The sequence below is a fragment of the Hyperolius riggenbachi genome, chromosome 1 (assembly GCF_040937935.1).
Source record: "Hyperolius riggenbachi isolate aHypRig1 chromosome 1, aHypRig1.pri, whole genome shotgun sequence".
NCBI lineage: Eukaryota > Metazoa > Chordata > Amphibia > Anura > Hyperoliidae > Hyperolius > Hyperolius riggenbachi.
This window is the reverse complement of record NC_090646.1, coordinates 406,879,708-407,451,912: the sequence shown is the minus strand read 5'-3', so window position 1 is coordinate 407,451,912 and position 572,205 is coordinate 406,879,708. Positions and strand designations below refer to the sequence as shown.

Sequence of the window (572,205 nt, the reverse complement as noted above, 5' to 3'; positions counted from 1 at the left end):
ATTTCAGTGCATGCTTTTCACCCTCCTCTTATCATAACTAGGGTTATACTGGGGGCAGCCATTAGCAATTCCTCCATTGCTGGACAATATCTACTCCACCAGTTTGCCGGATTCTGTCCCGGCAATTTGAAAGGAAGGGAGGGGTTCCTCCAATAAATGTAAAATATTTTATATTTGTCATCATGCAACTGAAAAAGGCTGCTATTTATTATTATAATTTAGAAAATAGATTTTATTTCTGAAATCTTGTATTTATAATTTGGGTCCACTTTAATAAATGTTCCTCTTATAATGAGGGTTTGTATGTATGATTAGTATATCAGCAGTATGTTTGTCTTGTTTTTATAGAGAACAATGAAGATGGGTCGGCACCACTCAAGTAAATTTCAAAAAAAGCTCTTCTATTGCATAAGGATGTTGGCAGCATCCTTATGCAATAAAAGAGCTTTTTTTGGACTTTACTCAAGTACCCATCTTCATTGTTCACTATTGGTATGTCCCTTGAAGTTGAGACACAGGGACCGGGGTCGTGGCAAACCATCTGAAACCTACTGTGGTGCCCTTTCATACTACATTGTCTTTCTTGTTTTGATAGTGCTCATTGCTGCCACCTCTGAATAATAAAAATGTGTCTTTTTCATGAATTTGGTTAGTTCTCTAGAGTAGAGACATGGCAGGAATCTTGTTTTTTTGTATCTAAATATTTGTGTATGAATGGGCTTCCATGTGTCTAATTTCAGAATTTTGAAAGGTATGAGAATGAGTGCTTTAATTCAGATGTTCCTGCGCTAGTTCTATCACATACTTACAGCTCTGTCATAATTGATGGAAATTTTCACATCCGTAGCAAGAAATGCCATTATATGGTTTTATCACACTTTGCCTTCATCAATTTATTATTATTATTATGGATTTATATAGTCCTGATATCATCTGCAGCACTTTGCAGAATACATAGCCATGCCACAGAACTTGCAGGTTTTACCTGATTTATTTCTAATTATCAAGATAAGAGCCAGCCATGCAGCACTATACTAAACATTTCAGTACAACTCACACAGAACAGGTCAAGGAACCCAAAATACAAGGTATCTTTGAAAAGAAAATTGCCTGCAGTAATTGTGTTTAGCAAGCCGTTGCTAGCTAGCCCCAAACCACCTCAGTTTCTATGATGTGATTAGAGCGACCACACGATGACACACAACTCCATGTGGGGGGCTTTGCTGCATAATTGTGCACATATGGCTTAATATTCTGGGTTGGGGGGGGGGGGGGGGGCTACCTAATATTGGAGGCACATCTGCCTATTAATACTGAGTTGAGGGGGCTACCATATACTGGGGGCACATCTAGCTATCTACTGTATATTGGGAAGAGGACTACCTAATGGTGGGTACATATCTTGATTTCTATACTGGGGAGGGGGCTACCTAATACTGGGGGCACATCTGGCTACCTATAATCCGTCCACCTGCTCTTGGACTGATCCCTCTGTCAAATTTAAGAACTCATTGTGGCACACAAGTCAAAAGGTTTGCCCACCCTGATCTACTCTGTCTAGTTTTGTTTACATCTATCTATCTATCTATCTATCTATCTATCTATCTATCTATCTATCTATCTATCTATCTACCATTGCTTTAATAAAGCAAAGTCTACAGTGGAGCTCTGCAGGACCAGTGAATAAGAGTCCACTAGGGCTCAACCGTTGGTACTACCACCGCTTTACACACAATGAAACCGCTCAACATAAGTATTTTGCAGTATCCTGTGTACAAGCTTGGTAGTCTGCTCTTGAATGAGAAGGAGTGCACACATTCACAGGGCCAGCAGCAGAAGACACAACACTACACTTCACATGCACAAAGGAATACACAGCAAAGGGTACACAACACTACACTTCACAAGCACCAAGGAATATACAGGAAAGGGTACGCAACACTACATTCCTCACGCAACAAGGAATACACAGCCAAGTGTACACAACACAGCTCCAAACAAACAGCAGTGATTACCATTATTAATGTATTTGCTTAAAGTGGTCTAACACCCAGCATTTCAACTTTGCCAGAAAAGATTGCTTACAGCTTAGAAACTATTATCCCAGATTTTTTTTTTTTTTTTTAGCAGAAATTCACTGAATGGGTTAAACATGACATTTTAGTGTTGCATTTAGCTAGAAATCCACATCCGTGCTGAGGTTTAGATATAAATGTATCTATTTACAATGTAAATAAACAAACACCTCTCTGAGAGAGCACAGAGGGCTTCCCAGACAGGCTTTTCAGAGGTCTATTTGCATTTCAAACAAAGATACATTTGTATCTAAAACCTCAGCACGGATGCGGATTTCTAGCTAAATGCAAAACTAAAATGTCATGCTTAACCCATTCAGTGAATTTCTGCTTAAAAAAATCTGACATAATAGTTTCTAAGCTGTGAGCAATCTTTTAAAGCAAAGTTGAAATGCTGGGTGTTAGACCACTTTAATAATAATATGTATAATTCATTATTACGAAATATTGTGCTTTCTACTAAACAGGAACTGTTGTATTAAGTCTTATTACTGATAATTATTATTACGCCATGAATTGGTTTAATATTAATGATGTACTATTGTGATGTGATGCATAACTTTTATATTAAAAACGTTGATATTAATTATTAGTAGATATGGTTGAGGGGGGAAGGATCATGCTGGTAGCAAATCATCTTCAAGGAGTTTCATTTAAAGGATATCTGACCTAAGACAAAGCAACCTAAGGTAAGCACAGAGGTATGTTCATAGTGGATCCACATACCTCTGTGCATTGTCCATTCCTCTCTTCGTTCCCGTGCTGGCCACCATCACTCAGTCTTCCTCCAACCGCATTACTGTACTCCGTGGCCATGCAAGGAGAATGATATGATGTTTGGTTTCAGGTGTAGTGAAAATTTTTGCTACCTATCATATTTTGCAACTTGCCATAGAGGACAGTGTATAACTGCGTAGGCGTGGCTCCTCTCTGTTAACACGCCTGTAATTTTTTGCAACCACAGATCCCATTGAGCTGGAAGGGGGATTGTTTCCTCCAGGGGGGGTTATTAGTTGAGCAACAGGGGGGATTGTTTCCTCGGGGGGTGGGGGGTTATTAGTTGAGGAAGAGGGGGGATTGTTCCCTCCAGGGGGGGTTATTAGTTGAGCAACAGGGGGGATTGTTCCCTCCAGGGGGGGTTATTAGTTGAGCAAGAGGGGGGATTGATCCCTGGGGGGGGTTATTAGTTGAGCAAGAGGGGGGGATTGTTCCCTCCAGGGGGGGTTATTAGTTGAGCAAGAGGGGAGGGTTCTGTGTGAGAATAGGGTTTGGTTGGGTTGCATTTTCTGATACAGATAGGTTAAAGTCAATGGCTAGGTTGCACTTTCTGATAGCTATACGTATAAATAAGTGCAACCGGTTGCAAAATCTGATAAAGTTGCAAAAAATTTCACCACACAGGAAGGATGTACTTCTAGGAGAGCCAGAAAGAGAGTAAGAAGCTGTTCTCTGCTGCATCATTAGGCACTGATCACAAGGGAGTTGCTGCTGATACTACCACCAGAAAAAAATGCTACCATAAACTACCACCTGTCACTATTAGTCATTCACTACTTATTTATTTATTTATTATTTACTAGTAAAAAAACGTGCGCTAGGCCACGGCCTCTAAACCCCAGCAAAGCGCATACCGATGCTTTCCGCTCACCCGTCCCTCCCCAGCTTTCCATAGATATATGAATTGTGGGGGTTTAAACAAGCTGAAAGCGGAAATTCGTTACGTTTTCAGCACAGCACAAATTGTCTATGGGGATTTGCGGTGGGTCCCCTAAAGTAGACTAGCTCCGATTTAAGAGCGATCACTGCTGAATCGCCCAGAAAAATACTGCAGGTAATGGGTTTGCGATTGGTGCTAATTGCAAATGCCCGCGATCAGCACCAATTGCAGCAATGAGAACACTGCCATAGGGTAACAAAGCACTAGTACTTTAGCGATTAGCGGGAATCGCCCGCTAATCTCTTGGGTGTGAATGGGCCCTTATTTATTTTACATTTTTCAGTTCCCAAAGATCAAAAATATAATATACTTAAAGTAAGAAAAGTAATATTGAAATAACGCTAATCAGGAACAACTTACTTTAAGTAATTATTTTGCTTTTACAAGTGCAGAAACGTTATTTTTATTAAATAGGTAAAAAATAAGTCATGCATGATAAATTTTGTTAATAGAGCCCGAAGTGTACCCGAACTACCCTGATCCATACTGTGACAGAAACCAGGCTGGAATTGAAAGGACGTAAACTAAGAATTTACATAGTCACTCGTTGCCCTGAATTACGAATTGCTTCAGTGAAGCTGAATACTTTTGTTTTATAAAAGTCAGTTGTTTTTATCACCCCTGGGTGGTCTGGCTCTGAGCAGTGATTACTGCATGTATCGTAAACATTAGTATTTGTAGTAAATGTTTTTCTTTTGTTGTCAATAAAGTTTTTTATAGAAGGAGAAAAAAAAGTGTTTACAACGTTCTTGCGCCACCCCATTCACATGACCTCTGACCTCAGTGTTTGAGCGTTCCATCCGACTTCCCGTTCCAAACCACGTGTGCTGGCTGTGTGCGCTGTGGCAGCTGCTGGTGCAGGCGGAGGTCTTGTAGGGCAGCATGGCCAGTCAGGGGCACTGCTTGCGCTTTGAGGGCTGTAATTTCTTCCGGCAGCGGATTGTCCTATCTACACTGAGCGGGAGGCCGGTGAAGATTCAAGGGATCCGGTTGAAGGATGAGAGCCCGGGGATCAGGGGTAAGGCGATGGGGCGATACCGGAGAGAACACAAGGGAGGGAGTAACGTCGCTGACATGCGTGCTGTCTTTATTTGCGCTTCACTTGCATTCTTGTGTTGTCGCAGGTAACATTTGCAGATGTGACGAACTTAAATTTCCCTTCTGGGTTGTATTACGTGCAATAACGAGCAAGAGTTTTCTATCTATCTAATTTTAGATGTTTGATCACTAATCCGATTGCATTTTAATTGCTCAAAACTGCTGTGTGTGCTGAACTCACGCATGCTGCAGCTTATACTTAATAGTGCTAGGAATGAGGAATAAAAGCTATTTTGAACTTGCTGCCTTGAATGTTATTTGAGTGGATGTCTGCTTCCTTGTACATTTAATACTGCAGTGAGTTGCTTCCAGGGCTGGGCCGAGGCATAGGCTGGAGAGGCTCCAGCCTCAGGGCGCAGTGTAGGAGGGGGTGCAGAATTCGTTCAGCTGTCATTCCTAATTGTGTTTGAAGCAGAAAGAAATAAGAAAAGGGGATACATGGCAGTGACTGTAAGCCAGATAACTAGATATTAAGGTGTTGGGAAGGTTGTGGGCCCTGTGGCACCTCTTATGCTGGGAATACACGTTTCGTTTTTGCCTTCGTTTAAACCTTCGTTTCGATTGTGCCTTTTGTCCTTTTCGATCCCGAAATAATCGACCGTACGGTTAATATCACCACCCACGGTTTTGTTTTTTTTTCGATTCTGATGGTTTCGTTTTTCCAATGATCGAAGGCTGCAAAGAAACGAAACGTAGTACAGGGACGGACGGCATAAACGAATATATAATCGATCTGAACAGCCATCAAGCCTACCAATAGCTCGATTAGATGGATAAAGAGAGATAATATCAAACATGTTCGATCACTAGTTGGTCGTTTTAGGGGTCTATTAATCGAAACTATAATGAGATTATGACTATTTTCACATACGTTTTCAACACTCGATTTGTTTACCGAACGAATCAAAGGCTAAAACGAAGGCAAAAACGAAACGTGTATTCCCAGCATTAGTCTAATAGCAATCAGTGTGTGATGGCTGGGATGGGAGGGATGGAGGGGCGCACTTTGGTGTCTCAGCCTTGGGTGCTGGAGGACCTTGTCCCGGCTCTCTTCTTTGCAGAATCTCAGCTGTAAGGACAGCTATAGATGTAAAAGACTGGCGTAGGCTGTAGGGATACGCATAGAATGTGACTTTTAGTTAGGGTTTTTGACAGACAGCTGTTATTTAACCAGTCATTCCTTTTTCGAATCTGGTAATACCTATGCCTTAGGGCTCTTTCATACCAGAGCCCGTTTTCTGTGGTTTAACGCAAAGTCGAAACTTTGCGTTAACCAAGGTAAAATGAAAGTCCATAGACTTTCATTTTACCTTTCACACCTGACGCTGCGTTTCTATGCGTTGCGGTTCGACGCACCTGGGAGCTTTTAATCGCCTGGAGCCTGCGTTTTCCCGTTGAGTTGAATTAATTACTATCGCTGCTGATTGCTTTGCTTTAAGATCTTGACAACACGCCGTAGGGCATGTAACGCGTGCAAGAGAACGGCTCCTGCACGTGTTCTAGATGTGAAAGAGCCCTAAGGTCCAGTACATCCTCCCCTAATAGTGACTTTAAAGTTGAAGGATATTTTCCCTATAGCTAAAGCAATTTGGTTAAAGGAACACACACAAAAAAATATCTGCGCGATATGTTGTTTGCCTATCGGAATGCACATAAAGTATGCTGGAATGTCAAATTTTAGTTCCATAGGAAACAGGATTTGTGAGGGCTTAGAAGGTTGCAGGGGGCTAATGTAATTGAGAGCTGCTATTTGATTAATCAGCTGCCTAATTTGCTAATATTTTATGTTCTCGCTTAATTTTGTTATTGCTACAGAGCATACATGTGTAAAGATTAATGCAATATTTTTGTTAGTTTTTAATTTATGCATTTGATTCAGTTCAGTTAGAGCTAGATTTTCTAGCAGTGTTTTGAAGGGTACCCAGACCTTTCTACCACAGATCTGCTAATAAGTATACCACAGGGAATCACGTGGGGTGTGTGCAAGGCAGGGCTGTGGAGTCGGTACAAAAATCTTCCGACTCCTCAGTTTCTGAAACTCCGACTCCGGGTACCCAAAATGGCTCAGACTCCGTCTCCTTAGTCTAATACTTAACAGGGCTGTGGATTTTGTGCAAAAATGATCAGACTCAGACGCCTCAGTTTATGAAATCAACGACTCCGGGCGTCCAAAATTGCTCGGACTCCTCTACTCCGACTCCACAGCCCTGGTGTAGGGACAGAGGACAGTGGTGGCTACGGACAGGTAATGTATAGTGCATCGGGGGGGGGGGGGGGGGGGGTGTTTGTCGTGTTTATCGCTCGTCCCGATATTGCTTGCTGTTACCAACAACTTTTGATGTAAATAAACAGTATATATATATATAGACAGAAAATAAAATCTATGAACTCGTCATACACCTAACAGAATACCTTGGGGTCTTTTTTTTCTAAAGTGGGGTCACTTATGGGGTTCCTATACCGCCCTGGCATTTTACGGGCCCAAAACCGTGAGCAGTCTGGAAACCAAATGTCTCAAAATGACTGTTCAGGGGTATAAGCATCTGCAAATTTTGATGACAGGTGGTCTATGAGGGGGCAAATTTTGTGGAACCGGTCATAAGCAGGGTGGCCTTTTAGATGACAGGTTGTATTGGGCCTGATCTGATGGATAGGAGTGCTAGGGGGGTGACAGGAGGTGATTGATGGGTGTCTCAAGGTGTGATTAGAGGGGGGAATAGATGCAAGCAATGCACTGGCGAGGTGATCAGGGCTGGGGTCTGAGGGCGTTCTGAGGGTGTGGGCGGGTGATTGAGTGCCCTAGGGGCAGATAGGGGTCTAATCTGATGGGTAGCAGTGACAGGGGGTGATGGGTAATTAGTGGGTGTTTAGGGTAGAGAACAGATGTAAACATTGCATTTGGGAGGTGATCTGACGTCGGCTCTGCGGGCAATCTATTGGTGTGGGTGGGTGATCAGATTGCCCGCAAGGGGCAGGTTAGGGACTGATTGATGGGTGGCAGTGACAGGGGGTGATTGACATGTGATTGACAGGTGATCAGGGGGATAGATGCATACAGTACATGGGGGGGGGGGGGGTCTGGGGAGAATCTGAGGGGTGGGGGGGTAATCAGGAGTCCCCAGGGGGTAGTTTAGGGCATTAAAAAAAAATAGCATTGACAGATGGTGACAGGGAGTGATTGATGGGTGATTAGGGGGGTGATTGGGTGCAAACAGTGGTCTGGGGGGTGGGCGGGCGGTATCATACACTTTGTATGCGGCGATCCGGGTGCTAGTATCCTGCCGGCGCTTCCGAACGGCCGGTGGGTTACAGCGCAAGTGGGCGGAGCCAGTCCCCGGCGGAGGATTGCATCACGAATGACGCGATCGCTCCACCCATGCCCGTACAAGGACCGCCGCCAATTGTACATGCGGCGGTCCTTGCGGGATCCACTTCCCGGCCGCCATTTGTACATGCGGCGGTTGGGACATGGTTAAAAGAACAGGCAAATGTTTGTGATTCATGGGGGCTGCCATCTTTTTGGTTGAAAGGAGGTGACAAGGAGCAGGAGACACAGTTCTAACTGTCCTGTGTCCTCATAACCCTCCCAGCTGCACACGCTAGGCTTCAAATGTCAAATTCAAAATGTAAAAAAAAAAAATTTGCACCAAAACACCAGAATGAGAGCAACAACATCAGAAATCCCATCATGCTTTGCACAGCATCAGGGGAAAAAAGCCTGGGCAGTTTTCTTCTGTGCAGCTAAAAATGAGGCTTGGTTAAGAGAAACAAAGTTCTGATGCTGTGAAACTGTTAAAGAAACACCAGGCCTTTTCAGTGCTGCTGAGTCGATTTTTAGTCCGGAGGTTCACTTTAAGATGCCTATACATCAGACAATACATGGGCAGATTAACCAAGAGACAGATCTCTCTGAGATGATCTGTTGCGTGCCCATACACCACAGGCCAATTCCCAATCAATTTCATGCTGAAATAGATCCGGAAGCTGCCCTGTGATGCTGCATCCGCCAGCCCCAGTGCCCCGGGTCACGTGGTCTCGCTGACGTCAATAGGATGGTACTGCGCAGTAACGTCCTATTGATGCCAGCGTGACCGCGTGACCCGCGCCGTGGAACGCAGCAGCCGCCGACCCGGAACCCAACCTGGCGAGGTCAGCTTTGTCAGCGCGGGAGCTGCTGCGAGGGCACAGGACGGCTGAAAAAGGGCTGGAGGAAGCCCCCCCCCCCCCCCCCCCCCCCACGCCGATTTTCTGCCTTAAAACAGTTTCTCTCCAAATGTAAGCCTCACTGTTAAGAAATTACAGCCATAAAACTTTCCTGGCAGACAGCGGCTTCTTGTTGCCGAGCGCTGTAATAGCGCAGGAGATTTGAGCACAGCTGGCTATAGCGCCGCACAGTGAGTAACTTTGGCTCCGTCAGACGGAGCTTAAAAGGGTTAGGTGGTTCTTTTTAAAAGCAAAAACTGACACTTAACGGGGGTTTCTTCTGGCCCACTGCAGCTGTCCTGTCAAATGACATCTTCTACGATCCTCCATTCCCCGCCGCTGGTCACGTCCAATTATTCGTCTAACTAGATGAATGCTCCTGCGCGGCCGTGGGACCTGGCTCCCACTTGCGTCTCTTGCAGCTTCCTGCGCAGGCGCCCAAGGACTTTGTGTGACGGAGAAACAGCCGTGAAGAGGTGGTGAGAGCCCTCTGGGCACCGCTATATACTGCATGCTAGTCTCCACACCCCCCCATATAGCCAGCTGTCTAAATGCACAGGATGAACTGTCAGAGCTCCAACTTAGCAAGTACGCGTGTTTATCGGTGGAATTGTTAACTCTTGACGGGACTTATTGCATCTGGGCTGGGTTATCCACTTGTCCTGGACCCAAATGTTCTGCTAACGCTTTTGACACCATATATAAGGAGAGATACTCCCGGGAGTTTGGACATTAGTGTGTATGCGGAGTATGCATGCGTAGTGTGTGGGACACAGCCGGTTGTGTTGGTTAGGCTTAATACACCTGAAGGTTCGCGGTTTTACGGGGGATTGAGGGATGTTTATTGTTATACAGACAGTTCAATAAATTATTGTGTAATCAGTAGACTGTGATATTGTGGAATTTGTGCAGATAGTGGTATTCCACATTGAGGCTCCCCTATTCATAGGGTATATACACACATATATACATGACTGAGCGATGGACTCCGTTTCATGACAGTTTTCTGGGTGGCTAACAGAAAAAGGTGTTCAAACTTGGACACAGATGGGGCATATTGGTCTTCCTGGAGATCAGAAGCATGGAATAGTCGTTTGTGACCCGTTATTCTGTTCATTACTTCCAATGCTTTCTCCCAAGTCTTATTATTGATTTATAAAGCACCAATATATTCTGTTACAATGCAAAGATTTGAACAGGCCCATAGCATTATATGGGCATTGAGTTCCTGTGCACAATTATTCTGGATTGCAACTGATATACTGTGCAAGCATCCTTAAGGTGGGTACACACATCAGATAAGTCTTTGGAAAATGAAAGATCAGACCAATTTTACCCCCTTCCATGTAGTATGAGAGCCATACTCTACACAGTCTATTCTATTGACTATAGAATAGACTGTGTAGACTGTAGAGTGTGCTCTCATACTACATGGAAGGTGGTAAAATTGGTCTGTGATGTTTCATTTTCCAAAGACTTTTATCTGATGTGTGTACACACCTTTACTCTGCAAGAGACTCAGGAGCGTGCACGGAGGGCAGGGGAGAGGCAATGAAGGGGCTTTCCTGACAGTGGCCGTTCTGCTCAGACTCTCCCATTTCGAAGGAGGGCGGGGCGAAGACACAGGAAAGAACAGGAAGGACAGAAAGGTATGTGATCAGTTGCCTCTGTGTCCCAATTATGCAAATTCCACCGAGTATACGTTAGGCATGATCATCTTACTTTTTAAAAATCTGTGGTGGATTCAGAGCACAAACAGGTTCGTGTGCAGATAAAGGCAAAATGGAAAAATTTTCTGCCAGCAGCTGCTAAAATGCCATTATAAAGCAGCAAATGAATATTTGAAGCAGTTGGTGCCTCTGGAATCCCGCAAACATCAAGGGGAAGAATCCTCCAGGGGATTGCAGTTACGCATAAACCTTCTATTCCTTCACCCCTAACCAAACAATCTTCTTTACTGATGAGTGCTGTGCAGCCTTACATGGTCGAGATGGAGTAGTGGATGGACGGCCACCATGTCCCAACAAGGCTGCGACATCAGCAATGAGGTGGCAGTCATGTTTTGTGCCTAAATGGCTAGAGAGCTGGTTGGCCCCTTTAGGGTCCCTGCAGGTTTAAAAATGTCCTGAAAAGTATGTGGAGTTTGACCACTTTCTTCTATGAGACAAAAAGAACAGCGATTTTTAGTGACAGTCATCTTCATGCATGACAATGTACCATCTCATGCTGTTAGGAATACCTCTGCATCATTGGCTGCTATCGGCATAAAAGGAGAGAAACTCGTGGTGTGACCCCCATCCTCTGCTGACTCAATCCTATTGAGAACCTTTGGTGCTTCCTGAAGCAAAATATCTGAGTGTTGGAGGCAGTTAACATCCAGACAGCAGTTCTGGGCCATTCTGACATCCTGCAATGAAATTCAAGTAAAAACTACCAAAAAACTCACAAGTTCAGTAGATGCAAGACTTGTGAAGTTGATATCAAATAAAAGGTCATATGTTAATATGTAACTTGACCTGTTAAGATATTTTGGATTGAAATGGTATTTGATATCAGTAAATATGACCTTAATGCTGCAAATTCAACAAATTACAATTTCCAGTTCTTTACTACAACAAAAAATGTTTTGAAACTCTGTTGTGCATAATAGTTTGGAAAAGTGTATTTTAAATGTATTTTATTTTTGATAAACCATTATCATTTGGAGGCTTGTTCAGTAACTTATGGATTATATTGTAATAGTTGGTGACTAAACAATTATGCAGGCTGCTGGTTGCCTTGACTATTTAGGAAAATAAGAGAAAAATAACATGAGAGAGAGAGAGAGAGAGAATATATATATGAATGAATGTGTATATAGAGCAGGTATTCCAGCAGTTTGGACCTGCATGCTAGTTCCAGGTGATTGACTTAAACTTTTTATAGTCCAACCATAGCAACCTGCATCATTCAGCTCAATGCAGATGGGGAATTTGGCTGTTTATCTCAGCAGGGTCAGTTCTGTAACTCTCTTCTACAAATACTCCATAGCCCTATGCAAATCATATGCAGCTTGGCAGTGTGCAACTTAGAATTGACAGGAAGTGCATTTGATTGGTCCATTTTGCATTAAATTTACATAAAAGCCTGAGGCCTCTTTCACTGTTGAAGTCGCACGTTAAAACAACATTAAGGGCTGGTGCACACCGAGCGGCTTTTTCAGCGTTTCTGCAGCCGCTTGTGGCTGCGGATACGCTTGGTCAATGTATCTCAATGGGGTGGTTCACACCAGAGCAGGAGGCGTTTTGCAGAAACTAATCCTCCCGGGGTGAGACATTTTTTGGATTGCGGATGCGTTTCTGCCTCAATGTTAAGTATAAGAAAAAAACGCAAACCACTCTGAAAAACGCCTGTTCAGAGCGGTTTGCCAGGCGGTTTTGTTACAGAAGCTGTTCAATAACAGCTTTACTGTAACAATATATGAAATCTACTACACCAAAACCGCTACACAAAACCGCAAAACACTAGCTGAAACGCTACAGAAAAAGAAGAAAAAGAGTTTCAAAATCTGCTAGCGGGTTTTGGTGTGCACCAGGCCTAAGGCTGGTTTCACAGTGGGACGTTAAAGTGCCACGTTACAGCAGCCAGTAAAGCAGCCTAAGGCCCCGTTCACACTGCACGCGTTTCCAGCCGCGTTTTGGAAACGCGTGCAGGTGGCCGACACGCACGACATCAGACATTGCATAGAGTGCAATGTCTGATGTTCACACTGCATGCGTTCCGGACCTGTGCGGTCCGGGAACGCATGCTGCACGCATTTTTTGTAAAAGCGCGTGGCTGTCCCATTCACTTTTCAGTGATGGGATCAGCCACACAACGCACACAAACGCGGATGGCGTGCGGTCGCATGCGTTGCGTTCCGCATGCGTGGCCATCCGCGTTTATAATGTGAACGCGACCTAACTCACAGCACTGTAAAATCAATTGTGCTGTTCACAGTGCACACGGTTCGTTACATTGTAACGCTGCACATTCTGGGAAAGTGCAGCATGCTGTACGTTAGACTGCTTGCACATTCTCAGTAATGTTGGAGGAGGAGGTCTTCCCTCCTCCTCTGCAGCCAGCCACATGGCTAATTAATATTCTGTGGTAGGACTGTAGTGTTGTTCGGATCATGAACGAATCGTTCATTTGATCCGGATCTTTTTTGTGAGTCAAATCATCCGGATCACCACAATGAAAGATTCGGTTCACAGTGGATGTCTGTCTGGAAGAAACAGGAACATACAGAATGTACAGTGCAGTCCTGCTAGTCATTTCACCCAGTCTGCTTCCCTAGTAAAATGATTGAAATGATTCTGTTCAAAGATCCAGATCTTTTGAATGATCTGATTCAAATGATCCGAATCCTTAAAAAGATCCAGACTTCCTATCACTAACCTGTTGCTTTGAGAGCTGCATAACGCGGCTCAATCTGACGTCCAACTTCAACACCACTATACGTTGTGTTAGGGGCACGTTATGCGACCATAACGTCCCCTAAAACGCAACGTCTTGGTGGGAAAGTAGCCTTAACGCAGAATAACTCACTGCAATGAAAAATCAATGCCCCATTCACAGTGCACACATTGCGTTGGTGACTGACGCTGCACGTTAAGTGAAAGTACTGCATGCAGTGCATTATATACGTTATTAGCTGCGTTAGACTGTTTGCACATGCTCAGTAATGACTTGGAAACATCCTTTTCATTGCCTGTATGCTCTACTGTATGCGACCGTAACGGGGCATTAATTTGCGTTGCGACTTTTTTGGGGCATTGCGTTGTAATTTGTGTTGCGACTTTAACGTCGCATTACAACACACCGTCCTACTGTGAAAGAGGCCTAAATCATTAGCTTCTCTCATTGACCATCTCTGATAGCAACCAGTTGCTCTCCGTTTTTTTTGTACAGCATAAAGTTATAGGACTACTTATTACTTGCTGCACACATACATATATGCTCCAGATTTTGTGTTGTAAAATGTAATGTGAGTTCAACATTAGCTTTATTAAATGTACATTATTTTTTTTTTCTTTGCAGATTTTGAAGCAAGCTTTATAAGGCTTATGGACAAAATAACCAATGGCACACGGATAGAGATCAATGAAACTGGTAAGTACTGATTATAGCTGTTTAGGTATGGAGTACATACTCTTGTTTGAGTTTCTTTGGAGACCACTTTGTATTTAGAAGTTTGGTCCCACCCCAGTTTGTCCTTCCAAAAGTTAGGCAGGAGTTGATGCTAACCACACCCAGAGTTCCGACATCTCTGTGCTTGTTGCTGAGCCACTGGAAGACCTCACATTCCCTTTACAGATCTGGCTTGAAGTTTGCATTTCCTCTGTTCTGTGTTTTTATGCAGTGAAAGTACTTTGCAACTTGGGTCTAAGAGAATAACACAGGGATTAGGTATGCTCTTAATGCAGAACTGTGTGAGTCAAGTGATTTATTTTTCAAGGTTTTAACATAAAAAAAAAATCTGCTTAATTTGTTTATATCACAGCTTTGTGGCATTTAGATAGCCTATCAGCTGAGTCATACCAGCCTGTTATAACATTTCCTTTGTGTTTGAGAGATGTGCAGTTTCATTAGTAAAAAAAAACAAGCAAAAAAAAAAAACCACTATCATGAAAAATTTTAAATATATGCAATATAAAATGCAGATTTCTCTCAGAATAAAATGCACTATAAATTACCCTTTTCCTATGTTGCTGTGTATTACAGGTGTTAGTTAAAATCTGACAGGTTTTGGAATAGTCAATCTCCTCCGGGAAGATACTCATTTTTTTTTTTTTGTTACTTTGTTACTTTTTGCCTGATTCTAAAATTATTATCCCAAATGGCTGTAAACAATTTCGCTACAGTGTTCTCCCCAGGCTCTTTTAGCCGGGTGCTCCACCCGGCTAGATTTGGTGACCACCCGGCTGTCATCAGCGCAGCTCCTCACCTCCTCCTATGCTGTAAGCAGAGTTTCCCTGCATTTTCATCTCGCCACGCCCGGCTACTTTTTCATGCCACCCGACTACTATTTCATGCCACCCGGCTGGAAACAAATTCTGGGGAGAGCACTGCGCTAGCACAGGTGTTGGGCATCCCCCGCTGCTCCCTAGTTTATACATTACCCAGCCTGGATCCAGTGATCGGTGCAGCCTCCCCGGACAGCTCCGGTCTTCACTTTGGCGAGGATTGCATATGACGTCACCAATGTCATGCGCAAACCCGGTCCTCCCCATAGAGAGACCGAAGCTGTGCAGGGAGGCTGCTGAATCCAGGGGGGTTATTTATAAACGGGGAGATCGCATGGGAGCGGCGGGTGCCCGGCACTTGTACTAGCTAGCCTAGTGCTAGCTAAATGCTTTAGTCATTTGGGACAATAATTTTATTATGGGGGACTCCTGGGGCCACAGCGGTATGCCCGACACAGTGTCAGGCATATCACTAAGGAGCTTAAATGGCAGTTGCTTTATCCAACTGCAAAAATAGAGTGCAGCAGGTAGGGAGGCTGGCTGGCTGACATATTTGTATAGATCCTGTACAGGGAGGTGCTTTTGTAAAGAAGGAGATGGACTAGTCCAAAATCTGTCAGATCTGTCGGCTTTTTACTACCTACTGTAACTGTCAGAAACATGGGAAAAAGTAATTTGTCTGTTTTACCCTAGAAGAGATGTACATTTTTATGTGTGTTTTGAATTTAAAAAAAATTTCACTATAGTGGTCATTTAATATGTAAGAACTTTTCTGTTTCTCTTGAATTCTGTTGTCGCAGCTAGAGTCTTGCACACACATGAGGGTGCATTTCCACACAGTGCCAGCATGCTTCTTGTGAGAAGCGATCCCAGCACTGTGATAATAGATAAATCCAAATCCCTCTAGCAGTGCCATGCACAGCTATAGGCATTCGGATGCGTGATAAATGTATTTCTGCATGCGATTCGGACGGCGGACTATTACTATCAGTAAAATTATGAAAACGGGGGTTGCACATCCCTAAAAACATGCTGCAATTGACTGATTAATCGCTCAGGCCTGCACCACCTCTATTAGGCTGAAAATGCATGCCCTGCGTCCAAAACAAATGCTACATTTATTATACTATGGAGGAACTTTGGCTTCCACTATAGTTTGCATGCAAAGTATAATATACTGGACGCTTGCACCACAGTGAGGTAGACCTTAGATTATTATTGTATCGCATTGCGATGTAATGATGATGTGCGTTTCATACAGTGTGCAAGAAGTCTATATAAGTGTTGGCATCATCGGTATTGGGTAAATTGTTAAGTGACATTTTGGGGAGCAAGTGCTGTACAAAAACCGTAAGCCGTAAGAACAGACAAGTCACATCGCAAATTATGCGTGCAGAGTTGACGCGTACAGAAGGCTTCAAATCAGTTTTTTTTTTTTTTTTTTTTCTTGTTTTCTTGGACTTTTATAATGGTATTGCTAATCTTTTTGAGCAGAGGGAAAATATTGTAAAATGGGGGAAAAAAACATATTCAAAGATTAATTACAAACTGCTGTAACGGGGGGAATACTTTTATTTTGCACATTTTGGAGACATTTGTGAGCTGTATATACTATTTTTGGAGACATCCTGTTCTGTTCAATTTCCTTGTAGTGTAGGAAAACTCTTTTTAAAGCACTTCTATGGAATTCTGCCATTTGGTAGGATGGTAATGACTCTGGAAAGTGCATGACATTTGATTATTCAGCCTCAAGCTTGACTGTGTATATTTTAATGCCTGCAATATGGGGAGCACCCAGAAAGCAAATACCAAACATTGTCCACAGTCACATTGTTAGCTGCCATTATCTGTTGATTATAGAACCAGTCGACCATTTCTGGGAATAAAATGCACTGTTTTCTCTAGTGGTTAAAAAATTACTTAGGTATGAAGAGAGAACATTTTTGTAGCCTTACGTCTTGAACAGAAAAAATTGTTTGCATTAAACTTTTGTTGAATAAGCCATGTATGGGATGCTTTACAGTATAAATGAGAAATTGTGCAAATAAAAATTTGTAAAAGGTAAAAAATCTGCATGTGTGTGTCTTAAAGAGTACCTTAAAGGGAACCTAAACTGAGAAGGATATGGATTTTTCCTTTAAAAAAAAACGGTTGCCTGACTCTCCGTCTGATCCTGTGTCTCTAATGCTTTCAGTCACAGCCCCTCAACAAGCATGCAGATCTGGTGCTTTGACTGAAGTCAGACTGGATTAGCTGCATGCTTGTTTCAGGTCTGTGATTCAGCCACTACTGCAGCTAAAGAGACTGACGGGCAACTGGTATTGTTTAAAAGGAAACATCCATATCCCTCTCAGTTTAGGTTCCCTTTAATTATAAATTACACTTTGCTTTAAACCTAATAAGTTGCCAAGATATGTAAAATCACACATGATAAAGTGTGGTTTTCTTACCCCCAGGGTCCGTATTCCAGATATGGTCTTGAAATCCCCGCCCCATGTGAAATTGCACACAGGCCTTTTTTCTTTTTTTTTTTCCCCTTTTCAAACCATAGGTGCAAAGGATGCTGAATTGATGTCATAACTCCACCCCTCTTGTCCATGTGATCTAAAGGTGGCCATACATCAGAAGATTATGGACAGATTCGACCAAGAGACAAATTTATCTCCAATCGAATCTGATTAGAGATAAATTTGTCTCTTGGTTGAACCTGCGCATACACTACAGGCCGATTCCCGTTCGATTTCAGCATGAAATAATCGGGGAATCTGCTGAGCCTGCCGTGTTCGCCCTGCCGCTGCCCCCAAAATGTATAAATGTATGTAAGTGTGTGCATTTATACATTACCTGTCCTGTAGCAGCTTCCGCACGGTGTCCGTCCATCTCGCTGGGTAACAGCTGCATACACGCTGGCGGTGCATAGCATCTGACGCCAGACACTATGCACCGCCAGCGTGTATGCAGAACCTGGCGAGATTTACGGAAACCGCGAGGAGGCTGACACCGGGCAGGTAATGTATAAATGCACACACTACATACATTTAATACATTGCAGCGGCGGGGGTTTTGTCGCTCATTCGCAAATTGGCTGCCGTACCGCTGCGCACCCGACCAACCAAATTCGGCCCAACATCGCGCATGCTGCAAGATCGACCGTGCGGCCAATTTCCGTTATGAAATTGGTCGCTTTGTCGGTCGGGCATGCACTTGGCAGCACCAATTTTCATCCAATTCAATTATAATAATCGAATTGGATGGTCGATTGGTCGGCTGATGTATGTGCCACCTTAATCTAGACAGACATCTGAAATAAGAATTATAGCAAACAGACATAAGACATGCTGCAGCAGTTTTACTGTCTCTTCTCTTATCTTTCGTGTCTCTAATACTTTTAGGCATACACCCTGAACAAGCATGCAGCAGATCAGGTGTTTCTGACATTATTGTCAGGTCTGACAAGATTAGCTGCATGCTTGTTTTTGGTGTGATTCAGACACTACTGCAGCCAAATAGATCATCAGGTATGCCAGGCAACTGATATTGTTTAAAAGGAAGTAAATATGACAGCCTCCATATCCCTCTCACTTCATTTGTCCTTTTAGGAGAAATAATGAAGTGCTACTTACAGATATAAATGTGTCTGTTCTATCCACTATGATGATGTACCAGATGTAAACTGTATATGTTCGTCTAACTGCACACAGTGCATAGACTACATATATGTATTGCCAATCACACCTTTTTTTGGCTGGAGGTGGTCTTTAAGTAACCTTCATTGGTAGGAAATGAGTATGCCATAATTTTGGGTCCCTATATGCTCCCAATTTATTTCTTCAACCCAAAACGGTCACTGGTAGATTAGTGTCAAACACAACTTCTGAGCACTACTTACAGTAGATGTTTTACTTTTACAAGAAATCTTATTTTTAACTGGAAAAGATAGATCAGAGCACCTGTTTAAGCAGAGGAATCGGTGGAGGGTTACTTTAGAATGTTTGCATCACGGACTATACTGGTAAACTTTTATATTTGTAGTCATTTTTTGATCTGTTATTCACTTAGGCACCTCTCTGTACTATCAGCCAGGCCTTCTCTTTGGAGGAACTTTGGAGCACGAATGTAATATACAGCGTTCTATTGGCTACTATTTGGAAAGTCTTATCTGCCTGGCCCCTTTCATGAAACATCCATTAAGAATCACACTTCGTGGCATCACTAATGACCAGGTGGATCCTTCGGTAAGTTCCTAATTATATCTTGTGGAGGAAATAAAGAACAATTTCTGTCAGCACTATCATCAGAAAGACTGCAGTAATGCCTAACACAGCCCACCTTCAATTTCAAATGCCTTGCACTAACTAGTTTCCCCGGAGAAGTTGATGGCAGGGCCTTTATTGTATCCAAACTAGTAGTAATGCTGTTAGTGCGGGCATCAAAATATCACTTTACAGAAATTATTACATCCTGTAACCGTAGTCTACAAACAGGCTACAGGAATACTGCGGCATTGATGGCATAGTACTTCAGTGGTTCCAATCCTTCTTGAGTGGCAGAACCCACAAAGTGTCTATGGGGCCCTTCCTGTCCACCCTTGTAACACTTAAGTATGGGGTGCCCCAGGGCTCAATCCTCTCTCCCCTGCTTTTCACAATTTGCATGCTACCGTTGGGAAAACTAATCCAAAAACATGGCCTGACATACCACTGCTATGCAGACGACACCCAACTATATCTTTCCTTCAAGCCTGGTGTGACAGACCCAACTCTAACTATAAACGCCTGCTACAGCAATGGATGAATGACAACTGTCTGAAACTAAATGCAGACAAAACTGAAGTCCTTCTGATTGGAGGGCAGAGCATGATAACAAAACAACTTAACTTGCAGTCTTCACTACTGGGAATAGGAGGCACGGATCTACGCAGCTCTGATCATGTGCGTAGCCTGGGAGTTCTAATTGATGGGGATTTAAACTTCAGAACTCAAATCTCTGCTGTGGTGAAATCCTCCTATTTTCACCTGAAGAACATTGCAAAAATCAAGCACCTCATACCCCCAGAAGATCTGCCAACCTTAGTCCACGCCTTCATCACATCCCGACTGGACTACTGCAATGCTCTCTACACTGGCCTTCCAAAAAAGGCCTTGTACCGCCTACAGCTGATACAGAATACTGCTGCCAGACTGCTAACCAACCAACCCCGTCACTGCCACATAACGCCAGTCCTGCATTCCCTTCACTGGCTACCTATAGAATGGAGGGTCCTATTCAAGATTGGCCTACTGACATTTAAATCCCTGAATAATCTAGGCCCTGGATACATGAAAGATATGTTACAGCTGCGTAGCAATCCCCGCATTCTCAGATCCACAGGTTCTAATAATCTAGTCATACCCAGAGTCCACTTGGAAACTTTTGGTCCCAGAGCCTTCTGTCATGCTGCCCCTACGTTTTGGAACTCCTTACCTCAACAGATCAGGACAGCCCCATCCCTGGACGTGTTTAAATCCAGACTAAAAACCCACCTGTTCAGTCTGGCATTTGCAGAAATATAACTTTTGTTGTGTGAATACTTCATCCTACTAATTACTGAATCTGAGAGAGCCTAAGCGCTTTGAGTGCTATGGGAGAAAAGCGCTATAGAAATGTTATTGTATTGTATTGTATGTGTAAAAATATCTTGTGTTGTGTTTGCTGTTCTGCGAATAGCATATAAAATCCATCTGAAAAGAATGAGAAAACCCGTCCTCTAGCTCCTATAAGCCTATTTTGCATCAGTATTGATTGTGTATACATTGTTGTACACTACAGACAATTCTATGCATCTTTACTAACCAAGCAAGTAAAATAGCATTGATGCATAGGTCACTGAGTGGTCTCTGAACTATGTGTTTTTAAAAAAATAATAATTTAGACTTCATATAGGTTCTTTGTATTGCTAGCCATTCAGGGTCAAAGGTCTTTGATACTTATCTACTATGGTTTTTTTTTTTTGTGTGTGTGTGTGTGTTTTTGGGGGGGGGGGGGTTCCAATTTTTGCCGATACCTTGGCAAAGTGAAACAGTTCAGAATTGCTCAGGACCTTGTGTTATGAGAAAATATGGATGCAAGTGGTAGAATAATGTGCTTTTTGTATTCTCTCCTTTTAGGTGGATGTGCTGAAAGCCACAGCTATTCCTTTATTAAAAAAATTTGGTATAGACGGTGAGCATTTTGAACTCAAGGTAAGATTTCTTGTTGCATGATATCCAGGGCTGGTTCTAGACTTTTTGCTGCCTGAGGAAAACTTGAGGATGCGCCACCACTGCATGCATGCATGCACGCACACACATATTTTGGAATGATTGTACAGCACCCAACAATTTTCTCTGCTTCATTTATTGTTCTCGCGTGATATGCTGCAGCTCAACTCAAAAGCACACTGGCTGGCTGTGTGTCTGAGTCTCTCTTCAACTCCTACTTGCAGTGGCTGAATAGAGGACTGGTTAAGGGCGCTGCCTTTGACATGGGAGACCAAGGTTCAAATCCTGGCTAGGGTCAGCACCTATTCAGTAAGGAGTTCAAGGCAAGACTCCCTAACACTGCAGGGTGGCCTCCTGAGCGCATCCCAGTGACTGCAGCTCTTGAGCGCTTTGAGTCTGACAGGAGAAAAAGCGCTATTTAAATGTTCGGCTTATTATTCGGCTTATTACTTCTGGCTGCATGCTGTTAGTGGAAACGCAGTACAAAAATGCTGCCCCTGTAATCTCTGCGCCTGAAGCAAATGTCTCACCTTGTTTCATGAGAGAACCTACCTTGATGATATCTACTCCTGGGGGGCCTATTTATCCAATTACAGATGGACACTTCTTATCTGCTCCTTGTGATGGAACCCCCGACACCAGCCTTATTAGGTTTATTAGGCAACACTCACACTATGTGGTTGCATAATGCCCACACTACATCATAGGCATAACACAAGGCACATTGCACACTCTAACTCGCACTTTCATAGCATATAGAATTGCCATGTACCATGCTTGTTATCGCACACATTGTCCAGACACACACTGTAGAAAGTATGTAAGTGTGAAGCTCACCTGGTTCTACAATGAACCTATTTTAGTTCCTGGACGTAGAAACTACGTCAAGGAACCATGCTCGCTCCCGCGGCCGATTGCACGCGCGCTCCCGGCCGCGGTTCGTTAGCCAGGCAATTAGTGAATCGGGCTACGGTGCCCGATCACTGATTCCTCTCCCCCGCTGAAAAAGCGACCGCTTCTCTCGGAAGCTGCGCTTTTTCTGGCTGTAGCGTCCCCCATGCGTCTTTCTAAGCGTATGTTACGCTTAGAGTGAAGTCATGTAAACAAACTCATGGCCACCATCTTGTGGCCAAAAAGTAAAACTACAACTAAAAGTAAAAAAAAAAAAAACTCAAACACACATTTACATTCTAAATCTATTGTTTACACCCCACCCTCCCAAAACTACCCAAATAAAATGTTTAATATAAAAAAACAAAAAACATTACAATAAAAAAAACAAAAACATGTAAATATTTACCTAAGAGTCTAAACTTTTTAAATATCAATGTAAAGATGAAATATTTCTTTTTTTTTTTTTTTTTTTTTTTTTTTATTTTAAACTTGGAAATAGTAATAGATGCAAAACGGAAAAAATGCACCTTTATTTCCAAATAAAATATTGTCGCCATACATTGTGATAGGGACATAATTTTAACGGTGTAATAACCGGGACATATGGGCAAATACAATACGTGAGTTTTAATTATGGAGGCATGTATAATTTTAAAACTAGAATGGCTGAAAACTGAGAAATAATGATTTTTTTCTGTTTTTTTTTCCTTCCTGTTAAAATGCATTTACAGTAAAGTGGGTCTTAGCAAAATGTACCCCCCCCAAGAAAGCCTAATTGGTGGCGGAAAAAACAAGATATAGATCAGTTCATTGTGATAAGTAGTGATAAAGTTATAGGCTAATGAATGGGAGGTGAACATTTCTCACGTGAAAACGACGGAACGCGAATGTGTTAATGAATGAACCGGGTCAGTTCCTAGGGTCCTGACTTAATTTTTTTAAAAAAAAGGTGGTTTTTGCTTGATTCCTGTGGGTAAATGTACAGCATCCATGGCCCGCGTCTATTTTAGCTGGGTAGCCACACTTACTGCTACTGCCACTACCCGTCTGTGCACATCACACGTGTGGGGTGAAGGGGGGGGGGTGATGTGGGGGCTTAGGCTACCCAAGTTACGCTCCTGGGACTAGTTCACAGCGCTCAGTTGCGTTGCAGTACAATTCTGCATGTCAATTCACTGCCCATACAATTCTATGGACCTGTTCACTGTGCTGCATTGTAACTGATTGCATTAATCTAACTCACTGCATGCATACTTTGTATTAAAGTCTGTCCAGTTCTTATTGCAGTTCACACTCATAATGTGTGTGCTATGCAATTGACCACTGTGTACCTATCCTAAGTGTGCAGCATCTTGCAAAGATTTTTTTATCTGATGGGGAGTTCAGCTCCATAGAATAGACTGTGAAGGTATGGCTCTCATACTACATGGAAGGGGGTAAAATTGGTCTGTGATCTTTCATTTTCCAAAGACTTTTATCTGATGTGTGTACCCACCTTAAGTCTTGGATTTTTGCTTCCAATATGCTCTGTGGTTTTGTTATCTTGGCTAAATATTCGATTATGGTTGGGAAATGTAAAGGTGGCCACTAATGATCCAATCTTACCTTTTCTATGTAATTTAGGGGAACTGCCTAAATTATCCATTCAATATATTCACTCCATTTACCCTAAACTACATAGATTTGGTAAAATTGGATGAAAAGGATTGGATCATTAGTGGCCACCTTTAGAGGTATTAAATTTGGACAATGGGCACAGATTACTGTTATTTTGCTGTAGGAAATCGTGTCTGAAAGTTATCTCAGAATCGCTGTCATTTTCAGACTCTCCTAATAGACAATATACAGTGGTGTGAAAAACTATTTGCCCCCTTCCTGATTTCTTATTCTTTTGCATGTTTGTCACACTTAAATGTTCCTGCTCATCAAAAACCATTAACTATTAGTCCATAATAACATAATTGAACACAAAATGCAGTTTTAAGTGATGTTTTTTATTATTTAGTGAGAAAAAAACCTCAAAACCTACGTGGCCCTGTGTGAAAAAGAAATTGCCCCCTGAACCTAATAACTGGTTGGGCCACCCTTAGCAGCAATAACTGCAATCAAGCGTTTGCGATAACTTGCAACGAGTCTTTTACAGTGCTCTGGAGGAATTTTGGCCCACTCATCTTTGCAGAATTGTTGTAATTCAGCTTTATTTGAGGGTTTTCTAGCATGAACCACCTTTTTAAGGTCATGCCACAACATCTCAATAGGATTCAGGTCAGGACTTTGACTAGGCCACTCCAAAGTCTTGATTTTGTTTTTCTTCAGCCATTCAGAGGTGGATTTGCTGGTGTGTTTTGGGTCATTGTCCTGCTGCAGCACCCAAGATCGCTACAGCTTGAGTTGACGAACAGATGGCCGGACATTCTCCTTCAGGATTTTTTGGTAGACAGTAGAATTCATGGTTCCATCTATCACAGCAAGCCTTCCAGGTCCTGAAGCAGCAAAACAACCCCAGACCATCACACTACCACCACCATATTTTACTATTGGTATGATGTTCTTTTGCTGAAATGCTGTGTTACTTCTATGCCAGATGTAACGGGACACGCACCTTCCAAAAAGTTCAACTTTTGTCTCATCGGTCCACAAGGTATTTTCCCCAAAGTCTTGGCAATCATTGAGATGTTTTTTAGCAAAATTGAGACAAGCCTTAATGTTCTTTTTGCTTAAAAGTGGTTTGCGCCTTGGATATCTGCCATGCAGGCTGTTTTTGCCCAGTCTCTTTCTTATGGTGGAGTCGTGAACACTGACCTTAATTGAGGCAAGTGAGGCCTGCAGTTCTTTAGATGTTGTCCTGTGGTCTTCTGTGGCCTCTCGGATGAGTTTTCTCTGCGCTCTCGGGGTAATTTTGGTTGGCCGGCCACTCCTGGTAAGGTTCATCACTGTTCCATGTTTTTGCCATTTGTGGATAATGGCTCTCACTGTAGTAGCTGGAGTCCCAAAGCTTTAGAAATGGCTTTATATCCTTTACCAGACTGATAGATCTCAATTACAGTACTTTTGTTCTCATTTGTACCTGAATTTCTTTGGATCTTGGCATGATGTCTAGCTTTTGAGGTGCTTTTGGTCTACTTCTCTGTGTCTGATAGCTCCTATTTAAGTGATTTCCTGATTGAAACAGGTGTGGCAGTAATCAGGCCTGGGGGTGACTACAGAAATTGAACTCAGGTGTGATAAACCACAGTTAAGTTATTTTTTAACAAGGGGGGGCAATCACTTTTTCACACAGGGCCATGTAGATTTGGAGTTTTTTTTTTCTCACTAAATAATAAAAACCATCATTTAAAACTGCATTTTGTGTTCAATTATGTTATCTTGGAGTAATAGTTAACGGTTTTTGATGAGCAGAAACATTTAAGTGTGACAAACATGCAAAAGAATAAGAAATCAGGAAGGGGGCAAATAGTTTTTCACACCACTGTATACCAGAACATAATATAATGCCACTTAAAAAAAAGTTTTTTTGCATTGAATTAAAATTTTTTTTTTTTTTTACTCTTTTTGTTCATTTGTGCCATTTCTAGATTGTGAAACGAGGAATGCCACCTGGGGGAGGAGGGGAGGTAATCTTTTCCTGCCCTGTAAGAAAAGTTCTGAGACCAGTTCTTCTAACCGATCCAGGCAAAATAAAGCGTATTCGAGGAGTGGCGTATCCTTTTATTTCATTTGAAATGGTTATCAAATGTGTTACGCTTTTACACATTCCCAGATATGAAAATTTTATAAACTTACAGAAAGTGAAGACTTATCAATTGGCCTTGCAATCATCTGTTTTGTTACCGAAAGTAAACAGTGAAGACTTTCTCCACCAGGGTTCTAAAGTACACGTGTCCAACAAATCACACGACCAATCCGACGACATGACCAACTGCACGACAACCTGTTTACACAACCTGTTTCCTCATGGCCAAAACCGCACAACATGATCAGCTGCGTGACTTGTTAGTAGTTCTGCGCCTGCGAAGTCCGCTCCGGTCCACGTGGCGGTGATTGACAGCCTGTACTGCTTGCGCAGGAGCAGTACAGGCCGACCTGGAGGTCGGCCTGACATCATCGCCGGGGACCGGGAGCGAGCTGCGGCAAGGGACATGCTGGGAGCTTGGGGCTGGAGGAAGCCCCGGGTAAGTAGCACCTATTTTCGTCATTTACCCTGATAACTCCTTTAAATAAATACTGTGTGTGCAGCAAGAAATCTGAATTCAAAAACAACTTGTTCGCGCTACTTGTACACACTGGCCAACCTCCACGATAGCTGGTTGATCCGCCGGTTGGATTGGGGAAACTGCCTGGTATCAGTTGAAATTATTTTCTTTTGCCAGCATACACGTGCCCAACTATCATTCAGCAGACCAAGTTAAGATGATGATTGGGCAGAATAGTTGCACATGTGTACGAGCCTTAAAACAGCACCTGTGTTAGTAGACTTGCTGTTAGTTGTGAGGGTAAGCATAGTTTTTAAGTACTGTATGTCTTGTGCTGTTGCTGGTTCCTTGACCTTTTACTGACAGATATTCTGTCCGAGTCTCTCCACAAATTGGAAACCGTATTGTGGAATCGGCCAGAAGTGTTTTAAATAAGTTTCTTCCAGATATTTATATACACACAGATCATCTAAAGGGGGCAAATTCTGGGAAGTAAGTATAACTAAACACTCATTTTCTTTAACCCCTTTGGGACCAAGGACATTAGTTACGCCCTGTGCTGCTAAATTGGATCAGTACTACAGAGTACCCAGATAGCTCATGGTGGCCCAGAACCACTAGGAAAGTATAGGGGGCTAAAAGAGACCGATTGTCTGATGCACTGAATTATACTGCTTTCAATGAAGTCCGGTATGCTGCTATTGTTTTCTGGCTAGTGCTTTCCATTCAAGTCATTTTCAGTGGGTAATGCATGTATTCTGTAATGTCAGTAAGTGTTCAGAAGAACCTTGATGTGTCGGATATAATGGATGTAATTTTTTATTTATTTTTTTTGTATGCTGATTTCACAGCTGTCGTAATCTGTAAAATCTCATATCTGGAACAAGTGATCTGCAGACTACACGCCGGTGCCATCTATGTTTGTATTCTGTTTATTAAATGTCTTGCCCAAATCTACTTGTATCAAAAACTACATTAGTCAGAAGGCTTGTCATTGAGGTGCAAATACATTTGAGAAAATTATGCTAATTATGATACAGAATATGCTTATTATGAAAATATATTGTTAAATGGACTATATTGCAGTGAAAGAATTTGGTCCATTTTCAAGCTGCATAGATTTGCAGGAACATTTGCATAATTCTGCATCATCGTAGAATTATTTGCATATTTCAAGTGAAGTAGGAAGTTGCTATTGAGCCAATACTTTGTAGTAAATGCAGGGATGTGCTTTGAGTTCGTAGTTACTCGGATTCGAAATGCTAATTTATACTGATTAAAGCAGGTTTGACCACGAGAGACGGGGGGGGGGGGGGGGGGGTTAACTTACCCAGAAGTCCACGGGGTCTTGTGCGGTTCATTGCTCCACACACAGTGTTGACTGCGTCCCATGACTCACTACTGCACTTCCTCTTTCTGGCCGGAAGGAGGAGGTACGGTAGTAAGCCATTGAATGTGGCTAACACTTTGCGTGTGTCACGATGGACCGCACAGGACTTCTGGGTAAGGTAACCTCCCCTCCCCCATCTCCCATGGTCACATCTATCAGCATATATTAACATTTTGAATCCAAGTAGCTGCAAACTCATAGCTACTGGGAAGCACATCCTTTGCCTTCAGGCGTCCGTAGCAAATGTAAAAGGCGTTACAAAACTGCCTATATATGTCCTCTCTATGAAAGTATGAAATCTTTGAAAATCTGTGTGCTTGGCACTCCCGATCTGCCGCAGTTGACTGAAATGTTCTGCCCGGATCTACCCAATTTTCCATTTGTGCCTGGAAATGTTTTGATCGGTTGTTTTTGATCCGGTCAAATGCTGCACCGATTTCTCACCAATTCGATCAGAGCAATCAAATCAGCTTTATATCAAAAGGAGAAATTGATGCATGTATGGGTTGCTTAAGGGTTAAAGATGTTTCCGTTGTGCAAAAAGCCCTCTGTGATGATGTCAACTTTTGAGACTGTTATGAGCTCTATCCAGTTCTCAGTGGTTGATGGTTCAAGTTGATTTTAAACATAATCTTGAGTAATTAGGTGATTAAGATGTAATGATAATTGTTTGGTAAGAGAACATGAAATGCATTCCTATGACCTCTTCAAAAAGACACTGGAAGCAAGAATCTGGGTTAAGCAGAATAGCGGACACTCCTACATTATTTGTTAATTCAAGTACAGGCTGAAATGCTTGGGACACCTATAGAATTTAAAAGAAAATCTGCATTTATTCTTTTCACTTTTTGTTGTTTCTTTTAAAATTAGACAGTTTCTTTCTCTTTATCATGCTTTATCTTTTAAGATTAGTTTCCTTTGAGGGGTTATTTCTCACTTGTTTCTTTCTTCTGCAGGTCCCCAGGCTTTGGTTTGACTTTAGTGGCAGAAACAACAGAAGGCTATTTCCTAAGTGCTGAGCTTGCCTCAAACCCTCAAGGACAAGGTGCTATCATGCTGCCCGAGGACCTAGGCAAAAATTGTGCTAAGCTGCTGCTGGAAGAAATATATAGAGTAAGTGGATTTAAAGAGAACCCAAGCCGGATCTAAGAGTTACATGCTGCCTGGTCTGTGGGGGTCATGACGCTGCAGAGGAAGCGCCTGTGCTCTGAACAGTGCTGATTGATGTGAAGGGGGAGAGGAGGGGAGCAGGCAGCGGAGAACCTATTAAAGGCTCTGATAGGCGGGGAAGGGGCGTTTCGCAGGCGTTCCTTAGCCTGCAGTGGGATGCCCTTCCCCGAATGTCTGTTGACATGCATGACGCCAGATTCCAGGTGAGCTAGCGGGGTGCAGGGGGAACGGAGAACATAGAGGCGTGTCCTGCAGATGGGAACATTCTTTATTTAGATTTAAGAACCCGCCTCGGGTTCTCTTTAAAGGGAACCATAACTGAGAGGGATATGGGGGTTTTCCTTTTAAACAATACCAGTTGCCTGGTAGTCCTGCTGATCTCTATGGCTGCAGTAGTCGCTGGATCACACACGTGAAACAAGCATGTGGCTAATCCAGTCTGACTTCAGTCAGATTACCTGATCTGCATTCTTGTTCAGGGGCTGTGGCTAAAAGTTTTCGAGACACAGGACCAGCAGGACAGTCAGGCAACTGGTATTATTTTAAAGGAGAACTGTAGTGAGAGTTTATATGGAGGCCGCCATCTTTATTTCCTTTTATGCAATACCAGTTGCCTGGCTGCCCTGCTTCTCCTCTGCCTCTAATACTTTTAGCCATAGCCCCTGAACAAGCATGCAGCAGATCAGGTGTTTCTGACATTTTTTTGTCAGATCTGACAAGATTGGCTGCATGCTTGTTTCTGGTGTGATTTGCACTACTGCAGGCAGATAGCTCAGCAGGGCTGCCAGGCAACTAGTATAGCTTAAAAGGAAATCAATATGGCAGACTCCATATACCTCTCACTACAGTTCTCCTTTAAAAGGGAAAAATCCATATCCTTCTCAGTTTAGGTTCCCTTTAAAGGAAACCTGAGATAAAGAAATAGTATAGATATATACTTAATTGGGGCTTCCTCTACCCCCTTTACACCATCTGCTTGATCTGCCTCCTCCCGAGGTGCAGTGTGACCCGGTAAATTCCCCAGCCGCATTTAGGGCGTGTCTCCTGAAGAGCGATCCTGAGCTATCTTTCCTTCTCATGCCATATACCCAATGTGTTAGGCTATGGAAGAAAGGTGCAGTGGGGGAGATTTCAGTCTCCATGCACATTGCAGCACAGGCACACTTATAATATACTTGTTGTGCACAATACCTAATTCCTTGTACTGTATTCATGCATATATTAATGTCTAAAATACAGGGAATTCTTTGTTTTAAAAACAGCTGAGCTACCTCCTCCAAACACTCATTACCCCTTATCCTACTAAGCAGGTCAAGCAGGAGGGTGAGAGTATCTATAAACATGTACCACACCTCTAGCAGGGTTGCCATATTATCCATTTAAATATTGACACATCTAAGTTAGTGGCTGAAATGCACCTAATTAGCCACAGGACATAAATAATTCATATGTGTTAAGGCAGCCATACACTGGTCGACTGCCAGCAGATAGATCCCTCTGTGATCGAATCTGATCAGAGGGATCTATTGGCTGCCTACACTACAAACAGATTTTGAATTGATTTCACTATGAAATCGATTTCACAATCTGTGGAGCTGCCGCCTGCATACATTACCTGATCTGGCCGGCGTGAGTCCCCTGGTCTCAGCTGTCTCTTCTCCGCTCTGGGCTTCAGCTTCACTTACATTGCACGGGTAATGTATTGCTGCTAGCATCGGTCGTCGGACATTCGAACGCCACTATCGACGCACTCCCGACCTGCTGGCGATTGAGCGAAATTTTCCGCGTGGACAGACCGACGGGATCGATTTTCGCACGGAAATCATTCAGCGTTTGCGCATTGATTTCACAGCAGATTCGATCAGTAATTGAATCTGCTGTCTATCGGCAAGAAATCGAGTAAGTGTATGGGCACCTTTAGTAATTAAAGACATAAGATGGCAAAACCTGCCTCCAGAGCCAAAACCAACCCATGAGGCTTTTGGCACCACCTCTATGACCAGAACTCTGGCAGAGACCTATATACTGTCTCTCTGTGACCTGGAAAAGGAAGTTTGTGGGTCCATAAATCGCATGTGCAGACTTGCTGGCTCTGTCTCCTCTAAGTTCCTCTTCCCTTCAGCCGCACATTGTAGTTCCACGCATTGAACTATATTGTATAGCAGGGGGAGGAGAAATTCAGAGACAGCCAGCAAGCCTGCGCATGCATTGTATTTTCCAGGTCACAACGCGACTTTCGGTCAGGAATTGCCATTTCAATAGCATCTAGACAGGGCAAACCAGGACGCTGAAGGTTTTTCAGGGGCTGGTGAGTGTATACTCATTCACAAATAGATGTGGGTATGCCTAAAAGCATACCCAGCATCTCTGCTCAGGGTCCCATTAAGCATCAGGCTAGCCAAATATGTATCCCCCCAACCCCTGTGCTCCACCTGTATCTCCAGAAGAATATTGCTTTACTGTGGCAATAAACAAGGGTAATTGCTCCTGGTTTTTCTTCGTTTTCGTTACATAGAGTTCTTGATAAATCAGCAGCAGGAATTGAATACGAGACAAATAGGGTTTATAGTTCTTATTGTCAGTGCCTTGTTTTTCCTTCTGATATTCCATTTCTGAAAAGAGAGTAAAACCCGCTTGCGGCTATTTTAGGTAATGGTTTGTTCGACAATCCAGGCAGCTGAAAGCATTTATGTATAGACAGGTCTAGAGACTAAATTTGCTTGCACACTGTAAATATGTTGGTTTCACAATCCAGAGTTCTGGGCAAAGATTGTGTTTTTTCAGCCTTGTGTAGAGGGGAAGGACTTTAAAAGTAATGCTAAACTAGATGTGTCCTGACTGGTCTTGGACACTTTTTCTCTATTGCATTCCAAATGTCAGCATCGACTTGGCTCCTTTCACCAGTGTCAATGGGAAGGTTTTGTTTTTCTGGCTTAACTCCTGCATCCTTTGCCAAGCTTTTTAAAGTTCATGCTTGGCCTGTTCTAACTGTTTTTTATTAGTGAAGCATTTCATTATTTTTAGATTGGCTTTCACATGCAGTTTCATATTAGTTCACGATAGCATGTGTCAGAATGATTAGCTACCCTATAATATAATCGGCACATGAGACTGAGTGGGTTTCTGAAATTCGCTATCCTTTTCCAGATTGACCTAGATAAGAGAATGAATCCTAGTTTTTCAGACAAACACCCAAAGGCTCAGGTTTATCTCATCCCCACTGTGTGTCGTGTAGGTTGAAATAAAACATTCACTGATTACAGGATAATTCCAGGTTGGAGACTTGTTTATGCCTGAATGACCTAGGCCCAGTGCACACCAAAACCGCTAGCAGATCGTCAAAACGCTAGCGGTTTTGGGAGCAGAGAGCAGATATTTGGCCGGGTGCACACCAAGCGGATTTTGTATGCGATCCACCAGCCGCATCAGCCAGTGAAAACGCTTGGCTATTGTATTTCAATGTGTGGTGCACACCGCCGGTTTGAGGTTTTTTAGCAAACCGCAAACGCGCAGCAGGAGGCGCGTTTGCGGCTTGGCAAAAACCTCAAACCGCCGGTGTGCACCATCCCATTGCAATACATTAGCCAAGCATTTTTCCAGGATGATGCGGCCGGCGGAATGCTCCAAAAACCGCTCGGTGTGCACTGGGCCCTACAGTCCATTACCTGCACCTGACCAGACACCTACTCCACTGCTAGATCCCATATCCACAACTAAAACCAACCCAAATCTGCTTTCTTTTTTTTTTTTCTTTTTTTTTTTTTAATTTGCGAAAGTTCCCATTAAAAGCTTAATGCCTAGTACACACCATTCCATTTTCTGTTAAGGTGTGTACACAAGTCGGGCTGACACAAGCTACCAGTCACATTAAACAATTTTATCCTCGTTAATAGGTCATATTAAAACATAACTTAATAAATTACATCTATAAAATAGAACAATGTACAGATACACTGTCAATTACTTCTGTACACTCCTTTTACTGTCTGCTTTTTACTCATGAACTCGGGGTCTACAGTGAGCAATAATGGAGTGCATCTCCACCCCTGAGTTCAAAAATACATTAAGGTAATTACATATAACCCCCCCCCCCCCCCCCCCACCAAAACAATAACCCGACATGTTTCACTTCTATTGCGGAAGCTTTTTCAAGGGAACAAAGTGAGATGCTATAGTGCAGAGTGCCAAGGTGCAATTACATTAAAATAAAAAACAGAGAATCATAGAGCACGTCTGCTCATGACAGCAGTCAAACAAGGCAGTCAGAGAAGCCACCAGTCGTCAGACCCGCCAGCGGGGCGGATGTTCTGACGACCGTTTCTGCGTGTATACAGTCTGTCGGCCGGCTGATAAGGCTGTTTTAAAGCGATCTGCCGATCAGTCAAAACCAGCCCCATCAGCCACCCGACAGACTGTAGACTTCCGCCCCGCGGGCGGGTCTGACGACTGGTAGCTTGTGTCAGTTCGACTTGAGTACGCACCTTTAGATTTTTCTGTTAGATTATTTTCTGTAGAGACTGGTCATTCTCTCTGGTGCATTGTCTTCTGGTTATCTCCTGCTAAGTAGAACAATGCCTAAAGGCGCGTACACGTGCCATGCTTCCGCAAATGACGGTCCACCAGACCCTCCCGCTGAGCGGACGTTCTGCCGACAGTAGCACGTGTGTACGCGCTGTCGGCAGACTGATAACATCCACCCAGCGGTAGGGTCTGACGGACCTGTCATTTGCGGAAGTATGGCGTATGTTTGCGCCTTAATTGTTAGGCAGATGGATAGTTAGATGATTTGGAAATCATCTGGCATTACCTAGAAAATCTAATGCTGGGAATACACAGTGCATTTCAGCGGCTCCATTCTGCCGCCCAATCGATTCCCCGCTCGACCGCGCGGGTGATTCTCTTATCTTCTGCTTGTTTTCCTTATCTTTTTCCATTGTCCCCCATGCTGAATCGATCGGGTGGGTGATCGGACATGTCGGAAATTATCAATCGAGCCATCTAAATGGCTCAATTGAGCGGCGAAAACGCATCGTGTATTCCCAGCATAACAGAAAATTGTATGGTGTGTACCTAGCGTTTTAGGAGATCAATACAACATGCCTTGAATAATCCTCAGCAAAAGAAGGCAGACATCCCTGTAAAGGCCCTGTAATGAAAACCAGTTAGTTGGACTAGAATTTTGCTATATAACAGTGACTCAGTAAATTACCTGGCTAGGGACATGCCTCCTGTTTTCTACACTGGCAGCTTTCTGCATGATTGGGACCTTTGCCAAAAACAGCTGGTGATCAGCAGCCACACAGATTTGTACTATATCAGTCAGCACAAAGCTAGCAGTGGCACAGATTTGATCAAGTATCTTAATCAGATTTCAGTTGAAATCTGATGGAAATTGATTGGTGCAGGGTATTATACTTGATCTGGCAATCAATACCTCCCCGATGACCATGGCAGTTCTATAATAAAGGCAGGATTGTATAAGAGTGCAACACACACTGCACAGGTGTACGGGACTTAAAGAGACTCTGAAGTCTCGTAAAAATCCTCTTTCTATTTTAAAAATGTGTTTAACATGATTGTCCTAACTAAACCGCCACATCCCCGCCACTGTAATCTATCTAAATCCCCCCCTAACTCCATGGCAGGGCAATCCGGGCAGCGCTTCTGTGAGAGGCAGAGCTATGATCCGCAGCTCTGCCTCTCAGCGCGTCTGTCACCCCGGATCGCTGCCTCTCCCCCGCCCCTCAGTCTTTCTTCACTGAGAGGGGCAGGGGAGAGGCGGAGATATGCGCTGACAGGCAAAGCTGCGGCTCATGGCTCTGCCTCACACGGAAGCGCACAGGACAGCAAAATCCGCGACCAAGAAAGTCGTGGATTTTGCAGGGGAGAGGGAGGGGGGAGTTGGGGGGGATTTAGATTAGATTACAGCCATGCAGATGCGGCGGTTTAGTTAGGACAATCATGTTAAACACATTTTTAAATAAAAAGATGTTTTTTTACGAGACTTCAGTGTCTCTTTAACCATTTCAGCCCGTGGGGATTTTTCACCTTATGGACGAGAGGAATTTTCCCCTGTCAGCGCTTCTCCCTTTCATTTCATTTTCATTCCCCAATAACTTTATCACTACTTATCACAGCTAAATGATCTATATTTTGTTTTTCCGCCACCAATTAGGCTTTCTTTGGGTGGTAAATTATGCTAAGAATTATTTTATTCTAAATGCATTGTAATGGGAATAATAAGAAAGAAAAATTGAACAAATTCACTGTTTCAAGTTTCAGCCATTACAGTTTTAAAATAATGAATGCTACCATAATTAAAATCCACACATTTTATTTGGTCATTTGTCCCGGTTATTGCAACATTAAAATTATACCCTTAGTGTAATGAATGGTGACAATATTTTATTTGGAAGTAAAGGTGCATTTTTTTCAGTTTTACATCCATCACTAATTTTTAGCCCATTATTTATTAATTATATGTCCTCTTGACATAAATAATCATTTATTTTTATTCCCCAAAGTCAGAAAGTGTGTTTTTACTATTTGGCCACAAGATTTCCCTACTGCGCAAAAATCCTATTAGCGTACAATGTATGCTAATTGGGATACAATGTATCACTACATTGTAACCAGGGAAGTGACGTAGGCTTCCATCGGAAGCCTCCGATCACAGTGGCGGCGGGGAGATTATGAATGGAAACATTGTTTCCATTCATAAATTTAACGACCATGCAGCGGAAACCTGCGGAAATCACGGCAGCTCCATTTACAGAATAAACACTGTCTTTGAACAAAAACCGTGTTTATTCACGGCGGACATGTACGGATTGGCACAGGGGACTTCTGTCCCCTGCAGCCAATCCCCCCCTGCTAGCAGCAGCAGCACGATCTCCTGCAAACCCCCCAAACTGCAGGGACGTGACTAGCGCGTCCCTGCGGCTCTAGAACCTGCCGCTGCGGAAGTGAAGCTCACGTCCGCGTGGCTGAAATGGTTATAGGTCACCCGAAGCGAAAATAAACTAATGAAATAAACGATTGTATTTATCTTCCTTCTCCTAAAAATGACTTTTTAAGATATTCCACATTTATTTTGTTTAAATCTACTTTTTAAGTTTTAACTGTTTTTATTGTTTTTGCTCAATGACCCATTCATTGAAGCATGCCAGAGCTAAAATCTATGTACTATTGACCCTTTTCGATTGATTACATGGATGTAATCGATCGAATGATGGAGATTGGAAGTCTATGGGAACAAGGGAGGCAGATTGATACAATCGTATGCATATGCTGAGATGCTAATCCCCTAATGCACCTATCAGATTGACATAATGCACATTGGTGGAGACTCTAGATACACCCTATACACACACCTGGCAATCGATATATGCCACTCGAGATGATGTGCTACAATGTTATGTCAGTCGCAATGTGATTTTTACCCTAGCATGCAAGGTGCAATTGTATAAATGCTACTGCCATCCATCTGTGTGGACTCCTATAGTTGTACTCAAAGGGCTGGTCAATAGTGACCCTGTGTTTAAGGCAGCCATACACTGATCGATTATGCCACCAGATCGACCAGCAGATAGATCCCTCTGTGATCGAATCTGATCAAAGAGGTATCTATTGGCTGCCTACACTGCAAACAGATTTTGAATCGATTTCACTATGAAACCGATTCACAATCTGTGGAGCTGCCGCCGCGGTCCCCTGCATACATTACCTGATCCGGGCGGCGCGAGTCCCCCGGTCTCTGCTGTCTCTACTCCGCTCTGGGCTCCAGCTTCACTTTACTTCTTGTCGGGGGAAGTTTAAACAGTAGAGGGCGGAGCTGGAGCCCAACACGGAGAAGGGACATCGGGGGGGACACGCGCCGGCTGAACAGGTAATGTATTGCCGCTAGCGATACGTTATTCGATCGACGCACTCCCGATCCGCCGTCAATCGAGCAAAATTTTCCGTGCGGACAGATCGACGGGATCGATCGTTTTTGGGCGGAAATCAGTCGAACAGTCAGCGTTTGCGCATCGATTTCACCGCAGATTCGATCAGTGATCGAATCTGCTGTCTATAGGCGGTAAATCGGGCAAGTGTATGGGCACCTTTAGTCTTAACATTTTATTTAATTGCCACAGCTTAGATGAACTTCTAGGCGACATTACACATGCCATGCTTAGGTGATTTCCACTCCTTTGCATCTTCAAACAGGAACCTAAATGGTTAATTGCCGAAGGGTGGCAGGGGAAACCTATTTTGTTCCGATCTCTCTGCTTGCTGCTGGGGGGGGGGGGGGGGGGGTGTTTGAAAAGCTGGAACCTCCCGAGAAGCCTGCGCAAACTATCAACATCCGATCAGTGGGACTTTCAGGAGACTGGGGCTGTTTCTATTGGCTCTGCTCCTGTCAGTCATAGCTTATGGCCCTCTGCTTTTGAGTTATGTGAGTCCTGTACTGTTCCTGACAGAGGAGAAACTGCTGGTAATGATCAAACATGTTACTGTGTTTTACTGCATGCTTCAACCTGTATGAATTGACATTTACTGACATGTTGAAGTATTTACTGCACAAGTCGGTAAGTTACCTCACTACTCGGTAATTTCAGCTTGCCTTGCGGTAACCGCCTTGATAAATTGATATTCTCCTAAGTGCTCAGTAAAGTCAACTGTTTTCAGCATTACCGAATGCAGTAATGCTTGATGAATTGAAGCCATCTATAGGCCCATATGCAATTAACTTTTTCTCCAAGAAGATATTTCCACAGCTTGTGAATAAAATGCTTATTAAACCACCAGCAAGCAAGAAAATACTCAGTTTAATTTTTATAGTACCGTATATACTCTGTTAGAAGTCGAAATTTAGGACTGACTAGCGGTGTAAAAGTGTAGGGGTCGCCTTATCTTTGAGTCAGTCCTAAATCTCTCCACTTATAGCCAGGAAGGAAAGGGTCTGTCTTTCTCCCCCTCCCTGCAGTGCTAAAGCTGTGACCTACTCTGACCCCCTTCTCCTCTATCACAAAATAAACTGGGGCCCCTACTAACTGTCTCCCCAGGCCAGGTCCACCCATGATGCCAAGTGGGGCGACTTCCTCAGGCAGCAGAAGTCTGGGGGGCAGCACCAGGCAGAAACGGGAAGTGAAGCGAGTGCCTGGCCAAACTATACTGGGGGCAACTGTATCTGGCTAACCTATACTGGGGGCAACTGTACCTAGCTGCCAATACTGGGGGCACCTATACCTGGCCAGCTTACCTATACTGAGGGTGTCTTTTGGGGGGCACACTGCAGCTATAATGTGCGGTGCAAAATGTCGGGGGGGGGGGGGTAGGCAGACCAGAGATGACAGCACATAGGGATGAAGCTTTCACTTCGGGCTCTGGATTGTAAGGGGAGAGATGGTGAAAAGTGGACCCCCCCCCCCACCAATCCTTTTTAGAATGTGATGGATAGTGTGTCAGAGTAGGTCACAGCTTTGGGTTGCAGGGAGAGATTGCACACTTTTGTCACAGGTTATAGCACTGCATTGGTGCATTACAGCCAGCTCCATTAAATTGTGATAATAAATTACCAAAGCTGGGTAGTGGATGAAGGCGCCTGGCTGCTATGGACAACATATACTTTGTCAGTTTCATTTGTTCCACTTTTCACAACTTGTCTGTTCTGTCTGTGGAGAAAATCTCTCAGGAGGGTTATTTAGATGTATAATCAGGTGCAGAGTTTGCTGAAAAGACTTTTGTTTGGGTAATAAAAAATTCCATCTTAAGAGGTTCAAATATTGGGGTCAACTTATACAGGAGGTGGACTTATATTTGATGATATACAAAACTTTTTCACCTACGTTGTGCTACTTTTTCAATTGCAAAGTGCTGAAAAGTAAATTTTAAAGTGACCTGAACTCTTGCACAGGACAGAAGGAAAACCTAGAGAAATGCACCCTGTATGTGTTTAGAGTTTAGCCTGTTTAAGGCTACATTTCCACTGTGCTCGGCATGCATCTTGCGAGAAGCAATGCCGGCACAGCTGTGATGCATCTCGCGGCCGAATCCTTCTAGCTGCGCTATCCACGGCTATGGGATTCAGACAGGTGATGCGAGATTATGGTGCATGCCATCAGATTTTTCCCCGCGCAAGAATTCCGATGCTCTTTGTTGACTTCAATAGACTGCCAAATCGCAACCCCATTCATGTGCGGGGAATCGCACCGCAATCGCAGCACTGGAAACCTACCATGATTTTCCCCTCACTTTGTGTTTAATCTCAAATTGTAATTTGATCTCTCCCCTGTGTCGCATGACTGCCATGGTAGATAAGCTCATTTGAAAGTACAAGGTGTTAACAATTAGAGATGTGGCAAACATCTCCAAATCCCTGGGGCTTTTTCTACTTCCGGGTTGCACTGACCCTGAGTAGTACGCCTGCGCTGCCCGGCAGAACGAGTCCTCGACCGCGCTCGTTCTGCGCGTGTGCGTGACGTCATGAACAACGTCACGCTCATGCGCAGAGAGTGCCCGGCAACAGGAGCACGATCGAGGACGCGCTCTGCCGGGCAGCGCAGGCGTACTACTTCGGGTCAGTGCGACCCAGAAGTAGTAAAAGCTCAGAGATGTTCACGGCATCTCTATTAACAATGTGTCTGCTTATATGAACCAGGAAGTAGAAACAGTGCAGCTTTATTGCAGGATTTTTATCAGCTGTAACAGACGTGTTTTTTGTTTTAAGGTTATTATGCTGTTGCTTATCTTTTAGAGCAAAGAGGACGTTCTGAGTTCAGGTCCACTTTAAAGTGAAAATGAAAAATTATCTCTTTGGAGAAAATGCAGGAGAAAGTTAATTGCGTACAGGCTGTAGATATGTACAAAAATAAACAATTGCATGAATATTACTTTTTCTGGGTTTCGTATTTCTTGGTACGGAAAGAGGGAAAAAAATGAAATAAACTACCTTTTGATCATGGAGGCAAAAAGATACCATGAAAAGCCCCCAAAAGCATTTTTGCAACAGACACCTCATTTATATTTGGTTTTGGTTTATAAATGCCAGTAAGGTGACTTGCCAAGAAATCTCTGTGAACTGGTGACAGAGAAACATTGGGAGTCTTTATAGTGTAAAAACAAACTAAATAGAAAATCGGCATAGAGCAAGTAAAGCAGGGACACGGTAAGACTTTTATGCTGTCAGTGCTGTGAGCAGTCATTTGTGTGTATGTCAATATTGTGTATCACTGACGTCTTAGGTTAGATTAACAGTCACTGGCAGGTTTTCCAGTTGAATGAGCAACATTTATGGATGCTAGCTGAGTCAAGATGTTCATCACATGAGGAGTTGTGAATATCTGATGGCTAGTTTTTTTTTTTTTTTGCCTGAATTAATTTGACAGTTGGTCATGGTTTTCTAGCACTTAAAGGACAACTAAAGTGAGTCTGCCATATTTATTGCCTTTTAAGCAATCCCAGTTGCCAGACAGTCCTTCTGGTCCTCTGTATAAATATTTTAGCCATAGACCCTGAATAAGCATGCAGCATATCAGGTGTTTCTTACAAGATTACAGTACCTGCGCGTTTTTCTGGTGTGATTCAGACACTATTGCAGCCTAATAGACCAGCAGGGCTGTCAGGCAACTGGTATTTCTGAAAAGGAAATAAATATGGCCGCCCCCATATACCTCTCACTACAGTTGTCCTGTTAAAATACAACTCAAGTAGGAACAATATGGAGGCTGCCATATTTATTTCCTTTTAAACAATACCGATTGGGGTATAGTCCTGTTATTTTTGGAAATAAGAACGTGTAATTGCTGTTCCAGTGGAAACCAACAAAACTGAAAAAAAAATACGCTTTTATTTCCAAATAAAATACTGTCGCCATACATTGTACTAGGGATATAATGTAAACGTAATAGCCGGGACAAATCGGCAAATGAGAAAAAAATGTGTGGGTTTTATCCACAGTAGCACATTTTATTTTAACCACTTTACCCCCGCCCGTACGGATTTCTCCGTCCTTTTCCATCCTTTAACCCCCAGGGACGGAGAAATCCGTACTTTGCGCACTCCCGCCGCTGCCCGCGCTCCCGCTCGTAAACACGCCGCCCGCCGCTAGTAAACACGCCGCCGCCCGCTCGCCCAGAGATCAATGAACGAGAAAATCCATTCCCGTTCGTTGATCTTAGCCCCGCAATGATCCGCTGCTCTCCGATGGGCAGCGCGATCATTGTGAAACGATACAAACTTACCCAGCCTCCAAGTACTTCCTCCAAGCTTCCGGAAGGACGATTGGAGGTCGCATTAAAGCAAAAAGTTACTGTGGCCATCTTGTGGCCAAATAGTAAAACACCCTACACATTTTTCACATACAAATTACTTTTACACAAAAAATTAACTCATTACCTCCCACACTCCCAATTTTTTTTTTTTTTTGTAATAAAAAAATTAAATGTACAATAAAAAAAATACATAAATAGTTACCTTAGGGGCTGAACTTTTAAAATATTTATGTCAGGAGGGTACAACACTGTTACTTTATAAACTATGGGCTTGTAATTAGGGATGGACGCAAAACTGAAAAAAATGCACCTTTATTTCCAAATAAAATATTGACGCCAAACATTGTGATAGGGACATAATTTAAATGGTTTTATAACCGGGACAAAAGGGCAAATACATTTCATGGGTTTTAATTACAGTAGCATGCATTATTTAAAAACTATAATGGCCGAAAACTGAAAAATATTTTTTTTCCCACATTTTTCCTATTTTCCCATTAAAACACATTTAGAATAAAATAATTCTTGGCATAATGTCCCACCTAAAGAAAGCCTAATTGGTGGTGGAAAAAACAAGGTATAGAGTGTTTAATTGTGATAAGTAATGATAACGTTATAGACGAATGAATGGAAGGAGCGCTGAAAGGTGAAAATTGCTCTGGTGGTCAGGGGGTAAACCCCCTCAGTGGTGAAGTGGTTAAAACTATAATGGCAGAAAACTGAGAAATAACATTATTTTTCTTATTCTCATTTTAAAATGCATATAGAAGAAAATAATTCTCAGCAAAAAGTACCACCCAAAGAAAGCCTAACTGGTGGGGGGGGGGGGGGGGGGAGCAGATCTAGTTCATTTCTGTGTGATAAATAGTGATAAAGTTACTAGTGAATAAATGGGAGGGGTGGTGAAGTGTGAAAATTGCTCTGGTCCTTAACCAATTAACATTTTACGTCCAGGAGGCCATGTGCGCTCCCGCGCACTCCCACGGTCGATCACGCGCGTGCACGGCCCGCGGTTCATTAGCCAGGCAATCAGTGAATCGGGCTATGGTGCCCGATCACTGATTCCTCTCCCCCGCAGAAAAAGCGACAGCTTCTCTCGGAAGCTTCGCTTTTTCTGGCTGTAACGTCCCCCATGCGTCTCTCTAAGTGTACATGTTACGCTTAGTGACGTCATGTAAACAAACTCATGGCTGCCATCTTGTGGCCAAAAAGTAAAATTACACCTAAATGTAAAAAAAATAATAAATTACACATATATTTACATTTAAAAATTACAATTTACATCCCACCCTCCCAAAAATACCCACATAAAATGTTTAATAAAAAAAAAACAAATATTACAATTAATAAAAACCCCGTAACTATTTACCTTAGGGTCTAAACTTTTTAAATATCAATGTAAAGATGAAATATTTATATATATTTTTAAATTATAAGCTTGTAAATAGTGATGGACGCAAAACGGAAAAAATGCACTTTTATTTTCAAATAAAATATTGTCGCCATACATTGTGATAGGGACATAATTTAAACGGTGAAATAACCGTGACAAATGGGTAAATACAATACATTGGTTTTAATTATGGAGGCATGTGTTATTTTAACCACTTTGTCCTCCTTGACGTATAAAAACGTCAAGGACATGCGCGCTCCCGCAGCCGATCGCGCGTGTGCACGCGCACTCCCAGCCTGCTGATTCGGTAGCGCAGGAATCAATGAATCGGGCTATGGTGCCCGATCACTGATTCCTCTCCCCTGCAGAAAAAGCGACAGCTTCTCTCGGAAGCTTCGCTTTTTCTGAGTCTTTGTCCCTCTAAGCTTAGAGTGACGTCATGTAAACAAACTCAAGGTTGCCATCTTGTGGCCAAAGAGTAAAACTACATCTAAAAGTTAAAAAAAATTACACTACACAAATATTTCCCTAAATAAAACACTATTTACTTCCCACCCTCCCAAAAATACCCACATAAAATGTTTGATAAAAAAAAAAAAATTACAATAAAAAAAAACACAAATATTTACCTAAGGGTCTAGACTATTTAAATATCTATGTAAAGATGAAATATTTCTATATTTTTTTTTTATATAAGCTTGTAAATAGTGATGGATGCAAAACAGAAAAAATGCTTTTTTATTTCCAAATAAAATATTGTCGCCATACATTGTGATAGGGACATAATTTAAACGGTGAAATAACCGTGACAAATGGGCAATTACAATACGTGGGTTTTAATTATGGAGGCATATATTATTTTAAAACTATAATGGCCGAAAACTGAGGAGAAATTATTTTTTTTCGTTTTCTTTTTTTCTTATTCTTACTGTTAAAATGCATTTACAGTAAGGTAGCTCTTAGCAAAATGTACCCCCCAAAGAAAGCTTAATTGGTGGCGGAAAAAACAAGCTATAGATCAGTTCATTGTGATAAGTAGTGATAAAGTTATAGGCGAATGAATGGGAGGTGAACATTGCTCGGATGCATAAAGTGAAAACGACTGAGAGCTTAAGTGGTTAAAACTATAATGGCCGAAAACGGAGAAATAATGGATTATTTTCCATTTTTTTCTTATTCTTCCTGTTAAAATGCATTTACAGTAAAGTGGCTCTTAGCAAAATGTACCCCCAAAGAAAGCCTAATTGGTGGCGGAAAAAACAAGATATAGATCAGTTCATTGTGATAAGTAGTGATAAAGTTATAGGCTAGTCAATGGGAGGTGAACATTGCTCGGATGCATAAAGTGAAAACGACTGAATGTGAAGTGGTCAGGGCCAGATTTCTGGAAAGGCCAGAAAGGCCACGGCCTAGGGCGATAAAATTAGATAAGATAAGAAGGGCGGCATGACTTGGAGAGAGAAGAGGTCACATGTCAAAGTAAATCATCTCTTCTGGTCCCGCAGCACAGCCATCCAGCGCCCTGCTCTGCATTAATAGCTGAATTCCAGAGTTCCCCAATCCCTGCATTTCTCTCTCACTTCCTGATGTGTTAAAACAATCAGGATCAATCATAACGGTCACCTGATAATCCATTCCTTTCTTTGTATGATAGACTTACAGATTGATGTGTGAAATACCAGAGATTTACATTACAAAGCAGATAGAACTAAGTTCCGCTGAGTTTTAATGCAGGTATTCCCAAACATCAGTGAGCTCTGCAGTTTCTTCACCTCTTTTACAGCTTTGACACTGACCTCAGCAGTTGTTAATTTACCTAATCCTAATTTGACTGTTTCTTTTTTTTTCCTAGTAGCAGTGGTCGCTTCTCTTCCTTAGTTAACTCTTTCTTGACTCATTTTCTGTCCTCCAGCTCCTACCATCTATGAGACTGCAGGATAAAAAATGCTGTTTTCTTTCCTTTCGTTGCTAAACTGTCATTTTAAATGACACCTGAGCAGTGGTGCTCATCCAATATTTGGGTATCCGAACTACCCAGATAATCTGAACTTTCTCCACTATCCGAACTTGGAATAGCAATTCGGATATTTTTTTAAAATCTGAATCTAAAACTATCCGAGCAAACTCTGATTTTCCATCTGAGAGAGAGAGATTTAAAATCCCCACATCATTAAAAAAACATGATGCTACATGCCTCATTTACCCTAAAAAACGTTTTAAAGGCAATTTAAATAAGCCTCCTTCAGACTTTGTTCCCGTATACTGCCAATATGTTAGAGCACACCACCATATGTACATTCAGCATTCAAAAGAGATGCATAGATTTTTCAGCAAATATAAATAAATGTCATTCAGATGCTTTAAAGTGGAGCTGAACTCTTGCACAGGACAGAAGGAAAACAGAGATATGTACCATGTATGTATTTCGAGAGCCTGTCTAATTCCCCCTCCTCTGTGTCACAAGTTGTAATTTGATCTCTACACTGTGAGTGTCACCTGACTGCCACAACAGCTAAGCTCATTTGAAAGCACAGAATGTTAAAAATATGTCTGCTTCCATAAAAGCAGGAAGTGGACACACTGCAGATTTATTGCAGGATTTGTATCAGCTGTAACAAAAATGTTTTTATTGAAAGGTTATGTTGTTGCGTATCTTTTAGAGCAGAGAGGAAGTTCTGAGTTCAGGTCCACTATAATTACAACAGAACATCCAAAGTGGGTCTTGATAGGATGTTTGATACTTACCTGTTCTCTGTTTTGGATGGGCTTCTCTCCATTGCACTGCCCTGCCAGTTGCCACCTGTTGGTGGCTCCGACTGCAGCCAGTCTCACAGAGGACAAAGAAGCAGTGCATGCTCTGTCCACTCGTGCTCCCTGTAATTTCTTGCTCCTGGGTACAGTGTTATACATTCTTGACAAGTACCGGTCATACATCAGCGCGATTTCTCAAGTATGCATGCCCAGAACACTATCGGCTGCTGTGCACATTCGGGCAGGAGGGCAAATTACAGGAATTATTTGTTGAATGGGGGCAGAGCAGCACAACTGAGATGAGCGGGGGCGCTTGGTGACAGCAGGCCTAGGGCACTGGAAAGTACAAATCCGGCCCTGGAAGTGGTTAAAGGATAACTGAACTGACGTGACATAATGAGAGACATATGTATGTACAGTGCCTAGCACACAAATAACTATGCTGTGTTCCTTTTTTTTCTTTATCTGCCTGAAAGAGTTAAATATCAGGTATGTAAGTGGCTGACTCAGTCAGGAAGTGACTACAGTGTGACCCTGACTGATAAGAAATTCCAACTATAAAATACTTTCCTAGCAGAAAATAGCTTCTGAGAGAAAGAAAGAGATAAAAAGGGGAATTTCTTATCAGTGAGGGTCACACTGTAGTCACTTCCTGTCTGAGTCAGGACTGAGTCAGCCATTTACATACCTGATATTTAACTCTTTCAGGCAAAATGCAAGCAACTTTCTGGCATTTGCACTTTGTGATTTCTTATTCAGTTAAATGAAGAATTGCGTCACGATAGTTTTAAAAATGCTACATGCAAATTGCAAGTGTTGCAGTGTAAATGATCCCATAGGAATACATTGTATGCAACACTTTGCTGATTGCCAGTGACAACCGCCCACAAAGCACTCAAGTGTGAATGGGCTCATACACACTTTTTTTTTTTAGCTTGGGTCACTTGATATGATTTTGCTCTATCCTGCTCTATCCTTTTTAGAAAGTTCTGCAAGCCTTCTTTAATTGCGCCTTATACAGCAGCACTGTTTGTAACCCCCACTCTTGCATGGTGAGCCTGCCACTGGTCAGTTATGTGCGTCATAAGACACAGTCTTGTCTCCACTTTGATTTGGAAAGATCTTGCAACGTTAGGGATTTGTGTGGGAAACCGTTTGTAATGGCATGTACACATGATGCAATTTCACATCTGATCGGAACGATTATTTCCGACATGTCTGATCTGCTCCTGATCAATAATAGGATCGATTTTGCAAATTTATAGAAAAATCAATCCTGTTTATCGATCGGGAGCAGTTTGAACATGTATACATACAATTTTCCATCAGACAGTGATCAGAAATTGAATCATGTGTACTCAGCATAAAAGGTTCTGCACTCCATATGTGACACTAATTTGTGATCTTGATCTGGCTTGGCTTAATTTGCAATATGCCTTTACAAAACCCAGACAAGGATGCATCTGAATTCAGGCTTGCAGGCTGCATGGACTTGCAAATGTTTTTCTTATTCTGTAATTGTACTACTGTGTTATCGTCACAATGCAATGTTCTATATTCACCACACAGGGGCAGTGTTGCTACAGTAATACTTAATCACTGAGACAGACAACAAACAAGCATATGATAACTTTTTTGTTTTTTGTTCTCTTAATTTTGGCGTTTCTTATCTAACTTTTATCTTCTACTTTGTGCAGTAAATGTGCTTAATTTTCTTAAGCAAAAACAAATTGGAGGCCTCAAAGCAAGGCAAATACCCCAAGCAACAAAAAAGATAACTAAAAATAATTAGTAAAATATCAAAAAACTTTTTTCATTCAAACAGAAAAAAGACACACACATACAGTAATGTGAAAAACTATTTGCCCCCTTCCTGATTTCTTATTCTTTTGCATGTTTGTCACACTTAAATATTTCTGCTCATCAAAACCGTTAACTATTATTCAACGATAACATAATTGAACACAAAATGCAGTTTTAAATGATGGTTTTTATTTAGTGAGAAAAAAAAACTCAAAACCTACATTGCCCTGTGTGAAAAAGAAATTGCCCCCTGAACCTAATAACTGGTTGGGCCACCCTTAGCAGCAATAACTGCAATCAAGCGTTTGCGATAACTTGCAACGAGTCTTACAGCACTCTGGAGGAATTTTGGCCCATCTTTGCAGAATTGTTGTAATTCAGCTTTATTTGAGGTTTTTCTAGCATGAACCGTCTTTTTAAGGTCATGCCACAACATCTCAATAGGATTCAGGTCAGGACTTTGACTAGGCCACTCCAAAGTCCTTCATTTTGTTTTTCTTCAGCCATTCAGAGGTGGATTTGCTGGTGTGTTTTGGGTCACTGTCCTGCTGCAGCACCCAAGATCGCTTCAGCTTGAGTTGACGAACAGATGGCCGGACATTCTCCTTCAGGATTTTTTGGTAGACAGTAGAATTCATGGTTCCATTTATCACAGCAAGCCTTCCAGGTCCTGAAGCAGCAAAACAACCCCAGACCATCACACTACCACCACCATATTTTACTGTTGGTATGTTGTTCTTTTGCTGAAATGCTGTGTTACTTCTACGCCAGATGTAACGGGACACGCACCTTCCAAAAAGTTCAACTTTTGTCTCGTCGGTCCACAAGGTATTTTCCCAAAAGTCTTGGCAATCAGTGAGATGTTTTTAGCAAAATTGAGACGAGCCTTAATGTTCTTTTTGCTTAAAAGTTGTTTGCGCCTTGGATATCTGCCATGCAGGCCGTTTTTGCCCAGTCTTTCTTATGGTGGAGTTGTGAACACTGACCTTAATTGAGGCAAGTGAGGCCTGCAGTTCTTTAGATGTTGTCCTGGGGTCTTTTGTGGCCTCTCGGATGAGTTTTCTCTGCGCTCTTGGGGTAATTTTGGTTGGCCGGCCACTCCTGGGAAGGTTCATCACTGTTCCATATTTTTGCCATTTGTGAATAATGGCTCTCACTGTGGTTTGCTGGAGTCCCAAAGCTTTAGAAATGGCTTCATAACCTTTACCAGACTGATAGATCTCAATTACAGTACTTTTGTTCTCATTTGTTCCTGAATTTCTTTGGATCTTGGCATGATGTCTAGCTTTTGAGGTGCTTTTGGTCTACTTCTCTGTGTCAGCTCCTATTTAAGTGATTTCTTGATTGAAACAGGTGTGGCAGCAATCAGCCCTGGGGGTGACTACAGAAATTGAACTCAGGTGTGATAAACCAGTTAAGTTATTTTTTAACAAGGGGGGCAATCACTTTTTTACACAGGGCCATGTAGATTTGGAGTTTTTATTTTCTCACTAAATAATAAAAACCATCATTTAAAACTGCATTTAGTGTTCAATTATGTTATCTTTGACTAATAAACGGTTTTTGATGAGCAGAAACATTTACGTGTGACAAACATGCAAAAGAATAAGAAATCAGGAAGGGGGCAAATGGTTTTTTCACATCACTGTAGATGCATAAAAGGGCCCAACAATCCACAGATCACATCGCCAACACGCCACACAAGCATATCCTCACTCACTCCAAGTCTGTCAAATTTGCTGGAGGGGTACCTCTTAAGGATCAATGGACAATGAGATCACTGCAGAACACTGTTCATAAATTATTGTAAGATTCTCTGATATCCAACACCAATTGTAAAGTTCCTCGGTGTCGATCAAGAAAAGAAGTTGAACATATAAAGCAGTTCCATCAGAGCAACAGGCTTTTGATGATATGTACAAAAGCATCCAGCAAAGCAATCAATCTCAGACAGCAAGTTCCAGGTATAGCGAGGCAGCTAAGCAGGCAAAGCAGTCCTCCGGACACAGATTAATCCAAAGGACTCAAGTATGCATTTCCTATTGTAGACAATCAGGAGTGACAGACACTGCATGCAGCATAAACAGTTTGCTAGAAGAGGTACGCTCAAAGCATAGCAGAAGCTTGCAACAAATGAGTGCATACAGTACCAGGATGATGGTGTCTTGTCAACTCCGATCCAAGTGTAGAGGATGACTTGGCTCCGCACAGTTTATAAACAATGTTCCATTGTAACACCGGAGCCCATCAGTTGCAGTCCAAGGAGAGTCCGTGTCAGTCTGATGCCTAGTACACGCCATACAATTTTCTGTTAGATTCTTCTGTTAGATTTTCTGTAAGATTTTCTGTAATTAGATTATTTTCTGTAAAGTACTGGTAGAGCCTGGTCATTATCTCTGGTGCATTGTCTTCTGGCTATCTCCTGCTGAGTAGAACAATGCTTAATTGCTAGTCAGATGGTTAGATAGATAATTTCCAACATGTTGAAAATTATCTGGCAGGCAAATCTAACAAAAAATCTTAAAGAAAATTGTGTGCTTGCAGCAAAGTGTTAGTTTTTAAAAGTACATTTTTTTTCTCTAGTGTGCTAGGTAATTAGCTACTGGGAGGGATTAGCTGTAACAGGAGGTATTTGGTCAGCTTCAGGACTCAGTACTGAGCTTGCTCAGTCTGTGGCTTGCTCACTAAGTGGCTTCAACACAAGTGGCATAGGCGTTAAAAACAGGCGTTACAACACAGGCACAAAGAGAGAGGTGAGAGGAAGCAGGTAAGGACTAAAAAAAAAAAACAACCTTCAACCAATATTGCGTTTTTTTGCATTGGTTAGAATGTGCTAACACGTTGTGGTGTAGTCTTTAAGTTTTGAGGACTCCACCCCAGCTTCACTCACTCCCCCTCCTCCACCCCAGCTTCACTCACTCCCCCTCCTCCACCCCAGCTTCACTCACTCCCCCTCCTCCACCCCAGCTTCACTCACTCCCCCTCCTCCACCCCAACTTTACTCACTCCCCCTCCTCCATCCCAACTTCACTCACTCCCCCTCCTCCCCTCCTCCACCCCTCCCCCTCCTCCCCTCCTCCACCCCTCCCCCTCCTCCACCCCAACTTCACTCACTCCCGAATTTCACTCACTCTCCCGTTTCATCTTTTACCGCCACAGTTTACTTTAAATAATTTTCCCCACACAATAGTCATCATGTTGGACAATGCAGTACAGTGTACATCCTGCAACATGTATGCATGCCTTGATCAGCGGATTGAGGGTGTTTACTGTTGCCCTGGGTGTGTGCGTGTTGCTCAGTTAGAGGCGGAAGTCCTAGAGCTAAATAAACATCTCGCAACACTGAGACGCATACACAAAATGGATGAGCTTGGATCTCACGATCCAGACTCTGGATGGAACCGGTGAAGATGAGGTGGGTGGAGTAAAGCCGGAGGAAGAAGCAGAGGTAGCCACTAGTTGGGTCACAGTTAGAAGAGGTAGGGGAAAAAGTGGCAGGGAGGCTAGTCCCGAGTTGTCCCTCACTAATAAGTATGCATGTTTGCGTAATATTGGGGTGGATGATTCTGGAGTAGCAATCCTGCAGCAGGATGTGCTCCTTAGCAGCCAAGGGGCAGACTGCTGTAACAAGAAAGGGAATAGGAGTGCAGCTAAGGCTAGACAGATACTGGTGGTAGGGGATTCAATTATTAGGTGCATAGATAGGGTAATTGTGGAAGAAACCGTGAATGCCGTACAGTCTGTTGCCTCCCGGGTGCTCGGGTTCGGCATGTAGCGGAAATAATTGACATTACTGGGTGGGGCTGGGGAAGACCCGGCTGTCATGGTACACATTGGCACCAATGACAAAGTTAGTGGGAGATGGAAGGTCCTCAAAAATGATTTTCAGGTACTTGGCGATAAACTTAAAGCAAGGACCTCCAAGGTGGTGTTCTCTGAAATACTGCCAGTGCCATGTGCTACATCTGAGAGACCGAGGGAGCTTAGGAAGTTAAATAAGTGGCTGAGAAATTGGTGTAGGAAGGAAGGGTTTGGGTTCCTGGAGAACTGGGCAGACTTTGCAGTCGGCTACAGTTTCTACAGCAGGGATGGGCTGCACCTTAATGGGGAGGGTGCAGCTGCATTGGGGGAGAAGATGGCTAAACGGTTGGAGGAGATTTTAAACTAGGATCTGTGGGGAGGCGTGAGGATAAAGTCTCAATATGTAGACAAGATAAGGTAAAAAGACAGTGGGAGCCTAACATTATGGGGGGTGGGGACAGTGTAAAGATTAAGGAGGTTGGTAAAACTTCAAGTAGCCCATTTCATGTAAACAAAATTGGTAAATGTCGTGGTAAAAATATAAAGTGCATGGTAACTAATGCTCGGAGCCTTGCAAATAAAATAGACGAACTAGAGTTCATTCTGAATGACAAAGGCTATGACATTGTGGGAATAACCGAGACATGGATGGATGAAAGCCATGACTGGATAGCTAATTTAAAAGGATACAATGTGTTTAGGAGGGATAGAACAGGGAAAAAAGGTGGAGTGGTTTGTCTTTGTTACGAATTCTTTTACAGCTGTCCTCAACGATGAGATGGAGGAAGATTGCGAAGATGTGGAGTCCGTTTGGGTAAATATTCATGGTGGAAATAAAAGTTGCCAATTGCTTATTGGGGTATGCTACAGACCACCTCATATTAATGAAGCTGCAGAACTGCGATTACTACAGCAGATTGAAAAAGCTGCAAGTAAAAATGAGGTCATAGTTATGGGCGACTTCAACTTTCCAGACATTGACTGGGGTATTGAGGCTACCCATTCTGGTAAAAGCAGCAGATTTCTGGCAGCATTACAGGACAATTACTTGACTCAAATGGTAACGGAACCAACTAGGGGGAATGCGTTACTGGATCTGATCATTTCTAATAGACCAGATAATGTATTAAATGTGCAGGTTCAAGAACATTTGGGAAATAGTGATCACAACATGATAACGTTTGATCTGGTGACTGATAGGTCACGGGGCAGCGGGACCACTAAAATTATGAATTTTAGAAAAGCAAAGTTCAATCAAATCAGGCAGGCACTAAGTTTGGTGAACTGGGATAATTTACTACAAGAGGAGGACACTGAAGGGAAATGGCAAGCTTTTAAACTTATTCTCAATCAATATTGTAGTATATGTATATCCCATATGGAAACAATGTCTAGGAATACAAAAAGGCCTCTATGGATGAATAGAAAGGTTAGGAATAAAATGAAGAGGAAAAAGAATGCCTATAAGGTCCTAAAACAGGAGGGGACCAAGGCTGCACTAAGCAATTATAAGGAGTGCAATAAAAATTGTAAAAAAAAGAAATTAGGCTGGCAAAGATCGAAGCTGAAAATCAAATCGCTAGGGATATCCAATCTAACCCAAAAAAGTTTTACAAGCACATCAACTCTAAAAAAAAAAAAAAAGAAAGGTTGACTGTATTGCAGTGTTCCCCAACCCTGTCCTCAAGGCCCACCAACAGTGCATGTTTTGTGGAAATCCACAGAGGTAGCTAATCAGCTCTGCTGAGATGCTAATTGCCTCACCTGTACATGTTTGTGGTTTTCTGCAAAACATGTACTGTTGGTGGGCCTTGAGGACAGGGTTGGGGAACTCTGCTGTATAGGACTCCTAAAGGATGAGGGTGGGAACTCAATGGTGGATGATCAAGGTAAAGCAGAGTTATTAAATGCTTTCTTTGCTTCTGTCTTCATAAAGGAAACAGCACTGTTGCAAATTACAGAGGCAGAAGAGTCTCAATCTTCTAACTGTAATATTAAATACTTAAAGAGAACCCGAGGTGGGATTTAATTTTGTTACTTGGGCACAGAGGCTGGTTGTGCACACTAAGACCAGCCTCCGTTGCTCCATGGTGTGCCTCCAGGACCCCCCTGCGCGCCGCTATACCCCCCGCGGTGCTGGCGACACGCAGCGCGTCGCCAGCACAATGTTTACCTATGCGCTGTCAGTCAGCGCCGCTCCCCCGCCTCTTCCGCATCGGCGCTACCCGCCCGTTTCATTTCCCTCCTATCAGCGGGTGGGAAGGGACACGGGCGGGTAGCGCCTATGCGGAGGAGGCAGGGGTGCGGCGCTGACAGACAGCGCATAGGTAAACTTTGTGCTGGCGACACGCTTCGTGTCACCAGCACTGGGGGGGAGGGGGTATAGCAGCGTGCAGGGGGGGGGGTCCTGGAGGCACACCATGGGGCAACGGAGGCTGGTCTTAGTGTGCACAACCAGCCTCTGTGCCCCACTAACATAATTAAATCCCACCTCTGGTTCTCTTTAACGCAGGAAGAAGTGAAGGCAAGACTAAAATTAAAAATTGACAAGGCACCTGGCCCGGGTGGCATGCATGCATCCTAAGGGAATTAAGTTTAGTTATAGATAAACCCCTTTATCTTATCTTTTGTGACTCTCTTGCAACTGGCAGAGTCCCAGTGAATTGGCGTACAGCCCACGTTTTACCATTATTTAAGAAAGGCAAAAAATCTGATCTAGGAAATTATAGACCTGTAAGCTTAACATCAGTTGTATGCAAACTATTTGAGGGGTTACTAAGAGATACTATACATGACTTCATAGTAGAAAATAATCTTCTTTCTCAGCATAAACATGGGTTTACTAAAGACAGGTCCTGTTTGACTAACATGCTCAGCTTTTATGAGGTAGTGAATGCGAATATGGATATTGGGAATGCTGTAGATGTGATATACTTAGACTTTGCAAAGGCCTTCGACACTGTTCCCCACAAAAGTCTGGTGCAAAAGTTGAGGATGCAAGGACTGGGGAAGAGTCTGTGTGCATGGATAGGGAATTGGCTAATGGACAGAAAACAAAGAGTTGTGGTCAATGGATCGTACTCAAAATGGGAGACTGTTAGCAGTGGGGTCCCACAGGGGTCTGTACTGGGTCCAGTGCTCTTCAATGTATTTATTAATGACCTAGTAGATGCAGTAGTGAGCAATGTTGCTGTTTTTGCAGAAGATACAAAATTGTGCAGAATCATCAACTCTCAGGAAAATAGTGTCATATTGCAACAGGATCTGGATAGGATGGCTATATGGGCACATAAATGGCAGATGAAATTCAATGTTGAAAAATGTAAAGTCATGCATTTTGGTCGTACCAATGGTCTAGCACCATACAAAATAAATGGGATACAGTTGGGGACATCAAACTTGGAGAAGGACTTAGGAGTACTCATCGACAACAAGTTAAATAATCGTACTCAATGCCAAGTCGCTGCAGCTAAAGCTAACAAAATTTTGGGATGCATTAAAAGGGAAATAAAAACTCGAGATTCTAGCATAATATTGCCCCTGTTTAACTCTCTAGTAAGGCCACATCTGGAATATGGAATTCAGTTCTGGGCACCACATTACAAAAAAGCTATTGCAGTTTTAGAGCAGGTGCAGAGACGAGCAACAAAATTGATACGTGGGATGGAAGGTCTCGCTTACCAAGAAAGGTTAGATAAACTGGGTTTATTTAGTCTAGAGAAAAGACGCCTTAGAGGAGATCTAATTAACATGTATAAATACATCAGAGGGCAATATAATAGCTTGGCGGATGAGATTTTTGTCCCTAGGCCTTCCCAAAGGACTAGAGGACATGATCTGCGCATGGAGGAAAAACGTTTTAGCCATTTGTTTAGGAAAGGGTTCTTTACAGTAGGAGTGATTAAGATGTGGAATGCATTGCCACAGGAAGTCGTTATGGCAAACTCTATACCTGCATTTAAAGGGGGCTTAGATGCTTTCCTTGCGTTTGAAAGACATCCATGGCTACAATTACTACGTAATGCCTAATGATGTTGATCCAGGGATTTTATCTGATTGCCATCTGGAGTCGGGAAGGAATTTTTCCTTTTTAGGGTTAATTGGACCATGCCTTGTAAGGGTTTTTTCGCCTTTCTCTGGATCAACAGGGATATGTGAGGGAGCAGGCTGGAGTTGTACTTTGTACTGGTTGAACTCTATGGACGTATGTCTTTTTTTGAACCAAAATAACTATGCAACTATGTATGGTGTGTACTAGGCATCATAGAGGCTTAAGGATCTTAGCCAGCAGGCTGTAGTGAGAGGCTGCGACAGGATAGGATGTGGCTTGCAGTGGTCAGCAGGTGTCAGAGAAGGCAGGAAGCCAAGAAACGCTGTCCTAAGTTTCTTAACGCACATTTTTCAAGCTGTATAGTTTCTAGTGTTGACAACTCATTGCTGCCTGTTACTGCTTTCGTACAACCCTAGAGCCTGTTCTCTCTTGACAAAGTCAAAGACTCACATGCTTGTGTTTGCAGGGAGGATGTGTGGATTCGGCAAATCAAGCCTTGGTTCTGCTACTTATGACCCTGGGACAGCAGGATGTTTCCAAAGTCTTGCTAGGACCTTTGTCTCCTTACACGTAAGTTTGTCTTCACAATGTGTAACTTTGCTTATCCAAATGATTCTTTCACAGCACCAGACTTCATATTACTTGTATGGGGGATACCCAGTAATCAGTTGTGTTTTTCGTACATAGATCAGCATGTCCTAGGCGGAGTCTGAGAATGTGAACTGTCCTTTTTCGGTTATCATGGTACCGGTGCTGTGTATATGATTGGTACAGTACTGTGATAACTGAAGAATGGTGGTGCCATCCAAAGACTGACTGCACATGGTCTCATTAAACAGAATCTGAACCTCCTTTTGGACATCTCTAGATATTAAGCATGTCAGAACAAAAGGCCAGTTGCTTCCCTTAACAAGTACTAGTTTAAATTGTGTTGAAATCCTTGGTGTTTTTCTTTAAATTCTGAAATGTAACATTCACTACATGGCTGAATCTACAAAGCTGGCAAATGTGACTGAACACTACATAGTATTGGCAAGTAACTGAAGACTTCCTGTTTTGCTGAAGTTGGGGATTTATTATTTTACTTAATTTCTCTGTTTTTTGTATGTGTGTTTGGCAGGATTGAGTTTTTGCGACATTTAAGAAGCTTTTTCCAGATCATGTTTAAAATTGAGAGCAAGACATTCGAAGAGCGTAAAGGAGTAGAGAAAGTGCTGTTGACCTGTGTCGGCGTTGGATTTTCTAATCTTAGCAAGACTATAAAATAATCCAAAGTTATTTTTTTGTTTTTGTTTTTTTCTGTGCGATTGGAGGTTGTAATTTGATGCTTTTTATGTGTGCTAACTCGGTATGAGTTTTGAATAAGAAACCAAAGCTATATCACTGGGGCTTGCCCAAAAGTTTCTTCATGGAGAGAGAGCATGAACCATATATTTGAATACATATTTTACCACCAGTGACACCTACCATTCCTGTTCATGTGTTGCTGCCGCAGTGACACCCACATCTTCCCAAACAAATAGATTTCTGTTTGTGGACATGCTACTGACCATATGATGCTTGCCTCTTTAGTGCCCAAGACTAACACACGATCATATGAGGCCTTGGGTAGATTTGGGGATTTACATGTCAGAGTCCCATAACATCTGTACATAAGTGGGAATGGGCAAGTATGTGTCGCTGTCATTACCGTATTGTGCCTACAATGTACTGGATACGGGGTTAAGTCTAGTATTGTGCGTGTATATATAATATATTACATTCCACTTTAAAGACCTTGTAGATTTGTAAACGTGGAATATTTCACTTTACCTCTGTGGTACTGTTGTTGTATATTATTTTTTTGTGTTCGTAAAGATGAGCAGATAAATTGCCATTGCAGCCTGTGAAAATCTGGTACTTTCCTGGGAAAATCAGACTTGATTGTGCGAGCTAAATCTTTGTGTCCAGAAACCTCACTGGGAACCTGAGGGGAACCCGAGGTGAAAATAAACTGACGTAAACAATTGTATCTATACTTTTTCTCCTAAAATGACTTTTTAAGATATTCCAGTTTTATTTTATATTTAAATCTACTTTTTAAGTTTTTACTGTTTTTGCTCAATGACACATTCATTGAAGTATGCCAGAGCTAAAATCTATGAACTATTGACCATTTTTATCACTTTCCTTCTCTCAGAAGCCATTTTCTGCTAGAAAAGCGTTTTATAGTTGGAATTTATTATCAGTGAGGGTTACACTGTAGTCTGATCCAATCCTGACTCAGACAGGAACTGCCACTAACATACCTGATATTTAACTCTTTCAGGCAGAGAAAGAAAAAAAGGAACTAGTCATAGTTATTTGTGTGCTAGGCACTGTACATATACGTGTCTCATCATGTCACCTTGGGCATCAGTCTAAAGATTAGATACATGCATTCTCAAAAAAAAAAGTGTGCTCCCCTTATAAAACTTTTGTGCTCCTTTACTGAATAAGGAGCTGAGTGATGATTCACTGAACACTTAGGGCTCTTTCACATCAGAGCTTGCGTTGGAGAACGCTCAAAGCATATGTTTTGTTGTATGAGTTTTAATGCGTTTTGATATGCATTGCACTGCAGTGTGTGCATTTTTAATCCGTTTTCAATGCGTTACAGCACATAGAAAAACGCAGGTAATTTTGTTTTCTTTTAGTTTTCAACTTTCTACATTGTTCCTCTGTTGCATTCTGAGACTGATTGCCTGCGTTAACGGATTAAAAACGCGCATAGTGTGCGTTTTACATTGACATTGTAACGCATAAAGCTAGCGTCGGCCGAAAAACTGCGCCTGGGTGCAGTGTAACGAAACGCACAAAAAGGCTGCATTATATGTGAAAGCTAAAATGAAAGTCTATGGACTTTCATTTCACCTTGGGTAACCCTTTGCGTTGAAACGCAGAAAATTTGCCCTAATGTGAAAGAGCCCTTAAAGCATCCCCTCCCCACCCCACCCCATTTTTCTAATGAATTTATTTTTTTAGCACGTCTCCTAAATTTGTGCAAGAAGCCAATCTAAACCCCAAAAAATGAATGGGACATAAGAATAGCAATCAGTTTGACTAGTTAATATACACAGTGTATAGAAGAAAAGTGGCGAACAAAATATTTCTTTTAGGAGTTAGGTAGGGAGCACACTTGTCCTTGCGATTTTCCTGTGATTGCAGTTTCCACAAGCAATTTTCCATGGTTATTTAAGATTTTCTGGATTTCGGTAAAATACTTTGAATTTGGAAAGCACACATTGTGCAGGGTGAAAAAACAAGGTCGTCCATTTTAAACCCTGAGCGTGGATGAAAGCAAAAATAAATAAATCTACAATTCCAGAGCAGCCGTTGACTTCAAGACCAGTGTTGTGCGGTTTGCCATGTGTGGCAAAAGGTGCACTAATCAAATAAGTGTGCTCCCTGCCTCAGATGTACAACTTGCTACCCCTGATGTTAAATATTTAGCATTGGATTTAATGAAAGGCTTAACTACTTCCCCCATTCTCCTCGCCCTACAGATCCAGCACTGGGTCTCAACAAACATATTACACAAAGACTTGTCTAATATGTTCGCGCAGCCACGCCACTGTCCACCTATGAGTGTGGCTGTACTGCACGGTTGCAATCCCTGTAGTTTAGCTGCGCATGTGCGAAGTAAGACCTTTTCGGCTCTAAGGCCATGCTCCTGCGATCTCTGCATGCAGGCGCATGTCTCAAACAGCACTGCTTGAGGAGATGTGCAGAATTGCAGGAGAGAGCCTGAGCAGCACAGTCTAAGCCAAAAATGTCTTACTGTACATGTGCCGCTAAACTACCTGAGGGTCAGAGGGCTGAATTACGAACAGTGGGAACATATCTGAGGGGAACAGACACTGCGGTAAGTATCTGCAACCATGCCAGGACATGTATATGGGCTGAGCTTGACATGTATTATTTGCCTTGGTATTCCGCTGAGTGTTTGTGTGCCACATCAATGTACTAGTGATTCTTATTGAGGTGTTTTTTTTTTTTGTTTAGCTCTGTACATATAATAAGTTATTTTAATTTTAGAAGTTTTAGAGTCTGCAATTTCAATTGTATTCCTTATTATAGTGTGCATTAGAAGGGAGGCACACTGAAATTATCCTGTATATATCATGCTGGCACTGCCTTCAGTAAACTTGTAAGTTCACAGAAAGTGGGATTTCAAGCACAGCAATAAAAACAGATTTTAAAATTGTCAAAAGAAATGTTTATATAATTTAACCTGCGCCAGGTATGCTTTCAGCATTTAACAGCTTCAATTTATGGTTTAGTTGGGTTTTCAGTTGCTAGCTTTAAAGAGAATCTGTAACGTCAAAACGTCCCCTGGGGGTTACTCACCTCGGGTGGGGGAAGCCTCAGGATCCTAATGAGGCTCCCCATGCCGTCCTCCGTCCCTCAGGGGTCTCGCTGCAGCCCTCCGCTTAGCGGTGACGTTAATATTTACCTTCCCGGCTCCTGCGCAGACGCTCTGACGGCTGTTGGCTCCGAAGTAGGCGGAAATACCCGATCGCCGTCGGGTCTGCTCTACTGCGCAGGCGCAAGTTTCCAGCGCCTGCGCAGTAGAGCGGACCCGACCCGACTGAGATCAGGTATTTCCGTCTACTTCGGAGCCGAAAGCAGCCACAGCGCCCCCGCTGGAGCCAGCAAAGGTAAATATTGAATTAACAGTCGGGTCTGTCGCCGGCTGTTCGGAGGGCTGCAGCGAGACCCCCGTGGGACAGAGGACGGCGTGGGAAGCCTCATTAGGATCCTGAGGCTTCCCCCACCCGAGGTGAGTACCCCCCAGGGGATGTTTTTGATGTTAGTGTCTCTTTAATTTATATCTGCTTATCAGACAAGGCCAAAAACACAAGTGGTGTTGATTTACTAAACAGTTATGACAAACTTTCACCAGTCTTCCAAAGGTGCATTAGAAAATGAGAGAATTTTTCTTAATGTTTTTGGACATTTTAAAACAGTATATTGTTTTTAGTACAAACGTTAATGAACTGTTTCTGTTTTATATTGAGCCAATAAAATTAACTTTTTTTAATGGTCTGAATTTATGTTGGTATTTTGTTGCATGTTGTTTAGATATCCTTTTTGTTAAAAAAAAAAAGAAATCTTGAACTTATAGAATAGTAGACCAAGGTTCAAACATATATGACAGGAAGTGTGCCCTGCAAGATGTATGTTATTGTTTTAGACATTAAGTTAACCTTGATACACACAATGGTTTGCTATCTCCAGCAGGTATTGGTGGGCAGGATGAAAATGATGCACTCTGGGTAGTTTAGGCATTCTTGTTGCATATATATTGGAGAAGCAGTATAGTTCATCTCTTGTCATGTGAGGTTCTGCCATTGCCAAGGCAGGATTCATCACTTTTCTATATTTTTGTGCTTTTCCATGTGCAACAGCAGTCATCCCATTCAATGTTCTGCTCACTCTTCCATGTGTAACATTAAGGTACAGCAAACCCACAGATTTCTGTCCCAAGCTTGACTCGGGACTACCACTAAGGAGGTTAAAGCATATCTGTAGTAATATGCTTGTGCATGTGGAAACTTTTGCTGTGAACAGACAACATGCAGAAGCTCTACATGCAGGTGAAAGAATCCATGCTTAACCTCCTTGGCGGTTAATTTTTTCTGCAAAAATTTCAGAATTCCAATTTTTTATTTTTTTTTTAATGTTTCATGTAAAGCTACCAGAGTGGTAGCTACATGAAACACCACTAGAGTGCGCATGTGGCCCTCTAGTCCGATCGTCGCCGGCATCTATAGCAAACAGGGGAACGCTTATATAACGCGTTCCCCTGTTTGGCTTCTCCTGTCGCCATGGCGACGATCGGGATGACGTCATGGACGTCAGCCGACGTCCTGACGTCAGGCACACCCGATCCAGCCCATAGCGCTGCCCGGAACTCATTGATCCGGGCAGCGCAGGGCTCTGGCGGGGGGGGGGCCCTCTTCAGCCGCTGCGTGCGGCCGATCGCCGCAGAGCGGCGGCGATCAAGCTATGCGCGCGGCTAGCAAAGTGCTGGCTGCGCGCACAGCAATTTACAGAATGAAAATCGCCCCACCAGGGGCTGAGATCTCCCCCTGCGCGGCATAGCCCGAGCTCAGCTCGGGCTTACTGCCAGGGAGGTTAAAGAGAACCTGAACTGAAAATAAAAAGTTAAAATAACCATACACAAGTCATACTTTCCTCCTGTGTAGTCTACTCCTCAATCTTTCTCCTATCCTACATCCCATTTTGTCCACTGTGATCAATGGAATTCTCAGTCCTCCATTTTAGAAATGGCCACTACCCCATAACAGCTGCCTGGTCAGCACACTGTTAAACTGTATTATCACTTGAGTCATAGGAAAACATGGACATTACCTTGCACATTCAGTTCTAACTGACAGCTACTGAGGTTTAACCTTTTGCCTCCGAAGAAGCAGAGCGTAGACTCTGCGAAACAGGCTGTCAGGCTTATCATCCTTTTTTTTTTTTTTTTTTTTTTTACCTCTGACTGAGGATGGAATAAAGGTGGCTCTTTAATTGCAACTGGTGCCCAGAAGCTTTTTTCACTCAGTGGATTTTTGCTTCACTATTACGACTGGAAAAATCTACAGTTTGGTACCCTCAGCAATGCAATCCTGGCATCGTCTTCTGGCTTTCTATCACCTATTACATGTGTTTGGGGCTCAGAAGATAGTGTCAGCATTACAGCACCACCCGGTGATGGAAGAGACTCTTGCATCACCCCTCTTCCACCACCAGGTGGTGCTGCAATGCTGACACTATATTCTGAGGCCCAATCGCATGTAATATTGTGATCGGAAGCCAGAAGATGATGCCGGATTGCATTGCTGCGGGTGGTGGAAGAGAGAAGAAGCTGATCCAGCCGTCAGAACAGCTAAATATAAACTCTCCCTGCACCGCTCTGCAGAGTCTGCCAGGCTAGGGAAGGCACACTGCAGCCACAATGTTTTACTTTGTGGCTGCTAAACGTTTAATCAAAGAAGTGGAATCTGATCTTAAAGAAAACCAAAGACAAAGCACCCTCATGTATTTTATTACATTTATCAGTGGGACTATGATTGTAAACACCTACCCTGCTTTTAGTTTCATTCTTCTCTGCTTAATCTGCCTGTTATCAGCTGTGATAAGAATCACCAACTGAGCATTCAGTCTAGGTTTGACCTGGAATCATTATAGCTGAGAGAGTCTTCTGTGGAGTCTTTTCAAACCCAAGCCCCGCCCCCTCCTGGCTCAGCTTTCCTGCTTTGCATCCTCAGAGCTGATGACTAGGGATGCTCATTCGGATTCCGCGGAAATGCAATTTCCTAAATTCCGATCGGAAATTGCATTTCCGCATCGGAATGCAGAAAATCGGTAATGCAAGTGCGGTAGGCGGATTTCCGCCGGAAATCGTGGAAATTTCCGCCGGAAATCATGGAAATTCCACCGGACTTTAACATCGATTTTTCTCAAACTATAAGGTCTTTTTGAAAACTTTTTTTTTTTTTTTTTTTTTTTTTGCATCTTGTTCACAGGATTCAGTTTAATAAACTGAAAATTTTGTGTTTCTAGGACTTAACCACTTAAGGACCACAGTCTTTTCGCCCCTTAAAGAGAACCCGAGGTGGGTTTGGAGAATATTATCTGCATACAGAGGCTGGATCTGCCTATACAGCCCAGCCTCTGTTGCTATCCCAAACCCCCCTAAGGTCCCCCTGCACTCTGCAATCCCTCATAAATCACAGCCACGCTGCTGACAAACAGCTTGTCAGAGCTGGCTGTGTTTATCTCTATAGTGTCAGTCTGCTGCTCTCCCCGCCTCCTGCAGAACTCAAGTCCCCGCCTGCATCCCTTCCCTCCCTGCTGATTGGAGGGAAGGGACGGGGGCAGGGACCGGAGCTATGCAGGAGGCAGGGGAGCAGCTGAGACTGACACTACAGATGTAAACACAATCTCACAGCACGGCTGTGATTTATGAGAGATTGCAGAGTGCAGGGGGACCTTAGTGGGGTTTGGGATAGCAACAGAGGCTGGGCTGTATAGGCAGATCCAGCCTCTGTATGCAGATAACATTCTTTAAACACACCTCGGGTTCTCTTTAAGGACCAGAGCCTTTTTCTCCATTCAGACCACTGCAGCTTTCACGGTTTATTGCTCGCTCATACAACCTACCACCTAAATGAATTTTACCTCCTTTTCTTGTCACTAATACAGCTTTCTTTTAGTGCTATTTGATTGCTGCTGCGAGTTTTACTTTTTATTATATTCATCAAAAAAGACATGAATTTTGTCAAAAAAATGACTTTTTTTAACTTTCTGTGCTGACATTTTTCAAATAAAGTAAAATTTCCTATACATTTGAGCGCGAAAGTTATTCTGCTACATGTCTTTGATAAAAAAAAAAAAAAATTCAGTGTATATTTATTGGATTGGGTAAAAGTTATAGCGTTTACAAACTGTTGCCAAAAGTGAATTTTCCCATTTTCAAGCATCTCTGACTTTTCGGGCCCCCCGTTCATGTTTCATGAGGTGCTAAAATTCCAGGATAGTATAAATACCCCCCAAATGACCCCATTTTGGAAAGAAGACATCCTAAAGTATTCAGTGAGAGGCATGGTGAGTTCATAGAAGATTTTATTTTTTGTCACAAGTTAGCGGAAAATGACACTTTGTGAAGAAAAAAAGAAAAAAAAATTCATTTCTGCTAACTTGTGACAAAAAAAAAAAATGAAATCTGCCACGGACTCACCATAGCCCTCTCTGAATACCTTGAAGTGTCTACTTTCCAAAATGGGGTCATTTGTGGGGTGTATTTACTGTCCTGGCATTTTGGGGGGTGCAAAATTGTAAGCACCCCTGTAAAGCCTAAAGCTGCTCATTGGACGTTGGGCCCCTTAGCGCACCTAGGCTGCAAAAAGGGGTCACACGTGGTATTGCCGTACTCAGGAGAAGTAGTATAATGTGTTTTGGGGTGTATTTTTACACATACCCATGCTGGGTGGGAGAAATATCTCTGTAAATGACAATCTTTTGATTTTTTTTTACACACAATTGTCCATTTACAGAGGTATTTCTCCCACCCAGCATGGGTGTGTGTACAAATACACCCCAAAACACATTATACTACTTCTCCTGAGTACGGCGATACCACGTGTGGCACTTTTTTGCACCCTAACTGCGCTAAGGGGCCCAAAGTCCAATGAGTACCTTTAGGATTTCAAGGGTCATTTTGAGACATTTGTTTTCAAGACTACTCCTCACGGTTTAGGGTCCCTAAAATGCCAGGACAGTATAGGAACCCCACAAATGACCCCATTTTAGAAAGAAGACACCCCAAGGTATTCCGTTAGGAGTACGGTGAGTTCATAGAAGATTTTATTTTTTGTCACAAGTTAGCGGAAAATGACACTTTGTGAAAAAAAACAATAAAAATCAATTTCCGTTAACTTGTGACAAAAAATAAAATACCACATGTGTGGCACTTTTTTGCACTCTAACTGTGCTAAGGGGCCCAAAGTCCAATGAGCACCTTCAGGCTTTACAGGGGTGCTTACAATTTAGCACCCCCCCCCCCCCCCCCCCCCACTTGCCAGGACAGTTAACAAACCCCACAAATGACCCCATTTTGGAAAGAATACACGCTAAGGTATTCCATGAGGGCCATGGTGAGTTCATAGACAATTTTATTTTTTGTCATAAATTAGCGGAAAATGACATTTTGTGGGAAAAAAAAAAAAAAAACACACAATTTCTGCTAACTTGTGACAAAAAATAAAATATTCTATGAACTCACCATGCACCTAACGGAATACTTTGGGATGTCCTCTTTCCAAAATGGCATCATTCGTGGGGTCTGTCCTGGCGGTTTAGGGTCTCTGCAATCATTACATGTATGGCCAGTATTCGGAGTTTCAGCTATACTCCTTATATTGGGCATAAGGGTAATGCACTCTGGGCTGAAAGGAAAAATGAACATCAAACAATCAATCAATCAATGTGGATGAAAAAATATCTGCCAAAAAAATTTGAAAAAAAAAAGAGGGGAAGGTGTCTGCCAGGACATAGGAGCTGCCGCCCCAAAAATCCAAACCCACTAGCTCGTATGCCCTGGCAAACCTGATTTATCCATTCACACACCGATCAATGTGGATAAACAAATCATTGCCAGAGTTCTTTTTTGATATAAAGTGCTTGCCAAAGCGTATGAACCCCAACACCACTCCTCGGCCCATATGCCTCAGCAAATGTATATTTTTGACTGCGGAGGAGAAATCTCGTCCTGCAGCGCTGCATGCACCGACTTGTGTGTAAGCTGACAGACGCGCAATGTTCTGTCAGGATACACCATCAGTGCTGCTGCTGATTGGTCGGTCTGGATAGAAAAAAGAGAGAAGTTAAAAGACAAAACAATACAAAAAGGAGGGCAAGGCGTCTGCCAGGACATAGGAGCTGCCGCCCCAAAAATCCAAACCCACCAGCTCGTATACCCTGGCAAACCTGATTTATCCATTTACACCGATCGATGTGGATAAACAAATCATTGCCAGAGTTCTTTTTTGATACAAAGTGCTTGCCAAAGCATATGAAACCCCAACACCACTCCTCGACCCATATGCCTCGGCAAACGTATCTTTTTGACTGCCGAGGAGAAATCTCGTCCTGCAGCGCTGCATGTACCGACTTGTGTGTAAGCTGACAGACGCGTAATGTTCTGTCAGGATGCACCATCAGTGCTGCAGCTGGTTAGTCGTTCGCTTGGTCTACCTGGAAGGTTATTGGATCGAAAAAGAGAAAAAAAAATACAAAAAAAAAACAAGCAGCAAAGCAATTACTTCATTAACCACTTCCCGACCGCCTAACGCACAGAGGCGGCCGGGAAGTGGAGCCCTGAAGGACCGGCTCACCCACAGAGGCGGCGGTCCTTCTAAGGGCATGGGCGGAGCGATCGCGTCATCCGTGACGCGATCCTCCGCCCGGGATCGTTACTCGGGCATTTTGTCTCCGCTCGCCGGCTACTTAGCAGAGCCGGCGAGCGGAGGAATCCGCATAATTGCCCAATCAGGGAGTATAAGGCACTTTGTTAGGTAAACAAAGTGCCTTATACGTGCTTCCTCCTCGCCTCGTAGTCTCATTGTTCCAGAGACCACCAGCGAGGAGGAAGCACTTTGTAAGTGACACTGCACGCAGCTTGATTTTGCCCACAGCCTCCCTGATCACCCACCCCAGGCCTCATACCCCCCCTGATCACCCCAGCAGACCCCTGCCCAGCACCCTTGCACCCCTGCAAACCCCCCCCCCCCCCCCCCCCACCTGCCACTAGCTAGCGACGCTGCCCTTTAGTTTAGGTCCCTAACTGCCTCCTAATCACCCCTGATCCCCCCCCCCCCCTACCTTTAGATCACCCCCAGACCCCATCCCAGACTACCCCCCTGTATACTGTATACAGCTACCTTTTCCCCTGATCCCCCTCTGATCACCTGTCTATCACCTGTCCATCACCCCTCAGCACCCCCACCCATCAGAGCAGACCCTAACTGCCCCGCGGGGGTAACCGATCACCTGCCCAGGCCCTCGATTGCCCTCATACCCCCCTTCTGATTACATCCCCTGCTCTTTGTTTACATCTGTCCTCCCCAGCGATCACTAACTGATCTGCGATCAGTAACCCCCTGTGTCTGCCTCTCACCAGATCAGGACTCAGTCTGCCCCGTGCAGGCTCCTGATCAACCCCCCACCCCCTCAAATCGCCCTCAGACCCCCCCCCCCCCCCTTCCTAATCACCGTCCAAGTGCATTGTATTTGACTGTGCTGCGCTTGTATTCGATTGTGCTGCGCTTGTATTCGATTGTGCTGTAATTGTATTTGATTGTCCCGTGATCGGCTTTGATTGCCCCGTGATTGTTTGATTGCCTGAGACCCCACTTCCCACCACACCCAACCCCCCCCTCCCCCCCACCACACCCAACCCCACCCCCCCCCCCCCCACCCCCCACCCCCCCACCACCACCACCACCTTCCGAGTGCATCAGATTTGCTTGTGCTGTGATTGGAGTCGATTGTGCTGTAATTGTATTTGATTGTCCCGTGATCGACTTCGATTGCCCCGTGATTGTTTGATTGCCTGAGACCCCACTTCCCGCCACACCCAATCCCACCCTCCCCCCATCACCTTCCGAGTGCATCAGATTTGATTGTGCTGTGATTGGATTCGATTGTGCTGTAATTGTATTTGATTGTCCCGTGATCGGCTTCGATTGCCCCGTGATTGTTTGATTGCCTGAGACCCCACTTCCCACCACACCCAATCCCACCCTCCCCCCATCACCTTCCGAGTGCATCAGATTTGATTGTGCTGTGATTGGATTCGATTGTGCTGTAATTGTATTTGATTGTCCCGTGATTGTTTGATTGCCTCTGAGACCCCACTTCCCACCAACCCCAATACCTCTCAAATACTCCCTTTTTGCTAGGTAGGTGCTCTTTTTTTCTGGGTAGTCTCGGAGGAAAACCCCATAAATTTAGTAATCCACAATGGCAAGAAGGGGGCTTTCCGATGACGAGGTATACAGGTACATGGACCAGTCGGATGAGTTCTTTTGGGAAGAATCATCCGTCGAATCTTCCGGGTCCGAATTTGAACCTGTAGAAAGCAGTGGTTCCTTGACCGAAAGTGATGACGAGGCTATGGTCCCGGCTAGAGCCAGGCGTACCAGACCTCAAGTCGTTAGACCGCAGGTGGCGCAGGATCCGCCTCAAGGGCAGCAGGGTGGTGCTAGCGCTGATGATAGTTTCCTTGGTGAGGCAGGCACCAGCAGCGCAGCATCTCCTGGACTTAGTGCCAGTGCTTCCGTAGACCCTGGCGAAGTGGTGAGCATCAGCATGGAAGTTGAGACTGGTACGGTGGCAAGTGCAGTAGTACCCCCATCGCAGCCACCAAGAAGAAGACGGGCCCGTAGTACCCATAGACTCCCAGAGGTGCTGGCACAACCAGATTGGCAATCCCCTGATTCCGCCGCACCCGTAGTGCCCCCTTTCACCGCCCAGTCTGGAGTCCAGGTGGCGACAGCTCATCTAGGAACGGCCCTAGACTTTTTGCAGCTGTTCATCACCCAGGTTCTCCTGGACTTAATTGTGGTTGAGACCAACCGTAAAGCCACACAATTCATCACCGAGCACCCGGAGAGCATGTATGCCCAGCCTTTCGGGTGGAAACCAGTCCAAGTTTCCGACATTAAAATCTTTTTGGCCCTTATCCTTCACTTGGGACTAATGAAACAGAATGTACTGCGGTCGTATTGGTCTACGAACCCAGTAAATCATGTTCCCTTGTACCCTGCTGCCATGTCCAGGACACGATTTGAGTCCATCCTGCGCTTCCTGCACTTTAACGACGACAAAACCTGTCATGAAAAGGGCCACCCTGCTTATGACCGGCTCCACAAAATTCGGCCCCTCATAGACCACCTGTCATCAACATTTGCAGATGCTTATATCCCTGAACAGAACATCTGCGTAGACGAGTCCCTTTTACGCTTTACCGGGCGCCTTGGCATCAAACAGTACATCCCAAGCAAGCGCGCCCGGTATGGGGTGAAACTGTATAAGCTCTGTGAAAGGGCCACAGGCTATACATGTCGTTTTAGGGTCTATGAGGGAAAAGACTCAAAATTGGAGCCGGTCGGATGCCCTGACTACCTGGGGAGCAGTGGAAAGGTTGTGTGGGACTTGGTGTCACCCTTGTTCCAGAAGGGGTACCATCTTTTTGTGGACAATTATTACACAAGTGTGGCCCTCTTTCAGCACTTAAAGTTAGAAGGAATCCGATGCTGTGGCACTGTGCGGCCTAGTCGCCAGGGCTTCCCCCAACGGCTCGTTACCACCAGACTTGAACGGGGGCAGAGGGTCGCCTTGCTTACTGAAGACCTGCTCGCGGTGAAATGGAGGGACAAGAGGGACGTTTACTTTCTGTCCACCATTCACACAGACACGACAGTCCAAATTCAACGGGCAACTAAGGTCATTGAAAGGCCCCTTGTCGTCCACGAATATAATGTCAACATGGGAGGGGTGGACTTCAATGACCAGAGGTTAGCGCCCTATTTAATTTCCCGGAAAACAAGACGCTGGTATAAGAAAGTGTCTTTTTATCTGATTCAATTGGCAGTTTACAACAGCTTTGTTCTCTACAGTAAGGCTGGGAGAACTGGATCTTTCCTCCAATTTCAGGAAGAGATCATTCTGGACATCCTGTATCCAGGAGGTGCCAGGCCCCCCCCCCCCCCCCCCCCCCCAGATGCAACTAGCCGACTGCATGGAAGGCATTACGCCTATCAGCTTCCGTGTGCCCCAGGTCAACGCATCCGAAGAAAATGTTGCCGTGTCTGCAGCAGGGCTGGAACAAGGACTGACACCGTTTATTATTGTCCCCGCTGTCCTGACCAGCCTGGTCTATGCGTAGGGCCGTGTTTTGAGAGGTACCACGAGCAGGTACACTATTAGAACCTAGGGAACTCCAGACACAGGAGTAGGCACACACTCAGTGGTCTTTCGCACATTGTCGCAGGGAGAGGAGAGGTAAGCTTGAAAACCAAACGGGTAAGCATAAAAGTCGGAAGAAGGATCGGTTTCCATGCTTGATATTGCTGATCTGTCCTGGGTTGGCGATATAAGACGGCATGTTTGAATTTCCCTTGAGTGTGGACACCCCCGGTTTATATGTGATTTGGGCCTATGATGATGCTTTAATGCCACACACAGTCATCTCTATTGGCAGGCATATTGCTGTATCCTACAGGCATAATGCTGTATACTAAAGTTCTGAGGCCCAGTCACATAAGTTGGTGGCTCACCCTGAGTGCAGGGTGGCACGGGGTGTCTCTCTCCTGAGGTTATCACTGCCATTGATGTGGAGGAAGATCTGCCATTGATGTGGAGCAAGGTATGTTTGCCGTTCATTTTTCCTTTCAGCCCAGAGTGCATTACCCGTATACCCAATATAAGGAGTATAGCAGAAACTCCTAATACTGGCCATACATGTAATGATTGCAGAGACCCTAAAATGCCAGGACAGACTTCACAAATGACCCCATTTTGGAAAGAGGACACCCTAAAGTATTATGTGAGGTGCACGGTGAGTTCATAAAAGATTTTAGTTTTTGTCACAAGTTAGCAGAATTTTTTTTTTTTTTTTTTCTAACAAAGTGTCATTTTCCGTTTACTTGTGACAAAAAATAAGATTTTCAATGACCTCACCATTACCCTCATGGAATACCTTGTTGTGTATTCTTTCCAAAATGGGGTCATTTGTGGGGTTTGTTAACTGTCCTGGCAAGTGGGCGGGGTGCTAAATTGTGAGCACCCCTGTAAAGCCTAAAGGTACTCATTGGACTCTGGGCCCCTTAGCGCAGTTAGGGTGCAAAAAAGTGCCACACATGTGGTATCGCCGTACTCGGGAGAAGTAGTACAATGTGTTTTGGGGTGTATTTTTACACATACCCATGCTGGGTGGGAGAAATACCTCTGTAAATGACAATCTTTTGATTTTTTTTACACACAATTGTCCATTTACAGAGTTATTTCTCCCACCCAGCATGGGTATGTGTAAAAATACACCCCAAAACACATTGTACTACTCCCGAGTACGGCAATACCACGTGTGGCACTTTTGTGCACCCTAACTGCGCTAAAGGGCCCAAAGTCCAATGAGTACCTTTAGGATTTCACAGGTCATTTTGCGGAATTTGATTTCCAGACTACTCCTCACGGTTTAGGGCCCCTAAAATGCCAGGGCAGTATAGGAACCCCACAAATGACCCCATTTTAGAAAGAAGACACCCCAAGGTATTCCGTTAGGAGTATGGTGAGTTCATAGAAGATTTTATTTTTTGTCACAAGTTAGTGGAAAATGACACTTTGTGGAAAAAACAATAAAAATCAATTTTCCGCTAACTTTTGACAAAAAAAAAATCTTCTATGAACTCACCATACTCCTAACGGAATACCTTGGGGTGTCTTCTTTCTAAAATGGGGTCATTTGTGGGGTTCCTATACTGCCCTGGCATTTTAGGGGCCCTAAACCGTGAGGAGTAGTCTGGAAATCAAATTCCGCAAAATGACCTGTGAAATCCTAAAGGTACTCATTGGACTTTGGGCCCTTTAGCGCAGTTAGGGTGCAAAAAAAGTGCCACACATGTGGTATTGCCGTACTCGGGAGAAGTAGTACAATGTGTTTTGGGGTGTATTTTTTCACATACCCATGCTGGGTGGGAGAAATACCTCTGTAAATGGACAATTGTGTGTAAAAAAAATTGTCATTTACAGAGATATTTCTCCCACCCAGCATGGGTATGTGTAAAAATACACCCCAAAACACATTATACTACTTCTCCTGAGTACGGCAATACCACATGTGTGGCACTTTTTTGCAGCCTAACTGCGCTAAGGGGTCCAAAGTCCAATGAGCACCTTTAGGCTTTACAGGGGTGCTTACAATTTAGCACCCCCCAAAATGTCAGGACAGTAAACACACCCCACAAATGACCCCATTTTGGAAAGTAGACCCTTCAAGGTATTCAGAGAGGGGCATGGTGAGTCTGTGGCAGATTTCATTTTTTTTTTTTTTTTTGGTGCAAGTTAGAAGAAATGGAAACTTTTTTTTTTTTTTCCTCACAAAGTGTCATTTTCCGCTTACTTGTGACAAAAAATAATATCTTCTATGAACTCACTATGCCTCTCAGTGAATACTTTGGGATGTCTTCTTTCCAAAATGGGGTCATTTGGGGGGTATTTATACTATCCTGGAATTCTAGCCCCTCATGAAACATGACAGGGGGTCAGAAAAGTCATAGATGCTTGAAAATGGGAAAATTCACTTTTTGCACCATAGTTTGTAAACGCCATAACTTTTACCCAAACCAATAAATATACGCTGAATGGGTTTTTTTTTAATCAAAAACATGTTTGTCCACATTTGTCGCGCTGCATGTATACAGAAATTTTACTTTATTTGAAAACTGTCAGCACAGAAAGTTAAAAAAATCATTTTTTTGCCAAAATTCATGTCTTTTTTGCTGAATATAATAAAAAGTAAAAATCGCAGGAGCAATCAAATAGCACCAAAAGAAAGCTTTATTAGTGACAAGAAAAGGAGCCAAAATTCATTTAGGTGGTAGGTTGTATGAGCGAGCAATAAACCGTGAAAGCTGCAGTGGTCTGAATGGAAAAAAAGTGGCCGGTCCTTAAGGGGTAGAAAGCCCTAGGTCCTCAAGTGGTTAACATTAATAAACTTTGAACTTTTTTAATAAAAACCCTAACATTGCAAACCAAACATTAACTTCTTTGCTTACCTGTTTTTTTTTTTTGTTTTTTTTTTAACTTACCTCCCGAGGACAAACCTCTCCTCCTCCATGAGACAATGTGCGACGCGCAAATCGCAGAGTTGTGGCGAAGTACATTACGCATTTTGTCCCAAGTGAAAGGAGAGGTTTCTGGCAGCCCTGTGTATTACGATCTCTCGAAACCAGATGTTTGGTTTCACACTGCATATTGACAAATCCGGTGGGTCGAGCCCGCTGCACCGTATTAGCCAAAACAGACCTCCAGGGAATACCACAAGAGTAGCATTCGGCCTAGTAATGAACTGCGTCGCCATATACTAACATGACTTCCGGGCCGATCGATGTTGCCACAGAAGCCACGCAGTAACGTAGGCATGCACTAGCGTTAAGTCAAGCACTTCCGGCGTAGGGGGGGGGACCGCAAAGTGTGACTTTTGCTAGGCATTTTGCCCTAACTCATCGCAGCAGTGTGAAATAGCACTGAGAGACCCTTGTGTGCCTACCGCTGTGTGTGGAGTTCCCTACTCTCTAATAGTGTACCTGCTCGTGGTACCTCTCAAAACACTCCCCTAGGCATAGGCCAGGCTGGTCAGGACAGGTGGGACAATAAACAGTGATGTCACGCCTTATTCCAGCCCTGCTGCAGACACGACAACGGTTTCTTCGGATTTGGTGACCTGGGGTACTCAGGAATTGGATAGGCGTAATGCCTTCCATGCAGCCGGCTAGTTGCATCTTGGGGTTGGGCCATGGCACCTCCTGGATACAGGAGTTCCATCACGATCTGTTTATTAAATTGAATAAACGATCCAGTTCTCCCAGCCTTACTGTAGAGAACAAAGCTGTTGTAAATTGCCAATTGAATGAGGTAAAAACACTTTTTTATACCAGCGTCTTGTTTTTCGGGCAACTAAATAGGGCGCTAACCTCTGGTCATTGAAGTCCACCCCTCCCATGTTAGTATTATACTCATGGACGACAAGGGGTTTTTCAATGACCTCAGTTTGCCGTTGAATTTCAACTGTCATGTCTGCGTGAATGGTGGACAGGAAGTAAACCTCCCTCTAGTCCTTCCATTTCACCGCGAGCAGGTCGTCAGCACACAAGGCGGCCCTCTGCCCCCGTTCAAGTCTGGTGGTAATGAGCCGTTGGGGGAAGCCCCGGTGACTAGGCCGCACGGTGCTACAGCATCGGATTTTTTTCTATTTTTAAGTGCTGAAAGAGGGCCACACTTGTGTAATAATTGTCCACAAAAAGATGGTACCCCTTCTGGAACAAGGGTGACACCAAGTCCCACACAACCTTTCCACTGCTCCCCAGGTAGTCAGGGCATCCGACCAGCTCCAATTTTGAGTCTTTTACCTCATAGACCCTAAAATAAGATGTATAGCCTGTGGCCCTTTCACAGAGCTTATACAGTTTCACCCCATACCAGGCGCGCTTGCTTGGGATGTACTGTTTGATGCGAAGGCGCCCGGTAAAGCGTATGAGGGACTCGTCTACGCAGATGTCCTTGTCAGGGGTATAAGCATCTGCAAATCTGGATGACAGGTGGTCTATGAGGGGTCGAATTTTGTGGAGCCGGTCAAAAGCAGGGTGGTCACTTCGATGACAGGTTTCGTTATTGAAGTGCAGGAAGCGCAGGATGTTCTCAAATCGTGTCCTGGATATGGCAGCAGAGTACAGGGAAATATGATATGCTGGGTACGTAGACCAATAAGACCGCAACACATTCTGCTTTACTAGTCCCGTGTGAAGGAGAAGGCCCAAAACAATTTTAATTTTGGAAACTTGGACTGGTTTCCACCGAAAAGGCTGGGCAAGGAACTTTTCCGGATTGGCGGTTATATATTGTGTGGCCTTACGGTTGGTCTCTGCCACAATTAAGTCTAAGAGATCCTGGGTGAAGAACAGATAGAAAAAGTCTAGGGCGGATCCTAGATTATCTGTCTCCACCTGGACTCCAGACTGGGCGGTGAAAGGGGGAAGTACGGGTGTGGCGGAATCAGGGGATTGCCAATTTGGGTTTGCCAGCACCTCTGGTAAACTAGGGGTAGTACGGGACCGTCTTCTTGGTGGCTGCGACTGGGATCTTACTGCACGTGCCACCGAACCGGTTTCAACTTCCATGCTGGTGCTTGCCACTTCACCAGGGTCTACGGAAGTACTGGTGCTAGGTCCAGGAGATGTTGTGCTGCTGGTGCCTGCCCCACCATGAAATCTCAGACCAGCACGAACACCACTCTGCTGCCCTTGAGGCCGATCCTGTGCCACCTGCGGTCCAACAACATGGGGTGTGGTACGCCTGGCTTTAGCCGGGACCTCAACCTCGTCATCACTATCGGTCAGTGAGCCACTGCTCAATTCAGGTTCAAACTCTGACCCGGAAGATTCGTTGAATGAGGCGTCCCAATCGTCCTCATCCGACTGGGCCATGTACCTGAGAACCTCATCATCGGAATACCCCTTTCTTGCCATGGTGGGCTGCTAAATTTAGGGGGTATTCCTCTGAGACTACCAAGAAAAAAAGAGCACCTACCTAGCAAAAGGGAGTATTTAAAAGGTAGAAAGCTGTGGTCACTGAGTTTTGATAAAAAAATAAATCAAAACTGAGGTTTACAGTGCCTCAGCTATTGTACAGTGTTTTTTGCAGTGATCAGAAAAAAAATTCTGTCACTGCGGTGGGGCGGGCTGAACGCAAGTGCAGGTGAACGATCAGGCCCGATCGGGCAAACACTGCGGGTTTTTTTGTGGATCCTAGTTACCCTAATAGATCTGACTGCGATCAGTAATGATCACTTACAGATACTATATAGTACCAATGTTGATTAGCGACAGTGATGACGCTAATTAGTGACTGTGGTGCAGTGGGCTGAGCACTAACTGACACTTACAAAGGGGCCTAGCTAACTGGCCTAACTGCTAACACTAGTGATACTAAAAAAGTGACAGTTTTCACTGATCACTGTTTTTAGATCACTAGGATAGTGACAGGGGGGTGGTGGCGAGTGGGGAATCAGAGGCAATCAGAAACAATCACAGGACAATCAAAGGCAATCACAGGGCAATCGCAGGCCAATCACAGGGCACTCAATTCATGGGACAATCAAAGCCAATCACGGGACAATCAAAGCCAATCACAGGGCAATTAAACCAATCACGACACAATCAAAGCCAATCACGGGACAATCAAAGCCAATCACAGGGCAATCACAGGGCAATCAAACCAATCACGACACAATCAAAGCCGATCACGGGACAATCAAAGCCGATCACGGGACAATCAAAGCCAATCACAGGGCAATCAGGGGACAATCAAATACAATTACAGCACAATGAAATTGAATGTCAGCACAATGAAATTGAATGTCAGCACAATCAAATACAATTACAGCACAATCAAATACAATGCACTGGGAAGGTGATTGGGGGGGGTCTGAGGGCGATCTGAGGGTGTGGGGGGTTGATTAGGTGCCCGCACGGGGCAGACTCGGTCCTGATCTGACACAGGGGGTGAGGATAGGAGATCAGTGAGGGATTACAGGGGAGAATAGATGTAAACAATGTACTGGGGAGGTTATCAGGCGGGGGGGTCTGAGGGCAATCTGAGGATCTGGGTGGGTGATCAGGTGCCCCCAAGGGACAGTTTAGGGTCTGCGCTGATGGGTGGTGGTGACAAGGGGTGATAGATGGGTGATAGACAGGTGATCAGTGGGTAAGGCAGCTATATAGCTGTATACAGTATACAGGGGGGTGGTCTGGGGGAGATCTGAGGGTAGGGAGGGTGATCAGGGGACCCTAGGGGGCAGTTAGGGACCTACCCTAGGGGATAGCGTCCCTAGATAGTGACAGGGAGTGATTGATGGGTTTTTAGGTGGGTGGTGGGGTGCAGATACTGGTGTGCTGGGGTGGTCAGGGGAGGTTCTGAGGGCTGGGGTGGGCGATCGGGGGGTCTGTGTGGGTGAAAATGTGTTGTGTTACACTTAGCTGCAAGGCTGCCGTCCTCTCTGATGGTCGCACGACGAGTGACCATCAGCGGAGGAGGCAGCCAGTATAATACACTTTGTTACAATAACAAAGTGTATTATATGCTTTCCCATAGGCTGATCGCCGCATTTGAAACCCGCCGGCGCTGGTAATTGGCCGGCGGGTTTCCGAACAGGGTGGGCGGAGCCTATTGCCACCGCTGATGCCGCCCCTGCTGACGGGCGTATTGCGGTCATTTGGGCCCGGTCTTTGCTGCCGCCCATCGGCTGGGGGCGGTCCTCAAGTGGTTAAGGGGGCTTTGCTATTAACCGCTAAAGTTGGCAGATTTTTACTGTAATGTAAAATGGAGAAAATCTGCATCTACCTATTTTCTGCATTTTACATTACAGTAAAAATCCGCCGACTTTAGCGGTTAATAGCAAAGCCCCCGTAAGTCCTAGAAACACCAAATTTTCAGGGTTTATTAAACCGAATCTTCTGAACAAGATGCAAAAAAAAGTTTTCAAAAGACCTTATAGTTTTTGAGAAAATTGATGTTAAAATCGGGCGGAATTTCCATGATTTCCGGCGGAAATTCCGCATTGGAATGTGGAAATTGGTAGCGGAATCAGTAATTGGCAATGGTGGAATGCGGATTTACCGCGGAATCTGGCATTTCCGACCATCCCTACTGATGACATGGGAGGGGCCGCTCCTGCAGAAAGAAGCTCTGAAACAGAAAAGTGTGGCTGTGTGCACTGTGCAGTCAGTCTTCCTTAATATCTCTACTATATGCAGTTTCATTTCTATGAGAGACACTTCCTACAGGCAGCCACAGCATACCAGAATAATAAAGTTGAAAGCACACAGATGAAAGGCTGCAGCAGCAAACCCTGCTTGTCTATCGTCTCATAGAGGCTAGACAGCACATCCAGAACAGCCCAAAACCTGGAAGCAGAAGGGATATGAGCCTGTGGCCATATTGGATTTTTCCTGGAGCAATAATGGATAAAAAACACTCAAAAAGGCACACCAGAGTGGCGAAATTATCAAGTAGAGAATGTATTCTTTACAAGCTATCGACTGATAAGTTTATTTTGCGTGAATCGTTCATCTCTGATTCCCTTTAACCCAATTGTGCATGCACTTCACTTGTTGAAGACTAAACTTCGGACATAAAGGTCTACAAACCGCAAGTGAAGTAAAGGCCTGGCAGAGCATTACAATAAAGGAAACCCAGCATCTGGTGATGTCAGCAAGTTCAAGACCCCAGCATCTCATTGCCAGCAAAGGGTTTTCAACCAAGTATTAGATATGAGCATTGTATTTCCTGTTATTTAATTTGCCCCATTAGTTGTGAGCACCTAAAATAAAGGGATTGTGTTTAAAAAAAAAAAAAAAGAAAGAAAAACAGCTTCAGAAAGTCAGCACTTCAACTGCATCTCAGTTATTTCAATTAAAATTCATTTTGGTAATGTACAGAACTAAAATTAGAAAAAAAGTAATCTGTCCAAATATTTATGAACCTAACTGTATAGTATTCACATCCATTGTACATAAAAAGCAACTAGTGTTAAAAGGAGAAAAATAAAATTAGTAACAAATACATTTGTGAAGTAAATGGTTTCCTGTGGATCCAATGCCTGATATGGCAAAGAAGCCAGTGAAAAAGTTGGTCTGTCTCAACTGCAACTGGTCTTTCCACACAGTTTTCCCAGAGATTTGTGTATTAGTTTTAGTGGGGGTTTTACAATGAGGAAGTACTTTTTAACCACTTCACGCCCAGAGGCACATCTACACACTTTTTTTTTCTTATGAAGAATAGTTTTACATTCTACTTATTTTAAATGGAAACTTAAGGGTGAAAAGTGGAAGAAAATAGTACTATTCCTTGACTTTCAACCATGATAAATTTAAAATAATTGCACTGTAATATATAGTGTCAGCGTGATTACAGGGGGCACGGCTGACTGGAACACAACTTAGTCATGTGAGTGGTCATGTGGGGACGCCCACATGACGTAGTTCAGCGTGCACGGAGCTAGGACGGCCCGCAGACAGGGCTGGAAACCTGCGCAGCCGCAACAGCGGCTATGCGAACCTACGCAGGCATTTGAATTTTAAAGCGGCGATTCTAATCGCCATCAGATAAGGCGACTCGAGGGAGGGTCGGGTCGTGTAATGAAGCGTGGATTTAGATAAGAGAGAGTCTGAAAATGACAAGGGAGGCGCCGATCGTCTGGTCTGAGGTCAGCTATTGCAATAAGGTAAATAACTTTTTTTAGTAGATTCGCCTCGTAAGTCTTTTAAGGGCAGCCATAGCATGTGCAAATTGCATGCCTTTACCAGAATATGCAGGGTCTCCACTAATCCAACTTCACTATTTTCCCTGCCGGAGTTAACCTACGCAAAGTGTCTGCATCTAAACAGGGTTGTTGGTGTGAGGCTTCCTTATGTCCCAAAGAAAAAAAAGCAGCGCTAGCAGTGTCCCAAGCGCACCCATCACCTAGAGGCACTGGGGCTGGGGGAGCACAGAACTGCATGACTTGGGAGCAAAACCACCAAAGGAAGAGGGGAGTGCTGGTTGCCCCTCCCCAGTGCTGCCACCAATGGGGGAGTCGATCACAACCAAGAAGGAAGAAGTCGTGTGATTATGTTGTAATGTCTAAGATACTACACTGATGATCATATTCTTAAACCATGTCACTCTCCTTCCATCTTCACCAAAATGTTACGGGACTTAAAGGAAACCTCAGGGAAATTAAGATAATCGAATTACTTACCTGTGGCTTCCACTGAAAAGTGCAAAAAAGATGTTTTAAAATGTCAGTTTTGCAGGAAGTGATTAAAGGGTCATATTTTTAAGTGTAGACAAACTTACCAAAATTAGGAATTTATTACAATGACAGGACTACTGCATTGCACAACTCTGTCGGAGGCAAAGAGACCTGTGTAACCTTGCCCCGACTGTATTAGCGCGCACTCCCTCACCACCATCTTCCCCATTCTAACTTGCCTGAAAAATACAACTAAGCCCTTTCAATGGCCCTTTCGCCCTATCCATCCAATCAATCCTCAACCCTGGCACAAAAATCACAAGGAGGCCCTACTGACACCAAGATCTAAACGTGACAGAAGTGACGAAAGAATGGTTTTCACCTCTGACTATACCCCAATGGCAGACAAGATTTGTGAATGTGTATTTAAACATTGGGAATTTATGCAAAAAGATCCAGATTTATCACAAAAGGTGGGGGGACCCCCTCGAGCGGTATTTAGGTGGGCCCCTACCCTTTCTAACTTGTTGACAAAAAGTGAATTTGTTACAACTAGACAATCTACCTAGCTTAACCAGTTTACCCCTAGAGGGAATTTTAGATGTGGGCATTGTAAGTACTGTCCTAGAATGATCGCACAAAAGTGTATACAGGTGGGTGGAATTAGCTTCCATATGAAGAGTCTGTTTACATGCCAAAGTGACTATGCAGTCTATGTATTGTTCTGTCCTTGCAAGAGGTTTTACATAGGCCAAACCACTACCAGACCTATTAAGGTCAGGATAGGGGAACATGTAAGTTAAGGACTGCAGTCATAAAACCCCTTAAGGACCAGAGCCTTTTTTTCCATTCGGACCACTGCAGCTTTCACGGTTTATTGCTCAGTCATACAACCTACCACCTAAATGAATTTTACCTCCTTTTCTTGTCACTAATACAGCTTTCTTTCGGTGCTATTTGATTGCTGCTGCGAGTTTTACTTTTTATTATATTCATCAAAAAAGACATGAATTTTGTCAAAAAAATGACTTTTTTAACTTTCTGTGCTGACATTTTTCAAATAAAGTAAAATTTCCTATACATTTGAGCGCGAAAGTTATTCTGCTACATGTCTTTGATAAAAAAAAAAACATTCAGTGTATATTTATTGGATTGGGTAAAAGTTATAGCGTTTACAAACTATGGTGCCAAAAGTGAATTTTCCTATTTTCAAGCATCTCTGACTTTTCTGCGCACCTGTCAGGTTTCATGAGGGGCTAAAATTCCAGGATAGTACAAATCCCCCCCAAATGACCCCATTTTGGAAAGAAGACATCCCAAAGTATTCAGTGAGAGGCATGGTGAGTTCATAGAAGATTTTATTTTTTGTCACAAGTTAGCGGAAAATGACACTTTGTAACAAAAAAAAAAAAAAAAGTTTCCATTTCTTCTAACTTGCGACAAAAAAAAATGAAATCTGCCACGGACTCACTATGCTACTCTCTGAATACCTTGAAGTGTCTACTTTCCAAAATGGGGTCATTTGTGGGGTGTGTTCACTGTCCTGGCATTTTGGGGGGTGCCTAATTGTAAGCACCCCTGTAAAGCCTAAAGATGCTCATTGGACTTTGGGCCCCTTAGCGCAGTTAGGCTGCAAAAAAGTGCCACACATGTGGTATTGCCGTACTCAGGAGAAGTAGTATAATGTGTTTTGGGGTGTATTTTTACACATACCCATGCTGGGTGGGAGAAATATCTCCGTAAATGACAATTGTTTTATTTTTTTTACACACAATTGTCAATTTATAGAGATATTTCTCCCACTCAGCATGGGTATGTGGAAAAATACACCCCAAAACACATTATACTACTTCTCCTGAGTACGGCGATACCACATGTGTGGCACTTTTTTGCACCCTAACTGCGCTAAGGGGCCCAAAGTCCAATGAGTACCTTTAGGATTTCACAGGTCATTTTGAGAAATTTCGTTTCAAGACTGCTCCTCACGGTTTAGGGCCCCTAAAATGCCAGGACAGTATAGGAATCCCACAAATTACCCCATTTTAGAAAGAAGACACCCCAAGGTATTCCATTAGGAGGATGGTGAGTTCATAGAAGATTTTTTTTTTTTTGTCACAAGTTAGCGGAAATTGATTTGAATTGTTTTTTTTTCACAAAGTGTCATTTTCTGCTAACTTGTGACAAAAATAAAATCTTCTATGAACTCACCATACTCCTAACGGAATACCTTGGGGTGTCTTCTTTCTAAAATGGGGTCATTTGTGGGGTTCCTATACTGCCCTGGCATTTTAGGGGCCCTAAACCGTGAGGAGTAGTCTTGAAACCAAATGTCGCAAAATGACCTGTGAAATTGGACTTTGGGCCCCTTAGCGCACTTAGGGTGCAAAAAAGTGCCACACATGTGGTACCGCCGTACTCAGGAGAAGTAGTATAATGTGTTTTGGGGTGTATTTTTACACATACAGATGCTAGGTGGGAGAAATATCTCTGTAAATGACAATTATTTGATTTTTTTTACACACAATTGTCCATTTACAGAGAGATTTCTCCCACCCAGCATGGGTATGTATAAAAATACACCTCAAAACACATTATACTACTTCTTCTGAGTACGGCGATACCACATGTGTGACACTTTTTTGCAACCTAGGTGCGCTAAGGGGCCTAACGTCCTATTCACAGGTCATTTTGAGGCATTTGGATTCTAGACTACTCCTCACGGTTTAGGGCCCCTTAAATGCCAGGGCAGTATAGGAACCTCACAAGTGACCCCATTTTAGAAAGAAGACACCCCAAGGTATTCCGTTAGGGGTATGGTGAGTTCATAGAAGATTTTTTTTTTGTCACAAGTTAGCGGAAAATGACACTTTGTGGAAAAAAAAACAATACATATCAATTTCCGCTAACTTGTGACAAAAAATAAAATCTTCTATGAACTCACCATACTCCTAACGGAATACCTTGGGGTGTCTTCTTTCTAGAATGGGGTCATTTGTGGGGTTCCAATACTGCCCTGGCATTTTAGGGGCCCTAAACCGTGAGGAGTAGTCTTGAACCCAAATGTCTCAAAATGACCTGTGAAATCCTAAAGGTACTCATTGGACTTTGGGCCCCTTAGCACAGTTAGGCTGCAAAAAAGTGTCACACATGTGGTATCGCCGTACTCAGAAGAAGTAGTATAATGTGTTTTGTGGTGTATTTTTACATATAACCATGCTGGGTGGGAGAAATATCTCTGTAAATGACACATTTTTGATTTTTTTTACACACAATTGTCCATTTACAGAGAGATTTCTCCCACCCAGCATGGGTATGTGTAAAAATACACCACAAAACACATTATACTACTTCTCCTGAGTATGGCGATACTACATGTGTGACACTTTTTTGCAGCCTAGGTGCGCTAAGGGGCCCAACGTCCTATTCACAGGTCATTTTGAGGCATTTGTTTTCTAGACTACTCCCTACGGTTTAGGGCCCCTAAAATGCCAGGGCAGTATAGGAACCCCACAAGTGACCCCATTTTAGAAAGACGACACCCCAAGGTATTCCGTTAGGGGTATGGTGAGTTCATAGAAGATTTTATTTTTTGTCACAAGTTAGTGAAAAATGACACTTTGTGAAAAAAACAATAAAAATCCAATTTCCGCTAACTTTTGACAAAAAATAAAATCTTCTATGAACTCATCATACACCTAACAGATACCTTGGGGTGTCTTCTTTCTAAAATGGGGTCACTTGTGGGGTTCCTATACTGCCCTGGCATTTTACGGGCCCAAAACTGTGAGTAGTCTGGAAACCAAATTTCTCAAAATGACTGTTCAGGGGTATAAGCATCTGCAAATTTTGATGACAGGTGGTCTATGAGGGGGCAAATTTTGTGGAAACGGTCATAAGCAGGGTGGCCTCTTAGATGACAGGATGAATTGGGCCTGATCTGATGGATAGGAGTGCTAGGGGGGTGACAGGAGGTGATTGATGGGTGTCTCAGGGGGGCGTTTAGAGGGGAAAATAGATGCAATCAATGCACTGGGGAGGTGATCGGAAGGGGGTCTGAGGGGGATCTGAGGGTTTGGCCGAGTGATCAGGGCCCACACGGGGCAAATTAGGGCCTGATCTGATGGGTAGGTGTGCTAGGGGGTGACAGGAGGTGATTTATGGGTGTCTCAAGGTGTGATTAGAGGGGGGAAATAGATGCAAGCAATGCACTAGCGAGGTGATCAGGGCTGGGGTCTGAGGGCGTTCTGAGGTGTGGGCGGGTGATTGGGTGCCCGCAAGGGGCAGATTAGGGTCTAATCTGATGGGTAACAGTGACAGGTGGTGATAGGGGGTGATTGATGGGTAATTAGTGGGTGTTTAGAGGAGAGAAGAGATGTAAACACTGCACTTGGGAGGTGATCTGATGTCGGATCTGCGGGCGATCTATTGGTGTGGGTGGGTGATCAGATTGCCCGCAAGGGGCAGGTTAGGGGCTGATTGATGGGTGGCAGTGACAGGGGGTGATTGATGGGTGGCAGTGACAGGGGGTGATTGATGGGTGATTGACAGGTGATCAGTGGGTTATTACAGGGAATAACAGATATAAATATTGCACTGGCGAATTGATAAGGGGGGGGTCTGAGGGCAATCTGAGCGTGTGGGCGGGTGATTGGGTGCCCGCAAGGGGCAGATTAGGGTCTAATCTGATGGGTAACAGTGACAGGTGGTGATAGGGGGTGATTGATGGGTAATTAGTGGGTGTTTAGAGGAGAGAATAGATGTAAACGATGGATTTGGGAGGTGATCTGATGTCGGATCTGCGGGCGATCTATTGGTGTGGGTGGGTGATCAGATTGCCCGCAAGGGGCAGGTTAGGGGCTGATTGATGGGTGGCAGTGACAGGGGGTGATTGATGGGTGGCAGTGACAGGGGGTGATTGACAGGTGATCAGTGGGTTAGTACAGGGAAGAACGGATGTAAATAATGCACTGGCGAATCGATAAGGGGGGGGTTGAGGGCAATCTGAGCGTGTGGGCGGGCGATTGGGTGCCCGCAAGGGTCTAATCTGATGGGTAACAGTGACAGGTGGTGATAGGGGGTGATTGATGGGTGATTGATGGGTAATTAGTGGGTGTTTAGAGGAGAGAATAGATGTAAACGATGGATTTGGGAGGTGATCTGATGTCGGATCTGCGGGCGATTTATTGGTGTGGGTGGGTGATCAGATTGCCCGCAAGGGGCAGGTTAGGGGCTGATTGATGGGTGGCAGTGACAGGGGGTGATTGATGGGTGGCAGTGACAGGGGGTGATTGACAGGTGATCAGTGGGTTATTACAGGGAAGAACGGATGTAAATAATGCACTGGCGAATCGATAAGGGGGGGGGGGGGTTGAGGGCAATCTGAGCGTGTGGGCGGGCGATTGGGTGCCCGCAAGGGTCTAATCTGATGGGTAACAGTGACAGGTGGTGATAGGGGGTGATTGATGGGTAATTAGTGGGTGTTTAGAGGAGAGAATAGATGTAAACGATGGATTTGGGAGGTGATCTGATGTCGGATCTGCGGGCGATCTATTGGTGTGGGTGGGTGATCAGATTGCCCGCAAGGGGCAGGTTAGGGGCTGATTGATGGGTGGCAGTGACAGGGGGTGATTGACGGGTGATTGACGGGTGATTGATGGGTGATTGACGGGTGATTGACAGGTGATCAGGGGGGATAGATGCATACAGTACACAGGGGAAGGGAGGGTCTGGGGGGGTCTGGGGAGAATCTGAGGGGTGGGGGGGTGATCAGGAGGGAGCAGGGGGCAGTTTAGGGACTAAAAAAAAAATAGCGTTGACAGATAGTGACAGGGAGTGATTGATGGGTGATTGTGTGCAAATGGTGGTCTGGGGGGTGGGCAGGGGGGGGTCTGAGGGGTACTGTGGGCGATCAGGGGGCAGGGGGGGGCAGATCAGTGTGTTTGGGTGCAGACTAGGGTGGCTGCAGCCTGCCCTGGTGGTCCCTCGGACACTGGGACCACCAGGGCAGGAGGCAGCCTGTATAATACACTTTGTAAACATTACAAAGCGTATTATACGCTTCCTATCCGGGGATCGTCGGGTTAACAACCCGCCGGCGCTTCCGATTGGCCGGCGGGTTGACGTCGCGGGTGGGCGGAGCCTATTGCCGGTGGATGCGCGCGCATCCCAGCGCGCGATCCCCGGCCAGAGAGTGCCCCAGGACCTGACGCCAATCTGCGTTACGTGGTCCTGGGGCTGCCACTTTGCCGCCGCCAATATGAAGTAGGCGGTCGGCAAGTGGTTAAAGCTGGGAAGAGTTGTACCCGTGTGTCACATATGTGGGAGGCACATGAGGGGAAGAGCAGGGGATTGACGTTTGCGTGTCTAGAAAAGGTAGAAGTCCCAAGAAGAGGAGGTGACAGAGACAGACTGCTCCTCAGAAGAGAGACCTATTTAATCCTACAAACAGATGCTATGGGTCCTGCTGGCCTAAATGATAACATTGAATTGTCATGCATGCTATGGCCCCTCAATCTGTGGCGATGCTGGTGGTCAGATAGCAGCACTCCCTATGTATAATTCAAACATGTCTTAATTTGCATATGATTTTTTTCTCTTCTATTCTTTTTGATTTCCATTTAATTTCCCTCTTCTGTTTCTTTCGGTTTTCTGTCTTTTGTTTTTTTTCCCCCCTTTCATTTCTATCTTCCCCCCTGTTTTGTGTAGAGGGGGGATCTTTGGGCTGTCTGCTTGTACCTATCAATAATAATTGTATGGATAGTGTGTTGTTAATGTATATAACACTGTAGCTATAGAGCTCGTCCTTTGAGTTGGTGTATCCCTGGTTTTAAATAGGAAATAATAAGTATACACTTTCTCTCTGCCACTATATACACTGGGGGGGATGGGAGTGGCTGCAGGCTTTCCGGGGATGGCCCCGGCACACATTTAAGAGGGACAGTTTGTCTGCCCCCATTGTTGCATTTGGATGACAGGTTAACATTTATAAATAATGCCTTGGAGGTATGGTAACCCTAAATATTTCATAAAAAATTAAGTGTGATAATTGCACTGTTCAATGATTTGTGGCTGACTCAGAGCACCCATGCAGATAAAGGCAAAATGAGGAAGGTTTCTGCCAGACTTTGGCTTAAGAGAGCAGCTGCTAAAATGTCATTACAAAGCGGCAAACCTGTATTTGAAGATACTGATGTCTTTGAAGTCCCACGAACATCAAGGTGCAGGATCCTTTAGAGCAGGGGTCTCAAACTCGCGGCCCGAGGGCCATTTGCGGCCCTCGATACAATATTTTGTGGCCCGCGCCGGCAAAAGCTTCCTTATAGTTCGCTTCAGTGCTCCCAAGTAATCTGCCGCATCCCCGCCGCTAAATGAGGGCTGCAGAGCCCCCAAATCGCCCGGGGGGCAATCCGCCAGCATTTCCTGGAAGGGGCAGAGCTTTCAGCTTCAGCTCTGTCCCTCCTGACGTCAATCGCCACACGGATCGCCGCCTCTCCCCGCTCCTCGCTGTGAAGGAAGAGTGAGAGGGGCGGACAGAGGCGGCGATGTGCCGCGATTGACCTCAGGAGGGGCAGAGCTGAAGCTGAAAGCTCTGCCCCTTCCAGGAAATGCCGGCGGATTGCCCCTTGGGCGATTTGGGGGCTCTGCAGCCCTCGTTTTGCGTCGGGGACACGGCGGATTACTTGTAATGGGAGCACTGTAGCGAACTATAAGGTGAAATAGGCAAAATAGTTTGCTTCAGTGTGAATTTGATTTTGAAATAAAAAATCAATGCGACGGACGGACGGGGGGGGGGGGGGGGGGGTTTATGCGGAATGCTGCCGATTGTGAAATCCCTTACACGGCCCAGCCTCATCCTGACTTTGCCTCCTGCGGCCCCCAGGTAGATTGAGTTTGAGACCCCTGCTTTAGAGTATTGCATTTATGCATAAACCTTCTATTTGGACACTCCTAACCAATGCTCACAAGCAGAAACGGCTGCAGTGAGCCCAGAACTACATGAAGACTAATTTCCAAATAGTCTTGATTACTGATGAGTGCTGTGCAAATCTGGATGGTCCAGATGGAGGGAGTGGTGGATGGCCAGCATGTCCCAACAAGGCTGCGGCGTCAGCTAGGAGGTAGGGAGGTATAATGTTTTGGTACCAGAATCATGGAGAGAAAACTGGTTGGCCCCTTTAGTGTCCCTGAAGGTGTAAAACTGACATCTGAAAAGTATGTGGAGTTTCTGACTGTCCAATTTCTTCCATGATACAAAAAGAAAATCCTCTTCATGCATGACATTGCACCATCTCATGGGACAAGGAATACCTCTGCATCATTGGCTGTAACAGCATAAAATGCGTAAAACTCATGGTGTGACCCCCATGCTCCTCTGACCTAAATCCTATTGAGAACCTTTTGGAGCATCTTCAAGCAAAAGCTTTATGAGGGGGAGGTAATTTACATCCAAACAGCAGCTCTGGGAGGCTATTCTGACATCTTACAAAACAAATTCAAGCAGAAATTGTCCAGAAACTCACAATTTCAATGGATGCGAGAATTGAGAAGCTGCTATCAAATAAGGGATCCTATGTTAATATGTAACTTGACCTGTTAAGATGTTTTCAATTGAAATAGCTTTTGATTTTCAGTTCTTTACAGCCTATAAATGTCTTAAAACTCTGTTGTGCATAATAATGTATGCCCTCAATGCAGTGCATACAGTGAAGCATACAGTACATGAAAAGAATGCTTTACTGCAAATGTAATTGTGCACTTTTTTTGTCTGGTAATATACAGCATATGCCTAATGTCATTATGACGGGTTCCGTTGCACCGCACTTCTAACGCGCCTTTTTAAATGTACCATTACACTATAGTCACATCATGTTTGGTATGCAATTATATTGTCCAACACAATGGGATCAATTCATCAAAGGCTGTGCGGTAAAAAAATATCTAGTTGGGAAAATACAGCATTCGGTATTTTAGACTTTTGTGTGCTAATTCATAAAAATGTTCACAGGTGCGATAGAAGTGTGGTAAATCACTGAGGGCTCGTTTCCACTATTGCGGTGCGGAATCGCCTGGATTCCACCGCTGATGAAATCGCATGCGGATGCGATTCCGCATGCGTTTTTTGCCGCGAATTCGTATAGATGATGGTATATGCGATTTTAACCATGTCACTGCCTGTGTGAATTTACATTGGTACCTATGCGAATTTGCATGCGAATTCGTGGCAAAAAACGCATGTGGCAAAAAAACGCATGGGGAAAACGCATGCGATTTCCCTATTAAATACATTGTGTGCGATTCGCCTGCATTCCACACGCAGGCGAATTCTGCAGGGTGTTCCGTGCAGATTTTCTCCGCACAATAAAACGCTCCCGCAGATGCATAAGTGGAAACAGGCCCATTCACTTATATTGTTTATGCGAATCTGCATACACAAGACGCATGCGAATTCGCGATAGTGGAAACGAGGCCTGAAGCCCAACTGTCGGTAACAGCAGAAGAGTAGTTGTCTGTGCTGTTACATGCTGTTCTCTGTGCAGAGAAAGCATTACAATATAAGAGGCATCCCAACTTCCCTTTATGGGCCATATGCAATTAACTTTTTTTCCTGAGTTTTCCCTTAGGAGATAATTTTTCATCTTCAATTTAGATTAACTTTTCTGGATTTTGCAATTGAAAAAGTACCAAAAAGTAGGTGACAAAGTACTATAAAAATTATTATAAGTATTTTGTTTGCTTGCTGGTGGTTAAAAATGCATTTTATTGACAAGTTTTAAAATATCACCTAGGAGAAAACTCAGGAGAAAAAGTTAATTGCATATGGCCCTATATGTGCATGTTTTGTTAATGCCTCTGCTTGCCCTGAATCTGCTGTGAATCTGTCCCGTTCAGAACACAACGCACAGGAACGCACGTCATGTGCGTCTCTGTGCGTTGCGTGGCTGATCCCATTCACTGAAAGTGAATGGGACAGCCGCGCGTTTTGCTAGGAAACGCGTGCAGCATGAGTTCCCGGACCGCACTAGTCCAGAACGCATGCAGTGTGAACATCAGACAGTGCACTCTATGCACTGTCTGATGTCGTGCGTGTCGGCCTCCCGCACGCTTTCCCGAAACGCGGACGGGAACGCGTGCAATGTGAACGAGGCCTTAGTCTTTCTTAACATTCTAATTCATTGCCACAGCTTAGAAGAACTTCAAGAAACTTTACACATGCCACACTTTGTGATTTTCACCTCCAGCTCCTACACATTTTAAACAGGAACCCAAGAGGTTAAACAGCCACATAGCCCTAAGGTATTCAGGGGAAGCCTGTTTTTTACCGATCACTCTGCTGATGCCTTGGGTGAGATCTCACTGCTTCTGCTTGAAAGTCTCCGTTCCCAGCACAGTCCTGCACAGACTTCGCCCTCTTATCACCACTTCAAAGTAGGCGATATTGTTCCATGCCATTACCGCTTGTTGTCTGCTTTATGAATTGACATTTACGGACGTGTTGAGGTAATTACCGCACAAGTCGGTAATTTACCTCACTGCTTGGTAATTGTAGCTTTTCATGCGGTAACAGGGTGTATGAATTTACATTTTCCTAAGTGCTCGGTAAAGTCAGCTGTTTTCTGCATTACCAAATGCGGTAATGATTTATGAATCGACCCAATGTGTCAGTAAGAAAATAGCCTAAGTGGTTAATGTAGCATCCATTACAAATTTTAAAAACTTGATCAATTTATGATTCTTATATTTGAGGCAGAAGTAGGTCATGTGGAAGTTAAAACATTGCTGTCTTTGAGCATCTGTATCACCTCTTTGTGATCATCAGTTCAGTTCTACGGTTACACCCTTCACTATCAGATGATTTATGGCTGGCTGTTTTTTCATTTTCATTAAAGCAAAACAATATATCTATTCAATTCCACAATAATGAAAATCATGTCTGCCAGTTTTTGGGCTAGAAATATCATTAGTAATCTGATGATCTACTAAGCAGTAAATTAATCTGGGCCTGTTTTGTGTTGTAAAGCACAGGGCTTGCAGGATCATATTCCCTTACCTGTTCCCTACAGCTTCTGTTCATTAATATGGTGGGAGATGTGACAGAAGAAGAAGAGCATAAGATTAAAGGAACGCTATCAAACCAAGTTTTCTATAATGACAATGTACAATTAATGTCTAAGTAGCTGTGTAAACATTTTCCTACTTTTCATGTTAAATATCCGAGACAAAAACTTTACCTCATTGGGCTTGATTCACTAAGAAAAATAGCATACCTTATCTGAGTTAACACGCCTTATCAGAGATAACACGCCTTATCAAAATGAACACACCTTATCAGATTAGCATAGCAAGCGCTACGAATCCGCAGCGGCTCAGGGCAGGACGAGTGAAGCTCTTGTCATTGTCAATTAGCAGGCATACGTTTGTAGCGCTCGTTATGCTACTCTGATAAGGCATGTTGACTCGGATAAGGCTTGCTATTTGTCTTAGTGAATCAAGCCCATTGTGTGTAGGTTTTAGTTCAGTTGGAATGTTTCATTCGCAAAGTTTTGCTTCAATATTACACTATTCTTAGCAGTCCGAAAACAACTGCTAGACCTACAATATATCTCTGCAGAAAGATCATTGTTTTTTACCAGACAGCTATTTTACGAACGAGGCAACAGAGCCCACACCATGTTAGCTAAGAAACTAAGAGATATGAAAACTCGCAATGTGGTCTATGCCTTAAAAGATAAGCAAGGAGTCTTGCACCATGACCTACGTCGTATATCCCAACTATTCAGGGAATATTTTTCAGATATTTATAATCTTCAAGATAGAGATGGACACTCCAACCCTCCTAGAAAGGAGATAAATGAGTACTTAAGATCATGTGATCTTCCAACTCTGCTTCCCCATCAATTAAACACATTAAATGGCACAATTGAGATAGGGGAGATATCTGAAGTCCTCAAACATGCAAAACCCCATAAGGCCCCTGGTCCTGACGGGTTCACTATGGCCTATTATAAAAAATATCGAGATATGCTACTTCCCAGGCTGGTCACTTTATTTAACAGTTTCTTAGGTTTGGACCCTATACCATCTACAATGTTAAAATCACATATGGTTGTGATCCCTAAACCAGATAGAGACCCATTAGACCCCAAAAATTACAGACCGATCTCGTTGCTCAACACTGATTTAAAAATATTTACTAAGGTACTTGCAAACCGATTATCTACACTGATGCCCTCCCTGGTAGACTCAGATCAGGTAGGGTTCATTTCAGGACGATACGCGGGTGATAACATTAGGAGGTCAATTAATCTGATAGACCACATTAATGATAATAAATTACCTTCAATATTAATGAGTCTTGATGCAGAAAAAGCTTTCGATAGGCTTAGTTGGCCTTTTCTTTTTCAAACATTACGGGCAATGGGTTTTGAGGGGGCTTTTTTAAACACCTTATTTAAACTATATTCAACCCCCCAGGTAGCATTAAAAATTCCGTTCACGGACCCAAACCAGTTCTTCTCAATTTCAAATGGTACCCGTCAGGGTTGCCCCTTGTCCCCACTACTCTTTGCTTTATCTATTGAGCCCCTGGCTGCAAGGATAAGGGGCAACCCTGACATCTCTGGGATACATATTGGGAATACAACCTTAAAAATTTCACTCTTTGCTGATGATGTGTTAATATCAGTAACTAATCCATATATATCTCTCCCTAATATGCATGTAGAGCTCTCCAGGTTTGGGTTTTTTTCAAACTATAAAATAAACGATAGCAAAACAGAGGCACTTACATTCTTTCTTCCAACACAAACAGAGAGGGATATGAAGCTGCGGTTCCCATATAGGTGGCAACCAGATTCCCTTAAGTACCTGGGGGTCTTCCTACCGAGAGACACTGGTAAATTAATACATCATAATGTGTCTCCCCTTATCTCCAGAATCATAAAAGATCTAACTAAGTGGAAGGATTATAGTATATCCTGGTTTGGTCGTATGACGGCTTTCAAGATGAATTCACTACCCAAATTGGTATATGTATTCTCCACAATCCCTATGTGGATGCCGCAGTCTATCTTTATCCCTCTCCAGAAGGCATTGATAAGGTTTATCTGGCAAGGAAAAACACCTAGGATCTCTAGATCGATACTCACTCTCCAAAGACAATATGGGGGCCTTTCCGTCCCTAATATTTACAATTATTATGTGGCTAGTCAACTCAGGCAGATGGTGGCATGGTTTGAAAAAAGACCACACGCAAAATGGGCAAGAATAGAATTTGAGTCCTTTAATCCATACCACCCTAGTGCTTTCTTATGGAAAGGTGTCACACCTCCTGTGGAGGCCCTAAAGGTCTACTCTTCTTTACGTTCCAACCTAAAATTATGGTCGGTCATAGGGAGGCGTATGACCTTACTGCCACAAACCTCTTCAATGGTTCCAATCTTTGGCAATCCAAAATTTGCACCAGGGCTTGAGCGCATAACCACTTCAATATGGGCCCAAAATGATATAAGGTTTATTGGTGATTTACTTAACCCCTTTACGGGGAAAATGTATTCCTATGAAGATCTTAAGGACCGCATTGCACTTACAAATGTTAACTATCTACAGTATATGCAGATCCGCCATTTTATACTTACCATATCTCCGACCCTGGAATTTGCTCATAAATCTGAACTAGAAGCAATCATGGATGCTGGCCCCACGCAGAAAGGACTCATATCCTCTTTCTACACGTGGCTTAACTCACCCATACGCTCTGAACCAGATTATAAGCATAAATATATGAGATACTGGGACCAAGAACTGAACTCAGATACCACTCTGGACACATGGTCAAAAATATGGATGAATGCAGCTAAAACGTCTATCTGTGTAACAACGAAAGAAAATATTTACAAGATTATGTTTCTCTGGTACCAAACCCCAGTTAGACTACATAAATGGAATCCATCAATACCCCCGACATGCTGGAGAAACTGCAACCAATTAGGAACTACCTACCATTTGTTCTGGACGTGTTCTGGAATACAAGCGTTCTGGACAGAAGTAATTCACCTGATAAAGCGACTCACTGATATCACAGTACCTCTGGACCCTTGGATCTGCATACTGTCAAAGCCAATACCAAAATTGAAGTCTCATAGACAGCGGTTATTAAATCATTTTTTAACCGCAGCTAGGTGTGTCATATCAAAACACTGGAGAGATCCTAATCCACCCAATGTTGAAGAGGTACTCAACAGAGTGAAATACATATATAAATTAGAGCACTTGACAGCTGTTATCCAAGATAAAAAGCATTTATTTGACAAAATATGGGGTGAGACTGTCTTGTAACTATATATGCAAAATTAAGACCAATATAAAAACTAAGTATCTGAGGCTGGCAGGTCCTCTTTCTTCTTTTTCCCTTTCTCTTCCTTCTTTCTTCTCTCTGTTATCTCTTCTCTTCTCTTTTTTTCTAAAGAATTGGTGGATGTCTGGTCCATGCGGGAACATGAAGGGCCAAAATAATAGCTGCAACTTAATCTACACCTTTGAGTCTATAGAGGGCCCAGGGTGGGCCCGCATGGACTAGAGATTCACTCGGATTAAAACAACCTCATATGCCTATAACTTAATAAGCTTGGGATACAATTTATTTTACTTTATAGGATTGTATCTTTAACTCCACGGCAACAAGATATTAATAACTGCTTTATCTGTAAACAAAAGTGAAATGAATGAGGATTGTTATACTATGTCCTTTGAAAAATTGAAAATAAAAATTTTAAATACAAATATTACACTATTCTTTACATGTCAGACCGCATGTGAAAAGGGGTGTCAGGTTTCACATACAATTACAAACAAATTACATTTCCTCTGCTGTCTGCAGACAGCTCAGTCACAGACAAACGGTGAAAGATTTCTCTCACACATATGGTTAACATACAGTGTGAGGGAATCCCCCCCTCCCTTCATGAATGAGTAGTCCCGTCAGATTTTGCCTCAGATGCCGTCAGTCGTCAGTAAGTGTGAAAGGAATTTGATAACCGTAAACAAGGGGATAAGCATTTAAAAGTATACACCCGTACTTAACAGCACTTCCCAAAACTATTCCTATCGCAATTGAAAAAAACGTGTTAATCGATAGTGTTCCTTTAACCAGTTTACTCCCAAGGGGTTTTTACCCTAACAGACCAGAGCAATTTTTACCTGTCAGCGCACCTTCCTTTTTATTCGCCAATAACTTTACTACTACTTATCACATCAAAATGATCTATACCTTGTTTTACCGCCACCAATTAAGCTTTCTTTGGGTAGTACATTTTGCTAAGAATTATTTTATTCTAAATGCATTTTAAATACAATACAATGGAAAAAAAAATAATATTTCTCAGTTTTCAGACATTATAGTTTTAGAATAAAACATGCTACCATAATTAAAATCCATGTATTTTATTTGCCCATTTGTCCTGGTTATTACACCGTTTAAATTATGTCCCTATCACAATGTATGGCTACTAGTGATGGTCAAGTGGATGCAAATAACTTTGCGTTGATGCAAATTTTATGCAAATTTATGCAGCTTGAAAATGAACCAATCAAATTCTGCGGAGGTAAAATTTGATTGGTTCATTTTCAAACTGCATAAAGTTGCATAGTAATTTGCATACATTTGCATCAACTCAAAGTTATTTGCATCTAATGGACCATCACTAATGGCGACAATATTTTATTTGGAAATATAGGTGTAATTTTTCAGGTTTTTTGTCTGTTAGTTCCATAATTACAAGCCCTTATACAGTATAGTAAAATAACAGCAATATAGCTTTATGACATACATATTTTAAAAAAATCCCTAAGTCAACTATATATGTATTTTTTTTTTGTACAAGTGTTGGGGGGGGGGGGGGTCTTTGGAAGGGATTTTTATTTTTTTTGTCACAAACGTTTTTATTGTTTTTTTTTTTTTTTTTTTAAAGTAACAAGATAAATGCTTTCCAAAGAACATTTAACAACATAACAGTGATATGTGAAATGGTTATGGTACAGTAAAGTCTGCATAAGCAGAGGTAGTTTCAACATATATAGGAATAGGTGACGGCAGCACAAGGCAACATATACCAACACCCCATTAAGTCAACAATTGGCTCATGTCAAAAATTATTACCAGGGCCACTGCAGATATGGTGGCTTTAATGCTCTTGACTGTTAGTACCTTACATCTAAGTGTAATGCTTTAGGGCCATTTCCACTATCGTGAATTCGCATGCGTTTTTCGCATGCAAATTCGCATAGCAATACAAGTGAATGGGACTGTTTCCACTTGTCAGGATTCCTTTGCGTTTTTCTGTGCAGAAAAAATTCGCATGGTAGAGCCATCAGAATTTGCATACCGCATACCGCTATGCAAATCACATACAATGTATTTAATAGGAAATTCGCATGAGGTTTGTGTATGCGAATTATAAGCGAATTCGCATAGAAACAATGGAAAAGCACACCAGCACTGCCATGGTTAAATTCGCATACATCGTCATCCATGCAAATTCGCATGAAAATTAGCATAGACCCGCATGCGAAATTCGCATCCGCATGCAAATTTTTACCACGGCGATTCGCACCGCACAAGTGGAAATGCAGCCTTAAGCATTATAAAGTTGGAGAAATACTTGAGGAAAAGTATCCTCCATTTCTGTTAGCCCAACAACGGAGGGCTATTGAAGCTGGGGAGTGGATGGGACAGAACCATCCAGTGAAAGGAGAGAGAGGTGGAATAAGAAGGAAAGGACAGAGAAAATTAAAGAAATGAAGGAAAGAGTGTCATTCGCCGAGACACTAACACCTTAAGGTAATTAATGTAAGTATTATACCGCAGTAAGCGAGGCCGGGAGCTAATGGGAGTAGTTAGTAAAGTAAGGCTTCTAGACTTTTTCAAATTGTGGGAGAGAGTCGTCTAGGATGGCTTTCATTTTTTCGAAACAAAGTGCATGGCTCAGATAAATTTTGAAGGAGTTAAATAGAAGTGAAGGAGTCTTCCATGAGCCCGCTATCACTCTTTTGGCAGCAAGGCATATATGTATTAATAGTTTGTATTGTGCTTTTGAGAGGTTCGGAGGCTTTATACCCAAGAGAGCCACTTCTGGAAGTTTAGGAACACGATGGCGGATGGTAGAGTAAATTACTTGGTATATCCTAATCCAGAACCTACGTACTCTTGGGCAAGACCACCATACATGCAGATCGGTTCCCCGTTGACCACAGGCTCAGAAACATGAACCATTATTTGAGGGACAAAATTTCTCTATACAATCAGGGGGTCATATACCATCTTAAGAGAACCTTAAGCTGGGTCTCTACCAGAGCTGAGCTTATTGAAAGGCTAGGGGTGTCCCTCCACATGTACTGTAGGTCTTCTGTGTCAAGATTAACATTAAGGAAATGATTCATTTTTTTAATTTTTAATTATATATTTAGTGTGTGTGTGTGTGTGCAATTGAACTTTTCACCACTTGGGGGTGCTATCTTGATTTACTGGAAATGTGCACTTTTTTTACACTAACATTTGTTTTTACTACTTCCAGTTATCATGAATGGACATGGCCCCTGATCAGGGTCATATCCATTTGTTACAGGCATTGTGATCGGTTAGGTGAACGTTTGTTCCCCTTCCCCAATTGCGAAACTTCATATCCCGGTAGGTACGAGCAGCGGGCGAGCGTGTGTGCACGGTGGCGCTGAGTGTGAGCAATGCATTAAAATGTCTTGGAGCCATTAACAGGCTCCAGCAGGACTTTTTAATGTGGCAGTTTGCCGCTAAGTGGTTAAAGCAAACTGAACTGCAGCTGCCTCTCATTCTCCTTTACCATTTGGCAGTGCTCTTATTATGTTACACAGTATTGTATAAACTGTTGTAAGATGTTTAAAATATATCAATGCACAATAAAAACAACCATAAAACATTATATCAAATCACTACGGCGTCCAACTCAGGTAAGTGATCTCAATTAGTTATGGATAGCTACGATTATGTAGCTACTCATAATTGAGATGTAAATTAGATAGCATTGCCTGCAGCAGGGTGGGAGCTAATTTGCCTATGCCGCTTATAGGTGATGCATTCCACTCATGTTCCTCGTAACGCCACTACTTCCTCCTTCCGGGTTTGAAGGAGGAAGTAGTGGAGTTACGTGGACCACTAGTGGAACGCATCGGCTATAAGCGGCATAGGTAAGTTAACCCCTCTCTGCCACAGGCAGCGCTATCTAATTTACTTTTCGGAGGAGGCATAGGTAAGCTAACCCCCTCTCTGCCGCGGGCAGCGCTATCTAAGTTAAATGTCGATTATGAGTAGCTGCATACTCGTAGATACCATCACTAATCTTGACACTATCAATGGAAAAAGGCTCACTAGCCACATTATAAGCTTGTCAGAAAGTGGAAGTAGATATCCAGCCATCAGCATTCTAAGTGCAGATCTCTTGTACTACAATCAAGTATGGGGAGGTCAATTCCAATCCACCCCCAGGTCAGACATCAAACCGCCTTATCCGTTCCACCTCCAGAGCAAGCTCCATGGCTCAATCAGATAAACCAGACCAGTGCTTGGCAAAAAAAAAACACATATTCTAAGTGTTTTTGTTTATTTGATCATAAAAGCAAGGCATACAGCTCAACAGTGTAAAATCAAAGGTACAACTTAAAGAAAACCAGTAATTAAAAAAAAATCCCTCTGAGGAATACTTATCTTGGTAGGGGTAAGTCTCTGGATCCTAAGGAGGCTTCCACCATCCTCCGTGCCTCCTTTAGCCTGCCAGGGTCCCCCAAAGTGCGGCGATGTAAATATTTACTTTTCCGGGATCCAGCGCAGGCGTACTAGCGGCTTTTCGTTCGAGTAAGCTGGAAATAGCTGAACCAGATCAATCCACTCTACTGCGCAAGTGCGAGTTCTTTTGTGCCTGCGCAGTAGAGCGGATACGATAGGGTTCGGCTATTTTTGCCTTACCCGAAGGAAGAGCAGCTACTGCGCCTGCGCTGGATCCCGGAGATGTAAATAAATCAAGCCTTTTCGGGGGAGGATTGCGGGAGACTTCGGGGGAGCCTGCGCTGGATTGCCTGCAGCTACAGGGATGAAGGAAGCCTCATTGAGAGGCAACCCCCTCCCAAGGTAAGTACCACCCAGGGGACGTTTTTATATTACAGAGTCTCTTTAAAAGAAATAACTTACATTCGGGCCCCAAGTCACGGGGAACCCCAATAAAATTAAAATGCATTCTGTCAATGTTAGAAAAGTAACTAAATATCTCCATCCTGACCGGTTTTGCTATAAAGGTGTGTGTTCGGGGAAAGGCCAGCCCATAAGTTTCACAACAAAACATTGTAGATAAAACCTCATCTTATTTTACTTTTTTCCTGACGTGTAACTCCTGTGACACGTGTACATTGTGTACATGTAATATACAGTGGGTTGCAAAAGTATTCTGCCCCCTTGAAGTTTTCCACATTTTGTCACATTACTGCTACAAACATGAATGAATGTTATTGGAATTCCACGTGACAGACCAATAAAAAATGGTGTACACATGAGAAGTGGAACGAAAATCAATCATGATTCCAAACATTTTTTACAAATAAATAACTGCAAAGTGGTGTGTGCATAATTATTCGGCCCCCTTTGATCTGAGTTCAGTCAGTTGCCCATAGACATTGCCTGATGAGTGCTAATGACTAAATAGAGTACACCTGTGTGTAATCTAATGTCAGTACAAATACAGCTGCTCTGTGAGGGCCTTAGAGGTTGTCTAAGAGAATCTTGGGAGCAACAACACCATGACGTCCAAAGAACACACCAGACAGGTCAGGGATCAAGTTATTGAGAAATTTAAAGCAGGCTTAGGCTACAAAAAGATTTCCAAAGCCTTGAACATCCCACGGAGCACTGTTCAAGCAATCATTCAGAAATGGAAGGAGTATGACACAACTGTAAACCTACCAAGACAAGGCCATCCACCTAAACTCACAAGCCGAACAAGGAGAGCGCTGATCAGAAATGCAGTCAAGAGGCCCATGGTGACTCTGGACGAGCTGCAGAGATCTACAGCTCAGGTGGGAGACTCTGTCCATAGGACAACTATTAGTCATGCACTGTACAAAGTTGTCCTTTATGGAAGAGTGGCAAGAAGAAAGGCATTGTTAACAGAAAGCATAAGAAGTCCCGTTTTCAGTTTGCCACAAGCCATGTGGGGGACACAGCAACCATGTGGAAGAAGGTGCTCTGGTCAGATGAGACCAAAATGGAACTTTTTGGCCAAAATGCAAGATACTATGTGTGGCGGAAAACTAACACTGCACATCACTCTGAACACACCATCCCCACTGTCAAATATGGTGGTGGCAGCATCATGCTCGGGGGGTGCATCTCTTCAGCAGGGACAGGGAAGCTGGTCAGAGTTGATGGGAAGATGGATGGAGCCAAATACAGGGCAAACTTGGAAGAAAACCTCTTGGAGACTGCAAAAGACTTGAGACTGGGACCTTCCAGCAGGACAATGACCCTAAACATAAAGCCAGGGCAACAATGGAATGGTTTAAAACAAAACATATCTATGTGTTAGAATGGCCCAGTCAAAGTCCAGATCTAAATCCAATCAAGAATCCGTGGCAAGATCTGAAAACTGCTGTTCACAAACGCTGTCCATTTAATCTGACTGAGCTGGAGCTGTTTTGCAAAGAAAAATGGGCAAGGATTTCAGTCTCAAGATGTGCAAAGCTGGTAGAGACATACCCTAAAACACTGGCAGCTGTAATCAGGGCTGCCATCAGAATTTTTGGGGCCCCTCACGCATCATCAGACCTGGGCCCCTGCTGATCCCCCCCCCCCCCCCCCGATTTAGAATGATGGATGATTACACAACTCCCAACATTTTCATCCTAAGTATAGGTAGGTAGGTAGGTAGCAAGGTATCGGTTCCCTCTGTAGAGGGTATTCAGGTATAGTTAACCCCAGTATAGCCAGCCAATATTGTTTCCCCCTGTATAGGTAGCTTAGTATAGTTGCCCCCTGTATAGTTAGCTAATAAAGTTGCCCCCAGTATAGGTAGTTAGTATCGTTGCCCCAGTATAGGTAGTCTCGTTGCCCCCAGTATAGGTAGCATAGTTGCCCTAGTATAGTTGATAAAGTATTTGTAATATAGCTGCCCCAGTATAGGTTAGCAGTGTCAGTGGTAGCGGGCGGGGAATGACTCACCTGATTCCACATTCCAGATACCAGAGCGCTGCGTGCCAGGTCTTCTCCGCCTTCAATGCTGCTCACTGTACTTCCGCTAATCAGGAAGTACAGTGAGTGGAACTGAGGTGGAAAAGATCTGTGGCACGCAGCGCTCTGGTATCAGGAATGTGGAAGTCAGGGGAGTCATTCAGATTAATATCGGAAGGGGGAGCGCAAGAGGAGGGGACTCAGGTGAGGTGGGGGGGTGGTTGTGAGCTTCTCTGAGGAGTCAGTGACATCACCATGTACTCTGTGCAGTGCTGCAGGAGATATCATTGCTATCCTATATAATAAAACCCCTGTGTCCGTGCGCTGTCCCTGTGTAGTGTTGTCCTTTGAGGACAGTCAGTGACATGACTATGTACTCTGTAATGTGCTGCAGAAGATGTCAGTGCTGTATAAATACATAATAATATGGTAGGACATTAGACTGTGACTATGGTCGGATTAGATTGTGAGCTCCTCTGAGGGTTAAGTGACGGGAAAATATAGGCTGTACAGCGCTGCAAAATATATAAATACTAAATAATAAGAATGCATTATAATCTTAGGGCTATAAGGCAATAGTGCTCTTGCCTTACAGTGCTGGGCCCCCGGTTCAAATCATAGCCAGGGCACTATCTGCATGGAGTGTTCTTGTGTCTGTGTGGGTTTCCTCCAGGCACTCGGTTTCCTCACACACTCCAAAACATACAGATAAGTTAACAGGTTTCCTCCTAAATTCTCCCTAGACTAAAATACACTACATGATCCATACATAGACATATGACCATGGAAGGGACTCGATTGTGAGCCCCTGTGACGGACAGTTAAGTAACAAGACAATATACTCTGTACAGCACTGCGGAAGCAGTGGGCGCTGTATAAATACATATTAATTAGACAGAGAAAAGTGAGAAAAAAATAGCAGAGAGAAGGCAGGTAGATAAGAGGCATAGTAGAAGATGACAGATCAGGAAAGTGGGAGAGTGTCACAAAAGAGAGGAGGTACAGAGGGAGAGTGAGGAAGAAAATAGGTAGATAGGAAGGAGAGATGATGGGAAATGGAGGAGAGTCAGAGTGAATGGGAGAGACAGACAGGGGGGCATGCAGAAGCATGGGGAGGAGGAATACAAGAGGAGGGAGGGAGACAGGGAGATGGGGCATATGGGAGCAGAGACTAGCAGGGCAGTCACACAGGCACTTTATAGTGATACCTTCTCCTGTCATCAGAGGGGGGAGGGGGGACTCCTCACACAGCTCTCTCTGCTCACATGACAGCCGTGCCTGCTGAGCATTCCATCCTGTCCCTCTTGCTGGAGCTGGCTCTCTCTTCCCCTGCTCTGCTGTCCCTGGGGGGGTTGCAAGGGGGCACAGGCTGACTAGGGGTCAGCAGCATAAGGCCCGGTTCACATTAGCGGTGGCCATCCGGAATCGCCGTGCCGGAGCCGGACCGCTTGCAGAACGGACGGAACGGACGCACGGCATAGCCGGCGTCCGTTCCAACATGCGCTATTTTTTGGTCCGGCTCCTCCGGCAGCCGTATCCGGGGCGGAGCCGGACTGCACCATCCGGCCAATACAAAGCAATGAGAGCCGGAGAGCGCACAACACACTGGCTACAAAAACCGGACGTTCTAGCCCACTTCCTATGCATTTTGGATGGGGACCACATGGGCCCAGCGTTCAAAGAGTGGGGCAGCAGCCATTTCATGCTGGAGCTCTTTTTGGCAGCAACATGTCTGATATGTCTGACAAGGAGGCGAACAACAGGAAGGAGAGAATTCCCAGGTTTACGAGTAAAAAATGCCTGGATCCATGGTCCCAACTGCAGTCTCTGTATCCACGGATGGTCTCCACACGTCCACTTGTCTCCAACAATGACCCCAGACCCTTCTGCTGACCTCCCAGACCCCAGGTATTTACAGGATGTGTATCTCCTTAAGAAACCGGATCCGGACCGCAACCGTGTTCACACCGCACGGAAACCGGATGCAAACGGACCGGATCCGGATAGGAACCGTACGGATCAGGTCCGGTCCGGATACGGTGCGGTCCGGACATCCGGTGCGGTTTTTACTAAACCGCAAGTGTGAACGGGGCCTTACTAGCCTGACATCTAAGTTAACTTCAGGCTTCACTGGCAGTAGGCGGGATTAGAGGCGTGGCTACATGCAGTAAACACTGCGGCTGTGGCTGAAGAAAGGAGGAGAGGCTTGGAGCAGAGCTTTTTCTCCTGTCTGTTGGCCGGCCAGCTTCAGGGGGCGGAGGGGAGATACTTGAGTGCCCAGCACGCTGCACTCACGTGTAGCATCACCCTGAAGCTGGTTGCCGCAGCTGACAGGAGGTCGGGCCGGGGCAGAAATAAATGTTAGTGTTGTAGCTGCGGGCTGCCAGTGCTCCAGTGTAGTTAGAGCAAAGCTACAGAAAAATGGCTACCGATGTCTGCATTTGTGTACATCGGTAGCCATTTTCTTGTAGCCTGCTCTAACTACGAGCAGAAATGCGGGAAGAGAGACCAGAGCGGGACCCGGGGACACATACAACAGGTGCCGCATGTCAAAGGGGGGGCCCGGGCCCCCTGGGAGCTTGGGGCCCGTCACTGCAATGTTGGTTCTCCCCCCTGGTGGCGCCCTGGCTGTAATTGCAGCAAAAGGTGGTTCTACAAAGTATTGACTCAGGGGGCTGAATAATTACGCACACCCCACTTTGCAGTTATTGATTTGTAAAAAATGTTTGGAATGATGTATAATTTTCAATCCACTTCTCACATGTACACCACTCTGTATAGGTCTTTCACGTGGAATTCCAATAAAATTGATTCATGTTTGTGGCAGTAATGTGACAAAATGTGGAAAACTTCAAGGGGGCCGAATACTTTTGCAACCCACTGTAAGCTGATTTTTAAATTTGAATGTTTTTCCAATAGTGCTTTAAAAGTAAAATACAAGTTGGCTCATGAATAAAACAGGAGCAGGAGGCTTTTCCTATTGGCTCTCTGCTGTCTGTCAGAGATGGCCCGAACGGTTGGCCTGCGAATGGTTCCAGGCGAACTTCCGGGGGATCGCGATCGCAGAGAACCACAAACTTTACCGGAAGTTCGATTCCCCCCCCCCCCCCATAGTGCACCATTAGGGTCAACTTTGACCCTCCACATCACAGTCAGCAGGCACATTGTAGCCAATCAGGCTACACTTCCTCCTGGAGCCACTCCCCCCCCTTAAAAAAGGCAGGCATCGCCGGCAATTTAAATCACTCGTGTGCCTGCAGTAAATAGAGAAGGGACAGCTGCTGCAGACTCTCTCATAGGGAAAGATTAGTTAGGCTCTTGTAGGCTTCTTAGCTTGCTCCTTGCTGATTCTTATTGCTAAAATAGCACCCCACAACAGCTCTTTTGAGAGCTAATCTTGTTCTTGTGATCTATTTTTTTTTCTGTGTGTCCCACTGACACTTGTGTATTACATAGACAGCCTTGATAATTCATACTGTGTGTGCCACTGCCAGGCCCAGCACATTCAGTGACTACCTTTGTGTGTGACAGGTGCACATTACCCATCACTGCATATACCTACCTGTTGTTCACTGTGCACGCACCCACCTACGTGAGCTGAGCGCACGCAGTGTCACTGTGCCTGTCCGCTACCTGTCTGTGTGTGGCAGGTGCACATTGTAATACCCATTACTGCATATACCTACCTACCTGTTGTTCACAGTGCACCCAACTACCTACATGAGTTGAGCGCACGCAGTGTCACTGTGCCTGTCCGCTACCTGTCTGTGTGTGACAGGTGCACATTGTAATACCCATTACTGCATGTACCTACCTACCTGTTGTTCACAGTGCACTCACCTACCTACCTACTTGAGTTGAGCGCACACAGTGTCACTGTGCCTGTCTGCTACCTATCTGTGTGTGACAGGTGCACATTGTAATACCCATCACTGCATATACCTACCTACCTGTTGTTCACAGTGCACCCAGTGGACAGTCACTGTTCTGTCATTCAGCTACCTCAGCCCAGCGACCATATGGGCTGGAAAGCCGCCATCACCTGCACTCTCGTCATGGTGCGCACCAGTCCAGCACGACCATCACTACGCAAACAGCTGTTTGCGGTGCGTTACACAGTGAGTTTGGTGTGTCAGTGTGAAGCAGTACTCTAATTACACTCCCTGATTGATGTATACACGTGCAAGATGTTTTAAAGCACTTTAGGCCTGCAGTTTAGCATTCAATGTGATTTCTGTCCTTAAAACGCTGCTTTGCGTCAAATCCAGATTTTTCCCTGGGACTTTTGGCGTCTATCCCACTCCGCCATTCCCCCCTTCAGGTGTAAGACCCCTTGAAACATCTTTTCCATCACTTTTGTGGCCAGCATAAATGTTTGTAATTTTCAAAGTTCGCCTCCCCATTGAAGTCTATTGCAGTTCGCTAAAGTTTGTGCAAATCAAACGTTTGGCGAAGGTTCGCGAACTGAAAATCGGAGGTTCGGGCCATCTCTACTGTCTGTCAATGCTGTTGCATGCTATGTGCTAGTTTCCTACAGTTCAGAGCTAGAGGTAAATACATCTCTCTTGGCTTTACCACATGGTCAATTCTTTGCGAATTTAAATTCACTGTGTTGAAATATTTACTGCACGAGTCGATAATTTACCTCACTGGTCAGATATTTCAGCTTGCCATTCAGTAACAGTCTTAGTGAATTGACATTTCACTACATTTTCAGTAAAATCAGCTGTTTTCTGCATGACCGCATGTGGTAATCCTTTGTGAATTTAAGCCATACGGTAAAACAAGTGAGTTGGTATTTTATCTCCAGCCTGGAGCTGTCAATAAAATAAAAAACAGACATTTGTGAGGTTACAGAAGGGTATTAAGAGAAGAGAAAAGGGGAAACAGAGGGTAGAGAAAATAGAAAAGCTAATTAAAGTATACCCGAGATGAAATGTCTCAAGTTTTATACTTATCTGGGCTTCCTCTAGGCCTTTTGAGGCCGCTTGGTCCCTCTCCATTTCCCCTCTCCAAAGAAGCACAGCTCAGCCAAAGTACCGGGCCATCCAGCAGGGGATAGGTGTGGCCCAGGGAGGTGGCAAGGGACCGAGAAGCCTCAGGTAAATATAAAACTGAGACTTATTACGTCTAAGGCTTTCTTAAAGTGTACCTTCCAGCGCCATGAGGTCCGTGGGCTCTCTCTGTTTCCTCTCCGGGGCTCGGTTCAGTAGCAACCCCTCCAGTGTTTTGGCCTGCCAGTCGTGCCCCTTCATCGCATGCACGGTTTTGGCCGAGCTCCCACCCCTGGGACACCGAGAGAGGCCAAGGAACTCATAGGGCTGGAGGAAGCCCAAGGTAAATATAAATACTGGCCCATCTCAGGTTCTCTTTAAGTTATTAAAGGAAAGTAAAAAAAGTCACGTGTGTAGAACACTAATCTACAATATTATTGTGTAGTATTTAAAAATGGTTAATCAGATGCTACTGATTTTTGAGCTGATACAAATTATTTGTTAATATTAGGCAGCTTAGACTTGTACTTTACTTGTTAGTATAATAAGATGCTGTTGTAATTCTTTCATCCATTTTTCCTATACTGCAATCCATCAAATACAGAAAGAGGGAAAAGTCTTTGTGAATTGTCATGAAGTTTTTTTTTTAATAATTTATCAAAATATTACCGCATGTGAGAAAATCTTACTGAATACAGGCACTTTCACTCATTACAAACTCTAGACCAGGGGTCCTCATACTGTTTTGGTCAAGGGCCGGGTCAACATACTTCAGACTGCTGGGGGCCGGAGTATACATGAAATGATGTAGAAAAACATTACATTGAGCCTAGGTATTGTAGACAGTGCCTTTTAACATGGGCAGCCCTCATGTCTCTCATTTAACCAGAGCAGATGTTATGCCCCCAACTCAGCAAGTACAGATATTATGCCATCAACACTGCATATGCAGATAGTATGCCCTCCAACACTGCATGTGCAGATAGTATGCACTCCACCACAGCATGTGCAGATAGTATGCCCCCAGCACAGGATGTGCAGGTAGTATGCCCTCCAACATAGCATGTGCAGCTATTATGCCACCAATACAGTGCAGATATCGTGACCCTAACATAGCAAGTCATATGTGAGCCATAATGTCACCCAATGGCCTGCAAAAGCCTGCAGCACAACCCAAAAGCCAGCAAATGACTACTTTTTGGCTTTCATATGCAAGTTTGGTCCCAAAACTGCTATTCTATGTTTAAAGATGCAGCAGACCGCATCTATAAGCAATACATTTTGTGTGTGAGGGGCCAGTAAAAAAGCCTCAGGGGGGCGCATTCGGCCCGCGGGCCTTAGTTTGATTACCACTGCTCTAGACTCATAGGTGTAAAAATTGCTTTTTTTTTTTTTTCTTGTTGTCCTTATCCCCCTAATGCTTTAAAGTGAACCTTAAAGTGGACCCAAATTAAAAATAGAAGATTTCAGAAATAAAATCAATTTTCTAAATTATAATAATAAATAGCAGCCTTTTTTCAGCTGCATGATGACAAATATAAAATATTTTAAAATATTTTGCATTTATTGGAGGAACCCCTCCCTTCCTTTCATATTGCCAGGACAAAATCCGGCAAACTGGTGGAGTAGGTGGTGTCTGGCAATGGAGGAATTGCTAATGGCTGCCACCTGTATAACCCTAGTTATGAAAAGAGAAGGGTGAAAAGCATGCACTGAAATGCTCATAGGCTTGAAGGAGTGTTTATTTACCTTTGTATGTGTCAGAGTGGTGCAACTAAATACTTTTAATAAAAAAAAAGTTTGGTTTGGGTCCGCTTTAACTGAGAATATTAAAAAAAAAGTTTAACTGGCCTGGGTCTTCTACCAGCCACCCCCCCCCCCCCCACCCCCGCAGACGTCCTGTGCCCACGCCAGGACAAATTTATCCTCCGGTCCCCTGCAGTGAGCTACTTTGGGTTTTTTTTAACCTCAGTTAAAGTGACACGGAAGTGGAAATAAACTTATGATATAATGAATTGTTGGTATAATACAGCTAAGAAATAGAGCATTAGTAACAAAGAAATTCTAATTTTGTTTCCAGTACAGGAAGAGTTAAGAAACTTCAGTTTTTATCTATGCAAAAGAGCTTCTCTGAGCTCTCCGACCAAACTTTGGTCGGCTACAGTGCTGTTTTCCGGAGCACTTGTACGTCAAAGAAACAGTCAGAGATAGATTTAGATAAAATTGTACTGCAGGGAAGTTCAAAGGGTCATTAGCGCTTCTTGTTTAATAGTTTAAAATACAGAGTGTGCCTTGTAATTGCAAATATGGCAGAGTTATGCAATGTTATAAAAAAAAGCTATAAATCTGAAAATAAAAATATGAGAATATTTTCTTTGCCAGTAATGTTCTATTAATTATCAGTACTACACATACAATTCATTATATCATAACCTTTTTTTTTCGCTTCAAACACATGCAGGCCCATATGCAATTTACCTTTTTTTCCAAGGAGATCATTTTTCATCTTCTGTTTAAAATAACTTTTCAGCACTCTGCAATTGAGAAAGTAAAATCATTATTTTGAGTATTATCTTGCGTGCTGGTGGTTTAAAAGGCATTTTATTGACAAGGGCGTCAATTCACCAGAGAGGATTTACTAAGAGTAAAAAGGTAGGTAGTTTATCTCATGAGGTATTTTAACACTCTGGAGTCAATTCACCAGTGTGAGAGGACAGAGAGAAAAGTGTTCGATAGCAGGGGATAATGGAGAGATATGCATGAGGAAAGTGTGAGAAAGCAGAGAGTTAGGTAATCGGTATTAATGATTTACATGGGATACTTTTCCTCTCTGTAAGCTTGAAAGTGAAGCATTGTGGGTAGGAGGCGGAGTTTTACCACTACGTGACCAGAGTATTCCTGCCTTTTACTGCCGCATCATATCATAAATCATATCACTAGTGAGTCTGAACTTCTTCACCACCTCTGTCTCAGTAAAATTATCAAGAACTGTTCTCTCACGAAAAATACGAGGGGCGATTAAACAGACCCTCCTCCTGCGCCTTCGTCTCCTCATAATAGAAGCAAGCTCTAAGGCCTAGTGCACACCAGAGCGGTTCGGCTGCGTTTTGCGATCCGCTTGCGGCTGCGGATACGCTTGGGTAATGTATTTCAATGGGCTGGTGCACACCAGAGCGGGAGGCGTTTTGCAGAAACGCATACTCCCGGGCTGCTGCAGATTTTGGATTGCGGAGGCGTTTCTGCCTCAATGTTAAGTATAGGAAAAACGCAAACCGCTCTGAAAAACGGCACTTCAGAGCGGTTTGACAGGCGGTTTTTGTTACAGTAGCTGTTCAGTAACAGCTTTACTGTAACAATACATGAAATCTACTACACCAAAAATGCTTCACAAAAACGCAAAATGCTAGCTGAAACGCTACAGAAAAATAAGAAAAAGCGTTTCAAAATCTGCTAGCATTTTGCGGATCTGCTAGCGGTTTTTGGTGTGCACCAGGCCTAACAGAGTAAGCTCAAAAGGCTCCATCTTCCACAGCAGCAGCTGCTGTGTGAAAACCACGATATCTCCAGGTTCATTCAGGGGATAAAGAGATGAAAAAATAACGAATGGCCACACCCCCTTTCTTCCCTGGTGAATTGTGATTTGGAGAAAAACTAACTACTAAGGGCTCTATTCATAAAACCTTCCCGCAAGTTTTCCGCTCAAAACAGCGGATTTTCCCGTCCATTTAGCAAAGTGGGCATTCAAAAAAGCTGTTCCCGCATGAAAATCTACAATCCCCCAGCAGAGCGAGACATTTCTGCCTTCTCCAGTGTTTTTCTAGATTTATCTAGAAAAAAGTAACAAAATGGCCATTCATAAAGATTAGAGGAAGTGGTATGTGGACGGGAAATACCGCTTCCTCTGATTTTGCGGATTACATACAAGTGAATGGGACAGACCTCCCAGAGAGAGCAGTGCACGGAGGGACTCTGCCGGCTGAAGTGTTTCCGCATGCCTTCCGACAGCTTACCGCCAGCCTTCAGCGGGAGATCTCCGCTCTTGCATCGCAGCTTTCAAGATTTTTTTGAATGACCACCCAGAAGTGTAAAATACCGCTGCGGTATTTTACCTCCAGGAGTTTTTTCGCCACATCTTTTTTATGAATAGAGCCCTAACTATCACTTATTTATCTCATACTTATCTCACATTTATCTCTTGCATTTCTCTCTGTCAATATTTTCCCTCTATACTTCTGGAGAATTGCTATTTGGAGATATCACAGGAAGTAAATTACCTCCCAAGAGATAAATAGGTTGGTAACCTCTGGTGAATTGACACCTTGGCCTCAATTCACCAGAGGTTACCAACCTATTTATCTCTTGGGAGGTAATTTACCTCCTGTGATATCTCCAAATAGCAATTCTCCAGAAGTATAGGGGAAAATATCGACAGAAAGAAATGCAAGAGATAAATGTGAGATAAGTATGAGATAAATAAGTGATAGTTAGTAGTTAGTTTTTCTCCAAATCACAATTCACAAGGGAAGAAAGGGGGTGTGGCCATTCGTTATTTTTTCATCTCTTTATCCCCTGAATGAACCTGGAGATATCGTGGTTTCACACAGCAGCTGCTGCTGTGGAAGATGGAGCCTTTTGAGCTTACTCTGTTAGGCCTGGTGCACACCAAAAACCGCTAGCAGATCCGCAAAATGCTAGCAGATTTTGAAACGCTTTTTCTTATTTTTCTGTAGCGTTTCAGCTAGCATTTTGCGGTTTTGTGAAGCGTTTTTGGTGTAGTACATTTCATGTATTGTTACAGTAAAGCTGTTACTGAACAGCTACTGTAACAAAAACCGCCTATCAAACCGCTCTGAAGTGCCGTTTTTCAGAGCGGTTTGCGTTTTTCCTATACTTAACATTGAGGCAGAAACGCCTCCGCAATCCAAAATCTGCAGCAGCCCGGGAGTATGCGTTTCTGCAAAACGCCTCCCGCTGTGGTGTGCACCAGCCCATTGAAATACATTACCCAAGCGTATCCGCAGCCGCAAGCGGATCGCAAAACGCAGCCGAACCGCTCTGGTGTGCACTAGGCCTTAGAGCTTGCTTCTATTATGAGGAGACGAAGGCGCAGGAGGAGGGTCTGTTTAATCGCCCCTCGTATTTTTCGTGAGAGAACAGTTCTTGATAATTTTACTGAGACAGAGGTGGTGAAGAAGTTCAGACTCATTAGTGATATGATTTATGATATGATCCGGCAGTAAAAGGCGGGAATACTCTGGTCACGTAGTGGTAAAACTCCGCCTCCTACCCACAATGCTTCACTTTCAAGCTTACAGAGAGGAAAAGTATCCCATGTAAATCATTAATACCGATTACCTAACTCTCTGCTTTCTCAAACTTTCCTCATGCATATCTCTCCATTATCCCCTGCTATCGAACACTTTTCTCTCTGTCCTCTCACACTGGTGAATTGACTCCATAGTGTTAAAATACCTCATGAGATAAACTACCTACCTTTTTTCTCTTAGTAAATCCTCTCTGGTGAATTGACGCCAAAGCGAATTGAGTATGGGCCCCAGGCCCATATGCAATTGACTTTTTCTCCTGAGTTTTCTCCTAGATAATTTTTCAGGTTCTATTTAAAGTAACTTTCCAGCACTCTGCAATTAAAAAGGTACCAAAAAGTAGGCGACAAAGTATTGTCAAATTTATTTTGAGTATTTTTTTGCTTGCTGGTGATTTAAAATGAAGTTTAAAAATATCACCTAGAAGAAAACTCAGGAGAAAAAAGTAAATTGCGTATGGGTCCCAGAGCGTTACACACTTCTAACGTCCAGTGTATATAATCTGTGTGTTCTAACATCTTGTCAGTATGCAGGAACAAAGACTGAAGAAGGCTTAGTAGCCGAAAGCTTACTCTTTTACTTGTAAGTTGGCCAATAAATGGTATCATCCTGATTCAAAGATTCTTTTTTTTTTTAACAAATCAGTTTTTTTTTATTTTTGAAAACACATACAAACAAGTACACGCAGGTACTCAAGAAACATTAGATAAGAGAGAGTAACAGTGGTACACATACCGAGTATACAAAAGGTATATCGCACAGAAACTATAGTATTGAATATCTTATGCAATATGAGGATACATTGGTAGAATAATGTGTACAAAACAGTTGAGCAATAAATTATTAATGATATCAAAAGCATATCAAACTGACAAAAAGTTCCTCAGTTTGGTCTATGTAGTTGTGGCTGTACCATCTGTTAGAAGGGGGAATAAGGAAGAGAAGGAAAAGGAAGAAAAGAAATAGAGTATAAGAGATGAATATATAGTAAGAATCCAGCGCTTACCTCCTTCGACCAGGGCCAATGAAGATATTATAAATTATCTCTCAGAAAACATTTAGGTTGACACTATAATTTAGTCCTCTGGGCCTGCAGGAAGAGTTTCGACGTTGTTATACCATGGGGCCCATATTTTATCAAATCTACGAGGACAATTAAGGCTTTTATACGTCAAACGATATAAAGGTAGGCTTTTCATAATAGTGTATTTCCAGTGGTTGAAGGAGGGGGCTTATCTGACCTCCATGTGTGAAGTATTTCTTTACGGCCATAGAAGCATAATATTCTAGTTAGGTACTGAGGGTGTTTGCCCGGCGGGATATCATCCAGTAGCCCCAGTAAAAATACCCTGGGTGAGAGTATTAATCGTATTTGCAGAATTTCATTAATTAAGTCACTAATCTTAGACCAAAAGGAAAACACATGAGGGCAGTCCCAGAACATGTGAAAGAAAGTTCCCGGGTCAGCATTACATCTGGGACAATTAGGGGTATTGGAAGTGGAGATTTTATGCATGCGTACGGGTGTAAGATAGGTACGATGAAGAAATTTAAATTGTATTAAGCGATCTCTGGCTGAAATAGGGACTTTAACAAAGCTCTCTAAAAATTCCTCCCAGTCTTTATCATCCAACCCAGGAACTTCCTCATTCCACCTAGCGAGACTATGGGTAGTACTATTCATGAGGGCAAAGTATAGTACCGAAAGAGGTTTTTCTAAGCCAACTACCATTAGTGTTTGTTCTAAATCGCAGGAAATCAGCGTTGGACCGCCATCTTTAAATTGGGCGCTATAAGCATGTCTGATTTGTATGTATCTGAAGAACATTTTGTTAGGCAGACCAAAAGTATTTTTGAGGATGTTAAAGGATAGTAATTCTGCATTCTGATTCAAAGATTCTTACATGAAGAGTGTGTAACACATTTACAGTTTGCCCTTCTATCTCCATGCACACACTAAACTGTGCCTCTAGCAGATAACAGTCCTCCAGGGCAACCAATTGCAAGATGATCAAGACTGTGAGAAATGTTCTTAAGTAAACAGATACATAAATCCTCCAAATATGCCAGAAGGAAAAAAAAAAGTAGGAAACCAATTACTTTGGTAATCATGGTCAAATATATTGTTCTAATGCAAGGGGTTTTACTTTGGACGTAAAAACATTCTTTACTAGGCTCCACTTTGTTAGCCATGCAGGCATATACAAATAATTTAACATTTATGAACACCATTGCTTAGAGAGACACTGTTAATTTTTTCATACTATGGATTTGAGAGAACATTATTCTGACAGGTAATAGTGAGTAAATCAGCTCATTTGACAAAGTCAAGTTGCTGGTTTTATTGTTAAATGAAAAAAAAAAATTTTTTGGGAAGGCCAGAGAGTAACATGGTAAGGTTCTACACAATTTGTGAGATCCTGGAAGTTTTTTTTAAAGGCTCTTAACTGTTGATTAGCTGCTCCTTTTTATTTGGTGGGAGCTTGCAACCCTTGCGGTGATTTCTTGCATGGGCATCTGAGCGGATGGCAGTCGGCAATGGACGCAACATGCAATATATTTTACCTGGCAGATATGTCTACATTTATAGTATTTTTTAACAATTCCTTAACCCTGCCATGTGGGCAATGCATGGAATCAAACAACTTCAACATATAGGTCCCAAAGGGACTTTCCTTACTTTTGATGCCACTAAGGAAGCAATCCACTTAAAGGAACACTTAACTGAAAAAAAAGATGTTGGCCAGTTACTTACCTGGGGCTTCTTCCACCCCCCTGAAGTCCTCCTGCTCCCGTGACTCAGTGCTCCGCCATTCCTCCACTGTCCCCCTCTGTAAGCCGGATGACTCCGAGAGGGCTGGCCATGCACCTCCTCTATTGCGCTTCCATGACCAGGAGCGTTCTTCACATGCTCAGTAGCAATTTTTGCTTACTGCACACGCGTAGAGCGCTCCTGACCATGGGAGCGTGTTGAGGGTGGCACCGGATCGCGTATCCAGAGTTCAGAGTTGTGAAGACTTCTGGGGGCTGGAAGAAGCCCCAGGTAAGTAACTGCTTCCTACAGTTGCACCATGCACTGGGGCCCAATTTGACAAATAAGAAGTAATTATAGAATCTGATGGTTTTCAAACATCCCTCTCAGCAGTTAAAAGACACCTGAACAAAGAAGGTATATGGGGGCTGCCATATGTATTACCTTTTAAACAATATGAGTTGCCTGGCAGTTCTGTTGATCTTTCAGGCTGCAGCAGTGTCTGAATCACACGCCTGAAGCAAGCATGTGGCTAATCCAATCAGGCTACAGTCAGAAACACCTGTTCTGCATGCTTGTTCAGGGTCTTCTAGCTAAAACTATAGCAGGTAGAGGATCAGCAGGCTAACCAGGCAATTCTAATTGAAATAAATAGGTCAGCCCTCTTATTCCTCTCAGTTCAGGTGTACTTTAATGACTGTCTGTTGCAAATCGCACCGATGTCTGTATGGCTAGATAAAAAAATGTAAGTAAAGTGGATTTTTTTTTTAACATATGGAAATCTGTTGTTGTACTGGACATATTTGCCATACAAAGAGGGAGACACAGTAGTCATAGTTTGGGGGACATAGTGGCCACACAAGAAGAGGACATAGCCACCACACAAGAGGGGGTCATAATGGCCACACAAGACGGTATGGCTACATATATTAAGGACACGTGGGGTCACACTTGCTAAAGGGGGACTGTGGAAAGAATTAATGAAGGTTTTTATAATTAATTATATGTCAATTCTTTATATTCACATGTGGCTATAAGAATCACATTAATGTAACCAGACTAGTGTGCTAGAGTGACACTTTAATATTATGATTATAAGTACTGTTGTAATAATTATTAACATTTAAGAGCTAGTGTGAGAAAACGCGGAAAAGCCACAGCGTGCGCTCAGAGTAAGGCGGCTGATTCCGCGTCCAACGCGGCGATTTGCACGCGTGGGCCTACATCTGCCAGTATGGCTGAACGCGGAGAAACTGCCGCATGCCTTGATAGCGGTGCGGCGGGTTCCGCATCCAGCGCGGCGGGTGGTACGCAAGACATGTCTGGTGTGGCTGGGACTAATAGTCCACACAGGTTCAGAAGGACGCGCACGCGCGTTGAGAGGCAGAACTTTTATGACAGCCAGAAGGGAGTCAGCTGACCAAGCCGGTCAGCTGACGATTGTACCAGTTCCCATTGGTCCAGCGCTTAGGGGAGGCGCTGGAGAGCGCTGGGCTATAAATACTGGGTGCTGGTCATTCACTGGTTGTCTGCCGTTGCGATCACTACGTGGAAGCACTCAGACCTTATTGTCAGAATCTGTGTTATCATTCTGTTATACTTCAGACTAGTCCCAGGGTGTTGATGATCAAGGACCTCACACCCAAGATTAGGAATCTGTGTTATCATTCTGTTATATCTCAGACTAGTCCCAGGGTGTTGATGATCAAGGACCTCACACCCAAGATTAGGAATCTGTGTTATCATTCTGTTATACCTCAGACTAGTTCCAGGGTGTTGATGATCAAGGACCTCACACCCCAGATTAGGGACTTGTGTTACCATTCTGTTATACTTCAGACTAGTTCCAGGGTGTTGATGATCACAGAGCTCACACCCAAGACTAGGCATTGTTTATTATCTGTTATGACCTTCTACTTTCCTGACCACTCTTCTGTTCACTGATTTGGTACTTCGCTATATCTGATACTCTGTTGCCAAATCTTGCTTGCCTTAGGATTACCAAATCAGCCTCCTGTCTTTGTACTTTGTATGTCAGTGTGTTGCCGACCTGGCTTGTCCGACCTTGAGAGCTATCTCCCCAGTTAAGAGATAGTTCACAGATCAGTCAGTGGCATCCTTCTGTTGGTGTCACTCACGCTTTGGTCCTTCCTTCTCCCAGTCTGACTCCTCCCCGCGGGAGAGTCTCAGGCTGCTGTAAGGTACTACTCCAACAGTATTCCTTACTGCCTTGTACCTGTCCTCCTGGTATTGTTCTCAAAGTATTACTGTTGCACCAAACACTCATATCTCTCAGGTGTCCAGAGGTTAGTAATATATCTGATTATCGGTGATACTGCAGATCATCAATAATCGGGTATACATCTGTATTCTTGGTGATACTGCAGATCACCAATAATCAGACCCTCTCTGTGTTACACCGATCGTACAGAACGGCAGACCAAAAAATGCAAATGGACGCACTCACCAGCCGTCTGGGCACACTTACCACTTCTGTGGAAAACATCAATATTGTGCTGGGCAGTCACCAGACGGTAATGGACGCTTTGTCTGGATCTTTACAAACCCTCCAGATGGCTGTGAAGGATGTGCGATCTCCTCTTAGCACAGACATACGTATGCCTGTACCTGAAAATTTTTCTGGTCACAGATCTGACTTCCGAGTGTTATCATACTTTGAGTTAAGACCTAATTCTTCAGGAACTGTGGCCCAAAGGGTTACCTTTATTAAAACCTTGTTATCTGGCGATTCTCAGACCTTGGCGTATAGCCTTCCCACCAGTCACCAGGCCCTGACCTCTGTAGAGGAATTTTAAAGCTATGGCCATAATTTACGACGATCCAGACATTGCCTCAACTTCTGAGCGGAAGCTCAAACTTTTACGTCAAGGCAAGAGTCCGGTTGAAGATTATGCTGCTGAATTTAGGAGATGGTCAGTATCGGCCAGGTGGGACACATTTGCCCTTTTAGATTGTTTTTTATCAGAAATGTCAGACGAGGTCTCCGATCTTATGTTAAGTCAGCCGGAACCTAAGTCCATCGATTAAGCCATTTCATCGGCCATCAGGATAGATCGCCGGCTGCAATATCAGAGACAGACCCGGGGTAAAAACCATGTAAGAATGGTGTCCCACGCTGCTCCCCCAGTAACTCCACTTCCACCCGCTTCACCTCCACCAGAGCCAATGCAGATTGGTCGGTCAAAGTTGTCTCAAGTGGAGCGGAAACGCAGAATCTCAGAGCATCTCTGTCTTTATTGTGCAGAGGGGGGTCATAAAGTACAGAATTGCCCTAAGAAGTCGGGAAACGCTACTGCCTAGGTGTAGTCGGGGGTAATACCCTAGGCAAGCAATTTTTACCCCTAGATGATAAACGTTTGCTTCTTCCCTGTACCATTTCATGGGGAGATAGGTCTGAAGTCACTGAAGCCTTCATTGACTCAGGCTCAGCAGCAAATGTTATGGATTTTGAATTTGCAAAAAAATTGGGTATTCCGGTCACCCCGGTAGAACCACAGATACAGGTTACTGCAGTAGATGATTCCCCTCTGCAGGGTAACAGTCCTCTGTCACAGACTCCAGAAGTGGGGGTCGCTATCGGGGTGTTGCATAGGGAAGATTTGTTTTTTTTTTGTGTTACGTATGACAACCTCCACGATCATTCTTGGCATGCCTTGGTTACAACTTCACTCACCTCAGATTAACTGGGCTACTGGTCTTCCCAGTGTTTTCATCATTGTTTAGCGAAGGTAACCTTAGGTGAGACCAAGATTCATGTGGAAGGATTGCCAGATCAGTATTCTGAGTTTGCTGACGTGTTTTGTCCGAAATCGGCCGATAAACTTCCTCCACACCGCCCTTTCGATTGTCCTATTGATCTCCGGTCTGGTTGTATGCCCCCTAGAGGTCATCTCTACAATTTATCTGGGCCCGAAAAGTTGGCCATGCAGGAATACATCCGTGAAAACTTAGCTAAAGGGTTAATTCGCCCTTCCCGGTCGCCTGCTTGTGCAGGTTTCTTTTTTGTAAAGAAAAAAGACGGAGGCCTTCGGGCCGTGCATTGATTATCGGGGCCTGAATAAAATCACAGTAAAAAAATCGCTATCCATTGCCTTTGATAGACGATTTATTTACTCAGGTCACCAATGCTAAGATTTTCTCAAAATTGGATTTGCAAGGTTCATACAACCTGGTACGGATCAGAGAGGGCGATGAATGGAAGACGGCCTTTAACACACCCAATGGGCACTACGAGTACCTGGTGATGCCCTTCGGGTTGTGTAACGCCCCGGCCGTCTTTCAGGAACTCATTAATGAGGTGTTCAGAGATTTTGTCCTGGTATATTTGAATGATATACTAATCTTCTCAGCCAACCTCTCAGAGCATAGGGATCATGTCAGGTTTGTGTTGCACAAGCTAAGACAAAACATGTTATATGCCAAATTGGAGAAATGCATTTTTGAGGTAACATCTGTCACCTTTCTACCTCGGGCCTTTCTATGGACCCTGCCAAGGTCTCTGCTGTTCTGGAGTGGCCTCAGCCCGTGGGTCTGAAGGCTCTCCAGGGATTGTTAGGGTTCGCTAACTACTATAGAAGGTTCATAAAGGGGTACTCCACAGTCATCGCACCCCTTACCAGTCTCACAAAGAAAGGGGCAGATAATAACCACTGGTCCTCCGAAGCTCTTGCTGCTTTCTCCACCCTGAAGGAATTGTTTTGTACTGCACCCATTTTAAGACACGTTGACATCTCCTATCCCTTTATTGTGGAGGTAGATACCTCAGAGGTTGGGGTAGGGGCTGTGCTGTCTCAGCGTTCTGGGTTGCAGGGAAGGTTACACCCGTGTGCCTATTTCTCTCGTAGATTTTCACCCGCAGAGAAAAACTACGATATAGGCAACAGGGAGCTCCTAGCCATTAAATTGGCCTTTGAAGAATGGCGTCATTGGCTAGAGGGAGCAGAACATACGATTACAGTTTACACTGATCACAAAAATTTGGAATACATTAAGGGGGCTAAGAGATTGAGTCCCCGACAGGCTCGGAGGTCACTGTTTTTCTCGAGATTCAGATTTATAATCACGTATACCCCGGGTAGTAAAAACGTTAAAGCAGACGCTTTATCCAGATGTTTTGAGCCAGAGACAGCACAGCCCTCAGACCCAGAGACTATTCTCCCACAGAAAGTGGTGTTGGCAGCCACAGAGACCTGGAGGAACTGGACTGAAACTTTAAGTCCTTTCCAACAGGATGTCCCTGAGGGAAAGCCTGAAGGGGTCATGTTTGTACCGTTGCCATTCCGCCTCCAGATTTTGCAGATATTCCACTCCCACAAAAATGCTGGACATCCTGGTGCCACCAGAACACAGGATCTTGTTGCTAGGTGTGCATGGTGGCCTTCATTGGCAACTGACTGCAAGGAGTATGTGAGAGAATGTGCAGTATGTGCAAGAAGTAAACCCTCCCGTCAGGTGCCTGTGGGAACATTGCAGCCTTTACCCACCCCGAGTGAACCCTGGACCCATTTGTCCATGGATTTTGTGGGCAAACTCCCGAAATCTGAGGGCATGTCGGTCATTTGGGTGGTAGTCGACAGATTCAGTAAAATGGCCCATTTCGTGCCCCTGAAAGGACTCCCCTCGGCCCAGGAATTGGCCGATCTTTTCATCCTGCATATCTTGTGGCTACACGGTATTCCGGAGAATATAGTGTCAGATCGGGGAGTTCAATTTGTTTCCAAATTTTGGAGGGCATTCTGTCATCAGTTGGGCATGGAACTTTCATTTTCGTCGGGCTACCACCCACAGACCAATGGTCAGACCGAGAGAATTAATCAATCTCTGGAACAGTTTTTAAGGTGTTATGTGGCGGATGCACAGACTGATTGGGTCAAGTTTTTGCCGTTTGCAGAATTTGCACACAATAATTTGAAAAGCTCTTCTTCTGGATTCTCTCCATTTCTGGTGGTAACAGGAAGGTTGCCTAGGTTCTCCCCATTGCCAGTGGCCTCTACTCCGTTTCCAGCTCTGGAGGCTTGGCAAAAGTCATTTAAAAACATTTGGGGAATGGTAAAAAAGAATCTAGAGAAGGCTTTTCAGAGTCAGAAAGGACAAGCTGACAAGAAACATTCCAGAGAGTGGAAGTTTCAGCCAGGAGACTTGGTCTGGGTGTCCACTCATCATTTGGCCCTAAAACAGTCTTCACCCAAGCTAGGACCCAGATTCGTGGGTCCTTTTCCTGTAACCAGGAAAATCAACAATGTTACTTATGCCATTGATCTTCCTGCCAGTATGCGGGGTGTGAGATCATTCCATGTATCCCTACTTAAGCCAGCAGTGCAGGTAGATTCCACTCCTCCTCCTCCTGTGATGGTGGATGACCAACCTAAGTATGAAGTGGAAAAGATTTTAGACTCACGTATTGTACAGAACTCGGTACAGTATTTGGTTCACTGGAAGGGTTATGGCATTGAGGAAAGAACATGGGTACCTGAGTGCCGCATGCATGCGGATGAATTGAAGAGGGAGTTCCACGCCCTATATCCTGAGAAACCGGGTAGGAGCTGTCCGGAGTCCACTCCTCGGGGGGGGGTACTGTGAGAAAACGCGGAAAAGCCGCCGCGTGCGCTCAGAGTAAGGCGGCTGATTCCGCGTCCAACGCGGCGGTTTGCACGCGTGGACCTACATCTGCCAGTATGGCTGAACGCGGAGAAACCGCTGCATGCCTTGATAGCGGTGCTGCGGGTTCCGCGTCCAGCGCGGCGGGTGGTATGCAAGACATGTCTGGTGTGACTGGGACTGATAGTCAACACAGGTTCAGAAGGACGCGCGCGCGCGTTGAGAGGCAGAACTTTTATGACAGCCAGAAGGGAGTCAGCTGACCAAGCCGGTCAGCTGACGATTGTACCAGTTCCCATTGGTCCAGCGCTTAGGGGAGGCGCTGGAGAGCGCTGGGCTATAAATACTGGGTGCTGGTCATTCACTGGTTGTCTGCCGTTGCGATCACTACGTGGAAGCACTCAGACCTTATTGTCAGAATCTGTGTTATCATTCTGTTATACTTCAGACTAGTCCCAGGGTGTTGATGATCAAGGACCTCACACCCAAGATTAGGAATCTGTGTTATCATTCTGTTATATCTCAGACTAGTCCCAGGGTGTTGATGATCAAGGACCTCACACCCAAGATTAGGAATCTGTGTTATCATTCTGTTATATCTCAGACTAGTCCCAGGGTGTTGATGATCAAGGACCTCACACCCAAGATTAGGAATCTGTGTTATCATTCTGTTATATCTCAGACTAGTTCCAGGGTGTTGATGATCAAGGACCTCACACCCAAGATTAGGAATCTGTGTTATCATTCTGTTATACCTCAGACTAGTTCCAGGGTGTTGATGATCAAGGACCTCACACCCCAGATTAGGGACTTGTGTTACCATTCTGTTATACTTCAGACTAGTTCCAGGATGTTGATGATCACGGAGCTCACACCCAAGACTAGGCATTGTTTATTATCTGTTATGACCTTCTGCTTTCCTGACCACTCTTCTGTTCACTGATTTGGTACTTCGCTATATCTGATACTCTGTTGCCAAACCCTGCTTGCATTAGGATTACCAAATCAGCCTCCTGTCTTTGTACTTTGTATGTCAGTGTGTTGCCGACCTGGCTTGTCCGACCTTGAGAGCTATCTCCCCAGTTAAGAGATAGTTCACAGATCAGTCAGTGGCATCCTTCTATTGGTGTCACTCCCGCTCTGGTCCTTCCCTCTCCCAGTCTGACGCCTCCCCGCGGGAGAGTCTCAGGCTGCTGTAAGGTACTACTCCAGCAGTATTCCTTACTGCCTTGTACCTGTCCTCCTGGTATTGTTCTCAAAGTATTACTGTTGCACCAAACACTCATATCAGTCAGGTGTCCAGAGGTTGGTAATATATCTGATTATCGGTGATACTGCAGATCATCAATAATCGGGTATATATCTGTATTCTTGGTAATACTGCAAATCACCAATAATCAGACCCTCTCTGTGTTACACCGATCGTTACAGCTAGGTTACTGTGTATAGTTTTCTATACTTTTGCAGCAGAATTCCAGTCTGGAGAGACAAGAGAGAACCAGTATGAACCAGACTCTGGAGGCAGGAATATCCTTGGGGTCACTTTGAAAGAAACGAAACTCAAGTGCTTCTGACGTCAGTTCAAAGACTGACTAAAGTTAAAGTTAATTTTACAGGAAGTCTCTTGAAGGACACAGGTGATCCCACCCAGCGAGGAGGTCCAAGCCACCTTTTGCATAATGCTGATTGGACTCATAGAAGGACAGACTGCCTGGAGGGAGGAATATGTTAGCATATTAACTGGGGTATAAAAGATGGAATGGACAAAAGGAATTGTTCTTTTCCCTGGCTAGTGAAGCTGCAGTCAGTCGTATTGCTTTAATATGCTGGCACATGGAAAAGTCCTCAGCTGAGTAAATAAAAGATTCTACTTTCATTGGCAATATGGAGAACGTCTCATTGTGATATTATTTCTTTTAACAGGACACATGGATTCACTCTTGATAAAGGAGGGCACATAGGCCACATTTGCTAAAGGAGCACATGGGGGCATGTTTGCTAATAAGGGGGCCACTGGGCCCATGCTTGCCAATAAGGATGACGCGGGAGGTGGGGGTACCACACTTGGTAATAGGGAGGATGCAGGAGTCCACACTTGTTAATAAGGCGGACATAAGGGGCAACACTTGCTTATGACAGGGAAATAGGGCCATACATGCTAAAGGGGAAAAACAAGAACCACATTTGTTTAGAGGACATGGGGGGCACACTTATTAATAAGTATGGACCATGGGGTCATACTTATTAATAAGGGGACATAGTGATCATACATTTATACAGGGAGTATGATTGCTGCAGTTGTTATTCAAAAGGTGATACTTGCTACATATTTTATGTTGTGGCATGCCTGACATCCAGCTGCTCATATCTTTTATCCAATTTTTGATAATAAAGTGAAGAATTTTGTACCGATCATATAACTTGTCTAGTTTTGGTCATATCTCGCTTGTCTGCACTTTTCCTCTTTTTACTTAATATTTTATGTTGAGCATGTAACAATTGCTTCTTGAGGTGGTAATAATTGCCATTATAGGGGATCTCCGATATTTGAACATTTTTAGAAGGTTTTCTAAATTTTTTTTAGAAGGGTTCCCCAGGACACCAAAAGGTTGAGAAAGGCCAGACTTGAAGCTGTAGCTGCCCTATTTCCATACCCCTACAGCCCATTATTTTAAATGGTGTGAGGAGTTTTTGCACCTCGACTGGCTGGTTGATGCATGTGTGTGTGTGTGTGTGTGTGTGTGTGTGTGTGTGTGTGTGTGTGTATATGTCCTTTAACCACTTCTAGACCACAGTAATTGAAGTCTACACCCTGCTTGGGACCTGTTATCCCTGCCTTTTGACTTATAGTTACTTTTCTTCAACCAGCAAGTAATTTTTTGATGGGAAATGACATAGGTGTCTCCCAAAAGATAATAAGACGATGTACAAGAGGCATTGTTGTTGCATTAATTACCTCACCTGTGAATATTTGTGGTTTTCTGCAAAAGGAACTTCAACCAATTATTGAACTTCATTCCGATCAGAAGCTGATACCCTTTTCCCAGGAGGAAGCTTTACTTTTTTTCCAAATAGATCAGGGGGAGGGGGGAGGGGGGTGTGGTGATATATTGAGGTGCTGATGATATTAGGAAATACAGGAACATATCTCTGTCATTTTTCTGTCTGCTATATCTCACATGTGTATTCTGCTTTGAAGGGATGGTCATCTGGCTGTACTACATTTGCATTGAATTTCTCTGGAAGCAGGGGGCTGGGACATTAGCATACAGTTCCTCTGGACAGCCAGAAAACAGGTAATTAGGAAACACTTAATCAGACAGTTGCTTTGAAGCCTATACAGGTGGTCCGACCCTGTTTTCTGAATACTGTAGCAGAGGTGTATGGTGCTTGGAAGAAATTGTCACCTGGACTGGCTGTAGTATGCCTTGAAGCAGCTCACACCAGCCTGAGCCAGGACTTCACACAGGACATCCTGCTGCAATGTGAAAGCCTTAATCAATTGTCACCTGTAACCTGGGGAGATTGGAGGTTAGGGAAATCTTTTCATGTATGTGGGCTATAGTACATTTCCCCATATGGATGTTAGATCTCTGGAAATCCAATTATGACTGAGGATGTAATTAAATCTAGCCCCCCCCCCCCCCCCCCCGTCCACACAGGCTTACAGCCTCGAGGCGAATATTTCATTATAAATACCAGGGGACAGCTACCTCAAATCAGTCCCCTCCTGACGGTAGCGGCAGCTTGTCTCCTGGCCCAAGCTAGTGGACTCCTGGTCTAACCAGAATTGTGTCCGTCCACAAAAGTCCAAGGTTCTTCTATCTGGATTCCTGTATTTTGGTAAGCAAATTGCTTGGTGTGTATCTTTGTAACCTCTTATTTTTGTAACTTTTATCTTTGTAACTTTTTTACTTTGTTTTTGTACATCTTTTGTATATATTAAGTCCTGCATTGTTCTATGTTTTTATGGAATACTACATCGTTATTTAATAAGCTTGACTTCTGCTGTGCTAAACTAACACTCATAGCCTAGAAGAGATTGAAGTGCAACTGTGTATAGTCCATGCCTAATTGTATACTTGAGCAACACTACCATATGAAATTGTAATTGCATTGTGTGTGGGGGCGTTTGTCATACGTTGGCCTAAAGCGCGCAGCTGACCCAACGTACGAAAAACGCCAGTGCGAGTAGCGACAGCAGAGTAGCTAACAGTATCGTTCGGAACGACTGTTAGTGGGTTTTTGCTTCACTACAGTGTAAGATTGCAACTGTGTGTGTGTGTGGGTGTGTGGCGTTCCCGTATTCGGCCTAAGCGCAAAGCTGACCTGAATACGAAAACGCGGAGTACGCGCTGAGGACTCGACAGCAGAGTGGAAGTGTCTAGCGAACCGCTAGTGGTGGCAGTAAAAGGTGTTCTGAGGGGTCCCAGCCTTGTTTTGACTAAGGCTGCTTCCCCTCTTGATCTGGTCAAACCCGCAGTCGGGAACCGTATACGCAGGTGTGCCGCGGCCGGTTCCTGACATAATTGGCTGGCAGTGGTGGGATCGTTTAGTACATTAGTACGCAGTTTAGCTCGCTATTCTGAGTACTAAAGGCTGGAAGCTTGCTATAAGCAACTAGCCTACAGAAGTCTACTCAGTGCAGAATCTATATACGTTTTTCTTTTTTTTTTGCAATACGATGGCTCAGAAAGCATCCAGCTATGCAAGGCAAAACAAAGAGATGCTACTCAACCTGTGTGAGCACAGAGGTATCGAGACGGTCAGCGGCCAGACGAAGGAGCAGTTGGTTCGTGCCCTCGAGGAGTATGAGGCAGAGCAAGCCCGTGCTTCAACGTCAGCGGATGCAGCTCACGACACACCAGAGGAGGAATCGCTCCCGCCACAGAATGCGAGTGGATACGATGTCCTGGACGATCCACCGAGCAGGGAGATGCCATCTCTGGAAGCTGATCTACAGCTACCGAACTCGGCTGATCCTGAACTGCGCCTAAAGCTGATCCTACTGCACCGACAGGCAGAGGAGAGGAGAGCTGAACGGCGACGCCAGGCCGAGAGTGAAAGACGCCGGGCAGAGGAAGGGAGAGCTGAACGGCAACACCAGCTGGAGCTGGCTAAACTTCAGTAGCAGAACCCGAAGGTGAGCGAGTCCACAGAATCCCCCTGGATAAGTTCCCCGCTATGGACAAGGACTCTGACATAGACACTTTCCTACAGGGGTTTGAAAGGACTTGTCGGCAGTATGGGGTGCCCCGTGAGCAGTGGGCAAGATACCTCACACCAAGGCTGAGAGGCAAGGCCCTGGAGGCGTTTGTGAGTCTCCCCCAGGAGGAAGAAACAGACTTTGAGGCAATTAAGAAAGCCATCATTGCGCGATACCACCTCACGCCAGAGGTGTATCGAAAACGTTTCAGGACAGTGCAGCGAGGTCCTAATGACAGCTACCTGGATCATGCGTGCAACCTGCGCACTGCCTTCCAGCAGTGGCTAAAAGGACTGTCAGTGGAAACCTTGGATGCCCTGCAGGAACTGATGATAAAAGACCAGTACCTCCACACGTGTCCTGTTGATGTCCGGCTGTTTGTGCTGGATCGAGAACCAAAGACAGTGGATGAGGCTGCGGAAATGGCCGATTCCTACACGGCCCATAGAGCACCCGAGTCCCGGAGGACTACTACGCCCAGCTGGAGAGTAGAACAGATTGCTAAACCTGTTTCACCCAGCACCAAGAGGAGGCAAGCACCGCTGTCTCCTGGATTCAGGCAACCAACCACTGACACTCGGAAATGCTTTGTATGTGACAGGGTGGGTCATATCAGCACGACTTGCCCAGAGAGGAAGAGGGAGGCCCCAAAATCCAGTGAGGCCTCCAACCCCCGTGAAGTCCCAACTGCTCTGTGTGCTACCAGGAATGCCACTTGCTATGCAGAGAATCTGCAGCCTGTCACGGTTGGGGGTACAGTTGCAACTGGGCTGAGAGACACTGGAGCAGAAGTGACTCTCATACATCCCCAGCTTGTGAACCCAGAGCAGTACATACCTGGGAAAATGATTGCTGTCAGAGGAATTGGGGGTGTCACCCCAGCAATACCCACCGCCTTGGTCCACCTGGATTGGGGGGCCGGCAGCGGACTGAAAGAAGTTGGGGTAACTGACAAAATCCCCACCAACGTTTTGCTGGGTACTGACCTGGGACGGTTAGTGGCCCGGTATGAGCCTACTCCAAACCCTGTGGAGCCTGCATCCCCAGCAGAAGTTCAGGACTCTTGCCAGGTGCTGTTTGATAATGCTGTGCAAGTGGGGAGTGCTGGCGAGGCCCCAGGGGCTATGGACTGTGTACTAGGAGCCAGCCCTAGTGATTCTCCAGTGCCTAGGCCTGGAGTGGGACATGTTGATACGGAGAATGCAGAAACTGATGATGTCCTTTATGACGCACGGACTATCGAGGCGATCGATGCAAGAACTGTTGATGCTACTTGTGAAGTGCTGAGTAGCAATGTGTGTAATGATACAGATAATGTGGATGTTTTATGTGATGTCCCAAATGACAATATATGTAGGGCTGATAATGCTGATGTCATATGTGTGGTGCTACATAATGCTGTGTGTCAGGTGGACACTCCGTCGGCTGCAGGAGTAACCAGCCGGGCTCGCTGGGCTGCAGCAGATTGCCCACTGAAGGGGCAGACGGCACCAGGCCAGGTCTTTCCCCTTCAGATGTTTTTAAGACCAAAGGTGATGTGGTTTATGATAGGTGTAATGTGGGCGCTCCCTCAGATGCCGTGGTAACCCGCAGCGCTAGCGGGTCTACAGCACAGGAACTGTCCACCGAAGTGGCAAATGTTGCTGGGTCAGCCACATCCAATTCGGAACCTGGCCCTGAGGGCCCAGGAACCTCTCCGTCTGCAGCCTTCCTGGAATGCGTGACAGGCAGCACTGAGCTCTCTGGGGCTGTTCGATTTGACAGCAGCCTGGAACAGCTCAGGGGTCTGGCCAGCAGGTCACCAGCTGGGAGGGGTGGGCTGAGAGGGTCCCGGGAAGTTATTCCCTCGGAGCTGTCCGAAGTGGAGGAGGCAGACCGGCAGATAATCGTTCCCCAAAGAGACCGAGAGATAGCTCCTGAGGATGCTAAAGGGTTACCCCACCTGGCCAGGCCGTCAATGTAGGCTTTGGCAGGATGATTCGTTAGAATCACCTGCCAGCGCCATCTGGAAGGGGAGCAATCATTGGGAATGCTGATGGGCTGTCCCGTCAAGCAGAACCAACAATGTAGGTGCAGGCAGGATAATCTGGGAAGATCATCTGCCTTGCCCCATTCTAAAGAGGGGAGGTGTGGTGATATATTGAGGTGCTGATGATATTAGGAAATACAGGAACATATCTCTGTCATTTTTCTGTCTCTATCTCACATGTGTATTCTGCTTTGAAGGGATGGTCATCTGGCTGTACTACATTTGCATTGAATTTCTCTGGAAGCAGGGGGCTGGGACATTAGCATACAGTTCCTCTGGACAGCCAGAAAACAGGTAATTAGGAAACACTTAATCAGACAGTTGCTTTGAAGCCTATACAGGTGGTCCGACCCTGTTGTCTGAATACTGTAGCAGAGGTGTATGGTGCTTGGAAACAAATTGTCACCTGGACTGGCTGCAGTATGCCTTGAAGCAGCTCACACCAGCCTGAGCCAGGACTTCACACAGGACATCCTGCTGCAATGTGAAAGCCTTAATCAATTGTCACCTGTAACCTGGGGAGATTGGAGGTTAGGGAAATCTTTTCATGTATGTGGGCTATAGTACATTTTCCCATATGGATGTTAGATCTCTGGAAATCCAATTAAGACTGAGGATGTAATTAAATCTAGGTCCCCCCCCCCCCCCCCCGTCCACACAGGCTTACAGCCTCGAGGCGAATATTTCATTATAAAAACCAGGGGACAGCTACCTCAAATCAGTCCCCTCCTCACGGTAGCGGCAGCTGGTCTCCTGGCCCAAGCTAGTGGACTCCTGGTCTAACCAGAATTGTGTCCGTCCACAAAAGTCCAAGGTTCTTCTATCTGGATTCCTGTATTTTGGTAAGTAAATTGCTTGGTGTGTATCTTTGTAACCTCTTATTTTTGTAACTTTTATCTTTGTAACTTTTTTACTTTGTTTTTGTACATCTTTTGTATATATTAAGTTCTGCATTGTTCTATGTTTTTATGGAATATTAAATCGTTACTTAATAAGCTTGACTTCTGCTGTGCTAAACTAACACTCATAGCCTAGAAGAGATTGAAGTGCAACTGTGTATAGTCCATGCCTAATTGTATGCTTGAGCAACACTACCATATGAAATTGTAATTGCATTGTGTGTGGGGGCGTTTGTCATACGTTGGCCTAAAGCGCGCAGCTGACCCAACGTACGAAAAACGCCAGTGCGAGTAGCGACAGCAGAGTGGCTAACAGTATCGTTCGGAACGACTGTTAGTGGGTTTTTGCTTCACTACAGTGTAAGATTGCAACTGTGTGTGGGTGTGTGGCGTTCCCGTATTCGGCCTAAGCGCAAAGCTGACCTGAATACGAAAACGCGGAGTGCGCGCTGAGGACTCGACAGCAGAGTGGAAGTGTCTAGCGAACCGCTAGTGGTGGCAGTGAGAGGTGTTCTAAGGGGTCCCAGCCTTGTTTTAGCTTGACTAAGGCTGCTTCCCCTCTCGATCTGGTCAAACCCGCAGTCAGGAACCGTATACGCAGGCGTGCCGCGGGCCGGTTCCTGACAGAGGGCATGTATGGCTGATGATGTGGTAAAACCCCTCCCACAGTGTGATGTCATGACTATGGCAGCATTTAAGATCATGCCCCTACATATTAAAATGATTAATTACCCTTCCATATTAACCTTTTCTCCCTAGTTTTTAACATTAAAAATACGTATTATTATTAATACTTATTATTTTCTGAGTTCAATATGAAAAAGTATACAGGGAGTGCAGAATTATTAGGCAAATGAGTATTTTGACCACATTATCCTCTTTATGCATGTTGTCTTACTCCAAGCTGTATAGGCTCGAAAGCCTACTACCAATTAAGCATATTAGGTGATGTGCATCTCTGTAATGAGAAGGGGTGTGGTCTAATGACATCAACACCCTATATCAGGTGTGCATAATTATTAGGCAACTTCCTTTTCTTTGGCAAAATGGGTCAAAAGAAGGATTTGACAGGCTCAGAAAAGTCAAAAATAGTGAGATATCTTGCGAAGGGATGCAGCACTCTTAAAATTGCAAAGCTTCTGAAGCGTGATCATCGAACAATCAAGCGTTTCATTCAAAATAGTCAACAGGGTCGCAAGATGCGTGTGGAAAAGCCAAGGTGCAAAATAACTGCCCATGAACTCAGAAAAATCAAGCCTGTAGCTGCCAAGATGCCACTTGCCACCACTGGTAAGAAAGGCTTAAAGACGACCACCACTGAACAAGACACACAAGCTGAAACGTCAAGACTGGGCCAAAAAATATCTCAAGACTGATTTTTCTAAGGTTTTATGGACTGATGAAATGAGAGTGAGTCTTGATGGGCCAGATGGATGGGCCCATGGCTGGATTGGTAAAGCGCAGAGAGCTCCAGTCCCACTCAGACGCCAGCAAGGTGGAGGTGGTGTACTGGTTTGGGCTGGTATCATCAAAGATGAGCTTGTGGGGCCTTTTCGGGTTGAGGATGGAGTCAAGCTCAACTCCCAGTCCTACTGCCAGTTTCTGGAAGACACCTTCTTGAAGCAGTGGTACAGGAAGAAGTCTGCATCCTTCAAGAAAAACATGATTTTCATGCAGGACAATGCTCCATCACGCGCGTCCAAGTACTCCACAGCGTGGCTGGCAAGAAAAGGTATAAAAGAAGAAAAACTAATGACATGGCCTCCTTGTTCACCTGATCTGAACCCCATTGAGAACCTGTGGTTCATCATAAAATGTGAGATTTACAAGGAGGGAAAACAGTACACCTCTCTGAACAGTGTCTGGGAGGCTGTGGTTGCTGCTGCACGCAATGTTGATGGTGAACAGATCAAAACACTGACAGAATCCATGGATGGCAGGCTTTTAAATGTCATTGCAAAGAAAGGTGGCTATATTGGTCACTGATTTGTTTTTGTTTTGTTTTTGAATGTCAGAAATGTATATTTGTGAATGTTGAGATGTTATATTGGTTTCTGTAACGATCGGTGTAGCACAGAGAGGGTCTGATTACCGGTGAACTGCAGTATCACCAGGAATACAGAATATACCCGATTATTGGTGATCTGCAGTATCACCGATAATCAGATATATCTACTAACCTCTGGACACCAGAGAGAACAAGTGAGTGTTTAGATGCAACAGTATACTTTGAGTACTTCTACAGAAGTATGTTCCTTCCGATGGCCTAGACTCTCCCGTGGGAGGAGCTAGGCTGAGTGTAGGAAGGACAGAGCGTGAGTGACACCAGAGAGAGAGGGTGTCACTAACAGATCTGGGAATTGCCTCTAACAGTAAGGCCAGTTCTCGAGGTCGGCAAGCCAGGTCGTTAACACACAGACAGATAAGGTACAGATTCACAGATTCAGGAGACAGATACGGAATCCAATAAACAGACAGGGTTTGGCAACGGAGTATCAGAATAGCAAAGTACAGAATCAGGAGGCAAATACAGAGTCCAGGAACGAGCAGAGTTTGGCAACAGGATATCAGAAATAGCAAGGTACAGAATCAGAGTTCAGAGGAATAGTCAGGCAGGCAGAAGGTCATAACAAATAATACAGTTCAATATTCCTAATGCTAAGGTGTGAGTTCCTTGATCATCAACACCTTTGGAAACTATGCTAGAACACAGATACAGACAAGGTCTGAGTGCTACCACGTACTGATCGCAACGGCAGACACCAGAGAAATGACCAGCATCCAGTATATATACTACAGCGCTCACCAGCGCCACCCCTAAGTGCTGGACCAATGGAAGGCGGTGAAAATGTCAGCTGACCCGCTTGGTCAGCTGACTCTTCTCTGGCTGTCATATAAGCTCTGCCTCTCAGCGCGCGCGCGTCCTTCTGAACCTGTGTGGACTAGCAGTCCCAGCCACACCAGATATGTCTTGCAATGTATCCGCTGATTCAGGCGCGGGGGCCACTGCCCCGCTCTCCAAGCAAGCGGCGGTCTCCCCACGTCCAACCACAATTTCAGCAGCTTTGCCATACGTGCAATCCGCTGCATCCAACGCGGACTCCACCGCTCTGCCCATACGGCATGTGGCGGTTTCTTCGCGTTGTGCCGCCATGTTAGACGCGGAAACAGCCGCCTCACTCTGAGCCCTTGCGGCGGCTTCTCCGCGTTTCCTCACAGTACCCCCCCCTGAGGAGTGGACTCCGGACAGCTCCTACCAGGCTTCTCAGGATGCAACGCGTGGAACTCCCTTCTTAATTTGTCAGCATGCATGCGACATTCAGGTACCCATGATCTCTCCTCAATACCATACCCTTTCCAATGAACCAGATATTGTACTGAGTTCTGAACTATGCGAGAGTCTAAAATCTTCTCTACTTCGTACTCAGGTTGGTCATCTATCATCACAGGAGGAGGAGGAGTGGGACCCACATGGACTGCTGGCTTAAGCAGGGACACATGAAAGGATCTCACGTCACGCATACTGGCAGGAAGATCAATGGCATAAGTGACATCGTTGATCTTTCTAGTTACTTGAAATATACCCACATATCTGGGCCCCAACTTAGCTGAGGGCTGTTTCAAGGTCAAGTGACGTGTGGACACCCAGACTAAGTCTCCTGGTAAAAACCTCCACTCTAAGGAACGTCTTTTGTCAGCTTGACCTTTTTGACTTTGAAACACCTTCTCCAAATTATTTATCACGATCCACCACATGTCTTCTGCGAAGGGCAAAAACTTGACCCAATAATTTTGCGCCTCTGCAACGTAACACCTCAAAAACTGTTCCAATGATTGATTGACTCTTTCCGTCTGACCATGGGTCTGTGGGTGGTAGCCCGACGAAAATGACAGTTCCATGCCCATTTGGTGACAAAATGCCCTCCAAAATCTAGAAACAATTTGGACTCCCCTATCTGACACTATGTTTTCTGGAATGCCATGCAATCGGAAAACGTGGATGATGAACAAATCGGCCAATTCCGGGGCCGAGGGGAGTCCTTTCAAGGCCACAAAATGGGGCATTTTACTAAAGCGGTCGACTACCACCCAAATGACCGACATGCCCTCAGACCTGGGGAGCTCACCCACAAAATCCATGGACAAGTGGGTCCATGGCTCACTCGGGGTGGGCAAGAGCTGCAAAGTTCCCACAGGTGCCAGCCGGGAGGGCTTACTCCTCGCACACACCACACACTCTCTAACAAACTTCTTGCAATCGGTTGCCAGAGAAGGCCACCAAGCGCATCTGGCCACAAGGTCCTGTGTTCTGGAGGCCCCAGGGTGTCCCGCATTTTTGTGTGAGTGGAACATCTGTAAAATCTGAAGATGAAATGGCAGTGGAATAAACATAACCCCTTTGGGCTTCCCCTCTGGGACGTCCTGCTGAAAGGGACCTAAAGTCTCTGTCCAATCTTCCCAAGTCTCAGTTGTTGCTAGTACCAGTCTCTGTGGGACAATGGTCTCTGGGGCGGAGGGCTGTGCTGTCTCCGGCTCAAAGCATCTAGACAAGGCATCTGCCTTAATGTTTTTGCTCCCTGGAGTGTACGTAATTATAAATCTGAATCTCGAGAACAATGACCATCGAGCCTGACGGGGGCTTAATCTCTTAGCTCCCTCGATGTATTCTAAATTTTTGTGATCAGTGTAAACTGTAATCGTATGTTCTGCTCCTTCCAACCAATGACGCCATTCTTCAAAGGCCAATTTGATGACCAGAAACATCCTGTTGCCTATATCGTAGTTTCTCTCTGCCGGAGAGAACCTACGAGAAAAATAGGCACATGGGTGCAATCTACCCTGCAACCCTGACCGCTGGGACAGCACTGCCCCTACCCGACCTCCGAGGCGTCCACCTCAACAATAAAGGGATAGGAGGTGTCAACGTGTCTTAGGATGGGTGCAGAGCAAAACAAATCTTTCAAAGTGGAGAATGCATGCAGAGCCTCTGGAGACCAGTGGGTAGTATCTGCCCCTTTCTTAGTGAGACAGGTGAGGGGTGCAATGACAATGGAGTACCCCTTTATGAACCTTCTATAGTAATTGGCAAAGCCTAAAAATCTCTGAAGAGATTTTTACCCCACTGGTTGAGGCCATTCCAACACAGCAGAGACCTTGGCAGGATCCATAGACAGGCCCGAGGTGGAAATTATGTACCCTAAAAAGGTGACAGATGTTACCTCGAAGATGCATTTCTCCAATTTAGCGTAAAGCATGTTTTGCCTTAGTTTGTCCAATACAAACTTGACGTGTCCTGTGCTCAGAGAGGTTGTTTGAAAATAGAGTATATCATCTAGGTATACTAACACGAATTTGCCCAATACCTCCCTGAATACCTCATTAATCAGTTCCTGGAAGACGGCCGGGGCGTTACACAGCCCGAAGGGCATCACTAGGTACTCGTAAAGGCCGTCTTCCATTCATCGCCCTTTCTGATCCGCACCAGGTTGTATGCACCCCGTAAATCCAACTTTGAAAAGATCTTAGCGTCTGTAATCTGTGTAAACAAGTCATCTATCAGGGGCAAAGGGTAGTGATTCTTCACTGTGATCTTATTCAGGCCCCGGTAATCAATACATGGCCGCAGGCCTCCGTCTTTTTTCTTAACAAAAAAGAACCCTGCGCCAGCGGGCGACCGGGAAGGGCGAATGAACCCCTTGGCTAAATTTTCACGAATGTACTCCTGCATGGCCACTTTCTCTGGCCCAGACAAATTGTAAAGATGACCCCTAGGAGGCATACAACCCGATCGGAGATCGATGGGGCAATCAAACGGGCGATGTGGAGGTAATTTATCAGCAGCCTTGGGACAGAACACATCGGAATACTCGGAATATTGTACTGGTACCCCCTCCAAATGAATCCTGGTCTGGCCCAGTGTCACCCTCCCTAAACACTGCTGAAAACAGTGAGTTGACCAGCTAGTTAGCTGACCGGTAGCCCAATTGATCTGTGGAGAGTGTAAGTGCAGCCACGGCATGCCAAGGATGACTGTGGAGGTGGTCATGCCTAACACAAAAAACTGCAGTTTCTCTTTATGTAGCACCCCTATAGTGACTTCCACCTCTGGTGTCTGAGACAGCGGATGATTACTTTGCAGGGGGGAATCATCTACTGCTGTAACCTGAATGAGTGGTTCTACCGGGGTGAGTGGAATACCCAATTTCTTTGCAAATTCGAAATCCATAAAATTAGCTGCAGAGCCTGAATCAACAAAAGCCTCAGAAACCTCAGTTTTATCTTCCCACGTGACAGTACAAGGAAAAAGTAACCGTTTATCTTCTAGGGGTAAAAGTCGCGTGCCTAGGGTGTTACCCCCTACAACTCCTAGGAGATAGCGTTTCCCGGCTTGTTAGGACAATTACGTACTCTATGACCCCCCTCTGCGCAGTAAAGACACAGCCGCTCAGACATCCTACGTCTTCGCTCCACTTGGGATAGTTTCGACCGACCAATTTGCATTGGTTCGGGTGGAGGCGAGACAGGAGGAGGTGGAGTTACTGGAGGCGCAGCGTAGGACACCATTCTTACATGACTACTACCCCGGGTCTGTTTCTGATAGTGCAGTCTGCGGTCGACTCGAATGGCCGATGAAATGGCCTCATCGACTGTTTTAGGTACAGGCAGACTTAACATGAGATCTGAGACCTCATCTGACAACCCTGATAAGAAACAATCTAAGAGGGCATAGGTGTCCCACCTGGCTGAAACTGACCACCTCCTAAATTCGGCTGCGTAATCTTCGACCGGACCCTTGCCTTGACGCAAAAGCTTGAGCTTCTGCTCAGAGGTCGCAGCAAGGTCTGGGTCGTTGTAAATTACCGCCATAGCTTTAAAAAATGTATCCACTGAGGAGAGGGCCAAATCTACGGTGGGCAAACTGTACGCCCACGTCTGAGAATCGCCTGATAACAAAGTCTTAATAAATGTGACCCTTTGGGCCATAGTTCCAGAAGATCGGGGTCTCAACTCAAAGTAAGATAACACTCTACTTCTAAAATTTCGGAAGTCAGATCTGTGACCAGAAAATTTCTCAGGTACTGGCAAACGTATGTCAGAGCTAGGAGGGGATCGCACCTCATCCACTGCTGTCTGGAGGGTTTGTAAAGAACCAGACAAGGCTTCAATCATAGTCTTGTGACTACCCAGCACTTGGTTGATGTTTTCCACCGAAGTGGTAAGTGCGCCCAGACGGTCAGTGTGTGCGTCCATTTGCATTTTTGGTCTGCCGTTCTGTAACGATCGGTGTAGCACAGAGAGGGTCTGATTACTGGTGAACTGCAGTATCACCGGGAATACTGAGTATACCCGATTATTGGTGATCTGCAGTATCCCCGATAATCAGATATATCTACTAACCTCTTGACACCAGAGAGAACAAGTGAGTGTTTAGATGCAACAGTATACTTTGAGTACTTCTACAGAAGTATGTTCCTTCCGATGGCCTAGACTCTCCCGGGGGAGGAGCTAGGCTGAGTGTAGGAAGGACAGAGCGTGAGTGACACCAGAGAGAGAGGGTGTCACTAACAGATCTGGGAACTGCCTCTAACAGTAAGGCCAGTTCTCGAGGTCGGCAAGCCAGGTCGTTAACACACAGACAGGTAAGGTACAGATTCAGGAGACAGATACGGAATCCAATAAACAGACAGGGTTTGGCAACAGAGTATCAGAATAGCAAAGTACAGAATCAGAGTTCAGAGGAATAGTCAGGCAGGCAGAAGGTCATAACAAATAATACAGTTCAATATTCCTAATGCTAAGGTGTGAGTTCCTTGATCATCAACACCTTTGGAAACTATGCTAGAACATAGATACAGACAAGGTCTGAGTGCTACCACGTAGTGATCGCAACGGCAGACACCAGAGAAATGACCAGCATCCAGTATATATACTACAGCGCTCACCAGCGCCACCCCTAAGTGCTGGACCAATGGAAGGCGGTGAAAATGTCAGCTGACCCGCTTGGTCAGCTGACTCTTCTCTGGCTGTCATATAAGCTCTGCCTCTCAGCGCGCGCGCGCGTCCTTCTGAACCTGTGTGGACTAGCAGTCCCAGCCACACCAGATATGTCTTGCAATGTATCCGCTGATTCAGGCGCGAGGGCCGCCGCCCCGCTCTCCAAGCAAGCGGCGGTCTCCCCGCGTCCAACCACAATGTCAGCAGCTTTGCCATGCGTGCAATCCGCTGCATCCAACGCGGACTCCACCGCTCTGCCCATGCGGCGGTTTCTTCGCGTTGTGCCGCCATGTTAGACGCGGAAACAGCCGCCTCACTCTGAGCCCTTGCGGCGGCTTTTCCGTGTTTCCTCACAGTTTCACTGGTAAAAATAAATAATTGAAATGGGTATATATTTGTTTTTTGTTAAGTTGCCTAATAATTATGCACAGTAATTGTCACCTGCACACACAGATATCCCCCTAAAATAGCTCTAACTAAAAACAAACTAAAAACTACTTTAAAAAATATTCAGCTTTGATATTAAAGAGAGTCTGAAGCGAGAATAAATCTCGCTTCAGACCTCATAGATAGCAGGGGCATGTGTGCCTCTGCTAAAACGTCGCTATCCCGCGGCTTAACGGGGGTCCCTTCACCCCCAAATCCCCTCCGTGCAGCCGGAGCGCTTCCGCATTGGGGCAGGGCTAACCGCCGCAGCCCTGCCCCACGCGCGTCTATCAGACGCGTACCTCCGCCTCTCCCCCGCCCCTCTCAGTCTTCCTTCACTGAGAGGGGCGGGGGAGAGGCAGCGATGCGCGTCTGATAGACGCGACTAGAGGCAGGGCTGCAGCCGTTAGCCCTGCCTCCAGGAAGAAAAAAACTCACGACTAAGTCTACGACCAAGTTTTGCGGGGGTGGGTTTGGGGGTGAAGGGACCCCCGTTTAGCCGCGGGATAGCGGCGTTTTAGCAGGGGCACAAATGCCCCTGCTAACTATGAGCTCTGAAGCGAGATTTATTCTCGCTTCAGAGTCTCTTTAATGAGTTTTTTTGGGTTCATTGAGAACATGGTTGTTGTTCAATAATAAAATTATTCCTCAAAAATACCACTTGCCTAATAATTCTGCACTCCCTGTACACTGTAGCAAAAATCTACCTATATTTCAGAATCATATAGCACCATACTTTGTGACAGGTACATAAAATGTATATATATATATATATATATATATATATATATATATATATATATATATATATATATATATATATATATATATATATATATATATATATAATACACAGTGTGTGTTATAGCATAGATTTCAATTACTGTGCCTCACGCTCCCACTACTACCACCGATCGTGCCGCTCTCATGCCATTGCAGCCCATTTGCTCTGCCGTCAGTATGACAGAAATTTCATTGGCTACTGACCCTGTGATCACTGTAAGCCAATCACATTGGTGAGAGCGATGAGTTCATGTGGCATGATGTCGGTGTACCCCGTTTTTGTGCCAGCAGTACGTAGTTGCTGGTACGCAAGTGGTTAAAGGTTCAGAATCACAACTGCATCCAGTCAGAAATTCAAGTTTGTATAATATATATATATATATATATATATATATATATATATATATATATATATATATATATAGTGCGGCCCATAATTATTCATACCCCTGGCAAATTTTGACTTATAGTTACTTTTCTTCAACCAGCAGCAAGTAATTTTTTTGATGGGAAATGACATAGGTGTCTCCTAAAAGATAATATGACGATGTACAAGAGGCATTGTTGTTGCATTAATTACCTCACCTGTGAATACCGGTATTTGTGGTTTTCTGCAAAATATGCACTGTTGGTGGCAATTGAGAACAGGGTTGGGAAGCCCTGTACTTGACCACCAGGGGAACATATAGGAGACCACTAGATAGGCAAACGCGGTGGAGGGGGGGGGGGGATTTACAGCTGCCCAGTATCCCCCCTCAGACCAGGGCCGGTGCAGTGTCTGGGGAAAGGCACAAGTTGAGACACCAGAATATCTGCAGGTATCCTGCAGCTCACAGCACTGCCCCCTTTCTTTCCCTGCTACAGGTGACTTTGGATGGATCAGCAGCGTATTTACAGAGCATGGAGCAACAGTGTGTGTACAGAGCATGACGCAGCAGGGTGTAAAGAGCATGGAACAGCAGCGTGTGTACAGAGCATGACGCAGCAGGGTGTAAAGCGCATGGAGCAGCAGTGTGTGTACAGAGCATGGAGCAACAGTGTGTGTACAGAGCATGACGCAGCAGGGTGTAAAGAGCATGGAACAGCAGCGTGTGTACAGAGCATGACGCAGCAGGGTGTAAAGAGCATGGAGCAGCAGTGTGTGTACAGAGCATGGAGCAGCTCTGGGAAACTTAAAGTGCACCCGCCGGCGAACACTTCCGGTTTGGCCGTCACCGGCCGACAGACATGGGAACGCGAGTGATTGTTCGCGTTCCCAGCCTGTATATCGCCCCCTATGCCGCTATTGCGGCCAGGAGGCCGCAGACTGAGCTCGATCCAACCGAGTACTGGAGGTTGATTGTGGCTGAATGGAGGACTGCGTGAGGACGGCGAGGGACACATCCATGCTTATGGGGCTGGAGGAAGCCCTGGGTAAGTAAAGAAATGTTTAAACAGCTTGTCTCTGGGTCACTTTAAAAAGGAACTTCAACCAATTATTGAACTTCATTCCGATCAGAAGCTGATACCCTTTTCCCATGAGGAAGCTTTACTTTTTTTTCCCAAATAGATCAGGGGGGAGAGGGCATGTATGGCTGATGATGTGGTAAAACCCCTCCCACAGTGTGATGTCATGACCATGGCAGCTTTTAAGATTATGCCCCTACATATTAAAATGATTAATTACCCTTCCATATTAACCTTTTCTCCCTAGTTTTTAACATTAAAAATACGTATTATTATTAATACTTATTATTTTCTGAGTTCAATATGAAAAAGTACACACTGTAGCAAAAATCTACCTATATTTCAGAATCATATAGCACCATACTTTGTGACAGGTACATAATTTAAGTTTTGTGATAAATGGGCAAAATAGCCAAATACATTTTGTGGGTTTTATCTAGAATGGCACTTTTTATTTTTTTTATTGTATTTTTATTATTTTACCCATTAAAATGCATAAAACCCCCAAAGTTATTAATTTGAAAAAATACCACTCACCAAAAGTCTAAAAAGTTAGTTTGAAAAAAAAAACCAAGGCATAGCTAAAACGTCAAAGCTGCTCTGGTCCATACGGGAAACAAAGTCTAGAGATGAAGTGTAATGAAATCATTGTAGTAAAGTGTTCTCAACCCAGGCAGCAATAGATATCTGGAAGAGATTTGCATATTTCCTCATACTACTCGTATTACAATGTAAGTTCTGGGCTCGAGTTCCACTTTAACCCCAGGCAGAATGTCAATAAACCCTTGTGTAACTTTACCTACCATACACACAACGTCAACTACACATCTTCCTTCGCATAGGACAGAGGGAAAGCAGCAACAGCCAATCCCATCACCCGTGACATGTGGCCAAACCTCCAGCAGGCTGGGCAGCCAATGGCTGAAGAGGCACGAAACTGTGCGGCTGCTGCGTGGGGGGGACGCGGTAGTGCTCTTGCTTCCTTACGGCTAATAACACACCATCCGCCAGTCACACACAACATACTACCAGCGACAGGAGTTTAGCACTAGCAGAGCTCGTGTGTTCCTGCTGTGCAGTCCTCCTCCACCCCTCGGTCGACATCATTAGACTGAACAGCCAATGGGGAAAGCTTCTCCTCCCCGGAACTGAAAGTGCGAGCAAAGGGGTATTGCAAGGCCGATTTGACAGTGACACCAGCAGCAGAGGCGTAGAGCCGCTGTAGCTGAATGATAGTGGTTCGGTCCTTCGCAGCGGGGAGGGCGGCGAGCCCCAACTGGGATCTCCTCACACACCCCCTGCCCCGTGTGTCTTTCAGTCGCAGCTGAGGAAGGAAGCTGGGAGCCTCCTGAGAGGCGGCCGGGGACAGAATATAGCAGCCAATAGGAAGACTGGCACTCCATCACCATAGGGGAGCGATAGAAAGGTGACAGCCCGGAGCGGCTCGGGCTTATTGGCGACAAGCTTGGAGTTCCCCATGGTGAGTGGGATCTGCGCAATGAACATCAGTCTGTGTGTGTGTGTGTCTGTCTGCTCCTGTGTCTGCTCCACGCCTGCTGGAGGCTCATTCACGTTGGTGTCTGCTGTAAACAAGTTTGTCCCGTTTTATATCTCTAGCAGCAGACTTCTTTTGCCATAATAGTCTGTGACTAGAGATGAGTTTCAATTGCAGATCTTTCTTTATTTATCTACATGACGCATACTTATCAGGGGTTGAACTGGAACTTAACTCAAGACTAATCGAAATTGAAAAGCTAATATCCAGTGGATATTGCATGAAGAATGAAGCTGTAAAAAGATTTCATTAGCCATTTTAGCTTAATTAGCCTCGTGCCAATTCCATTTTGTGTAGAGTACAGAAAGCTGGCAATTTGATGCTTAGATTACATTTAGAATTGCGAGAGGGCGATTCATGTGATTATAGATCCATATGTTAACTGCTTGATTACATGTAGAGCTCTTATACCAAATATGTGAAAATCCTAGTAGAAATTTGGGAAGTTGATGAATACTGATGATCAATTTACTGGTGATTTATTTCATAAAAATGTTGGAGCCATGACAAACCAATAAAATTATATATATCCATTCAATACTCCGTTTTGGACTGTTACCAATGGATCGAACCACTGTCAGATTTTTTTTTTTAATTGTTTTCTGTATTGATACTGGAGAAATGTTTTACTGACAAATGTAAACATTCCTAATTCTTGTTTTTATTTATACTAGAGTACCCAGATAGCTCATGGTGACCCAAAACCACTATGAGAGTATAAGGGGCTAAACAAGCTGATTATTGTGAAATTTTACAGAGCCACACCAATCCAACATGTTTTTGGTCAGACTACTGCATAATCCTCACTAATAAGGAAATACAGCCATAAAACGCTTTACTAGCAGAAAATGGCTTCTGAGAGCAGAAAAGATAAAGGGGCTCAGTAGTTCAAAGATTTTAGCTCTGGCATACTCCAATGAGTGTGTCACTGAGCAGAAACAATTAAACAGTAAAAACTTAAAAAGTAGATTTAAATATAAAATCTGGTATATTTAAAAAAAGTTATTTCTAAAAGAAAGACAATAGATGGAATTGTTCATCACATAAGTTAATTTTCACCTCGTGTGTCCATTAACTGTGCTGTATGCTTGCAGCTGCTTTCATAGGAGCAGTTGGCAAGAAGTTTATGCACTGCTATCAGCTGCTTGTGTAAAAGAGGGCATCTAACAGCCCCCTGCAGCCATCCCATGCCCTTGAAGTCACTGATTAGCTCCTACGGTCTCCATCCACCAGCTAGATTCGTTTTTGCTGGCTCGGAGTCGGCGGGCCGCCACTTGTACATTTGCTCGCGGACATTAACACATACATTTTTAAGCATTGGAGGTGCGTAAAAATTTATGCAGTGCACCTGTAACGCGTAAAAATGTACATGTAAATGTCCGCGAAAGCTTCCTGCACCAGCGGGAATGCGTGCAAATGTGCGCGTGGGGGCCCACCGACTCCAAGTCGGCAAAAAGCAAAACTAGCTGGCGGAGGGGGACCGGAGGAGCCACGAGTGACTGCAAGGGCATGGGATGGCTGCAGGGGGCTGGAAGATGCCCCAGGTAAGTGAAACTATTTTTTTTGCGTTAAGGTTCCCTTTAAAGAGAATCTGTAATGTAAAAAAAAAAAAATCCCTGTGAGGGATACTTACCTTTGGAAGGGGTAGCTTCTGGATCCTAACAAGGCTTCCCCCGTCCTCCTCCATCTCTCCGTTCAAGTGCTGGGACCCCCCCAAACTGTGGCAAGGTAAATATTTACCTTCGCGATCCTGCGCAAGCGCACTAGCAGTTCTTTGTGTAAGGTGGAAATAGCCGAACTCATTCGTATCTGCTCTACTATGCATGCGTGAGTCCTTTGCGCCTGTGCAGTAGAGCGGATACGGTCGGGCTCAGCTATTTCCGCCTAGCCCAAACAAAGAGCCACTAGTGCGCCTGCACAGGATCACGGAGAGGTAAATATATCACCGCTTGTTGGGGGAGACAGCACTGGATTTCTCCAAGCTTCAGAGGTCAGGGAAGCCTCATTGGTACCCCTCCTGAGGTTAGTATCCCCCAGAGCAGGCTTTCTCAACCAGGGTTTCCTGGAACCCCAAGGTTCCTTGAGCACTCTGCAGGGGTTCCTTGGAATTTTGCCCTATCGTAAGGAAAGTATAACAGAGTACATTATAATAGGGGGTACTGTAAAAAGAATCACCAAATTGGGGTCAGAATAACGAGCACAATATCATGAGTGTCAGTGTAATAGGAGGTAGTGAGATTAACAGCCTCACCTACTTTTAAAGACCATGCCTCCTGATAAATAAATGCAGGGGTTCTTCAAGCTCAAAAAATTGTTTGCATGGGGTTCCTTGAGATCGAAAAGTTATTTGCAGGATTCCTCCAGGGTAAAACGATTGAGAAAGGCTGCCGTAGGTTTTTTTTTTTCCTGTTAGGGCTCGTTTCCACTTGTGCGGCGTGCGTCTGCGAGACGCACGCCGGCACTGAGTGGGTGGGTGGGATCGCAGGCGAATCCGGAATCGCAGCCTCCGCCGCAAATTCTGTGGGGGGTTCCGGCCGAATCGCTACCGCAATGGCAGAGTTTCCTCGTGCGATTCATGTGCAGGGAAACTCTGCGGAATCGCGGCGGTTTCCGCCACAGTGGAAACGGGCCCTAACAGGTTCTTTTTAGTCCTATAGTTTGGAGAAAGGTTACTTTTTCCTGGGTTGCTACTACTTTTGGTGTAAAGGCTTTAGAGATTTGCTATGACTTCCTGTTCAGGTGAGACATCACATGGCCTATGGTCATTAGTTCAGAAAGTGAAACATGGCTATAAAAATCCAGCAGGTGTTCTTTCTCTTCCCACTATAAAATTGTAATAATAATATCTCCATAACTTTCTAACAGCCACATCCGCTTTTTGTTACAATGGACACCTGCTTCTGGAAAACGCTTAAAAGGAGACAAAACGGTCTTTTAAAAATCTTTTATTTATGAAGTGGGGCTAAACTGGCACTGGTCCCTGTTCACTGAATATTGTAGTTGTATTTTTACCTTGTCTAAACAAGGGCAATAAGAAAATATGATGATATGCAGAAAAAAATCATGACTTTCCACAGTAAAAAAAAAAAAAGAAGAAAAAGTTGGAAGAGCATTGTGGAAAGTAGTATTTAGCAGAAGGAAGCATTAGGCGACTCTTTCTTCTAGTGGTTTGTCTGTCATATTTCTGCTGCATCTACTGCTTGCAGGCCTAATGTTTCACACCTCCGTGTTAGCTTAAAGGGAATACTGTAGGGGGGTCGGGGGAAAATGAGTTGAACTTACCCGGGGCTTCTAATGGTCCCCCGCAGGCATCCTGTGTTGGCGCAATGCTCCGGCCCCGCCTCCAGTTTACTTCTGGAATTTCTGACTTTAAAGTCCGAAAACCATTGCGCCTGCACGCCCGTGTCCTCGTTCCCGCTGATGTCACCAGGAGTGTATAGCACAAGCCCAGTATGGTCTGTGCCTGCGCAGTATGCTCCTGGTGACATCAGGGGAAGCGAGGAAACGGCAACGCAGGCGCAGTGGTTTTCTGACTTTAAAGTCAGAAATTACAGAAGTGAACTGGAGGCGGGGCTTTGATATGCCCAAACTGTCTTGTACTTTTGCCCAGCCACCTGTGCCAGCGCAGAGCTTTTACACATAATGGCCTGGCTCACACTAATAATGCTTTTAAAAGCGCTAGCGTTTCGAAAAGCACTTGGCTAGTGTTTTGTATGGGCTAGTTCTCACAAGCACATTTTTAATTTTTTTTACCAATCGCGGGTCCTGCAGCATTTTGTAGGTGATTACACCTCAATGTAAAGTATAGGAAAATTGTAAAATTGCGTTATAAATTGCTAAACGGAGCGACTTTGAAATTTTTTTTTTTTTTTTTTTTTGCCTAAAGCTGTTCATTTCTAGGTCAAAGCCTACTTCCTGTTTTGTCACAAGAACTACAAAATTGATGGATATAAACGCTCCAAAATCGCTATGCATCAACAGAAAATTCCTAGGTACATGCCGGGAATCGCTATGCTAGCTGTTTGCAAGTATGCTTTAGCGATTTTTGGTGTGACCTAACCCAATGTTGTGAGGGAGCATGCCAAGCAGCATAAGAGCATCATGCACTTCCACAGAAAATTGAAGGTGCAAAGCCAAGAAGACATTTTTTTTGTTCTTAGTAGTTACTTAGGTGTTCTAAGTATGCTTATTTAATTGTAGAATACCCTTTTATTGGTGTCCCATCCTCTAATTAGTACCTTTTTGTCAGTGTACTAGCCACTAATTACCAACAGCGCACATTCAGTTACACTAAAAAGCACAATTGAAGTGAGAAAATTATGCAGACTGACATATCAATTTCCCTTTGACCACTTCCAGCCTCTCCATTGATGGGATAAAACAGGTGGGCTCATGCGCTCCCGTGGCATGCATGTACAGGGATGCAGGAGCATTTCATCAAAACAGACATTTCTAAAAGTCCTATTTGCGCTAATTAGTGCTAAAATAGGATGTTTTAAAACGTCTATTTTGCATTAAGTTTTTAAACAATGGACATTGCGTGGCTGTCCTGCTGATCCGCTGCCTCTAATACTTTTAGCCATAGACTCTGTCCAAGCATGCAGAGCAGGTACTCTGACCTAAGTCTGACCAGGTTAGCTGCAGAGTACATTTGAAATCGGCGCCGGTAGACTTGGGCGCAGGATACAGCGCTATATGGCTGATCCTGCTTCTGCACAAGTCCGGGACGATTTAATTACTATTCCCCCTTCCAATCCGCCATGGATGGTGGGTGAATTAAATAATTTGGCTTACAGCGATTGCTGGAGGCCGAATTATTGTGTTTTTTTTAAGCAAATTCGGCCCTGTCTTCTGACGGAGCCGACGTTACTCACTGAGCGCCGCTATAGACAGATTCCCATTACAGTCTATGGCGGCGCTGGCTGCGCCCAAATCTAGTAGCGCTGAAAAGCACTGCTCCCTAGCTGCATGCTTGTTTCGTGTGATTTGCATACTACTGAAACTGATCTTCAAGAGGCTTTCCCTGTCTCCCTCCACCTCAGCGCTGGGACCCCCAAAGCTAGTGGCCATGTTCCTGTACGTGAACAAGCACTGCTCGTGCCCACGCTGTAGCTTGGAGCGGCTGGTTGACATTGTCGACAAGCATCCTGGCCAGGGGGGGGGAATTTTCCTGCGCTGCAGCAGCATCGTGGATTGCTTCCCTCTACTTTAAGTGCCAAATTTGGGTACTTGAGTAGAGGGAAGCCTCTGGAAAATCCAGAGGCATCCACGATTCCACTGCAGCGCCCTTCAGGTACTTGTTTGCCATTAGCTAATGATCTGGGAGAACTACGTGGTACATGCTTTTAATTTTGATTTGCCAATGACTGGACAATTTTACCGCTTTCATGTAGCAAGTCGATGAGGCTGGCACTGCATAAAGTAAAATATAGCTCTTGATTTGGAAATCATTAAAATGACATCCAAGTCGATATAAAAATATGGCAGTGGCGACAGCCCGCTGTTTCAAGCTAGTACACTTTTTCAAGCCATGCTGCCATAGAGCACAATGGGACAAGCCCTCTTTATATACTAGAACACCAATAGATCAACCAATCGTTTCAATATGTCAGCCAATCACAAGAGAAAAGACACAAAACGGACCTGATGGAAGACGGTTATAACACATTTACCTGTATAAGGATCCCCTATGGAGCTGCTCCCAGGTGTGCAGATAAACTCGTCCGCCACAACACATAGCGGAGCAAATGCTTCCGCACTTCAAACACATGTTCGCATAGCCGTGTGAGGAGAGAGTGCCCAGCATCATCCCAGGCATTAGCCTATCATGCGCATCACTGCAACTGGTCAATATCGCTGTGCCTAGTTTAACAGACGCACAGGCAGACAAATCAGCGCTGAGGAAAAAATCTCCCATGTGGCCCCGCCATAACCTTGCCGCCATAAGAACCAATCTGTTTATAGTATTCACAATCTGTTGCCCCTCATACTATATGGAAGTACAGCAGTAAAATTGATCAGTCATTGGCCAGTAAAAATCAAATGTGTGTACCAGGCTTTAGTTTTCAGCCTATTAAGTCCTCTTCAGACTTTATTGCTGCAGCTACAGGAATAAACTCGAAAGAAGTCTCATTACCCGATTTTTCTTTAACCATTTATGCTGCGCGGACGTGAGATTTACATCCGCAGCAGCTAGAGCTGCAGGGACGCGCTAGTCATGTCCCTGCAGTTTGGGTGGTCTGCAGGCGATCGTGCTGCTACTGCTAGCAGGGGGATTGGCTGCAGGGGGACAATGTGCCTCCCCGTGCCAATCCGAGCATGTCCGGCGAGAAGAGAATAAACACTGTTTTTGTTCAAAAACAGTGTTTATTCTTTACTTACAGCCCGCCGCTGATTTCTGCCGGTTTCTGCCGCCACCGATCGTTAAATTTATCCCTGCCGGCCATGTCATTGCAGGTTTCCAATGGAAACCTGCATCACTTCCTTAATTACAACGTAATGATACATTGTATCCTATGTAGCATGCAAAGTACGCTAATAGAATTTTTGCTCAGCTGGGACATCTTGTGGCCAAATAGTAAAATACACCTACTGACTTTAGGGGGGAAAAAAATATCTATGACAAGAGGGCATATAATTATTAAATATTGGGCTAAAAATTAGTGATGGATGTAAAACAGAAAAAATGCACCTTTTTATTTCCAAATAAAATATTGTCACCATACATTGTACTAGGGATATCATTTTAACGTTGCAATAACCGGGACAAATGGCCAAATAAAATGTGTGGATTTTAATTATGGTAGCATGAATTATTTTAAAACTATAATGGCTGAAAACTGAAAAATGATTTTTTTTTCTTATCATGATGCATTTAGAATAAAATAATTCTTAGCATAATGTACCACCCAAAGAAAGCTTAATTGGTGGCGGAAAAAACAAAGTATAGATCATTTTGTTGTGATAAGTAGTGATAAAGTTATTGGGGAATGAATAGGAGGAGCGCTGACAGGTGAAAATTCCTCTCGTCCAACAGGTGAAAAATACCCGCGGGCTGAAATGGTTAAAGTTAGTCAATAAGCAGTATCATCCTGATTCAAAACTTATTTTATAAAACACATGTATAGGGTGTTTTAAAAAAGAATGACACAATTTCCAATAATTATATTTAATAATGAAAATGTGTTAGTTACAAAACCAATTACAAACTATTAAAGTGATGAAACTCACTAAATGGGTATGTATCAAACCTGAAGTGAGTCTGTGCTACTGCAAAGGCCGTCTTGCGCCTGTGCAAGCCTATTCGACAAACCCTTGTTGAATAGGTTCAGGCGGTCCCAGCGCTGAAATGTTGAGCTTGGGAGTGGGGTGGGGGAAGAAACTGGATTATCCAGAGGCTTTTCTCCTTCCAGGTGGTAAGTGTCTAATTTTTTCCCCAAATTTGCCTTCAGGTATCCCAATATTTACCTCTGCACAAGTTTTTAGCCATTTTAAACTGAGCATCTGAATATTTAGTCTCTTTGATCTCTTTTACTGAAATTGTAAATGGCTATAGCATAATTACAGTTTTCTTTAGTGTATTTTATGACTCCTGGAAAAATGTATTTTCTTTTTAGTGTTTAGTGCAGCGAGGTATTTAAGTAAGTTTTGGATTTTCCTATCTTCGAGAATTTTCATCATCTGTCTAGACAGGAAGTGGGAAGATCTCTGAAAGTGATAGACAACAGCAGCACATGAAACATTTATTCTCTTTTTTTTGGGGGGGGGGGGGGAAGGGGGAAGGGAGTTATCCCCGTCTAGCTTTTATTGTTGTAATTTCCTGTACATGGGGCCATTATCAGTATTCATATTAAAGCTACAAAGCTCCATAGACTTCTCATAAACTGAGAATCTCTTCAGTGGGGTTACAGACAGCAATAAAATACCCCAGACACTTCGAGACATAAAGCCTAAATCCTGGATTTTATTTTATTGTAGTGTTCAATAATGTTGGAAAGGGTTTACAACGTTGCATTGTTGAACACTATAATAATAATAATAAAAAATCCTGAATTTAAGCTTTATGTCTGGACATTCATGTCCACTGTATATACCTGTTCATAGTACAATTATCTACATGAGTACATTTGAAATCGGCGCTGGTAGACTTGGGCGCAGGATACAGCGGTATATAGCTGATCCTGCTTCTGCACAAGTCCGGGCCGATTTAATTACTATTCCCCCTCCAGGCCGCCATGGATAGTGGGGGAATGAAATAATTCGGCTTCCAGCGATTGCTGGAGGCCGAATTATTATGTTTTTAAGCAACCTCGGCTCCGTCTTCTGACAGAGCCGACGTTACTCACTGAGCGCTTCAATAGGAATGATTCCTATTGAAGTCTATGGAGGCGCCGGCTGCGCCCAAATCTAGCAGCGCTGAAAAGCACTGCTCCGGTTCACAAAGACATTGATCTAAAAGACAAAGACAAAACGCTTATATTGTGCTTTTCTCCTGGCGGACTCAAAGCGCCAGAGCTTCAGCCACTAGGACGCGCTCTATAGGCAGTAGCAGTGTTAGGGAGACTTGCCTAAGGTCTCCTACTAAATAGGTGCTGGCTTACTGAACAGGCAGAGCCGAGATTCGAATATTGGTTTCCTGTCAGAGGCAGAGCCCTTAACCATTACACCATTACACTATCCAGCCACTAGATCTACCTATCCTGGAGAGTTGCAGCCCCAGAAGCATTTTTGTTTATCTTTTTCTTATAGCACGCTGGAGTGCAGGCTTGGCTTGTTCTGTTTCTTGTTTTTGTGGTTAAACTATTTGAAGACTCCTTCTGGTGGAGCTGTGATAAGACAACAGTCTGGGCTCTTTCTTTAGCCAGTGGATTGATTAGAAACGCCCAGTGAATGACTTGCTAGTAGTAAAAAAAAAAAAAAAATTGTTGTAAAGTTTGTTTACAGTATTTCATTTTGGTTATAGGCAGAGATGATAGGGCTGGAAAACTACACTACAGAGCAAGGCCATTTTTACTTTTACTTTACAATGATGTTTATTCAGTGCCATTAAGGTATCTATTACAAACAAGGGCAATTACAAACTGTACACCAGGCTTTCTCAACCAGGGTTCCCTGGAACCCCAGGGTTCCTTGAGGACTCTGCAGGGGTTCCTTGGCATTTTACCCCATCGTGGGGGAAGTATAATAGAGCACATTATAATAGGTGGTACTGTAACAAGAAGCACTGAATTGGGGGGTCAGGAGACAGTATAATGAGTGGCAGTGTAATAGGAGATGGTGAAATTAGTAGCTTAACCTATTTAAAGACCATACCTCTTGAAAAATAAATGTAGGGGTTCCAAAAATTTTTTGCAGGGGTTCCTTGAGATCCAAAAGTTATTTACAGGGTTCCTCCAAGGTAAAAAGGTTGAGAAAGGCTGCTGTATACTTATTATGGAAACATGGTTTCACATTTTATTTGTGCTGCTTTTTCTTCATCAGTTGTAGTGTTTCATATTGTTGCAAGGCAAAAGCAAAGACATCCTGCTATGTAGTTCTCCTGATGGAAGCTCTGGAAATATTTTTAGTGTTGAGACATATTGTTTCTTGGCAAAAAGGTTATTGGCATATTTTGTAAGAGTAATTTATCTATGCAAACGTGAAATACAGATGATAGGTCTGCAGTTTGTTTTTCTGTTACTAGTTGACAGCAATTGAAAATGCCACAATTGATTGTTGTGCACATGCATGTACAGTATTTCTATTTCCATTAAATTGATAACATTGCCATCAAAACTTGTTAAAACACAAAAAAATCATACAGTCAATAGTCCAGCTTTTTTTTTTCTTCTAAAACCTGTTTAGATTTGATATTTTTTTGCAGTATTTGACTGCGTCTCATTCTGTTTTAACAACAAAAACTACTAAACTTAAAGTGACACTGAAGTAAAAAAAAAACCCTTATGTTGTAATGATTTGTATGTATAGTACTCATAATTAATAGAACATTGGTAGCAAAGAAAAAAAAAAGTCTCATTTACATTTTTAGATATATAGCTTTTTTGTTTTATTACATTGCAGAAATCTGTCATATTTGCAATTACAAGCCGCATTCTGTATTTAAAACTATAACACAAGCAGAGCTAATGACCCTTTCAACTTCCTTGCAGTAAACCTCTTTTTTTTTTTAAATTGGTTTCTCTGATGTATAAGTGCTCCAGAAAACAGCGACCCAAGTTGGGCCGGAGAGCTTAGATAGGCTCTTTTGCATAGATTACTGAAGTTTAACTCTTCCTGTACTGGAAATATTACTCATCTCCACTTCTAATGTTCTATTTCTTAGCTGTTCTAAACATGCACATCATTATATCATAAGTTTATTTTCACTTCAGATTCCCTTTAACCGGTATTTTAAGTTGATGCAATTACTTTTACTAGAAATGATAATCAAAAGTAAAATCACTATTTTCCCCCCTTTTTTTTTTTTTTTTTTTTTTTTTTTTTTTTTTTTTTTTTTTTTTAAATGTAACGTGAGTCTAGAGCAGGGCTGTTCAACACCCAGTTCCCAGGGGCCTTATCAATGCCAGTGTTTAGGACGGACAGAAAAATGTGTTCTACTTGATGAGTGGAGGTAATGGGTGGTTTATCTACTTGATGTGGTTCATCTACTTGACGAACCACTCCTTTCCTGATTCAGTTCCATCAATTGTGTAAGGACCTCGGCCCTCAAGGACTGGAGTGGGACAGCCCTGGTCTAGAAGATGATCCACTAAAGCCCAGGTGTCAAACTGCAGTCCTTGAGAGCCATATCCATGCCAGTGTTTAGGATGGATGGAAAAATGTGTTGTACTTGATGAACCACACCTTTCTTGATTCAGTCCTATCAATTATTTGAGCTGTGCAAAAAATGTTTGAGGGCTGTAGCTCAGCATTCCTGCTCTAAAGCCTCACATACATGTACAAGAACTGTTGCCTGGGAGGGATCCGGACTCAATCCCTTGGGCAAGAGTACGGGGCCGAGGCTGTAAAGATGCATCACTAGCAAAAAGTTGCCCCTGCAGAAGGGATTCCCAGTTTGGTAGTAAAGGATTACATGGGTAAAAGGGGTTTATTGGCTACAATGTCAGAATTCATGGAAACCGTTTCTGATATTCTTCAAGAGTATTTCAACCCAGCTGCTTTTGATGGTAGTACTGCTATATTTTTTTTTTACTGGGATTAGCTATTGTTTATGAGCGTTTGTTTTCCAGTGAAAAGAGTGCTGGAACTGACCAGTACTAAAATATTACTGTAGAGCAGCGTGTAGATTCTGACGCTTAATTTAATGTCAGTGTGTTACCAATGAATGATCTCCAAAGCCTATATTATATTATTTTATATTGTTCTTTAAATGTATCTTAATGCGACAATCAATTAAAGGACAACTGAAGTGATATATAAATATGGCAGCCTCCATATTCTTATCACTTAAAAGTTGTCCTTTAAAATCTGTTATTCCTCATACTACACGGAAGTGGTAACATTTTCCAATCATTGGCTAATCAAAATTGGTTGCACACTAATTGTCATTGAAAGAACGGGGATTAGTCACGTGCAATTGTCCTCATACTGGCCTAAGAAAAGGGAAGCCTCTGGATCCTATAGAGCAGGGGTGGCAAACTCGAATACAAAGTAGGCCAAAATTGTACACTGTTGCGGGCCAACCTCAGTGTCTACAGGCCACCTTCCTCCCTTATAAAGTTATATACAGTTCTCTGGTGTCTAGTGGTCCTCCCTCCCCTATACAGTTCCTTGTCTAGAGGCCCCCACCGTCCTCTATACAGTTCCCTAGTGTTTAGTTATTTCCCCCATTTGGCTTCCCTGGTGTTCTATGGCTTCACCTCCAATATAGCTTCACTGGTGGTCTAGAGTGGGCCAAACATAATGTAAAGTGGGGAAACCACTTGAGGGCCATATTTAATGGCTTGGAGGGCCATATTTGGCCCACGGGCCAGAGTTTGACATGTATGCTATAGAGGCTTCTCATGTTGTCCTCCAGTCCTCTGTTGCTGAGCTCTGACCCTCCAAAGATTACTGACAAGGGGTTGTCGGTAACGTGATTGGGGCCACTCTCCCTTTCAAGCACAAGCTTGGCCAGTACGCCTGCGTGTGTACAGCCACACCTGCGCTTTAGACGCATTCGTGTGGCCCTGATCAGCGGGGGGGGAGACCTAGGCAGTGGTGGTCAGCGTGGGAAGCCTTTGAGGGATACAGAAGCTTTCCTCGGGTAAGAGTGTGTTGTGTGGTGGGATTTTTTTTTTCTTCGCCTGAACTTTGGCTGGGGATTCCTTTAACCCATGGTTATACATAGGGCCATTTCACACGGGCAGCTGACAAACCGTGATGTCCCCGTTTGTCAGCTGCTCTCCTGAACTGGCCGGGCGCTTATTAGCGACTGGTGCCAGCGCTGTACAGGCAAACCACTCACAAAATAAGATCTGAGCGCTGCTGCAGCTGCGCTCAGACTCAACATGTTGCGTTCCTCCGCCACCCAGTAACGCAACCCCCGCTTGACACGCGTGGTGGTACAACCATTGCAATTCAGCTGCATTTAAATTGCACCACTTAAATTGCAATTGCACATTGTTGTTGCAATTGTTACAATTGCAGCTTTGTATTCTTCTGTCTGGTTTTCTACTTCCTACCTCCATTTCAGTCATTAGGCCATGACCACACTGGTGATGTTTTCTTAACACTGACATGTTCTATCTTCCAGTATATTTTTTTATATTTCTTTTGGGCTTGCCAGTTTAACCAAACTAAGGGGCTGCCATACCCTGGCTGCATTTCATAGTACTGCAGAGCAGCTGTAAAGTTATACACACCTAAATTGTCAACCAAAGCAGTAGTTTCTGGTTAATTTAGGTGACAGTTTTGGTGCAGACTTAATAACATGTTGATTAACTGGCAAGCAGTCTGTTCTGTTTGAAGTGGAGATTGCCTTTCTGTGGTCACACCCGTAGTGTTAGCAAGATTTTTTTGTTGTTGTTTTTTTTTTTTTTTTTTTTTATTTAAATCTAAGGTGTGTATGTAGCTGTAGTGGGAACAAGCACTGAATATCACCCAAAACCTAGAACTGGGGCTGCATTACTGAAAATAGCAATGCTAATATGGAAGAAGAGTCATAATATTTTATATTTCATCCAAGTGGCTATGGACTGTATCAGCTCTGTAATTTCAAAGTCTTCACCAGAAAATTATTCACTTTCATTTGTGAGGGTTAAAGGCATACTGTAGGGGGGTCGGGGGAAAATGAGCTGAACTTACATGGGGCTTCTAACGGTCCCCCGCAGACATCCTGTGCCCGCGCAGCCACTCACCGATGCTCCGGCCCTGCCTCCGGTTCACTTCTGGAATTTCTGACTTTAAAGTCTGAAAACCACTGCGCTTGTGTTGCCGTGTCCTCGATCCCGCTGATGGCACCAGGAGCATACTGCGCAGGCCCAGTATGGTCTGTGTCTGCGCAGTACACTCCTGGTGACATCAGCGGGAACGAGGACACGGGCGTGCAGGCGCAGTGGTTTTCTGACTTTAAAGTCAGAAATTCCAGAAGTGAACTGGAGGCGGGGCCGGAGCATCGGTGAGTGGCTGCGCGGGCACAGGATGTCTGCGGGGGACCATTAGAAGCCCCGGGTAAGTTCAGCTTATTTTCCCCCGACCCCCCTACAGTATCCCTTTAAAGTCTTTGTTTTGTCTATGCATACACTTACTAGTTCTTTTGGTTATAGTGTGGTATGTAATCAAGTTTAATATGGCATACAGTGATTTGGGGTTTCCTTATGGAGAAATAGTGAACTGGTTCAACTTGCAGGTTCTTGCTTTACTAAGCAATCTTGCCTGTTGTTTTGCATGTATTTATAAAGTTGTTTATACTTGTGAAGTAGGTTACTGCTGAAGTGTTGTTTGAAAGTTGATTGTAAAGTAGTATTGACATCTTGGACAAGCAGAAAAATGTCACACATGGATTACCAAAACTTTTTTTTTTTTTTATGTCCTCCATTTTATACAGGAAGCTTCAGTTGAATTATATGTTAGTAACCATAGAATGCAAGCATGGCATGCGAAATCATATGCAAAGATGCAAGTAAGGCTTTCCTATGGGACCATTGCATTTTCTGTATAGTATTTTAAAAAGTTATAGCATTTTGAAGTTACAACCTGCACTACTTTTTTGTGAAAGCATGCAACGACTCATTGCAGTTCACTAGCTACTAATAGTCTGCTTGCTTTCAGTCGCAGACAAACGTACAGATGCTGTGTAAAACCACATGTGACAAAGAAAAACGGACGGTTTGGAGCAAAATAACACATCATGCATTCAAATTCTCATTGGTTCAGATGCTATTCACATCAGAACAAGTACCGGCGTCTCAGAGACACAATCGCAAAATTGCGGCGATTTTTACCGCAATTTTTATGAAAGTGAATAGGAGCGATTTTAATAAATGCTAATCAATCTCAAAACGCTCAGAAAGCGCTTCTAGTATGAATGGGCCCTTAACGTCCTGATGACGTCGGAGGGACCACGTGAACCGCGCAGTAGAAGCCGACCCGGAACATGACCTGGTGAGGTCGGCTGCGCCAGCGGAGAAGACCTGGAGCCACCGGAGCTGCGGTGAGGGCACAGAACGACTGCCATGGGTTGGATGAAGCCCCAGGTAAGTGGATCCCCCTTTTTTTTTTTTTTTTTTTTTTTTTTTAATTTTTTTCTTGGATGTTTCCTTTAAAGAGAACCCGAGGTGGGTTTGAAGAATATTATCTGCATACAGAGGCTGGATCTGCCTATACAGCCCAGCCTCTGTTGCTATCCCAAACCCCCCCTAAGGTCCCCCTGCACTCTGCAATCCCTCATAAATCACAGCCACGCTGCTGACAAACAGCTTGTCAGAGCTGACTGTGTTTATCTCTATAGTGTCAGTCTGCTGCTCTACCCGCCTCCTGCAGAACTCCAGTCCCCGCCTGCATCCCTTCCCTCCCTGCTGATTGGAGGGAAGGGACGGGGGCAGGGACCGGAGCTATGCAGGAGGCGGGGGAGCAGCTGAGACTGACACTACAGATGTAAACAGAGCCTCACAGCACGGCTGTGATTTATGAGGGAATTGCAGAGTGCAGGGGGAACTTAGTGGGGTTTGGGATAGCAAAGGAGGCTGGGCTGTATAGGCAGATCCAGCCTCTGTATGCAGATAACATTCTTTAAACACACCTCGGGTTCTCTTTAAAGCGGTATAAGTATAAAACCCTGACATAATCAATAAAAACATGTTTTTTCCTACTTTTTATATGCCATACGGTTATCATATTTGCTTTTGTGCATACCGTATTTTTCGGAATATAAGACGCACTTTTTCTTCCCCAAAACTAGGGGGAAAAAGTGGGTGCGTCTTATATTCTAAAGGTACGGTATTTGGGCCCCAAAACATACTTACCGGTTCCTGCTGCCGCGATCCTGTCCTCCTCCGGCTGACTGCCGCCATCCAAGGGTCATCCGAGGGTCCCAGCTGTGGTCATCTGAGGGTCCCAGCCATCCCATCCAGAATCACGGCTCTTCAGTGTCCCAGTCGCCAGATCGTCTTCACTGCAGACAGCAGCCATGCGGTAATCACGCGCTGCTGCCTCGCCGACATCCTCCATGGTAACGGCGTCCTCTTCCTAGTTATGGTGCCCCCTTCTGTGTGACGAGCGGCGCATGTGCGCCGGGTCACGCATGACTTCAGGCGCACGTGCGCCGGGGTCACGCATGACGTCAGGCGCACATGCGCTGCTCGTCACACAGAAGGGGGCACCGTAACTAGGAAGAGGACGCCGTTACCATGGAGGATGTCGGCGAGGCAGCAGCGCGTGATTACCGCATGGCTGCTGTCTGCAGTGAAGACGATCTGGCGACTGGGACACTGAAGAACCGGGATTCTGGATGGGATGGCTGGGACCCTCAGATGACCACAGCTGGGACCCTCAGATGACCCTTGGAAGGCGGCAGTCAGGCGGAGGAGGACAGGATCGCGGCAGCAGGATCAGGTGAGATGCTGCAGGGGCAAAGTGTAGTGTAGTTTGTGTTGGGTGCAGGATTTAGTTAGTGTAGTGTAGTTTGGGTTGGCTGCAGGGGTTAGTTAGTGAAGTGTAGTGGTGTAGTGTAGTTTTGGTTTCTACTGGGGTTACTTAGTGAAGTGTAGTGTAGTTTGGGTTGGCTGCAGGGGTTAGTTCGTGTAGTGTAGTGTAGTGTAGTTGGTGGGGGCAGCAGGAGTAAGTGAAGTGTAGTGTAGCAGGATTTAGTGTAAATGAGCAGTTCAGCCTAGATAGAGACAGTTTTGGGGGGTTTAAAGGTCCATAAGACACCCCTGCACCATAGACGCACCTAGGTTTAGTTTTTTTTTTTTTCCTGATTTTTGCCTTCTAAATCTAGGTGCGTCTTATATGCCGGAGCGTCTTATATTCCGCAAAATACGGGTAAGTATTATTATTCATTTAGAAAGTATACGTTCCCAAAGTACACTTTTTTTTCTCTGAGAGCTGACTTTGCAGTTTATTTATAACTGCTTTATTCATGTTCTAACATAAGCAGAAATGCTTTCTGATTGTCTGACTTTGTTCAGCAGACCCTGCAGTTAGGGCTGCACGATTTTGGGTAAAAATCGAAATTGCGATTTTTCTGTTTGAAATTGAGATTTCGATTTATTCACGATTTTTTTTTTTCAAAACAAGCTTTAGTAGGGGGCAGGGTCAGGAGCCTAGCTATGGCGGGCTCTGTGTCAGAAAATGTTGCTGTGCATTCGCATTGCATTTCAGGCAATGCACATTTATAAAGTCTGAAGCCCTCTATGATGACCCCTCGGCTTAACAATGTGCTTGCGGTACTACTTTGTGCGGCGTACGGGACTCTTATGAGCCGGGCAGCGGGGGGCGGATCCACTGACAGAAGCAGTGCATATTCATGTTGCTAATGAGCCGGGGGGGGGGGGCGAGTCCAGTCCGGAGCGGCACACACAGCTTCACCAATCACTGGATAGCGATGGTATGACGGCAGCGGTAGGCGGAGCTGTACAGAGCGTACAGCTCCGCCTACTGCCTCTGTCATTCCATTGCTTTCCAGCGATTGGAGAAGCTCTGCGCCGCTCTGGACTGGACTCGCCCGACCCCCCCCCCCCCAGCTCATTAACGTATGGAATATGCACTACGGCATCTCCCCTCATCGCATAGCAGTAGGCGGACCATGCGGCCAAGCAGCGGCACAGCGGGCCCTAAACCGAAAACCGTCGGATACTGACGATCCCAAGATCGTCTTCTCAGGAACCGCGGTTTCGGTTTAAAACCGGAAAATCGTGCAGCCCTACCTGCAGTGTCAGAGAAGTGTTGGTTTACATTTCTTACTTGATTCAATTAAATACAAGACATTATCTAAGTTCTGATACATCCAGCTTTGCTGGCAAGGAAACTTCTAAAGCCTCATCTACACGGGACAATTTTCCATCAGATAGACGGATCTATTAGATAGATCTAGTAAGAAATTGCATCATGTGAAGACGTCCAAATTGTTTCAGATCAATTTTGCGACATTTTGCTTTGATAAGTACCCAAAATCTATTGCAAAATCTAACTCAATCCAATTGGACAGGTTGGAAATTATCTAATAGATCCGTCTAATAGATCCGATCTGAAGGAAAATTGTACCGTGTAGATGAGGCTTAAGTCCTGTGTGTAACCCTTTGAATGCTGTTCTAGTTAAAAAAAATGCTGGTTGTATATAATATGCTGTAAGTCTACTAGAGCAAAGAAGAAATGCTGGGTTTCATTCGCTTTAAGGTGGTCACACACCATACAATTAAAAGATCCAATTTTGCACCAATTCCATAATTATGATTGATTGGCCTGAAAATAAAAAATCATCTTTTTTTTTTCAAGAAATCTGATCGAATTTCCCATTTTTATTCAATTAAAAGATCGCCAATGGTGGCTTTTTCTGAACCCTGCTGATAAGTTATATTGTAAGTCCACTTTTGCCAGAAAGTAGTCTACATTTAATTTGGAAAAGACAGACCTTGGGCTTCCATTGGCTAAAAACTCGAAAAATGCCTCCTCTGTGTGCTAGTTATGAACCTAGTTTAAACTATTTCATGATCAGTATTGCAAAAACTGTGTTGCACCAGTGCCCTAGTTGTGCCTTGAGAAGTAGTTTCAAAACCAAACTTGGTTGAGTAATACAAAGGTAATCTCGTGTATGCGTTTGGTTTGTTTTTTTTCTCTTTTTCTTTGTAGCCGTGAGGGCTTTCTAAACAACTTGTGTCAACCTTTGCCTTCCTGATTTTGAAGTGGGTTGATGACAAAAGAGATCATGTCATGTTCTGTTCTCAACATTCATGCTGTTAGTGTTTTGTTACAAAGCAAAAGGTGTGAGTGTTTATTATTCAGTATTTTATATTATTCAGTATTTTATACATCACTGACGTCTTCTGCAGTGCTTTAAAATTGCCTATCGGCTGAACGCTTGGTAGCATTCGGCACGGGCACTCAAGTCGCCCCACCCCAGGGAGCTGCATCTGACTTGGGTAACACCACTGTGTGTCAGACAATGATGTGCGTGTTGTTACAAACTCTGCCATTCCTCTGCATGTACCGGTAATTGCAGCAGGAAGGCGCTCATGACCAGGAGGCTTATATGCCCGACAACCGGACAGTTAAACCTCCTGTGGAAAAAGGACGGTTTCTCAGAGGAGCTTACAATGTAATGTCCATGGCCTCTTCTTTGGGGTGCGTGGAACCAATTATGTGCTGTAAAAAAGAATGCAAAATATCACTATTCTGTTTCAGATAAATTATTCTAGCACTGCTTTGTGCTTGCTGGCTAGCATCTTCCTTTGCTGTCTAAATAGTACAAAATTTATGGCAGGCATACTGATATTAATTTTACCGATGACAAACGCATGCATAATTTTACTATTGTTAAATTTAATTAAAATAGCCATCTAAAGTTTGGTGCTGCACACGTCTGTCTGCAGTTAAATGTTTTTAAGAATTATCCTTCATTTTAAATGTGCTGTAAGCTTATATTTACCAATACAGTTTAAAGGACTACTGTAACGAGAGGGATATGAAGGCTGCCGTATTTATTTCATTTTTAAGGACAACTGTAGTGAGAGGTATATGGAGGCTGCCATATTGCTTTTCCTTTTAAACAATACCTGTTACCTGGCAGCCCTTCTGGTCTATTTGGCTGCAGTAGTGTCTGAATCACACCAGAAACAAGCATGCAGCTAATCTTGTCAGAATTGACAATAATGTCGGAAACATCTGATCTGCTGCATGCTTGTTCAGGGTCTATGGCTAAAAGTATTAGTGGAAGCAGGGATCAGTAGGACCGCCAGGCAATTGGTATTGCTTAAAGAGGCGCTGTTAGGTATAGGGTCTCAGAGAGAAAAAAAACATATATCAGTAGCTAAATATTGGCTGTACTTACATTACATATGCATTTCACTGTCCATGTTTGGATTTCACAGAATTTTTATATAGTATTTGCAGAGAATGATGCTCCTGACAGCCCATGGCAGGTTCCATGTTTGTCTGTCTTGTATGAAGCCAATTGTGATGTCATATCCTCCCTTACCTTGCTTCCTGATGATTCGACTCACAAAAAAGATCAGGATCAAAGATCCTAATGGTTCATGATCCGGACAACACTACTGTGCAGTAAATATTATATTAGCCATGTGGCTAGGAACAATAGCGGACTCACGCACTAGATACGGAACATGTGCTGTGAGTTAGGCTGCTGTTACAAGCTGCTGTAACATGAGCCTGTAACTTCCCACTGTGAAAGCAGCCTTAGAGCGGCATAGGGAAATGAAGGGGAGGACCAAGGGAGTGCACTGGGGAGAAGAAGCGGCCCCAGAATGCTTTGCAGTATCTGTTATGCGTCCTGCCGGCCTCCATAGGAGCTTGGGAATACAGAGCCTTGCTGTTCAGCAAACATCGTAAGAGAGATTTTTAACTTCAGTATTGCCTTTTTGGCTTCCTTCTAAACTGTTTAACACAGGAGAATAGAGGTTTAAATTAGCTTTTGCAGCCTGACAGTTACTCTTTAAAAGGAAATAAATACTGTATGTCAGCCTCCCTATATCTCTTGCTACAGTTGTCTTTTAAGTGCCTTTCATGTCAGCCTTAACAACTCTACTGGGTGTACTTGATTTGGTGCACAGTTGCTAGGAGTCTGTCCTGAAACGTCTGCCTTGTTGCAGGGCTAATTGGCTGCGCAGGGCAAGACTCTTTCTTAGGGCTCATTCACACTATATATGGTGCTGTTAGCTTTCATGCTTCATACATGGTGTGGGATCTGCATGGACATATGCAAGTCTATAAACTTTCATATTCTCATTCACACCTGTGCAGTGCAATATGTTATAGCACGATGCGACACATTCTTACAGATGATGCATGCATTTTCCATTCTGTGGTATTTTAACTGCAATCTGCACATATGAACGTGCATAATCCCGAATGAGGCAAATATCCTAGACTAATCAATTGACTGCAAGCAAACTCTGACGCTTCTATCTGCCAATGTCATCAAACTGGAACAAATGTTTGCCATATATATCTTGGAGCTCACTCCAACCTAAATTATTACAAATACTTTCTGTATTTTAAGAAAGCACATTTTTTTGTCATACATAGACCAAATTGAATAATAACTATGAGCTGATTTTTTTTTTCTTCCCCCTCCCCCCCCCCCCCCCCCCCCCCGAGACTCCTAGCAACTGTGCACCAAACCAAGTACATGAAAAGGCACTTAAAGGACAACTGTAGCAAGAGATATAGGGAGGCTGACATACAGTATTTATTTCCTTTTAAGCAATACCAGTTGCCTGGCAGTCCTACTGATCCCTGCTTCCGCTAATACTTTTAGCCATAGACCCTGAACAAGCATGCAGCAGATCAGATGTTTCCGATATTATTGTCAATTCTGACAAGATTAGCTGCATGCTTGTTTCTGGTGTGATTCAGACTACTGCAGCCAAATAGACCAGCAAGGCTGCCAGGTAACAGGTATTGTTTAAAAGGAAAAGCAATATGGCAGCCTCCATATACCTCTCACTACAGTTGTCCTTTAAAAGGAAATAAATACGCAGCCTTCATATCCCTCTCGTTACAGTAGTCCTTTAAACAGTATTGGTAAATATAAGCTTACAGCACATTTAAAATGAAGGATAATTTTTCCACAGGAGGTTTAAGAGGCTCTGATCGTTTGTATCGAATTGCCGTAAAATTGGATCATTTTGTTGTATCGTGTGTGCCCACCTTAAGGGTAGAGAAAGCATTCCAGTTGTGGAGGGAGAATGTCCCTTATTTGCCAGAGGAATGGATGAACCGATCAGAGGATGTAGGGAGGGGTTGATCGTGTGCTGGGATTACACCATACAATTTTCTGTTAGATGGTAAGATAGATACATTTCCAACATGTTGAACTTAGAGAATCTATCTGGCGAGCAATTGGGCATTGTTCTACTCAGCAGGAGATGACCAAAAGACAATGCACCAGAGATAAAGACCATTATCTACAGATAATAATCTAATTATGCATTCTAACAGAAAATCTAACAGAAAAATCTAACAGAAAATTGTATGGTGTAATCCAAGCATAAGCCAGATATATACTGATCCAGACTAAATTTACCTTTAGGTTCTACTATAAATTGATGAATGACGGCGCTCCTCTTCTATGATTCTTTAAATCTGCAAGATGTAAGCATACTGCACATAGTGCATTACTGCAGTTTAAACAAGTAACCACACTTCCCTAGAGACAAGTGATGCACACGTGAACTGTAAAACAGTGTATAAAACTCCCCCGGTTCTCAAGCAATACTATCCGCTCACCGGATTCTATCCACCTCACATCCAGGTGGGTCTAGCGTTTGTTGTCAACCAATGACTCTACAGCATTTGTTTCCATCAATTGGTAAAAAATGTATTCCAGACCATGTAAAAACAAACAAAATTCCTCATAGCGCAACTTGATATATTCAATAGTATTCAGCCTGCGCTTATCCAGCGCACTTATGTAATTCCAATGAATATGGCGCCTATCGGCTGATAAGCCCAGCGTTAATCACCCCCTCTGGCGTCGGCGTCCCGTTCCTCCACCGCGGCGTTTCCGCTACTGCGCTTCCAAGTCCCGGCCGGTGAACACTTCCGCAACCTGGTGACATCAATCGCACCTGACTCCGCCCTACACGTTTCGTCCTATGGACTCATCAGGGGCTACTTTAGGTTCTACTGTAACCCTCTCAGACTGGCATAAATGTACCCTGGTATAGATGAACGATACCCATGTTGTGCTGATGCTGTTGGGGGATTATTTACGTATGTTGTGGTCATGTTGGAGGCTAGTCACATTCTAGCTGCAAGTTTGGGGGTGGGGGGGGGGGAGGAGGGGAGCTGAGTAAAGTTTTTGGCCCACCAATTTTTTACGCCAAAGGATTGTGTGTTGGGAGTTGCTTATGATATTATCCAGGGGGTTTGCCTGGTTGCACTTTGGAACATACTGTGTTTTTATGCTAGAAAGCTCTACATTGGATACAGATGCACCCTGCAACGGTCAAGGACTGGATCAAATTGGTTAGTGATTCACTGCATCTTTATAAACTTGCATATCTAAATTGGAAGTGGCCACAAAAATTCAACAAGATGTGGCTTGCATATCTTGACTCTGTTAAAGAGTCCTTGTAGCTATGTGATGTGATTGAATCAGTGTTGGACTGGAGCTGCCATTGGGGATGGGAGCAGACCTCCGGGTGGGTGGGGGCAGGTAGGAAGGTGAGTTTAGGAAATCTGTTTGTATTGTATTAGTATGTTTTTTTCTTGGGGAGGGGAATGTATTTAAAAAAAATAATAATAATAAAATTGTGCAGTGGTAATATTCTTTTAAAGGTGTTCCACTCAGGGCTTTGGAGTCTGAGTCGAGGAATCTGAGTTGGAGTCAGTGATTTTCATAAACTGAGGAGTCGTACGTCTGTTGGACAAAATCCACAGCCCTGGTAAGTATTAGAGTAAGGAGTCGAGGCGTTGGAGTCAGAGCCATTTTGGGTACCCGGAGTTGGAGTCAGTGATTTCATACAGTGAGGAGTTGAGCCGGAAGATTTTTGTACCCTCTCGACTCCACAGCCCTGGTTCACTGCATCCACAGTATTCACAATATATAGGTAGTATAGTACAAAAAATAGCAACGTTCAAGAAACTCTTGCAGAAATTCTCATTTTTTATTTTTATATTTCTTCAAATTATAATCTTCAATGAACAAATACATATTCAAAGGGACACTTAGGAGGGAAATAAAAAGGCTCAGTTAACTTACCTGGGGCTTCTTCCAGCCCCCTCAAGTCATCCTGCTCCCTTGCCCAAGAATCCGCGCTGGGCTGTCCCCTTCTGTACGCGTCACCGGTCGCATGTCTGCTTGATTGCGCTCCCCATATCGGGAGCATTCTGCAAATGTGCAGTAGCAATTTTGCTTACTGTGCAAGTGCAAAACTTTCCCGTCCACAGGAACGTGTTGGAGGAGACGCACGACACGGGGCCTACAGAATGCAGTTTATGGCGGATGACAACAGGAAAACTGATCAGTGCGGGATGATGGCGAGGGACCTAGAAGACTTCAGGATCCTGGAAGAAGCCCCAGGTAAGTAACTGGGCAATGTTTTTTTTAGTTAAAGGGACCCAGAGCAGTAAATAGGAAATTTGGACTTGCCTGGGGTTTCCTCCAGGCCCTCGTAACCCGTGAGGTCCTCCGGCATACTCTTCTTCCCTCTCCTGGTCCCGCTGGTTGCTCCGGTGACTTCGGGTAAATTTGTGTCATCAGGCCGTCCGCTGAAAGCCTCCTGCGCGGTTCTCTAAAGACTCAACCACGCATGTGCAGGAGGCTTACGGCGACCGGTGTGGTGGCACGTGGCTGGGGTGCGCATGCATGACTTCACCCAAAGTCGCCGATTACCAGTGCTGCCAGCCGGACCAGGAGAGGGAAGAGGACAATGCAGGAGGACCTAAGTTTCTTTTTTAAAGTGTACCTGATATGACTTTATAGTTATTTGGGGCTTCCTCCAGCTCCATGTACTCAGTGGACTCCCTCACTGTCCTCCCATGTGGCTCTGTTCGTCTTTAGTCTTCAGTCTTCTGTGTTAGAAAGTCTTCAGTTACATCAGTCAGGCTGCACTGTGTAAGTGTGGGCCATTGTGGTGGTGTATATGCACGGGGGTGGCTCGACTGAAGCCTTTCTAATAAAGAAGATTGGAAAGGAATGAAATTGCCTCGGAGGATGTCAAGGGAGCCCACTGACTACATGGGGCTGGAGAAAGCCCTGAATAAGTATAAATTCTTCTATTTAGATTGTCCTAGGTTTCCCAAGGAGCAGCAATTCCAAATAAGGATAACAGGCCTTGTTTAGGAGCTTATTATGCTTGTATAATACTGTTTTTAAAGACAACACCAGCTTGTTTCTAGCAAACCTGCTCCTCCTCTGGCCTTATTTAACAGTTGAGATCTGATAATGAACTACATTACTATACTATGATTAATAAATACGCTTCACAAATTATGCCAAAATCATCAGGGACAAAAAGAAGCCTGGCAAGTGACACAGGCATCCAAGCAGATAGCACTAAGGAACAAACCTCTCTAGACCCAGCAAGTGTGTGTCTGTCCCTTAATGTGGGATGCTTCTGTCCCTTAATGTGGGATGCTTCTGCTTCTTTGAACATGGGCTTCAGAGCGGGCCCGGCAATAGATGCAAAAACCCTTTGGTGTTAGTATTACTAAAGTAGCATTGCATACTGTAATTATATATTTTTCTGTGGGGTGAATTTCACATGCAATTGTTTTGGCTCTTGTCCAGTTAAATCGGATGATAAAAACTTTTGCTTTAACTACAGTATGTGCCTGTTTCACATGGATGCTTGTCGGGCGGTAAAGCGTGGCTGTCCATGCAGCGTCAGTACTGTCGTTGATGCAAATTCCGCATTTTTATTCCTATTTTTGTTGTTTACTTCCAGGGTCATTTACCGCTACACCTCTGTGTTCCCCCATTGGGTGAAAAAACGTAGACTACCGCCAAAAGCTGCCAAATGCTTTTATGCACACTTACAGATAAGCATTTGGCCTAGAAGCAGTGGGACACCAGTGAAAACCGAACCTAATCAAAACACCTGCTGTTGAGCACGGTGTGCACCTGAGAATTCTCAACTGCACCATTTTGGCAAAATATTATTGTAAATTTAGATCAAGCCGAAATCAGAAAAACTGGTATTTATCTGACTGCATTGAGTGTACAGTGTACTGCATTGAGTGTATAGCCTGCGGCAACTGGAGCCGACTGGTGGACTTATTGTGCCGCCTAGTGGAGGATTGAGGCGGCCTGATGGCTCCCAAATCACTCACTGAGCGCTGCTACAGCTGTAATTCCTATTACGGCCTATGGTGGTGCTGGCTGCACCCAAATATCCTATGCGGTTTTACAGCGCTCCATTAAAGTGGAACTGGGGGGGGGGGGGGTCTGTGTGGCTGATATTGTGGTGAAATCCCTCCCACAGTGTGATGCCATGACCACGGTCCTGGCAGTTTGCTCTCTGTGAAACTCTTAGGCTTGTGGGAAATTGCTGTTTCCAATTGCCAAGCAAGCAGCATTTCCTTCCGCAGACATCACCTGGCAGGCTAAAGATGTTGCCGCTTTTGATACATTTCAGAATGTATATCAGGGTGAGGAAAGATTTTACAATGGGCAACCACTGATTAAATAATTTATAAATTAACATTGTAAAAAAATAAGCAATTTTATTCCTTACTATTCACACTGCAGTTACTATTTAAAGTGTACCAGAGCTGTGGTAAAAAGATGATTTGATACTCACCCGCGGCTTCCTCCAGCAGCATAAAGACGTGCGAGTCCCATGCGGTCCTCCTGCGGTCTGCCGTTCAGCCGCGATTAGCCCCGGTAACGGGCTCAGTGAGGTCCAGTCTGGGTCTTCTGCACATGTGGGGATTTTCCATGTATGCGCAGTAGACCCGGACTGACGGGACTGAGCCAGTTACCGGGGCTGATTGCAGCTGAACGGCAGATCGCGGGAGGATGGCATTGGACTCGCACAGTGTTTATACTGCTGGAGGAAGCCGTGCGTGAGTATCAAATCTTCTTTTTACCACAGCACTGTTTTTTTAAGCATGCCCTTAGTGCCTGCAGCTCTCAAGTGCTTTGAGTCCCACAGGAGAAAACCACTAAACAAATGTTAGATTATTGTTATTATTATTATTATTATTCCAGTATGTGTATGCACATTTAGCATTTCCTGATTGAAGTTTACTGGCATGTCCGAACTGACATAATACATGCTAAAGTCCTTGCAAAGCAAGCACCCTGTAAAGGATTTTTTTCCCTCAACAAAAGTAGTTTCACGTTTATTGGATGATTGCAGAAATCGCCGGCATTCTTGTTTCAAACCAATGATAGCATGTTATCATATGGCTGATAACCTGTTTTAATTGGTATGTATTTTGGATCAGTGGTGTTCTCCAAACTTGAAATGTTTTATGAGAGGTGTAGAAATTGCATGAGCACATTTTATGATACATGCTGACTATCAGATTGTTATCATTAAGTGTAAAAAGTGTGGTGCAATACTATATAGTCATCATTCTTTAGTAGTAAAGCCTTGATCAAGCAAGATTACTAATAGAATGTTCACTCTGGTTCATTTTCTCCTCAGCAGTTTATTCAGCATATTACACGTCTGGCCCTCTGAACCATTAAATTTGACCCACACTTGGTTTCCCCACTTTGCATTATGTTTGGCCCACTTTAGACCACCAGGGAAGCTATATACTGGAGGTGAAGCCCTAGAACACCAGGGAAGCCATATGGGGAAGGTTGGGTGGGGGGAAAGCACTAGGCACAAAGGAACTGTATAGGGAAGGTGGGGGGAGCGCTACACACTAGGGACCTGTATAGAGAAGGGTGGAAGCCACTAGACACCAGGGAACTGTATAAAGGAGGACCACTAGACAGATCAAAGGCTCTTTGCTGTAACATTGGCCCTGAAGGTACACAGGGAGAATCTTCTCGTACTTCTTGTCTAAATCTCGTGAGTGCTGTCCCATTCCTTTACCAGGTATGTCAAACCGGTCCTACGAGGGCCGAGATCCTCACACATTTTTGATAGAGCTCAAATGAATTGATGGGTCTGAATCAGGAAAGGTGTGGTCCATCAGGTAGAACACATTCCTTTCTTTCTCAGTCCAGCCTGAACACTGTCATGGATCTGGCCCTCCAGGCCTGGATTTCAACACATGTGCTCTACACAGTAATTTACATGGATTTTAAATATCACAATCTGCTAGATTAGGGAGAGAAGAATAGTTTTGGCTACTAAGAAGCCAACATGATGCGGTTGGATTATGTTGTCAACTCGAACTAGTGTTTGATCATGATTGGTCATTGCTCTTTGCACATTGTCATTTCTACTTGTTTTTATGCAGTCCCTCCTTTTTCTATGTTTTTATTTATTATTATATTATTATTATTATATTTGTTTTTTTATTTTATATATATATATATTTTTTTTGTTTTCAGTTGCTCCTGCTTTCTATGTGTTTTGCCTGATGAAGCGGGCTTGTGTCCTGTGAAACGCGTTGCAGATTGTTTTTGGGAGCTTGAAATTGATTAAAAATTTATATCTTTTACCATATACAGTGGTTGGTTGTTTTTGTAGGGGAGGCAAATCCACCAGTGCCACCTACATTTTATTTGGTTTTAATTGGCATCATTTTTATCCTGTTGGCGCCTCTGTTTCTTTCATTACATAATCTGCTAGATTAGTCATTTTATTTGATGGTATGTATTTGTATTAAGGATGCTGGATTGTGCATACAGGCAATACATGGATCGTCATTAGAGAAAATAAGAAAAATAGAAACCGACATACCAACAGAGGGTGGTATGTCTTAATTCAAGAGGTTAAAGGGATACTTAAGGCTGATAAAAAAAAAAAAAATGACTTTTACTCACCCGAGGCTCCCCTCAGCCTCCTGCAGCTGAACGGTGCCCTCGCCGTGTCCCTCTGATACACCTGGACTCGCCGGCGTCACCGGCCGACAGGCTGTCCCTGGCCGCAATAGCATTATAGAGGGCGCTATTGCGGCCGGGGACGCGGATAATCATCCGCGTTCTCAGCCTGTCGGCCGGTGATGGCCAAACCGGAAGTGGCCGCCGGCGAGTCCAGGTGTATCAGAGGGACACGGCGAGGGCACCGTTCAGCTGCAGGAGGCTGAGGGAAGCCTCGGGTGAGTAAAAGTCTTTTTTTTTTTTTTTAATCAGACTTAAGTATCCCTGGGAAGGCTGAGAAGTTGCTCTCTGGGGTAAGAAGCAGTAACAACCCTCCACCAAAGGTGGATAAACTATAACGAATAGCCTATAACAGAGGCACCAATAGTTGTAAAGAAAAAAAAACTGTTTAGAAAGGCAGGGAAGGGTGGACTTCAATGGAACCTTAACTGAGAGGGATATGGATGTTTCCTTTTAAACAATACCAGTTGCCTGATTCTCCTGCTGAAACAAGCATGCAGCTAATCCAGTCTGACTTCAGTCAGTGCACCTGATCTGCATGCTTGTTGAGGGACTGTGGCTAAAAGTATTAGAGACACAGGATCAGCAAGAGAGTCAGGCAACTGGTATTATTTTAAAAGGAAAAATCCATATCCTTCTCAGTTTAGGTTCCCTTTAACTCGCCAGATAAGAGCCACAGTGGTGGAGGTGCCTTGCTTACCGAGAACACATTGGAGATACTCCATACATTATACTGTACTTTGCCTAATGAAGCTGGGTAGTCCTGTGAAACACATTGCCACCTTTGAGTATAGTTTCTCTAAATAAAGTACAGTGATGTGAAAAACTATTTGCCCCCTTCCTGATTTCTTATTCTTTTGCATGTTTGTCACACTCTTTGATGAGCAGAAACATTTAACTATTAGTCAAAGATAACATAATTGAACACAAAATGCAGTTTTAAATTATGGTTTTTATTATTTAGTGAGAAAAAACCCCCTCAAAACCTACATGGCCCTGTGTGAAAAAGAAATTGCCCCCTGAACCTAATAACTGGTTGGGCCACCCTTAGCAGCAATAACTGCAATCAAGCGTTTGCGATGACTTGCAACGAGCCTTTTACAGTGCTCTGTAAGAATTTTGGCCCACTCATCTTTGCAGAATTGTTGTAATTCAGCTTTATTTGAGGGTTTTCTAGCATGAAGCGCCTTTCTAAGGTCATGTCACGACATCTCAATAGGATTCAGGTCAGGACTTTGACTAGGCCACTCCAAAGTCTTCATTCTGTTTTTCTTCAGCCATTCAGAGGTGGATTTGCTGGTGTGTTATGGGTCATTGTCCTGCTGCAGCACCCAAGATCGCTTCAGCTTGAGTTGACGAACAGATGGCCGGACATTCTCCTTCAGGATTTTTTGGTAGACGGTAGAATTCATGGTTCCATCTATCACAGCAAGCCTTCCAGGTCCTGAAGCAGCAAAACAACCCCAGACCATCACACTACCACCACCATATTTTACTGTTGGTATGATGTTCTTTTGCTGAAATGCTGTTACTTCTACGCCAGATGTAACAGGACACGCACCTTCCAAAAAGTTCAACTTTTTTGTCTCGTCGTTCCACAAAGTATTTTCCCAAAAGTCTTGGCAATCATTAAGATGTTTTTTATTAAAATTGAGACGAGCCTTAAAGGGATACTGTAGGGGGTCGGGGGAAAATGAGTTGAAGTTACCTGGGGCTTCTATTGGTCCCCCGCAGACATCCTGTGCCCACGCAGCCACTCACCGATGCTGCGGCCCGCCTCCGGTTCAGTTCTGGAATTTCAGACTTTAAAGTCTGAAAACCATTGCGCCTGCGTTGCCGTGTCCTTTCTTTCCCCTGATTTCACCAGGAGCGTACTGCGTAGGCACAGACCATACTGGGCCTGCGCAGTACGCTCCTGGTGACATCAGCGGGAGTGAGGACAAGACAACGCAGGCGCAGTGGTCTTCAGACTTTAAAGTCTGAAATTCCAGAAGTGAACTGGAGGCGGGGCCGCAGCATCAGAGAATGGCTGCGTGGGCACAGGATGTCTGCGGGGGACCATTAGAAGCCCTAGGTGACTTCAACTCCTTTTCCCCCACCCCCTACAGCAGGGGTCCTCAAACTTTCCCGGTCAAGGGCCAGGTCCATATACTTCAGACTGCTGGGGGGCCGGAACATACATAAAATTATGTTGAAAAACATTACATTGAATCTAAGTATTCAATTCCCCCCAATCATGCCCGGAGGGGAACTCCCAGCAGCCAAGCAGCCATTCAGTCATACGGCGCCCGAAGAACGTCTTTGTGCACCAGACAGTGAAGCATACCCAGGGGACAGCAGTGTCACCTGATGCAGAACTGTATTGGAAGCCAGCAAATTACTGCTGGCTGGCTTCTACTGAATGTGGATGGGTGGTGCCAGCACTGCTATTCTGTATGCGGGCCAGCGATATTTAAAGGTGCAGTGGGCCATATCTAAAAGTTATGCATTTTGTGTTTGGGGGGCCAGTGAAAAAGCCCTGGGGGGCCGCATTCGGCCCGCGGGCCTTAGTTTGAGGACCACTGCCCTACAGTATCCCTTTAATGTTCTTTTTGCTTAAAAGTGGTTTGCGCCTTGGATATCTGCCATGCAGGCCGTTTTTACCCAGTCTCTTTCTTATGGTGGAGTCGTGAATACTGACGTTAATTGAGGCAAGTGAGGCCTGCAGTTCTTTAGATGTTGTCCTGGGGTCTTTTGTGGCCTCTCGGATGAGTTTTCTCTGCGCTCTTGGGGTAATTTTGGTTGGCCGGTCTCTCCTGGGAAGGTTCATCACTGTTCCACGTTTTTGCCATTTGTGGATGATGGCTCTCACTGTGGTTCGCTGGAGTTCCAAAGCTTTAGAAATGGCTTTATAACCTTTACCAGACTGATAGATCTCAATTACTTTTGTTCTCATTTGTTCCTGAATTTCTTTGGATCTTGGCATGATATCTAGCTTTTGAGGTGCTTTTGGTCTACTTCTCTGTGTCAGATAGCTCCTATTTAAGTGATTTCTTGATTGAAACAGGTGTGGCAGTAATCAGGCCTAGTGGTGACTACAGAAATTGAACTCAGGTGTGATAAACCACAGTTAAGTTATTTTTTAACGAGGGGCAATCACTTTTTCACACAGGGCCATGTAGGTTTTGAGTTTTTTTTTTTTCTCACTAAATAATAAAAACCATCATTTAAAACTGCGTTTTGTGTTCTATTATGTTATCTTTGACTAATAGTTAATGGTTTTTAATTAGCAGAAACATTTAAGTGTGACAAACATGCAAAAGAATAAGAAATCAGGAAGGGGGCAAATAGATTTTCACATCACTGTATACTGGTATATGAAAACCACTGACAGTGGCTCTTATTTGGTGAAGTCCACCTTTACATCCCCTTTTTATTTTTTTTTTTAACTATTTGATACAATTGCTCTCACCTTTATCTGGTTTTAAATACATGGAACATTAAAGGTAGCCATACACTGGTCGATTTGCCATCAGATTCGATCAACAGATAGATCCCTCTCTGATCGAATATGATCAGAGAGGAATCGTATGGCTACCTTTACAGCAAACAGATTGTGAACCGATTTCAGCATGAAACCGTTCACAATCTGTGGTGGTGGTGGTGCTGCCGCCGCTCCCCCCCCGCCCCCGCATACATTACCTGCTCCGCCGGCACGACTGCCCCCAGTCACCGATGCTCCGTCTCAGCTCTGGTCTCCGGCCCCAGCATGCTTCACTTCTTCCTGCCCGGCAGGAAGTTTAAACAGTAGAGCGCCCTCTACTGTTTAAAATTCCTGCCGGGCAGAAAGAAGTGAAGACCCAGAGACCAGCGTGAAGACGGAGCAGCGGTGACCGGGGTGAGTTGCGCCGGCAGAGCAGGTAATGTATTGCCGCTCCATTGCGTCGGTCGTCGGGCACTCGAACGCCGCTAGCGACGAGCTCCCTACCCGCGGGCGATCGACGGTAATTTTCCGCACGGAGCGATCGACGGGATAGATCGAAATTCGGCGTGTAGCGTGAACGATCTGGCGGGAATCGGCCTAGTCCGCAGGCAATTCTCTTATCTTACGCTCGTTTTTCTTGTCTTTTTGTATTGACTTCAATGCGGAATCGAGCGACATGTCGGAAATTATCAAGCCATCTAAATGGCTCAGAATCGAGCCGTGTATTCCCAGCATTAGATGTACCCACTGTTAGATTTCCTGGGGCCTGATGTTCTTTGTTCCGGTTGGAATCCTGACTAAGGACTAGTTTTAATTTCTATTTAACAGTTACTCTATAGCTGTATCCTAAATTTTGTTAAAATACATCTCTGATGTACATACAAAAACCACACCATTCAGCCTTCAAAGGTGAGATATAAAGAAGAATCGGTTGGATCAGAATGTAAGCATTCCCATTCAGGTAAAAAAGAAAGCCCCATCCTCCCGATTCTCACAAAACTGCTTGCTCATTCACCCTTTCTCAGGACTCGGTATGTCATCCACAAGTTCATCAACCAAAGCTGACTGCCTGGTGGTTGAACATAAAATCCTGTTAAGGAAAGGTTTGTTTGATAGAATGGCATCTATCTACCTTAATGGAATCTAGGAATACACTCAGCTTCACCATGAACTTGAGTCTGGGAAGCCTTTTGTAAATGTAATTCTCTCTGGAAACATTTTGTTGTCAAGCCAAATATTCCTAATGTTTTAGTTTTCTTACAGACTGAGTAGGACAAAGGTTTAAAATGTAGTACTATCAAAGTTCATTTTGCTGACCACCCTCAAGTAGTAGATTAACAAGACACTTTCTAACCTAAATTTCATCCTGGAAGATTTAACTAAAGCACTCTTTGATTCATTTCAACAAAATCCTATTCAAAAAAACCCTGTTTCTGGTTTAAAATTACTTTTATAAAGTTTAAACAAAATATTTGTATTCAAAGAATCATACATGCAAACGTCTAACAATACAGTTGAGGTTACCCTACATTTCTTACCCATGTTTTTGTGCAGTTTCCAGAAGGATCACATAATTGTGTTTCATTTTTGATAAACCTTGAAATCCTACATAGCATTTATGTTCTCTTCATGATTGAGTGGTTTGCTTCTGAACACTTCAGTTTCCTCTGACAGCCCTCCCCCCCCAAAAAAAAATATCATCCTATTAAATAAATTGTCACAGTCGAAGTCCAATTTTTGGGAGGGACCAGAGGCTGTGTAGACTGTCTATGGACTCCTCTGAGGAACATTATTGCAGATACTAAAGCGTTGCAAAGGATGTCAGCTATAGAAAAAAAAACAGAATAGTATGTCCTTGAGTACTTAATTTTAAATGAAATGCATTTTTCAATGCCTAGAAATTACAAAAGATTGGAGACTAGATTATATAATTCTTTTCCAGTTTTACGGTTTTTGTAGAGGCCAAAAGGCCTCCCCAAAAACTTGTACTTATAGCTTGTGAAACTTTGAATGCCATAAGTTCCCACTAGAAAAATGTTGAGTCCACTCTGTCTTACTGGAGTGACAAAACATCATCCTCTGCAGAGCAAGCTTGCAAAGCAGCTATATGGTCATATTTGGACATGTTTGTCATTAAAGCTGAACTAAACCCAGAACTGTTACTTCCTGGTTTGCTGGGAGCGCATATACAGGGTTAAACCACCTGTGTTTACATATAGCCTCTGTGTTTACTTCCAGATAAGGGAGAATTAGCCTGTTATCTCGAAATACAAACCGGGTTAGTTTTTCTTTGTTTTCCTGCTTTCCTATGCATAGTTTAGGTCCTCTTTAAAGGAATCTTCAATCAAACTATGCTACTCCATGCTCTACTTACCGGCAGCTTTCTCCAGCCCCTGGCAGTCGATACTGCCCACGCCACATCAGCGCTTGCAGCCGCCGGCCCAGTGTCCCCGGCGGTGCAGAGGCAACTGCGCCTGCGCGAGCGCCACTGTCAATCACCTCCACATGGTCCGGAGTGTACTACGGAGGCACAGTAGTTCTGTGCCTACACAGTACAATCTGGACCACGTGGAAGTGATTGACAGCAGCGCAGGCGCAGAAGAGGATGACTTGGAGGTTGTCTTCTGCACCGGCGGGTACCCCGGGCTGCGAGTGGAGATGCGGCGTGGGGCATAGCGGCTGCCAGGTGCTGGAGGAAGCCCTGGGTAAGTAGAGCTGGGGGTGGCATAGTTTGATGATTCCTTTAACATATGTCCTTTGGTTGAAAGGACCTATATCTGTAGTGGTCTCATCCTAACTGTGATTTTTCTGCAGTCTGCTTTGACTCAACAAAAATGTCTCTTGCTGATGATGGTATTTCTGTGAATCCTCCATGACTAGGCTAAATAACTCATCCACAATGCTCAGAATCAGGCGCTTCAAGGGGGTTATGTGAGGAGGTGCATTATAAATCTATTGTACTTCCTGTGCCTAATAGCATGTTCTGTTTCTCAAATCACATCTTTTGTGGGGGAGTCATAGAAATTCCATTACCAATGGGTATAATTCTGAATGTCACGGTTAATGACAAGAACTCTGCTGCTAGCTGCTACTGACATGGTTTGAGCTGAATTTTTTGTTACAGGTTTTTTACAGGTTTTTTTTTTCTGCAGTTTTTTTTTTCACCTGGGCAGAGATTTTTTGTTTTATCTTTCTGTAAGAGTATTTTTTTGATGCTTTTATCCCCTAATGGTTTAAAGTATCAGGAATATGAATAACAGCACAACACACCAGGTATGGAAGCAGATATACCTGTTAATAGGGATCAGAGATGGAAGTGCCCTATATGCATCTGTATTGCATTAGGTTGAGTTAGAGCTAGTTCACACTCACCACTTGGAGTGGCGCTAGCCCATGATCGCGTTTGGCTCAGCAATCGCGATTTGAAGCCAAAATCTCGCGATACAGCGTGATTTGCGCTTGTGATTCATGTTCAATAGAACGAGAATCACATCGCAATTGCCCCCGAAACACTGCATGCAGTGTGTTTGCAATTGATCGAAATTGCTAACGCTGCAGTGTGAATGTATCCATAGGGATACATTAGTAGCAGCGCTTTGCTGATCGCCGGCGTATCAGTTGCTGTCATTTATAAATCAGGTGCTGTCAGTTAGAACTGAAAGGACAACTGATGTGCAAGGTTAATGTCCATGTTTCCCTATAGCTTAAGTGGGCAATATTACAGTTTTACTAGTGTGCTGACCCAGAAGCGATTACTGTTTTTAAAATAGAAAACTGAGAATTCCATTGGTCATAAGGAAAGGAGAAAGCGATTGATGAGTAGACTACATGGAAGGTAAATATGATGTGTGTATGTTTACTTTGACTTTTAATTTTCAGTTCAGGTTTGCTGTAAGTCAGTTGGTTTACCCTGATTGACAGGCAGCATACATTGACACCTTAGGAATTCAAATAAAGGTCATTCAGCACTGGGCTGCTTTTAAGAAGACACTCTAAGGGCTGAAAGGAATTTTAATTAAGTACTGTCGTATCTGCTTTTGATTTCTTCATTTTAAAGAGGAAAAACTTTTTAGGGCATCCACTAAGGCACAGCTTTTTGTATTCATAAAGTGGATGGCAGCAAATAAGCTTTTGCTTCTTTGTTCATTACCTGGTACTCAAGCTGGGTGCCACAGCTCCCCCTGTTCCATCGCAAGCACTTCCCTGGGTTATTGTGCCTGCTGTCACTGACTATCTACGGCATAATTGCAGTGGCGTCTTGATGCTTTCGGCAGGAGCTGAAACAGAGCAACAGGGCAGTGGAGTGATCACACAGTGCATCATGGGTAGCACATAATGACGGTCTTGGGTGATGCGGTGGATATGTACTGCAGCTGCATCACCCATTACTTTATTATAGTATGGTGTGGGAGATTCACTGCACTGCTAAACAGTGCCACGAGAAGCCAGGCCGCAGGTAAGTATCCTCAATTTACAGGTGCCCACCACTGAGACCAAGGATTTAAGCTGCATGTCCAACCTTGGGTGTGGGGGGCTCTACCTGAATATATTTGAAGATAGGTGGGGAACTCATAAGTTAAAGGGTTTTTTTTTCTGTGGGGAGCTGGGTGCCGTGCCTAGTTATGTTTGAGGATTTCAGGGGGGGCTCTTCAGAATTGTTTTTTTGCAGATTTTGGTGGACTCTACCTTTGCTTGGTGATTTTAAAGGGAGAAAAAAAAAAAAGAAAAACCCATATACTTGAGGGAAGGCTTTGGGTCCTATAGAGCCTTCCCGTTCATCTCCTTGCACTGCGTTTCTCTGCTGTGTCCCCCATTAGCAGTCTCCGACTCATCAGTCGGAGACTGCTCTTTTCTGCTTCGGGTGGGCTTTGGAAGTCTTTGGAAGCACTCGGGCTTGCTACGTCGGAAGATTTGAATGGAGAAGCCTTTGGGAAGCAAGGGGACCGTGAGGAGAAGGGGAAGGCTTTATAGGACCCAGAGCCATCTCTCTCCTTAGGCGAGTATCTGTTTTTAAATTTCCAAACATGGGCACAGTCCTCTCTAAATTTGCAAACAAAACTAGGCAGACTTTGGATGGGAATGCTGCCTACCTATAGGATGAGGAAAGTGTGGTTCAATGCCTTCCTAAAAGTTGGGGTAGGGGATTTACTGCTGATTTAAAGGAGTTGCTCCCTAATGGGGCAAGGGTTACTGCTAATTTTTAAGGGGGTTACTGCCTGCTTAAAGGGTCTACTTCACACCTAAAAAGACACTGCCTACCTAGAGGAGGCACTGACCAGCTGGAGCTGCATGTGATGTCCAATATAGTGTTTACAATCAATGCATAGTATTGGGCCCACATTTGATGCATTATGACTATGCATTTTGGTAGTTGTTTTTGCTAAGTGGTGCCTTGAAAGAAGTCAGCCATCAAGGATGCCCTCACCTGTAAAAGTCTAAAATCCACAGCACAAGTAAAAACGCACAAACTTGATGTAATCATGGGTAGCATAAGTCCTATATCTTCGGCAAGTAATAACTAGTCTTTGACCTGAAAATGACTTGAGAGACATAATGATTATGCCATTAACATATGATCTTCAATATTGTGAAATCTGTGCAGACTCATTCTGCAGAAGTTTTTTTCAGCTGCAGAAAAATAAGACCAAACACAGTCATCCTTAATACTGAAGCTGTACGTCTTTTCTCTATTTGATTTTGATTTTAGCTTTCAATACACCAAACTACTGGAAATGTAACTAGCTATAAATACTCTATGGCAGGCCCTGCATATGCAAAACAAAATTGCTTACATTTGTGGTTTCAGAATGGCAAAGTGTAGTCATACTGGCATGTCTCCTGGTGCTTGTGCTGATATACTCCCTCTGGCAATATGTGTCATGCAGGTGGTTTTCCTCCCTTGACAGGATTAATTTACAGATGACATCACTCCTCAGTGGCTCTTCATTGCCTTGGCAGTGTCGCCCAGTGGAAGCTACGGAATAGCTTTTACTCATTAAGCAAACTGTGTATAAGAAAACAGTGTTAGTATACAGTGCATTCAGAAAATATTCAGACCCTGTAGAGCTTTTTATTTTTATGGTATTTTTCAGCCTGCTAAAAGAACCAGTGGGCATCATGCAACTCTTTTTTTTAAAGCAGACCTGAACTCAAAACTTCCTATCTGCTCTAAAAGATGAGCAACAGCATAACTTATAAAGAAAAATATTTCTTTGTTACAGCTGATTCAAATAAATCTGCAATTGTTCTACTTCCTGCTTTCATGGAACAGACATATTCTCATCCTGTTCTTATGAAGGAGCTCTCTGCCATGGCAGTCGGCTGACACAGCTAAGAGATCAAATTACAACTTGTGCTTAGTCACCGATGAGGGGGAATTAGACAGGATAAACGTTCTAAGTATGTTCAGGGTACATTTCTATATGTTTTCCTTCTGTCCAGTGCAAGAGTTCAGATCCACTTTAAAAACACCTTTGTTGCAGGGTTTCCAGTGGGATTGTGCTCTTTAACCACTTGAGGACTGAAGGTTTAAACGGCCCAGTGACCAGGCCATTTTTTTTTACAAATGGGCACGTCGCAACTTTAACCTTTTTGCCGATCCACGCCAGTTGGTGTGCAGTCAGTGTTGCGATCTTAGGCAGCACTGTACTGGGGACAGCCGTGTGAAACAGGTGTCCCCCTGGGAGGCAGGAGAACGATCGGCTCTCATAGGCTGAAGCCTATGACAGACGATCACGCTAATTGACTGGCGGAGGGAGGGTAGGTTAAAAAAAAAAATTAAATAGAGAAATTTATTTAAAAAATAAACACCCCAGCACCAATCCGAGCCCACCAACAGAAACCTTTGTTGGTGGGCAGAAAAGGGGGGGAGGGGGAAATCACTTGTGTACTGAGTTGTACGGCACTGCAGCTGGTCCTTAAAGGGATACTGTAGGGGGGTCGGGGGAAAATGAGCTGAACTTACCCGGGGCTTCTAATGGTCCCCCGCAGACATCCTGTGCCCGTGCAGCCACTCACCGATGCTCTGGCCCCGCCTCCGGTTCACCTCTGGAATTTCTGACTTTAAAGTCAGAAAACCACTGCGCCTGCGTTGCCGTGTCCTCGATCCCGCTGATGTCATCAAGAGCGCCCAGCGCAGGCCCAGTATGGTCTGTGTCTGCGCAGTACACTCCTGGTGACATCAGTGGGAGCGAGGACACGGCAATGCAGGCGCAGTGGTTTTCTGACTTTAAAGTCAGAAATTCCAGAAGTGAACTGGAGGCGGGGCCGGAGCATCGGTGAGTGGCTGCGCCGGCACAGGATGTCTGCGGGGGACCATTAGAAGCCCTGGGTAAGTTCAGCTCATTTTCCCCCGACCTCCCTACAGTATCCCTTTAAAGCTGCAGTGGGCTATTTGGTAAAAAATATTCGGGTCGCTAGGGGGGTTTAAGCCCGTAGTCCTTAAGTGCTTGCTCGGTCATACAACTTGGCAGCCAAATGAATTTTACCTCCTTTTTTTCTCACTAATAGAGCTTTCTTTAGGTAGTATTTTTTTTTTCATTAATTAAAAAAAGAGCTACATTTGTCATTTATTTTCCTCCCCCCCCCCCCCCCCCAGCAAGGTAAGTCTTCTGACGTGCCTCCTTAGCAATAAATGGGTAGTGCCAGTGTAAAAAAAAATTAAAAAAAAAAATAAAAATGTGATCAGCCACAATAAATGTCATTAACATTGCTGCACATACAAATATTTATGTTAAAGGGACTTAAAAAGAAGAAATTAGCCATAGTGCCCCTTTAACCACTTTATCCACCACTAGAGTATATCTACGTGCTCTGTGAATTCATCTTGTATCTGAAGCACAGCTGTGCACGGTTGGCTATTGCTCCTGTGCAAACCTCTGGCACTATCTTCTGCAGCACTAGTTGGTGAAAGGAAATATGTTTCCTGAGCCAATAAGATTGATTTTTACCAGTAAAATACTTTTATTTTCTCAGTTCCTAGTGAAAAATACACACTGTAGCATTAGTTTGGAATCAAAAATCCTCACCATTAATTGTGATAGAAACATAATCTAAGTTTTGTGAGAAACGGTAGAAATAGCCAAACAAAATGCATTTTTTTTCTCTCATTAAAATGCATAGAAAATTTAAAATTGGTTGAGGGACAAATTGCAATACAATGAAAGCCTAGTTTAGCTTGGAAAAGAAAAAAGTCATTTAGGTGTCATAAGTAGGGTTAACGTAATTGCTGATTAAATAGGGACATAGCTAAAATGTCATAACTGCTCTGGTCCATAAGTGGGAAGCAAGGTCTGGAAGCAAAGTGGTTTAAGTCTGCTTCTGTTATGTTAATACAGTTGAAACTTAATTGGAAGCTAGCTTGTTGAGGTATTTCAGCTAGAGAACACATGTTGATTGTAGAGAAGGCTGCTATTGTTTGTCACATGTTGTACTTTCCAGCTTGGATAGTGGACGTTTTTCCTTCACTTTCATACTGTTTAACCACTTGCCAACCGCACCATGCCAAAGTGCGGCGGCAAAGTGGCATGCCCAGGACCACGTAACGCCAATTGGCGTCGGGTCCTGGGACTCTTCCTGGCCGGTGATCGCGCGCTGTGATGCGCACGCATCCGCCGGCAATTGGTGCCCACCCGCGACGTCAACCCGCCGGCCGTTCGAAAGCGCCGGCGGGTTGTTAACCCCTCGATCGCCGTGTTACAAGCGTATAATACGCTTTGTAATGTATACAAAGCGTATTATACAGGCTGCCTCCTGCCCTGGAGGTCCCAGTGATCGAGGGACCACCAGGGCAGGCTGCAGCCCTCCCTGTCTGCACCAAAGCACACTGATTTGCCCCATGATCGCCCACCCCCCAGACCCCTGTTTGCACCCAATCACCCCCCTAATCTCCCATCAATCACTCCCTGTCACCATCTGTCAACGCTATTTTTTAGATTAGGTGCTAAACTGCCCCCTGGGGGCTCCTGATCACCCCCCCCCCCCGTGTACTGTATATATCTATTCTCCCCTGTCAATCACCTGTCAATCACAAATCAATCACCCTCTGTCACTGCCACCCATCAGCTCAGACCCTAACCTGCCCCTTGTGGGCACCTGATCACCCGCCTACACCCTCAGATTGTCCGCAGACCCACCCTCAGATCACCTCCGAAAGTGCATTGTTTACATCTGCTTTCCCCTCTAATCACCCATCAAACACCCCGTCACCACCTGTCACTGCTACCCGTCAGATCAGACCCTAACTACCCCTTGCGGGCACCCAATCACCCGCCACACCCTCAAATAGCCCCCCAGACCCACTCTGATCAACTCGCCAGTGCATTGCTTGCATATATTCTCCCTTGTAATCACCTACTGATCACCTATCAATCACCCCCTGTCACCACCTGTCACTGCTACCCATCAGATCAGACCCTAATCTGCCCCTTGCGGGCACCCAGTCACCCGCCCACACCCTCAGATAGCCCCCCAGACCCGCTCTGATCAACTCACCAGTGCATTGCTTGCATATATTCTCCCTTGTTATCACTGACTGATCACCTATCAATCACACAGTCCCCACCTGTCACTGCTACCCATCATATCAGACCCTAATCTGCCCCTTGTGGGCAATCAATCACCCGCCCACACCCTCAGCCCCCCAGACCCCCTCTGATCAACTTGCTTGCATATATTCTCCTCTGTAATCACCTACTGATCACCTATCAATCACCTCGTCACCCCCTTTCACCACCTGTCACTTCTACCCATCAGATGAGACTCTAATCTGCCCCTTGCGGGCACCCAATCACCTGCCCACACCCTCAGATAGCCCCCCCAGACCCCCTCTGATCACCTCCCCAGTGCATTATTTACATCTGTTCTCCCCTCTAATCAACCACTGATCACCCATCAATCACCCCGTAATCACCTGTCACTGCTACCCATCATACCCATCAGATCAGACCCTCATCTGCCCCTTGCGGGCACCCAATGACCGGCCCACACTCTCAGATCGCCCTCAGATACCCCCGATCACCTCCCCAGTGCATTGCTTGCATCTATTCCCCCCTCTATTCACACCCTGAGACACCCATCAATCACCCCCTGTCACCCCCTAGCACACCTACCTATCAAATGTCTGAGTCAGGACTGAGTCAGCCACTTCCATACCTGATATTTAACTCTTTCAGACAGGAAAAAAAAAAAAGGAACACAGCATAGTTATTTGTGTGCTTGGCTCTGTACATACACGTCTATCTCATCATGTCACATGTCACTTCGGGTATCCTTTAAGGTGTTTTATGACTGCAGTCCTTAAGGGGTTAAAGTAATATCTTTCCAAAACTGTTGTTTTTTTGGACGCTTTAATGTACACAAGTATTGGTGTTAATAGTTCACTGTTGCAACCTTAAACAAGTTTAGTGGTGTCATTGTCTGTCCTTCTGTTTACCTTTGTCTGCATTGCTCTACAAGTGTGTCCAAGGCTAAGATAAAGTTGGCAGGTGCTGTTTGTAAAGCCATCATTACAAAACTTTACCGTGGGTAAATAAAAGCACAATATGACATTCTGTTCTTTTTTCATTTTAAATGCTTGTATTAGTAACAAAGGGAATCCGTTCAAAGGACCACTACTGAGGAAAAAAATGTGATATGTGCCTTATGTGAATGGATTCAGATGTACAAAAACTAACATTTCCTTAGAAACAGGTGATCAGGTACAGTGGGATGCGAAAGTTTGGGCAACCTTGTTAATCATCATGATTTTTCTGTATAAATCATTGGTGGTTACGATAAAAAAAAGTCAGTTAATATATCATATAGGAGACACACACAGTGATAATTGAGAAGTGAAATTAAGTTTATTGGATTTACAGAAAGTGTGCAATAATTTTTTTAACAAAATTAGGTAGGTGCATACATTTTTCATTTTGATTCCAGAACCTTTAGAAATATTGCAACTAACTCAAATTGGCTTGGTAAGCTCAGTGACCCCTGACCTACATTCACAGAGGAATCTAATTATTAGAGTATTTAAGGGGGTCAATTGTAAGTTTCCCTCTTCTTTTAATTTTCTCTGCAGAGTAGCAACATGGTGGTCTCAAAACAACTCTCAAATGACCTGAAGACAAAGATTTTACACCATGATGGTTTAGAGGAAATATACAGAAAGCTGTCTCAGAAATTGCAGCTTTCTGTTTCCACAGTTAAGCTCTATTCACACCTGCGTTTTCAAAACGCCGGCAATTTTTGCCAGCGTTTTGCAGGAGTGATTTTCCGCGATTTCACCCGGAAAAATCACTGAACACTACAGCGATTTTGGCGCGATCACGTTTTGCACTTCTATAGCCCTGAAACGCGATCGCCTGGAAATCGCCTGAAATGGTGCAGGCTACACATTTGGTGCTTTTGGGCGATTTGCGCAACTCGCCCAAGTAAGAACAGGCCCATAGGGTTTCATTACGCTAGCGCTTTTTAAAAACGCTAGCGTTTGATCGTTTTGCTGAAATCGCGGCAAAACGTTCTAGTGTGAATGGGGCCTCAGGAGCATATTGAGGAAATGGAAGACCACGGGCTTCATTCAAGTTAAGGCTCGAAGTGGCAGACCAAGAAAAAAAATGAAAACGGATAAACTGAAGCAACGAATGTTGAGAACAGTTAGTCAACCCACATGTCACACGTCCCCTATTGGCCAGACCGCTCAATGCCTTCCAATCGGTTTCAGCACACAGACCATGTAATCTGTGGTCGCAATCGGTGTGCAGAAACCGCTGGAATTTTGGCAGCAGACAGACTAGAAGGGAGCTTGTGAGTTACAGTAATACAATTTACACACTATTTCAGGGTATAACTGCCACCAATCCTACAGAAGGGTAGGAGACCTCTACACTGATACTAATACCTGCAAATAAAACGGTTAAACACACTCTATTTTATCTAGCTATCAACAGTACGAACTGTGCGGCTGAATAACAGGGGTAGCTGACAAAATGATTTTTTTAGTAGTTTATTATAAATACAATATAAATCATTAATATATAAACAGAAAATCATTAAAATCAACAATTATAGAGACAATAATAGCACAGTATGAAAATAAAAAGGGAAGAAATAAATGGATACTTAAGCCAGGTGAAAATATGTCCTTTCTGGGAAGACTGAGCACATGGAAAATGTCCTTTGTTTCAGTTCAGGCAAATGGCAGCCAGCCACATGGTCCCCTGGCTGGCTGGTTCAGGTGATGGTACACAAGGGAGGACTGCCCCTCCTTGTATGCATCTGGTTGACAAACCAATCATAGTTTAAGTCCTTGGAGAGAGATTTAGGCTTAAACTTATAAAACGCTGTGATTCAAAAACAGGAAATGCCATATTTGTGCGCATGACAGATTCATATTCTTCAGAATATGACAATTCCTATGACATCAGTCGTGGCTACCATATTATGTTTAGTCCCTGAGAGGTTTAATACTTGTTTGTGGCTCATCCCCAAAACTGGTATCATAATGTCTATCAAAGCACCGTGAATTAATGATATAACTCCCATAACCGTCCTGGGCACGGTATTCCTTAAACAGGCTAAAAATCATATACAGCAGTTTTTTCTGCTTCCAACGGAGTCTAGCAGTCTGGTCTCCTGCTGAGTTTATCCTGTCTCTTTAAAAGGCAGCAACACTTTGCCAATTGGGCTTACTGCTGGAAATGCAAGGATACAGAGGCGCCAGTAGGATAAAACGAGATAAAAGGTTTAAAACGGTTTAGGTGGCGGTGGTGGACCGTCCACACACAAACAGACCAAAATGGCTGTTGTTTGTAGAAAAAATAATTTATTCACATACTCCTATATAAAAGTGCAACGCGTTTCACGGGCAAACATCCCGCTTCATCAGGCAATAAACGAACGGAGTATCTCACAGCTCTGAGTCTATTGATAGCTTGGCACCTCTGATGTACTGCTGGAAAGCTTTCACACCTTGGTGTCACTGGCCCAGGAAGAAACTCTTTTGATCAAGATAATTACACAAACCGGTGTTATCAGAAAGCCAACTTGTCTCATGAAAAAGTTCTGCTAACGGCTATGAAGAAGAGAGAGACCCCCAGGCTTGACTGCCTGGTATCAATAAACATAAGATTCTGATCTGGCACGTCAATGGCAATCGGTGCAGCAAACCGATTGCGATTGTGTCTCTTTTCTCACGGCTCTTCCGTGACACCACAGACCAGCACCAAAGACCTACAACCTCATCTTGCTGCAAATGGAGCCACTGTGCACTGTTCAACCATTCGGCGCACTTTACACAAGGAGATGCTGTATGCGAGAGTGATGCAGAGGAAGCCTTTTCTCTGCCCACAGCACAAACAGAGCCGCTTGAGGTATGCTAAAGCACATTTGGACAGCTTCATTTTGGAATAAGGTGCTGTGGACTGATGAAACTAAAATTTAGTTATTTGGGCATAACAAGAGGCGTTATGTATGGAGAAAAAACACAGCATTCCAAAAACACACCTGCTGCCTACAGTAAAATATGGTGGTGGTTCCATCATGCTGTGGGGCTGTTTGGCCAGTGCAGGGACTGGGAATCTTGTCAAAGTTGAGAGATGCATGGATTCCACTCAGTATCAGCAGATTCTGGAGACCAATGTCCAGGAATCAGTGACAATGGTGAAGCTGCACTGGAGCTGGATCTTTCAACAAGACAACAACCCTAAACACTGTTCAAAATCCACTAAGGCATTCATGCTGAGGAACAAGTACAATGTTCTGGAATGGCCATCTCAGTCCCCAGACCTGAATATAATTGAAAATCTGTGGTGTGAGTTAGAGAGCTGTCCATGCTCGGAAGCCATCAAACCTGAATGAATTAGAGATGTTTTGTAAAGAGGAATGGTCCAAAATACCTCCAACCAGAATCCAGACTCTCATTGGAACCTACAGGAAGCCTGTAGAGGCTGTAATTTCTGCAAAAGAAGGCTCTACTAAATATTGATTTAATTTGTTTTTTGTGGTGCCCTAATTTATGCACCTGCCTAATGTTGTTTAACCACTTCAGGATTCGGCGTACGCTTAACTACGCCCCTGAATCCTGAAGTGGATTGCATGGAAACGGCCGCTCGTACGAGCGGCCTTTCCATGTCAGTTCACGGAGGGTGTCTCCGTGAACACCCTGCGAGCCGCCGATCGTGGCTCGCAGGGTAAATGTAAACACACGGGGAAGATCTTCCCCGGTGTTTACATGTATACGGCGCTGCTGCGCAGCAGCGCCGTGGCGGAGATCGGCGATCCCCGGCCTCTGATTGGCCGGGGACCGCCGGCACCTGATAGGCTGAAGCCTATCCCATCAGGCGCAGGACGGAATTCCGTCCTGCGCCGCTCACAGGGGGAGGTAGAGGGAGGGAAGGGGAAGGCGGCCAGGAAGCGCTGCGGAGGGGGGCTTTGAAGAGAGCCCCCCCCCGCAAGCGCAAGCAGCCGGCGGCGATCAGACCCCCCCAGCAGGACATCCCCCTAGTGGGGAAAAAAGGGGGGGAAGTCTGATCGGCCTGGCTGCTAGCTGATCGGTGCTGCGGGCTGGAGAGCCCACGCAGCACCGATCAGCAAAACCACCCGGTATCCGGAAGTGGTTAAACAACTATTGCACACTTTCTGAAAATCCAATAAACTTCATTTCACTTCTCAAATATCACTGTGGTTGTCTCCTATATGATATATTTAACTGACATTTTATATCGTAACAAGCAACGATTTATACAGGAAAATCATGACTATTAACAAGGTTGACCAAACTTCTGCATCCCACTGTACATATCCGCAATGTGCAGTATTCAAAAGTCCGCAGCGGTAATTTCGTAAAAGTAGAATAAAGTCTATGGGGAAGTAAATAAGTCAGTTCCATGCCTTTACAGCAAGTAAAAACAGATTAAAGCCAATCGTGGTTTAATGCAGTTTTTTCCAATCCTGTCCACGAGTATTATTATTATTTCAACATCAGTGCATCAACAGAGTATCAACAGTGTATGGTTTGTGGAAACCCACAGAGGTAGTTAATTGTCTCTGCTGATATACTAATTACCTCAACTGTGAATATGTGCAGTTTCCTGTAAAACCTGTACTGTTGTTGGTCTTTGGGGACAGGGTTGGGAAACAATGGCCTTGGGGCTTGTTTCCACTAGGGTAAATTTGCTGTTTTTTCCAACATGCAACTTCAGACGCTTAAACATATTCTATTTCAAATCAATAGGCTTTCACTAGGCAGTTTGCATTCCGGGAAATATGGGGTGGCATGTAGCAAAAAAGGAATGCATATGAATCATTGTAGCAATGCGATCTTGCATCACACCAAGAGCTGGCGTGTGTCTGTACAGTGGAAACGGTCCCCAATGCTAGCACACTTGGTAAAGTATAGTCATTACAGACAGCTGTTTCAACCATCTCCAGAACAAGAGTGTAAACCTTATGATATTAAGCAAGGTAAATTCTGTAAACAATCAAATGAATTGGTTTAAATTAGTGTTACCTTTTGGAACTGAACTTTTCAAGTTCAAAAACCATAATGTATAGCTGTGCTTGCCAGTAGCTGTGCACCTATCTACACAAACATTTAAGGCCTTTTGTGTCGTAATAGTTTGTTTTATTGTTTACTTTCCTGTTACAATTGCTTGTAGCTTGGCCACTTTTTCCTGCCTTGAGTCACATGGTCAGTCCTGATTGCCCCACCCACCAAAAAACATGAAGCAGTATTATGTGATTAAAAACAATGCAGGCCATGAAATCGGTATTCTTTCCACCACTTCTATATGCGGTTAGTACTTGTTTAGCAGCCTGATTACTATTATAATTTGCCTTTGTTAAATTTTTGCTTTACATTGGCTTTATCGTCCATCTGTCTAGGTGGATGAAGCTAGTTTTTGATGGCCACAAGCTGTGCTGCAATATAATATGAGTAAATATCTGTGAAAGCTAGTCCACCCTCTGTTTAATCCCTTCCCGACCGCCTAACGCCAAAAGGCGTCGGGAAGGTGGCAGCCCCACGACCACCTAACGCCGAAAGGTGGCAAGTCCTGGAGCAGGGTTTTGCAGGGGATAAATAATAGTATTCTGGTTTGATAAATAACAGCAGAATACTGCAGGACCCATTACTCTTGGGCCTGCACTTTGTCTGTGCAGGCTTCCAAATTTCATGTGCAAATAGAAACATTTATTGGAGTTACTATTTGCATATGTTTTAGGCATCTTCATGACAAGACCTTTACCTTTCAGCCGGTCATGTTGCAATGTGGAGGAGGATAATGGGCGGTAAACTCTCCATATGCAATTAATTTTTTTCTTGTGAGTTTTCTCCTAGGAGTTAAGTTTTCATCTTTGATTGAATTTTTTAGCACTTTGAAATGGAAAAAGTACCAAAAAGTTGGAGAAAAAGTACTGTCAAAATTATGGAGAAAAAGTACTGTCAAAATTATTTTGAACACTTGTTTGCTTGCTGGTGGTTTAAAAAGCAAATTGTGAAAATTTAACCTAAAAGAAAACTCAGGTGAAAAAGTGAATTGCATATGGTCTCTTGTCTCTTGCTGTTTAAAGTCCATTACTCGCCAGGCATTTAACTTTGCTTTCATAATTAGCAGGTAAGATTATTTGTTAAACCGCTTGGGGGGAAAAAAAAATCTAGCAACCTCTAGCTGGGCTAAAGCTACCCATACACTGCATCGATCACGGGCGGGTCAAGAGCGCGTCGTTAGCGGCGATTGATTGACGCAGGTTAGCAGCAGTGATGCATTACCTGTCCGCTGGTGTGAGTCCCCGGTCCGTGATGACACAGGACGGGAAAGGAAGTAATGAGGAGACAGGCCAGCCGGAGAAAGTGTTAGCAGGGACCGGGGACTTGCGCCGACAGAAAGGTAATGTATCACTGCTGGCAAGGGGGAGCACACAGGGGGGGCGGAGAGCAGACGGCCGATTCACAGGTTTTGAATCTATTTCAAGCTGAAATCTATTCAAAATCTGTGTGCAGTAATGGGCAGCTAATAGATCCCTCTGTGATCAGATTTGATCAGAGAGGGATCTATCTCTTGGTCGATCTGGTGGCAATCAACCAGTGTATGGCTGCCTTAAAGAGGAACTCCAGTGAAAATAATGTAAAAAAAAAAAGTGCTTCATTTTTACAATAATTATTTGATTTAGTCAGTGTTTGCCCATTGTAAAATCTTTTAAATCCCTGATTTATATTCTGACATTTATCACATGGTGACATTTTTACTGCTGGTAGGTGATGTAGCTGCTGCTTGCTTTTTTGGCAGATGGAAACAGCCATTTCCCACAATGCAACAGGGTTCACAGACCGGAAACTGCCAAGAGTAGGTACTCAGAATTTCTTTGTGGGAGAGGTTTCACCACAATATCAGCCATACAGCGCTCCCTGATGGTCTGTTTGTGAAAAGGAATAGATGTCTCATGTAAAAGGGGGTATCAGCTACTGATTGGGATAAAGTTCAATTCTTGGTCGGAGTTTCTCTTTAACATTGATTACATGACATTCCTTACAAGATAGTGTCTACCATGGTGTGTGCTGGGAAATGTACCTCACCAGGAGCTCACAGCCGCTACCAAACCAGTCCTTGCTAAAGGAACTAGCTGATTTTTGTCATAGATCTCCCCCTTTCATGTGTGCTGTCTAGTGTTGGTGAATGGAATCCAGCATGGAAAGTGGGTTAATGCTCTTAACAGTGGATGAGAGAGGCATCTGGAGTGACTGAGGTGGAAAGCAATGGCAAGCATTCGTAAAAGTTGCAGGGCAGTACGTAACTTTTGTTTTGTAATTGAGTGCTTGTATTAATACTTACAGTACTCAGTGTTGTCTGTTTGATTTTTGTGTTGTTCTTTAACCTCTTGACGACCAGCTAACGCCGATTGGCGTAAACTGGTCGTCTGCGGGTTACCATGGAAACTGCCGCTCGATCGAGCGGCCTTTCCATGTCAGTTCACGCAGGGTGTCTCCGTGAACAGCCGGTGAGCCGCCGATGGCGGCTCGCCGGCAAAATGTAAACAGGCGGGGAAGAAATCCCCGCGGTTTACATCATACGGCGCTGCTGCGCAGCAGCGCTGTAAGGCAGATCGGCGATCCCCGGCCTCTGATTGGCCGGGGATCGCCGGCATATGATAGGCTGAAGTCCGTCCTGCGCAGCACACAGGGGAAGGGAGAGGGAGGGAGCGGGCGAGAGGGCGGAAAGCGCTGTGGAGGGGGGCTTTGAAGAGCCCCCCCCCCCCCCCCCCCGCTAAGCAACTGCAGCCGGCGGCGATCAGACCCCCCCAGCAGGACATCCCCCTAGTGGGGAAAAAAGGGGGGTAGTCTGATCACCCTGCTGCACTCCTGATCGGTGCTGCGGGCTGTAGAGCCCACGCAGCACCGATCAGTGTAAAATCCCCTGGTCGGCAAGTGGTTAAGAACCAGTCATATACAGTATATGCACAGTGAGTGTGATGCTAGATACTACTACTAGCTAACTCTCTGGCTTGGAACCCACTAGGAGCGCTTTTCTGAGCGCTTTGTAATTTGAAAAGCTCTTGCTAATGTAATGCTATGGGTGTGATCCCACTAGAGGGATGTGATTTTATAAAAATCCCCCATAGCATTGCATTAGCAAGAGCTTTTTCAAATAGCCCTTAGAAAAGCCCTCACAAGGCTGTTTGAGCACTCATTACAGATCTGCATCTAACAGCTCCTGTCCAGAGGCTCTGTTTCACCTTATGTTGCTTTACTTGGCCATCATTTATAAATTACTTTTCACATATCAGCAATGCATTTAAAATAAATGCAAAATAATTTAAGGAAGTCCAGTCTAAAAAGCAGCAACTTTCCATGAGTGCCTTCCTCAGAATGTGCTGTGTATTTTTCCATGTTTAGGCCATTCTTGGCATGATCTGAGTGCCAAGCTGTCACTGTGCTCTGTTGCTTCATATTGGATCTGATTGGCAGAAGCTTCTACAGCAATTTGTGCCGTTTGCTCTGAATATTGTATTAAAGGGACCCTTGAGGGCTATTTCACATTCGGCGCTAGGAGTGCCGCTAGCCTGCAATTGTGGCCAAAATGTCGCGATTCAATGTGATTTGTGCTCGATTCCCATTCAGTAGATGCATGCATGCAGCATGTTTGCAATTGATCAAAATCACAAACGCTGCAGTGTGACTGTATCCTTAGGGACACATGAGTAGCAGTACTTTGCTGATCGCTGGCAATCAGCAAAGTGCTGAAGAATCGGCAATTGTGAACTAGCCCTAAGCCTGTGAAAAAATAAATAAAAAAAAAACTGTTTTACTCACCTGGGGCTTCTACTAGCCCCCTGCAGCCGTCCAGCCGTTTTCGGCGGACAGGCTCACTGCGTAGGTCTGGCCGCGCGTCTTATTCTTCGCATTCCCGTCTGCAATAGTGCTATTGCGAACAGGAACGAGAGGAAGACTACACATCACCAGACCGGTCAGCGAATCGAAACTAGCTGGCGGCGGGGGCCAGGAGGATCCGTGAGTGACTGCGAGGGCTCAGGACTGCTGCAGGGGGCTGGTAGAAGCCCCATGTGAGTAAAAATATATTTTTTTAGAAGGCTTAAAGTGGCATATAACCCTGCATTGCATCTTTGCTCTAAAACATTATTTACAGCATATTATATGCAACCAGCATTTTTTTTTTTTACTAGACTAGCATTCGAAGGGTTACACACAGAACTTGAGAGTTCAGTGCAGTGAAATGCAGAGGCATCTGAACTTTAGATAATGTTATCTTGTGTTTACTTAAATGTATCAAGTGAGGAATGTGACAATTCTCTGACTGCAGAGAAGCTGCTGGAGACAGAGACACTGAAAGCATGTCTGCCTGCAAAACAGCAATGAATAAAACCAGTTATTAATAAAATGCAAAGTCAGCTCACAAAGCAAAAAACTGGACTTTTGGAAACCTATAACTTCTAAATGAATAATACTTATGCACAAATGCAAATATAACCATATGGCATATAAAAAGTAGGTAAACATGTTTTTATTTAATATTGTCAGGGTTTTAAACCGCTTTAAGTACCTCCTTTAAACTTTTCCTTTTTGTCAACTGGGAAAAGGTTTGTACCTTTTTGTTAGGCTTTTACCCTCATTTTGCATGTTTTGCAGGCAAACTCACCTATGCAAAGGTGGGGGTAATTAGTGTCTCAGCTAGGTGGATTCCATTTAGCTGAGACATTAAATGTCCAACCTTCATTGCATTTTATATACTATAACGTGTACAGTCTGCAACTGACCACTGTGAACCTAGCCTAAACATAATTCTGCTAATTGTTAGAAGCCAAATAACCTGCATGTTATGTTTTAGGGCATGGAAGCAGCCAGAGATGGCAGGAGAAACCATTAACAAATATGGTTTGAACTACTTGTGGGCTATGTTCTCATCAGAAAACTGAAGGGAAAAAAGGAACTGTTTACAAAATAAATGCTTTTTTTTCTAGCACAAGTTTAACCAGTTACAATGGAGTACTGGGAACAGCCCCGTAGAATTGAACTCAGGAAATGTGCTGCACCAATTAAATCACTACGACGTGCTACGCCATGAAAAACATAATGTATTCAGAAAAGAGAACAATGGCTCATTTGCACCGCTTGTTGTATACATGTAGAACTATTTATTATGTCAACAAAATCAAACTTCTATAAAACCACTTAAAATTACAATCAACCGTATCCTCCCCTGATAATTTGTATAACTTACTAGCAACGAAGGATCTCTATATAATATATGTATAATTATGTACTTTGGATAAGTTTAACATTAACTTCTTGAGAACCGTAGTCTTAAAGTGAACCAGAGACGAAGCACCCTCCTGTATTTTACCATATATATCAGTGGGAACATTAGAAAAAACACCTACCCTGCTCTGTTTCATTTTTAACTGTTCAGCTTTCTTCTTATCAGCCCTGATAAAATCCCCGACTGAGCATTCAGTCTGGCTTTGTTTAGGAATTTTAATAGCGGAGTCTGACTTCTCTGGTGTCTTTTCAAGCCCAAGCCTGCCCCCTTGTGGCACTGCTATAATGACTCCGCTATAAAGATTCCTGAGCAAAGCCAGACTGGATGCTCAGTCAGGGATTTTATCAGGGCTGATTAGAAGCAAGCTGAACAGTTAAAAATGAAACAGAGAAGCAGTGTAGGTGTTTTCTCTAATGTTCCCACTGATATATATGGTAACATACATGAGTGTGCGTAGTCTCTGGTTCACTTTAAACCCCAAGACCCCCCCCCCCCCCCTGTGACTAGGCCATTTTTTTTTACAAAATAGGCATCTGCAGCTTTAAAGTGATTCTAACAAAATTGTCAGCCTTATTTCTTCTATAAGTTCCTATACCTGTTCTAATGTGGTCTTGCTTACTGCAGCCTTTTCTAGTTGCACTGTCTCTGTAATATATCTAATCTTTTTTGTCAAGCTTTGTGGAGGCAGAGAGGAATGCACTGCATCTGCTGTGATAGGGATAAGTTATGCACACCCCTTCCACGCCCCCTGCAGGCTCTGTGTGTGTGCTTTGTTTATTAGTCACATACAGCTCTCTGCTCTCAATTTCAGCTTGTCTGAAGGGGAAGGGAGCTTCCCATGCTGAGAAACTGAGAATCCCTGACTGGAGTTCACTATGTAATAAAAACTTATAGTATACTGTAACATGATATACTGTGTGTGTATGTATGTATGTGTATATATGTATATATATGTATATATATGTATATATATATATATATATATATATATATATATATATATATATATATATGTATATGTATGTATATATAAAACTGGCGATTAAAAGCCAGGATCATGGCTGGGAGCAGCGGAAATGGCAAAGAGGGACCCAGGAGATCACAGTGACTCAATTGGCATGTTTTTTATTGTACAAATCGGACAGTACAGATTATCTTTAAGGGCCCGCTGCAGGGCCGTACAACTCGGCACACAAGTGATTTCCCCCCCCCCCCCCCCCCGCACACCTTTTCTGCCCAAAAACAGAGCTCTCTGTTGGTGGGCTGTTATCCCTGCCTGCGATGTTTATTTTTATATAAATATTTTTTTGTTTTTTATTTTTAAATAAAAGTAGTGATTGATTTTTTTTAAACCCACCCTCCCCTCCTCCCTCCAGCCAAGCAGCGCGATCGGTTGTCATAGGCTTTAGCCAATTGAGGCTTTAGCCTATGACAGCGGATCGCTTCCCTTCCTCCAGAGGGGACAGCCATGTCACACGGCTGTCCCCAGTACAGCGCTGCCTTAGATCGCATCGCTGTACAGTGTTATTAGACAGCGGTTTCGCCATCTAACAGGCCCTAGTGGCGAATGCCACTGGGAGGCTGATGTCGGAGCTCCGTCACTCAAGCAGGGATGCAAGCGCATCTGTGCGTGATCCCCTGCAATCTCCGCCCCCAGCACTTCACGCCAATTGGCATGGAGTGGTCCTAGGGCTGCCGCGCTGCTCACGCCTATTGGCGTTGAGAAGTCCTTAGGCAGTTAAACCCCCCTAGTACTGGGCCCAGGAAGTGCTTGTATTAGTGCTATAGAATATATAATATGATTATCCATTGAATGCAAAAATGGTGAATAAAGTGCATATGAAACCTTTAACCACTTGCCGGCCGCCCACAGCCGATGGGCGGCGGCAAGGGCTGGGCCCAAACGACCGCAATACGCCCATCGGCGGTGGCAGCGGGTGTGGTTATGCGGCGATCGTGTCACGCGATCAGCCGCCGACAACTGACTCCGCCCACCTGGCGCACTAACCCGCCAGCCGTTCGGAAGCGCCGGCGGGTTATTAAGTCCTCGATCGCCACATGGAAACAGTATAATACGCTTTGTAATGTATACAAAGCGTATTATACAGGCTGCCTCCTGCCCTGGTGGTCCCAGTGATCGAGGGATCACCAGGGCAGGCTGCAGCCCTCCTTGTCTGTACCCAAACACACTGATCCTGCCCCCTTCCCTCTGATTGCCCACAGCACACCTCAGACCCCCCCTGCCCACCCCTCAGACCCCTGTTTGCACCCAATCACCCCCCTAATCACCCATCAATCACTCCCTGTCACTATCTGTCAATGCTATTTTTTAGATTCGGTCCTAAACGGCCCCCTGGGGGCTCCTGATCACCCCCCCCCCACACACACACACTCTCAGATCCTCCCCAGACCCCCTCCCCCGTGTACTGTATACATCTATCCTACCCTGTCAATCACCCATCAATCACCCCCTGTCACTGCCACCCATCAGATCAGACCCTAACCTGCCTCTTACGGGCATTTGATCACCCACCCACACCATCAGATCGCTCGCAGACCCCAGCCTTGACCACCTCGCCAGTGCATTGCTTGCATCTATTCCCCCTCTAATCACACCTTAAGACACCCATCAATCACCTCAGATCACCTCCAAAGTGCATTGTTTACATCTGTTCTGCCATCTAATCACTCACTGATCACCCATCAATCACCACCTGTCACTGCTACCCATCAGATCAGACCCTAATCTGCCCCTTAGGCACCCAATCACCCGCCCACACCCTCAGAACGCCCTCAGACCCCAGCCTTGACCACCTCGCCAGTGCATTGCTTGCATCTATTCCCCCTCTAATCACACCTTGAGACACCCATCAATCACCTCCTGTCACCCCCCCCCCTCCCTGCCACCCTCTAGCACACCTACCCATCAGATCAGGCCCTAATTTGCCCCGTGTGAGCTTCTGATCACTCGGCCAAGCCCTCAGATCCCCCTCAGACCCCTTCCGATTACCTCCCCAGTGCATTGATTGCATCTATTCTCTCCTCTAATCACCCCCTGAGACACCCATCAATCACCTCCTGTCACCCCCCCCCCCCCCCCCAGCACTCCTAACCATCCGATCAGGCCCTAATCTGTCCCCTGTGGGCTTCTGATCACCCAGCCAAACCCTCACCCGCCCCACCGCAGTGACAGCATTTTTTTTTTCTGATCACTGCTAGTCTCTATGACTTAATTGTGGCTGAGACCAACCGTTATGCCACACAATACGCAACCGCCAATCCAAGAAGCTACCATGCCCAGCCTTTTCGGTGGAAGCCACTCCAAGTTTCCGAACGTAACATTTTGTGGGGCCTTCTCCTTAACATGGGTCTAGTCAAAAAGAAAGTATTGCGGTCTTATTGGTCTACGCACCCAATACATCTCATGCCCATGTTCTCTGCTGCCTTCTTCCTGCACTTCAGTGCTAATACAACCTGACATCTAAGAGGCCACCCTGCTTATGACTGGTTCCACAAAATTCGCCTCCTCATAGACCACCTGTCATCAAAATTTGCAGATGCTTCTACCCCTGAACAGTCATTTTGAGGCATTTGGTTTCCAGACTACGCCTCATGGTTTTGGGCCCCTAAAATGCCAGGGCAGTATAGGAACCCCACAAGTGACCCCATTTTAGAAAAGACGCCCCAAGGTATTCCGTTAGGTGTATGACATGTTCATAGATTTTATTTTTTGTCAGAAGTTAGCGGAAATTGATTTTTATTGTTTTTTTTTTCACAAAGTGTCATTTTCCACTAACTTGTTACAAAAAATAAAATCTTCTATGAACTCGCCATACACCTAACGGAATACCTTGGAGTGTCTTCTTTCTAAAATGGGGTCACTTGTGGGGTTCCTATACTGCTCTGGCATTTTAGGGGCCCTAAACCGTGAGGAGTAGTCTAGAAACCAAATGCCTCAAAATGACCTGTGAATAGGACGTTGGGCCCCTTAGCGCACCTAGGCTGCAAAAAAGTGTGTCACATGTGGTATCGCTGCACTCAGGAGAAGTAGTATAATGTGTTTTGGGGTGTATTTTTACACATACCCATGCTGTGTGGGAGAAATCTCTCTGTAAATGGACAATTGTGTGTAAAAAAAAAAAAAATCAAAAAAAAATAATCAAACAATTGTCTTTTACAGAGATATTTCTCCCACCCAGCATGGGTATGTGTAAAAATACCCCCTAAAACACATTATACTACTTCTCCTGAGTACGACAATACCACATGTGTGGCACTTTTTTTGCAGCCTAACTGCGCTAAGGGGCCCTAAGTCCAATAAGCACCTTTAGGCTTTACAGGGGTGCTTACAATTTAGCACCCCCAAAATGCCAGGACAGTAAACACACCCCACAAATGACCCCATTTTGGAAAGTAGACACTTCAAGGTATTCAGAGAGGGGCATGGTGAGTCCGTGGCAGATTTCATTTTTTTTGTCACAAGTTAGCAGAAATGGCAACTTTTTTTTTTTTTTTTTCGTCTGTGTCATTTTCCGCTAACTTGTGACAAAAAATAAAATCTTCTATGAACTCACCATACCTCTCCGTGAATACTTTGGGATGTCTTCTTTCCAAAATGGGGTCATTTGGGGGTATTAATACTATCCTGGAATTTTAGCACCTCATGAAACATGACCGGTGCTCAGAAAAGTCAGAGATGCTTCAAAATGGGAAAATTCACTTTTGGCACCATAGTTTGTAAACGCTATAACTTTTACCCAAACCAATAAATATACACTGAATGTTTTTTTTTTTTTTTTTATCAAAGACATGTAGCACAATACATTTGGATACAAATGTATACAGAAATTTTACTTTATTTGACAAATTTTATCACAGAAAGTAAAAAAAATCATTTTTTTGACAAAATTCATGTATTTTTTGATGAATATAATAAAAACTACAAATCGCAGCAGCAATCAAATAGTACCAAAAGAAAGCTGTTTTAGTGACAACAAAAGGAGGTAAAATTCATTTAGATGGTAGGTTGTATGACCGAGCAATAAACCGTTAAAGCTGCAGTGGTCTGATTGGAAAAAAAGGCCCTGGTCCTTAAGGGGCGAAAAGACTGTGGTCCTCAAGTGGTTAAATGACCTTAACAAATCTATAAAACCATGAAGTGCAATAACTGTTGCTGAGTACAATGGAACGGCATACAGGTGCATAAGGTGCAATCTAATATGCGAGTAGATGCTACAACCGGGCACATGATACGGAGTTCTGAGGTCCGCAGAGCAGGGGAGGAACGGGTGAGAAACCCCAATGACAGGCTCCACATGCGTCGTGGGCAATGCGTCCCGTTTCCTCAAGAGCTGGATATACAAAGTACTTACTTGCTATTATGTTTTATACAAATTATATATCTGGGTATGATATGGCTTATCATCTTAAGTGGTCTTATATGTTTGATTTTGTTGACCTAATAAAAAATTTACATTTATACAACAGGCGGTGCTGAAGAAACATTTTCTCTTTTCTGAAAGCCTCCATAGAATAGTATGGGCAGAGAGTTGATATGCAGAATTATTCTGCAACACAACTGAGCAATGTGAACGAGCCCTGGAAAGAAACTTGTCGAGTAGAGATGTGGGAAATTCTGGTTGTTATCATTTACTAAGAAGTGAGTCACTGACCTTGAATGAGCTTGCATCTTACAAATTTCCAAACTCTTGCCTGTTTTATATGTTTAACATGATGGTGAATCACTAACCCATAAAACAAGGTTAATGATGAATGTCCCAAAGCTTATACTGAAACTTTACCTGAAATCTGGGTGCCTTTTTATGGTATTTGTATATACTTCTTTGACAAATGCTTAGCTTGCATACCTTTTGGGTGTGGGGCTATCTGAGGGGACCTCATAAAGACAGAGTAAAGGCATTTGTGTGATCCTCTGTAGCTTGATTGCCTGCCTTTTTTCTTTTTTTTTTTTTTTTTTTTTTACATTACCTGTGATTCCTCGTTCCTCAGATATTCCTGCTTCCTGCTGCTAGACCGGCAAAAAGCCTATGGGGTAGTCGAAGGAATATCTAATGCATGGAACTTTTACAGAGACAAAGTAAAGGCATGTTTTATGAAGCTTGGTTAGCCCCATATTTTTCTTTTGTCCCTGTGAATTACCATTTTTTCAGATATTCCTATTTCCTGCCTGTATACTAGCAGCATCTCTAAGGACTGGTAGATGCAATATGTGGGGAATGGTACTTCATAGATATATGTATCTCCTGCCAGTGGCTATTCAGCTCTACCCCATCACATTTATCAGTCCCCAGCACGTCTCACCATTACCTTTTTTTTTTTTTTTTTTTTTTTATTCTAACAAGAATTTAAGACAGCCAAAGTATGAAGAATGTGTGATAAATGTTCTTACTAATGTACATTAATAAACAGATTTTTCAACACAAATAACTTACGAAGTAGCCGAAAGTAATAACATGGCCTTGGGTAAGTCAAGTATAATAAAATAACTCCAATAAAACAAGAATAGAGCTTTCAACTGCTCTCCAAAGGACATGCCCACATGCTCCCACCAATATGTACTCCAATGTATACTCCAGATAACGTACACAATGCAGTGCACATACACTACTAAAGAGCACGTGGATGTGGATTATGGCTTAAACAAAGGAGGTGCCTGAGGAAGGAATTATGACAACCAGAAAGCTTGAAACAAAACCATCTCTGATGGTGGCCATAGAGCAGGCGATTTGCTGGCCGATCAACCATCTGATTTGATTATTGGAATCAGATAAAAATCTGTGCTGCCAAGTGCATGCACGATGAGAATCCGACCAATTTCAGGCCAAAATTGGTTGCATTAATCGGTCTGACATGCTGCAAGATGTAGGGCAAACTTGGTTGATCGAGTGCTTGGTGGTAACAGCGAGCGATATCAGGGCAAGGGACAAAACTCCGGATGCTGTCCCCCTAATAATGTTTAATGTACCCAGTGCACTGTATACATTAGCTGCCCATGGCAGCCGCTTGCTCTGGGCTCCCTCAGCCATCCATACATGTGCCTGACTTGGCTGCCTAGTAATGTAGGTGCATGTGTGACGTCACACGCACCATGTTACTAGTTAACCCCGTGGAGCACGTGCATAGACGGCGGGGGGAGCCTGGAGCAAGCGGCGGCTATGGTCAGGTATTGTATGGAGTGCACTGGGCACCGGAGGGGCACATTAAACATTAGGAGGGACAGCAGCAGATGCAGCCGTCACAAGGCCGATTCCAGATTGATTTCAGCATGAATTTGTTTGGGAATCGGCTTGCGGTGAATGGGCGGCCGACAGATCTCTCTCTACTCTGATTTGATTAGAGAGATATTTGTCACTTGGTCAAATCTGCCTTTCATTGCTAGATGTATGGCTACCTTAAGGCTGAGATTTCAGCACATGCTTGCGTTTTATGTGTGGGAATTTGCATGCGAATTTTCACACAAGGAAAAATGTGCAAATTTTAGGCAGGTTTTCACATGTGGGTTGCATATCGGACAATTTCTCCTCCATTGTGTTCTATGTAAAAGACGTGCAAATTCTCACATTACATATGCAGACCCATGGTCAATTCAGGATGCATAATGTGAAAATTTTGAGAAAGTAAAACCAAGCGAATGCAGCTTACCTTATGCCATCTGTGAAATGTTGGTAAGGGCTGGGGCCTTCAACAGTGCTTTCTGATTGCGGGTGATCGGCAAGGCACTGCAACAGTGGAACCCTATGACAGTGGTTCCACTAGCAGCAGAGCTGCATGCAGCATTTTCGGAGTGATTGCATTCAGTGTCTACAGGGTCAAATCGTGTAAGCTCTCAGAATCGCAATTTAAAATCGTGGTACTTCTCGTGAAATCACAAGCGGTTTCTGAAATCTCGAAGCTGCTCTATAATTGGCCTGGACCTAAGAGTTCTGGTTTGGACCGGTTTGCTGTTTGTGGACCTTAGATGGCTTGCCACAGTTGATGGTACACAGTACCTTGAACTATACCAGAGAATTCTAAAGGAAAATATTAAGACACATCTGTCTGAGAACTGTATCTCCAGCGACCGTTGGTCATGCAGCAAGAGAAGCACAACACACAAGTCATTGTATAAAAGAATGGTTAAAGGAGAATAAAGTGAATGTTTTGCAATGGCCAAGTTGACATGTTGTAAAAAGACCCAAAGCTAGCAATTCCTGTTTGGAAACCCACTAACGTCCAAGAGCTGAAGCTGTCCTGAATGGATGAATGGAATTAAAGCTCTTTGAGTTGATGTGCAGGATTGAACAGTTACTATAAATGTTTAGTTGCAGTTATTGACACAGAGGGAGGTCCCGCAGAATTCTGAGAGCATCATACACTTATACAGTATGCAGATATGATGTTGGATACATTTAAAACAAAAAATACATGCATTGCTTGATATCATTTTTGTTAATTGTTTAACTAGGTTTTTTCCTCTACCATTAAGATTTGTTTGAAACTCAGGTGTAGCTTTAGGACCAATTCATATAGCAATAAAGAAATGTTAAGTTCACAAATGTTCAAGCTCCACTGTATATCTGCGCTGCAGTGCACTCTGAGTTTTCTAACCTTTCTGTGTGCTGCTCATGGCAATGCTTGTTTGGAATCAGAAACATTTACAATATAGACAGGACAGAGTTCCTTTACTGCTGACCTCATAAAGTGCACTGTGATTGCTTGTACTTTAGGTGAATTGTGCAAGGAGTATACACAAAGCAACTGGACGTTATTATGTACATGTGAAGCTGGAAAAAAGTTAGTTTGTGGCGGTTTATTTAACCTATTATTATTATTATTATATTTATAAAGCGCCAACATATTACACAGCGCTGGACATTAATTTAGGTTACAGCCAATATTTAGGGGTGACAAACAGCAATATGACAATACAGGAATACAAGAAAACCAGATCACACAGCAAAGTATGAATACAAGGTAATGCTTAGTCAGTCACTGGATGGAGCATGGAGATTAGGCAAGTTAGGTTCACTCAAATGCATAGCATGGGTGCACAGTAATGGAGGTGCATGATCAGGTAGGACACAAAAGGAGGGGGACCCTGCCCAAAGGCTTACAATCTAGAGGGAGAGGTAGGGACACGAGTGGTAGGGGATCAGAGTTCAGCTGTGGGTTTAGAGCAATTGTGAGGGGTGGTAGGCCAGAGTGAAAAGGTGAGTTTTTAGGGCGTTCTTGAAGGTTTTGAAGGAGGGGGCTGCCCTAATGGGTGGAGGTAGGGAGTTCCATAGTGTTGGAGCGGCTCTTGAGAAGTCTTGTAGGCGTGCATGGGACTGGGTGATGCGAGGGACGGTCAGGCGAAGTTCATTGGAGGAGCGGAGTGAGCGGCTTGGTGTGTATCTCTGAGTAAGATCAGAAATGTAGGTTGGACAGGTTTTGTGGACAAATTTGTAGGTCGGACACAAATATCTTGAATCTGATTCTGGACTGGATAGGAAGCCAGTGGAGGGATTCATGGAGGGGAGCCGCCCTGGTGGAGCGATGGGAAGAGTGGATAATTCGGGCTGCCGCATTCATGATGGACTGCAGTGGGGCTATTCGGGTCATAGACAGACCAGACAGAAGGGCATTGCAGTAGTCAAGGCGGGAAATTATGAGGGCATGGATGAGGAGTTTGGTGGTGGCAGAGGTCAGGAAAGGGCGAATCTTACAGATGTTACGAAGGTGGAAGTTGCAGGACTTTGTGAGGTTTTGGATGTGAGGAGTGAAGGAGAGTGCGGAGTCCAGGGTGACACCCAGACAGCGGGCTTGAGGGCGAATGGTAGTGTGGTTAACAGTGACCTGCACATCTGGGAGGTCCAGGGATGACCGGGGTGGGAAGATCATAAATTCCGTTTTGTCTAGATTTAGTTTCAGGAACTTAGCGGACATCCAGGAGGAGATGGCAGATAGGCAGGAGGAGACCTTGTCCATGGTAGTGGTGGATATGTCAGGGGTGTGGAGGTAGATTTGGGTGTCATCTGCATACAGATGATAGTTAAAACATACAGCAGGAAACACTAGAACCCAGTCGGTTATCACATCAAATGTAGATGAAAGCACATTTTAAAGCAAAACTCTCACTACAGTGAAGGTATTGGCAGAGCTGCTGAAAATGTTAAGAGAAATTGTAGTATCCCTTTGCAATGGTTGTATACTGTAGATTGAGGTTGCAAGGACTATGGGCTCTATTCACGAAACTTCTCATAAATGACTTATTTATCACCTAATTGATAAAAATAACCTTTAAGCACATTTACAAGCAAAATAATAACTCAAGTAAGTTGTTCCTGATTAACTTTATTTCAATATTTTCTTACCTTAATTATATTATATTTTTGCTCTTTGGGTGCTTAAAAATGTGGCATAGATCAGGTGAAAGAGCTTTGTGAATCATGCCCATTGAGGCAATGAATCACACTCACATTGTGTCCAGATTGCAATTGCACAGGTAGTTGCTGCTTTGTCACTGCTGTGTACTCTGACTATATTATTGCCTGTAAGCCATGTAAAAATACTGCAATAAACGATCATCAGAACCAGCTAGTGAATAAGATTGTTGTGATAAATTTTGGTTGTAGGAGTCCCAACTAGGGAACAAGACAGTATGTGTTGTCTTAGTAGTACACACCCGGATGTTTGTATGCTGGTCTAATGTAAGCAAATTCTGAAATGGAGCGGTCATGTCTCTTTGAACTCGATGGATGTATGTCTTTTTTTTCAACCCAAATATCTATACAACTATGAAAAATAAGCATCAGCTTCATCCCTGGGCACTGATGTTTATGGTCATTTGAGTAGGTCTTCAAAAATAAAAACTGCACTCAGAAATCTTGGACTTTAATTTGGTATTTTGGATGTTGGCAACCTCTTCTTCTACAATGTGTGAACTGCTGTTGATAAATGGAGGGCCATATCCTATTCCAGGTGATAAGTAGCTTGAGCATTTGAGCTACTCATCGTCTGCCCATTGCACAAGTATTACTGGCAAATCAAACGGCCAGCTTCACTCGTGATGGCCAAGCGTTAGGAGCAGGACCGTGGAGTCGGGGCAATTTTGGGTGCCTGGAGTCGGAGTCAGGAAAAAATACTCCGACTCCTAATGAATTTAAACTGTAATTAAAATAAAAAATATGATAAAATGTTTTTCTCAGATAAGTCATCATAAATAATTTATACATACAGTAAAAGCTATGCTTAGGCCACAAAAATGAAATAAAGCAATCAAAATTAGTTACTAGTGCTGCTTCAATAAAGCAGTCTCCGTATTTAAAGTCAGATATACACATCTGATTGTGACTGTATATATGATGTGTACACAGGAATCTTATATATACTAAATAACATCTATGCTGTAAGTATAAAGCCTGATGTGTAGCCATGTCACTAATAGAGATGGTCAATGAGATGGAAATAGTTCTGCGTTGATTCTGATTTATGCAAATGTACGCACTCTTTGCTCATGAAATCAAATAATTTGATATGTTAAAATTTGGTTTGGTGACTACGAATTAAATGGTACCTGAGAAGGATGAAAATAAAAGTTTTATACATACCTGGGGCTTCTTCCAGCTCCCTTCAGGCTAATCAGTCCCTCGCTGTCCACCTCCACCACCTGGATCTTCTGCTATGAATCCTGGTAATTCAGCCAGTCAGCACAGTCCAGCCGCATGCCGCTTCCACAGCCAGGAGCGTTCTGCACCTGCGCAACAGTGCTGTGCAGGTGTAGTACGCTCCCGGCGGCGGAGTGTGTGCATGCGCACTACGCCAGACTGGCTCAAGTACCTGGACTCATAGCAGAAGATCCAGGTGGCGGAGGAGGACAGCGAGGGACTGATTAGCCTGAAGGGGGGCTGGAGGAAGCCCCAGGTATGTATAAAACTTTAATTTCATATGTCTCAGGTTTACTTTGTTACACAGTAGTACTATACTCTACATATGCACTCCCCACAGAGCTGCAGGGAATCCACTGAGAATGCTGTGCACATTGAACACAGAAGTGTTGTCTATCACCCATAAACCTGGTTCAGATTGTGCATGAAGAATGTGTAATAGAGGAAGAATCTCCTTATTCCCCTGCAGAGTACCTGCACATCACTCTTACATGTACCCACAGTTACATTGCCAAGGGCCTGATAGATGTTCTTTGTTCCGGCCTGTACCTTTTACAAGTACTCTTACCAAGGACTAGTTTTAGTCTATGACTAAAGGGAATAAATATGGCAGTCTCCATATCCTTCTCACTTGTCTTTTAAAATTCCTAAGCGTTGGCAGTTAAGAGACGAATTTCATGTTACATACTTTCAATCAACAAGATTGTAGTATGCAAATTAGAGGAGTCGGTGGAATCCTAAACTGAGGAGTCGGTGGATTTTTGTACCGACTCCACAGCCCTGGTTAGGAGCAATACCCAGGTGAATAGTAGCTTTTTTCATGAGCACTGCTCCGGTAGGCCATGCGATGGGGAGTGAGGGTTTGTGCTGTGGAACTGTCCTTCAGCACTATATCACTGCTGCTTCGCTTCCCCTGGAGATCCGTCGCTGCCACCAATTGCTTGCTGCCGCTAAGGCCAGAAAAGCCACCAGCACTTACCCGACATGTGCGGCTGCATGCCAGGCTCTCCCGCCACAGTCACTTTGCGCTGGACCAGCTGTTACTGCCATTGCTGAAAGAAAGGGTGGTTGTTTAGTTTTTTTTAAAGGGTGCGAGCTCTGACATTTTTTTTTTATTAAATCAAAACTTGGCTAATTTAGCTCCAAAGCTTTAATTAACCCCTTCATGCAGGCTGGTATACCCAGGATGGCTGAGTCGACCTTTGTGGGGCTCTGCCATACTGACCAAACCAGTCCACATGGCATATGATATAGGGGAGGGATCTGTAAGTGGCTTTGTAGTCATAATAAAGGAGTCTCCCAAATGCTAAGTTACCGTAATGTGGCGGAAGACATGCGTTAGAGACTTTAGACCTGCTCCTTAGCAGGACTACTAAGATGCGTTTGCCAGACAGCATTGCTTCCTGGTACCATGAAAAGTGGAATAGGATAGAGTGTAAAGAACTTACCGTACTAGGTAACAAAATCGCCCAAGCAAGTTTTTATCTGCTGAGTGCTAACTGGGTGCTAGTTTGATTGGGTGACATTATTTTCGCCTGATTTAAAACTCACTAGTGAGTTCCTTAATGGGATATGGTCTATAGTCTGTTGTTGACACTGGTTACCCTTCCACAGTACTGGAGGTAAACATAGTTTGTGTCTGTAGTTTTGAACCAGATGAATTGTCAATGATTACCAATTAGGATGAACCAGGTGAATTACCAGTGATTCTTTAAAGTGGTTCTCACTTAGCTGTTCTTTTTTTTTTTTTTTTTCTTTTCTTTCTTTTTTTTATTTAAATGTTAGATTTTGTTTCAACTGGAATTTAATTGTTTTGTTTTAACACAATCAGATGTAAGAAGGATTTGTATTGTCAAATGGTTCCAACGCCACAGTGCCATGGATTGTGTAAAATTTGTCAGTTTTTTTTTTTTTTTTTCAGGCAAGCTCCATTGCCAATGGTGCACCTAAGAAAATAGCATGACCAGAAAAGAAGTCTAAATTACTTTGTGCGTTTGGTTCCCAGGCCTGGCTCTGCTGATGTGATTGTGATGTGGGCACAATCACAGTTATGCTTAACACTCCAGCAATGTGTGTACCTTTTGTGGCACTGCATATCCAAGTGTGCTTTCACCCCTTCTGTTGCAGTAACTTGGTTGTCTATTCTATGGAACTCCTCAGATCTTCTTCAGTGTTGGATTGCTTCTTGCTTACCATCTGCCACACATTACATGTTTTTCTTCTTGCGCTTTGGTGCAGAGGCAAGGGTATGATGTCTGGGTGAGGAAAGGGTGTAATCCTTGGATTTCTATAACCAATCTTGGCATCAGTTTAGTTAGTGTTTTCCAAATGTGTGCTCTAAAGATAGTTTCCACAGCTAAGCCTTCTCCCACTAATCCTCTTGTACATATTTTTGCTTGTTGTTGGCTGCTTTACATAAAGTAACTTGTACTTAAAGTGGACCTTAGCTTCAAGTCGAGAGTCTTCTATAGAGGTTTGTATGTGTTTGTCAGTTGGGATGTGTGTGTTTTTATACATTTGATACTATTCATTTTATGGCTTGAATATATTAAAAGTTGTGTTTTATCCATATGACCATTTCTAAACCCCGTGTTCTTGTTATTTCTATGTGAATACACTATTTTTAATGGGAGGCTCATACTGTAATCACTGTATTATCTAGATTTCCTTCTATAGACTTGTTACAGTAAAGAGCTTCAGAAAGCTTATGTATGAGTAGATGAACATTGTGCGACTTGCAGTGTAACTGTTGGCCATAAAATCAAAAATCAATTCTTTTTTATCTGGTAAACAAGTAATAAGGATGCTAACCAGGCAATCCAAAAGTTAAAATCCCTATTACTTGTGGATAAATGATCATTCCCCAGTTGACCTGACTTTTTTTTTTTTTTTTCTTCCAAAGATAGTATGGCTGACAGCTCCTCTTTAAACAGGATAGATTAGTTCTCATGCAGGCCCACACTCTTTCCCCTTGTTCTTACTCCCTCTTTGTTTGGTTCAGTTGTGTAGTCTTATTCCTCCAATTCTGTTTCCTGTGACAGCTGGATTGAGGCCTTGATATATTAATCTCTATTTCCTTCCTTGTATTTTACTTTTATTCTAGCTTCAGCATGTTTATAACTGAACATTTTAGTTATTCTGTTAGGCTACTTGCACACCAAGACGTTGCGTTATGTGCTACGTTAAGGTCGCATAACGTGCACCTAACGCAAGGCCTTGTGCTCTTCGGTGTGGACGTCAGAGTGAGCCGCGTTGTGCAGCTCACTCTGGCGTCTGTGATGCTGTGATGCGTACTCTTGGACGCATGCGGCATCACGGGGTCCTGCCGGCCAATCGCCGCACAGAGCGGCCGCACCAGGAAGTAAACACTGCACGTCACAACGTGCAGTGAATATTAATTAGCCATGTGCCTGGCCGCTCTCCGCTCCTCCCCAACATGACTGAGCATGTGCAAACAGTCTAACGCGGCTTAAGCGCTGTAACGCCGTAGCATGCTGCACTTTCGGAAGAACGTGCAGCGTTACATGTAACGCAGCGTGGGCAGTGTGAACAGCCCACCTGTGTTACATTGCTGTGCGTTAGTGCAGCCTGTAACGCTCCCCCAACGTGCGCCTGTAACGTCCCTGTGTGTAAGCAGCCTTAACCTCCTTGTCGGTAACTACGTTCGGGGTAAGCCGCGCAGGAGGTTTTCTCCGGCCCTGCTGGGCCGATTTGTTTAATTTTTTTTTTTTTGCTGGACGCAGCTAGCACTTTGCTAGCTGCGTCAGCACCCGATCGCCGCCGCCCCGCGCTCGATCGCCGCTATCCGTCTCGCCGCCCGGCCTCCCCCCCCAGACCCTGTGCGCTGCCTGGCCAATCAGTGCCAGGCAGCGCTGAGGGGTGGTTCGGGACTCCCAATGACGTCCCGACGTCGGTGACGTCATCCCGCCATGGCGACGGGGGAAGCCCTCCAGGAAATCCTGTTCTTTGAACGGGATTTCCTGATCGAAGCGGGCGGGGGGATGCCACTGAGCAGCGGCTATCATGTAGCGAGCCCTGGGCTCGCTACATGATAGCCACTGAGCAGCGGCTATCATGTAGCGAGCCCTGGGCTCGCTACATGATGATATAAGAGAAAAAAAAAAAAACTGCTGCGCTCCCTCCTGGCAGAATTTTTTATACCGCCAGGGGGTTAAAGTACACCTGAAGTGAGCGGGATTTGGAGGTTGCCATATTTAAATGTAAGCAATACCAGCCTGGCAGTCTTGCTGATCTGTTTGGCCTGTACACACTGAAAAACGCAAGCAAAATCGCAAGCGCATGCGTTTTTAAAGTGCATGTAGTTTTAAAAACGCATGCGCTTTTGCCTGCGTTTTTTGTGCGTTTGCGTTTTTCTTGTAATTGCTGATTGGCTAAAGAATCCTTTGTTTTTTTTCTAGTTTACATTTCAACAGGAATCAGGAGATTGCAGAGTCTTCTGGGATACTGACTACTGAAAAACGCAGGCAAAAACGCTAGCGCATGCGTTTTTAATGCGTTTTTCATGCGCTGTGCTTAAAAAAGCGCAGCAGGCTCTGCGATTGCGTTTTTCTAAAAACGCATCGCACCAGTGTGTACAAGTCATCACGATTTTCATTCTTTTTCAAAAGACCTTGCGATTTTAAAAACGCATGCGTTTTTAAAAACGCAGCGCAAGCGCAGCAGTGTGTACAGGCCCTTAGGCCTGGTGCACACCAGAGGAGTTTTTCTGAGCGTTTTGAGTTTTTAAATCTGCTGCTAATGTTATCCTATGTGTCTGTGCACACTGGAGCAATGAGGTTTTGTAAAAAACCCCATAGCATTACATTGGGAAGAGCTTTTGAAACCTCTAAAAGCTCTTCCCAATGTAATGCTATGGGTTTTTTTTACAAAACCTCATTGCTCCAGTGTGCACAGACACATAGGATAACATAAGCAGCAGATTTAAAAACTCAAAACGCTCAGAAAAACTCCTCTGGTGTGCACCAGGCCTTAGTGTCTTAATTACACATCTGAAATAAGCTTAAGCTAGTCAGACTTTAATCAGAGTAACTGATCTGCATGCTTGTTGAGGCCCGGGACCCACTAGAAAGCGTAAAACGCTGTCGCAATCGCTAGCGATTTGTGATAGCGTTTTTCAAGCGAATATGGGAGCGATTTCCCTACTTCTATACAATTCATTAAAATGGAAACACTCCCAAAGTGCTGCATGTCCTGCGATTGCGATTTGCTCATCCATTTACAATGGTAGAGCATTTAGGGAAATTGAAAGCGATCCCTAAATGCTCAAACGCTCTAGTGGGTTCCAGGCCTGAGGTTGTATGGATACAAGCATTAAAAGCAGAGGATCAGTAGGACAGCCAGGCAATTTGCATTGTTTAAAAAGATGTCCGTCTCCATATTCCTCTCACCTAAGGTGTGCTTTAATATTCTAACATCTTTTATTCTAACATCTTTTATTCTATTGTATGCCTTCTGCGGTTCATTTTTACAGTCAAAATAGGGTGTTGAGAATTTAAAAGCATTCTAGTTGTATTTAGATTTTAGAATTAGATTTAGAGACTGTTTTGAATTTAGTTTACTTCATGTTCACAAAAGAGAAAAATAAATGCTTTGTAGCTGCAAAAGAAATGTTAAACAGGCAGAGGGGATTTGAGTATTTACAGTAGGTATTACTGGAGAAAATGAAATCTGCTTATACGGAGTACAGGTCTGCTTTGATGCTCCACAGAAATTTGTTTTAAATCTAGCATCTAGCACTGCCTAGTTTTTAGGACTAGTTTAGACAGAATTTAGATTGTAAGCTTGCAAGTGCAGGGCTCTCTCATACTTTTGTGTTCTGGAATTTACTATATATTTTGTTCTTCATGGTACACCATCACTGTAATTACTATGTCTACCAATTCTGCACCATGTACCAGTGTCTATTTTTTGTGTATACCACTGTTTGTATTACTTTGTACCCATTGTTTTGTTTCTTACTCTGTACAGCGCCACGGAATATATTGGTGCTTTATAAATCAATTAATTATGTCCCCAGAATTGAAACTGGAAAAACTTTCTAGAATGTTCCCCTCAGGCAAGTGGAAAACAATAGAAGAGGATATGTTGTAGTGCAGAATCACCAGAATCTTTCACATGCTCTCGGTTTCTGTAAACTCCTAGTCTCCATAATACATTCCCATTAACATAGACTGAGCAGGATAGCTTTGATTCCCCTTGTAAGCAGAGCTTGGGCCCCTGGTATGCAAGTGCTGTTGACATACCAGGTACATCCATGGGGCACTGTAACAGGAAAATCTATCTCTCTGCAATCAAGTTACTTGCTGCCATGAAAGCTCTGATGGTTTTTATGCTTGGATCAATGAAAATACAATGTATTACAGACTAGCATTCATGACAGTCCGCATTACAGCAACAGAAGGACTTCAGATTAAAGTGCTTCTTCACAGATTAAAGTGCATCTTCACTTTTCCAAAGATAAAACAATCTGTATCAGATCTTCTCTATATAGCTCAATACATTAGTTTTATTTTGAAAGGTGCCTTACTGGAGGCAGTGTGGAGACAAAAGCCTTCCAGAGCTAGTAAAAATACTAGAGATTACTCCTTATTAACAGACGAGGGGACCAAAAAAAAAAAAAAAAATTACCGCTGGGTAAACTAACTGCATACCATGTACATTTTTTTTTTATTATTAACCTATGCCATCAGTGGGAAAAGGCTGGGAATCCCCAATATCTGATACCACATGTATGGTGACATTTTTGGGGAATTCCTATACAACCTTTATAATACCCCGGGACCCTCCTGGCAGATAAAGCTGGGATTTGTCTAAATTTAGTGGCTATTCTCCCAATATCTCAACACCAGCGAGAGATTTTAAATGGTAACATTAACCCACAGGAAGTGCTGTCAGCCATTAAAACCTTGAAGCCCAGTAAGGCCTTGTTCACAGTGCTCAGTTGTGTTGCGGAATAATTCTGCATGTCAACTCGCTGCCTATTGAATTCGATGAGACTGTTCACTGTGCTGCATTATAACTGACTGACTGCGTTATTCTAACTCTCTGCATCAGGGCTGTGGAGTCGGTACAAAAATCCACCGACTCCGACTCCTCAGTTTAGGATTGCACCGACTCCGACTCCTCTAATTTGCATATTACAATCTTGTTGATTGAAAGCATGTAACATGAAATTCTTCTCTAACTGCCAACACTTAGGAATTTTAAAAGACAACTGAAGTGAGATGGTTATGGAGACTGCCATATTTATTCCCTTTAGTCATAGACTAAAACTAGTCCTTGGTAAGAGTACTTGTAAAAGGTACAGACCGGAACAAAGAACATCTATCAGGCCCTAGGCAATGTAACTGTGGGTACATGTTTGGGCCCGTTCAGACTGCACGTGTTTCCAGTCGCGTTTTGGAAACGCATGCAGGAGGCAGACCCGCACGACATCAGACAATGCATAGAGTGCACTGTCTGATGTTCACACTGCATGCGTTCCAGACCTGTGCGGTCCGGGAACGCATGCTGCATGCAGATTTTGTAAAAACGTGCGGCTTTCCCATTCACTTTTCAGTAATGGGATCAGCCACGCAACGCACACAAACACGGATGGCGTGCGTTCGTACGCGTTGCGTTCTGCACGCGTTCCGCACGCATGGCCATCCACATTTGTGATCTGAACGGGCCCTAAGAGAGATATGCAGGTACTCTGCAGGGGAATGAGGAGATTCTTCCTCTATTACACATTCTTCATGTACAATCTGAACCAGGTTTATGGGCGATAGACTACACCTCTGTGTTCAATGTGCACAACATTCTCAGTGGATTCCCTGCAGCTCTGTGGAGAGTGCATATGTAGAGTATAGTACTACTGTGTAACAATGTAAACTTGAGACAGATGAAATTAAAGTTTTATACATACCTGGGGCTTCCTCCAGCCCCCTTCAGGCTAATCAGTCCCTCGCTGTCCTCCTCCGCCACCTGGATCTTCTGCTATGAGTCCAGGTACTTGAGCCAGTCTGGTGTAGTGCGCATGCACACACTCCGCCACCTAGAGCGTACTACACCTGCACAGCACTATTGCGCAAGTGCAGAACGCTCCTGGCTGTGGAAGCGGCATGCAGCCGGACTGCACTGACTGACTGGCTGAATTACCAGGACTCATAGCAGAAGATCCAGGTGGTAGAGGTGGACAGCGAGGGACTGATTAGCCTGAAGGGGGCTGGAAGAAGCCCCAGGTATGTATAAAACTTTTATTTTCATCCTTCTCAGGTATCATTTAATTCGTAGTCACCAAACCAAATTTTAACAACATAGCAAATTTGATTTCATGAGCAAAGAGAGTGCATACATTTGCATAAATCAGAATCAACGCAGAATTATTTCCATCCCATTGACCATCTCTATTAGAGACACAGCTACACATCAGGCTTTATACTTACAGCATAGATGTTATTTAGTATATATAAGACATTCCTGTGTACACATCATATATACAGTCACAATCAAATGTGTATATCTGACTTTAAAAATACGGGGACTGCTTTATTGAAGCAGCACAAGTAGCTAATTTTGATTGGTTTATTTTATTTTTGTGGACTAAGCACAGCTATTACTGTATGTATAAATTATTTATGATGACTATTATCTGAGAAATAGAACAGTTTATCATATTTTCTATTTTAATTACAGTTTAAATTCATTAGAAGTCGGTGCATTTTTTCCCGACTCCGACTCCAGGCACCCAAAATTACTCCGACTCCGACTCCACAGCCCTGCTCTGTATGCAGGATTTGTATTAAAGTCTATGCCTAGTCTCCTTTGCATTTCACACTCATTATAATGCTTTATAATGTGTGTGTTTTGCAACTGACCACTGTTAACCTAGCCTAAAATTCCTGGGGCTGGAGTGCATCTTTCTACAAAACATATAAAAAGACACCCTAACGTCTCAAGGCTCTGGCAATGCATGACCCTAATGGCACCATGGTGCTTGCGTTGTTAAGCCACACACTTTACATTTTCGTCTGTTGTGATTATTCCTGATTCTTTCAGAAGAAATTAAGATCTTTACAAGTGTCCCATCAACATCATTGGGCCCAACTTTTGCAGTCTGCCAGAATGGATTACTTTGACCAATGTCATTTGTTCTGTGGAGAAACTTCAAAGGAATATCCTTCAGCATAGTGAAACTTGCTCGTTCTTGCTCCTGCCCTCTCTATAGAGCAGAGCATACTGCTCGATGAGGAGTGAAACAGAATGTCTGTGCAGTGATTGTTCCAAAGTACCGTCCCACAACAATCAGAAAGACATATGTTTAAAATGTGTACCAGGCTTTAGACTTCCTCATCCATTTTTCTGCATAGGTTCTTTAGTAACTTTACTTCTCACATTACCAAAAATGACTGACTTGACAGAGGTTTTAAGTCTAATGAACAACCTCCACAAATTGACACCAGAGCTGAAAAACTTCCTAATTAAGTCACTGCAGGTTTATTGCTTATTTTTGGCAAATAGATAAAAACCTGGAACAAAAAAAAAAAGGCTTATTAACAAATTGATTTATTTTATGTTGCAGGTAACACGTGAAGTAATGTAATGGCTTGCCTCACAATGACTGAAATAAGCATGAATACAGCTCCTGCTGTTCGGCCAAATGGAGATGCCCAGGTGAATGGCGTGGCAAAGCCTAGTGACCCAGGTTTTCATATCTTCCTGTATCATGCACTGGGGAAGCCTGATGGCGATTATCTTGCATTACCTCCTGGAGAGTATGTTGTGGAAGAAATTTGTATCACTGCAGCTAAAGCTTGTGGTAAGTAAAATTTACTTTTATGAATTTTGTAATTGCATGTAGTAGTTCCATTGATCATGTGATATCTGGCTTTGCTGTAGTGGCAGGTCTTGTTTGTCATTGGAATAAGCTGTTCTACAACTTTACAGGTTGTAGGGTTGCTATAGTTGTGGAAAGTGATGTGTATTGATTTTGGTATTAACTCATCGTTAAAGAGAACCCGAGGTGGGTTTGAAGAATATTATCTGCATACAGAGGCTGGATCTGCCTATACAGCTCAGCCTCTGTTGCTATCCCAAACCCTCCTAAGGTCCCCCTGCACTCTGCAATCCCTCATAAATCACAGCCACGCTGCTGACAAACAGCTTGTCAAAGCTGGCTGTGTTTAACTCTATAGTGTCAGTCTGCTGCTCTCCCCGCCTCCTGCAGAACTCCGGTCCCCGCCTGCATCCCTTCCCTCCCTGCAGATTGGAGGGAAGGGACAGGGGCAGGGACCGGAGCTATGCAGGAGGCGGGGGAGCAGCCGAGACTGACACTACAGATGTAAACACAGCCTCTCAGCACGGCTGTGATTTATGAGGGATTGCAGAGTGCAGCGGGACCTTAGTGGGGTTTGGGATAGCAACAGAGGCTGGGCTGTATAGGCAGATCCAGCCTCTGTATGCAGATAACATTCTCTAAACACACCTCGGGTTCTCTTTAACAAACCTGATAAGTATGCATCTTATCTCTTGGCACCTCTTAGCTTAGATATTTAGCTATTTATGAAATATATTTCTTACAATGCACCCCCATTTCCAATACTTCTATGCTGTACCTTTTTAGAATCTTTCACAGTATATGTTCCACCTACAGTCATGCAGTAATGCACCTGAACCAGCCTCCTCCCACCCGTATTCTCCTTCCCTTAAATCCAAGGTTTCCTGAGAAGTACCCCTGTTTGTCAAACTTCTTATGCCCAGTAGTCCTATTAGACACTGCACTATGTTTAACATATACAAGCAGGTTATTAAAACTCGCACCTAAGGAGTTTCTCTTTATTTTTCTATGCCTTGATTTGTAATGATAGGGTATTTACAGTCATATTCTCCCTACCTTCTCTCCCTATGTTGTTCAGCCTCTTACACTGTAAGCTTAGTTGGGAAGGGTCCTCTTCTCGTATATCGTAATTTGTATTTATTATATGTGTGTTTGTGGTTTGCAACACTTATAGCTGTACATCTCTTCCTATTATGTTGGTACTTTATCAGTAAAAGGAGGTAATAATTATCGGTAATAGGCATTCACTGATAGATCAGCTTGACAGAAGGAAATAATTCAACAAACTTTGATTTTACCTTCTGCAATAGCTTACGTGAAATTTTTTTCTTTAAGATTAGTTCTGAAAAGCCTGAATGAACTAAATTGTTGTGTGCTACTCCTGCAGTATAATTTGCTGTGATGTACAAATCTCTGTGAGTGAATGGAAGTATTATTCCATTGGCAAGCTTGGGCAGTAGCACTCAGAAGAGATGTCAAAACAACCATTTAAAGCTTAATGTGTTAGAAAAAACACCAACCCAAAACCATGGTCAGCCTTATTTGGTGTGTTGCCTGTTCAGTTTAGTATGTAAATTTAGGGTGTGTAGTAAGTGCATCTACATAATACTTGTACCTGTCAATCTTAAAATATGCTGTAATCATTTAATTTTTTTTTAAAGTCTTAAAGTATTCGTTTGCTTAAAGTAAACCTGAGATGAAAAAACAGAAAAAATTATACGTACCTGGGGCTTCCTCCAGCCCCCTTCAGGCCAATTGACCCCTCATCGTCTTCCTCCAGAAATGCCCCGTTATCTTCACCAGTCGAGGTGTACTGAACATGTGTGGCCCAGCTACGCTCCTCGTGGAGGGGTGAAGGAGAGTGCTGAGTTGAGGGTGATGTCCAAGCAGCAGATTTGAGGGACAGGGCAGATGGACATGTTGATGACAATGAAGACGTTGGGGAGAGGACTGGATGAACTAGGTGGGAAGATCAGGAGTTCAGGATTTTCCAGCTTGAGTTTCAGAAATACGGTATGTTGGATATCCAGGTGGAGCTAGTGGACAAGCAAGTGAAGATTTTATCCAATGTGCGGGGGACAAGTTAGAAATGTGGGGAGATGGGGTAGGGTTGAAGAGGGAGTAGTGTTCTCCCCAGAATTTTTTCTAGCCAGGTGGCGTGAAAAAGTAGCCGGGTGGGACCGGGAAACTCTGGCTACAAATAGTGGGTGACCCTGGTACCCGCTATGAAACCTATTGCTTTGGTGGATGGAGGGGAGGGGTCACGGAAGGTGCTGGGGAGGATGTAGAGACAGAGGGGTAACTGGGGGTGCTGGGGAGTACAGAAAGCCAGGGCTGCATGATGCAGGGCAGTTAGGAGCTTTACGGTCGGGGTGGAGTTTCATGGTTGGGATGAAGCTTACCGCCGGTTTTGGGGGCAGAGTTAAGTGTCTCTGTACCCAGAGTAAAGGCCAGCCCCAAATGCTGACCCACTTCTGTCCCAGCGTACCCGGTATTTAAAGCTCACCTCCCCTCTGCCTGTGTCTTCCTAAACCATAATGCGTTCCCTACCATCCCTGCTGTGTACACTCTGCTGCTTTTCCCTGACCTGGCTACCACAGTGTGTTCACCAGTCTGCTTGACTGCCTGCACAAATGCTCTTCACAACCTTCTCAGCAGGTCCGTGCAGTGTTAGAATACGGGTATTCTTTGGCTGCCTAAACTGTACGGGAAGCCAAAGAACACCCAGTCTCCTTCACACTGCATGGAGCTACTGAGAAAACTCTGTGAAAGGCATTTGTTCTAAATGCTGCTTAGTTTAAAAATTGTAAAGCATGCAAGGAGGATGGCAGCTGCGAGGAGTAGACAACTAGACACTGGAGAAAGGACTGTAGGGAACATGGAGGAGCCATATATCAAACTTGGGTGGTCTTGAAGCCAACTGCTGGAGCCCTGATTATCCACTGTGCAGCCCGTGCCCGAAACTAATGCAACAAGCTGTGCAATACAGGAAAAGGGGTGGGGCCTCGGGTGAGCTGCAGGCACTGTGCATCTATAAATGTGCGTGTAGCAGCATAGAGATGTGTTGCTTGCCACAGATTGTTGCTGTCGGCATAACCACACAGGTCATAGGCAGAACAGCCAGGTGGCCCCTTAAATTAGCCGGAGCAGATTGCCCAGCTTAAAGCTTCTAGAGACAACACTAGGGAGTCAAAAGTGGCAAAAAAAAAGCAATGAAGGCTGGAAGGCTTAGAATGATGAGTGGAGAAGAAGTTAAGTTTGGCAGTAGAGAGGGCCTCGTGGAAGATCTGTAGCTGTGCTTTATAGTTCAGGAAGCCTGTGAAGGCATGTCTTCTTCCACTTCTGCTTCGAAGCCCTGGCAGCTCATTGGAGGGAGCTGGTGGGATTAGTATGCCATGGCTGGAGTTTGGGTGGGCGGGTGAAAAATAAAGGGGCAGCTTAATCTATAGGAGCCCATTAACGTTGCAATTTTTTCAACAAATGCGATCTTTCAATGCGATTTTAATGATCGAATTGTATAGAAAATATGCCGTTTATGAAGGCAGTCAATAAGGAATGATTCTTTGGTCGATTGCTAAATAGGATAAAATCAATCTGAAAGTTGGATTTTATGATCGAATTTGAAGAAAGAATCGTTCAGTAAATGTGAACAATCAGGAACTACCTTCTGATTATTTTTGATTGTAAAAATTGCATCAAAAGATAGTAATTAGTGAAAAATTGTACCATTAATGGGCACCTTAACGTTAAGAGGGAGAGGTTGCAATTAAGCAGCTTGGTTGGGGCAGGACTAGTTCAGGAGAGGGGAAGAGAGGGAGTTGAGGGCGCTAGATGATATTGGGGTTGAGGCTGCAGAGAACTCTATGCCAAGGGCCTGGGATTGGCAGAGGGTGGGAAGGGCAAACTCATAATCTGATTATGGTCAGAGAGGGGGAGGGGTATGGTGTCCAAGTCAGTGAGCGAGGCAGACTTAAAGAAGTTAAGGTGTGGCCAACAAAATGAGTGGAACCATTGGAGTGTTTGGGAGAGGCCAAAGGAGTGAGTGATGGAGGGAAGCTGAGTGAAGGTGGAGCTATTGGGGTCATCCAAGGGGATATTTAAGGCCTCTTTTACGGAGAGGGATATTGAGGCTGCCATATGTATAGCCTTTAAGCAATACCAGTTGCCTGGTTGTACTGACCCTCGCTATTAGCCATAGACCCTGAAACAAGCATGCAGATCAGGTGTTTAATTTAAGTCTGACTGCATTAGCTGCATGCTTGTTTCAGGTGTGTGATTCAGACACTACTGCTGCTAAGAGATCCGCAGGAAAGCCAGGCAACTGGTATCAGTTAAAAGGCCATAAATATTACAGCCTTCATATCCCTCTCAGTTCAGGTGTCCTTTAAAGAGAACCCAAAGTGGGCATTTTTGTAAAAAAAAAACAAAAAAACAAAAACCAAGCTATCTAATCCGGAAGTCCAGCTGGATCAGGTAATGTCAATTACTGCTGCTCCTGTGTCCCGCAATCGCCGACAAAAGGTCAAATCACAAATGTGGCCTGACCCCTGAGGTTACAACGCTTCAGCTCTGGCTCTGTATGTCTCAACACAGAGCAGGGAGGCGGGGGAGAGGCAGAACAGGCCATTCAGGGCTGGGGAAGAGGTGGTTTGAACCAGCAGCCATTGCTAATATCCTGTGCTTTCAAATGAGCTTAAATGTCTTATCTGCCATGGCAATCAGGTGGCACAGGGGTGAGATCAAACTACAGCTTGTGATTAGTCACAGATGACGTGGAATTAGACAGGCTAAACTCTCTAAATACATACAGGGTGCATTTCTCTGTTTTCCTTTGTCCTGGGGGGGAGGTTAAAGGGGTTCTGTGGGGGTGTCCTGGGGATAAATACAGACACTTACCTGGGGCTTCTATCAGCCCCCTGTAGCAGTAATGTCCCACGCAGTCCTCCTCCGATCCGCCGTTCTCCGTCGCCGGCTCCGGTCCAGCGCGGCACGCTTTCAACTGCGGCTGGGCGCCAATGACCACGCGCCTGCTCGCTTCCGCCGGCACCATCAGAAGCTTACTGCGCAGTCGCAGTACAAGAAGCCTTCATACTGCACCTGCGCAGTAAGCTTCCACTGACACGAACGGGAGCACGCATTATTCGTCTGTCGGCAGATGAATAATTGCCCGGAGCCGGCGGGGGAGAACGGTGGATCGGAGGAGGACGGTGTGGGACATTACTGCTACAGGGGGCTGATAGAAGCCCCAGGTAAGTGTGTTTTTATCCCCAGGACACCCCCACAGAATATAGCCTGATGCCGGAGAAATAGAGTGATAGGGAATGGGACAGGGGCAGGGGAGTTGGTGACATAGAAGCCAGCATTATCACAGACCTGACACATCACATAGTCACTCCCCCTTGGGCTCTCCTTTGCCCAGCTTTGGGGTGTTAAAAAGCTGCAGTTATTCCTGTAATCTTACAACCTCAACATACTCATGCAGCAGCTTCAGGGACAGGGAAGGAGAGAGAGAGAGCTCTCAGCTGAGTGTATCCTGTAGTGCACAAACAAGGCAGCATTAGGGAAACTGATCTATCATGCAAGCACCAGGAACACAGGCAGTGTGTGAGCTGGAAAAGAGCAGAATCATGTGTGCATATTCTGCTCTGAACATACCTCTCCCTCTTGTGAACATACCTCTCCCTGCAGTGTCTCTCCCCCCCTTCCCCCGCATAGCTATCTCTTCTTTCACAGTCTTCATTCTAGATAGATCGAAATGCCCGGGTTACAGTGCTCAGCCCCGCCCCTCATCGTCACATGAAGAAGAGAGGAGGGGCGCTCTCTATATACACACACGCACACGCACACACACACGCACACACACACACGCACCCAGGAGAGACTGGGGACAGCGAGCAGCAGAAAGCTGATTATAAACAGCTCATCTGCTCCGCTCGTCTTCCCCAGCAGCCAGCCAGCACTGCAGCCAGCAAAGTGGTGAGTGCAGCATATACACAGCGGGGGTGGTGGGCGGCAAGCCAGGCAATACACAGACCTGCTCCTTGTGCCCCACCCACACAGCAGTGAGCTCCGCCCAGAGGCTCCAGCCTCCTTAGCCTATGTGTCGGCCCGGCCCTGGGCCAAAATTGCAGAAAGTTAATTCACAATTAAGCTTTCAAAAAATATTAAATAGAATATTTTTTTGTTTTTAGTCTCGCTAATCGTGTGTCGTGTGAGCAAAAGGGCAAACTAATGTTATGTATGGAATGTCATTATTATTATCCTTATCGCCTTCATTTGTTGTTTGCCTTTCTAAACTTTTACTAATTTGTGCAAGTTCAGCTTCTTTCTTGGATATTTGCTTTTCTGTGTTGTTAAATTGTGGTAATATTGTGCTTGCTTATGTTGAGCAATTCTGCAGACAGCAGGCTTGTGCTCTGTTTTTTTTTTATCTTGTGTGTTATGTAGTCACTTCTGGCAAGGCACAACTCTTATTAAGCACTAAACACAGAACAACATCATTTTATACTTAATATATTTTTAGTTTCCTGGGAACCGGTCTTAAATCCTAACACATAAAAAAAAAATAAAAAAAATAAAAAAAAAAAATCAATTTTAAGAAATGCTTGACCCACATAAATAAATAAAGTTAAAAACAGGGAACACCAAGAGCCCCAATAGTGTAATACGTACTGGATAAGGTGGCAATAAATTCGTATTGCTAGATACTCACAAGTCAGGGTCACCAGCAGGTAACCACTGTAAAGGCAGGTGGGGAGATTGTCCTGACCCCACTCAGGATTAAGAAGTCGCTCTCTGTAGACAGGAAAAAAGGGTAGCAACTCTCCACCAAGGATGGACTCGAAATTGTATATAAGGAACAGAGGCGCCAAAAGTATAACATTAGATTAAATGAGCTTAAAAACCAACTTGGCAAAAATGGAGGAAGTGGTGGTCTTACCTCCCTCAAGCAGACACGACAACGACTGAGATTCGGACAGTCAAACACATTTATTAGAAACTCCCAAAAAATTGCAACGCGTTTCGCAGGCTCAATCCCGCTTTATCAGGCAATACAGGGAGGAGTATCAAGCGATCTGCACAAGGATTCAAGTTAGGCGCCTCTGTTATCTGACTGGTCAGCTTATGCCGGATAAGTGTGTTTTCTGGTTGCTTGAGACTGTGTCAAAAAATAGACCTAGCTAATACAGTCTCCACACTATATCCATTCCATGAACTCTATTAACCCCATTAGCAGCTTCAAAGGCATTATCTTGTTTGAGATAAGTGCATTGTTTTTTTAACTCGGTTGTCAAAATTTGTGCTCAGTTGGCAAAATTTTTGGAATGCTTTGATGTCTCTCTACTAGCAGAGGCTATAGAAACTGAAAGCAGAAGTCTCACCCTGCCCCCAGTGACAGGTGGCCATAAATACACATTACAGCACTGCTAATTAGTAGCAAGGAAATATAACAATTAAAAAATAAAAATGTTTTTAAATTGTCCTGGAGCACTTGCAAGCCTCTAAATAAATGTGCATGCTAAACTGTTAAATGTTAAAATACAGTGCCCTTGGTTGCTCTAGCTTTACATGCATCTTTTATTAGGTGGGTTATATATGGCTGGTAAGCCTTTATTTCCCTCAAATGGTGATGGTGGACACAAGTTTCTGAAGGCGATTGTCTCTCTTTTATTATAAATACTAATAGATGCTCAAGTCTGCAGAGACTGGAAACAGGATTAGGAAGGAGAGGCTGTGGCAAATTTCTTCCACCCACATACTCCTGACGGTGGAAGGCCAAAATCGATTAGGTCTAGAAAGTGGGCATATACCAGGTTGTAATTTATTATTAGCACTTTATGTGCTTCAAGGCATTTTATTGATCCTGGGTCCTTGTAATACAAGACACACAATGTGAGTGTTGTATATCTATTATATTGTGATTTTATGCATCTTTTTAGGTGCTGTTTGACACTACACGCAGATTGGATGCAGAATGGATGCAGAAAAACTGACTCCAATGAATCCCTATGAGAAAATCTGCATCAGAAAAATTGTTTAGTGGAAACAGGCCCATAGGCATTCATTGGAGTCAGTTTTTCTGCATCCGTTCTGCATCCAATCTGCGTGTAGTGGAAACAGGCCCTTAAGGTGGCCATACACTCTTTAGATTAGCAGCAGATAGATCACCAGTAGATTTTCTGATCTATCTGATGTGTTTAGGAATTTTTTTTTTACTAGGAACAGATTTCCAATAGATTTCAGTATGAAATCTATTGAAAATCGATCTGATGGCATTTTGTTGCCATCAGATTTCCATTATGGCCAATGCAAAATGATAAGCCATCTCAAGAGATGAGCCTAAATTTTCCAACATGTCAGATCGATTGAAATCAGCTGCAAATCGATCGATTGGTCAATCGATTTCGATCGATCGGCTAAAAATCGGCTGAGTGTATGGGCCCCTTAACAGTGGTCCAGTTTTTGGTGACAGCCACCTTATTTGCTTGTCTGAGCACTGGATGTATGCAGGTCACCTGTTGATTTTCTCATTGTTGCAAGTAATGGTTGTTTGCACTAAGGATTATCCTGGAGTCTTGCTTATCCTACATGTGGTATAGAGAACCTTGGCTGCAACGCCATTTGTTAGCTCTGGAAGCTTGTGTACCCTTACTACTACAAATGTCCACCCTTCTTATGCTGGGTATACACGGATCGATGCTGAGCCATTTAGATGGCTCGATAGATCATTTCTGACATGTTCGATCTCCCGCTTGATCGTTTCGCTGCTCGATTTCGCATTGAACACAATGGAAAAAGATAAAAGAGCTATCCAACTGTGGCTGACTGACTGCCTTGGATACGCTGTATACCACTAGATAGGCATGACTGTGGTGGGATGCTGAGTTCTAGGAATGATCAATGAGATGCAAATATTTCCGAGTTGATGCACATTTTTATGCAACTATATGCTGCTTGAAAATGGACCAATTAGTTTAAACTTGGGTTTGAATTGATTGGTCCATTTTCAAACTGCCTATGTTTGCATAAAAATTGAATAAACTCAAGAGGCATGAATTATGATTACTGTAATGTTTATACTGCAAAAGCAAAAGGTTCTGCAACCTTTTTTTTTTTTTTTTTTTTTTGTAATGCATTTACTGTTAAAAGTAGCAAAATTGAACTAGAGCATTATGATTGTTGCATATGACCACGGTACAAAACATGGTTTATTCTAGAGAGATTTTTAAATGGCCTGGACTCACTTGTTAATAACCTTAGAAAAGTTCCTAAATAATTGGATTAGGGTGTTCATTTGAAACAAGTTGTTTTCTTTCATTAGTATCACAGGTTTCTTATTATGCAATCAGTCAGCTTATCTGAATGGAGTGTACAGTCTCTGCACTCTGCTGTTTTCCCATTGCTGTGTCGCTGTTTCCCATCACTGTGTGTCCCGCATCTGTGTTCTTCCCAGTAATGTATACTGGGTGGAGTACATTTGAAATCGGCGCTGGTAGACTTGGGCGCAGGATACAGCTGTATATGGCTGATCCTGCTTCTGCACAAGTCCGGGCAGTTTTAATTACTATTCCCCCTCCAGGCCGCCATGGATAGTGGGGGAATGAAATAATTCGGCTTCCAGCGATTGCTGGAGGCCGAATTGTGTTTTTTAAGCAACTTCGGCTCCGTCTTCTGACGGAGCTGACATTACTCACTGAGCGCCGCTATAGACTGATTCCCATTACAGTCTATGGCGGCGCTGGCTGTGCCGAAATCTGGCTGCACTGAAAAGCACTGCTCTGACTGAGTGGTCAAAAAGTAGGTATGGCCAATAGTGGGTGAGGCCACTTGTAGCATACCGATAGTGCCAAGATTCTAATGCCCCACTTTGAGTGTCCACTCTTTACTTCACCCATGTATTTGTAACCCAGTCCAACACCCCTAAAGCTCTTCACACCCATCCACCAGGTAGATAACAAAGTATGAGGAAAATACAGAGGCGCCAGCAGAATAAAATCAATGTTAATCTCTAAAAACACATAAAATGCTGGTGGCAAGTATGGGCTTGCCTACCAACCAAAGACACCTACTTTTTGTGGTATATATAGCTTCATTTGTTGCTTTTCAAGTATTATTCCGTGGAAAACAAACCAAGAGTATTCCAATGTTGGATGCTAAAAAGATGCTAAAGTGCAAGTCCCAATTCTTCTTGCAGAATGTCCTTTGGACAAATGAAACAAAACCAATGTGATTTGCCAAAAGTTTTCAGTGTACAGACAAGAATCTTAAAGGGAACCTGTACTGAGAAAAATTATTTAAAATAAACACGAGGTAACTTCAAACGAACATTACATAGTTACCTCGCCATCAGTTCCTCTCAGAAGCTCACCATTTTCTTCTGACAATAATCCCTTCCAGTTCTGACAACATTTTGTCAGAACTGAAATATATCAGTTGCTGTCCGTTATTTATCAGTTTCTGTCAGTTATAGCTGAGAGGACAACTGCTGTGCCAAGTAATGTCTATGTTTCCCTATGGCTCAAGTGGGTGATGTTACAGTTTGACAGTGTGCTGACCAGGAAGCTGTTATAGGTTAATGGCCATTTTCAAAATGGAGGACGGAGAATTCCATTGATCACAGTGGACAAACAGGACGTGGGAAAGGAGAAAGAGATTGAGGAGTAGACTACACGGGAGGCAAGTATGACTTGTGTATGTCTATTTTGACTTAATTTTCAGTTCAGGTTTTCTTTAAGCTTCTAACTGCTTCCGGACCACAGTAATTGAAATCTATGCCCTGTTTGTGGCTGCTTTTTACTGCCAAGGCATGATCTAAATTACCCGCTTGCATGGACCCGCCGCTATCTACGATTTTTCCTTCGACGCAGGCCCTTTTTCTGCCGTCTGTATGACGGCAGAGCTCTGTGAGCTGGTCAGGAGCCAATTTCATTGTCTCCTGACACCGTGATCACAGTGAGCCAATCTCATTGACTGTCTCACAGAGCTCCGCCGACATAGCAAAGGAAGAAGAAGGGGCATAGAACGATGCAAGAGCGGCGCTTCCGTGCGGAAACTTGTCGGTAGGCTCCTTTTTTTGGTCCTTAAAGGAGCACTACAGCGAAAAACTGTAAAATTTAAAATATGTGCAAACATATACAAATAATAAGTACATTTTTTCCAGAGTAAAATGAGCCATAAATTACTTTTCTCCTATGTTGCCATCACTTAGAGTAGGTAGACAGAAGTGTCAGGTTTTGGACTAGTCCATCTCTTTATAGGGGATTCTCAGGGATATATTTATTCTCAAAAGCACTTAGTGAATGGCAGTTGCTCTGTCTAACTGCCAAAAAACTGTGTAGCGAGCAGGGAAGCTGGCCAGCATCATTGTTTAAATCCTTTTTAGGGAATATCTTTATAAAGAATAAAAGCCTTGCTGAGAATCCCCTATGAAGAGATGGACTAGTCCAAAACCTGTCACTTCTGTAAGATTTCTACTACCTACTGTAAGTGACAGCATTATAGGAGAAAAGTAATTTATGACTCATTTTACTCTGGAAAAAATGTACTTCTTATTTGTATATGTTTGCACATATTTTAAATTTTACAGTTTTTTTTTCGCTGTAGTGCCCCTTTAAAGAGAAACTCCGACTAAGAATTGAACTTTATCCCAATCAGTAGCTGATACCCACTTTTACATGAGAAAAATAATGATTTTCACAAACAGACCATCAGGGGGCGCTGTGTGACTGATTTTGTGCTGAAACCCCTCCCACAAGAGGCTCTGGTACCGTACGGTACTCTGGGCAAACTGCCACAATGTAACAATGTTCAGACAGGAAATAGCTGCTTACAGCTGTCTGTTAAAGCCAGACCAGCTCCATAATCTGCCCACAGTAACAATGTCACCATGTAAAACATGTCAGAATGTGAATCTGGGAGAGGAAAGATTTTACAATGAGCAAACACTGACTAAATCATGTATACATAATTATTGTAAAAATGAAGCACTTTTTTTATTACATTATTTTCACTGGAGTTCCTCTTTAAGGGGCCAGAGACTGCTGGTACTCAAGTGGTTAATTGAAGAAAAAAAACTTCTGTTTCTTTGCAGTGGATACCTCAAAGGCTGGGTTCACTCTGCCATTAAACCCATTCCTCAGAATGGAACTGATAAGCAGAAATGTGAACCAATCCTATGCATGGCAATGGATGCATTGGGAATTGATCAGTTTGAGTTCTGATGAGCAAAGCTGAAAGCTTTGTAGTACACAATTATTCCGGAGCACTGAAACAAAATGGAGGCTGACTGATTTAATAAGGAAACAGTGTGAAAACCCATTCACAGTACAGACTGGCTATAAAAATGGAAATTGGATAGGCTACTTCCTGTTAACTCTATCATGCATAGTCATTTTGGATGCTATTTCACATGTGTCTAGCTCATAGAAAGAGGATTAATATTTATCCCAGCTTTTTTTTTTTTTGGCAACATGATGAATCCCAGACTGCTACTACTTCCTTCAGGTTGTAAGCTCACAAGGGCAGTGCCCTCTCACCCTTTTGTATCTTGTAATTTGTTACACATATTGATCATTATGTTATATGTCTCTATGTAATTGCCATGTGCCCATATTTTGTGTATACCATTGTCTCTATTATACACCCTATGTTTGTTCCTAACTGTACAGTGTCACAGAATATGTTGGCGCATTACAAATCAGTAATAATAATACTATTCAAAGACAAATGCAGAATATTTACTAGCTCTACAGAGCAGAAAATTCATAAAAAATTGATTAACCTCCTTAGCGGTAACCCCTGCTGGACACTGGGTAAGCCGCCGGAGGGTGCCGCTCAGGCCCTGCTGGGCCGATTTGCATCATTTTTTTTTCAAACACGCAGCTGCATGTTTGGTCTGATCGCCACCGCCGATGCGCTGCTATCCGCCGTGATAGACGCCCCCCCCCCCGCATACCCCTTGCACAGCCTGGCCAATCGCCGCCAGGCTGCGCTATGGGGTGGATCAGGACTCCCTGTGACGTCATGACGTTGATGACATCACTCCGTTCGTTGCCATGGCGATGGGGGAAGCCCTCAAGGAAATCCCGTTCAGAACGGGATTTCCTTATGGGCAAGCGGCGCCGGCGGCGATCGGGCATTACGAGGGGACGCCGCAGGGAGGGGGGAAGCATGTAGCTATTGCTAGGCTAGCTACATACTAAAAAAGGTAAAAAAAACCCTCCCGCAGCCGCGGGAATCATACCGCCAGGGAGGTTAAAACGGAACAAACTGGTAATTTCTAATGGAGAGCAGAACAGTTTTTACAGGATTCATTTTTTATATCGGGTATTGGAAAAGTCAGGTAAATGAGTGAAAGGTTACGGTCCGTACTTGTTTCCCTTAGTCGCTTTTCCAGGTAGAACTTGATAACAAAGGAGTGCATTATACTGTAGCTATAAATAAAAAAATGGATGTACATTTTGTCATAGTTCTGCATTTGTAGTGGCACAGAAGTGTCATAACCCTGGAAAATCCCCCAAATGACTCAGATTGGAAAACTAGACTCTAAGGTATTTGTACAGAGCAGTTCGAATATTTTTGTTTATTTTGTTCTTTTTTCCAAAATGCAGTGACCGTAATGGGAAAAAATGAAAATGGGGTTGTTTATTGAAAACATTGTCTCTTTTAACATTGGCTCTCATACAATTTGACACATATTTACATTAAACGATACGTTTATATATTTTGGATAAAGGCACTTGTTCTCTTGTGTTTTGTTGCTGTCACATAAACCCACTAGTTCTGCAACCAGTATTCCATCTATAGTGGTTTGAAAACTGGACACCAAGGTGTTCAGCTACTTCTCACGTATGTAAAGATACAATATGTGCGGTCCTTGGTTGATTTGTGGTAATGTCTAATATTATTTCCCATTTGAAATTGTAGTTCAAAAGTTTTCTTGTGTGCTAAAGCCTTGAAGTGTACCTGAGATGGGTGATTATAAAGAAAATATACATACCTGGGGCTTCCTCAAGCCCACTCCAGCTTGATTGGTCCCACGCCGTCCTCTTCTGCCTTGCCCACTACTGGCCCCGGAAAATCCTCCAGTCGGTGCCAGGCTTGCTCCCCTGTCTCTGATGAGCTGTAATGTTCATGTCATGTTGAGCAGCTTTATCGATTAAACGCAAGTTTAATTGTCGCCAATTGAGTGCCTCCTTCATTCGTTTTCTGATGAACTTCAATTACCTATCGCAGCAGTACTTCTATCATGTTACAGCAACAGCAAATGTTCATTCAGGTAATACCTTCAATTACTAAACTTGGCTTATTGCAAGCTTTTGAAATGTTATTTATTCTTCAGGAATTACACAGTACTGGATCAGAACTGCACTGTTCTTAAAGAGTAACTGTTAGCCCCCAAAGTGAAATTTAAATCTCTACAGCAATGTTTTATTTAGTATTAAAGTGATCCAAAAAGCCAATGCAGAACTTAAAAATCAATATAATTTTGTTACTATGTAGCCTTTTGCCCAAGCTAAGGACGCAAAGCCGCATATCAGATACTGATGAGCATGCAGAGCATGCCTATGTCTGCCCGACCCCCCTCTCCCCCCAGGACCAGGTGCCGATCTATTTGCACCACAAACAGCTGACCGCTCTGACAGGGAGAGAGAGCGGCAGCACTTCCAGCGCAGCCACGGCAGAGCAGCCGCCGCCGTGCATCTCTCTCACATGTCTCACATGTGACTCGGCGGCGGCTGCTCTGCGTGGCTGCGCTGGAAGTGCTGCCGCTCTCTCTCCCTGTCAGAGCGGTCAGCTGTTTGTGGTGCGAATAGATCGGCACCTGGTCCTGGGGGGAGAGGGGGGTCGGGCAGACATAGGCATGCTCTGCATGCTCATCAGTATCTGATATGCGGCTTTGCGTCCTTAGCTTGGGCAAAAGGCTACATAGTAACAAAATTATATTGATTTTTAAGTTCTGCGTTGGCTTTTTGGATCACTTTAATACTAAATAAAACATTGCTGTAGAGATTTAAATTTCACTTTGGGGGCTAACAGTTACTCTTTAAAGAGAATCTGTACTCTAAAATTCTTACAATAAAAAGCATACCATTCTATTCCTTATGTTCTCCTGTGCCCCTCTGTGCTGTTTCTGCCACTCCCTGCTGCAATCCTGGTTTGTAATTAACAGGTTTAGGCAGTGTTTACAAAAGACTGGCTTCTAACCAGAGTATCATAGGCTGAGAACTAGCTTCCTGTGTGACTCATGCAGAGCTTGGAGGGTGTGTGTAAAGCTTCTGCCAATGACAAGCAGTGCTGCACATTCCACACATTCCAGCCTCAGCCTGACAGACATGCCAGAGGAAAGGAGATAAGATTTATTACAGAGACAGTGCAAGTAGGAAAGGCTGCAGTAAGACAGACCACATTAGAACAGTAATAGGAACTCATAGGACAGAAGAAATAAGGCTCAAAAATGTGTTAGTCTCTTTAAAGTGAACCTAAACTGATGAATACAATTTTTTTGTTTTACCTGGGGCTTCTACCAGCCCCTGCAGACATCCTGCACCCGCACCATCACAAAGCAATCCTCCAGTTCCCTGCAGCAACCCACTTTAGTTTTGATGCGTGGCCCCGGTCCGCACACCTATTGATCGAGCTCCTGAGGACGGGAAAGTTCTGTGTATGCGCAGTACAAAAAAAATCTCTACTAGGCATGTGCAGAACACTCCTGGCGACGGAAACGTGATCGAGGCCGCGCGCGGCCGCACATGTGCAGTGAAGTGGCCGTCGACTCGCCAGTCGGCTGGCTGAAAGAGGGTCGCTGCGGGGGAACTGGAGTATTGCTTAGTGACTGCATGGGCACAGGGCGTCTCCAGGGGGCTGGTAAAAGCCCCAGGTAAGTTTAAATTCCCTTTTTTTTTTTTTTTTTTTTTTTTTTTTTATTCATCAGTTTAGGTTCCCATTAACATTTCAAAAACTTCGGAGGCGTGTCCAAGATGGCGCTCTGTTAGCAGCATCTGAAAGGAGCTCCAGCGCCCGGCTTTCAAATATACTGTGATCCGCTACACCGCTGCACTCAACAACACTCCTGTACACGTTTGACACTCTCCAGATCCAGCAGGCTCAAAGCTGGAGCGGTACGACCTGCCACGTACAGATACAGAGGAGGAATCCGCGCCGCCGCTTTCGTACGGAGGCGACCCGCCAGGTCCGTCCAGATCCCAACGGACGGCTGAGAGGTTCTCTCCTTACAACCCTGACATGTCGCAAAGGAACAAAGGGAGAGACAAAGACAGGGAGAAGGACAAGGGAGATAAAAATACCTCCCCAGAAAAGGCTGTGTCTCAACCCACGCCAGCGAAAGCTGCCCAGAAAAACAAACAGGATGCACAGACTATAGGCCATGAGGTTCATCAAGATGGCGGCGGGGTTCCTCCTTCGCCTCCCCCAGACCCGCATGAAATCCTGGAGGCTATAAAACAATGCCCAGCCACCCTAACCCTCAAGATGGACAATTATGAGTCGGGTCTAGATCTCTTAAGACAAGATGTCTCCAATTTGAGAGACCGAACAAGAGAGTCTGAGCGCAGAATCTTAGACTTGGAAGACACTCAGCAGACACATTCCCGCGCAATCCCAAGAATGGAGAAAAGGCTAGGAGCACTAGAAGCAAGGGCAGTCGATGCCGAAAATAGAAATCGGCGAAACAACCTGAGACTGCTTGGTCTCACAGAAGGATCGGAGGATGAGAATGTCCCAGACTACATTGAATCGCCTCTCCGCAAACTCCTCCCGGAGCACACCTTCTTGCCATTTTTTCTAATTGAAAGAGCGCACCGTATGCCTACGAAGAAGGACCCTCCTGGAGCACTCCCTAGGCCAGTAATCTTTAAGGTACTTAATTACAGAGACAGGGATGCAATCCTGAACGCAGCGCGGAAGAAAGGAGACCTCATGTTTGAGAACACCCGCCTCATGCTCTTTGCAGATTTCACCGCCGAAACTCAGAAGCAAAGAAAATCGTTTGCCCAGGTGAAACTGAAGCTCAGAGATAAACAGATAAAGTATGCAATGCTGTTTCCCGCCAGGCTGAGGGTGCAGGATGGCGAATCGACAATTTTTTTTTTTTACAAGCCTGAAGAAGCAATGACCTGGATTAAGACACTGCGGTAAAGCCTTAAAGTTTTGAAGCTGACCCTCCACCACTCAGGTACTGTTGCTCTCCATATAGCTCTCTCTAAACTCTTAGCGGTTTCTGTATCTGCTGCCCCCAGACTACGTACTTATTCCCACTTTTGGGTCTGAGAGGCCGGTCCGCTATAGGACCACACATGTGAAAACCGGCAGCATAATGCCATCTGTGCTGGACTGTAGCGGCAGTTATTTAACTCACCAGACACCTTGAACCCTCTTGGACAACCAGATGGCCCGCCGCGGTGGCTTACCAGCCCACAAGTGTTGCCCCCCTTCCTTGCTACGAACGTGCTGATATTAGCAATCGGGATGAGCCCATTGTTCTGCTCTCCTCTAACACTAATATATACGCTGGACAAGTTTGGCGGCTACTTAAGCTCTGAGGGCAATTTTAACTGCTGCGAATCTCTCCGCTATTTGATGTGGCCCATGGCCTGCGCTGACACTCTAGTCATCAGGATAAGCGCCATATATGCTTTACTCCAGTCTCATACGCTTTACTGCGATGTATAATTATATTGTTTGACTGTGTGGAGGGGGAGCCCCTGTGCCTGTGTGTTCCCGGTGGGGTAGGGGGGGACGGGAGTGGGTAGCCGGCCCCGTCAATGGGTCAGTGATTTACTGGCCTACACCCCGGCTGGTGCCTGCCCTGTCCCCCACTCTCGCCATTGGGGTGGCATGCAGGGGTTATATTGGATTGTGGGCGCGGGGGGCGAGCCCGAGGTGGTGAAATATCCTTGCTACGGATCGGCTATGGGGGGTGGACAGGGACGGCTAGGGTAGCGGGCCCCGTCACTGGGCCATCTCCTGGCTTATACCCCGGTCTGCGCCCGATCTGTCCTCCTCCGCCCTTCGGGGCTGAGCCAACACCTTAACCGGGGCTACAAATAGTAATTACCAAATGCTTGCAATTGGGGTTCCTCCTGGACTATATCACTAAAACCCCTCCTTCATAACATATAGTGAATTGTTGGCGATGTACTCTAAATCCATCTTTTTTGCCCACACCTAGCAACAACATATATTTCTGTGGGATGTGACGCCCGTCTGGTGGAACATGAAATTGAATGAAATTACATACAGATTCAGTAGAAGGCGCTGTCTCCTTCCACTAACACCGGTCTTGCTACCTTTGCTAGATACACAGAACCTTACTGAACAGTTCTCACTCTCTAGATCTGAGGGGGTAGCTGGGAAACCGCAACATCACATGCACATAGCTACTAATACAGACCCCTTCCCAAGCAGAGTTCTATACTCCTGAACTCCTACTGATGCCCTCTTGAGATATTGTAGATCACAGTATCTAACACTCAGCAAATGCTCAGAGAAAGCACCTGGGGGTGAGGGTACTTGGCATATCCTAGGTATGATATAAGCACAATAAACAATCCTGAGGGGGTTAGCTTAACTTTTCATAAATATAGTTTGCAACGGTTTAAATTACTGTACCCCCGGTCTGACCGGGTGAAGCCGGGCGTGGGACCTCCAGGCCATCACACGCCCTCAACTTCTTCCTAACTTTTCTAACTAATCCCCTTTCCCGTCTGCTTCCCCCTCTATCCTTTACTCCTCTCTTCTTTAACTTTTTCTTACTCTTCCTGTTCTCCCTAACTTTCTATCTCTTTTGTGTGCTTGTTAGTGAGGAGTGGTCTAGCACCTGGCACATGTAGCTGGGCTCTACGCTACTCTGATATAGTTGTTGGGATTAAGCTGTGGTACTGTATAGTTTTTAAATCACTACAGCAGGGTAATTGTTTATCAGTGGGTTTATAGAAGTTTATTGTTAGCCATCCATGTATCTCCACATGTCCTCTGGTTGTTCGAGACCTGCAGTTTCTCACTCATTGACTGATCACTGGCCCCTTTCCCTCCTAAACATTCTAAAGTCAGGCCAATGGAGACCCCCTTAAGCATTGTATCCTGGAATGTCAGAGGTCTGCGCTCTCCGTTTAAAAGGTCCCTTATGTTCCAGTATCTACTTAAATATAAACCACATATAATAATCCTCCAAGAGACTCATCTTGATGGTATGCTGACCAAGTCTCTAAAGAAACAATGGGTCGCCACTGCCCTACACTCAACGTACTCCTCCTTCTCTAGAGGAGTATCCATTCTAATTAACAAATCTTTAATGCATAAAGTTATATGCTCACACATAGACACTGAGGGCAGATTTATAATTATTAAACTCAATGTGGCTGGGATGATATTATGTATTGTAGGATTATATGCACCACCACCCTTGCAGAGAGCTTTACTAGACCTTATCACAGCTGCTTTACAGAAGTTTCTCCCTGCGAAGTTACTAAGTATTGGTGATTTTAATGACATCATAAAAATGGGCAAAGATTCCACCAATCCCGCACGACTCCCTAACTCTGACCTGTGTGGATGGGCGGACGCTCTTTCACTATGTGAGGTCTGGAGATGGAAAAACTCTCAATCAACTGCATACTCACATTTCTCAGCCACACATAGATCAGCAGCTAGAATTGACTTGGCTTTTGCTAATGCAGATTTTCTTCAATGTGTTTCCAGTGCTGCTTATCTTCCGAGTGGCCTCTCTGACCACGCCCCACTGGAAATTATTTGTAAAATCGGGATACATTACGATAGGAATTTGTGGAGGCTAGACCCTAAATGGATATCGGATAAAGATATCGGAGACAAAATTACATTTGCTATACAACAATATTGGGAGTTAAATGAGGGTACGGCCTTTGTACAAGTGGTCTGGGATGCCTTTAAAGCTACCATAAGAGGCGAATATATCAATCAGATAACAGCCAAAAGGAAGGAGTATGCATCTGCTCATACTTCATTACAAGATGCCGAGGAGCAGGCAGCACTGGAACACACAAACAACCCCACAGACTCTACGTATGAGTCTCTTATGCAGTCTAAACGCAACCTAATCTCCATATGTCCAACATTACTAAAACTTCTATTTTGGAATGGAGGCAGCTGACCTTTGAAAAAGGAGATAAGAATGGGAAATTACTCGCTAATATCTCAAGGCCTCCTGACGCCCTTTCCAATATCCCTGAAATTAAGCTCCCCACAGGCGACATTACCTCCTCTCCGGCCCATATCTTAAACTCATTCCACTCTTACTACACAGACCTATATAAATCTCATTCCAATACTAGCCAGGCGCAAATAAACACCCACCTAGCTGCTCTTACCCTACCCACCATAAACGATGATGTTGCTTCAGCAATGGAATCAGACATCACAGAAGATGAAATTTTGGATGCTATTGCATCCTTTCCCCCTAACAAATCACCTGGCCCTGACGGAATACCAATTGAATTTTACAAGAGGTACTCACGTATTCTAACTCCTCACTTACAGAAAACATACCAACAGTGCCTAGACCAAGACCAACTACCCCCTTCATTTTATAAAGCGCATGTAATCCTTATTTTAAAACCGGACAAGGATCCTTTAGAACACCAATCGTACAGACCTATCTCTTTATTAAACAATGACTTAAAAATCCTCACTAAATTAATAACTAAAAGAATAAATTCCTCAATTACTGAAGTTGTCAGCCCAGACCAAACTGGTGTTATGCCACATAAAACCACCGATATCAATCTTCGCCGCATTCACACCCATTTGTATGGAGTGACCAAAGACTCCCCCCCAACCCCCCCCCCCCCCCCTCAAAGCTCTCGCTTTTATTGATATACAGAGGGCATTCGACTCTGTTGAATGGCCTTACCTTTGGGCCACTCTATCCAAATTAAATTATGGTGTCAAAATTATAGCCTGGATTACCACCAGGGCTGTGGAGTCGGAGTCGTGGAGTCGGGCAATTTTGGGTGCCTGGAGTCGGAGTCTGGAAAAATTGCTCCGACTCCTAATGAATTTGTAACTGTAATTAAAATAGAAAATATGATAAAATGTTCTATTTCTCAGAGAATAGTCATTAAAAATAATGTATATATACAGTATATATACAGTAATAGCTGTGCTTAGTCCACAAAAATGAAATAAACCAATCAAAATTAGTTACTTGTGCTGCTTCATTAAAGCAGTCCCCGTATTTTTAAGGTCAGATATACAGATCTGATTGTGACTGTATATATGATGTGTACACAGGAATCTCTTATATATACTACATAACATCTATGATGTAAGAATAAAGCCTGATGTGTAGCTGTGTCACTAATAGAGATGGTCAATGAGATGGAAATAATTCTGCATTGATGCTGATTTATGCAAATGTATACACTCTGTTTGCTGATGAAATCAAATAATTTGATATGTTGTTAAAATTTGGTTTGGTGACTACAAATTAAAGGGTACCTGAGAAGGATGAAAAGAAAAGTTTTATACATACCTGGGGCTTCTTCCGGCCCCCTTCAGGCTAATCAGTCCCTCGCTGTCCTCCTTCACCACCTGGAACTTCTGCTATGAGTCCCGGTAATTCAGCTAGTCAGCGCAGTCCAACCACGTGCCGCTCCCACAGCCAGGAGCGTTCTGCACCTGCGCAATAGTGCTGCGCAGGTGTAGTATGCTCCCGGCGGCGGAGTGTGTGCATGCGCACTACACCAGACTGGCTCAAGTACCTGGACTCATAGCAGAAGATCCAGGTGGTGGAGGAGGACAACGAGGGACTGATTATCCTGAAGGCGGCTGGAGGAAGCCCCAGGTCTGTATAAAACTTTAATTTCATCTGTCTCAGGTTTACTTTGTTACACAGTAGTACTATACTCTACATATGCACTCCCCACAGAGCTGCAGGGAATCCACTGAGAATGCTGTGCACATTGAACACAGAGGTGTTGTCTGTCACCCAAAAACCTTGTTCAGATTGTGCATGAAGAATGTGTAATGGAGGAAGAATCTCCTCATTCCCCTGCAGAGTACCTGCACATCATTCTTACATGTACCCACACTTACATTGCCTAGGGCCTGATAGATGTTCTTTGTTCCGGGTTGTACCTTTTAGGCCTCTTGCACACTGCAAGTGATTCAGATTCCGCTTTTTAATCAGTTTTTACATCCGATTCAGATTCAGATTTGCAGTTTGCTCCCTGCACACTGCAAATCGGAATCTGAATCGGATGTAAAAACTGATTAAAAAGCGGAATCTGAATCTGAATCACTTGCAGTGTGCAAGAGGCCTTACAAGTACTCTTACCAAGGACTAGTTTTAGTCTAAAGGGAATAAATATAGTAGTCTACATATCATTCTCACTTCAGTTGTCTTGTAAAATTCCTAAGCGTTGGCAGTTAAGAGACGAATTTCATGTTACATACTTTTAATCAACAAAATTGTAATATGCAAATTAGAGGAGTCGGAGTCGAGGAGTCGGAGTCGGAGTCGGTGGAATCCTAAACTGAGGAGTCGGGGTCGGAGTCGGTGGATTTTTGGACCGACTCCACAGCCCTGATTACCACCAGTTATAAATCCCCTGAGTCGCAGATAAAGATTGGTTCTGCACTATCTGAGACAATTAAACTGCATAGGGGCACCAGGCAGGGGTGCCCTCTCTCTCCGGCGCTCTTCGCCCACGCCATGGAGCCGTTAGCCTCCGCACTTAGGCAATCGCCCTGCATATCTGGATTTTCGGTGGGGGCGTTGGAGGAGAGGGTATCCCTGTATGCCGACGACTTGGTGGTTTATTTAGAGAACCCGGGGGCCTCGATAAAAGGGGTACTAGATGTCTTTAACGTCTTTGGACCAAATCTAAACTGCTACCACTCAACCCGCTCCCCACTCTCCATTCCCCACTAGAGACAGTTTCCAAAACCAAATATCTAGGGGTCTGGATCACTAAAGACGCCTCACAATACCTTGACAACAACATAATTCCCCTGTTACAATATACCAAACAGAAACTCCAGGGTTGGCAGACTCTCCCCTTGTCACTTATAGGTAGAATAAATTTGGTTAAAATGAAATTACTTCCAAAATACTTATATCTCTTCAGAAACTCTCCACTATGGGTTCCTAAACAATTTATCTCCCAGCTCAACTCAGTACTTACTAGTTTTATTTGGCATAACAGAAACCCTACCATCAGCTTAAAAAAGTTACAGAGACCTTGAACAGAGGGGGGATTAGCTTTCCCAGATCTGTATAAATATTTCCTTGCAAGTCAATTAGTGACTGCTAGGTGGTGGCTGGTTCAAGACGACTCTAATGCAGCCACGACCCTAGACGCAGCCACACTTGGTTCCTTTGAAGCACTCAACCAAATAACCTACAGAGGTCTTAAAGCTTCCTATAACTTAACGCAGAATACAAAAACGGTTCTCAGAGCATGGAATATTGCCAATGGCTGGCACTCCTCCCAGAATAAAATATCCCCTAAGACTCCCTTATGGAATAACCCATCCTTGGAACAATTCTATAAAATCCCTGATCCCATAGTGTGGATAACCAAAGGAATAACACATGTTGAGCACCTGATAACGGCTGGAACCCTAACCCAATTTGATACTCTCAAAGAAAACTTTAGGTTGCCCAATTCACATTTCTTCCGGTATTTCCAAATCAGACACGCATTTTCCAAACAATTTGGCAATAATATAGTAAGGGTCGGCCTCTCGGAACTGGAAGAGACTCTATATAAAGATCATCTCCCCAAAATCCTCTCTGGAATTTATAAAAATGTTATCTTGATCACGGAACCGCATATTTCCGCCGTCAAGCAACCCTGGCAGACACTAATACCTAACTTGGACGACGAGGACTGTGAAGATGCCTGGATAAAACCCTTTAAATACCTTATTGCCACCAGGGACAGGCTAATTCAATATAAAATCCTGCACAGATACTACCTAACTCCTGCTAAGCTCACCAAATTTGACCCTAATACCCCTGTAGCATGCTGGAGGTGTGGCTCAACAGCAGCCGACATAGATCATATCTTGTGGCAGTGCCCCAAACTGTCTCCCCTATGGGAGGGTGTAAGAGACTTCATAACCAGAGTCACCAAAATAACCATCCCTAATGACCCCTTGGTTTGCATACTGGGTATAGTGTCAGGAATAGCGCATCTTAAAACTCAGCAGACACTGGTGGGAATACTACTATACTACTATAGGAAATCCATAATCCTTAACTGGAAGAGGGAGGATCCCCCATCCCTGCCCTTCTGGAAAAAATTGATCGACTCCGTCCATCTGTATAAGGCGGTATACCTTGCTAGGGGGTGCCCACAGAAATTTGATAAGGTCTGGAAGCCCTGGATTAGCAACAAAAACACGGCTTGACACCTTTTATCTACACTTTGCCTAAATACAGTATGGTTCTCTACAGCAAATATGAATAATGAACTGCTAGGAGGTGGCTTTGGTTGTACTTGATCAATATATTAGGTTGAATTGATGGGGGAGGGGGATTGGAGCCGATATAATCGCTGTCGGCACGGCTTTGAACAATATTATATGTCATGTGGAGCATGTTCAACCCACCTGCGTGTGGGAATGTTTTGTTTATGTATATCTATATCGTTAAAAATAACAATAAAAAGAATCTTTAAAAATTTTTTTCAAAAACTTCCAACTATGTACAGTTAGTCATTTAGATAGTAACGGTTAGGCATAAAATCAAAATCCATTATCTGCCACAAAAGAGAAGTTGCAGTGCATGCTGTTTTTTTTTTTTTTTTTTTCCTTGTTTACTTTCCTCCCCTTTTTCCCTTAGACATAACTAATGCAGCCTGATTGGCCAAAGTTTCTTTCACTCCAGTTTTCCCCTCCCACACCTCTTTTCCTCTCTGATTGGCCAATATTTCTTGTGCTGAGAAGCTGAGAAAGTAACTCAGCTGAAATCCGATCTATACAAATAAATCAAGGCTGCAAAGTCACACAATGATTTGTGACCTTACTGCAGAGCTGTGTTGGAGTTTTTGAAGAGTGGGAAAAAGCCATGCAAGTATACTAAATCAGAAATATAAGAGAAAACAGGGTAGAGTAATGGAGGAAATTATATCAGGATTGGCTTCAAACACAGGGATTCAAAAGTGGCAACTAACAGAATTCGCTTTATTTACTATATAAAACTCACTGAAATCAAAATGTGGACAGTGCAATACATATGTTATGTAAGTGGTGCACATATTTATCTACTAATATATGTGGGTTTTTATTTTGAGATAGTATGGCTAACCGCTCCTCTTTAACTACTTAAGGACCGCAGTGTTACCAGGCCATTTTTCACTAAATAGGCCACTGCAGCTTTGAAGGTGGCCACTAATGATCCAATCTTTTCATCCAATCTTACCATTTCTATGTAATATAAGGTAACTGCCTGAAGTATCCATTCAGTATATTCACTCAGTTTACCCATATACTACATAGATTTGGTAAGATTGGATGAAAAAGATTGGATCATTAGTGGCCACCATAAGGCCTCGCTGCAGGACAGCGTGTCAAACGGCTGTCCCCAGTTCAGCGCTGCCGTAGATCGTAGCACTGTACTGTGTTAATAGACGGCGGTTTCGCTGTCTAGCAGTCTCCGAGTGGCAATCACCGCTGGGAGACTGAAGGCGGAGCTCCGTCATCTCCTGGAGCGCAGGAGAAGCAGACCCGGAAGCCAACCTGGCGAGGTCGGCATCTGCACCGGCGGGGACCAGGAGTCAACGGAGCTGCAGTGAGGGCACAAGACAGATGCCAGGGGCTGGGGGAAGCCCCAGGTAAGTGTTTTTTTTTCTTATTTTTATAGTGCTTGGACCTTCCCTTTTAAAGGGACACTATGGCGAAAAATAAAATTTAAAATATGTTCAAACCTATACAAATAAGAGGTACATTTTTTTCCAGAGTAAAATGAGCCATACATTACTTTTCTCCTATGTTGCTGTCACTTACAGTTGGTAGTTGAAATCGGACAGAAGCGACAGGTTTTGGACTAGTCCATCTCTTCATGGGGGATCCTCAGGGATTTATTTATTTTTAAAAGCACTTAGTGAATGACAGTTGCTCTGTCCAACTGCCAAAAAACTTTGTAGCCAGCAGGGAAGCTGGCCAGCATCATCCTTTTTTGGGAATATCTTCATGAAGAATAAAAGCCTTGCTTAGTCTCCTATGAAGAGATGGACTAATCCAAAACCTGTCACTTCTGTCATATTTCTACTACCTACTGTAAGTGACTGCAACATTTATGGTTCATTTTACTCTGCGGAAAAAACGTACTTCTTATTTGTTTGTTTGAACATATTTAAAATTTAAAACATTTTCACCATAGTGCCTCTTTAGCCACTTCAGCCTCCAGTCGTTTTCACTTTATGCATCCGAGCAATGTTTACCTGCCATTCATTAGCCTATAACGTTATCACAATGAACTGATTTATATCTTGTTTTTTCCGCCACCAATTAGGCTTTCTTTGGGTGGTACATTTTACGAAGAGCCACTTTACTGTAAATGTATTTTAACAGGAAGAATAAGAAAAAAACGGAAACATTCATTATTTCTCAGTTTTCAGCCTTTAGTTTTAACATAATACATGCCTCCATAATTAAAACTCACCTATTGGATTTGCCCATATGTCCCGGTTATTACACCGTTAAAATTATGTCCCTATCACAATGTATGGCGACAATATTTTATTTGGAAAAAAAGGTGCATTTTTTCCGTTTTGCATCTATCACTATTTACAAGTTTAAAATAAAAAAAAAATGGAAATATTTCATCTTTACATTGATATTTAAAAAGTTTAGACCCTTAGGTAAATATTTACATGTTTTTTTATTTTATTTATTGTAATGGTTTTTTTTTTTTTTTTTTTTTTTTTTTTATATTAAACATTTTATTTGGTTTTTTTGGGGGCAGGGTGGGATGTAAACAGTAGTTAATGTAAATGTGTGAGTTTTATTTTTTTTACTTTTTGTCCACAAGATGGTGGCCATCAGTTTGATTACATGACGTCCCTCTAAGCGTAACATACGCTTAGAGAGATGCATGAGGCACGCAACAGCCAGAAAAAGCGAAGCTTCCGAGAGAAGCTGTCGCTTTTTCTGCGGGGGAGAGGAATCAGTGATTGGGCACCATAGCCCGATTCACTGATTGCCCGGCCTACGAACCGCGGGCCAGAAGCGCGCGTGGACGCGCGATCGGCCGCGGGAGCACGCGGATGCGCACATGGCCTCCTGGGCGTAGCTAGTTTGTCCAGGAGGCCAAAGTAGTTAAGGTATTACTCGAATCAACATTTGTTGTTTTGATGTCAGCAACAGTGTGGAGGGGAAAAAAACTATAAAGTATCACCAGCTGAAGCAATCCTGACCTATCGTTTTGGGTGGTATGTGAGACTTATAATAGGTTTTAAAGAGGAATTGCAGTGAAATTTTTTTTACAATAATTATTTACAAATGATTTAGTCAATGTTTGCCCATTGTAAAATCTTTCCTCTCCCTGATTTACATTCTGAAATGTATCACATGGCGACATCTTTACTGCTGGCAGGTTATGTCTGTGGAAAGATGATGCATTTTTGGCAGTTGGAAACAGCTGTTATTTCCCACAGTGTGATGTCAGCACCCTGCTGTTGACCTCACACTGTGGGAGGGGTTTCACCACAATATCCTCCATACAGAGCCCCCTGATGAATTTTCATGAGAAAGGGAGTATCAACTACTGAAGTACAATCCTTGGTTACGGTTTCTCTTCAAAGAGACCCTGTAACAAAATGTTTAGCCTTATTTCTTCTATCCTATATGTTCCTATAGCTGTTCTAATGTGCTCTGTCTTACTGCAGCCTTTCCTATTTGCACAGTGGCTGTATTATCTCTGTTATATGATCTAATCTTCTCTCCTCTGTCGGGCTGAGGCAGTCAGGCTGGAATGTGCTCTGCTGCTTGTTATTGGATAGAAGCTATACACACCCTCTCCAGGCCCCCTGCACACTCTGTATGACTCACACACTGAGCTACTCTCAGCCTATCACTTGCTATGTCTTTGGTTTGTAAACACTGCATAAAAATGGCAATTACAAGCCAGGATTGCAGCAGGGAGAGGCAGAAACCGCACAGAGGGGCCCAGGAGAACATAATTAATAGAATGGTATGCTTTTTATTGTAAGAATTGACCCTGGCAGAAAGCCGTTAAAGAGAAACACTCCATCCTGAGCAAGCATTTTTTTTTTCAAGGATAGAATTGTTTAGTTCTCTCAAAGCATGTTAAGAAACACATCCATTTCATAAGCTTGAAGGGTTGCTAATGTATATTGTTTGAGCTTTGACATCTTACACCCAGAATAATAAGTCATGTGTGCTTGACCTACTTTATTATTGTTGGGTGTCTGTGTGAATCCGCCATCATTGGTAGTACTGTGCAGAAAAATCTTACATACACATCTATACTGACCCCAGCATTAGCATGTCTCCGCTGACCCTAGCAGTTTTAAAACGCCTCAAAATACATTTTCACTCGCCTCAGTTAAAACGATACCAAGCTTGCCATATTTCATCACTGGTCATGCATGTAGTGCACCATTGTCGCCAGCCTGTCCGTCTGTATCGATTACATGTGATCACTAGGGCGCACAGTTTGCGGACCCCAGTGCTGTATAGATGCATTGCTAGGCAACATTTTGATGCATCTATACAGAGTTGGGTCCCCAAGCTATGGCCATAGTGATCACATCCATTTTCTATGGGCGCAGCCAGTACAGTTGTCTAGGAATATTAAGGCCAAGTATTGGTGACACAAGGGGTGAATTAGTTTGGTATGGGTTGAAAGTTAATTTAAAGAAATAAAACTTTTTTTTTATTTTACACTGTAATAAAAAAAATTTTTCATGCTAACTTTATGTGAATGACTGCTGCTTGTAGCAATCATTCCCAATTGGATTAGTGTATTAGCGTGCACATGCATGATCGCGGTGGATTTTAGTGCTGGCCGTCACATAAAAGAACCTACAGTGTAACTAATTTGGACGTGAGACTTGCATCCAAAAATGTAAAGTGGTTAAGGGGTACTACAGAATGTCAGTCACAATAGGGGATACCTGGTATTGCACAAAGGGGTATTTTCTGCAATAATGTTTGAAAATTGCAGGGCATAAACCTACTATTAAAGTGTACTTGAGGGAAATAAAAATTAAAACATATACTAACCTGAATCTATAGCAGGGGTCAGGAAATTTTTTGGCTGAGAGCCATAAACGCCTCATATTTTAATATGTATTTCTGTGAGAGCCATATGTTTCAAACTGGGACAGTGCGCATGCGCAGCAGTGGGCTCATGCCCCTGTTGCCATGGTAATGTGTATACAGTTGATAATCCCGGCCACGGAAGTGTCAGACACGTCTTCAGCTTCTCTTGGGCTTCAGCAAGATCAGCAATTTCCCCGAGAGCCAGACGGGAGAAATACCGACTAACAGCTTGTACAATTAGCTAGCTGAATTGGGAGTTGATTCACTTTGTAGGACGAGATCCCTGCACTTTGGCCCAACAGGCTGCCTGTCAAGTGACAGGCAGCCTATTGGGCCAATCAAAGTGCAGGGATCTCATCCTACAAAGTCACTGGACCTGACAGGGTCAAGAATGGGACATTTGGAGTGGCCATTAGTTTTGGGGGGAGCACAAGTAAGTTAGTAGTGCATGCTACAGCAGTAGCATGCCTACTTTTGAAGATGTTAGTTGCGCTGCCACACTAAACTGCGCTGCTTGAGCAGTATAGCTTAGTGAATCAACCCCTACTGATTTGTCTGTGAACCAGATGTAGCCATCAAAAGAGCCACATCTGGCTTCCAAGCCATAGGTTCCCTACCCCTGATCTTGTAGGCTCTTCAGACCACTCCAGGCTCCTTATTGTGCCTGACGTCTGGCGATGGTTACAGCATACAGCTGTGTGGGAGGGTGCACTGATGGTGGGTGCATGTGGCCTGGAGAACCCACTGGAATTCTGAGCGGGGCATACAACAGCAGTACGGAGGGGAGGCTGGACTCAAATATAAGCCTGAAGGGTTCTGAAGAGCCTATAGATCGTTGAGGCAAGTATGTTTTAACTCATACATGTAATAACGGTGTCTAGAAATTTGGGCTCGGGGTGAAGCCGAAAAACTGTTGTGATGCGGGGTCTTTGGGGTGGCTTCGTGGGACAAGGCTCCGGAAGTAACTATAGCTTTTCATTACAGTAGCGCTGACTGATTTTTATTTTCTGCATGGAGGTCCTCTTTAAGGACCAGAGCAATTTTAACCTTTCAGTGCTCCTCCCTTTCATTCGCCAATAACTTAATCACTATTTATCATAACAAGATGATGTATAACTTGTTTTTTCGCCACCAATTAGACTTTCTTTGGGTGGTACATTACGCTAAGATTTTTTTATTCTAAAGGCATTTTAACCAGTTCACCCCCAAGGGTTTTTACTCTAACGGACCAGAGCAATTTTCACTTGTCAGTTCTCCTCCCTTTTATTCCCTAATAACTTTATTACTACTTATCACAAGAAAATGATCTATACCTCGTTTTTTTCGCCACCAATTAGGCTTTCTGTGGGTAGTACATTTTGCTAAGAATTTTTTTATTCTAAATGCATTTTAATGAGAAAAAAACAAAAATAGAAAAAAAAATTATTATTTCTCAGTTTTCAGCCATTATAGTTTTAAAATTAAACATTCTCCTGTGGATAAAACAAACACATTGTATTTGCCCAGTTGTCCCGATTTTTAAACCATTTAAATGATGTCCCTATCACAATGTATGGCGACAGTATATTATTTTGAAATATAGGTGTTATTTTTCTGTTCTGTTTTTTTTTTTGTTCTGGCCATAATTACAAGCCCCTATGTAATAAATTAAAATTAATTTTCCCCCATAAAATATAGATTAAAAAAAGCTGAGTCCCTAAGGCAAGTATTTATTTATTTTAAGCTGATTTTTTTTTTTACAAGTGTCTTCTTTTGGAGGGGGAGTGTTGGAAGTGTAATTTTATTACTCATGTGTATGTACTTGTAAATATATGTATTTTGTACGTGTCATATACTTTTTGGCCACAAGATGGCGTTAGTGAACACTCGTTATAGTAAGTGTTCACTTTTTTTTTTTTTAACACTTTATTTAATTGTTACATTTCCTGTTTTTGTGAATGGACGTAGCCACTGTTCGCGGTCACGTCCATTCACTCCAGGCACTGCGATTGGGTAGAGGACCGTCTGGTCCTCTTCCCCAATCACTCAGCACGGGATCCCGACGGAAACGGCGGCCGTAGCGGCGCGCACACGGCGGTAGCAGCGGCGGGAACGCGCGACTTATTAATACGTCATGTTGCCGTTAATAGGGTAAAGCATGACGTTTTAATACGTTAGGATGCCACTAAATGGTTAATCAGAATAATGAGGAAGAAAATGGAAGAAAAATCATTAGGGAAGCCATAAAGGAAATCCCGTTCAGATTGGGATTTCCTGATGGGCCTTGTTGCCGGAGGCGATCGGAGTGGGTGGGGAGATGCCGATCGGAGTGGGTGGGGGGATGCCGCTGCTCAGCGGCTATCATGTAGCTAGCACTAGACTAGCTACATGATTTAAAAAAACTAAATAAAAAAATAGTGCTGTGCTGCCTCCCTGGTGAATTTAATTGACCACCAGGGAGGTTAAAATAAATGTATGTAGGTGTAATTTTACTATTTGGCCACAAGATGTCTGCATTCCCATTCACTGATCTCCCTTCTAACAGGCGGAGGCAAGAATGTGCAGAGGTGATAGACGAATATCGACGTCCCTGGGACTTTAAATGAAGTCCTGAGGGACGCAGATGTACTGCACTTGATGGAACTAGTTAATTTGCTTTTGAATAGTTTTTAGTCAAAACCTATTGCATAAATAAAAATAAAGCTAATCAAACAAGATCAGGATATCGTGCATTTAGCCCCCTCTACACCATTCAATTTCAGGCACGATCGAATTCGATTGGATCGATTAAATCCGACATGTCCGATCGTGATTCGATATTCATATACTCTTCATATTATTGGAAATTAGGTGGAAATAGGTGAGAGAAAATTTCTCTTCCTCTTCAGAAGGGCCATGTACGCACTTAAGCTCCATTTTTTGTTCTTGCTGGATAAACCTTTCTAAAAGTAGTGATTTTGTTTTGTACCTGTTCTTTTTTTGTGCCTGGAAATGTTTGTCATTTTCAATATACTAGTCTACATTTTGATCTCATTTAGGAAAATTGTTTTCCTTCCCTTCTTAGAAGTAAAATATGCCGCTCTTTTGTTTGTGTAGCTACTCTAGCTTTCATTCCATTTTTCATAATTGTGTGCTTGCGTTATTGGTTTCAACATGAACATAAAAGTGCTTCCTAGAGCATTGACCAGTTCCATCATTTTATTTTCAATTCATTTTATAATACTACTCTAGATTTGTCTGTAGTGCAAATGCTAAATCTAAATACTGTTTTTATACTTTAAATAGTACACGTCACTTCCTTAAGCCAACTCTGCTGCATGCCCACAGTCCACTATGTTCTCTCACCTTCAGTGGGCTTGACCAGACCATGTAGTGATTTTCTCACCCGTGGAATCAGCAGTATACTTAAAGAGGACTTAAAATTGCTCATTTACAATATTTATTAATATTTTTTTGAACCCAAATTAACATTCTTAAAGAGAAACGCAACCAAGAATTGAACTTCATCCCAATCAGTATCTGACTCCCCCTTTCCCATGAGAAATCTATTCCTTTTCTCAAACTGATCATCAGGGGGCTCTGCATGGCTGATTTTGTGGAGAAACCCCTCCCATAATGTGATGTCAGCGCCTCACCGCACTGAGGTCCGGACATCACACTGTGGGAGCCTTGTTGCATTGTGGGAAATAACAGCTGTTTACAACTGCCAAAAAAAGCAAGCCACATCTCCTTCCAGTGACATTTCCTGCCAGCAGTAAAAATGTCACCATGTGATAAATTTCAGAATGTAAATCAGGGAGAGGAAAGATTTTACAATGAGTAAACACTGAATAAATCATTTATACATAATTATTGTAAAAATTAATCACTTTTTATTACATTATTTTCACTGGAGTATCTCTTTAAAGTGGATCCGAGATAAACTTTTACACATTTCATAATTGTGCCCCTTACATATATTTTATGGGGCATTTCTCAAGCCAAATACTTTTTTGTTTTTTTTTTAATGCCCTAATTCCCTAGAAACTAAACAAGTCGTGCCCACAGTTCCTCCAGCGCCTAGGCATTCTGAGTCCCATGTAGCAAGTGCTCACGGGAACTCAGTCTGGGGAGGAAGAGGCGTTGCCAGCTGGGAGCTGCTGAGATTTCAGAGGCAAAGGGGTGGAGAGAGGAGTGAAGTTTTCATAGGCTGAGGGGTGGAGATGTAGAGCAGCTTAGCTGTATAATAAGCAGAATATGGCTGCTCTCATTTGATCACAGGAAGAAATAATCATATACAGTTGAAGCTGTTTGCAGCTATATTTACTGTGTAAACCATCTAAACTTTAGATAAGATAGACAAGTTACTTGCTATAGTTAGTTTTTCATCTCTGATCTGCTTTAAAGAACACCTAAAGCGAAAATGTTTAAAGAGTAACTGTCAGGCTGCAAAAGCTAATTTAAACCTCTATTCTCCTGTGTTAAACAGTTTTTAAGGAAGCCAAAAAGGCAATACTGAAGTTAAAAATCTCTCTTACTTTTTATGTTTGCTGGACAGCAAGGCTCTGTAATCCCAAGCTCCTAAGGAGGCCGGCAGGATGCATAACAGATACTGCAAAGCATTCTGGGGCCGCTTCTTCTCCCCAGTGCACTCCCTTGGTCCTCCCCTTCATTTCCCTATGCCGCCCTAAGGCTGCTTTCACAGTGGGAAGTTACAGGCTCATGTTACAGCAGCTTGTAACAGCAGCCTAACTCACAGCACGTTCCCTTAGAGTATACTGCCTGAGTCCACTATTGTTCCTAGCCACATGGCTAATTAATATTCACTGCACAGTAGTGTTGTCCGGATCATGAACCATTAGGATCTTTGATCCTGATCTTTTTTGTGAGTCGAATCATCAGGAAGCAAGGAAAGGGAGGATATGCCATCACAATTGGCTTCATACAAGACAGACAAACATGGAACCTGCCATGAGCTGTCAGGAGCATCATTCTCTGCAAATACTATATAAAAATTCTGTGAAATCCAAACGTGGACAGTGAAATGCATATGTAATGTAAGTACAGCCAATATTTAGCTACTGATATGTTTTTTTTCTCTGAGACCCTATACCTAACAGCTCCTCTTTAATTCAAATTGTGCAAATATTGTTTATTTAACTTATTGTTGTTATCATTAGTATTAATATTGATTTATTTTGCACCAACATATTACGCAGCACTGTACAATACATAAAATTACAGACAATAACAGGGGTGACTGACAACACAATGCAGGTAATAAGCAATACAATACAGGTAATAATACAATGCCAAATCATACACTGATGTAGTAGTTCCAATAATAACAGTTCACAATATACTGGGTAGAGTGAACAATTGAGTATTGATACACAAGTAGAGAGGGCCCTGCTAAATACTTATTATCTAGAGGGAGAGAGGTTCTCGACAGAGGGAATTAGGGCAGCGTTGAGGCGGGGTAGGCCTCCTTGAAGAGGATGATTTTGAGGGCTTGTTTGAAGGTGTTGAAGGAGGGGGCAAGTGTGATGGGCAGTGAGAGAGCGTTCCACAGGATGGAGACGGCTCTAGTGAAGTCCTGTAGTTGTGCATGGGAGTACAAGATGCGTAAGGTTTTTAGGACGAGGTTGTTGGAGAAGCAAGGTGGGCAGCCAGGTGTATATCTGCTGACCAGGTTTGAGTTTTAGGTCAGGCAGGACTTGTGTATAGATTTGCAGGCCAAACATAGGATCTTGTAGCTGATTCTGAAGTGGAATGAAAGCCAGTGAAGGGATTTTCAAAAGAGAGTCATGGAGACAGAACGGTGGGAGGAGTAGTTAGTTTGGCTGCTGTGTTTTACATCCCACAATACTGCTTTACTTCAGGGTCCCTCCCATTCCTTGTTTCATGAACTGTTAATATTCGACAGACTATCGAATAATCTGCAAGATGTGGCCATGCTGGAGCAAATCGGAACTGGGTATGTGTGCGTTCCAAACTGTGCATGCCCATTAAAAGGAAGCACGCATTTAGAGACAAGTGGGGCACAAGTGCTTTCTTTCAAGTGTGCTTCAAATTTATCAGAGATGCTGTCACCACTACAGTTGGCAGGGTGAAATACTGTAAAAAAAATGTTTTCGTTTATGAAGTGAGCAACAGCACATGATCTCCCAGAGTGCTCTGGGAGAGAAAGCTGTATGACATCAGAGCCTAAGCTAAACATCACTGCAAAGGTGAGGTTACATAAAATATACACTATATAAGGGTTACATACAATATACAGTACAACACTATATAGATACAAAAATAGAGAATCCCTGCAGTCACCACAAGAGCCTTAAAGATACTAGCCATAAACCCAATGAACACCTTTGGGAGATATTGGAACATTGGCTCACTGATGCTATTATTGCTAATATTAGGGACCTAGCTTTAAAATTTCATCTCTGAATTCTTGTTCCAGATAAAGAATTTAGTTTTGTGCCCTGACCATATAAGGCCCTGTTCACACTTGCGTTCTGGGATGCAAACGGACCGGATCCGGTCCGTTTGCATCAGGCATGAATACGGCTGCCATCCGGATCCGTTTGGTAAAAATAGATAAATAAACTATTAAAATTGTTGGGGTGTGGGAGGTCAGCAGAAGGTGCACCTGTACAATCAGGTCCTCCGCTGTTTAGGGCCTCACCTCCACGTCCGACATACTGCCAACAGCTCCAGCACTAAAGTCACTGCTGCTCCACTCCAGAAATGCTGGGCCCATGTGTCCCCATCCAAAATGGCCGCTAGAATACGCATAGGAAGTTGGGTAGAACGTCCAGTATTGATAGCCAGTGTGTTCTGTGCTTTCCGTTCCCCATTGGTTTCTATTTCCGGATGGTGCAGTCAGGCTCCGGTCCGGGTGCGTGGGCCGGATGATCCGGACCCGAAAAATAGCGCATGTTGGAAAAGTGTCCGGATCCGAGCCGGCTCCGTTCTGTACGGAACGGACGTGTGTGAACGTCCGCATAGACTTTACATTGCTATGCGGAACGTACGGTCCGTTTGTACAATATACAGTCCGGATCCGATCAGGCGAATCCGCACAGTGAACGCTAATGTGAACCGGGCCTTACCCATATAAATTAGAAAGAAGCAGCGCTGAAAAAACACAAAGGGTTATTTTTAAGATTCATTCAGTTGAATATAGATATTTGCATACTTTGTATATGCAAAATAACGTCTTTTGTGAACACCTGTCTGCAGCAGGTGAGCTGACTGGTTTGTTTGTATTTTATGAGTTCTGTTAACAAACTGAAAGGAGCATGACTTTTCAAACAGATGTTTACAACAAACCTAGGAATTTGGTTTTCTCTTTATAACCAGACCTATTACTTGAAACATGTTTGTGCTCAACTCTGTTGTTGTTGTGTGTGTGTGTGTTTTTTTTTTATTTTTTTATTTTGTTAAAAAATTTGCTGAATATTTATTTTGGTTGTGAATGTTTAACATTTCTATTCAGGTTCAGCTTCAAATCCACTTTGTTCTAAATATTTGTTTTTTGTCTCATACAGATCCAAATCATTTTGCTATTTTGGAATGTTGGCAAACCATCCCATAGTATCCTGGTTTGCCAACAGCAGCCTGTGACACGTACAACCATTTTGGTGGTGGATAGCATTCTACGGGATGCCTTGATCCTCCTGCTATATGCTCCACCCTGGTTGTATAAAAACAGGGCCAACATGACATCCAGAATCCAATGTACTCTTTAATTTTGTCGCGCTTGTCAGATCAGTTCTGCTGCTGACTAGATAGGATGTTTTGGAATGATTATTTTCTACTGCTTTGTCAAGTTTTTTATTAACAGGAATATAGAACTTTGTGCAGACAGGGTTTGTGAGTTAGGAGGGTCTTGTGTGTTGCATTGTCAGGCAGGGTTCAAATTTGTGCGTGATTTACGAAAACATTTGCTGCAGATGCCCTGTATTTCAGTGACATCACATTGTATTTCTGTTTATGTGAATTTGCTTGTGCAAATTTTTTGCATAATTTTTTTTTGTGTGTGCAATGTGCAAACTGCATTCAATCAGGGCTGTGGAGTTGGAGTCAGTCGGAGCAATTTTGGGTACCTGGAGTTGGAGTCGGTGGTTTTATAAAATGAGTCTGATGAATTTTGTACAAAATCCATAGCCCTGGTAAGTATTAGACTAAGGAGTCGGGACAATTTTGGGTACCTGGAGTCAGAGTTGAAGACTTTCATAAACTAAGGAGTTGGAGTCGGATGATTTTTGTACCGACTCCACAGCCAGGTTTTTTAATGCAGTTCAATGGGTACACAGAAAAAGGGTGCCTGTGTCGGTTCCCGTCGGGAAGTTGCTTGCTGGTTGGATGGGAGTGACTCTGGATTGAGGTTTGCTGGGGGTGTGGGTGACTGTGGGCAGAGCTGTATGGAGTTTGCCAGGGGTGTGTGGATAGGGATGATGTGTAGTGTATTAATCCAATATTTTGCACGAAAAGAGAGAATCTCTGTATCGCCTCATGTTAGCTGTTTTTTTTTTTTTTTTTTTTTCCTTTATCTTGATTATCATTAATAAAAAACTATTCTTCAAACTGTGAGGCAACTTTACCCGACACAAGGAGCACTGCTGTGAAGCCTTAAAATTAGTCGGGATATACCCTGTAAGTATGCGGAGTTTGAAAAGGGGGGTGGGGGAGCACATTTTAAACTAAAAAAAAAAAATCTCCTGATTATAGAGATTCAATAGAAGTACTTTTCATGTAAATAAGGCTCATTGGTATTCATGGAGCATTTGCCTCGCAAAGTAAAATTTGCACATAAATGTTTATGCAAGAAATAAAATGTCAAATGCAAATTTGTGCAGTGCGAGAAATTGCATGCTTTTTCCGCAATTACAAGCGCTTCCCTTAAGGGGTACCGAAACTGAGAAGGGTATGGATTTTTCCTATTATAGTAATACCATTTGCTTGACTCTTGCTGATCCTGTTATACTTTTAGCCACAGCCCCTCAACAAGCATGCAGATCAGGTGCTATGACTGAAGTCAGACTGGATTAGCTGCATGCTTGTTTCAGGTGTGTGATTCACCCACTACTGCAGCCAAAGAGATCAGCAGGACTGAAAAGCAACGGGTATTGTTTAAATGGAAACCTCCATATCCCTCACAGTTAAGGTTCCCTTTAAGATTTAATCATCATCATTAATCTTTGCTTTCTGTGGGTATAATTGTATTAGGTTATGTGCAATGTACAGCATATTACACCAAGCTTTTAAGGGGACCCTGAACAGTGGATAAAAATGAAATTGGTACTTACCTGGGACTTCCTCCAGCTCACCGTAGGCTGCGAGGTCCCACGGCATTTTCATGGCTCCTCTCCGGGGCTCACTGGCGGCTCCTTTACCGCCAATTTTCGGGCGGAGTGTAAGCCCAACACTTCCCTGGACACTCCGTGTCATCACTCCGGCCACTACGTATCAGCACACTAGTGTTTGAATAACTTCAGAAACAAGCATGTGGCTAAGCTTGTCAGATCTGAGGATAATGTCAGAAACACCTGATATGCTGCATGCTTGTTAAGGGTCTATGGCTAAAAGTATTAGAGGCAGAGAATCATCAGGATAGCCAGGCAACTGGTATTGTTTAAAAGGTAATCAATATGGCAGCCTCCATATCCCTTTGATGACAGATGTCCTTTAAAGAGGAACTTTAACCAAGTATTAAACTTTATTCCAATCAGAAGCTGATACCCCCTTTCTCACAGGAAACCTTTACCTTTTCTTGAATAGATCATCAGGGGGACTGTATGGCTGATATTGTGGTGAAACCCATGCTACAGTGTAGTGTCATGACCAAGGGCTTGACCGTTTGCTGTCTGTGAACCTCCTTGTATTGTGGGAAATAAAAGCTTTTTCCAACTGCCAAGCAAGTAATAGCTCCCTTTGTGCATATAATTTTCAAACAGATCACCTGGCAGAACTAAAGATGTCACCACCAGTGATACATTTCAGAATGTAAATCAGGGAGAGGACAATTTGTAAAATGGGCAAACACAGACTAAATGATTTATAAATGAGTATTGTAAACAATAAGCAATTGTATTCTGTGCGCTAATTAGTGCAAATAGGACATTTAGTAAATGTCCATTCTGCTGAAATGTGCCTGCACGTGCATTCGTCCCATTTGAACCCCTCAATGGAAGGTTATTAAGTGGTTAAAGTACCTTTTTGTGATCTTATTTTTTTTGTTAAAAAATGCCCTTCCTGTTATAAAGGACCCAGGCCTGTTTCTCATTTTGCTCCTGGCTGTTACAATATGTTGATGATACTGTTGTAAATACTGTACAGAACAATTATAAAACTCTTGGTCGCCATCCAATTTTTGTAAAATGTACCAAATGAAAAATAGAGCAACTTCAGCTGGACACCTTTTTCCCCTATAGATTATTTTCTACTGAGCAGGGCTGTGGAGTCACAAGCACTTTTTGAGCACATCTGAAGTGAGACAAATATGGAGGCTAGCATATTTATTTCCCTTTTAAAGGATACCTTCGTCCCTAATGGAATTGGTATTTGATGCCCTGTGTGTGTGGGCAGGTGTGCATAGGCTTACTGCACCTCCCGTGGCCCGGTGTCCATCTTTATTCATCTGTAACCAGTGCAGGGTTGTCAGGTGCCTAAGCGGACATACTGCACATGCACGCGCAGTATGTCCAGGTTAGAGGGCATGCGTGACGACTGCATCTTCCTGCGGGAGTGCCTGCATACTTCCTTGGATGGACTGCACCGACCCCACCGACCAGGGCTGTGGAACGGGGCTGGTAACAGATGAACGAGGATAGACACCAGGCCACGGGAGGTGCGATTAGCCTGTGTGCACCTCCCCACACACGGCGACAATTACCAATTCCAAAATTACCAATTTGCAAATTGCCTGGCTGTCCTGCTGATCCTCTGCCTCTAATAGTTCAAGCCATAGACCCTGAACAAGCATGCAGATACAGATGCTCTGATTAAATTCTTCCTGCATTAGCTATATGCTTGTTTTAGGTGTGGGATTCAGACATGACTTCAGCCAAAGAGATCAGCAGGACGCCAGGCAAATTCTGTAGTTTAAAAGGACATAAATATGGCAGCCATCATATGCATATCTTTTCAATTCAGGTGTTCAAGGTTGATAAAAATGTTCTGACTTTGACTCTAACTCCTGATCTATTTACTGGTAATTTGTAATGAAAAGATAAAATATACAGAAAAAAAAATCCTATTCTTAGATAAGTCATAAGAAATGACTTCCCTATTGTAGGAATAAAGCCCAGTGCACTGTTGTTTGACTCGTGTGACATCCAACAGAGCAATTGCGCATCCTGGCATTTATACTTCATTTTAATCTGGCTACTATAACTTGAATTGTATTAATGATCTAATAATGAATTGTATTAATCTGAATTTCATTGTATTAGAACTGTTCTATGCTCATTTGCGTGTAAACACGTCTATCCATTTTCTGACTCTAGAACAATTTCCACAAGTGTAAATACTGTATATATTCACGTATAAACCTAATTTTTCAGCATAAAAAATGTGCTGAAAAGTTACCTCCATCTGCTTATATGCGAGTCACTGGAACAACAGATGGTGGAGCAGGTTTTGTTAATGGTAGAGGAGCGTAATGATTGTGCTCTAGTGATCCTACGCTTACCAGCTTGCACCCTGCTGTGTCCGTGCCCTCCATCCCCTGCAACATGGTGTGCAGAGTGTGCTGCTCAAGACTACCTGTGTCCCCTGGCTTGTGGAGCGGAACATGCAAGCAACGTGTCAGCAGTGCAATGGTCGGGGATTCTTCCTGTGTGGCAATTGCTGTGTCTCATATCTGACGCCATCTAGTGGCTTCTTGAGACACAGATGTATGATCCTAGAGCACATCTGGCTATAGGGAGGGGGGCTGACTTGTACTGGGGGAACATCTGGCTACTGGGGATGGGGCTTATACGCAAGTCAATCACTTTTTTCGGGTTTCTAAGGGAAAAGTGGGTACTACGGCTTATACATGGGTAGGCTTATATGCGAGTATATTAATGATATATTATTACATTTGCATTAAGTTTCTAAATTTATTAGGAGTATAACTTAGATACAGTTTAAAAGCGCAGTCATAGACCCTTTCTAAACAGGCAATACCTCCTTTTCTCCACGAGTAGTTATGTTTTCTTCTCTTTCATACAGACCTAGGGTAATTAATTTATCAAGCTTTTGTATTATCCTAGATGCATTTATACAAGGCCACATTCAGTGGCTATTGTGTTTGGTATGACAGCAGGAAAACAACGGATCAAGAAAGTTGCACCGCATGTTAGACTCACATTGTCTGGTACAGCGAAGTATATAGTGAATTAAAAGTATGCTTCACCTTTACTAATGTGCGCTTTTAGCAGTATCGCATTGCATGCAGTGCGTTACAATGCCGCAACTCCTAACGCAACGCTTCCACTGCACTGTGATAACCTTTCTTGATAACAGACTACCCATATAGCTCATGGTAACCCAGACCCACTAGAAAAGTAGAGGGGTCTAAAAAAGACTGGAAAGTGCTCTTATTAAAAAAACGATGATTGTAATTTGCACATCACAATGTTTTTGCATATTTTTTTTTCCCATGGATTTATTAGTATGAGCAACTCTTTAGCTGCATATAGGCATGAATGATGTGCCAAGAATCATGGCTTCCTGTAGGTCTGTGAACAGTAAATATTGTGCATTAACATTCTGCAAAGTATTTGGTTTTATGGACTGTCACATCCAAATTGGTCCTGGTTCCTACTGTGGTTCACTTTACATTTTTCTGATGCTATCAAAATCACATGCATCTTATAAGTGTTTGCAGAAAAGTTAGTAAAGTTCACTGATTTTATTCCTACTACACACAGTGAAGCATTCTGACTTCTATTTCTATCCCCCCCCCCTCCTCCCCCAAAAAAGACTATTTAAAAAAGCATAATATACCGCAAACAGTATCAACATATGAAAACCTACACATAGGTATCTCAACACTGTAGTAAGGAGTAAAAAAGGTGAGACAGTATAGACAACTATCAGCTTTAGGAATTAAACTTTGCTGGACTGAAAGTGAGGACCATTATTAGGAATATTAACATTTAGCAACGCCTAATAGATAAGTACTCATAGCTTGACATAAAATCACCATGTTGCACAGAATAGGAAAAAAAAAACTTCTGAGGGCAAACCAAAAGGTGCCTTAATATCCAGGAAATTATATAAGTCTAGGATACTATAGATAAAAAAGTGATCCTGAAGTGAAATAAGAGAGAGAAGAAGTAAAGGAATGGAAGGGGAAAAACAAAAGGAGGAGAGAATAGAAATGAAAGGCCATCTTGATCCCGCTCTCCAGAGGTCAAGCACTGCTGATTATCAGCAGTACTTTGGAAGTCCACCCAGCAGGCAAGCATCCTGATTTCCTGTAGTGGGCCAAATGAACCTAGAAGCCCTTTTACTGCTCTTAGGTTCCTTGTGGCCCCCTAGATAAAATATTGATGGCTCTCCATAACAATGTTAGTGTTGCTAAGCCCGCCAAGATCTATAGACTCAGTGAGATGACACAGCAGGGTGAGGAGGCAAAGTTTTGCTAGTAGCCATGAAAACTCAAGTAAGCTCTAGCTGGGGCCTATTTGTATTTCCCACTTCTGCTGACATAATGCAGCTGTGTCATCCAGCCTATAAACAAAGGTGTGGGCATTGCACCACAAATACAGCAAGCAGTACATTTGCAATCCTGCAAGAATCTTCAGACCACATGTTCTGTGAAGATCTGAGTAAGGCGCATGTGCAGCATTGCAAACTAATCCTCCAGCATAGCTAATGTGATTCATTTCTATACCATCCACTGATGAAGGCCAAATAGGAAAGTTAGAGGAATTGCCCTGTAAAATTATCTGTGCAGTTCTGAACCAGTGGTCCCAGTTAAATGCTACACATACAAGGGTATAAAGAAATCCTTTTCTTGGCTTTGTCCTGTAGTGATGCATTCAGGTAGTGGTTTTAATATACAAACTGAATATAATTACTTTTTTTTGTTTTGAGAAGGAATTGCTGTAGTTCTGTGAGAACTGATCTTTTGCCCAAGGTTATGTGGTTAACATATACAATAATCAGGACAACTCTGGACAAAAAGGTCACTGAAAACCCCCCACAAAAAAACAGTGAAATCCCCCTAACAGATCCCTGTAGGAAATGCTTAATGGGTTAACATAAACAAGCCCATGTGTAGGTCCTTATAATTATCATTGCACATCATCAAGTGCTATTCATGTATAAAGTGTCATGTAGCATAAGGTACCTAAATGAGTTATTGGGAGGTGAGACGAGCCTGAATTCCCCACCTCTTAAAATAGTAAGCTGTCGGGGTTCTGTCCCTTTTTGTTCTTGTAATTTGCTGTACATTTTGTTAGCCCGTGTAATAGTCACTGTGACATTTGTTGCCTACAAACTCTACATTATGTGTCAGTCTCTGTATTTTTGTGTACCCATCCTTCTTATTTTGTATAGAGCCGCAGAAAATGAAGGTGCAACGTAAATCAACAATAACATTATATATGGCTATTTACAAGCTAAATACTGGCATGGTACATAATGTTTTCTAAAACATTAAAGATATCTTAACAATTTTGTTTTTATTCTGCAGGAGTGACACCAGTTTACTTCAGCCTGTTTGCATTGATGAATGAGTCAGACAGAATATGGTATCCTCCTAATCATACCTTTATTGTGGATGAGACCAGTAAGCAAGTTCTCAAGTTCCGAGTAAGGTGTGTATTCAGTTTTACCTTTATGCCTGGTTAGCAGATTACCACTCTAAACAGGGGTTCTACCTGTATGCTACTATGTAATGGAAAATATATTGATCTGATGAACTTCGAATAAGGATTCAGCACTATAGTAATTCTCTACTTGATTGTGTCTACACTGTCCTCTCTGACCACTTAATACCAAGCGGCAAGGTATAAACTTTGATAGATACCAGTATTTATTTTTCCAATTCCTCTCTGGCTGATCCAGGAGCTCCCAAATTGCATATTCAAACTTTTACACCTCAGTGTTTTACCATTTGCATACAATATTTGAATGAATGGCACAATGCACAGACCCAAAAAATTGGTTCGGTGAGTATTGCTCTGAGGGGAGCACCTGTGTGCCTACAATTAGATAATAGGAAGGACATAAGTTCTTGGCTGTGTTTGAAGTCATGAGCATCCCAAAGCAGAGAGCAAGGAGAGTAGTAGTATTATTTTTTATTTATATAGCGCCAACATCTTCCGTAGCGCTGTACATAGTACAAACAAATAATGGGGAACAAATATGCATGAGAAGTAAAAGACACTGTACATTCATGGCATTGAATAGAATAAATAGAAATACATACATAGTTGATGTGTAGTTGGTACATGTGCATATGTTAAAATTACAGTGGTATGAGAAACACTAGGAGGAGGTTCCTGCCCTTGCAAGCTTACAATCTAGAGGGTAGTGGGGAGGAAACAACAGGGAAGGAAACACAGGGGTTAGTGGGTGAGCCAGTGTGTCTTCAGAGCTGCCTATAGCAAATTATAGGCTTGTCTGAAAGCCTGTAGTGTAAGGGTGCTGGAAAAAAGCATGAATGTGTACCTGCGGTGGTTAGTTCAGATTCCATCAGGAATGGGTAGTACTGGTTTACCAGAGAAGGGTAATAAGATTTCAGATGCTGTGCAGACAGATGCATTATCACTAATAACACAAGTCATAAACTTTTCAGTTCAATTAGAATTTTTTTTAATCTTCAGCTTTAAAGAGACACTGAAGCGAAAATAAATCTCGCTTCAGTGCTTATATTCAGCAGGGGCATGTGTGCCCCTGCTAAAACGCCGGTATCCCGCGGTTGAACGGGGGTCCCTTAACCCCCAAATCCCCCCCTGCAAAGTCAACGACCAAATTGGTCGTAGATTTTGCTGCTCTTGAGGCAGGGCTAACGGCTGCAGCCCTGCCTCTCAGCGCCGTCAATCAGCGGCGCATCGCCGCCTCTCCCCGCCCCTCTCAACCAAGGAAGACTGTGAGGGGCGGGGGAGAGGCGGAGATACGCGCTGACAGACGCGCGTGAGGCAGGGCTGCGGCCATTAGCCCTGCCTGAATGCGGAAGCGCTGCCCGAGACTCCACGAGGGGATTGGGGAGGTAAGGGACCCCCGTTTAGCCGCGGGATAGCGGCGTTTTGCACACATGCCCCTGCTGAATATAAGCACTGAAGCGAGATTTATTCTCGCTTCAGTGTCTCTTTAAGTATTGATATTGCCATAAAGTAAGCATTAGGGATGATCATTGATGTCATTCCAAGCTGATATATTTTTATGTAAATTTTAATGAAATTCATGCAGCTTGAACGTGGACCAATCAAACCCTACTGTTGCGGCATTTGATTGATCTGAATTAAATAAGTATACGTTTCCATAACATTCGCATAAATATTGGCTCAACTTGGAATTTGCATCTCATTGGTCATCTGTAGTAAAGAGTCCAGTCCAAGTTTTCCGCAGGCTCTTCATTATTGGTGTCAGGTTTGCTGCTGCTATACTGTGAATTCTACACACTGCTGTTTTCCCTAAACTCCATATACTGCACTATGCAGTAAAGGGGCATTCTCTACACCCAGGAATGCTCTGTACCAAATGCAGCTGATGTTTTTTACTAGGCAATCTCTAAGCTGCATATAAATCTCAGCAAAGTTAGTATTAAGTTGAAAAAATTAGCATCTCATTGATAATCTCTAATTGCCAACTGAAGTTATACTGCCACTCCTATTAGGTGCTAGATGTCTTTGGGTTTCAGTACCTCAAGGTAAGGCTTATTTTACTTATGAAGTTTTATTCATTTCTTTTCAGGTTCTTTTAGGTTTGACATCTTTTATTGGAATATGGTGGAGGCATAGGTGCCAGTGATTGAGAGGAAAGGAGTGGCAGAAGCCAGCATTCATTAGAGCTAGGGATAGGTAGTGGAACTGGTAAAGGGATTGGGACCCTGAAGCAAAACCAAATTGGCTACTTAACTCTTAATCCTCCTGAGGCTTCTTTTCGCCATCCCAGCACCAGGACTTCCGCAAGTCTGTCCACTAGCCTGTGCGCCAGTTCCGCCAAACGAGTGGTGGCTTTGTGCTACTGTGCTTGCGTGAGCAATCTTGGTCCCAGTGCTGGAAGGGAGAGATTTACTTTAAAGAGAACCCGAGGTGGGTTTGAAGAATATTATCTGCATACAGAGGCTGGATCTGCCTATACAGCCCAGCCGCTGTTGCTATCCCAAACCCCCCTAAGGTCCCCCTGCACTCTGCAATCCCTCATAAATCACAGCCACGCTGCTGACAAACAGCTTGTCAGAGCTGGCTGTATTTATCTCTATAGTGTCAGTCTGCTGCTCTCCCCGCCTCCTGCAGAATTCCAGTCCCCGCCTGCATCCCTTCCCTCCCTGCTGATTGGAGGGAAGGGACGGGGGCAGGGACCGGAGCTATGCAGGAGGCGTGGGAGCAGCTGAGACTGACACTACAGATGTAAACACAGCCTCACAGCACGGCTGTGATTTATGAGGGATTGCAGAGTGCAGGGGGACCTTAGTGGGGTTTGGGATAGCAACAGAGGCTGGGCTGTATAGGCAGATCCAACCTCTGTATGCAGATAACATTCTTTAAACACACCTCGGGTTCTCTTTAAGTTGAGTTGAGGGAGATTTGTTGTATGGTTCAGGTTAAAAGCTTAGTGTTTGATGCCAGAAAGGAGTCATTAATGTAAGTGTGGTTAATGTTTAGGCATTGGGCAAGAACTTTGGATGAAGGAAAAACGGCTGATACAGTAGTAGGCATCACAAAGCGAGATTAGGAACTGGTGGTAAACCATGTAGCTGAAACTCCAGCATGGAATCCACATGCCAAAATGGCACCCCTAATAGGAATGTGTTTTACTCACAATGGAAAATATAAATCTACCATTGTATGCGTTTTACTCACATAGGAAAAGGTAACTCTACCATTGTCTACTCGCCTTTTTACATGTAAACAAAGTTCTTTCCATACTATGTTTCTGAAATGCAAACCAGAACTACCCATTGCCTGATCTGCTATTTAATTTGGGTTGGTTGACCGCATTCATTGGGTTGTATGAAGGGAACGTAAATACTGAACACTGTTTGGGGTACGTTTGAAAATATATAGCTTTTGTGACCCCATGGTTAGCTCACAGTACGATTTATTTACATACAGCTTTGCTTCTACAGTGCATTACCAAGAACACTCTTCTAAGCATTCCTGTGGAAAAGATGGCTGTTACATGAGAAACCTATGGCTGTATCGTGCAAATGCTGTTGACTACCTCCTGATGTCTATTAGCTCATGGAATGAGTAGTTTAGATGTTTAAAAGTGTCTCCTGAGGCATCGGTTTGACATGATGATGTGTACGGATAATAGATTTTATTTTATATTTATCATATTCAGCTCTTCAAAATGAACAGTGGAAAAATACAAAATAATGTTTCTTCCTGCGAAAACACTGTGATAAATTCTACTAGCACGGTATTAAAGATGCATTCATGTTTGGATATCCTATTTTATGTATGAATGTGAGAGAGCTGTGTGTGGAATAAAGGGACCTTGTTCTGCTCTGTTAGCAGAGAGGTTAGCTGGATCAGGGGAACGGTATGAAACAGCAAGCACTTTTTTTAGCATATTTCCTGTGAAATTGCAGCCTTCTGTATTGCTCTAAACATAAATGATAATCAAGTTTCCTCACTAATTGGGAGGATGTGTGTATAGGTCAATGAAAAAGTATTTTCCTTTCTGATAGCTTTTTTTTTTTTTCTTTTTTTTTGCATATTCATCATTCTTAAATATTACAGTTAATCAAGGAAGTTAAATTATTAGAAAAAGATAACAAGTAAACACAACATGCAGTTTTTAAGTGATTATTTCCTTTATGAAGGAAAAAAACAAAACTATCCAAACCTATATAGCCCTGTGTGAAAAAGTAACTGCAGCCCATACACACCCTGGGAGGATTGATGATCCTCCCAGCAGCTGTGTATGCCCAGCATAAGAGCACAGTGACAAGTCTTTAAGTGGTCACAAACGAATCAAAACCTCTAAAGAACTACAGACCTCACTCAAAGTCAGTGTTCATGGTTCGGCCATAAAAGAAGAGACTCTGCAAAAATGGCATGCATAGCAGAGTTCGAAGGCGAAGGCTAGTGCTGACCAAAAAGAACATAAAGGCTTCTCTCACTTTAGCCAAAGACATCTAGATGAGCCCCAAGACTTCTGGGGAAATATTCTGTGGCCTGATGAAACAAAAGTCTAACTTTGTTTAAAGTTGTGCATCCCATTACATCTGGAATGAAAGTTACACACCATTTCAGAAAAAGAATTTCACCCCAACAGTCCACATGCTGGTGGTACTGTGATGGTTTGGGGCTGCTTTGCTGATTCAGGACCGGGACGATTTACTGTGATTATATATTCATATTCAGGGGTGCTCGCCAGTGATCTCGAATTCGAATTAACCCGTGATCGCGGGTAGTTTTTTTTTTTTATGAATCCAGAAGTCTAATTTGAATTCGAAGATCGATACCGAACACGATTTTGAATTCGATTGTATCCGAATTTTACTCTCTAATTCGGTGTTAAACCCGTGATCACGAATTCGGATTCAGCTACCGTCGCCCAAAACCCGCCGACTTTAAGGGTTAATAGCAAAGCCCCCTTAAATGCCAGAATCACCAAATGTGCAGGTTGTTAAGAAAAGTGGCAGCAAGGGAAACGTTTTTTTTTTTTTTTTTCAAAAAGACCTTATACTTTTTGAGAAAATTAATTTTTAAAAGTTCAAACAAAAAACTGATAGATGTAAATGCTGGTCAATGACAGATCGTGGGAAATATTTCCCAGCAGTTAATAGCAAAGGCCCCTTACATCATAGCAACACCACATTTGCAAGATATGTTAAAAAGATAGTGGGAAACCATATTTAAAAAAAAAAAAAAAATTATTGGAGCCGGTTCTTTTTGTATTGAATCAAATGAATCGGTTCAGAGCCGATTCATTTGATTCAATACAAAAAGAATCGGCTCATTAATGAGCCGGTTACTATAGCTTAGAATGCGTCCTGTGCAGGACATGTAGCTGCCGGCTCCCGTTGTCTCTCCCTACCTGGCTGCACCTGGCACCAGGTGCCAGGCTAGGTGAGAGTGACAGGTGAGGAGGCGTGGGAGGACAGCGGGAGCCGGCACTATGCATAGGAAGGACGCATTCTAAGGTATAGTGTATAGGTAGTTGCCGTGGGAGATCTTCAATCAAGGTAATTGATGATCGCAAGATTGGAGGATACTGTATTCGTTGGATCATTACCGAGGATATGGGCGTGGGAATTTTTTTTTTTAAAGGTACAGGTAAGTATTTCTGGTTAATTAAGAATATTAAAATACTTTTTTTCGTGGTTGTTTTTATTTCATTTAACCCTTTGTGGAAATGGGTAAGGGGTACTTCGTACCCCTATACTCATTTCTCCTGTGAGGGGGGTGGGCATCTGGGGTCCCCTTTTTAAAGGGGACTCCCAGATGCCACCATGAAACCCCCCCAGGGAGTCGTCGCTCCCACCTCCTCCTGGGGCTCCGGAGGTGGGAAAGAGCCCCTTGTCCATGGATTGGACAAGGGCTCGGGAGGAGAGGGGAAGGCTTGGCCGTCCCTCTCCCCCAGAGCCCCCCATACCATGGACTATGCGGGCTGGTATAGCTCAGGGTGCGAAGCCCCAGTCGGCTGGGGCTCTGCATTCTGGCTATCCCAGCCTGCATGGGGGACAAGGGGTTACAGAGGCTCGGGAGGGGGGACCCCACATCTTTTTTTTCAGCTTTCACACATTCAGAACATTGCCCAAAAATATATATATAGATTTTTTTTTTAAATATTGTTTCCCACTATCTTTTTAACATATCCTGCAAATTTGGTGTTGCTAGGATGTAAGGGGCCTTTGCCTATTAACTGCTGGGAAATCTTTCCCACGATCTGTCATTGACCGTCATTTAAATGTATCTTTTTTTTCTTTGAACTTTTAAAATCGATTTTCTCAAAAAGTAAAAGGTTTTTTTGAAAAAAATATTTCCCCTTGCTCCCACTTTTCTTCTTAACATAACCTGCAAATTTGGTGATTCTGGCATTTAAAGGGGCTTTGCTATTAACCCTTAAAGTCGGCAGGTTTTGAAACACAAATTCGTGATCACGGATGAATTTTCACCTGACCCGGATTCGAATCCACCCGAATCAAATTAGTCCATTTGAACCGGCCGAATCCAAATTTGAATGTACTCGAATAGAATTTGGGTACATTCGGCCATCCCTGTTCATATTCACCCATCTAGGGTAGTATGTGGTTTCCCTGAAGATACCTGTGTGTTTAAATGTATTATTTTGTCATTTTTACTAAGGCCTTCTGTTTCTTCAGCACTAAAATACCCCCAGAGCAGAATTTGTTTCATAGTGGATTTTTTTATACCATTCATTGGGGCTTCACCTCATATATTGCCAAGACTTTGTAGCAAGAAGTTCAAATGTTGATTTTTAGCTTGAAATAACAGTTTTCTTTTCTTTTTTTCCTCTTTTAGCAAATAATAATCGTGTGTGCTCAATAAAATGAAATATTTATTTTTTTCTGATTTAACATTAATCTAAAAAAAATCTGACAGACTTCAAAGTGATCATCAAGTATCTAAAACACTAATCGGTTTCAAATAGGATTGAATAAAGGATTGGTGGATCAGTTAGGTGGCATCACGATTAACATCTTCTCACTATTGTAGGAAGCTGGGTGGAAAGTCAACACACGTGAGTTCAGTCTCTCCCCATAGAGCTGATTAAGTGACTGTGCCATTCAAGGACTGACATCCCATCCTTGTTTCCTTTAACTGACTCTCCTCCATTCCTCCACCATGGTCCTCCCCCCTCCCATAAGTGTAAGCTGTCAGCCATGCTGCTGGTTCCACTTGTGTTGGCAGACCACTTAGTGACAGGCTACTAGTGACAGACCATTTGTTGAAGATCCTCTTAGTAACAGGCTTTCCACCCCCAGTGACAGAGCCTTTTAGTAAACAAATGAATACAGCTTCCTAGAGACTGCCGCTTAGTGAAAGTTCTAATGATGGAATCTTTAGTGACAGACCATCAATGACAGATGCCCCAAAAATAGTTCCTTCAAAAGAAAGAAGGGTGTATTTTTAATTAAATGTTGTGCCAACAAATGCTCTCACACATAACAAGGTTAGCAAAAATGAAAAAAAGCACATAAAACGGCAAAAAAAGTTAGGTAAAGAGATAACTGATTATAAACCCTTACTAAGTATTGCTGCAATGGCACATGTCATTTATCTAGCGAATATATACTATTCACAGGAGTACACACCATATGAGTAAATTCCAGGTAAATAGATGTTAACAGTATAAAGTTTTATAGCAGAACAGCCAGCTGATAAGCTTCACCTCATTCACAATGTACATATTGTCCAGGTGGACATCGGATATTAATATAGTGAGGAGTAGCTTAGCTAACAGGACAGGGCTTGGTTCAAATTCTTACCTATAACTAACATGGACCTAAGCCACACTGAGAATAGACAAACAGTAGAGGAAGGAAGAAAAGAGAGAAGTAAGAAAATACAATATTATCAAGGTAGAGCATCATGGACTGTAAGGAAGAGTTCGCCCCGCAACCCAATATTTCTTACCCACCCCATTCTATGAATCTAACAGGTCTTCCATTCTGAGCCATGTACCCTATATTCTGTCAAACTTATGAGAGCAGTTTTATTTACATTTGTTCATTTAAATAATGGAATAACTGTTAATGTTTTCCCTGCTCTTGGCTGAAGGGATTGTCCAAGTAAGGATAATTTCTTATCTAGCATAGAAATAGATATTTCATAAGAGTTTGCTCACAACTGTTCAAGCTTATACGCAGGGCCAGATTTAAGACAAGGCCTCATAGGCCATGGCCTAGGGCACCACAGGATCAAGGGTGGGTGGGCAGCAGGTTATACTAGGGGGAAGGGAAAGATCACCAGTTCCAAGTCATGATAGAAAATGACCCAGTTTCCTTAGGACACCTGTGACACTTCTGATTTGGAGCTGTCCTTGTGGTGTAGTCCTGGGGTATGATTTATTCTTTCATGGAATCCCGGAGAGAACGGGCTATCTCTTAAAGTACAGAAATGTTTTTTATGGCATAAGGTGCACTTTACTATGTGGATTGTGCAATACCTTATAGGTGTTTATATGCATCCAGGGTCCAGTGTGCATGGACCCTCAATGAAAATTGTTTTATCTTGTCTTTAGAGTTTTTAATAAAGTGTGACTCCTCCCTCCCCTCCCCTTTTTTGTGCACGGAATAAACCTGGGGCCTGCAGCCCACTAGAAAGCGCAAAGCGCTATGACTATCGCTAGCGATTTTGGGAGCGATTTCCCTGCTCCTATACAATTCATTAGAATGAAAACGCTCCCAAAATGCTGCATGTCCTGCGATTGCCGCAATCGCTCTAGTGGAATCTGTCCCATCCATTTACATTGGCAGACCGTTTAGGGGAATCGCTAGCAATTGAAAGCGCTCTCTAAATGCTCTAGTGGGTTCCAGGCCTTATCTTGGTTTTATAACCTGATAGTGGCCACATACTATCAGTTGAGCACTTGGTGACTGCAGGCTGCACAAGTTGGGGTATTTAACCACTTGAGGACCGCGGGCTTTACCCCCCGTAAGGACCAGACCCTTTTTTTCCATTCAGACCACTGCAGTATTCGCGGTTTATTGCTCGCTCATACAACCTACCACCTAAATGAATTTTGGGTCCTTTTCTTGTCACTAATAAAGCTTTCTTTTGGTGCTATTTGATTGCTGCTGCGATTTTTACTTTTTATTATATTCATCAAAAAAGACATGAATTTTGTCAAAAAAAAGATTTTTTTTTTAACTTTATGTGCTGACATTTTTCAAATAAAGTAACATTTCTGTATACATGCACCACTAAAAATGTGGACAAACCTGTTTTTGATTAAAAAAAACCCATTCAGCCTATATTTATTGGTTTGGGTAAAAGTTAAAGCGTTTACAAACTATGGTGCAAAAAGTGAATTTTCCCATTTTCAAGCATCTCTGACTTTTCTGACCACCAGATTTTATTTTTTGTCACAAGTTAGCGGAAATTGATTTTAATTGTTTTTTTTTTCACAAAGTGTCATTTTCCGCTAACTTGTGACAAAAAATAAAATCTTCTATGAACTCGCCATACTCCTAACGGAATACCTTTGGGTGTCTTCTTTCTAGAATGGGGTCATTTGTGGGGTTCCTATACTGCCCTGGCATTTTAGGGGTCCTAAACCGCGAGGAGTAGTCTTGAAACCAAATGTCGCAAAATGACCTGTGAAATCCTAAAGGTACTCATTGGACTTTGGGCCCCTTAGCGTACTTAGGGTGTAAAAAAGTGCCACACATGTGGTACCGCCGTACTCAGGAGAAGTAGTATAATGTGTTTTGTGGTGTATTTTTACACATACCCATGCTGGGTGGGAGAAATATCTCTGTAAATGACAATTGTTTGATTTTTTTTTTTTTACACACAATTGTCCATTTACAGAGAGATTTCTCCCACCCAGCATGGGTATGTGTAAAAAAAACCCCCAAAACACATTATACTACTTCTCCTGAGTACGGTGATACCACATGTGTGACACTTTTTTGCAGCCTAACTGCGCTAAGGGGCCCAACGTCCTATTCACAGGTCATTTTGAGGCATTTTTCTAGACTACTCCTCACGGTTTAGGGCCCCTAAAATGCCAGAGCAGTATAGGAACCCCACAAGTGACCCCATTTTAGAAAGAAGACACCCCAAGGTATTCCGTTAGGTGTATGGCGAGTTCATAGAAGTTTTTTTTTGTCACAAGTTAGTGAAAAATGACACTTTGTGAAAAAAAAAAACAATAAAAATCAATTTCCGCTGACTTTTGACAAAAAATAAAATCTTCTATGAACTCGTCATACACCTAACAGAATACCTTGGGGTGTCTTTTTTCTAAAATGGGGTCTCTTGTGGGGTTCCTATACCGCCATAGCATTTTACGGGCCCAAAGCCGTGAGTAGTCTGGAAACCAAATGTCTCAAAATGACTGTTCAGGGGTATAAGCATCTGCAAATTTTGATGACAGGTGGTCTATGAGGGGGCGAATTTTGTGGAACCGGTCATAAGCAGGGTGGCCTTTTAGATGACAGGTTGTATTGGCCTGATCTGATGGATAGGAGTGCTACGGGGGTGACAGGAGGTGATTGATGGGTGTCTCAGGGGGTGGTTAGAGGGGAAAATAGATGCAATCAATGCACTGGGGAGGTGGTCGGAAGTGGGTCTGAGGGGGATCTGAGGGTTTGGCCGAGTGATCAGGAGCCCACACGGGGCAAATTAGGGCCTGATCTGATGGGTAGGTGTGCTAGGGTGTGACAGGAGGTGATTGATGGGTGTCGCAAGGTGCGATTAGAGGGGGGAATAGATGCAAGCAATGCACTGGCGAGGTGATCAGGGCTGGGGTCTGTGGGCGTTCTGAGGGTATGGGCGGGTGATTGAGTGCCCTAGGGGGAGATAGGGGTCTAATCTGATGGGTAGCAGTGACAGGGGGTGATTGATGGTTAATTAGTGGGTGTTTAGGGTAGAGAACAGATGTAAACAATGCACTTGGGAGGTGATCTGACGTAGAATCTGCGGGTGATCTATTGGTGTGGGTGGGTGATCCGATTGCCCGCAAGGGGCAGGTTAGGGTCTGATTGATGGGTGGCAGTGACAGGGGGTGGTTGATGGGTGATTGACAGGTGATTGACAGGTGATCAGTGGGTTATTACAGGGAAGAACAGATGTAAATAATGCACTGGCGAATTGATAAGGGGGGGTCTGAGGGCAATCTGAGCATGCAGGTGGGTGTTTGGGTGCCCGCAAGGGGCAGATTAGGGTCTGATCTGATGGGTAACAGTGACAGGTGGTGATGGGGGGTGATTGATGGGTAATTAGTGGGTGTTTAGGGTAGAGAACAGATGTAAACACTGCACTTGGGAGGTGATCTGACGTCGGATCTGCGGGCAATCTATTGGTGTGGGTGGGTGATCAGATTGCCCGCAAGGGGCAGGTTAGGGGCTGATTGATGGGTGGCAGTGACGGGGTGATTGATGGGTGATTGACAGGTGATCAGGGGGATAGATGCATACAGTACACAGGGGGGGAGGTCTGGGGGGGGCCTGGGGAGAATGAGGGGTGGGGGGGTGATCAGGAGGGAGCAGGGAGCAGTTTAGGGCATAAAAAAAAATAGCGTTTACAGATAGTGACAGGGAGTGATTGATGGGTGATTAGGGGGGTGATTGGGTGCAAACAGTGGTCTAGGGGGTGGGCAGGGGGGCGGGGTCTGAGGGGTGCTGTGGGCGATCAGGGGGCAGGGGGGGGTGAAATCAGTGTGCTTGGGTGCAGACTAGGGTGGCTGCAGCCTGCCCTGGTGGTCCCTCGGACACTGGGACCACCAGGGCAGGAGGCAGCCTGTATAATACACTTTGTATACATTACATAGTGTATTATACACTCTGTATGCGGCGATCCGGGTGCTAGTAACCCGCTGGCGCTTCCTAACGGCCGGCGGGTTACAGCGCGAGGGGGGCGGAGCCAGTCGCCGGTGGCTGATCGCTCCGCCCATGCCCGTACAAGGACCGCCGCCAATTGTACATGCGGCGGTCCTTGCAGGATCCACTTGCCGGCCGCCTCTGTGCAGTGGGCGGTCGGCATGTGGTTAAAGATACAGCACTGATGATTGCAAGCTTTTTTCTATACTAGACCCATGCTTGAAACATTTTGGTAAGTTACAGGCAAAAATGCAAATTAATTACCACTTTTTGCTCAGATATCCAGCAGACATTTAACAGAGGGGGGTGGAGGAGAGCAGTGCAGAGAGGACACAGTCATGTCACTGAGGAAGGAATATGCCTCTGTGTGCCATGTGTAATATAACATCCGCCTCAAGTACACTTTAAGCCTGATTGTATCTTCAGGTCTGCTTCAAGGTAAAGCTGAAGTATGAGGAATATGGAAAGTGCCAATGCTGACTATCCATGTGGCCAGCCTTCCCAGCTGATGTTGTAGTGGGGAAGGAGAAAGTGAGCCGCTGGGAGTGTTGAGCCACTGAGCCACCGCTACTGTGCACGGAGGGGCAAGCTGTTACTGCACAGCGGGCTTCAGGAGAAGGTCTCACTGGACTGACCCGTTCTCGAGCACTGGGATCATCTTCCTTAAAAAAAAAAATAAAAAAATACAGCTTTGACGATCGTGCGATCGTCTTGTCCTAAATCACGATTTTGATCTACAAACGATAGATCGGTCAGCCCTAATAAGACGTATCTAAGTTGTCCATACAAGACAAAGAGAACAGATTCCAGGTTTGCATAAGCTTGCAATTTCAGCTTCAGCCAGTTTTGGACATTCGTAGCTGGCTGCAAACTGAAATGGTGAGTTTTATAGTTGCATTACATTACAAAATGTAGGCTTTCACTTTAAACCGCACTATTGTTGAACTTGACAAATGTCTTTGTTTTCAACCAAACTATGTTACTATGATACCTACTTTAAGCTTGTGGAAAACACAAAATGGTTTATCTAAAGGTGCTCATGCACACATAGATTCTGTCATTTGATTCGCTACAGATCCAATCAATCTTATAGGAATCGAGTCTCTTAGAATCCAATCGATTTTTACCAAGAATCAGTTGAAAGTATTAATCAGATCGCACAGAAAATCTGTGTCGATTGGGGGAGGGGCAGGAGCAGTGGTAGATCGACTATCCATAGCGGTGCAGTGCATTGAACAATGCAACCCTGCAGTTCGATTAATTTTCAATAGATTCTGGATGTGCTATCTGCAGGCATGGGCTCACGAGTAATTACGAGTGGCTTAACACTCAAATTTGTGATTTAAATGAGGCTTAATTGCCTCAGGTGTGCGGCGGGGGAACTAAGGGGTTATTTACCCATAAGTCCGTGGTATATCGTGCGACCTGAACAGCTTGCATGCATCCTATTGGATGCGTTGCAAGCCTCACTACTCGCACTTCCTCCTTCAAGCCAGAAGAAGGAAGTGCCCGGTGGTGAGGCTTGCAGCACGTCCAATAGGATGCGTGCAAGCGGTTTGGAGTGCACGATATGGAGGGTCTGCAATTGGGGGAGGGCAGAGGACAGCTCAAGAAGCCTCATTAGGGTCCAGGCACTTACCCCCTCCTTAGGCAAGGATGTGATTTTGTACCGCAGCTTAGGCTTGAAAATACTTTAAAGAATTGATCCCAATAAGGGAGGTGTACTACTCATAGCCATACAGCTTGTCACGTCATCGGGTAGCAGAAAGCTAACAGTGGCAGTGATTCTTTCAGTTTTTGTTTCAGACCTCTGTTGAAATTTGGCTTGACATCTACTTGTGCAGTGTGGTAATCCAAGTAAATGGTGAAAATCAAGGTAGATGCCTATCATTTACCGGATTTGCTACAATTTTGAAAGAATTTGGTTATTTTTCGTGTTGTACGATATGCAACAAAACAACTTAAATGTGGAATATTCAATGGCTGTGAACTAATAAGAAACCTTGATTTTTACAGGTATTATTTCCCTCAATGGTACAGTAATGGAAGCAGCAGAGCTTTCCGCTATGGATTTGCAAGGGGATCTGAGAGCCCAATTTTAGATGACTTTGTCATGTCTTATTTGTTTGCACAGGTAAGAGTGCAGTCTTTGCAATTTCCATACATTGCTCATTTTTGTACGGAGACTAATTTTCTGGATATTCTTTCCTCTTCTTCCTATATTTCATGAAAGTTAGCGTTTTGTTATCGGCTCATCTCCTTCAGATATAAACAAGCAAGCATCATTTTAGCGACCACAGCCCGATTCGTTTCATGAACTGTAGAAATAGTTAACTAATTATAAAACCTACATAGGCTTGACAGCTGGTGTTTTCTGGACTTAGGTGTCATTGTCATTATTTGCCCTTGTTACTTGCTGTGATGGATGATGAAACTGAGACCAAGCTATATATACACATTTCTTGGCTGGATTTCAAAATTGCCATATTGCATCACAAAGCAATCTTTTTATGCTTCCTGTGCGAACTTGAAACGATTCCCTCCACACTTGTTCTATAAAGCAATGGCTGTTTAGATTCTGCATATTGCTGTCCTGTAGGTCCCCAAGGTCTATGAAGCTTAGTTGTTGTGTGGTGTTCTAAAATGAATGACAGGAACCCTAGCAGGAAAGTTGTAAAGCTGCATATGTCATTTGGAACATGCAAGACTAAGTTTACAAAAATATTGTTTGTCTTGTATAATCAGTATTCTTTTGTGGTAATTAACCTCTTCACCTCAAAGCGTTTTTCCTCTTAAAAAACCATAGCAATTTTCACCCGTCGGCGCTCCTTGCATTCATTCACCTATAACTTTATTACTACTTATCACAACGAAATAATCTATATCTTATTTTTCCGCCACTAATTAGGCTTTCTTTGAGGGTTACTTTTTGCTAAGAATTATTTTATTCTAACTCAGTTTTAATGGAAATGAGAAAAAAAAAATGAAAATTATTTCTCAGTTTTCGGCCATTATAGCTTCAAAACATGCTACCATAATTAAAACCCACACATTTTATTTGCCCATTTGTCTCGGTTATTGCAACGTTTAAAATTTTTCCCTAGTACAATGAATGGCGCCAATATTTTATTTGGAAATAAAGGTGCATTTTTTCAATTTTGCGTCTATCCCTAATTACAAGCCCATAATTAATAAAGTAATTGTAGTAAACCGTTTTTGTATACATAATAAAAAAAGTTCAGTCCCTAAAGTAACTATTTTTGTATTTTTTTTTATTTGTAATTTTTTTAATAAAAAAAAAAATGGTAACTTTAGGGAAGTGTGGGAGGTCAGGGGTTAATTTAAAAAGAAACATTTTGTGGTAATGAATACACATTTGTCATTTTGTAATTATGTTAGCATTTGTATTTTCCCTTTTTAAAATATGGAATTATATCTTACATTTATAGAGCTCTTTCCATTATTGTAGAAGGGGAACTGCAGCCAAATGTTGCTTTCTTTGTTCATAAAGAGGTAAAAAAAAATGGAAGGATCTACTTTAATTTTGTTTTAAAGTGATTTATAGAATCTCCTGGGGCGGGGTTTTGCAAAAGATTGCGTGCACATTTCCGCTTGAATGACAGAGCTCCACTCCATCAGTCTCCCAGCTGCGATCGCAGCTAGGAGACTGTTGGCGAAACCGGCGTCTATTTACTGTGTACAGCGCTGTGATCTACGGGTGACACGGCTGTCCCCCTGAGAGTGTCAGGAGCGATCCGTTGTTGACAGCCTATGACAGCCGATCGCTATGATTGGCTGGCGGCGGGAGGGACAGGTAGGAGAGATTAAAAAAAAAATTGCAATATTTAAAAAAAAAAAATTTGTATAAAAATAAACAAACATGTCGGCAAGGACAAGAGCCCACCAACAGAAAGCTCTAGTGGTGGGTAGAGGGGTGTGGGGGGGGGGGGGGGTGGAGATCACTTGTGTGCTGAGTTGTACGGCCCTGCAGCGAGACCTTAAAGCTGCAGTGGCCTAATTTGTGAAAAATAGCCTGGGCCCTAGAGGGATGTAAGCCTACGGTCCTCAAGTGATAACATTTTTCAATATTGCCAAGAAACTTCACTCTGACAGGATACAAAGTAGTCTGCAATTTATTCTCATAGGCTGTTTGTCCCTTCAGAGCTGCAAACTTATAGAGATGGCAGCTTAACAGTGGAGTCTGTCGCCATTTAATAGTTGTAGCTTTCCAGCATAAAATGTTAGAGTACATGCATGTCCTCCATCACATTGTCTGCAGACGGATGGGCTTTCGAGTATGATTGCATCAGGTGTGGCCACAGAAGACGTGGGGTTACTTACCCAGAAGTCCGTTGGCTTCTATGCGTCTCGGTTCACGTGCACGCAACCTATAGGACGCGGTCCATGACTCGCTACCACACCTCCTCCTTCAAGCCGGAAAGGAGGAAGTGCAATAGTGAGTAGTGCAACTCGTGCCATAGGTTGCATGCAAGTGAACTGAGATGCGTAGAAGCCAACGGACTTCAAGGTAAGTAACCCCACGACTCCCATGGCCACACCTGAGGCAATCAAGCCTCATTTTGATTTTGAATTAGAGTAGTTCCTTACTCAAAAGCCCATGACTGGCTGCAGAATTTGCCTTTAAAGCAGGTTGTAACATTCCCAAAAAATAAAACTTGCCAATGAAATAGTGCCCCAAAAATACAGTATATGCAAATCCCTTTTTTTTTTTTCTTTCTCTTTTCTGGTCTGGTTGTCTGTGCCTAACTGCAGGAATTGTGCAGTATCAGCAGAATTGTTGAAGTTTTTTTAATTTTAACTACAGCAAGGGCCAATCACACGGATGTCTACATGGCGGTAAACGACGGCCATGGCGCTCGTCATTTTAAGCACTGTCCATTCAAGTAAATGGGCAGCTGCTGGCATGATTGTTTACCATGGTTTTCACAAATGCTGCACTCTATCCCATTGTCTCATTTCATCCAGAAGGCTACATGTAGTGTCCAGAATTGGCTAACCGTGGCTCTTCCACGTCCCACTTTGGGGGTCAAAAAGCAATGCATTTCCTGAACACCACTACCAGAAAAGCATTAGATGAAGGCACCCATCTGAACCAGCCCTTACAAGTGTATATCAGCATAGAAAGCTTTCTTAGCGTCTAGGTGATGTTTGCTGTGGGAGTGACAGTAAGCTGTGGCAGTAGGGAGGGAAAATGAACACTGAGCTGGATTAAAAAAGAAAGGTACAGAAGTAATGTCACTTTTGACTTCACAGAGAAGTTGTAAAGATGGAAACATAAATATTTTCTTTAATTCTTATCACATTTCTCCTCAAGCTGACAGTGCACACTAAAAACAACTGGATAAGTTGCCAACTAAGTAATTTTTTATAGAATTATTTTTTTTAAGTTAATATGGAGTTTTATACAATTTTAAATGAACAGCGGTCTGAATAATGTACCATTGGTGTCCCGTGTGTGATTTGTGCCGAGTATCTATAAGCTTTGGTTAATTAGGGATGATAAACACTTGCTCAGGTGTGGTCAGGGGTTGGGAAAGGCTTCATAGACTTTCTATGTTGCTCAAAAACATACCGTATATTCCGGCGTATAAGACGACTGGGCGTATAAGACGACCCCCCAACTTTTCCAGTTAAAATATAGAGTTTGAGATATCCTCGCCGTATAAGACTACCCCTATTCCAACGCACACCAAATTAAAATAAAAATAAAAAAATCATGTACTGGTGCTGTGTATGAACAGATACTGGTGCTGTACTGTATGTGTTACCCAGTATATCGTCAATTGACTTGTTGCATTGGTCAACTCTCCTTAAGTAGACTGGTCAGCTCTCCTTGTCTACCTGTTTATCAGAGCGGTATGGAAGAATAGATTGCGCTCCCTCAGCAGGGAGATCTGAGAGGCGGTAACAGGATAGGGCGTATCACCCCGCATCAATGACACCCGGCGTATAAGACGACCCCCAACTTTTCAGAAGATTTTCAGGGGTTAAAAAGTAGTCTTATACGCAGGAATATACAGTAGTTGGCTAACACTAGACACCTTTAGCATTTCTTGTATTGTTGTTTCATGCAATCTTCATCGGGACCCTATGCAGCTTCCAGTCAGCACTGCTCAGTTGGAGTTTGCATAACAACTGGCACCAAACCTTTGCTATAAAATAGTGCAAGTCTTTTGCACAGTTGTTTCAATGATAGACTTTCACAATAGGGAGTTTAAGTATATAAAGACAAATGACTCTCGTGGCCAGTAACTTGCAGAATTATACAATATTTGAACTATATTTCTTGATATAATTCTACTATGCAGGAAATGTACGGTTTTGGAAATCAAAGAATACTCCAAAATATTATAAAGCAGTGATGTTTTTAGGAAACCAGAGTGTTATTTAATATAGTACAAAGTATAACACAGTGGTACTACTGTGAGGCTATAAAACAGCAAATGAATTCATGAAGCATGAGAAATTTAGATTAATATTGTAACAAATGGAAATTGCTAGAGAGTCTAAAGAAGTCTTTGTGCATCAGGAAGTATTAACTGTTACATTGTGATGCTGTGTTGAATGATGACTGTGCTCAATTTGGAGAAAGTTACTGAATGTGGACATCAACTTACTGGTGTTATCTGAAAACCTAGGGTGGCTCATTGCACCATTCTACAGGGTACTAATTGTCCCCGTAAACCAACAATTGGTAGGTGCAACCACTGCCAGAAAATGCCCCCCCTATCCATTTGTTGAAATGTCAACTTTATAGAACCATGTCAAATTATTTTGTAAGGTATCAACTTTACTTATATAATTTGGTAATTTGATTGTATTTCTGGTGAATTTGTTATCCACTTCCCTTTGTTGGGATAATGGCCTCAATTCACTAAGCTTATCTCCTGTCTTTAATAACTCTTCTAGAGTTGTTACCATGGTGATGAGGCATGTAGTATTCAGGAAACATTTTACCTCAGGCAAACCTAACGTTAACTCTTCTGTCTTTAAGTTAACTCTTTAATCCTTAAAATAACTCCAGAGTTAAAGACAGGCTGTTCATTAAATGCGTGTGAAAATAACTACAGAGGAGGTAAATTAACTACAGAAGAGGTAACGTAAGGAATGAAGAGATAAGATAACTCTCTTACTAGTGGAGGTAAGTTTTTTCTCTTGCCTTATTATCTCCAGCATGATCTTAGTGAATTGAGGTCAATGCCAGTTTGAAAATGAGAAACTAAAGTAGGGATAGTTTGGGATAACGTAAGGCCCAAATGCTAGGAACCAAATTTCTAGTCACTTATTACAGAGATTCATTTGTATCTTTAAATTCATCTAGAAAATGTGTGCCTAGCATATGAACATACATATAATAGAGTACATGAGACCAGTGTGATTTATATTGCGGTGTATTTCAAATAACTTGCAACAATATTACATCCAAACACAACTAGTGCCCATATTGCACACAGTACACATAGTTTCCAGCATTGCTTGCATCAGGCCCACTAATTCCTTTATTATAGCTGTCAACCAACCGGGCTGCTCTATTGCCTATTTCTTCTAAACCAAGTCCGTTGGTGAACTTCTCATAAGAGAGCTCTCCCAGGCATACAATAATCTTCACTGGCCAGCATGCTGTTTATACACTCACGTGCGATAGTCCTAACCCTCTTGCCGTGTTCACTGTGGTGGGTCCATACTTGCCGCTCCTGTCTGGCTCTTACTCAGATGCTCAGTCTTCACCAAATTATACCTGACTTCTGAGTGCTTTAAGTGGCTTTTGCAGGTGTCCCGACACTGAGTGGATAGCGGGCTGCTGTTTTGGAGCTGCATGCGGCTGTACCGCTTGATGCACGCAGCCTTTAAAACCGGCGTGTCAGTTCAGTTCGCCATGGCTCTTCCCTTCCGATCTGTATCTGGAAGGTACCATACTGTATAAGCATTTAAGAGTTCTGAAACCCTAACATTGGGGCAAAGTAAGTGTCTTGCCAAGACTGAAATGGCATAATTGAAAAGTAATGACACTGTCCCTGTCTTTCTCCAGGGCTTGCTGCACTGGTGTTTAACTGCCTAGATCAGTGTGTCTGAACCTACAGTTAAATCCCTTGTATACCTCTATGTTGAGTGACTGTATGTGTCATCATAGCAGATGACTATGTTCCTGGGAGAGTACAGCAGAGATGTGGTTTAATTTTTCTTTAAAGGGGTTCTTCCATGAATGAGGAAAGAAATAAAAAGTGGTTTATGCATAAACTATTAAACATCCTTCTAAAATAGTGTAAAAAGTTTTTTTTTAAATGGTTTCATCAATACAACATGTAATGTAATCAAAAATGGCGCAAAAGGTGGATCAGCGCAACACCAGGCCGCCTCCGAATGGCCTCCAATCAGAGGTGCGCTGAGCCCCCCCAGGAACTACAAACGCACCTTGAACCCAAACAGAAGCTCTGCATATACATCAGAAGCATAGCTGTTCAAGTGGGAGCAGCTGACCAAAAACGAATTAAATTAGTACATAGCAAGGAGATGAGCAGCGCTACTTAAAAACAGACTAGTGCCTACCTGCAAAAGAGTGCAAGCCCCACTTGTGGGGTCGAATACACACCGAGCATACACATGACCTGTCTACCACTGGAGGATGTTGGTTTCCTGTAACAGCTTGCATGCAACCTATTAAGTACTCGTCCCTCCCACTGCGAAGAAGTCAATCCTCCATGGGAGGGGCCTAATACTAACTAAATCCTAACCTATGTATATGCATAGCCTGGGTGCGCTACCAAGTAGCTCAGCGCAGCGCATCTCTGATTGGAGGCCATTCGGAGGCGGCCTGGTGTTGCGCTGATCCACCTTTTGCGCCATTTTCGATTTTTCACTTTTACTTGGTAGCGCACCCAGGCTATGCATATACATAGGTTAGGATTTAGTTAGTATTAGGCCCCTCCCATGGAGGATTGACTTCTTCGCAGTGGGAGGGACGAGTACTTAATAGGTTGCTTGCAAGCTGTTACAGGAAACCAACATCCTCCAGTGGTAGACAGGTCATGTGTATGCTCGGTGTGTATTCGACCCCACAAGTGGGGCTTGCACTCTTTTGCAGGTAGGCACTAGTCTGTTTTTAGGTAGCGCTGCTCATTTCCTTGCTATGTAATGTAATCAGTGACGGCTGATAGACTGGGAGGCTAATCCATTTGTTAGGGGTGTTTTTTTTCTACTTTTCACAACCAGAACTCCTGTCTATGTAGTTTTCAGTGGTATAACCCATTTCTAGCAGGAATCACCGTTATAGTCCTAACGGCTGAGCTCCGCTGAGCTGCTGAATATGTGTTTACATTGTTGCTAGGCAACCAGAAGCCGTGCAGAGACTTGTTTGTGAAAAAAGTCATAAGCTGCTGGGAGAATGAATCAGTCCCATCTACACCATATGATTCTTTGACAGATTCTATTCAATTTGATTTGATTCATTGATTTGATTCAATCTGACATGTCCGATTCATGATTCGATTCAATTTGATTCAAATTGAATCGAATCATGAATCAGACATGTCAGATTGATTTTTGCGATTTTTTGGTAGACCGTAGAATTCATGGTTTCATCTATCACAGCAAGCCTTCCAGGTCCTGAAGCAGCAAAACAACCCCAGACCATCACACTACCACCACCATATTTTACTGTTGGTATGATGTTCTTTTGCTGAAATGCTGTTACTTCTACGCCAGATGTAACGAGACACGCACCTTCCAAAAACTTCAACTTTTTGTCTCGTCGGTCCATAAGGTATTTTCCCAAAAGTCTTGGCAATCATTGAGATGTTTTTTAGCAAAATTGAGACGAGCCTTCATGTTCTTTTTGCTTAAAAGTGGTTTGCACCTTGGTTATCTGCCATGCAGGCCGTTTTTGCACAGTCTCTTTCTTATTGTGGAGTCGTGAACACTGACCTTAATTGAGGCAAGTGAGGCCTGCAGTTCTTTAGATGTTGTCTTGGGGTCTTTTGTGGCCTCTCGGATGAGTTTTCTCTGCGCTCTTGGGGTAATATTGGTCAGCCGGCCACTCCTGGGAAGGTTCATCACTGTTCCATGTTTTTGCCATTTGTGGATAATGGCTCTCACTGTGGTTCGCTGGAGTCCCAAAGCTTTAGAAATCGCTTTATAACCTTTACCAGACTGATAGATCTCAATTACAGTACTTTTGTTCTCATTTGTTCCTGAATTTCTTTGGATCTTGGCATGATGTCTAGCTTTGGAGGTGCTTTTGGTCTACTTCTCTGTGTCAGATAGCTCCTATTTAAGTGATTTCTTGATTGAAACAGGTGTGTCAGTAATCAGGCCTGGGGGTGACTACAGAAATTGAACTCAGGTGTGATAAACCACAGTTAAGTTATTTTTTAACAAGGGGGGCAATTTCTATTTCACACAGGGCCATGTAGATTTGGATTTTTTTTCTCACTAAATAATAAAAACCATCATTTAAAACTGCATTTTGTGTTCAATTATGTTAATTTTGACTAATGGTTAACGGTTTTTGATGAGCAGAAACATTTATGTATGACAAACATGCAAAAGAATAAGAAATCAGGAAGGGGGCAAATAGTTTTTCACACCACTGTACATGTTAATTAGATCCCCTCTAAGGCGTCTTTTCTCTAGACTAAATAAACCCAGTTTATCTAACCTTTCTTGATAAGTGAGACCTTCCATCCCACCTTCCATCCCACCTTCCATCCCACGTTACATTACATGTTGTATTGATAAAACCTTTTTACACTATTTTAGAAGGATGTTTAATAGTTTATGCATAAACCACTTTTTATTTTTTTCCTCATTCGCGGAAGAACCCCTTTAAGGTTTGGAACAGCAGTAATGAAACGTGAAATGTTACAGCAAGTATGCTGTACAAAGCACTTTTGGCATTGTGTTCTTGCATCTGCCAACATGTGATCACGCTGCAGACTACACCCATCCATCCATACATTGCAGATTCTGACATGTGCTGATATTTGTGAACGTTCTCCATTAACATATGTCCCATATATGCCCACATATGCCTACCTTTCTGAAAGAGCAACAGGAACTGTTTTATTCATTTTCAATCAACCTGCATAATTCAGCATTTATTGTTCATATTCTTGCGGTTTTCTGTTCACTTTGGTATTAAAATGAAATGCCCATATAATATGGACTTGTGGGCTGCCTCTATTATTATTATTATTATTTAGTATTTATATAGCACCGTCATACATTCCGCAGCGATGTACAGAGTATATATAGTCTTGTCACTTGACTGTCCCTCAGAGGGGCTCACAATCTAATCCCTACCATAGTCATAGGTCTATGTACGTATCGTAGTCTAGGGACAATTTTGGGGGAAGCCAATTAACTTATCTGTATGTTTTTGGGATGTGGGAGGAAACCGGAGTGCCTGAATGAAACACACGTAGACACGTGGAGTTGGGGCATACACACTTCTTGCAGATAGTGCCCTGGCTGGGATGTGATCCGGGAATCGGGGAACATTGTGCAAAATGTCTTCATTTGTATTTTCCCAAAAATGTTTCTAGTTCCTCTGTGGTTCATTTTATTAGCATCCTTTAATTATGTATACTTTAATAAAGTCTTCAGTTTACCTGAGCATACTTCATTCCAGTGATCAAAACCCTTGGACTGCTGCAGATGTCTTAGGTGTTCCTGTTTTTTTTCACATCCATATGCCATGGATATCAAGACATTTTTATTACAAAACTACTTCCTCCTGTCACGGACATCTATATGTGGTTTTGTGGATGATGCAGCATGATGAAAATGTTACTGCAAATCTGTCCAGCTTGAAAATGGACCAATCACTGCAATATTTGATTAGTCCATTTTTCAATAGATACATGTCATAATAATTAGCATCATTCTGTATCATCATAATTTACAGGGAGTGCAGAATTATTAGGCAAATGAGTATTTTGACCACATCATCCTCTTTATGCATGTTGTCTTACTCCAAGCTGTATAGGCTTGAAAGCCTACTACCAATTAAAGTGGACCCAAACTAAAAATACAACATTTCAGAAATAAAATCTATTTTCTAAATTATAATAATAAATAGCAGCCTTTTTTCAGCTGCATGATGACAAATATAAAATATTTTACATTTATTGGAGAAACCCCTCCCTTCCTTTCATATTGCCGGCAAAAACCCGGCAAACTGGTGGAGTAGATGGTGTCCAGCAAAGGAGGAATTGCTAATGGCTGCCACCTGAATAACACTAGTTATGCAAAGAGGAGGGTGAAAAGCATGCACTGAAATGCTCATAAGCTTGAAGGAGTGTTTATTTATATTTGTATGTGTCAGAGTGGTGCAACTAAATATTTTGAATTAAAAAATTGTTTGGTTTGGGTCCGCTTTAAGCATATTAGGTGATGTGCATCTCTGTAATGAGAAGGGGTGTGGTCTAATGACATCAACACCCTATATCAGGTGTGCATAATTATTAGGCAACTTCCTTTCCTTTGGTGAAATGGGTCAAAAGAAGGACTTGACAGGCTCAGAAAAGTCAAAAATAGTGAGATATCTTGCAAAGGGATGCAGCACTCTTAAAATTGCAAAGCTTCTGAAGCTTGATCATCGAACAATCAAGCGTTTCATTCAAAATAGTCAACAGGGTCGCAAGAAGCGTGCGGAACAGCCAAGGCGCAAAATAACTGCCCATGAACTGAGAAAAGTCAAGCGTGCAGCTGCCAAGATGCCACTTGCCACCAGTTTGGCCATATTTCAGAGCTGCAACATCACTGGAGCGCCCAAAAGCACAAGGTGTACAATACTCAGAGACATGGCCAAGGTAAGAAAGGCTGAAAGATGACCACCACTGAACAAGACACACAAGCTGAAACGTCAAGACTGGTTGTTCTAAGGTTTTATGGACTGATGAAATGAGTGAGTCTTGCTGGGCCCGTGGCTGGATTGGTAAAGGGCAGAGAGCTCCAGTCCGACTCAGACGCCAGCAAGGTGGAGGTGGAGTACTGGTTTGGGCTGGTATCATCAAAGATGAGCTTGTGGGGCCTTTTCGGGTTGAGGATGGAGTCAAGCTCAACTCCCAGTCCTACTGCCAGTTTCTGGAAGACACCTTCTTCAAGCAGTGGTACAGGAAGAAGTCTGCATCCTTCAAGAAAAACATGATTTTTCATGCAGGACAATGCTCCATCACACGCGCCCAAGTACTCCACAGCGTGGCTGGCAAGAAAGGGTATAAAAGAAGAAAAACTAATGACATGGCCTCCCTGTTCACCTGATCTGAACCCCATTGAGAACCTGTGGTCCATCATAAAATGTGAGATTTACAAGGAGGGAAAACAGTACACCTCTCTGAACAGTGTCTGGGAGGCTGTGGTTGCTGCTGCATGCAATGTTGATGGTGAACAGATCAAAACACTAACAGAATCCATGGATGGCAGGCTTTTGAGTGTCTTTGCAAAGAAAGGTGGCTATATTGGTCACTGATTTGTTTTTTGTTTTGTTTTTGAATGTCAGAATGTATATTTGTGAATGTTGAGATGTTGGATTGGTTTCACTAGTAAAAATAAATAATTGAAATGGGTATATATTTGTTTTTTGTTAAGTTGCCTAATAATTATGCACAGTAATAGTCACCTGCACACATCAATATCCCCCTAAAATGGCTAAAACTAAAAACAAACTAAAAACTACTTTCAAAAATATTAAGCTTTGATGATATTGAGTTTTTTGGGTTCATTGAGAACATGGTTGTTGTTCAATAATAAAATTATTCCTCAAAAATACAACTTGCCTAATAATTCTGCACTCCCTGTATTTTGCCAAGTACAAATGGGGGTTTGTACGCGGAATTGGTTTTGGCTCATACAGGTTCTGGAAGGATGGGGGCATAATGTCCGTAAGCCAAAAGCCGAGGCTGTCATACTACAGCGCCACCAGTCACACTTGGCAATCATCTGTCATTCCAAAGGAGACCTGAGGGGAGGGGGACAGAGGGAGGCGAAGGTTCAGCAGCGATAACCCAGTTCTTCATGAAAGAAACCTGCGGTGATGGCTGATGCTGCTGAGGATCCCGATTTGACATCTGGCAGTGTTGGCCAAGGTGTTCCAGATCACAAGGTGCAGTAGTGTTCATTTCTGTGGTGGGCCCCGACTCCTGGAAAACATTCAGCTGGGCTGGTCAAGATAATCTGACTGTCCCAGAAACACCCGGCCGAGGCAGCATTACTGTCAATTAGATACTGGCATCCTGGAGGGGCTGAGCCAAAAGTGTCCCTGCTGCGGTCGAGCAGCAGCAGCTGATGGAGGGATGGAGCCGGCATCCAGCGGGGCCAAAGGTTTTCCAATCAGCGCAGTGTCTTCTGACCTCAGTGGAGCCCTGACCTCCTGGGTAGCAGCGGTGGACTCCACTAGGCCTGTATCTGCACAGACAACAGTCCCAGGCAGCGGCAAGGTGGAAAAAAGTCCAGGTCCTAGACTCCCCATGACCCGTACCAGTTTCCCATGCATAATATTTAGCCTATTTCTCAATCATTTCAAATGTATTTCTCCGTAACAATCCCTACTGACCAAAGTTTCCGCTAGCTGCGTTTTTGCCCAAAACGCATGCGTTTGCTGATTAAGTGCAGTCTGTTAAAAATAAGAATCTTGAGTGGCCTTTTCCACTGCTGCATTCCGATTTTTAAAAAAACGCAAATGCATGTCTGTGCAATTATGATGCGTTTTGCGTTTCAATGTAAAGTAAAGTATTCTCCATTTTAACTGTGTCTATATTGAAGCCAATCATGATGTCATTTCCTCCCTTACTCTCCTCTGCCTGATTGAGTATGCATTTTCCACCCTCCTCCCAGTCTTCAGGCACTCCTACCCAGCTCTGCAATGAAAAGTGTATTGCCTCAGCATGATAAATATTGGCCAATAAGAGAGGAACAGAGGTGTGACGGGGGGGGGGGGGGGGGGAGTGGCTTCAGCCAATCAGGCTGCATTAGTTAAAGGGAACCAGAGACGTTGGACATGGAAAAAGAAAAAAGATTTCATACATACCTGGGGCTTCTTTCAGCCCCATAAGCATAGAAATGTTTTTGTGTTTTGTTTTGCTGTAACCACTAGTATCTAATTTAAAAAAATCAAGACAACACTTGCCAATCAGAAAAATGGAAACGCAAACGCACACAAAACGCACATCAAAATAGGTAAAAAATACAAACGTTTTTTCTAGTGGAAAAGGACCTTTAATGTGGACTTTAGTGCATGCAGATTTGACCAAGACAATTGATAAACACAATTCAAACATAGCTGGCACTGGCATGCAGTTTTAAAAAAGAAAAATTAAATCTCGATGTAAGGGCTACAGCGATGTATGGTCCAACTAGGAGTACTGTGTAGTTTCAGCAGATGTGAAGCTTTTAAGGTTAATTTGATAAATACAAATGTATTCTCTCATGGAAAAGTTATTTTTGTGGGTGAACATGTAAATAATCCTAAACCTGATGTTATTGAACATTTAATAATTGTAACCTCTTGAAGTTCATAAATAAAGCCCTTAGAAAGATGCAGGCCTGTATTGGCTGCCCACTGTTATTCAGGCTAACAATTTATGATAGCTTTTATGTCTTCAGCCCTGATGAAATGAGAGCAACCGTTAATTTCTGTCTTCCTGAAGAGCTCCTGAAAAAATGTAGGCTTCAAGGTTTGTAGCACTTTAACATTGTGATTTCCTACAAGCATAAGATAATATTCATGTAATTACTTTAAAGGTCATAAATTATATTTATCACTTTAAAAGGGGCCCTATTAGGCCTCGTTCACATCAGGGCCGTTTCTGTGCGCTTTCCACAGCGCACTGCCCTGTGCGATCAGCAAGGTATTGATTTTTCCATGTAACTAAATGTAGCTGGTTCACATCTATGCGCTGCGCTGAGCAGCGTTACAGAAACGTAGTGTTGCAGGCATTTCTGTGCGTTGAGCTGGAAAGCGCACAGCAATGCAAGTGAATGGGTCCACTTTTTTAGCGCATAGAAGCGCGTACAAGCGCATAGAAGCGCATGCGTTTTTTACCCCTAATTGGAGAAAAAAATACATTTACATACAAAAACAAAGTTTTATTGACAACTGCTGCTGCTACAGTAAGCAAAACGTGCTTTAAAGAAGCGCAGCGCAACGCACAGAAACGCGGACTAAAGCGCGCACAAGCGCATGCGTTTTTTACCATGCGCTTTAACACGTTTTTCAGCGCAGCAGATGTGAACGAGGCCTTAGGAAGCAGCACAATTCCCTTTGTATTATCCACTAAAGGTATAAAATATTATGGCAATTTATATGTAGCAATGGACCTTGTTCTTTTCCGCATAATATTAAACCCCTGTACTTTGTGTGCTATTAATGTACAACTCCCATCACAACTAGAGCTCAGGGCTGCTAACTTGTAGATAGTTGCGAGGTGAATTTATACTGTTTCCAGGCTCTTTTTTGATTTCCTTTTGTGAAGCCTTAGAATTGAACATTTGGCTCCAGACAGGAGTCTTCACAGTCTCTGTGTAATCCTGGAACTGCATGAATTTAAGCTGTGGGCCTTGGTGTTGTGTTAGCACATACCTGTATGCTCCAGGCTTGCTGGGTGCCAACATTTCTGCTTTTATAGAGATGATCACATCTGCTAATGCTAGTTTAATCAAGTGCTTTTGATTAGCAGTACTTGTCTGTTACTTGGGCCTGAGCCCACTAACACAGGTGTGTCCGCTTCTGCCTGCTTTTCAGCATCCGTAACATTGATGTGTAACTGAAAAGCAAACACAACTGTGTCAGTGGGCTCAAGCCCTAGGCTCGGTTTCCACTGAGCTGGCTAATCAAGTCCCAACCAGGTTTTAATTAATTGGTCCATCTTCAAGCTGCATATATTAGCATAAAAATGTACATAATCCTATAATATAAATTTACTGATAATGTAATACTATCAATTAAAATTATTTACTGTTTTTATCATTTTTCTTTAACGGTGTGCTTAAATTGTTATTTACCGATATTGCTAGTAATAACGTTATTTAATGTCACGCCTAACTTAGCGTGTGACTTTTTCAAAAGTATGCCACATGTGGGCAGTTTCATTTGTCATTACAATACTAAACTACTTATTATGTACATTACTTCGTTGAAGTATTTCATGCCTCAACCAAAGATCACTGTGTATTGTGATATTACTGTATATCAAACTACTGAACTTCAGGATGTCAGCTTAATATAATATAAATCAGGAAATAATTTACAGTATATCAGGTAGAGTATAAGTGTGGAGATGATCCATTGATTTTTAAAAAGGCGCTGTCATCCATACCATCTCAGAAAAAACCCACATATATAAGTAGATAAATACTTGCTCTACTTGCATAACCTATGAATTGCGCTGTCCACATTTTGATTTTAATGATTTTTTTTTCTATAGTAAATATAGAGAAAATCCTTCTTGGGAATTCTCCATTTTAACTGTGTCTATATTGAAGCCAATCATGATGTCATTTCCTCCCTTACTCACCTCTGCCTGATTGAGTATGCATTTTCCACCCTCCTCCCAGTCTTCGGGCACTCCTACCCAGCTCTGCAATGAAAAGTGCATTGCCTCAGCATGATAAATATTGGCCAATAAGAGAGGAACAGAGGTGTGACGGGGGGAAAGCGGCTTTAGCCAATCAGGCTGCATTAGTTAAAGGGAACCAGAGACGTTGGACATGGAAAAATAAAAAAGATTTCATACATACCTGGGGCTTCTCCCAGCCCCATAAGCCTGGATCGCTCCCACGCCGCCATCCTCCGCTTCCTGGATCCGCCGCTACCGGATCCCGTCACTTCCGGCGCACTCGGACAATTGTCCGCATGATCAGGGGGATCCCTCCATATCCTTATGCGTGCGGCTGCGCAGTATGCAGCTGCACGCATAAGGGTATGCTGGGAGCCCCTGTGATGCGGACAATTGGCCACGTGCTGACGCCGACTGGCCGAAAGTACAGGACCCGGTACCGGCGGATACAGGAAGCGGAGGACGGCGGCGCGGGAGCGATCTGTGCGTATGGGGCTGGAGGAAGCCCCAGGTATGTATAAAAAAAATTTTCTGGCATCTCTGGTTCCCTTTAAGCCTGAGGGGAAAGTAAAGGAGCAGAAAAATAACCCAGCATGCCCTGCAATTTCCTTTGCGCAGCAATGTACTAAATAAAAGTCAGGTGAACTGGGGAATGATCATTTATCAACAAGAAAAGTAAGGGTGATTTTTAACTTTTGGATTGCCTGGTTAGCATCCATATTACTTGTTAACCAGATAAAAGTAAAGAATTGATTTTATGCCAGACAGTTACACTTTAAACTATTACTTATCAGTGAATCAACAGTACATAAAAGTGAACATGAAAACTTCAGTATAATTCTTTGTTATGGATGACGTTTACATGGGTGACTGATCTACTGAATAATGCACTCCATCTGGTTGCTAAGCAACATTTGTAACCATGCAGGAGATGCAAGTAGGCATAGCAGAAAGCTGGTGCATGCCATGTCTGGTTGCATGCTGTCACATGTATAACGTTTCAAGGGCCACCTTCTGTCTGTGCCTATATCACTTGCCACCTGCAAACACACACAGGGCAAAGGAAGCAGGTGATGGTGTGGATGCTCTCCTGTCAACCACTCATGCAAAAAAAGCTTATAAGTTCAACACATATACATATAGGACAATCGATTTGCTTGCAATAAGTTTAGCTATTTTCTGAGCAACTTATGTCCACATTCTCAGTACTATAATCTGTGAAAGTAACAGTTAAATATCTCACTATATTGAGCCCTGAAAAATGAATAGCCGATATTAGAAAAGAGGTTTACCATGTTGAATTCTTCTGTTTCTAAGCATGTCTACAACATGTCTGTTGATATGTCGCACTACAATTGTTTTGTTAGTGATTTTATCACACTAAGAGATTATTAAGCTGTGTTATGTACCCATTTCTATTGCAAGGAACTTTTCCATATTTAGAGTTTTTTTAGTTGAGTAGTAGGAATGTCCATTTTTGGGCATTAGGAGATCTGGTAGAGATTGCAGATATGCATGTCCACCATTCTTGTCCTTGGAAGTAATTCATCCTAGCCCATGACAGAGGATGAGTTGAGGGGAAGATTCTTTTCATTCCATACTAATTGTTTTTATTATTTTAATGTCGTTTTGAAAGCACATTTTATGTATTCAGTATCTGGATGAAAGACTATCGTCTTGGCATGTTGTTGATTCATTTTGAATGAAGTAACTGTATATGGTAGCTATTTTAGTACATTGGTAACATAAGAAAAAGTTGAGCACTGTACTTGATGCCTTTTTTCTCTCCAGCAATAGCTTCTTGAAGGACTGGATTTTGGGCAAAGTCCACCTTTGTCAGCATCAGAAATAGCCCTTGCATGCTGTTTTTTTGTTTTGTTTTTATCTTGCTGTTTGCATAAAGTCATACAGCAAATGTTAGTTGTATACTGCTCTTCTCAAGACTCGCCCATCTTTACATAGTGATAAATATTGATTGATTATGTCCAGCACTTGTAATAATCTGTCACGGTGAAAGACAACCAAGTTGCCCTCGTAGGATATGGGGAAGAGGAATGGTTGGCAAAACCTCAGTGAGGTTACATGTGGCATTTGTGTGGTGCCAAATTTCCTATACTGTGTATACTGGTTTTCTAGGCATCCACTCCCATAATGTACACCGGCTTTCTAATAACCCTTCTACTATGTTACAGCCTTTAAAGTGTAACCGTTGAGCATAAAATCAAAAATCAATTCAAATCAAATGAGTAATAAGGATAAGTAATAAAAATCAAACAAGTAATAAGGATGCTAACCAGGCAATCCAAAAGTTAAAACTCACTCTTACTTTTCTTGTTGATAAATGATCATTCCCTAGTTTACTTGACTCTTATTTGGTACATTGCTGCACAAAGGAAGTTGCAAGGCATGCTGGGTTGTCTTTTTTTGCTTCTTTACTTTCCCCTTAGATTTAACTAATGCAGCCTGATTGGCTGAAGCCTCTTTCCCTCCTGTTTCCCCTCCCACACCTCTGTTCCTCTCTGATTGGCCAATATTTCTATTGCAGAGCTGGGTAGGAGTGCCTGAAGATTTGGGAGTAGGGCGGGCAATGCATACACAATCAGGCAGAGGAGAGTAAGGGAGGAAAGAACATCAGGATTGGCTTAAAGATAGACACATATAAAATGAAGAATCCTAAGAAGGATATTCTTTTTATTTTCTTACTATAGAAAATCACTAAAATCAAAACGTGGACAGTGCAATACATATGTTATGTAAGTAGAGCAAGTATTTATCTACTTATATATGAGTTTTTTTTCTCTGAGATAGTATGGCTGACAGCTCCTCTTTAACTGCCTGCTATTGAGTGCCCCATTTTTTAAAAATCCCTTAGTTTATTCCAGTTCTACACTCAGTTTCCTAGGGTCACGGATTATGTAGCACACCCAGTAATGTTTCCCCACTTTTTCCACATTTGGGGGGGGGGAGTTAGTACTTTTCAAGTAAAGAAATATACGACTAATCAACAAAAAAATAATAAAACCAACAATCCAATCCAACAATAAAAAAGTAATCCCTGGATGGTACAAAGCATCCGGAAGTGAGTACTGCCGCCGGCTACCCGACTTTGCTTGGGGGACATACGGGGAACCCCAGAATAGATCCGTGGCATGTGCCACTGAACTTTGGGGCTAGCAACATCCCTGAATCCAACAATAAAAAAACAATCCCTGCATGGTACATTTGAGTATGAAGTGCTACACATGCAGAACATAAGAATTTCCAGAACATAAGAATGCCTTTCCTAGCAGCAAAAAAAAACCCCACTAATCTCTTTTTTTCAATTTTTTTATTTATTTTCTCTTAAAGTGAATGGGAACCGCATTAAAAAAAATGACAGATACTTACCCAAGGAGAGGGAAGGCTCTGGGTCCTATGGAGCGGTAGCAGTATTTGACTAATTTAGTCAAATACTGCTTTACCCGGCCGAAGGAGGCTTCAGAAGTCTTCAGGGAGCCCGAGTGCTCCTGAAGAAGGGCGGCCCTGTACTGCGCCTGCGCAAGCACGCTCTCTTGCACGCTCACACCTGTGCAGTATGGAGCCGCACGTCTTCGGGAGGACACGGCTCGCGAAGACCTCCAAATACCCTTTTGGTGGGGGTTTGGAACGGGGGGGGGGGGGGGGGGAGAGCCAGCACAGGATAGAGGGCACCGAGAGAGGAGACTGAAGGCTCAGTGTTCCCCAACCCTGTCCTCAATGCCCACCAACAGTGCATGTTTTGTGGAGATCCAGAGAGACAGTTTATAAGCTCTGCTGAGATGCTAATTACCTCACCTGTGCATGTTTGTGGTTTTCTGCAAAACATGTGCTGTTGGTGGGCCTTGAGGACAGGGTTGGGGAACTGTGCTCTATATGACCCAGAGCCTTCCCTCTCCTTAGGTAAGTATTTGCTTCATTTTTTTACAAATGCGCTTCCCATTCACTTTAAAGAGGAACTATCGCAAAAATCTTAATTTAAAACACATACCAATAAGAAGTATGTTTCTTCCAGAGTAAAATGAGCCATATATTACTTTTCTCCTATGTTGCTGTCACTTACAGTAGGTAGTAGAAATCTGACATTACCAACAGGTTTTGAGTTGGTCCATCTCTTCATGCGGGATTGTCAGCATGGCCTTTTATTCTTTATAAAGACATTCCCTGAAAAAATTTATAAAATGACGCTGGCAAGCCTCCCTGCTCACCATACACTTCTTTGGCAGTTGGACAGAGCAACTGCCATTCACTTAGGTCTTGTTCACTCCAAGGGTGCTTTTGGCTTTTTTTTTAAAGGGGCACTATGGCGCAAAATTTTAAATATGTGCAAAGATATACTGTACAAATAAGAAGTGTGTTTTTTTCCAGAGTAAAATGAGCCATAAATTACTTTTCTCCCATGTTGCGGTCACTTACAGTAGGTAGTAGAAATCTGACAAGTGACAGGTTTTGGAATAGTCCATCTCTTCACGGGGGATTGTCAGGGATTTTTTTTTATTTTCAAAAGCACTTAGTGAATGGCAGTTGCTCTGTCCAACTGCCAAAAAACTGTGTAGTGAGCAGGGAAGTTGTCCAGCATCATTGTTTAAATCATTTTTAGGGAACATCTTTATAAAGAATAAAAGCCTTGCTGAGAATACCCTATGAAGAGATGGACTAGTCCCAAACCTGTCGCTTCTGTCAGACTTCAAAGACCTTCTGTAAGTGACAGCAACATAGGAGAAAAGTAATTAATGGCTCATTTTACTCTGGAAGAAATGTACTTCTTATTTGTCTGTTTGCAGATTTATTTGACATTTTTTCGCTATAGTGCCCCTTTAAGCGCTGGCGATTTTCAGAATCGCCCTAAGGCTACTTGCACACCAAGACGTTGCGTTAGGTGCTACGTTAAGGTCGCATAACGTGCACCTAACACAACGTATGGTGCTGCAAGTGAGGACGGTAGAGTGAGCCGCGTTAGGCGGCTCGATTCCTATAAGGTCTCCCAGAGTGGCGCTGATTGGCCAGCGGGACCACGTGATGCGGAGCGAGACACTCCGCATCACGTGGTCCCGCCGGCCAATCAGCGGCCGCCAGTGCAGTGCATATTAAGTAGCCATGTGCGCGGCTACTGTAGCTGGCTCTCCCCGCCTCCTCTCCGCCCCCCACTGCGCATGTGCAAACAGTCTAACGCGGCTATAGCCGCTCTAACGCCGTAGCATGCTGCACTTTGCGGAGAACGTGCAGCGTTACATGTAACGCAACGTGGGCTGTGTGAACAGCCCACTTGTGTTACATTGCTGTGCATTGGGGGAGCGTTACAGGCGCACTAACGTGCGCCTGTAACGTCTTGGTGTGTAAGCAGCCTTAAAGCACTTGTGCAATGATTCCCTATGAGAGTGTTCACATATGAGTGGTTTGATTCGGATATGCTCACCAAAGCACTGCCTGTACCATTTTGGGGGAATACAATTAAAAAAAAACAAAGACAACATAAATAGTTACCTAAGGGTCTGAACTTTTTAAATATGCATGTCAAGAGAATATGTTATTATATTATTTAAAATTATAAGCTTATAAATAGTGATGGATGCAAATTGAAAAAATGCACCTTTATTTCTAAATAAAATATCGGCACCATAAATTGTGATAGGGACATTGTTTAAATGGTGTAATAACCGGGACAGATGGGCAAATAAAATACATGAGTTTTAAATACGGTAGCTTATATTAATTTCAAACTATAATGGCCAAAAACTGAGAAATAATGAATTTTTTTCATTTCTTTCTTAATCTTCCTGTTAAAATGGATTTAGAAAAAAATAATTCTTAGCAAAATGTAGCACCCAAAGAAAGCCTAATTAGTGGCGGAAAAAACAAGATATAGATCAATTCATTGTGATAAGTAGCAATAAAGTTATAGGCGAATGAATGGGAGGTGAACGTTGCTCGGATGCATGAGATTTTCGGCACTGCGGTACTGAACCGGTTAAGGAGTCTCTCTCCAGCGCTTTAAACATACAGACAGGTCCATAAATATTGGGACATCAACACAATTCTAACAATTTTGGCTCTGTACACAACCACAATGGACTTTAAATGAAACGAAGGTGATTTGCTTTAACTGCAAACTGTCAGCTTTAATTTTAGGATATTTACATCTAAATCAGATGAACGGTGTAGGAATTACAACAGTTTGCATATGTGTCTTCCACTCGTTAAGGGACCAAAAGTAAAGGGGCAGAATAAAAATCATAAATTAAACTTTCTCTTTTCAATACTTGGCTGCAAATCCTTTGCGGTCAATCACAGCAATTGACCAGTATCAATACTGATACTACCAACAACCGTGTCGTATTACCAACCGCAGGCAGATGTTATTGAGGTAGATAGTAAGGAGACCAATTACTTATCACTAAGTTTTTGGGAGGAAACTGCAGTGCCCAGAGAAGCCTACGCAAGCATGGAGAGCACATGCAGACTCCATGCAGAAAAATTCTGGTTGCAGATTTGAACTGAGGACTGTGACGCTGCAAGAGAATTATCCACTGGGCCACCATGCTGGTTGTAACAAAAGCTTGCCTGGATAACATGCTGATCTGGCTTTAGCAGTTTGTTACACACCTGCATCTAGCATGCAGCTAAAGTAGACACAGAATGGCACTGTGAAGTCACCTGATCTGCATCCACATAGATGACTGGCAAAAGCATTAAATGCAGAGGATTAATACACAGGGAGGCTTTATGGATAACAAAGCTACAGAGGAAGCTCAGCTCCAAATAGGGTTATTGAATACACGTATTATTCATTTCTAAAGCACGAACATATTCCGTGGCGCTGTATATATAACATTTGGTTACCGATGTAATACTTTTATATACACTAATCAGCAATATTGCTTTTATAACTTGGCTTAAAATATTTTTCATATTTACTGCGTTATACTAGCATTGTTTTCTCAGTTTGCACCACCACGGGAATATTCCACAATTGGATACGATTTTCATGATTATAAATAAACTGCATGTGAGATGCCAGATCCCTCCTGGGCACAGTGAATGTCTGTGTTAGGGAAATGGTAATGTGTGACAGGCATTTTGTTGGTCTCTGTCAGCTTGTTTCCCAGCAGAACAAACAACATTTTAGGTCACTTGGCTGATTCTAGATGGTAGACCTCTTTTGAACACTGTGGCACGCACTTTTAGGCTTTAAATGGGAACCTTGTTTTAATGCTTTCTGTACCAACCACCCACTGCAGCATTTAAAAATATATCACTAGCATAATAAATATCAGAAAATAAAGTGTTAATGTGGTAATTTCTGTTTCATTATAATTAGAAATAATGTTTGTTCATCTTCCTGAAGAGACTTGAATGTTCACTTGCCTTGGTTGTGTTGCTTAACCTGAGATTACCTTGTGGCCTAGTTTAGTAAAGTGCGTCTTTTATGGCTTTGGTCATTGATTTAGCTTAACAACCGCCATGGAAAATCATAAAATGAGGGATACTAAATGAAAGTCTCTAAAATCTACACAGTATTTTGTCCTTTTGTAAACTTCCAGAGTGAAGTGTTCAGTGCTAAATGAAGCAGCAATTTCATGGGAAAATCATTTTTTTTTCTTCTTTATGATTTATAGGCTCTGTCAAATCTTTTTTCTTTAATATTAGATAGTGTTGCGTTTTTAGATTAGAATAGCTGTTAGATTTCCATTCTTTGTCCCTGCTGGCAAGACATGTTCAGTTTGTTTTAATTCTCATGTTTCTATTCACTAGTGAAATGATGGCATGATATGCGATTGTCACCTCTACAATGTTTTCTAGTAAAGAAGAACTAAAACTGTGGATACTGCTTCTGTTTTCACATAGCCTTGCACAGGGCCGGGACAAGGTTCCCCAGCAACAGAGGCTGAGCTTCCAAAGTGCGCCCCCCCCCCCCCAAAGTAGGTCATTTGGGTGCCACTATAGGGGCCCATGTCGAAACTCTAAAATTATTAGTCATAGCCTATAATTTGGGCACGGGGCAGCACAATAGCTGTGTTACAGTTAGGTGTAGGTATGGGCTAGGTTAGTGTCAGCGACCTGAGGATTTTCCCAGCCCCCTGTAGGCCGATCTGCTGTGCTCCTGACTGCATTACCTAGTGATATAGAGGTCCCCCTCCTTCCCCTTTACAGTCACCTGTACTCTGTAATGTGCTGCAGTAGATGTCAATGCTCTATAAATACATAATAATATGGTGGACATTCGACTATGACTATGGTAGGATTAGATTGTAAGCTCCTCTGAGGACAGTCAGTGACATGACTATGTACTCTGTAATGTGCTGCAGGAGATGTCAATGCTCTATAAATACATAATAATAATATGGTAGGACATTAAGCTATGACTATGGCAGGATTAGATTGTGAGCTCAGTGACATGATTATGTACTCTGTAAAGTGCTGCAGAAGACTTCCTATTTAGAAAAATTCACATTACATAGAAACATTTAAATATAAGTTAAGCTATCTTTAGTGAGTTTAAAGTAAACCAGAGATAAGTATTTGGCAGCGTTTTATACATACCTGGGGCTTCCTCCAGCCCCATTGGCACAGATCGCTCCCATGCTGCCCACCTCAGTCTTCTCCCTCTTCAGTAACGGGGCCCGGAACTTCAGCCAGTTGCGGCCAGTCAGTGCATGCGCTGTGAAGGCGTAGAAGGCTCCCAGACACGGGAGCGAGACAGAGGAGCGCACTGCGCATGCACCAACTGACAGCAACTGAACACTTATGGGACCCGGTAGCGAAGAGGGAGAAGGCTGAGGATGGCGGCGTGGGAGTGATCCGTGCGGATGGGGCTGGAGGAAGCCCCAGGTATGTATAAAACGCTGCCAAATACTTGTCTCTGGTTTACTTTAAGCATGCATGTGAATCAAAACAGTTCTGACAATACATTATTGAGATCTCACCAGCCTTCTGTCTCTATACTCTGGCCCAGTTGTAATGCACACTTTCTGCTACAGATGATCTTTACAACTTTCCTCCATCTGTGTTTTCTTCCTGTTTGTCTTCTCTGCTGACTGCTGTCAAGGAGTTAATCTTTCTTTTCCCAGCTTAATCTCTTCATCTGTCTCTGTCACCTGCATTCCGTCTGTAATTGAAAGCTGTCCTCTCTGCTTCTGTACTCTTTCCGCTGCTCCACTCTCACTGGGGTGTTTCCTTATCTTTTTTCTGTGCTCTGTCGCTCACAGCTTCAGACACAACATAATCTCCCTAACGAGCTGTTCCAGCATGTCACGGGCAGCCCAGCATCTCGCTCCGGCCAGTTCTCCCTGGCTTCTCAATTCAAAATCCGCGCTGCTCTGCTCAGTCTCCAGAGATCAGCTGAGAGCTGCGCATCTGTGTGCCTGTGAGTCACATGACTCTCCTGCTGCTTCCTGACGTCATTTAGGGGCCTGGTCTGCACATTCTCCGTGCCAGAAGCATTAGTACTGGCCGGGGAAAACTCTGCCGCTAGCTCAGACAGAGATGGGCAGAGAGGAGAGGGGGCCCACCACGCCATGTGTCAGGTGACGTAAAAGGCCTACCGAACCTTCCATCGGGACTTCGCCGGTGCTCCTGTAGGTTATTACGTCTGAACACCGGCTCAGTCTGAGCCTGGGGATAGCACAGAGAAATGCGCCCCCTGGTGGCGGCGCTCAGAGGCCCCAGCCTTCCCAGCCTCTGCCTCGGCCCGGCCCTGGCCTTGCAATGCTCCTGTCCTTGCTTTCCATGATGCAAAAGCATTTTAATGGCTACAAGAAATACTCAGACATATAGTTGAAATGTATCAGAAAAAGGAGAAGAGATTGCTTCTGTGGTGCAATGCTTTTCAGATTGCAAGCTGAAAAAGAAATGCACGTACAAGATCTCTCACATGCCCAATGTGCCACTCCTAACTTGACAAAGACACACTGGTGTGTCAAAAAATGTTGTCATTATTACCCATGGTCCCCCGCTGGTCAAGGTTGACGTCCGAGGAGTGGTACATTGAGCATGTGTCAGATGCTTGCAAATTTTTGCGATCTTGCACGTGCATTTCTTTTGTAATTTGTAAACTGTATTATTAAAGGTATTGCACCATAGAAGAGCTCCCTTCCCTCTTCTTCTTTTTTTTTTTTTTGATACAGACACCTGTCCGATCTCACCACTGAGAGAGCTGCTCTAGATGCTACCTTTCCTCCTTCCATTGTCTGACACTGGAGAACTGATTCACTTTGGACATAATATCCTTTAGTCCTGGTTATAACACGGAGTGCGCATGAGTCTAACTGTGCATGTTGGTAAGGGCAAACAGGCCAAATGGAGGTCCAGATTCACTAAAGCGAAACTGCAGTGGAGACTGGCCATAGACTTTAATACAAAGCCTGCATGCAGCAAGTTAAAATAAAGCTGTCTGTTACAATGCAGTACTGTGAACTGGTCCATAGAATTATATAAGCAGTCCCCCATCCTGTGGAACTCTCTTCCACTGCCCATCAGGATTACTCCCACCTTCAACACCTTAAAAAAAGCACTCAAAACTCACTTCTTCAAGGAGGCATACATCAACTCAACACTGCCCTAACCCTCTCTGCCAAGAACTTTTTGATGCACCCCCTCCTTTCGTGTCACCAACCCCTCCCTCTAGATTGTAAGCCTTTGGCAGGGCCTTCTCCCCTTGTGTATCATACTTGACTGTGTGCACTTTACCCAGAATTATGGAACTTTTATTTTTACCACTACCACTCCAGTGTATGATCTGGCATTGTATTAATATATGCATTGTGCTGTGTATCTTATTGCTTATTACCTGTATTGTTGTATCTACTGTCTATTACCTGTATTGTGCTGTCACCCCTGTTAGCATTGTCCATAATCCTATTTATTGTACAGCGCTGCGTAATATGTTGGCGCTATATATGCAAGGACATCAAAAGAGCATAGCCTGCACTGTCTGACGGTCTCACTTATGTGCTGGGTAGCAATAATAATGCACGGTTACACACATTTTTGTCCAAATGCAGCGCTGTCCCATTCAGTGTCAGTGAATGGGATCAGCACCGCAGCATACCACAACAGCGAGGAGCAACGCAGGTGCTGCGCATTGCAATGTAAGGCTACTTGCACACCAAGACGTTGCGTTAGGTGCTACGTTAAGGTCGCATAACGTGCACCTAACACAACGTATGGTGCTGCAAGAGCCGACGGTAGAGTGAGCCGCGTTAGGCGGCTCGATTCCTATAATGTCTCCTAGAGTGGCGCTGATTGGCCAGCGGGTCCACGTGATGCGGAGCAAGACACTCCGCATCACGTGGTCCCGCCGGCCAATCAGCGCCCGCCAGTGCAGTGAATATTAAGTAGCCATGTGCGCGACTACTGTAGCTGGCTCTCCCCGCCTCCTCTCCGCCCCCCACTGCGCATGTGCAAACAGTCTAACGCGGCTATAGCCGCTCCAACGCCGTAGCATGCTGCACTTTGCGGAGAATGTGCAGCGTTACATGTAACGCAACGTGGGCTGTGTGAACAGCCCACTTGTGTTACATTGCTGTGCGTTGGGGGAGCGTTACAGGCGCACTAACGTGCGCCTGTAACGTCTTGGTGTGTAAGCAGCCTAAATGTATAGCTACCTGCATTTAATGTGAATGAGGCCTAAGCACTGTTAATCGTTACCTGCGCCTACAGCTTAGGTGACGCTTAACTGAAGTTATTTCAACTACTTAACACATGTTGCGTGAATGACATATCATTGGTAATACATGCAATGTGTATGCTGATTGCATAACATGCCTTACTGGCTGACTAACCCTAACCAAGTCAACCTGCAAGCAATGTTTTATGCGGTTTGTGTAATTTGAATAGCACTATTTGTTAAACCAGTTTATGTAATCTGTATAAGTTCAGTTAACCACTTGAAGACTGTATGCTTAGACCCCCTTAGTGACCAGGCCATTTTTCTTTTTTTACAATTCAGGCCACTGCAGCTTTAAGGGCTTGCTGCAGGGCCGTACAACTCATCACACTAGTGATTTCCCCCCCCCCCCCCCTCCTTTTCAGCCCACCAATAGAGCTTTCGGTTGGTGGGCTCTGATCGCTGCTAGGATGTTTTATTTATTTTTTTAAATAAATTTGCCTATTTTTTTTTTTTAATTAAGACCCTCTCTTTCCCCGCCAGCCAATCCCAGCGATCAGCTCTCATGGGCATCAGCCTATGAGAGCCACTCGCTCTGTGAACCTCCCCAACCGACTGACACTGCCTTCCCCAGCACATCACTACCGTAAATCGCAGCGCTGTACAATATAAATCGATGGTGGTTTCCCCATTTAACAGTCTGCTAGCCGCTGGTAGATGAAGCGGAGCATCAATCAAGCGAGGATGCGTGTGCAATCCCCTGCAAGCCACGCCCCCAGGACTTAACGCCAGTTGGCATTACATGCTCCTGGGGGAGCCGCCGCCGCCCGGTCCTTATGTGGTTAAATTGGATGCGCGTTGTGCACGCACTTAAAGTTTTAAACTCCCTGGCGGCTAATTTCTGTGTGGATTGATGGGTCTAAAAGTGGTACATTTTTTTTTCAAGAATTTTAGGGCTCCAATTCTTAAGTAATAACTCGCCAAAATATGTCAGAATAAAAGCCTAGTAAACATTCTGCATATAAATAAGACAAGAACACAAAATTGTTCAAATGATTAGGTGCACTATTGCTAATTTCATCTTATTTCGACCCTTTAGCATACATCTGCGTTGTTGGAGTAATTATGTTTCTCAGTATGTAGTCTTAGGCCCGGTTCACATTAGCGGTTGTTTGCCAAACGGACCGGATGACCTGACCGGATCCGGACCGGATCCGGATCGGAACCGTACGGTTCTGATCCGGATCCGATCCGGATCCGGTCAGGTTGCATCAGGTGGTAATCAGGATGCGATCCGGATCCGTTTGGCAAAGTCACGTAAAAAAAAAAAAAAAATGTTGGGGTCTGGGAGGTCAGCAGAAGGGGGACCTGTGGAATCAGGCCCTCTGCTGTTTAGCACTCACCTCCACCTGCGACATGCTGCCAACATCTCCGGATCCGGATCCAGCTGTGCTGCTCCACTCCAAAATGCTTGCCCACGTGTCCCCAGCCAATATCGCCGCAACAATCCGCATAGGAAGTGGGGTAGAACATCCGGATTTCTCAGCCAGTGTGTTGTGCGGCCTCCGGTTCCCATTGGTTTGTATTGGCCGGATGGTGCAGTCCGGCTCCGCCCCGGATACGGCTGCCGGAGGGGCCGGATGAAAAAATAGCGCATGTTGGAACGGAGGCCGGAGTCCGGATCCAGCCCGGATCCGGTCCGGCTCCGGTTCTGCAGAACGGACCCATGTGAACGGACGCATAGGCTTTAATTGCTATGCCGTGCGTCGGTTCCGTCCGTTCTGCAGGCGGTGCGGCTCCGGCACGGCGATTCCGGAGGGCCACCGCAAGTGTGAACCGGGCCTTATACAAATGTATTTGATCACTGGCAATAAAGATTTATAGTAAGGCAGTGACGTCGGTAGTATTACCTTTCCAACGCCAATGCAGACTAAACCATTATGTAATAGGGAGGCATCTGTTACTGATCAGTGAGCGGCCGTTATATTATTCACCCCTCTGGCCAGCTCATGTATTTATTTTCCTCCTTGTAACTGCACTAACGTGCAGTTACTGAGCACACAGCAGCCGCCGTAAAGTGAGGGACGCAGCCTCCTCCGTACAGCGTAGGAGTGTCTGTGCCCGGCCGCCAAGGACCTCTTTACCTAAGCTGGCAATGAAACGGACACCTATTGTTGTCCGTTTCTATGAGAACCTGACCGGCTTCCAAACTGCGCAATCTAGCGGCGGAAGCTAGAGCTATGTACATTTATTGCGGTATTATGATGTTATGAGCTTCATCAATTGCAATATAGAGGGATATGAGGAGATAAATGTTTTTGGCTACAGAGTGTAAACCACAATTTTGAACATTGCATTAACTGATGAATAATCAAGCTTTGTAGTTCACCATAGACTTATACTTACTACACAGAAGTAAAAATAAAATGTATTTTTTTTTACTGATGCAGGAACTTTAGTTTCAAAAATAAAATATTCATTTGTGAATTCATTATTTTATACATATGCTTTTTTTTGTCTGTATGTTTGTGCTAACCTGACACCTGTTGGACAGCAACTTCAAGCTTGCAGTTGACAAAGCAGCCAGCTCGCAGTGTGAGATTGAAGGAGAGGAGCAGCATAGGGACCCTTTAGATAGTATTAGCCAGGTCCAAGTACAGCAATCAATTTGGGCAGTGGTCAGGGGGCAGCCAAGAGGAGGGTGTTCGTATGGCCTTTTGAAAACTGTGACCTTTCTAGTATATATTGTGGAAACAACCCTCTGTTACCCAATTTATCACAGGCTACCTTACCACATGATTTAATTCTCGATAAAGGCTCACTAAGGTGCCTGAAATAAGTTTTAACCTTCAGTATTGGCCTTAGGGATCCTATCCTCTGCACACCCCTTTTTGCAGCAACTATGGGTAAGTGCCTGCATTTTAATGATAATTCTCAGCACCTGCCTAGGGATGATCCAGCCTATGACTACCTCTTTAAATTGAGGCCTCTTTTGAGTCACCTTAAGGCCAGAAATCCGCTAGGAGCGATTTCCTGAGCTAATGTAATGCTATGGGTGTGATTTTATAAAAATCCCCCATAGCATTGCATTAGCAAGAGCTTTTCAAATCACTAGCTATTAAAAATCGCTCCTAGTGGGTTTCTGGCCTCATGATGTTTTTAGAGAGGTCTGTATTCCAGCACACATCATAGATGAGTCCCTCATTCTATTTCATGGCAGGCTGGGGATCAGGCAGTAAATCCAGTAAATGCTCAACGGTATGGGATCAAGCTATACAAACTCTGTAAGAGTTGGACAGGCTATACCTTTGCCTTCAGGGCATGTGAAGGCAAAGCAGCTGGAGCTTGATTGGTACCTACCATTCATGTGTAGACCTGGAAAAACTTGACTTAATAAACCCCTTATTAACCACTCAGCGGTCTCTGCCCCCTTAAGAACCAGAGACTGCTGGTACAGAAATGGCGGAATCCCGATGAATCGCCGCACATACCCGCATTAACCAACGCACGGTGGGAATTTGGGCCACCCACTCTGCTGTCTCTATGACAGCAGAGTTCCTGTGAGCCATTCAGGAACCGCTTTCATTGGCGCCTGACCCTGTCTTTCAATTTAAGCCAACGGGAGTTGCTGACCTTGAAAGACAGGGCCAGGAGCCAATGAAATCAGCTTCTGACCCATTCACAGGGCTCTGCTGTCATAGAGACAGGCATAGCGAGTGAGCTGTGGCAGATGCGCGCAGCGTCGGTGAGTTGCAATCTACGCCCTGGCAGCCAGATAGCCATCAATACAGGGCAAAGATTTTAATTATCGTGGTCCTTCAGCAGTTAACCACTTCAGCCTTCAGTGTTTTTTTTACCTTGCATTTGAGCAATTTTCACCTCCCATTCATTAGCCAATAACGTTATCACTACTTATCACAATGAAATTAACTATATCTTGTTTTTCCTGCCACCAATTACCGTATATACTCCACTATAAGTTGAGAAATTTAGGACTGAGTTAAATACTCGAGTCAGTCCTAAATGTCCTACTTATAGCAGGGTGGGGGGAGGGCACCTCTCTCTCCCCCTCTCTGAAGTAGCTATTCTGCTGTAAACTCCCCCCAATCACCGCGCAGAGGGGGGTGGGCACCTCTCTCTCTCCTACCTTTGTGTAATCTAATGTTCAGTGAGCCATGCAGCAGAAGCAACACTTAAAGCGGACCCAAACCAAACATTTTTTTTATTCAAAATATTTAGTTGCACCACTCTGACACATACAAATTTAAATAAACACTCCTTCAAGCCCATGAGCATTTCAGTGCATGCTTTTCACCCTTCTCTTTGCATAACTAGGGTTATACTCGGGGCAGCCATTAGCAATTCCTCCTTTGCTGGACACCATCTACTCTAGCAGTTTGCCGGATTATTTGCCGGCAATATGAAAGGAAGGGAGGGGTTCCTCCAATAAATGTGAAATATTTTATATTTGTCATCATGCAGCTGAAAAAAGGCTGCTATTTATTATTATAATTTAGAAAATAGATTTTATTTCTGAAATCTTGTATTGTTAGTTTGGGTCCACTTTAAGTTCCATTGCCAGCGCGGAATCCTCTATACTCTCTCCTTTCATGCCGCTCTCTGTCCAATAGTACAGCCCGACTCCTGATTTCACATGACACATGAAGTCACATGACAACAGGGACCAGAGTTGTACTATTGGACAGAGAGCAGCATGGACCAGAGTGTATAGAGGATTCAGCGCTGAGAATGGAACTGGAAGTGTCGGCTTCTGCTGCAGCGCTCACTGTGCATTAATCAGTGTTCCCCAACCCTGTCCTCAAGGCCCAGCAACAGTGCATGTTTTGTATAAATCCACACAGGTAGTTAATCAGCTCTCCTGAGACACTAATTACCTCACCTGTGCATGTTTGTGGTTTTCTACAAAACCTGTACGGTTGGAGGGCCTTGAGGACAGGGTTGGGGAACTCTGCATTAGATCACCCACTGGGGGAGTGAGAGGATGGAAGCACAAAATTTCTGTAGCACTGCAGGGAAGGGGGCATAAAGAGGCACCCTTTCCAGCAAATAACATTACAGAGCAGGGAGATAGAGGAGGGCCACCCTTTGTGTTCAGCATGTTGTGATTTAGCACTGTGGGGAGGGTTAGAGAGATGCTGGCTGCTGGGGCTCTGGGAAAGGTGTATTGTTCAAAGCTGACCTGATCTCAGATTTTCCTCTCTGCTCTAAAATATATGCAATTGCATAATAACCATTAAAAGAAAAACATTTCTTTGTTTACAGCTGTTACAAATTCTGCAATAAATCTGCAGTGTATCTACTTCCTGCTTTCATGGAAGCAGACATATTGTTAACATCCTATGCTTTCAAATAAGCTTATCTGCCTTGTCAGGTGCCGCAGGGGAGAGATCAAATTAAAACTTATTAGACACAGACGAGGGGGGATTAGACATGCTAAACTCTCTTAATACATACAGGGTGCATTTCTCTGTGTTTTCTTTCTGTCCTGTGCAAGACTTCAAGTCTACTTTAAAAGATTACTGACCAGTATCCACAAGGAAGAGGGAGCAGGAAAAATCTACTGGCCACAAGTCACAACACAGCCAGGGGGACATAGTGCCAACACAGCCAGAGGGGATACACGAAAGAGACCACACAGTGATGGAGGGCGCAGGGGCTACACTGAAATGTGACGGGGACGCATAGTGGGGAGCAGGAGGACACATACTAGCCACACTGAAAGGGGGACACAGACACTGGTCACATTGATAGGGGGCATGGGGACAGGACAGATTAAAAGGTTAATAGCTACATGTGGGGTCCTGGAGGAGTTATAATGGACACAATACTTTATGCAGTGCAGCCATTAACCCATCATGCTCCTCAAGTGCATCCTTAAACTCCTTCTAGTCCCCCAGTGCAGCCATTAACTTTGCTAGATAGACTTTTATATTTGAGTAATTAAAAAAATTCCAGCTTAAGAGGGTCAAATATTAGGCCAACTTATACACGAGGTCGACTTATAATCGAGTATACTGTATATGGCGTTCTTTGGTTGGTGCATTTTGTTAAGAATTATTTTTTTCTAAATGCATTTTAATGGGAATATTAAGGTAAAAAAATGGAAAACATTCATTATTTCTCAGTTTTCAGCCATTATAGCTTTAAAATAATACATGCTACCATAATTAACACACGTATTTTATTTACCCACACACCATTTAAATTATGTCCATATCACAATGCATGGTGCCAATATTTATTTGTAAATGAGCATTTTTTTCAGTTTTGCATCCATCACCATTTACAAGCTTATAATTTAAAAAATAGTAGTAATATACCCTCTTGACATGCATATTAAAAAAGTTCAGACCCTTAGGTAACTAATTGTTGTTGTTTTTTTGTTTTTTTTCTTTCTTTCTTTCTTTCTTTTTTTTTTTTAATTAAAAATTTTATTTGGATATTTTTGGGAGAGTGCAGAAGGTAAACAGTTACCTTTAAAGAGGAACTGTAACGACAAAACGGCCCCTGGGGGGTACTCACCTCGGGTGGGGGAAGCCTCCGGATCCTAATGAGGCTTCCCACGCCGTCCTCCATCCGTCAGGGGTCTCGCTGCAGCCCTCCGTGCAGCGGGGACGTAATATTTACCTTCCTGGCTCCTGCGCAGGCGCTCTGACGGCTGTCGGCGCCGAAGTAGGCGGAAATACCCGATCGCCGTCGGGTCTGCTCTACTGCGCAGGCGCAAGTTTCCGGCGCCTGCGCAGTAGAGCGGACCCGACGGAGATCGGGTATTTCCGTCTATTTCCGTGCCGAAAGTCGCCACAGCGCCCCCGCTGGAGCCAGCAAAGGTAAATATTGAACTGACAGTCGGCACAGTCGCCTGCTGTTCGGAGGGCTGCAGCGAGACCCCCGTGGGACAGAGGACGGCGTGGGAAGCCTCATTAGGATCCGGAGGCTTCCCCTCCCGAGGTGAGTACCCCCCAGGGGATCTTTTTAATGTTACAGAGTCTCTTTAATTGTAAGTGTGGGTCTGTAAATAAATAAAAAAAAAAAAGTATGTAGATGTCGTGTTACTATTTGGCCACAAGATGGCCTCAGTCATCATGTTTTTTTTTTGTTTCAGGCTTCCTGTTAGCGTACTACATACTCTTACAGGAAGTGAACAGGTGATGTGTAACTTAGAATGATTGCAGCTTCACATAGAAATGATTGCAGCGTCTCATAAAAGCTGCATGGCACCAGCATGAGAGCACGGGATGCATGTTGTGTGAGTGTGGATACCCTTGCATGCATTATCTAATCGGTTTCAAGTATTTAAGGCTGCTTGATGGCTACAATTAGCCTTGCATATGCGGTTTTAAATATTGAATTTTTATGTCCCATTTTTGTATATTTTGAGTTATCGTGTGTTATTTAATAAAGCACTTTTTGATACCTAGTATACTAAGGTGGCTGGTGACCTACATCTGTTTTGACAATTTTTGAATACTTTATCTTTAAGGTTAGCCCTGCCCACTATTCTTTTCACGTGGGTAAGGTGACTAAGGTATTTATAACCACCGCCGCAAGCTTTGCTTTTTTAATTAGCTTCTCATAAAAGCCAGCAATCGTTCTAACCGGGACTTAATCAATGAATGGGAACTGCATTCCTATTCATTGATCTCCGTGCTAACAAGCAGCGACGGGGGATCAGCGTTTTGGACATGGCAGATATGTCCAAAAGGTTTAAATGGATAAATAAATGCTACCATCTTTACACTGACAATTTTTATTGCCATGAGTATATTACTGTTATTTTAGCAAATATGGGCTTGCAATTACTTGGGAGCAATGAGAAAGCAAAAACACCATAGCAAAAAATGCACCTTTATTTCCAGATAATATATACCGTATTTTTCGAACTATAAGACGCACTTTTTCTCCCCCAAAAGTGGGGGGGGAAGTCAGTGCGTCTTATAGTGCGAAGGTACAGTAAATGTGTAAAATGCGGACACTTAAAAGGCAGAGTGCTTTGATATATCTCCCGCCCCCATGTGACTTTAAGCTGCAGCATGAGAGAGACCTTCTCTTACCAATGAGCGGAGTGCGGACCCTCAGCAAGCTTGAAGAGACCGTGACCAAGGCAGAACTGAGCTGCCGCTGGAGCCGCTATGTGCACTTCTATGTGCAGCTTCGCTCTCTCGTGGGGCATGTAGGGTCCGGCTGGCATCAGGTCTCCGAGATCCTTGGTGGTAGTGTGCACCACGCTCCAGGCTACACACATCCTCCTGCTGGTGCGCCTCCTGCTCGGTGACCTCTCGCAGGTAATTAGCTGCCATGGCTCTTATTTCTCCCGCAGTCGGGAGATGCATCATTACAACTGCGCCGGGACTGCCGGGGGCTTCCGGGTTATGGATGCCTTGAGGCTTGGTGTTCGGCTTCCTATTCGCGCTCAGCACATGACCCGCTGCTGCTACTCCTGCTCGGTTACCACCCACAGGCATTAGCTGCCGCGGCTCCTCCTTCTTCCACAGGTGTGAGATGCACCCGGACAACTGCACGCTTGGACTGCTGGGCTGTGGGATCGCGGACGCTTTCAGGCTTGGCTTTCTATGGGCACTTGACCCACTCCACAACACCAAGCTGACAGCGAGCAAAACGTCACGTGACCTCAGATGAAGCACGATGGATCGGTAAGGGCATTCATAGGGAGTGTAATGTATCTGTGAGTGAAGTCAGTCTAGGTAGTGTAGTGTAGTCTAGTCAGGGTAGTTAGGTGTGTAGTCAGTCTAGTGAGTGTAGCTGTGTGTAGTGAGTGTAGCTGTGAATGTAGCTGGGTGTGTGGTCAGTGTAGTGAGTATAGCTGGGTGTGTAGTGAGTGTAGCTGGGTGTGTAGTGAGTGTAGCTGGGTGTGTAGTGAGTGTTGCTGGGTGTGTAGTCAGTGTAGCTGGGTGTGTAGTCAGTGTAGCTGGGTGTGTAGTCAGTGTTGCTGGGTGTGTAGTCAGTGTTGCTGGGTGTGTAGTCAGTGTAGCTGGGTGTGTAGTCAGTGTAGCTGGGTGTGTAGTCAGTGTAGCTGGGTGTGTAGTCAGTGTAGCTGGGTGTGTAGTCAGTGTAGCTGGGTGTGTAGTCAGTGTAGCTGGGTGTGTAGTCAGTGTAGCTGGGTGTGTAGTGAGTGTAGCTGGGTGTGTAGTGAGTGTAGCTGGGTGTGTAGTGAGTGTAGCTGGGTGTGTAGTGAGTGTAGCTGGGTGTGTAGTGAGTGTAGCTGGGTGTGTAGTGAGTGTAGCTGGGTGTGTAGTGAGTGTAGCTGGGTGTGTAGTGAGTGTAGCTGGGTGTGTAGTGAGTGTAGCTGGGTGTGTAGTGAGTGTAGCTGGGTGTGTAGTCAGTGTAGCTGGGTGTGTAGTCAGTGTAGCTGGGTGTGTAGTCAGTGTAGCTGGGTGTGTAGTCAGTGTAGCTGGGTGTGTAGTCAGTGTAGCTGGGTGTGTAGTCAGTGTAGCTGGGTGTGTAGTCAGTGTAGCTGGGTGTGTAGTCAGTGTAGCTGGGTGTGTAGTCAGTGTTGCTGGGTGTGTAGTGAGTGTAGCTGGGTGTGCAGTGAGTGTAGCTGTGGGTGTGTAGTGAGTGTAGCTGGTTGTGTAGTGAGTGTAGCTGGTTGTGTAGTGAGTGTAGCTGGTTGTGTAGTGAGTGTAGCTGGTTGTGTAGTGAGTGTAGCTGGTTGTGTAGTGAGTGTAGCTGGTGGTGTAGTGAGTGTAGCTGGTGGTGTAGTGAGTGTAGCTGGTGGTGTAGTGAGTGTAGCTGGTGGTGTAGTGAGTGTAGCTGGTTGTGTAGTGAGTGTAGCTGGTTGTGTAGTGAGTGTAGCTGGTTGTGTAGTGAGTGTAGCTGGTTGTGTAGTGAGTGTAGCTGGGTGTGTAGTGAGTGTAGCTGGGTGTGTAGTGAGTGTAGCTGGGTGTGTAGTGAGTGTAGCTGGGTGTGTAGTGAGTGTAGCTGGGTGTGTAGTGAGTGTAGCTGGGTGTGTAGTGAGTGTAGCTGGGTGTGTAGTGAGTGTAGCTGGGTGTGTAGTGAGTGTAGCTGGGTGTGTAGTGAGTGTAGCTGGGTGTGTAGTGAGTGTAGCTGGGTGTGTAGTGAGTGTAGCTGGGTGTGTAGTGAGTGTAGCTGGGTGTGTAGTGAGTGTAGCTGGGTGTGTAGTGAGTGTAGCTGGGTGTGTAGTGAGTGTAGCTGGGTGTGTAGTGAGTGTAGCTGGGTGTGTAGTGAGTGTAGCTGGGTGTGTAGTGAGTGTAGCTGGGTGTGTAGTGAGTGTAGCTGGGTGTGTAGTGAGTGTAGCTGGGTGTGTAGTGAGTGTAGCTGGGTGTGTAGTGAGTGTAGCTGGGTGTGTAGTGAGTGTAGCTGGGTGTGTAGTGAGTGTAGCTGGGTGTGTAGTGAGTGTAGCTGGGTGTGTAGTGAGTGTAGCTGGGTGTGTAGTCAGTGTAGCTGGGTGTGTAGTCAGTGTAGCTGGGTGTGTAGTCAGTGTAGCTGTGGGTGTGTAGTGAGTGTAGCTGTGGGTGTGTAGTGAGTGTAGCTGGTTAGACAGAGACAGTTTGGGGGGGGGGGGGGGGGGGGGGGGGAAGATGCCCCTGCACCATAGACGCACCAGGATTAGTATTTTTATTTTTTTTCTGATTTTTGCTCTCTAAACCTAGGTGCGTCTTATAGTCCGAAAAATACGGTATATTACATTGCACTAGGAACATAATTTAAATGTTTGGATAGCCAGAACAAATAAGCAAATAAAAAGCCTGGGTTTTACTTACAATAGCACTGTTTATAGTAAGACTATAGTTGTTGAAAATGGAGATATGGTGTAGTTTTTAAATTTTTCCTAATTTTTCTCTTTAAAACGCTTAGAAAATGAAGTACTGTGGTGAAAAAAAGATATAGATCATTTGTGTGATGAGTAGTGATAAAGTTATTGGCGAATGAATGGGAGCAGTTCTGAAATGTGAAAATTGCTCGGATGCATAATGTGACGTGCTGAAATTAGATCCTTATGGCACCAAGTAACAGCACTAAAAGACACGACGGAGTCTGGCTCGAAAATCTAAAGCCGAAAAGACTTTGCATCACTTCGGCCACACTGACCAATTCACATTTTATCTGCGACAAATGTGGCAAGAAATGCCGTGCTGCTATCGGCTTATTTAGCCACAAGCAAAGATGTGGCAACACTAACAGATGAAACCCACAGGAGTAGCAACTATCATCTGAAAAAGATGTGGTAGCCAGTGATGGCGATTTAAAGGACAGGTCTGGGGTAAAAAAAAAAAAAAAAAATCTACTTACCTGGTGTTTTCTCCAGCCCCTGGCAGCCTACCTTGACGCAGCTCCGCTTCCAGTTGGTGACCCGGGGTACCCTCCGTTGCAGATGCCGACCTCACCAGGCCGGGATCTTCTGCGCGAGCGCGTGGCCACACTGCTTGTGATTGCACTCACGTAGCCTGGATCGTTCTGTGCAGGCGCAGAAGTGCTACGCCTAGGTGAAATGCTCTCAGCCACATGAGTGCGACTGCAAGAGACGCGTCCATGCGCTCACGCAGGCGCAGAATCATCTGCAACAAGGGTGCACTGGCTAGAAGCGGAGCTGCTGTGAGGGACAGATTGACTGCCAGGTGCTGGAAGAAGCCCCAGGTAAGTAGTTCTTTGTTTGTTTGCTTTTACCCTGTTTGTGTCCTTTAACCACTTTACCCCCGCCCGTACGAATTTCTCCGTCCCTTATTCCATCCTGTAACCCCCAGGGACGAGAAATCCGTACTTTACGCGCTCCCGCTCGCTCTAGCGCGCACTCCCGCCGGTAAACACGCCACTCGCCCGGAGATCAATGAAAGGAAAGATCCATTCCCGTTCGTTGATCTAAGCCCTGCAATGATCCGCTGCTGCTCCGCTGAGCAGCGCGATCATTGTGAAAAAAAAAAACTCTCAGCCTCCTAGTACTTCCTGCAAGGGTCCAGAAGGACGCTTGCAGGTTGTATTAAACAAAAAGTTACTGTTGCCATCTTGTGGCCAAATAGTAAATTACACCCTAAAGCATTTTTTACATAGAAATAAATTAGTGTTACACCAAAAATTAACTCCTTACCTCCCACACTCCCCAATTATTTTTTTTTTGTAATTAAAAAAAAATAAAAACATTTACAATTAAAAAAAATACATAAATAGTTACCTTAGGGACTGAACTTTTTAAATATTTATGTCGAGGGTATAACACTGTTACTTTATAAACTATGGGCTTGTAATTAGGGATGGACGCAAAACTGAAAAAATGCACCTTTATTTCCAATTAAAATATTGGCGCCAAACATTGTGATAGGGACATAAATTAAACGGTTTTATAACCGGGACAAATAGGCAAATACATTTAATGGGTTTTAATTACAGTAGCATGCATTATTTAAAAACTATAATGGCCGAAAACTGAAAAATAATAAAAAATTTTCCCACATTTTTTCCTATTTTCCCATTAAAACACATTTAGAATAAAATAATTCTTGGCATAATGTCCGACCTAAAGAAAGCCTAATTGGTGGCGAAAAAAACAAGATATAGTTCATTTCATTGCGATAAGTAATGATAAAGTTATAGACGAATGGAAGGAGCGCTGAAAGGTGAAAATTGCCCTGGTGGTCAAGGGGTAAAACCCCTCAGTTGGGAAGTGGTTAAAGGACTTATGAGACAATAACAAAAAAAGTGAAGTACCTGCATCATGTTTAAATGCACGGACGACGCCATCTGTGCAGTTCTGCCGGGTCCCTGCAGTGCAATCACATCCCCCCCCCCCCCCCCCCCCAGCCTCTCCTAATATGGCTTTAATTACTTTATAGAAAAGGACTTAAGTTCAAAAAACGAGGAACTAAAGTGCAGTCTTATAGTATCAAAACTGTCGAAAAACTTTATTAACACTTCTAACAAAAACATTAAAACGGTTTCTTCAATTCCACATAGTTGGTTTCGGTGGGTTCGGATGCCTGTTCCATTTTTTCTGGAACATGTGCCTCTAAAAACACAATGATCATTTAAGGTTGCAATCAAGTCAAGCCAGAATACAATTCTTATCAGTTCCATCAGCTTCAGTTTTTGATGTTTTTTGATGTACCATTTATTATATGGAAACCAACTATGTGGAATTAAAGAAACCGTTTTAATGTTTTTGTTATACGTGTTAATAAAGTTTTTCTACAAAGTTTTAATACTATAAGACTGCACTTTAGTAACTCATTTTTTTTGAACTTAAGTCCTTTTCTATAAAGTAATTAAGGTCTATATAGGCAAGGTGGATTGCCTTTAAAAGGACTGTGTTTTTGATCCTTCACTTTAAAAAGGACTGTACCCTACTTTATTTATACAAATATCCTCTAATATGGCTGCCAGAGCTGGCCGTGGCTGAGCAGTCCGCATAGACGCGAGTGCGGTTGCGCAGCTCTAGGCCCCCCCCCCCGATCCACACACAGGAGACATTCTGTATTTGCCTCGTAAGTCCTTTAAGAGCCATTTTATTGCCATTTTATTGATAGGGTGTGAAATTTATTATTTTATGCCTGGAAAGAGCAGAATTTTTGGGCGCGGTTACGATTCTATGTAATTTGGAGTTAGGGCTGGGATAGACTGTAATGGTATCAGTAAGATGGCCACTCTAAAGCCTCATCTACACATGTAGATGAGGCGGCGATCCGGCGGCTCGATTAGCCGCCGGATCGCCTCTTCCGCATCCCCGCTCGCCGCCGGAATCAATACCCGCTTGATTCCCGCTCGTCCCCGCGCCGCGCCTCTTATCTTCCGCTCGATTCCCTGCCATTGTCTCCTCGCTGGGAGCGAGCAGGGAATCGGCGAGGTGGAGATCCGTCCTGTCGGATCTTATCAATCGAGCCACATCAGCGGCTCGATTGATAAGGAACATCGCGGCCGCATCTACGCGTGTAGATGCGGCTTAAATGCATGTGTTACCTGGTTAACGCACCGCATATGCTGTACATTACTGCATCAGAATATTGATTCATCAAATTGCATTTTGATATTGTATGTTGCATTACAATTGTCACAATGTGAAAGGGCTGAAAAGTAGCACGTTTTTCTACATGCATTTGGCAATAGCATTAGATGTGAACCAGATTAATTTGCGTTGTCATAGGGTGACTTTTTTTATGTGGAGAAACCATGTATGGTTACTCCAATTGTGAACACTGCTAGAAGGCTAATGGTGACGTAGTGGTTATCACTCTCTCCCCTTGCAGTGCTGTGTCCCTGGTACGAATACCAGTCAGGGCACAATCTGCAAGAAGTTTGTATGTTCTCCAAGTGTCTGTGGGTTCTCCCAAATCCCAAAAACATAGACAAGTTATTCGGCTTCCCCTTAAATTGGCCCTAGACTATGATACATGCACTACACAATGCATACATAGATGTTTGACTAAGGAAGGTACTAGATTGTGAGACCCTCTTGAGGGACAGTTAAAGAGCAACCGACCAAAAATTGAACTTTATCCTAATCAGTAGCTGATACCCCCTTTTACATAAGAAATCTATTCCTTTTCACAAACAGACCATCAGGGGGCGCTGTATGACTGATATTGTGGTGAAACCCCTCCCACAAGAAAAGTTCGAACTTAGCTATTTACAGCTGTTTCCAACTGCCAAAAACCATGCAGCAGCTACATCACCTGCCAACAGTAAAATGTTTACTGGAGTTCCTCTTTAGGGGCCTTACAATATACTCTGTACAGCGCTGTGGAAGATGTCAGTGCTAAATAATAATAATACAATTATTTGTTGAAGATGTGTGGCGTATACTCCATACTTGCACATTTCTACTGACTCAGGAATAGAGAAAATCAATTAAATTAATGAGATTATCAAATTTTAGTGCAAATTGTATGCTTCTTTTGAAATGACCAATCCCAATCAGCACTTAGTGTATTTTAGTGACCCAGTTGTGAGCTGCATTTAACTACGCTAAGACCGCTACATGCCAATTGGCGTGGCCGCGGCGTCAGCGGCAGGACCGCCTAATGCCAATTGGCATCAAGTCCTGGGGCTGCAATTTGCAGGAGATGGCGTGCATGTCCTTCTTTGGGGGGGGGGGGGGGGTGGACGGTGCTCCGCCCCGCCTTTAGGCTTGGGAGACTGTTAGACGGCGCAATCGCCGTCTTTACACATAGTACAGCGCTGCTATCCGCCCTGTCACACAGGAGAGCGATCGGCTCTCGTAGGCTGAAGCCTATGACTGCCGATTGCGTCATTGGCTGGCTGCGGGGAGGGAAATAATAATAATTTAAAGAGAACCCGAGGTGGGATTTAATTACGTTAGTGGGGCACAGAGGCTGGTTGTGCACACTAACACCAGCCTCTGTTGCCCCGTGGTGTGCCTTCAGGACCCCCCTGCATGCCGCTATACCCCCCGCAGTGCTAGCGACACGCAGCGTGTCACCAGCACAATGTTTACCTAAGCTTGTCTGTTAGCGCCGCTCCCCCGCCTCCTCCGTATCGGCGCTACCCACTCGCGTTCCTTCCCTCCCGCTGATTGGAGGGAAGTGACGCGGGCGGGTAGCGCCGATACGGAGGCGGGGGGAGCGGCGCTAACAGACAGGCATAGGTAAACATTGTGCTGGCGACACGCTGTATGTCGCTAGCACTGCGGGGGGTATAGCGGCGCGCAGGGGGATCCTGGAGGCACACCATGGGGCAACAGAGGCTGGTGTTAGTGTGCACAACCAGCCTCTGTGCCCCACTAACATAATTAATTCCCTCCTCGGGTTCTCTTTAAAAAAAATGGTACAATTTATGTAAAAAACAATGACCTAAACATTAAAAAAAAAAATAAACACCTCGGGGGCGATCAGACCCCACCAACAGAGAGCTCTGTTGGTGGGGGGAAAAGGGGCTGGGGGAATCACTCGTGTGCTGAGTTGTGCGGCCCTGGAACTTGGCCTTAAAGCTGCAGTGGCCATTTTAGTAAAAATTGGCCTGGTCTTTAGGGGGGTTTACCACTGTGGTCCTCAAGTGGTTAAATGACAATACCTTGCATGTAAGTCAGAGAAAATAGCATCTCACTGGCCAGTTCTATTCAGAAAGCAAAAGGGCTAGGCCACAGCTCTCAGTTGCATTGCAGAATAATTCTGCATGTCAACGTGATGCCCATACAACTATGTGTACACAGTACTGCGTTAGTTTTCTTAACCTCCATGGCGGTAAGCCCGTGCTGAGCACGGGCTATGCCACCGGAAGGCACCGCTCAGGCCCGCTGGCCCGATTTGCATAATACTTTTTTTTGCTACACGCAGCTAGCACTTTGCGTGTGCATGCCGATCACCGCCACTACCTGCCGATCCGACTCTATCCGTCGCGCCGCAGCCGCCCCCCCCCCCCCCCCCCCCGATCAGTTCAGTGCCAGGCAGCACTGTGTGTGGGGTGGATCGGAGTCCACTTTGACGTCACGACGTCGATGATGTCGGTGGCGTCATCCCGCCCGTCGCCGCTCACAGGGAGAGGGAGGGAAGGGGAAGGAGGCCAGAAAGCGCTGCGGAGGGGGGCTTTGAAGAGCCCCCCCCCCCGCAAGCGCAAACAGCCGGCGGCTATCAGACCCCCCCAGCAGGACATCCCCCTAGTAGGGAAAAAGGGGGGGGGAAGTCTGATCGCCCTGGCTGCTATCTGATCTGTGCTGCGGGCTGAAGAGCCCCCGCAGCACAGATCAGCAAAACCACCCAGAAGTGGTTAATGGTGCTTTGGCCTCATTCACAGTAAGCAATGCAGGTGGCTATACATTTACATTGCAATGCGCAGCACCTGCGTTGCTCCTTGTTGTGGTATGCTGCGGAGCTGATCCCATTCTCCGACACTGAATGGAACAGCGCTGCATTTGGACAAAAAATGCACGCAGCAGTGCATTATTATTGCTACCCAGCGCAAAAGTGAGAAAGTCACTTTGTCTCCAGTCTGTCACAGTTCACACTTATATTGAATATCTGAACTTAGCCCTCGCCAAGTTAGTAACTGATTAACACCGATGATTGCTTATTGATTTGCAGCTAGTGGCTTTCATTTGCTTGCTCATTTTTCTTTTCCCGAGTCTATGGAAAATTGCATGCCAGGAAAATCTCCTTTTCACATTAGGAATATCCTTGATGAAGGTTAGTGTTAGTTTTGGATAATGGTAATGTGTTTTAGCAAATTAGGTAGCCAGCGCGCTCACACGTCTCCCATACTAACTTCTCCTAGTCTAGCAGTAGGGTATTGTACCGTGTTAGCCATCAGTAAAAGCAAGAAGTTTTAAATCAGGATGATACCATTTATTGGCTAACTAAAAATGAATAAAAATAAGCAAGCTTCCGGCCTTGCAGCCTTCGTCGGGCTTACATCCTGGATGTACGGATTTAAGCCAGACGAAGGCTGCAAGGCCGAAAGCTTGCTTATTTTTATTCATTTTAGTTAGCCAATAAATGGTATCCTGATTTAAAACTTCTTGCTTCTCCTAGTCTGTGGCATGAATATATCTAGTACTCTGATATCATGACTGGTATATCCAAACAAAACTTGTGAGTTGCCACAAAAAATTACAGGTGATTTCCTACTGGCTAATAAAGAGAGAGAACCATTCATTGACAATTCACGTCATTGCTCAATCGGACACTATTGCACCTTGCAATAATATAGTTTTATAGTTCTACTATTACAGGTCACTAAAATAATGGCATATGATGATCCTAAACAGTCCAGCACATATGGTCTATTTATAGCATTCAAAATAGTCTTTGGTGTTGAGTGTCCAACTCTGCACAAAAGATTACGAGCATAATTGGGAACATGTTGTCCTTTCTGTAGACACACCAGCTTTGCAGGGAAAAGAAACTGAGGTTTATTAACACAAAGGTGACAGGAACATTGCTATTGCTGCAGTGGATGAAAGAGACGTAAATCCAAATAACTTTTTTTTTTTTTTCTGATTTGTAAGAGCAATATACGGTATCCAAAATAACGTGCAATCTCGCAATGCAGTCCAGGAAATGTTTTCAACAACATAGGAATACAGTAGTTAGACTAATACATAATTTCCTTCTTCGTTGAAGTATGTTTTTTTCAAATATAATCCTAAGTATTATTTTCATACGTTAAATAGTGTGACGATAAGAGATCAGAGAAACAGGGTGTTGTACACTACGTAAATGGAAACAAAAAGCATAGAGGAACAGGAATCTATTGCATCACTGAAACTGATTTCTACACGTTCCCAAGAACTGCTGAAACTTGTTTATAAACTCTATGGGTTCCCACAGCTGTAGAAATAGAGATTTCAAACATTTCTGCACTTGATTGTGAGGAGGTGCTTGATAAGCAGATGTATAATTGTATGACCGAAAGGTTGCTGATTTTGTATTAAACAGGTGTGTGCTGGAAAAAAAAGATAATCCTAAGGACAGGAGTACCCTATATATTCAAACTAAAATGTGGGAATTAACCTCCAGCTTTTGAGTATGAATTTGACCCATTTTAGTCCCCTGAAAATTATTCCCATGCACCTTCCACCGTCCTCAATGTATTGCCAGGTCCCCAGGCATTGCTATTTCTCCCACAGTATTCATATGTCCAAGTATCCCTGTACTTCCCAAGATTGTGACTAGTGATGGGCAAACATCACGAACAAATGTTCAGACAGTATGCAAACTTTTCCAAGAAAGTTTGCAAACCCGAACATTTGTGGCAGACCCCATTGACTTTAATGGCTGGTGAACTTCAAAAACACTTCAGGGCATATTTGTAGCCACAATTTATTTTAAAAAGGTGTCAAAACTGTCCAAAAACATGGGTAGTGGCATGGCAGAGGTGGATCAATGGCAGAATGTGGAACTTAATTACAATCAGTAGCAGTTAATATTAACATTTTTCTCAACTAGATCTTCAGGGAGGTCTGTATGGCTGATATTGTGGTGAAAACCCTCCAGCATGATGTAATGGCCATGGTCCTGACAGTTTGCTGTCTATGAACCTCATTGCATTGTGGAAAACAACTGCTTTTTCCAACTGCCAAGCAAGCAATATCTTTCTCTGTGCATAGAACTGTCAGTACACGAACATGCTGCACAGATCACCTGGCAGAACTAAAGATATCACCACCACTGATACATTTCAGAATGTAAATCAGAATAAGGAAATATTTTACAATGGGCAAACACCCACCTCAATTATTTGCATATGATTGATCATCCCGATCAATCATATGCAAAAAATTTAGGATTGCTGGATTATGTAAATTTTGTATGCAAATTTATGCAGCTTGAAAATGGACCAATCAGTTTGAAAAATGAAGTCCCACAAAGGTTTAAATTGATTGGTCCATTTTCAATTTTCATAAATTTGCATACATAATCCTGAATGAACCTTGTATTATATGCATGTCATTAATCATCCCTACTGACCAATAAGGATGTACTGTAGGGCAGCACGGTGGCGTAGTGGTTGACACTCTCCACTTGCAGAGCTGGGTCCCTGGTTCGAATCCCAGCCTGGTCAACATCTGCAAGGAGTTTGTATGTTCTCACCGTGTCTGCGTGGGTTTCCTCCGAGCACTCCCGTTTCCTCCCACACAGGCATATCTAGAGGGGTGCAGGCATTGCTATGCCATGGGCGCCACAGCACTATGGGCACCATGCCTGCTCCTGTGTTGCACAACCATGCCTACCACCGTGCCTCCCCATCACTCCTTAAATCCGATTGCTTCTGTTATCTGGAGGACAGAGAAGAGAAGAGAATAAGAGATATTTCTAAAAAAAGTAATTTCAGCAATATGCCAAGTCAAAAAATACGTGCAACCATAACATGTACACAAGAAAGGATGCTGTTTTTGGAGTGGAAGGGGGCTGTAACCGGAGGGGGTGCAATTTCAGTGTTTGCCATAGACTCTATATTCCCCAGATATGCCCCTGCTCCCACATCCCAAAAAAATACAGATAAGTTAATTGGCTTCCCCCTAAATTGGCCCTAGACTATGAAGCATACACTACACTATACATACATACATAGACGTATGACTATGGTAGGGATTAGATTATGAGCTCTCTGAGGGACAGTTAGCAATAGGCCTGAACGATTTTAGGAAAAAATTGAATTGAGCGATTTTCTGTCTGATTTTGATTTGATTTACGATTTCCTTAAAATCAAGTTTTGTTCCCCTCTGTGCCCCTCTGCCCCCCCCCTTTCTCTTTGTGCCTCTCTCTGTGCCCCAAGCTGTAGCTGTGCTGGGCATACCTTCCAGCACGAGTCCAGTGATGCCAGTCTATCCACTTAGCCTTCAGCAGGCTCTAATGCACGGCATACTTCCTGTATGTCATGTGACATACAAGAACCAGGAAGTATGCCATGCACAAGAGCTGGCAGATGGCGAGAGAGGATGGAAAGTGTTTGACTCCTGTCAAAAGGTATGTCAAACATAGCCTATGCTGCAGGCTGCACGCGCTTCAAACTTCTTTCATGTGGAAATAACGTCATCGCAGAAATTGCCACTTTGACGATTCAGAAATTGTGAGCTTGGTGATGACTATTTCGATTTAAATTCGATTTATCTTTCAGGCCTAGTTAGTGACAAGACCATATACTCTGTACAGTGCTGCATAATATGTCGGCACTATATAAATCAGGGGTCCCCAAACATTTTGGGCTGAGGGCCGGGTCAACATACTTCAGACTGCTGGGGGCCAGAGTATACATAAAATGATGCAGACATCTTTGCAGGCCAGACTGTGAAGCATACCCTGGTGACAACCTGCAGTCCAATTGGACAGCAGTGTCACCTGATGTGGAATTTGACTGGAAACCAGCGAATCACTGCTTTCCGGCTTCCATGTGGATGTCTGGCTATTCTATAGGCGGACAACTAATATTTAAAGATGCAGCTGACTGCATCTATAAGTAATACATTTTGTGTGTGGAGGGCCGGTAAAAAAGCCTCAGGGGGCCACATTCGGCCCGCGGGCCTTAGTTTGAGGACCACTGATATAAATACTTAAATAAATACTGTAGCTCAGTTGACCTTTAGGGCAGGTTTACACACAATGGCCTGAGTCCTTGCATCAGTTGGCTCACAGATTCCATGCCTTTCTCAGTGGAATGGCATAACAAATGTTGTGCAGATCCAAGCACTGATATTATTGAAACTTGTCACATACATAACTCATGGGAAGTTTGGTCATCTTTTTCCCCGCTTATGTGAACATCCCTCATTCCCATGCACAGACAATCATATCTCTAGTACTCATGTAAGAACTACCCATTTATTGCAGATTGTAAGCTTCACATAAATAAGATTTTATTAGGTATTTTTAGTGGGGTTCAGACAGCAGTTTGTTCCAATATTAAAGCGGATCTGAGATGAAAAACTAACTATAACAAGTAACTTGTCTATATATCCTATCTAAAGTTTAGATAGTTTACACAGCAAATCTAGCTGCAAACAGCTTTAATAGAAAATTATTATTTCTTCCTGTGATACAATGAGAGCAGCCATGTTGTTTGTAAACATTACACAGAGGCAGGCTTATCTGTATCTTGAGCACTCAGCCTGGGAAAAAAACCTTATCCCCCCTCCTCCCCTCTGCCTCTGAAATCAATGGCTAGTAACACCTCCTCCTCCTGCCCAGACTGAGCTCCCATGAGCCCTTGCTACTGCCAAGGCTCTCTGAAAACCTGTGGGCGTGGTTTATTTAGTTTATAGGGAAATAGAGTATTAAAACAAAAAAGTATTTGGCTTGAGGAATGCCCTATAAACAATAGGAAAGGAACACCAATATGCATTGAGTAAAAGTTCACCTCGGATCCACTTTGTTTAATTTATATGCTCCATAAAATGGTGTTTCTGTGCATTTAATGTGTGTACATTATTCAAATGTAGTAAGCAATGGGCTTGAAAGTATTCACATTTTATTGAACAAATGAGGACTTTTCAGGCAGGGATATTGTGTAACATATTAAGATTTGAGAAACTGAAGTCAATCAAAATGGTTAGTTTGGTAATCTTTATTTTTCCCCTTTTTCTTGTTTTGCATTTTAGTGGCGAGATGATTTTGTCAATGGTTTGATCACAGTACCCATAACACATGAAACACAAGAAGAATGCCTTGGGATGGCTGTTCTTGACATGATGCGTATAGCCAGTGAAAAAGAACAAAGTCCAATTGCAATTTACAATGCTGTCAGGTACGCTTTCTTTTGAAGAATACATTCTATTAATTTTATTAGTGAGTTCAATGAAGGGTCGGCAGCACATTTAATAGCTCTTAAACTTTATTTGATGGCCTTTATCAAGCTGCTCACATCAGTATTGATACTGACACAAGCAGCTTGATCAAGACTGTCTGGTCAAAACAGCAGTCTGTCGCTGCTGTCACGTAACTTTGACACTATCTTTACTAAATGGGGTGCTGACCCTTCGTTGAACTCATTGGACTGTGTGACCCCTTTGGTACCAGGGTGTGGGTCTGGGTACACACTACTACTGGGCCTCATTGGCTGTGCATTTATCCAAGCTCGCATTTATTTTATTAAGGTGGCCATTAACGATATGATTTTTTGTACTATGTAGAAGCTTTCCAGAGGCGCCAATAGAATAAAAGTCGCTTAAACGAGCTTAAACCCGATGGGGCAGTGGTGGGCCTATCCCATCCATGCAGACAAAGCAAACAAAGGAAGGACTGTGGCATCAACAGTCAAACAACAATTTATTTATACTCCACAGTAAAAATAGGCAACGCGTTTCACGGGCTCAATCCCGCTTCATCAAGCCAATCAAAAAGGAGCATACAGCTTAACAGCATCAAAACCACACTGAGCGCCTCTGACAGACAGAAGCGCTCAGTGTGGTTTTGATGCTGTTAAGCTGTATGCTCCTCTTTGATTGGCCTGATGAAGCGGGATTGAGCCCGTGAAACGCGTTGCCTATTTTTACTGTGGAGTATAAATAAATTGTTGTTTGACTGTTGATGCCACAGTCCTTCCTTTGTTTGCTTTGTCTGCATGGATGGGATAGGCCCACCACTGCCCCATCGGTTTTAAGCTCGTTTAAGTGACTTTTATTCTATTGGCACCTCTGGAAAGCTTCTACATATTGCTAAGTCCACCCTTGGTGGAGGGTTGTACCCATCTTCTTCCCATCTACAGAGAGCGACTTTTAATCCTGAGTGGGGTCAGGTTAATCTCCCCACCTGCCTTCACAGTGGTTGCCTAATGGTAACCCTGGTTTGTGAGTATTAAATTGTTATATTACTCATTATTACTTATCATCTATACAATATCACACTATTGGGCTCTTGGTGTCCCCCCTCCCTTTATGAATCTTTGTACGATCAACACTCCAATTCGTTGGTTCATGCCCATTAACAGAAGTAAAGCTGCTATCCAATGTGTTCAGATTAATGGAATCTATCTGAAAACCGGATTGACTTGATAGTACGAATAAGCGTTTTGTAAATGACTTCCTTTAGTTTGATGTGTATTGCCACGTTCTCTGGTATCCCCCCCCCCCCCCCTCCCACCTCTTTATTTCCCTATTTGTTTTCTCACTGCGAGGCAGCTGAAAGTTACAGTGCTTGTCTATACATACCTCAGTGCTAAACTTTTTAATTTTTTTTTTTTTTGCTGTAATATATCTCTAGAAATGGGGTCGGTTTTGCTTTCGATGTCATCTAGCTCTATTCCATTAGCCATTTTCTACTGGTAGTTGTATTTATTGATTCAGGAATCTTGTTGACCATCTCTTGTCTAGACACAAGAGTGGATTTCCGTGTTCATTAATCTTGCATCCTTTGGTGAAATGTCAGTAATGCGTTAATGATTAAAGGCAGTCTGAAGTGAGAGGACTATGAAGGCTGCAATCTTCATTCTACAAATAAACAAAGCTGTGCAGATTCTCTGCTTCTCATTTGTGAAATCGCTGGCCCAGAATGAAGGCTCATACACACATCAGACTATAGTCTTTGGAAACTGAAAGATCACAGACCAATCTTACCATCCTTCATCTAGTATGAGAGCCATACCTACACAGTCTATTCTATGGAGCTGAGCTCCCCATCAGACAGAAATCTTTGCAAGATGCTGCACACACAGATGCTGTACAGACACAAAAGATCAGTATCTGCAAAAGATCTGTTCCTGCCAAAAATCCATTCCTGCAAATTGCAATGATAGTCTATGAGATCTGCAGATCATCATACACACATGATTTAATTGACATTCATCTGCAGATCAAACAATCATCCGCAAATCTGAAAATCCATCCTGGTGGATCTGATCTGCAGATGAATGTCAGTTAAATCATGTGTGTATGATGATCTGCAGATCTCATAGACTATCATTGCAATTTGCAGGAATGGATTTTTGACAGGAACAGATCTTTTGCAGATACTGATCTTTTGTGTCTGTACAGCATCTGTGTGTGCAGCATCTTGCAAAGATTTCTGTCTGATGGGGAGTTCAGCTCCATAGAAAAGACTGTGTAGAGTATGGCTTTCATACTACATGAAGGGTGGTAAGATTGGTCTGTGATCTTTCAGTTTCCAAAGACTATAGTCTGATGTGTGTATGCACCTTGAGCATGCAGATCAGATGTTTTGACTTTGTTCTGAATCTACTTGCTGCAGGTGTGTAAATAAAGTCAAAAGCTCAGCATTACAGCCAGGCAACTGGCATTGTTTATAAGGGAATGTAGATGATAACCTCCATATCCCTCTCACTTCAGGTTCCCTTAAAGTGGACCCAAATTAAAAATACAAGATTGCAGAAATAAAATCTATTTTCTAACTTATAATAGTAAATAGCAGCCTTTTTTCAGCTGCATGATGACAAATATAAAATATTTTACATTTATTGGAGGAACCCCTCCCTTCCTTTCATATTGCCAGGACAGAAGTTGGCAGACTGGTGGCGGAGATAAAAAACAAAACACAGGCTTCTACTGATGATGTCACAGGGGAGGTGATCTCAGCTTGTGTGAGATTTCACATAGATGACGCCCCTGTGAGGGAGGGTAGCTGATGACAAACGCACCCATGATCTAAAATCTCTTACTAAGCTCTGAAGTAATGGCTGCCACCTGTATAACCCTAGTTATGAAAAGAGAAGGGTGAAAAGCATGCACTGAAATGCTCATAGGTTTGAAGGAGTGTATCTTTGCATCAATCTCTTTACACAACCCTTTTTCTTTCTTTTAATACTTTTCTTTTCTTTTTTTTTTTTTTATACTTATCTTTTAATAAATGTATGTTGTCTATTTTTGTATAGTTATAAAAAGTTCTTGCCGAAATGTATTCGTGCCAAAATTCAAGACTACCACATTTTGACACGCAAGAGAATAAGATACAGATTCCGGAGGTTCATCCAGCAGTTCAGTCAATGCAAAGCTACTGCCAGAGACTTAAAACTTAAATATCTCATAAACCTCGAAACCCTCCAATCAGCATTTTATTCAGAACAATTTGAGGTCAAGGAAGCATTCCGAGACTCTTCAGGAGGAGAGATTTGTGCAACCATTGTGGTAACTGGAAATGATGGAATACGGTACTTAAGGGGCAGATCAAAAGACAGAGAAACATTGGATGATCAGGTAAACGCATGGTTTTCATTCCATTAATATTTTGCTCTGTTTTTGTTTTTAAAGGGGTTCTTCCGCGAAATAGAAAAAAATAAAAAGTGGTTTATTTATAAACTATTAAAAATCCTCTTCAAATAGTGCGAAAAGTGTTTTTAAAAAATGAATAGTTTCATCAAAGTAACACGTAATGTAATCAGTGACAGATGTCGGCCAGGGAGGCTAATCCATTTGTTAGGGGTTTTTTTTTTTGTACTATAATATCACAAACATAACTGCTGCGTACCTAGTTGACAGTTCTGTAGTCCGTTGCTGTCAGGAATGGCTCTTACAATTAGAATAACGGCTGTTATCTCCCGGAGCTCTGCGCAGTTATTTATTTTAGTTTCAGGGAGGGAGAGAGAGGACCCCGGAGCAATGAATCAGGCAGAGGGAGATCAGCTGATCAGTGAGAACGTAATTTGTTGACGTCATTGCCCGGCAACCAGACTACGGCGTGTATGCAGAATCCTCTTTATCTCCTGAAAGCGAGTGATCTCTTTGTCGCTGCAAGATTTATGGGTTTGTGTTTTCTTATTAACTTTTAGCTGCCTGGAGAACTCAACACAAACCAATAAATCTTGCAGCGACAAAGAGATCACTCGCTAGAGGATCTGCATAGACACCCTACGTTCTCACTGATCAGCTGATCTCCCTCTGCCTGATTCATTGCTCCGGGGTCCTCTCTCTCCCTCCGTGAAACTAAAATAAATAACTGCGCAGAGCTCCGGGAGATAACAGCCGTTATTCTAATTGTAAGAGCCATTCCTGACAGCAATGGACTACAGAACTGTCAACTAGGTACGCAGCAGTTATGTTTGTGATATTATAGTACAAAAAAAAACACCCCTAACAAATGGATTAGCCTCCCTGGCGTCATCCGTCACTGATTACATTAGGTGTTACTTTGATGAAACTATTCATTTTTAAAAAACACTTTTCGCACTATTTGAAGAGGATTTTTAATAGTTTATAAATAAACCACTTTTTATTTTTTTCCTATTTCGCGGAAGAACCCCTTTAAGTACTGTGTTTAGTCCAGTTTTACCTGAAATATTTGAAAGCAAACCTGTGAGCAAAACAAAAGGGAAAAAGTTAGACACTTACAAAGTTAGAGGAAAGCTTCTGGATGATTCAGAGGCTTCTCAGATCCTCCCTTACCGTTGCTCACCAGGATCATCTTCTTCACAGCCCTGCTCACTTTTATGTACAAGCACAGCCGCACTGCACCTGCGCAAGTCCTGTCCACGTCTGCACTATAGCATGTAGCCGCTCATGCATGGAGGAAAAAAAAGTGCACTAGCAGCATGCGTAGTGCAGCTGTGCTCATACACCGAGGGAAGTGTGGCCATTTGAGGAAATTTGTCAAGCTCTTGTTGGATGGACCCTCCACTAGATCGGTGAGGTCGAGGACAATGGGTGACACCTCCGAACTATCCAGAGTCCTCCCTCTACTGAGGCAAATATCTGACTTTTGTGAAAAATTTCAATTCAGGCTCACTTAAAGGGGCACTACAGCGAAAAACTGTAAAATTTAAAATTGTGCAAACATATACAAATAAGTAAATTTTTTCCAGAGTAAAATGAGCCATAAATTGCTTCTCTCCTATGTTGCTGTCACTTACAGTAGGTAGTAGAAATCTGACAGAAGTGACAGGTTTTGGACTTGTCCATCTCTTCAAAGGGTATTCTCAGCAAGGCTTTTATTCTTTATAAAGATATTCCCTAAAAATGATTTAAACAATGATGCTGGCCAGCTTCCCTGCTCCCAACACAGTTTTTTGGCAGTTGGACAGAGCAACTGCCATTTACTAAGTGCTTTTGAAAATAAATCCCTGAGAATCCCCTATAAAGAGATGGACTAGTCCAAAACCTGTCACTTCTGCCAGATTTCTACTACCTACTGTAAGGCTTCTTTCCCACCTGGACGTTGCGTTTTAGGGGACGTTATAGGTTGCATAACATGTCCCTAATGCAACGCCTGGTGGTGCTGGAGGAGGGCGCTACCAAGAGCTGCGTTATGCAGCTCTTGGTGCACCTTTTTTGTGCTGTGCGATGCGGAGACCACGTGATCCGCATCACGTGGTCCCGCCAGCCAGTCGCCGCAGAGAGCGGCCGCTCCAGGAAGTAAACACTGCACGTCACAGTGAATATTAATTAGCCATGTGGCTAGCCGCGGAGGAGGAGGGGAGACCACCTCCTCCATCATCACTGAGCATGTGCATGTCTATAACGTACAGCATGCAGCACTTTCTTTTAACCTGCTGCGTTACAATGTAACGCAACGTGGGCACTGTGAACAGCCCATTGATTTTTCATTGCTGTGTGGTGGGCTGCAGTACAGGCTGCACTAACGTGCGCCTGTAACATCTAGCAGCCTTATGCTACGTACACACATGCGACTACGATCGTTCGTTGTTAACGACGAACGATCTTTTAATTTACGAAAGAACGACCGGAGTAAAGTTAGTTCTAAAAAGTGTGTAACGATCACATCGTTAGAACGAACGTTACACCACGTAAAAGCACTTAATGCGCCTGCGCATAAAATTGTAAAGTTCCCTGGAGAAAAAGTGAAATGCGCATGTCCAGCCTGGTACAAACGATCGTTTCCAACGATGTACTACTTTTGCAAACGATCGTCGTTGGTTAAAATCCGCCGAGACAGAACTTTCTTTTGTAGCGATTTGGCTCGTTCGTCGTTAGACTTAATAGTCGGTGGTTCGTTTTTTGTAACGATCGTCGTTGGTAAAGATCGGGGAACGATCGTTACAAACGACTATAGTCGCATGTGTGTACGCACCTTTAGTGACAGCAGCATAGGAGAAAAGTAATTTATGACTCATTTTACTCTGGAAAAAAATGTACTTCTTATTTGTATGTGTTTGCGCACATTTTAAATTGTACAGTTTTTCGCTGTAGTGCCCCTTTAAATATATCTTGTGTTACACATGTGTTAATAGATGTCTGTACAGATGAGATCCTGATAATCATGCATCTGTACACATAAGAGGAAAACACAGAGAAAACCTTTAGGGTCCGTTCACACTGCACGCGTTTCCATATGCGTTTTGGAAACGCGTGCGGGGGGGGCGACACGCAGGACATCAGACATTGCATAGAGTGCAATGTCTGATGTTCACACAGCATGCGTTCCGGACCCTGTGCGGTCGGGAACGCATGCTGCACGCAGATTTTACAAAAACGCGCGGCTGTCCCATTCACTCTTCAGTGATGGGATCAGCCACGCAACGCATACGAACGCGGATGGCGTGCGTTCGTACGCGTTGCGGTCCGCATGCGTTGCGGTCCGCACTTTGTAGTCTGAACGGGCCCTTAATTAGTAGTTCATATAAACACAACTCTCTCTGTACTTTTTACAATAAAATATTAAGTGCGCAGGATAGCACACTTACTGCAAAAAAATCAAAACTGACCTACTGCATGGTACAAGGTAACTGGTAACAGTGGTTAGTGCAATATTTCTTAACCGGGGGAAGGACTATCCATCAACCATGAAAATGTTTCTTGAACTTGCACTGATGATCATGTGAACCAGTATATTGCTGTTTAACAGTGTAAGTTGGCAACACATGATGGGTAAGCAGGCATCATGTATCATTTAGTTTAAAGCATTAATACATTCATTCAAAAAGTCCTATTGGGCTCAATTCTGGTAGCGTTTAGTAAATAATTACCTCATGGAATTGGGTTTACCTCATGAGGGAAATCAACTTTTGAATTCTGGTAGTTTAAGTAAAGTTTTACCTCCTGTAATTTCATGAAGTAATTCATGTGGTAATTTTCTACTAAAAATGTGTGGTATTTAGTAGTAAAATACCTCACACTTGAATTCTGAAGTGAAATAAGGTGCGTGTTTGCATGTCTTTTACCTCACATAATTAGACCTACCTCTACCACATGATAAATGCAGTGCTGTGACAGAATTGTGATATAAGTCACATAACATGGAGCCTTTTCAGCTTGTTCCGTGTTCAGGGCCCCCATATTTTGCTGAAATAAGTAAAAGGGATCTGACCAACGAATCCCTCCCCCCCCCAGCTTCCATTTTGTTTTTAAAAAGAAAAAGTGCTCCAAACCCTGTACAATCCTTCATCTGCCGCGCCCCCCCCCCCCCCCCCCCCCTCAACATTGCCATTCCCCAACCTCTGGTTGGGAAAAAAAAAAGTAAAAATGCTCCAACCCTCAGCCTCTACTTTAAAAAAAAATTAAGTAAAACTGCAGCAAACGCAGATTCCCCCCCCCCCCTCCTCCTCTGGTTAAAAGTGCTCCAAGCCCCCCCCCCCCCCCCCCCCCCAGCAACCTCTAAAAGTAAAAGTACTCACACCCCCAGACTCTAAAAGTGCTGACCCCTCCCCCAGCCTCTAAAAGTGCTCCGACCCCAGCCCAGCCTCTAAAGGTACTGTAAATGAGCCGGATTTTTTTTTTATAATGGATGCCTATAAATTTACTTTTCATAGGTTGCTACATAATCAAAATACACCTTCCTTCCTCAAAAAAAAAAAAAAAATCTTCCAAAGACTATCCTAACTTATGGAAGACCATTAAAGACTATGGCCTCGATTCATAAAGCATTCCCGCATGCGGAAATGCTGAAAACGGCTCACTTTACCGACCACATAGCAAAACTTGTATTCATAAAGGCTTTTTCCGCATGTAAAGCCGACATTCCTGAGAAGAGCGATAAATCACCGCCTTGTGCGGTGATTATCTTAACAAAAGTAACAAAATGTCAATTCATAAAGATTAGAGGAAGCGGTATGCAGACGGGGATTACCGCTACCTCAAATGTGGCGAGAAGCGTGCGGAATACAGTGAGTGAATGGGACAGACCTCCCAAGCAGCAGCAGAGAGAACAGCGCACTGAGGAACTCAGCCAGCTCCTGTGTTTCTGCAAGGCTCCCGACAGCCTACCGCCTGCCTACAGCGGGAAATCTCCACTCAGCTATCGCTACTAGCAACATTTTAAGAATACCCACCCAGAAGTCAGAAATACCGAGCGCGGAGTTTCCCCGCACTGATTTACTTCACCGAACACTTTTTATGAATCGAGGCCTATTACTTATTTGCTGCAGGCTTACCACTGAAATACCTCATGTTTTACCTCATATTCGTAAATGAAGAAAAATCTTTCCGAATTGATAAAAGAAGAGGAAAATACCTCATGAGGTATTTTACCTACAAAAAATATTTACCTCACATAGCTACCAGAATTGAGCCCATGGGCTCAATTCTGGCAGCTATGTGAGGTAAATATTTTTGGTAGGTAAAATATCTCATGAGGTATTTTCCTCTTTTATCAATTCTGAAAGATTTTTCTCCATTTCCGAACATGAGGTAAAACAAGAGGTAAATGCATAGAGTGAGGTAAAACCTGAGGTATTTCAGTGGTAAGCCTGCAGCAAATAAGTAATAGTCTGTAATTGTCTTCCATAAGTTAGGATAGTCTTTGGAAGATTTTTTTTTTTTTTTGAGGAGGGAAGGTGTATTTGATTATGTAGCAACCTATGAAAAGTAAATTATAAAAATAAAAAAAAATCCAGCTCATTTACCTTTAGAGGCTGGGGGTTTGGAGGGGGGGTTACAGCACTTTTACTTTTAGAGGCTGCTGGGGGGGGGGGCCTCGGAGCACTTTTAACCAGAGGAGAAGGGGGGGGGGGGATCGTTGTTTGCCGCAGTTTTACTTAATTTTTTTTAAAAACAGAGGCTGTGGGTTGGAGCATTTTTACTTTTTTTTTCCAACCAGAGGTTGGGAAATGGCAGGGTTGGGGGGGGGGGGGGGGGGGGGGGACGCAGCAGACAGATGGACTGTACAGGGTTTGGAGCACTTTTTCTTTTTAAAAGCAAAATGGAAGCTGGGGGGGGGGGGGGGATTCGTTGATCAGATCACTTTTACTTATTTCAGCAAAATATGGGGGCCCTGAACACAGAACAAGCTGAAAAGGCTCCATATTATGTGACAGATTTCACAATTCTGTCACAGCACTGCATTTATCATGTGGTAGAGATAGGTCTAATTATGTGAGGTAAAAGACATTCAAACCCGCACATTATTTCAGTTCAGAATTCAAGGGTGAGGTATTTAACTACTAAATACCACACATTTTTAGTAGAAAATTACCACATGAATTACCTAATGAAATTACATGAGATAAAACTTTACTTAAACTACCAGAATTCAAAAGTTGATTTCCCTCATGAGGTAAACTCAATTCCATAAGGTAATTATTTACTAAACGCTACCAGAATTGAGCCCAATGTCCCAATTTCATATCTGTAGGTACCCAAGAGACAAATGAGTTACAGTAGAATTCCTTTATAGTAAACTCCAAAGGACCAGGAAAAGTAGTTTACTATATCAGAAGTTTACTATTAGAATTGGTTGTATATTTATACAGTTGCATTTGCTAGGATCTGAGGACTGATCCAGAGGTTTACTATAACGAGACTATACTGAACTATTTAAAGGCTCATACACACATCAGACTATAGTCTTTGGAAAATGAAAGATCACAGACCAATCTTACCACCCTTTATGTAGTATGAGAGCCATACCTTCACAGTCTTTTCTATGGAGCTGAACTCCCCATCAGAAAAAAATCTTTGCAAGATGCTGCACACACAGATGCTGTACAGACACAAAAGATCAGTATCTGCAAAAAATCCGTTCCTGAAAATTGCATTTATAGTCTGAGATCTGCAGATCATCATACATACCTTGTTTAACTAACAATTATCTGCAGATCTGAAAATCCATCCTGGTGGATCTGATTTGCAGATGAATGTCTGTTAAACAAGGTGTGTATGATGATCTGCAGATATCATAGACTAATGCACTTTGCAGGAACGGATCTTTTGCAGGAACAGATCTTTTGCAGATACTGATCTTTTGAATGTCTACAGCATCTTTGTGTGCAGCATCTTGCAAAGATTTCTGTCTGATGGGGAGTTCAGCTCCATAGAATAGACTGTGTAGGTATGGCTCTCATACTACATGGAAGGGGGTAAAATTGGTCTGTGATCTTTCATTTTCCAAAGACTATGGTCTGATGTGTGTATGAGCCTTAAAGGAATACTATTGATGTATGCATTTATTTTTAAATGCTGTATGTTGTAGCACACATTAGGACAAGTACTAGGAGCAATTTGATTCCTCACACAGCTGTTCCCCTCAGCTGTAAAATCCTCCGTCAGTTTTGGCATCAGTGTTGGATACAAAATGTATCTAAATACTGGGCTCCCAGAGGGCTAGACCATGTCTCTGCACAGGGGAGTTGCTATCAACTCCTCAGTTTATAGTTTATTACCTTGCTGAAAGAATCTTATTGATATGGTGGTAAGAGGTTAAAGATTCTAGCAATGTGTGTTTATTATCTTTGCTTCTCTTGACTGATAAAGATACTAATAATGCTAATTGTAAACAGTGGTCTGCCCCTCTCAGCAGCTTGTAAAGTGGATGCAGCCTGGAGTGAATCACCACAAGCAGGCTACCAGTCTAGGTGTAAACACAGACTAGTGTTATAGCTCGTTATATTCCAGCAATATTACAGCTCATTTAGTTACCTGTTACCACCTCAGATCAGCCTGTTTCTCCTCAGGTCTCCTGCATGCTGTGAGTGACACAGTGAAATCTATTTGTGAGCTGTGTGACAGAGTAACCAAGCAGCTCAGGGTGACCCAAACTACTATGAGCTGTGTGAGAAATGAATTTTTAAGCAGGGATAGCGAAAGAGAGACCTGGGTGAAAAGTGCCCCTAGCACTAGTGGTAATGTGTACACTAATATAGAGTATTAAAAAATAAAAAAGTCGTTTCAATCGATAGTATTCCTTTACCCCCGGTATGTCCTTTTAGTGGTTTTGCTGGACACCTTTTATTTTCTTCTGAGAGGAATGTTTGTTACAACTATCCTGATCACTGCCTTTACGACACCACTGCCTGGGTCACACATTAAGTGGTCACAAGGCCTTCTGGCTCTCCTTGATCCCACATCCTTGTCTAACAGAGGCTGTGCCTGACAGTGCCTGCAACAACTAGGGGCCTGGTGACTGCAAGATGATTACATCACATCTTGTTCCTAGGGCACAACGTGAAAACATTAAAGGGCAACATACAAATAATACATCACTGAATTTATTACCAATTTCTCCATCAAGAGAATAAGAAAGCTTTGTCCCATCTCCTACTCTCAGATTTTGATGGGAAAGGGAGCACATGTTTGCAGCACTGTCACAACTGAAGTGCAGGTCGGGGTAGCCGTTGCTGGCATGCTCCCTGAAGGAACCAGAAGTGTCCTGCGAAACATGTAGAAGGTATCAAGTGTACTATCTTACGCAGTGTGTTGCTACAGGAAAAGTTGAATAATCCTTACCTGATCTTTAAAATGTAAATTACTTATGAGTCACTTAAGGTGGGTACACACGTCAGATAAAAGTCTTTGGAAAATGAAAGATCACAGACCAATTTTAGTGCAATAGAAAGTGGATTCCGCACCAGGTCAGTGGAAACAAACTTTGCTTTATTCAATCACGTACATGGCAAGCTAAAATCCATCACCACATGCTGACATGTTTCGGACGTTACACGTCCTTAATCATGAGCCGTGAGCGGAGTTCCACCTACATCACAGACCAATTTTACCCCCTTCTATGTAGAATGAGAGCCATATTCTACACAGTCTATTCTATGGATCTGAACTCCCCATCAGATAAAAATCTTTGCAAGATGCTGCACACAGAGATGCTGTACACATGCAACAGATCAGTCTCTGCAAAAGCTCTGTTCCTGCAAAAGATCCCTTCCTGCAAAACGCATTCATAGTCTATGATATCTGCAGATCTCATACACACCTTGTTTAACGGACAATTATCTGTAGATCAGATCCACCGGGTTGGATCTTCAGATCGGCAGATAATTGTCTGATCTGCAGATGAATGTCCATTAAACAAGGTGTGTATGGGATCTGCAGATGTATTAGACTATGAATGCGTTTTGCAGGAAGGGATCTTTTGCAGGAAGGGATCTTTTGCAGGAATGGATCTTTTGCAGTGATTGCTCTTTTGCAGATACTGATCTCTTGCGTGTGTACAGCATCTTTGTGTGCAGCATCTTGCAAATATTTTTATCTGATGGGGAGTTCAGCTCCATAGAATAGACTGTGTAGAGTATGGCTCTCATACTACATTAAAGAGGGTAAAATTGGTCTGTGAGCTTTCATTTTCCAAAGACTTTTATCTGACGTGTGTTCCCACCTTTAGTGTGTACATTTAATTGGTCATCTGCATGCAGGTGGCAATCAGCCTACTTAATGGCTTCTGCTCTCAAAACGGAAATTGTTATTTAATTAATACAAAAATGGCACCTGCCTAACAAAATGGTGCTGCTGTGGCAATACACCCAGCAATGGCATGTGGCCCTGCTAATTTGCCTACTGTATGCAGCTGGAAATTTGTGGCAAGACATTGCAGATGTACACAAGTATAATCCTAGTGCACTAACCAACTGCAATTAGGCACGAGTCATTGGACTGTGGGCACATTACAGACTGGAGGGTGAGCAGTTTGGTGAATAGCTCTGTTGTGAGCCATGTGATGTGTATGCATGAATGTTACACATGATGTTCAGCTAATGACATTTGGCCTCCCAGGCTTTCTACATCTGAGTTGGCTGTTTACATAAACAGCACAATAGCATTTGTTTAATTCACTCATTCTCTTAAGTGTTTTTTTACTAAGTGATATTTTCACAGCTTACCAATAAAATGCTTTTTAAGCCACAAGCAAGCAATGAAATACTTTTTCACCTACTTTTCGATAATTTTTAAACTGCAGAATGCGGAAAAGTTATTTTAAATGGAAGATGAAAATTATCTCCTAGGAAAAAAAGTGTATTGAATAAGGGCCAATATATCTTAGGGCTCATTCACTCCTAGGGCGTTTTGCGTTTTTTGGGGGGGGCACGGGTGATTTAAAAAAAAAAGCCATAAAATCGCTTGTGCAATGAATCCGTATGGGATAGTTCATATCAGCGCATTTCGTCTGCTTTCCGCTCAGCAAAGCGCTGCCTGTATCATTTTTAGGGTGGTTTTGCTACAATGGAAGGTATTGGGAAAACGCAAAATGCTCACAAAATCTCTTTTCTGCGGCGATTGCGTTTGCTCTTTTAAGAATAAATACATTGTATTTATTCTTTTCCAGGTCAAAAAGTTCACTTCCTGACTTGCGTCGAAGTGAAAAAACAAATGGCTCTGCAAAAGTGCTTTGAAAGCGCTTTACAAAAAAATCATAGCACGAAGGTAAGCAGTGGGAGGGGAAAATAAAATCACTCACAAAATCGCAAAACGCTGGCCTCAGCGATTTTAGATGTTAACAAAGCCTAATTGCACGTAACATTACAGTTTTATTATTAAGTAAATGGTCTGCTCTGCACAATAGTATCAGTTGTTGTATTCTTTTATGATACATGTGAGAGTAGTATTAATGTTACGTTTTTGGGAAGCTTTAAAATTGGATGAATAGAATTTTTTTAGTTCTCATTAAATAAGATTATACAGTATTTCCTATAATGCATTTGCTGTAGTAAAATACGCCACATCTTAACCACTTTTTCATATGAAGAACCTCTTTCTAAACAAACGGCAAAGCCTCCTTTTGTTTATGTTGTCTTTTCATTTGTAAAGAACTAGGTATGAAAAGTTGATTTGCCTATTTAACTTTTTTTTATAATGCTCCTTTTCTTTAGTCATCTATTGGATACTTTTTTGTGTGTGTGTGTGTGTCTGTGTTATTCCAAGTAGCTAAAGCTGCTTTTGTAAAACTTTTAATGCCTATATGCTATGCGAGGGAATGCAACAGTGCTGGTGCTAAAAAGTTATTTATGACTTGAAAGCTTGATGTTAGTCTAGCAGTGATAACATTTGTAAATCTATTACAGGACTTGCAGACGTATTGTGATTTTCCTGATATTATTGATGTGAGCATTAAACAAGCCAGCAAAGAAGACTCCTCCGAGAGCCGAATTGTGACTATCCACAAGCAGGACAGCAAGTCTTTGGTAAGGACTGTTTCTGGTTAGCGATCAGACGTGTGCCTCTTATAAGTCAGAAATGCTAAGGTTAGGTTTACACTCATAGCCAGATCAGACAGCCTTCCACAATGGGCAAACAGACATGTGGATAGATCCTAGGTTAACTATAGGAACCATTCACACATCCATTACGGCTCAGCTTCCGTTGTTTCCACTGCAGTGATAAAACACAAACTTGCCTATATGACTGTTCGGGACACCAGACAGAACAAAGACATCTCATAGATAGCAATGCTATCTATGACATGTCCATTACTATGGACACCAGTGAATGTGGACAGACACAGCAGATAGTAAATTGGATCTGCTGTAAATGTCCATGTCTGGAACCCTGGAAAATGTGAATTAAGCCTAAGAGTAGTTGAGCTGAATAATGTCACTTTTACTTTGTTATGCTAAATTTATAATGCTGAAAACATATTATCCTTTGTTTAACCTCTTGAGGTGCCGCGGTCTTAAAGGGAACCGAAACTGAGCGGGATATGGATGTTTCCTTTCAAACAATTCCAGTTGCCTGTCAGTCCTGCTGATCTCTTTGGCTGAATCACACACCTGAAACAAGCGTGCAGCTAATCCAGTCTGACTTCAGTCAGAGCACCTGATCTGCATGCATGTTCAGGGGCTGTGGCTAAAAGTATTAGAGACTCAGACTCAACAAGTGAGTCAGGCAACTGGTATTGTTTTAAAAGGAAAAATCCATATCCTTCTCAGTTTAAGTTCCCTTTAAACCCCCCTAATGACCAGGCCATTTTTACTAAAATAGGCCACTGCAGCTTTAAGGCCTCGCTGCAGGGCCGCACAACTCGGCACACAAGTGATTCTCCCCACCCCCCCCCCTCTCTTTTCTGCCCACAAACAGAGCTCTCTGTTGGTGGGCTAAGAATGCTGCCAGGATGTTTGGGGTTTTTTGTAAATATTTGTAAACATTTTTTAAATAAATTGCCCTATATTTTTTATTTTTATAATCCCCCTCCTCCCTCCCCCCGCCAGCCATTCAGCGTGATCGGCTGTCATAAGCTTCAGCCTATGACAGTGGTTCACATTTTTACCTCCCTGGGGGACAGCCATGTCACACGCCTTAGATTGCAGCGCTGTACATAACAGTCCCTAGCGGCGATCGCCGCTGGGAGACTGATGACTGAGTTCCACTCCGTCATTCAAGCGGGGATGCGCGCATCAGCACGTGCGATCCCCTGCTATCTCCATTCTCAGCCATTCACGCCAATCGGCATGCAATGATCCTGGGGCTGCCGGCACTGCTCACGCCAATCGGCGTGGGGCAGTCATTAGGCAGTTAAAAATAAACACTTAAACCAGACACTTTTCTTTTATTTTGAATGGGGAAAAGATGGAATCGCTTGGTTTCTTTTTGCAAAAGCAAGTTGACCTGGCGCAGTGGTTTTGGATGCTGGTTCTAAGAGTGAGACATTAGCAGCATTGCAGTGTTGGATTGACCATTGAAAAATCATTGAAATATCTCTGGTAGCTATTGAAACAATAAAAAGCCAGGTACCACCTCTGCCCTAATACACTGTGGAAAAGAGAGAGAATGGGAATCAATCTAACAGTTACTGCATTGGGGTAATACGGCAACTCCTCTAGTCAAGGCATATGCATTAACTCTTTAAAGGATACCCGAGGTGAAAGGGATGTGCAGGCTGCCATATTTACTTCCTTGTAAACTATGCCAGTTGCCTGGCAGTCCTGTTGATCTTCTGGTATAAGTAGTGTCTGAGTCAAAACCCTGATACAAGCATATGGCTAATCCAGTAAAAAATGCTTGTTCAGGATCTATGGCTAAAAGTATTAGAGAGACAGGATCAGAAGGGCTGCCAGGTAACTGGTATTGTTTAAAATAAAATTAATATGGCATCCTCCATATCCCTCTCACCATGGGTTCCCTTTAACCCTCCTGGCGGTCTATTAACCGCCAGGGGGCAGCGCAGCAGTTTTTTTTTTTTTTTTTTTTTTTTTTAAAGAGAAACTCTGACCAAAAATTGAACTTTATCCCAATCAGTAGCTGATACCCCCTTTTACATGAGAAATCTATTCCTTTTCACAAACAGGCCATCAGGGGGCACTGTATCACTGATATTGTGGTGAAACCCCTCCCACAAGAAAGAACCTTGCTGCATTGTGGAAAATAGCTGTTTACAGGTGTTTCCAACTGCCAAAAATGATGCAGCAGCTACATCACCTGCCTACACTAAAATGTTCACTGGAGTTCCTCTTTAAATCATGTAGCGAGCCCAGGGCTCCCTACATGATAGCCGCTGTGCAGCGGCATCCCCCCACCTGCTTCGATCGCCTCCAGCGATCTGCGATCAGGAAATCCTATTCAAAGAACGGGATTTCCTGGAGGGCTTCCCCCACTGACGTCATTGGGAGTCCCGATCCACCCTTCAGCGCTGCCTGGCGCTGATAGGCCAGGCTGCGCAAGGGGTCTGGGTGGGGGGGAGAGCGGCGGTGCGGTGAGTAGCGACGAATCGGCGCGGAGCGGCGGCGATCGGTATGCACACGCAGCTAGCAAAAAAAAAAATTATGCAAATCGGCTCAGCAGGGCCTGAGAAATCCTTCTGCGCGGCTTCAGGAAGGTTAAAGGGCTTACCTAAAAGATTAAAAACCATTAAGACAATATGCACAGTGTTCCGCCAACAATAGTACAAATTCTAAGTCCATATTGCGAAATAAAATGTTGAGCAGAGGTAAATTATGTAATTATAATAGCATGTTAGATGCCCCAGAGGAATAAAGGCAGTGGAGAAAGGAAGATCAATTATGGGAAATGGCTGTTTACAGCTGTTATTGCCAAATTACACTGCAAGTGCTACAGTTAAAGTATTAAAGAGAACCCGAGGTGTGTTTAAAGAATGTTATCTGCATACAGAGGCTGGATCTGCCTATACAGCCCAGCCTCTGTTGCTATCCCAAACCCCACTAAGGTCCCCCTGCACTCTGCAATCCCTCATAAATCACAGCCGTGCTGTGAGGCTGTGTTTACATCTGTAGTGTCAGTCTCAGCTGCTCCCCCGCCTCCTGCATAGCTCCGGTCCCTGCCCCCGTCCCTTCCCTCCAATCAGCAGGGAGGGAAGGGATGCAGGCGGGGACTGGAGTTCTGCAGGAGGCGGGGAGAGCAGCAGACTGACACTATAGAGATAAACACAGCCAGCTCTGACAAGCTGTTTGTCAGCAGCGTGGCTGTGATTTATGAGGGATTGCAGAGTGCAGGGGGACCTTAGGGGGGTTTGGGATAGCAACAGAGGCTTGGCTGTATAGGCAGATCCAGCCTGTATGCAGATAATATTCTTCAAACCCACCTCGGGTTCTCTTTAAAAAGTATATATGGAAAAAAATATATATGTAAAGATCCTTTAAATGAATAATCAACAGCATGACTAGGTATTTTTTGTAAGTACAGCTATTTAAATGTTTAAATAAAATGTATAATTTATCGGGGACGTGTAATGGGTAATACCTCTATTTGTGTTTGTTACATCATTGAAAAATCCCCAAACCTGTATGAAAAGAAAATATTTCTTACTCTGGTGTTCTGGTATGATATTACTGGGTCCATGCACCCTCTCAGTGCAGCTGTAAGTTGAGGGAGAAACCGAGCGAGTATCACTGTCCCATCCACTTCATTAGAGGCTCTGCCCAAACCACTTACAGCACAGTGCCCCAACCCTATCCTCAAGGCCCACCAACAGTACATGTTTTGCAGGAAACCACAAACATGCACAGGTGAGGTAGTGTCTCAGCAGAGCTGATTAACTACCTCCGTGGAATCCTACAAAACATGCACTGTTGGTGGGCCTTGAGGACAGGGTTGGGGAACACTGACTTACAGCAAACTGAAAAATGTGTTTGTCTGTGACACTCATGGGAGTAATTTCATTTGTTCACCTGACAGGATTAAAACATGGATGGGGCAAAGCACAGACTTCAATAATTCCTACCAGATATTCAGAAATGTTTTGACTTAGCTTAGGGAAAAAAGTTGTAACTGTAGCTCAGTTTATAGTTATATTTATTAAAGGATTATGATGGCCACATTTTTGACAGAGGGAGTAGCCCAAAACTCTGCAGTTTTTCTGCATAGCACGCCCAGGGATCCCTCCATAAATAACTGTGATGAAGTATAAAACTAGAGAAATAACTATATCAGTCTGTGTTCAAATTGACTATTAATAGTAATTTCTATCAATACCGTGTATGAGGTAAGCCACTGTTTGCTGCTGCTGCCATTATTGTTATGACGATGATGATGATTATGATTTTGTTTTTGTGTTACCACTGAATTGATGGAAAGACAATATTGCATGCTTGCTAATTATACTGCTGCTCTCACCAACAAATACCAAACGCGTGTAGGGGTAAATGTCTTCCAGTTGTAAATAGTGAAAAGAGACAGACTTCTTCTCTTATAGTTAACATGGAAAATTGAGAATATTATCACATGAAGATTGAAAGGAAATGTCCTCTATAGACACTTGGTGGTAGGCTCCTTTTTCCATTGCTTTATTCAGATTAGTGAAGCATTCGAGTCTCTTTTAAAATATTTTGTATACGAGGCCCGGCATGCTGTATAAATTAACGCCTGTTTAGACCTTTGCAAATCTTTGATAATTTCCCAACAATTTTTTAGTGGAGTATACGGGCACTGAAGCACCTGGAGCAGCCAGCTGGACATTGGAATTAGTTTCTGAGACACCTGGGCCGAATCCTTTTAACCATTTTTACTTACACTAGTCTCTCATAGACTTTCTCTGACTCTGATGGCTGCCTTTAAGGTAATTCGTATGCCTTCAGTCCTTGCATGGGGTCCTAAATTGGGTGTTTGATGCATTTAACTGCTTTAAATATTTGTAAGTGACCATAATACTGTTTAACATCTGATTTTTTTGTTAAATATATTATTCATATTTGTTTTATGTCTGCCCATATGAAGTATGCTATGCCTGCAAATACCTATGGGTGGGAGCTATCTGAGACTAGGCAATGCGTTTAAGAATCCTCATTGAAATTGAGTGGCTTTTCCTATTGAGGACTCTCTCTTTAGATTGGTTTCACACTGCAAACCAGTGTCAGCGGTGTGTGCCTTCCGCACCGCACTGGCAAAAACAGGCCTTCAGGTAACACCGCGTTAGTACACTGTGCTCCCTGTCCGGCCAACAGCCAAGCAGGAAGTGATGCGCGCTTGCGGTCACTTCCTGCCTCGGGTATGCGGAAGTGCACATGCATGCCACTTAGATAAAACCTGTGGCGCCATAGAGTAACATGACTTCTGGGCTGATGCAGGTGGTTGCGGGTCCCACATGGTAACCTAGTCCTGCGCTAGCGTTTGATTTGGCACTTGGGGCGCAGCATACCGCAAGGTGGGACGTATGAAATTCCCCATAGGGTTACATTAGGCTGCGGTAGCAGGGCGTCAATTTGACGCACCGCGCCAGTGTGAAAGGCCTCTCATGGGGGAACTCCAGAAAGGCAAAAGTGGAAGTTTTCTCCACCTATAATAGCAGTACATCATGTTCCACTTTAAGCTCTACTGTCCAACTTTCACGTGTTCTAAATATGTGTAACTTACCATGCGAACACCCCTACAGTTCATAATATCTTAGTTTGCTAAATTTTAGATACCTAAACTCGTTTTTAGAGGTAGCTTTTGTGACCTTTATCATTCAGGTCACTCTGATCCTGTTTCCCAAAATCCAACAAATTAAACCGGAAAGGTCATGATGTGTTTAAGGTATTGAGGCAGCTTGTACCAAGTTGGACATGCTTTCTGGGGGGAGTGATTTTAATTGGTGCTATTGTCTCACTCCCTATTCAGATGGGAGTTTGGCAGGTCAAAAATGCCCAGGTCAAAAAACCTATATCTGCAGTGATAGAGCCTCCTGAATATGCTGTTGTGTAATGGAAGTGAAAACCTGATCCTATGTGATTGAGAGAAGGAAGGTCAGTAGAAGAACAAGGCACTGGTCAAATGGAACCAGCTGATTGCAGGGTTTGGCATGAAATATCTATTAATGTTATCTTTGATAGAAACAATTCATAAAGATTTGAATGAGAAATGGGAACAAGAGAAGGATATTCCAGGGCTGCTCATTGGCAAATTTCAATATTTTGTGTACTTTGTCATCGGCGTTGCTAGGGCCTTTGATCCGGGGCAGCGGCCTGGAACCTGTTGCCATGGTGCTCCGGATCGATACAGTGGCAGGAGGGGGCACTTTGAGGGGGGGGGGGGCAGTTACAAACTCACCTCCGATCGCCGCAGACACAGCCTCCAGCTCCTTCCTACTTCCTCCTCCGGCGTCCGTCGCCTTGGTTACAGCGCCCCCTGTGAATGACGCACAGGGGGTGCTGTGTAACCAAGGCGACGGACGCCGGAGGAGGAAGTAGGAAGGAGCTGGAGGCTGTGTCTGGGGCGATCGGAGGTGAGTTTGCAACTGCCCAATCCCTCCCCCGCCGGTCCGCCCAGCTCCCTGCCTCCTTACTACCGCCTCCCTGGGGGAAGCTACCTATCTAACGTAAACTGGGAGAAGCTACCTATCTAGCCTATACTGGGGGAAGCTACCTATCTAGCCTATACTGGGGAAGCTGCCTATCTAATCTATACTGGGGGAATCTGCCTATCTAATCTATACTGGGGGAAGCTACCTATTTAACCTATACTGGGGGAAGCTACCTATTTAACCTATACTGGGGGAAGCTACCTATTTAACCTATACTGGGGGAAGCTACCTATTTAACCTATACTGGGGGAAGCTACCTATTTAACCTATACTGGAGGAAGCTGCCTATCTAATCTATACTGGGGGAAGCTGCCTATCTAATCTATACTGGGGGAGGCTGCCTATCTAATCTATACTGGGGGAGGCTGCCTATCTAATCTATACTGGGGAAAGCTGCCTATCTAATCTATACTGGGGGAAGCTGCCTATCTAATCTATACTGGGGGAAGCTGCCTATCTAATCTATACTGGGGGAAGCTGCCTATCTAATCTATACTGGGGGAAGCTGCCTATCTAATCTATACTGGGGGAAGCTGCCTATCTAATCTATACTGGGGGCAGCTGCCTACCTAACCTACGCTGGGGGCAGCTATCTACCTAACCTATACCAGACAGCCAAAGACAAGACCGAAGCCAGGTGAGAGGGGCTTCTATACAGGGCTGTGGAGTCGGAGTTGGAGTCGGAGTCAAGTAGTCTGAGTCGGGGCAATTTTGGGCACCCGGAGTCGGAGTTGGAGTCATGGTTTCAGAAACTGAGGACTCTGAGTCGGAGTCGCATGATTTTTGTACAAAATCTACAGCCCTGTTAAGTATTACACTAAGGAGAAAATCTTGCGCTTCAAAAGCTCGAGGATCAGTATACAAACACACAGGTGTGTGAACATCCTCTAGCACAGGGGTGCCCACACTTTTTCGGCTTGCGAGCTACTTTAAAATTTGCCGAGGCCAGGAGATCTACCAACGTCTAAGCACACCCCTCCCCGCGTAGGTTAGCCAGGTATATGTGCCTGCAGCATAGGTTACGTGCCCTCAGTGTAGGTTAGCCAGGTATATGGGCCCTCAGTGTAGGTTAGCCAGGTATATGGGCCCTCAGTGTAGGTTAGCCAGGTATATGGGCCCTCAGTGTAGGTTAGCCAGGTATATGGGCCCTCAGTGTGGGTTAGCCAGGTATATGGGCCCTCAGTGTAGGTTAGCCAGGTATATGGGCTCTCAGTGAAGGTTAGCCAGGTATATGGGCCCCCAGTGTAGGTTAGCCAGGTATATGGGCCCCCAGTGTAGGTTAGCCAGGTATATGGGCCCCCAGTGTAGGTTAGCCAGGTATATGGGCCCTCAGTGTAGGTTAGCCAGGTATATGGGCCCCCAGTGTAGGTTAGCCAGGTATATGGGCCCCCAGTGTAGTTAGCCGGGTGTATGGGCCCTCAGTGTAGTTAGCCGGGTGTATGGGCCCTCAGTGTAGGCTAGCCAGGTATATGTACCTGCAGGCAGTCAGAGGAGAAGAGGCGGCGAGGAGAGACTCTGGCAGGCCAATTGGATGCAGGGGAGAAGCGGCGGCGAAGAGAGAGGCGGCGCGGCCGCTATGTCATGGCTGGGGGCGGCGCCGGGTACGTTACAAGCACGCACGTTGCAGGCTGCCCGTCGCCGCCCCCAGCCATGACGTAGCGGCCGCGCCGCCTCTCTCCTCCCTCTCTCCTCGCATGCATCCTTATTGGCCAGCAGCTAAACACGAGCTGCTGGCCGCAACAAATTTTACGAGACGCGGCCAAGAAGGCGGTCGCGATCTACCGGTAGATCGCGATCGACCTATTGGGCAGCCCTGCTCTAGCACTTCCTCAGCACTCTGCTGTAAGTGTGCTGGTGAAGAAAAACAAAAAGGGAGGAGCGCTCCGTAGTGTGTTACCTTTTAATAAATGAAAATGCGCAAAAAGACATACACTTACTAGATAAAAATGAAAGACAAGCATCTGGTTTGGCGTAAAGCCCAGTAGAATATGTCCCACCGAAGGAAGTACCTGGAGACTGCAGTGGCCAGCAGTAGTGGGGGTCCGTATGGAGTGGTGACCAGAGGTGTCCTTACGGAGTAGTCGTGTGCAGGAGACGTCAAGATGCGTTTTGGCGTGTCCACGCCTTCGTCAGTAAACATCGTAAACACACCAGATGCTTGTCTTTCATTTTTGTCTAGTAAGTGTATGTCTTTTTGCGCATTTTCATTTATTAAAAGGTACCACACTACAGAGCACTCCTCCCTTTTTGATTCTCGATCGTCGGTCTAGCCCAAATTCTAGTCCAAACGGGCTGAAGGTAGAACAGTCAATGAGTACGTATAGCCTTAAAATGCGTTGGATACTTCCATGAATTATTAGTTATGAGCTCATAAGAACTAGACTTGTACTGGGAAGCCTATTCAGCAGATCTTACTACTAATTGCTGTCACGCCTATGAAAATGTTACTGGTGAGGTATCCAAATGACGCTGGCTAACCGATGAGGCTGCTGTTTTTGACTTTTTCCTGTACTTGTGAAATTATCAAAATTAACCTAAGGGCCCTTTTACACTTAATCAGTAATGCCCATGTTTTACTATGGCACCTTTTACACTTAACGCGTTTTAACTGAAATCTCCTTCCCAATGCACTGCTATGGGAAAAACGCATACCAACGCGTACTAACGCACACCAACTGATTAAGTGTAAAAGGGGCCTAAGTCAGTTATTTTTGAAGCACTTCATGAACTTCACAACATTGTGTGAACTCATGGCAAGATTAGTTGCACTCATCCATTGTGTACGCATCCATATAAGAGTTTGTGCACCTCACTATGTTTCCATACTTAGACTTTATCACAAATATCAAAGAGAGGAATGTGAGCTGTTTTAGAGAAGGCCTAAAAGTGTTCACATTTTGCAGCAAAATGTTCCTCTTTCACCTGAATGTGCCAAAAACACAATGGCCGAATCCAGTTCTTTTTTTTTTTTTTTTCTCCTAAGTCTTCTCCTTGGAGATATTTTTTTTATCTTCTGTTTAAAATAACTTTTAAAGGCCTTTGCAATTGAAAAAGTACCAACAAGTAGGTGACAAAGAACTGATCAAATTATTCTAAAGCTGGCCACTAACTGTCCGATTTCTAGCGAAAAATCGTTCGAGCGATCAGAAATTCTGATCGGATTGGTTGTAAATAATCTCCATTGGTGGACACAATCGATTATGAATGAGTGAAAAAAGTCGCCCGAATGAATTTTCGTCGAATGAAAATTTGGATTTTCTTGGTGGTCGTGATAGGAAGCAATGATTGGTTAGTTGATGGTGTAGTGAACGATTTTTCGTCCGATCAGAATTTCTGATCGCTTGAACGATTTTTCGCTAGAAATTGGACCGTTAGTGGCCAGCTTAAGTATTTTCTTGCTTGCTGGTGGCTTAAAAGGCATTGTATTGATAAGATGTGAAAATATCACTTAGGAAAAAACTTGGAGAAAAAGTGAATTGGATCAGGTCCAATGCAGTCAAACCAACACCTACACTGCATAAGCATGTCTCAAAAGCTTTTTACCCTTTTCAGAGGTTATCAATAAATGATATTCACCTCTATTTTAAATATCTGAAAGGTGTTAGTATGTATAGATTTCTTCTCAGCCTAGATGGAATCTTGCCTAGTGGCTAAAGTAACAGCAGAGGCTTCAGCAAAGAAACTCTTTTATATGATCTAAAGTGCAGGTTTGGCTTGCTAGAACAGCTCATCACTGAAAGAGGCGCACCCTTAAATCAGTGATGACAGAAATCTGGAAAGATTTAAATGTATACCAACAACTGCAGTCTCCATATCAGCCTCCATACCTCAGCTATTGTAGGGCAGACTAATGGAGTGGTCAAAAATAGATTGGCTAAACTGCGTGAGAAAACTGGACTGACATGTCTTTAAGATGTCTAAACAGGGAACTGAGGTCCGCAAAGAAGTGCTACGCGGAAAAGCTGGAACAGAACCTCTCCTCAAACGACTCACGAGCTGTATGGAAAGGGCTTAAGGCTGTCACCAACTACAAGCTTCCCCCTCAGCATGCTACACCCAGCTATGAGCTTGCAGAGAGTCTCAGCGACTTCTACTGCAGATTTGATAACCAGCCAACACCTGCAGGACTCCCACAGCCGCCTGCACAATCCTCTGACATTGACGCCCTAGGCCCAAACTCGCCCCCACCGTCAGTGAGAGAGGCGGATGGGCTGAAACACTTGCTAAGACTAAATGCTAGGAAAGCCTCGGGTCCGGACGGAGTGTCACCAGCCTGCCTGAAAACTTGCGCTCGTCAGCTTGCTCCCACCCTCTCTTCCATCTTCACGAGGTCCCTCCAGGGAGGCAAAGTACCCGCGTGATTCAAGAGGTCCGCCATTATCCCTGTCCCCAAAAAGCAGGGAATCCTCGACCTCAACCACTTCAGGCCCGTGGCACTTACACCCGTGATCATGAAAGCTTTTGAAAGCATGGTGCTCCCCCTCCTTAAGCACTCCACAGAGGGACTGCTAGACCCACACCAGTTCGCGTACAGAGCGAACAGGTCCACTGACAATGCCATTAACATCTGCTTGGAGCTTGTCTATGATCACCTGGACAGACTAGACTCCTACGCCAGGATCCTCCTACTGGACTTAAGCTCAGCATTCAATACCATCAGCCCCAGAATACTGCAAGACAATCTTGCCGCGATAGGAGTCCACCCCACCCTATGACTGTGGATCACGGACTTCCTCTCCAACAGGTCCCAGGTTGTTAGGCTGGGCACTATCTCCTCACAACCTAGGATCACCAACACAGGAGCCCCACAAGGCTGCATCCTGTCGCCGTTTCTGTTCTCTATATACGAACAACTGCAAATCCACGTCAGACTCTGTAAAAGTAATCAAATTCGCTGACGACATGACCATTGTCGGTCTCATCACCAATAACGATGAGGAGGAGTACCGCCACCAGGTCGAAGGTGTCTGTCACTGGTGCAGAGAGATTGGATTGGTCCTAAACACAGCGAAAACTGTGAAGATGATTGTTGATTTCAGGAGATGCGCCTCCACCCCGCCTCCAATCTGCATCGATGGCAAGGAGGTGGAAAGAGTCCCCAGCGTCCACCTTCTGGGCACAACCATTCCAATGACCTGAGTTGGAAGGCCAACACTGCCTCCACACAGAGGAAACCCCAACAGAGACTTTTCTTTCTCCACCAACTAAAAAAGTTTGGTATGGCCCAAAAACTTCTGACAAACTTCTACTCCGCTACAATAGAATCTGTCCTATGCTTTTCCATCCTGGTTTGGTTTGCCAGCTCCTCTGCCAGCGACAGACTCAAACTGCAGAGTGTCATCAGATCAGCGGAGAGGATCATCGGGAGATCCCTTCCATCACTGGACCTCCTTTACCACTCCAGGCTGTACTCCAGAGCATTAAAGATCACCAGCGGTCCGTCACACCCAGGCCATCGCTTCTTTAGTCAGCTCCCCTCGCGCCAGAGTCTCCGGTTCTGGTCCATCTTCACCAAGACCTCAAGGCATAAAAACAGTTTCTTTCCCTCGGCTATCAACCTTCTGAACTCTCTCCACGTAACTGCCCATTCCCACACCACAACACCATGTCTGCACTGAGGCACTCTGCACATGGATAGACGGCGCCCTAGCTCAAGCTGACTTTTTTTTGGGTGTTTTTTGTGTTGTAACTATGTTCTGTTCCTTTCTGACTGCTTGACTTGTCCTGTATCTGTATCTATATCCTGTATCAGTACCCTGTATGTGCCAAGACCAATTCCAGGCACGACCCAGTCGTGCTTGGCGATAATAAAGATTCTGATTCTGAAGATCTTGCTTTAGTGTTAAAGGTCTATCACTGATAAACCTTGAACTAAACACCTTTTGATTTAGATGTTTTTCATATATTTTTATTAGATTTTTTTTTTATTGAATCTATCATCTAAAATGTCTAACCGTGTATGCCTGCTTTTTTCATATTCTAAGAAGCAAGAAACTTTAAAGAGTACTGTGCACCTGGAATTATTTTTTTCTTTATCATGAACCTCCCTTTTGGGAAGGTTTGTTTTTAGAGTGTGCCGTTGGGATGAGGGTAATTAGCTAAGGGGTGCTGCTCCTCTGGCCGTGGTAGCAGTTATATTCTCTATAGGCCAACTGTAGCTGTACCATATTATGAATTTCTCAGGGAATTCATGCGTGCATATGTGCCTGTCATAATGCATGCTGGAAGATGTAGTCCATAAATATGAGAACAGTGATGTACTTGCATGAACAGACTACATCTCCTAGCATGCAAGAAATGTGGCAATGGAATGCTCCACCCTCCATTTTAAAAATGGCAGTGACCCCGTAACTACTTCCAGGTCAGCACTCCATTTACCAGTAATGTTGCTTTAGCTATAGGGAAACATGGACATTACCTTGTACATCAGTTATCCTTTCAGTTATAATTGACAGCTACTGATATAGAGAAAAAGGGCACTAAGGCTTTCAGCTTCCAGAGAGACAAGTCTGACGCTATCTTTTCAGAACTGGAAGGAATCCATGTTACAAGAAACTGTGAGCTTCAGAGATGAAATGATGGCGAAGTACGTATGTATTATTCATTTGCAGGTACATCATGTGTGATTATTTTAAATAATTTTACTCAGTTCAGGTTCACTTTAAGTATACATAATTGGCTACTTTGAGGCAATGGCACAGTCATTGTTTCCAATAATAATGGATTTTTGTAGCTTCTTTTGCTCACAGCAACCTATTCCCTCTTTGCTGTAGGGACGTAATGGAGGTGGGAAGGCCTTGTGATATTTTAAAATATCTTTGCTGAGTAAAGCCTATCTGCTGCCGCCCTGGGCCACTCTGACCCACCACTATCCGTCCAGGTAACTTTGTCCAGTTGCACTTGGTCGGGCATTTGAGTGTGATCGGACAAAGTTTATTGGCAAGCTAGTGGAGGATCAGAGTGGCCTGGCGGTTTGGGGGGCTTCGAGGGACTCTGTGGCCTAAAAGGGGCTATAGGAGGCCCCCTGGTAAGTATCAATGCTTTTATTATCTTCATCTCAGGTTTCCTTTAAGTCTGGGTTTCATGGCTCAATTCCCCCCCCCCCCCCAAGTTAATATGCTTTCAATTACTGTATTTTAACATTTAACACAGAGTTCATGGTATGTATATAGAGTGGGGTAGAATATTGTACTAGCTAGCCCTGTTTTTAACATTCAGTCTCAAGTAACTAGAAAGCACACTTACCCAGCATCAGTCGATGTGGGTTGGACCTGGATAACTGAGACTCTACTGTATTTTACTTTCCGTATTCTCCACTGACTTATTCAAGTAGAGCTAGCCAGCTAGCTAAATAGGTTTTAAAACTTGTACAGATTATACATTTTGAATTTTTACAGAATAAAGGTTATAATTGTCATTACTGTTGCATGGCCTGTCTAAAGACACACTAAGGGCTAGTTCACACTCACCATTTGCCCGCTACTTGCCCCACGATCGCATTCGTTCCACGATTGCGATTCGGTGGCAAAATCTCACAATTTCCGCGCGTTTTGCGCTTCTGATTCCCATCAATAGAATGATGATCACAGTGAAATCGCCTCAAAGTTGCTGCATGCAGCACATTTGTGATTGATCAGAATCGCAAACACCGCAGTGTGAATGCATCCATAGGGATACCTTAGTAGCAGCGCTTTACTGATCGCCGGTGATCAGCAAAGCGCAGAAAAAGCCCAAAGTCTGCTGTTAAAAACAAAGTATTTCAAAGCATTATGCGTGTTCATGTATTGGCAGGATAGACTAGGGTAAAATGGGTTATTTGGATTGTTCCTAACAACTAGTCTCCAAAGTCACTAGAGGTTTCTGTACAAAACTATGGCTTCAGATCATCAAGCATTACCATATTCGATAATGCTGAAAACAGCTGATTTTTCGGAGCATTTTGTACAATATCAATTCATCAAGGCTGTTACCGCATTGCAAGCTGAAATTACCGAGCAGTGAAGGAAATGACCGACTTGTACGGTATACACCTCAACAAATGTCAATTCATCAAGATTACAGCATGCGGTAAAGCCCAGTATCATGTTCGATCATCACCGGCAGCTCTCCTCTGTCAGAAACGTTGCGGGAGCTGTGACTCACAGAAGCAGAGAGCCAATAGCAACAGCCTATGTCTCCTGCAAGTCCCTGTGATAGGATCCAAAGCCTTCTTGGGAGGGCCCCCCCCGGGCAGCGGAGGAGAGAGATCCCGAACAAAAGAGGTTTCCCCTGCAACCCTTTAACCATCTTAGCGGTATGGACGAGCTCAGCTCGTCCATCACCGCCGATGGCTGCCGCTCAGGCCCTGCTGGGCCGATTTTGTTCAAATAAAGAGCAGCACACGCAGCCGGCACTTTGCCAGCCGCGTGTGCTGCCCGATCGCCGCCGCTCTGCGGCGATTCGCCGCGAGCAGCGGCGAAAGAGGGTCCCCCCAGCCGCCTGAGCCCAGCGTAGCCGGAACAAAAAGTTCCGGCCAGCGCTAAGGGCTGGATCGGAGGCGGCTGACGTCAGGACGTCGGCTGACGTCCATGACGTCACTCCGCTCGTCGCTATGGCGACGATCTAAACAAAACAAGGAAGGCCGCTCATTGCGGCCTTCCTTGTTTATTCTGGGCGCCGGAGGCGATCGGAAGAACGCCTCCGGAGCGCCCTCTAGTGGGCTTTCATGCAGCCAACTTTCAGTTGGCTGCATGAAATAGTTTTTTTTAAATTTAAAAAAAACCCTCCCGCAGCCGCCCTGGCGATCTTAATAGAACGCCAGGGTGGTTAATGCTGTTCCTGTTTGAAGATGTAGAGTAGCTAGTGGGGAAATCACCTAAGCATGGCATGTGTAATGTTTCCTAGAAGTTCATCCAAGCTGTGGCAATTAAATAAAATGTTAAGCCTAATAGATTAAGAGGTAACAGAGGCAGTATAACAAACGTGTACATCTAAATGGATGTCTGGGATGCCTTTTACTTGTGTAATGATGTCACTGCACAAACAGCATGTAACAAAACAGAGACAACGCCACTCCACAAATCTGCTGTTACCAAACAGGTTTTGTAAATTGAAGCCATGGGTTTGGGTAAATTACTGAACTCCTACTGCACCTATGAAAATCTTGATGAATTGGCAAAAAAAGTCTAAAATATAGAATGCAGTATTTTCCCTACTTCTTTTTTTTTTTTTTTTTTTTCGTACAGCCTTAAATAAATTGAAGCCTATGATGCTTCAGTGAATATAGATTTAATGATTGGGAAGAATGGCCACTTAAAGTATTAAATAGTATAAATACGGTAGCTGCACAGAGTTTACTCCACACAACTGATGAATAAATTGCTACCATATTGTTATTGTTACAGATATTTTTTACACAGGGCTGTAAGTTTGTGTGAGAAAGTAAACAGTGTGCAAGCAGTATTGCTTAGGTTCTCTGTTTTTTTAACTGATAATTATGTGGTGTATTGTGCTATTGAAATTTTTCAAATCTCACCACCATCAGGTTTCCTGTGTCAGACACTCTTCTCTAGAGGTCGGCATGCTATCTTATATTTTGACACTGACAGTAAAGAACTTTTGTTTTACTTCCTGAAAACATGTAGAATTTTGACACTCCATTTCCTTCCTACAATAAAATAAGTTTTCATTTTTTTTTTTTTTTGCTATTTTAATGTGGTCTGCAATGTGCAGTGCACTTAAATATCAAATCAGTCCAACTGAGACTAAAATGAGAGTTTTTCATACATGCTGAGAGGCTGAAATACCCACTGCCTCTGCTGATACATTCCCAGGTCTAGTTACTTACTGCAGCCAACTGAATACAGCTTTACGAAGGCATACAGCACTCAGCCAAAAACATCAAAACCAAAGGCAGGTGACGCATTCTCTCTGTACAATGGCATGTGTTAAGGGGTGAAACATATTGGTCAGTAAGTGGTGAGTTCTTGAAGGTGAGATGTTAAAAGCAGGAAAATGGGCAGGCTTAAGGTGCTTAGATATTACATGCATGCCTTTGCAGGATGAGCAGTGGGCAGGTCAGATCCTTTTCTGCTCTGCATATCACAATGTGATATACTCTCTGATCAAGTCTTTTGATTAGTCTGGGATGCAGTGACATCTGCAGTGGACGTGGTGTTTTGAATTCACATCATACAAATAATATATCATTATTTTTTATATATTTCCTGGATTCACATGTCCTGAGTTTAGATATTGGCCTCAATTCACTAAGATCATGCTGGTGATAAGGCAAGAGAAAACTTACCACCAACCATCGATAGGTATTCTTAAGGCAGCCATACACTGGTCGACTGCCACCAGATCGACCAGCAGATAGATCCCTCTGTGATCGAATCTGATCAAAGAGGGATCTATTGGCTGCCTACACTGCAAATTGATTTCACTATGAAATCGATTCACAATCTGTGGAGCTGCCGCTGCCACCGACTAAGTGTATGGGCACCTTTAGTGTTAATTCACTAAAGAAGTTTGCCTAAAGGCGGCCATACATTAGAACGATTATGGGCAGATTCGACCAAGAGACCAAAATCTGATTAGAGATAAATTAGTCTCTAGTCAAATCTGCCCATACACTACTGGCCGATTCCTGTCCAATTTCAGCATGAAATCATCAGGGAATCGGTTGAGCCACCGGGTCCACACCGCCGCTGCCCCCAAAATGTATAAATGTATGTAAATGTAGTGCATTTATACATTACCTGTCCTGTAGCAGCTTCCAAACAGTGTCCGTCCATCTCGCCGGGTAAACCGCATAGACGCTAGCGGCGCATTGCGTCTGACATCAGGCGCTATGCGCTGCCGGCGTGTATGGGGAACCCGACAAGATGGACGGAGACCGATTGGAGGCTGACACCAGACAGGTAATGTATAAATGCACTACACTACATACATTTATACATTGCAGCGGGGGTTTTGTCGTTTCGTCGCTCGTTAGCAATTCGGCCGCCGTACCGCCGCGCAACCAACCAACTTCGGCCCGAAATTGAGATCGACCGCGCGGCTAATTTCTGTCCCGAAATTGGTTGCTTTCTCAGTCGGGCATGCACTTGGCAACATCAATTTTCATCCTATTCGATTATAATAATCGGAACGAGTTAAAGGAAATATCAGGCAAAATGCATAAAACCAGCTTTACTTGCCTGGGGCTTCCTCCAGCCCCTGGAAGCTTATGCGTCCCTTGCCGCAGCTCTCAGCTGGTGGCTCAGGGTCAACCCTACATATCAGCTGCCGACCCGATGAGGTTGGTGACTACTGTGCCTGCGCACAGTCGCGCCACTCGTGTTCACGCTGGTTCGGGCAACCAGCTGAAAGAGGAGCTGCGGCAAGGGACACGCAAGCTTCCAGGGGCTGAAGGAAGCCCCAGGTAAGTAAAAATGTTTTTATGCATTTTGCCTGATATTCCCTTTAAAAAGGTTTTGCATTGAGATTCGATCAGAAAATCCAACTTTCAGATCAATAATTTTTCCTTTTCCAGTCGAGCAAAGAATTGTATCACATTGATTTGTGCCACAAACAGCACAGTTTTCTATACAATTCGATCATAAAAAGTGCATCAAAAGAACGAATCTGAAGAAATAATTTTACCATTAATGTGCACCTTTACGAAATCCTTGTCTTTGTGCAAGTATACCTGTAAGAGCTGGTGCTATTTTGAAGTCAAACGGTAAACTCGCAAAATACTGATTGTTAGAGATGAGATGAATCCCAAATTTCCTCAATTCCAAATCCAAAACGTTTCTGGTATATTTCGGACCTTTCAAATCTCTGATCTAATTAATTCTTTACATAAGAATTGCGTTATTGTATGTAAGAAACTTAATTAGAAATCCGAACTCTTTATTCTTATGAAAAATTGAACGTCCTTACTACTTTAACAAAGTATTCTTCTGCATAGAAAGAAAGTAACCATATAAGGACAACTGAAATGAGAGCTATATGGAGGCTGCCATATTTATTTCCTTCTAAGCAATACCAGTTGCCTGGCTATCCTGCTGATCCATTGCCACTAATACTTGTACCCATAAACCCTCAACAAGCCTACAGCAGATCAGGTGTTTCTGACATCTTTGTCAAATCTGACAACATTAGCTGCATGCTTGTTTCTGGCGGGATTCAAACACTTCTGCAGGCAAATAGACCAGCAGGCCTGCCAACCAACTGGTAATGTTTTAAAAAGAAATACATATGGCAGCCTCCATATACCTCTCATATCAGTTGTCCTTTAAAGCACCTGAAGTGGGTTGATTTGGAGGCTGACATATTTTTCCTAAACAATACCAGTTGCCTGGCTGTTGAGCTGATCCTCTGTTTCTGATACTTTAGCCATAGACCCTGAACAAGCAGTCCGTTGGATTTTTATTATGTTTTCAGCCTGTAGTTTGACCAGAATTTTAAAGATCATGTTTTTTCCTAGTGTGTGATTAATTAAGAGATGCATGAAAGATCAACAGGACACCAGGAAACTGGTATTGTTTTTACATGGCAACCTCCATATCTTCCAGTCTTACTTACTAAAGTTGTCCTTTTAAGCAAGATTGTTATTCAGGAAAAATAGCATATGAACTCACTCTGGGTCCAGTCTACTTCGTTTCCTACCAACTATGATGCCTGATGTGCTGAATAGTGTTTCTCAGATTACAGTTGATGGTGGTGTGATTATGAACGTTTTACAGACTTTCCTCAAATTCTAATATATTTTGTTCTCCTTCCAATATTTGAAAATCTCAGAGAATGGTTGAAGCAGTGGTTCTGCTAATTAGGCATTTATTTCTATTTCCAGAGATACAGTAACACTGCTCACTGCTGGAAGATGGTATCATCAATTGAGAATAGTAACTTCACATGCTATGACCTCCTTGTTTGTAATTTTGTGATGTTTGACTAGTGGTATCTCCTCCTAGTCTTTGTGTTGACAGAGGTGCTCTGCTTGCTATAACTGAATTGCTGTTGTTTATCCCCTGCTTATTGCCTGAAGAAGTGGGCTGTGCCTGCGAAACGCGTTGCATCTTTGGGGTATTTTCAATAAATGTGTATATCTATATATTTACAGTCCTTGGTGTCTGCTTTAACGGAGGCGAGTCCACCACTTCCTCCCAGCAATTTTTTAAAAATTTTATGTACTATTATCCTTCTGGCGCCTCTGTTCACCTACCAATATATTTGAGTCCACCCCAGGTGGAGGGGTGATCTACCCCCTTTCTTCCTATCTACAGAGAGCGACTTCTTAATCCTGAGTGAGGACAGGTCTAATCTCCTCACCTGCCTAATGAGTGGTTACCTAGGTGGTAACCCGTGTTTGTATTACCATCTCACTGTTTCATTTATCCAATCAATTTTGACATACTACACCATATTGGGCTCTCGATTTCTCTTCAACTTTTGTTGATGAATGTAGATCAGTTGTCATCACCTTGAATACATAGATTTGACATTTCAATGGCCAGTATTAATTTAGCTTCCTCAAGATTTTCTCTGTTCAAAAATACATTTCCCTTGAATCGAGGATCCAGTATAGCACCAAGAGCATAGCATTTTTCAGACTCAACAGACTTTTATAGATGCAAGCAAATAATTTTGGAATTCCTGTATGGAACCTACAGTTGATTAAAAGTTCTGCAAAGTACGATTGTACTATTGACTAAAGGAATAGAGATGTAGTGTAGGACATATAGATGCCCTATTTCAATACTATACCCAATACCTTCTTAGGAATAATGAGATAAGTAATCGGGTGAATCTTTGTAATTGGTTCAAACTGCCCAAATAGCATAATACTTATCATTTTGGTCCCCGCTCTCCAATATAGTTTCCTCCATCTGCTAAATACAATTAACCGTATCAAACCACTCTTTAATTGCCAGAAGCAGATAATAAAACAGCTGATTTTTGTTCCATGAGATGAGCTTGCATGAGAAGCTAAGAGTTCCATCTAGTTGGTTTGTCTTGTAGCAGACGATGAGGTTTCAGATTTAACTTGGCTTGCGCGGATCTTGAGGTTTTCATGGCTTTAGAAGAGTAATGTCCTAAAAGTCTGGCAGGATTCCATAATTTCCTTAATTTCACAATGTCTCTGAAGTCTGACGCTATCAGAATCAGAATCTTTATTTTCGCCAAGCACGACTGGGTCGTGCCCGGAATTGGTCTTGGCACGTACAGGGTACAGGTAGGATAGAGTACATAGAATACATCAGAAAGGATCAACACTATATCAGACATTTCATTCAGAGAAAGACATATAAGCAAAAAACACTCAATTTTTGTTTAGTTACACAAACACTCAAGTTATTCACTGGGCTTTGGCGCTGCTATGGATAGGTGTGACGGCAAAAACAGGATCACGTTGTGGTGGGGAGTGCGTGGAGAGAGTTTAGTGAGTTTACAGCTGAGGGGAAGAAGCTGTTTCTGTGTCTAGTGGTCCTGGTGTAGATGGACCGGTACCTCCGGCCTAAAGGAAGCTGGCTGAAAAACCGGTTGCCTGGGTGTGAGGGGTCCTTTGTGATCCTGAAAGCTCTGGAGCTCAGCCTTGAGTGGTAGAGGAGGTCCAGAGCGGGTAGTGGATTTCCTATGATTCTCTCCGCTGATCTGATGACTCTCTGTAATTTGTGCCTGTCACTGGCGGAGGAGCTGGCGTACCAGACTAGGATGGAAGAGCAGAGGACAGATGCAATTGTAGCAGAGTAGAAACTGGTCAGAAGTTTCGGGGACATGCCGAACTTCTTCAGTTGGCGGAGAAAGAATAACCTCTGCTGGGCTTTTCTCTGGATGTGGGAGGTGTTTGCCTTCCACTTCAGGTCGTTGGAGATGGTTGTGCCCAGAAGTCGTAGCGTAGTCCTAGCGGCTGAATTGCTTGTCAGCCGGGATTGCGCTGCCGGGGTCTGACGCTGGTTGAGATTAAAGGACCAGCACTCCTGGACCATGGATGCACCCAGGTTTTAGTATATTTTTTTCCGTTTTTTACCCTCTAAACCTAGGTGCGTCTTATAGTCTGGAGCGTCTTATAGTCCGAAAAATAGGTAACATTTCATTAGTCCAGAGCACTTGCTGCCATGACTGCAATAGGTAGGAAATGCATAGAAAGTTGTCAGCTCAGAAATGTCAAAAACCAATGTTACCTATGAACAATCGACTGCCTGGGGAAGCCTATCACAAATGTCTAAGATACACTGTTGAAGGCACCCTATATCTAATAGCAAGTATATATGCAGTGCTCAGCATAAAAGAGTACACTCCACTACATTTGCCAGAAAACCTTTCGTTTCCTTGTATCAACATTTTCTATGAGAGACTGTACTACAAAATACTCCCACAAATGTGGGTCGTTGATTGCAAACAAGATTTTTTTTTAATTTGCACACACAAAAGTGATTTTCCTAACAAATTCATTCTAGCACAAGTGGCAAAAATGAGTACACCCCATTTATAGTCTTAGGAGAAAAGCCACAGTTGCCTTTGCCCTTGTCAAAAGCCGAAGATAAATACTCCATCCTGCTCCTCCTGGACCTCTCCTCGGCATTTGACACTGTGGACCACTCCCTCCTCCTCCACTCCCTGCAATCAATGGGCATTCAGGACCTAGCCTTAGCCTGGATCTCCTCCTACCTCTCTAATCGCTCCTTCACCACATCCTTCAATGGCTCCTCATCCACTTCCACTTAGTTGGTGTTCCCCCGAGGTTCTGTCCTGGGACTTGTACTGTTCTCACTCTACACTGCCTCAATTGGGAAAATCATCTCTTCCATGGGCTTCAACTACCACCTGTATGCCGACGACACCCAGATATACCTCCACACCCCAGATCTCTCCTCCTCCACCATGGACAAAGTCTCCACCTGCCTCACATCCATTTCCTCCTGGATGGCGGCCAGATTCCTGAAGCTTAATTTGGGCAAGACTGAGCTTCTGATATTCCTGCCCCGCACAGCTGTACCCCTCCCAGATATGCATATTATTGAAAACACTACCATCCCCCCTACCTCCCAAGCATGCTATCTACGTGTTACCCTGGACTCTGCACTTTCCTTTGCACCCCACATCCAAAATATTGCCCGATCCTGCAATATCCACCTCGGCAACATCTCCAGGATCCGCTCCTACCTGTCCCCTGACACCACCAAACTCCTCATCCATGCCCTTGTCATTTCCCACCTACTGCTCTAACCATATTGCCCCCTTCAATCTGTAATTAATGCGGCAGCCAGACTGATAAACTCTTCCCATCGCAGCCCTCCACTGGCTCCCCATCTGCTTTAGGATCAACTTCAAAATTCTGTGCTTGGCCTACAAATCAGTGCAGAGGACCTGTCCGACCTAGATCTCCGATCTTGTCCACAGGCGCATACCGGCTTGCCCCCTCTGATCCTCCAACGACCTACGCCTAGTTGCACCACGCATATCTCATTCCCATGCACAATTGCAGGAATTCACTAGGACTGCCCCCACTCTCTGGAACTCGCTCCCACCAGCCATCGGGCTTGCCCCCACCCTTTAATACCTTTAAACAAGACCTCAACCTTTTCATGCTCCCGTACCCCCGTACAACAGCACCATAATACTTTCTGCTGAGCATCCTCTCAATAGGCGCAACTATTGTCTTTACCCCCACCCTTTAGATTGTAAGCCTCTGGCAGGGTTTTCCTCCCTAGTGTTTCCAGCTTGATTATGCAATCTCACGGTCTGTCACCCCTCTTGTGGACTATAACAGTCTCTATTTTTACCAATGACACTGAACTACTGTTATCAGACATTTTTCATGGTCTTGTTTTGTTGTGAGCTACTTGTATGTCCTACCTTGTATGTTTCTTGTTTTTGTTTTCCTTTCCTCTCCTCTCTCTTTTTAGCATCATAATTCGCATTTCAACTAGCCTTTATTTTATGAATGCGAATGCATCAAAAAAAACAAAACAAAAAAAAAAAACATTCCTAACAATCATTCCTTTCCCACTCCTCCAACTTTCACTCCACTTCCCTAATAGAACACTCATATCTCATCAACCTTCTTATCCACCAATCTTCCTCCTATATTCAGTCACACTTGCTCACAATCATACATTCCATTCCATTCCATACCAGCCCATTCTTCCCTTCCAGATCCTATTGATTATTTTCCCCCTCGATAATAAGTTTATCCAAAGATCTTTTAGCCTTTTTATTTTACCCTCCTCCTTTGAGGCTTTCATCTCTTCCTCATTTCCTCCCAAAAATGACACATCCCTGCGAACCACATCATCAGGTCTAATGGGCCCTTATCTTTCCATCTTTTTGCTAAAATATTATGGGCCACCAAGCTCCCAATTTCCCTTAGTTCTTTCAGTTTTGTATTCGATTTATATTCTACGACCTCAAATACCGCTTCCCGCGGTGAAATAAATACATCTTTTTGCACATATCTACTGCAAAACCCAGCTATCATTTGCCAGAATTTATTCACTTGTGGGCAGCTCCACCACATATGGGTCTAATCACCTCCCCCCTGATCACACTTCCAGCATTCATCTACTCCGTCCCTAGTAAATTTGGCCATCCTTCCTGGAGTAAGGTACCATCTTGTCAGAATTTTATCTTGGGTGAGTTGAAGTTTGCGATTAGGGTATTTCCAAATTAACTGTAGAGTCTTATGCCATTCCACTTTTCCCCATGCACCGCCCAAATCCCATTACCATTTTTTCTGCCATATAGACCGTTTCTCTAACGGTTCCCCACATAAAAACTTGTATACTCTTGATAACTGTTTAACAGGTTTTTCTTTGTAGTAGATCAATTTCTCTATCATATTTATCTTAGATCGAATGCCCATTTTTTTTCTTCTCTAGGGCTCTAAGGAAGCTAACAATCTGCATTTTACCCCAGGGTTGAATATCATTTCTTTCTTCCACTAAGCCCGGGATACCCAGCTCAGGATCTCCTTTTAGATCCACTATCCATGTTTCTTTGTTTATTCTATTAGTAATAAACCAATTTTTTTGTCTGCCGGGCAGATATTCTGTGTTATCCCTGAGTGTGATCAAGGGAGAGGTGCCGACCTTTCTTCTCCATTTCAGCATCAAATCATATAATATTTTAAGTGTTGGCTTGATAAACGGATGTGTGACCTTGAAGTTAACAGCCTAGATATTCCTTGGGGACCACTTAAATATTAAATCAAAGTCCTCTTCCTTCTCGTCTGTCATAACCCAAAGTTTGTCTTCAAGACCAACGTTCCATTCCACTACCCTTGTTAGGTGGATGCTTTTATAGTAGGTTTCGATGTCAGGGGCACCCACTCCCCCCTGTTCTTTGTCTTTCATTAACTGCAAATATTTAATTTTATGTTTCGTTTAAGATAATATTCCATTGATTGAACCATTGGCTGGGAAGTACTATTGGCAGTCATTGAAGCACATATAATATCTTTGGAAGGATCAGCATTTTGATCATCTCTACCCTTCCAAGCACATTAAAACAGGGACGATCAGTTCCCTTTAAAATATCTTTGCATTTCTTAACCAAATTGGGGAAGTTATTAGTTAAAAAAAGGGTATTATTATTGCTCCTCAGCATAATCCCTAAATATTTCACCGAGTTTTTGCACCATGAGAGCTGGTTTGCTGTTCGTGTCTCATTAGAACAACCTATGTTTAGAATATTTGTCTTTTCCTTATTAATTTTAAAATTTGAGTATATGCTGAATTCTTCAAGTGCCTACAGAGCTTTCTGCAATGAGCTTATCAGGTTTGTTAATGTCAGTAAAATGTCATCCGCATAAGCTAATAGTTTAAGCTACCCCCCCCCCCCCCCTTCACCGGTATCCCTTCTATTTGAGGGTTGGTCTGGATCTGACTGATAATCCCTTACATACAAAGATTGAAGAGGAGCGGGGACAGGGGACACCCCTGCCGCACCCCATTCTGCAGTCCAAAACTTCTGGCCACACAGCCATTCAGCCTTACACTCGATGTCTGGTTGTCATATAATTTAATTTTTTAGTTCTATTAATAAATGTATCCGTCAATCCATACTTTTCTAGAATTTTGAACAGGAATTCTCTCGAAATTCTATCAAATGCCTTTTCAGCATCCACCGTGACTACCATACCTTCCTTGTTTGTTTTTTTTACAGTCGTGAACAAAGCTGATGGCTGCGTAAACATTTTCCTGAATTATTTTATTTTTTAGTTTAATATTGTTACGTCTGTTCCTGTTTTCTAGGTCATCCAGCTTACTGTTAATCTCATGTATTTGTTTTTTTATGCGTTTTGATAGACTCAGAGCAGGTCTGTGTACCTGTAGAAACTGCTTCCAATTTATCATCGATCCTCTTTATATCTTTTGTTAGCTGAATTATTTCATCCTTAATGGGTTGGATTTCATTAGCAACTGCCTCCTTAATACTGTTTTGTACTGTCATTACCACTGTCTGCTGAATTTTTTTTTTGCAAAGTCCTTCATTTCCAACATTTTTTTTTCTGTATCCTTTCCTAAGTTTCCTGCCTCTTCCCCGTCCCTCTGATCCCCCTCGGCGAATTTTGGTGCATTTAGTTCTGTTTTGAGCTGTTTTTGGAGTAACTTGGTCTACTTTTGAGTCTTTTTGCGCAGGTTTTTTACATGGCTCCGCAATTTTCCTGTGCATAGAGATATCTGATGGTATAAAATCTGCTTGTGGGGCTAAGATTGGGAGGTCTTGTTTTTTCGGGGTGCTTAACATTTTACGTGGAGAACTATCCTTTGCAGGATAACTTATGCTCCCTGAGCAATTCTTGCTTACTTGGAATCCAAAGTTTGTTAGGCCTTTACTTTTATGAGCATGTGCGGCTCTTCCTCTGTTTCTTGTATCTGTGGCCATCTATCTCTTCACTAAACCTCAAAAAAGAAGAGCCAAGCTAATGGTAGGTTACAACGAACTGCCCTCCAGCTTCACACTTACCCAGTGGCTACAAAGCTTTAAAAGAAATTACATTTAAGGTACTGTTAAAGATCCAGAATAGATTTGATAATCTTAAGCAGAGTTTGTAATGATTAGGAGATGTTTCAGAGACAGCCTATATGTGACAATTATCATGATTTATCATAACTAGTGCTGGACATGGCTGAGCAGCAGAGGGGTGCCTGGGCGGAGGCAGTTTCTCAGTAGTGGACAATGGTTGTTATCCAGCTGGCTTGCAACAACGTCAGTTAGTCAGTGCATCGGTGCGATAAGGGGAGGCTTGGGAACAGACCACAATCGGACCACCAGTTCTAAAGCTGCTCTTAGATCACTTAGTGCTTTCACGTTATTCTATTCAGTAACAAAGTATACTATAAAGCACGCCAAATGTTAATTCAAATCATATAGATGCGGTGGGTAATTTTGTAGGAGAGCAAGCAGCCAGTAGGTCGGAGGCAGGATGCAGTAAGAGGCAGCGAGCAAGCCCGTAATGAGCCAATAGTAAGCGAGGAACAAACAGAGAAGAGGCGAGTAATGACTACTGACTCTAATCTCTGATTTGGTCTCTAATTATATTCTGGCTTGCTTTCTACCCCCCTCCCACGGACACCAGTCATCTCTTAATCAGCCGATCATTGCAGGGATAACGGTCAGGATAATAATCAGAGGGATAGCAACTGTCAGATTAGCAGGCAACGTGGGGGACATATACAGTGGTTTGCAAAAGTATTCGGCCCCCTTGAAGTTTTCCACATTTTGTCATATTACTGCCATAAACATGAATCAATTTTATTGGAATTCCACGTGAAGGACCAATACAAAGTGGTGTACACGTGAGAAGTGGAACGAAAATCATACATGATTCCAAACATTAAAAAAAAATAACTGCAAAGTGGGGTGTGCGTAATTATTCAGCCCCGACTCAACACTTTGTAGAGCCACCTTTTTCTGCAATTACTGCTGCAATTACAGCTGCCAGTCTTTTAGGGTACGTCTCTACCATCTAGAGACTGAAATCCTTGCCCGTTCTTCTTTGCAAAACCGCTCAGTCAGATTAGGTGGACAGCATTTGTGAACAGCAGTTTTCAGATCTTGCTACATATTCTCGATTGGATTTAGATCTGGACTTTTACTGGGCTATTCTAAGTTAACACATGGATATGTTTTGTTTTAAACCATTCCATTGTTGCCCTGGCTTTATGTTTAGGGTCGTTGTCCTGCTGGAAGGTGAACCTCCGCCCCAGTCTCAAGTCTTTTGCAGACTCCAAGAGGTTTTCTTCCAAGATTGCCCAGTATTTGGCTCTATCCATCTTTCCATCAACTCTGACCAGCTTCCCTGCCCCTGCTGAAGAGAAGCACCCCAGAGCATGATGCTACCACCACCATATTTGACAGTGGGGATGGTGTGTTCAGAGTGATGTGCAGTGTTAGTTTTCCGCCACACATAGCATTTGGCATTTTGGCCAAAAAGTTCCATTTTGGTCTCATCTGACCAGAGCACCTTCTTCGACATGTTTGCTGTGTCCCCCACATGGCTTGTGGCAAACTGCAAACGGGACTTCTTATGCTTTTCTGTTAACAATGGCTTTCTTCTTGCCACTCTTCCATAAGGGCCAACTTTGTGCAGAGCATGACTAATAGTTGTCCTATGGACATATTCCCCCACCTGAGCTGTAGATCTCTGCAGCTTGTCCAGAGTCACCATGGGCTTCTTGACTGCATTTCTGATCAGCGCTCTCCTTGTTCGGCCTGGGAGTTTAGATGGACGGCCTTGTCTTGGTAGGTTTACAGTTGTGCCATACTCCTTCCATTTCTGAATGATCGCTTAAACAGTGCTCTGTGGGAAGTTCAAGGCTTTGGAAATCTTTTTGTAGCCTAAGCCAGCTTTAAATTTCTCAATAACTTTATCCCTGACCTGTCCTGTGTGTTCTTTGGACTTCATGGGGGTGTTGTTCCCAATATTCTCTTAGACAACCTCTGAGGCCGTCACAGAGCAGCTGTATTTGTACTGACATTAGATTACACACAGGTGCACTCTATTTAGTCATTAGCACTCATCGGGCAATGTCTATTGGCAACTGACTGCACTCAGACCAAAGGGGCTGAATAATTACGCACACCCCACTTTGCAGTTATTTATTTGTAAAAAATGTTTGGAATAGTGCATGATTTTCGTTCCACTTCTCTTGTGTACACCACTTTGTATTGGTCTTTCACGTGGAATTCCAATAAAATTGATTCATGTTTGTGGCAGTAATAAGACAAAATGGGGAAAACTTCAAGGGGGCCAAATACTTTTGCAAACCACTGTAAGTCAGCTACAACAAATAGTGACCGGACGACTTGTCTGAGCACGCAGCACGTAGCATGTAGTTATATAGCATTAGCTATGATGCCTGCCGAGTTTTAATCTGGATATGCCCTTAATAAAGGTTACTTCAATCTGATAAGTGCGGAGTGCGGACCATCCCTTCTGTACGTAGCATGTAGTAATAGATGGTAGCAGGTCTGTACAACAATAGCAGCAATAGATGGATAATAAACAATAGCTACCAACTCTGGTTGGGTCCACGGGGTTCCGTCGTTCTATCTGCGTGCTTTACAAGCCACAACTTGCTATCTGGCAACGGGTGGACGAGCAATCACCACACTATACAACCCGGTCTTAACCGGGTCACATGACCACTCTTTCCACTCCCCTCCTCTCTCCTGTTTTTTGTCTCTGTTTTCTCTGCCGAGAGAAGTTTCCGGTGACTACAGCTCTGTCAGCCTCGGATGGTCCTGCTGATCCTCTTGCTCTGCGGGCTTGCAATGCAGCCTGTCGCGTCCCAGCACAGCGTCCCAGCACAACTCTACCCCGAATCCACCACTTACATGCAGCGGCAACCACACAGCTCAACTCAGCTCAACGGCAGCAGGTACGCAGGCACGAAGTACGATGGTGGAAAGTACCAGACACCAGGTGTTTGATCACTCCTACTCCAAACGCATCCTACTCCAAACCTCCTATCTTGTATGTTAACCCATTTATCTATTGTGCAGCGTTGAGTAATATGTTGGCACTTTATAATTACAATAAATAACTAAAGATTACAAAATTCTTCTTAGCAGGCATTTATTCATAGGTGAGTCTGATGCAGTTAAGAGGTGTCCAGCAAACAGGTGACTATAAAAGGGCAATAAAAGCAGAAATGTCCGCGCTCTCCCTTCAATGCAATATCCAATATTGATGAATAAAACCCCTCAGGGGTACAGACTCACCAGATCCTGAGGTCTGACGACCAGAACTTTCATCTGGGGTGTAGGCCCCCAGGCGCCTCTCGGGCACTGTATGAATGGTCTGGATTGCTCCCCGTCTGGCTTGTGCTCGCTCCTGCGGTTGATGATCAGCTTCCTGATGCAGATTACGCTTGTAAAGAATAAATGACAGAGGACCGGCCTCTAATAGTGCATTACTACTTTAATAAAAAAAAGTCCATAAAAACAGCAATAGATACCAGCGCTATAGCAGGTTTCGTGTTACACACATAGAGTAGGAGGAGTTAGCTCCCGGGTGGCCTGCTCTCTCCCAACTCCCGTGCTACCCCGCTCTGCCGCCGTTAAAACTCGCGCTCACGTGACTCGACTGAGTGATGCCACTCGTGGTTCAATACTTCTGGAATTACGCTATCGCGCACATCCGAGTTGACGTCACACGGAGGCTCCTCCCTACGCGTTTCGCTGCGTACAGCTCATCAGGGGCTCATTCCGGAAGTATTGTATTATTATTAATAGTATTGTATTGTAGAGTTCAAACCGACACATCTGAATATACAAACTTTTCTAAAGATATTTAGCTAAGATGTTTGCAGTTAAAAAAATAATTCTTCTTTATTAACAAAAAAAATCTTCATTTAGAGATTGGTGATACCTGCTTAACCTCATCAAAAGCTTTATTAAAGCTGACCTCCAGTAAATATCACATATTCACTGGGTTCTCCTCTTCTGTAAAGGTTCATAGTTCTAATTATATAACCATCATAACAATGTCACAGACAATAACTACAGTGTTAGCACCTTGGTACGAAGATGAATGTGGTAGATACTGCATGGTTATAGATGAAGCTCACTTTGGACCTCAAGAACAGAACTTCAAGAGATCGGAATTAGCAGCACAATGAAGGAAAATGAAACAGAAATGGATAGATGGAGCACAATAAATACAGAGAAGAGGATCACCGCATAGAGCTCACCAAGAACTGCCCCCTACTCAGACCTGCTGTCTTTTTGTAAATCAACCCTGGGATTGGGTGTCCACTGACTTCTGGTACATAGCCACACCCCCTGCTGAAAATGCCCATTTGTTTTCTGTACTCCATATAGAGAGAACAAATGGCAGTTTTCATCGAGCGACCGGGATACATGCCGGAAGTCATTGAACTCGCAGCCTGTGAGTATTTTACAAAAAGAGGACATGGCAGGTGATCATGACTTTGCAGAAGAGGACACATTGAATATGTGATATTCACAGGAGGTCCGCTAGCTTATAAATAAATTGTGGAGGTTAATGGATGATAGAAAAGGGAAGCATGAAGTGCTTTTAGTGCTAAGGAGAAAATCAGAGCTAAACTGTTCCAAAAATGACAATGTGCAGGGATTGCGATCATGAATCATACAACTTGTTTATGTTTAGATGTCTATAGCTATTTTGAGACCCTAAAACAAAGAATACCTAGTACTTTCTTATAGCTATTGAATGTAATGGTCCTGTAAGAAAGAGAGCCTGCAACGAGTCCCTTAAACATTCAGGGCCCCAGACAACAAGGTTCTCCCTGGGACACTTTTAAAAAGGACATCTCCTGCTGTTTACATGTCTAGAATTCCGTATGTATTAAAAGCCACTGGTGTCTGAGCTAAAACAATAGAATGCACTGTTTGCAGAGTATGGGTAGTCTTGTATGGAGTGCTTCAGCCGAATTGGGTGGAGAAAATGAGTCATGTTTTCAGTTGTATAGTAAGGTTTCAGAGAGCTGTTTTTTTAAATATAACCATGATTACATCGCAAGCCACAGTTTAAAGGACTTTGCCATTGTAGTTTATATTTAAAAGAACTTTGCTACACTAGATGTTTTAGGCTGACCATACAACTGAAAGTATTATACAGTCTTGAAAAATCCCTCCCAAACCCCCTGCGCCTTATCAGAACAACACCTGCATTGCTTCCATCTACCACAACCACGTTCCACCTCTCGTCACAACCCCTGGCTGCTCAGAATGCTGAGGTGATGTTTGTGACTATATAGCTTATAAAGAAAACCCTTGACACCAATATGCAATAAAAACGCACTGGGTGAGCAGGACTCTCAATGAAATTGCATACATTTTGGGACAGTGATATGGAAGTAATTGTTGTCTTATATCACTGCGATTCCAACCACCACCTTTTTCTTTTGTTTGTCAGTTTTTGTTCCATCTTACCTGTTTTTATGTGATGCCACTATGTGGCCAATGGATACAGCTTGTCCAAATGTTATGCTTAAAATTTAGAAAATAGGGTGAAATAGTACAAATAAACTGTATTAGAATGTGCAGGGCATGAATCCAGAATGTAAACAAAGGCTCTATTTACGCACCATCAGAAATACATCACTCAAACTTTTATCTTGTAAAAAATGCACCTGGCAGTAAAAACTTACGCTTGAGTCCCCGAAAAACTGCATCTCTGCACACTGTTGGCTGACAGGGAATCGCACAAAGTGTACAAAAAAAGCCAACGGAGACAGTATTTTGTTTCTCACGCCAGAAAAATGCACATTACTCTCACTTCCTTGTTATTCTCCATAGAGAAACATTGTGTGCGTTTCCACATTGTAAAAAACACAGTGTGACCCCTGCCTTAGGCCTTATAAGGGCTTGAATAGGACATTACTACTTTTCAGCCTATTCTGCATACTCTTGAGCTACTATCTCCCATTTCCAGTGGAACAGCTCCTGTTGCACCCGATGACAAAAACATTGATGGAATAGTAAGATACTTTGATTCTATTATTATTTATCAGGCATGCGCAGAGGGGGGTGCTCTGGGTGCCAAGCACCCCCCTTTTTAAATACCCATAAAAAGGCCCCTTTGGCTGTGAAAAAAAGAAGCCACGCCCCTAGCTGCGAGAAGCCCCACCCACCACATGTGGGAAGCTCCTCCCCATCTGGGACACTTTAGAGTAAAGAGGTTCCATCCAGGATTCCTAGTGTAACCATCCCTGCAGCTGTGTGGGAGCAGGTAAGATGGTGTCTCCCTGACAGCAGTGACCTCTTACCACCCCCAGCATTCACAGCGACCTCTCCCTTAACCCTGCACCCACAGTGACCTCTCCCTTCACCTAGGACCCACAGTGACCTCTCCCTTCCCCAATGGCACCCTTCTTGTCCCCAGCAGCACCCATAGTAACCTCCCTCAGCGCCTAAACTGACCTCTCCCTCCTCCAGCACCCCCAATTACTTCCCCTTCCTGCAGCACCCACACTGATTTCTACTGACCTCTACTTCTCCCAACATCAACCCACATCCCTTTTCCCCATAGCTGGCACCCAGTAATCACACTCGCATTACACCAAGTGCCTGCACCCAGGCCTGACATTGTACCCAGTACTCACACCTGCACACAACCTCCACATGGTACCCACTATCTGCACCAAGCACCCACTTAACCAGTAACCACACCCATAATACCAGCATTTAAAACCCACGTGACACCCGATGCCCACCCATAGCCAGCACCTAGTACAGGCATGGCACCAAGTATTCGCACCTATGTCACACCCAGTACCTGCACCTAGCACCCACATGGCCTTCAGTATGTGCACCCAGATCTCACATGGCACGAAGTACCTGCAATCAACTCCCGCATGACACTTGATACCCACCCGTAGCCAGAACCCACTTGACTATACCCGCACCCAGAACCCACTTGGCACCAAGCCTCAGCATTCAGCACCCACATGACAACCAGTACCCCCTAGCCAGAAACTAGGAGGGGTGAACGTGCAGCCACCGGTGCCAGGTCCGGCTGTCTCCACACCATTGAATGCAGCCAGCGCTTCTGTGACTGAATGTGTGTCAAGCGGAAGGGCTCAGGGGTATGGTTTGGGACAGTTGGAGGAGAGCCGGGGGGTGGTGGTCACATCACTTCATGGCAAGGGGGTTGGGGGGAAGGTACCCCACCATTTTTAGGTACTACCGTGCATTTCGGGGGGGGGGGGGGAGGGAGGCCCCCTTTTTTTTTTTTTTTTTTTTTTTTTTTTTTTATTTGAGCACCCCCCCCCCCCCCCCCCCACTTATTTATTATTATTATGCCGTTACTGTCACCTTATGAGAGATGTTTTCTAATGTGCACCTAGTAAATGAATTATGAGGACTGTTAGCATAATCCCTCGACTCTGAGAGGTAGAATTGGGATGGGTGCAAGATGCAAAATAAAAATGCCACCGGCACATAGTTTAAAGGGGAACTTCAGCCTAAACAAACATACTGTCATTAAGTTACATTAGTTATGTTAATTAAAATAGATAGGTAATATAATCTCTTACACACCCTGTTTTAAAAGAACAGGCAAATGTTTGTGATTTCATGGAGGCAGCCATCTGTTTGGTTGAAAGGAGGTGACAGGGAGCATGAGACACAGTTCAAACTATCTATCCTGTGTCTTGATCACCCCTCCCAGCTGCGGGCGCTAGGCTTTAAATCTCAAATTAAAAAAAAAAATGTGCCAAAACAACAGAAGGAGAACAACATCAGAAATCCTATCATGCTTTGCATAGCATCAGGGGAAAAATGCCCGGACAGTTTTCTTCTGTGCAGCTAAAAATGAGGCTTGGGTAAGAAAAACAAAGTTCTGATGCTGTGAAATTATTAAACACCAAGCCTTTTCAGTGCTGCTGAGTAGATTTTTAGTCTTGAGGTTCACTTTAACAGACACATGCTAATTAAAACAATGCATGGACTATATACCTTTAAAGAGACTATGTAACAAAAATTTCATCCTTTTTTCTACCATCCTACAAGTTCCTAAACCTATTCTAATGTGCTCTGGCTTACTGCAGCTCTTTCTACTATCACCGTCTCTGTAATAATTCAATGTATCTTTCCCCTGTCAGACTTGCCGCCCTGTGTCTGGAAGGCTGCCAACTCTTGCGTGCTGATCTGCTATGCACACCCATCTCCAGGCCCCTCTGCACTCTCCTGTGTGTGTGTGTGTGTGTGTGTGTGTGTGTGTGTTATTTACATAAGCCAGCAGCATCTCTGCTCTTTTATCAGTGAGAGAGAAATACTCCTCTAGGCTGTGAAAGGAGCTGGCTGACACATACTGAGGAATTACAGACACAGGCAGAGCTGTCTGCAGGAACAAACAATCAGCCTGTCACTAGTATTCAGTGGATGAGAGCTGCAGGGGGACAGAAGGTAAACCCACAAATGATCTCTTGAGATTCAAAAGGAAGGCTGTATACAGCCTGCTTGTGTATGGATGTATTTTCTATGTGAGGGCATACTGTACATCAACCTACTTCCTGTTTTGGTGGCCATTTTGTTTGTTTATAAACAAACTTTTTAAAACTGTTTTTGACTACTTTTAATGCGGCGGGGAGCGACGTAATTGTGACAGAGGGGAATAGGAGATGTCCCCTAACGCACTGGTATGTTTACTTTTGTGTAATTTTAACAATACAGATTCTCTTTAACCAGGTTTGGTCATTGGGGTGCTATTCTGGCTTGCATGTAGACATAATGCAAATTGTATGCAGCTTTATATTGTAATGAGGTGCATTTGATAGGCGAATTTCAAGCTGCATACAATTTACATAAAATTTGCATGCAAACAAGGATTATTAGCATCTCATTAATCATCTCTTCCTTTCCTAAAGGAACATAAAGTTCTGTTTCAAGAATAGACTTTATAGATTCTTATCAGGATCTGCTACTATTAGGTCCAAAATAGATTAGAATTTCAGTAAAATGTACCTGTTAAAAAAAAATCCAAGATAGTCTGCAGATTTGTTTTCTATATCTGAAACTTCTTTGCTTTTGGAATGGTTGCTGGAGCATCAATATTTGCTTAATTTGGGTATGCTCTGTTCATTTATCTTGAAGGTAATACAAGGACAAACTAATAAACTTGACAGAGTATTTTGAGGCTTGAGCTGAAATATTTCAGTGTAATATAACTCAGCTCTTGTTAAATATTACTATACATGGATTAAGAAGTTTGTACTGGTTTGATTGTTTTGGCAGTGTGACATTTTCTTTATCATTAACAACTTCACCACTGAGGGGTTTTACCCCTTGAGCACCAGAGCAATTTTCACCTTTCAGCGCTCCTTCCATTCATTCGCCTATAACTCTATCATTACTTATCACAATGAAATGAACTATATCTTGTTTTTTTCGCCACCAATTAGGCTTTCTTTAGGTGGGACATTATGCCAAAAATTATTTTATTCTAAATGTGTTTTAATGGGAAAATAGGAAAAATGTGGGAAAAATTTATTATTTTTCAGTTTTCGGCATTTATAGTTTTTTTTTTTTTTAAACAATATTTTATTAAGAATTTTTCATCTTGAACATTTCGGATAACAGTAGTACCAATGAGGTATATAACACAAAATCTATTATGCGTAACATCTTTCTGGTACAGTTAAATGTCAAATATCTTTGGATTAGTTAACATTCAAGAGTTTAAAACCAACCTTTCCCCTTCTACAGACCCCAAATTTTCCCTCTTAACCCAAATTTTACCCTCCCTCTCCCGTACCCCTTTCCGCTGTTCCTATTCATACATTGGTTACAACCATATAGTTATCTTAGTTTTAGAGGTCCCAGTTGATCTAATAGATCCAATGAAGCATACCATGTAGAGTATTGAAATGGCTTGACAATGCATTGAATGTCATCTTGGGAGAAACTATAATTTATGTATTTTTTCCATTTTTTGAAAAAAGATGTTGCCTTTTTTTCAGTGTTTGCCCATGCATCTAGTTTGTCCATGGTAAATGTAAAAGTTCCTGCTGTATGTCCCATATTGTTGGATGTGAAGGGTAGATCCATTTATTATAGATTACTTTTTTCGCTGTTGCAAGTATTATGTGTCCCAGTGTCGAAAGCTTGTGTTGTGACTTCTCAGGTTCTGCTTCTTGTTGATTATTATTATCCTCAAAATGAAATAAAAACAACTGGGGTGATAGACGCCTCTCTATTGCATATTTGCTTGATAAATACTCCAACTTCTCTCCAGTAAGCTTTGATGATATTACAGTCCCATACACAGTGAAATAGGTTTGCTTGAGGGAATTGGCATTTTAGGCACACTGGGGCATAATTGATTGGTGGAAATTTGTATTTTATATTGAAAGCATATTTTGCTCTGTGTATGAGTTTGAAATGCGTCTCCCTCCATGTTTCGTTTTTAAATAATTGACAGTAGAGTACATTTCCTTCTATTATTTTCCTCACGATGTCTTGATCTTCTATATCTCTTGACCATGCTTTAAAGTTATTTCTTGCTTGTGCTTCCAGATGTAGTTTCGACAAGTTTTGTTGTATTGTGGCCAGAGAGAGCTTCAGTCGTCCCGGTGTTAAAAAAGTGTCAAATTTGTTGAAATTTTGTTCTTGGGAAAGTGGGAAAGATCCTTTGACAGGCTGGAAATATAAGATTTGATCTGTGCATAATAGAGAAAATGCTGTCTGGGAAGGTGATATTCTGCTCTAATCTCATTGAACGTTTTCCATTTCCCCCCATTTAAATGGAAAAGGTGACCCAGTTGTGTTATCTCTTTGTCTTCCCATATCCCAAACCCTGGATGGGACAAACTTGCAGGAAAGCCCGGATGTCCCCATAGAGGCATATACTTAGACACCTGAGTATGCAATTTGAAACGCTTTCTTATTTCTTTCCAAGCTACCCATGTGTCTCTGATACCACTTCTTTTAGCCTTAACTGGTATTTTGGGATAACTAGTGTGTAAGAGTGCTGTTAGTGACCATGGTTCTGAGAATGATTTTTCTAATTGTGTATTGGAGAATACTTGGGTATCACATATCCAATCTTTCACATGTCTAAAGAGACAAGCTAGATTGTAATTTCGAATATGTGGCACCCCCAGTCCTGCCCATATTTTAGGTAGTTGTAATTTGTACAATGCAATCCTATGTTTTTTCCCTGCCCATAGGAATCGCGCTATTGCCATTTCTATTTCTTTGACATCCTGGTGCTTTATTAGCAGAGGGATCGTCTTGAGTGGAAAAAGTAACCTACCAAATGTTGTTGATTATACTAAGGCCACTCTCCCCATTAAATTTATGGGTAATTTTTCCCAATGTTGAAGTTGTTGTTTGATTTTGCTTATCAGAGGGGGATAATTAAGCATATAGACTGAGCTAGGATCTCTAGATGAACACCTAAGTATTTCACTACAGAACATACTTTTATATTAAGTGATTTGTAATGGGGGATAGTGTCTGTTCTGGCCGATAATAGGAGCTCACGTTTGGACTCATTTACTTTGAAACCACTAAATTTTCCTATTCCGTGGATGATTTTGAAAACTAATGGAATTTGGGATAAGGGTTTGGACATAAATAGCAAGATGTCATCTGCAAATAATGTTGTGTCAGTGTAGTTGGGCCTATATCTATTCCTTGAATTCTACTTTCTAGAAGTTTTGCCATAGGTTCCAGTGCTAGATTGAAGAGAAGTGGGTATAGTGGGCAGCCCTGCCGTGTCCCCTTCTGGAGTGTTATGCGAGGGGAAAGGAAGCCTGGAGTGTAGACTTGTGCCGTAGGAGAGGTATGTAAGGCTTTAATCAGTAACATAAAGGGGCCTGAGAATTTCAGTCCTCCAAGAACTGTCTGTAACCACCGCCAACTGACCCCGTCAAAAGCTTTCTCAGCGTCTAATAGCAAGATCGCATGATCTCTACTTGTTTTAGGGTACAGTTTGGCATAATCAAGGACTGTTAACACTTTCCTTATGTTTGATACTGCTGATCTGCCCCTGACAAAGCCAGTTTGGCGTGGATTTACCAATTTGGGTAGTAGTGTCGCTAGCCTATCTGCCATAATTTTAGTCAGTAGCTTCAGGTCTTGGTTCATTAAAGAGATTGGCCTGTATGATTCTGGCATCAGTGGGTTCTTCCCCTGCTTGGGTAGTACCTTGATATATGCATTATTTGCCGCTCCAGGAAGAGCACCTGTCTTAAGCACTGTGTTGAATGTTTTATGGAGATGGGGGGTCATTTCTGTCTGCAGAATTTTATAATACTCAGCACTCACGCCATCTGGACCAGGCGCTTTATTATTTGACAAGTTTTTAATGGTATATGTGATTTCTTCCTGTGTAATATCCGAGTTTAATATTTCTAAATCTTCTACTTTTAACGTAGGAAGATTTGCTTCTTGTAAAATTTCTGACATCTTTGTTGGGTCTAAAGTGGTGTTAGATTCTGTATAAAGGGTACCAAAGAAACGATGGAAAATCCCATTGATGCCTTTGGGATCATGTATTAATGAACCATTTTTGTCTTGTAATGCTGCTATTGCTGTGTTACCTCTAGCGCCTCTTGCTAGTGTGCTTAACATTCTCCCCATCTTATTCCCAAATTTGTGAAAGTATAGATCTGCATAAGTAGAGCGCAACTTCTCTTTATTTTTAAGCCACTTGTCTACTTCGGCTTTGCTTTGTACCCACTTTTTTCTATTTTCCTCTGTAGGATTTTTTGGGTGAGATCTGCCTGCCTGCCTGACTCTTGTCTACTGCTTTCATGTGTTTTAGCTCTGTTTGTTTGTTTTTTTATATGTCATGTGTGCTATTATTTTCCCTCTAATTACAGTTGTAGATGCTTTCCAAAATAAGAAGTGAGAATCTTCATGTTCCCTATTGTCTATAGCCTAGGTTCTCAACGTGTGGTACGTGTACCCCAGGGGGTACTTCTGATGGTTTCAGGGGGTACTCAGGCTTGATATACTTGACCAAGAATAACAAATTTAGAGTTTTAGAAAATGATAAATCTTATTTTAAAAACACCAAATTAGTGTTTTAAGTGATTAAAAGCAATAGTAAATGCTTGGAAATTGTTCAGAACTAATTATCATATACTACAATTAAATATATATTTGTCAAGGGGTACTTGTGAAAATGTTTACTATGCTAGGGGGTACTTGGTGAGTACAGGGTTTTAAAAGGGGTACATACCAATATAATGTTGAGAAACACTGGTCTAGAGAATACTCCATCCACCATTGCTTTAGTAAGCCCCGGAATTCCTCATCTTCGTACATTTGTGTAGGAAAACGCCATAGTATGTCTGTTCCCTTAGGAATTGTGTCTGTGATCTCTAGCATTATGGGTGAGTGGTCTGATATGATGATATCATAAATTTGCGAGTGCTGGACTCTCGATGTAAGGGAGTTGGATGCTAAAAGGTAATCTATCCGTGACCACATGTCATGCGGCGAAGAATAGAACGAGTACTGACGATCGTATGGATGGAGCATTCTCCAGGTGTCAACTAGGTTTAGATTCTCTTTGAATGATTGAAACTGCAGGGCCTTCTTTGCATATGTTTTATTAACCTGTCGTGTAGAAGTTCTATCCTCCATTAGATCTAGAACTGCGTTAAAATCTCCCCCTATCACTGTGTGAGAGGAGGCTAGCTTATTTACTGTTGTACTTAATGACTGAAGATATGACAGGTTGTCTTCATTAGGTGCGTAAACATTGAGAATATCAATTAGGTCACTACCCTGTTGTACCCGAACTCTCACCAGATGTCCATTTGAATCACAATCACTGCTCTGTGACACGATGCAGAATCCTTTTATGTATTAGTGTGATTACCCCAGCTTTCCTATGAATCGCAGGCGAACAATACACTCCCCCCACCCATCTTTTTTTAAGAAAATTAGAGTGGAGTTCCGATAAATGCGTCTCCTGTAGCAGCGCCACATCTGCTCGAATTTTCCGCAGATGTCGCAGTACTTGGGAGCGTTTCTCGGGAGTCCTTAGCCCTTTAGTGTTCCATGAGATTATTTTAATACTCATTATATCTGAAGGTCTGGATACAAGTATCGGTGTAACCACGTTTTAGTAAAAATTAGACAATTTATTTTTACCTGAGGAACAGCGGAAAGTTTCCCTCCCATCACCCCCCATACCCTCTTTTCCCCCTAAATCAAATCGTTTCCCATATATGTAATTACCGAAAGCCAGCATTGCTATAACCTATGAAAACCATAACAGTGACAACAAAAAACCATACCACATCATGTATAGTGACTTCACTTCTTCCCTGAAGGTTGACAACCTACCCTCTCCATAGTTGCCCCTCTAACCACCCGATTGTCTCTGGGATTTTGACATGAATATATCTTCATATTTGTTTTAACGTAGCTCCTTTAAATTGTATATAGTTACCAGTCTGTTGTGTAGCACCCTCCTCTGGGATACGATAGAATTCCAAGTTCAGAATCAGAGTTTTTCAATCTGCATCATCTTCTGCTCTCTCTGGCTCAGTGTTTGGATTTTGAGATTCGTTGGATTGAATTCGTTCTAGGAAGCGTTCGGCTTCATCCGGTTGCTTGAAAAAGTGTTGTTTCCCCTTGAGATCCGTCAGTCTCAGTATTGCTGGGTACACAAGCGCAAATTTTAATTTATGCTCTACACATTTCGAGCATGCTTTTGTAAATTTGTGGCGTGCTTGGACACTTCTAGCGAATAATCATTAAATAATCTCAGCACTGTCCCTTGATATTTTAGCGGTTGTTGCATCTGTCGATAGGCTCGGATGATTATTTCTTTTTCCGAGTAGTCAAGGTATTTCACCATTACCACTCGAGGCGGTAACTGCTTCTTTGGATCTCGAGGTGGGCCCACCCGATGAGCTCTTTCCACTTTATATGATTGTGTTAGACCCAACAACAGTGGGAGGTCTGTTGAACTAAAGTTCATAAGCATATCAAGAGCGTGTTCCTCTGGTAGGCCCACAATACGGATGTTGCTTCTCCGCGAACGGTTCTCCAGGTCTTGTAGTTTATCATACATTTCTGAATTTTCTCGTTCCAGTCTGCGCAGTTTGACTGTGTGTGCAGCTTTTTCATCTTCTATTGTTGATATTCTTTGCTCAGCCATCTTGATGCGTGTAGCGTGAATTTGTAGGTCCTTATGCACGTTCTTTAGCGACTGCGTCATGGCCTGGTGAATCATGTTCTGGAGGTCTGGAGTGAGCTTCTGCACCACCGCCGTGGCTAATTTGTCTCGGTGTGCAATTTCTAGGCCTCCGTCGGCTTCACTATGGGTCTCTTCCGCGTCACTATCCCAGTCTTGTGCTGTCTGCTTGTTTTGCTCCCACTGCGGGGAGTTGCCTGACCTCGCGTCTTGCTCGTCTTCATCAGCGGCCATTTTGGACTTTCGGGCCTTCCCTTGTCTCTTTTGCGAGCGGGTAAGGTACTTATCCATTCTCCCTCTAAACACCTCCGATCTGTCCCCTGCAGGTTCCCATTTAGGATATTTGTGTCTCCGGGTGCTAAATCCAGTGTGGGAGCGGAGAAAATCGGGTAAGTTCAGCGGAGCTCTCCCCTTGCCGTCTTCACATCAGGCGCCGGAACCGGAAGTCCGCCTTCAGGGGCGTAGCTAGAAATGACTGGGCCCCATAGCAAAAAAAAATTATGGGCCCTCCCCCCCCCCCCCCCCCCCCCCCCCCCCCACGACCTTCCAACCCCACGGACCTCGGACCTCCCACCCAAACATTTTGTGGGGAAATCTGATTTCCCCACAAAATGCAACCAGATTGTCAGCAGATTTCCCTACAATATGCAACCAGATTGTCGGCAGATTTCCCTACAATATGCAACCAGATTGTTGGCAGATTTCCCAACAAAATGCAACCAGATTGTTGGCAGATTTCCCAACAAAATGCAACCAGATTGTCGGCAGATTTCCACACAATATGCTACCAGATTGTCGCCAGATTTCCCCGCAATATGCAACCAGATTGTCGGCAGATTTCCCCACAAAATGCATCCAGATTGTTGGCAGATTTCCCCACAAATTGCAATCAGATTGTCGCCAAATTTCCCCACAAAATGCAATCAGATTGTCGCCAAATTTCCCCACAAAATGCAATCAGATTGTCGCCAGATTTCCCCACAAAATGCAGTATATGTAGTTAGGTCTATAGTGGGCTAACATTAATTACCTGGAGGGAGGGTGGTTGGGCAGGCTGGCACACTATTTGCGGTGCAGGCACTGCACCGGGTAGGCAGTTAGGTAGCTGGGTGGGAGGGTAGGCAAATAGGTAGACTGGTGGGCAGTTAGGTAGCCGGGTGGGAAGTTAGGTAGAAGGGTGCGCAGTTAGGTAGCCGGGTGGGAAGTTAGGTAGCCGGATGGCAGGGTGGGCAGTTAGGTAGCCGGGTGGGCAGTTAGGTAGCTGGGTGGCAGGGTAGGCAGATAGGTAGCTGGGTGGGCAGTTAGGTAGCTGGGTGGCAGGGTAGGCAGATAGGTAGCTGGGTGGGCAGTTAGGTAGCTGGGTGGCAGGGTAGGCAGATAGGTAGCAGGGTAGGCAGATAGGTAGCTGGGTGGCGGGGTAGGCAGTTAGGTAGCTGGGTGGGCAGTTAGGTAGTCGGGCAGGCAGTTAGGTAGCTGGGTGGCAGATAGGTAGCCAGGTGGGCAGCTAGGTAGCTGGGTGGGCAGTTAGGTAGCCGGGTGGGCAGTTAGGTAGCCTCAGTTAGGTGGCAGGGTGGGCAGTTAGGTAGCCTCAGTTAGGTGGCAGGGTGGGCAGTTAGGTAGCTGGGTGGCAGGGTAGGCAGATAGGTAGCTGGGTGGGCAGTTAGGTAGCTGGGTGGCAGGGTAGGCAGATAGGTAGCAGGGTAGGCAGATAGGTAGCTGGGTGGCAGGGTAGGCAGTTAGGTAGCTGGGTGGGCAGTTAGGTAGCCGGGCGGGCAGTTAGGTAGCTGGGTGGCAGATAGGTAGCCAGGTGGGCAGCTAGGTAGCTGGGTGGGCAGTTAGGTAGCCGGGTGGGCAGTTAGGTAGCCTCAGGTGGCAGGGTGGGCAGTTAGGTAGCCTCAGTTAGGTGGCAGGGTGGGCAGTTAGGTAGCTGGGTGGCAGGGTAGGCAGATAGGTAGCTGGGTGGGCAGTTAGGTAGCTGGGTGGCAGGGTAGGCAGATAGGTAGCAGGGTAGGCAGATAGGTAGCTGGGTGGCAGGGTAGGCAGTTAGGTAGCTGGGTGGGCAGTTAGGTAGCCGGGCGGGCAGTTAGGTAGCTGGGTGGCAGATAGGTAGCCAGGTGGGCAGCTAGGTAGCTGGGTGGGCAGTTAGGTAGCCGGGTGGGCAGTTAGGTAGCCGGGTGGGAGGGTGGGCAGTTAGGTAGCCTCAGTTAGGTGGCAGGGTGGGAAGTTAGGTAGCCTCAGTTAGGTGGCAGGGTGGGCAGTTAGGTAGCCGGGTGGGAGGGGAGGTAGCTGAGTAGTTAGTGGGGTAGGGGCCCGACCCTTATCCCCCCTGCCTCACCTGCGGTCCCCCCTCCTTCCATCAGCGGCTAGAGATGGCCCCACGGCAGCCCTACGTCACAGGGGGCCCGCAGCTACCTGTCCTGAGAGGACTTTTTTTTTTTTGTTTTATTTTTATTTTCGCCCGCCCGCCGCCCCCCCCCCCCTCCCCTCACCTCGGGTCCCCCCTTAGCGGCGAGAGAGCGGCATACACAGGAAGCTCCGGCCGGCGGGGTAAACAGCCACTAGAGGTTCAGCTGCCTCCGGGCTACTGTGTCCCCACTGTATTGCTGCTCGCACCGCTTCTATTGCGAGCAGCAATACAGTGGGGACACAGTAGCCCGGAGGCAGCTGAACCTCTAGTGGCTGTTTACCCCACCGGAGCTTCCTGTGTATGCCGCTCTTTCGCCGCTGAGGGGGGACCCAAGGTGAGGCGGGGGGCTGCGCCGCCGAGGTGAGGGTGAGGGAGGGGGGGCCCGGCCGGCGAAAAATAAATAAATAAATGAATAAATTAAAAAAAAGACCTCTCAGGACAGGTAGCTGCGGGCCCCCTGTGACGTAGGGCTGCCGTGGGGCCCCGTAGCAACGCTATGGCGGCTATCCCCATTGCTACGCCACTGTCCGCCTTTATAGTTTTTAAATAATGCATGCTACTGTAATTAAAACCCATGAAATTTATTTGCCCATTTGTCCCAGTTATAAAACCGTTTAAATTATGTTCCTATCACAATGTTTGGCGCCAATATTTTATTTGGAAATAAAGGTAAATTTTTTTCAGTTTTGCGTCCATCCCTAATTACAAGCCCATAGTTTATAAAGTAACAGTGTTATACCCTCTTGACATAAATATTTAAAAAGTTCAGTCCCTAAGGTAACTAATTATGTATTTTTTTAATTGTATTTTTTTTTTTAATTACAAAAAAAAAAAAAATTGGGGAGTGTGGGAGGTAATTAGTTAATATTTAATGTTTAACTAATGTATTTGTATATGAAAAATGCTTTAGGGTGTAGTTTTACCACAAGATGGCCACAGTGAGTTTTTGTTTGTGACCTGCAAGCGTACAGGAAGTACGCTTGCAGGAAGTTCAGGGAGGCTGGGCAAGTTTTTTTTTTTCACAATGATCGCGCTGCTTCTCCTAGAAGCAGCTGATCATTGCGGGGGGCTTATATCAACGAACAGGAAAGGGTTTTCCCGTTCATTGATCTCCGGGCGAGCGGGCGGGGCGTGCGGACGAGCGAGCGGGAGCGCGGACAGCGGCGGGAGCGGCGTCAGGGATGGATTTCTCCATCCCTTGGTGGTGACAGGGTGGAAAAAGGGACGGAGAAATCCGTACCGCAGGGGGTAAAGTGGTTAAAGTTTTCAATGTACATTATTTTAGACCGCAACAGTGCAACTTTATATTTGTGAGTTCAATTTTAAAGGGATCCCAAACTGAGAAGGATATGGATTTTTCCTTTTAAAATAATACCAGTTGCCTGACTCTCCTGCTGATCCTGTGTCTTTAATACTTTTAGCCACAGCCCCTCAACAAGCATGCAGATCAGGTGCTCTGTCTGAAGTCAGACTGGATTAACTGCATGCTTGTTGAAGGTGTGTGTGATTCACCCACTACTGCAATTAAAGAGATCAGCAGAACTGCCAAGCAACTGGTATTGTTTAAAAGGAAACATTCATATCCCTCTGTTAAGGTTCCCTTTAATTATAGGTTTTAAAGGAAATAAGTGGTCGATATTTGTAAAGGTGTATAATACTATCTGTACTGTATTTCTTCATCTCTCTTACTGTATTTCCAAACTGAGTGACTTGCAATGCATTTTCCCCCCTCAATGCCTATTTTATGTATTTATTCATTTATTTTACTTCCAGGAGGTAGAATTTTCTTCATTAAAGGAAGCTCTCTCATTTGTGTCACTCATTGATGGATATTACAGATTAACCGCTGATGCACATCATTACCTTTGTAAGGAGGTTGTATCCCCACGAATATTGGAATGCATTCAGAGCTACTGCCACGGTCCTGTTTCGTAAGTATACATACCTTTAGGCCATGTTTTATGTACAACAAAAAACACAGAACATTTATATTGCGCTTTTCTTCTGGCGGACTCAAAGCGCCAGAGCTGCAGCCACTAGGACGCGCTCTATAGGCGGTAGCAGTGTTAGGGAGACTTGCCCAAGATCTCCTACTGAATAGGTGCTGGCTTACTGAACAGGCAGAGCCGAGATTCGAACCCTGGTCTCCTGTGTCAGAGGCAGGGCCCTTAACCAGTACACTATCCACTATACACTATGTAGAAACTGTAGTCAGTTTATACATTTTCTTTTCTCCCCCTCTGTTCTGTACCTTTAACCATCATTATTAAGGGTTTCTTCATCCCAGCCCAACATTATGTATACACGGATCCCAAAAGTTCTCTCAATTTATGTCATGCCTATGACTTGTAGTAATTTTTAAGCAAAGCTTCATTGGTTTGGCTAATTTAGCCATTGTCTTGTTCCACTCAGTTGACTGGCAGAGGACGTTGCTTGGCATGAAGATATTGGCTTTGGCTCTTGATGCAGGTGGGAGGTAGAGACATTGGAACACCACAATCGGAACTGAAGTAGCATGAAGTATAAAAAGCTGTCCAGTTGAAAGGCTGGAACACATGACTCTTCAAAGTTGACTAGTTGGGTGGGAGCAGAAAGGATTAGTAGGACATACATTATTTGTTGTTGGGCTTTAAGGTGTAAGGTCTCCTGTTTAATGAAAAAAACAAGGGTCATACAGAAATTATTTAGGCTGACCTGAATTACATGGCCACTAATGCTTGTAGCACTCTGCCTACTTTTCACACTGATTCATAAGATTCCTTATAGACATTCAAGCACCATTGCAATCTTATTATTTATTGTATTTAAAAAGCACCAACATATTACACAGCGCTGGACAATAAATACATGCAATACAAAGGATGACAGATGTAACAAGGTTATACAACATAAGACAAAGCTATACAAGGCAAACAGGGTACAAGACACATGATCATGCAATTTTAGTCTGGTTAGATAGGCCTAGTGGTACGAGGCTGCCAGGAAAGGAGCACACACTCATGTAGAATACACTAGGGAAGGGAGGAACCTGCCAAAGGCTTACAATCTAGCAATGTCTATATTGAATATTGGCTGAAAGAGTGCGCTACCCCTTTAAAAAATTGTCCCAAAAACAGTTCCTACTGTAAAATGTCCTTGAAATTCGATCAATCGGGATCCAAATGTCCAGATATTCCAAAGGCTTGATCAATCAGTGTGGGGCTCCATATATGCAAAAAAAGAGAACATAAACCATAGTGCGACCTGTTTGCAAAATTGTTATAAAGGGACCATCACCCTATGGGACCCAATCTGTGCAATTTTTACCGTGGGGTCACCTCTATCACCACAGGTGGTAGCCAACAAATGGCACGCTCACCTTATTCAGAGGCTGCCCAGCCCCACAGACAGCAATCACGTTTGTGTAATCACCCGAATTCTCTCCACTGGGGCAGGAACGTTCAATCTCGGACAAAACAACAAGAGATCATAGTGCAATCAAATTTCCAAAAACAGGGGGTCTCACTACCATCCACCTCTATCTCACTGCTGCTCACCCTTTATTGCCGCTGCCCACACTCACAGACAGCTGTCCAAGCTTGATTAGTGTGCAGTCTCAATCACAGACTGTGTAGGCAATATCCACCATCCAGCAACATTCAGATATGGATCTAGGGCTGAGAGGCTTCTAATAGTGTAAAACCATTGATTTATTCAATAACATCCAGAGTTTATACTCACAAGCATCAAGTAAAAAAGCGCATATATTATTAAAAAGATCAGGGGACGTCTCCTCCTGCTGCTGGTCGCTTCCTTTCCTGGCTCCGCCCTATGCGTTACGTCATACGACTCATCAGGGGCCCCTGATGAGTCGTATGACGTAACGCGTAGGGCGGGGCCAGGAAAGGAAGCGACCAGCAGCAGGAGGAGACGTCCCCTGATCTTTTTAATAATATATGCGCTTTTTTACTTGATGCTTGTGAGTATAAACTCTGGATTTTATTGAATAAATCAATGGTTTTACACTATTAGAAGCCTCTCAGCCCTAGATCCATATCTGAATGTTGCTGGATGGTGGATATTGCCTACACAGTCTGTGATTGAGACTGCACACTAATCAAGCTTGGACAGCTGTCTGTGAGTGTGGGCAGCGGCAATAAAGGGTGAGCAGCAGTGAGATAGAGGTGGATGGTAGTGAGACCCCCTGTTTTTGGAAATTTGATTGCACTATGATCTCTTGTTGTTTTGTCCGAGATTGAACGTTCCTGCACCAGTGGAGAGAATTCGGGTGATTACACAAACGTGATTGCTGTCTGTGGGGCTGGGCAGCCTCTGAATAAGGTGAGCGTGCCATTTGTTGGCTACCACCTGTGGTGATAGAGGTGACCCCACGGTAAAAATTGCACAGATTGGGTCCCATAGGGTGATGGTCCCTTTATAACAATTTTGCAAACAGGTCGCACTATGGTTTATGTTCTCTTTTTTTTGCATATATGGAGCCCCACACTGATTGATCAAGCCTTTGGAATATCTGGACATTTGGATCCCGATTGATCGAATTTCAAGGACATTTTACAGTAGGAACTGTTTTTGGGACAATTTTTTAAAGGGGTAGCGCACTCTTTCAGCCAATATTTGATATCATATAGATGTGCATGTAGCATCATTTTGAGTTGCAGCAAGCCTAGATAATAGAGGGAAGAGGGATAGAAGGGGAGCGCAATTGATATATTTTTATAAAATGTCTATATTGACTGACAAAACCATTCTTTGGGGGTGCTGTGCTCACACTCCCTGCCTGTTGCTTGTAGGGCTTCACTGTATGGAAATCCAAGGCAACACAGAGGCTAATTCATGTCAATAAAGGGGAAATTTTCACTTTATACAACATCTAGAGAATAGGGAGATTATCAAAATATTGTGAAACCTTTTGACTTCAGTTTTCTTCGGCTGGTGTATGGCTAAGCATTGTTATGCAACAGCAACATATTTCAGAACCAGTTCCCTTTGTAACACTGATAAAGGACAACTATTGAATAATTTATACACAAAGTTAAAAGACTGGCAAAAGAATGTGCCATTAAGAGTTAAAAATGTTCCCTTTTCACAACTAGTACCTATCAATCATTTCCCCCGCCAAGCCACTGAAAAATTGTGGGTGTGGACGTATCTAACTACTGTTCCCTGCTCCAGCCAAAACCCCTGCAACCGCAGCGCCAAGACTGCGTGAGCAGCAAGGGACAACCACTCTCACTCTATGCAGAAGGGAGGTAATGTGCTCATTGGCTTCTGCTGTTGCCTAGCAACAGCAGACATCATTCCATGTGCCAGTAGAGGTGGGGGGTTTAGTGTGCTCAGCGGTTGCACAGCCTTTGTGGTTGCACAGGCTGTTGGTGGAGGGGGTATTTCAATGCGGCCACACACACAATTCTTCACGGAACAGCGTCACCCCTGGAATTGGACCATTCTGCCATGCCATCAGTGGCCGGACTGGAAACATTTGACATGTACTCTTTGATGAGGGAAATATTTTTTTTTTTCTAACTCCCATGCCACAAAAATTGCCAGTCTTTTTCTTTCATGTATTGATGCAGTTAGGGAAAAACATTAACTATGGTAGTTGTCCTTTAAACTTTCCTAGGGAGTTACAATTCCTGATAGCACTGGTCACCAAGCAATCCCTGACTATGACTACACCTTTCTCAACCCAGGACACAATAGCTGTTTGCTTTCAGAAGTAGATGGTTGGAATGTTTTGAGTGTGGGACTTCCATTTCATTGGCTGTTTTTTGGTTTGTAATTTTAAAACAATGATTCAACATTTGTCACCAAATGTGCAGGAAAGCAAAGAAAGTCTCTGGATCAGAGCTTTGTAATTCCAGAAGCTCACAACATTTTCTGCTGCCTGACAATTATTGTACTTTTTTTTCTTTTTTCCTTTCCTTCACTGCTTCCTTTGCCACTGCAAAGACAGATATCCATGCGAGAACAGCTGCACATAATAGGGTATCATCACAACACAGAGCCCATAAACACCTATGAGTATTAAGTAAAAAAAAAAATTGTCTTCCTTTCAAAGAACTATGGGGTCCACCAATCCATTTGAAAGCAACCTGAAATATCCATCCTGTATTGACACCGGATTACCGGAATAGAAGCAAAACCACCTATAGTAAGCACAGGGGTGTGTACTTGTTGCAGATCAACATACTGTAGCTCACTCTGTGCATTGTCCATTTCTCTCCTGGTTTTCCCTGGTCCCCATAATCTCTCCCTTTGGTTAAAGTGAAATTATCGAATAGGAAGAGGCAGGCTTGACACTTCCTCCGTCCATTCCAATGGGGACTGGAGTTTGCTGTAGACGGAACACAAGTCAGTATACTCATTTGGCTGCCCTCCATTAAAGCCAGGCCACCCGTGACTTATAATAAGTTTTTGGTATCAATATTTTTATTGATTTTATAACAAGAAAAGAACAAATTGAACAGTTGTACATGTGTGATACAGTCAGAACGGGTCTTGGCTTGAGAACAATCTGGCAGCCCGTGGCAACATGTACCAGAAAGGTCAAACCTTAGCATGTGGTATGTACAATTGTTACCTTTAACAAAGAACAAGAACATAAAATTTGGTCCTGAAAGGTCCCGCTGCTACCAGTGCTGGGGACCAATTCTCGCAGATAAGACTTTAGTGAGGGGGGGAAGGGCTAGCCGCCCACCCACCCTCTATGTTCCCCACCCCCTGACCAGAGGACATGGCCAGAGAGGAGGAAAGGAAGGGACGTGGGAGAGAGGGAGAAGAGGAAAAGAGAAAAGAGGAGAAAGAAGAGATAGAGTCCAAGGGAGTCCAGAGGGAGTCAATATGTTGTAAATAGGTCAGCGTCTATACCTGGGTACTCGAGATCTATCCAGGGTTGCCATATTCGGAGGAATTTATTATGGGTGTTGCGCAAGATGCTTGTTAGTTTCTCATTAACCATGAATTCTGACATGCGTGCTTTGACCTCAGAGAAATTCGAGGGCGTTTTTTTCCAATTTTTTGCTATTGTCATTTTAGCCGACAGAAAGAGAAAGGAAGCAAGTTTATGTTGATTAAGTGTAAGGCCATTGATCTTACCGTGGAAGAGAACAATCCACGGATCCTTTCGTATGGTGATGTGAAAGAGAGACTGTAAGAGGCCAAAGACCCTGCTCCAAAAGCGGGTAAGGCGCGGGCACTTCCACCAGATATGGTACATCGTACCCTCCCCTCCACAGCCTCTAAAACATTTAGGGTCGATAGCTGAAGAGAGTTTGTGGAGCCTAGAGGGGACTACGGTAAGTACCACCTAGTTAATACTTTGTATGCAGATTCTATAGCGTATACATCCGTAGAGCAGCTAGCTATGCGAGACCAACAGTCTGACCAGTCTTCGCTGTCCCTGTGGAGACCTAGTTCTTTTTCCCAACCAGAGATGTAGGGGTGGAGTCTGGCGGATTCTGGGCGAGAGAGCCTAGAATAAATTGTAGAGATTGAACCGGGGCCAGATGGATTTCCGAGGCACATATTCTCAAAGAAAGAGGTCAGTAGTGGAAATTTTCTATCTCGTGTGAGAGTAGAGATCCAGTGCTTTATCTGCAGGAATCTGAAGTGTTCCTGCAATGGAGGGTCATATTTGTCCTTAATATCTGTCCAGGAGAGGAGGCCTCTACCGGACAGAAAGTTTTTAACTAGAAGAAGTTGATGTTCTGCCCACCATTTAAAAGAGTCAGGATTATTATAACCCGGCGGGAAAAGAGGATTATGTAAAATTGAACATAAGGGTAAATGCGGGGATTGTAAGCCTCCTGAGTACCTGAATGTGTCCCAGATATTTAGGTCTGAGGAGAGGAAGGGGCTTAGTTGTTTTGGTCTCGCTTGTTTAGGGATCCATAGAAGAGTGTGCAACTTGATGGGGTGACAATCGGGGATGTCTAGGAAGGTCCAGAGTGGGGCATCTTGCACTTTGTAAAGAGATAGCAGGCGAGCTGCTGTAGCTGCTCTATAATATAGGAGAAGATCTGGGACTCCTAGACCTCCATCATATCTGTGGGCTAAAAGGGTGGATTTTTTAATTCTGGATCGCTTTCCGGCCCAAATGAAGGTAAGTATCTTATTCTGAAGAAGTCGTATAAAATGGGGTGGAACGCGGGCAGGAAGCGTCCGAAACAAGTATAGGATCTTTGGCAGTATAGACATTTTGATAGCGTTAATCCTACCAAACATAGATAGTGGTAATTGGGACCAATTTGTTGTCAGTGCTGAGATTTGTTTAAGTAGGGGGGGATAGTTATGTTCCAACAGGGAGTCGAGCCTGGGTGTTAGGGTAATACCTAGGTATGGTATGGAATTGGCCCATTGAAAGTCTAGGATTGAGGAGACTTCTTCTTTAAGGGCGGAGCTTAAGGTAATGTTCATGGCTAGTGATTTCTGGGTGTTGATAGTGAGGCCAGATATGTATGAAAACCCTTTCAGAAGGGCTAATAGGTTAGGGATAGAGGTCAGGGGCTGGGTAACAGCGATGAGCATATCATCTGCGAATAGCAGGGCTTTGTGGTGGACTCCAGCGTATTCTATGCCTGAGATATTTTCCTGCTGCCTAATGGCTATGGCTAGCGGCTCCAGGGCTAAGATGAAGAGCAGGGGCGAAAGGGGGCACCCCTGTCTAGTGCCCCTTTGTATTTGGAAATGTTTAGAGGCATGGCCCATGTATCTGACGTTAGCAGTGGGTGTAGAATAAAGCATTTTGATCCAGCTGAGGAAGTGGGGGCCGAAGCCCCACTTGGTCAGGGCATATTCTAAGTAACTCCATGAGAGGGTATCAAAGGCTTTGTATACGTCCAGTGATAGGAGGCCTGGTATTTTACGGGAGTGGAGGAGGTGTATTAAATGCGCTGCTTGTCTGGTATTGTCGCTGGCTTGTCTGCCTGGCACAAATCCTACTTGGTCTTTATGTATGACCTGAGGGAGAAAAGAGTTTAATCTGTTTGCCAATATTTTCCCTAGGATTTTGAGGTCTGTGTTGATGAGCGAGATAGGGCGGAATTGATGGGCCTGTGGGGTTGGCTGCTCAGTTTTGGGTATCATTGAAACTGTAGCCTGTAACATGGAGGTTGGGGGTGTCGAACCACTGCGTAGTGCGTTAAAGCATGATGCCAAGGTGGGGGCCAGTAGGTCTGTGTATTTGCGGTAGTATGTACCTGAAAATCCATCCGGCCCCAGTGTTTTATTTGGTTTTAGAGACTTGATTGCCTGCAAAACGTCTAGAGTGGAGATCTCTGAGTTAAGGGTCTCGATGCTCGGCTGTGGAAGGGGGGGCAACGGGAGGCTAGAGAAGAAGTTGTCGGCTATTTCACTAGGAAAGGGTGACGATTGCGTATATAACTTAGAGAGGAAGGAGGAAAAGATGTCAGTGATAGTTTTGGGGTTAGCTGTGACTGTGCCAGACTGTGTGCGGATCCTATGGATGGGTGTGACAGGGGGTCTGTTCTTTAGTCTGCGAGCTAAGGGAGTAAGGGGCTTGTTGGCGTAAAAGTAATAAAACTGACGCCTCCATCTAAGTTGTTTTTCTACTTGTTCGCTGAGCAATAGGTCTAGTTCTGTCCTGGCTTTATTTCTTAGGACCCTGTTGGCTGCAGAGGGGTTCGTTTTCCACCGCGCCTCTAAGAGTTCCAGTGTGGCCTGTGCTTCTTTAATTTTGTGAAGTCTTTTGCGTTTAAGAGAGGATGCTAAGCTTATGAAGTGGCCTCTCATCGTCGCTTTGTGCGCTTCCCACAGTATGTATGGGGAAGTCACTGATCCTTGATTTTCAGTGAAAAAGTGTGAGAGATGTTGCCTAATTTGGTCTGAGTGTACCTGCTGGGAGAGAAGGGAGTCATTGAGTCTCCAGGAGTAGTCAGTTCCCCTCGGTATGAATGACAAACATGTCAGGGAGACCGGGGAATGGTCAGACCATGTCACTGTAAGGATTTTAGTTTCTGTGATGTTTGGGATGATTGATTGGGGTATAAAGAAATGATCTATTCGACTAAAGCTGTTGTGGGCATAAGAGTAGAAAGTGTAGTCTCGTGAAAGGGGGTGGAGTTCCCTCCATATATCTATAAGTGTGTATTTGGATAATTGTTGTGCAATTTTCGAGCCTGTGGAGCAGGGGGGTGAATGCGAAAGCTGGGATTGGGTGTTTGGTCTATACCTATCCAGGTTATGGTCCAATGCCACGTTAGAGTCTCCAGCCACTATGGCGGTTCCTTTTTTGTGGTGAGAGATTACCTGTAGCAAGTGACTGAAAAATTGTTCCTGGCGCGAGTTAGGGGCATAGTAATTCACTATTGTTAGTTCTTGATCGTATAACTGGCCAACTAGTAGTAGGTATCTGCCTTCAGGGTCTGCTATCTGTTTTTCGCAGTGAAACGGGAGGCCTTTTTTAAAGCAGGTGAGGACTCCTTTAGTTCTGCCCTGTGCACAAGCTGTGTAGAATTCAGGATAATGTTTACTCATGAATTTCGGGCAGGAGGAAATGGCCAATCTGGTTTCCTGCAGCAGGATAATATCTGCTCGGCAGGATTTATAGTATTGAAATGCTTTAGAGCGTTTTTGTGGAACACCAAATCCCTGGACGTTGTGTGAAATAAAACGGAGTGGGTTAGACGCCATATTTAATTATTCGTTGGTCTGCACCCCTATTGCTCCCAAGGACCCCAATGGACTCAAGAGTGAAGAGATAGATGGAAAGAAGAAAAGAGGAGTAGAGAGGTAGAAAGAGCAGAGTAAAAAGATAGAAAGAAAGCCAGGGTAGGGATAGGAGGGTAGGGAGAGCAAGAAGAGAAAAGATGGTCAGGGTCAGGGAAAGCACAAGAGAACACAAAAGGGCCTCCCGAAATGACTCTAGGTCATAAGTGGGAGTCATGTTGGGGGTCGCAGCTGCCAGCTGCATGGTTGGGCAAGTGGAATGGGAATGCCTAGATATTCCCAAAGTGGAGAGGCAATCCAGTACGGTGATACCTCAGGCACTAAGCGCGTTTTAGGGAAGGTAGGCCTAAGTATGGCTCGGCTCAAAGTTGTTAGTGGCCTTTAGGAGTTGGCCGGGTGGTTTGCTTACTGCGGGGGTCAGTTGGTTCCCATGGATTACTAGTTGTGGCGGTAGATGTAGCGGACATTCTCCTGGGTGTGCTAATGGAGATTAGGTACGATAGGCTATAGAAGTGATCGATAGCCTAGTAACAGGTGTCCTTTGGGGTTAGCGTAATCCAGGGGAGGCAAGCTGAAGGGTGCAGTTCGCGGGAGCAGTTGGGGTTAGGTATAGTTGTAGTGGGGTATCTGGGGGAAAGTTACACCAATGGCGCCTGTTTCTCTTCCGTGTAGCCAGCCATCAGTCGCTAGCCGGGACGTGGGTTAGTTGTGACAAGGAGGGTCCCTGCAATGTTTCTCTATGGTTGCATGCAAAAAGGGGAGTTTTACTATGGGCTAGGTAAGAGCCGTCCGTACAGTACAATAGGCAACCCGGTTTGACATCTCCAGACAGGCAGCACAGGTAGTAGCTCGCGTAGCTTAGTTGCTGGGGAGAGGGATCTCTATAGAGAGCCCGGGCCGCGGCCCGGCTCAGGGTAGAGGAAGGCCGCTTTCAAGGAGCCGAGCATCGGTCTTGCCGGTCAGCCACCTGAAGGGATCAGGACCAAGCTAAAAGTAGGACATGTGCATGAGCGTGCCCCAGTAGCAATGTGGGAGACATAACCCTATGTATGCTTGGCTGGATAGTTGTTGTCTTGCGGGCGTTTTACACGGGTTATACATACAGGGTAAGATCATGGGCAATTGTGATAACTGAGTCGCTGATTTTGTGTGGGTGCCGCGCCTTTAATGGGTCACAGCTGGGGAAGTTGGTTGATGGGGTTTATTTTGTAACATGCACATTTGTTGTTTGGTCCTGTGCTTCAGGTGGGTGACCTGCCCCCGTAACCATCTTGTAATGTGTAGTGCCGGGTCAAACCAAGAGGGGCATGAACATCAAGTAGATTTCGTAATAGCAGAATACAAAAATGAAAAACCACAGTTTAGAACTACATATGGGAGGGAGGCAACAAAGTGAAGATAAGAACGAAGTTCATTTACGTGCAGTAATAATCACATAGACATGTCTAGTGCTTGGTACGGGGAAGCTAGATACAAATTATAAAGTGTGAGCTGCCATCTAGGTTAGGTGGAGCAGATGTTAGTTTCGTTTGCATTCCTTAATCCGATGGGATACAAAGGTGCTAGTGCGTGCAGTGGCACTTAGGGGTGGCTAAGTGATACCGCGGTGGGAGCAACCAGCTGGATAGTACAGGGAGCGGCCCGATTTAACGTCTCTAGGCGGGCCACACAGCGGTAAGCCGCGTGTCCCAGTCTCTTGGAGAGAAGGTCCCCTTGGAAAGCCAGGGCCGTAAGTCGGCTCAGAGTGGCGTGGTGAGGGCTGTGCCCATAGTGATACGCGGGGATCGCACTAGTCGGGCCTCCGAAAGGACCGGGTCAGTGAGGAAGCGTGCATGTGAGTGTGCCCCAGAAGTAAAATAGGAGGCACAATCCCATGCACGCTTAGATGAGTGATTGTCTTACATGGCGTTTTGCATTGGTCGTATGTTCAGGATAAGAACATAGACAGATACAGGGCAAGCCGTGCTGCTCCCTTTGTACTGATCGGGTGAGATGCCGCCATTGAGATTGTACACTACGCCCCTAGTATAGGGGGTGCTCCCTGGGGCGGGAAAAGCTAAGGCTGCGGTGTATTATAAGATCCCTGGCCTGGTGGGCCGCGGGGACTTTTTAAACTGGGAATAATGGGCGACTCTGTTATTCCCCACAGTGGGCGACAGTTTTGGCGCCCAAGAAGGCACAGCACGCGTCGCCCATCCCCCACTGAAACTAAACGGTAGGCAGTCTGACAACCTAAAATAACACAAACATCACATAAATCTCATAACAATAACGTGTAGGGGTAGAGGTGCCCAGCACATTGGAGGGATACAGTAAAAATGGAGATAATTTACATTTACTTGCAGTAATAACAGCAAAATTGTGCATGGTGCTTAATAGGAGAAAGTTGGGCCTAAGGCGAAAGATGTAGGCTGCTATCCAAGCTGGATGTGGCAGAGCTAGTTATGTGTACGATCTTCTGGCGATGAACTGCAAGAAGTCTAGTGGGCTCACTAGTGCTTAGAGGTGACTGAGTGATTTCACGGTGGGCAATCTTCCACTATGTTGTGTGTAGGAGGGAACTCGTGGTCTAAAGGAGAGTTCCTTGCTGTAGGGTCTTGGCCAATGAGGCATCATAAACACGTTACGGGGGGGCTAACGGCCCGTGACTTGTGGATTACAAGGCTTAAACCCGGTAAACCGTATAGCACCGGCTGTTCCCCGCGAGGACTCGTTCTTCACGATGTGCAATCTTCCATCCGCAGGAGACGAGCCTGGTGCTTACAGTTAGGGGCAGTACTTACGATTAGGAGCTTTATCGAGGTGTCGTGGGGCCTTGCATTGGGAGAGGAGTGGGGCAGCCTCCATCTGCTGGACTCGGGGATGGTAACGGGCCTCAGAAACAGGTAAGAGGCGCAGGGTAGGGCCGCTTCACTCCGAAAGGCCTAGGAGCGGGTGGCTGTGCAGCTCAAGAGCTCTCGCTGTGGGTCGGTGATGTGTCGCGGGTCGGAGACCTCTTCTGAGAGGTTCTTCTTCCTTCCGAACGTGAGGCAGATGACTGCTGCTAGCCCGGAGATCCCGAAGGCTGAGAGCGGGTAGGTTTCGCCGCCGGAAGAGTGAGCTTCAACTTTTCGAATAGCCACTGTGCATCTTCCGTGGTAGCGGCGCTGCGTGTGCGGCCATTGTAAGTGAAGAGCAGCTTGAATGGGTGCCCCCATTTGTATTTGATGCCCTGGGAGATTAGGGTGTTGGTAAAGGGCTTCATGGCTTTCCGCTTTAGCAGGGTTGATTGCGCCACGTCTGGGAAAATTTTGTATGGGTGCGATTGGAACTCGAGGTCCTTCTTTTCCCATGCGGCTTTTAAGATGGCCTCCTTCGTATTGTAAAAGGCGAAGGCAATGACAATGTCGCGTGGCGTCCCATCAGGTCTTTTCGGACCGAGTGCCCCGTGGATTCTATCGAACTCCAGTCGTTCGAGTGGGATAGCGGGCACAAGCTCCTGAAAGAGGGCTGTAGCTGTGGAGTTGACGTCTTCGATGGACTCCGGGAGGCCCCTGATGCGGAGATTGCCTCTGCGAGCTCTGTTTTCCGCATCTTCTTGGCGGAGAAGAGCTTCGGTTAGGGCCGCCTTCATGGTGGTGGTGTCTGTTTTGATCTCTGCAATGTCCTTCTCCTGGGCCTCGATCACGGTGGTAGCATTATCGAGCCTTTCCTCGACATCCTCCACTCAGGATCCCAGCCTGCTAAGCTCGCGGGTGAAGTGTGCTGCTAGTTTGTTAGTAGCAGAGTCAAGCTCTCGATGAAGTTCACGCTGCAGCAAGGACTTGATCTTATGGAGCAGGGTGGCGTCCCTATCAGGTGCTTCAGCTTGGGAGGTTTGGGAGGCAGACTCATCACCGGAGTCATATGTGGCAGATTTGGAGTTGCGTGATTTTCGCGCTCCGGAGCTGGTGGCGCCCGCCATATTGTTCTGGCTTCGGATCCGCTGAGGGAGCTCCCGGGGTGCTTCTTCCTCGATTTCCTCCAAGGGTCTGTGGGGCATTGCGTGCCTGAGGTGCTTAGCCGTCTGAAAATGTTGAAGAGGTTAAAAAAGTATACCTCTAAAGGTGCTTAATCTGAACCTATGCAGCGTGGCAGTGCAGAGCTAGCTCAGACAGCGTCCATCCGTCAGACCAGCTCGCCACGCCCCCTCTTATAAGTTTTTGCTTATATTTAGAGGACAGGCTATTATTCCACTTACTCATAAACTCATCTGGTCACATGTTGTTTCTAATGCTTAGCCAGCCAGAGACTGACTTGTAGGGTTAGAGAAAAACGCTTGTGTAAAAAAAAAAATCATTCTTTAAATAGGCCATCTTTGCTCTGTGGGGCAGATTAAGTTGCAATTTATCATTGCTATATGAAAATGCCAGTACACTGGACCCAATAACCTGGTGTTAGGTGTGAGAAATATATTGCATATGGTACTGATGATTAAACTGTTAGTTAACATGCTATAGTAGTAGAAGTCAGTTGATATTTCTGGATTCTTGCACATATTGAATTTGGTAGTGTTTTCACTTGGCAATAATAGCTGTACAGGGGCAGAAATGCAGACTTGGTGTCTAGCTTCCTTCCTTCCTACCTCAGAGATTTTTTTTCATATAATGGAGTCAAAAATATATCCGCTGATAAGTCTGGTAAAAATCTGTACTTGTGTATCTCTAAGTTACCATGGTAAAGAGATGGTTGTACAGAGTGTTCCCACAGCAAAATCATCAACTTTTATGCTGTAGCCAAATTGTTAAGCAGCAGTTAAATCTCTACAAGAGTGGTGTGTAATTGCTTCAATTTTTATCCCTCAGCTATGTGTATGTTCTCACAAAATGACCATGTAGCCGTTGATGAAAACCTATTCCCAAGAGCATGAAGGAAATGCCTGTTAGGGTTTAGGGGCTTTAGTCAGAGGCTTGTTTTGTAAAGCTGCAAATAATATAATTGAGATGAAAATTTAACGTAGATGAGCTCCTGTCTCAATATGGTCAGTGTATTAGTCATCCAGTGATCCTCTTGTTCTAAAGACCTCCGCACCTATTACATCCTAGCTCAACAAACCGGTTTTGAAAGGGGCAAAGCATTTAGTTAAAAGTGATTGTGGTAAAGCAAGTCTATCCATTCATATCAAACAGGAGTGAACTATCCTTTTATAGAAAACTCATAGATACTTGAGTCATTCACTATGCCTCTGCACGAAAGGATCTGAAATCCCACATATGACCTGTAGATCAAGCAGAGCTGAGCAACGCTAGGTTAAGACTAATGGCAGTGTTTTTTTATGTAGTGCTTCTTAACTACTGAACAGGGACAGTCCATAACTAGAAATGACCAGAAAGATTTTTTTTCCAACTCGATTGTTATAATGACTGATTTACAGTGGTGTGAAAAACTATTTGCCCCCTTCCTAATTTCTTATTCTTTTGCATGTTTGTCACACTTAAATGTTTCTGCTCATCAAAAACAGTTAACTATTAGTCAAAGATAACATAATTGAACACAAAATGCAGTTTTTAAATGATGGTTTTTATTATTTAGTGAGAAAAAAAAACCTCAAAACCTACATGGCCCTGTGTGAAAAAGAAATTGCCCCCTGAACCTAATAACTGGTTGGGCCACCCTTAGCAGCAATAACTGCAATCAAGCATTTGCGATAACTTGCAATGAGTCTTTTACAGCGCTCTGGAGGAATTTTGGCCCACTCATCTTTGCAGAATTGTTGTAATTCAGCTTTATTTGAGGGTTTTCTAGCATGAACCGCCTTTTTAACCACTTGAGGACCGTGGGCTTTACCCCCCTTAAAGAGACTCTGTAACAAATTTTTCAGCCTTAGTTCTTCTATCCTATAAGTCCCTATGCCTGTTCTAATCTGCTCTGGCTTACTGCAGTCTTTCCTAACTGCACTGTCTCTGTAATAAATCAATGTATCTTTCCTCTGTCCTGTTTGTCGGGCTAAGGCTTGATTGTGTGGAATGTGCAGGGCTGCTTGTGATTGGTAGAAGCGATACACACCCTCTGCAGGCCCCCTGCACACTCTGAATGACTCACACACTATGCTTAGCTGAGCCTATTAGAAGCTGGTTAGTTTGTTTGTAAACACTGCCTAAAACTGTTAATTACAAGCCAGGATTGCAGCAGAGAGTGGCAGAAACAGCACAGAGGGGCACAGGAGAAAATAATGAATAGAATGGTATGCTTTTTATTGTAAGAATATTAGAGTACAGATTCTCTTTAAGGACCGGCCACTTTTTTTCCATTCAGACCACTGCAGCTTTCACGGTTTATTGCTCGCTCATACAACCTACCACCTAAATGAATTTTGGCTCCTTTTCTTGTCACTAATAAAGCTTTCTTTTGGTGCTATTTGATTGCTCCTGCGATTTTTACTTTTTATTATATTCATCAAAAAAGACATGAATTTTGGCAAAAAAATGATTTTTTTAACTTTCTGTGCTGACATTTTTCAAATAAAGTAAAATTTCTGTATACATGCAGCGCGAAAAATGTGGACAAACATGTTTTTGATTAAAAAAAAACCCATTCAGTGTATATTTATTGGTTTGGGTAAAAGTTATAGCATTTACAAACTATGGTGCAAAAAGTGAATTTTCCCATTTTCAAGTATCTATGACTTTTCTGACCACCTAGACATAAAAAGAAGGGGCGCTTTGAGCCTTCTATAAAACACAGTGACCTCGTCTCCTAGGCAGGTCTCACCTGATTCCAGAGTGGCTGGTACAGCGTACACAGCCTCGGTATGCCTGCGTCTCGCTTGGCCGAGCCGGGGACCGAGCTCTCAGCGTGGAGGCGGATGTGACGTCATGTCCCAGACTCCTTCAGGATCGGTGGCTATGGCAACCAGAACGCTCGCCCTCAGAGGCGGCGAGTGATATTCCTATCCAGGGAGAGCGGCTGTGGGTGGATCCCACGGCTGCGTAGGTAGTGAAGGTGCATAAATCTAAGATTGTACTGGCAAAGTACAAATTTATTAAAAACAAACAACGCGTTTCGCGGAGGCACACCCTCCGCTTTTTCAAGTTAATCATATAGTTTTTAAAAGATACACCTTCCTTATATACTCAATACACAATTCCTATCAGCCAATAGGCTTAACATGGGCGGGGATGTCATTACCTTAGATCACCTAAGTGGCGGCCCAGGGTGTACATCTCCTAATATAGGAGCATAGTACACTCATTTAGACATGACTATGCATACCTTTATAAATACAAATTAAAAATTAATAATAAAAATTACAATTAATGGTGGTTTTGGTGTGGTTTGGCCAAAACTAGTGTATTATTACAAGGATTAATTGTAAGACAGAACCCTACTACATGTAGCACCTATTGGCCTTACAAAGAACAGACCCCTCCCAAAAAGCCTCTCTCCTCCATCCACCCCCCACCCACACCACATAATTATGCATATACATATAGTAATATATAAAAAACATAGATTGCATACAAGTAACCAATAAGGGGTGGGGGAGTAGAATACATTAAGGGGGAATGTAATGGACCGAGAAATAACAAGCCCACTAGTAGTTGGCCATATATGTATGCCCGACGCAGTGCACACACACACATATGCACCCTCGCACACACCATCTCCCCAAACAGCCTCCATTGGGCTATAGAAATCAAATCGACCCCTTTTCAAAATTAACGTACAACTGGCTGAAGGTGGCTCATTTCTTCTAAACACTTATTTAGACCCCCTGGCTCCAGGGTCCCCAGTTTTAGGATCCAAAATGACTCGCGTCTGCACAGGACACGGTACCTTTCATACTTATTATGATGTACCACCTGTTCCATGATAGTGGCCCTCAGCAACTTGAAGTCCCTACCATGGACAAGGTGAAAGTGTTTGGATACCCCATGGTTTAGTTCTCCTCTCTTGATATTAGACCTGTGTTTATTCAGTCTCGTCTGAAACTTTTGGGTGGTGCGACCAACATTTCTGACCACCTGTCATGTTTCATGAGGGGCTAGAATTCCAGCATAGCATAAATACCCCCCAAATGACCCCATTTTGGAAAGAAGACATCCCAAAGTATTCACTGAGAGGCATAGTGAGTTCATAGAAGATATTATTTTTTGTCACAAGTAAGCGGAAAATGACACTTTGTGACAAAAAAAAAAAAAATTCCATTTCTTCTAACTTGCGACAAAAAAAAATGAAATCTGCCACGGACTCATCATGCCATGTGATAGGGGGTGATTGATGGGTAATTAGTGGGTGTTTAGAGGAGACAATAGATGTAAACACTGCGCTTGGGTGGTGATCTGATGTCGGATCTGCGGGCGATCTATTGGTGTGGATGGGTGATCAGATTGCCCGCAAGGGGCAGGTTAGGGGCTGATTGATTGATGGGTGGCAGTGACAGGGGGTGATTGATGGGTGATTGACAGGTGATCAGGGGGGATAGATGCATACAGTACACAGGGGGGGGGGGGGTCTGGGGAGAATCTGAGGGGTGGGGGGTGATCAGGAGGGGGCAGGGGGGGGTAAAAAAAACTAGCGTTGACAGATAGTGACAGGGAGTGATTGATGGGTGATTAGGGGGGTGATTGGGTGCAAACAGGGGTCTGGGGGGTGGGCAGGGGGGGGTCTAAGGGGTGCTTTGGGCGATCTGGGGCAGGGGGGGGGAGACATCAGTGTGCTTGGGTGCGACACAGGGTGGCTGCAGCCTGCCCTGGTGGTCCCTCGGACACTGGGACCACCAGGGCAGGAGGCAGCCTGTATAATACACTTTGTAAACATTACAAAGTGTATTATACACTTTGTATGCGGAGATCGTCGGGTTAACATCCCGCCGGCGCTTCCGTATGGCCGGCGGGATGTTGCGGCGGGTGAGCGGAGACAGGCGCCGGCGGATGACGCGATCGTTCCGCCTATGCCCCTACAAGGACCGCCGCCATTTGTCAATACGGCGGTCGGGAAGTGGTTAAGGTCATGCCACAACATCTCAATAGGATTCAGGTCAGGACTTTGACTAGGCCACTCCAAAGTCTTCATTTTGTTTTTCTTCAGCAATTCAGAGGTGGATTTGCTGGTATGTTTTGGGTCATTGTCCTGCTGCAGCACCCAAGATCGCTTCAGCTTGAGTTGACGAACAAATGGCCGGACATTCTCCTTCAGGATTTTTTGGTAGACAGTAGAATTCATGGTTCCATTTATCACAGCAAGCCTTCCAGGTCCTGAAGCAGCAAAACAACCCCAGACCCAACCACTACCACCACCATATTTTACTGTTGGTATGATGATCTTTTGCTGAAATGCTGTTACTTCTACGCCAGATGTAACGGGACACACACCTTCAAAAAAGTTCAACTTTTGTCTTGTCGATCCACAAGGTATTTTCCCAAAAGTCTTGGCAATCATTGAGATTTTTTTTAGCAAAATTGAGACAAGCCTTAATGTTTTTGCTTGAAAGTGGTTTGCGCCTTGGATATCTGCCATGCAGGCCGTTTTTGCCCAGTCTCTTTCTTATGGTGGAGTCGTGAACACTGACCTTAATTGAGGCAAGTGAGGCCTGCAGTTTTTTAGATGTTGTCCTGGGGTCTTCTGTGGCCTCTCGGATGAGTTTTCTCTGCACTCTTGGGGTAATTTTGGTCAGCCGGCCACTCCTGGGAAGGTTCATCACTGTTCCATGTTTTTGCCATTTGTGGATAATGGCTCTCACTGTGGTTCGCTGGAGTCCCAAAGCTTTAGAAATGGCTTTATAACCTTTACCAGACTGATAGATCTCAATTACAGTGCTTTTGTTCTAATTTGTTCCTGAATTTCTTTGGATCTTGGCATGATGTCTAGCTTTTGAGGTGCTTTTGGTCTACTTCTCTGTGTCAGATAGCTCCTATTTAAGTGGTTTCTTGATTAAAACAGGTGTGGCAGTAATCAGGCCTGGGGGTGACTACGGAAATTGAACTCAGGTGTGATAAACCACAGTTAAGTTATTTTTTAACAAGGGGGGCAATCACTTTTTCACACAGGGCCATGTAGATTTGGAGTTTTTTTTCTCACTAAATAATAAAAACCATAATTTAAAACTGCATTTTGTGTTCAATTATGTTATCTTTGACTAATAGTTAACGGTTTTTAATTAGCAGAAACATTTAAGTGTGACAAACATGCAAAAGAATAAGAAATCAGGAAGGGGCAAATAGTTTTTCACACCACTGTATAAAGCACCATCATCTTACATGGCACTGGGCGCAGAGTAAGAAACAAGCATGGGTACATAAAAATAGACATTCGTACATAATTTAGAGGCGATGGATAATTTGGTGGTTGTAGTGACAAATATGCTGTGATTAACAAAATGCATGGCAGCCTACAAGAGTGCAGTCTACGGGTTTGATGCATATTTTTCTTGTTGCAATTTGTATGTACCTTGGAACAGAATTAATCCAAATAAGCATCGACCAGTTTCAAGCTGCTTACAGAACACAGCATAATTTGCATGAAGCTGGAAAAATATGCATCTCATTGATCATTCTTGTCCACAGCCATCAGTTTTGGCAAAAAAACAAATCGTTTATACAAACGGCAAACCTATTGCAGTTGTTTTTTTCTAGAAGGCTTCTATTTAAATGTTTCATTTAATACACATCCCTGTTTAAAGTGGAACAGTAAACTGTTTAGCCCATGTAATGTCAAATAAAAAATACCGCAAATTTGTGTTCAGGTGAAATCCTTCCCTTGTGCTTTTGTCAGGAGCGTGCCCTGTGCTGTAGCACAGCTGTACCCAGAGGGTGGTTCATTTAGATCTTATTGCTGACTCTAGCTTGAGAAATTAGTTCCATCTAAACTGCTTTTACCATAATCCCTGCTGGCAGTATCTTTTCTACTTTAGTTGTTCATACCGCCACACAAATACCAGTATTCATACTAGTATCATGTTCATAATACTGTATATTAATTTATCTGATGTGACTTCAACAGATACACACAGTATGTACACTCTGCTGGCTAACTGTTGAGCTTAATGAGCTCCATCTATGTGGAAGCAAGGCTAAATATCACAGCTATCAGCATGTAATAATAATGCAGTCCTAATGGCGTTTTGTCAAGACTGCTTCAGCAGGAGCTTGGACAGGCCTCTGAGGTCTAAGTGACCGGAAGCTGAGGAGTAGTTCACATATAACATTACACTGTACACCTACCCACATGCTCTACACTTACACATGTACCGTAGGTACATGCGCTGTACACTTACCCATATGTTAAAATATCCTCCTACTTGCACCAGGCTTCTGTTATTTAGTGCACAAGGTGGATCAGCGCAACACCAGGCCGCCTCCGAATGGCCTCCATCAGAGATGCGCTGAGCCCCCCCCCCCAGGAACTACAAACGCACCTTGAACCCAAACAGAAGCTCTGCATATACACCAAAAGCATGGCTGTTAAGTGGGAGCAGCTGACCAAAAACGAATTACATTAGTACATAGCAAGGAAATGAGCAGCGCTACTTAAAAACAGATTAGTGCCTACCTGCAAAAGAGTGCAAGCCCCACTTGTGGGGTCGAATACACACCGAGCATACACATGACCTGTCTACCACTAGAGGAGGATGTTGGTTTCCATTAACAGCTTTCGATTTTATTTGATTAGCCGCACCCAGGCTATGCATGTACATAGGTTAGGATTTAGTTAGTGTTAGGCCCCTCCCATGGAGGATTGACTTCTTCGCAGTGGGAGGGACGAGTACTTAATAGGTTGCATGCAAGCTGTTAATGGAAACCAACATCCTCCTCTAGTGGTAGACAGGTCATGTGTATGCTCGGTGTGTATTCGACCCCACAAGTGGGGCTTGCACTCTTTTGCAGGTAGGCACTAATCTGTTTTTAAGTAGCGCTGCTCATTTCCTTGCTATGTACTTCTGTTATTTAGTATTTATATAGCACCAACATCTTCCTTGGCTCTTTACAGAGTGCATATTCATGTCACTGTCTCTCAGAGGAGCTTGCAATCTAATCCCTACCTTAGTCCTATGTCCATTGTAGTCTAGGGCCAATTTAGGGGCATGTTTTTTTGGATGTGGGAGGATGCTGGAGTTCAGAATGTATTGTTCCATTTAATTTCAACAAACGCACACCATACAAATAATTCCACCCTTTATGACAAAAATATTTAAAAAAAGAGTCTTCAGTTTAAGTGGCCACTATAACCATTCCCATTTGTGTAAAATGAATGTAAGAGTTCAGCACCCATGAAAAAATTCTAAAGTTTGTAGCGGAGAACCTCAACCTGTCTGTCCTTGAGTACCTTCAGGGCAGTGACATCCAAAGAAAAGAATTAGGTTGGCGTCTCCAAGTAATGATATAGCTCTTTTAATAAAACCTGGCTCTTTATTTCTTCAAGTTAAAAGGGTGTAAAAACAAGGGGCTGCATAACAGCGACAGCCCTGCTGTTTCAGGCAGTACAGCTTTTACGTTAAGCTGACCAGCACCCTTAATACATACTCATAATTCAGTCACCTTATATACAGAAACCTTCCCCCGAATTGACCAATGGCAGGAGAGGACCGCCCACATGGACCTGATGGAAGACTGGGGTCTAAGAAGCACATCAATAGGAAGAATTCTTTACAATCGTTATGCTTGCACTAGAACAAATCATGGGATGTTGTGCTCTTGAATATTTGGTCATTTTTCTTTTCCTCTTGGAATTGCAGGATGGAATTTGCTATTGACAAGCTTAAAAGAACAGGGAACCAAAAAGGAATTTTTATTCTTCGATGCAGTCCTAAAGAATTCAACAAGTATTTCCTCACATTTTCAGTAGAGGTAATTGTATAATGGCTTATGAACTGTGATTTGTTTTTTTGCAATGCTTTTTATTATATATCACAACAATGCTTAACTACTTTGGGACCAGGTAATATATTGATAGGTTTCCCCATTATAGATAGCAAGGCTTAGGCATCCCCAGCATAGATAGCAAGGTTTAGGTCTCCCCAGTATAGGTAGCCAGTAAATACTTGCCTCTACTGACATTCCTCCGGCGATCGTCGTTGCCCCTCCGCCCTGCCCGGCATCCAGCATCCAGCATCGCACTGCCGCGAAGTTCCATGTCCCTGCTTAATGACGTCATCAAGGCAGGCTGGATGCTGGGCAGAGCGGAGGGGAAACAATGATTGCCAGCGGTACGTCAAGATAGGTGAGTCGATCCTATCTTTCTGCTGCCACCTAGTGATCACTACGATCGGCGGCAATCGTAGTTATCACGTGATCAGGAGCCAATTTCCATGGCTCCTGGTCAGTGAGGGGAGATGTCAGCTGTCATAACGCAGCTGAATCTCCCCATTCAGCTGCGCACAGTGGGTCCAAGGGATGTTACAGCTAAAGAGAACCAGAGGTGGCTTGTTCGAATCCTATTAGCACACAGAGGCTGGGTCTGCATATAATGCCCAGCCTCTGTTGCTATACTGTTTCCCCCCAGGCCCCCCCTGCGCTCTGCTGGGCCCCATAAATCACACAGCTGTGCTAGCGGCACAGCGTGTCGCCAGCAGGCTGTTTACTGCTGTACTGTCAGTCTCGCCGCTGCCCCGCTTCCTCTGTCGCCGCTCTCCGCCCGCGTCCCTTCCCTCCTCTATGTCGCCGCTCCCCGCCCGTGTCCCTTCCCTCCCCTCTGACACTGCAAAAGGTAAACAGCGCGGGAAGGGGAGGGCCTGGGGGGAAACAGTGTAGCAACAGAGGCTGGGCATTATAGGCAGACCCAGCCTCTGTGTGCTAATAAGATTCGTACAAGCCACCTCGGGTCTCTTTAAGTCAATTCAGCAGCACAGGAAGGAACTGTAACATCCCTAGTTCATAAGTGGTTTTAGGCCAGATTCTTTTTCTGCTTATATATACTCTCCCAGAGAAATAATTATTTTAAATGAACCAAACTACAGTGCCAGGGTGGCCTGGTGCTGCCATCCATTTTGGTTTTAATGAGGATGTAATGGCAGTTCTGCATGGCATCAGTGCTTGGTGGAGGTGATATATACACACTTCAGCACCGTTTCTTGGTGTCTGTGTCTGTAGGCAATCATGATTGACCTCTCTCCATTTTTCCCCTCATTTTTAAAAATGCTGTTCTTGCCTGTGTCTAGCTATCTGTTTGTGTTGCACTTTTAAAGAAATGTGTGACATCGAAAATTGCTTTAAATTTCCTCTTGCAGCGTTCTGGAGTATCTGAGGCTAAGCACTGTTTGATAACCAAGACTGCAAATGGGGAATACAATTTGCGAGGAGCCAAGAAAAATTTTGACACACTGAAGGATTTGTTAAACTGCTATCAGAAGGAGACGGTCCGCTCTGATGGCATTATATTTCAGTTCAGCCGATGCTGTCCCCCTAAACCTAAAGGTTAGAAATTGTACTTTTTCACTGTAAAGGCATAGATTAATTCTAACATATGGTTTTCATTCTCTTATTAGTAGTAATTTTAAGTCTAGGTGGTAGGCTTGTTATAAGCTCTAGAGAATGTTTCTAGTACTGTATTATAACTTAGATGATATTGCAAAGTAAGGCAATGTAACAAGTCAAATCATGTTTTGTGAGTTCAACAGTTATGTGGAAATCAAAGCGTACCTGAACTTACATGTGTTAAATATGACTACATATAGTACTAAGCATTCTAATAACCAGGCTATATCCACTTTTTATTTTTCTGCTTTCTAAAAGTTAAGTCTTTTACACCCATTTGAAGACCTTTGTCCAGGAGCGATTGATACTGTGAGTGACAGTGCAGGACCGAGGCCGTGCTTATTGCTAGCCTACATGCTAACAACACGTTTTTATGCGATGGAGTGGGGGGTGGCAAAGGAGCAGCATAGAGCGAATGGGGTTGGTGGGAAGAACAATGCCTTCCACCAGCTCTTGGCCATTGCTATCTGTCAGGCAGATTGTTTACTAACACACTAGGCAAATCGCTTTTCAAAATGCTAGATTTTTGCCCAAGTAATACGAGGGTTATCTGGAACTTAAAGAAAAGGCTGTTTTTATTTAATTCGTTAAAGTGATCCTTAAGTCTGGTATAAAAAAAAAAAGTTTTAATCACCTGGGGCTTCCCTCAGCCCCCTGCAGCCGATCGGTTCCCCCGCCGCCTCGCTCTGATCCTCCTGGAACCGACGGCGACCACTTCCGGTTTCGCCGTCGGGACCCGACAGGCATGGGAACGCGAGTCATTCTCCGCGTTCCCAGCCAAAATATCGCCCCCTATGGTGCTATTGCGGCCAGGAGGATGACTCGCGTTCTCATGCCTGTCGGGTCCTGACGGCGAAACCGGAAGTGGTGCCGTCGGGTCCAGGAGGATCAAAGCGAGGCGGCGAGGGCACCGATCGGCTGCAGGGGGCTGAGGGAAGCCCCAGGTGATTAAAACTTTTTTTTTTTTTTTTTTTTACCAGACTTAAGGATCACTTTAAGGCAGTGTTTCTCAAACCTGTCCTCGTGGCTCCCCAACAGTGCATGTTTTAGAGGCAGCCTCACCTAAGTACAGGTGGGATAATGTCTCAGCTAGGTGGATTCCATTTAGCTGAGACTTTAATTACCCCACCTGTGCAAAGGTGAGGTTGGCTGATGGTGTAAGCAGTTGGCTGATGGTGTAATGGTTAAGGGCTCTGCCTCTGACACAGGAGACTAGGGTTCGAATCTCGGCTCTGCCTGTTCAGTATGCCAGCACTAATTCAGTAGGAGACCTTTGGCAAGTCTCCCTTACACTGCTACTGCCCATAGAGCGCGCCCTAGTGGCTGCTGCTCTGCTCTGGCGCTTTGAGTCCGCAAGGAGAAAAGCGCAATATAAATGTTATTTGTCTTGTCTTGTCTTGCAAAACATGCACCGTTGGGGAGCCTCAAGGACAGGTTTGAGAAACACTGCATTAACCACTTGAGGACCCACCCTTTACCCCCCCTTAACGACCAGCGCTGTTGTAGCTGATCTGTGCTGGGTGGGCTCTGCAGCCCCCAGCACAGATCAGCGTGCAGGCAGAGCGACCAGATCGCCCCCCCTTTTTTCCCCACTAGGGGGATGATGTGCTGGGGGGGTCTGATCGCTCCTGCCTGCGGGTGTTGTGGGGGGGGGGGCACCTCAAAGCCCCCCTCCGCGGCGAAATCCTCCCCCTCCCTCTCCTACCTGGCCCCCCCTGGTAAGCCGGGCTGCACAGGACGCTATCCGTCCTGTGCAGCCAGTGACAGGCTGTCTCCGGTCACATGGCGGCGATCCCCGGCCGCTGATTGGCCGGGGATCGCCGATCTGCCTTACGGCGCTGCTGCGCAGCAGCGCCGTACAAATGTAAACAAAGCGGATTATTTCCGCTTGTGTTTACATTTAGCCTGCGAGCCGCCATCGGCGGCCCGCAGGCTATTCACGGAGCCCCCCGCCGTGAATTGACAGGAAGCAGCCGCTCGCACGAGCGGCTGCTTCCTGATTAATCAGCCTGCAGCTGGCGACGCAATACTGCGTCGCTGGTCCTGCAGCTGCCACTTTGCCGACGCGCGGTATAAGCGTGCGGTCGGCAAGTGGTTAAGGAAACATTTTATTTATGACACACTGGCCAATATGCAATTCACTTTTTCACCTGAGTTTTCTCCTAGGAGATAATTTTTCATCTTCAATTTAAAATAACTTTTTAGCTCTTTGCAATGGAAAATGTACCAAAAAGTATGTGAAAAATTACTGTAAAAAATATTTTGAGTATTTGCTTGCTGGTGGTTTACAAGGCATTTTATTTTAAGTTGTGAAAATATCACCTGGGAGAAAACTCAGGTGAAAAATTGAATTGCATATGGATCACTGTATCTTCTGACTATTTCTTCACATAACCACCTACTTTGTTTAAGAATGTATCATATAATTTTACAAGGTTTTCAATTGCTTTGTTGTAGTAACATCACCTTCCTTACTTCAGTTGGAGGGATTTGGGTGGGGGGACTGCTTCATGTTAATGCTGCTGAACAAACAGTTAATGGCCTTCTGTGATCACATGACAAGCATCACAGGGAGAGAAGAGATCATCTTGACGGATGCAAGTTGTATTGCGTTGTTGAATACCTTGTGCAGCAGGTAAAGGCATATGGGTGTTATTTTCTGGCTGACCCTCGAATAAAGGCTGTATTTATTTGTATAATGTAATTGAGAAATCACAATTATTCCCCCATCACATCCTATCTAGTATGTGATCTCTAAGGGGTGAAGTTATATGACCCTGTTTAGTCCTCCACATCATTCACAAAAGCGATTTATATATGCAGAGAGCACATTTATGCAATAATGATATAGCCATTCTCCTTCTAAAACTATGTATACACCAAGGGATTGCGGTCACCCGGCAGGGATCGGGACTCATCGGAGAGTGCATAGTTGACACTGTACAGATGCATCACTAGCATCCAGGCTAGCAACATGTCTGCTGCTATAATTGGGTGTGGAGGGGCAACGAGCTACACACGACAGAGCAGCTTACGGCAGGCAGGGTAGGTTAAGAAGAGAATGCATACGTTACTTACCTGGGCGTCGGGGATTGGTAAAGATCCAGAATGTTGGATCTTTAGCAGATGTCAGGCTGCTGCTGTACTTGTACAATGGATTCACTCAAGATTCTCAGCCATAGGCAGTCTTTGTTGGCTGCTATGGCCAAGTTCAATCCAGCATGTATATGAAGCTTTATTGCAGTTATCCTGCTGTAACCTTTTCCTTGCTTTATAACATTTCCTCTTGATATTTTCATTGTAGTTGGCCATGTTTAGGGCACCTGTATATAAATGGATATTCAAATCAACCTGAACTGAATGGAATGTGTACAGCCCTGTTGTTGGCTTCCTTTGGAAAATACTAGTTGTCTGGCTGTTGCCATGCATGCTTCTGAATTATTGCCTCAGAACAAGTATACAGACTAGGATTTCTTTCTGTACTCTGCATTGCCTTCATGAATGTTTCAGATGTATAAGATCAGCAGTAGAGTCTGGCAACTAGCATTTTTAAAACATAATTAAGGATGTCATGCACCATAAAAAATTGGATGCCCAATCTACCTTGGGCCAAGTAACTTTTTTTTTTTTTTTTTTTTTTTTTTAGTGTTTAGGTGATGGCCGGGGAGTTTTAAACAGCCACTGTCAGCCTCGCCTATAAAGGGCAAAAGCAGTAGTGATCTGATAAGTCTTTTCACTCAACATCACCCGTCTGATGATGGTTGTTGAGTAATGACTTTTTGGTTTCTGTAGCTGAACATTAATATGCGCTGACATGAGACTCTCTTTTTCGATCCAGCTGAAAATCAGAAGTTCATGCGACAGTTCGCTCTTGTCTCTGAATGCCCTTGCATTAACAAGTTGTTGCTAGTGATTTGTAGCACAGTCTTTTACTAGTGAAACTGTGCTGGTGTCCAGCCAAGCTTCATACGTATTCCCTAAGGATGCTTTCACAGTAAGACGTTACAGGCGCACATTAGTGCAGCCAGTAACGCAGCCCAACGCATAGTAATGTAAAATCAATGGGCTGTTCACAGTGCCCACATTGCGTTACATTGTAACGCTGCACGTTCTGGGAAAGTGCAGCATGCAGTACGTTATATGCGGCTTTAGCCGCCTTAGACTGTGTGCACATGCTCAGTAATGTTGGAGGAGGAGGTCTCCCCTCCTCCTCCGCAGCCAGCCACATGGCTAATTAATATTCACTGCACTGTGGAGACTCGTGGTGGGACTGTAGTGTTGTCTGGATCATGAACGAATCGTTCATTTGATCCGGATCTTTTTTGTGAGTCGAATCATCCGGATCTTCACAATGAAAGATTCGGTTCACAGTGGATGTCTGTCTGGAAGAAACAGGAACATACAGAATGTACAGTGCAGGGAAAGTCCTGTCCAGCTAGTCATTTCACCTAGTCTGCTTCCCTAGTAAAATGATTCAAAGATCCAGATCTTTTCAATGATTGATTCAAATGATCCGAATCCTTAAAAAGATCTGGACTTCCTATCACTAACCTGGAGCGGCTGCTTGAGAGCTGCATAACGCAGCTCAATCTGACGTCCAACTTCAACACCACCATGCGTTGCGTTAGGGGCACGTTATGTGACCATAACGTCCCCTAAAACGCAACGTCTTGGTGGGAAAGTAGCCTAAAACTGCTGTGGTATACAACCAAGCCTTCATACTTATTACTTCCTTGGATTTTTTTTCTTTCTGTTTCACGCACATATCACAAATAATGGCCATTACTTTGATAAACGGTGGAGTAACCTTGTCATCCCTGTCTATTCCTATTCCCAAACCTGTCCTCAAGTTTCATCAGTCATGCACATTTTGTAGAGAACCTCATATATTAACCATATAATTAGGGCCGGTTTCCACTACAAAGTGATGCGAATGCGGCCACCTAGCCACATCGCATCACTTTCGCCTCCGGCCGCATCACTTCCGCATCTCCCTATGCGGAAGTCAATGGAGGAGATGGGACGCAGCTGCGGGCGGATGCGGCCGTGCGAGAATCTGCAGCATGCTGCAGATTCTCTGATCGCTCCGCACAACATGCACGCAGTGGAAACTCTTCCATTGCTGTGCATGTGTTTCAGGACACCTGCGGTGCGATGCGGCTATGTAGCCGTATCGCACCGCTCCTAGTGGAAACGGGCCCTTAGTGTCTCAGCAACGCAGATTAATTAACTCTGCGGATATCAACAAATGTGAGTTCATAATGGACCTTGAGGATTTGTTTTGGAAAAACTGTTCTTGACAATAAAATAATCTATTGAGTATTATTATTATTTAGTATTTATATAGCGCCAACATCTTCCGCAGCGCTGTACAGAGTATATCATCTTGTCACTAATTGTCCCTCAGAGGAGCTCACAATCTAATTTCCTACCATAGTCCTATATCTATGTATGTATTTTGTACCTTGCAGATGTTGACCTGGCTGGGATTCGAACTGGGGACCCAGCGCTGCAAGGCGAGAGCGCTAACCACTACGCCACCGTGCTACATACCATTATCATATTTAGTTCATAATCGTATATTTTTCAGCATTAATACATTTTGCGCACACAAATATCAAATATTTTACGTGTCATTGGTACCCTTTTTTCTGATTTACAGTACTAAATATTTTTTTCCCCCCTATTCTAGAGAAATCAAACTTGATTATCTTCAGGAGCAACAGAGTATCTGATATCCCGTTATCACCTTCATTACAGAGGCACAATAATGTGAATCAGATGGTTTTTCACAAGATCAGAAGTGAAGACTTGACTTATGTATGTTTTCTGAAGCATTAATGACTATGCTATTGGTTATTCTCATAACTGTATGATGAATTGTAATGAGTCACTTTAGAATTATAGTCTTACATAATACAAAATATAATGTGTTTCCCTAGTCTGTAGTGCCCATAAAGTTGCCTTTTTTCCTTTTGTCTCAAAGTAATGTAATCTGTGTAAAAATTACAAGTTCCCCCAGTACAACATGGGTATGTTATACCGGTTTAATAAATAAACCTCTTCTGTGAGGAAAATGGTCTCTTTCCTGTTTAAAGTTACTGAATCACGCACAGATGAACTCCTGTTCTGTCTGCTTAGTTTTATCTACAGAAATGAGGGTTAAATGACAGAGCTTCAGAGCAAAGTCTATAAGCCCTTCATTAACTTTTTTTTTTAATTAAACGGTTGGTTATCCCTAAATGTTCTTATAGTGTGGCTGGAGCCAATAGGATTTGTTTCTTCTTTGCGGAGATACACAGGGGTACAAAAGGTATAAGTAAATGCAGAGCGGACATTTTGACTATGGTATATTTCTACTTCAAAAATAAAAAGGCAAGTCATATTTTATTTAAAAACAAAGCAATACTATAAATATTGGGTGTAACAATGGCGGTGTAGCACACTAAAATATCACTCTAATTTAAAAAAAAATACAGTGAAGCAGTATCACACTTGGGTATCTTAGGAAGCACACATGTATAGTGCAAGCAATTCACAGTCCAATGCTGTACTGCAAAAAGTCCCCTTTTTCCAAAACCACTGTGGTCATTCCACTTTCATTCAGTAGCAATATGCTGTAGGCAGAATCAGAATTTCTATGATCCGCCAAATGATAAGCATTCGCCAAAGCACTTGGACCCAATGGTTAAAGAAGGTCATAAAACACTTTTTGTGCCATTATAAGCCTCCCCTTTCCTATATAATCCAGCTCCTCAGTTTCTTGCTCCTGCTGGCACTGTGCCTCTTGAACCCCCTCATAAGACATTAAGTACAGCATAGCACAAAATCATTTACATACATAATTAAAACACACAGCTTTTACAGCTGGTCATCAAAAGGGGAAGAGCCAGTTGTAAAAACTCTGTGTGCTGTTACCACCTGGATATTCGTGACTGTGCAATTATGTTTTCATAAAGTATGTAAACGATTTCATGCTATACTGCACTACTTTATTTTTTCCTATATTATATAACAATGCTCAACAAGAATAACCTGTTTAAAAAGGAGCCTTAAAAGTGTTCATCGTGGTTGGTGATTAATTATGATATCCTTTCTAAATATGCCATAGAGCAGTCAAGACAATGGAACATGAACTGTTTTGGGACTTGATAGAAGTGGTAGAATGTTGATTTCCACTTCTATACCAACAGGAAGCAGTTATTTTCATTACGACTTTATTTTCTTGGAAGTTTTATATGCAGGTTTAACTTATTCTAATTTGATGATTTAATCTGAGCAGTACATCCTGTATTTCCTTTATTGTTAGGTTTTAAAATTGTAAAAAAAAAATGAAATATTTTTTTGTGGTGCGTAATTTGAAGAAATTGCAATACTACTAGCATTACAAAACTATTACAGCAATTTTTATTTTTTTTTTAGCTGGAAAATCTTGGTCAGGGTACATTTACCAAGATATTCAGAGGTAAACGTGAGGAAATCGGGGACTACAATCAGGTTCATGAAACAGAAGTTCTTTTGAAGGTTTTGGATAAGACGCATAGAAATTACTCTGAGGTTTGTTTTTGTTTTTATGCTAATAACCTTTGCAGACTATGATGCGGAACAAAAGGTTTACTACTAATATGTACAATAGTCTGTGTAATGTACTTACTTGATTATTATATTCTGAAAATGTATGGTTTCTTAGTATATCTTATGCTTTCTAAGTACAAAGAAGGTATTTTTGTTTATTTATAAAGCCCTGACAGCACAGTTATCAAGTGTATGTTATTTCCACTTTGCAGCAGGAGCTCATCTCCTGGTATTCATGTAACCTTTTTACTTCGATTGCAAAATGTAGTTCATGAACGAAATTCATTTTCGTGCTGCATATTTCCTCAGCATGAACTGGATCTCTTCACTATTGCATAGAGCTGCTTAGCCTACCATGTCACAGGATTCTTTGCAGGTTTGCTGGAAAAAGGCTTCCTTCACTATTGGTAGTGCGAGTGTACACATGTTAGGTGCACAGAAACATTGGAGCCCAGTTCCAGCAAACCGGTTTTTGTTGGTTTAGGTTAAAAAGGGTATAGCTGCTGCCAAGTTCCTGGTTAAATCTTTGAACTGTGATTGCTTTGATGTGAGCCTATTTGGCATTGCAACAGGTAATAAGGCATGCAATTACAGCCAAAAGGCTGCTTGAAGCCCTGCGCTCAAGAATTCACGGATCACCAGGATCCAAATTGTATGGAAATGAGTAGTTATATCACCATATGTAATTATCATACATTAGCATATATTAAAAACTTTCTGATACCCTGGCAGTTACTTGAATCTGCCAAATATCATTAAAAAATACCAGTCCAGCCAAATATCATACAAACACTTTCCTGTTTTTTTAAAAAAGACAAATTAAAAAGTCCAAATTCTATCTAGCTTTTTTGAAGCTTCGCTGTAATCAATGTAGGCGAGTAGGTCCTTTTAAATATGCATTTCAATAAGAGTTGACCAGCGCTGCAAGATATTCATGTGTGTCACTCCCACCACCAACACCATATGGAGAGCGACTCACCAATTTAGTTGGACCACAGATTATAATGGTCAAATGCGCATGCGGGGAATTCAGGCTCCCCTCACCTATAATTAGTACTCCGCCCCTGCTGCAGTCACCACCAATCGTTGCGTTTTCAAAAAAACGCCTCCAACATATACAGTTTTCATCAAGATAAAATGGTGAGAAACTCACATAGCGCAACACTGTATAAAATCACATCTATTTATTCCTTTTTATGCACTTACAAATCCGCGGTTAGGTTTGGCACATAGAGTTTTTCCCACGGGCTCTCCCCCGCTTGGCCTCCCGGTATTGCCGAATGGAATCCTCAATCCTTTTTGTATGGGCCAGCCCTGGCCTCCCTCCGTCTGTTTGGAAGTGCGGAAGACACCGTCTGCAAAGAGGAATAGCTGCATATAAATAAGGTGTTACAAATAGAATAGGAGGATTGCACATTGGATAGCTGCACAAGAAAAAAGGTGCTGCTGCATGAGGAAAGTGGGAAGGGTTGGTCTCTGGACATGTGGCAGTGGGGTGCTGTGCAAAAATGAGGGGTCTGCCACATTTTACCACTTCCTTGACGTGTGAGGGTCAACAAATTTTGAAAACTTTGTGCCATGTTTTCATTGTCCAGCAACATTTTGAATCCATAGTTGGTTTTATGTACAGTGTATATTTTTATATTTTAGAGACACCTTTTTTGCGTATTCATTTGTAAGGTTTTTTTTTTTTTTTTTTTTTTAAGTGAATCGTGACGAATGTGTGTTTTTGTCTACACCCCCCCCCCCCCCTTTTTTTTACAGAGCATACATTTTTTAGGTTGTTTTATTTTGTGTGCATGTAAATGACCTTTCTTTGTTTTTGCTGTTTCAGTCGTTTTTTGAGGCAGCAAGCATGATGAGTCAACTTTCGTATAGGCATTTGATCCTGAATTATGGAGTTTGTGTTTGTGGGGATGAAAGTAAGTATTCAGTGTGATTTTGTTTATGCACTAAGCACAAAAAAAAATCTCCATTGTACATACACATAAAGGCTTAGAGGCCTGTTTATAAAGAATAGCATAACAGAAAAGGTCCTTGCTAAATATTATAACTTTCCCGAGGTGAGGAGAAAAAGTTTATTTTGGTCACTTTCACAGCAGCGTGTACTGCTTAGTGGAGAGGGGAGGTAGGAGGATTGGCAGTGCACCAGCAAGTAGCTTTCTGTAACTGCAGATTTTCTGCCAAGATTGCGGAGAACAGTTGTCACCAGCGCCGAACCACCCATGGCACCAAATGAAACCTTTGCATCAGTCGGCATGGGTGCTGGAGTGGCATCTTGCCCGCCTCCCTCCCTGTGGCCACCGATTGCCTTACCTTATCTTCAGTTACTTTCTCTATAACAGTCCCTGGCCCCTTGCATGCCGCTGCTACACAGAGTGAACTGCTGGGCCGCTGTGACAGGAGAGCAGCTCACCTATCAGCGCATATACAGGAAGTATGTATATACTTCCTGTATATGCGCTGCTATGGGAGCCGCTCTCCTGTCACAGCAGCAAAGCTGATCTGAGGTCTGTTTAGCAGCGGCATGCAAGGGGCCAGGGACTGTTATAGAGGAAGCGGCCATCAAGAAGGTAAGACGATTGGCAGCCGCAGGGAGGAAGGGGGGGACTACCTATATGGCTACCTATACTGGGCCTGGGGGCAACTATACTGGCTACCTATACTGGGCTTGGGGGCAACTATACTGGTGGTAACTATACTGACTTCTTCCTAGGGGCACCTACCTGGCTAACCTATACACTGACTACCTTTACTGGGGGCAACTACACTGACTACCTTTACTGGGGGCAACTGTACATGGCCGACCTATACATGGGGCACCTCTATACCTGGCTACCTACCTATACTGAGGGTGTTTTTTTTTCTCTTTGGTTGCACCGCAGCTATAACGTGCGGTGCAAATTGGCGGTTGCTGTGCGATCATTCAAAATTGGGAGGAGGGGCATGCTCACAAGTTTGTCACATGAGACTTTAGAAAGCTGTGTATAGCGAGTGTTGCCATAAGTCACTCTTACCACTGTCCACCACAGTGAACTTCAGAGGGAAAAACCAACAAGCCCCATACACACATAAGTGTTTAAGGATGCTTGTTGCAAGCAAAATGGTATTTTTCCCAGGTAATATCAGGACAGCATCCATGAGAGAGAGCTCCAATCTGGACAGGAAGTAGGATACAATATTCAAATTAGCCACAGGGTATATAGGTGCTGCAATCCCACACACTCTGTATTTCCTGTCTACTCAGGGGTAGGATCGCTGGCCTGGTAAGTGCTAATCATTTAAGATAGCAGGGACAGCAGCCAGTATATATGCTCCCGACCAGAGGAAATCTGAGCGGGGACTGCACAGCTGCATGGACAGCCTGGTGTCTTCAGGTCTGGAGCTATGACCGACTCTCCTGATAGTTGCAGGAGACCGGCCTGTCCACCACATGAATTACTTCAGGGTTGTCGCTGCATTTGACCCACAAGAGCTCTTGCTATGGCCCACCTTTTTCGCTGTCACCTCCCCCTTCCTCACTTCCCCTACCATGCCCACCTCTTTCCCTCTGCTCTTCTCCATCCCTTGAAGTCAAGGTGTTGCTGCTCCACTTCCTCTAGACCAAGACTCTTGTGAGCTTGACTCTCCACGTCCACAAAGTTGGACAACACTGAATTACTTTGAACTAAAATATACACAGATTTGAAGAGTGCATGTGTCAATTATGTAGCATCTAAATTATAGAGTACATTGTTGAGAAATGGGGTAATACAAATCTATTACACTGTAAACTTTTTTTATATTTTCTGTCCTCAGGTATTCTCGTTCAAGAATATGCAAAATTTGGGTCTCTGGACATCTACCTGAAGAAAAATAAGAATGCGGTTAATATTATGTGGAAATTGGAAGTTTCTAAACAGCTGGCATGGGCTATGCATTTTCTTGTAAGTAATTTACAGGTTTCCAAGTAATCACTACTGTTTAAGTTTACTGGTGTCTTCTTAACACATACTATATATATTGAATGATTATATGGACTTGCCTTTTTTTTTTTTTTTTTTTATTCTAAAGCTTTTTAAATTGTTTGAAATCTGACTTAAAGAGAAACTCCGACCAAGAATTGAACTTTATCCCAATCAGTAGCTGATACCCACTTTTACATGAAAAATATAATGATTTTCACAAACAGACCATCAGGGGGCGCTGTATGACTGATTTTGTGCTGAAACCCCTCCCACAAGAGGCTCTGGTACCGTACGGTACTCTGGGCAAACTGCCACAATGTAACAATGACACACACAGGAAATGGCTGTTTATAGCTGTCTGTTAAAGCCAGAACAGCTACATAACCTGCCCACAGTAACAATGTCACCATGTAATACATGTCAGAATGTGAATCTGGGAGAGGAAAGATTTTACAATGAGCAAACTCTGACTAAATCATGTATACATAATTATTGTAAAAATTAAGCACCTTTTTATATTAAATTATTTTCACTGGAGTTCCTCTTTAAATTTGGTCAGAGGCAGATTATGCATAAGGATTTATGCCAAATTTATGAGACCTTAGGGCATTACCTCTGATTCCTCATGTAGTGATAGCTAGGAGGTACATGGAAGGATTGGTGCTGTGGGGGCATAGAGGCTTGCAGTTACCGGTGAGTGTGTGTGTGTGTGGGGGTGGGGGGAGTTATTTTCACTTATGCCCTGTCTGTGTAGTGTACCTAGGTACAATCCGCAAAAGTTGTTTACATTTTGGTAGTTTGGCTCTCAACAGTTTTCAGAATAGTGCATCGGCCCTTGCTCTAAAAAGTGTGAGAACCCATGGTCTATTGGATATGCTGTATTTTTTGATGTGTGAATGAAACCCTGGCAGTCCTGGTTTATTTTGAAAATGTTATCTTTCTATAATACTTTCTATATACATATTTTTCTAACCATCTCAGTGTACGGCAGGAAAAGGAGAGACTCCAGGCTCCTCCTCCAAGGAAAAGACAATTGACAAGAAGTTTAAAAGGCCCCCACCCCCTGCTACCCTCAGTATCTTGTGTTTCCGGCCTGCCGAGGACACAGTTGACAGCTAGTTTATTTATCTATTTGGCGACTTTGTGTAGCTATGCAGAGAAGTTTGTTTGGGATAAGATCCCATCCTGGCCTGTGATCAGGCGTTGGGAAGTTTATCCTGCCTGCAATAGTTAGACATAGTGCTTCTGTTCCCAGGTGGTCATCATGTCTGTGTGTGTTATGATGCTGGGAATCTCCCCCCTTCGGTAGCCTGAAGGGTCGCAGATGATCTCACTTAGCTCGGCCAGGTGGGCAGTTTGAGCGGTGAGTGCACGCGGGTGCACAGTGGCATCTGACAAGGGGGAGATGGCTAGGATGAGACGGCACCAAGATTTTTGTATATGGACAACACCGTCCTCCAGCAGCCGTAGGAAGTGATCACAGCAGAAGCTTAAGGATGTGGTACTTCCGGATCACTCCAATATAATGGAGGAGACAGAGACGGCGGCTGAGCGGTTGCTGTTGCAAGTCATGGCGGATCCTCTGTCGGCAGACAACACGGTGATGTAGCATTTACCATGTATTTGCTTGGGGGGAGAATCTGAGGGGACAGTACAAAGATTACAATCCCTAAGTTTCTCTTTTCTCCAGATGGGGCTCAGCGATTGCTAAAAGCCCTTACCCCTGATCCTATTCCTGTGAGTTTACAGAAGTAATTTTCAGGTCTAGCATTTGCATAGGATTGTTACATGCTAGCTGTGGGGACTGATAATTATTTGCTGGGGAAATGCATTCACGTGGCTGAGATTAGAGTGCTTTCCCTTGTATGTTTTGTGCTATTTCTTCTCCTGTGTCCAAACAAACAAGCAAGCAATAGATGCAGGACTGGATGAAGGTGGAATGTTGCCATTGCAACAATAGGCTTCCCCGGGATTATAACAAATTAGCTGGTCAAGCCTGCACAGGAATAAAGTTGATTGGCAGAATTAGGGGTATAGAAACTTTCACCCAACAAATCTCTGAATAATTTCAGGTGGTCCCCTGATTTGCATTTGTGTGCAGATTATAATTTGCTTAGGCTGGTTAGCCCTGCATTTATTTGCTGAGACTTGTTAACCTTGATTTTATTTGCATATGCTTGTTAGCCTTGCTTTCATTTTGCATAGGCTTGCAAGACTTGATTTCTTTTGCAGAGGCTTGTTAAGCCTTGCATTTATTTGCATATACTTGTCAGCTTTGCTTTTATTTACATATGCATGATAGCTTTACTTCAATTTACAGAAGATTGTCAGCCTTGCATTCATTTGCATTCATTAGCATTTATTTGCATATGCTTGTTAACCTTGCTTTCATGTGCATAGGCTCGCAAGACTTGACTTCTTTTGCAGAAGCTTGTTAAGCCTTGCATTTATTTGCATATGCTTGATAGCTTTGCTTTGATTTGCAGAGGCTTGATAGCTTTGCTTTCGTATGCAGAGGCTTGATAACTTTGCTTTCATTTGCAGAGGCTTGATAACTTTGCTTTCATTTGCAGAGGCTTGATAACTTTGCTTTCATTTGCAGAGGCTTGATAGCTTAGCTTTCATTTACAGACGCTTGATAGCTTTGCTTTCATTTGCAGATGCTTGATAGCTTTGCTTTCATTTGCAGACGCTTGATAGCTTTGCTTTCATTTGCAGACGCTTGATAGCTTTGCTTTCATTTGCAGACGCTTGATAGCTTTGCTTTCATTTGCAGACGCTTGATAGCTTTGCTTTCATTTGCAGACGCTTGATAGCTTTGCTTTCATTTGCAGACGCTTGATAGCTTTGCTTTCATTTGCAGACGCTTGATAGCTTTGCTTTCATTTGCAGACGCTTGATAGCTTTGCTTTCGTTTGCAGGCGCTTGATAGCTTTGCTTTCGTTTGCAGGCGCTTGATAGCTTTGCTTTCGTTTGCAGGCGCTTGATAGCTTTGCTTTCGTTTGCAGGCGCTTGATAGCTTAGCTTTCGTTTACAGGCGCTTGATAGCTTTGCTTTCGTTTGCAGGCGCTTGATAGCTTTGCTTTCGTTTGCAGGCGCTTGATAGCTTTGCTTTCGTTTGCAGGCGCTTGATAGCTTTGCTTTCGTTTGCAGGCGCTTGATAGCTTTGCTTTCATTTGCAGACGCTTGATAGCTTTGCTTTCGTTTGCAGACGCTTGATAGCTTTGCTTTCATTTGCTTAGGCCTGGTAGCCTGGCGTTCCTTCACATAGGCTTGTTAGCCTTGCGTTCCTTCGCATAGGCTTGTTAGCCTTGCGTTCATTCGCATAGGCTTGTTAGCCTTGCGTTCATTCGCATAGGCTTGTTAGCCTTGCGTTCATTCGCATAGGCCTGGTAGCCTTGCGTTCATTTGCATAGGCTTGTTAGCCTTGCGTTCATTCGCATAGGCCTGTTAGCCTTGCGTTCATTCGCATAGGCCTGTTAGCCTTGCGTTCATTCGCATAGGCCTGTTAGCCTTGCGTTCATTCGCATAGGCCTGTTAGCCTTGCGTTCATTCGCCTAGGCCTGTTAGCCTTGCGTTCATTCGCCTAGGCCTGTTAGCCTTGCGTTCATTCGCCTAGGCCTGTTAGCCTTGCGTTCATTCGCCTAGGCCTGTTAGCCTTGCGTTCATTCGCCTAGGCCTGTTAGCCTTGCGTTCATTCGCCTAGGCCTGTTAGCCTTGCGTTCATTCGCCTAGGCCTGTTAGCCTTGCGTTCATTCGCCTAGGCCTGTTAGCCTTGCGTTCATTCGCCTAGGCCTGTTAGCCTTGCGTTCATTCGCCTAGGCCTGTTAGCCTTGCGTTCATTCGCCTAGGCCTGTTAGCCTTGCGTTCATTCGCCTAGGCCTGTTAGCCTTGCGTTCATTCGCCTAGGCCTGTTAGCCTTGCGTTCATTCGCCTAGGCCTGTTAGCCTTGCGTTCATTCGCCTAGGCCTGTTAGCCTTGCGTTCATTCGCCTAGGCCTGTTAGCCTTGCGTTCATTCGCCTAGGCCTGTTAGCCTTGCGTTCATTCGCCTAGGCCTGTTAGCCTTGCGTTCATTCGCCTAGGCCTGTTAGCCTTGCGTTCATTCGCCTAGGCCTGTTAGCCTTGCGTTCATTCGCCTAGGCCTGTTAGCCTTGCGTTCATTCGCCTAGGCCTGTTAGCCTTGCGTTCATTCGCCTAGGCCTGTTAGCCTTGCGTTCATTCGCCTAGGCCTGTTAGCCTTGCGTTCATTCGCCTAGGCCTGTTAGCCTTGCGTTCATTCGCCTAGGCCTGTTAGCCTTGCGTTCATTCGCCTAGGCCTGTTAGCCTTGCGTTCATTCGCCTAGGCCTGTTAGCCTTGCGTTCATTCGCCTAGGCCTGTTAGCCTTGCGTTCATTCGCCTAGGCCTGTTAGCCTTGCGTTCATTCGCCTAGGCCTGTTAGCCTTGCGTTCATTCGCCTAGGCCTGTTAGCCTTGCGTTCATTCGCCTAGGCCTGTTAGCCTTGCGTTCATTCGCCTAGGCCTGTTAGCCTTGCGTTCATTCGCCTAGGCCTGTTAGCCTTGCGTTCATTCGCCTAGGCCTGTTAGCCTTGCGTTCATTCGCCTAGGCCTGTTAGCCTTGCGTTCATTCGCCTAGGCCTGTTAGCCTTGCGTTCATTCGCCTAGGCCTGTTAGCCTTGCGTTCATTCGCCTAGGCCTGTTAGCCTTGCGTTCATTCGCCTAGGCCTGTTAGCCTTGCGTTCATTCGCCTAGGCCTGTTAGCCTTGCGTTCATTCGCCTAGGCCTGTTAGCCTTGCGTTCATTCGCCTAGGCCTGTTAGCCTTGCGTTCATTCGCCTAGGCCTGTTAGCCTTGCGTTCATTCGCCTAGGCCTGTTAGCCTTGCGTTCATTCGCCTAGGCCTGTTAGCCTTGCATTATTTTCAATCTTCAATCTACAGAGAATTGAAGCGATAAGCTTTTTGGGAGAACCAAAGACTGATTGGTCCAGATATGCATTTTAGATGGGACTCTTCTTCAGTCAGGGCCAACATTTTGGTCGAAAGGTGCTTCAGGCAGCAGGCCCTCCCTCATGTGAGTAGGGGGTTACTTGCCTATCTCTCCTTTTCCTGCCGTACACTGAGATGGTTAGAGAAAGGTCAGTTTAGACTTACCTGGTAAAGATGTTTCTAAACATCTCAGTGTACGGCATACTACATCCCTCCCTCTATGCTTCCTTCTATATCTTCTTCCTGACTTTTTTTTGCACTGTTTTGGTGTGGATTGAGCTGTAGACAGGAGTCTGGGTCACGTTTGGGTGTCTCATTGGCCGGATTTCTTGTCTATATACTGAGGGTAGCAGGGGGTGGGGGCCTTTTAAACTTCTTATCAAGTGTTTCCCTTGGAGGAGGAGCCTGGAGTCTCTCCTTTTCCTGCCGTACACTGAGATGTTTAGAAACATCTTTACCAGGTAAGTCTAAACTGACCTTTTAGTGTGTCAAGTGACCTGATTAAGTGCTCTTAAATTACTCCAGTGACCTTACATAACAAAAGCTACCCGTTCTTTCAGAGATGCCCAATGTACTTTGCATATGTGGGTATGCCATTTATAAGCATTGATTTAGGGTATGCAAGTATATGGCCTGCTCTACCATTTAGGCTCCTGAGCCGTTATGATTGTATTATACTTCGCCAGTCACCACTGCCTAGCCTCTTGTAGGTGAGGTCCAACAGTTTGGACACTTTGGCTGCTGGGGACACAGTAATTGGGCAAAAAATTTCTTGTCCACTATGTCCTTGACAATTTGAAGGATCAAGGCCTACCATTCTTTTTAACAGTTTGTTTAATGTCATGTTTAATACTTTAGGAGGAGCGAAATTTAGTACATGGAAATGTTTGTCTAAAGAATATTCTGCTGATCAGAGAAGAAGACAGGAAGACTGGAAACCCTGCTTTCATCAAACTCAGTGATCCAGGAATCAGTATAGCAGTTCTGCCTCGAGAAAGTAAGTCATGTTAGTGATTCAAGGTATACAAGCGTAGAAAAAAAAAGTTTTGGGTTCCTATGTTTTGCACTGTTAGAAGTTTCTACAAATTTCTTTTTACATGAGAGGAACCATTATAAATAACATAGATTTTAGATTTTGACAAATTAAAAGCAAGTTTAAAGAGAGAGAGAGCTAGAAGATGCTGTGCTTACCTTGTTCCCAATATTATTATTGCCTGACTCATCTTGTGATCCACTGTTTTGATATTTTGAGTTACTTATAAATACATTTGCAGATTGGGTAATCTGACTCCACCCTGCCTAATGGTGCTCATTAGTTATTCAATCTTGATTGTAAAATCGTATCAAATCTGAGTGAATATTCCTTGAATTGATATTTTAGGTCCTAATGCTACATAGAAATGTCAAAATTGTATAAAAAAAAATTACTGTATATCATTAGTAAGCACCTTAATCACTTTCTCCAAAGTGGTCAAAACTTCCGTTTTGTGCACTACCATAATTAGTGCAAATAAGACATTTTGTAAACATCCATTGTGCTGACATGCTCTGGCACTCGGGTGCATGTGGTTGCGTTCAGATTAAACCCCTAAATGGAGGGTCGTGAAGTAGGTAAAGGTGCCATTTAATGGGACAATTTTTGGGGAAATAACTATTTTCTGGGAATCTTCAGATTGGATTGCATGAAAACACAGAAGCTGATAAGCTAATGGGTCTAATTGATCCTAAACAATCTCATTTATTGACAATGTCCATAGAGAAATGCTCGTTCAGCTTGGCAGATTTTTTTTTTCAGAGGTATGATCATAACTGGTGGAGATATTGCAAGTTGGATTCTTTAGTGGAGTGGATAGATTAAAGGGAACCTTAAAGAGAGTCTGAAGCGAGAATAGATCTCGCTTCAGACCTCATAGCTAGCAGGGGCATGCGTGCCCCTGCTAAAACGCCGCTATAGCGCGGCTTAACGGGGGTCCCTGTCCCCCCAAACCCCCTCCGAGCAGCGGGGGAGCGCTTCCTGGTTGGGGCAGGGCTAACCGCCGCAGCCCTGCCCCATGCGCGTCTGTCAGACGCGTACCTCCGCCTCTCCCCCGCCCCTCTCAGTCTTCCTTCACTGAGAGGGGCGGGGGAGAGGCGGCGATGCGCGTCTGATAGACGCGACTGGAGGCAGGGCTGCAGCCGTTAGCCCTGCCTCCAGGAAGCTCAGCTCCAGCGACCTTTTTCCGACCCAGGTTTGCGGGGGGTGGGTTGGGGGTGAAGGGACCCCCGTTAAGCCGCGGGATAGCGGCGTTTTAGCAGGGGCACACGTGCCCCTGCTATATATAAGACCTGAAGCAAGATTTAGTCTCGCTTCAGTGTCTCTTTAACTGCTGCGGAAAAATAAATTCACTTACCTGGGGGCTTTCCCAAGCCTCCTGCAGCCGTCCTGTGCCCGCGCCGGTCCTTCGGTGCCCTCCGGTCTCCCTCCGCCGCTAAGTTTCGATTTCGGACGACTGCCAGTCGTCCTGGGGCCTCTTCCGCATTCCTTGTCATAAACTGCAGTAAAGCGCGTCCGCATGACGCCAAACGCGTCATCGCATGACGCCAAACGCGTCATGCGGACGCGCTTTACTGCAGTTTACGACAAGGAATGCGGAAGAGGCCCCAGGACGACTGGCAGTCGTCCGAAATCGAAACTTAGCGGCGGAGGGAGACCGGAGGGCACCGAAGGACCGGCGCGGGCACAGGACGGCTGCAGGAGGCTTGGGAAAGCCCCCAGGTAAGTGAATTTATTTTTCCGCAGCAGTTAAGGTTCCCTTTAAGTAATCCTTTCTTTCATTCTGAATGAGCTTATCCAAAATATTGTTCGCTGAAAATGGTGCCATTTTAATGATTGTAGAATCCTTCCAACTTCTACCTAATGGTGCCCATACTTGGTACAATTTTTTTCAATTAGATAATTTCGTTTGAGAATTCTGTTAGATCGAATATGAAGATTTTTCCAACATGTCCGATCAGATTTTTATTGAAAAAACAGGATAATTGTTTTTCTTAATCGAAAAAAAGTTTATTTTTGACTTTTATTCAATTTGATCATTTTGGTCAAATAAACAGGAAAATCAAACTTTTTTTATTTTGCCATGTATGGGCACCATTAGGACTATTTGGATAAATTGTTCAGGATCACACATATAATATATAGAAGCAGTTGGGATGGTAAAAGTCAAATGCAATCAGATTGTCTTGTGTATGAGCATCATACCATCATCTAAAATAGATGCATGCTTATTGCAGGCATGAGATTTGAAAACCATTAAATCTAAGAGACTACTGTGTAAGACAAGTGTATATTTTTTTAGAATCCGGTCAGGAGAGGCAACATACTTTTATCTCTTACGGTTTATTCTGTTCATATTAGGATTCATGTTGACCCTTCTCTTTTTATTTTACAAACTAGTTCTGTTGGAAAGGATTCCCTGGGTTGCTCCGGAATGCATCGACAATCCAAAAAACCTCAACCCCATGATAGACAAGTGGAGCTTCGGCACTACTTTATGGGAAATATGTAGTGGTGGTGATAAACCCCTCAGCGCACTGGATTCTCAAAGAGTAAGTCACTCATATCTCAGATCAGGTACCATGATACTTACCTAGCATACATGGTGTTATACTGTTACATTTAACTTGGATTTACTATATTCAGTAGATCATTTTTTGTAAAGATTAAATATGACCTATATACCCCATGGAAACCAGCCAGTAGAATTCCAAAGTAACTCAGACTGATTACTGATAGTCTTGCTCTGAGACCATACTGCCTAAAATGTAGATTAATAAGTAATTACTCTAAATAGAGATTTCATCGATGAGATGTAAATAATTCAGAGTTAAAGCAAATTTTATGGTAATTTTATGCAAACTATGCTTCTTGAAGGTGGATCAATCAGATTTTTAAGTTCAATTTTCAAGTTGCATAAATTTGAATAGAACTAGCATGAACTCAGAATTACTTACATTTTATTGACCAATCCCACAACTAAGCAGATGTTTAATATTCTGTGTGTTGACTCAACCTCTAGCAATTTAAAAATGTGACCTTGCACAGGTGTTCTGAGATCTGGCAAGTTCTTGGAGCATCTCTTATTTTACATAGTACAAGACATTAATTCATAATATTGCTGTTCATAAATTAGTATTTTTATTGAACTGCTCTGGCAAGTTTTACGAACTGTCACGAAAGGACTTTCTGAATGATTTAAAAAAAAAAATTGTAGGCTCATCAACTTTGCCCAGAGAAAAGTAAAATGCCTGAAAACCAATATGTTTCCCTTTAACAGAAAATTATAGTCCGTGTAATATCAGAAAAAATTTCGTAACATGTATTTGGTCCTTTATTTCCTTGTCTTCGTATGAGTTTGAAAAATCCATGTATTAACAAAATAGTCACACACCCTTTTTACATATATTAGTCAATCAATAGCACTGGTTTCAGATGCAACTGCTTTAAGTGTTATTTGTAGACTTAGCGCTTTACCCCTAACAAGGCAAATTCTCTCCAAATGCACCTCTGGAATATACCAACTCTAAACCACGTTTAAACTATCCCAGATTCAATAATATGGTGACACACCTTGAGCACATTATAGCCTCTGGGAAGCCTATGGAATTTAATCTCTTGAAAAGGACATTTCCTTCATATAATTTATGCCTACTAAGCACAATTTGGGACAAATACTATACAAGTTAAAATTATTGATATTGAATCAATACAAAGCAATGATACCCTAGAAAAAGCCCTTTCAAGCATTTGTCATAGTATAATCCTACTGACTGAACCATATATATCTGCATTCAAAAATGCCTCACTGGATTTATTCCACAACTGGATGGTGAAGAATGGGAGGAGATATGGATTAGACCAGATCAGTACCCTGGTGGCTTCAAGGGATGGCTTGATACAATTTAAAATTCTGTACAGGATGTACGTTTCGCCAGATAAACTGAGTATGTTCGATGCCTCTGTGCAGGGGCCTGCTGGTGCTGTAATTCTTCTCTGGCAAACTTTACTCACATGGTCTGGCATTGTTCTCAAGTTAGTGCTATGTGGGTGCAGGAGTGTGAGTTTGTGTCAAGTCTAGAAGATCCCTGTATGTGCTGATTCCATGTGGTTTATTATGGGACCAAAAATCAATGATTGGATTGCTGCTCTTTTACTACAGGAAGCTGATCAATCTGAATTGGAAATCACTAGAACGTTTCTGAGGGCATCTTTTGGCCGTAGTGGCTGTTTTATATAAATGAAGAGAGCTGTTAGTTTGTTCCATTACTGTCTCCAGTTTTGGAAGAAACTAACAACTCTCCATTTATACAAAGCCGCCTCTACGGCCAAAAGATGCCCTGAGAAATGTAATAACATGTTTAAGCCCTGAACTGATGCAACAAGCTTGAACTGATACTAAGCAATAATATGTACTAAGTAGCTAGGTACAAACCATTGATCTGTACACTTTTATGCCTCTTCTCCTAATCTCTGGGTTGACATGATTGGCTCCTTTGGAAATGCATTTCTTTTTTTGGGGGTGGGGGGCGGGGGTTGTAATAGCTTCTTGTTTTGGGTGTGTATCTGTATAGTTATGTTTTTGTGCAGTGGTTCCACCCGTGAGTGTTGGCCTCACACTCCATTTGTTAATTCTTTATTTATTTTTTTAAAAGCAAATTAATACAATTCTCAGGAAAAAAAAAAGTTGTCCTGCACTCGGATAGATTTTCTTTTTTTTTTTTTTTTTTCTTTAGTATAAGATGCTTTATACTCTACTCTCCCCAAGCCAGATTTATACACATCTTTAGTTTATCTTTGAGAGATTTATCTTTGAGAAATTCAGTTCCTCAGATACCTTTATGTCATGCTTTGTCAACTCCAGCTCCATCAGCCGCTTTTTGAAATGTTTCTCTCCCACCTGTGTATAGCGTATTTTCTTATTCTTAGAGATAGAAATTAACTGTTTATAGTCAGAAAAAGTGTCTGATGCAGGCAATGTTATTTTCAAAATCAGCAGAAAGCAATGACAACCTCCATGACACAGACAGAACACATCTGTAGTGCTTCAGCTTAGATGTTAATATGTATTAGTGAAACAATGTTGTTTAGGTATATATAAAACATGGCAGTGCTGAGATCAAGTGAAGGTAAGTTTAGTTCTGGCCCAGTTTTCTGCTAGGTAACTGTTTTTTGAGTCTTCTTGAAAACCTTTAAATAGTTTTTTTTTTTTTTAAGTGAAGTGGTTACATTACATATCTTTTGTAATTTTTAATTTTGTTTTAAAGAAATTACAGTTTTATGAAGATAGGCACCAGCTTCCAACACCAAAATGGATCGAACTTGCCAATTTAATCAACAGCTGCATGGACTATGAGCCAGATTTTCGGCCCTCATTTCGGGCTGTTATAAGGGAATTAAACAGCTTATTCACTCCAGGTAGGAAGCCACTATCCATTGGTGACATTTTGGTGCTCTCAATTTTTATTTTTGTAAATAATACATCTATTGTCACCATTTGTTTTATTTTTGTTTTGTTTTTTTACTTTAGACTATGAACTTCTGGCTGAAAGTGATTTGCTTCCCAATCCGAGAATTGGGGCATTTGGCTTTTCTGGAGGCTTTGAAGACCGAGATCCAACCAATTTTGAGGAAAGGCATCTTAAATTTCTGCAACAACTTGGCAAGGTATATTTGATGTTAAAAAGATTAGCGAGTCTGTTTTGTTTTTGTTGGTTTTTTTGTTATTTATAGGCCTTTTCTTATCATACCAATCTTACAAGTTACAGTTATGTTTACCAGAATACAGTAATATTGTATTTCAGGATATATCTAAAGAAGTGAAAAGGAAATGGTGGTGTAATGGACTCAAGCAATGGAGCTTATTGGATTATTTCATTTTTTTTGTGCTAGTATTTTTGTGACTTCTAATAAAGAGTGCATTTGTTTTGAACTTGCTTTTTAGTGTCAAACATTCTCAGAACTTTATTTTACAATATGTAACATTTTCTTCTAGCCTATAAGTACAATTAACCAAAACAATTTCAGATTTACTTACAGTAATTGTTCTTAATGCTTACATAAAATCCATTGTTATGTTTATTATACTATAGCAGTGATTTTCAGCCTGTGTGTTTGTGAGCAATTTTGACATGGTCAAGAGGTGTGCCTGGAAAAAAACAAAACACAGCCTGGGTTAATATACAGAGCACAAGGAAAGTGCTAAAGAGTGATCAAGAGCAACAACAAAAAATTGTACTAACTTTGGATGATGAAATAAAGAGCTATACATACAGGACACTTTTTTCTATTATAAAGTGGTATATTATAGAAGTAGGCTAAGCTATATTTTGTCACACATTACTTATCTTCCATGGCTTGATGTAATTATTTTGATTATTTTAATGTTTTATCATTTTCTTTTCTTTTTTTTCTTCTTTTTTTTTTCCTTTTCTTTTAATACAGCATGCCTCCCCCTCTCCCCCTAAGTTTTTTTTTTTTTTTTTTTTTTTGAAAAAAACAAAACAAAAACTTAAAAATATTCTTATTCATTCTTTGTTCCTGACAAATGCAAACTGGAATAACATTTTAAACTCATCTCTTCTTTAATGCATTCTTATGACTATTTTTGCACGGAGTTACAATGTTCATGAGCAATTCCAGCCCACTTCTCTTGCAAAGCGTTTGTCCATGGTCTTCACATTTACAGTATTGCAGTATGTTGCCCCCTATGTTTCCCTATATTTGCCATCCCTGGGGGATTAATGCCATACTTTCCACGTGCTTTTTAAAGTTTCATTTTTTTTATACATATTAAGATGAAAATCTCTAAAAACACACCCTGAGATGAGTGAATTGTCTTTTCACCTAGGTGGAGAATTTTTTGTTGATAAACCATGCCTTGACATCTAACAATCATTTGTCAATAAAAAAAAATTCTGGACTTTTGTAACACACGTTTTTTTGTAACTTAGCATTATTAAAGGGACACTTAAGTCAAACAAAAAAAAAGAGTTTTACTCACCTAGAGCTTCCAATAGTCCCCCGCAGCTGTCCGGTGCCCTCGCCGTCTCCCTCCGATCCTCCTGGCCCCGCCGGCAGCCACTTCCTGTTTCGGTGACAGGAGCTGACAGGCTGGGGACGCGAGTGATTCTTCGCGTTCCCAGACATATTAGCACCCTCTATGCTGCTATATGGTATATGATATATGCTATAGTAGTATAGATGGCGCTATTGTGGCCAGGAACCAGAAGAATAACTCGCGTCCCCAGCCTGTCAGCTCCTGTCACCGAAACAGGAAGTGGCTGCCGGCGTGGCCAGGAGGATCGGAGGGAGACGGCGAGGGCACTGGACAGCTGCAGGGGGCTATTGGAAGCCCTAGGTGAGTAAAACTCATTTTTTTTGTTTGACTTAAGTGTCCCTTTAAGGTTTGAAGTTGGATAAGGAAAAGCAAAATACAAACTTTTCAGCCTGCACAGGTGTGAGGAGCAACTCAAATGTTCTGGGCAATCAAGTGTGTTTTTCTAAGAACCCCTCTTCCCTCATTCCAGGGTAACTTTGGAAGTGTTGAGCTTTGCCGGTATGACCCTCTACAGGACAACACTGGGGAAGTTGTAGCTGTTAAGAAGCTGCAGCATAGCACTGAAGAGTACATGAGAGATTTTGAAAGGGAGATTGAGATCCTGAAATCCCTACAGCATGAGAACATTGTTCGATACAAAGGAGTATGTTACAGTGCAGGTAAGCTCTTCCAGGTCAATTCATGGTCCTCACACTACTAGATGTGACTTTTTTGCTGAACATGAAAGCAATGCTAATAAATTAAGAAACCTTCAAGAAATTGGTTAAAAAAAATTGATGATTGTTGCTAATATGCTTAAAGTAAACCTGTAGGGAAAAAAGTGTCCCAGGGTTGGGGGGTACTTACCTCAGGAGGGGGAAGCATCTTTTTCCTATTGAGGCTTCCCCTGTCTCCATCTGACAGCCTGATTAAGCACTGGCAGCCCTAGCAGAAGCCAACAATGTTTATTTTTGCCTGCCGTGGCAGTACCGGCTCTCCACTCTGGTTCCGGCGGAAATAGCCGAGCCCGATCTGGTCAGCTGTATTGCGCAGACGGCTCGTGCATAGGCAGTAGAGTAGACCTGATTCCAGCTGCGCATACGTGCACGCCAAGCGCCCCTACAAGATCTTCAGAGGGTTCCAGTGCAGGATCCCCTCTGCCGCGGAGGACAGAGGAAGCCTATTTAGGATCAAGAGGCTTCCCTTTCCTGTGGCAAGTAACCCCTGGGTCACTTTTTTAACCTTTCAGGTACACTTTAAGAAAAACCCTGTTTAAAACCTAAAACGGCCTACAGACCTCCAACTTATTGCACAATTTAGTTGCTAACATGTTGTTGTAAGAAAATGATGGTACGTCTTATTGAATGATGTTAAGGACAGGCTTGGGTTAGTGCACAATCACTCTGTGTCAATTACGGACATGTTGATCAAAGAGAATGTAATAGTTTGGATGAAAATTGGAACCATATTTTTCAGAATATAAGATGCACTTTTTGTTTCCCAAAACTGGAGGGGAAAAGCAGGTGCATCTTATATTCAGAAGACACGATGCAGAGTTCGCAGGGAGCACTTACCACATTGAGCCGCGCTTTTCTCCCTTCGCTCTCGTCCTTTTCATATAGATATGCTCCTTTCCTCCGCTTCTCGTCTCCTCTTTTTGCAGCAGCAATATATTGGTACACTGACAATATATTGGTACACTTCAGCCGACTGTCGCTATTCTGCTCCTCCATCGCCCCTGGTTCCATTCTTAAACATTACTGGCTCTTACAGTAACCACAGCAGCATATGTCTGCCACACGTCATGTGTGACCACAGCGCAGTGCACTGCTGGGATTACTGTAACAGATCCCTAATGCAGAATTACGGAACCAGGGATGACTGAGGTCAAGGGGGGCTGAATAGCAGAAGGCAGCCACAGTGTACCATAATATTGCTGTTGTTGTAAGAGGAGGAGAAGAGGAGCATATCTACATGAAAAGGACCAGAGCGTGGAGAGAGGGGCACAGCGGCAGGATCATGTACAGTAGTGTAGTACACTGCTATGCATCGAGTGATGTGGGGTCTTCGAGATGGCTTAGCGGGACAAGGCTACTCAAGTAACTATAACTTTTTTTTCAACAATGCTGCAGGATTTTTCATTTAGTGCGAAGATCCACTTTAAGTGGTACCAAACAATGTTGATGTTGCTTCAAGTGCAAATTCATAAAACATACTGTAGTAATAGTTCTACCACAGAGAAGGAGCAAAGAAAGACAAGTTCAAAATGTCCCAAACAAGCACTAGCAATGAATTTCAGCGCAGGTCTTCCACAATCACTCCTGATCAGATGAATCCAAACAACAAGTGCTGACAAGAAGATACAATATAAAGGGCTTGCCAGCTATTAACAACCCACGCTATAAAGTTGTTGGTCAGGCTTGTGCAACAACACCCTGGCAGTTAGATTTCACAGGATCCTCCGTGGCATCTATTCCCTCTGATGGAATAACCCATGAAATACAATGCAGTATGTCCCAGCGGGAATCCCTCCACAATATACATAGGCAATTTTAACCATTTTGATCATGTATCAAAAAATAAGGGATAAATACTGTCTAGACTTTTATTAATCTAGTAAACTCAAAGAAAAGGTAAGGACAGATTACAGGGCACCCCATGTTTAAAAGATGGCTCTTTATAACAATCCTAGACTAAAGGAATCAGTAGGACTCCAACTCGACTGGTTTTGCACACCAGGGTCCTCTGGTGTTAATCCTGACGATGCCAGCATGTGAAACTGCTGGCATCTCAATGCATGTTGCCTTGTTATAATGCAGTTTGGCTTTTTTTTAATCTTTCTTATCAATACAAATTCATTATATTTTGTTTGATCAAGCTTTTCTTGTGTAGAATGACAGAAAGATGCTCTTTTGAGGTATGCAGTTAGGAAAGAGAAGGAATTTGGTTCTTTAGAAGATATTCATTGTTGGCTGAAAATGACCATCTTCATGTTTTAACAGGTCGTAGAAATCTTAGACTGATTATGGAGTATTTGCCATATGGAAGCCTAAGAGACTATCTACAAAAACATAAGGAGAGACTGGACTTCAAAAAACTTCTACAGTATGCTGCACAGATATGCAAGGTGAGTTTACATAGAGCTGCGTGTTTTAATATACTTGTTGTACACCTGATATGTGGAACACAGGTTAACAGTTGTGTGCAGAGATATGAAAAACTTTTTAAATTAGATCTTTATAGTTTAAATAGACAATCCATATATCTGACCCACAACTAGGGCACTGACATTTGGTGCACGTTTCCAAACCAAAAATATAGGCTTGCTGCAAAATATATTTTTTTCTACGAAGCAGGTTATTTTGCCAAGCGGCGCTGTGCACCATCATAGCAGCAGTGGCATGATGCGGACCCTGCAGAGCGGTAATTCGGGGCTCTGGCGGACAGACCCCGAATTACAACTTCCTTTGAGTTGCGACAACTCGGAGGGGGAATTATATTTAATGCCACCGGGGAGTTTAGGAGCAAAAGGGAGAGCCGTCATTCAGCTCTCCCCGCGCCGAACTAAGCAGCACTCAGTTAATATGTACTCATTTTTCTAGGCTTCTCCTTCTATCAACTGTGTGCTAATGCCACAAAAGCCACTTGGCTATATCTACTGCCTTCTCCATTTAACATCACACCAGTCCACCCACTTTTCCCCATACTTTACCCACATCATTGTTGCAGGGGGTGAAACAGAAAGTATCCCGCAGCCTGGCAATCTTAGGTTGGTTATTCCTGTATTTGCTGCACTTAATGCAGAGTTGGGACATAGGTGGGAATACACAATGGGGCCCTGGTGCTTGTAATTGGTTGGGCAGCAATGGAGGTAGTCAGTAAAGCTGCATCTGATGCAGTCTAAATGTGTGATTAGTGGACAAGGTCAACTTTTAACTTTATATCAAACTAAGAAACCACATATTAGACATAGGCTTTATAATTTTGGCCATGTTTAATCTGTACCTGGTTTATTCAAATGTGTTTATTAAAACAGAGCAATAATGGGGTCCTTCCACAGAGCAACCTATCATATTCTTTGTTTCATGTAACAGCTGACAAACTTGGCTGATCTGGACAACTTCTCTACTCTGGCTCCAGCTTTCTTTGCTTTTGTCTTCATAAAATAACTCCACTTCAAATGAGGTTAATAAAGATGCACTCCTGGCAAAAATCCACAGAGATTTGGGGTGATGGCTCCTTTATCTTGCGCTGTAGAATTCTAGCATTACTACCCTTCAGTACAACACCGTAACCAAGCAGCTCGGGGTGACCCAAAACCACAAAGAAAGTATAGGGGACTTAAAAGCCTTTAAGTAGTTGGACCGCACTAATGCTACAGATATATTCACCAACATATTAGAACATTTTCTCTTGCTGTTAGAATGTGGGAAATTAATAATGGTATGTACTCCTTAGTCAATCGTAATGTGTCAGTGCTAATTGGATGTACTACTATGTCCAGCTTCCATATATGAGGGATAATTGTGCTATAATTCTGTTCTTAAAGTTACCTTTTATTAGGTCTCTGTATTTCAATCTGCAACAAAACTGGAACCTGACGCATCCCCATACTTCGTTAGGAATTTGACTACCAACACCCTCTTCTGTCCCCACCTGACAATTGCCTGGCCTACAGATTAGTGTAGTTTCCAGGTGATACTATAACCAAGAGGCTGAGATTGTGTGTGATAAGAATATAAGAGGTATAGCTGCCCTTCCAAACCCAGATGTATAGCCAGACATTGGGACTCACCAGTGCGAAGTACAGCCTCAGTGTACTGATGAGATAGCAAGGTTGTATGGCACACCGCTTTGCCACTCTTTTTCTTTCATGGATTACTTCAATCCTGAAGCTGCCACAGGTTTGCTTGTATTTTTTCACTTTTATGAATAGAACACAACTGAAGGAAAATAAATCCTTATGGTGTAATGGATGGAGGTTGCTTTATATTGCCATGGCCATATCCTAAACTAAAGGAGGTGATACATTTGCGAAAGAAAAACACACAAAGTAGGTGTCAAAAATTTAGCTTGTGAGGATTTCAAAGTATATGTATAATGGATGCTTGTTAATTGATTTCTTTTATATTTGAGTCTGGTGAAAAAGCCTGGGTTTACCATACATGTTGAATCTGCTTACTTCCCTGTATATCCAGATTCAAAGATAAACATGGACTGTAAGAATCCTACCCAAGTAATCTTTATTACTTCCTCTAATGCCATAATTCTGTTACCAACATCATTGTGACATGTTTACCATCTGTGGCAGTTTTTAATATGTTTAGTATATTACAGTACTGCATTATCGGAATTCTAATTCTGATAATTATCGTGCATTATCTCTAATTGCATGTGTGTCTATTGTGTGGATGGGAAGTGACGAGAAGCATTTTTTTCTAAATAGTTATTTTCCACTCAGCTACTGTCACTATATGATTCACATAAGAAGGGCTTTTTATGGAGATTACAGCACTTAAAGGACAACTATCAAAACTTGAGTATTTTTGCAGACATGAGGGCAGAGATAAAACTCCAAATATTGTCCCTGTTTCTGTCTGCGTGCTTTCCATTTATTTCAGGATTAGTATGCATGTTATAATACATTTTGCTCAGGAGTATGTGCATTCAATGTTTGTAATTTGGGGTGAAGCACTTTAGTTGTTCCCCTTCTTGGTCTGTCTAACGTGTACTACGGCACGCACATTGCAGCATGCATGCCTACTCTACTATAAAAACAAGAAAAATTTGCGCTGCCTCACAGTCCACTAATAGTAAGGGGTAGTCCAGAGGGCAATTCTTGGCCTCGTAGCCACCACCAGCGTAGTTTGTCGTCCTCAGTCAACCTCAGACAGAAGAAAAACAAGAGAAAAGGAATTCATCGCACAGCCGGTCAGTTCAACACTTGATCCTCCACCAGCTAGGGCCCGTGTGGTCATTAGAGAGTGACACCTTCTTCCTGTGCTCCACCACCCGCAGGGACCGCCCTCACCTTTGGCTGTAGCTGCCCAGACCTCACAGACAGCAATCAGCGCATATAGGTAACCACCAGGACCTGGCTTCTCCTCGCTTCGGATCAGTAGGATTACTCACAATTCCAGTTGTTCATAGAGCAAAAAAAGAACATATCATTGCGTAGGCTGCTAGTGTAATTACTCAAATAGGACCAGACCCAATAGTCACTATATCACCGTGCGTATGGATCTATGGGGGCCACCTCTAGACCACACACGTGTGCTACCACCTCCCAGGACCGTGCTCACCTTTATCAAATGCTGCCCCAGTCATAGACAGCCAAACAGCACTCTATGGTGAGCGGTCCTCCATGGAAAGCAGAAACAATCCCTCCACGTATGCAGCTCACTGCAACTAAACACTCTCAATATGGTGTAAAACCGTTTATTAAGAACAGTTTAAAAAAGAGTACTACTCACAAGCGTATAAAAGATTCAGGCATATCATAAAAAATCATGAGGACGTCTCCTCCATGCACTGCGACCACCTGTCCGTTTAGCCACGCCCAACGCGTTTCGTCTTACGACTCATCAGGGCCCCTGATGAGTCGTAAGACGAAACGCGTTGGGCGTGGCTAAACGGACAGGTGGTCGCAGTGCATGGAGGAGACGTCCTCATGATTTTTTATGATATGCCTGAATCTTTTATACGCTTGTGAGTAGTACTCTTTTTTAAACTGTTCTTAATAAACGGTTTTACACCATATTGAGATTGTTTAGTTGCAGTGAGCTGCATACGTGGAGGGATTGTTTCTGCTTTCCATGGAGGACCGCTCACCATAGAGTGCTGTTTGGCTGTCTGACTGGGGCAGCATTTGATAAAGGTGAGCACGGTCCTGGGAGGTGGTAGCACACGTGTGTGGTCTAGAGGTGGCCCCCATAGATCCATACGCACGGTGATATAGTGACTATTGGGTCTGGTCCTATTTGAGTAATTACACTAGCAGCCTACGCAATGATATGTTCTTTTTTTGCTCTATGAACAACTGGAATTGTGAGTAATTCTACTGATCCGAAGCGAGGAGAAGCCAGGTCCTGGTGGTTACCTATATGCGCTGATTGCTGTCTGTGAGGTCTGGGCAGCTACAGCCAAAGGTGAGGGCGGTCCCTGCGGGTGGTGGAGCACAGGAAGAAGGTGTCACTCTCTAATGACCACACGGGCCCTAGCTGGTGGAGGATCAAGTGTTGAACTGACAGGCTGTGCGATGAATTCTTTTTCTCTTGTTTTTCTTCTGTCTGAGGTTGACTGAGGACGACAAACTACGCTGGTGGTGGCTACGAGGCCAAGAATTGCCCTCTGGACTACCCCTTACTATTAGTGGACTGTGAGGCAGCGCAAATTTTTCTTGTTTTTATAATTTACATGTTGGTGTGACATTTGAATTTGCAGCATACTCACTGTTTGGGAGGAAGGTGCAATAGGGGTGGAGCTCGCTAAGATATTCAATTTTTATGCCTACTCTACTGCTGAAACAGCTGGTAACATGCTGTCTTCCAGACCAGCTCCTTCATGAAATGCCTGCCGCTGGCAACACCATCAGTGAGACGCTGGGCGATCTTCCCAATTGTTATTAGTGGCCCTGCAGGCAGTTTACACAGCAACTAGCTGGGGACATAGCAGCTTGTGTGGCCCTGCCAGCTAGCTGACTAAATGGGGGTGGCACTTGCACTGCAACGCGAACAGGACTAAAGTGGTTTGCTCTGGGTTAGAAACATTTAACGCACATCCACATACAGTATGTAAAATGGACTATCCACTACACTGATAGCGACTGAGATTTCCACATTATTTAGAAAACCGTAAACTTGATTATAGGGTAAACATTTGGATTTTATTCTATTCTCAATTGTTATTAAAGTTATACTTGTGTATTACATTGTTTTCAAAATTAATCATTTTTTAATAATTGTCCTTAAACTTCACTTGCGCACAGCTAGAGCCAGTGCACAAACTGCTCCTTCCTGGGCAGTAGCAGTGTTTAAGGCAGGGGTATTGAAAGTAATCCAAGCAATTCCACTTCCTGTACGAGAAACTTATAAACCTGCAAAGCTTAATATATTTATGAAGATTTTGTGCCAATCTCAAATGTTTCGGCTGACTGATTTTTAAATATGTTAATTTAGATTTCAAAGTAATTTTATTGTAGTGACATGCTTTAACAGCTGTATGTTAAGTGCACTATGGTGTTTGAGACTTAATGTGAAAATAATTTTTCAGGGCATGGAATATCTCACAATCAAAAGGTATATTCACCGGGACTTGGCAACTAGGAATATTTTAGTGGAAAATGAAAATAGAGTAAAGATTGGAGATTTTGGATTGACAAAAGTCTTGCCACAAGACAAAGAATACTACAAAGTTAAAGAGCCTGGTGAAAGTCCTATTTTTTGGTAGGTCAATATTGCAATTCAATTTAATTTACATATGGTTTATTTTCTTTCTTTGTGTGTGTGAACTATCAAAGATGACCCTAATACTTTCTATTTCAAGAAAAATGCGGTCTATTGTAGTAGTAGGTCAAAATCTAATGCAGTATGCAGATTAAAGAGGCCTTTGGGAAAGCACTACAGTGGTTAAGGTTTAGTTCTGTGCAGATCTTAGCCCTGTTATGACACAACAGTCACATGATTTAAATGTTTACATCATATCCTATGCATAACGCTTACAATTCTGAGAACTGGAAGGCATGTTGGTCATGGCATTTAAAGGCTGATGGTGTTTTTAGAGAACTTTTAAAAGTGCACTGGTATTTTTACCAGTTCATTGTCCAGATTGGCTGCCAGGCAAGACATTGGCTAAGTCAATGAGATTTTGCTTTTGCCATTTATCAGCCAGGCACACTGCAAATAATAATTTGCGCATGTAAATATACTTTTCATTACTCCTGTGGTTTTTGGATATGCCAGCTAAAGCAGACGTTTGATTTGGCCTAAAAGCCTGAATAGATTTAACTAAAATAGCTGTGCTGGTCCGTGAAGCCTGATACAAGTGAGTCCTGTTCAAAGTAATTCTAAGTGTGTATTTAAGGAACAAAGAAAATATGTACAAATTAAATCTGTGTAGAATGCATCCTTCCTTACATAGGCTTGTTTTACACTTGCCAGTGTTGTAGCATTTTTGTATAGTATAGACTACAGATGTCCATGCATCTACTATCTAAAAGAGATAATACCTATTTGATTTTCTAAGGTAATGCATCGTGTGGATGAGCCCATAGGAAAGCTTTGCCCATTGTACATGTCTATTGGTCTGCTGCTGTCCATGCCGAGAAATTGTCCCAGTGTGAACCAAGAATTTAGTTATGCCTGCCTCGTCGTCCTACACAAAGCTGCTTTTACTGCCCAACTATCACTATGTTTAGACATGTAATATTGGCGCCAGGATTAGTGGGCATTGATCTAGTGACAGTTGGCTAATGGCAGCTGCTCAATCCATAACCTGCTGGACACAGGTTCACTTTTCCTAAATGCAGTTACAGTTACACTAAATTGCTGTTCCTTCAAAGAATTCCACAAACCATTGTATAAAAGTATCCATCAAGTTATGAGTAATTGCATTCCCTGGCTTGTAATCCACTTTGAAAAATTGTTTAAATAGGATTTTTATGCCCCTGAAAAGTGTCTTGCCCTCAAATCATCTGATAGAATGTATTTCTAGAACTCTTTCTGTGCTTCAAAAGGTAAGCAAGTTATCCCAAGGAGAGCCTGTTCTTTTAAAGTGACTGTCATCTTTCGGTCTGTCAGTCAAGATATGCATCTCTGAAGTAATTTGCAGGCCTTAGCCCACTTAAAGCGGAATATAACCCTGCATTTCAACTTTGCTCTAAAACATTATTTACAGTATAATATATGCAACCAGCATTTTTTTTTTACTAGACCAGCATTGGAAGGGTTACACAGGGCTTTAAAGTTCCTGGAGATTTCTGCAGACGCATCCGAAGCTGAAATAGATACATTTTGTTTACATAAATGTATCTAAGTGTTGAATGTGACTCATCTCTCTGACTGAGAAGGAGCTTGGAGGACAGCCAAAGAGTGTGTAACATTTATCAATAGATACATGTAACTAAATAGAATGTATCTATCTGAACTTCTGCATATCTCTCCACAAACTTTAAACCTCTGTGTTTAACCCTTCCAATGCTCGTCTAGTAAAAAAAAAATGCTTTTTGAATATAATATGCTGTAAATAATATTTTAGAGCAAAGTTGAAATGCAGGGTTATATTCCGCTTTAAAGGACAACTGAAGCAAGAGGGATCTGGAGGATGCCATATTTTATTTCATTTCAAGCAATACCAGTTGCCTGACTATCCTACTGATCCTCTGCCTCTAATACTTTTAGCCATAGACCCTGAACAAGCATATGCAGATCTTGTGTTTCTGACAATATTGTCAGATCTGAATAGTACACTGTAGAACAAATAAACCACTCGGCACTCAGATCCAGTTCTTGGGGGGCAGGGGGTAGGTCCTGCCCTTGCATCTAATTCAGTAGACTCTCCACCTCTCTAAAACACCCATACAATGGCTTACATGACTTGAGCTAGGGGACGTGCAGCCCGTTTTAAATACTGAGGAAAACAGTCTGTGAATGCATACACATAAAGGCAGACCGGGCATCAGTTCCTTCAAGAGCTTTATTTCATATTCTTGCCAAAAATGAAGCAATTGTACATATCACAACAGGCCACATGTGAATACATCAAACCTGAATTGCTGAAGGTGTCAGGGGAGTGTGGGATTCGGGTGACCAGGGATAAATGGACGGCACTACAGCCGTTTCGCGCCCAGCTGGCACTTGCTCACGTGCTTGTGTCCTTAGTAATGACGGCGTCTAGCATCTTCCTAGATAGGACCTGCAAGCCGCGCCCCCGGCACACGTCATTGGTGTGTGGAGAAGGAGAAAGAAACAATGAAAAATAAAGAGAATGAATATGGTTAATACCAACATTGACAAACAAAAAATATTCACAAGTGTAAGGCCCGGTTCACATTAGCGGTGGCCGTCCGGAATCGCCGTGCCGGAGCCGGACCGCTTGCAGAACGGACGGAACGGACGCACGGCAATAGCAATGAAAGCCTATGCGTCCGTTCACATGCGTCCGTTCTGCCGGACCGGAGCCGGACCGGATCCGGACTCCGGCGTCCGTTCCAACATGCGCTATTTTTTGGTCCGGCTCCTCCGGCAGCCGTATCCGGGGCGGAGCCGGACTGCACCATCCGGCCAATACAAAGTAATGAGAACCGGAGAGCGCACAACACACTGGCTACAAAAACCGGACGTTCTACCCCACTTCCTATGCATTTTGGATGGGGACCACATGGAGTTCACAGAGTGGGGCAGCAGCTATTTCATGCTGGAGCTCTAGGCAGCAACATGTCTGATATAAGTCTGATAACGAGGAGGCGAACAACAGAGAATTCCCAGGTATACAAAAAATGCCTGGATCCATGGTCCCAACTGCAGTCTCTGTATCCACGGATGGTCTCCACACGTCCACCTGTCTCCAACAATGACCCCAGACCCTTCTGCTGACCTCCCAGACCCCAGGTATTTACAGGTTGTTATCTCCTTAAGAAACCGGATCCGGACCGCAACCGTGTTCACACCGCACGGAAACCGGATGCAAACGGACCGGATCCGGACCGGATCCGGATAGGAACCGTACGGATCAGGTCCGGTCCGGATACGGTGCGGTCCGGACATCCGGTGCGGTTTTGACAAAACCGCAAGTGTGAACGGGGCCTTAAACAGTGTACATAAACTGTGAAACAGATAAAAGTGCAAAAAGTGATAAATTGAGCACATATTTTATAATCAATTGTACCCATTAGGCTAATAGTGCATAAATCAGTGCGCCCTAGGTAAAAGCATATCCATATTGGCATTGTTGCTGCACACTACATTCTATGTCTCCTATATCAATTAAAAACAAATTTTACTTTATTGATATAATCTGTTCTCTAATTAAAACAGCCCCATTTTTTTTAAAGATTCTTTATTTATAACAATTTTTGAAAAAGCATTACATATACATACATAGACATTACATATACCATGGATATCAAAATACGTTGGTACAACGATATAACTAACCTGATGGCAAACCGGCACCACCAGGAATCATTGACAAAAGATTTAGATAAAGTACCATATAGTGCAATCTAGGTCAGAAGCTCCTGTCACACATTTAAATATGTCTAAGGGAGACCAAGTTACGTCCGGACTAGTGTTCCAAGGAAGTCCCAGGGCCCATAGGGAACATACACCTAGGCCTCCATGTTAGCTTATTCGCAACTTAGTTTAGAAATTCAGCAGGTTACTCTTCTGATTGCGTAAACAGGGAAATCTTAGCATAAGTAGGCATGAGATAGCCAAAAAAGGCAATTAACCAGATTGCAGAGATAATGAGAAGGGCTTGAGATTAAACAGGGTCTAAAGTAAGAGAGAAGAGAAGAAAGAAGAAAGGAGAGAGAGAGTGAGGAGGATGGATACTGCTACACCTTGGGGGTCCCGAGCCAATGTCTTGAACGCCTAAGGGGGTATGTTGCAATATCTAAGAGGCGATTCCAATAGAGTATAGTTATATGGAGGGTCGATCTTAATTGGATGTGAGGGAAGCGTATCTGGGGGTCTCTATAAATTCAAACCACCCGAACCAGGTCTTCCAATATTGCTCCCGCTTCTCTTGCATACTAGCGGTTAAGTCCTCCATTTTCTCCACCCAGTCAATCTCTCTAAACCAGTCCTGTATGGTGGGAGGTTCAGTCATCTTCCATTTTCTAGCTATTAATATTTTGGCTGCATTGATTAAGTGTCTAGAGAGCGTCTTTTTATATCTCTTTATGGACCATTGGTTATGATGTAGGAGAAAGAAAGCTGGAGAATCTGGGGGGATTCGTCAGCACATGCATTATTTCCCTCACATCCAACCAGAATCGCCTAAGTCTATTGCAAGACCAGAAAATGTGTACCAGTGTGCCTGTTTCCTGGCCGCATCTCCCAACATAATGGGGAGGTCGATGGGTACATTTTGTGAAGCCTAGAGGGAGTCAGATACCACCTAGTGAATATTTTATAACCAGCCTCCTGGCTCCTAGAGGAGATGGACGACTTATGGGAAAATACAAGTATTTTGTGCCACTGCCTATCTGAGAAGGTCATATTTAGGTCCTTTTCCCAGTTTTCTTTATATGTAGAGCAGGGGTCTTCAGTGTCATTTAGTAGGGAGTACACCAAGGAGAGAGTGCCCCTCACCAGTCCCTTGTCCATGCAAATTTTTTCAAAGGGTGTAAGGGACCTAGAAAAGTTCTCCTTGGATCCTTGTGACATAAGAAAGTAATTAAACTGAAGGAGGCTCCAAGCATCAGTATTAGGGATATTAAAAGAGGTTTGGAGATCTCTGAAAGGCACCCAGCGTCCCCCTGAGACTAGGTGCAAGGCCCGGAGAGGACTGTCCGTTCGCCAACTCCGGTAACTATTGCTACTCGAGCCCAATGGAAAGTTGGGATTGTCTAAAATAGGCAATAAAGGGGACGGACCAGGTGATATAGAAAGTTTCTCCCTAACTCTTAGAAAATTTTTTAGTGTTTGAGTGATCATGGTCGTAGCCATTGTGGGTGCAATAGGAGAGCGTATTGACCAGGTCAATAGATCCAGTTTACTTCCCATTATTTCTTCTTCTATGCCCACCCAGCGTTTAAGAGCCACATGTCTATGCCAATCAATAATCCTAATGAGGACCGCTGCCATATGGTATAGTCGGGGGTTTGGAATTGCCAAGCCACCTAATTTCTTGGGGGCCGTCTGAATGGTGTATTTCAGCCTAGGCTTCCGACCTCTCCAAATGAAGCGAGAGAAAGCCTGGGAGATCTGTTTAAAATAAGATGAAGGGATAAATATTGGCATCAAAACAGCCCCATTTTAATCCCATCATTCCCTCTAAAAAGACTGGGGGTAAAGCTGCGTTTTTATGAGACCTTGTGAGGTGTAGTCACCTTAAAGCTGTTTGGATTACCATTGCATGCCTATGTAAAAACAAGGGCCCAGAACAGTAGCTTGTAACTGGGCTACGCCATCAAGTGGCCAGTGCTTTAGCCCAGTTGAAGGGATAGCAGAGTCAGGAGGAAATATGCAGAGCTGGTGGCGAGAGGGTAGTGGTAAAAGGAAAGGCACCTTCTAGAAAAACCAAAGGTAGGGTCAAGCAGGAAATACCTGTAGGAAAGACACCGGGTGAACAGAAGAGAAACAGGTACCACCTTGGAGAAATCATGGGGGAAGTGGGTGGGTTGCCTCCCGGCCAGCAATGCATATTGCATGTAGCTAGATTGGTTTGTGAGGGGTTCAGGAAGGCCACAGCTGTGAACTCCCTGTTACACAGGAACAGCTTTCATCCGGAACATGTCAAAACCTCCCTGCCATACGGCCAGTACTTGCGTCTAAGACAAAACAACTCCAGCCTGGACACCTTCGACACGCAGGCGCAGGAACTCACAGCACGACTGCAAGCAAGAAAGCACCAGTTAGTCTTACCGGTAACGGTGTTTCTGTTCAGCAGCTGGGACACCCTCTGGAGGATTGGTCCCTGCCCAATCCTGGGGAAACACAAGAACAAGTATAAAAAGCTCCCGTCCTCCCTTCATCCCCAGTGTATATAAAGTAAAAAGCCCGAACACTAAGGAGAAAAAAGGAAGAGCGAAGCACCTCCAAGTGACCCACTATATATATAGATAGATAGATAGATAGATAGATAGGTACAAGGAAATGCGACAGAATAGGGTAGGGTAATAGACTGTGTCCCAGCTGCTGAACAGAAACACCGTTACCGGTAAGACTAACTGGTGCTTTCTCCTATTCATCAGCTGGGACACCCTCTGGAGGGATACACAAGTAAATACCCACCTAGGGAGGGACTACAGCCTGAAGCACTTTCCTGCCAAATGACAAATCCTGCTGCGAAAGAACGTCCACCCTGTAATGTTTGATGAAAGTGGAAGAACTTGCCCAAGTTGCCGCTTGACATATCTGTTGGACCGTAGCACCCGCTCTCTCCGCCCATGACGTTGCCATCGATCGAGTGGAATGTGCTTTTATGTTGGTTGGTGGAGTGGAGTCTTGAAGTCTTATAAGCTAGAGAAATAGCCTCACATATCCACCTAGCAATAGTTTGTTTTGAAGCTTGTTGTCCCCTATTCTTCCAAATAAATGAGAAGATTTTCTAAACTCTCTAGTTCTAGCTAGATAGGATAGAAGGGCTCTACTGACGTCTAGACAATGAAACTCTTGTTCCTTAGCACAGGAAGGATTGTCACAAAACGAGGGAAGTACAATGTTCTGGGATCTATGAAAATCAGTAGATACCTTTGGTAGGTAATTAGGGTCAAGACGTAAAATGATTTTGTCTGGGAAAATAGTCAAAAACTGGTCCTTTATTGACAAAGCCTGTAGATCGCCCAACCTCCTGGCTGAAGTAATGGTGACTAAAAAGGCCACTTTAAGAGTCAAAAATTTTAGATCAATTTCTTCAATAGGTTCAAAGGGGGTACCGGAGAGAACATTGAGAACTAGTGACAAATCCCACTGAGGGACCACTTTTTGCTTTAGAGGAGTTGATCTCTGAACTGCCCGAAAAAAATCCTTGATCAATTTTTCCTGTGCCAAGGGTCTGTCTAAGAGAACTGATAGGGCCGAGCACTGCACCTTCAATGTACTTAAAGCCAAATTCATTTCGAGGCCTTCGTGTAAGAAATCAAGAACAGCCCCGATCTCAGTCTGAATCCGATTATGTGTAGAACACCAAGATGTATATACCTTCCAAACCTTTCTATAGATCTTGTGAGTAATCGGTTTCCTGCACTTTAATAAGGTGTCAATGGTTTTGTCTGAAACTCCTTTACTCCTTAAAATCATCCTTTCAGGATCCAGGCCGCCAGATTGAAAAGTTCTGGCTTGGGATGAAAAAGCGGCCCCTGACAAAGAAGGTCTGGCCTGATTGGAAGATTCAGAGGAATTTGAACTGACAAACGTAGTAGAGTGGAGAACCAGATTCTTTTGGGCCACACAGGAGCTATGAGTATGAGATTTACTTTTTCCCTCTGAAGTTTGTCCAAGACATGAGGAATCAATTTGAGGGGTGGATATGTGTATCCCAGATTGAACGTCCACGGGACAGACAGTGCATCCAACCCCAGAGAACTCACATTTCTGTGAAGAGAAAAAAATTGAGGAATCTTGGCATTGACTGGTGAAGCAAAAAGATCGATGTCTGGGACACCCAATTTTCCTGTGACCCAGAGAAAAACCTCCTGGTTCAATTCCCACTCGGCATGGTTGATTTCGTGGCGGCTCAAGAAGTCCGCCTCGAGATTGAGAGACCCTTTTATATGAACGGCCTCGATTGTCAAAAGATTGGCTTCTGCCCAAACAAAAATTTCCGTCGCCAGAAGAGAAAGACTCAGAGATCTGGTCCCCCCCTGTCTGTTGAGATATGCTACCGTCGAAACATTGTCTGACAAGATCAGGACATGATTGAGTCGAATCAAGTCCTGAAAGGCCAGAAGCGCCTCCTTCACCGCTGAGAGTTCTCTGAAGTTGGAAGATTTTTTGGCAGTCAACCTGGACCACCTCCCCTGGGAATGTTGGCCCATTGTTGTCGCCCCCCAGGCGCTGGCGTCCGTGTAAATTCTTATAGGGGATTCCTGTCTCCATACCCTGCCCTGTGTTAAATTGTGTGGTTGAAGCCACCAGTGAAAGCTTCCTTTCACCTGCGCTGGAACATGAACCTGTGAGTCCAAAGACTCCTGGGTCTTGTCCCACACTTACAATAACTAGTTTTGGAGAACTCGAGAGTGAAAATGTGCCCAAGTTACTGCCGGAATGGATGCTGTCATGAGGCCTAAATTCCTCATAACTTCTCTTATTGCCACTTCTTGGCGTAAGAGTAACTCTCTGACCTCCCTTTGTAATTTTTCTACTTTCCCTGGAGTCAGAAAAATCCTCTCCTGCATGGAATCGATCACATACCCCAGAAACACAATCGACTAAGAGGGTTCCAGACTCGATTTGGGGTAGTTTATGATCCATCCCATCCGAGAGAGAACCTGTATGACCACATCCCTGTGGGCTCTGAGGTCCGTCTCTGTCTTGGAAAAAATAAGCAGATTGTCCAGGTAGGGAATAATGCTTACCCCCTGATTCCTTAACACCTTCATTATCTCTGCCAGCACCTTTGTAAAAATGCGCGGGGCTGACGCTATTCCAAATGGCAGAGCCTGAAACTGGTAATGACACGTCCGATCCCCCATTCGAACTGCAAACCTGAGAAATTTCTGATGAGATCTTGCAATCGGAATGTGGAGGTACGCGTCCTGTAAATCTATTGACACAAAATATTCTCCCCCCTGAAGAACTGCCCTCACCGAAAAAATGTTCTCCATCCTGAATTTTCTGCAAACTAAAAAGGGGTTCAGAGACTTCAAATTTAGAATGAATCTGAATTCCCCGTTGGTTTTGGTCACCAAAAAAACATGGGAGTAATAACCCTGAAACTCCTGAGACTGTGGTACTGGAATGATCACTTCTTTTGCAATCAATCTTTTTGTATTTCTGTCAGAAGACCCTGAGCCTTGCTCGGGTCCCTTGGAAATCTATTTACAAACACTCTGGGGGGAGGAGGAACAAAAAATTGCGGACGATACCCGTCCTTTATAATCTTTAAAATAAATGGATCGGGATTGATCTTTTCCCAGTGGGACAGAAAATAAAGACGTCTCTCCCCCCCCCCCCCCCCCCACCCCACCGGCAACTCATCATTTATTCCCTTTAGGGTCGGTTGGTTTCGCAAGAGCAAATCCTCTGCGCCCTTTACCAGCTGGAAAGGACCATTTCCGCTGCTGGGCTGGTTGTTTGACCTGAATCTGTGAAGGCTTTTTGAACAACCCTGGTTTATTAGCTTTAAATGATTTGCGTTTGTTAGGAAATTGCTTCCCTTTCTCCGCAGACCTAGAGAGTACATTATCCAATTCTTTTCCAAATAATAAATTACCCTCAAAGGGAACTGCACATAGTTTGTTTTTAGAAGTCAAATCTCCATCCCAAGTCTTGAGCCAGAGAGCCCTTCGCGCAGAATTAACTAAAGCGGTGGTACGTGCAGAAATGCGCACAAGCTCCACCGCTGCATCCGCTAAAAAGGCTACCGACTTCAAGACCACCGGAAGAGACTTAACATACGTATTAAGATCAGAACCTGTTTTCACATGAGAAATTAAATTGTCCACCCAAACCCGTAAATTACGGGAAATGCAGGTGGCAGCTACTCCTGGTATAAACGTAAAAGAAGCGGATTCCCAGGCTTTCTTTAATAGAAGATCTATTTTCTTGTCCATTGCATCATTTAATACCCCCACGTCCTCAAAAGGGAGGTCCGCGTTTTTAGAATATTTGGATAAGACCCCATCTAATTTTGGACATTTAGTAAATTCATCAATGTCAGAAGAAGAAAAAGGAAATTTCCTTTTAGCAGATTTGGGGATGAACAATTTACGCTCCGGCTCCTGCCATTGTGACTTTATAATGTCCTTGATAGATTGATGGAAAGGAAACACTCTACCAGATTGTTGGGCCAAACCCGAATATACTTGGTCCTGAGCTGTAAGGTCTTTCTGAACCTCAGGAATCTGTTCAGTGGAATAAACTGCTTTTAGCAATTAATTTGTCTCTTCTGTACTAAAAAGGAATCTAGCTGCCTTTTTTAAATCTCTATCGGATTCCTCCTCTAAAGGAGCATTCTCCCCCTCTTCCATGTCCAAGACATCTTCTCTACCCTCCAATTCCTCCTCCTCCTCCCCTTCCTCCCTTAGGAGATCCACATTTAATGCACCCTGGGGCAACTGAACCTGAACCGAGTCGGAGACAGGGACAGAAATAGGGACAGAAGGATTAACAGGAGGATCAACTGGTGCTGAAGAGGGACCTGGTACAGGACAGTCAGAAAAAAGAGATTCTTTGAATTTCCCAAGAGTCTCATCCATATTTTTTTTTAACAGACCACATTATATTTTTAAAAATGGAAGAGGATTCTGCAGAAATGACTGCATCAATACATGACTGACAAAGCGCCTTAGTATAGCTAGATGAAAGCTTAGCTAAACACTGACAGCATTTCTTTGATCTGGATCTACTACTAGAGGAAGAAGACCCAGACTCCACTCTAGCCTGTATAAACAAGGGAAGAGAAAAAAATATACACAACCCAGTTAAAACTCATACACAATAAATCAACTGGGGGCATAACAGGGAGTACTCTCACACTCACCACACCATCCGATTGCTGAGGCTTAGTAGCAGATGCTGCAGCACTTGAGGATGCAGTGGGAACAGAAGTGCCTTGACCCATTGCTGCTGGAGCAGCAACAGCGGTGGTGGCGGCGGCAGCAGCATTCCGATTCTGTTCCTTCATCTTGCCGCCGCCCGGACGCCAAATAGGCGCTTAAATCCAGAACTCTTCTGCGCCTTCCAGTCCGCCTTCTCTGACGTCACCGGAAGTGACCTAAGCGCGCCGGCCAATAAGTTTAAGGAAGTGGCTCGCGCAGGAGGAAGGCGGAAGCTGAACAGCCCAATTCCACCAGTGGGCGTTCAGCAGTGATGGCGGCAGCCTGTGTTACCAGGGACCCGGTGCTCTTGCTATTCTCTCCCCACGGCTTCCTCCTCTGAGCCGAAGAAGGTCTCTGACCTCACCCTGCAAACACCAGGTACTACCGCCGGACAAGACACTCACCCTCCGGTGAGGATATAAAATAACAAAATGGGAGCTGCATCTCCGTGTGTTCCCCGGGCGGAAACACAAAGAAAACTGGGGATGAAGGGAGGGCGGGAGCTTTTTATACTTGTTCTTGTGTTTCCCCTGGATTTGGTGGGGACCAATCCTCCAGAGGGTGTCCCAGCTGTTGAATGGGAGAAAATATGGTAAACGCTCTCTTGAGGAGGCACAGGGCTAGGAATAGGGACAGGACTTCCCTCCTCCACAGACCCCCGAAAAACCAAGGGGGAAATCCCTTTACCTTTACATTTGATTACACCCCCATGTTGAGAAAGCTGACCCAAACCATCAAAAGAAACTGGGCAATAATAGCAAGAGATCCTACCCTGCAGAAAGTTTTCCCTGACCCACCTAGAATAGCTTTTAGGAGAGCCCCAACTTTAGGGGACACTTTAACCAGGAGTGAGTTTCACCCGTCCATCGGTAAACGGGTGTAATAACACCTTTTGGTCACCAATAGGTAACCAGTAGCATGACGCAGTTGGCACGTGAGGAAGGGGGCATCGGGCAAATTCCACTTTCAAATTCATTGCTATAGATTTGAGTTTGTGATGATTAAATGTGCAGGTTTGATCATTTGTGTAGCCCTTGGCAGATGGAGCCGAGGGTGCACATTTTTGCCTGCCCCCCTTCCCCCCCCCCCCTTTTCTTATCTCGGGCACAAGACCTGGAGAGTTATCTCCGATGGGTGCCCGAGATGGCGCAATACATGCAATATGCATCGCTGACCGGGAGGCAACCCACCCACTTCCCCCATGATTTCTCCAAGGTGGTACCTGTTTCTCTTATATTCACCCGGTGTCTTTTCTACAGGTATTTCCTGCTTGACCCCTCCTTTGGTTTATCTAGAAGGCCCCTTTCCTTTTTACCACTACCCTCTCGCCCACCAGCTCTGAATATTTCCTCCTGACTGCTATCCCTTCAACTGGGATAAAGCACTGGCCACTTGATGGCATAGCCCAGTTACAAGCTACTGTTCTGGGCCCTTGTTTTTACATAGGCATGCAATGGTAATCCATACAGCTTTAAGGTGAATACACCAGATTATATCAATAAAGTAAAATTTGTTTTTAATTGATGTAGGAGACATAGAATTTACTGTGCTGCAACAATGCCAATATGGATATGCTTTTACCTAGGGTGCACCCATTGTTTATGAAATATGTGCTCAATTTATCACTTTTTGCGCTTTTATCTGTTTCACAGTTTATGTACACTGTTTTACACTTGTGAATATTTTTGTTTGTCAATGTTGGTATTAACCATATTTATTCTCTTTATTATTCATTGTTTCTTCCAATGTAGTACCAGCAGCATATTTCTGTCTGCTGGATATTTGCAGCACACTCACAAGTTTCTCGCCGTTGATCGGCGAGTCTCCGCCCCCCACCTCTCACCCCTCTGACACCTTCTCCACACACCAATGACGTGTGCCAGGGGCGCGGCTTGCAGGTCCTATCTGGGAAGCCGCTTGACGCCGTCTTTACTAAGGACACAAGCACGTGAGCAAGTGCCAGCTGGGCGCGAAACGGCTGTAGTGCCGTCCATTTATCCCTGGTCACCCGAATCCCGCACTCCCCTGACACCTTCATCAATTCAGGTTTGATGTATTCACATGTGGCATGTTGTGATATGTACACTTGCTTCATTTTTGGCAAGAAGATGAAATAAAGCGCTTGAAGGGAATTAAGCCCGGTCTGCCTTTATGTGTATGTATTGTCAGATCTTTTTTCCAACAATGTATTTTTATTATATTTTCAGAAGCAATACTACAGAGAATAATACGGAGAATGGAATTGAAAACATTTGTTAACATACAGCATACAGTTGAGGATAATTCTACACTTCAGTGAGATAGTTAACATGCGTTCCTAGAGTAAGCAAATTTGGAGAAGATGCAGTAGGTGTAATATCGGCTTATTGCCGGGTTTACCTTATCTCAGAGCAACCACAAACCTATAAGGCTGGTTGATTAGACCAGGCGCCCAGCTGAACTGGACAATTGGAGCTGTGATCAGGCGATCTACCAATTGTTATGATGGACACGTTTTAGCAGGCCGATGTTTACAATCTAATGAGGCTGAAGTGATATTTAAAGGTGATTTGAGTTGTTTTCAACCTTATGTATTGTCAGATCTGACAAGATTACCTACATGCTTGTTTCTGACACTACCGCAAATAAATACACCAGCAGGACTGCCAGGCAACTGGTATTGCTTAAAAGGTAATAGGGCAGCATCCATATTCTTCTCACTTCAGCTGTCCTTTAAGCCAGAATATTAACACTATTCTGCAGTTTTTTTGCGGATAATGTTTCAAATATGAAAAATAAGTTTAAAGGACAACTGTAGTGATAAGAATTTGGGAGCTGCCATATTTTTCTGTTTAACCAATACCAGTTGCCTGGCAGTCCGCCTGATCTGTTTGGCTGCAGTAGTGTCTGAATAACACTACGCAAAAGGTGGATCAGCGCAACACCAGGCCGCCTCCGAATGGCCTCCATCAGAGATGCGCTGAGCCCCCCCAGGAACTACAAACGCACCTTGAACCGAAACAGAAGCTCTGCATATACACCAAAAGCATGGCTGTTAAGTGGGAGCAGCTGACCAAAAACGAATTACATTAGTACATAGCAAGGAAATGAGCAGCGCTACTTAAAAACAGACTAGTGCCTACCTGCAAAAGAGTGCAAGCCCCACTTGTGGGGTCGAATACACACCGAGCATACACATGACCTGTCTACCACTAGAGGAGGATGTTGGTTTCCATTAACAGCTTGCATGCAACCTATTAAGTACTCGTCCCTCCCACTGCGAAGAAGTCAATCCTCCATGGGAGGGGCCTAACACTAACTAAATCCTAACCTATGTACATGCATAGCCTGGGTGCGGCTAATCAAATAAAATCGAAAATTGAAAATTGCGCAAAAGGTGGATCAGCGCAACACCAGGCCGCCTCCGAATGGCCTCCATCAGAGATGCGCTGAGCCCCCCCAGGAACTACAAACACACCTTGAACCCAAACAGAAGCTCTGCATATACACCAAAAGCATGGCTGTTAAGTGGGAGCAGCTGACCAAAAACAAATTACATTAGTACATAGCAAGGAAATGAGCAGCGCTACTTAAAAACAGACTAGTGCCTACCTGCAAAAGAGTGCAAGCCCCACTTGTGGGGTCGAATACACACCGAGCATACACATGACCTGTCTACCACTAGAGGAGGATGTTGGTTTCCATTAACAGCTTGCATGCAACCTATTAAGTACTCGTCCCTCCCACTGCGAAGAAGTCAATCCTCCATGGGAGGGGCCTAACACTAACTAAATCCTAACCTATGTACATGCATAGCCTGGGTGCGGCTAATCAAATAAAATCGAAAATTGAAAATTGCGCAAAAGGTGGATCAGCGCAACACCAGGCCGCCTCCGAATGGCCTCCATCAGAGATGCGCTGAGCCCCCCCAGGAACTACAAACGCACCTTGAACCCAAACAGAAGCTCTGCATATACACCAAAAGCATGTACTAATGTAATTCGTTTTTGGTCAGCTGCTCCCACTTAACAGCCATGCTTTTGGTGTATTTGCAGAGCTTCTGTTTGGGTTCAAGGTGCGTTTGTAGTTCCTGGGGGGGCTCAGCGCATCTCTGATGGAGGCCATTCGGAGGCGGCCTGGTGTTGCGCTGATCCACCTTTTGCGCAATTTTCGATTTTATTTGATTAGCAGCACCCAGGCTATGCATGTACATAGGTTAGGATTTAGTTAGTGTTAGGCCCCTCCCATGGAGGATTGACTTCTTCGCAGTGGGAGGGACGAGTACTTAATAGGTTGCATGCAAGCTGTTAATGGAAACCAACATCCTCCTCTAGTGGTAGACAGGTCATGTGTATGCTCGGTGTGTATTCGACCCCACAAGTGGGGCTTGCACTCTTTTGCAGGTAGGCACTAGTCTGTTTTTAAGTAGCGCTGCTCATTTCCTTGCTATGTACTAATGTAATTCGTTTTTGGTCAGCTGCTCCCACTTAACAGCCATGCTTTTGGTGTATATGCAGAGCTTCTGTTTGGGTTCAAGGTGCGTTTGTAGTTCCTGGGGGGGCTCAGCGCATCTCTGATGGAGGCCATTCGGAGGCGGCCTAGTGTTGCGCTGATCCACCTTTTGCGCAATTTTCAATTTTCGATTTTATTTGATTAGCCGCACCCAGGCTATGCATGTACATAGGTTAGGATTTAGTTAGTGTTAGGCCCCTCCCATGGAGGATTGACTTCTTCGCAGTGGGAGGGACGAGTACTTAATAGGTTGCATGCAAGCTGTTAATGGAAACCAACATCCTCCTCTAGTGGTAGACAGGTCATGTGTATGCTCGGTGTGTATTCGACCCCACAAGTGGGGCTTGCACTCTTTTGCAGGTAGGCACTAGTCTGTTTTTAAGTAGCGCTGCTCATTTCCTTGCTATGTCTGAATAACACTAGACACAAGCATGCAGCTAATCTTGTCAGATCTGACAATGTCAGAAACACCTCATCTTCTTCATGCTTGTTCAGGGTCTCTGGCTAAAAGTATTAAAGGCAGAGAATCAGCTGGATAGTCAGGCAACTGGTATTGCTTAAAAGGAAGTGACCGTCACCCCAACCTTCTCCTCGGCATTAAGGGTGTGGAGGAGTCCATGTCCATAACATTGAACAAAAGTATTTTTCAAAGGAAGGAGGCTATGTTGCCCCCTTTGTAGACTACCCACCAATATTATGGTCCACGTGACCGGGAGTTTTCAGAGGATGGATCCCCATTCTGGTGGGCTCAGAATTTCCCAGAGAAAATCAGCCAATGTTGAGCACAAAAATTAGGCTTTTTCTGGAAAGATAAACATTGCAGAGATGTTTTACAAACATTTTTCCTAATGAAACAGTCAGGGAAAAAAGTTTAAATACATCCCTGCATTTTTTAAATCTGTGTCTACACAGCAGCCCCCCTGTACATCCATTGCGCAGTCACTGCTGTTTAGTAACTGGTGTTTGTGGTATTACAGCAGTGAGTCACCCTGCCCATTTGGGAACCTGAAAAATCGAAAGATCTTGATTACTATCAGATGCTTTTAATCAGCACACAATGATATACTTATACGGACTAAGATGTATTCTAAAATATGTCAAACTAAGCTAACGTTAGTGCTGTAGATGTTCTTTAGGAGCAGGTATTTTTCATGCCTTACTATGCAGTTGAAAAGTACGTGTGAAATGAGTCTACTTTTTGGCAGTAGTTTGATTTTAATTTAATCCATTTATTTTTGTCACTGTTTCAGGTATGCTCCAGAGAGTCTGACTGAGAGCAAGTTCTCTGTGGCTTCCGATGTGTGGAGTTTTGGAGTTGTTCTCTACGAGCTCTTTACTTACAGTGAAAAAACTAAAAGTCCTCCATCAGTAAGTAGCAATAAAACCTAAGAGAACTATAAAAGAAGTCACAGAGCTCAAGCTGGTCCATCAAGTAATTCTAATGATACTGTTGTGAATAGAGAAGAAAAAGAGGCACTGTTGTTGTAAAAAAGAGGTACCTTTTAATCCACGGTGTAAAGACACATCAGGGTATACAGTGGGGTTGAGAGGAGGCCTGACAGCTGTTTTGCTTAAAGAGGAGCTGTTAGGTATAAGGTCTCAGAGAAAATAAACACATATATCAGTAGCTAAAGATTGGCTGTACTTACATTACATATGCATTTCACTGTCCACGTTTGGATTTCACAGAATTTGTATATAGTATATGCAGAGATAGATGCTCCTGACAGCTCATGGCAGGCTCCATGTTTTTCTGTCAAATGTGTCGTCATGTCCTGCCTGCTTCCTGATCACAGATAAGCTCGTACTTGAGCAACACAGTGTGCAGTGAATATTAATGAGCCATGTGGCTAGGAACAATAGCTGACTCCTGCAGTGTACTCTGCCCGGAGATTTATCAGTGCTACGCGCTGGACTGATTACAAGCTGCTGTAACGTCTCATTAGCAGCCGAGGGGAGGGCCCCAGAATGCTTTGCAGTATAGTATGCGGCTTGCGTCCTCTTGGGTTTTAACAGCCTTACTGATAAGCACACATCAAAGGTAACTGAGATTTTTATCTTCACTAATGGCTTTTGGGCTTCCTTCTAAACTGTTTAACACAGGAGAATAGAGCTTTAAATTAGCTTCTGCAGCCTGACAGTTACTCTTTAAAACAAAAGCTTCTTCAGAGGCCAATTAGAGGAACAACTTGACCCAAGTACTGTTGGGCAATAAATAGTTTCTCTTACCTCCATCCCAGCAGTGTACAACGCCCACCTTCGGAAGTCGCGGTGTTCCAGCATGTAGGCTCCGCCCCCCAGAAGTGATGTACACTCTGCTCAAACCAATAGGTGAGTAGCAGGTCTCCCTGCTTCCTGCATGTCGCCGCTCTGAGTCTGGCGGCACAGCCTGCCCGCCCAGTGGTTCCAATTGGTGGCCTGTTGTCATAGCGATCATCAACTAGATACCTATGCGTACAAGGGGACACAACCGTCTATAATATAGAAAACAGTTGAGTAATGCAAACTTATGGACAAGGGAGAGACAGCTTGCATACATTGAGAATCAGAAAGGCACAGTAAATACATTAATATTTTAAAAGAAACCAATGGAGCTCATTTCTTTCATTCAGCCCAATGGGGCCACAAGCTCCGGTTTCAGAAATGTGTTTCGCTTCATGTTGAAGCAGTATTTGCTCATGATTACCCCCTCTATGAGGGGCAGGGATTTGCTTTAAGCCCATAAATTGCAAAGAATCTGCATTCCCATTGTGGCATTCACGCATGTGCAGAATAAACCTCCCTGCACCCACTCCCGTCACAATGGAATTGACGTGTTCCTGGAAGCGGGTGCAAATCATGCGAGTGGTCTGTCCGACATAAAAACTATTGCATGAGCAGACAATCGCATACACAGTATTTTTAGATCTGCAATGCAAGAATTGTTTAAAATAGATTTTGCGCCTAAGCGTGCGCTTTTTCTAGTTTTAAATTGTGCACAATGGTTGCAATTTCCACATTTAAAATTCCCAATTGGGATGTGTTTTTGCAACCAATTCTGCTCCTGCATTGTCCTGAATTCATTATTGGTGATAGTACCTCCAATGGTTTGTGCCCTTCTAAAGGAGATAAGGGGTTTGTTATTAGCAATACCCAGTGAACCCACACTAGTTTGGAACTCGCACCAATGTTTCTGAACTATGTCCTTAATCCTTTCTGCCATTGGGGAATAATCAAAGACACATGTAAACGGTTGTCCACTAGATTTTTTGCCTTTGATGACAAATGGTACCATCAAAAATCCGTCGCGACGGGGACGCCTGTAGCACCCACTTTCTCTAACCTCTTTTTTTGGGGGTGGGGAAAAAAATACATTTTTGGGACTGATAATCCATTCAAGGAGAAAATTAGTCATTGTTATTGCTGTGTGGATGACGTGGTCCTGACTCCTGACATGGAGGGGCACGGTAAGTGAATTTGATGACTTCCTCGCTTATGTCAATTGTAATGACCTCAACATGCAGTTCACAGGTGTGCTGGCCAATCCCAGCTTGTTCTTTCTGGACCTTGAACTGTATGTTGAGTATCATCGGATACTCAGCTGAGGACATAAAAAAGACACTGTAACCAATTCCCTGCTCCTCCAGTCCAGTTTCCACCCTCCACATACGATCCGAGCGATCCCCTACGGACAGTTTGTCAGGCTTAAACGTAACAACTTTAAGAGTGAGGACTTTATCTTCCAAAGTAAGGAACCGGCAATTAGACTGTCCACTAGGGGATACAATATGAACGACCTGAATCAGGCTTTCCTGAAAAGCTGATGCCTTAAACAGAGATGAGTTGATGACCAATAGAAAGAAAGCAAGACAAGGCAAAAAATCTAGTGAACAACCGTTCACATATGTCTTTGATTATTCCCCAATGGCAGAAAGGATTAAGGCCATAGTTCCGAAACATTGGTGTGAGTTCCAAACTAGTGTGGGTTCACTGGGTATTGCTAATCACAAACCCCTTATCTCCTTTAGAAGGGCACAAACCATTGGAGGTACTATCACTAATGGTGAATTCAGGACGATGCAGGAGCAGAATTGGTTGCAAAAACACATTCCAATTGGGAATTTTAGATGCGGAAATTGCAACAATTGTGCACAATTTAAAACTGGAAACCGCGCATGTTTAGGCGCAAAAACTATTTATTTTAAACCATTCTTGCATTGCAGATCTAAAAATACTGTGTATGCGATTGTCTGCTCATGCAATCGTTTTTGTCGAACAGACCATTTGCATGATTTGCACCCGCTTCCAGGAACACGTCAATTCCATTGTGACGGGAGTGGGTGCAGGGAGGTTTATTCTGCACATGCGTGAATGCCACAATGGGAATGCAGATTCTTTGCAATTTATGGGCTTAAAGCAAATCCCTGCCCCTCATAGAGGGGGTAATCATGAGCAAATGCTGCTTCAACATGAAGCGAGACACATTTCTGAAACCGGAGCTTGTGGCCCCATTGGGCTGAATGAAAGAAATGAGCTCCATTGGTTTCTTTCAAAATATTAATGTATTCACTGTGCCTTTCTGATTCTCAATGTATGCAAGCTGTCTCTCCCTTGTCCATAAGTTTGCATTACTCAACTGTTGTCTATATTATAGACGGTTGTGTCCCCTTGTACGCATAGGTATCTAGTTGATGATCGCTATGACAACAGGCCACTAATCAAAGCCAGTGGGCGGGCAGGCTGTGAAGCCAGACTCTGAGAGCAGCGACATGCAGGAAGCAGGGAGACCTGCTGCTCACGTATTGGTTTGAGCAGAGTGTACGTCACTTCCAGTCACTTCCGCGACTTCCGAAGGTGGGCGTTGTACACTGCCGGGATGACGGTAAGTGAAACTATTTATTGCCTAACAGTACTTGGGTCAAGTTGTTCCTCTGATTGGCCTCTGAAGAAGCTTTTGTTTTAAGCGAAACCGCTGTCAGGCCTCCCCTCACCCCCACTGTATATCCTGATGTGTCTTTACACAGTGGATTAAAAGGTACCTCTTTTTTTTTTTTTTGCAACAGTGCCTCTTTTTCTTCTCTATTCACAACTGCATTGACTGTCTTTAAAGAGACTCTGTAACAACAAAAAGATCCCCTGGGGGGTACTCACCTCGGGTGGGGGAAGCCTCCGGATCCTAATGAGGCTTCCCACGCCGTCCTCTGTCCCACGGGGGTCTCGCCGCAGCCCTCCGAACAGCCGGCGACTGTGCCGACTGTCAGTTCAGTATTTACCTTTGCTGGCTCCAGTGGGGGCGCTGTGGCGACTTTCGGCACGGAAATAGACGGAAATACCCGATCTCCGTCAGGTCCGCTCTACTGCGCAGGCGCCGGAAACTTGCGCCCGCGCAGTAGAGCAGACCCGACGGCGATCGGGTATTTCCGCCTACTTCGTCGCCGACAGCCATCAGAGCGCCTGCGCAGGAGCCAGGAAGGTAAATATTGCGTCACGGCTGTACGGAGGGCTACAGCGAGACCCCCGAGGGACGCAGGACGGCGTGGGAAGCCTCATTAGGATCCTGAGGCTTCCCCCACCCGAGGTGAGTACCCCCCAGGGGCCGTTTTGTCGTTACAGTTCCTCTTTAAACAGCATGCTGAAGCCTGGAGTACGCAATTCGTTGAACCCAGCATTCTGTCACACTCATCTAGTGCCAGTCTCTCTCTTTTCAATATAATTCTAATGATACCTTTTACATAAGCACTATTAAAGGTTCATACATGAACAAAATATATTAAGTGTCATAAACCAGGGATCATACCTGTTTCTGGGGTTTGCATTCACGATCTGCACTGGGTTTTTTTTTGTTTGTTTTGTTTTGTTTGTTTTGTTTTGTTTTTGTGACTTCGGTTGCACCCAATTCTCTGCCAAGATTGCAAAATGTCAAAACAGCTGGGCTGGCGCTAACTAGTTCAGCACTATCACATTTGTCTTCCCTACTAGAGCTGAGGTTTTTTTTTTTTTGTTTCTAGCCTCCATTGCACCTGTGTTTCATGCCAGAACTTTAACCAAAGTTCTTCTTTTTCCCAGCCAGCAAGTTGCTGAGTAACATAAGTGGATGGGCATAAAAGACAAGTGCCTTGGGGAGAGCCATATACCACTGCACTACATAAAATAGTGGCTGTGGCTGGTAAGACATGCAAGGCAGCACTAAACTAGTCCATACTTACCTGGCTGTCAGTATTCTCTTTTAAGGTGGCCAATAACGGTCCAATTTCTAGCAAAAAATCGTTCGAGCGATCAGAAATTCTGATCGGACGAAAAATCGTTCACTACACCATCAACTAACCAATCTTTGCTTCCTATCTATCACGACCACCCAAAAAATCCAAATTTTCGTTCGACGAAAATTCATTCGGGCGACATTGTTTTCAGGGCCGGATTTCTGGCAAGGCCACATAGGCCATGGCCTAGGGCACCAGAAATTTAGGGGCGGCTCAGTGAGGTACAGTAAAGCTGTTCCATGCAGCCATCCCTATCTACAAGGACAGCTTTAACCTTTGAACTCTCTGTCCTGTGTACTTGTGTCGTCCCTGCAAGATCTGTTAGCTCTATCCTGCAGGTACACTTCAGCCTAACTCACATGGTGGCACAATGGGTCCATCATTAATGAGATGGAAAACATAACGTAAAAGTTCTTAAGGAAAATGTAACTTATAATATATATGCGTATTACTGAAATAGTTATTGTCTGTGACATCCAATGATGTAAGTAGAATTCTCTTTGGGGCACACGGAGATAACAACCATACAGACGGTATAATTGGCCTTGGGCGGTAAAAAGTACAAATCCGGCCCTGATTGTTTTCACTCGTTCATAATCGATTGTGTCCACCAATGGAGATTATTTACAACCAATCCGATCAGAATTTCTGATCGCTCGAACGATTTTTCGCTAGAAATTGGACCGTTAGTGGCCAGCTTAAGTCTTTAGTTAAGCTGTACATTTTTTCAGTTTGTTTTTTTTTAACGACTTCTCTTACAGCATTATATCTGACAATGTATTACTGTGTCTGCCTGTATGGAAACTTCACTGCCAGCACATTGAACTCCATCTCTGCCTGCACAGTCACAAAAAAAGTATAATAGAAAGTATGGTAAAGCCATGTTTCTTACCACAGCCACCCAGAGCTTCTTTCGTTTGCTGCCTGCACAGCTACCCCAAACTTTACTTTCATACTCCTTGCTACCATAGACTCATAAATGTACCCTTTTATTTGCCAATGTCAGCTCTTGTCTCTACTTGTGGAGCTGCCACAAATGAAGGGAGAACCCTATGAAGTGTCATTGAATATGGCATTCGGTAGAGGTAATGTTTGTATTTTATCATTCAAACATTATCATCACCAAGGATGAACAGTCTCTATCCAACTTAATTACCCAGGTAGTTACATAGTTATTTGGGTTAAAAAGAGACAGGTCTACAGAGTTCAACCATAAAATATGATAGTAGTTGAGTTAGAGATGACAGGAAAAATTATCTCCAGTGTTTTTACCAGAGATGCTTTTGTTTAGTATGTCCCAGAGTTCTCCTTTAATTCTGTGCCTGCAGAGTCATCCACAATTTGTTTTGCACATCATGCATGTGCTTAACTTGTTCCCTGTCTACAAAACTGATCTTTACATAACCTCTTCTGTGACTCAGCGTGTCCATCCAGACTAACAGGCTCATTTGCTAGTCTGTATGGAAAATACATGTCATGACGTTGTACTCTGTACTGATGGACATACAAAGACTAATATTGCAAGTTATGTGAGAAATGAGATTGTATACAACGTACAGTGCTGTAGTGAGCACTACTGATTGATAATGTGTTCATGGTTAGGTGTTTAGTTGAAAAATATTTGGTTATTTGCAGCGAACTCATACAAATTGTAGTGATCGGACCAAAATCCTTCAGCATGTTTTTGTTTAGAGATCCATTTGTTGAGCTTACTTGAAACTAATTCTGCTAACAAGTGACCAGACAGTGACCAAAAGGAAAATAGCTAATGCATTTTTCAGCTTAATTTAAACTATAAAGAAGGTCTAACAAAATATTTGCAGTGCAGATTTGTTAACTGTTAAGATATTAAAGTGGAATTTTGGTTGAAAGACAAAAAGTGAAGCTACAGCCTCTTCAGCATTATTCTTTTAAATACCTACCAAAGCCTCTTTTCTCATGCACTTAAATATTCCCCCTGCTTTAGTGTGCATACACCCCAATTTTGATTGGCTAATGATTGGCTAAGTTTACAACTTCCATGTAGAATGAGGGCTAAACAAGTTTGAATACTATGAACAGATTGTGTAGGTAAGCTCTCATGCTAAATGAAGAAAGTAAAATTGGCCAGTCATTGGCCAATCAAAAATGGATGTGTGTTTGCACCCTTAGCTACATAATATAGTTTCCAGAAATGAATCCAGTAACAATCTGGTCAGCTCTTACTTGTATGAAACAATCTACCTTCCAGAGTGCCATTTATGTACAAGCAGTCTAACCGGAAAAATACTTATCTGGCGTTTTTGCCAACTTCCACTTTATTTGTTAGTTTAAAAGCGAACTACTACTACAGTGAGGGAAAGTGCAGTATTTTTTGGGCCATAAGACACTTCAGACCATAAAACACACCCAAGTTTAGAGGCCAAAAACCAGGGGGAATAAATACTAAACCTGGTGCGTCCATGGTGCAGGGGCATCTTGTAGATCTTCTCCTCTCCCCTCCCCAAGTATGTCCCTCTTGTACCTCTTGTGTCCGCTTTGTACTTTTAGTGTCTACCTTGTGTCGTCCTCTGCCCCACCCCTTTTCCTCCTCTGCCCCCCCCCCCTAGTTTCCTCCTCTGTCCTCTAAGTGCCCCCTGCCTTTTCTAAGTGCCCTCCGCCTTTTCGCCCCCCTGCGTTCTCTAAGTGCGCCCCCTCGCGTCCTCTAAGGGCCCCCTCCTCTTAGTGCCCCGTCGTCCTCTGTCCTGTCCCGCGGCTGTCCCATCCCTCTGACCTCTTCTTTCCCTGTCTAAGGCATGTGTGGGGAGGCTGTGGCTTACCGCTGGATGCCACAGTGCAGAGATGAACAGCGGTAATCCTCCGTGGGGGGGTCCGTGCTCACAGCCCAAGTCTCTCTCCCTTCACTTCCTCATTGGTGATTAAAGCGGAAGTGCAAGGAGAGAGACTACAGCTGTGAGCACAGACATCCCATGGATGATTACCACTGTTCTTCTCGGCAATGTGGCATCTGATTTTGCTAAATTTGCCCTCTGACCAATACGTGACCAGGCTATAATTGTATTGGTAGGTTTATTGTAGCTCTGAGAGACAGAATAATCACAAAAGAACTCTCAGAAACCCAGTGTGCCAAAGTCAGTGCTTGATGTGCATTGTAATTAGTGGAATAAGTATTTGATCCCCTGCCAGCTTGCAAGATTTCAGGCTCCCAGATGTCTTCACTGCAGTGAGTGCACCCAGCCTGTTACAGGACCTCTATAAAAAGATTCCAAACCATCATGGCCAAGACCAAAAGAAGAACTGGGAAAATCTGTTCAGATGAGACCAAAATTGAGCTATTTGGTATTAACTCAACTCATCATGTTTGAAGGATGGATGGATGCTAAGAGGAAAGGACACCTTCACCGCATTGAAGGGCCAATGGACAGGGCCATATACAGTCAAATCTGCTTCCCTCAGCCAAAGTATTATATTATCTCTGCTCCTAATGTTATTAATTTTTTTCTGGCTGTCAGGAATTCATCAGCTAAACCCCTCTATCTCACCCCTTTACTTCAGAGGCTGTATGGTAGATGGCACAATTCTTCATACCTGGTGGCCAAGCTTTTGTCTGGCGTGTTGGGTATCATTTGTAATATGTTAAATATTTCTCTCAATAAGGACCCAGAACGATTGTTTTTGGGCTATAGGCTTTCTAAACTCAAACATGCCTAGCATAAGCTGGTTCATTTCCTGGCAGCGGCAACCAAGACTTTCTTCCCAATGGTGACAGAGGGAACTTCATTTGAAATATGTGAAGAATAGAATTGACACCAAAATGCTAAATGACCATCTCAGTGCTATAATTTAAAGTGAACCTAAGTCAAATGAAAAAAAAAAAAACAGTTTCACTTACCTGGGGCTTCTCCCAGCGAATGTGCATGAGATTTAGGTGCAGCCGGTGCCACCATAGACCGTAAAAGTTACTTTTTAAAGGGACTCCGAGCAGTGCAGAAACTATGGAAAGATGCATATCATTTTAAAGCTCTTTCTCCTCTTACCAATGATATATAAACCGCCGCCCTACGCCTTTCAGTTTTCGCTATTTTCGCGATTGAATTTGCCGCGGCCGCGATCTCAATCGCGAAAATAGAGAAAACTAAAAGGTGTAGGGCGACGATTTAGGTGTCGCCAGAAAGAGGAGAAAGAGAGCTTTAAAATGATATCCATCTTTCCATAGTTATATTGTATTACACAGGGCGACTTTTTCTGCTGAATGGAGCTGCTGACACTGGGGAAAGTGTCGTCCTGTGTAATAAAAGTAACTATGGAAAGATGGATATCATTTTAAAGCTCTCTTTCTCCTTTTTCTGACGACACCTAAATCGCCGCCCTACACCTTTTAGTTTTCTCTATTTTCGCGATTGAAATAGCGGCCGCTGCTATTTCAATCTCGAAAATAGCGAAAACTAAAAGGCGTAGGGTGGCGGTTTATATATCATTGGAAAGAGGAGAAAGAGAGCTTTAAAATGATATGCATCTTCCCATAGTTTCTGCACTGCTCGGAGTCCCTTTAAACACTGCAATTCAGCCACCAGCAATAGCTGGCAGCCAAATGACATAATTCCCCACCATCCACGTCGACCTGGAGGAGGAATAGTAATTAACGCCGCCGGGAATTTATGCAGGATAAGCCGTATATCGACTGTATCCTGCATCTAAGTCTCCCAGCGGGGATTTCATAGGTACGCTTCTCCCAACCCCCTGTAGACGCCCTGTGCGGTAATGGAACGATACACCGGTCCCCTGCCGTGGCTCAGTTTCATTTTACACCGACTGGCCAGTCGATGTATACTGCACCTGTGCGGCCCTGGTCGTTCGCGTCCTCGTGTTGCCAGGAGTGTCCTGCATAGGCACAGTACTTGGAATTCTCGCACTGCGCCTGCACAGGATGCTCCTGGCAACGCGAGGACGTGCGCGGCTAGGGCCGCACAGGCGCAGTATAAATCGACTGCCCAGGTAAGTGAAACTCGTTCTATATGGTTTTTTTTTCCAATTGATTTAGGTTCACTTTAAGGTTACGGTTCCCCAATATGAAAAGGTTTGGTAGCCATCGTTGGCTTATAGAGGGGGTATCTTCATGACCTCCTTTTTTTTTAGGAGCTTGTGTTCTCTTTAGAGCTCTCTTTCTCTATTAGTCTCTCTCACCTCAGGGCCCTTTCACACTGGGGTTGTGCTGTAAATTTACTGCAGCCTTATGAAAGTCTATGGGGTAGTTCATACTACTCACTTTGTTGTATGCTGTGCCGGAAGTGCCCTATCTAATGTGGGCACAGACCGATGTCGTGCGGTGACCTGCGTCAGACCTGAAGTTGTGGAAGTCTATGGCGACGCAGATTTTTTTTAAAAATGTTGGCAGCAGTGTTGCGGGTGCACATGCGTGGAAGCATATTTTAAAATAGCTTCCGTGCACTTTCATATTTTCAAAACAGGAAGTGAGCACACGCGAGTTTCACTGCCTGTTTGGATGTTGGCCAGAAGGGCATTATCGCATATTAACGCTGAAATCCCCAAAGGCCTGTTTTTGGCAGTGCGGCCCCTGGGCCACACCGATGCCACCAATCTCTAATCTGAAACCGGCCTCAAATGTAATGAAGCAAAGATATTGTCACTGTTTTAAAGGGACCCTAAGCAGTGGCTAAAAAAATGAAATTTGGACTTACCTGTGGCTTCCTTCAGCCTCCCGTAGCCCGCAAGCTCCCCTGGCGTCCTCTTCTTCCCTTCTGTGGTCCCGCAGGCAGCTCCGGTAATCCGGCGATCCTGGCTGAAGTTGTGTGTGTGTGTGTGCGCACCCCTCACGTCATTACGGTTGCCGTAAGTGTTCTGAGCATGCGCAGTTCACTAGACTGTTACGGCCACTGTGTGATGACGCAACAGGGGTGCTCATGCGCGACTTCAGCTGAAGTCTCCAGATTTCATTTTTTTAGCCACTGCTCAGGGTCCCTTTAACCTGTCGGTTTCTATAATGCATATTGCATTCATTGGTCACCCTTTGAGACAGCCAGTGTTTGTGGCTGTCAACTAAGCAGTTTCTATCCTAGTGCAATGTCAACCCACGGTTGCCACTGTAAGCCAATGTTTGGCAAATTTTGTATGGGGTTTTTATTGTCCTCTTTCCAATAAAATTGTCTGAATGAGGGATGGTTGGTGATATGAATGAATTTACTCTTTTGAAACGGCTGCCGAAAATAAATATATACACATAGATGGATATATTTACAAATGATTATTATAACTAGTAACAAGTGTGCAGTGCAGAAATGTAAGGTTTGCCGAAATATGTGGTTTTGGAGGTTTTGGTGTACAGCAAACGATTTTACTTCCAGACCTTAGATTTTTTTTTTTTTTTTATTACCAGCTCTAACTTGAGGTACAGAAGCAAGTGTTTTTCCACTACTCTTAGGTGAAATCTTAAAAACTACCAGATGGAAAAACCCTGGCGAAAATATATTTATTGACTAACCACAGAAAGTCTGCTTAAAGTGACAGTTGGATTTCTGAGACTGAATTGAATGATGGCTTTATGGAAAATATCTCTTTCCTTACAGAGGACCTTTGTCCTACAAGTCTGTTTAGTTACACATTCATGTAGTTATCGTACATTTCTTTCATTCAGTGTGTTTTTACTGCACTGGGGCATGAGAACTTCACAATTTTTGGTGTTTAATAAATGAAGTTATAGAATCAAATATATCACACATAATCCTTTTTAACAGTATTTTCTAAAACCTTTTTATAAAGTAAATGTGTTGCCAGAATTCCTATTTTATTGAATTCATTCAACTCTAAGCTTTTTGTAAACTTAGTAAAAATAAATGTTGAATTTATGATGAAGTACTACTATAAAAGACACACTTATTTAATTTTGCCAATGTCCGATCGTATACTAGTGTGTTTAAAAAAGAAAATATTTGTAAATTATAATGCAGACATACTTTTTGCTTAATGAACAAGCAGGAACAAATCAAATGATTACTCTGGGGTTTGTTACCATGGGTTAAGGAGGTAAGGCCATTGCTTAAAGGATACATCCATGCTACATAAAAAAATTAAAATCCACTTACCTGGGGCTTCCTCCAGCCCCTGGCAGCCGTCCTGTGCCCTCGCCGCAGCTCCGGGTGGCTCCCGGTGTCCTCCGCTGCAGAAGCCGACCCGGCGCTCCACAGCGCGGGCCACGTGGTCTAGGTGAAGTCATCAGGTCTGAACTGCGCATGACACTCCCAGCCTCCCCCTCTCCCTCAGGGCCCTTGTCCAATCCATGGACAAGGGGCTTTTCCCCACCTCCGTTGCCCAAGAAGGAGGTGGGGGCTGATGACACCCGGGGGGGGGGGGGGGGCGTCCATGGTGGCATTTGGGAATCCCCTTTAAAACGGGGACCCACAGATACCAGCCCTCTCCCTAGGAGAAATGGGTATAGGTGTACAAAGTATTCCTTACCCATTTACACAAAGTATTAAATGAAATAAAAACATAACCACACAAAAAAAGCCATTAATGTTCTTAACCAATTCAGGACTCAGCCTTTACCCCCCCCCCCCTTAAGGACCAGCACAGATCTCTAAGATCTGTGCTGGGTGGGCTCTACAGCCCCCAGCACAGATCAAATACCAGGCAGAGCGACCAGATCGCCCCCCTTTTTTCCCCACTAGGGGGATGATGTGCTGGGGTGGTCTGATCGCTCCTGCCTGCGTGTGGCTGGCGGGGGAGGCACCTCAAAGCCCCCTCCACCACAGGATTCCCCCTCTCCCTCTCCTCCCTCCCTGCCCTGGAGATCGGAGGCTGCACAGGAACGGATCTGTCCTGTGCAGCCTCTAACAGCTCCTGCCTGTCATGTGACAGCGATTCCCGGCCGCTGATTGGCCGGGGATCGCTGATCTAGTACAATGCTGCTACTGTTAGCAGCGTTGTAAAAATGTAAACAAAGCGGATTATTTCCGCTTGTGTTTACATTTAGCCTGCGAGCTGCGATCGGCAGCCTGCAGGCTATTCACGGAGCCCCCCACCGTGAATTGACAGGAAGCAGCCGCTCGCGCGAGCGGCTGTTTCCTGATTAATTAGCCTGCAGCCAGCGACGCAGATGTGCGTCGCTGGTCCTCCAGCTACCACTTTGTCGATGCGCGTTATGAGTGCACGGTCGGCAAGTGGTTAATTAACGATAAATACTTTCCTGTACCGTAAGTTCCCACGCCAATATCCTCCCATTAAGTTGTTTGAAGGTCTCCTCCGGCCACCACCACACACGACACTCCCCGCCACAGCTCTCCGCTATACTGTATAGCTGAGAGCCCTGTCCAGTGCAAAGGCTCCACCGTGGGCTCCCGGTGTCCTCCCCGCCCTCCACCCCTCGCACCCCCACCCATGCTGGCACCAAGTGCAACTGTGGGACATGGAATAGGACATACACAGGCAATACTTGTAAAATGCAGTTGGTCGTCGGATTCATGTGCAAGTCCGTTGGAATGTTACCTGTGATGAGAGAGATGAAGATGATCAGGATATAAGAAAGTTGTCATGAAATGCAGTAGTCCACCAGGATGGGGTTGATGCACAAATCTACAGTAATATTTCACACTGCTATGATTAAGAGCTAGTATAGGCTCGAAACATGTCAGCATTCTGATGCATGCATTGTTATTTTGATATGTCCTAATAAAGATTTTGACCCTCGGACAAGTGCGGACCTTTTGCTTCTGGATTCCATGTGGGCCTTGCTGACCCGGTCGTGCACTGTCGGAGAGGATTGGTGGGTTGTAGCGGTGTGCACACCACGTTTTTCTAATATTTCACACTGACAGCAGGTTACTGCAAGTTACGCTATTAGCGTGACCTGGGGTATCAAGTACTACTACTACGGTTGTAATTACCATAGCAATGCATGCCTTACTAGAGTACCATGAAAAGGCATCACATAGTGTCATTGAAGCGGACCTGAACTCAGAACTGCTTCTCTGCTCTAAAAGACATGCAACATAACATTTAAAGCAAAACATTTCTTTGTTACAGCTGATACAAATCCTGAAATAAATCTGCAGTTTGTTTACTTCCTGCTTTCATGGAAGCAGACATATCATCCTGTGCTTTCAAATGAGCTTATCTGCCATGGCAGTCAGGTGGCACAGGGGAGAGAGCAAATTACATCTTGTGATTAGACAGGCTAAACTCTCTAAATACATAGTGTGCACTTCCCTGTTTCCTTCTGTCCTGTGCAAAAGTCCACTTAAAAGATTTGTCAGAGTATGTGAATGCATTTGAGGTAACCCACCTCTCACTCATAGTTTTAGATTTGTTTCAAATTGTTTTATCTTCCCCTAGGCACCCCTACTCCCTCTTTGCTTCCAACAGTCAGAACTTTTTTAATTCCTATTATTTCAAACTACTATTTTTTTACATTTGAAGCTAATATACAGTATAAATCAGTCATTTGGGATATGTACAGTACTTTGTTATGAAGGCTACTTTTGTTACTTTTTCTAAAGGCTGCTTTCACACTAAACATTTTCACTGCATTTAGAGAAAAAAAAGTGCTGTGCGTACAACTTTTAAATGGGTTAGTATTTAAGCTGTACAATTCTTGTATTGTAGTGTTATGTTCTTCTATAGAGTTTTGCCTGTCACATTAACATACTTCATCTGTGCTCGTCTTTTGCACATTGTAGGAGTTTATGCGGCTGATCGGGAATGACAAGCAAGGCCAGATGATTGTGTTTCACTTAATCGAGTTGCTGAAGAACAATGAAAGACTCCCTCAACCAGAAGGCTGCCCCAGTGAGGTATTGCATATCTGTAGTGTCTGCTACTCTTGTTTTGAAAAACTGCTGATCACATGTTTTGGAATACCCCCAAATTGCAAACTTCCTGTGTGAGTAATTGGCTACAGGCAGCTGGAAGTTTTTTGCCATTTATGCAATTCTGAAACTAATCAAGTGACAACCGCAGGCTAAAGCTGCCACCAAGCATTTTTTACTATAAACACTTTGAAGTGGATGGCATTTGTTTATGCATGTATAAACGAAGGAAGCAGGCTGAAATTATGTTTTGCTAAAAGCCTTGCAATGTGTCCGTATGACTGGGTGGGAATGATTTGTCAACAACCGTAAAGTTTTTTTTTTTTGCTTTTCACTAGCTCACCATTGCCACTGTGATTGTTATTACTTTTGGTGTGAGATCAATCTTAACGATTCCAGGTTTCTGGCAGTTATGACATTTAAGTCGCTATTGACACAGCAATGCATTTTTCATTACTTATGACATTGTAACGCTCTTACCTGTCAGCAGCTCCAGAAACAGAGCTTTGCAGAGATATTCTTCCAGTGGCATCCCCGACTCCCCTGCGGTCGTGGCTGAGCCTGCATGTTCCTCCAATCTCCTCAGCCGGACGCGTGCGAAAAGCTTTTATGCTCTGAGACGGCTTCTTAGAGATTAGTGTCAGCTGACACGCTATCAGCTGACACTTTCTGGCTAATGAGATTCTATTGGTCAGCTGCTCTCTATTAGCTGTTGTGATTGGCTGGTTTTTCTGAGGGCTAGCCTTTGATCCTGTATTTAAGCCCTTGGGCTGCTGTCCGTCATTGCCCGTGCTCAGTGCAATTTCTAGGTTAAACTGCTCCCAGGGCGAGTATAAAAAAAAATACCCTGCAGAACATTTTCAGTGGAGCGCACTGACCTGTCTGGCTGGCTTGCTCCTCTATGTGGTTCATTCTCGTGGGTGCCTCACCCACGTACTCAACATACTCAAGTGGTCACAGAGATGAGGTGCATGTGAAGGTGAAAAGCGAAAAACTCGCAGAGGAGCACACCATCCGGACAGGTGTCTGTGTGCTCCGCTACGAATACTCAGAAGCTCCAGGGGACCACTATTCACTTTGGGGAGACCAGGGGGGTTCGCAAGTCGGCTCTGGGGCCCTGAGGGAAATCACAATACTATATGGAGGAGGAGGGGCATGCTGGGATCTGTGGTGCCTCTATAGAAGGAAGGTGCATGCTGGGACCTGCGGTGTCTCTGTGGAGGAGAGGCGCATGCTAGGAACTGTAATGCCTCTATAAAGCAGGGGAAGGGACTTGCTGGGAGCTTTGATGCCTCTACAGAGGGGAGGGACATGCTGGCAGCTGTAGTATCTCTATAGGCTGGGAGCTGTGGTACCTCTGTAGAAGGGGGGGGGGCTTGCTGGGAGCAGTGGTACCTTAATACAAAGGGGAAGGTGGCTTGCTGGGAGCAGTGGTACTTTGATAGGGAAGGGAACAAATGTGCCACTTAATGTTGTGGGGTGGGGAAGGGGTTGTCAGGACAGAGGAGCAGGGCAAGACACGTAAGCCAGTGGGACACAGGCAGCAGAGACACAGACACATCCTGTGTTCAGCTGAGCACTCTCCCCTTCCCCGGACTCCATGCTTTGTTGTCTGGACTCGGACTCTCGGAGTGGAGGGGAGAAGGAAGAAGCAGCCTGTGACCCTCTCTTCAGGAATTTATAATCCCAGCCCAGGCTTCCAGATGAGCTGCAGGCAAGTGTCATGCCTGTAGCTGTGTGTTTGCTCTGCCCACCGCTCTTCAACCACGTGAGTCATTCCCTGCCATTCAGCTTTCCTGCACTTAAGAGCCACCTGCCCAACCACACTATCAGTAATTACGGCATCCAGCTGGAACATGCACCTCCCCCCTTCCCACTGAGAGCAGCCATATCGGGAGGAGGTCAGATCCATAAGGACTTGAGCTGACTACTGACCAGGGGTGGCCCCTGCGGCTGCCTCTGTTGCGACACGTCAGGGACCATCCAGGAGAGAGGATCCAGCAGGGACCCAGGCAGGGAAACACGTGGTCTGCAGCAAGTCATCTCCTTCTAGGGCGCCTTGACACCTGCAGTACCCCTACTGTACGTCAGTGTCACCACACGTTGGTTATGTGGTGTTCACTTGACATTGGGCACAGCTGTCAAGGCAACAGGACGCCCAGGAGGTCTGATCACCCTGGTCTTTTTCTGCGTGTCACCGTCTTTCTATCTGTCGGTACTTCTTCCAGCGCCCTACTTCTCCTCCCTGCTGCACTGCACCCCAAGCGGATGCACGCACCGCACGCCCCAAAAACGGCTCTGCCCGTGATAGCAATCAGTACGCTGGTGCTGGGCACTCTGTCACTGTGTGATTTTATTTTATGTTATTAGCCTAGTTGCTCTGATAGATAGATATGCAGTGTTTGCGATATCGATATATATATATATCTTTTAGACTAGTGTTTGTTTTCTTGATTTACTGTGTGTGACTTTTGCTACTCCTTGACCTCGACTCTGTCTCAGCCTATTGTACCTCAGCCATCTGACTACCCATGTATGACCCTAGCCTGTTAACCAACCTAGCCTTTGTCTTGGCCCATTGTACCGCAGCTATCTGATATCTCGTGTATGATCCTAGCTTACATTTTGACTACGACTAATCTGATCCTGTGTGCATACGTTTTATACCAAATGTGATAGATATCTAAGTGTGACAAATTACATTACAAATTAAAATCTAGGCATTTTCTGGGCAATATTTTTTTAGGGGGGATTTTCTATTTTATGTGCATTTTGCACGGAAAAATATATATAAATTCAGAAAATACCCATTTGTTTTTCACGCTTCACCCTTCCTCATTTTCACATGACGAATGCCACTGCTATAAACCATGTGAAAAGATATACTTTGGCTATTCCCAGTTAAAAGGATGTCACATATGTCTTATTTTATTACTAGCTGGGCATATAGCAGACCATTCTCCCCTGCAGTGGCGTAGGGCCCGCGGTCGCAGTGGTCGCATTCGCGACTGGGCCCGTGGCAGTCAGGGGCCCGTGCGTGTCTCAATACAGTGAGCTGATGAGCTCTGTGTGTGTGGTCCGGATGATTGCACCGCATCACGCCGGGAGCGCAGCGTTACAGCTCAGCGTACAGAGCAGAAATAGTTTCGCCTCCACCCCTCTTGTCTGAGATCATCACAGGGCAGCCTATTACAATGCTGGCTTTCTTGTTGGCACCTCCCCTCTGCTGGAGCTTCCTCCCGTCCTGTCTATCTCCAGATCTCCTGTAATAGCTGCGTGTGTTGTAGAGATGGGAAGTTCGGAACTTTTCAATGATCCGGATGATTCGAATCGGATCATTGAAGAGATCCGGATCTTTGATCCGAATCTCGGATCATTTTACTACCGAAGCATTCGGGGGTGAAATGAAAAGCAGGACAGGTCTTTCCCTGCTGTGGACAGGAGAAGGGGAGGGGGGTGGACACACAGAGAAGGGGAGAAGATGGGCAGAGGGCAGGGAGTGGACAGAGAAGGGAAGAGCAGAGAGCAGAAATGTTTGTTTGCACACAATACCCACATGCTGCAATCATGCTTTACATGTATTTCACCTATATGTTCATCTGTGTACTTTGAAAGCAAACGTCGCAGTGAAAGAAAGCTTTCCAAAGCATTCCGTGAAGTGCAGCTGTTTAGTGCCTGGTGCATGAGGATCATATTGCCTTTTAATCACAGTGCCTGCAAAGTTACTGAGCTGTGCTGAGCTGAGCCAAAAGTTTCCAATGTGATCACTGTGCACAACTACGGAACAGAACAGACAGCCTATAATGGGCAGCACATTGCAGCCAGTATGTGTGCTCTACACATATCTGGCAGTGGCACCGATGTCCCCTCTCTAGACTCATCTACCTGTCCCTGCAAGGCTGGCTCCCCTCCAACTCAGCGATCCATCCCTGCTCTGCTTCCAGGACCCCACTGCCCGCTGAGAGGGGGCGTGTCGCTCCTTGCCCCGCCCCTTTTTCGATCCGAATCACTCATTTTGATGATTCGGATGATTCGACTCACAAAATAGATTCGGATCAAAGATCCGAATCGTTCATGATCCGGACAACACTAGTGTGTTGGTCCCACAGCATAGCACTAGCAGAGCTGTGTGTGTGCATGCTGGTAGAGTGTCAGGCTCTCCCCCTCAGACCTCCATGTGCTTCCTCTCTCCTCTTCTGCTATTCCCTCTGCCTAGCTGTGTAATCAGTCATGCAGCCTGGTTCTCGGATTTCCCTTGTAAATAGATCCTGAGTGGAAAGAGCTACTGCTGTATTGCTGTTCATGATGCTCCCTGAGCTGTGTTGGTAAGCAATTTACAAAAAAATCAGTTTACAGGACCTAAATAGACTCTCACATACCAGGAATTCCTGATCTCTGGAGGTGTCATGTGTCTGCCACAAGCAAACAACGATGTCAGATAGAGCAGATTGCTAACATCAAGAGGCATCACTCACTGTCTACTATGTGTGCTGTGCATGTCAGGAAAATGTATCACTGCGAAATGTGTGCTTAACCACTTGAGGACCGCCCCCAGCCGATGGGCGGCGGCAAAGTCCGGGCCCAAACGACCGCAATATGCCCATCGGCGGGGGCGGCTGCGGGAGTGGCTATGCGGCGATCGCGTCATTCGTGACGCGATCAGCCGCCGGGGACTGGCTCCGCCCACCGTTCGCTGTAACCCGCCGGCCGTTCGGAAGCACCGGCGGATTACTAGCACCCGGATCGCCGCTGCACGCATGTATAATAGGCCTTGTACTATATACAAAGCCTATTATACTGGCTGCCTCCTGCCCTGGTGGTCCCAGTGTCCGAGGGACCACCAGGGCAGGCTGCAGCCACCCTAGTCTGCACCCAAGCACACTGATTCCCCCCCCCCCTGCCCCCTGATCGCCCACAGCACCCCTCAGACCCCCCCCCCCCTGCCCACCCCCCAGACCACTGTTTGCACCCAGTCACCCCCCTAATCACCCATCAATCACTCCCTGTCACTATCTGTCAACGCTATTTTTTTTTTAGTCCCTAATCTGCCCCCTACTCCCTCCTGATCACCCCCCCACCCCTCAGATTCTCCCCAGACCCCCCCCCCCCCCCATGTACTGTATGCATCTATCCCCCCTGATCACCTGTCAATCACCTGTCAATCACCCCCTGTCACTGCTACCCATCAATCAGCCCCTAACCTGCCCCTTGCGGGCAATCTGATCACCCACCCACACCAATAGATCGCCCGCAGATCCGACATCAGATCACCTCCCAAGTGCAGTGTTTACATCTCTTCTCTCCTCTAAACACCCACTAATTACCCATCAATCACCACCTGTCACTGTTACCCATCAGATTAGACCCTAATCTGCCCCTTGCGGGCACCCAATCACCCGCCCACACGCTCAGATTGCCCTCAGACCCCCCCCTTATCAATTCGCCAGTGCAATATTTACATCTGTTATTCCCTGTAATAACCCACTGATCACCTGTCAATCACCTATCAATCACCCCCTGTCACTGCCACCCATCAATCACCCCCTGTCACTGCCACCCATCAATCAGCCCCTAACCTGCCCCTTGCGGGCAATCTGATCACCCACCCACACCAATAGATCGCCCGCAGATCCGACATCAGATCACCTCCCAAGTGCAGTGTTTACATCTCTTCTCTCCTCTAAACACCCACTAATTACCCATCAATCACCCCCATCACCACCTGTCACTGTTACCCATCAGATTAGACCCTAATCTGCCCCTTGCGGGCACCCAATCACCCGCCCACACCTCAGAACGCCCTCAGACCCCAGCCCTGATCACCTCGCTAGTGCATTGCTTGCATCTATTTCCCCCCTCTAATCACACCTTGAGACACCCATCAATCACCTCCTGTCACCCCCTAGCACACCTACCCATCAGATCAGGCCCTAATTTGCCCCGTGTGGGCTCCTGATCACTCGGCCAAACCCTCAGATCCCCCTCAGACCCCCTTCCGATCACCTCCCCAGTGCATTGATTGCATCTATTTTCCCCTCTAACCGCCCCCTGAGACACCCATCAATCACCTCCTGTCACCCCCCTAGCACTCCTATCCATCAGATCAGGCCCAAAACATCCTGTCATCTAAGAGGCCACCCTGCTTATGACCGGTTCCACAAAATTTGCCCCCTCATAGACCACCTGTCATCAAAATTTGCAGATGCTTATACCCCTGAACAGTCATTTTGAGAAATTTGGTTTCCAGACTACTCACAGTTTTGGGCCCGTAAAATGCCAGGGCAGTATAGGAACCCCACAAGTGACCCCATTTTAGAAAGAAGACACCCCAAGGTATTCTGTTAGGTGTATGATGAGTTCATAGAAGATTTTATTTTTTGTCAAAAGTTAGCGGAAATTGGATTTTTGATGTTTTTTTCACAAAGTGTCATTTTTCACTAACTTGTGACAAAAAATAAAATCTTCTATGAACTCACCATACCCCTAACGGAATACCTTGGGGTGTCTTCTTTCTAAAATGGGGTCACTTGTGGGGTTCCTATACTGCCCTGGCATTTTAGGGGCCCTAAACCGTGAGTAGTCTAGAAAACAAATGCCTCAAAATGACCTGTGAATAGGACGTTGGGCCCCTTAGCGCACCTAGGCTGCAAAAAAGTGTCACAAATGTGGTATCGCCATACTCAGGAGAAGTAGTATATTGTGTTTTGGGGTGTATTTTTACACATACCCATGCTGGGTGGGAGAAATATCTCTGTAAATGGACAATTGTGTGTAAAAAAAATCAAACAATTGTCATTTACAGAGATATTTCTCCCACCCAGCATGGGTATGTGTAAAAATACACCCCAAAACACATTATACTACTTCTCCTGAGTACGGCGGTACCACATGTGTGGCACTTTTTTGCACCCTAAGTGCGCTAAGGGGCCCAAAATCCAATGAGTACCTTTAAGATTTCACAGGTCATTTTGCGACATTTGGTTTCAAGACTACTCCTCACGGTTTAGGGCCCCTAAAATGCCAGGGCAGTATAGGAACCCCACAAATGACCCCATTTTAGAAAGAAGACACCCCAAGGTATTCCGTTAGGAGTATGGTGAGTTCATAGAAGATTTTATTTTTTGTCACAAGTTAGCGGAAAATGACACTTTGTGAAAAAAAACAATTAAAATCAATTTCCGCTAACTTGTGACAAAAAAAAAAAAATCTTCTATGAACTCACCATCCTCCTAACGGAATACCTTGGGGTGTCTTCTTTCTAAAATGGGGTAATTTGTGGGGTTCCTATACTGTCCTGGCACCTGTGCATCTATAATGATTGGATCCGATTGATAGGATGACAGTTTGGGGTCCCCGATGCTGTACAGATGCACAGCTAGGCAGTGGGAGAGTAATCCAACTATACAGTACTGGGGCCCTGAACTTGTCCCCCTAGTGATTGAATCTGATCGCTACATGTGACAGTCATTAAAGGTGTTCACGGATCTCAATGCCTAGTACATGTGACTCAAGGGGTTTATAGGCTAGGTAGGGGTTAATGCCTCTCTACAGGAAGGGGAAAAAAACACTTCTTAACGCTATCTGCCACTTTCTGGAAAGGATCGATACAAAGATGTCAATAAGGATTCCTACTCACTTGCACATTATTTTGGCAGTTGGACTGAGCAACACCTGTTCAGTAAGGGCCCTTTTCCACCAAAAATCATGATCAGCATCGCAAACCCGCCGTGATTGAGATTTTCCCCATTTTTTTAGTGGCTATTCGTTGCCGGGATTCAGAAGAATGTATACAGGTCAATTGTAAATGCAGCATGCATGGCAATTGGCCAAAAAAGTGTACTGGTGGAGGTGGGTTTTTGCTCCTGCAATCACAAAACCCAAGTGCTTAGATAATGGAATCGGAGTGCGGGTGTTGGAAAAGGCCTCTCAGTGTGTTTGAAAACAATGAAGGACTGAAGAGATAGACTTATCCTAAACCTGTCAGATTTTTACAACCCATTGTGGTAGTTACACAAGGAAAAATACATTTATAGTGCATTTTACTTTAGAACAAATGTACATATTACACACACACACACACGCACGCACGCACCAACCACACACGCACCAACCACACACACACCAACCACACACACACCAACCACACACACACCAACCACACACACACCAACCACACACACACACCAACCACACACACACACCAACCACACACACACACCAACCACACACACACACCAACCACACACACACACCAACCACACACACACCAACCACACACACACCAACCACACACACACCAACCACACACACACCAACCACACACACACCAACCACACACACACACACACACACACCAACCACACACACACCAAACACACACACACCAACACACACACACACACACACACACACACACACACACACACACACACACACACACACACACACACACACACACTCACTCACTCACTCACTCACTCACTCACTCACTCACTCACTCACTCACTCACACACTCACACTTATATAATTATAATTAAAAATGTTCACAATTAAGGTCCTTTCACAAATGAAATCATGCGAGAGTAAACACAAATAAGCAATTATAGTAAACAAGAGTGAAGACTGCAAACTATGCAAATACATTAATCTTGAAGTGTCACACAACCTCGAACATTGTATGGGTGAGAAGGCCAGTATGTTGTAAAGAGATGCCAGTAACCAGTCTCTCATCAACACAGCTGACCTACAGTATTGTAGACCTTGATGTAATAGAAGCCCCATGACCCTTATATTTTTTTAGCTTTACCAGATATCTCAGCACCATGTTTTACTCCAGGAGGTACAGGATCAACTGGGTGAAAAACATAAAGGCAAATATACAGCAATGTGTTTAATAAAACACTTCGGTCATCAGATTCACAGCAAGGTGTTAATGACCTGCTGAAGAGTGGAGCATAAAAATGTTATGAATTTACAAACTGCATCTGTCTCCATAGTTCCCCATGATCCCAAGATACTTATACAGTTGTGCTCATCGTGTTTGGGGCTTTCTATTCCTGACCAAATGTTCCTACCACACTTGTGCACATATTACTCCGAAGGTCATGATCATTTGAGATACACACATGTAAGGTGTGACCACCATCCATAACTTGTGTAGCCAACATTCTACCCCAAGTAACAGTTTTGACCACCTTATGATCCCTTCCTACCCTGAGAATAGAGCAGTTCAGTCCAATCTACAGCTTCATCAGAGGCCAGATAACCAATTTCTCAAATCAGATGGCACATATCTTGTAAACTTGAAGACCGATGGAACTCCACAAACTACCAATACTGCACAGGCCAAAATATGTATGTGACGATGTCACCTTATGCAGCACTGCTGCTGAGTGGCCTTTCTCCCACCTCTCAGTGCCTCCTGCGATTTAATGAAATACCAAATGCATTGTCACTTACATAATTTGAGATTTATCTGGCCTCTAATGAAGCTGCAGTTTGAGTCCTGAAATGTTTGAATGTGGATTTTTTTATGCTTTCTTTAGATTTTTGGGGACATTTCCCACTACAGTATGTATATTTATAGTGATATCATGAATAATTTAAAATAAACTATAGCACAGCTCATTCAAACCTCCAGTTGTATTCAGATCTGAATTTAATGTTATATTAGGCGGATATGCTGTGCAGGGCCGGTTTAAGCAACAATCGGGCCCCAGGGCAAAATAAACCTGGGGGGCCCCCCCAACAGATACCCCGAAACAAAAATCGGCATTAAGGGACCTTTTTTGCAGCTGGTATAGTCAGGTTGTGAAGCCCCAATCGGTCGGAGCTCCACATTCTGGCTACCCCAGCCTGCATGGGGGACAAGGGGTTAAAAAGTTTCAGGAGGGGGGACCCCACATAATTTAAAAAAAAAAAAAAAAAATCCCACACTCTAACCATAAAAACAAAATTGGGAAAATAGGAAAAAATGCCAGGGATCTTCATACAGCCATATTGCGGCTGTATCGCAATCCCTGACCAAAGTGCTGCGTATGGACCCCCTGGAAACCCCGTCAGGAAATTTATTGCTCTTTCTTTTGATGCCTGTAAATTTTGCTACTAAGTGACATTTACCGCATTTAAAAGTATACTTTTTTCCTTTGAAACTTTAAAACCGATTTTCTCAAAAACTATAAGGTCTTTTTGAAAAATTGTTTTTTCCTCTCATTCCCAATGATCTCCTTAACACATCCTGCAAATTTAGGGTTTCGAGCACATAAGGTGGATTTGCTATTAACCATTAAAGTCAGCAGGTTTTTAAATGTGTATTTTTTTCCTTTGAAACTTTAAAATCGATTTTCCAAAAAACTATAAGGTCGATATGAAATTTTTTTTCCTCTTGTAGCCACTGGGGGCCCCTACAAGCTCTGGGGGCCCAGGGGCAATTGCCCCCTTTGCCTCTATGGTAGCGCCGGCCCTGATGCTGTGATACTTTGAAACTCGATAGATTTTTTATTTATTTTTTTTAAAAACCTGTCGGTGAAATGATTGAATACAGAGTACCCAGTTAGCTCATAGTGACCCAGGACCACCAGCGGAGTTTGAGAAAAGTCTTGTTACAAAAAAAAATATATTTGCAATAATTCAGCTTTAAAAGCGAACCCGAGGTGAGTGTTATGAGGCTGCCATACTTATTTCCTTTTAACCTCTTCCAGACCAGCTCGGTTGAAATCTATGTCCTGCTCTTGGCTGCGCAGCTCTGACAGGATGTAGATTTCAAGTGTCCGGCCACTCTTCCATTGCCGCAATTCACTCGCCCTGCCGTCTATATGATGGCAGAGCTGTGTGAGCTGGTCAGGAGCTGATTTTTTTGACTCCTGAGTTGACCCTGCCATCACTGTAAGCCAATCCCATTGGCTTAAATTGATGGATAGCATCAGGAGCCAATGATAGCAGCTCCTGACCTGCTCATAGAGCTCAGCTGTCAATAGAGACGGCAGAGAGAGTGACCTGCAGCGATGGGAGATCTGCGGGAGTGACGGGTGTGTGGCGTGATTCGTTGGTAAGTACCATTTTGCAGTACCAGCAGACTCTGGTCCTTAACCACTTGCCGACCGCCCCCAGCCAATGGGCGGCAGCAAAGACTGGGCCTAAACGACCGCAATACGCCCATCGGCGGAGGCAGCGGCAGACGTGGTTATGCGGAGATCGCGTCATTCATGACGCGATCAGCCGCCGGTGACTGGCTCTGCCCCCTCGCGCTGTAACCCGCCGGCCGTTCGGAAGCGCCGGTGGGTTACTAGCACCCGGATCACCGCATGTAAATAGTATAATAGGCTTTGTAATGTATACAAAGCCTATTATACTGGCTGTCTCCTGCCCTGGTAGTCCCAGTGTCCGAGGGACCACCAGGGCAGGCTGCAGCCACCCTAGTCTGCACCCAATCACACTGATTTCCCCCCCCTGCCCCCTGATCGCCCACAGCACCCCTCAGACCCCCCCCTGCCCACCCCACAGACTACTGTTAGCACCCAATCACCCCCCTAATCACCCATCAATCACTCCCTGTCACTTTCTGTCAACGCTATTTTTTTTTTTAGCCCCTAATCTGCCCCCTGCTCCCTCCTGATCACCCCCCCCTCAGATTCTCCCCAGACCCCCCCCCCCCCCCGTGTACTGTATGCATCTGTCCCCCCTGATCACCTGTCAATCACCCATCAATCACCCCCTGTCACTGCCACCCATCAATCAGCCCCTAACCTGCCCCTTGCGGGCAATCTGATCACCCACCCACACCAATAGATCGCCCGCAGATCCGACATCAGATCACCTCCCAAGTGCAGTGTTTACATCTGTTCTCTACTCAAAAACACCCACTAATTACTCATCAATCACCCATCAATCACCCCCTATCACCACCTGTCACTGTTACCCATCAGAATAGACCCTAATCTGCCCCTTGCGGGCACCCAATCACCCGCCCCACACGCTCAGATTGCCCTCAGAACCCCCCTTATCAATTCGCCAGTGCATTATTTACATCTGTTCTTCCCTGTAATAACCCACTGATCACCTGTCAATCACCCATCAATCGCCCCCTGTCACTGCCACCCATCAATCACCCCCTGTCACTGCCACCCATCAATCAGCCCCTAACCTGCCCCTTGCGGGCAATCTGATCACCCACCCACACCATCAGATTGCCCCAGACCTACCCTCAGATCACCTCCAAAGTGCATTGTTTACATCTGTTCTGCCATCTAATCACCCACTGATCACCCATCAATCAGCCCCTGTCACTGATACCCATCAGATTAGACCCCTATCTGCCCCTAGGGCACCCAATCACCCGCCCACACCCTCAGAACGCCCTCAGACCCCAGCCCTGATCACCTCGCCAGTGCATTGCTTGCATCTATTTCTCCCCTCTAATCACACCTTGAGACACCCATCAATCACCTCCTGTCACCACCTGTCACCCCCTAGCACACCTACCTATCAGATCAGGCCCTAATTTGCCCCGTGTGGGCTCCTGATCACTCGGCCAAACCCTCAGATCCCCTCAGACCTCCTTCCGATCACCTCCCCAGTGCATTGATTGCATCTATTTTCCCCTCTAACCACCCCCTGAGACACCCATCAATCACCTCCTGTCACCCTCCTAGCACTCCTATCCATCAGATCAGGCCCAATACAACCTGTCATGTAAGAGGCCACCCTGCTTATGACTGGTTCCACAAAATTTGCCCCCTCATAGACCACCTGTCATCAAAATTTGCAGATGCTTATACCCCTGAACAGTCATTTTGAGAAATTTGGTTTCCAGACTACTCACGGTTTTGGGCCCGCAAAATGCCAGGGCAGTATAGGAACCCCGCAAGTGACCCCTTTTTAAAAAAGACACCCCAAGGTATTCTGTTAGGTGTATGACGAGTTCATAGAAGACTTTTTATTTTTTGTCAAAAGTTAGCGGAAATTGATTTGTATTGTTTTTTTCACAAAGTGTCATTTTTCACTAACTGGGGACAAAAAATAAAATCTTCTATGAACTCACCATACACCTAACGGAATACCTTGGGGTGTCTTCTTTCTAAAATGGGGTCACTTGTGGGGTTCCTATACTGCCCTGGCATTTTAGGGGCCCTAAACCGTGAGGAGTAGTCTAGAAAACAAATGCCTCAAAATGACCTGTGAATAAGACGTTGGGCCCCTTAGCGCACCTAGGCTGCAAAAAAGTGTCACACATGTGGTATCGCCGTACTCAGGAGAGGTAGTATAATGTGTTTTGTGGTGTATTTTTGCACATACCCATGCTGGGTGGGAGAAATCTCTCTGTTAATGGACAATTGACTTGTGTGTAAAGAAAAAAAATCAAAAATGTGTCATTTACAGAGATATTTCTCCCACCCAGCATGGTTATATGTTAAAATACACCACAAAACACATTATACTACTTCTCCTGAGTATGGCGATACCACGTGTGACACTTTTTTGCACCCTAACTGCGCTACGGGGCCCAAAGTCCAATGAGTACCTTTAGGATTTCAAGGGTCATTTTGCGGCATTTGGTTTCCAGACTACTCACGGTTTAGGGCCCCTAAAATGCCAGGGCAGTATAGGAACCCCACAAGTGACACCATTTTAGAAAGAAGACACCCCAAGGTATTCCGTTAGGTGTATGATGAGTTCATAGAAAATTTTATTTTTTGTCACAAGTTAGCGGAAATTGATTTGTATTGTTTTTTTTTTCACAAAATGTCATTTTCCGCTAACTTGTGACAAAAAAAAACAAACTTCTATGAACTCACCATACTCCTAACAGAATACCTTGGGGTGTCTTCTTTCTAAAATGGGGTCACTTGTAGGGTTCCTATACTGCCCTGGCATTTTAGGGGCCCTAAACCGTGAGGAGTAGTCTAGAATCCAAATGCCTCAAAATGACCTGTGAATAAGACGTTGGGCCCCTTAGCGCACCTAGGCTGCAAAAAAGTGTCACACATGTGGTATCGCCGTACTCAGGAGAAGTAGTATAATGTGTTTTGTGGTGTATTTTTACAAATACAGATGCTGGGTGGGAGAAATATCTCTGTAAATGACAATTGTTTGATTTTTTTTTACACACAATTGTCCATTTACAAACAATTGTCATTTACAGAGATATTTCTCCCACCCAGCATCTGTATTTGTAAAAATACACCACAGAACACATTATACTACTTCTCCTGAGTACGGCGGTACCACATGTGTGGGACTTTTTTGCACCCTAAGTACGCTAAGGGGCCCAAAGTCCAATGAGTACCTTTAGGATTTCACAGGTCATTTTGCGACATTTGGTTTCAAGACTACTCCTCATGGTTTAGGGCCCCTAAAATGCCAGGGCAGTATAGGAACCCCACAAATGACCCCATTTTAGAAAGAAGACACCCCAAGGTATTCTGTTAGGAGTATGGTGAGTTCATAGAAGATTTTTTTTTTTGTCACAAGTTAGCGGAAATTGATTTTAATTGTGTTTTTTCACAAACTTGTGACAAAAAAAAAAATCTTCTATGAACTCACCATACTCCTAACAGAATACCTTGGGGTGTCTTCTTTCTAAAATTGAGTCATTTGTGGGGTTCCTATACTGCCCTGGCATTTTAGAGGCCCTAAACCGTGAGGAGTAGTCTTGAAACCAAATGTCGCAAAATGACCTGTGAAATCCTAAAGGTACTGTTTGGACTTTGGGCCCCTTAGCGCAGTTAGGGTGCAAAAAAGTGCCACACATGTGGTATCGCCGTACTCAGGAGAAGTAGTATAATGTGTTTTGGGGTGTATTTTTTAACATACCCATGCTGAGTGGGAGAAATATCTCTGTAAATGGACAATTGTGTGTAAAAATAATCAAAAAATTGTCATTTACAGAGATATTTCTCCCACCCAGCATGGGTATGTGTAAAAATACACCCCAAAACACATTATACTACTTCTCCTGAGTACGGCAATACCACATGTGTGGCACTTTTTTGCAGCCTAACTGCGCTAAGGGGCCCAAAGTCCAATGAGCATCTTTAGGCTTTCCAGGGGTGCTTACAATTAGGCACCCCCCAAAATGCCAGTACAGTGAACACACCCCACAAATGACCCCATTTTGGAAAGTAGACACTTCAAGGTATTCAGAGAGGAGCATAGTGAGTCCGTGGCAGATTTCATTTTTTTTTGTCGCAAGTTACAAGAAATGGAAACTTTTTTTTTTTTTTTTTTGGTCACAAAGTTTCATTTTCCACTAACTTTTGACAATAAATAAAATCTTCTATGAACTCACCATGCCTCTCACTGAATACTTTGGGATGTCTTCTTTCCAAAATGGGGTCATTTGGGGGGTATTTATACTATCTTGGAATTTTAGCATCTCATGAAACATGACAGGTGGTTAGAAAAGGCAGAGATGCTTCAAAATGGGAAAATTCACTTTTGGCACCATAGTTTGTAAACGCTATAACTTTTACCCCATCCAATATACATACACTGAATGTTTTTTTTTTTTATCAAAGACATGTAGCAGAATAACTTTCGCGCTCAAATGTATAGGAAATTTAACTTTATTTGAAAAATGTCAGCACAGAACGTTAGTAATTTTTTTGACAAAATTCATGTCTTTTTTGATGAATATAATAAAAACTAAGAATCGCAGCAGCAATAAAATAGCACCAAAAGAAAGCTGTATTAGTGACAAGAAAAGGAGGTAAAATTTATTTAGGTGGTAGGTTGTATGAGCGAGCAATAAACCGTGAAAGCTGCAGTGGTCTGAATGGAAAAAAAGGCTCTGGTCCTTAAGGGGCGAAAAGACTGTGGTCCTCAAGTGGTTAAAGGGACACTTAAGTCAAACAAAAAAAAATGAGTTTTACTCACCCAGGGCTTCCAATAGCCCCCTGCAGCTGTCCGGTACCTTCGCCGTCTCCCTACGATCCTCCTGGCCCCGCCAGCAGCCACTTCCTGTTTCGGTGACAGGAGCTGACAGGCTGGGGACGCGAGTGATTCTTCGCGTTCCCAGACACATTAGCACCCTCTATGCTGCTATATGGTATATGATATATGCTATAGCAGCATAGATGGCGCTATTGTGGCCAGGAACGCGAAGAATCACTCGCGTCCTCAGCCTGTCAGCTCCTGTCACCGAAACAGGAAGTGGCTGCCGGCAGGGCCATGAGGATCGGAGGGAGATGGCGAGGGCACCGGACAGCTGCAGGGGGCTATTGGAAGCCCCAGGTGAGTAAAACTCATTTTTTTTGTTTGACTTAAGTGTCCCTTTAAGGAGCCAGGGACTGCTGGTACCGAGGTAGTTAAACAGTACCAGTTGCCCAGCAATCCTGTTGATCTGGCATCAGTAGTGTCGCAACCCTGAGACAAGCTGGCTAATCCAGTCAGACTTGTCTCAGAAAACCTAATCTGCATGCTTGTTCAGGGTCCATGGTTTAAAGTATTGGGGAGAGAGGATCAGGCAACTTGCATTGTTTAAAAGGAAATGCGTATGGCAGCTTCCATATTACTCTCAGTTTGGTTTCCCTTTAAAGAGAAGCCGTCGGGTAAAAAAATATTTTTTTAAAAAAAGTAACATAATACCTGATCCAGGAGGCTAGCTGAATCAGGTAACATCCATTACTGCCGCATCTAACTCCAATTTTCCACCTCTTTTGTTTTCTATGAAAAAAAAATGGTCATGACAATGCAGCTCACCTCTCTGCTTCTGATCACAGAGCAGAGGGTCCAGGAACATTAATGTTGTTCTAGTGCTGTATAGGAACATACATGTGGCTTCCTTGCAGCTCCATATACAGGTCTTCTTGTTATACTTTCTTGTTATACTTTTGTGCTACACTTCTGTGTAAATATATCTCAAACTTGTCACCTGACTTATTTACCTTGTTTCCCAGATTTACGCGATAATGACTGAATGCTGGAACAATAACATCACTCTACGTCCGGCCTTTAAGGAGCTCACAGTAAAAGTTGAGAGAGTGCGGGAATCCATGGGCGCATGAGTATTACACAATATGCTGGATGCCTTATTGTATGGACATTTACCATGTTATGCCAAACAGAACCAGATGCATCACATTGCAGACATGCATGGCATTTTGAAGTCTCATCTTGCTTTGGAAATGAAGATCACAAAGATGACATGTACAGTACATGTGGAACCTTGCTTTGGATCAAAGATGGCTTAATATTTTTAAAGCTAAGGCATTGCCTATAGCCCTGTATATGAGTAACGGACAAGAGAGGCATGGGAAGCAGACAAGCCATGCCCCATCAGTACAGAGAGAATACATCTTCAACACGTTTGAAGAAAGAGCTTTTATTTTTATTTTCTTCATGAAATGCACAGACTATTTGTACAGTTGTCAGCAAACTATGTTAACTTTTTTTTAAGGGCTTATGTTGAACGCATCACTTGTTCTTGTTGTTTAACTTAGCTCAGATTGAACAAGCAGAATTTATAGTCTTGCTCTATAACTTTTCAACAAAATAACTATTTAATCAGCCAAAAGGATCTAGTTATGTTCCTATAGCACCAATTTTCTAACAGCAAGAGGCCTAAGAAAATGTGAATTACCTTTGTTAAAGTCTTGTTGTCTGATAATGGCACAAGTCAAAGGGATCAACCATGCGGTTTTCTTTTTAGTACCGAAAAGTGCTTTGTCGTTTTGAAGCAGAAGTAGTCTTTAGCCATGAAATATATATTTTCTGGCACTTTTAAACCATGTACCTGTTTGCGAAGGTCATCTGTCCATGTATGGAACGGCCTTTGGTCTTTAAGTGTACATAGGAAGAATTGTGCTTTGAAAGTTTATCAGAGACAGAGGAGGTAGAAGTATCTTATGTCCACATATGCAGTGTTCAAAGCAAAAGTGAACATTTTATTGGTATCACCATCACTGTGTAAAAACGGCAAACAAACCCCAATCTGTATGATTCACCAACATTGACCGGAATTGTTTTGAAGGAAATGCTCCTGGAAGATGTCACCAATGCCATGATGAGGCAGGTCGTGGAGATACCTGATCATACTCCTCTCCAGACATTGTTTAGCAGGATCTCATACATGTGACTTAAACAGTTTTATTTGTCAGGTGATAAGACAGGACTTGATTATGTGTAGTGGGTTATAGGAGCACTTAACTTCAAACTATTAAGAAGCAACTGGTAATTGATAAATTGTCTAACTTGTATCTCCTTGCTAAATTATTTAGGATTATGTAAAAATATTATGCATCTCTTCTTTAATCACCCAGTATTTTTCATTGTAGTTGAGCCCTACTTTAGTCTTTTTGTTGTTTAAAATCATTAACCTTGGATTGTTCCTGATTCAGAATATCAGAAGAAGCAAACCGCATAGTTTGTAGTAAAGCAGAGCTCCAGCCAAAACTTCTGTTTTGGATAATGAGTAAAAAAAAGTTACAAACACTGTAATTTTTTTAGATTTTGTCTGGGTCCCCATTGAGGAGAGATCCCATGCCCTTTATGATTTCACTGCCAACCAAACTTGGAGGACCAAGACAGAGATAAACAACTGGCTGAAGTTATAACACTTTCTTTACTTCCTTAAAAAGGAAGTTGGGGAGGTGGTAGTCAGTCCCCACTGAAGATATTTTCCTCACTTCCTGAGAGAATGGTCATTAAAAATGAAATTTACAGGAAATTTCCTCCACAAGGATATAGACAGAAACAGAAACCAGTTGATTGTTCTAGCTTCATTCACAGCTTTAAAAAAAAAGTTTTGAAAGGAGTGGAGTTCCTCTTCAACTGCAACAAACCATCGTGCCTTTGGTAGAAAGCATTTAGCACAGTTTATTTCATTTTGTTACATACATATAATCATGAAACAAGTTTTGAAAGGAATAAAGTGGCACAGTGCCTTAGGTAGCCCCAGACATGGAGTACATCACCTTTGTCACCTGACCTAAGCATCTACTTATCTGTGAATATGGAGTGAATTTACCATAGTGATTAACAGGCAGAGTTGGCTTGTACAGCTATTATCAGTTGAGAACAGGTTATTGGCCATAGTTTTTTGTATACTTACATTCTTTGTCTTATGCAAGTTACATTTTCTGTTGCTTTGTCAGATTTCATCAGTCTTTAAATAATCAGCAATTATTTAATGAACAGTCAAAAGGAAAATTTCAAACCACTTAATATATCTCAAAAGTTACAGTTGAATTCCAAGATTCTAAAAGCTTTCAGAGTTATTGGTGGAAAGCCTCAGAAAACTAACTTTTAGTATTGCTATAGAAAACAATTATTGTTAAATGTCTATTGTTCTGTGCATGAAAGCACAAATTAAGTGACAGGGGTGTCCTTCTAGCCTTGATCCAGATCACCAGACAAGGTCCAACACCTCTAGCAGTGTAGGTCACACCCCATCTAATAGGGAACTGCAGGTAGGTGATTTCAGCACTTCAATAGAACCAGGAGAGGCTGGGACAAAAAAGGCTTTTTGAATATAGGTGGTGGTATTGTGTATTTTATATAGAACCAACGTATTCTGCTGCATTTTCCATAAGATATAGTCATATCTGACTGTCCTGCAGATGAGTTCACACTCTAAACCCTACTGTAGTCAGTCTTATGTCTCTATCGGCCTTATTTAACCATTTCAGCCCGCGGGGATTTTTCACCTTATGCATCGGAGCAATTTTCACCTCCCATTCATTCGCTAATAACTTTATCACTACTTATCACAATGTATTGATCTACATCTTGTTTTTTCCGCCACTAATTAAGCTTTCTGTGGGTGGTACCTTTTGCTAAGAGCCACTTTACCGTAAATGCATTTTAACAGGATTAATAAGAAAAAAATGGAAAAAATTCATTTCTCAGTTTTCGGCCATTATAGCTTTAAAATAATCCACGCTACCATAATTAAAACCTATGTATTTTATTTGCCCGTATGTCTCGGTTATTATACCATTTAAATTTTGTCCCTATCACAATGTTTGGCGCCAATATTTTATTTGGAAATAAAGGTGCATTGTTTCCGTTTTGCGTCCATCACTATTTACAAGCTTATAATTTTAAAAATGTTTGTAGTATACCCCCTTCAAATGCATTTTTTAAAAGTTCAGACCCTTAGGTAACTATTTATGTCTTTTTTTTTTTTTTTAATTGTAATTTTTTTTTTTTACCATTAAAAATTTTATTTGGGTAATATTTTGGTGTGGGACAAAAACAGTAAATTTTTAATGTTGTAAAATGTGTATTTTGTAATGTAAAAAATGTTTAGATGTAGTTTTACTATTTGGCCACAAGATGGCCACCTTCGTTTTTAGTTTCCCTCCTTGTACTTCTCTCTAAGCGGAAGTACAAGGGGGATGCGGAAATCTGGCCAGGCAGAAGAGCCGGAGCCTCACAGGTGAGCGCTTCGGTTTTTCTGCGGGGGAAAGGGATCGGTGATCGGGAACCATGTTCCCTTTCACTGATCCCTGGGCTACCGGGGGACACAGCGGGAGCGCGCCCAAGCGCGGGAGCGCTGCAGAGCTGCCGCCCGGACGTGAGCTTCACGTCCGGGCGGCGGAAATGGTTAATTCACTTTCTCTCCTAAGTTTTCTCCTAGGTAATATTTTTACACCTCATTAATAAAATGCCTTCTAAAGCCACCAGCAAGCAAGAAAAAACTCGGAATAATTTTGACAGTACTTACCTACATTTGGTACATTTTCAGTTGCGGAGTGCTGAAAAGTTATTTTAAACAGAAGATGAAAAATTGTCTCCCAGGAGGAAACTTAGGAGAAAAAGTTTATTGTACGAGGGCCAATGTTATATGGCACAACTAAAAGTTTAGCTCATTAGGGGTCAGTAATCTACGATCCTTGTTGAATCATCCTCCTCCTCCTCCCCCCCCCCCCCCCGCCCTCTTTCCCTTGTTATCTACATGTGGACACACACACACACACACACACACACACACACTATTGTGTGCTAGAAGCTTCGGCAGATTACTTCACAAGGAGGCTTCCAGGTAGGCCCCCATCTTCCCCGCCCCCCACAACCCCCTCCCCCTCCCCCCCACACACACACAGTATTGCGTGCTAGAAGCTTCTGCAGATTACTTCACAAGGAGGCTTCTAGGTAGGCCCCCATCTCCCCCCCCCAAACACACACACACACACACACACACCTCTGTATATTAGTCACTGCAAATGTTTAACGCCATGTGAAATAAGAGTAATTCTAATTTCTGATTCATAATACATAATGGAACCCATAAGTATTTTAATCTAGAGTCAAGATTATCTTTCATTTTAACATACAACTAAGGGAGTTTGTTAAAAAAAAATAATAATAATAATCCTGAAGTAATAAAAAAATATGGAAGATGCTGTTGTCGTCTAGCTTTTAAAAGATGCCACTCGTCTGCCCCTTTTACTAATGCTTTGCCTCAAATACAACAAGCAAATTACATTTTTGGAAATATATCCTCTGTATTCCTATCACTTAACGTTCCTTTTAATGTCCTTTTCAAGCTAAATTTTTTTAATATATAATAATACATTTCCCTCCTCTTCCCACCAAAGATTAAAATGATGTTCTAAATATCACTAAATGCCTTAATTGTGAGGTAAGAGCTGCTGGCATTTGTTGCCCCCTGGGAGAACTGCCCTGACTTCTGGATGGGAAAATGTGGCCAAGCAGCGGCTCACAAACTAGAGTGGGTGTATCCAAGTTGCCAGTCATCCATCCATCCATCATTTGGCTCAGTAAAGGCAGTGGTACAGCAAGTGAGGCTGGGGAGGATGGTTTGGATGGTGGTCTGCCTGGGATCTGTCTGGGGAAACTGCCTGACCAGACTCTTCAAAATCAAGGTATATGGGGGCTTATTTAACATCTTAAACAAATATATTTAGATTTTGTATTATTTCTCCCACTTCTGAAAAGTAGGCAACACTTTGCCAAAACACCTTTGCTTTATTCATCTAGGACCCCAAAGTTCCAGTGAAGACACCACACTGAGGTCTCTATTCAAGTGTCCCTTATCTTCATATTGAGGCAGTCGCACTATGTTGTAGCAATAAGACATTGCACAAAAGCAAAGTGCTTTCATATGAATGTTTTTAAAAAAAATAAAGCACCCCTAGATTGAGGGAAAGACAATAGAAGTAAGCCCATGGAGTGCTAATTACCTTATCCTGAGAAGCCTGATCCTGCTTGTGTACCCCATTGCCAGTGCTCCTCCACCCCGTCCTCTGCTTCCTCCAGGAATGACAAGCAATTCTAAACCACATATGTGCAGTGAAAGAAAGCAACTCATGGACACAGCTCTGGACTGCTTGCTGGTGCTGGGGGGAAACTTCTGAGGCGCTTTTTGATTTATGGAGCCAGTTGAGGAAGAGTGACAGGTAACAGGAGGGACAATAATCAGCATCAGGCCTCTCAGGGTAAGGTAATGTAGCTTGTTGCAGTTTAACCACTTCCGGATTTTTGCTACGCAAATCTACGCCCATGTAAACTTCACTTGCGGATCAGGAATCAGGAGCATTAATATACACGTTTATTGTCTGTGTCCACCGCACACGTGCGAATTCCCATCTGTGAATAGGGACGTGTTCCCAAAGCCATTCAAAGTACCTGTAATGAAAGCGTAACGGCATCAGCGAGTTGGCAGTGGTCATTCTGAAAGTGAAAGTACAAAACACATACACAGCACTTTCTGTGTACTGGTCACAGTACACAGGAATAAAGTATAGGGGTATCTAGTGGCCAAAATGTAAAAATACACCTATATACACACTAAAATACATTAAAAAAAAATCTCACATTAATTATGAACCTTTTCAACCCCATCCCTCATAGTTACCAAAATAAAACACCAGATAAAATATTTTAGCCATACAGTGTACTGGGGCATTAAATGTAATTGGGACAGATAGGCAAGTAAAATGTGGGGGTTTTATATACAATAGCACTTTTTAAACTATAATGGCTGAAACCTGAGAAATAATACTTTTTCAATTTTTTTTCTTCTTATTGCCTTTAAAATGCAAAAAAATAAAATGATTCTTAGTTAATTCTAAGCACCCAAAGAAAGTCTAATTCTTGGCAAAAAAAAAATCCCAACAATATATAGATCATTTGGGTGTGATAAGTAACCGTAAAGTTATTGGTGAATGAATGGGAGGAGTGAAATGTGAAAAATGCTGTGGTTTTTAAGTGTGAATAACCTGTGGTAGGGAAGTGGTTGAGGATACACTGAAAAATAAATTACTCTGATTACAGAGATGAGGTCCACATCACCTTATTGAATGTAGATTGGTAAAAAGTGTAGTCAGATTACCATTCTACTGCTCTACAGTGTTGATTACTCAAAGTGACTGTGTACTGTGGGATACAATTGGCTCTACAGGGAGTAAAAAGTTTGACCATGAAATTTACCAAATATGATGAATGGGCTGACAAATCCAGTACATTTATGCGTGGCCTTAACAATATATCCTCTTGAATATGGCCAGTTCAAACTGGAGATGATGCTCTATTACTGAATCGGTACGTTTGTAAAGTGTTCAGTTGCTCACACATCTGTGTGGTCACCCAGTCCTGTTCTTTTTTTCTTAATTGTTTGGTGGTCAGTGCAAGGTGAACTGTGACTATATAGATAAGCACATGTGGTCAGTGAGCAGTCAGGGTGACACATACAAGGAAGTCTTGTACCACCTACATAAGTGCCAGCTTTTATGGTGCATTTAAAACCAATAAATACATACAGGAAAACTAAAAAGCACAACAGCATCTTCATAAAGAATGAGAAAACATCTGGAGGTGTCGTCCTGAAAGGAAAAAAATTTAGTGATCTTTGTAAACCATTTGCAAGGCCATTTTCATACAATACTTAGCAGTTGATTATGAACCATGTCTCTCTTACCTTCCCATTTTGAAGGGCATTTACTTGATTATTAATTGTGTGAAAATGACAAGCTAAATCAATATATACTTATATTGATTTAATACATTACCTCAAAATATTGTTAATGTTCTATTTAAATAGAATTTTCATGTCAGTGCCAGTATGAGAATCTTTGACAGATTTTTGTGATTGGATTTCTAAAAACCAGCGGTATGGTTAGTCATCTTGTCACATCTATCTATATGCTGTATATTTCACCTGTTGATTGCTATTCAATCTTATTGTACATAACTTAACACACTGCACATTTGTTGTTTTTGGTTTTTTTAGTAGAAGTGATGTGTTTTCTTTGTCTCCCCAGACTTGCTACTGTTTAAATCTTAAAGTGAAAGAGCAATTTAACTGTAAAGCAGTGTACAAAAATGGATTGTTACCGTAATTATATTTTGTATGTATAAAATAACTCAGGGACCTGTAAATATTTATATAGAATTTCAGATCTTCCAAAGGCAAAAGAAAACATTTTAGCAATTTGTTCGGTTCATGAATTTTACTTAACGAAATAAAGTGCGTAATTTTTATTCCATTGACCCCAAGTGTTCTTTAAGTTTCTGTAAGTAGAGATCAGAGCTGATCTCTTGTTTTATTATTTGATTTCAGGATAAGAATACTAAGTGAGCAGAGTTGTTAACCATTTTTAGGCATTAGATGCTGTGTATGCCTTTTTTTTCTTATACACAAAATTTGGTATAGCTTTGCCACTGTTGTCAAAGGACATCTTCCAACATGCCTTGCCTGCTATTAAAGATACACAGCTTGCCTGTTGCTTCTCTGAATGTTTAGTAGTGACTAGCAGTCCCTTCATAGGAATTTGTGTAAATCATGCTCGTTGAGATGTACATATTTTACATTTTATAGGTGTGATGATAAAAATCATGTTTTGCATTTATTAAAAATATTTTAATGTCTTCTTTTGTGTCTTGTTTGTAAATGCTGCCAGATAAAATACTTTCACTGTCAATTTATTGTCAATAAAAATAACCAGTGCATTACCTAGGTATAATTTGTTATCCGTTAAACCACAGACAAAATCTGATGCAGAAAAGAAAATTAAGAAAAGAAAATCTTCATATACAGCCACAAGGTGGCACTGTGCGCAAAGGATTGTAACAGATTTTCATTTTTCCATCAAGAATTCCACTTCCAATTAAGGAGTTCTTTACAGTAGAATCTCACTTATGGAGATTAGTAAATGCCGGATAAATGTAGTTTCTGGTTACTTGAGTATCTGTTAAAAATAGTTCCTAACTAATATGGCACAAAACAATTTGTTTTTAATTGGTGTACTTACCATAATATCAGTAATTAAATGCAAGTACCTGTAAAAGGTTGTCTCAAGGCAGCACTTCTTGGTTTATTTACATGCAGCCTACCCATACTCAATGTTCGCAGTTGCGATCCTCAGATCTTACCCTCGTACCTCCCAACTTTGAGGTGAGAAGTAGGGACTCCTTTAGATATGCCTCTAGGACATGTTCTGCCACCCCTTAGTTCCATATGCCATGAAGAATTAGAGTATAAGACATTTTCAGAGTTCAAATAAAAATGAGCAGTACATCAATTTAGAGGGTCAGAGTAAGCACATGTTAGTAATACATTTATGTACAGAGATCTGTATATCAGACATGAAAGAGGGATTTGGATCAAAAAGGGGCATTGTCCTTCACAAAATGGGACATTTAGCAGCTTTGCCAGCATAATGTAGGCATGTTACTACAGCCCTACTGATCAACACAATTGGCCACTTTTTGGAGATATTGTAGTAGGTAATGATTGGTAGCTGGGAGTACTGGTCAGATTCTCTGGTGGCTGGTAGGTAGTGATATTCGGATCTTGTGGTGGCTAGTGAGTAGTAGTGATCAGAGCCGGGACAAGGTCCTCCAGCACCCAAGGCTGAGACACCAAAGTACGTCCCTCCATCCCTCCCACCCCTCCTAGACTAAGAGGCGCCCTAGGGACCCCAACACCTTCGTCTCTAGTTATCTGGCTTGCAATCACTGACATGTATCCCCTTTTCTTGTTTCTCTTTGCTTTAACCACTTGAGGACCTAGGGCTTTACCCCCCTTAAGGACCGGCCACTTTTTTTCCATTCAGACCACTGCAGCTTTCACGGTTTATTGCTCGCTCATACAACCTACCACCTAAATGAATTTTGGCTCCTTTTCTTGTCACTAATAAAGCTTTCTTTTGGTGCTATTTGATTGCTCCTGCGATTTTTACTTTTTATTATATTCATCAAAAAAGACATGAATTTTGGCAAAAAATGATTTTTTTTTTAACTTTTCTGTGCTGACATTTTTCAAATAAAGTAAAATTTCTGTATACATGCAGCGCGAAAAATGTGGACAAACATGTTTTTGATTAAAAAAAAAAAACATTTAGCCTATATTTATTGGTTTGGGTAAAAGTTATAGCGTTTACAAACTATGGTGCAAAAAGTGAATTTTCCCATTTTCAAGCATCTATGACTTTTCTGACCGCCTGTCATGTTTCATGAGGGGCTAGAATTCCAGGATAGTATAAATACCCCCCAAATGACCCCATTTTGGAAAGAAGACATCCCAAAGTATTCACTGAGAGGCATAGTGAGTTTATAGAAGATATTATTTTTTGTCACAAGTAAGCGGAAAATGACACTTTGTGACAAAAAAAAAAAAAAGTTTCCATTTCTTCTAACTTGCACCAAAAAAAAATGAAATCTGCCATGGACTCACCATGCCCCTCTCTGAATACCTTGAAGTGTCTACTTTCCAAAATGGGGTCATTTGTGGGGTGTGTTTACTGTCCTCACATTTTGGGGGGTGCTAATTTGTAAGCACCCCTGTAAAGCCTAAAGGTGCTCATTGGACTTTGGGCCCCTTAGCGCAGTTAGGGTGCAAAAAAGTGCCACACATGTGGTATTGCTGTACTCAGTAGAAGTAGTATAATGTGTTTTGGGGTGTATTTTTACACATACCGATGCTGGGTGGGAGAAATATCTCTGTAAATGACAATTTTTTTATTTTTTTTACACACAATTGTCCATTTACAGAGATCTTTCTCCCACTCAGCATTGGTATGTGTAAAAATACACCCCAAAACACATTATACTACTTCTCCTGAGTACGGTGATACCACATGTGTGGCACTTTTTTGCACCCTAACTGCGCTCAGGGGCCCAAAGTCCAATGAGTACCTTTAGGATTTCACAGGTCATTTTCAGACATTTGTTTTCAAGACTACTCCTCACGGTTTAGGGTCCCTAAAATGCCAGGACAGTATAGGAACCCCACAAATGACCCCATTTTAGAAAGAAGACACCCCAAGGTATTCTGTTAGTAGTACGGTGAGTTCATAGAAGATTTTATTTTTTGTCACAAGTTAGCGGAAAATGACACTTTCTGAAAAAAACCAATAAAAATCAATTTCCGCTAACTTGTGACAAAAAATAAAATCTTCTATGAACTCACCGTACTACTAACAGAATACCTTGGGGTGTCTTCTTTCTAAAATGGATTCATTTGTGGGGTTCCTATACTGTCCTGGCATTTTAGGGGCCCTAAACCGTGAGGCGTAGTCTTGAAAACAAATGTCTGAAAATGACCTGTGAAATCCTAAAGGTACTCATTGGACTTTGGGCCCCTGAGCGCAGTTAGGGTGCAAAAAAGTGCCACACATGTGGTATCACCGTACTCAGGAGAAGTAGTATAATGTGTTTTGGGGTGTATTTTTACACATACCCATGCTGGGTGGGAGAAATAACTCTGTAAATGGACAATTGTGTGTAAAAAAATCAAGATTGTCATTTACAGAGGTATTTCTCCCACCCAGCATGGGTATGTGTAAAAATACACCCCAAAACACATTATACTACTTCTCCCGAGTACGGCAATACCACGTGTGGCACTTTTTTGCACCCTAACTGCGCTAAGGGGCCCAAAGTCCAATGAGTACCTTTAGGATTTCACAGGTCATTTTTGTTTCAAGACTACTCACGGTTTAGGGCCCCTAAAATGCCAGGGCAGTATAGGAACCCCACAAATGACCTCATTTTAGAAAGAAGACACCCCAAGGTATTCCGTTAGGAGTATGGTTAGTTCATAGAAGTTTTTATTTTTTTTGTCACAAGTTAGCAGAAATTGATTTTAATTGTTTTTTTTCACAAAGTGTCATTTTCCGCTAACTTGTGACAAAAAATAAAATCTTCTATGAACTCGCCATACTCCTAACGGAATACCTTTGGGTGTCTTCTCTCTAGAAAGGGGTCATTTGTGGGGTTTCTATACTGCCCTGGCATTTTAGGGGCCCTAAACCGTGAGGAGTAGTCTTGAAACCAAATGTCGCAGAATGACCTGTGAAATCCTAAAGGTACTCATTGGACTTTGGGCCCCTTACCATACTTAGGGTGTAAAAAAGTGCCACACATGTGGTACCGCCGTACTCAGGAGAAGTAGTATAATGTGTTTTGGGGTGTATTTTTACACATACCCATGCTGGGTGGGAGAAATATCTCTGTAAATGACAATTATTTGATTTTTTTTTTACACACAATTGTCCATTTACAGAGAGATTTCTCCCACCCAGCATGGGTATGTGTAAAAATACACCCCAAAACACATTATACTACTTCTCCTGAGTACGGCGGTACCACATGTGTGACACTTTTTTGCAGCCTAGGTGCGCTAAGGGGCCCAACGTCCTATTCACAGGTCATTTTGAGGCATTTGTTTTCTAGACTACTCCTCGCGGTTTAGGGCCCCTAAAATGCCAGGGCAGTATAGGAACCCCACAAGTGACCCCATTTTAGAAAGAAGACACCCCAAGGTATTCCGTTAGGAGTATGGCGAGTTCTTAGAAGATTTTATTTTTTGTCACAAGTTAGTGAAAAATGACACTTTGTGAAAAAAAACCAATAAAAATCAATTTCCGCTAACTTTTGACAAAAAATAAAATCTTCTATGAACTCGTCATACACCTAACAGAATACCTTGGGGTGTCTTTTTTTCTAAAATGGGGTCACTTGTGGGGTTCCTATACCTCCCTGGCATTTTACGGGCCCAAAACCGTGAGTAGTCTGGAAACCAAATTTCTCAAAATGACTGTTCAGGGGTATAAGCATCTGCAAATTTTGATGACAGGTGGTCTATGAGGGGGCGAATTTTGTGGAACCGGTCATAAGCAGGGTGGCCTTTTAGATGACAGGTTGTATTGGGCCTGATCTGATGGATAGGAGTGCTAGGGGGGTGACGGGAGGTGATTGATGGGTGTCTCAGGGGGTGGTTAGAGGGGAAAATGGATGCAATCAATGCACTGGGGAGGTGATTGGAAGGGGGTCTGAGGGGGATCTGAGGGTTTGGCCGAGTGATCAGGAGCCCACACGGGGCAAATTAGGGCCTGATCTGATGGGTAGGTGTGCTAGGGGGTGACAGGAGGTGATTGATGGGTGTCTCAAGGTGTGATTAGAGGGGGGAATAGATGCAAGCAATGCACTGGCGAGGTGATCAGGACTGGGGTCTGAGGGCATTCTGAGGGTGTGGGCGGGTGATTGAGTGCCCTAGGGGCAGATAGGGGTCTAATCTGATAGGTAGCAGTGACAGGGGGTGATTGATAGGTAATTAGTGGGTGTTTAGGGTGGAGAACAGATGTAAACACTGCACTTGGGAGGTGATCGGACGTCGGATCTGCGGGCGATCTATTGGTGTGGGTGGGTGATCAGATTGCCCACAAGGGGCAGGTTAGGGGCTGATGGGTGGCAGTGACAGGGGGTGATTGATGGGTGATTGACAGGTGATCAGTGGGTTATTACAGGGAAGCACAGATGTAAATATTGCACTGGCGAATTGATAAGGGGGGGTCTGAGGGCAATCTGAGCGTGTAGGCGGGTGATTGGGTGCCCGCAAGAGGCAGATTAGGGTCTGATCTGATGGGTAACAGTGACAGGTGGTGATAGGGGGTGATTGATGGGTAATTAGTGGGTGTTTAGGGTAGAGAATAGATGTAAACACTGCACTTGGGAGGTGATCGGACGTCGGATCTGCGGGCGATCTATTGGTGTGGGTGGGTGATCAGATTGCCCGCAAGGGGCAGGTTAGGGGCTGATTGATGGGTGGCAGTGACAGGGGGTGATTGATGGGTGGCAGTGACAGGGGGTGATTGATGGGTGATTGACAGGTGATCAGTGGGTTATTACAGGGAAGAACAGATGTAAGTAATGCGCTGGCGAATTGATAAGGGGGGGGGGGTCTGAGGGCAATCTGAGCGTGTGGGCGGGTGATTGGGGTCCCGCAAGGGGCAGATTAGGGTCTAATCTGATGGGTAACAGTGACAGGTGGTGATTGATTGGTGATTGATGGGTAATTGATGGGTAATTAGTGGGTGTTTAGGGTAGAGAATAATGTAAACACTGCGCTTGGGTGGTGATCTGATGTCGGATCTGCGGGCGATTTATTGGTGTGGGTGGGTGATCAGATTGCCCGCAAGGGGCAGGTTAGGGGCTGATTGATGGGTGGCAGTGACAGGGGGTGATTGATGGGTGATTGACAGGTGATCAGGGGGATAGATGCATACAGTACACAGGGCGGGGGGGGGGGGTCTGGGGAGAATCTGAGGGGTGGGGGGTGATCAGGGGGAGGGGGGGATAAAAAAAAATAGCGTTGACAGATAGTGACAGGGAGTGATTGATGGGTGATTAGGGGGGTGATTGGGTGCAAACAGGGGTCTGGGGGATGGGCAGGGGGGGTCCTGATGGGTGCTGTGGGTGATCTGGGGCGGGGGGGGGGGGGAAATCAGTGTGCTTGGGTGCAGACTAGGGTGGCTGCAGCCTGCCCTGGTGGTCCCTCGGACACTGGGACCACCAGGGCAGGAGGCAGCCTGTATAATACTTTGTAAACATTACAAAGTGTATTATACACTTTGTATGCGGCGATCGCGGACTTAACATCCCGCCGGCGCTTCCGTATGGCCGGCGGGATGTTGCGGCGGGTGAGTGGCACCAGGCGGAGGCGGAGGATCGCGTCACGGATGACGCGATCGCTCCGCCCATGCCCCTACAAGGACCGCCGCCTTTGGGCATGAGCTGGTCCTTGTGGGGTCCACTTCCCGGCCGCCTCTGTGCGTTAGGTGGTCGGGAAGTAGTTAAAGGGATACTTAAGCCAAGGGGAAAAAATGAGTTTAACTCACCTGGGGCTTCCCTCAGCCCCCTGCAGCTGATCGGTGCCCTCGCAGCCCCGCTCCGATGCTCCTGGATCCGCCGGCGGCGACTTCCGGTCTTGCCGTCACCGGCTGACAGGCATGGGAACGCGAGTGATTCTTCGCGTTCCCAGCCACAATAGCACCCCCTACGCTTATATTGCGGCAAGAAGGCCGCAATAGCAGCATAGGGGGTGCTATTGTGGCTGGGAACGCGAAGAACCACTCGCATTTCCATGTCTGTCGGCCGGTGACGGCAAAACCGGAAGTCGCTGCCGGCAGGTCCAGGAGCATTGGAGCGGGGCTGCGAGGGCACCGATCAGCTGCAGGGGGCTGAGGAAAGCCCCAGGTGAGTTAAACTCATTTTCCCCCCTTGACTTAAGGTTCACTTTAAACACAATTTGTTGTGTGCCCCCCTCCTACACTGCACCCGAGGCTGGAGCCTCTCTCGCCTCTGCATCAGCCCGGCCCTGCTAGTGATAGTTACTCTAGTGCAGTGGTAGACAAACTATGGCCCGTGGGCCTCATATGGCCCACATGCACTGTAAATTGGGCCATGGTTGGAGGGCCCAATTCCTCTCCTCCCTCCCTGGAGAATTCCGAACGGGATGAAAGGGAATGGTTAACTCACCTAATTGCCACATCCAGCGTCTGGTCTCCATGGCCACAGCAGCCATCACGTGATGCATGCCATCAGGATGTGCCAGGGTATTAAACGTTGGCATGTCCTAAGGGTGTCTCATTTGATGACACTGTGGCCATGGAGACCCGACACTGGAAGTGGCGATTAGGTGCGTTAACCATTCCCTTTTCTTCTGTTTGCAGCTCTGCAGGGAGGGGGGAAAATGTTAGGAATGATGTCCGCAGCCAACAGCCTGGGCAGCGTAAAGGTTGCCCATCCATAGTGGCAGGTAGGTAGTGATATTCAGAATCTTGTGATGGTAAATAGTGATCATTAGTTATAGTTAGACTATAGTGGCAGTAGGCAGTGGTATTCAGAATCTTGTGGAGGGTAAGATAGTGATTGATAGCAATGGTTATACTCTGACAAGTGGGTAGTACTGGTGATCAGTCAATTCTGGGGTAGATTGAGAGACCGATTTAAGTGCCAGACAGATAGTGATCAGTGGATTCTTGTGGCAGGCAAGTAGTGATAGTTAAGCCTGGTACACACATCCAATTTTATTTGGCCAATTATTACCACTTTCATAAAATATGAAGACTAACAGATTTTGAAAACTATGTACAGATTATGTAGGTAAGCTCGGCCAGGATTCTGCCAATCATAAATGGATGTTTATGCACCCTAAAGCCTGGTACAAACTGTCCATTTTGATTGCGCAATGTTTGCCCAATTTTACAACCTCCATGAAGTATGAGGGTTAGCAGATTGTGTAGGTGCTCTCATATTACATCGAGGTGGTAAAATTGGTCAGTGATTGGGCAATTAAAATTGAATGTGTACCAGGCTTTAGGTCGGTGGTGGGTAACAAGCAGTGATAGATACTGGCAAGCATGACAGACAAGTAGTAGGTGCGAATTATTAATAACTTAAAGAGAGTCCTCCCTCCCAACTTCTAGACCAGTGCTGTGTAAACCACGTCCTGCGTGTGATAGGTCTCCGGCCCGCCGACATTGGAGAGCAGCTGTACACACACTAGATCTCTGAATGGCTGTCTCAATTGTGTGTACAAGGCTTTAGATTGCACCAGACTTGTATGCAAGACTTGCATCCGCCATGTGTATTCAGTCAGCTTAAATGTGGGAGTCTCCCACTATTATGCAGGCCTTGATAACTAAGATTTATCAAAAAAAGCAGAGCGCTCAACAGATTCTATAAACAGATACACCTACAGTTCACAACATGTATAGGGATTGTTCCCTTGTGCTCAGCCTAAAGCTGCGCCTGTTAAAGTTCTTAAAAGTTTATCAGTTCATTTCTCCTCCATTGTGGCTCGTTTAACCAATAAATGTCCAAATCCTCTCAGAGTAATAAACCTATACGCTCACCAGAACATTCAGCCAATCCTCTCAGATCAGCAGTCAGCGCTTTTGTCCTTGCCAGCCAGCTTTCTGTGGATGTCTCACCGGCCTCCTCACGGATCCGTACATGTATAAATACAAATACAAGGCAGCAATAGTGTGATACCGTTTGAGCAATGTGCTATATATTATCACCAGTGCACCCCGCATCCAACAGCGACACCCAACGTGCCTCCACCACAGGTATACAGGGCGCTCACCAGATATACGGGCCAACCCACAACAGACCGGCAAAACAGCGTTTTTCTGTCACTCTAACTCCAGAGTTCAGTGAGTAATCTCCTAGGGCTCAAAGACAATCGACCATAGCATAATTCCATCAAATTTAATAGTATAAAAATAGTAGTGCACTTACAACAGTTCCGATAAAATTTGCGCATATAAAACAATCACAGGATCCTCCAGCGTCTTGTCAGCTCCTCAGGCTCCGCCCTACTAGTTTCGTCTAATGACTCATCAGGGGCCCCTGTAAGTGCACTACTATTTTTATACTATTAAATGTTGTAAGTGCACTACTATTTTTATACTATTAAAACCAGCATGTGAGTATTCATATTTCAATGCGGAACAGAGGCGCCAACAGGATAAAAATTCTTAAATCCTTTAAAAATGCTTAGAGGAAGTGGTGGACTTGCCTCACAAAAGCATACAAGAGATCATGTTTTCATATAAATTAACACATTTATTATATAGTACCCCAGACAGGGGTACCATATAATAAATGTGTTAATTTATATGAAAACATGATCTCTTGTCTGCTTTTGTGAGGCAAGTCCACCACTTCCTCTAAGCATTTTTAAAGGATTTAAAGAGGAACTGTAACATAAAAAGATCCCCTGGGGGGTACTCACCTCGGGTGGGGGAAGCCTCCGGATCCTAATGAGGCTTCCCACGCCGTCCTCCATCCGTCAGGGGTCTCGCTGCAGCCCTCCGTGGAGTCCGGGCAGCGGTGACGTCAATATTTACCTTCCTGGCTCCTGCGCAGGCGCTCTGACGGCTGTCGGCTCCGAACTACACGGAAATACCCGATCGCCGTCGGGTCCGCTCTACTGCGCAGGCGCAAGTTTCCTGCGCCTGCGCAGTAGAGCGGACCCGAATGAGATCGGGTATTTCCGTGTAGTTCGGAATGGAAAGCCGCCACAGCGCCCCCGCTGGAGCCAGCAAAGGTAAATATTGAAATGACAGTCGGCACAGTCGCCGGCTGTTCGGAGGGCTGCGGAGAGACCCCCGTGGGACAGAGGACGGCGTGGGAAGCCTCATTAGGATCCGGAGGCTTCCCCCACCCGAGGTGAGTACCCCCCAGGGGATCTTTTGAATGTTACAGAGTCTCTTTAAGAATTTTTATCCTGCTGGCGCCTTTGTTCCGCATTGAAATACATTGTGTCCACTCCTGGTGGTGGGAAGTGCTACCCCTTATCTTGATTCCTTTCTACAAAGAGCGACTTCTTTGCCCTGAGTGAGGACAGGCCTAATCTCCTCACCTGCCTTTATAGTGGTTGCCTGAATGGCTTTCTCTTTTATATGTGAGTGTTCATGAACTGCTTATGCCCGTGTTTTGTGGGTAACACAGGGTTGGTTTTTTTTTGCCTGAGACCGAAGCCAGAGGCAGCCCTACCTAAAGTTTTGTTAATCCCCTTTAACCATCTTAGCGGTATGGACGAGCTCAGCTCGTCCATCACCGCCGATGGCTGCCGCTCAGGCCCTGCTGGGCCGATTTTGCTCAAATAAAAAGCAGCACACGCAGCCGGCACTTTGCCAGCCGCGTGTGCTGCCCGATCGCCGCCGCTCTGCGGCGATCCGCCGCGAGCAGCGGCCTGAGCCCTGCGCAGCCGGAACAAATAGTTCCGGCCAGCGCTAAGGGCTGGATCGGAGGCGGCTGACGTCAGGACGTCGGCTGACGTCCATGACGTCACTCCGCTCGTCGCCATGGCGACAGGAGAAGCCAAACATGGAAGGCTGCTCATTGCGGCCTTCCGTGTTACTTCTGGCTGCCGGAGGCGATCGGAAGAACGCCTCCGGAGCGCCATCTAGTGGGCTTTCATGCAGCCAACTTTCAGTTGGCTGCATGAAATAGTTTTGTTTTTATTTAAAAAAAACCCTCCCGCAGCCGCCCTGGCGATCTTAATAGAACGCCAGGGTGGTTAAAGAGAACCCGAGGTGTTTCCTTGAGGGGCAGATGGGAGATAGAGGAATGTTCTTTTCCTGCAGGCTTTCCAGAGCTGCCTTTGGGCAACTCCCTCTCCCTGGCTGCGCCCCCAGCCTATGACAGCTGATTGCAGTGATTGGCCGGCGGGGGAGGGCTAATCATAAAATAAAAATAAAATTGTGAAATTTATTTAAAAAAAACAACAAATAAAAAAAAAAAAACAGTGCAGCAGGGATCAGAGCCCACCACCAGGAAGCTCTGTTGGTGGGCAGAAAGGGGGTGGGGTAATCACTTGTGTGCTGAGTTGTATGGCCCTGCAGCGAGGTCTTAAAGCTGCAGTACCCTAAATTGAAGTGAAAAACAGCCTGGTCACTAGGGGGGGTGTAAGCCTACTGTCCTTAAGTGGTTAAGATAATTCTTGGAAAACTATGTTCAAAGTAACATTGTGCAGTATTCGAGTACTGGAGTGAGTAGGCAACCCGGCATTTGGCATACGGGTCTGGCACAGCTTGTGCACTGTAGCCCCGCCCCCATTGTGCACCCATCACATTTATTGCAGAATTCTGCAGCACACTGTAGTATCAGTGTCAGACTTTTTCCAACATGTTGATGTACAGGGTGGGCCATTTATATGGATACACCTTAATAAAATGGGAATGGTTGGTGATATTAACTTCCTGTTTGTGGCACATTAGTATATGAGAGGGGGAAACTTTTCAAGATGGGTGGTGACCATGGCGGCAATTTTGATGTCGGCCATTTTGAATCCAACTTTTGTTTTTTCAATAGGGAGAGGGTCATGTGACACCTCAAACGTATTGGGAATTTACAAGAAAAACAATGGGGTGCTTGGTAACGTAACTTTATTCTTTCATGAGTTATTTACAAGTTTTTACAAGTTTCTCTTTATTTACAGCCATTGACATGTCGCCGAGATTAACAGGTGAAGAGCTGATAGAAATTGTGTTGACGTCCGGTGAACGCAGTAACCGGGTCATTGCAGCAGATTTCAATGCAAGACACCCTACGAGACCACCCATCTCCCATGCTACAGTTAGCAAACTGCTTGCTAAGTTTCGTGAAACTGGTTCAGTGTTGGATTTGCCAAAATGTGGACGCATGAAACCAGTCACTAATGAAGAAACAGTGGCTGTCCTAGCTTCATTCAACAAGAGCCCACAGCGTAGCACTCGCCGCATTACACTGGAGAGTGTCATTAGTCGAACATCGCTTTGGCGGATATTAGCTACTCACAAATGGCACCCTTACAAACTCCAGCTACTGCAGCATCTCAACGAGGATGACCCAGATTGGTACATTGAATTTGCAGAATGGGGAAAAACAAAAATTGCTTAATATATATTGTGGGTACTGTCCTTTAAAACTTAAAGGCAAAAAAGTACAGTCCATGTAGCGGGTGTTCCACTATACCCATATAATCTGTTGCAATAAGTACTGGACTTTATGTAATATATCAAAAAAATTGTGCAAAAATGCAGTGTCTCAAAGAAAGGACAAAAACTTTATTGATACAAAACACACAACTGGACATGAAAAAATCTGTGTAACTTGAATAAAGAGGCTCAATAAAGGCTTATTCAAATTGTTTGGCTGGCAGAAAAAAGGACCATATTAGTAGAATTGGTATAATGGTTAAATTGGCAACGACACTAGTCCGTTTCGGGCTGAATATGCCCTTCGTCAGGCCAAATAAGCGAATTTACAATTTCTGCGAGGCATCAGCTAGCGTAAAGAGCAAAGCACGGAGAAAGGCACCTGAGCCTAGCAGGTACACAATGTGCAAATCCACTGGCACTACATAGAGGAGGCAGCTAGGTGTTCAGCACATCAGGTGCCTTTCTCCGTGCTTTGCTTGGCTCCTTACGCTGGCTAACGCCTCACAGAAATTGTAAATTCACTTATTTGACATGACGAAGGTCCTTTTTTTCTGCAAGCCAAACAATTTGAATAAGCCTTTATTGAGCCTCTTTATTCAAGTTACATGGATTTTTTTGTGTTTTGTATCAAAAAAGTTTTGTACTATCTTTGAGACACTGCATTTTTGCGCAATTTTCAAGTCCAGTACTTATTGCAACACAAAACAAAAATTGTAAAACCGGATCCTTAGTTTACGCAGAAGAGTTTGTTCAGTGATGAGGCAAGCTTTTATGTGAATGATGACATTAACAAACAAAACCACCGCTATTGGTCTGACGCTAACCCACATTGGATAGATCCCTCCAAGACTGTTGGAACAAAAAAAATTTATGGTATGGTGTGGTATATGGGGTACATGGTGGGGTATATGGGTTACATGGTGGGGCCATTCTTCATCAATGGAAACCTCAAGGCCACTGGATATGCGAAATTGCTACATGATGATGCATTTCCCTCTTTATGCACTGAAGCTGGCACTTTCCCTGAGTTTTTCCAGCAAGAGGTGCACCACCACATTATGGGTGTCAGGTCTGAGCATTCCTAGATGAACAGTTTCCTGGAAAGTGGATTGGTCATCGTGGGCCAGTTGAATAGCCCCCAAGGTCTCCCGAGCTGACCCCCTTAGACTTTTATCTTTGGGGTCATTTGAAGGCAATTGTCTATGCTGTGAAGATACGAGATGTGCAGCACCTGAAACTACGGATACTGGAAGCCTGTGCTAGCATTTCTCCTGCGGTGTTGCTATCAGTGTGTGAAGAGTGGGAGAAGAGGGTTGCATTGACAATCCAACACAATATGCAGCACATTGAACACATTTTATAAGTGTTCAGAAACTTGCAAATAACTCATAAAAGAATAAGGTTACGTTAAAACCAAGCACACCACTGTGTTGTGAAATTCCCAATAAGTTTGATGTCACATGACCCTCTTCCTATTGAAAAAACAAAAGTTGGATTCAAAATGGCCACCATGGTCACCACCCATCTTGAAAAGTTTCCCCCCTCACATATATTAATGTGCCACAAACAGGAAGTTAATATCCCCAACCATTCCCATTTTATTAAGGTGTATCCTTATAAATGGCCCACCCTGTACATAGGCTTATACTATGCTACAACAGATTCAGCAATAGCGCCTCTAGTGGCAAGCCCAAATGTGCCTAGATAAAATTTAAACGACATGGTACAGTGGCAGGGTCTGGCTCTGACTAAAGTCTGACACTTTGATGCAAAGAGGCTGGTGCTGCATCGCAAACCTGTGGGTTAAGAAATAGCTTTTAACCACTTGAGGACCCTATGTTTACACCCCCCTAGTGACCAGACTATTTTTTGCTATTTAGGCCACTGCAAATTTAAGGCTTCACTGCAGGGCTGTACAACTTGGCACACAAGTGATTCCCCCCCCCTTTTCTGCCCACCAACAGAGCTTACTGTTGGTGGGCTCTGATTGCTCCCCCAATGTTTTTCTTTTTCTATAAATATTTATTTCCTTTTTTTTAAAAAAAAAAATACATTTTACTATTTTTTTTCTAAACCCTGCCCTCCCTCTCCCCGCCAGCCAATCAGCACGATCGGCTGTCATAGGCTTCAGTCTATGACAGCGGATTGCTTTCCCTGCCTCCAGAAGGGACAGTTGTGTCACACGGCTGTTCCCAGTACAGCGCTGCCGTAGATCGCAGCAATGTACACTATAAATAGATGGCGATTTCGCCATCTAACAGTCTCCTAGCGGCGATCACTGCTGGGAGACTGATGACGGTGCGGAGCTCCATCATTCAAGCGAAGATGCGTGCAATCTCTTGCAAAACACCGTCCCAGGGTTTGATGCCAATTGGCGTTAGGCGGTTCTGGGGATGCCGCTGCGATCACGCCCATTGGTATGATGCGGTCGTAGGGGGGTTCATGATATTTACTTTTAAGAAGTATTGAGCGTGTTACTGATTTTCATAGCAAACAATAATGACCACAAGAAAACTGTAACAAATGTGGCAGAATTTATTATCCTTTAAATTATTATCGGTAAGTCAGACATGGCGCAAAAGGTTCCCATCTAACACCCCCCTTAGCAATGCATACACATCTGCAGGAAAGAAAAATCCCATGATAACATTTTTAAATACCATACTGTTAGAATTTCTGATGAGAAGCCTTGCTCAAGGAAATGTTGGGAAGGCAAGTCCTTATTTAAAGGACAACTGGAATGAGAAGAATATGGAGGCTGCCATATTTGTTTCCTTTTAAACAATACCAGTTGCCTGATATCCCTGCTGGTTTATTAGACTGCAATAGTGTCTGAATAACATCAGAAACAAGCATGCAGCTAATCTTGTCAGATCTGACAATAATGTCAGAAACAGCTGATCTGCTGCATGCTTATTCAGGGTCTAGGGCTAAAAGTATTAGCGGCAGAAGATCAGCAGAATAGCCAGGCAACTGGTATTGCTTAAAAGGAAATAAATATGGCATCCTCCATATCCCTCTTGCTTCAGTTGTCCTTTAAAGAGGAACTCCAGTGAAAATAATGTAATAAAAAAATGTGCTGCTTTTTTACAATAATGGTGTATAAATGATTTAGTCAGTGTTTGCCCATTGTAAAATCTTTCCTCTCCATGATTTATATTCTGACATTTATGACATGGTGACATTTTTACTGCTGGCAAGTGATGTAGCTGCTGCATGTTTTTTTGGCAGTTGGAAACAGCTGTAAACTGCTATTTCCCACAACCCAGCAAGGTTCACAGACAGGAAACTGCCAAGAGTACGTACTCAGAATTTTTTTGTGGGAGTGGTTTCACCACAATATCAGCCATACAGCGCCCCCTGATGGTCTGTTTGTGAAAAGGTATCGGCTACTGATTGGGATAACGTTCAATTCTTGGTCGGAGTTTCTCTTTAAGCACAGAATGTATACACCCCAGTGTGTCAAAAGTGCCAAGAAAGAAAATGTACACCTATGTGGGTATGATAAGCATCCAGGGCTGTATTACGAAATACACATCAGTTCTTGCATTCATGGGGAATGCAAGAACAGAGTACTGTAACTGGGACCATTGCAAACAATCTATTGTGTGCAATAACATTTTCCTGTAGTAAAGCATCATTGCTCCATAGTGCATATATCATGTAAGGGATTCCACTATGATTATATGAACAGAAATCGCACATGAAAGATACTGTATGTGGGTCATCATTCCCTATTGTCTTTTTGCATAAAATAACAAATGAGCATCTCCTTTATACATAAGAAAGCGTAAAAAGGAGGCAGAGGATTGAACTTTGTGGTTTTGAATTCTTTCCAGTTAGTAAATGAACCCTCATATTTATCAAGCTTAACATGAATTTATTTTTGATTAAGGTCTCCCCTTTAAATAAAGTTCTGGGAAAGTGCTGGAGACTGTGAAGAGAAAACCTAAAAAGAGACTTATCAAGCATTGGCATCAATTCCTCAAGCGTTACCATTCGGTAATGCTCAAAACTGCTGATTTTACCAAGTACTTTAGAAAATGTCAATTCGTCAAGGCTGTTACCGATTGGAAAACTGAAATCACTGACTTGTGCAGTAAATACCTCAACAAATGTCAGTAAATGTCAATTCATCAAGGTTACAGCATGCGGTAAAACACAGTTCCATTAGGGCCCTTTTCCACTATCAGCATTTGCAATGCTGAATTGCAAAAATGTAAATCGCTAGCGATGTTTTACATCGCTAGGGTTTGCTAAATAACATAGGAATCGCAGTAGGTATTTTCCACTACCGCATTTGATTTTTACAAAAGCGCAATCGCACCATGGGGCGGTTTTGTACCACAATTTTGCTATGCAATGCATTGCATAACAAAGTCGCGATCACAGTCACAGAAAAAATTAGGAACTTGCGCAATCGCTAGCGTTTAGCGCTAGCGATTGCTAGTGGAAAAGGGCCCTTACCGGCAGTTCTCCTCAGTCTGAATCAATGCAGGACTCACAGAACTCACAGAAGCAAAGACAAGTACCTATGACTGACAGGAGCAGAACCCAATAGAAACAACCCCTGTCTCCTGCAAGTCCCAATGATGCATTTTGATAGGACGTGTAGGCTTTTCCGGCGGGTCTAGCTTTTGTACCCCACAGGCAGCGAGCAGAGAGAATAAGATCACAGAACAAAAGAGGCTTCCTCTGCCTCCCTTCAACATTTTAACCTCTTCCTGTTTGAAGATGCGGAGGAGCTTGTGGGTAAATCACCTAAGCAGGGCATGTGTACTGTCTCCTGGAAGATCATCTAAGCTGTGGCAATTAAATAAAATGTTAAGAAAGACTAATGGACAGATTCACAATGAGCAGAGGCAGTGTAACAAACAGACAAAACATGTACATCTATACTATAATATATATAAATAAACAACCATCCGGGGGGGGGGGGTGATCTGACCCCACCAACAGAAAGCTCTGTTGGTAGGGAGTAAAGAGAGGGAAGGGGGGGAATCACTTGTGTGCTGAGTTGTGGGGCCCTGCAGAGAGCCCTTGAAGCTGCAGTGGCCATTTGTGTGAAAAATGGCCTGGTCTTTAGGGGGTGTAAAGCCTGTGGTCCTGAAGTGGTTAAACAATAGTAATAGTGGTTGGCATCATTCATGTAAATGTTACGGTAGATCCTGTCTTCTTATCTTAGCTACAACGTGTAGCGTCCAGCATTGGCTGTGTTCGGCAATTCAGTGTCCTCCTAGGGGCTCAAAATGCGATGGTGCAATGCCATGAGCTGATGCCAAATGATTTTCTGCTCTGCACCAACAAGCCACTGCAAGCCGCCCCGACAGTTGCTTATGTAAACCAGCCAGTAAAAGAGAACCTTAACTGAGAGGGATATGGATGCTTCATTTTAAACAATACCAGATGCTTGTCAGTCCTGCTGATCTCTTTGGCTGTAGTAGTGGCTGAATCACACACCTGAAACAAGCATGCAGCTAATCCAGTCTGACTTCAGTCAGGGCACCTAATCTGCATGCTTGTTCAGGGGCTGTAACTAAAAGGATCAACAGGAGAATTCAGGCAACTGGTATTATTTTAAAAGGAAAAATTCATATCCTTCTCAGTTTAGGTTCCCTTTAAAGGGAATCTGATGTGAAAATAAACTTATGATATAATGAATTGTATGTGTAGTACAACTAAGATAATAGACCATTAGTAGCAAAGATATGAGCCTCATATTGTTTCTAGTACAGGAAGAGGTAAGAAACTTGACTTGTTATCTATGCAAAAGAGCTTCTCTGAGCTCTCCAACTAATTTAGTCAGAGAGCAGTGCTATTTTCTGAAGCACTTATGCATCAAAGAAACCGTGAAAGACAACTTCAGATAAGATTTTACTGCAGGGAAGTTTAAAAGGTAATTAGCTCTGCTTTGTTTAATAGTTTAAAATATAGAGTGGCGTTTGTAACCTGCAAATATGAGAAAATGATGCAGTTAATAAAAAAAGCAATATAACTGAAAATAAAGATATGACACTTTTCTTTGCTACTAATGTTCTATTGATTATTCATACTGCATATAAATTCATTATATCAAGGTTTTTTGTTTTTGTTTTTTTTTTGGGGGGGGGGGGTTGCTTCAGTGTCACTTTAATAATCCACTGACCTTTCAGTAACCCTTGCTGTTAAAGTGTTCAAGAATTTACAAGTCATTGCAACAGTGTCTAGCTGCTCCTCTGCTGCTTTATTCACATAACCATTTCACCACTTAACGTTCAGTATTTTGGTAACATTAAAATGATAGCATTGTAATATTTCACCTAAAGTCGCAGCTTGTGAGCTTGCAATCTAAGCCCAATTTTCTTCTGCCATGTCCCAACAGCATAGCATAAGTTACTGCAAATGAAAAATACATTGTATGAAAAAGACAGAAAATAACCACTTCTATGAATTAGCCACAGAAGGCCTTTGGTTAAGGGACTAATAGCAATAAAGCAAATAATCTGTATAGTCTGTTTAGTGAAATACTCTTGTAGTTCACGTTAATGCTATGTCTATGCACGCAGAATATGGAAAGCCGTGGCTCTTATCTTCACCTTAGCACAAGGTGCTGATTTCAGCTTTTGTGCAGCCCCACTTGCAGCAAATGCCTGCAATTCCAATGGACATTTCCCTCCGTCTTCTTGACAATGTTGTCCAAGGAAAGCCATCTGAGCCTAGAGCTGCACTGTTCTGGGGTTCTTGATGAAGATTCCCATCAGTATCCTGCATCTGCCGTATGTACTCGGTGAAAGCCTCAGATTCTGGCATATAGTCACTGAAATCATCATATGAAGTAAAGGGATCTTTCACAATCAGCTGCTGTAGCGGAAAGTCTGGCTTTGTAAGCTTTTCCATATTGGCTCCAAATAATGCCTTCAGCTTCGGCACCTTAACTTCTCTATTGGTGGAATCCTGCAAACCATCTTGGGGAAAGCAAAAACACACATGATGCCAATATACTTAATAGAACATATTGTAAATAAACTAACATATTATCTGTCACAAAAATGCAGTTTGATTTTTTTTTTTTTTTTTATTTAAAGGGAACCTGAAGTGAGAGGGTTATGGAGGCTGCCATATTTATTTCCTTTTAAACACCAGTTGCCTGGCAGTCCTGCTGATCTTTCTGATAGCAGTAGTGTCTAAATCACACACCTGAAACAAGGAAGTGGCTAATCTAGCTAGACTTCCTTCAGAAACAGCTGATCTGCATGCTTGTTTAAGATCTATAACTAAGAGCATAAGAGGCAGAAGGTCAGTAGGACAGCCAGGCAATTTATGTTGTTTTAAAGGAAATAAATATGTCAGCCTTCATATTCCTCTCACTTCAGATGTGCTTTAACCTCCTTGCCGGTTATCCCGAGCTCAGCTCGGGGTAACCTGCGCAGGAGGATTTCTCAGGCCCCGCTGGGCCGATTTGCATAATTTTTTTTTGTTACATGCAGCTAGCACTTTGCTAGCTGCTTGTAACATTCGATCGCTGCCGCTCGTCGCCGATCCGCCGCGCCGCCCCCCCCCTCCAGGCCTCTTCGCCAAACAGTGCCAGGCAGCGCTGAGGGGTGGATCGGGATACCCTCTGACGTCACGATGTCCATGACGTCATCCCGCCCCGTCGCCATGGCGACCGGGGAAGCCCAGCAGGAAATCCCGTTCTGAACGGGATTTCCTGCTTACTCCAATCGCCAGAAGCGATCGGAGTGGCTGCAGACCTGCCGCTGCTCAGCGGCTATCATGTAGCAAGCCCTGGGCTCGCTACATGATTTTAAAAAAAAGTGCTGCGCTGCCCTCTTGCCTCTAGAATTGGAACGGCAAGGGGGTTAAAGAACCTTGTTTGGTGAGGAAATGGTAATCTGGGCCACTTTGATTCTGTGCTTTGTGAAGATCTTGGGGAACATTATGGCAGATACTTACTTTGTTCTGTTATGTACATACTAGCATGGGCCACTGAAAGGAGTCACTAGAAGGATATGCTAAATGGCTCTCAACTAGCTATAATCAGTTGATTAGTCCTAGTTTATAACTAGCGAAATAAGAATACAAGGCTTTAGGTCATCCATGTTCAATGTATTAAGAAGCAAAGGCTTACAGTGAGGTAAAGAAGTATTTTACCTTTTTTTCCTGATTTTGCTTAGTTGGCCTCTGACCAAGAAATGGTCAGTCTACAATTTTAATGGTAGGCTTATTGGGGTGAGGAGAAACAGAATAACAACTAAAGAACTCCCCAAAACCCAGTGCCCCAAGGTCAGAACTTGATGTGCATTTTAAAGAGTTAAATGAGTATTTGATCCCCTACCAAAAGATGACTTAGTACTTGATGGCAAAAACCTTGTTGGCAATTGCAGAGGTCTGACGTTTCTTGTAGTTGGGCACCAGGTTTTCACAGGAGGCATTTTGGCCCATTTCTCTTTACAGATCCTCTCCTAGTCAGTAAGGTTTCAAGGCTGATGTTTGGCAACTCCAGGACCTTCATGTGCTTATTTTTGAGCCACTCCTTTGTTGCCCTGGCCATAGGTTCTTGGGTCATTGTTAAGTTGGAATACCCATCATCAATGACCCATTTTCAATACTCTGACTGGAGGTGCTTATCCAAGATTTGATGGTACAAGATCTATTGTCCTTTTAATGCTGTGAAGATGTCCTGTCCCCTTAGCAGAAAAACACCCTCAAAGCATATGTGGCCACCTCGATGTTTGATGGTGGGGTTGGTGTTCTTGAGGTCATAGGCAGCATTTTTCCTACTCCAAATACGACAAGTTGATGTCAAATAGCTCAATTTTTCAGTCTTATCTGACTACAACACTTGCACCCAGTTTTCCTCTGGATCATTAAGGTGTGCATTGGCAAACTGCAGATAGGTTTTTGTACATGTGATGTCTTGAGCAGGATGACATAGCGGGTTTGCATGATTTGTGTACCATGTTTCTCCGAAAATAAAACAGTGTTATATTATGTTTTGCTTCAAAATATGTACTAGGGCTTATTTTCAGGGAATTTCTTGTTTTTTTATGGAAGCACAGGTAGATTCCCTATATAAAATACTGCGTGCCATGCTGGGCATAGCCAGTGCAGAAGCACAAGCAGCATACACATAGCTTGTGGTTTGCAGATATTGGCTCTCACTTTCAAGAAACTGATTCTGCTGCTCATGGTCATTCTGCAGGGAAGTCCTCCCAGCAAACCATGTATACCACAGCCTGGAGAGTGGAGCTGGAACAGAGAGGGATCCTGGCAAGGTTATATAGCAGCAGCCCTCCTGGTATGTGTCGTAAAGTGATTAGCATCAGCAGCACTGCACCTCCTCCCAGGAGAATACACATAGTGGGCTGTGTAGGTGAGAAGAGCAGTTAATCTGCTGAGTCTATTTCTCACAGGCAGAGAACTCTCAGGCTCAATAGAAATACGATATGATAAGCTGTGTGTATTCTCCGGGGAGGAGGTGCAGTGATGCTTATAACTTTATGACACAGACCAGGAGGGCTGGCCCCAATAGAAACACAAATTGCCTGCTGGCACACATAAACTGGACTATAGAACTCACATTATATTGCTTCAGGGTCTGTTCTCCTGTGAGGCTTTGTATTGAGCGTGATTTGGGGTTGTCATGTGGGCTGCCGCTAGGGCTTACTTTGGGGGAGGGCTTATATTTGGAGCATGCTAGAAGTTTCAGCTAGGGCTTATTTTCAGGGAATGTCTTTATTTTCAGGGAAACACAATAATTCATAGTGTGTTACCAATGGTTTTCTTGGTTCCCCAGCTTCCCTGAGATCATTGACAAGTTCTCCCCGTGTAATTTTGGGTTGCTTCATCACCCTTCCCAAATCATTGCAACTCCACGAGGTGAGATCTTACATGGAGCCTGAGACCAAGGGAGATTAAGTTATTTTGTGTTTCTTCCATTTTATTATTATTACTATTATTTATTGTATTTATAAAGCGCCAACATATTACGCAGCGCTTGACAATAAATATATACAATGATGCAAGGATGACAGACATAAGGTTATACAACATAGAACAAAGTTAAACATGCAAATTGTTCAAAATACATGATCGTGTGATATGGGCTGGTTAGGTAGGTCCAGTAAAACAAGTACAGGCTGTCATAGGACAGGAGCATATGAAACTGTAGATTACACTAGGGAGTGGAGGACCCTGCCAGAGGCTTACAATCTAAAGGGTGGGGTGGAAACACTAGGTGGGGCTGTTAAATACTCATTAGAGAGTTACTGTGCGGTAGGAGGTGGGTAGGCCATCATAAAGAGGTGGGTTTTGAGGGCTTGCTTGAATGTGTTGAAAGAGGGAGCAAGTCTGATGGGTGGTGGAAGGGCATTCCAAGGGGGTGGGCAGCTCTTGAGAAATCCTGCAGGCGGGCATGGTAGTGTGAAATGCGTGGGGTGGTGACGAGAAGGTCGTTGGAAGATCGGAGGGGGCGACTTGGTGTATACCTGTGAACAAGCTCCGAGATGTAGGTAGGGCAGGTTTTGTGCACAGATTTATACGCCAGGCATACAATCTTGAAACTTATCCTGAAACGGATAAGGGAGCCAGTGCAGGGATTCACAAAGGGGAGATGAGGATGCGGAGTGGTGCGAAGAATGGATGAGTCTTGCAGACGCGTTCATCACTGATTGAAGGGGGGGAGTGCGTTTCAGGGGGAGGCCAGAAAGGAGGTAGTTACAGTAATCAAGGCGGGAGATGATGAGAGCATGGATGAGCAGTTTGGTCGTGTCCGGGGTTAAGAAGGGGCGGATCTTGGAGATATTACGGAGGTGGAAATTGCAGGCTCTGGTGATGTTTTGGATGTGTGGGATGAAGGAGAGGTCAGAGTCCAAGGTGACACCCAGACAGCGGGCCTGGGAGGTAGGGTGAATGGTTGTGTTTTCGATTGTGAGGTGGAAATCTGGGAGGGGTGCAGCAGCACGGGGTGGAAAGATCAGGAGCTCAGTTTTGTCTAGGTTAAGCTTCAGGAACCTAGCTGAATTATCACACCAACTGTTGGTGATAGTCTTGTAACCCAGTCCAGCCTTGTGCAGGTCTATAATTTTGTCCCTGACATCCTTGGATAGCTCTTTTCTCTTGGGCATGGTTGCTAGCTTGGAATCTGATTGACGTATTGACTGATTGATTGATTCTGTGGACAGGTGTCATTTATACAGGTCTTGTAACAAGATGGAATTAAGAGCACTCCCTTACGCTAGGTACACATGATGCAATTTTCTGACAGATTTTCAGTCAGATTGATCATTTCCAACATCTCCGATCTGATTTCCAGTTGATTTTCTGTTCACTTCTATGGAAAATTGATCAGAAAATCGATCAGAAATCACATCAGACATGTTGGAAATAATCGATCTGACAGTAAATCTGTCAAAATTCCATCGTGTGTGTCTAGCATTAAAGAGAGTTCTCCTAATCTCAGCTTGTTACCGGGGCGGAGTCGGAGGATGCGCGCTGACGTCAGACCAGGAAGTGGGACAGCCGGAGGCAGCGTGTGGCTCTGAGGTCCGCGGGCAGAGCCGTTCCTGTGCTGTACGAGTCCCTGTGAGAAATAAAGCTTGGATTTTATACTGAGGCAGCAGTGTATCCTTGGCTGGCCGCTTTTTATGATATGCTTGAATACAAGAGGTGCTTCTGGTGAGTGGAACCACACGGGGGGGCTACTTCTTCTCCTTCCCAAGGTGGTGGCACTACCCCCAGGAGTGCAGCACGGGGTGCAAGCTACGCTTTGTTTATAGCAATACTTGGCACTAAGTGTATGTTTTATTGATTTTACAAAGTTTATCCTGAGTGGAAATTGATGCGCAGTGATTTGTATCTGACTGTTTGCAAGGGAGAAGTGACCTTTTCTTACTGCGATCCCCTAATAAATTAGACCATTGGAGCGCAGTAATATTTGCTATTTAATTAAAACCGTTAAAACCCCATATGGAGGTAAGTGCCTCCGCAGAAATATACACATATGAAATATGCACGTACAGTAGCAATATGCCAATAGTCAAACCAGGAGAAAAAATGGGTGACTTTCTGCATACATCACTTGTAGTCTAAATGGTACCTCTATGCAATATAGGAATAATCTGACACAGCCATGTGGGAAAAATATAGATAATTATACAGCTGTAGCTAGCATGTTCAGAGCATACAGAATGTTCTTACCGAGTCTCCAGTCTCCTGTCTCCTGAAAGGGAAGCGCTATCCTCCTATGTCCCTTCTGCTATGGACCTATGAGGATAGCGCTTCCTTTTCAGGAGAATTCGAGTGAGCACCCGGCTGTCATTAGCTCAGCTCCACATCCTACTCATATGCTATAAGCAGAGTCGTGCCGGCCCCTCATTCTCCTGCTGTGGCCCCACCCGCCTACTTTTTCATGCCACCCGGCTGGCAGGGATATCAGACTAGGACTGTGGCAGGGATATTACACTATGGCCCATATCCTATTAACTTTTCTCTAGAGTTTTTCCCAAGAAAATGTTTTCAAGCCTTAATAATAAAAAAAATACCTCCCAGCATGCAAGAAAATGCTCTAGATAAGTTATGTTGCCTTTTTACCAACTTTTAGTACTTTTTTTTTTTTTTTAAATGCTAAGGGCTGAAAAGTTTTTTTGTTGTTTTTTTTTGATAAGGTGAAATATTTTCTCCTGGGTGGAAAAGTAAATTGGATAAGGGTCTATGACTGTGGCAGTGATATTGGACTATGACAGTGGTAAGAATATTAGACTATCCTTCTTCGAAAGGGTATCCTGCATTTGCCTCCAAGGAACATACTATATATTTTCAACAGCCTGAGCTGGTAGGCAAACACTGCCTCAGTGAGGAAGGCTCAGCAAAGACTATTCTTCCTTCGCCAACTGAGGCAGTTCGGTATGGCCCAGGAGCTTCTATCAAGGTTCTACACTACCACCACTGAAGCGACAGATACAAGCTACAGAGTGTCATCAGATCGGCAGAGAGAATCATTTGGAAACCCCTCCCTCCACTTGACTTTCTCTACAACTCCAGACTGTGCTCCAGAGCGTTGAAGAATGAAAATGACACCTTGCAACCAAGCCACCACTTCTTCAGTCGGCTCCCATCTGGACAGCAATTTTGGGCCATTCCCACCAGGACTGCTAGGCATAGGAGCTCTGCACCGCCCCCCCCTCACCGCTGCCAACCTCTTAAACTCTATACCGCACCCTGCCCCCAGGTCTGCAGTAGCAGGCGGTTGCTTCTGATAGACTGACTATTTAAAACTGTATCTTGTGCACAACTTATTTTGTTGAAGCTAATGCTATTGTGTCTCTGGGTTACTATTCTTGCTAATGCTGCTATTATTATTGTTTTTCTGGATACTATTTATATCTTTTTTTATTTCCATTCTGAGTTATATTTTGCCAAACCCAATCCTAGCCATGACCCCATTTTGCTTGGCGAATAATTCTGATTCTACAGTGGTGAGGATATTGGACTATGTCAATAGCAGTGTTATTAGATTGTGAAAGTGGTAGGAAAATTGAACTATGATAGAGGCTGTGATATTGTACTATGACAGTGATAGGGAGATTACACTGTAAAAGCGATATGGATATTAGACAACAATAGAGGAAAAGATATTGTACTATAATTATGGTAGAAGTATTAGGCTACAACTATAGTAGGGGTATAGGTTAGGACTATGGTAGGGATATTAGACTGTGATTATGGTAGGGATATTAGACTTATGACAGTAGTGGGGGCAATTTTTTTTCTAAATTTGCCTCAGGCGGCAAAAAGTCTAGGGCCGGCCCTGGCGGCAAGGATATTAGACTATATTACACTATGACAGTGGTAGAGATATTAGAATATGACATTGATAAAGCTATTAGTCTATGTTAGTGGTAGGGCTATTGAATTCTAGTTATGGTAAGTATATTAGACCATGATGGGGAGTTTTGACTATGTAAAAGGTAGGGATATTCGACTATGATTACGGTACAATAATTAGACTGACAGTGATAGGGATATTAGAGTATGACATTGGTATGGATATTATTATTTAGTATTTATGTAGCGCCAACATCTTCCACAGCGCTGTACAGAGTATATATAGTCTTGTCACTTAACTGTCCCTCAGAGCGGCTCACAATCTAATACCTATCATAGTTTTTTGTCTATGTATGTATCCTGTAGTTTATGTATCGTAGTCTGGGGCCAACTTTAGGGGGAAGTCAATTAACATATATTGTAGTCTAAGGCCAATTTTAGAGGGAAGCCAATTAACTTATCTGTAGGTAACCCACACAGACACAGGGAGAACATACAAACTCTGTATGCTGGATATTAGACTATGACAGGTATAGGTACATTAGACCACAGTTCCCCAACCCTGTCCGAGGCTCACCAACAGTACATGTTTTGCAGAAAGCCACACACATTCACAGGTGAGGTAATTAGTTTCTCAGCAGAACTGATTAACTACCTCTGTGGATTTCCGCAAAACATGCACTGTTGGTGGGCCTTGAGGACAGGGTTGGGGAACACTGCTTAGACTATGAAAGTGATTGGAATATTAGACTAGGATTATAGAAGGATTATTAAATTACAATAATGGAAGGGATAATAAGACTATAATTATTGTAGGGACAGTAGACTATAACATAATTACATTGTTAGATTGGTTGAAATAAGACATTACTTCAAGTACAACCAGGGTTAAAAAATTAACAAACAAATGAATAACTAATTGAACATTAGGTACCATTCTCTCCTGTGCCCTCATATATCCCAGTTGATCCAGGGGAATGCAAAAAAAAAAAACCTTTTAAGGCTTATGCCAATTAACCCTCAAGGGGAAAATAATTCCTTCCCGACTCCAGGTGGCAGTCAGATAAAATCCCTGGATCAACTCTGCTGGGAATTAACTAGTAAATATAACCACCACATTGCCGGGAATCGGAAATAAAAATCGTCTCAAAAAACTCCAAATGCGGACGGACACGTGAATGGAACGCAATGTAAACAAGGCCTCACTGTTTAGAACCCCTTCCTAAATAGAAGGCAAAACCTTTTTTCCTCCATATGCAGATCATGTCCCCTTGTCCTCTGTACAAGCCTAGAGACAAAAAGCTGATCTGCCAAGCTTTTGTATTGCCCTCTTATGCATTTATACATGTTAATCAGGTCTCCGCTTAGCCGTCTTTTTCCAAGCTATATAAACCTAAACCCATTTTTGTCCAAACTTTTTTGGTAAGTGAGACCTTCCATACTTCTGATTAATTTAGTTGCCTGTCTTTGCACCTGTTATAATATGTTAATATGCTTCTTAAAGTGTGGTGCCCAGTGTGGCCTCACAAGTGATTTATACAGAAGGAGTAGTATACTAGCATCTTGAGATTTTATTTGCCATTTTATGCATCCCAGAATTTCATTTGCTTCAGCTGCTGCTACTTGGCGATGAATATGGGTGTATAACTTGTTATCAACCAGTATTCCCAAGTCCTTTTCCAAGTCTGATGTTCCCAGCTGTAAGCCATTTATTTTATATGTTGCTCTACTGTTGGCACATCCAAGATGCATGACCTTACATTTATCTACATTAAACAAATCTTTCTGACCATATAGTCATGCTGTTGAGATCCTGTTACAAAATGTCACTATCCTGCTTTATAATTTTGCATACCCGTATTTTTCGGACGGTACGACGCTCCTGACCATAAGATGCATTTAGGTTTAGAGAGGAAAAAATATATACTAAACCTGGGGCATTCATGGTGAAGGGGCATCTTGTGGATTATGCCCCCTTTGTGCCCCATGCCCCCTCGTACTGCTTGTGTCTCCCTGTGTCCCCCTTGTATCCTCCTGTGTCCCCCATGTGTCCACCTCTGTCCTCTATGCCCCTTGTGTCCTCCTTTATGCCCCTTTGTGTCCCCATGTCCTCCTTTGCATGGACACAGTACAGGGAGTCCCAAACACTACGGTGAGTTTCGTATTGGCAAGTGTTCACTAGTCAGGAACTCCCTGCATTTGGACTATAAGACGCAGTGACTTTTTTCCCTTCACTTTGGGGGGGAAAAAGTGAGTCTTATAGTCCAAAAAATACAGTACTTTTGTCTCATCTGCAAATATGGCAACATTACTCTGTATTCCATCTGTAAATAGTTTGAATAGGATTGGACCTGGTACAGTACTGACCCTTGTGGGACCCCACTGTTAAGTTTCCCATTTTGTATATGACCCCTTTAACCTCCTTAGCGGTATGCCCGACACTGTGCCGGGCATACCGCCGGCTGTCCCCAGGAGTCCCCCTGATTACTTTTGATCCCTCCGATCACCTGCTAAATACATTACCCCGCCTGGATCCAGCGATCGCGCAGCCTCCCTGCACATCTCCGGTCCTCTCTATGGGGAGGATCAGGTCTGCGCATGACGTCATGTTCGATCCTCCCCATAGAGAAGAGCGGAGCTGTCCGGGAAGGCTGCGCCAATCGCTGGATCCAGGCTGGGTAATGTATTTAGCGGCGATCGGGGGGATCAAAAGTAATCGGGGGGAAGCCGGCCACCACTGCTAGCTAGCCTAGTGCTAGCTGAAGCTATTACAGCCATGGGATCTATAAAAATTATACTGTGGGACTCTCCGCTTGCAAACCCTCCTGAGCGGCATAACGCTCAGGAGGTTAAATTCCCTACTACCTGTAGACTAAGTCAGTGGTAGTGATATTAGACTATGACAGTGGAAGGGATATTAGACTATAACAGAGGTAGGGACAGACTATGGTTATGATAGCGATATTGTACTATAACACGTGAAGCGGCGCAAGTGGGAATTGACCCTTAACCCCCCTGGCGGTATTACTCCCGCGGCTGCGCGGCCGCGGGAGGTTTTTTTTTTCACTTTTTTTTTATTGTTTAGCATGTAGCTAGCCTAGCGCTAGCTACATGCTTCCCCCCCCTCCCTGCGGCGTCCCCCCGTAGCGTCCGATCACCGCCGGCGCCGCTTGCCCATAAGAAAATCCCGTTCTGAACTTGAGGGCTTCCCCCGTCGCCATGGCAATGATCGGAGTGACGTCATAGACGTCGCCGACGTCGTGACGTCACAGGGAATCCCGATCCACCCGATAGCGCAGCCTGGTGCCGATTGGCCAGGCTGTGCAAGGGGTATGCGGGGGGGGGGGGCCCTGTATCGCGGCGGGTAGCTGCGCATCGTCGGCGGGCGGCGGCGATCAGACCAAACACGCAGCTAGCAAAGTGCTAGCTGCGTGTTTGAAAAAAAAAATTATGTAAATCGGCCCAGCAGGGCCTGAGCGGCACCCTCCGGCGGCTTACCCCGTGTCACACACGGGGTTACCGACAAGGAGGTTAACCTTCCTGGTGGTAAGCCCGAGCTGAGCTCGGGCTATGCCGCGCAGGAGGATATCTCAGCCGCTGGTGGGGCGATTTGCCCCATTTAAAGTGCTGTACGCGCAGCTAGCACTTTGCTAGCCGCGCGTACAGCTTGATCGCCAGCGGCGGCGATCGCCCGCACGCAGCGGCGGAAGAGGGCCCCCGCCAGAGCCCTGCGCTGCCCAGACCAATGAGTTCCAGGCAGCGCTATGGGCTGGATCGGAGGTGTTTGACGTCAGGACGTCCATGACGTCATTCCGATCATCACCATGGCGACAGGAGAAGCCAAACAGGGGACCGCGTTATGTACGCGTTCCCCTGTTTGCTATTGATGCCGGCGGCGATTGCACTAGAGGGACACATGCGCCCTCTAGTGGTGTTTCATGTAGCTGCCACTCTGGTAGCTTTACATTAAACAAAAAAATAAAAATAAAAAATAAATGGATTTCTGCCTATTTGGCTGCAAAATTGAACCGCCAGGAGGGTTAAAGAGAACCCAAGGCGGTTCCTTGAGGGGGGGCAGATGGGACACAGAGGCATGTTCTCTGCCTCATGACATGCCTCTGTGTCCCCACACCGCCTCTCTCTGCCCCACCACCACCACCGCGATTTGGCCCCAAAAAATAGCAACAATATTTGTTGCTATCTTGGAGTGTAAATAGAGGAGAGGGATTCCCTGTTCAAAACACCCACTAAGGGCATTCCTGCAAGGTTTCCAGAGCTGCCATTGAGTTGCTCTCTCTCCCTGGCAGTGCCTCCTGCTGCTTCTCCTCATCCCTGTATGCTCGGAGAGAGATCTCTCTCCTTGCATCGTCGTGACTCCGCTGCGCCACAGGAGCGGCGGAGAGTGGCGGTTTTGGCGGCTACCTGATCCGCTCAGCCCCCGTATCAGGTAGCATAAATTTTTTTCTATTTTATAAGCCCACCTCGGGCTCGCTTTAAGTTCCATTTAAAGAGAACCTGTAGTGAAAGAAATACAGAGGCTGCTATGTTTGTTTCCAATTTGCATTTATCCCTTAACAGACCATATTGTAAGAGAAAACCACACTACATTAAACAATGAGAACACCATGGAGATGAGCTACAAACTCCTGATGAGGTGGTACCTCACCAATGTACCACTGCCTAAAATCTCCTCAAACTATTCCCCTAACTATTTCAGCAGATGCCAGTCTGGAGGGACATCCCTACATATTTGGTGGGAGTGGCTGAAACTGAATATGGATTAAAGTCTACCCACTTATCTACTAGCCAGAGGCTCTGGAGATGCCAGCCTCTGGGGGCAGCGCCATGAGAGTGCACCTATGTCCCCTTTTTTCCAGCACAGTCACCAAAACGAAATACTGGGGGCACATCTGGATGTCTATACTGGGGAGGGGGGGGGCTAGCTAATACTGGGGGCACATCTGGCGATCTATACTGGGGAGGGCTAACTAATACCGGGGGCACATCTGGCAATCTATACTGAGGAGGGGGACTAGCTATTACTGGGGGTACTTCTGGCTATCTATACTGAGGATGGGGGCTAGCTAATACTGGGGGCACATCTTGCTATCTATACTGGGGAGGGAGGCTAGCTAATACAGGGGGCACATCTGGCTATCTATACTGGGGAGGGGGACTAGCTAATACTGGGAGCACATCTGGCTATCTATACTGGGGAGGGGGACTAGCTAATACTGGGAGCACATCTGGCTATCTATACTGGGGAGGGGGGCTAGCTAATACTGGGGGCACATCTGGCTATCTATACTGTGGAGGGGGGCTAGCTAATACTGGGGGCACATCTTGCTATCTATACTGGGGAGGGGGGCTAGCTAATACTTGGGGCACATCTTGATATCTATACTTGAGCGGGGGTTAGCTAATACTGGGGGCACATCTGGCTATCTATATTGAGAGGGGTTAGCTAATACTGGGGGCCATCTGGTTATCTATACTGGGGAGGTATGCTAGCTAATATTGGGGGCATGACACTGCATAACTTCATGGTTTAGGTTTTAATAAGTACATACAACTGCTTCACTTGTTTTATATCACTATAACTCTGGACTCCTTTTTAATACACTTACTTATATTGTAGTATTCTGCTGACCTCTTTGGATTGCAATCATTTCAGTAAATGCAAAGTTGCAATTTGATATTATGCTAATTTTGCATTTCCTTGCATTTTTTATGTTAAAACAAATAAAACATTTTGAAACAAAAATACCAGATGACTGCAATAACACAGCCACTAGTTATTCAGCAACCCACACTAAATTTTCATATCTTCCAGGCAACAGCTGTAGTCTTTTACCACCTTATATCCAATCCAAGTTTTTTGGAACACTTATATTCTACGCTGATCTCCACTGACTTATGATAGGCGGACACTTGCTTGTGCGGGAAAAGCACACAAAATTGCAAATAATGAGCGTCTATGGGCCACATTGCAAGTTGTAACTATCTGCAATTTGCAATGTAACGTTTTAAAAAATGTTAATGCGTTGGATCTACCTGTATAGAATGCATTTCTATGGGGATAAAAAATGAATGCATTTTTAAAAAAAAACTGAAAAGGGGAGATTTAAAAAAAATGCAAAATGCAAGAAAATGCATAAGCAAAAACACAAAGCGCACTTAGCAAAAAAACTTGTCTGCGCGCTCCCAGCCTTAGAAGAAGATGCAGACTGAGTGATCTGCCTAAATACTGACCTCACTTGTTCCAGGGGTGTCAGTCATTCTGCTAAACCCAACACATGGATGACAGCCTAGTAACTGGAATAAAAATATCAGCCTTTCATTTCCTCCTACATTAGATTCCTTTATGTTTTTTGAGTATCTTCATTTCAGGCTGCAAAGCCCCCAAAAGTGAACATTTTAAATGGGATGATTCTTTTCAGTTGACGCTGTAGGTACTGTAACTAGGGAGAACAGTTTAGGGGTTTTGAAGAAAATTTGTGATTCCAAATTAGCAATGTACCACAGAAAAAAATACTTTAGACCTCTTTTTTTTGTTTGGTGACACTGAAAAAGCAACTGTATATCAATATAGTGATTATAAACAAGATGAAGCTGTTCATCATGCTGTAGAACAGTGTTTCTACAAATTATTATAGTATGTATTCCCTTAATGAAAGATGATGTTTGCCAAGTACTCTATATTGAGGATAATATCATCTCAGCTACCCCTTGATGCATATATACACTCAATATTTGTGTACATGTTAAAGACTTTCTTTTAATTATAGATGGGACAATGAATCCCATGAACCCTCAAATCTTTATGAAGATTTGAGATTAAGATATTTCAATCATTTTGTTTGTTTGCTGTTTGTGTGGCAACCTCAAAGCCCCCTCCCTTTAAAACCGGGAAATTTTCCTTCACTTTCAGTTGTTGACAGATGGCTACTGGCGATCGTAGAGTGCAATAAAGGGGCTGCCCTTATTCCCATCACTACTTTCATCAGATCTCCAGCAGTTTACCTTGTAGAGTCTGCTGTCCTGTTTGCAATACAGCAAACCTGTTGCAATCTTGTGCAGCATATACAAATGCTCATATGATGAAAAAAAGATTCACACTTGTCTATTAGTTTCCTGCATGCATTTTTTTACAGTGCTGCATTGCCCTCACTTGTTTTTCAGCAAGTGAAAAATGCATTCAAGTGTGAACTAACCCGTTGGTTAACATTGGTTCTCAGTTTTCCATTGCAGAAAACGCACAGAAAAACAGTCAAGTGTGAATCCAGCCTGATAGTTATGTGTCAGCTCACCAAGTACTTCCAGAGAATAGGGTAGCTTAAATCTGATGAATATAAAACTGAACACCATCATAGTGCCTGGATAGTGTACTGGGTAAGGGCTCTGCCTCTGACACAGGAGACCTGGGTTCAAATGTTGGCTCTTCCTGTTCAGTAAGCCAGCACCTATTCAGAAAGGGGACCTTGGGCAAAACTCCCTAACACTGCTATAGAGCGCGCCCTAGTGGCTTCAACTCTGGAGCTTTGAGTCCGCCAGGAGAAAAGCGCGATATGAATGTTCTTTGTCTTGTGAGTTTGTGTACAGTTATCACAATGGACACAGTGGCCATGGCCACAAAGAACATGTGTGACCGGATCCTATAGTTAACACAGGATCCATCGACACGTCCATTGGCAAGTTGTGTTATTTTGCTGGAAAAATGTTTGAATGATACACATAACAATGGTAAACAGAGCTGTGAGATGAAAGGGATAGATTAAGCTTGAAGTTTTACAAGAAAAAAAATTCGAACTGCTCTAATCAAAAGACAAGCATGACAGTGAGGGCATTGACAATTATATAAGGAAATGATGATATCATCCTACCCATTTCTCTGTTTCCAGGTCTTCTTGAAATAGAATGTAAACATCCACTAGAAACCCCTCTTCCCTATTCTGTCATTTGCCTTCATAAATTTGTGGACACTGTGAAAATGGGACTTTTGGGGGCTACCAGTCATGTTTGTTAAAGTCAGCAGCATGGGCTCCCTGCTTGGCAGTCCCGGCCTCCACAGACATCAGCCCCCACTCTATCATGCTGGCCACTTGGACTAGTTGTAGCTGATCATGCCCCCCCCCCCCCAAAAAAAAGAAGCATTTAATTTGGGGAGGGGGAATTCATGCTCTTTTAAATCTCACTTTGGGGTAAGGAGACAATGGATGGCACTGCTGTCATTGGGGGAAGTAAAATGAAAGGTAAATTAATAGCCCTGATAACACACCCACACTGAAACCCTCTATCCCCTGTTCATAAGCCATCTGTATTCTGTGCCCTTTGTCAGTAAAAAAAAAGAAAAGAAATGCGATTGACAACTGAGACCTACATAAGCCCTGAGACTCATTCTCATCTAGTTGCCATCTCTTACTGTAAAATACACTAGAATAAACAGATTTTCCCACCATGCAGTTTTACTAAGAACTCCAAATGCTGTTCTATCTAGCACAATTATATTAATGTCAAGTTAAAAAAAATAAAAGTTCACCACAGACACCCAAGTCCCTGCTTGGCTTTATTCACAAAACTTCTCATAAATTACTCATCTAATTGATAAAAATAACAAAATAACCTTTCAGCACATTTACAGGCACAATAATCACAGTGAGTTGTTCCTGATTAACTTCATTTCAATATTACTTTTGTTTTACCTTAATAATTTTGCTCTTCGGAAGCTTAAAAAGGTAACATAGACAAGATGAAAACTGGTGAAAACAGGTGAAAAAGCTTTGTGAATCATGCCCAATGTATAGAATATTAAAACAGCTGGAATTGCGCTGCCTGGTCAGTGGAGACTAATACTGGCTGGTCACCTTCTCATGGTTAATACACCTACACAAAACTGACTAAAGTTAGTGGCGTAAGCGTGCTAGAGGCAGAGCACCACTGGTAAGTTTGTTGAAAGTAAATGGGGAAGAATTAGGTATATGTATGGCCAGCAGCCCACGTGTAGTGGTGGATGGCCCTGGCTGGCACTATGTAGTATGAGCAGTAAAGCCTCAGGCGGGCTTCTCACCTCTCCTCAGGAAGTTCCCCTGCTCTTCATTGTCTGCAGACAGCCGCTTCCATCGGGACCCCCCGCACGTGAAGATGACAGCGCGGATGAACTCTCGGCCACACAGCTTCACTCCGTACTCGGTGCTGCTCGCCGGACTCCGCCCTCCTCTCAACGGAGCGGGCAGCGCAGACACGAGCACCAGCAGCCCCGCCGCCAGCAGCACACAGCCCCGCAGCAGCGACATGGCGCTATCAGAGGCGCTATCGCTTCTTCTCACGCAGCGGGACGAGACGGGCAGAGTTGTGCGAGTTGCCCCCAATGTCACTGGCGTGCTGTGTTCCCGCATCAGTGCCTTATATGTATGTCCCATCACAGCTCATGACTCATCCTCCACCCCCCACCTGTATCCTCCATCATCATCACCACCACCTTCCGATCTCATTACATGTAGTCACTCAGTGCTCTAGTGTGCTGCTCAACTTTTACATGTCTCTAGACGTCACGTTTCCTTCACTGTGTGGGGAAAGTGGCAGACATGGTGCCACAGTAAACAAACCCACTAGAGGCATGCATCCAGCGCAGCCTCTCATAGCGTGGTGCTGAGCTTGTATGGACTTGGTATCTCTATGCATGTTGTGGAACGTTGCTGCTATAGAGGAGATACCTGTATATTTGCATAAAGTTGCCCACAAATGATACAAAGCTTTTTGGTACTTAAAGGAAACCAGAGTTGATCAAAACTACACGTTTTATACATATCTGGGGCTTCCTCCAGCCCTATAAGCTCTGATCACTCCCATGCCGCGTCCTCAGCCTACTGCAGATCCTGTACCGGGTCCTGTAACTTCAGTCATTCGCGGCCAGTGTGCGCAAGAGACGTGCGCTCTTTACGTAACTCTCCAGCAGAGCTACGTAAAGAGCACACTTCTCTTGCGCACACTGGCCGCGACTGGCTGAAGTTACGGGACGCAGGGGGGGATTACAGATTACAGCTGCCCAGAATCACCCCCTCAGACCAGGGCCAGTGCTGTGTCTGGGAACAGGCACAAGTTGAGACACCAGAATATCTGCAGGCATCCTGCAACTCACAGCACTGCCGACTTTCTTTCCCTACTACAGTTGACTTTGGATGGAGCAGCAGTATGTGTACAGAGTATGGAGCAGCCGTGTGTGTACATAGCATGGAGCAGCAGCATGTGTACACAGCATGGAGCAGCAGCATATGTACAGAGCATGGAGCAGCAGTGTGTGTACAGAGCATGGAGCAGCAGCGTGTGTACAGAGCATGGAGCAGCAGCGTGTGTACAGAGCATGGAGCAGCAGCGTGTGTACAGAGCATGGAGCAGCAGTGTGTGTACAGAGCATGGAGCAGCCGTGTGTGTACAGAGCATGGAGCAGCAGCGTGTGTACAGAGCATGGAGCAGCAGCGTGTGTACAGAGCATGGAGCAGCAGCGTGTGTACAGAGCATGGAGCAGCAGCGTGTGTACAGAGCATGGAACAGCAGCGTGTGTACAGAGCATGGAACAGCAGCGTGTGTACAGAGCATGGAACAGCAGCGTGTGTACAGAGCATGGAACAGCAGCGTGTGTACAGAGCATGGAGCAGCAGTGTGTACAGAGCATGGAACAGCAGTGTGTGTACAGAGCATGGAGCAGCTCTGGGGAATTTAACAGAGGAGCTCTGGGGAACTTAACACAGCCCTGTGCCCTGCTGTGTGAATGCTTCACTTTCCCCTTCATTACCAATGTCGGCTGTCATTATTATCTGTATTCAAACTGCTCCTGATCAATCCCGTTGTCGGTCAGATGGGAAATTGCATTATGTGTACCCAGCATGATGTCCTACCATATTATTATACTGTATTGTGTGTGGCTGAGGGAGACCTTTCAGGAATCTGCTGCTTGAAAATCCTGGGTTTGCCCCTGCGGTACAGGATCTGCAGTAGGCTGAGGACATCGGTATGGAAGTGATCTGAGCTTATAGGACTGGAGGAAGCCCCAGATATGTATAAAACTTTTAGCTTTGATCAGCTCTGGTTTCCTTTAACTACCAAAACGCTTTGTATCATTAGTGGGCACCTTTATGCAAATAGATCCAATACTCTGTGATGCTTTAATTATAAACAATGCATCCTAACAGGACAGACCACGAAAGACAAAGGGGATGGTGAGGGTGGGATGGGAGGGTTGGGTTTTGAGTCAACCAATTCAAGCCAGGAGATACTCCAAAATATATTCATGTATTTGCAGCGGTTATACAGCATAAACAGACTAGCACGACGTTTCGGGCAGAGAGCCCTTTCTCAAGTGCACTTGAGAAAGGGCTCTCTGCCCGAAACGTCGTGCTAGTCTGTTTATGCTGTATAACCGCTGCAAATAAATGAAAATATTTTGGAGTATCTCCTGGCTTGAATTGGTTGAGTCTGGACTGGTAGCACAAATTGGACTTTACATTGGAGGTTTGATGGACCCTCTTTCCAATCTTTGACTCCCAAGAGAAGTGTGTGTTACTGAGGCCCGCAGGTCATGTACTCTATTGGTGTAGGGTTGGGTTTTGAGACTGTTGTTCTTTTTCTGTATGTTTTATACTCTAAAATTCAATAAAACTTTTGAAAAAAAAGTATTAAGTCCAGGCAGTTACACAGGAAAAGTTACAATGTTTCAATCCCTTTAGGGTCAGCAAGTGTATACAATGTTTCAATCCCTTCAGCATCAGTGTCTCAGATTACAGCCTGGAAATGGAATCTCAGGCCTCTTGCACACTGTATGTGATTCCGATTTGCGATGTTTTAATCAGTACTGCAACCTGCATTTCTTCTGCATTTTTCTTTTTGTTTTGATAGCATCTAAGGAAAATCGGAATCACAAATCAGTATTGCAAATCGGATTTGCAGGGTGCAGATGGCCTCAATAGAGGTGCTGTGGCTGTTAGGTGCAGAAATAACACATTTACTTACATAATAAATTACAGTACATAACTAAAACACAACCCTTAACTCCTTACCTTAATCCTTATTCCCCCTCCTTAACCCCTAACCTTAACCACCCCCTTCCCCTCCTTAACTCTTAACCTTAACCTCCCATTTCCTTAACCCCCCCTCAACCCCTAACCCCCTCCTTAACTCCTAACCTTAGCCCTAACCCTTAACCGCCCCCTCCTCCTTGACCCCTAACCTTAACCTCTTCCCCTTCCTTAACTCCTAAACTTAACCCCCCTCATCAACTCCTAACCTTAACCCTAACACTCCTCCTCCTTAACCCCTAACCTTAACCCTTAAAGGGAACCTGTACTGAGTAAAATTATTAAAAATAAATACATGAGTTAACTTCAAATGAACATTACATAGTTACCTTGCCATCAGTTCCTCTCAGAAGCTCACCATTTTCTTCTGACAATGATCCCTTCCAGTTCTGACAACATTTTGTCAGAACTGAAATATATCAGTTGCTGTCAGTTATATATCAGTTGCTGTCCGTTACAGCTGAGAGGAGAACCGATGTGTCCATGTTTCTCTATGGCTCAAGTGGGCGATGTTACAGTTTAACTGTTTGCTGACCAGAAAGCTGTTATGGTGTAATGGCCATTTTCAAAATGGAGGACGGAGATTTTCATTGATCACAGTGGACAAACAGGACGCAGGAGAGGAAAAAGAGATTGAGGAGTAGACTACACAGGAGGTAAGTATTACTTGTGTATGTTTATTTTGACTTTTAATCTTCAGTTCAGGTTTTCTTTAAAGGGACTCCGAGCAGTGCAGAAACTATGGAAAGATGCACATCATTTTAAAGCTCTCTTTCTCCTCTTACCAATGATATATAAACCACCACCCTACGCCTTTTAGTTTTCGCTATTTTCGCGATTGAATTTGCCGCGGCCGCGATTTCGATCGCGAAAATAGAGAAAACTAAAAGGCGTAGGGCGACGATTTAGGTGTCGTCAGAAAGAGGAGAAAGAGAGCTTTAAAATGATATCCATCAAGCCATAGTTATATTGTATTACACAGGGCGACTTTTTGTCAAAGTCAGCAGCTGCATTCAGCAGAATGGAGCTGCCGACACTGGGGAAAGTGTCGTACTCTGTAATACAATATAACTATGGCTTGATGGATATCATTTTAAAGCTCTCTTTCTCCTCTTTCTGACGACACCTAAATCGTTGCCCTGCACCTTTTAGTTTTCTCTATTTTCGCGATCGAAATCGCGGCCGCGGCAATTTCAATCGCGAAAATAGCGAAAACTAAAAGACGTAGGGTGGTGGTTTATTTATCATTGGAAAGAGGAGAAAGAGAGCTTTAAAATGATGTCCATCTTTCCATAGTTTCTGCACTGCTCGGAGTCCCTTTAAGCAAATCCCCCTCCTTAACCCCTAATCTTAACATGCCACCTTAACCCCTAACCTTCCCCTCCTTAGCCCCTAACCTTAACATGCCTTCGTAACCCCTAACCTCCCCCTCCATAACTCCTAACCTTGGGGGTTAGGGTTAAGGTTAGGAGTTAAGCAGGTTGGATTAAGGTCTCTTGCACACTACCTGCAATTCCAATTTTTTTATACGATCCGACTTTTGATTCGGATTAAAAAAAGATTACTGCATGCTGCTACGTCTTTTAATCGAACTAAAAAAATCAGATCACATAAAAAAAATCGGAATCGCATGTAATGTGCAAGACACCTAAGAATTAGGTTTTAAGGAGGGGGCAAAGAGGATAAAGTTAGGAGTTAAGGGAGGGGGGGGGGGGTTAAGGGTTAAGGTTAGGCATTAAGCAGGGGGGCAAGGAGGTTATTTTAGGGGTTAAGAGTTAGGTTTACGAAGGGGGCGGTTAAGGGTTAACGTTAAGGTTAGGAGTTAAGAAGGGGGTGGTTAAATTTAGGAGTTGAGGGGAGAGGTGAAGAGTTAAGGTTAGTGGTTAAGAAGGGGGGGTAAAGGTTTTATATTAAGGAGGGGGAAGGTTAAGGGTTAAGATTGGGAGTTGAGGGGAGAGGTGAAGGGTTAAGGTTAGGGGTTAAGGAGGGGGAGGTTAGGAGTTAAGGAGGAGGGTTAAGGTTAGGAGTTGAGGGGGGACGTGAAGGGTTAAGGTTAGGGGTTAAGGGTTAGGTTAACCTCCCTGGTGGTATGATTATTTCCGGATTCTTTTTCCAAAAGCGGTGCAATTTTTTCACAAGCTTTCAGACCCTAAAAATCATACTTCTTGATAGATCTGTGGAAGCCCTGCACATTCCACACCTCTGATGGATCCAACTCGGGATTACTGCTCAGAGCTGCGGATTTCCATCTCGAGCCTGACTCGGGGTTACCGCTAGGGAGGAGGGGGGTTAAGGTTAGGAGTTAAGGAAGGGGGGAGGTTATGGGGGAAGGTAAGGGCTAAGGTTAGGAGTTGAGGAGGGGGAAGGTGAAGGGTTAAAGTTAGGGGTTGGGGGGGAGGTTAAGGGTTACTAATTTTACTCAACTATTTTTTTCCTGTTACTTTAGTTATGTACTGTAATTTCTTATGTAAGTAAACGTGTTCATTCTGCACAGCCACAGCACCTCCATTGAAAGAGATTCCAGGCTGTAATCCAGGGGTGCTCATTAGGTAGATTGCGATCTACCGGTAGATGCAAAGGACTTATGGTAGATCCCAACCCCACTAAATTTTCTATTTAGTATATACAAGTGTGCTCCTAAAATTGTACATAAGTAGATCATTTTGACTTGCTAATTTTTTAAAGTAGCTCACAAGCTGAAAAAGTGTGGGCACCTCTGCTGTAATCTGAGACACTGAAGCTGAGGGGATTGAAACATTAATGTATACACTTTTCTTGAGTGTATATCTGCCTGGACGGCATACGTAAGTACCTACCTTTTTGTACAATCTTACCAAATGTATATAGGGCATCAAGGTGGCGTAGTGGTTAGCTGTCTCTCGCCTTGCAGCGCTGGGTCCCCGGTTTAAATCCCAGCCAGGTCAACATCTGCAAGGAGCTTGTATGTTCTCCCCGTGTCTGCGTGGGTTTCCTCCGGGCACTCTGGTTTCCTTCCACATCCCAAAAAGATACAGATAAGTTAATTGTCTTTTCCTGTAAAATTGGCCCTAGACTACGATACATACATATGACTATGGTAGGGATTCGATTGTGAGCTCCTCTGAGGGACAGTAAAAGTGACAAGACAACATATATACTCTGTACTGTGATGCCTAAGATGTCGACTATATAAGTACTAAATAATAAAAAGTATATATAGCAGAAGGGTATACTGAGTGATTCTACTTTGAATGGATAGTTGATGTAGTCTCTTATATTATATAGATTTGGTAAGATTGCACAAAACATTGTATCATTAGTGGGCTCCCTAATGATGTCCATATACAATCAGTTTTTCAATTTGATTGATTTTGCTTGGTAATTACTTCTAACATGGCTGATAAATCAGCTTTTGATTGATTTTGGCAAGGCTTGACAATCCATGTGAACTATGTGAAGAAGAAATGGCTGCAGAGATACAAAGTTAGCTGTTCGATCGATTCTTAATTGAAATCGAAATATTAATGTCATGTGGAATTGTTCACTACCATGCAACTGATTTTTAGTATTAGGTAGAGATTGGTTGCTTGCTTTCCACACTTGGCCATTATTATGGATAACATAAGTATAGAATGTTATTGCTTTATTTGATAAGACACCTTAAAAAATATTTAAAATGACAATGAAAAGAAAGTAATCGTATGAGATAAATTGTATATGTAGTACGGATAGTAAATATAACATTAGTAGCAAAGAAAAGTTTTCGTGGAATGGTTTAGTGGAATGCAGCGTGACTAAGCATCCAGAAGGACGCGAAACGGCCGTGCCGATGCCACTTAGTTCCCGGGGCACCCACCTCCATCCCCGCAGTTGCACATTGACATGTTGAAGGTACAGTCTGTGTGATGTTTATTCCATTGAGCATGGTGTTATTGCCATAAGCACAATAAACCACTATGGCTACGGATGGATGGTGCACATTCTTCTTCTTTTGACGCTACAATTACGTTCATTTTCCTTCACACCTGTTCCACGGAGCACACTTCTGGAATAACGCCAGTTGGAATTGTTGCAACAGTGGTGAGTGTATGTTTGAACTCTGTATCCACACCTCGCGACAGATGTTGTGGAATTAAGAGGGGGGTGCCACACTAGACTAGGATTTTCCATTTTGTCTGTGTCTATCTTGAAGTCAATACTGACATTTCCTCCATTACTCTGTCTGTGTATGCTTTGCCCGACCCTCTCCCAGTCTTCAGACACTCCCACCCAGCTCTGCAGTAGAAAGTGCATTGAGAAATATTAGCCAATCAGAGCGGAACAGAGGTGTGGGAGGGGAAAACAGGAGGGAAAGAGGCTTCAGCCAATCAGGCTGCATTAGTTAAGTTTGAAGGGAAGGGAAAGTAAAGAAGAAAAAAAGAAAACCCAGCATGCCCAGCAACTTCCTTTGTGCAGCAGATGTACCAAATAAGAGCCAGGGAAACTAAAAGGAATGATGTTTTATGGAGAAGAGAAATAATAGTGATTTTCAACTTTTGGATTGCCTGGTTAGCATCCTTATTACTTGTTTACCAGATAAAAATAAATAATTTATTTTTGATTTTATACCCAGCAGTTACTCTTTAAGCTCTTCAGAAAAGGGACTGACTTTGACTAATTTAGTTGACAAGCTCAGAGAAGCTCTTTTAACTCTTGCTGTACTGGAAAACAGAAAGGCATTTCATATATTTCTTAGTGTGGTTAGTATCATGTGTATAGGTTTATCTCCTCATGTCACTTCAGGTTCCCTTTAAAGGTAATATCTGACTAGTTTGAAAAAAAAAATCTACCTACCCGGGGCTTCCTCCAGCCCGTCCGCTGTCCATTGCCCTCACTGCACCTCCGCTTCCCACCAGCGGCCCGGGGTCACCTCCGATGCAAGATGCCAACCTCGGCAGGCCAGCATCTACTGTGCCTGCACTAGAGCTGCTCTCGGTGCACCGCGAGTGGCGCTTGTGGAGGCGCAGTAGATGCTGACCTGCCAAGGTTGGCATCTTGCACTGGAGGGGACCCCGGGCCACCGGCGGGAAGCGTAGGTTCAGCAAGGGCACAGGACGGCTGACAGAGGCTGGAGGAAGCCCTGGGTAAGTAGATTTTTTTTTTAAACTCCTTGGACATTCCCTTTAAGACACAGGTGTCAAACTCCAGGTCTGGAGGGCCAGATCCATGCCAGCGTTTAGGATGGACTGAGAAAGAGAGGCATGTGTTCTACCTGATGGACCACACCTTTCCTGATTCAAACCGATCAATTAATTTGAGCTGTGTGAAAAATGTGTGTGGCCCTTGAAGGACCGGTTTGACATTCTCAACACTGTTAAAGTATGTACTTGAGGGCTATGGCCCACTAGAGTGCTTTTAGCCAAGCTTTTGAATCACCAGCAATTGCCTGTGATATAAAAAAGCTCTAGTCTGATGAAGGTTAATGGAGATGAGCCCCCAGGAGCGATTGCGATTAGAGAAATTGCCATTGCGGGTCCTGACACATTTTTTGAGTGATTGCGCTCCAATACAAAGGATACAAACACTGCAACATCGCTTTGCAATCAATGTGCAAAAGCAGTTTTTTTTTATTCACATGAATAAACCACACCTGCCCCCCATGAGCAACATTAGGCCATTAGTTCCATTTGTTTCTGCCCCCCAGTAAGTGGCAGAAGTCCTATTTGTCCTATTTGTTTCTACCCCCAGTAAGTGGCATAAGTCCTATTTGTCCTATTTGTTTCTACCCCCAGTAAGCATCATTAGTCCCATTTGTTTCTGCCCCCCAGTAAGTGGCATAAGTCCTATTTGTCCTATTTGTTTCTACCCCCAGTAAGCATCATTAGTCCCATTTGTTTCTGCCCCCAGTAAGTGGCATAAGTCCTATTTGTCCTATTTGTTTCTACCCCCAGTAAGCATCATTAGTCCCATTTGTTTCTGCCCCCAGTAAGTGGCATAAGTCCTATTTGTCCTATTTGTTTCTGCCCTCAGTAAGCATCATTAGTCCCATTTGTTTCTGCCCCCAGTAAGTATAATTAGTCCCATTTGTTTCTGCCCCGAGTAAGTATAATTAGTCCCATTTGTTTCTGCCCCCAGTAAGCGACATTAGACCTATTTGTTTCTGCCCCCAGTAAGTATTAGGCCCATTTTGTTTTTGCCCTCCAGTGGGCAGCATTAGGTTCCTTTGTTTCTGTACAAACTACAGCTAATCCTCAAAGAAAAACATAGCATTGGAGGAAGTCTAATAGGGTTTAGGTAATCACATCTTTGCTGAAGATCTACACAAACCTGTGACATTTATATATGTCATGCTGGAACCATATCAAGCAAAAACCTGAAAGTCTTTGGGATTTACATAAAACATACAATAAGATTATATTAGCCTACATATACACAGCATAATATTCTACATTTCCACCAAATTAAAGAAATGAGACTTTGCTGCATTAATAGGTAAAAATATGTCTAAATTTAAATACAGTACATACAACTGCATATTAGTACATCCCACACTCTGTTTTACAACACAGTTATACCACTAAAACTCCTAATGTTTGCAGTGATGCATAAATATGTAGTGTAATATTTCCATCTCTGCACCCTCCCCCCCCCCCCCCCCCCCCTTGTATGTATGAGGGTTAACTATTTATTTTGCTATTATTTACATTATTAAACAAGGCTGCATCCTGTCTCCGATGCTGTCCTCCCTTTATACGAACAACTGCATATCCACCTAAGACCCTGTCAAGGTCATCAAATTTGCGGATGACACCACCATTGTAGGCCTTATCACCAATAATGACAAGAGGGCTTACCCATTAGCAGGTTGACAGGATCTGTCACTGGTGCAGGGAGAACAGCCTGCTCCTCAACACATCCAGAACCATTGAGATGATCATCGATTTCAGGAAGCACGCCCCAACAACAACACCAATCCACATTGACAACACGTGTGGCGAGAGTATCCTGCATCTGCCTGCTGGGCACCACCATCTCAAATGACCTGAGCTGGAAGACTAACACCAGCTCCACCCTGGTGAGGGCCCCGAAAAGACTTTTGTTCCTCCACCAGATGAAGAAGTTTGATATGGCCCATGAGGTTCTGATAAGATTCTACTCTGCTACCACGGAATCTGTCCTCTGCTCTTCCATCCTGGTCTGCTACGCTGTACGCAAATTAATAAATCCAAGTTGGATGCCACAGCCCCGGTTGCCACATGGGGCATGCCTCCAGTACAGTGTTCTGTACCAGCATAGCAAAGAAGGGTTTGGTTGTGTAATCAGTGCACATTTTGCATATAATTTGTTATAAACCAGTTGAAGGGATCCATGTTTTGAAAGTTTGCTATAATTTCCACTACAGGAAGACAATTCAATGTATAACCCTTCATTTCTTTAATTAATTGATTACAAGTACTATTGTCTTTTCGGGAACATGGAACTACAAATCAACATGAGCACCATTACTTGGAAGGTACTGCCTAGTTGGATCTTGCATTACCATTCAAAAGTTTCTCTAAGGTAATGTCTGTTTTCAAGATGTCCAAACCACCAATTAGCTGCAAAACCACTTATGTTTTGAGAGCTAATTAAAGGTTATTTCATAATTCCCTTGCAGTGTACCTGAGTTCAAACATTAGTTATTTGAGATGTTTGTCAAGATGCCCAACAAATATGAAATAAATATAAAACATTATGCTTTGTGCTGTCTCTAAAAATGAAAGCTAGGTTTGCTCTTGACATTATAAGACATTAGGTCCAGTGAGTTCTTTCTTAGGCCCTTATTCAACTAACTTCTTCTCCTAGGAGATAATTTTTCATCTTGTCTTTAAAGGGAATCTAAAGTGAAAGTAAACTTATAATATAATGAATTGTAAGTGCAGAACAGCTAAGAAATAGAACATTAGTAGCACAGATATGAGTCTCATATTGTTTTCAGTGCAGGAAGCGTTAAGCAACTTCACTTGTTATCTATGCAAAAGAGCTTATCTGAGATTTCCGACTAATTTAGTCAGAGAGCAATGCTATTTTCTGAAGTACTTATACATCAAAGAAACAATGAATGACAACTTTAGATAAGATTTTACTCCAGAGAAATTCAAAGGGTCATTAGCTCTGCTCTGTAGTTTGTAAACTGCAAGTATTAGAGAATGATGCAATGTTATTGAAAAAAAAAAAAAAGAAAAAGCTATATAACTGAAAATAAAAACATGAGACTCTTTTCTTTGCTACTAATGTTCTATAAATTATCCGTTCTACACATACAATCCATTATATCATACGTTTTTTTCCGTTTAAGTGTCACTTTAAAATTATTTTTCAGTACAATTGAAAAAAAAACTAAATAGCAGGTGAAAAAGTACTGTCAAAGTGATGTTAAGTATTTTCTTGCTTGCTCGTGGCTTAAAAGGCATTTTATTGATAAGGTGTGAAAATATCACCAAGGAGAAAACTCAATAGGGCCTTAGAATGATGGACCTTGTAGGGCCCGTTTCCACTATCGCGGTTTCCGCAGAGTTTCCCCGCACATGAATCGCACAGGGAAACTCTGCCATAGGGGATAACGGCGCCACGGCCGAATCGCTTGCGGGAGTGATTCGTCTGGAACCCCCCGCAGAATTTGCGGCGGAGGCTGCGAATCCCATAGGGATTCACCTGCGATCCCGCCCACCTGCTCAGTGCCTGCGTGCGTCTGTGAGACGCACACCGCACTAGTGGAAACGAGCCCTTAGACATACACTGTTTCCTGTTGATCTGAGTTTATTTGGAAGTATCTTTAACCACTTCAAGACCACAGGCTTTACCTCCCCTAAAGACCTGGCCATTTTTTTGTCAAATAGGCCACAGCAGCGTTAAGGACAAGCTGCAGGGCCGCACAACACAGCGCACAATTGATCCCCCCCCCTTTTCTCCCCACCAACAGAGCTATCTGTTGGTAGAGTCTGATCGCTGCCCCAGTGTTTTTTTGTTTTTTTTTAATACACTAAACCCTCCCTCCCCCCGCCAGCTAATCACTGTGATTGGCTGTCATAGGCTTCAGCCTATGACAGCCGATCACCGCCGAGACTCAGGAGGGGACAGCCGTGTCACACGGCTGTCCCCAGTACAGCGCTGCTGTAGATCACAGCGCTGTACAAGGTGTTTAGACGGCATCTAAGAGTCTCCGAGCGGCGATCACCGCTGGGAGACTGAAGGCGGAGCGGAGCCCCAGGACTTTACGCCCATCGGCGTGACGTGGTCGGCAAGCAGTTAAAAGACAATGGCCTCAATTTTCGTAGCTTTGTGAGGTAAATATTTTTTTGCAGGTAAAATACCTCATGAGGTATTTTCCTCTTTTTTTGCAATTCTGAATTATTTTTCTCCATTTCTGAACATGAGGTAAAACGTGGTAAAACTTGAGGTAAATGCATAAAGTGAGGTAAAACATGAGGTATTTTAGTGGTAAGCATGCAGTAAATAAATCATAATCTTTAATTGTCTTCCATAAGTTAGGATAGTCTTTGGAAGATTTTTTTTTTTGAGGGGGGGAAGGTGTATTTGATTATGTAGCAACCTATGAAAAGTATGTTTATAGGCATCCCTTATAAAAATAAATCCAGCAAATATTTGGAGTTTTATTTCTACTATTTTTTTCTATTACACGGGAGCGACACTATTTCTACTACAATAGGAGCGAAACTAAAACAGCAATTGGAACTCCACTAAAAACTGCTAAATGCATACAAATTGACTTTACCTCCAGGTACAGGCAGGTCTTAAACTGATTGGTAAATTATGTGCTAACATGCCCCCTTAATTTCCATGAGAATAGCTATTTTCGGTAAATTACCTCACAAATTACCTTATAATTTACCTAATGAGGTAAAACATGACTAAAACCTACCCGTATTGCTAAAAGTCATTACCTCATGAGGCCTCAATTCCGGTAGGGTTATCAAACAGATTACCTCATGTGAGGTAATTTAACCTCACATGAGGTAATCTGTTTGATAACCCTATCAAATTGAGGCCAATGGCCTCAATTCTGGTAGCTATGTGAGGTAAATGAGATACCTCATGAGATATTTACCTCTTTATATAGCAATTCTGAAAGATTTTTCTCCATTTCCGAACATGAGGTAAAACATGCGGTAAAACATGAGGTAAAGTGAGGTAAAACATGAGGTATTTCAGTGGTAAGCATGCAGTAAATAAATAATAGTAGTCTTTAATTGTCTTCCATAAGTTAGGATTTGGATTTTTCTTCCATAAGTTTGGAAGATTTTTTTTTTTTTTTTTTTTTGAGGGAGGAAGGTGTATTTGGTTATGTAGCAACCTGTGAAAAGTATAATTATAGACATCCCTTATTTAAAAAAAAAATCAATAAATATTTGGAGTTTTACTTCCACGATTCTTTTCTATTACACAACCTGAATAGGAACGACACTAAAACAGCAATAGGAATTCCACTAAAAACTACAAAATGCATGCAAATTGCAGGTACAGGCAGGATTTAAACTGATCGGTAAATTATGTGCTAACATGCCCACTAATTTCCATGAGAATAGCTATTTTTGGTAAATTACCTCATGAATTAAAACATGACTAAAACCTACCAGAATTGCTAAATGTCTTTACCTCATGAGGTAAATTACCTCACATGAGGTAATTTGTTTGATAACCCTACCAGAATTGAGGCCAATGAGATTTTAAAACCGTGAAAAACCTGACTGAGAAAAGTAAGACCAGATGTTTAATTTTTTTTTAAAGGTAGGAACCATGCCCTACAATCTTGTATACATACAATTAGAGTCTCTGTATAGTGGCCAAGCAGCCTTGGAACTAATTGGAAACAACCGTATAATTGATAAAAGCCATTAATGGGGCAGCAGTAGTGAGTAGCACTCTCACCTCGCAGCACTGGGTCCCTGGTTCAAATCTCAGCCAGGGCCAGAATCTGCACATACTTTGTAGGTTCTCCCTGTGTCTGTGTGGGTTTTTTCCAGGCACTCTGGTTTCTTCCCACATCTCAAAATCATACAGATAAGTTAATTGACTCCCCCCCCCCGCCTAATTTGGCCCTAGAATACGATAATACACTATACGATTCATACATAGATATATGACAATGGTAGGGATTAGCTCCTCAGAGGGACAATTAAGTGACAAGCCAATATACGCGGTACAGCACTGCGAAAGACATTGGCTCTATATAAATACCAAGTACAGTAATAATAATTAATGGCTGTAGAAATAAAAAATATTGAAGTAGACACATTGGCCGTTGTCCTAATTGGTATCTGTTAGCAAGTGAGTCTCATAGAGGCACAGTCATTTTCAGGGTGTTCACATTCTATGACTTCCGCTGTGTATCTGCATATAAACACACTACCCATACAACTGTATGGGCATCTTTTCATCTCTGCGTTGTAATGGATCATGTTATCCTAATGCAGTGCATTTCTGGATAATTTGTGTAAAAAGTACCTGTTACATAGCAATTGTTCATGCAATTAAAATAAGATGTGCATTTTAACCACTTGTGGTTCAAGACAGTATCGCTACATCCTGCTGCACTCCAGTTCCTGCTCAGGGATGTAGATATTTGTCTATCGCAACGGATGGCCGCCGCTCGGTCCCGTGTGCGTTCTCACCACTGCCTTTTAGAGGGGAGATAAAATGAATGGTAACGCAGTTCCCATTCATTAATCTAAGTCCCCATGTCAATGATTCCAAATAAAATATTGGCGCCATACATTGTACTAGGTAAATATTTTAAATGGTTTAATAACTGGGACAAATGGGCAGATAAAATGCGTGGGTTTTATTTACGGCAGCATGTATTATTACCACCCAATGGTGGTGAAAAAAACCAAGATATAGATCAGTTTGTTGTGATAAGTAGTAATACAATTATAGGCAAATGAACGGAAGGAGCGCTGAAAGGTGAAAATTGCTCTGGTACAGAAGGGGAAAAAAACCTTAGTAGTGAAGTGGTTAACATGCAGAGTAGGTGCTGTGTTATGCACGCATTATGAGCTTAGCCCCAAAGTTTAAATTTTTATTTGAAATCAGATACTCCGTATAGTAAAAGCCACTCAATGCTAAATATATTTTATATCATGTCAAGGATATGAATAGCAAGCATTAACCCAAGTCTTGAAGAAGATGAATGTTTATTTTTTTAAAAAATGGGTTTATAAGAACAGGGAGAAGTCAGTCACATAAAGAGAAACCTATCAGGATCAAAAGTAGGTATTCCTGTGCCAGAACCATGTTGGTTGTATGGACTGAAGTGCCCCTGTGGAGCACAAGAGGTCAGTTTCCAAGTGGAGTGCCAGTGACAGGGCCTGCGATTACCCAGTAGCCAGGCATTTTAAAGATACCAGACACAGCGCTTCATAACTGAGGGGATGCATGTTGGACTCCTTAACTGCTTCGCTTTATGGAGGTGATATTGATAAATTATTACTGCAAACAAAAAAAGCCAGATCAGTCAATTTAATGGATGGAATTAATCTTTGGGGAATTAATGAGAAAATGTCTTTCAAATGTTTTTTTTGATACCGTATATTCCGGCGTATAAGACAACTGGGCGTATAAGACGACCCCCCAACTTTTTCAGTTAAAATATAGAGTTTGGGATATACTCATTGTATAAGATTACCCCTCTTCCAACGTACACCAAATTAAAAAAAAAATCATATACTGGTGCTGTACTGTATGTGGTACCCAGTATATAACAGTATATAGTCAATTGACTGGTTGGATTGGTCAACTCTCCCTGCTTATCAGAGCGGTATGGAAGAATACATCACGCTGTGCCCATAAAATACGCCTCTTTCACCCTTCTGGCCCACCCTTGTATCTTAATTACCTCCCTCTCAGATCTTGCACATGTGCGCCTGCGCCGCTTCACTACAGTCCTCAGCAGCGAGATCTGAGAGACGGTAACAAGATAGGGCATATCACCCGGTATCAATGATACCCGGCGTATAAGACGACCCCCAACTTTTCAGAAGATTTTCAAGGGTTAAAAAGTAGTCTTATACGCAGGAATATACAGTATATACTATAAGTGCTTTTATAGATAGCTATGTTGCAAGTAAGGGTTTGGTATATTTCATTGTGGCCTTTTTGTCCTTTGACAGGTTGCAAGTGAGTTTACACTTTTGTGGAGTGCCCGGAATCACAGTTAGTCATTTTCAAGAGTAGCCAACGCAGTGCCCTTTTAACTTGGGAGTGGCTATGGTCATTCACTTGTAGATAGAGGATTATTATGCAACATAATGTATGAGGCCTGATACCCACGTCAAGTCGCAATCGCTATAGAAATCTCTAGTATTTTTAATTAGTGTTTTGTAAGCGATTTCATGAGCGTTTTCCTGCGATTTTGGTAGCAATTATAAAAAGTGTAAGCATTTTGCCAGCGATTGTGATTGCGATTAGCGATTTTAATTCTGATTGGTTGTTTGAAATTATTATTATTATTATTATTTTTTTACAGTTTGCAGTAATTTAAAATCACACACAAATCGCTATGTGTAGCGATTTATGAACGATTTGCCAGCGCTTCAATACTTTACATTGAAGCGCAAACGCTCCCAAAATGCTGCATGTCCTGCAATTGTGATTTTGCTAATTGCAATCGCTACTGTGGAATTTGTTATATTTATTTAATGGCAGAGCATTTAGGAAAATCGCTAGCGATATAAAGCGCTCCCTAAACGCTCACAGAAGTGCTCTATTGGGATTCATCCCTCAGACTGGTTGCACCTGTTGGGTGTGGATGGATGTTATCATTGTACACCTCTTTACTTTTCAGCTTATAAGCACCGTACAGCCAACAACTATGCACACAGTGTAGTTACACCCTGTGCATGATTGCATGATTGCATTTTATACAAATATACTAAATAAGTGTGCATGGATGAATGGGATGGTTTATGTACTATGTTATGTTATGCCAAGTGCCTCCTTCATTAGAATAGCCACAGGATATGTCAGTGCTTTATAAATCAATAATAATAATAGCCAAAACGAATCTTAATACTTACACGCAAATGTATTATTTGCACACAAGGTCACCTTAATATCTGAAAGCATTGACTTTTTCCAATTTTTTTAGAGCCGTCTATTGTAGTTACTTAGTGACATGTTATAGAGTACTGGATGTAACATAGATATCCATTTGTCCATCTGACATTTTAAAGATGACATTTAATTCATTTAACTTTAATTCAAGCTCATACTTCCTTACTGCTCACATGCAATTGTGTGGATTGTCTCAGGAAACAAGATGCCATACGTCAGCCTAGAAGATAAGTCGTATATTAGATAATTAGAGTTTTAATGTTAACCAGTCTCGTTTAATTAGCAACAAAAGCAATAGCACACCATCTTACACATACCAAGACTAAAATACATCAGTGTACTGGCATGTGAAGAATACCTGTCCCCATCTGATTTTACTTTTTATTACATAGTATTGGTACTGAATAGTTTCTGCCTTCCATTTCTTTTCAGGAATCACATTTTTGTGTCATCTCTTAATCGTGAACATGTTCTCAAAGCCCCTTTCCACTGTAATCTTCTTTTTATTTTTTTATTTGATATCTGTTATAAAATAACTGAAAAACATGCTTTCCGTTCTCCAGTATGCTGTAAGGTTACATGACTACATGCATAAAATGAAGAGATAGATTCATCCGGCACAACATCTGAAGGTTAAGCAGTAGCTGCTTTTATTGTATCTGTGTTGCTGAGTGTACAAACAAGTCCATAAACATTGCACATGGATACTTGCTGTGGGGCAGTGTGGGAGCAACGGTCCGCCTGACAGCTGTTTCGCTCAGATGAGCTTCCTCTGAGGCTCCCTGCGCACAGAGCCTCAGAGGAAGCTCATCTGAGCAAAACAGCTGTCAGGCGGACCGTTGCTCCCACACTGCCCCACAGCAAGTATCCATAGGGTATGTTTTTTATCCGTACATGTGCAATGTTTATGGACTTGTTTGTACACTCAGCAACACAGATACAATAAAAGCAGCTACTGCTTAACCTTCAGATGTTGTGCCGGATGAATCTATCTCTTCATTTTATGCATATGATTGATGTTATCTTCAGCATCCAGAGCACACAGGAGGTAAATACCCTGATTACCCGGATCCAGATTGACCCCTCCAGAGAATAATCCCCAAAAAAGACCCCACGACCGCAGTGCCAGTCTCTTTGTTCTTTTTTACTTTAACCATTTTTGGTTACATGACTACCACTGCCGTTTGCCAACAACTGCCTCACATACCTGAGAGTGTTGGGTGGTGACACGACCATTCCATGCTGCAGCATCCTGTCTTGGAGGGGTTTGGAATGACTACTCTGCAACAACTACTACTGTCTTTCGTGCCCTGTAGAGGAGTTGGGAACGTAATGCTGAAATGAGTTACATAGTTTGGTCAAAAAAAGAGATCAGTCTATCAAGTCTCTTCTATGGAGCTGAACTCCCCATCAGACAGAAATCTTTGCAAGATGCTGCACACAAAGATGCTGTACACATTCAAAAGATCAGTATCTGCAAAAGATCTGTTCCTGCAAAAGATCCGTTCCTGCAAAATGCATTCATAGTCTATGATATCTGCAGATCCTCATGCACACCTTGTTTAAAGCCCCATCTACACCATGGGACATTGCAGCGATCCGGCGGCTCGATTAGTCGCCGGATCGCCTCTTCCGCGTGGCCCGCCGCGTCCCCGCTCGCTGCGCGTGCGCCGCATTCGATACCCCACTCGTGCCCGCTCGTCCCCGCTGGCGCCGCTTATTTCCCGCACGATTCCCTGCCATTGTCCCCTCGCGGGGATCGAGCAGGGAATCGGCGGTGCAGAGATCCGTCCTGTCGGATCTTATCAATCGAGCCGCATCAGCGGCTCGATTGATAAAGGGCATCGCGGCCGCATCTACTCGTGTGGATGCGGCTTAACAGACATTCATCTGCAGATCAGCTCCACCAGGATGGATTTTCAGATCTACAGATGAATGTCAGTTAAACAAGGTGTGTATGACGATCTGCAGATCTCATAGACTATGAATGCAATTTGCAGGAATGGATCATTGACGGGAACAGATCTTTTGCAGATACTTATCTGTTGCATGTGTACAGCATCTTTGTTTGCAGCATCTTGCAAAGATTTTTTTCTGATGGGGAGTTCAGCTCCATAGAAAAGACTGTGAAGGTATGGCTCTCATACTACATGAAGGGTGGTAAGATTGGTCTGTGATCTTTCATTTTCCAAAGATTATAGTCTGATGTGTGTATGAGCCTTAACGATCACTTGTTTGCAGGAGGAAATGCCTGTTTTAGTGACTCGTGTATACCTCTGAAAAATGATGAGTGATTGTTTTTCCTGTCAGAGCCCCTAATGCCTGGTATGCACCAGATAGATGGGTTGAATCGATTTTCCGATCACTTATACAAAGTCAATTAGAAAAATGATCAGAAATCAGATTAGACCTGTCAGAAATAATCAATTCGAACCCATCTATCTGATGGGAAATTGCATGGTGTGTACCAGGCATGAAGTAGCAGAGCGGCGTTCATCTCCCTCTCTGCTCCTCTGTAATCACAGATCTGTTGCATTTATTTTATAGTATTTATTGTACTGATTCTTTCACAGGTGTTTTTTTTACTGTTTGCCAATACGGTACAAATATATCTTTTTTTAATTTTTAGTATATGTTATTACTTTTGGTATACAAAACAGAATGTAACAATACAAACGTATACAATAGTACATTTGCAATTATAATTATAGAGAAGTTGTCTATCTCATACTACTGCAGACTACTGCTGCCTTTAAAATGAGCCAGCAAGGGGTTAAGATTTAGCTTAGAAGGGGCTGCCATAAATCTTTCTAAGGAAAAAAAAACCTTATCTTTCTGTTTAAGATTTACAATCCAGGGGGAGAGAGAAGAAGGAATGGCTCAAGTCATTAACAGAGTCTGACCAGCAATACATTGTTTAGCCCAGCTTGAGTTGTAAAGTGGAAATAATTCTGTTAAAATGTTTACCTTACTGGAGTCACAGACTGCTCAGCAAGCACATGGCAATCCATGTTTCTCTCACCCCTGGCATTAAACTGAAGCTTGTATGTTCAGGAGATAGCACTGTCTCATCGTGCACCAAGAAGTAAGGAAAATACACAGAGCTCTGGAATTCTGACTGTGTGTGCAGCAAAACAGGGCGGCTTTGGAGCAGGAGAAATGATTTATTTTGACATGCAGCCTCTTATCTCTCTCAGGTCCTGCCGCCCTTTTATCCTTCTGATTTTTTACCGCCCTAGGCCGTGGCCTTTGTGGCCTTTGCAGAAATCCGGGCCTGCTAACACTGCACATCACTCTGAACACACCATGATGCTGCCACTGTCAAATATGGAGGTGGCAGCATCATGCTCTGGGGGTGCTTCTCTTCAGCAGGGACAGGGAAGCTGGTCAGAGTTAATGGGAAGATGGATGGAGCCAAGTACAGGGCAATCTTGGAAGAAAACCTCTTGGAGTCTGCAAAAGACTTCAGACTGGGGCAGGGATTCACCTTCCAGCAGGACAACGACCCTAACCATAAAGCCAGGGCAACAATGGAATGGTTTAAAACGAAACATATCCATGTGTTAGAATGGCCCAGTCAAAATCCAGATCTAAATCCAATCGAGAATCTGTGGCAAGATCTGAAAACTGCTGTTTACAGACGCTGTCCATCTAATCTGACTGAGCTGGAGCTGTTTTGCAAAGAAGAATGGGCAAGGATTTCAGTCTCTAGATGTGCAAAGCTGGTAGAGACATACCCTGAAATACTGGAAGCTGTAATTGCAGCAAAAGGTGGTTCTACAAAGTATTGACTCAGGGGGCCGAATAATTACGCACACCCCACTTTGCAGTTATTTTTTTTTAAATGTTTGGAATCATGTATGATTTTCGTTCCACTTCTCACGTGTACACCACTTTGTATTGGTCTTTCACGTGGAATTCCAATAAAATTGATTCATGTTTGTGGCAGTAATATGACAAAATGTGGAAAACTTGAAGGGGGCCGAATACTTTTGCAAACCACTGTATGTATAAAACTTCTTTCACCTTCCATCTCAGATTTACTTTAAAAGGGAAATAATGCCTTCCCAACTCCACATGGCAATCCGATAAAAACCTAGTAACTGTAGCCATGGATGTCTTTTAATGCAAGTAAAGCATTTAAAGTGGACCCAAATTAAAAATACAAGATTTCATAAATAAAATCTATTTTCTAAATTATAATAATAAATAGCAGCCTTTTTTCAGCTGCATGATGGCAAATACAAAATATTTTACATTTATTGGAGAAACCCCTCCCTTCCTTTCATATTGCCGGGACAGAATCCGGCAAACTGGTGGAATAGCAAAGGAGGAATTGCTAATGGCTGCCACCTGTATAACCCTAGTTATGAAAAGAGAAGGGTGAAAAGTATGCACTGAAATGCTCATAGGCTTGAAGGAGTGTTTATTTATCTTTGTATGTGTCAGAGTGGTACAACTAAATATTTTGAATTAAAAAATGTTTAGTTTGGGTCCGCTTTAAGCTCCCTTTAAATTCAGATGTGTAACTTACCATAACTACTATCTGTGGTAAGATATTCCAGATCTATAGTACTTTTACTGTAAAGGACCCCTTTCTAAATAGATGTCAAAAACTGTTTTCCCATATATACAAGCATCACTTTTAGAACTGTGGAAGCTGCTAATACAACTGTAGAAGCTGCTAGTACAACTGTAGACTGTTCCCTTGACATAAAAGGGAGAACAGTGCACATGCATTTACATTTGGATCACTGGACACTGGATGGTGGCCTGGCTGCATGCTTTATCAAATAAATGTAGAGGTCTGGCAGTATGATGGATGGCAATCAGGGGCATAACTAGACATCACTGGGCCCCCCTGCGAAACTTTGGATGGGCCCCCCCCAGCGAAACTTTGGATGCCCCCCCCCCTCGCTTTCTGCACAGGAAAACAGGACCAATGTGTTTTCCCTATGCAGATACAAACACTTAGAACTGAAGAGAGAGGTATATGGAGGCTGCCATGTTTATTTCCTTTTAAGCAATACCAGTTGCCTGGCAGCCCTGCTGATCCTCTGCCTCTAATACTATTAGCCATAGCCCCTGAACAAGCATGCAGCAGATCAGGTGTTTCAGACTTTAAAGTCAGATCTGACAAGACTAGCTGCATGCTTGTTTCTGGTGTTCTTCAGATACTACTGCAGAGAAATAGACCAGCAGGACTGCCAGGCAACTGGTATTGCTTACATAGTTACATAGTTATTTTGATTGAAAAAAGACATACGTCCATCGAGTTCAACCAGTAAAAGGAAATAAACATGACAGTCTCCATATACCTCTCTCTTCAGTTCTCCTTTAAAGGAAACCTCAGGCAATCTATGCTATCCCTAGACCTACTTACCCAGGGCTTCCTCCAGCCCCTTGCAGCCGACAAGTCCCTCCCTGCTCCCAGTACATACATACACACACAGCCTTATTAGTTTACTACATGAGAGCACATGCTATATGGAGGAACAACAATGACATGCTGAACTTAAGATATAGTATCAATGTAACTATGGCAAAACATTCAGAATGTCACTGATTGATACTGTTATTACGGGATCTTATGAGACAACAAGCTCTCAATGAGGCAGTGACAGTCAGACATCAATCTCCACTCCATTGTGTTGTAAAAGTATTCAGAGGCCATAAAGCCATTAGCCAGTGTGATAAGAATCTAGGAATCTTTCTGCTGAAAGGGAAAGTCTACAAACAAAGGAGTCACATTTTGAAAAAAAGTTGTAAAGTCTTTGTCAAGTCATCAGAAGTTTGCAGCAGTGAGAGACAGATCTTTTTTTTACCAACCCTAGGGAGCAGGGACAGTGTACAAATTCCAAAGTGTGTATGAGTCCTTATCTGTGTGGTGGACACATGCAGTCAATATAACAATGCTGTGAGAGCAGAATACGTTTTTTTTCTCCATGCCCTTAACTGTCAGTCTCTCAAACTTTCCCCCACACAGGCCCCCTGTGGCAGCTGGGCCCCCCTACGGAGGCATCCCTTGCAGGGTCTATTGTTACGCCCCTGATGGCAATGCCATTTCAACAGCACTGTGCATGCACATACAGGCCCATATGCAAATCCCTTTTTCTCCTAGGAGATCATTTTTCATCTACTATTTAAAGTAGTAATTAAAAGTACTGAAAAGTAGGTGAGGTACTGAAAAGTAGGTAAGTGGTATTTTCTTGCTTTCTGGTTGCTTAAAAGGTATTTTATTAGCAAGTTTAAACATGTCACAAAGGAGAAAACTCAGGAGAAAAAGTGAATTGCATATAGGCCACAGTGTCAAAAGTGGGACCAATGTGGAGGATGGTCCCACACTTCATAACATTTGTCAAGGATGTTTTGTTAAGATGGGGCAGGCTTTGTTGCTCCCCCCCTTCCGTTTGCAAATTGCACCCCAATGTAATGCAATTACATAGCTTGCGTTGCTTCGAGGGCTTTATCCCACACTGATAGGTTCTGAGTTACAAGCTAAAGACTAGCCGGTATTAAAGGGAACCAAGCACCACTTTTTTTCCTGGTTTCAAATAGCTATAGGAGCTGCCATGTTTCATCCTCACCCTCTAGCTGCCCATTATTTATCCACATGGAAGGTGTGAAGGTAGCATTTGTCTTTAAACTCTTTAAAGTAGTGTCCTATTACCCCCCCTCCCCCCATTGATAAAAGCTTTTGTTTGCTCTCTGCTAATGTGTGCAGTTAAAATAATTACATCAGTACTTATCTGCCTGAAATTTCTGCGGTAAGGCAGGCCGTGGAAGTAGGGTAATAAAGGCCTCTGCTAAACCTTTGCATGTAAAGGTAAAATTGCTATGCTGTAGAGATGCCCTGGGTGCTAAAAATGGTGTTTGGTTCACTTTAAAGTAAACCAGAGATAAATAAATACAAAAGGCTTATACATACCTGGGGCTTCCTCTCTAGCACCCTCCACATTGATTGCTCCCTTGACGTCTTCCTCCTGGTCCTGGTAGAAGCCCCTTAAGTTTCGCGAGCCAGGGCGCACTGCCCCATCTCTCTCTCGTGGCTGGGAGCAAGACGGGGCAGCACGCAGCCACACTCTGTATGCACCAACTGATCACGACTGGAAAAATGTAAGGGGCTTGTACCAGAAACAGGAGAAGGCGGAGGAAGATGTTGTAGGATTGATTGATGCAGATAGGGGCAGGAGGAAGCCCCAGATATGTATACATCTTTTGTATTTATTCATCTCTGGTACACTTTAAGGACAAGAAGTTAATTGTTTGTTTGGGGGGAGGGTGGGGGAGGTGCACTCTAACTATTTTATTGTTAATATTGCATTTTAAAAAATAAATAAAAACCCATTTATTGGTTTACTCTTTTATAGGAATAATAATAAGAGAACAAAGATGCCAGGGTAAATGTTTAAAATACATTCCTGAGACTTGAGCCAATGCTGAAAAGTGATAGAAGGGAGAATGTGTTTATCTGGGCAGGGATCACTGGGGGATTTGAGTTTGCTTTGGCAACAGGTAGCATTGCAGCAAAGTAAGAGAAATAAAGAACCATATTGAAATGTAGGTATAAAATCTACAAAACAACCAGTGGTTGGTGTTAGTGGTGACCCATTAAAGTTGTATAGTTAAATGTGATTCAGCTGGAAAAAAATCAAAAGCACAGGTAGCTTTAGCTATATCAGGGGCTATATCAGTACTTTGCATGGGTTAAATCAAATTCAAACAGCGTATAACTACTTACCTGAGTTGATTACCCCCCATATATGCATCCAATGTGCCCCACATTAGGAACCCCCCCCATATAGGTAGTCATATAAGCCCCATATTAGGTAGACCCTCCCCATATAGGTAGCTACATGTGCCCCATAATAGGTAGCCACCAGTGTTGGGCAGTTCCCTCCAATTTGACAACCCGTTAGTGAGAGATGGGCGGCTCATTGGCCACCCAAAGTACCCTCTTCTCTCTTCCTCCATTCATACAGTGGATCCCTCTGCAAAGTTGCCAGCAGGTAGCATACAAGAAGACCACCAGCTCCATGCGTTCCAGTGCTGATGTCTCTCTTCAGCAGTGCGCCCACCAATACCCTCGCCATGGTTACAGTGGCATCACTCTGCATGTGACACGGCAGCACATCACAGTCGTCACTGTGGAGAGGACGCTGGGGAAACGCTGCTGAAGAGAAATGTCAGTGCTGAAATGCATGGTGCCGGTGAGGGTCTTCTCATACGCTCGCCACTCTGCAGAGGGATCCCCGGAATTAATGGAGTGAGAGAGAGGGACACGTTGGGCGGCCAGTGAGCCGCTCACCTCTCGCTAACAGGCCGACTGTAGGCACAAACCTACAGTACCTAATTGGAAATCCGTCTTGCTAGCTGATGTTTGGAGATGGAATGACTTGGGGGTGTGGGGAAGCACTCAAAAATTAAATATCTGGGAATTGAAATCCCCAAAGATCCTACACAGCTGTATTCCCTTAACCATTGAAGCCACCAGGACGTGATTGTCACGTCGCGATGGCCAGTGCCGGATTACCGACCAGGCAACAAAAGCAGTCGCTTGGGGCCCCATTCAGAGTCAAAGGGGCCCCATTAGCACATAAACCAGCCCTTGCCATCCTGTCAGCGGTGGCTGGATGGTATAATGGTTAAAGAGACTCTGAGAAGTGCAGTAACTATGGAAAGATGCATATCATTTTAAAGCTCTCTCTCTCCTCTTTCCAATGATATCTAAACGGCTGCTCTATGCCTTTTAGTTTTCGATATTTTTGCGATTGAAATCGCGGCCACGGGACGACTTTTCTCCAAAGTCAGCGGTGGCTGGATGGTATAATGGTTAAAGGGACTCTGAGCAGTGCAGTAACTATGGAAAGATTCATATCATTTTAAAGCTCTCTTTATCCTCTTTCCAATGATATATAAACAGCTGCTCTATGCCTTTTAGTTTTCGATATTTTCGCGATTGAAATAGCGGCCACAGGACGACTTTTCTCCAAAGTCAGCGGTGGCTGGATGGTATAATGGTTAAAGGGACTCTGATCAGTGCAGTTACTATGGAAAGATTCATATCATTTTAAAGCTCTCTTTATCCTCTTTCCAATGATATATAAACAGCTGCTCTATGCCTTTTAGTTTTCGATATTTTCGCGATTGAAATCGCGGCCACAGGACGACTTTTCTCCAAAGTCAGCGGTGGCTGGATGGTATAATGGTTAAAGGGACTCTGAGCAGTGCAGTAACTATGGAAAGATGCATATCATTTTAAAGCTCTTTTTCTCCTCTTTCCAATGATATATAAACGGCTGCTCTATGCCTTTTAGTTTTTGATATTTTCACGATCGAAATCACGGCCACAGGACGACTTTTCTCCAAAGTTGGCAGCTCGATTCAGCACAATGCAATGAAATATAAGGAACCCAGGGGGATATAATTACAAACATCATGCTGGTAGGTGTGAGGATGTAATGAATTAGTTGTGGGTATGCTTAAAGGCATATCCACAGGCACTGCTTGGAGTCCCTTTAAGGGCTCTGCCGCTGAAACAGGAGACCAGGGTTCGAATCTCAGCTCTGCCTGTTCAGTAAGCCAGCACCTATTCAGTAGGAGACCGTAGGCAAGTCTCTCTAACACTGCTACTGCCTATAGGGCGCGTCCTAGTGGCTGCAGCTCTGGCGCTTTGAGTCCACCAGGAGAAAAGCGCGATATAAATGTTATTTGTCTTGTCTTGTCAAATGATGCCGTGCGCTGCTGATTGTCTTCAGAGCCAGGCTCTCCTCCTAGGTCCCCCTCCTGCTACTGTGCGCTCTGCCGCTGCCCACTCCACCCTCCCTTCCCACAGAGAACCACAGCTGCAGCAAGAATGATAGCAGCAGATGGCAAACGCTCACTCACCTATCCATGATCCAAGCAATAGAGATCCCGTCATCTGAAACCCATCTGTCTCTTCTACAGTGCAGCCGCTCGCTCTGAACTTCCTGATTCTCAGATCAGACATGAAGTAGGAAGTAGTAATAGTAGTAGTAACAGAGCGTCAGCACTCTAGAGGAGACAGATGGGCTCCGGATGACGGGACCTCTATTGCTTGGATCGCAATAGGTGAATGTGATTCATCTGGTGCTGTCATTCTCCCCCACTGCGGCTGCCTTCTCTGCTGGACTATCGTATTCACTGGGATGGAGGCTGCATGGTGGCTGTCTATTTTTGGAGGAAATTGGTTGTTTGTTGGTGGGAGTGGTTATGTAATTCTGTCTGGGGAACGGCTTCCGGTTTGGTGGTGTCCAGAGCTTTCTGCTATTGCCAGGCTGGAGATGCAGGGGGAAAGTGCTGCTGCTGTGATATCTGGCGCCCTCTTCACAGGGGTGCCCCAACCCCTGAGTGCAAATGTCCCAGCCATTCATCTCTCACTCTGCATTTTGCCGCTGCTATTCCCTGCATTGTGCACCCACAGAGGAAAGCGTGCTGTTGCCCATAGCAACCAGTAGCTCGGCTGCCCGGTGTGTGCGACATATTGCTGTGCAGCTGCATCTTCTGATTCTATTACGACATGATGGGGGGGCCCAAATCAGTTACTTTGCTTGGGGCCCCATTTAGCCTTAATCCGGCTCTGGCGATGGCTGCTATTGCACTGCTGTGCACGCCCATGTTGCCCCCGTTAGCCCGGAGATCAATTAATGGGGGCAAAGTTCTCATTCATTGATCTAAGTCCCCGGTAGAAAGACCAATGGCTTCTTATCAGAAACTGCTGTCTTTCTAATAAAAGAAAAAAAAGTTTCCCGTCCTCTCTATGCTCCCTAGAAGTGAGAGCAGTCGCTTCCAGGACTAAAAAATTTTTTTTTGACTCTGGCCATCTTGAGGCCAAATAGTAAAACTACATCTACATACATTTTTTTTTTTATAAAATAAACACACATTATTACATTTAAAATTAACTGTTTACCTCCCACACCAGAAATGACCCAAAATAAATGTTTTAATGAAAAAAAAAATTACAATTAAAAAACAAAACAAAAACATAAATAGTTATCTAAGGGTCTGAACTTTTTTAACATGCATGTGAAGAGGGTATATTACAAACATGTTTTAAATTATAAGCTTGTAAATAGTGATGGACACAAAACTGAAAAAAATCATCTTTATTTCCAAATAAAATATTGGCGCCATACATTTTGATAGGGACATAATTTAACCACTTGAGGACCGTGGGCTTTACACCCCTTAAGGACCGGCCACTTTTTTTCCATTCAGACCACTGCAGCTTTCACGGTTTATTGCTCGCTCATACAACCTACCACCTAAATGAATTTTGGCTCCTTTTCTTGTCACTAATAAAGCTTTCTTTTGGTGCTATTTGATTGCTCCTGCGATTTTTACTTTTTATTATATATTCAGCAAAAAAGACATGAATTTTGGCAAAAAAATGATTTTTTTAACTTTCTGTGCTGACATTTTTCAAATAAAGTAAAATTTCTGTATACATGCAGCGCAAAAAATGTGGACAAACATGTTTTTGATAAAAAAAACCCATTCAGTGTATATTTATTGGTTTGGGTAAAAGTTATAGCGTTTACAAATAACTCTGTAAATGGACAATTGTGTGTAAAAAAATCAAAAGATTGTCATTTACAGAGGTATTTCTCCCACCCAGCATGGGTATGTGTAAAAATACACCCCAAAACACATTATACTACTTCTCCCGAGTACGGCGATACCACATGTGTGGCACTTTTTTGCACCTTAACTGCGCTAAGGGGCCCAGAGTCCAATGAGTACCTTTAGGCTTTACAGGGGTGCTCACAACTTAGCACCCTGCCCACTTGCCAGGACAGTTAACAAACCCCACAAATGACCCCATTTTGGAAAGAATACACAACAAGGTATTCCATGAGGGTAATGGTGAGGTCATTGAAAGTTTTATTTTTTTGTCACAAGTAAACGGAGAATGTCACTTTGTTAAAAAAAAAATAAAAAAAAACATTCTGCTAACTTGTGACAAAAACTAAAATCTTTTATGAACTCACCGTGCACCTCACATAATACTTTAGGGTGTCCTCTTTCCAAAATGGGGTCATTTGTGAAGTCTGTCCTGGCATTTTAGGGTCTCTGCAATCATTACATGTATGGCCAGTATTAGGAGTTTCTGCTATACTCCTTATATTGGGTATACGGGTAATGCACTCTGGGCTGAAAGGAAAAATGAACGGCAAACATACCTTGCTCCACATCAATGGCAGATCTTCCTCCACATCAATGGCAGTGATAACCTCAGGAGAGAGACACCCCGTGCCACCCTGCACTCAGGGTGAGCCACCAACTTATGTGACTGGGCCTCAGAACTTTAGTATACAGCATTATGCCTGTAGGATACAGCAATATGCCTGCCAATAGAGATGACTCTGTGTGGCATTAAAGCATCATCATAGGCCCAAATCACATATAAACCGGGGGTGTCCACACTCAAGGGAAATTCAAACATGCCATCTTATATCGCCAACCCAGGACAGATCAGCAATATCAAGCATGGAAACCGATGCTTCTTCCGACTTTTATGCTTACCCGTTTGGTTTTCAAGCTTACCTCTCCTCTCCCTGCGACAATGTGCGAAAGACCACTGAGTGTGTGCCTACTCCTGTGTCTGGAGTTCCCTAGGTTCTAATAGTGTACCTGCTCATGGTACCTCTCAAAACACTGCCCTACGCATAGGCCAGGCTGGTCAGGACAGCGGGGACAATAATAAACGGTGTCAGTCCTTGTACCAGCCCTGCTGCAGACACGGCAACGTTTTCTTCGGATGCGTTGACCTGGGGCACACGGAAGCTGATAGGCGTAATGCCTTCCATGCAGTCGGCTTGTTGCATCTGGGGGGGGGGGGGCTGACACCTCCTGGATACAGGATGTCCAGAATGATCTGTTCCTGAAATTGGAGGAAAGATCCAGTTCTCCCAGCCTTACTGTAGAGAACAAAGCTGTTATAAACTGCCAATTGAATCAGATAAAAAGACACTTTCTTATGCCAGCGTCTTGTTTTCCGGGTAATTAAATAGGGCGCTAACCTCTGGTCATTGAAGTCCACCCCTCCAGTGTTGACATTATATTCGTGGACGACAAGGGGCTTTTCAATGACCTTAGTTGCCCGTTGAATTTGGACTGTCGTGTCTGTGTGAATGGTGGACAGAAAGTAAACGTCCCTCCATTTCAACGCGAGCAGGTCTTCAGTACGCAAGGCGGCCCTCTGCCCCCGTTCAAGTCTGGTGGTAACGAGCCGTTGGGGGAAGCCCTGGCGACTAGGCCGCGCAGTGCCACAGCATCGGATTCCTTCTAATTTTAAGTGCTGAAAGAGGGCCACACTTGTGTAATAATTGTCCACAAAAAGATGGTACCCCTTCTGGAACAAGGGTGACACCAAGTCCCACACAACCTTTCCACTGCTCCCCAGGTAGTCAGGGCATCCGGCCGGCTCCAATTTTGAGTCTTTTCCCTCATAGACCCTAAAACGACATGTATAGCCTGTGGCCCTTTCACAGAGCTTATACAGTTTCACCCCATACCGGGCGCGCTTGCTTGGGATGTACTGTTTGATGCCAAGGCGCCCGGTAAAGCGTAAGAGGGACTCGTCTACGCAGATGTGCTGTTCAGGGATATAAGCATCTGCAAATGTTGATGACAGGTGGTCTATGAGGGGCCGAATTTTGTTAAGCCGATCATAAGCAGGGTGGCCCTTTTCATGACAGGTTTCGCCGTCGTTGAAGTGCAGGAAGCGCAGGATGGACTCAAATCGTGTCCTGGACATGGCAGCAGGGTACAAGGGAACATGATGTACTGGGTTCGTAGACCAATACGCCCGCAATACATTCTGTTTCATTAGTCCCAAGTGAAGGATAAGGGCCAAAAAGATTTTAATGTCGGAAACTTGGACTGGTTTCCACCCGAAAGGCTGGGCATACATGCTCTCCGGGTGCTCGGTGATGAATAGTGTGGCTTTACGGTTGGTCTCAACCACAATTAAGTCCAAGAGAACCTGGGTGATGAACAGCTGCAAAAAGTCTAGGGCCGTTCCTAGATGAGCTGTCGCCACCTGGACTCCAGACTGGGCGGTGAAAGGGGGCACTACGGGTGCGGCGGAATCAGGGGTTTGCCAATCTGGTTGTGCCAGCACCTCTGGGAGTCTATGGGTACTACGGGCCCGTCTTCTTCTTGGTGGCTGCGACGGGGGTACTACTGCACTTGCCACCGTACCAGTTTCAACTTCCATGCTGACGCTCACCACTTCGCCAGGGTCTACAGAAGTACTGGTACCAAGTCCAGGAGATGCTGCGCTGCTGGTGCCTGCCTCACCAAGAAAACTATCAACAGCGCTAGCACCACCCTGCTGCCCTTGAGGCGGATCCTGCGCCACCTGCGGTCTAACGACTTGGGGTTTGGTACGCCTGGCTCTAGCCGGGACCAAAGCCTCGTCATCACTTTCGGTCAGGGAACCACTGCTTTCTACAGGTTCAAATTTGGACCCGGAAGATTCGACGGATGATTCTTCCCAAAATAACTCATCCGACTGGTCCATGTACCTGTATACCTCGTCATCGGAAAGCCCCCTTCTTGCCATTGTGGATTGCTAAATTTATGGGGTTTTCCTCCGAGACTACCCAGAAAAAAAGAGCACCTACCTAGCAAAAAGGGAGTATTTGAGAGGTATTGGGGTTGGTGGGAAGTGGGGTCTCAGAGGCAATCAAACAATCACGGGACAATCAAATACAATTACAGCACAATCGACTCCAATCACAGCACAAGCAAATCTGATGCACTCTGAAGGTGGTGGTTGGGTGTGGTGGGGGGGGAGGGTGGGGTTGGGTGTGGTGGGGGAGGGTGGGGTTGGGTGTGGCAGGAAGTGGGGTCTCAGGCAATCAAACAATCACGGGGCAATCGAAGCCGATCACGGGACAATCAAATACAATTACAGCACAATCGAATCCAATCACAGCTCAATCAAATCTGATGCACTCGGTAGGTGATGGGGGGAGGGTGGGGTTGGGTGTGGCGGGAAGTGGGGTCTCAGAGGCAATCAAACAATCACGGGGCAATCGAAGCCGATCACGAGACAATCAAATACAATTACAGCACAATCGAATCCAATCACAGCACAATCAAATCTGATGCACTCGGAAGGTGATGGGGGGAGGGTGGGGTTGGGTGTGGCGGGAAGTGGGGTCTCAGAGGCGATCAAACAATCACGGGGCAATCGAAGTCGATCACGGGACAATCAAATACAATTACAGCACAATCGAATCCAATCACAGCACAATCAAATCTGATGCACTCGGAAGGTGATGGGGGGAGGGTGGGGTTGGGTGTGGCGGGAAGTGGGGTCTCAGGCAATCAAACAATCACGGGGCAATCGAAGCCGATCACGGGACAATCAAATACAATTACAGCACAATCGAATCCAATCACCGTACAATCAAATCTGATGCACTCGGAAGGTGATGGGGGGTGGTGGTGGGGTGGGGGTTGTTGGGAAGTGGGGTCTCAGAAACAATCAAACAATCACGGGACAATCGAAGCAGATCACGGGACAATCAAATACAAGCGCAGCACAATCGAATACAAGCGCAGCACAATCGATACAATCACAGCACAGTCAAATACAATGCACTTGGACGGTGATTATGGGGGGGGTCTGAGGGCGATTTGAGGGGGTGGGGGGTTGATCAGGAGCCCGCACGGGGCAGACTGAGTCCTGATCTGATGAGAGGTAGACACAGGGGGTTACTGATCAAAGATCAGTTAGTGATTGCTGGGGAGGACAGATGTAAACAAAGAGCAGGGGATGTAATCAGAAGGGGGGTATGAGGGCAATCGAGGGCCTGGGCAGGTGATCGGTTACCCCCGTGGGGCAGTTAGGGTCTGCTCTGATGGGTGGGGGTGCTGAGGGGTGATGGACAGGTGATAGACAGGTGATCAGAGGGGGATCAGAGGGGGATCAGGGGGTAAGGTAGCTGTATACAGATGTATACAGTATACAGGGGGGTAGTCTGGGATGGGGTGTGAGGGTGATCTAAAGGTAGGGGGGGGGATCAGGGGTGACTAGGAGGCAGTTAGGGACCTAACGCAGGGGATAGCGTCGCTAGTTAGTGATAGGTGGGGGGGTTGGGGGTTTTAAAGGGGTGCAAGGGTGCTGGACAAGGGTCTGCTGGGGTGATCAGGGGGGGTATGAGGCCTGGGGTGGGAGATCAGGGGGGCTGTGGGTAAAAAACGACTGTGTGCAGTATACCTTAGAAATGCTTCCTCCTCGCTGGTGGTCTCTGGAACAATGAGACCACGAGGCGAGGAGGAAGCATGTATAAGGCACTTTGTCTACTTAACAAAGTGCCTTATACATCCTGATTGGCCAATTGTGCGGATTCCTCCGCTCGCCGGCGCTGCTAAGTGGCCGGCGAGCGGAGACAAAATGCCGGTGTATCGATCCCGGGCGGAGGATCGCGTCACGGATGACGCGATCGCTCTGCCCATGCCCTTACAAGGACCGCCGCCTCTGTGGGTGAGCTGGTCCTTAACCACTTGATGACCCACCCTTTACCCCCCCTTAAGGACCAGCGTGGTTATTAGTGATCTGTGCTGGGTGGGCTCTACAGCCCCCAGCACAGATCAGGGTGCAGGCAGAGAGATCAGATTGCCCCCCCTTTTTTCCCCCCTATGGGGATGATGTGCAGGGGGGGTCTGATCTCTTCTGCCTGCGTGTGGCTGGCGGGGGGGGGCACCTCAAAGCCCCCCTCCGCGGCGAAATTCCCCCCTCCCTCTCCTACCTGTCCCCTCCCCGGTGATCCGGGCTGCACAGGGCGCTATCCGTCCTGTGCAGCCAGTGACAGGACGTCCCCTGTCACATGGCGGCGATCCCCGGCCGCTGATTGGCCGGGGATCGCCGATCTGCCTTACGGCGCTGCTGCGCAGCAGCGCCGTACAAATGTAAACAAAGCGGATTATTTCCGCTTGTGTTTACATTTAGCCTGCGAGCCGCCATCGGCGGCCCGCAGGCTATTCACGGAGCCCCCCGCCGTGATTTGACAGGAAGCAGCCGCTCGCGCGAGCGGCTGCTTCCTGATTAATCAGCCTGCAGCTGGCGACGCAGTACTGCGTCGCTGGTCCTGCAGCTGCCACTTTGCCGACGCACGGTATAAGCGTGCGGTCGGCAAGTGGTTAAGGGCTCCACTTCCCGGCCGCCGCTGTGCGTTAGGCGGTCGGGAAGTGGTTAAATGGCATAATAATCGGGACAAATAAAATACATAGGTTTTAATTATGGTAGCATGTATAATTTTAAAGCTATAATGGCTGAAAATTAAGAAAATGTTTTTTTCCATTTTTTTCTTAATATTTCTGTGAAAATGCATTTAGAAAAAAAATAAATCTTAGCAAAACATACCACCCAAAGAAAGCCTAATTGGTGGCGAAAAAAAAACAAGGTATAGATCAATTCATTGTGATAATTAGTGATTGTAACGATTTGTGTCAGCAAGGAACAGAATTCTGATTATTAGGTGATCTGCAGTATCACCTATAATGCAGATATATACCCGATTATGTGGTGATCTGCAGAATCACCTATAATACAAGTATATCAGAAGGCTGATGTGACAGCAAATAGCAATATAGTGATTGGTGCAACAGTAGTACTGATAGGTTTAGCTATACCTCACCAGAGGAGCTGGTGGGTACTAACAGTACAACGCCCCTCACTAGAGTCAAGGGCCCTCTGGTGAGAGTAGAGTGGTCCGACAGATCGGGTTGGCAACAGCCAGACAAATGCAGTACAAAAATCGGAAGGCAGAGACAGGAAGGTATAAACAGTCGGCAGCAAGATCAGATGGGCAGAGGTACAGAATCACTGAGCAGAAGAGTAGTCAGAACGAGCCAGAGTCATGCACAGATAATAACACAGTAATGAATAATCTTTAAGGCTATCAAACAATTCCTATCCTCGGCGTGCTAGACGCCTGAGGCACGGATAGATTGCTAGGCAGGGAGCTGGAGGCAGCTGCGGTGGTAGCGCTGTTCACCGCAGCTGCCTCTCCAACGTTTGTTACAGTGAAAGTTATTAGGGAATGAATGGGAGGTGAAAATTGCACTGATGCATAAGGTGAAAAATACCCGCGGGCTGAAATGGGTAATAAAGCACCTCTAGTGAAAGACATCATTCAGCAGATAGAGTAATGAGTCAAGCTGCTGTTGAGTCTAGCAGGAAGAGCAGCACTCCTTATAGTGTAACTGTTGGGCATAAAATAAAAAATCAATTCTTTACTTTTATTTGGTTAACAAGTAATAAGGATGCTAACTGTTAGAATTTAAGTAGGCCTCAGTTACTTGGCCTGAGTTTTATGTAAAAGGCTTGTCCGCAGTGTATGCCTTTAAAATAAATAGAGTTCTTGTGATGCAGGCAGAGGCATCTCAGGGTCTGCGTGTAGCAGAGGATACACGCAGATACTGAGAACATGTTCCTAAAAGAAGGCCACCGGCCTACTCTGACCTCAACAAGTACACCACAGGAACAGTTAACATAGGCCGTGTTTAACAAAATACCAAATTCCAGTAAGTAAAGGAAAGGTGACATTGAATATTAATCGAGTAGGTGTGTATTATGACACCACGAGGGGGCTAAGCCAATAGTCGTGGCGAAGATGATGTCATATTTAACTCTTTCCTATCCGCTATTAAAGATGCGGGACGGGCGGACAGAGGGCTCTCTCTCTCTGATTCCTGCTATGCTTCCTACTTTAACCACTCTACCCCCGCCCGTACGAATTTCTCCGTCCCTTTTTCCATCCTTTAACCCCCAGGGACGGAGAAATCCGTACTTTGCGCACTCCCGCCGCTGCCCGCGCTCCCGCTCGTAAACACGCTGCCCGCCGCTAGTAAAAACGCCGCCGCCCGCTCGCCCGGAGATCAATGAACGGGAAAATCCATTCCCGTTCGTTGATCTAAGCCCCGCAATGATCCGCTGATCTCCTATGGGCAGCGCGATCATTGTGAAAAAAACTCACGTGTCCAGACTCCTTCCTTCCTCCGAATGAATTAGTTATACACACAACATTAACTCATTACCTCCCACACTCCCCATTTTTTTTTTTTTTTTGTAATGAAAAAAAATTAAAAAATTTTCAAGTATAAAAAATACATAAATAGTTACCTTAGGGACTGAACTTTTTAAATATTTATGTCAGGAGGGTACAACACTGTTACTTTATAAACTATGGGCTTGTAATTAGGGATGGACGCAAAACTGAAAAAAATGCACCTTTATTTCCAAATAAAATATTGGCGCCAAACATTGTGATAGGGACATAATTTATATGGTTTTATAACCGGGACAAAAGGGCAAAAACGTTGTTATGTTGCATTATCTGGGTTGCAGCTTGGAGTCTGCGTATTTTTTTACCTTCGGTGTAAAGCGTACATAGTACGGGCTTTAATGTTTCTGTAATGTATGTTACGGTTTCGAATGTGGTTACATCCACATTTGTCACAGGCATGTTTTTTTTCTCCGCTGTATAGTTGTTAACGGTGGGATTTGCTGGGTTTGTTTTGTTTTTTTTCTCTCTCGCTTTCTCAGAGAAGCTGTCTGCGTAGGGGTGAGGAGTCTGAGGACAGCTTGGAGTGATGCCAGCGATGCTGTAGTCTAGCGTAGAGCGCCCCGCAGAAGTGGAGGGGGGGCGGCTTTCGAGTAGTAGAGGGGAGTGAGAGGAGAGAGGAAAGCGAGTGAGAGACAGTTGTAAGTTGTAAGGTTTAGAAGTGTGTAGGGTTTAAAGCATGTGTTAACTGTTGGCAGTATGTTTTTTTTTTTCGGTGAGCTGAGTAGACAGGAATGCACAGCCCACGTCTCTGGGTTGCTTTGAAGGTGGGAAACAGTTCATAGCTACAGCTGAGATAATGGGTGAGGTGCCACTGTACTCTGGCGTTTTTTTTCGGTCAGCATGTTCTTTCCTCTTGTGAAATGTTCACAGCACGTTTTAGTAGTTCTGAGCTATGTCTGGGTTAAGCGGATGGCTGGGTTGTGAAAAAGTCGTACGTCACTGGGGATCATTAGGTCTGATAGCATTTAGGATTACAGCTGTGACAGGGTTTTTTTTTCTTAGGTTTTTGCAGGCATCCAAGAGTGTATGTAGCGGAATGCTGTTTTCTGCAATGTGCATCGATGCTATGTGCGATTATGCATAAAATGTTTGTTCTGTTTGAGTTTGTTTTTTCTCCTAATGTTTATAGGATTGAGAGGTTGCTATGGGAGCAGCCATCTTAGCTGGCAGTCCAGGACTCAAAATGGCGGCAGTGGGGATGGCCCGCCCCCAAGAGTCATGGCCCCCACACGTCATGGCAGGGGGGGAGGAGGGGCTGGGGGGATCCACGTCACGTCAGGCTGTGCTCGCGGCTCCGGGCAGAGCAGCTGAAAGGAAGGGGGGTAGAAATACAGAGACATTCTACTGAGTATCTCGGATCCCGAAGTATTTCCTCAGAGCCTTTCCCTGGGTCCATGGAAAGGAATGCCAGAATACGTGCACCAAGCTATTACTGTAAGACTAGCATGGTCACGGATAGGAAGTGTTTCCCAGCTAGGCGCAGGGAGACACGTAGCAGCGCAGATCAGGAAAGTATCTGTAGTGAGTGGCTTATGGGATTATTCCTTTAAGTGAGGTACCTTAACGGGTGGTGCAGCATGAGTACCCAATAGAGTAAAGGGGGGGACAGTGCATCAGAGGGTGCCGGAGTTGGAAAAAATGGAGTTGACCAATCCAGGTATCCGTCGCCGCGGCTGCAGAGCGGTAACGTTTTTTTCCGTTTTTTGTTGTGGACAGGTCCAGAGTTTGACTAAGAGGTCAATGCTGGGCTGGGGCTGTTTTTTTATGCGTTTTTCCGTCCACTGATTGGTCAAATATGTTTTTTCCAGCTCCTATCAAGTGTAGCACAAAGAACAAGAACTGACAGCAGTTCATGGGGCAATTATACAAATGAAAGAATTGCCATTTACAGAGTGACAGTGTATCAGGACAGGTTTGCCATACGACTACCTACCAAGTGGGCATTCAGGGATCTGCATACAGGCATTTGACGCTGGAATGCTAGCCCTGCACCTCGTGTAGTTTAAGTGCAAAGTGCTCCTTCCTACAGGGAGGCAGCCATTTTTTTTTGTAGTATGGGGGTAGTAGCACGGCAAACGTTGGTCAGAGGGTACAACACACAGAACTTCTAGCGGCGCTGGTATCGCAATGAGGTTCTAGATAAGTAAATGCGATAATGAGTAAGAGCATTGCAGGCTCACCTGCAAAGCAACAACAGGTGTGGCATCTGTAATCTGTGCATGCGACGGCCGCGCATGGACAGATATAGGGGGATGTGGAGGGAGCTTGCAATGAGGTGAGAGCTTCCAAAGGTGAAGTCCGCGGGAGCATATTTTACACAGGTAAGTACTTAGGATAGAACTTAGGTAGGGGAGAGAAGTTTAACTCCAATCTACCAAAAAGAGTAAACAGAGTTCATGAGAACCAGAAAGCAACGAGATCAATTACGGTATATATTGATCAATTTAAAGTGTACAGAGTACAAGCCGCAGGGCGAATCCCAAATCATTAATAAGAATTGATTTGTTTGTATTTCGATTTCAGGAGTTTGGCAATATGGACTCGAGACAGCAGCAGTGCTGGCAGCAAAGATGAAGATGTCAGTCGGATAAGCGAAAGGTTCCAGATGCCAATCTGAGTTTGGAGATAGAAGATATTTGGATGACCATTTTGCACCTATGTGGCTGCGCTTTCAAGTGTTTCCACATAGAGGCAATATTCCACAGGAGTTCAAAAACAAATGGGAAGCTAATTTTGAAACGTGTGCCCAGGTATGTCTCACCTTGATGAGTGAACTGGATGGGGATGATCTTGAGTCAGTGGAAAAAGAAATTGATTTAGTGAGTGGATCATTGGAGGCATTTCAGGAGGACCCTCTGTATAAAAAGCGTAACGGAGAGTTAGAGAATCATATCATAAAATTCAACAAAGGTCTAATTATTCAACGGGATCAAAAATTAGTAAGAGATAGAACTGCCTATCGGATTGGGACTGCTTATAGGTGGGGTGTAAGAAAACAAGGTCCAAGGCCCAAGGGAGGGAGGCCGGGTGCCCGGCCGGTTGAGACCCCTGACCAATCTTCACAGCCGGCTGCTGATGCAGAGGAGTCGGACTCTTCGGTCAGCAGCGTAAGCTCGGCCAGTATAGCAAGTTTGGGTTCCAAACAGAATATCAACAAAGATCATTACACACGCTCCAGGGCTGAAAAAAAACAGCCGAAAAAAACTGATAAAGTAATCAAAAAGGGTCAAGGATGTGGCGGAAAATCAAAAGGAGAGATAGGCGAGCCCAGAGCATCACTCATGGTGAGCGGATGCGAGACGCTATCTTCTGCGTCATCATCCTCCTCTTTAAACTTATAGACCCCACCTTGGGTGGGGGGCATCAATCTGTTCAGGATAGTGCAGAGGTGGTAAGTCCTGATTGTGCCTCCAGGGTTCCACAAATAATCAATCTTACTGGAGAAAATTTGTCTGACACTATAACCAAAATTTTGGGGAAAGGATTGGGATTTTGTCCCACTAATGACATTGATGTATTTAGAACGGTTGTTGATTTGCATCTGTTTGGTAGACGTGTTCTGATGCAGCTATTAAGACAGGATCCTAAAAAGAAGGTTACCCCTGATCCAGTTGCTCGTGAATGGTCGGACAATGACCTTGTGGCACTTCGTAATCTCTTTGACTTACAGGGGGAGGTAGACACGGTGGAGGAGGAGACATGGCTATGTCCTCCTCCGCCCTGTGGTTATCACCCTCGATTACAGGATTTTGGGCTCTTTAACAGATCTAAGAGGTTTCCCCCGTTCACGCTCTGCCCCAATTTAAGAACATTTATATCCGTTGTTGAGAAGGATCTGAGGGGCATGGATGGGGGGATTTTGCGGCACAGTAATCTGACTGATGGGGAGCTTGCTATACTCACGGAACTGTCAACCCAGAATCGGTGGATTATCAAACCCGCCGATAAAGGCGGTAATGTGGTGGTTATGACCACCTCAGCATATAGGGAGATGTGTTTGGACATTCTCAATGTGCGGGATTGCTATGTTGGGGTCTCCCCCTCGAGGGCTGCTCGCTGCCAAAACGAGCTTTTTTCCATTATCGATGAGGCTATTGAACGAGACATCATTGATGTTGACGTAGGGACTTTTCTGAAGGTTGCGGATCCGATCACTCCAACATTTTATGCACTTCCTAAAGTGCATAAAAACCCCATTAAACCACCCGGGCGTCCTATCGTTTCGGGTAGGGGCTCCCTAACGGAGAGAGTGAGTGTATATATTGATCGGCATCTGCAGCCTCACGTCAAGTCCCTCCCTTCATATACTCGGGACACCTTGCACCTCCTCCAAGTTTTGGATGGGATGCAGGTGCCGGCAGGTACGCTGCTTGTGGCCCTCGATGTGGAGGCCCTATACTCAAGCATCCCGCACAATCTGGGGATTGACGCCGTTGACCTGTTTCTGAGTGAATTAGGGTTACAGTATGTGCCTCACAATCTCTTTCTCTCGTCCCTTTTACGGTTTTTATTACATAACAACATTTTTGTTTTTGAGGAATCCCACTACCTCCAGGTGCGGGGTGCGGCGATGGGCACCACTTGTGCCCCGTCGTACGCTAACCTGTACCTGGGGGCGTGGGAACGTGATATTTTTTCAGATGATGGGCTTTCGAGGTACCTGTGCCACGTCTTGACGTGGCACAGGTACATTGACGACATCTTCATTTTATGGACGGGAGGCGTGGACCTATTGCGTAAATTTGTGTCCTGTTTGAACGCAAATGATCGCAATTTAAGGTTCACGCTACAATGGGATGCATCTAGTATCCCGTTTTTGGACATTAGGGTGGGCATTGATGAACGGGGATACCTCTTTACCCAGCTTTTTCGGAAAGACACTTCAACCAACTCCTTGCTGCGGGCTGATAGCTTCCACCCTGATCATACGATCAGGGGGATCCCTGTGGGCCAATATCTCCGCTTGAGGCGCAACTGTTCACGGGACGTGGACTTTAGGAGGGAGGCGGATGACCTCCGCGCACGCTTTCGTGCGCGGGGTTATCGTGACAAACATTTGAAACGAGCTTATCAACGAGCTCATATGAGTAGCAGGGACGCTTTACTCGGATCGTCCGGGGGTGCGAAACGTGAATTGGGGGTGCTAAGATTTTGCACGCAATTTTGTGCACAGTCTGCATCAATTCAACGCATAATGGATCGTCACTGGCACATCCTTACAAATGACCCCAAACTCGTCAAAATCGTGCCTGAGAAACCGCAGATAGTTTTTCGACGGGCACCATCACTGAGGGATAAATTGGTCGGGAGCCATTTTCAGGGGAGTGGGAATGTACATCAACATTGCAAAGTCTTGGGTACATATACGTGCGGCGGTTGTACCATGTGCCGCTACATTCAGGTTGGAAAAACAGTAACACTTCCCAATGATAGATCTTGGAATTTATCACATTTTGTCAATTGTGGCACGGTCCTGGTGGTGTACTTATTGACATGCCCCTGTGGGGCGTTTTATGTCGGTAAGACAAAACGCGATTTAAGATCTCGCATGGCCGAGCACATCACCAGCATTGTGAGCAAAAACGCCTCAGTTGTTCCCACTCCTGTGGCCCGACACTTTAAATCTATGCATGGTGGCAATCCGTCGGGAGTACGTTTTATAGGTTTAGATCGCATCCATCACACGATTCGTGGTGGTAACAGCGATCGCCTGCTGCTCCAGAGAGAGTCCAGGTGGATCTTTGACCTTCGGGCCACGGATCCACCGGGACTCAATGAAAATAATAGCTATTCTTCCTTTTTACCTCTATAGCTGGGTTCTCTTTCGGGGTGTGGGCCTATATGTGCTCTCCCTCTCCGCCTGCTATCTGCCTGTATATGTCAGTGCAGCGTCCCCCCACGTGAGTTCTGGCAGCATTCCACATCTAGGTATGTGGAGTTGTTCAAATATATTAATGGAATAGTTATTCCTTATCCATTTTCCGGAGGAGACCACTTTGCATATAGTAGGTCTCTTACATATATTTTTACTGCTATTCTATTTTTCACCATGTGCTGATTAATATATCACAGATATTTATAGGCCCTATTGAGCCTACATTAACAATTGTTATATTCAATACAGGGTTGGGTGCCTGTACGCCCTTACCGCTCCTCGGGTCGGGCTGGCTGGGCTTCCTAGTCCCACGCTCCCCATTCTACAGCTCGCCCCCTCCCTTGTGTGGGTGTGGCTGGAAGAGTGTGTGGGCGTTTTTGTGCCTCATGATGTGTGTGTCTGGCCGCGCCTGTCGGTGACCGCTGCGCCCGCCCCCCACGGCTCGTGAGTGGATGAAGCTTCCCGCCTCTCTCCCTCCTCCCTGCTGGGATTGGGCCGTGTGGGGCGGGCGCTGTGGTTGCCGATTGGCGGGCTGGAGTACTTTAGATGGATGTCAGGATGTGTGTCATGCTTGTGCTACGCCCCCCTTTGAGAAAGCCGGAAGTCCGGCGAAACATGTCAGGACAGCGTGGCTTGGCGTCCTGAGGCTGTCCGCACCGGCTGCTGCGCCACTCCATGCCGCCCACTACCACCATCCCCAGGCCGGACTTTGTTCTCTCCAGCACGCTCTCTATTTGAGGTTCGTGACCAGAGGCTCAGGGCATTTAAGCAATCTGGGAGACGTCCCTATACGCCTATTGCCTGCTGTAGGATGGAGTTACCCTTTGCATCTTCCACTACATAGATGGATCGGAGCTGACAGGACACCAC

The 572,205-nt window shown here is 43.8% G+C and overlaps 3 protein-coding genes and 2 long non-coding RNA genes across 6 annotated transcripts; 2 read left to right on the top strand and 3 right to left on the bottom strand.

Annotated features, from left to right (window-relative positions):
• Window positions 1-4,577: 4,577 nt before the first annotated feature.
• RCL1 (RNA terminal phosphate cyclase like 1) lies at window positions 4,578-57,039 on the top strand. Its single transcript, XM_068235666.1, has 9 exons — window positions 4,578-4,810; window positions 14,155-14,226; window positions 19,140-19,315; window positions 21,227-21,301; window positions 25,789-25,913; window positions 26,773-26,898; window positions 28,753-28,909; window positions 55,489-55,592; window positions 56,143-57,039. The coding sequence occupies exons 1-9, from the start codon at window positions 4,675-4,677 to the stop codon at window positions 56,288-56,290; spliced, it is 1,119 nt and encodes a 372-aa protein (XP_068091767.1). The 5' UTR covers window positions 4,578-4,674; the 3' UTR covers window positions 56,291-57,039.
• Window positions 57,040-139,778: 82,739 nt separating this feature from the next.
• Window positions 139,779-489,755, top strand: JAK2 (Janus kinase 2). Of its 2 annotated transcripts, XM_068235595.1 has the most exons (24): window positions 139,779-140,312; window positions 213,940-214,176; window positions 258,137-258,260; window positions 272,153-272,270; window positions 321,363-321,508; window positions 324,587-324,908; window positions 335,885-336,004; window positions 381,855-382,012; window positions 403,459-403,570; window positions 404,950-405,136; window positions 410,889-411,016; window positions 412,619-412,753; window positions 414,606-414,693; window positions 416,570-416,697; window positions 422,560-422,698; window positions 425,135-425,286; window positions 428,002-428,152; window positions 428,265-428,401; window positions 430,264-430,453; window positions 432,776-432,900; window positions 438,045-438,217; window positions 454,941-455,058; window positions 469,601-469,714; window positions 486,626-489,755. In XM_068235595.1, the coding sequence occupies exons 2-24, from the start codon at window positions 213,960-213,962 to the stop codon at window positions 486,731-486,733; spliced, it is 3,390 nt and encodes a 1,129-aa protein (XP_068091696.1). In that variant the 5' UTR covers window positions 139,779-140,312; window positions 213,940-213,959; the 3' UTR covers window positions 486,734-489,755. The 2 variants fall into 2 exon arrangements, with proteins under 2 accessions (XP_068091696.1, XP_068091704.1); XM_068235603.1 differs by lacking the exons at window positions 139,779-140,312; window positions 213,940-214,176; window positions 258,137-258,260; window positions 272,153-272,270 and adding an exon at window positions 292,289-292,424.
• On the bottom strand, window positions 177,764-326,663 carry LOC137518204 (uncharacterized). The gene is made up of 3 exons (XR_011020756.1): window positions 326,558-326,663; window positions 318,859-319,043; window positions 177,764-177,962 (listed from the first exon to the last, which is right to left on the bottom strand). It is a non-coding gene; the product is annotated as an uncharacterized lncRNA (long non-coding RNA).
• Window positions 285,701-291,939, bottom strand: LOC137518209 (uncharacterized). Its single transcript, XR_011020757.1, has 2 exons — window positions 291,788-291,939; window positions 285,701-285,856 (listed from the first exon to the last, which is right to left on the bottom strand). It is a non-coding gene; the product is annotated as an uncharacterized lncRNA (long non-coding RNA).
• Window positions 489,756-512,569: 22,814 nt separating the features above from the next.
• On the bottom strand, window positions 512,570-529,662 carry LOC137552455 (relaxin-3-like). The gene is made up of 2 exons (XM_068271393.1): window positions 529,278-529,662; window positions 512,570-513,351 (listed from the first exon to the last, which is right to left on the bottom strand). Exons 1-2 carry the CDS (start codon window positions 529,627-529,629, stop codon window positions 512,984-512,986), a joined length of 720 nt encoding a protein of 239 aa, XP_068127494.1. The 5' UTR covers window positions 529,630-529,662; the 3' UTR covers window positions 512,570-512,983.
• Between the last annotated feature and the right edge of the window lie 42,543 nt (window positions 529,663-572,205).

Bases quoted from the DNA above. Each gene is read 5' to 3' on its own strand.
- RCL1 (XM_068235666.1), top strand. From the start codon at position 4,675: ATGGCCAGTCAGGGGCACTGCTTGCGCTTTGAGGGCTGTAATTTCTTC. The intron at 4,811-14,154 runs GTAAGGCGATGG...TTTTCTTTGCAG, and splicing joins TGAGAGCCCGGGGATCAGGG to ATTTTGAAGCAAGCTTTATA. The intron at 19,316-21,226 runs GTAAGTTCCTAA...CTCTCCTTTTAG, and splicing joins ATGACCAGGTGGATCCTTCG to GTGGATGTGCTGAAAGCCAC.
- LOC137552455 (XM_068271393.1), bottom strand. From the start codon at position 529,629: ATGGGACATACATATAAGGCACTGATGCGGGAACACAGCACGCCAGTG. The intron at 513,352-529,277 runs GTGAGAAGCCCG...GCTTTCCCCAAG, and splicing joins GGGGAACTTCCTGAGGAGAG to ATGGTTTGCAGGATTCCACC.
- JAK2 (XM_068235595.1), top strand. From the start codon at position 213,960: ATGGCTTGCCTCACAATGACTGAAATAAGCATGAATACAGCTCCTGCT. The intron at 438,218-454,940 runs GTAGGTCAATAT...TCACTGTTTCAG, and splicing joins GGTGAAAGTCCTATTTTTTG to GTATGCTCCAGAGAGTCTGA. The intron at 469,715-486,625 runs GTATTGCATATC...CTTGTTTCCCAG, and splicing joins CAGAAGGCTGCCCCAGTGAG to ATTTACGCGATAATGACTGA.